This window comes from Astatotilapia calliptera, chromosome 13 (assembly GCF_900246225.1).
Source record: "Astatotilapia calliptera chromosome 13, fAstCal1.2, whole genome shotgun sequence".
NCBI lineage: Eukaryota > Metazoa > Chordata > Actinopteri > Cichliformes > Cichlidae > Astatotilapia > Astatotilapia calliptera.
This window is the reverse complement of record NC_039314.1, coordinates 12,232,374-12,749,520: the sequence shown is the minus strand read 5'-3', so window position 1 is coordinate 12,749,520 and position 517,147 is coordinate 12,232,374. Positions and strand designations below refer to the sequence as shown.

Sequence of the window (517,147 nt, the reverse complement as noted above, 5' to 3'; positions counted from 1 at the left end):
CATCAAATTTAACTACACTGTTTGAATGTGTTTTTCTTTTTTAGACTACAGAAAAATGCACATATGTAAGTCTTCCCACATCTCTCCCCATTAGTTTCTCTCAGTTTCTGTTGTCAGTAAAAGCTTCAGCACATCGACCCCTTTGCCCTCCCATTCATTGATGGGCGGGATATAAAAGCAAAGGGTTTTTTTTTAAATTAAGAAAATATCATAATTTTATAAATCTATGTTTTGCCATATATGACTAGAAAGTGTATAGATACAATATCTGTAAGGTGCTGTACTGTGCAAGTCTTGAGCAACCCCTCATTTCTTTATATTTCACTAGGTAAATTAGAATTAAGTGAAACCATTTATTAAGACATGCAAACAGAAATGGAAATACAGCACAGGCAAAGACAGAGTTTGTACAAGTCTAATGAACTTGAAAGTCTGTATAACCAACAGAACTATTTTAGGAATAGTTCACCAGTCTTTTTAAAGGACATTCAAAGCTCTTCTTTGGACGCTGGCTGCACTTTGTTCCATTGTCTCACAAGATGATCTCACACTTCAAAAGAAGCCAGTTGATAGGATTTGGGCATCTGTGTAGGATGCCTTTTAGATAAGGCATTTTGGGTATGTTCTACTAGGAGGAGGCCCCAGGGCACACCCAGGACTCCCTGGAGAGATTGCATCTCTCGGCTGCCTTGAGAATCTCTCAGTGTACATTATATAACATGCCTCATTTACCCAACCACACACACACTTTTGCTTTACCTAAGTGTTTTCTATCTAGCATTCACACTGTGATAAACGCATTGGAGAGGAACTTGGGGTTCAGTATCTTGCCCCAGGGATACTTTGGCAGCGACTGAACCACCTATCTTCTGATTAGTAGAGGACCTGACCCACATCCTGAGTTACAGCCTCACAGCACCAATAGAATCCCACCCCTGGGCGCTTTTAAAAAAATCAAATATATCTTCCCCTACTGGCCAACAGAAAAAAAATGTTAGGTTACAATGGCTCCACTTTTCAGTCTCTGAATCTTGAATTCCCATTTTTCATATACAGTCCACTTTAGTAGACTGTCTTACTGTTTGAGAGCTTGGTTCATGGATGAAGTGGACGGTCGGTTAGCTTCTGCTAGGGCACCAGAAATGAGTATCAGCGTAACTTCAAAACTGAATTTCTAATATGTTGTGTTGAGCTGGCTTGATGAAAAGCTGGAGGGTGAACCACCTATCCACATCCTTGGCTGACTGCTGAACCATCAAGTCAGGACAGGAAAGTATGTATTTACCCACCACAGCAGATAATGAGTGACCATAAAGAACCTGACTACTGTTTGTCTGGATGCATTTCCGGCATCTGTGTTTTTCCATTTGTTACTTAAAGTTGTGGTTAGCCTGGCAGCAATGTTTGATTTGTGTGGGCTATTAACTAAAAATCCAAACCACTAAACAAGGTGTGATCAAGCTTCTGCACCGAAGCAGTGATATAACACTTCCTCCCGTGTTTAACAGATACAAATCCAGCATGCATAATTACACCTGTAATTTACAACAGCCGAAACCTTTGATTTCACCTTGTATGTGAGCATACTTCTATACTGATTACACTGTAAACCATTCATTTAAATGTTGCAAGAGGAATGATTTAAGATTTAAGCAGTTGTCTACTAAGCCTGCTGCTTAGTCTCTAGAGATTTCTCAATATGGAAAACTAGTCAAAACATTTTTTTTTTACTCTCAAATACAAAAAGAGCAAAAAGCTATAGGAATGCAGCATGAGTTTTAAATGCTTCTAAGACTAATAAGTTCCTTCTTTATTTTGAGCGTACTCAGTGACAAGTTTCTTGCTTCAGCACTGATGTTTATCAAGACGTCAGAGCTGTAGTTAACTGATTACAGGCGCTGCACAGCGACATAACAACACACCACTTGCTCAGACTTGCCGGCAGGAGCTGAGAACAGCCTGAGGAACTGACCATGACTACGGGGATTGGGTGTCACAAAAGGTGACTCACAAGGAGGCCGATTAAGGAAAAGAAACTCCCTGCATACGTTACTTAATCCACACACACCCAGACTCAAGACAGAACAATGGTGCAGAGATTTTGTTCGTTGTGGTTTTACTTTTCAAGCGAAATCCTGGAGAACTACCCGAGGTGTGTGAGCCCTGACCCAGGAGCAGAGTGTCGACACTGTATGTAACAATGCCATTTTTTCATGAGCAAACATTACCATGAATCTTTGACCAGAGACAAGTAATTTGGAATAATGTAATGAGACAGGCGCTTTTTTGATCAAGTCCCTCTTAAATAATCATCATATTATTGCTTTAATTTCTCAGCATTAGCTCAGTGAGACACATATATGTAAAAGAACTTGATTTTCATATCTTGGTCATATTATTAGGAACAGGTTACTTAAGACAGAATTTATTTACTGATTAAAAGAATGTGATGCACAGAAGAAAAAGAACTAGGCAAACTGATAAGCCATGGTAGTCTTAACTAGTTGGGACTGAATGTGCTTTAGCACACTGTGAAAGTTAATTGATAGTTAATTGAAAACAGAATAAGCAGTCGCTTAAATCGTTTCACTCTGCTGGACCTGTAATAGTGTTTGTGCTTAATAATTATTTTGCATCTAAGAGAAAAAAAAATCCATTTAGGATGCTGATAGGTTTTAGGAGTGCTGGTAGGCAGGTCATCTTTGGATGAGCCATTTTCTCCCATTTCCAGTCTTCGTGCTGTTGCAAGGATAATTCAAGCTATCTTTTGACTATCGGTTAAATGGATACCTCCTAAAATGTCAGACTGTTGTTTTTTTTAAACTTTCCCAGAGATTAAACAGACATCTTTTCAAACTGAGGCTGCAGGGAGTGGACTGGAGGGGAGTCTGTTTCTCTAGGCACAGGCTTAATGGTTATTTCAGCGGGTGTCCTGTGGTGTTAGTTAATCAATTGTTGTTAAAGTCCTCAGCATGATATATAAACCTGAACTGGCCTGAAAAATGCTTTGAGTGCTTTGAGGCTAATGGCATTTGGATACACCGAGACAGGGAGGTTAGAACACTGTTCTTGTCACACTTGGTCATTTCAGTTTAATAGTCAGCAAATAAAGTAATTAAACTGAAATTCAGGTCGTCCCTAATCCATGATAACACACTGTATACTGTAAACGGACGTGCAACAGAGAATACATTTGTCTCAGTCTGACACACACTTGGGTTCTGTAAATGTAAATGTTTGTGTAACAAACATCTTTTATGGATGTCTTGTTTATGTTAGACACATTATTTCGCAGTCACCCAGCCCTTGAACAAAGTTAAACTGGCTGTTTGAGTTGTTGTCCTTTAGACTCGTTCGCATCAGGTAAAATGCTTTAGTGATTGCGGCTTTGTTACCCAATAGCCCCTTTTTCATTACCAACTGAGTGCTGACCAAAAAGGACAAGGGATGTGACTTGTGTCAGCAAAATAAGTTTGAGTAGCTCCACCCTGACATTTCAGCCACAGGGGTTAAGATAATGAGTAATCTTTCTGGTTTGAGTTCACATGGGTTTATAGGAGTCATCTATGTGAAGACACTGCAAATGTTTTATTTGATTTTAAACCAACATTCCTTGCCATACATAACAATAAATAGAGTCACACTCTAAAATTAAAATGTATCGTCTTTGAGGAGTGCTGTGCCGCTATTCCCGATGTATTAACAAAACCTCTTTGTGTCCGTCAATATGCTAGATTTTCGTCATTCTGAACTTTGTACCCAAATACAGAAGGGGAGTGGCTTTAGGTCTGAAACAGGTTTATGACTCCCTGTGAGCGAGTTTCGAGTCTGATAATTTGCATGTTAGAACTGGAATCCACACCCTCAACCTGCAGACTGCTTATCATGTTGAGACACCTCTGCTTCTTTGTCTTTTTCAGTAGGCACACATGAGTCTCTAAACATTGAACATAAGTTGAAAGTATGTAAATGTAAGCAGGATATTCTGGGAGCAGTCAAGAGGATTTTCACAGAGTCAGGAATCTAAATGTAAGTCACTGTTATTGAGTATAAGATAACATTGTTGTGACTAGCTCACTAAGCTTTTGAAGCCGCTGAGAGACATTCAGCGAGCGGCTGTAAGAATATCAAATGCCTCGCTTTCAAATGAATGAACACTGGGAGATTTATGAATAAATGTAAACAGAAGCCGTTGTTATGAGGTGTGTGTCCTATGATTAAACGCGTTGCGATAACAGCTGCTCAGCCTTTTGACATTTCTGTTTACCAGAAAAGCAGCACAACCAAGCCGCACACTTGAAGGAGCTTTGATAACTGAGATCTAACTCAAAATGTAAATAACTGCGCATGTATAAAATCAGAATGTACAAGAAAGCTGAAAAGGTACCTGAAAACAGGTATAAGAAACAGCTGTACATAAGGTGATCTGTATGTTGGCAATGGTTCATGCTCTGCAGCAAAGTCGGCAGTGAAAGTATAATTTCCACTCACACTTTCCCATAGAGGAAAGTAAAAGCGAAAAGGGCGAGTGCAAATTTGACTCTACGCTCTCTACACTTAGCCAACATTAATGTGAAACTAGAGTGAAAAGCTTGAATGTTTAAATTGTAACACTCGTTTGTTCAGCCGACATGTGTTTGCATTAATCTGGTGAGACCTGATTGGACATATAATGTCAAATATAACAGGGAAGCACCTGGATCACCGAATTTATGAAAACCGTGGGCTTTAAAGGTTACAGTGTTTTTTTTTATTTCCTGTTGTCCAGTACTAATATTAACAGGGGCAATAGCTTTAAGCTGTCAATCTGTCAATCTAAACTCTAAAGGGGCAAAAGGGCACCCCAGTTTGAAGCGATTCACATTTAAACATGGAAGGAGCAGATATGGTGTTCAGTATTTCAAAACAGCTTTCAAAACCAAAATAAGTGTAAAACACAGACCAGATTTACCAGAGTACATTAAAAACCACTTAAAATATAAATCTACTGACAGCAAATTATCATGTAGTTCCTGGTTTAGCAATTTTATTTTGTGTTATTTATATAACATGGGCGTGCTGAAGCATGAGATATTTACCACCCTCTTCTCAAGTAATTTATTATATCTTATTATTGAGTGTTACTGAGGAAATGCTGGTTAGCTAATCAGTAAACAGCTCTTTGTACAGCCCCTGATTTCTTTTTCTAGTGGTGAGCTCACCTTAACGTCAGGTGAAAAACAACTACACCTTTCTAACCATCCAACCATGCTGGGTCTTCACGTTGATAAAAGTGACAGAAGTGAAAACAGGTTGGTTTTATTTACATTTCAACTGTACAGTGGAAATTCCTTGATTCCACATGCTGAGGCCTCCATCAGAGGCTCGGGTTAGAGTTTGCTTTCCTGTCTGTAATATGTTATAAGGCCTGGAAAATGCCTAAAATACATCTTTAAACATGCCTTTTAATATCTTCATCACCTCATAAACGATCTAGAACATTAAATAATTTACTGCTTTATATAAGAACACTGCCTTTAATGTACTCTTTGACCTTTCCATGCAAACTGTAGTATAGTTTAACATTAACAACTTTCCGCATACTGCATTACAGCTTACCTTTCCTCGTTAGGGTTGCCATGAGTCAACATGTTCCACCCTGTTGCACTGTTTGCTCTCTGATCCTCTAACATTATGTCATTGATTTTCATTTTCTATTACAGGTCCTACTGAAAAAGTCTGGAGCCATGGAGTCTCCAGAGTTTTCCCTGTTGTCCTCCTTGCGAGGTGAATTTAAATCAGAGGATTTCATTCAGCCTCACTATAAGGAGTCGTATCGGCTGGCAATTGATCGCTTGGTGAATGGCGGCAGAGACAGTTACCAGGAGTTCTTAAAAGGAGAACGGCTCGGGAGCTTTCTCTCCGAAGATGAGATCCTCTTCATCACTGGAAATGCAGAACAGCTCCCACCTCAAACCCAGACCGAGGAAATCAAAGATCCCTCGGATACCAAATCATCCTCTGGGACATATTGGCCCATGCACTCAGATGTGGAAACGCCAAATCTGGACTTAGGGTGGCCGGAGGTTTTGCATGAAATGTTACAGACTAATATAGATCTGCTCTTTCATCCACCGAGACTAAACAGCCCAACAATTAAAGAAGTCATCCGGAAGCACATTCAGGATGCAAGACAGGTAATCAGAGCTACCAGCAACAATGGACTGAGATATGCGGGCACGCATTGATCACAAAAGCATGTCAGAAGCACCTTTCTCCTTCAGGGAAAAGGAGTGTCTGCCTGGGCCAAAATCTGGTTCTGCAACTCACCATCATGTGAAATGAGTGTGTGAACTATTTTTATAGTAATTTCGATTACTGCATTATAAGAAGCAGTTTACACCTCAGTAAACAGCCTGTGTCAGTTTTGCGTAGTGGACGATTGCTTTTTTAAAAGTCTGAGCTGACTGTTAATTAAAGCAGCATGTTCACCAGAAAATGGCAGGAAAGTATCAACATAAGTGATCAATGCGTGCCCGCATATCTCAGTCCTAAAGCTCACAAAGCGCTAAAGAACCCACCCCCTCAGTTCTCATGCTAGTGAAGTGTAAAGAAAACGGAACTGGAATAAATCTTTAATGAAACAGAGCAGCTGCACTGTCTCAAGCCTGTCCAGACAGCAACTTTTAATTTTTAAATAGTGCATATATGAAAGTGCATTGGAGATCACACACAGTCCAGGCACAATATGTATTAAAGTAACACTCAGTAAAGTCACACATAGGTTCATTACATCCTGCAGTAACACAGTGTGATAGTGCTATTTTCAAAGCGTCCAGGAATTTCACCGTCTGCATTATCATTAGGAACCTTTTATGTACACTTACTGAACCTGAAGTGAAATCAAAGAACGAAGCAAAAGGGCTCTAGTTTGGTCCCACTCACAAAAATGTTCCAGGAGTGACTGAAATGGATTTGAGATCAATGGATGGCTGTGGCTCAGGAGATACTGAATCTCAAGTTGCCCCTGATGCATCCATTGGAGTGTGAGTGTGTGCATGCCTGTTAGACAAAGTGCTTAGGTATAGAAAAAGTGCCTGTGTGAATGTGCATGTGATTGGGTAAACAAGACTTGTGGTAAAAAGTGCTTTGAGTGCTCCAAACATTTAAATGTATTGATTATAGATAAGCACATGTAGCCGTTTATCGTGTCCCTTTTTCTTCAGCATGGAATCATGTTGGAGACTTTGTTCATAAGTGATTTTTCAGAGTCTCATTTAAGGCAATTTACCATTTATGAGCTTGCAGATGTCAGATTGATTTACTATTCACTGTTGATTTGTCCTTGCAGGTCATTGCCATTGTAATGGACGTGTTTACTGATGTGGATATATTCAAAGAAGCCGTCGACGCTTCAATACGGGGAGTCCCGGTTTATGTGCTTTTGGATGATTACCATTTGAAAAGTTTCCTGACAATGGCTGAAAACCAAGATGTGAAACTCCAACAACTGAGAGTAAGTTTAGGATGGAATGGATTTATTTGATGTTTTGGCTGTGCATGCATTCTTACATGTAAATATTATCTTCCCAGGCTTAAAATGTTTTTAAAGTTCACAATAATTAAGAAGATAGTTTTCAAAAAATTGTGTTTATTGCCATATGCAAAGTAACAAATGACCTTTTTTAAAAAAAATAAACCTTAACTTTAAAGCGTTAAATTATTAGTAAATCTGGTTAAATCTGGTTAATCCTGTTTTTGGGTGGAGTTGTAATTACTGTAATTACGACTCAAACACACCTACAAAATTACATAGAAATTACATGCCAACAGCAACAACAACAACTCGACGATTCAACAAATAATCGGAATGATTCTGTACAATATGCATGCCTGTATCACATATTAATTTCCTCTTTGACATATTATTACCACTTGTAAAATGTGACAGTCATACATATGTTCTGACACTCTCCTTTCATTGCTCTGATTGCAGAACATGAGGGTGCGCACCGTGAAAGGTCAGGATTACCGCTGTCGATTAGGAGCTAAATTTCATGGTGCAATGGAGCAGAAGTTTCTTTTAGCTGACTGTCACACAGCAATTTACGGCTCATACAGGTAAACAAAACTGCAATACAACCGGAGCTGTGGTTGAGACCACTGAGGTGCACACAAAAAGCTTTCAGCACTATATTTGTTCTGGCTCTTTACAAAATTTCTGTCACAGTTAGTATTTATTATTTGTTTCAGCTTTTTGCTGTTTATTAATGTGAAAAGCTTGTAGAAAATGTGACTGCACTTATAGTGGAAAAAAAAGTTTCAGTATTCCAGGTGTTGTAAATGTATTTTACTAGTGTACTTAGAGTCTGTAAGTGCAAACCTTTAAGTGAAAGGTTTTCATTTAAAGTGAAAGCCTTTCAGTTTGAGACTAACAACTATTTGAGGATAACAAATCTAAGCTGTAAACCAAGGGAAACAAATCAAAATACAGTTTTTTATACAAGTATTTTCCTGTTTGTTTACAGTTTCACCTGGTCATTTGAGAAGATCAATCTGAGCATGGTTCAGATCATCACAGGACATCTGGTGAAGTCCTACGATGAGGAGTTTCGAACCCTCTATGCCCGATCGATCGTGCCACCTGAACTGTGTCCTCCAGAGGGTTTGCTCCAACGAAACGGGTCACTTGGGCAACAGATTTTACCAAACTGTCATTCTGCTCCAAATCTTCAGCGGAGGGACATGTTGAGGCAAAGTCTGGACACAGTCTATCGGAAGACTCGTGAGAGGAACCTTGGTCAAAGAGATTATGAAGAGAGGCTGTTTGAAGAGGAAGATTACAAACTTAGACCCTTGATGGAAAATGGCATTGGTGTTCAGGAATTTCAATCGGTGGAGGAGATGAACTTCTTCAAAAGGCACAGCTATGCTGGAGAGAGGCAAGATGGACACGAATCCATCCCACAGAACATCAAGCCTAGAGGGAGCAACTGGAATATCTCTAGAGATGGAGCAAACAACTATGCTATGAATAATTATTTACAAGTGCCACAGATACACAGAAGTCACAATTTGCAGTCTTACAACGGAAATGACAAACGAGTTCTATCCAAGCAGCAGAACATGCCAACATTGGAGAATATGTCCAAGTCCTATATGCGTACATTGAGGATCGAGTCATATCTTAATAATCCTGATGTCCCATTTGGGGACTCTTGTGACTATTTAGACCAGTTTGAACAACTGGACAAAGCTAGCCCGTTCATGCAGGGAGGGATGAGGTCCTCTCTTGCTCTCAGGCCAACCGTACAAGAACAAATGGAGGCAAACAGATATCTACATACTTCTAGTAGTCTTAGCCCCACAAAAAACAGTCATTTACACTACTCATCCATGCAATGGACTCCAACAGGAGCAGGCTATGATACAGGTAGAAACCCTTATCATTCATATGCCAACCTGAGCCGAGCTAAAGACAGGCAAATAATCACAAACCCTAACATTTTCAGTGACAACTGGGTCAAAAGGCACAGTGTGGCAGATCCGAGATCAAGCACACACGAATCATCAAATCACATGTACAATGCTTTTGTAAGGATGCAAGAAGGCCAAAGTGAAGCAGCAATGACTGCACTGAATGGAGGACATGGGTCAAATCTAAATGAAGATCAGAGATCTGTCTCCCATTATGATGTCAAGAGCATGACAAGCACAAAGAGTCCCAGTGGCCCCATTTGGCAGGAGCCACCGGCCCGGGCTTTGTCAGCAGCAGCCCTGGATGTGAAAAGCAAGGATTTGACTGATAAATCAAACCGCACAGGTGCTAAGAAAATCACATCTTTGCTGAACATACAAGAGAAAAAAGAGAATTCAATTAGGAACTCAAAAACACCAAGTCTCACGTCAGCGGACAGCTCAGACACTCTGACTGCTGAGGATGAGGAGAAAACATCAGTTATAGAACAAAAACATCTCCCAAGCAGAAGCATTTCTCTCAGTTACTCCTCAGAGCGCCAGAGGAACAACGTGGAGGGCATAAAATCTTTAAAATCGCGATTCCAAGCTGAGAAAGAACAACAACCTCCGCAGAGCGCTCTCTCCAAAACCACCACACAGAAGAAACCCAGCATTTTTGACAAAAACACAAGGCCTGGATTTCACTCAAGCAGCTGGAGCAAAGACCGAGGAGGTGAGAATCGCCTGTCGAGCAGATTTGAGCCTTTCGGCTCATCGGAAAAGAAAACCTCTCTACGCACTCCACACAGCTTCAGAATCAAACCGTCCCAGGAGAAGTCCAAAAGCCTTCCAAAAGGCGAGGCAGCTATTGAACTCAACAGCACTCAGGCTGCCCGTGGACATCATGAAAACAAGCTGGAGAAATTCTTTCAAAGAGTGGGAAATTTTATACACAAGAACAAGTAGCGACGTGTCTTAGCATTACGCACACTCTTCACAGGTCAATAACTACTAATGCACATGTGATTGGTAATGTTTATACATGTAGCTTTGCACTTTGCTGCGTTAAGAAAATGTTTTGGCAAACAGAGTTTACGTCTTTACTGGTTTATAGGTGCACTGATGGATGCCATATATTGGCAATCTGGAAATACAATTGTCAAGCTGCTTTTGTGTCTTTCTTCTACTTGAACTTCCTAACAAATTCACTGTCAGAATGTGTTTGGGGATGCGTACCTTTTTGTTGTTTCAAAATGTCACAAAAGTATAAAATGTATTGCTGCAAGTGCATACACATACCAAGGTGCTGTTACTACTGCCAAAGCCACATAAATGTTGACGGGCAAGTTACAGAATAAACATTGCAAATGCTACAGGTGTCCAAGATAAGATATGATGGAGCACATCCTGTGTCAGACAGGTTTTGCCGAATGCTGGGAGGGTGCAATACTTCTGTAAAACATGTGCTGTATTTTCTTAATAAAAATTTGCATCACTTTTAATATATTGTATTCAGGAAAATGAAGAACACTTTCTTTATTAACTCATTGCTTTTAAGAGATTCATCATAAGAGTTTGTTTTAATTCATGGGTTTTGTGCCTTAAGTCAAAAGTCAATGTCCCACACTTGACTCAAGGTGCAAGCCTGTCTCTAGGCAATATGTTCGTATATTCTTCATCCTGGCGTTGTTCCCGCTGGTGCAGGGTCCGCTCTTCGGCAAAGGTTTCTCCATTTGGTTCTGTCCAAGGTGTCCTCCTTAATTTTGTCCATCCACCGTTTCTTTGGTCTGCCTCGAGGCCGGCATCTTTCTGGGTCGATCATCATTGCCGTTTTTGCTACAGAGTTCTCATCGCTTCGAATCACGTGTCCATACCACCTCAGGCGGGACTCAAACATCTTTTCCTTAATTGGGGCTACACCTAGTCGCTTCCGTATGTCTTTGTTCGTAACATGGTCCCGTCTTGTAATTCCGAAGCTCCATCGGAGCAGGGCTACTGGGCGGGCCACCGCTTTGTAGATTTTTCCCTTGAGTCGATCTGGCATTCTTCTGTTGCAAAGGACACCAGTGACCTGTCGCCATTTTAACCAGGCTGCATTTATTCGTGCTCGGACATCGGAGGTTATATTTCCATCGTAGCTGATGACTGAGCCCAAGTAGCGGTCTTCTTCAACTCTTCGCTGTCAGTTATGATGGTGCCATCAGTTTGGGGGCCTCCTTCCAGGTATTCGGTCTTTTTCGTATTGAGCCGCATACCGTATTCATCGAGCCGGGTCTTCCAGAGTTGTGTCGTCGTTTGGGTCTCTTCTCTGTCTTTGCTGGCGAGGAATACATCATCGGCAAAGAGGAGAGACCATGGACGAGGTAACTGGAGCTCGGCCGTGATGGTATCCATACATAGAATGAAGAGGAGGGGTGACAGAGCTGACCCTTGGTGGACCCCAACTCTAACTGGGAAGGGAGGTGATAGTCCAGCGGTGCATCGGACTGAACTGGTGGCATTGTCGTAGAGGAGCTGTATCCATTTGATGTACGCCTCAGGGACACCATGCGATCTTAGGGAGTGCCATATGAGGCCCTGTCGAAAGCCTTTTCAAGGTCTAGGAAGGCAATATGTACCGTCTTGTTCTTTTCCCCTGTGCTTCTCCAGCAGGAGTCGGGCGGCGTGTATGGCGTCAGTTGTTCCACATCCCTTTACAAAACCGCATTGGTTGGGGGTGACGTTGACAATTTCCCGAAGACGTGCATCGATGACTCTTTCGAATATTTTCGTCGTGTGACATAGTAGGCGGATAGGACAGTAATTTGAGCATTCGGCTACATCCCCTTTGTTCTTCCATATGGGTATGGTAATGCTGGTCATCCAGACCGTTGTTCGTATGTTCGTATATTACTACATTGATTTCCTAATTTGATTGTGTTGACACACAAACACTGGCTGTACTCTATGCTATGAGTGCCTCGGGCTGGTGGGGAGCACACCACATGAGTTATTGTGTATTCAATCAGACCACAATCTTTTAACCAAGTGGCAAAATATTTGCTCTTATTTTATTCTCTTTAGGAAAAGCAGTAAATATTTTTAATGATATGACAACAACAACAACAGCATTTTTGTGACCTGTCAGGTATAATAATTAACTTCATGCATAGCATAGATTCAGAGATCTTAATAGGTATGTTATTCAAAACAAGCACCCAGGAAATAATGGTAAAGCATCCAGTGCACATGCATTTACACTTTGCCTTGAGTGTAAATGCATGTAAACTGCAGCAATTCATCTCTCGTTTTCATTATTCAAGTATTATTTCTATACAGTTAATATACAGTGACAAGCTCACTGCACAGGAGTATTTAAAAAAGAATTCAATATGCTGAACTTGCCAGCTGTGAAGCTTTGTTTATTTGCAGTATTCCTGAAATTATTTTTGTTAAATATATGGAAAAAGCTAGAAATTCTTATTGTAAAAAGAAAGAAAATTACAGTATTTGACGTGTTTTTTTAATGTTATCACATGTCATTAAAGACAGTTGGTCAGCCTCATTAAAGTCAACATTTAAAGATGGATAATTTAGATAAGGTAAAGAAAAAAACAGATAATAATAAAGTAAGACAATGAGTACTTACAGTTTTTGCCCGTTGCTTGAACACTATAAACCCATGCTTAGACTAAAGTAACACAACTTGAAGCTTTTGTTACCATACCTCAAACACATGTACCCATACCTTAAACAAAAGCGCTCCTTTGCACCCTAGTTGCAATTATGCAACACACTTACTCCTTTATGCAACACACATGGTCCTGCATACTACACTCCATTTCATACATAAGACACTTTGTTCACAAAATTAAATTTCAGGGTGCCATTTGGAAAACACATGTATCCAAAATACAAAACACATCGGGTAATTGCAACCACTCAAATACACACCTGAAGGACCTTACTTGCAAAACTGAACACCAATTAGCCAACTACAAAAAGCCCTCAGTTTAGCCAATTCAAGAACTTTGCAAGCATGGAGCAAGAGGAAGAGGAGGAGGAGGAGGTCGAAGAGGCCATGCACAGACCCATATTGCTGATGATATAAGAGCAACTTTGGTGTCATCAACCAGGGCCTGACTATGAGGGAAGCTGGGCAGAGAGTCCACCCACATCTAAGCCGCTTCACAGTGGCATCTGTAATAAGAACATTCCGAAAACAGGTCTGTCTTCACCTCTCTACCTTCTACTCTACTCTACAGTATATCACATTACCATATCAAGTGTACAGGGTATTGCAAGGTGCTAATGCTCCTTTTGCAGCCAAAGTGGTAGTTTCTGTGAAACATACCATGATTACTTATATTGAAGTACAGTGTTGTACAGTGGATGATACAGTATATACAGTAAAGTACTGTAAGAAAAATAAGCAAAGCGATGACAATATGTGGTTGTATTCCTCTAGAATGACTCGAAGACCTTCTGGGGGAGGACGCCAACGCATGTTCACACAACAGCAGGAACTTGCTGTTGAGGACCTAGTGAGGGCAGACAATGCCATCCGTCTCCACCAGCTACGAAAGCAAATACTTGCAGACAGGCAAGTGTTCAACAACATAAACCATGTGAGCATCACCACCACCACTGCATTTCGTTGCCCTGTACCTGTGCATGTGCAATGACAGTAAAGTTGAATTCTATTCTATTCTATCACACGCATCTTGAGAAAACACAGCATCACCATGAAGCAGCTCTACAGAGTCCCATTTGAGAGGAACAGTGACAGGGTCAAAGGACTTCGAGCTGAATATGTACGGGTAAGTGTAACTGTCCTTTACATGTATCAGAATCAGAATCAGAATACTTTATTGATCCCTGGGGGAAATTATTTTTTGTTACAGTGCTCCATTTTAAACCAACATTAAGACAAGACAGACAATACGCTAACTAAGAATAGTACAATATATACATATATATACATACATACATACATACATAAGTCACTTATAAATAAATAGTTGGAAAAGAAACATGTGTAGCTGTAGCAGCAAACAGTGTGTTAAGTGGATGCGTTGTACAGGGAGATGGCCACAGGCAGGAATGATTTCCTGTGTCGTTCAGTGGTGCTTTTCGGTAATCTCAGTCTCTCACTGAACGAGCTCCTGTGACTGACCAACATGTCATGGAGTGGGTGGGAGGTGTTATCCAACATTGTCTTTATCTTGGACAGCATCCGCCTCTCCGACACCACCTTGAGGGAGTCCAGCTCCATCCCCACAACATTGCTGGCCTTACGGATCAGTTTATTAAGTCTGTTGGCATCTGCTCCCCCAGCATGCAACAGCATAGAGGATCGCACTGGCCACAACAGACTCATAGAAAATCCTCAGCATTTTCTGGCAGATGTTGAAGGACCTCAGTCGCCTCAAAAAATAGAGACGACTCTGGCCCTTCCTGTAAAGTGCTGTGGTGTTTTTAGCCCAGTCCAGTTTATTGTCAATGTGTACTCCAAGGTATTTATAGTCCTCCACAATGTCAACACTGACCCCCTGGATTGAAACAGGGGTCAAGTGTTTCCTGGTCTTCCTGAAGTCCACGATCAGTTCCTTGGTCTTTGCCACGTTGAGCTGCAGATGATTCTGCTCACACCACGTGACAAAGGAGTCGACCACAGCCCGGTACTCTGTCTCATCATCCCTGCTGATGCATCCAACCACCGCAGAGTCATCAGAAAACTTCTGAAGATGGCAGGTCTCTGTGCAGTGGCTGAAGTCTGTGGTGTAGAGGGTGAAGAGGAAGGGGGAGAGGACAGTCCCCTGTGGTGCCCCTGTGTTGCTAATCACCTTGTCAGACACACACTGTGGGAGACGTACATATTGTGGTCTTCCTGTCAGATAATCAACAATCCAGGACACCAGAGAAGCATCCACCTGCATCGCTGCTAACTTATCACCCAGGAGGGTCGGCCTGATGGTGTTGAAAGCACTGGAAAAGTCAAAAAACATGACCCTCACAGTGCTCGCCGGCTGGTCCAGATGGGTGTAGACACGATTGAGCAGGTAGATGATGGCGTCCTCTGTTCCGAGACGAGGCTGATAAGCGAACTGAAGGGGATCCAGATGTGGTCTTACTATGGGTCGCAGCTGGTCCAGGATGAGCCTTTCCAGGGTCTTCATGATGTGGGAGGTCAGTGCCACGGGCCTGTAATCCTGGGGGCCACTGGGACGAGGCGTCTTTGGTACAGGGACGAGGCATGATGTCTTCCACATCACCGGGACCCTCTGCAGACTCAGACTCAGCATAAACAGTTTATGAAAGACTCCACACAGCTGGGGGGCACAGGTCTTGAGGACAAGGGGACTCACTCCGTCTGGTCCAGCAGACTTGCCTGAGTGAAGTCTCCTCATTTGCATCTCAACCTGGTATTGAGTGAAGGTGATGGGTGGGGGAGGGGTCTCAGGAATCTCACAGGAGGCAACATGTGAAGAGAGAGGCTGGCACAGTGGTGTGGCTCTGGATTCCAGGCTGACTGCAGGTGAGGTTGTGGGGGTGGGAGCAGACACTGTGGTGTCGAATCTATTGAAAAACAGATTCAACTCGTCGGCTCTATTCTCACCTCCCTCAGCTCCCTTGCTGTTGGTTGGCCTGAATCCAGTGATGGTCTTCATGCCCCTCCACACCTCTCTCATGCTGTTCTGCTGGAGTTTCCACTCCAGCTTCCTCCTGTAATTGTCCTTAGCCTCTCTGATCTTGTCCTTTAGTAACACCTGGATCTTCCTCACCTCCTCTTTGTTGCCCCCTCTGAAAGCCCTCTTCTTGTTGTTGAGGAGGGCTTTGATGTCCTTAGTCACCCACGGCTTGTTATTTGGGTAACAATGAACAGTCTGAGCTGGAACAATGGAGTCGGTGCAGAAAGTTATGTAGCCTGTGATACACTCAGTAAGCCCATTGATGTCCTCGGCGTGAGGCTCACAGAGTGTTTCCCAGTCGGTCACCTCGAAACAGCCCTGTAGTTCCGCTATTGCCTCCTCTGACCACCTCCTAACAGTCCTGGTGGTCACAGGTTCCCTCCTCACAATTGGCACATAGCGGGGGGTGAGGTGAATCAGGTTATGATCTGACCTACCAAGTGGGGGGAGGGAGGAGGAGCTGTATGCATCCTTGACGTTAGCATACAGTAAGTCTAAAGTTTTCTCTCCCCTGGTGGGACAGTCCACATATTGTTTGAATGTTGGTAGTGTATTGTCCAGTGATACATGGTTGAAGTCACCCGAGATCACAATAAAGGCACTCGGGTGCTGAGTCTGTAGCCGAGCTATGGCAGAGTGGATAGTGTCACATGCAGCTGTGGGGTTAGCAGAGGGGGGAACATAGACAGCCACCAAGATGACGTGAGAGAATTCCCTGGGTAAATAATACGGCCTGAGTCCAACAGCACACAGTTCAGTGTCCGGGCAACAAATCCTTTCTTTGATTGTTATGTTGGCAGGGTTACACCACCGGTTGTTAACTAAAACAGCAAGCCCACCTCCTTTACGCTTACCGCTAGCGATGCTGTCCCTGTCCGCCCGAACAGTGTGGAAGCCTTCCACGGAAGCATTCTCATCGGGAATGTCCTGGTATAGCCATGATTCGGTGAAACACATCAGGCTACACTCTCGGTATTCCCTCTGACTCCGTACCAGTGCTGAGAGCTCGTCGATTTTAATTGCCAACGATCGCACATTTCCCATCACGATAGACGGCAGACACGGTTTAAACCTCCTCCTCGCTTCGAGCCTCCGCTGTCTCACCGTCACCTTTTTTCTTCTCTTCTGTCCTTGACCTCTGCATCCCCGATGTGTTTTCCTCCAAATTTCAGCTGGTACTTCTGCGGGCCTGGCCAGCGAGCCGGCCGGCATCAGGGCGATCAGCTGATCTCTGGAGTAAACAGTCCGTGCGTGTAGGAGATGTGCCGCGGTCCCGTTCCTTGATAAAAGTAACAGTTCCACGGCCACCAGAAGAACAAAAACTCTCTCAATCCTCTCAATGTACAATACAGTATTGTTGAAATCCAGTAGCAGCTGAATATGTACCATATCAGTACCACATGGATCCACTCTGAGAGCTACACAGGTACCTGTGTGATGGGGTGAGGGTTCTGTATGTGTAGCACTGTAGTACAGTAATATGTTCTCTTTTTTTTACAGAGAATCTTGGCCATGGATGGAGCTGCACAGCCTCATGAATTCATTTTCATTGATGAAGCTGGATTTGACCTGTGCAGAACAAGATGACGGGGTCGTACTGTAATTGGCCAAAGGGCAATTGGGGTAGCGCGGGGGAAATATCACATTGTGTGCCGCCATAAGCCTTCGAGGGCTTCTGCATCATCATACAAAACTAGGTCCATACAATAGCCAACATATACTCACATTTCTAAATGCTCTCCATGATATAGTTGTACAGAACAGAGCAGATCAGCCCATGTTTGTAGTGATATGGGATAATGTCAGTTTCCATCGGGCTGCTCTGGTCCAGGCCTGGTTCTCCAACCACAACCAACTTGAAGTGGTATACTTGCCCCCTTACTCACCATTTTTAAACCCTATAGAGGAATTTTTTTTGGCTTGGAGATGGCGTGTATATGACCGCCAACCACATGCCCGCATGCCTCTTCTGCAGGCAATGGAACAGGCCTGCGGCGACATTCAGGTGACAGCAATCCATGGATGGTTTCGACATGCAAGAGGATATTTTCCCCGGTGCCTAGCAGGAGAAGACATTGCTTGCGATGTCGATGAGGTCCTGTGGCCAGACCCCAAAAGACGGCGGGATCCATGAGCCCACGTATGCACAATTGTCATGATTTTTTGTGTTCACAGTATGGTGTTTTTTCTATTACTGTATTGTGTTTGTTTGTTTGTTTTTGCTTTATCTGAATTCATGGTACTGCAATGTACAGTGCTGCAATGTACAATATTGAGTCCTATTGGCTTTTTTGGTTGTTTGAAAATGTGTCTCCTGAAAATATGCCTTCTGAATAAACAATGAACATCAAAGACTGCAGTGTTTTATATAAAGTAGACTAGTGTGTTCCCCCTGATCTGTAAGTGTTTGCATATGATGCAAGTATGTGTCACTTTGTCAACAGAGTTACATTTTGACAAAGGAATGTTAGGTTTTGACAGCAGAGTTTAGGTTTTGAAAGTAGAGTTTCAATTTGGCACAGATGTGAATGGTATATTTCCCAGTGTTGTGTCATGTTTACTTGTGTTTGGAGTTTTGGCACAATGAGCGAAGTTTTGCAAAATGTGTTCAAGTGTTGCACATTTGGACAAATGACACTTCCAGGCGTGCATGAGTTCAGAATCGTTCTCTTTACTTGCTCATTTGCAACTGCAAATACAAAACACAAGCACTTCAGTTCAGCGTAACTGCGCTCTGCAGGCTATCTGTGCAGTAGAACACACAGGACCATTTTACATATAACTACTGAACACGTGTTAACAAAGTACTCATTTACTCAGTATTTTCCCACCAATGTTCATATTACAATATTCTGCACACTCATATGCTCCTCCAACTAGTATTGTTGCGCATGGAGACTACCCTCTTGATCCCCTCATTACATCATTTGCGATGTGACATCCCGTTTAACACCAGTTCAGGTACATCATGTAAATCACAAACTCCGACATTAGCGTTGTGTTCCATTAATGACAGTACCTTACTCTAATACATTTCTCATACGTCAACATCATTCCGTTTATCAACACATAACTTGTGCTCACCTGCAAATACAAAACACAAGCACTTCAGTTCAGCGTAGCTGCGCTCTGCAGGCTATCTGTGCAGTAGAACACACAGGACCCCAAGGCTGCCCGATTCAGTGCCTGCGTGAGCCCAAAGCTGCCCGATTCAGTGCCTGCGTGGGCACCACCCGTGAGAATCATCATTGATCAGAGTATCCTAGCTATATTGCCAGTTATCACAGTATGTGTCAGAAATAGTAATACAGAACTGAACGCATAACATAACAATGATAAGAATGCATGAGATTATGGAGGGGGGGCAATATCTATTACAATACTTCCATCTGTGCCCACCCATTACATGAGTCCCACACAAGCAACGGGCAAAAACTGTAAATGAGGCTGTAACCGATTCCCCCTCTCTTCTTTCATTATTCTTTCAGTATCCAAAAGTCTCAACTAGCAATTTAATAACCTGCACAGTTCTTCAGTTTGACTGTTAAAAGTTTTTGTTTTTTTAGAATATGGGACTGCTTTTAGGTTATAGATGATGAAACCCCGTCTTTTCTCAGTGTAAAATAAAAAGGCTCCGTTTAATATCTGTTTGGTGCTATTGAGTGTAAATTAAAAACAACAACAAAAAGGCTTTAACATTAATTTTTTCTAAGCAACTTGGTACATTCTAGTGTTTCTCAAGTTTATGTGAAAAGCTGAAAAAAGACAAGCAGCCAACTCTGAGGTTGGGAAATCAAACTAAGCCAAGGTGCCAAAAACTGCAGTTTCTAACACAACTACTAGAGTCTGGTTTGAAAATCAAGTTCATCCCCACTCCACTCCCATTATCGTAGCAGAAATTACACCGCAACACAAAATATACTTACATCCTGGAACAAAAAACCTCCTCTGCCTGTATTAAGTATTATGCGGGAGTGTTCATGTGAATTGACTGACGCGTTCTTTTCTATTCTTAGCTCATAAGCTACAAAAAGCATTCTTAGGAGCTGTTCAGTTTCCGAGGTAAGTACATTTTGTCTCAAGTCTGTTTACCTTTCCAACTTACCATTCCATATGTAATTGTCCCCATTCCTCCTCAAATTAGTCAGTGGAAGAATCAGATGCTAGCTAAACATTCCGGATTTGCTTTTCTTCAGTTCTCAGATTTCCACTAAACCTAGCTAGCTGCACTAGCTGACATAACCCCAGAGCCATGTACTACAAAGCAGGATTTGAACCTATCCAAGTAACTTCAGCGTTAACCCTGGGTTATCAATAGAGGTGGGCAGATCAATCCAAATATCAATTTTATTGAAACCAATACTGGTATCAGTGTCAAATCGATACAAACGCAACTGGATCGATACTTTGTTTCTGTCCTCAAAGTCTAGTATGTGAAGAGGGGGGGCTGGAGCTTATCACACCTGTCTTAGGGCGAGAGGCAGACTGGTCACCAGAAGGGCTAACACAGAGAGACAGCCAATTATTCACACTCACATTCACACCTATGGGCAATTTAGAACCACCAGTAAACCTAAACCCACTGTCTCCCACTGAACTGTGTTAATTAAATATTGTGGCAGTTAAAACCACAACACTATTGTGTTGGTGTTCATTAAAATGTGTTCAAAATTTACCAAATGTACAATGATTCACACACTGCTCTCCCCTACATAAGCTCCCTTTACAGGTTAAAAGTATCTGTATCAGTAGTAGTATTAGCAATATTGCACACAGTTTACTTGGTATCGATCGATACCAGAATTTGCAGTATCACACACCACTAGTTTTCAGTGTTACAAAGGTGCCTCTCTTCTTTTGGAGAGTGCATTGCCATGGTTACGCTGCAGCCCTTTATCTGTTCAGAGTGAATTATGTTTGATATTAAAGATTTTTTCCCCCTCTGGTTGAATGGAAACTATTTTATACAAACGTTGTTGTTCTATATGTCTTAGTATATGATCTTAAAACAGAACACCTATCTATACTAGTTGGATATGACTTGTTAGAAGAATTTATACTTTTAGACTACACTGCTATTCCTGCCACACACCCACGCTGCTGCTTTGGAAACTGTTGCTTTCATTGTCTTTGTGACCCTCCGTGTGTAACCGCTTCATATTTTTCTCATATTATAATTTTGTCTTCTTTTGTAAAATCAGTTGCTCTGGTTCCAATAGATTTATCTATTAACTCTGGCCTGATCCAACCAACGCCACCCCTTTTATGTGCATGAGCTCATTGCTAGATTGAGTTATTAAGTTGATAACCACCTTCGTGTTACCACTTTGCCTGTTTGCCACTGTTTGGGTACGTGAAGCCAGATCAGCAAAGAGATCCTGGGTATGTTAAATTTGCTTCATAGAGCACAACTCATATTAGTCTTAAAAAAACAAAATTGAAAATAAGCTGATAGACAAGTTGCAAAATTTCAGGCTTCAAAGGGCAGTACAGTAACCAGCTGCTATTATCACATCGCAGAGGCTTCACTGTCTATTTTCTATGGCGTGTAAAGTCTTTGTGATTGGATTTAGAAATGTAGCCTGTCAGTGCAAAATCCAGATTCAACGCAATCCTACCATGTCCCATCGTATTCAGTCGTTCTTTTTCATATATATAAATCTAAATTTGTGTACAAAACTGGCTTCTTGCAATAAAAGCACACAAATATCTGACTTAGTTATCAGAAATAATAATTTTCATGCACATTAGTTATTTATTTGGACCCACTAGTTAGTGTTTTTTCTAATTTGACAACAGACAAAACTGACAAAACTGACTGCAGCTAAACCCTTCATCACAAACAACAGCACTGCTATAGCAAAAATGAAGGAAAAGCTGAGTTATATACCAGCAGTGTACTGCAGCAACTTAGCAGATACCCTCACTCCCGTGACAAATCTGACTGAGTGACAGAATTGCTACTGGCAAGTAACAAACAGGCAGTTATTACACATTTTCTGATACAGAAACCTGCCACTCCCAAAGAATCGTTACTCTATGCCATCCTATCATATTCTAAAATAACCCATTTAATCTTATTCTACAAGTCCCTTCCTCTCTATCTTAATGTAAAAAGCCCAAGCAATATATTCAGTAACAATAATCTCAATATCTGATGCAATACAGCAATAATAGATCCTTCTCCCTTTCCTCCTCCTCATCTCCATTCACTAAAGATTCTCTAACTTTTGATGGCAGTCATGAGTAGTGAGACTTTGAACTATTTGGATACAGCAAGCAACAAAAGCATAATCTCCACCTCTCTATTCTAGCCTGGTGATGCTGTTGGTATGTCTTTCCATCTGATTGTAATGCAGTCCACCTCCAGCTGTAAAATTTGCCACAGGAGTGAATAGATATGACCCGATTACATTATTGTTGTCCCCGTGTGGGAGGGAAAGAGAGGCTCTTGCTTACATGGTCCCTTGACAGCCCGATTGCGTCCTGAACACTATAGACTTAGGAAAATTTAACAGACGGCTGTGTCTACATTAGAGATTAGCTTTGAATGGCCAGATAACAGAGGCATTGTCTTCTTGCAAGTCTTTAGAGAAGAACATATTTGTGTCCCATTAATCCTTTTAGGAATAAGATCAGTGAAATAATCTTGATTAAGTAGTTTTTAATCTGTTAAACTATTCAAACAAACATGTTATAGACTGCTCCTATTATTCTGCATAGATTGCAGAAGTTTGGATGTGAACTTCACTCCGATATGACTTTTTCACATTTTTCACAAAGATTCACTCTTTGAAATTCTGCACATGTCATATTTAGAGGTTTCCACAAAATGTTTCACAGCAGCATATAAAAGAAGCTGATTCAACAGTAGCACAGGGTTGCAATAAAAAAAAGCCATCTCCGAAACATTGAATAGAAAAGAAGGTGGGCAAAAGAATAGATGCTTGACAAAGAAGGACAAAAAGACTCTTTGTTTGACACCCTTGAAAGTCAGCATTAAGGTGTTGTGCCTTTGCTGACGCTTCTTTACAGGTACCATTTATTTTATCTCTTAGCTTTTTCTTCAGTTTTAACACATTGATGTACCTCTTGCTCACTTCTCTTTTTGTTTTGGTTGTTCAGTGTGTGTTCTTGCGTGAAGGGACTATTAAAATTGTATCTTCTTTGTCAATTTTGAAATACCTTAAAAGAAAGCTCTCTTTTCCAGGCCACATTAAGACTCTAAAACTGACAAAGGCTGATACATCATTAATTAAAAATGTTGCTTCTTTAATCATCACAAATGTTTTCACCAGCGCTTACATAATTGGAAAAGATTTTAATGATTAATCAACCTTTGCGAACATAAACATGCATTAGCCAGAGTTAAAAACAAAGTGGGCCTCTGTAGTGCTTCCTACATTGACAATCATATTAAAAAGTTGCTAATCATTTATGTCTTTGTTAATCATTAATTTAACTTTAATTTAATCAAAAAGAATTCCTTCATTTTCATCAGGTATTCATTCACATTAGGTAAACAATGAAGGATGCCATGCATTTGGAAAGACTGTGGAGTCTCCTCAAAAAACTGGAAAACACACTTAGGCAAGAACTGATGTCTCCGTCAAATAATTTGGTGTGTCATAGTAACAGGTGAATGAACTTTTTTTTTTTAAATTATTTGAATATATATGAGTGCTTGTGTATAAATACACAAACCATACAGATATGCTTTCAATTGTGTAATTTAAGTGATCTAGGTAGCTCTGTTTTGGAAGTTCAGTTAAAGCTAGAAATGTGTTTTGGAGTTTGTACGTACTTTGGCGTTTGTACATGCTTTGGAGTTTGTACGTGGGGCGATCGTGGCAGTTCGTCTTATAATTGGAAGGTTGCCGGTTCGAGCCCCGGCTTGGACAGTCTCGGTCGTTGTGTCCTTGGGCAAGACACTTCACCCGTTGTCTACTGGTGGTGGTCAGAGGGCCCGGTGGCGCCAGTGTCTGGCAGCCTCGCCTCTGTCAGTGTGCCCCAGGGTGGCTGTGGCTACAGTGTAGCTTGTTTGAATGGATGGATGACAGGTTGTGTAAAGCGCTTTGGGGTCCTTAGGGACGAGAAAAGTGCTATACAAATACAGGCCATTTACCATTTTTTGGAGTTTGTATGTGCTTTTTGGAGTTTGTGCGTGCTTTGGAGTTTGTACGTGCTTTTTGGAGTTTGTACGTGCTTTGTCTCTAGGGGCCACCACATATATTTATATATAAACATATATAAATAAACCACTTTTTTTTACATTAGTAATTCCTTTTGTGCATAATTTTATATTATTGTTAATAATAAATAAATTAAAGCAACAAAACAACCTGAAGAGCTGGTTCGGAGCCGAAAGAGCCGGCTCTTTTTAGTGAGCCGAGCCGGAAATCCCATCACTAATAAGAAGTCTATTTATACAGTTAGATGTAGTGGAGAGAATAAGACTGCTAGGCTGAATGGCGGGGCTCTCTCCTTAGATAGTCCATGGGGAAAGAGCCACAGACTAGAGAATTATCCTGGTATGATTACTGTTCAGGGGAAAGAAGCCAGCAACAGAATGAGTTTGAGCAGTTGGGAGGTTACTGACATAAAGTTGAAGATTAGTGGTTGAGACTCGGAGTGTAGCGAGCTGAAGGGTGCAAAGAAACTTGAAGACTGTTGGCTGAAGAAACACCAGGGCAAAATGTAACAAAGCTCAGCCAGTGCAGGAGCAGCTCAGCGGTGGCAGCAGGCAACAGTTGGCTGATTCTACAATCTGGCTGTGCAGTGGCGCAAAAGAGTGGTATATAAGGCTGGAGCTGCAGCAGGTGATTGGATAATTAGAACCCCTGAAGCCCCTCCTGTATTATAACAGACAGAGAAAGGGGAGGAGGGGAGTGGATAAGAGATGTCCACAGTAGGAGGAGGCAAACAAACAAAAAAACCCAGAAACAATTATTTTATTTTATTTTATAATGTACGAGAAGTTAGAGTTGAAATTCTCACTCTGACTATTGTGTTTCACAGCTTCACCTCTTTATTATCGGCCTATTGCTTTAGTCTTCAATTTTCACATACCGTACACGAATGGATGTACGCACACATATACTACACATAAACTGACTTTTGGGTTTTTCAAAAATACTCAACAAAACTGTGAATGAAAGGCTCTAAACATGAAGTTTAGGAACAGTCTCATTTAACACAGAACATGTACTGTATCCCATATGTATTATGGATTACAGTAGGTGGAGTTTTAAGTAGGTTATTGCTGCTAGACAGACAGGTGTCAGACAGTGAGATCCAGTAGTGAGCACAGACCTGTGACTAATGGCGCCATGTGGTTCTATAATTGCTTTCTGGACCATATACTAGAGATGGACCGATCCGATATTACGTATCGGTATCGGTCCGATACTGACCTAAATTACTGGATCGGATATCGGAGAAAAATAAAAAATGTAATCCGATCCATTAAACTTGAGTATGAACTTATACAAAATGCAGCAAGATATTAAAAAAAACAAAACAGTTTTGTTGATTAAAAACCACTATATCGGATTCATATCGGTATCGGCAGATATCCAAATTTATGATATCGGTATCGGACATAAAAAAGTGGTATCATGCCATCTCTACCATATACTATACTTTTTGTTCACCGTTTTTGAATTAGCCATTATGGTTATTTTAATAGCTGCATCTTTAATGAGCTGTCAGAAACTTCAGTTAAAATTTTGCATTTCACCTGATCATTTTAAAAGACAAATTTTCTTAACATGAAACTTTTTGCTAGGTCAGACCTGCTGTATTTTTTTGGAAATTCAAAATTCTGTGTTTAGCAGTGACTCAAACAAAACTGCATCTTAGATACAGATTTTGGTGACCATTGTATGTTTGTACTGGTAATATACGTTGACTGTGACATGTGAAACAAACACAAATGGACAATATAACATTGCATTTGCAGGTACTGAAAAAAAGAGCATGTTGGTTTTACTTAATTCAATAGCGGAAATTGGTTGCGCACAATTGTTTTGCTTTGGCAGAAACTTAAACAACTGAGTTAAATCAACACAACTTATTCATGTTCAATAAACCTGTGAATTTTGTGATGATAAACCGTGATTGAAACATGTCTAAATGAAGTAAGGTGAGCTCTTGGAATATTTTAATCCTCCACAATTTTGTCATGTTATTCCAACACTGTTCAATAACTTTTACCCCAATACAACTTGGTCACATAAATACTACATGTTGTCTTCATATTATAAATGTTTAACGAAGTCTAGAGTGTAGTTAATATAAAATTTGTCCTTGAATTCCATACAGATCCAACATGATTTAATTACTTGAAATTATTTTATTCAAATTAGAAGTTAGACTTTTTAAAATGTAACAACCACCCAATTTCCTACAATCAGTATACCAAAAAAAGTGTCTGTTTGACTTGACTGAGATGGATGCCTTCCTCAAACCACGATCCAAAGTGTGCGAGACAAAAACATGTGCGGCTAGTTTGCACTGGGTTCTCTCTTGGTATTCTGGTTTCTTCCCACAGTTAAAAAGTCATGCAGTTGTTAGTTAGGTTAATTGGTAATTCTAAATTACCTGTCAATGTAAGTGCAAATGGTTGTTTGTGATAGATTTGTGAGCTGACCAGGGTGTACCCTGCCTTATAACCTATCACTTCAGGGTTATTTCCCAGCCCCCCCTGCAACCAGGATAAAGATTGGAGGATGCTAGTTGTTGTAGATCCATTCACTGTTTATGGTAACCAGACTCTAGACTTTGTTGAACATTATGCAATATGAAGACAACATGTAATATTTAAGTGACCAAGTACTATTGGGGTAAAAGTTATTGCATAATGTTGGAATAAAATGACAAAATTGTGAAGGATTAAGATATTCCAAGAGGTCAACTTACTAAACATCTAAACATGTTTCAATCGCGTTTTATGAACACAAAATGCACGTTTATTGAATATGAAAAAGATGTGTTGATTAAACTCAGTTGTGCAACCAATTTCCGCTATTGAATCAAGTAAATCCAACATGGCCTTTTTTTTCAGTGTGAATGAGACTATAGGCTGTGTCATATATCTGCCATTAATCAGCAACAGTGAGGATTTATTGCACCCACAGCCATTATATGAGGTGGTGACATTAATGAGAAAAGCAGGCCAGGTAATGTAAAATGGTCATAAGTAACTAAGAGTAACACAACAGGAATAAAGGTCCTGCTGAAATGAGTTTAGTCAAAGGTCACTAGAATATACTGTATATAATTGACATTTATAATGCTAAGAATCATTCAAGAACAAAAGAGCCTAGAGTCAAAGAAGAAAGGTGAGTTTAGCAGAAATTGTAGTAAATCTAAAGTTTACATCCACCCAGAAAAATTCAATACAGGTCTAAATTTTAATCTCTGCCATCTCTTCCCTAAGAGTACCCAGACGTTGAGACATGCTCATACATGCATAGAAAGTTGAATGTTGCGAAAGGGATTTGGCAGATATAATCAGAACCAACCAAACCTGCAAATCATGATAAGGGGGAAAAAAACTTTAAAAAACAACAGACGATGAGTTCTGCATTGATGTCATTTCTCAGTATTTACTGAAATCCTGATTATGGATTGTTTTTAGTATCTCTGCAAGGAGATAATAACAAAAATAAGAAACATTTAAGGTCATGTAATAAAAAAAAAAAGCTTAGATTCTGTATTTTCAATTAAAGAACAGGCTACTGTGGATTATTGTATTGCTCATTGGGGATTTTTGGCAAACTGAATTGGGATTCAGAGCCTCAGGTTGGCATTTCAACAAAAAAATTGGATAACACGCTGCTTAGTTGTGATTATTATTTAATGCTGGACTTTATCTGATTAGCGGAGCACCAAAGGCAGAATATCTGATTAATATTTTATTTCTTTACAGTTAGGATACTTTAGAAGGCTCAATACTGAATGAGTATAGATCCTGGGTGTTACAAATTTTATGAGCGTGAGCTTCAGTCATATATTTGGTGAGCAACAACCAACATATAAACTCAAAAAACATAGCGAGAATAAAGAAGAGAACCTTAGAAATTTTTTTTTTTTAAACTGACTCGACTGATACTTTACACTCATTTTTCAATTACAGTGTGTGAGGATTAACATTAGGTACTCGTTACCCATACACAGAAATGAAAATGTTGCATTAAACAAGGCCTTTTACTAGAGATTGAGACCAATATCTCATTTGGAAAGTGTTTGCTGAAGCCATAAGAGAGTGAGCAATAGGGCCTAGATGTCTTTACAAACTGAGAAGCCTCCTGCTGGCAACATGAAGCTATGCATGTGTGCTTAAATGCATCAGGGCTAAAGAAACAACACATGATCACTGAGCAGTATTTTACATGTTTCACGCATGTTTGTATTGAAAGATGCGGGATTTCACAATTGCTCACATCAGCTTTTTAAGCAAAGAAAGACTAATTTTTCACCATCGTAATTTGATGTTGTGCCTGAATTCAGCTGGAGCCGTTCTTCTGGTTTGGGGGTTACAACTTCTAATGTTCCTGTTACTGCTATTGATTTTAACTTTGACATCTTTCATCCCTGGTACTGCTCATTTTTCTCGTGCGTCTTCTTTATGATGTGATAAATGCGGCAATCCCAGCTGATGGAAAATCAAAAGGAATTTCTGATTTGCTCTCAGCCAGGATTCCCACATCTTCAAGCTACCACTGTGTCTGGTTGGTTAGCCAGGAGCTGCATGTCTGTCTGGAAGTTGAGGTCCCACAGCACCTTAGCCTCTTTGTTTTCAATCACCTTAGCTGTTGTCTCCCAGCCTTCTAATCCATATGCGGCACAGATGTTTCTGTATACTATCCCAGCTGCTTAGTTGTGCATCTCTGTGTACACTGTCCCATCTTGCTTCTTCCATCCTGCTACTATGAGCTGGGCTGTATCCAGGGCACCTTTGCACTGCCATCAACCTGAGTCCTGATGGCTGTGGTAAATTTCTGCCTGTGTGGATTTGGTGCTTAGGATCTTGTGCTGTCATGATCAAAACATCTTTCCTGTCCTTTTGGTCAGCCTTTTCTAGCATTTGGGAGTATTTCTCAATATCAGCCACTCCCTCTGTCTGTCAATAGCACATTAAATGCAGGGTCTTGGTCTTGCACCATACTTCCTCCTTTTGTTTCTTATCACCATCTGTCTTCAGCTGCCTGAGGCACTCTTGTAGCACCTCCTCTCAAAGGGGCCATCTCCCTAATGTATAGAGATTGACAGACCACGTGACTTTCGCACATTGCATGCCGTGAACTCGTGGCAAAACAATCCAAGTACCGCATCAAATGCAAGCATTTGCAGCACCGCAAAACGTTCATTCTTCGGTTCCAATAAATTCTTGCTTTTTCTTTGCCCCCCAAAAAGGTATGCACAAAACGAAGGAGAACAATGCCGGTCCGTACAAAGACAGACTTGATGAAAAGTCAAAGAAAAGATACAAGGAAAAAAATCAAACCAGTGAAAGGGTCAGACCCTTACGAGCACACAGAGGGACAAAATACATTAGCGTGCTGCCCAACTTTCACCACGCTCATATTTATAATTATAGCTCTGACACCCACTAGTCCCCCTCTTCCACTTTTTGTGGCTCAGAGAGCCATAGGGTGGAAACATCCATGCAAAACATCTATGCATTGTGAGGAACTCATGTTTTGACATCCATGGCATTGATTTCTTCCTTTGGCCTCTTGCTATTCCAGCTGGGTATCTGATGACCAGTAAGGCCTATGTATTGATTGCTTAAATCTTATTCATGCTGTTGATTTGGCTTCTCAGCTCCCATTTCACTAAGTGGGAGTAACTGGCTATGGCTGACCTTTTGCAACTTCATCATTGTTCCCATTAGACGTTGGAATACCAAGGTGCTTGTAGCTGTTTTTTCAATAACCTGCCAATATATATATGTACACTCTCTCCAGTATACATATAAAGCATTTTTATATACAGTATATAAATAGAATAACAAATTACACAGATAGTTTGTTTCATATTGCACATATTGGAAGAATAAAAGAGTTGTGATTTTGTAAACAGCTCAGTGTTGTCAGGTGTCTAAATGAAGACAAAAACCTAGCTGAGCAGATCGATACAAACAAAAGATGGATCTATTATTCTCAAACATGAAAATAAAAGGCGACTATGACAGCAGCTCACTCCTACATGACACAAAATTAATGGATCAGACTCAGGATTTCATAGCTGATGCCTACTCATTATTGCAAATAGTCTTCTTATATTTGGGTGCAAAACAAATTGCGATCATTTTGTCTACAGTCTTAGGTGAACCCTCTGAAGAGAAGCTTACCTGCATCGTGTTTGACATTATTTTGCTGGAGGCTTGGTTCCTAAAATAATGAGTTCTGCTTCTATGTTCTGAGTGTCAATTGGGCTCAAAGAAAACAATCTGCTTTCACTGATGACATCTGAAACATATAGCATTAATTTAATAGAAAAAGGCAGCTTTGAAAAAGTGCATGCTCTTCCCCTGTTAGAGACCTTGACACCCACTCAAAGTGACATGAACCCCAGGAGTTATTTCCGAATGCATAGCATACACGCTCAGAAATTTGGGATTTCTATTTCTGGTTTTATAGGTACAATATTTTTGAATGCACCCCCCGGGGCTAATCTTGGGCTTCCAGACTTTAAGATGCAATGTGAAAAAACGGCTTGTTTTTGGCTAAGGTTAAGGTTTTATGATTTATTTATATTAAATGAAAAACAACTGTCATTCTCCATCTGTCTTATATATATGTATTTAAAGGTGAAGAGCACTGCCACCTCACATCAAGAAGGCGCTGGGTCTGAAGATTTCTGCAGCCTTTGTTCTCTCTGTGCCTGAAACATTTTCTCCAGGTAGTCTCCTTCAAAGGTCCAAGGACGTGTAGGTTAATTGCTGATTGTTCGCTGTGGGTGGAGAAAAAGACTGCAAAAGTAAATTTCCAAGTTAACAAATGAATATTGTGAAATAAATATGTAATTTGAATGAGCTGGGGTTTGTTTTTTGTTTTTGTTTTTTTTTACATCACAGGGTACTCCTGCAGTGCCACACAGTTGTAGCAAGCAGCTGCTATTTTTTCTGAGAGTTTATTATAGATCAGATGTTTTTTTCCTCTATATTATTCTTTCGGTATCGGCCATTACATCTCCATAATTGCATTAAAGTGGAAGATAAACATGAAAGGGTCTGCAAATTGGTGTGACACTGATACTTTCCCATTTTGTCACAATAAACAAATTATGTGTCACGGTCGGACGGCCCTTTCCGGACGACCCTGCTTGTGTTTATGTTTTCTGTATATGTGTTTGCTTCTCCCTCCCTGGCCCTCGGGGTTGTTTACGGAAGTGCGCGCCGTGGGAGAGGCGTGTCCTGGCGACTGTCGTCATTGGGAGTCCCTCTTCGCTGTTGCCGGCCCACCTGCAGCTGATTACCTGACCAGTGGTTGGTAATCATTCCTCCAGGCTAGAAAGGGGTATTTAACCTGGACTCACGGTGACAGTCGACGTGGGATTATTACTCCGAACTGGTATAGTCTGTGCGAGCAGTGTGAGTGTGTTATTCGGCTAGCGTGTGGCTAACGCTGGATTTTCCTTCTTCCTCCAGGAGGGGCGAGCGGAGAAGCGAGTTGGGGAGCACACACACTAAGGGAGTTACTACACGGAACGCACTGGGAGCAAGGGACGAGCACGATTGGAAAATTGCACTTTTGAATGGATTGTTGGACTTGTCTGTTTCACTGTAAATAAACGCACTGTGTTTCTGTGAGCAAGAACCGCGCCTAGGTCCCTCTTTTCCGTGACATTATGTACATTAGCAACTATAATAAATTAACCTCACAGTAGGCCAACACACCTCTCAACATTTTGAGAAATGTAGATCACTTAATGTGTGCACGCTAAATGCAAGGTCACGTCCAACAAGCAATTAGCCTAGCTTTATACAAAGCAGGGGCAAACATGCTGTTAAAGGATACCAGGAGGTAAGTCTTAAAACAGTTTGGGATTTTCAGAAATACACTCATTTGCTTTTCCTAATGATGCAGGGTTCATAAGAGAAGATAAGACGACTCTGGACTCAGGCGAGGCATTTTTACCCATGAACTACTGCTCATCGGCTATTTTCTCTTTTTTTCTTTAAAACCCTTGAAATGGTTTTGAGGGGAAATGCCAGAAGATCAGCAGTTTCTGAAAAACTCAGACCAGCATGTATGATACCAACAACTACCCCACATCCAAAGTCCCTTGAATTTGATGCTCAGCTTGAACCTCAGTAGCTCGTCTCAAGCATGCTGTAGCAAAAGACCCGACACACACAGGATGGACGTGCTTCGGAAATGTTTATTTTGCTTGTTCAGCCATTTCTTTTGCATTACATCACAGGTGACTCAATGAGCAGCTTCTTCCTACCTACTGTGGTGTAATCTATATTGACGTACATCATGCGCCACTAGGCAGCAGTACTTACCCACTAAACAGGAAATAGGGGCATGTAAAACATTGCTGTCACTACCCAATCCGTACCTGAAACCCGATCGGTACCCCGCATGCGCAAATCTTACGTCACTTCCTCTCTTTGCCAAGATTGCGACATTCAATATATTTGAATGACACGGTTAGCGCCCAGTTAGCTCCTAGCATTTCTCAACAGCTCTGCCTCCTTTTCGACTACCGGGACATTTAAACAATGGATACCTCCGTATACAAACAAATTCATGCTTTTTCCTCAACAGAGAGCATCCCCCGATTGAACAACAGCGCCGTAAAATAAGAAGAATGGCGCCTAATTACAGAGTTACAGATTTGTACGGTCCGACTTTGCACTCCGAATTCCGAAGCAGACACCAAAAGCAGTTCAAGCCACAAAAACCACAAATAACAAAACAAGAGAATAAAACATGTTCTAAATGTGGAAAAGCACCGATGCACCCAGAAGCACAGTGCCCAGGCAAAAATGCAGAATGCCACAACTGTGGGAAACGTGGACACCACGGGAGAGTTTGTAGGTCTACAACTGTGCATGAGGTGGCAGACAGTGCAGACGGACTTTTCCTAGGTGAACTGGATTCAGGAGAAGACCCGTGGCTTGCTAACATCTGCGTGAGAGGCAAAAGCATGACATTTAAATTAGACTCAGGGGCAGATGTCACAGCTATCTCAGAGGAGACATTCAAAGACATTTAGCAGCTAAATGAACATTTGCAAAAAGCTGAAAAGCCACTGTATGGACCAGGAGGTGCAGCACTGATCGTACTTGGGTCTACAAAGGAGGACATTTCCTACAGTGACAGGAGCACTACAGAGACAATCTATGTAGTCAGAAATCTGCGTGTAGCTCTCTTAAGCAGGACAGCTTCTGTGAGACTGAAACTAATTGCCCGAATGGACAATGTTGACCTTGAAACAGTGAAGAAAGCGTACCCGAAACTATGTGATGGGCTCGGCTTGTTCAAAAACCATACACGTTTAAGCTGAAGCCCAACGCTAAACCTTATTCACTGAAAGTGCCAAGGGGTGTTCCACTGCCACTACTGGGCAAAGTCAAAACAGAGCTGGAGAGGATGGAACAGTTGGGAGTAATCAGTCGTGTGGAAGAGCCCACAGACTGGTGTCGCGGCATGGTCGTAACCCCCAAAAAGGACAAAGAGAAAGTCCGCATCTGTGTGGACATGACACCTTTAAATGAGTCAGTGTGTCGTGAAAGATATATCCTCCCCTCTGTAGACCAAACGCTAGGCATGCTCACAGGTGCGCAGTATTTCTCCAAGCTTGAGAAATACTGGGCTTTTGGCAAATACCGCTGTCCAAAGAATCTGCTCTCCTCACCACATTTATTACGCCATTTGGTAGATACCATTTCAATCGTTTGGCATTTGGTATTTCCAGTGCACCAGAGCATTTCCAAAACATGATGGCGACGGAAGTGACAGCCGGCCTCGCGGGAGTCGTGTGCCACATGGACGACATCCTGGTCTGGGGATCCACGAAAGAGGTGCACGACATGAGACTCCACGCTGTCCTCGACCGTGCAGAGAAGGCGGGCGTCACCCTGAACATGTCAAAATGTGAGTTTGGCAAAAGAGCAGTGAAATTCTTAGGATTCATTGTGTTATCTGAAGGCATGAGTCCTGACCCTGACAAAACTAGTGCGGTGCAGAATATGAAAGAGCCAAGCACCGTGAGTGAGCTTAGGAGCTTCTTAGGAATGGTGAATCAGCTGGGGAAATTCATCCCAAACCTCTCCGAAAAAGACAAACCACTGAGAGACTTGCTTTCAACTAAAAACGTGGTACTGGGGGCACGAGCAACAAAACGCGTTTAGCAGTTTAAAAGAAGAACTGTCATCCGCTCCAGTACTGCAGCTTTACGACCCAAACAAACCCCAAAAGATCTCAGGAGATGCCTCTTCATACGGGTTTGGGGGCAGTTTTGCTACAGAAAGACAATGACATGGGTCACCAGTCTCGTATGCCTCACGATCATTGACACCCACAGAGCAGCGCTATGCCCAGCTGGAAAAAGAAGCGCTGGCGCTCACCTGTGCCTGTGAAAGATTCAGTGACTTTATTCTAGGGCTACACTTTGAGCTTGAGACCGACCATAAGCCACTTGTGAGGCTACTTGGAGGGCAAGCCTTGGATTTGCTTCCACCGCGGATACAGAGATTCCGCATGCGCCTAATGAGGTATTCTTACACTATAAGGCACATTCCAGGCAAAAGCCTCACCACAGCCGACACGCTGTCACGGTTACCGCTGGCAGACAGCGTGATGCCCAGAGACAATGATCTTATGAAGGACACCGATATTTACGTTGACGCAGTGCTGGAGGGCCTTCCTACTAGCAGCAAATACCTTGCAGATCTCCGTGAGCAGCTACAGTCTGACAGCGTCTGTTCCCAAGTCATGAAGTTCTGTGCAGAGGGCTGGCCTGACAGGAACCAGCTGCAGGGAGTAGTAAAACACTACTGGTCAGAAAGAGCAGTTTTGAGTGTACACAACAGACTACTACTGCGAGGCACAAGGTTGGTCATACCTGCAAACATGCGAAATGCAGTTTTGGACAAAATACACGAGGGTCACCAAGGGGTAGTTAAGTGCCAGAGAACGTGCCCAACAAGCAGTGTGGTGGCCAGGCTTAAGTAATTAGATCAGTGAACTTGTCCTTAAGTGCAGGCTGTGCATACAGGAGAGAGTTAATGTGAGGGAACCTCTTATGCCCACACCTTTACCTGAGAGGCAGAATTTAGGAGCTGATTTGTTTACACTAAAAGACAAAAACTATCTGTTGGTAGTAGATTATTTCTCGAGATATACTCAGCCCAACTCGTTCAGCCAATGTGATTGTGCATTTAAAGTCAATATTTGCACGCCATGGAATACCTAAAGCATTGATTACCGAGAATGGCCCACAATCTGCATGTCAAGAAATGAAAGACTTTGCAAAGGACTACTGTTTTGAGCATGTCACCAGTAGTCCCAGGTACCCGCAGAGCAACGGCGAGGCTCTACACTCTGCCTTTGTATTGTCAATAAAATTAAAATGGTTCCAGATTTTTCTTCTTTTCTTGGTGTCACTCAATTTTCTTTACCATACCTTTTTAATGTGACGATGTTGTGACTTGTTGTTGCTCCCGGTGTTCTGGGAATCCATCCTACCTGACAAACCATCCTACCCGTTGTTTGTGCGCATGCGCACAACACGAAGTTAAATGGTGAACAGTCCTAACTTTGTGAAACTGAGCTAGAAGCATACTTTAACAGCTAAAATTAAGTGGAAAATCATCATACCTTTATTAATAAGAGCTAGAAAAACACTTTAACGGGTAAAATTAAGTGGCAAACCGTCCTGGCTTTATGAGCTACAAGCCTACTCTGATGGGCGAATTTAAGTGGCAAACCATCATACCTACTTAAATTTGTGCTGGTATTACTCTGTGACAGCAGAAATGTGCATTAACTACTTAGGGTAAGACATTTTGCCAAAGTAGGATGGTTTGTCAGAAAACCCAGCTCTCTTTCTTTAACCTCCTGCTCTTTTCGTGTGCGAGTGTAACTACCGGCTGAGCAGAGGAGGCAGGGCGCAAACGCAAGGGTCTGTTTGTTTCCTCCTGTCTCTGCTCAGCGCAAACAAAAGGCTGACCTGCGAAAAAAAGTGAGAGACAAAAAAAATCCCACGGCTCCCAATAAGGAGTCGGCTCGCATCGTTCACTTCAACAAGCCGGCTCTAAGAGCCATTTCTTCGCGACTGACCCATCACTTATGTCTATGTACCTAAATACACAGAGTTTCTGCCATGTGATTGGCTCATTAGATAGTGGTTTTAACAGGCAGGTAAATAGGTGTAAGCTATAGTGAGCAGTCAGTTAGTCTAGCATTAAGACAGGAAACATGGTGTGGGGTGACAACTAGTCTGCCACTTCTAACGATTATAGCTGAGCACTTGTTTGCCTGAACATGTTCTTTTTGCATTACTTTATGTTATCAAGAGTGAAGTCTTGAGAAAGGACACATAAGTGTCTGACCTTCAGGATAAGGAGGCATAGTTGTAATGACTCAGTTCATGGCTGCACTAAATAAAAAACTCTTTGATAAATCTCCACTTTGTGTCACATTAATGCAGTAAAAACGACTAATGAGGCATATCTAACACAAGTCTTCTCTGACATACAAGAAATGATTATACAATGCAGTAAACAAGGCAAATTTCAGCGTAAAGAAAAGAAACCCTGCTGTCCCCTAATAATGAAATCACAGTCAGAAAAGTCAATGCTAGTGATGGGATTTCCGGCTCTTTTTACAGATCCGGCTCTTTCGGTTCGGCTCACTAAAAAGAGCCGGCTCTTTCGGCTCCGAAACCGGCTCTTCAGGTTGTTTTGTTGCTTTAATTAATTTATTATTAACAATAATATAAAATTATGCACAAAAGGAATTACTAACGTAAAAAAAGTGGTTTTATTTATATATGTTTATATATAAATATATGCGGTGGCCCCTAGAGACAAAACACGTACAAACTCCAAAACACATTTTTAGCATGAACTGAACTTCCAAAGCAGAGCTACTAGATCACTTAAATTACACAATTGAAAGCATGTGTGTATTGTTTGTGTATTTATACACAGGCACTCATATATATTCAAATAATTTAAAAAAAAGTTCATTTACCTGTTACTACCACACACCAAATCCGGTCGTTGGTACTTGCTGGCTTGTGTAGCCACAAGATAACAAAGGCTCAACACTGCGCCCAGCATCCTGGAGCACTTCTGTTGTCTTTTGTACGTGTTTTGAGTTTTTATGTGCTTCTGAGTTTTTATATGCTTCTGAGTTTTTACGTGCTTCGGAGTTTGTACGTGTTTTTACGTGTTTTGGAGTTTTTACGTGTTTTGGAGTTTGTACATGCTTCAGAGTTCGTACGTGATTTGAAGTTTGTATGTGCTTTGTCTCTAGGGGCCACCGTAAATATACTTTTATTTATTCACTCCACATAAAATGTAATAAATAAATCACATAATACAAAAATCAACTATTCACATTTCAAGTTTTAACTATTTACATTTTCAGCTTTTTTCTTTTACAAATTTAAAGTGAAAACAACATAAAACACTGCAAACCACAACACAATTAAATATAAATTATAATATGAAAACAAAAAGAACATGCATATTCTCTATCATATGGGCCTGCATGAATAAACTTTCTGAATCCTTTATCATCTGCAACCAAAAATAGTTGTGGATGATTACTATACCTTTCTAATGTTGTTGTCCCTGCCTCTCTTTCTCTCTCTCTGGCTCTGTTCCTGTGCTACTGAGTGTAACTACCGCCCCTCCCCCCTCTGCCCAGCGTAAAGCACAAGGCTCGCTTGCGGAGTGCAGCGGAAAAAAAGTGCGAGAGAGAGGCTGAGAGAAAGAAAACAAAAAAAAAAAAAAAAAAAAAACGTGACGGCTCGCGATAAGGAGCTGGCTCGTGTCGTTCACGTCAAAGAACCGGCTCTAAGAGCCATTTCGTTCGCGAACGACCCATCACTAGTCAATACCTGGATGCTCTGTGGGAAAGCTAATGGACAATGACAATGACTGGGGGTAAAAACAAATATTAATCAATTTGCTACAATAAATATAGATGACTCATGTTGCTGAACAGACCGATGTCTCCTAAAAGGTTTTAGCAATAACATTGACTGCAACAACAATTAAAAATTTATTATTTCATGAGCCACCTTCAAATTAATGTCAAGAAAACATTAATACTGTCAGGGTCCTGGGACTGGGCGACCCAGGATCCCTGGGCAGTCATGGACCTGTGTATTATTATTATGTATGTAACACTTTTACCACCGGCTCGTGTGACAAGACTCCCCCCTTATGCCCTCGGGTGCAGTCTTGACTCTACTTAAACATTCTGTGATAAAAGATACATCTCGAAAAATAAATATCAGTCTAAGGTTCATATGATTCTCGTGTCTACACAGACAAGCGGAGGCTAAGGAAATACACTTAACCGATTAAGGCTAATACATGTGAATACTCAAATGATAAGACACCATGCAATAAACCCAACACAGGATCTCAGGGTTAGAAAATGTATTAAACAATTGCAGGAAATTCACATCCAACCCTTTTTTTTCTTCATGAAAAAACACATATACAAAACATACAATAAACCCCCGGGGGATAGATTTCAGTATTTTTTCCCTTAATCTGTCCAATGTTATTCTTTTCCCAGAGTGCACTCTTAGTTTATTTTTGTTGTTGGCGCGCTTTAGTTGGAGCTCTTAATAATAACAACAATACCTCCGAGTATCCGTGATGTCTCCACCTCCTCCGATGAATAACTCGCTCGTTGTGGTAGCAACCGTCTCCACTCGCGGAAGCGAGCAACGACTCTCCGGTTCCTTAGATAGCAGCAAATCATCCACGGTTAGCGACTCTCTCCCGAGACAACTCTCAAACTCCGTCTCTTCGCTCCGGCGGAATCTCCGTTAGCCAGGACCGTGGCGTTAGCCTAGCTCCAGCTAGCCAACGTAGCCAAACGTGCCTCGTGCTTAGCCAAGCACAAAAGATACGGGAAGCCCGGCTCAAACGCTCCGAATGATTACCGGGAAGTCCGCAGACGGGTGATATGTTGTTGCCGAACAACTGTGGTGACATAAGCAGTCCCGAAGTCCAGGCTTCGTCTATGCCATTTTTGTAATCCTTCTTTTTTTTCTCCTCTCTTCCTCCCGAGTCTCTTTCCCCCGGAAGTCATCTGCAAGTCATGACCTCTCGTGACGTAGCATACAAAACAAGTTACACTTCTTCTCTTTTAACAGACATTCACATTCCATGAAATTATGGTTTTTTAACGTAACTGATTTTTTCACACACTATTTATGCATTTTAATACAAACATTTATATCACATATCTATACCACTCTTAACCTCACCATGAACCGTTATTTTCTCTTCGACTTATTCTCATGAAAACAAAATAAATACCACTGATATTTATCAGAGTATTACACTCTCCCCCCACCAAAGAAAAGCATGCCCTCATGACTTTGTACCTTGAAAACATAAACCATTATGGCACAACAGGTGAGTAAAACACACAACTAAGCAAAGATGGGTGTGCCTATCCATTTATAAAAACAAGAGACATATTTCACTGTTGTGGCGGCTACCACACTGGGATGACCTGGTTCATCATAAGTTAACCTCAAAGGAGCCCTCTTCAACCGCTGAGGTCTGGCCTTAATGTCAACATCAAGATTAGTCTCAGAGTTAAATTCAGTGTCCTCTTCTTGCAAGAGAATGTCTTCAGGCAGTACTTTGTCTTTCCCTGTCTCCTCAGGATTCTCGCAAGTATCAGGTGATTCGGCTTCGGTGATCTCAACAGACTCAGATTCATTTACACTGTCCGTCTCAGGTTCCTCTACACATTCCTGTGTTACTCCCAGCCCAACTGTTTTTGGTTGTTCAGCTACGTCACTTAAGGAAATACCCAAATCCAGACTGAACGGTTCCAGAGTATCACTATCCATGTTGCACCTGAGAGGTTCAACAGTCAGATCACACCAAAGTCCAAAATCCTCATCTTCGGAGTCAGTGTACTCTTTCTCATCTTTATCACTGGCCGTGACTCCTTCCCTTTCAGAGTCTTTATCTGCCGTTCTCTGCGATAGTGTCTTTTCCTTTCCAGGCTTGTCTGTGCATTCTTTCTGTTTCCTCCGTCGCAAGACTCTCCTTGTAGGGGTGAGATCCGTATGGGATGCAGAGTCTAGACATATCCTCTCCCCAAGAGGCAGTAAGTGATTTCGATGGAGGATCTTGATTGGTCCATCACCATCTTCAGGTTTCAACCGGAACACTGGTAGGTTCGGCATCTTGCTTTCCACAACATATGGTTTTGACGCCCAGCGATCGGCCAGTTTATGCTTCCCCTGTAACCCGAGGTTTCGTAGCAAGACTCTGTCTCCAGGTAACAACTGTGCGAACCTGATTCTTTTGTCATACCGCTGCTTATTGTTCTCATTCTGTTTGGCCGCGACGGACTCTGCTAGTTCATAGGCAGCCTTTAACTCCTTCCTCAGGTCAGAAACGTACTTGAGGTAAGTTTTCTGTGGTGTGCCATCACAAGAAGTCTCGAAACACAAATCCACAGGTAACCTAGCTTCACGCCCAAACATAAGGAAATAAGGAGAGAAACCTGTAGCTTCATTTGGAGTGCAATTATAAGCATGAACCAAATGAACGACGTGCTGACTCCATTTTTTCTTTCTGTTCGGTTCCAGGGTCCCCAACATGTCCAACAACGTCCTATTAAACCTCTCGGGTTGAGGGTCTCCTTGAGGATGATAGGGCGTCGTTCTTGATTTTTCAACTCCAAGCGAACTCAACACTTCATGAACAAGACGACTTTCAAAATCTCTGCCCTGATCACTGTGCATCCTCCGTGGCAGTCCGTAATGAACAAAATACTTCTCCAGCAACACCTTTGCAACCGTAGAGGCTCTCTGGTCTCTTGTTGGAAAAGCTTGAGCATAACGAGTGTAGTGATCGGTAATGACCAGAACATTTTCTGTGCTGCTCGAATCAGGCTCTATGGACAAAAAGTCCATACAAACAAGGTCGAACGGTCCCTCACTTTGCAAATGCGACAAAGGTGCAGCTCTCTTGGGTAGAGTCTTTCTTTTTATACACCTCTCACAAGACTTGCAATACTCTTCAATCTCTGACTTCATCCGAGGCCAGTAGAACCGGTTTCTTACCAAGCCGTATGTCTTGTCGAGGCCCAAATGACCTGAGTCATCGTGCAGTGATTTCAGTAAAGGGACTCTATACTTTTCTGGTAGTACCAACTGAGAACAGCGTGATTTTCCTGGAGGAGTTACAATGCGATACATCACTCCTTTCTGCATCTTTAACCTGTCCCACTCTCTCAACAGCAAAGAGCAAGTTGGTTGCTTGGTCTTGTCAACTTGGTTACTATTCCCATTACTCAGAGTTGTCCACACTTGTCCTATGCCGGGGTCTTCCCGTTGAGCGGTCGACAACTCAGCAAGACTCACAAAAGGCATATTCTTAACACTCAAAGAAGCCAGATTGCAATAAGCTTGTGGGATAGCTTGTGGAGAAGTGCCAAAAGAGTCAATGGCTCTTCCGGATCGTGGGTTTTTATGTTTCATCACCCCAGACATTTGACACAAGGCTCTCACTCCTGCTGCAGGAACGTCGTCCCACTCGGATTTGGATATCGACCCCGATTGTGGCCGGCGAGAGAGAGCGTCAGCGTCAATGTTTTGGACTCCTGCTCTGTACTTGAGACTAAAGTCATATGTAGACAGGGCAGCAAGCCAACGGTGACCCGTCGCGTCTAGCTTGGCAGACGTTAGCACATATGTCAGAGGGTTGTTGTCTGTCCTCACCTCGAACTTGGTCCCGTACAGATAGTCATGCAGTCTGTCCACTACCGCCCACTTTAGCGCCAAAAATTCCAATTTATGGGCTGGGTAATTCTTTTCTGAAGGAGTCAAACTCCGACTGACGAAAGCCACAGGTCTCAATCCTTCACCTTGATCCTGGTACAGCACTCCTCCTAGCCCCTCCCGGCTAGCGTCTACATGTAGCACATAAGGTAGCTGAGGATCGGCAAAGGCCAACACAGGAGCTTGGGTAAGTCGTCGCTTCAGCTCCTCAAAGGCTGCCTCACATTCTCCGCTCCAGCGACCACCAAAGGGCTCTGCGGGGTTAAGGTACGGACCATCCTGTCTGTCCTTTACTTTCTTCTTTGCAGTTGAAGGGTAACCAGACAACAGTTGGTTCAATGGGTGAGCTACCTTGGAGTAATCTTTCACGAAACGCCGGTAGTACCCACAGAATCCAAGAAACGACCGTAATGCAGTCACAGTGTTGGGTCTTGGCCATGCGGTTACAGCTTCAGTCTTCTTTGGATCAGTAGACACCCCGTCTTGAGATATGATGTGCCCAACGTAAGTCACCGATGGCTGACAAAACTGACATTTATCCAGTGACAGCTTCAGTCCTTCATCCTTTAGACGGTCAAGCACCTTCAGCAACCGAATCTCATGCTCCTCAAGCGTGGCTCCAAACACAATGAGATCGTCGAGATAGACCAACACCTCAAGCAAGTTCATGTCTCCAACAGTTTGTTCCATTACCCGCTGAAATGTAGCGGGAGCCCCTGTCACTCCCTGTGGCATTCTTTCAAATTGGAAGAATCCAGCCGGGCAAATGAAAGCTGTCTTTTCCTTGTCGGAGTCTGCCATGGGCACTTGATAGTATCCACTCCGAAGGTCAAGCACACTGAACCACTTGCTTCCACTGAGACATGCCAAAGCATCTTCAATTCTTGGCACCGTGTATTGGTCGGGAGTGGTGCGGCGGTTTAGGGTCCGAAAATCCACACACATCCTTATTTTCCCATTCTTCTTTCTCACGACCACAATGGGTGAGGCATAAGGACTGCGTGACTCTGTAATAACACCAGCAGTTTTTAGCTGCGCTAGATGCTGTCTCAATGCCTCCACGTCAGCAGGCGGCAACCGACGAGACCTCTCCCGAAATGGTTTGTCCTCTGTGGTTTTGATAGTGTGCTGGGTGCTCTTACTGCATCCGACATCAAACTCATGCAGAGAGAAAACTTCACTCCGCTCCATCATTTCTGTCACCAACCTTTCCTTCCACTCCTTAGGAACTGGTGAGTCTCCAAAGTTGAAAGAAAAGGGGCTCAGCTTCCCAGCGAACTCGACTTCAGACTCTTCTCTCCCAGGTAGAGATGACACAACGTCGACTGGAAACAGATGAGCTATTGGTGTCCCTCTGGTCAAGGTAATTTCCCGTGCTGACATGTTTCTAACTAGAACAGTAATTCTTTTGGCCGTCACACCAGTGGAGGTCTGCAACTCTGGTCTCACCAGGAGTCCATCGGGAAACCGTGACTCATTCGCAGGGTCATCAGGTGAGTCTACAAGGATTGTCTGAGTGCCCAGCACTCCATGAAACTTTGGTGCCCTAGCCACTTGGGCGACTCCCCCAGGCCGTATGGTGACAGGTTTGGCTTGGGTGAACCACACCGTTCCCCTCTGGTTACTGTCAGCATCAGGTGGTAACACTGAGATCTCACTGAAAACTTTTCTGAAGACTGGGTGAATGTGCATGGATCTCACAAAGTTTTCTCCTCCCTTTTCCCTGCAGTGGCTAAGCAATCGCCTCACAGTGGGTGTGTTGGTGCCAACAAGCAGGGAAACTTCACCTCTCACAACTGGGTCGGGACATACCAACACAAGTGCATCAATGGTCTCACTCACACCTACATCTGCTTCCAAAAACTCCAGCCTAAGTGACAAATAGCCATCATAAGGGTACTCGGCGGAACTGAGACCCCATATCGCCAACGTGTCGATAGACGTCAATGGCAGGTGTGTCAAATATCTGTCGTAGAAGGATCTGTACAGCAGGGTTACTTGAGAACCAGAATCGAGTATGGCTTTAGAGTAGATGCCTTCAATCTGTACCGACACTACAGAGCTAGGGCCCACTAAGCCTGCAGGTACAGTGTCTTTCACTTTTCCCTCTAAGGTGCTGCACTTGGTGGAACGTTTTACAACCACCGGGATGCCAGGCCGTTCCTCTACTGGACCCCGCGGTAGTTTCCCGATTTCTTTGTCAGTTTAATGAGGCGCTTGTTGACTTTGAGTAGGTTTTCTTCACCTTCACATTCTCTCTTAAAATGTCCATCCTCCCCACATCTGTAGCAAAATATTCCAGGTTTATCCTCTTGATAGCCAGACCTTTGTGGGGTAGCATTTCTTTTATAAGGTGGCTTGGCAGGGACTTCTGGTTGTGAAATCTGGGTGTCTGGATGTGATGCAACCGTAGCAGCTTTAAGACTAAGCATCTCAGCTTTCATGACACTTAACTCTTTTTTCAGCTTTGCCACTTCAGGATCAACTTCTTGTTCAGGTGCCGACTTAGAAATAGGAGTTACAGACTGTGACATTACTGGGTTCTTACTATCGTTTCTGCTTTGGAGCATGTCCTCTTCATCCCTTACTTCTTTTAGCAACTCACTGAAAGAAGGGGGTTCTCGCAGCTTGTGAGTCATACGAAGACGAAGTGCAATCATGTCTTGTTGCAGTGCTCCCCTCACAACCTGCTCCATCCGTAATCGATTCATGTCAGACAGTGCCACGCCTCCTTTTCTGAAAATACAGTGCAGCAGTTTATCCAACCTCAACAAGTAAGTAGACAACTTTTCGCCCACATTTTGGTAGGTATGTCTGAACTTCACCAGAAGATCGGACGCACTCTCAGTTGTTCCAAAAGCCGTCTCCAAAACCTGCATGTAGTCATATGAAGTTGCAGTGGGCTGCTGGACTCTCAAGAACCTTACAATGTCTGCAGCTGGACCTTTCAGACTTTCCACTATTCGCTGTTTCTTTATGTTGTCACTGCACTGCCACTCATCTAGCAGATGTGTTGTCTGTTCTGCCCAGGCATCATACTCTTCCTCCCCATTGGGCGTAGGTTTCACACCAGAGAACATGCGCAGCTTACGATAGCTCTGAGAATCAACAGATGTGGTGTTACATTTATCCACTAAGGAACTGATAGCATGTATCAAAGCCGTGTTCACATCAAGGGGTGAAGGCTGAAGTAAGCCACCAACGTCAGTAAGAGTTTTACCTTCCGCATTCAGGAATGACATTAGCTTAGATTGAAACTCATCATTTTCTGCAGGAGCAGTGAGCACATGAGCTGGCCATGGACCCGCCTCCCCAGGAAGTCCAACAACATCCGGTACGGTTTGATTTTTTAAGTCAGTTGAAGTCTTGATCAGTACCAACTGTGTCTTAGAAGCTACATCAAGACAACGGTCAACTATCTCGGATTTTCCAAATACTTTGACCTGGCTCAAGGCCGATAGCAGAACTGCATCTGTGACATCGGGGTCCACATCACTCAAAACAACTGCATGTCCATAAGCTAACTGCTTCCTTTTTCTTTTTTTCTCTTTTTTTTTTTTTTTTTTTTTTAGCTCAAACAGTAAGAGATCTCACAATAAATGTAACCACACTTGACAATGAAAATAATTTCCTTAGCAATCTCAAAAAAAATTAATTCCCTCTCTTTGGTGAATAACAGAAAACCAGGTCAGTCATAACAAAAATTACATACATCCCGGCTCGAGCCCCCAAAAATGTAACACTTTTACCACCGGCTCGTGTGACAAGACTCCCCCCTTATGCCCTCGGGTGCAGTCTTGACTCTACTTAAACATTCTGTGATAAAAGATACATCTCGAAAAATAAATATCAGTCTAAGGTTCATATGATTCTCGTGTCTACACAGACAAGCGGAGGCTAAGGAAATACACTTAACCGATTAAGGCTAATACATGTGAATACTCAAATGATAAGACACCATGCAATAAACCCAACACAGGATCTCAGGGTTAGAAAATGTATTAAACAACTGCAGGAAATTCACATCCAACCCTTTTTTTTCTTCATGAAAAAACACATATACAAAACATACAATAAACCCCCGGGGGATAGATTTCAGTATTTTTTCCCTTAATCTGTCCAATGTTATTCTTTTCCCAGAGTGCACTCTTAGTTTATTTTTGTTGTTGGCGCGCTTTAGTTGGAGCTCTTAATAATAACAACAATACCTCCGAGTATCCGTGATGTCTCCACCTCCTCCGATGAATAACTCGCTCGTTGTGGTAGCAACCGTCTCCACTCGCGGAAGCGAGCAACGACTCTCCGGTTCCTTAGATAGCAGCAAATCATCCACGGTTAGCGACTCTCTCCCGAGACAACTCTCAAACTCCGTCTCTTCGCTCCGGCGGAATCTCCGTTAGCCAGGACCGTGGCGTTAGCCTAGCTCCAGCTAGCCAACGTAGCCAAACGTGCCTCGTGCTTAGCCAAGCACAAAAGATACGGGAAGCCCGGCTCAAACGCTCCGAATGATTACCGGGAAGTCCGCAGACGGGTGATATGTTGTTGCCGAACAACTGTGGTGACATAAGCAGTCCCGAAGTCCAGGCTTCGTCTATGCCATTTTTGTAATCCTTCTTTTTTTTCTCCTCTCTTCCTCCCGAGTCTCTTTCCCCCGGAAGTCATCTGCAAGTCATGACCTCTCGTGACGTAGCATACAAAACAAGTTACACTTCTTCTCTTTTAACAGACATTCACATTCCATGAAATTATGGTTTTTTAACGTAACTGATTTTTTCACACACTATTTATGCATTTTAATACAAACATTTATATCACATATCTATACCACTCTTAACCTCACCATGAACCGTTATTTTCTCTTCGACTTATTCTCATGAAAACAAAATAAATACCACTGATATTTATCAGAGTATTACATGTATTTTTGGTGTCGTTTCCCCTTCTCTGTGCGTGTACATATGTGTGTTTCTCTGTGCTGTGTTAGTCTGTGTCCCACTCATATGTTTAGGCGAGGTATGGGTGTGTATGTCTGCGGGTGTGCCTGGAGGATGGAGCTCGGCCACCTGCAGGCCTGAGGGGTGTGGCCCTGCGGAGGGACTGGCCACACCCGAAGCCACACACCTGCTGCTGATCAGGCCTCGTCGGGGGAGCTACTTAAGAGAGTCTTGGAGCTCCCACCGACGCGGGATCATTGCATGAGACTCCACGTTAGTCACCCTGTCTAAGCTAAGTCTGAAAGTGTATGCCTGCCATTCTGAGTGTCCTGACAGCTGCCGTTATTGTTTCCCGCAGGAAGAGAGTGGAAGGCACGGAGAGCAGCGAGCACCGGGGGGTGCTGACACGGGAGCAGAGAGCACACGGACTATTCACGGGAGACACGACACGGGAGTCTGGGAGAATACGGGGATTTATTGTTACGTTGTTTTCACTCTGTAAATAAACACTGTTTGTACATAGAGCACCGCGCCTGGGTCCTCCTTCCCCCACTCCTTCCACGGTGTGCCATGCCATACCGTGACAAATACAATTATTAGCAGTACCTCAATCAATGACACTTTTGAGGTACATTGAGGGACTTACAGTTTTTTCTGAATGCTTAAACCCTAACTGTGATTCTTATAGCACAATTTCTAAAACTATTGATACTTATAGCAAAACCACTCACTGAGTTTGCAAAATTAAAAGCACAAACACTGCTTTGCACTCAGTTTGCCATTTTGTAACACACACTTTGCAAACCTGTAGCTACAATCCACTGCACAGCACTCTTTTTGCAGAACTGTAAACACAACTCACTGCTTTACACTCAATTTCCAAATGATCAGTGCACTCCAGCAAAACTATACACATTTATGGCCATTATTTACACTACTTTGCCAACTGTCTGGCACACTGTCACATGTGAAAACTTTTTTAGATAATTAGTTCACTTTGCAATCAGCCTAAGCACTATAATACAGGTAAGCTGTGTGTGCGGAGTACAATGGAGGGAGCAGAAAGAGTGAGAAGTAGAGGAGGCCGAGGAAGAGGACGTGGAGGTGAAGAAGTAGGATGAAGAGGACGACAAGGACAAGGAGGACCAAGAGGAGGACGAGGAGGGGGGAGAGGAGGACAAGGAGGGGGAAGAGGAGGATGAGGAGGTGGGATAGGAAGGGTAAGAAGAATAAGAAATAGAATTGCTGATGACATCAGAGCTACAATAGTGGACCATGTCAACCGTGGAATGACCCTGAGGGTAGCTGGCCAACGGGTCCAGCCTTACTCGAGCCGCTACACTGTAGCAAGTATCATAAGGACATCTTGAAATGAGAATCGGTTAGTACAGTCACTTCGCACAAAGATTTGTAGCACTGCCATATGCCAATGAGAAACACACCAATACCATTGATGTAAAAATACTGAAATTGTTACTTTACCGAATTGCTAGATGACCAGATGCTGGGGGCAGAGGAAGCATGTAACCCATATAGTCATTATGGCGATTGCAAATAATCCTATACTTGGAAATAAACACTTGTGTTTGTTTTGATGTGTTTGAATAAACACCAGTACTTGAAGTTTGGATCCCTCTATGCTTATGGATCTATGACAGAAGTATGAGCTCAAACTGACATAGCCTACCTTGTGCACAGAGAAAGCAAAAGCCAGATGTGTTTTGTATTCATACCATCAGTGTGCAGTTGGCGCATTGTGTGCTTAGTAGATGATGGCTTGTGTGTACTGTTTGATACGGAAACACCATTTTTACGATGGTGTGAAGAGTTAATCTAGCTGTGTTCGCTTTTGCAAGAGAACTACAATGTTTTGATGATTGGGTGACAGGTTTTCTTATTTGTGTGAAGAGTTTTGCAAAATTAGCCAATAGTTACAAAAAATGTGCTTAAGCAATCAGAAAAAACTGTAAAATAACTAGACACTAATGATTTCATACTACAGTGGATGGCTGAACAATTTTCACAACCGCTTATCCACCGAGACTCTCAGCTGACACTGGCTGAGAAGAATATAAAATGGACAGGCTGACAGTTTACGTGGCTAACGGACAGACAGATAACCGTTATATTCACACACACTTAAAGCTAAGTTTAAATTAATCTTAGATTAGATTTTAAACTGCAAGAAAAAAACAGATCACTCTGACAGGGAAACAAAATAGGGAAAGGGAGATCATACAAGGAGCCAACCAGAACTCAGTAGTGGGTAGAGTGGTGTAGCAATGCCCCCTTGGGACAGTTTGCTTCACAGGCACAGTAGCCCAGTACAATGTATACGTGCATGCACATATAGATACATAAAGCACAATTTACAAAACCTAATCCTGAATTCAAATATATTATGATGTCAACATAAACCATGAGGAAGAGGATTCATACAGAGGCTTTTTAAAGGACCCTCACTTGATGTATATGTCTTATGTTATCAAGGGTACTGAAGCTTCCTGTAAGGCAGCCTTGTTAAGCACTGCTCCACCATGAGATTCACATCTTTAATTCAAATGTACCATTTAATTCATTTTTAACTTCTCAGCAGGAGTCCGTGCAGTTGTGCTTTGACTGCCTTGCAGATTTAATCTGGTCTATTCATTTTGAATGGAATCATGATTTCCATACCGTCATCATAACACCATATTTTGCTCAGAAGAGCTGCCTAAACAAACCCAGCGACAGTATGCAGTATATGCCCCCAAAAAACAAGATGCTGAAATGATGTTCAGATTTATGATTTGTTTACACCAGAGCTGTTCACAGCTTATGACAAAGAGAAATAAGACTAAATAAATACAAAAAAGGAGTCTTAATGACATAAAAACAGCAGTTTATATTGTTGTCATTGTTTCGTTTTGTTTTTTAAATAAAATTCGAAAACATGTCCCCAATAAATTGGTACACAGTCTGAGGCTTGTCCCACCATTCAGTCATTACCTTCACACAGTCACAACAATTTGCTCAAGCACTACAGGACCCAGTTAAACCAATTAGTTTAAAACAAGTGCACTGTTGGATTAAGGGGGTTAACCGTGTCCGTGAATTGGTCTCAAGCCGTCCGTCCAATGTGCCCTCCTTTATATGCTTGTAATTGAATTTCGCACAGAATTAAAGGCAGATTAAGCTGATGCATTTTAAATCACCCCATTCATTTCCAAACCTTGTTCATGCACCCCTCCCCGCAGAAATGCCCGAACACCCCGTTTCTCTCTATTTTTACGCGAGTGGGCATTCGGGTTGCAGCTCAGAGCTCGTTGCTCGCTGCAATCTGCTGTGTTGGTGTTTGACCCTGCAGTGGCTTTGAATGGAGACAGAAGGGAGACCAGCGTCATTCTGACGAGTGGTCCGTGCGGAGCGCATTTAGAATCGCGTTTGCAGTGTGCTCAAACAACCTGCGGTCACTGCAGACGCACAAGCAACAGCTGCAGTTCATCGGGTACACAAAACACCTGGAAGCATGTCTGGCATCACTGGGAACGTGGACTGCGAGGAGTGCTTATCTTCTGGACATCTACCCAACAGCACGGAGTTACATGTGCATCCCACCTTGGATGACGACGAGGAACTTCTGAGATACATTTGGAGAGAGTATTTACACCCCAAGCAGTATGAATGGGTTCTCATTGTGGCTTACATTATTGTATTCTTCGTTTCACTCATTGGGAACTCGCTTGGTGAGTCGTACCTTTAAATGCATTCATTTCTCTCTCTCTCCATTCATCTTAACAACTTGCAAAAATCATAAAGCAAAAGCACACTTCGAGCAAGTTTTCCCACCTCTCCATAATATCAGCGCAAATATTACTTGAAGTATGAGAAAAATCCAAATCAAGAGCGATCAATAACTAGAAGCGCATTCCCCCCCTCTGTGATGTTCACTAATCGCAGTCGCGCCTCTGCTGATGTGGAAGCATCAATGAGGAGGAGAAACCGTCAATCAGTCCAGGAAAGCGAGGTTAATTTTGGAAAATCGGTAACCTTTTGATTTCTTTGAAGATACATCGAGTAAAAATAAATTATTTCACACCGTGCATTTGCGTAACTTGCAAGTTTTGCAGACCTATTGTCTGCGAAATTCCATTATTGGACTGCTTTGTTGCTGGTGTATTTTCTCAATGGTTTAGCAGCAGGGGCAGTTTTACTATTTAGCAAAGAGAAGTCAGACTGACCTGTAGCTCTGTTTTTTTTAATTGTGAAATTTCTTATCGGGCTGCTACCACACATTTGAGAACCTCCTTCTTTGTGTCAGTGTGGGAGTCTTAGTTATGCTCTACTGAAGCTCGATTGTCACAGTCACTAAAATAACCTGCTCTTTTTCCGCTTGCACTTTGATCTATTTCAACTTTGAAAGCTGTCTTTGTGCAGGCTTGTGTTCTATGCCTCATCTCAGGGTTCCCACTAGCTATTTTTAGACTTTTTTTTGGTAACAAGGAAAAGGGCCCCCGCATAGATGCAGCTGCGCACTGCAGAATTGCACTCCAGCTTGAAAGGCTGAAGGTGTGCCACATTACCTGTCATTTTAGGCAGCATTTATCAATCTAACAATTTGTATGGTATTTCAGTGAGGAAGACAGCATTCACCCTCTTGCCATCTTCATTATCCTTAATGCAACACCCACTCCCCAGACAGTGGATGACATTTTGAAATGGGCCACTGGAAATGCTGTCCAAGAGAATTTTGTAGATGCTTTCAGAAAACAGCTTTCCACCCTTGTGCAGAGTCTACTTCCCCTTTTATGCTTTTAGTCTCACAATGGAGTGAACAGACACTTTGAAAATGATACATGAGTGGATAAGTTACGATTCCAGAAATCAGACAGGCCAGCTATTCACAGTCTAATGTTCAACAGTTTCATATTAAACATGTTAAGTGAAATAAGCAGGGTTATCATTTGCTTTTTAAAGCTCAGATTACAAAAATATGTGCTTTATAGTACTGGTTTACTAACAATACCTGGTTGCTGATGTAATCAATGTTTTAGTAAATACTTCAAGAGCAGGAAGTCATTTAGGAAACAAATTAGTAATTTTGTTTATGAGCAAAATTTGCATTTCTTTGCCGAACAGAGCAATTAAGGACATTGGAGGGGTCCGTGTGTGTTTAATCAGTATGGCCATGAGTTTCAAAGCCAGAGATGACAGGTTCTCATTATAACTGTCAGTGTTAGATGAGGAAGCACAGCGCAAATCTTTTAAATCATCGCAGCTTCTCTTTCTTTGTTTCCTGCACTGTGTGCTGTTTTCTCTTGCTGCAGTTTTACCTGCTATGAACAGCAGGAAGTGACAACAAAGGTGTCACCCCTGCCTGGAGAATCTCTTCCATAGACAGAAGTAAAGAGAAAAAAAAATCATAAAATCAGCATTTACTGTTGCATTTTTTATTCCTATAAGGGAAAAGGAATCCAGTGGAATTTTTGTTAGAGCTGAAAGTATTTGTTCTCATAGTAAATGGCCTTGCTGCTGTAATGGATTCAGGCACACATTGTACAGTAGGTACTCAATTTAAAACTTTAGTCTTCCTTTTCGTAGAGGGTCTTTCAGTGTAATCCTCTTTAGCATTTCTTTCCTGCTGCTGTAAGTACAAATTTTGATTCATCAAATTGCTGCCTGTATTAACTTCACTGTTCACTGACGATGTTAGGGACCACCTGGCGAGCATAACATTAAGCAACTAAAGCACCAGATATTTCCCTCAGAGAGTTGGCAGAGACTGAACTTGGAGTAAAAAGTAAAGAGAAACCACTAATAAATCTGCTCTGTATGTGATGGATGTGTAACTACAAGAAGCTTTTTGCTAAAATGTTTGCAACATTATTATGCTTTTAAACCTTGGACACAGTGTGTACACTTTGTGTTCAAGGCTCTCGCCTTCCCATGCCAACATTTTACCCCATAGGCACTGAAACATTAGCTAAAATTCCAACTAATAATGGGCGGGCAATTGTCATTAGATCATCAGAAACATTAGGGCATAGGTGTCAAACTCTGGCCCACGGGCCAAATTTGGCCTGCAGCCTAATTACATTTGGCCCGTGAAGCCATACCAAATTATTATTAGAGTTGGCCTACTGGTATTATCCAGCTAATATATATATATATATATATATATATATATATATATATATATATATATATATATATATATATATATATATATATATATATTTTTTTTTTTTTAGTATTAAGCTTTGCTTGTTCCATATTCAGTTTTTCAGCGAAACATGTTTGAGTCCATAAGAAAAGATTCATTCTCATATCTGGAGGAATAAATATATTTCAATAAATATTAACGTTAGCCCGCAACTTTGTTCCAGTTTTGAATTTTGGCCCACTGTGTATTTGAATTTGACACCCCTGCATTAGGGCTACTTACCCTGCTCAACTTCTTGTTAACACAACAATACAATGAGGCAGACATATGGCAGCAACTCAGTGCGCTCCTCCTCATGTTGACACGGTCAAGACGACCTACTGAAGTTCAAACTGAGCATCAGAATGGGGAAGAAGGGTAATTTAAGTGGCTTTGAATGTGACACATGGTTGTTTTTGCCAGAAGGACTGGTTTGAATATTTCAGAAACTGCTGATCTACTGGGCAGAAAACCATCCCTCTGGTTGCGTTATTCATTCAGAGGTCAGAGGAAAATGACCAAACTGCCTTGAGATGATAGAAAGGTAACATAAACTCGAATAACCATTCTTTAGAACTAAGGTATACCAAACTGGATCACTAAACACATAAGATCTCAAACCTTGAATTCTGGTGCTGGGCTACAGCAGCCAAATTCCACACTGGACGCCACTCCTGTCAACAAAGAATGGGAAACTGAGGCTGTGATTCACACAGGCTCATCTAGATTAGACAATAGAAGACTGGAAAAATGTGGCCTGCGCTGATGAGTCATAATTTCTGCTGCAACATTCGTATGGTGAGAATTTAGCATGAGCAACATGAAACAACATGATCCTGTCTTGAATCACTGGATCAGGCTACTGGTGTTGTACTTGTGTGAGGGATATTATCGTGACTCGCTTTGGTCCCCTTATGAGTGTAGTTTAAACACCACAGCCTTCTTGAGCATTGTTATGACCTCAGTATACCCATCTTTTAATGGCTGCTTCCAGCAGGATAAAGTACATTGCCACAAAGCTCAAATCCCACTCAAACTGGTTTCTTAAACATGACAGTGAGCTCACTGTACTCAAATGGCCTCCACAGTCACCCGAGCTCAATCCAACAGAGCACCTTAGGGCAGTGTTTCACTGAAATATGGTTTTCTAATGTGAAAACCATATTTCACATTAGAAAAATCACACGGCACACAAAACAAAAATATCACAAAAAGCATATTGATCATTTTTACCTGCACATCAGGTATAGCAGAATTGGCTCAGTTTGTCCACAGTACACGTTTTTTCTTCTTCTGACCACTACTCACGCTAGGGTCTTAATATGGGTCGGAATTTCTCCAGGAACCAGGTCAGATTGACTAATTTTCTTTTCAAATATTTTTCTATTGCTTTTACACGATGTTCTTTCTTCTTTGCCTTCTTCTGTTTTACTGGCAGTTGGCAACCCATTTAATTAGAGCAGGCAGTTGTACTGCCCTCTAGTGGAAGAGAATGTAATTGTTCTGCATGTTACTCACGCTAATTGACCCTGTGCACGAGAAAATGCTAGCTTCCTGGTTTGAGACCGGATGTGGGGTTGTACATTTCCGGTAGCTTTACTTTGCGGTCAATCGCTACTGCGAAAATATACTCCAAAATCATGTCCAAAACTCGAAAACGGAAAGATCGCGTTAAGTTACAAAGAGCAGAAGGTGGGAACACTCACCACTGTTGTGTCATAAAAAATCTAATGATCAATTTTGACGTTTAAAGAGTTTAGATTGATCAGTTGTTTACATCACTCAACACAAGCAACACAGAACTGCATCACTGCAGCAGAAGACACATCGTCCACATTCAGAAGCACATCTCTGTATACTGACTGGTCTTATGATTTAAACAGGCAAATGTTCAGCATTCAAACTACAGGTGAAGAATAGTCAAACCAGATGTTTCCTCCGTTATGTCGATATCAGCTAGTCAAGTACACACCCACACAGCATGTTAACAAACCGTGAAAAAAGCCACACAAAAAATGAATGATTGTTGGTAAGGGTTTCTATACATTAGTATTTACGAAGGGTATGTTGTGACTTACCTTCAAAATTACAGTGGTCCCTCGCTAATAACGCGGTTCACCTTTCACCTCGCTGTTTCACAGATTTTTTTTAGTGCAAGTTTGCACGTTTTTTTTACGTCACATTGTGTCCTGCGTCCTGATCGCTGCAGATGATCTCCTCCATGCCGTCTCTCATGTACAGTACAGAATCGCTGCATCGATCGCTAGCAGTGTGACTCTGAAGTGCAGTACTGTATGTCCACGATGTCCACGAAACGTTTTGCACCGTCAAAAAATTTAATTGGCTACTTGATTTCACCTATCGCTGGTTATTTTTAGAACATAACACCCGCGATAAACGAGGGACAGCTGAGAAATATAATATTTGAATCCCTTTTCTCTTTTGCTCTGAGGCGCGGGGGAAAAAATATCGACAAGTTGATGAACATCATTTACAGATATATTGGGTAAATGCCCAAGACATCTATAGAAATGTAAATTGCCGCTTGATTCATTCATTTGCTTAACTTGTTTTGGACCATAAACAGGGCGTGAATAGGACACCGGAAACAAAGTTCCCCACAGGAGTTTCCGCACCGGAAGTAGCATATGCTAACGTGCACAAAGTCAATTGCTCAGAGTACCAATCAGGTGGAACCAGATAATCTTCCGAGGCACACCTGATCATTTCTCACAGAACACCTATGTTCCACTCCACAGTGGTTGGGAAACACTGCCTTAGGTATATGATGGAAGGAGCTCTTCACAGCATGGATGTGAGGCCAAAGAATCTGCAGTAACTGTAATGTAACCATGTCATGACCAAAATCTCTGAGAAATGTTTCCATCACCTTGTTAAATGTATTCAATGAAGAAATAAGACCGTTCTCTAAAACTCCAAAACTACCAAGGTCTTCCTAACAAAGCATCAAGTAAGTGTAGAGTAGGTACAGTGGGGCAAAAAAGTATTTAGTCAGCCACCGATTGTGCAAGTTCCCCCACCTAAAATGATGACAGAGGTCAGTAATTTGCACCAGAGGTACACTTCAACTGTGAGAGACAGAATGTGAAAAAAAAAATCCATGAATCCACATGGTAGGATTTGTAAAGAATTTATTCGTAAATCAGGGTGGCAAATAAGTATTTGGTCAATAACAAAAATACAACTCAATACTTTGTAACATAACCTTTGTTGGCAATAACAGAGGTCAAACGTTTACTATAGGTCTTTACCAGGTTTGCACACACAGTAGCTGGTATTTTGGCCCATTCCTCCATGCAGATCTTCTCGAGAGCAGTGATGTTTTGGGGCTGTCGCCGAGCAACACGGACTTTCAACTCCCGCCACAGATTTTCTATGGGGTTGAGGTCTGGAGACTGGCTAGGCCACTCCAGGACTTTCAAATGCTTCTTACGGAGCCACTCCTTTGTTGCCCGGGCGGTGTGTTTTGGATCATTGTCATGTTGGAAGACCCAGCCTCGTTTCATCTTCAAAGTTCTCACTGATGGAAGGAGGTTTTGGCTCAAAATCTCACGATACATGGCCCCATTCATTCTGTCCTTAACACGGATCAGTCGTCCTGTCCCCTTGGCAGAAAAACAGCCCCATAGCATGATGTTTCCACCCCCATGCTTCACAGTAGGTATGGTGTTCTTGGGATGCAACTCAGTATTCTTCTTCCTCCAAACACGACGAGTTGAGTTTATACCAAAAAGTTCTACTTTGGTTTCATCTGACCACATGACATTCTCCCAATCCTCTGCTGTATCATCCATGTGCTCTCTGGCAAACTTCAGACGGGCCTGGACATGCACTGGCTTCAGCAGCGGAACACGTCTGGCACTGCGGGATTTGATTCCCTGCCGTTGTAGTGTGTTACTGATGGTGACCTTTGTTACTTTGGTCCCAGCTCTCTGCAGGTCATTCACCAGGTCCCCCCGTGTGGTTCTGGGATCTTTGCTCACCGTTCTCATGATCATTTTGACCCCACGGGATGAGATCTTGCGTGGAGCCCCAGATCGAGGGAGATTATCAGTGGTCTTGTATGTCTTCCATTTTCTGATGATTGCTCCCACAGTTGATTTTTTCACACCAAGCTGCTTGCCTATCGTAGATTCACTCTTCCCAGTCTGGTGCAGGTCTACAATACTTTTCCTGGTGTCCTTCGAAAGCTCTTTGGTCTTGGCCATGGCGGAGTTTGGAGTCTGACTGTTTGAGGCTGTGGACAGGTGTCTTTTATACAGATGATGAGTTCAAACAGGTGCCATTCATACAGGTAACGAGTGGGGGACAGAAAAGCTTCTTACAGAAGACGTTACAGGTCTGTGAGAGCCAGAGATTTTCCTTGTTTGAGGTGACCAAATACTAATTTTCCACCCTAATTTACGTATAAATTCTTTACAAATCCTACCATGTGGATTTTTTTTTCACATTCTGTCTCTCACAGTTGAAGTGTACCTCTGGTGCAAATTACTGACCTCTGTCATCATTTTAAGTGGGGGAACTTGCACAATCGGTGGCTGACTAAATACTTTTTTGCCCCACTGTAACTAGTGATACAGCCAGTTAATCACACTTTAATTGTCTCTTTATTTCATTGCAAACTTCAGTTGGTTTTTACCATAGCTGGACTGGCCATCGGTGGGCGGGCCCGATGCTGACCGATGTGTAAAAATAACTCAGTTGTTTGGTGGTGGTTTCTATGGCGGAGCTTTCACAGAGGCCAGCAGGTGGATGAGGGAAAGGGGAGGCAGGAGGAGGAGAGACCCGAGGCGGCAGTCCGAGTGTCAGGTGAACTGAACATCAGGTAAGAAGTTATGACCTGCAGTCTATCTGGGTCAGATATAAACCAAGTTTAGGTGGAGTTTATTTTCGCTGTGCTGATTTTTTACAGTAAGTTACAATAACTCGTACTGCATAGTAGCCAACATGACTGAGTTTCTATACAGCTGGGTGGGTGCTATGATGTTACTGATAGTGAACTTTATTTTATTCATAAGGTTAGTTAGTAGAGTTGCCAACTGCTCCTTAAAAAAAATGGAATGGTCCCTCCTTCAGAGAAAGTTATTGTGTCGTTACGCTGTCAGCTGGCTCTTCTTCTCTCATTCTCTGCCCCTCTCTCGCCTGTTGCTACTTCAATCATGAAACTGATCAATGATCAGCTGATCGGGATTGCTGTCTTGTTTGTTTGTCTCCCACTTTGCGCCAGAAAGAGGAAACCAGCGGATGTCGCGCTAAACAACAGCAGCACATTTAAGCTTGATCAGCTGTTGTTAGAATTTATTTAATATTAATTTCTACTATCAGCTGATGTTTGCTGGAGCCACAGCTGTAAAAGCTGCTGGTCTTGATATCGGTTTGGTTATCTGGTGAGAGGGAAACATGAAGATGAAACCAGGAGATGTCCTTACTGAATCATCAGAGCTGAACAGGTGATGGAGAAACAGGTTTACCTTTTAGGTGACATGAATGAGTTGAAGGGAAGTTATGAACTGTAGTAGCTGAAAGCTGGTAACTGTGCAGGGGCGGATCTAGCAAAGTTTTCCCAGGGGGCCAGGTAGTGCATTAACAGGGAAAGGGGGGCACAAAGAAATACTTTTCTTTCTTATTCTCATTTAAAATGTCTAGCTTTTAATAAATAATTATCTGAATCTGACAACCAAAGTTTTTATCTGATGTAAAATGTATAGAAATCATACATATACCAACAAGACAGTGTACATCACTGTCACAACAGTGTCTGTTTTCATTCAAAGGCTTTATGGCTTTTCCTGTAATACCTGGTGGGTCTCTAGTCAAAATGCCCAGGCCGATTTTTGTCCCAGTCCAACCCTGGTCTTAACTGGTCCACGCTTTTTCTTTAAATCCACAAATGATGAAGCTTTTTAACATTTAGTGCATAAACTTTGGAATGGCACTTCCTCACTCATTAGGTCAACAAAATCAATAGTCTGTTTTTAAATGTCTGCTGAAAACACATTTTTAGAGATTAGATTTTCTTTTAAACGCACTCTACTTGTTTTCATTTTTTGGCAATGTGCCCTATAAAGGGCAGCGGGTATATTATTTGCCATCCGCCAGCAACGTATATCAGAAGCAGATGCGGGCCCTTTTTTTGCCTTTAATGATAAACTTATATGTAAACTTATTATGACTGCATTGAGAGGAGAGATCTTTGAAGTAGGCATGCACATCTGCTGCTGTGGAAGACACCCACAGGCAGCTGCAGGGGTGGCCGTGGGAGGTAGAGTGGGTCGTCTACTAATCGGAAGGTCGGTGATTCAATCCCCGGATCCTGTAGAATGCATGTTGAAGGATCCTTGGGCAAGATGCTGAAACCCAAATTTCCCTTGATGCTGATCCACTGCAGTGTGTGTGTGTGTGTGTGTGTGTGTGTGTGTGTAAATGTTAGACAAAGAATAAAAGTGCTGTATAAATATGTGTGTGTGTGTGTGTGTGTGTGTGTGTGTGTGTGCGTGTGTGTGTGTGTGTGTGTGTGTGCGTGTGTGTGTGTGCGCGCGCGCGCGCCAACATCTCAGATCTGACTTGCTGACTAAAGAGATAACCTTCTTTGGAAAATCAATCAGCATATTTTATACATTAACTTGAACCACACAAATCTGTGTACTTGTATAATAAATCATACTGTTATATAAAAAGTAGAGCAGCAAATGTCCTGTGAAACAGTACTATCTCCTGTGTGATGCTCTAATCAGTAAATGCTTGGCGAAAGTTCAAACAAGAATTTAAACATGCATGTTAAATTTTACAGGACTATTTGACATTTATGTCTTTTTTGTTTAAGAATAATTGATCACAAGCTCTTTTAAAAAAAAGAAGCAGTCCTCCATACTATTTTTTTTTACTATAACAACAGTAGAAACTGTTTGAACTAACTAACTAATTACCACACAGAGCCTGCAACAATTCAACTCAATAATCGTATGCACAGCTATCCAGCTGAAACAAGGAAATATTATCCAGCTCGAGTGTTTTTCTGATCACCTCTTGTCCATTACTTAATAGCTTTTAGCAGTACATTGGTTCCAGTTCCACCTGAGTGATTCTGGCTTGCTATATGTAGCAATATTTTTTTTTTTAAAAGCCGCTCATTATCTTTGCTTCAGCTTCCATGCACTTATTATCTACGTGTGAGTTTCTGCAAGTAGGTTACTGGGAGTTTTCAGGACAAACATTATCAGCTGTTTGGGTTATATTGATATTTATAAATCTATGGTATAATGTGCATTAGTCCTTTTTATAGTTCCTAGGCATCACAGCATCATAGTGCTATGTTAATTTTGATTTAAAAAACCTTAATTGGGCTGTCAACTGGATCATTTGTTCTCATTCTAAATATAAAAAGAATCCCAAATAATCCACAGTTCAGGTTATTGTTGTTTAACCTCATCAAAGGGAAGCCTGAGACTTCTCAACACAACACTCAGTTCTTGTAACCTTGCTGTGTTGCAGCTAAACTAAATAATAGTTTTAGGATTTGTTTTTGATCTGTTGTTTGTAGTTTATTTATTTCTTACCTCTCCTCGGCTCCAGTCTAGTTTGAATCCAGCAAATCCCAAACCAGGTCCCGGTCCTTTAGGACTCTTTTTATCGTCGTGGTCCTGGGGGATGTCAGGGGGAGTTTTGTCTGATGTTTGAAGGACGTTTTGATTGTAAGCAAATGTAAAGCAGGCCCACTCTCTTAATGAAATTAAATTTGTTTTCCCACTGTTTCTTTATTATTGTCTTTTGAATGCTGGATTGAGCTCTGCTGTAAGCTAATTTTGTGCTCAGTATTTAATTTCCTGAATTGGGAGGTGCTTCTGACTATGCAGACATGAGTTTTAGCGCCTCTCGAGTCATTTTATATTAGGTTGTTTATTGAGCAGGCCATAGTAGGTATATTGACAGGGGTGCTCCTGAAATGGGGGAAAGCCTGGTGCAAAGCTGTTTCCTCAGTTTTTAGTTTTCATCATCTTTTAGATGGAGATTCTAAATAAATTCTACATGTATTTTTCCACAACTTCAATTGAATCCAAACTGGGAGCTGGTTCACAGGAGAGGTGCCTGGAAGCAGAAGGCTCTGCCTACCATTCTACTTTTAAGTACCCTAAGAGTCTTAGGAGTAGGAGTAAGTAAGTCTGCAGTTCAAGAGTTAAGTGGTCTCTTGGGGTGCTACTGTACGATAATTTCTTTAAGATAAGATGGGGAATGATTATTTAAGATATTCTATGTGAGGGAGAGGATTTTAAATTAAATTCTGTGTTTAACAAGGAGCCAATGAAGAGAATTCAATATAGCTTCTCTTCATTGGTTCCGTCATTGATTTGGCTCTCCGTTTAGTTCCTGTCTGTACTCTCACTGCAGCATTTTGGAACAGCTGATGGCTTTTTGGGGAGTTTTTAGGACATCCTGATAATAATAAATTACAATAAGTCAGCCTAGAAGTAATAAATGGAGTCTATAGGTATATAATTTAAGCTGAATTTACTGTCAGAGGTCATGAGAAGATTATTTGCAACTACTACAAACATAGATTGATTTTCACAAGGATATTTCTCCTGTATAGTAAAAGATAATATTTTATTTCATTTTGCTTCCTCACAATGTGTCATGGTCCTGCGACCATGACTCAGTGACTTTATGTTTATGTTCTTTATTGTTATTACTTTCATTATTATTCATGGCTGTTTTGGGATGGTTTGTGTTTGGGATTTTAGACACTGGGTTCTGGGTTTGTGCTCCCTCTGTTGGTCCCTGGTGTTAGTGTTCCCCTGTCTCGTCAGGTTAATCAGGTCCAGCTGTTTCCCCCACCTGTGTGTGATTTCCCAGTGTCTCTCTGTGTACTTATAGTGTGTGATTTCCTCTGCTCCTCGTCGCGTCGTCTGTGTTCATACCTGGTGTAATCCCCTGCGTGCTCTCCCTGCTGGTCTCCCTTCATGCTCAGGTTTGCTATTTCTTTGTGTAGTTTCTCCCAGTTAGTTCATCCTTAGTTCTGTTTTACCATCCCCACTTTATATTGGATATTATCAATAAATCACCCTCACACCTGAATAAGTGCTGCGTTTTGAGTCCTCCTTCCGCTCTCCACACGGCCGCTGCCCCGGACCGTGACAGTACGACGCGAACACAACATGGACCCAGCAGCGCTTAACCCGTCCAGGGAGCTATGGGAAAATCTCATCGATGCCACACAGGAGCTCATCGACCGGTGGCTGGAAAACCCGGGTGGCACGTCCCAGCGCGCTATAGAGAGGCGGCTACAGCGTCTGGTGACCGGTCTCCCATGGCTTCTGGGCTCGCTTTGTTCGTGGGAGCGGGAGTTCCTCCTTTTGGACCTCGGACTTCACCCCCCGTCTGCTTTTACTTTTGAGCAGCCCGAGGCGGTGAGCGAGCGACATGTTCTGGCTTCCCCAGATTCCGGGACTCTGTTTTCTGGGGCTATTCAGAGCGGGATGAGAGACAGTGTAGATAGCTTACCTACCTTCGTGGTAACGGATCCTTCGCAAGTGGGCGTCTACAAACCCTCTGTAAAACCGAGAGACTGTTTCTCTGCCGCTCCTTCTGAGCCAGGACTTTACCACCATTCTCCGGCTCAGTTCTGTGTCCAGCCACAAGCTCCCAGGTCTGTGGCTCAACCGTTAGCCTCCCTAAGGGCTCAATTACCCGTTCTGCCGCCGCTCCAGTTAGCCACTCAGCCACCACCACCGCTAGCATCGCTACAGCCCACAGTTCCGGTAATGGCTGAGCCACAATTTTCGCACTGTTTTTCCACCGCTGTTTCTGGGCAGGGAGACAAACTGTTTCGCTACGGACCTGTTCCTCAAAAGCTGGCAACATTAGAGACTGTTGCTCACTCCGGGGCTTCCCCAGAGGCTGGGTTACTGCCCTCAGCTTACTCTGGACCCCTGGAGGCCAAGATGCCAGCTGTGAACTGCACCGGGCTGTCACTGCCTGAGCAGGGTCAGTGCTCTGCGCAGCTGCAGCCCTCCGTACGTGCGCCAGAGGCCCACGTGCCTCCTGGTTTTGTTTCGTGTGTGCCAGAGGCCCACGTGCCTCCTAGTTTTGTTTCGTGTGTGCCAGAGGCCCACGTGCCTCCTAGTTTTGTTTTGTGTGTGCCCGCTGGTTCTGCGGCTGTTTTCGCTGGGGGGCCCGAGGAGCCCGTCCAGCCTCCTGCTTCGCCTGCTGGGGGGCCCGAGGAGCCCGTCCGGCCTCCTGTGGCTGCTTCTCCACCTGTGGCTGCTTCTCCACCCGTGGCTGCAGCGCCGCCTCCTGCAGTACCACCACCTGCAGCGCTACCACCTGCTACTACCACGCCTCAGCCTGAGGACGCAGCCTCGCCTGGCCCGGCTTCATCCACGCCTGGTCCGGCTTCATCCACGCCTGGCCCGGTTTCAGTTTCATCCACGCCTGGTCCGGTTTCAGCTTCATCCTCGCCTGGTCCAGCTTCATCCACGCCTGGCCCGGTTTCATCCTCGCCTGGCCCGGTTTCAGCTTCATCCTCGCCTGATCCGGTTTCATCCACGCCTGGCCCGGTTTCAGCTTCATCCTCGCCTGGTCCAGCTTCAGCTTCATCCTCGCCTGGTCCAGCTTCAGCTTCATCCTCGCCTGGCCCAGCTTCATCCTCGCCCGGTCCAGCTTCTGCTTCAGCCTCGCCCGGCCCGGCTTCGGCTACAGCTTCGTCCTCGCCCGGCCCAGCTTTCGTGTCTGCATCCTCGTCTGGTCCAGCCTTCGTGTCTGCATCTTCGTCTGGTCCAGCCTTCGTGTCTGCATCTTCGTCTGGTCCAGCCTTCGTGTCTGCATCATCGCCTGCAGCAGCGTCTTCAGCATCCGCACCATCGCCTGCAGCAGCGTCTTCAGCATCCGCACCATCGCCTGCAGCAGCGTCTTCAGCATCCGCACCATCGCCTGCAGCAGCGTCTTCAGCATCTGTACCATCGCCTGCAGCAGCGTCTTCAGCATCTTCGCCCGCTGCGGCCCCGGCTTCTGTGCCTTCAGCCTCGCCTGGCCCAGCCTCGTTTGGGTCTGGAGCTAAACGGCCGTTTTCTAGACCGCTGGCTAGACTACTGGCCGGGCGCCGTCGCCTGACTGGCCGCCGTTGCCTTCTGCACGGCCGGCCCCCGGACCCTCTTCGCCTGAGTGGCCGCCGTTGCCTTCCGCACGGTCGGCCCCCTGAACTTTTTGCGCGCCGTCACGGCCTTCTTCGTGGATGGCCTCCCGAACTCTTTACGTGCCGCCACGGCCTTCTTCGTGGCCGGCTGCCTGAACTGTGTTTTGGACTCTGCTCCCCTGTGAGGTTTTTTTTTTTTGTGAACATTTGTTTGGGACTCTGGGGCCTCCGTCTTTGGTCTTGGCCCGGTCCCTCCGTCCTGGGCCCCCTGCCGCCCGCCCGGATCTGGTGGCGTGTTTCTGTGGCTGTCGGGGGCCAGCCCTTGAGGGGGGGGTACTGTCATGGTCCTGCGACCATGACTCAGTGACTTTATGTTTATGTTCTTTATTGTTATTACTTTCATTATTATTCATGGCTGTTTTGGGATGGTTTGTGTTTGGGATTTTAGACACTGGGTTCTGGGTTTGTGCTCCCTCTGTTGGTCCCTGGTGTTAGTGTTCCCCTGTCTCGTCAGGTTAATCAGGTCCAGCTGTTTCCCCCACCTGTGTGTGATTTCCCAGTGTCTCTCTGTGTACTTATAGTGTGTGATTTCCTCTGCTCCTCGTCGCGTCGTCTGTGTTCATACCTGGTGTAATCCCCTGCGTGCTCTCCCTGCTGTTCTCCCTTCATGCTCAGGTTTGCTATTTCTTTGTGTAGTTTCTCCCAGTTAGTTCATCCTTAGTTCTGTTTTACCATCCCCACTTTATATTGGATATTATCAATAAATCACCCTCACACCTGAATAAGTGCTGCGTTTTGAGTCCTCCTTCCGCTCTCCACACGGCCGCTGCCCCGGACCGTGACACAATGTAAACACTAAAACTGTAGGATCTTCCATTTCTTCATTTTTAAACTCTTATTTTGTGGTGCAGTAATTTCAGTAACAGTAATTGTTCAAATATTTCATTTACAAAACATTACAGATAAAGTGGGAGATACTGCATATAATTTTAAACTGATTTTAGCATTTTATTTTGGGTTTAGACCAGGGAGTAATAAGAAGGCCTGTAATCTGTCAACATTTTCTTAAAAATTATGATATTGAATGTTAGTCTTCTATCGTGGCCATAAACAGACATTTCAGTGTAAGCAAAGTTCTAAAAATGATCTATTAATCATACTTTTTATAAAGAAATAAAAATTGGACTTGTCATCAGAGTTGGCACTGAAAATTGCAGTTTCTTTATTTGTAGTTCACTTCTGGCTCCAAAAACAGTAAGAGACAGTATGACAGCAGGTAAAATGCAGTCATTTACCTTTAAAGCCTGACTTCAGAAACCAGTAAGCAATCAGCTTACTCAATCACAATTTGTATCACGTCAGCTGCTTCCCCGATACTCACTCCTGTTTTTGGATTTAACTGAAATCAACAAAATGTGAGCAGATGTTTCACAAGCTATCATGGCTGATTTCTAACCTCTAGACATAAGGTAGTATGAAAAGTGGAATTCAGTAAGTGAATCTATTCAGCATCATCACTTTAAACATAAGCGGATGTTTTCTAGCCTTGATGTAATCTAACATTGAACGCCACAGCCTGCCCTGCACCATTACTGTAAACCTTACAACAGTACGTCAAACTGCCTGATATAGTATTTAAATAACAATGTTAGTGTAGTCAGAGCATTTAGTATTGCCAGTGAAACTTCTGATGATTTGCTCTCAAAGCTGCTCAAATAATCCCCCCCCACACACACACACACACACACACACTGCCTAGCTCGTGGTCTCGGCATCACTGAAGTAAGGAGAGCATGATTAGTATATTGGGCTCAGCTTGCACCACCCCTCTGCAGCGGAACCGCAGACCACATCCCGCCACAGTTAGTATACTTCATTTGTTATGCAAGATGTTTTACAGAAACATAATTCAACAACACGCTGCACATAGATCCATCGGATCTAAAAACTAAAAATGTATTAAGCCATCACTAAGGGCATAATTGAGCAGTCCGTACCTATGAAAATCTCTCAAACTTTCTTGCATCTTTTTTTCTCTCCCTGGAAAATATAACAACTGTGTATTTATGAAGCTAGCAGACAGAGTTTGTGTCAAAGTGTACGGAAAACTTTGTGTGTTTGGTGATATTTGTCAAACTGTTTGAAAAGCTGCATTTTAAATGATCTTCCTTTAAAAATTTGGTTTATGCTTACTTGTACCAAGTGCCATGACTGCAGCTATATTTACTTTGCACCGTAAATGCACAACCAGGTGAGAAGAAAAACGGGGCTGACGGATGTCATTATTTTGTCATTACTGTGCAAGTGTCACCTTGCTATCAATGCAAGCAACATCACGCTGCAGCACACAATCAAATATGCATCAACCTGCTGATCAGATTCAATTATCCTTCACGAAGGAAGGTGCTGTTCTAAATCATTCCAGCACACTTAAAAAACCTTGGTGTCATCAGATGATCTTCATCTCTTCATCTCAATATAGCTTTTTGGGTTTTTTTTTTTTTTACTTTAATATCTTAGTCTCTGCAATCTGTTTCTTGATTTTAGCATGTTGTCTTTACATTTTGGGCACATAAAGTATCACCAGTGTGTTGACGGGTGCTTAAAGTATTTTCCGAGTTCAGATCTCACTTGTATGCACAACAGGTCAGCATCATTGTCTCTGTCTGTGAGCGTGAGCGTTAAATGGCAGAGGTGGTGACCCCTATTCTGTGTCAAAATGTCAGTCTTTTGTTACTTGTTGATTGCAGTGATTCAGTGTTTGATGCAGCTCGAATTCCCTTTCCCATCTAGCATCTCGTTTGTTTGTGAAAATCTTTGGATCTAAGCAAGTAACTTTTAAGAACTTACTGAAAGTTCGTAGTTTTTAGTCTAAATGTTAATTAAATTGAGAAAAAAAAACTCTGATAGCACAGCTTTATGGACAAAGATTTTTAGATGCTTGCAAGATCTGAACCACATCACATTCTAGGATAATCAAGTCATATTTCAAATGGTGCTGAGATGCGTGACAGTTTCTTTCTAGTATGGCTCAAGTGAGCAGTGCTGAACTCAGATGCCTTCATCCCTTGCAGGTTAGCATTCACATGCCTGTGCAGACTCTGCCAGTCGAGTGCTTATATACCATTTCACTCTGACACAGCCTACGTTCAACCGTTTATTCTGAAGATCAAAGTGCTTCAGAACAGCCATCATATATTCGCTTTGCTTGTTCAAAACTTGCTGTCACTTAGAGAGAAAGAGAGAAAAAGGATGCTGCCATCTTAGAGCCAACAGTTAACTGACATTGTACATTAATGTAATGTAATTTTTTTTTCATGTATTAGGACTCCTGATACTGAAAAACCAGTCACGTATTCATGCGCATCACTTGACTTTACACATAAGGTTCTTGATCGATATACACAAAAAGCTCTTCAGTGAAATCAAGTGGATAAACAGCATTTTCAGAACTCATTTGATACAATATGAAAAATAACATTGGCTACTGAAGCTTAAATGCCAACAGAGCTGTGTTGTGCAAAAGGTATCTCAATTTTGATTAGAAATTATTCATAGATGACCTAAATCAACATATCTGTCTGTCAGGTTTCAGTTAACGGACTCAGGCGCAGACCGGGACTCCTTACAGGATTTACAGATTTTATTTACACAACGACACCAGGTGATGCTATTTACAAAGTGCTGGAGGGAGGGGAGGGGGTTCCGGGGTATGTGAGGGAAAAGACGGGAATCTGACGTCCTCCAAAGGCTCTCTCTCTTCACTCCCCACACTGGGGAAACACCATCCACTCACTCGTCCACGGGATGACAGGCAGGCAGGGAAAGGTCCGGGATAGATCTGTACACAGATTATAGTTAGAGGCGAACAGACGGAACGAACTCACAGATCCTTATTTACAATCTACTGAGCGACTGACGCTGATAACTCAACGATCCAGCGACGAGTGACACAGTGCTGCTGTCTTAAATCGGCCTTGTGATTATCCCGATCGGCAGCAGGTGCGTGGGCCAGGGGCGGGAGCCCATAATGAGCATCGCCCCGGCAGTAGAGAGAGAGAGAGAGAAAACATGTTGCCTAATACAGAATCAGCTGGTGAGGCACAGGGACCATGACACTGTCTCCCTGATGAGCCCAATTCAAATCCTTGTGTGGCTGAACAAGAGGGAATAAAAATGGAAAGATGTATGAAAATAAAGCAACACATAAGCAGACATATGTTTTTCCTTAATATCGGAGAAATCATTTCTCAGAATATGGAGCCTGTAATCAGGGCTGCTTTTCACTCTCTTTTGAGTTTGTTTACACTGTGAACATTTGTAGAAGAACATATTGTAAGTATAAATTTCTTTGCTTAAGAGCATGAAATTGTTTGCTGTGCACCGCACCTAGATGGATTTTAATTAGATATAAATTAGACAGAGACCCAGATACAGATAAGTTTGAATCTGTTTTTTTTTTTTTTTTTTTATCTAACTGAAGCTTTTATATCAGGCGCTGCCAATTCAAAGTGACTTTGCCTGACATAGACTGACACGTGATATGGACTTTTATGCAGCTTCCCTAAATTTTGTTGTGATTTGCTTGCATTTGATCCGAAATGACATGACTTTGAGGCTGTATTTTCTTTCAGACGGTATCTGAAAAATGACAGAGAAAGAAATCCACACTTAAACGGATTTGATTAAAGAGGTCAACAACCAGATGAACAAAGATGACTACAAAGATTCCTTCATTTCCTGCTGTTTGTGGAAGAGATGTGCTCTCCTTTCATCTCTTGTCCCTGCACGTTGCTAATCAAATTACTATATGCTTGTAGCGCTGGCCTTATAGGGTTTCGCTTTTTTTTTTTTTTTTTTTATAATTTAACTGATCAATGAATAGCACATGTGTAAGAGACTAATTGAATATGGACAGGCAAAATCTTGCTGTTTTCTGTCACAGGAGGTCATTTCTTCTAAAGATCTGTGTGGCTCTTTCTTGAATCTGTTCATGGTATATAAAGTATAAAGCTAAAGAAAATATAAATTGGATGTTAATACTTCTGTTTTCCATATTATTGAAGATAAATTCATCCCCAGCATTGCAGCTTTAATGCAAGTAAAGTAGTTTGCGTATTTGCCTAACAAGCGAAAAATCGCTAGAACGATCTCAGGAGGAGACACAAATACCCCGGAGGTGTGTTTTGTCAGGAAGGACAGCCAGTGTAGAAAATCTCCCATATCAAACATGCGGAGCTACCCGCTGTGGCAACCCCTCATGAATAAGAGCCAGCTGAAAGTAGCTTTAGTGTATTGTTTCAGTTTTACACAGTGCCTGTAGTGTTTTCTATCGCCCATTTGCTGGGAGTAAGGGCGCCCTTCGTTTGCAGGTGCGCCTGCTGCTTGCGGCGCAGAGAGGAGAGGGCGGGGCGGCGGGGGATTTTCTGACCGGCCAGAGCAACGTTTGATAACCATCATAACTGTCACAACGGGACTGAACGGACTCACGCGCAGGCTCTAGGTCTTGAAAGCACAAGAGTCTTTATTATGATGCACCAGGTGATTATTTACAAAAGTGAGGGGAAAGCCGGGCTCCGGGGGTCCACACACGAACGGGAAAGACACGCACACTCTCCGTCCACTCCTCCTCACACTCCACTCACTCGGGTAACACAGGGGTAGGTCCAGGGAATCTGTACACAGAGACACGAATGGGTAGTTAGGTAAATCGCTATGAAACACTTCTGAAGTCATTGAGCTGGGGTTACACTGACGAGGGTCGGCAACGGTCCAGCGACGAGAAACACAGGGCTGCCGTCTTATAAAGGAGCTGGATCACTCGTGATGAGCCACAGGTGCGTGGGCCAAGGGCAGGAGCCCGCAGGTAAGCTCCGCCCAGGCAGAGGGAGGAGGGAAAGAGGGGAAAGGAGAGAGCAGGAAAAAAATAAAAAAAGGAATACAAAACATATGTAGCCGTACTGAGCCGACCGGGTAGGCACAGGGACCCTGACAATAACCATCAAAGTAAAACAAAATAAAAACAAACCAACAAACACGAAAACACCAGACATTATGATACAGACTTATAATTTGCACCGATGTTTTTTCGAAATTCTATACACGAAGCCCTCGGTGCGCCTGCTTGCTGCCGAAGTCAAAGTAAACTTTGTTGTCATCTCCGCTACATACAGTCCAGTATATATAGAGACGAGACGACAAAGCTCCAGTTATACCAGTGCAAGTAAACAAACAATATATATAAGAAGAGTAAGAAAATAAATATACACTTTAGGACTCGGGGTAAAGGGATCAATAACAATTTAAAATTTACAGTTTGATGATTTAAAGTCTCATACACGAGCCGTCGAGGGGGGGGGGGGGGGGGGGCTGCTCCTTCCAAATAGAGCACATTTCATTTATAATGTTTTAAATCCAAGTCCATTATGTATTCATGATTTGAATCGGGTTGTGTGAAGAGGGAGTGTTCGCCCAGGGCGCCAAACAGGCTAGGAGCTTGAAGGAGAATTTACCTATCATGATTTTGACAGTGAGAGCAACCAGAGTTCCTACAGGAATCTCCTGTTGGCACGTGGAGAACATGCAGACTCCGCAGAGAAAGGCCTCTCTCTGGTTTGAATGTCTAACTTTTTGCAGTGATGCAATGGTCGTCAGTGATGCAGGCATTAGAAAGAAAAGCAGCGTACAGACAACTTTCCCTCAGCAGAAAAGCTATGAATGCTCCAACAGTAGCTCACACTGCATGTTAACATACAATAGAACAAAGGGCAAGGAGGAGAATATTAGTTTATATTTGAACAGCGTGTTTCACTGCAAAAAGATCAAACACTAATTCAGTCAAACCAAACGCGTGTGTTGACGTCAGTATTACTCTATTCTAGATCCTCTGATTTATTCACAGCATTGTAGCAACTTTTCATATTCAAAGCACTGATCAGATATGCACAAGAAGATAATTTAAGTTGACTGTATCTTCTCTTTGATGTTGTGTGTAGTTCAGTTACAGTCTAGACCTTTTATCCTCCTTATATAATCCACCCCAGGTCTGCACCATCACAGCACATTTACAGGCCTGAGGCAAAAGTAAATATATGAGCCCTCTTTATACACATATCTTACCGCAGTCATAATTGAAGCTACAGGGTACTGAATGGATTGAGGAGCAAACTGAAGAGCCAGAAAGCTGCAGTCTGATCTGCATGGGTATGCATTGAGATTTTGATTGGAAGTTTCCAGCTGTTAAGGAGGGGAAAACTTTTTTCTTTTTCATTATTTATGGTATGTTTACTTGTGTGAGCTAATGGAAAAGTGTACTAAGAGGAATTTCTGTTTCTTATTCATTCTAAAGTGAATCCAAGCCTAGTGAAGACTTTGCTCATCTCCTGTAGGGTCATTCTGATGCTAAATTACAAGCTTCTGTAACATCTTCATGTCAGAGCGGAAAAAAGCATATGCATATTAAGTAAATTCAGCGGTTTGCTACATTTTGCTTGTCATGTGTTATCACTAACACCAGCACCTGTGCTTTTCCTGCTATGACAACTGAAAATGTCTGCTGTGAAAAAGGCCAGTGTGCCATCCCTCTGAAGTTGCCCTATGCTATCTGGCAACAAGATGTTAGCAACAGATCATTTAAGTCCTTCAAGTTGTGAGACGGAGGTTCCTCTGAACATATTTTTTATCTAGCAGATCCACCAACACCTTGTTGTTGGTCAGCAGTCACTGTTGCTGACCAGAAAACCCCTGCAAACCTCTGTGATTTGGAAATGATCCAAGCCAGTCATCAAAACCTTCATCATGTGGTCTTTCCAAAAGTTGGTCCACGTAAATCCCAAATCTTAGCATCATCCCTTTTATCCGTGAGTGGATATAATGTCTTGGCCCATTGGTGTATATTATGAAACATGTAGGGGTATAAATCTGATACATACTGTCACTAAAAGATAGTAGATTGTACCTGACGTCCACCCTGGTCTCTGTCTGTGAGGTAATTTTCCGCTCTATTGTTTTTAGTTGTGCAGTGTTGCATTTTCTTGTCAGCCTTTTTCCAGGAGCTCTTCTTGGAGTGAATCAATTCTCTGCGGCAATACCATCTAACCTATAATTCTTATCCTCGCTAGAAACAAAATGTTGGAACGGCAGCACATGAAATGAGGGAAGGCAAAGCTACAGCGGGAGTTTTTTTGCGTATTTGTCAGTCACCGTGTTGTCGAATAAATCACAATCCATTTGGGAAATGACTTTTAAAGTTTAAAAAAAGTGTACATTAAAGCTTCATTTGCATTTGAAAGCCTCTCACCTTGAATCATTAAAGGAGTAAGACAACCTTTGGCAAATGTGTGCTTTGCATTCCCTGATTCAAACTGTTACTTTTGGGAGTGCTGTCTAATTTGTTTTTGTTTGTTTTCTTTCCTTCTGGAAAAATATATTTTGTGACAAAAAATGCATTTCTTCCACTTCAGAGATATTATTTTTTTCTCTACCAACCTTCCAAATCTTTTCATTTTCTAGGTTATAATTTCCCTGCACAGGAATGAATACTAAAAGCTATTTCAGAAGCAACAGCTGCCTCCCAGATACACAGAATATACTGTGACTATGCACTAATGTGGCATGAAAAGAAGAGAGAATGAATTTTATTACCTTGACATGTGACACCACTGATTTCAGCTGTGCATGAAGAAAACAAAAAAGGCAATGTTTGAACCCACAGTACTGTGCAAATATCTTGAGCCACCCCACATTTCTTTATATTTTACTTTCAAAGGTACTTTCTTTTAATTTTTTAGTTTCTTACAGGACAGCTCTTTAGACTTTTTTTTTCTCATTTGGACCGCTTTTCACTGATTTTCAGTCCAGTCCTTGAACCTGACCTGTAGGAGTCATTTTTTGTGTTGTTACCTCATGTGTGCCACCAGGGGTCACCTTTTGTAGAAACATGTAATTAGCGCCAGGTGTTGTTGGTCGAAAGAAGCAAACAGTTTGTGACCGCTGCGTTGTTGTGATAAATGACGTTGGATAAAGAGAACTGTTCAACAACTACTGATGGAAGTGCATTAAAGATGGGACAAGACAAAATAAGTATACGGCTGGAGTTACTGGACTGAAGTTTCATGCATAACATTGGCATCGCGTCACCAACGAACACCTCAGTGGCTTCAAATGTAGGTTTAGCCTCTACATGGCCGTTATTAGAGGAATTTTTTTTTTTTTTTGGTTGTTAAGCCAAAAAAACCAAACAATTGAGTCATTCAAGCATGAAAAAACGTGCCTACTGCAACTCTATTAAGTGGGGTCTATGAAAAATCCCAGAGATAAGAGAGAATAGCGTTTTTGCACCAACGTGGTGATTCCCAAATAGAACAAAAGAAGAAATAGCAAACCTAAAATAATATCTACAGCAGATGAGCAGTATCTGAAAGTCGTGTCCTTAATAAATATGAAGAAATCCAGTAAAGACATGAAACAGGACCCAATGGATACATCTGGCCCTTCTACTGTTTACTGAAGTCTAATTTGGCTACGTTTTTGGTTTTGGTTATTCACTCCACTTGGGCACATTCTACGTGTCACTTACTGTTTACTTTTTGTGCAATGGGTATGACAGAAAGAGGAGTGCTAACATGCTAAATAATGAACTTGAACTTTCAGAGTTCTTCAAACAAGAGCTTTCAAGAAGTGAAGTGTTTTCAGGGTAACAAGCAAGAAAAAGTGTTCTATAGTGTTTTAAATTGGTGCTTTGCATACGGAATAAACATGTGTAGTCAAAGACTGTAGACCTTCACTTTGTGACTCAGGGAGACAAGAAGCCATTTTTAAGATAAGATAGATGAGATAAAATACCCTTTATTAGTCCAACAGGTAGGAAAATTCACATTATTAAAAAAGCAAAGTGGACGTGGCAGAAATAAATAGATGCAGCACAACTGATAATGCTATACGGAAGCAATAAAAGAAAATGTAAACAATATAAGGTGGAAGAAGATTAGATGCCTAGCAGCAAACCAGGATACTTCATAGTGGCATAGCAGGCATTGAGTGTTGAACTTGGAAATATGTACAGACCACAGAGTGTGCATGTGTGTGTTCATATGTGTACAATTACTGCTGTCATACATTTACTGCTGTTGACTCTGACAGCAGATGGAAGGAAAAACAGCTTGGCACGCCGTGGGTGCAGCAACCTGTCACTGAAGGAGATGCTCAGTGCTGTCAGAGCGACCTGCATGAGATTGGATGTGTTCTCTAGAAGGGATGACAGTTTAACCACCATACTTCCATCTGGTCAGGAGGGTGTCCCAAAACAGAGCTGGTCTTCTTGAACAGCCTGTTCAGTTTTTATTATCCCCAGAAGACATACTGCTGCCCCAGCAGACCATACACACACAAAAAAGATGTCAGATTCCACCACTGAGTCATAGGAGGAGTTCAGGAACTCTTCTTGCAATCCAAAAGACCTAAGTCTCTGTAGCAGATACTGCCTGCTCTGTCCTTTCCAAGATTGCATTTCTCTTGTTAGTCCGGTCCAATTTATTAGTCAGTTGAACACCCAGGTACGTATATGAGTCCATCATCTCAATCTCCACGGAGATTAAGAGGGAGAAACAGGGAGAAAAGGCTTTGCTATGCCATTTTACGTAAGAACTAAATTGAAAGTCAGTGGCAACAGGTCTTACGGAGTAATCCAAACCTGAATTTTTTTAACTGAAATTGTTGTCAACATGTACGGAGGAGGTCAGGAGAGAGGCACAACAATGAGTGTCTACATCCATGTAAAAGGATAAAGGTGACCAAATATTCACTTTAAAGCTTGTTAGAATTGTACAAACTGTGTTTTGCCTTGAATTCTGTAATTCCATGTATGTTTTGTACATGACTAAATAAATCACTGCAGCTGTTTTCCTGGCAAAATTTTAAGAAAGGCTCAAGTAAACAGGAGTCTCAAGATTTTTGCACAATACTGTACATGAGCTTTTTTTGTCTTTTAATGTCTGAAAGTTTTATGATTATTTCCTGATTTAGTCAAATGAAACAATGCTGCAGTTAAATTTTAGTTCAGACTCTGTGTATGATAGCATACACAAAGTATCAAGACACTGGTGGCTCAAATAGATTTCACATGCACTGATGTGATAAATGTTTGCCTTTCTTTGGACAACCCTTGATTGTGCATCACTTTCAGTTTGTTTTGCAGTATGGAAGAACCGTCACATGCGCACCGTGACAAACTATTTCATAGTGAATCTTTCCCTGGCTGATGTGCTGGTCACCATCATCTGCCTGCCTGCGAGTCTTGTGGTGGACATCACAGAGACGTGGTTCTTTGGAAACACTCTGTGCAAAATTGTCCCTTATCTGCAGGTAAGCCTTGAACCCTGACATCTGCTTTTCAAACAGGATATTGGAATCTTTGACCTTTTCAGAAACAATTCACAAGGTCTGTGGATGCAAGCCAAGACCCATATTTCTATTATTCTACCATTTTTCTTCATGGTATTCATGAGGGTAAAAAAAAACAAAACTCTTTTTCATATCCCCCAGGATGTGCACTGAGTGAGACCTTTGATGTTACTCTAAAGTGATTTAATGCCTCAGGCAACACTGCTTTAGCACCACTCTGGCAATATGTATGCAAAAAAGACAATCTTATTTAATATTGTTGATCACAATGATATGTATCGAGAGCATGTACCAAAGTCCCAAACTACTCTGCACAGATTATATGTCTCATACTCTTAACAGACTGTGTTATATTATATTGTTTATGCACAGCAAAGTCAATTCTAGCCTCATGGTGGCACGGCTTTGACTATATGTTCTGCAGGGATGCAGCTGTAAAGCAAAGAAATTCTAACATAATGTGAATTCTTGTGTGTCAGGAGCTAGTTTAGCAAACATGCTGCACCTCATGGCTTTTAATTAGCAATCTCTTTGAAGGTTTTCATAGTGACATTCACCCCGTTTACTGTTGAGCTTTGTATCATAAACTGGCGCTGCAGTATTTGCTTGAGGGCCATCTCCCGCTGCTTTCTTTTTAAATCCAGGAGCATCAACTCTAATTCCCCTTTGGTGATTCATTTTATGTAACATTTTGGTATGATTCCTATTCTACTGTTCTACATTGTATGCTGGTGGTCTATAATACCTTGAATAGGTTCACAGCAGGGTGCAACAGAAGCCAAATGCAGTACATTGTATAATATTTTAAAAAGGGGGTCCATATTTCAGCTTGCAGCTGGTGTCCGGATTAAACCCATCCATGATTCCCAAGTGTAATGTGCAAGCAAGTGAAAAATGATCATTGCAATTTACAATGAGCAGTGTGGTGGAAATGCTGTTTTGGCCTAAATGCAGCAGGTTGTTTTGTGTGTGTGGGAACGTCTTTTTAAAATATACATTTCAAAGCATTTAAATGTCACAGACGGTTCCTGTTGTCTTGCAAACAATGATTCACTTCCCTCAAGGTTTCTCTCACTGGTTTCAGTGTTTACATATGTTTCATATTCAGCATACTTAACCTGTAACCATCCAGGATGCATCCAAACTCAAAAACATCCAAACTCAATGAACAATTGACTTTCTGTCAGTTGAAGGGCAATGAGGATGTGCCCTGCTCTGCCTAAGGTGCAATCTTTCCTTTCTTTTTTAAGATCGTTTAAATGAACATTTTAAATTAGGCAGCGAGATTTATTTTAATGTGCCTGGCATCATAAGCTAACCCTTTACAAAAACAAGGAATCTCCGCCTTTTATTTCCAAGAAAAATTGACCACCCACTGCTTTTAAACCTGCACGTGAAATTTGTGCCGCTGCTCTGAAGTGAACAGACTCATCTGCAACACAGAGATAAGAGCATCTCCAGCATAGGAGGTGTCCCATGCATCAGTGTTTGCCAATCTATGATTCAAGTCTACAAATGTATGTTCTGAAATTATTTTCCTCATGAGCATTTAGTATTTTCTGTAACAACTGCAAACTGTATCAATATTAAATGGTGAACATCTTTGTGTATCTAGTTAAAAGTTTTATTTCATTCTTCGCAGACCATCTCTGTTTCTGTATCAGTCCTAACGCTGAGCTGCATCGCCCAGGACCGTTGGTATGCGATCTGTCACCCACTGTTGTTCAAGAGTACAGCCAAGAGGGCGCGCAAGAGTATTGTTGTCATCTGGGTTGTGTCGTGTATCATCATGATCCCCCAGGCCATCGTGATGGAGTGTAGCAGCCTGCTGCCTGAACTCACAAATAAGACCAGTCTGTTCACGGTGTGTGATGAGCACTGGGGAGGTCAGTTTTCACAGTTCACAAACTAAATGAACGCATTATGAAAATATATGTCTCCCTCGCTGCTAGAAGCACAGTTTCAACTTTAACTGAATGACTCACTAAATTACTTAAACAACAACTGCAGTGACATTTATTGGGCTTTTCCACCCCCCGTATAGATGGGTTGATCACGTGTCATACCACTTTTTATCCATAAAGCGTGAGCACCTAAGCGGGATGGGTGGATTTTGCTTTGCTCAGATGAAGTCGCTCAGGGTGCCTCTGTGATTGAAGAAGTCAAAAGAGGAAAACCTTACAAAGAGAGGAAGCTTTCCATCTACTCACATTCATTATATTACAGTAATGATGGGTACCTTTAATGACTACCTTTGAAACGTAGATTGCTTTCTTTAATAAGCTTGCAGTCATCATTGAAAGTGTGCAGTGCAAGACTGACAGGCAGAGCAGTAATAAGAGGAAAATTGTGTTTTTTGTTACATAAAGTAAACAAAAATGTCAGAAGTTGATGAGAGGTAAATGAATCAGTAATGACTAGATATTTAAATGGAAGTCAGTCAGTATCTCATGAATGACTCTGATCGAAGAACTATACAAGGACGGAACACAAAGTTCAGAGACTCCGCCCATGAAAACAATCAACAGCCTTATCAAATTTGCATTTGGCCTAACTCACCTCTAATTTCGTCGCCTTCAGCAGCACTCCAACAACCTTTCACAGATGCTGTTTTTTCTTGAAACGTTTGTGCAAAACTTGATTTCCTGTAGCATGTCGACACGGCAACCCCTCAACTTCATTTTCATTCTAAAAAGTTATCAAAGTAGTTAAAAAACAAGATAAAATGATAAATATGACTGAGGAATTCTTCCGTGTGCTGATGCAAGATGGCAGGATGACACAGTGGTATGCACCACAGTTCAGGTTGTCTGATATTGTGGCATGAATTCACAGTGCTCTGTCAACAGAAGAATAATTATGAGCAAGAAGTTGAACCCCTTACTTATTGTGCCACCTTTGGGTTTGGACGCTGAAGATTCTTGTTTTGAAAGCAGCTATTTGGCTGACTAAGAGGCAGGTCTGCTTGGCAAAAAAGTGGATGTTTGCTGGATGTCTGCACTGGCAAATGGCCCCAAGGTGAAAGTTGTCAGGCTTTTCAGGAAACAAAAATACCAGCCACATGGTAAACTGGGGGAAACTTAAAGGGGAAACTGACTATATTTGTGGAATCTCCTGAATTTGGAATTTTATGAGTAGTGTTGCAGAACATGTAGTATATAAAAAAAGCATTAAACTTTACCCGCTCTCAATCATTAAGTCATTAGTTTGTGCCACTCAGCAGAAGGTTCAGTTAATAATAAGCCGCTTATGAAAAAGTGGTCAGTGGACGTGTTTGTTCTCTAGACGCTCATCATTATCTGCTTTTTAGTCTTTAACTACTAAGTAACTACTCATGTTTTCTCTACAATATTGTTAAGTGTTTCCTTTTAAATCCTTCAACAGCTGAGATCTACCCAAAGGTGTACCACACCTGTTTCTTCATTGTCACATACTTCGCACCACTGTGTCTCATGGTCTTGGCATACATTCAGATTTGTCACAAGCTGTGGTGTCAACAGGTGCGTATTCTGCCATTTGCTATAAATATAAATTTCCCAATGGGCTTCCAGGGTCTGATGTGCGCGTGTATCCACTTTAATGTATTCATTCAACAGATTCCTGGAAGCACATCAGTGCTGCAGAGGAAGTGGAAGTCTATCAAATGCTCAGCTCCAACTCCAGGACCGGGGGAGTCGGTGAGGGTTAGAACCAGCACGGTTTGTGCTGAGATCAAACAAGTCAGAGCCCGGAGGAAGACAGCTCGCATGCTGATGGTGGTGCTCTTTGTTTTCGCCCTGTGCTACCTGCCAATCAGTGTGCTCAATGTCATGAAAAGGTAATAATCTCTCAAGGAAGCTCTGCTGCATCCCGGATCTACAGTAGAGCTTACTATAAGCCATGTTTTGTATAGTTTTTCCCCCTGACAGGTTTGTGATTAAAATGCATGCAAAAAGAAAAGAATGAATAAAATGATATCATTTTTTTACCTCCAGAGTCTTTGGGACATTTAAGAAGACAAACGACAGAGAGACAGTGTATGCGTGGTTTACTTTCTCACACTGGCTCATATATGCCAACAGTGCTGCAAATCCAATCATCTACAATTTCCTAAGTGGTAAGTTTTGAACTCTCCTCTAAGGATTCATTACTGCCCTCTAGTGAACAAACTGGCAACAACAACACAATTCACAGCTTTATCTGCTAATAACCTGAAAACAGAAGTTAATTCTGAGAAAGCAGCAAGTTTTTAATTCATGCATTTATGAAAAAAAAGCTCTTAGAATGATTTTACAAAAAAATTTAAGCTATTTTTAATGCAAGCTTGTAGATGGTTTTTAAAGAAGGTGGACTTTATAAAGATTTTGTTGTCGTTTTTTTCTTAAGGGAAGTTCCGCGAGGAGTTCAAATCAGCCTTTTCTTGTCATTGTTGTGGCCAGCATGAAAATGAAACGAGGAGGATAAGGACCAGAACGCGTACAGACAGTCGAAAATCCCTCTCCACTCAAGTTCACAATGTGGACAATGTGTCACGCATATCAGATCAGATGGTGTAATCGTCTTATATTCCAGCTGGGGCACCTGAAGGACACGTTGATCTTTAAGTTAGACATGTGATAATGTGCAGATCTCATTATTTTTGGATGACATTTAAAGGGAAAAGAATTGTATTTAATGTTTTCTGTTTGGTTGATTTGAAAAGGACAGACTTTCTCTCTTCTGTCATGCAAGAAAATGTTGATTAATTATGAAAGACACGGTTTGTAATGTTCAGTGTTTTATATCTCTCTTTCATGTGTAGTTTCTGTAAATTTTGTATGTATTTTTGTTTTGGTTTGTCTAATTACGTCTAATTAAGTAGTAGCATCACCTTTGATATAACTGGTTTAAGGGATTTGAAGCTTTAAAGGTGCAGTCGGTCACATGTTCATCTCAAGTCCTCAGTGTAAATGCCCAGAAATGTATGTTCCTGTGCACTGAGTATGTTAATGAAGCCAGCTCAATTCATCAAAGTACAGAATATTCAATGTGACCCCTGCATGAACGGGACCGCAATGTGAAGCCTGTTTCTTTCATTTGAAACACTCCAGGTTTGTGTTTGGATAGCATCAGCAAAGCGGACATTTTCCAGCAAAATATACGTTACAAAATAATCATTGTGGTTGAATTTTTCGGCTGTGGGTAAGAGCTGCTCACAGTCACTTTTACAGGCGACTCTATGGTGGGTTGTTTTTTATACTGATGCTAAATGTAAAAACAAGAAACATGTCCTGGATGTGCTTTCCATTTTCTTTTGTGGCAGTAGTCTGCAAGCATGTATGAATAATAACTGTGTTGCCCACATATTTTGCTGATTATCTGTTATTACTTAATTATCTGCTGTTTTAAGTTATTACTGGGTCAGAAAAAAGTGAATTATGGCAAGACTTGAAACTGTTTGCACAGATGAAAAAACTATCACTGCGTCAGTGGGTCCTCAACTTCCTCACAGACAAACCCCAATCAGTGAGGGTGGGAAAACAAGTCTCCCCCTCCATCTCACTCAGCACTGGAGCATCTCAGGGCTGTGTTTTAAGCCCCCTGCTGTACTCACTGTACACTTATGACTGTGTAGCCACATCAGACACCACCAACATTGTCAAGTTTGCTGACGACACTGTTGTTGTGGGCCTGATCTCTGACAACATCGAGACGGCCTACCTGGAGGAGATTAGGAACCTGGAGACCTGGTGCCAGGAGAATAACCTCCTCCTAAACGTCAGCAAGACTAAGGAGCTGATCGTGGACTTCACTACAAAGCAGGCAAGGAATTACAAACCCCTCATCATCAGTGGCACGCCAGTGGAGAGAGTGGACAGTTTCCGATACCTGGGTGTCCACATCACTCAGGACCTGTCATGGTCTTGTCACATCAATACCCTGGTTAAGAAAGCCCGTCAGCATCTCTTCTTCCTCAGAAGACTTAGAGACTTCCATCTGCCACTGAAGGTGCTCAAGAACTTCTACTCCTGCACCATCGAGAGCGTCCTGATGGCAAACATCTGCACCTGGTTTGGGAACAGCACCAAGCAGGACAGACGAGATCTGCAAAGAGTGGTGCGCTCGGCCGAACGCATCATTCAGTCAGAGCTCCCTGACCTGCTGTCCATCTACACCAAGCGGTGCAAGTCCAAAGCTAGGAAGATTATGATGGACCTCTCCCATCCCAACAATGGACTCTTCTCACTGTTGAGGTCTGGGAAGCGCTTCCGCTCCCTTAAGGCCAAAACAGAGAGAATGAAGAGGAGCTTCTTCCCCCAGGCTATTCGGGCCCTGAACCAGGTGTAGGACTGGACTCTCCCACACACATCACCACACGCACTCTGGTTTTTCTTCATGCACACTTCCTATAATTTATAAACTCTTTCTGCTATTTGCACATTTTTACTGTAAATTTCTAAGTTAAATCTGTAAATTTTGTAATAACCTGTAAATACTGTAAAACCACTGTCATTTAATGGTCAGGCATTGCATTGCACAGCTTACAAACATTTCACCTCATGTCATACTGTGCATGGTTGTGTGTGTGACGAATAAAATTTGAATTTGATTTGAATTCGATTTTGAATTTGATACGCTGAAAAATGTATTTTGTAAAATAATTTTAAATTTTTTATTTAAAGTGTAAGTAAATATTTGTTGTAATAGATTTATGTATCAGTATCAGAAAACAATCCAAATCTTGATCTCTGATTCATCAGGATATTTTTCTACTCCAGAACTCTTGGTATCAATGTTTTGACCTTTTCTTGATAAGAAATGATTGTACTGACAGCTACAATGCGTAGTGTTTTTTGTCTTCTTCCGTATACTTCATTGTTTCTTTTACAGGATTGGCCTACTCGTACTTGATGACACACTTAGAAGTTGCCTTTGAGCATCTCTGATAGAGCATCTGGGAGGTCAAAGGCTTTGATCAAGGGCATCTCAGTGGTGAAAATGAGGCAATTACAAACATGCTTTTTCATGTTCCCCACCAAAAATTACTTGCTGCTGCAGAGACCGCGTGTATGAAGTCTTCCTCCCATTTCTAACCACAACAGTGAATTTCCCATTTCAAACGTGCTTCATTCAGATGAGCAACTTGCAGCCTGACTCAGTAATTGCAGTCATTCGTAGCAGCTGATTTGGATTGTCAACACTTTGCTGTGGTGGTTCAACAGCATTGGTTTAGAACAGCAGTCAGTCGGGCATATAGTATTTGGTGATATCTTAAATGATTTTATATGCATGAGCTAGCATTTAAAGACAATTGCTGCAGCTTGCCCCGTGTGTCAGCCTGAGAAGCACAGTTAATGCCCACATCATTTTTAAAAAGGGTTCCCTAAACTGTGCACAACTGTTTGTATGTGTTCCAAAATGTTAACGCTAATGTGCAGGGCTATTTTTATTAGTTGCTTGCGAGTTTGATTTTATGTCAGTGAATGAAGTCTACACACACAAATACACATATGGTTAACCCTGTTCACAAGCAGCGCTGACTTTTTGTCAGACCTCTCATCCAAACAGCATCAGATATGACTTCCTTAAAACCGCAGCATTTGCCTAGGGTGAAGTGGATCAGAGTAATGGTTGTGCAGAACACAAAGACATGCACACAACTCTTTATGCAGAGAGCACCCTGATTAAACCGATGTCCCTTCAAGAGTAGCTTCCATCTTTCTTGAGAACCCCTCACCCAGTGAACATGAGTAAGCGGCTGAAGCCATTCATTTTAGCTACTTGCACATTACTGGAAGAAGATAAAAGCAGAAAATTTCTTTAAAAAGTATTTGCAAAGATATTTACAACTGTACACTGCAGCACACTGGAAACTCAGAGAATCCACATCCTCAAACATACAGCACAACAACGTTTCCATTCAGAAACACAAAGCAAATATTAATCTTCAGTGTAATCAGCAGTAGAGAAAATCCTTGAGTCAAAGTGCTATAGTTTGGATGCAAAGGACAAAAATGAATAAACAAGGAGGATGTGGAAACTAAAAAGGCAATCTGGAAAAAGGCATAATATGAAAGAATGACAGAAATAAAACCAATAACAGGAAACAGAGAGGAAAACAATCCCTGCCAGGGCAGCATGATTGTAATTAATCTAGGTTTGATTGCTCAGTTCAGCTTGATGTGTTTAATGTGGGGAAATTGTTTGTGAGCATAGATTTGATTTACTAATTATGTTAAAATTTTATAGACTTTAAACCACGACTATGGCACAACAATGACACATGTGGGACGTTTTTCACAAGAATTTCTTCATTTTGAACTAAATGTGAAATGTTTGCATCCCCACATAAAGTATTTAGAAAACACTTCTCAGCCCAGGTCTTGAATGCTGTTAAGGGTAACACAGTGCATACAATTGGCTTTAACAACTTCTGAATAGACATGAAGCTGTCGAATTAAAGTCTCGTCTTTTTGCATCACTTTTTAAAAAAAATATATAATGTATGTTGTAACTTTTTCCAGTGCACTTTAAGCCTTTTTGCCTTCCAATGTTTCATACTTCATTGTGCAACCCTTTGATCAATATTTGTTGACTTTTTTTTTTTTTTGCTTGACAAATAAATCATCTAGCCACTAGGGAGCAGCAGAAATGAGCTAAAAAGAGAAGGTTGCTGACTTCGAATTGGGTGGAATTGTTAGCAAAGCCATCCATCTTGTAAATGAATGTGCTGTAACATTATTTACAGCTGAGGGTGAATACTGTTTGTTTATCAGTAAACACATGTATACATATACATATGCTTTTTGGTACCTAAGGCAGTGTTGTGTTGATTCGTAACAGAACAACTTATTGAATAAACTCTTTTAAATATTTTACATTTTTCTTGTATTATTGTACTTTGTCACTGGTCTATTGAAAAACTATATAGTTTGTCCCATTGCCTTTAGTTGAATATATGAAAAATGGCAAAATGACACAGTTTGACAGCCATAAAATAGTTTTTTTTTCTCCAACAAAGAAATGATCAAAATGCTATTAGCTTAAAATTTGGCATGGTGTGCAATTTGTCCTTAAAAAATTTGAGGATGAAGGCAGAACAAAAGCAGAGGATAAAAGAAGAAGTGGTAGCTCTAAGAAATTATGCCATATTCCTAAAAGTATTCACACTCCTTCCTTCACACACATGTGAACTTAAATGACAGCCCATTCTAAATCCATATAAAATATAATAAAATGTAATAAAACACCTTCAACTCTTCTGGGAAGGCTTTCCACAAGGTTCCACTGACTGTGGAATATTTAGCGAGGAAATTCCAGGGCTGCACTTGTTGCAGAGCGACCCATTCTTTCACAAATGTTTGGAGAAGGGACACAGATGTTTGAGTTTATACACCTGTCGTCATTAAAGTGATTGGAATACCTGAATTCAGCTATTTGGATGGGTAAGGGATTAATTTTGACAGTGTAGTGTATCTTTGTTTTGGTCTTTGGTTCAAATCATCTTCAGTATGTAAGGGCATGTCGACTGGCAACAGCAGTAAAATCATACCTGGCAGGAAAAGACACAATGCAACACTTCAGTCATGGATTGGTCTCCCAAGAACTTGAGCAACGTTGCAATGTTGAAGCCTCAAGCCATTAAAATATTAAATAATAAAAAAGTATTTGGTTTGCTTGTTTGTTTGTTTTTTGATTATTTAGAGCACATCCAAATGCATTTTGTCTGAAATGTGCTGCTTAAATATGTTTACTTTCCTCTTAGTTATTGTTGGAAAAAGAAATCAAGTGAAAACAATCTGACACAAATTTAAATCAGCAGATCAGACCAGGGATCAACTGTTTTTTATTTCCTATCTCTGAAGTAATATCGCACTACTCCTAAGAGATAATATTATTACTTAAGCCCACAAAATATAATAATGACAATATTAAAATACTATATGCACTAATTTTTTCCCTTTTTTGTTGCAGCTCTGTTTCATTGCATTTGTCATTTTTATTCTGGTGCAGGGTACAGCCTCCAGTAAATGTGTTACATCCTCCTGACAGCGGGTGGTGTATCCCAGCTTAAATGCTGACACCAACAAGAGGGACACATCAGCTGCTGGTGAGAGCTTCATTTGTCTGCTCAAAGCTTTGCAACAGCTATCATGCAACTGAGACGACTGGAAGCTGCAGTCATATTTGGTGAGTTTAAGCCGAACCATTACCATAAAATTACAGATTTCTGATAGAAAAAACAAACAAGTTGATTAGTGTTATTGTATGTTTTTTGTGCTATAAAATTAGCATTACTAGAAGTGTTTCATGTCTTGTAGTTTGTACCACATGTATAGTCAAAGCGTAGCTACAGTTAGTCATGTGAGACATTAACATTTAATTTTTGAATGTCCCTTTTCATATAAAACCTCAAGACAAAAATGATCTCCGTGAAATAAATCCATATAAAAACCAATGATAAAGTAAATAAATTCTTAAAGTCTGCTTGTATTTCAGTGATTATTGCTCCTCAGATTTCATCGCTGGCTTCTGAGTGTTTGGCTGCTGTGAAAATCTGCATGTCAGATTTATGCAAGCGTGAACAGGCATTTTATGACGGCATCTGTGAAGGTAAAAAAAAAAAAAACACATTTCCATTATATTGTTAATATTACCAAGGGTTGAGACAAGTAAGTATTACGTAAAGCGATTGCATTTCCTCAGGAAGGTCAGCAAATGAGACCGTTCGACTGAATTGCTTCCATGGAAAATGGCTAAAATGTAATAAGTGAGGAAACAGCCCGAAGCAAAATGTACATAACAAAATTAAGTGACAATAAATCACTTTTCTGATGCCTTTAATGCACACAGTATGTCTGTTTTGACATCGAAATCCTCCATTATTACACTGAATTTGATATACCAGCCTATATCGGGATACATAACCAGACATCACAAGGAAAACTGTCAGAGCAGCAGGCACATAGAAAACACCTGTTGCTCAAACAAGACCTTGCTCGCTTATGGAAAATCCTGTTTTTCCACCTTCCTCTTATGTTTCTGTCATTCAAGATGGAGGGTGCCAAATAAAAGGCTCAGAGGTCTGTAACATGACCATCCAGACAATACTGCACCAATTTCCCTCTCTGCCAGGGTGCGTGTGTGCCTGGGAGGAGGAGCTTTGTGATTCTATACAAGTGCTGGCCACACAATGCCACCAAAAGCCAGGTGCGGTATTCTCAGAAGTCTCTACGATAAGCATTTATATGTGAAATTACGTTTTTGTTTGCCAAAGGTGGACAGTTATTGCACTACAAAATGACTGTTAAGAGGATCTTTAATGTGCCTTTGTTGGTGGGAGAGATAATCATGTTGATTATTTGAACAGCAGTTCAGCTCACGAGGAGTGCAGTAATGGATTGGCAGTCAAGCACTTTATTAAACTACGGTAATTATATTTTATTACGCTAATCTCAGATGAAATCTAGTGAAGATGAGTCAAAATTGGTGAAACCCATTCACTACCTTTCTCTCTCTTTGTTTTTTAGTATATGATGGTGCTGGATCATGTTTGGATCAATTTAGGGCTTGTCTCAGCGATTCAGTTTGCAACAGGTACCTGGCACCTATGCTCCAAGCCTGTAAGTCAGGCCAGTGCAATGATGAAGGGTGTCAGCAGGAAACTCTGCGGTTCTACAGGAACGTACCCCAAAATGTTGCAGAGATGCTGGTCATGTGCGAGTGTGAAGCTTCAGATCAGAGCTGTCTGAGCATGAAAACCGAATTGCACAGTGGCACCTGTGGAGATGAGATCCGGGTCTGTCAGCGTGTACTTAACCAGTGCACTGAGGACAGTAACTGCAGGTATACTGTTCTGTCCTCAGATGTTTTTGTTTTTTTTGTTGTTGTTGTTTTCAGGATTATTGTACAAATACTATTATTATTAAATGCACACTCGGGGATGAAACCACCAAATCAGATGCAAATTCATTGTTTGCACAATGATGAAATGTATGAGCAGCATCTGGCGGATGAGATTGCTGGAGGGAACAACAAAGGCTGGCAGGAACATTGGTTGTGCGAGGCATGCGGGGAGGAGAAAAAAGGTGTCTTGTGTATAGGCTGTGCAGCAGGAAGGCAAACACTTTAAAATGCAAGGAAGGGATTCAGTCAACAAACTAACAATCACTAAATTGGAGCAGGAAAAAGAGCGTTCATCATTCGAGAGTCCTTTCCAGCCTTAAAAAGTGAACGAGTGAGTGATACTGGAAATGAGTGTATAAAATAACATTTTTTAAAATAATGCCAGCTCACTGCTAGTAACAGAAAAGAAGAAGTCTGCAGATAGTTGAATACGTAACTACCAACACTGAGCCAGACACAGAAATAACAAAATGTGAATTCTCAACCTTTAAGTGAACAATGAAGAAGAACTCAAGCTGAGGTAGTCCAGTATAGGGCCGCATTAGTGCACAGTAGCACTCCTAACCAAAATCCTTTTTACATTGTCCTGTTTGTCCTTTTAACACATACATGGCAGCGAGCTTTCATAGAGAGTGCCAAGTGCTGGTCCAGCCATTAGGAGCAATTTGTGGTTCAGTGTCTTCTTCAAGTGGATGCCCTCCTCACTTGTCCATTCTCAAGCTGATTTCATTATGGAAACCTAGATTTTCAGGTTATAGTTCCATCAAATCCAATGCTGTTTCTTTTTTTTTTAAATGGCCATTTTTTAAGATCACATCTCCAATTACTATCTAATAAAAATTTTCAGAAACCACTTTACGCGTAGACTGCAGCCTTTTATAATCCAAATTCCACCTGTGTGATTGGTGCACTTTTCCCGCTGCCATTTTTGATGTAATTCCATAAATATATGTGAAATGATCTTGAAGTAATATGTACAATCTACCATAACACATAAACATCTATAAATCGCAGCACCCACTCATTCCACATAACACACATTTTCTCTGTATTAACAGGGGCTTATTAGAAAATTTTCAAGCCAATTGTTGGAGTCCTGAAGAAGCCCAGTGCATTGACAGTGACCTCCCAAGAGATGAATGCTTCACCCAGATGGATCCAGAGCTCATCCTTGGTGCAGACGCTGAATGCAAAAGGGCCTTCGTGGCTACTTTAGGCACAGTGCTTCACCATCCTTGTACATGTAAAAGACTCTACAATGATGATTTTCTTACATGCAGCATGATTCACGACGTGCTTCACAATAGATCACGCTTCAGTGAGTATCTTTTTTTTCTTCTAACCAGGCATTTTTAAATGTAACAATCATTTTTCCTGGAAAGATTGTAAATTATTTTTATTTGTATTTCAGTGGCATCTTCAGAAACAATCATTCGCCCCTCTAAACCTCCTCAGACCATTGAATCAGATCATGCTTATGCTTGGTTGCAAGGTAAATTGAAATTTGTAAACTCTTTATGCTAATCGTAGTATGATTCACATGAATTTAAATTATCAAAACAATTTTTGAGTGGGTTTTCAAGATGGAATATTTTGTCTTTCCAGATTATCTTCTGTACGTTGTTGCAGCCATCCTGCTTGCTGGTGTCATATTAATGCCTCTGGTTATTGTCAGTAAAAAATGGTAAGCATCGATGTTGAATCAATGTTAAGTCGCTTTTATCAAAATATTATGTATAATTTACTTTTATTTCTGTTTCCTTGTAGGATCTCGAGAAAGAGAGATAAAACAAAATTTCACCATCCACAGAAAAGCAACTGTGTCGTTATTCTCTGATGTTTATTCCTCTTCCCACTGAATAAAATAATCATCATTTTTTCTCTTTTAACTCAAGATCACAGCTGAATAGATTCGTGAGGTTCCTTTGAGTTTGCTGCACATGCAGTCATCTCATATTTCTTTGCTGTAATAGGTAATAGAGTTTATTAAGAAAATAACTAAATTGAGAATGCTTTAAAACACTGTCATCAATAGCCAAATGAATATTGTTGTAATCATCCTTTGCAAAGGTCTCCAAAGCACACTTTGTTTTTCAAAGTACTTGGTAGGTGATTGATGAGTTTGACATGAGGGCTCTGTGGGAGTCATACAATCTGTACAAGGACTGATTGTTCTTCTTGCTGTAGTTCAGTAGCTCTAGGTCTAGAGTTGCTGTATGTTTGAAGCACTTGTCACACAGTGGTGTTACTTGATTGATAAGACTATAAGAAGTTTTTGCACAATCTTGTGAAGTAGCATTGTTTAGTTCTTCTGTAGTGCACCCTTAATCTTTGTGTTGTTGTAAACAGTGATCTTGTGCTGCTTTATTAAAGAACATATTGTATATTTGTAGATACAACCTTTATGTTTAAAGTTAATTGAAAAGATTTTGTTGTTAATCTTTCACACCGACAGTTATTATAGAAAAAAACAACAGATCTGACAAGTTTAAGATTGCTTTAAGTTATAACTTCAAGTGTGATGATTTATTTGTGCTCTGCTCACTCTTGTGCTGTGTTCCTCTGTATCTGATAATAAACTTCCCACTGAAAGCCTTAAAGCCCCACAGTTTGTTCAAAATGCTACATTTTATGTGACGATTCCTTTAAAAGGAGCTTTTAAAGAAAAACTTAAAAATCAGAATTTAAATAATTTGTCTTTTTTTTAATAGTTCCAGTCAGTGTGCGTGAAAGCCCCCCAAGAAAGGTCTTCAACCTGAAGCAGTGATTTGTTTTTCTTTTATTAGTTCATAGACAGCTATCGAGAAAGCCCTGTCAGCATAGTCCACTTAGTCCTGGAATCAGGGACAGAGTGGAGCCTTTGGTCAGGTGATGTCTGATATAAAAACAGGAGAAGTAGAAAGGGAGGACAACCCTATTCACCCCTTTGTGCACAAACAGCAGGGGAGAGGCACTGATGGGAGTTATCTGTATTGACCTGTAAACACACTTACTTTAGCATTTTGAGCTATTTGGAGACAGGGTAACGAGGTCTGAGTGGTGGAAAAAGAGAAGCAATTGCAGCAATCAAGATGAGTGGATTTGCTTCACTTTAATTGGGCCAAAGACACCAAATTGTTTTTGTCACTGGAGCTGATCTAACCCTGATTCACTGATCTGCTCTGTTTTATACGATTGAGCTATAGGTGAGTATTTCTGGACTCATTCTGCCCGGGAAAGAATTGAAGTTCTGTCCAATAGTCTATTTAAAGTCAAATTAAAGGTCAGTGTGGATAAATATGATTGATGTTTTAACCCATGATTTAATTCTTTTTTTTATCATGTTAAGCACACACAACATACAGTCTGATCTTCTGTGTGGAGGGCTCTGTGTCTGTGAGGAAAATGAACAGCCATGTCTGGAAATCTATATATTTGAAAGGATGCAACAGTAAGTAGATACAGAGATAAATCCAAATACATGCTAAAAAGTTCCCAGCTGGTTTGAAGGCAGGGATTTTTGTTGGACAGGAAGAGTTGATTGGGAGGTAAAGAAGGCTTTTTTCAGGAAAATAGGACAAAAGGGAACTAAACACTAAACAGTGAGCTAAACATGTTCATTGACAGGCAAACACTGGATTGGTGGGACTATTTGGGCCTAATTTCAGATGTAGGAGATAATAAAGTACAAAACCTTCACTAACGTACTTACGTAGAACTTTCAGGCGTCTGTATTTTACTTTAAATTTTGATGTTTTTGTACAAATCTTTACTTTTTAATTCTTACATTTTCAAAATGGGGGCGGGGATTATTTCTATCACTGCTTGCCTTCAAACATCAAAACAATTTGAACCTAAATCGAGGGGAAAATAACATAAAAGACAATTCTGTTGGTGTGTTTCTATCGCATGTGCTTATCTGTATCTTATCTGGGATGGAAGACAGAAAAACACATCATCTAGCCATCATTTCTAGGACTATGCTCAGGTTTTAGATTAATTTTTAAATGTGGCAGGTGATTTTAAATGCAAACACCAAAAATGCAAACACAAATCCAACACCTCAACAAATATTAGCAAACAGACAAACTGTTTCTGCACAGTTTGTCACACAGTGTGTTGCTAGCTAAAGGCACAGCTGCTCTATTTCCCAGGGAGAGAAAACGTGGGAGATAACTTCACTCAGAGATGGAGAAAGGATAAGGAAGGATAGGAAGAAAAAGAGGTTATTTTTAAAGCTGAGGACTTCTCGGTGACATTTGATATACTGGAAATGTAAAGCTTACATTTTAAAGGTTTGGTTCATTTTATAGTTTATCAAACAGATATTGATCATATGAAAATATCTGGCAGTTTAATGCAGGGTTAGTTCACCAGAGTATGCTGTACTCTGGTGAAGTTTAGTGATGGAGCAGAGTGACTGTGGTGATCACAATCACAGGCAGTAGACATGAAAATAAATTTAAGCTGGTGGTGCTGCTTGGATTCATTCACTGACTTCCACATTTAAATTAGCTTCATACAGACTAGTGGTGGGCATTAGCTGTGATAGTTCATGTAACATCTGCTTACATCTTCTTGAATTAGGCTGTGTAAATCCACAAAGAGAGGAAGCAGCACATACCATGTGATTAAAATCCATTTGTGCTGATAGCAGAAACTACTGGGACTTATTTCTATTCACTTCAGCTGGTCTTAGAGCCCCCCCCCCCCCCCCCCCCCCCCGGATTGTACCCATTTTTTCTGTTTAGGTGTGGAGCCAAAGTCACCCGTCAGTGTAGGCAACAACAAACAGAGCAAATTTTTTTGCTTTGTTTTCTTCATGTTTGTGCTACATAACAGCAGATAGAAATTTGATTAAAATTAGAATTGGAATTTAATATAAAGGTTGTATTCCTTTGTATTGGTGTTGTTTTATTATGATATCAATAATGACATGAGGTTCAAAGCATAAGGGAGCTAAAAGCAATTGATAAACTCAAACAATGAGTGGAAAATAAATAGCAAGAATCAGAGCCTCGTCTAAACAGGCGTCAATGAAAACTAGAAAAGAACCCCATCATAGTAAAACTAAAGCTCAGCCAACTAGAATAATGGAAACATGAACCAAAACACAGGCTTGCAAGACTAGAAAAAACATGAAGTAATCGTAGAAATCAAAGACTCAACAATATCACAAAACATCAAAGCCACTATTAGAAAAGAGATCAAATCAGGAATCCAAAACATCAAACACTACAACAATCAAATCTAAGAATCCAAAATTTATATCCACAAAAACTCTGGGACCATGACAGTAATTTATTTTTTATTTCTCATCTTCCACTTTTTGCTTTGCATGACAAAAACTGACCCAAATTATTGGCTGTTTAAGCCTTTCATCTTTCAAAAGATTTTATATGATCTTAATATTACAAAATTTCACTTACACAGTTGATAACTATGGGATTGAAGCTATCTAATTCCCCTCTTTCTATGTATTTTCCCCAAGACACATCACTGCACATAAATGATAGATCTAGGAGAACAAAGGTCAGAACTAAGAGCCACTTTGGAGCCATGTGGCCAGTAGAGGGCCCCAAAAGGGTGTAAAATGTCTCACTAAAGTTGTTGTTTGCCATTAAAAGATAACATAAAGTAAACAAACAAACAAAAAACACTCACAAGGGCGAGAACAGCATTGAGGGTAAAGTTGTGGTGCTATTTTTAGGTACTACTGTGTTAGTAGCATAACTTCTTGGCTCGCTTGTAGCTACTACCATGACTATGTTCTGTGAGTTTTTGGCTCATAAAAGTGAGAGTCAAATACATTTAATAAGTGCCTTTAATAAGTGTTTACTGTGTTTATAAGGCACAGCTCTGTTAAAATGCATTTACACAAATAAAAACTGTAGATACCAAATCTCCAGCAATGTATGGACACTGGCTACTGTTTCCTGGGTATACTGGGGAATATGAATGCACAGTCAACTATCCAGGTAAGCCAGGTTTAATATTAATATTGGAAAAAAATATATATTGTCAATAAATATTGTTTGTTTGAACATCGGTCATTTCTTAGAGATGGAAACTGTTTTAACGAGGCTGTAGTGGGAGCACTGGGTATCAGGTGTGACTAAATGTGGTTCACAGGCGGAATTTTGCTTGGGGGTGGAGACAGGTCAGGACTAAGTCTGTGTGCAACTGCACATGAATGCATAATTTTCTTTTTTGTTACGTGATTAAGATGGACCGCCATGGGCAGACAATTATCACAATTTAATACGCTTATGCAAATCTAACATCTATTCATTAGTGTGGAGTGCTTTTCTTTCCCAGTTGGCATCATGCTGGCATCCTAATTAGTCTGATTTTTGAAAATAGGGATGTAAGGTGAATGCAATTAAGCCGTAGGAAAGAAAGCCGCAGAGGAACAGGACAGAAGAGCTAACAACTGATTTTTTTATTCTTTACTTTCTGATTTACAGATTGCACAGCAGGGTGTAAACATGACAAAAAATGAAAGGACAACTTTACAGAGACAATTGTCTCAGAAAGTAGTTTATGTCGTGGTAAAATTCTGAAATACAAAAAAAAGACTATAAAGAGGAACTTTTTAAGGGATCTTTGGCAAACCTGATGGCAAAAACTCCTCTGTGCCTCCTTTAAAATGCTATCTTTGTGGTAATTTGAGAGTTGTCTTATTTTGAATTATTTATACAAGTTCACAGGAAATCACAAAAGGTCTTCAGAGAAGCAAGGTGCATGTGGAGGCACTCATACACGTAGGATTATAATACGCTGTTACATAATTTTATAAGGCCACTGATCAATGCAAACGAATAAAATCATAAGATCATAAATTATCGAGCCGTCAACACAAACCTCAATCACAAATGAATACTCCCCTTGATAATTACCAGCTTCCTGTCACTTTCCATTCAGTGCGGTCGACGCTTGCTTTTGTTACATCAAAAATTGTGTAGAGCAAAAACTAAGCCAAGGAAGATGCATGTGTTCAGCAGATTATAAAGGTACTCAGACGGCAAATATAGACTGGAAATGAACAATAAAGTAAAAAAATAATAAAAATGAGATAGTTTTCAATATTATTTAGATGACATGCAAGAGATACATGGAACAATGTAGTTCAAATACAGACAGATAGGCAACAAATCTGAAGGCAGCAACAACGGGGAAGCACTTTAAAGGGAACAGACTAAAATATTTAAAGACGTTCCATTACAGAGACGCATCACAGCAGGCCGTGCTTCTTGCTTGGGCAACCTTGGAGTTTGTCTTGCGAGATAAAGCACTGCAGATGAAGGAACCAGCCTCTATGACTTTGGCAATGTTCACACCCTGCAAAAACATCCCAGCATCAGTAAAAGTGCAATTAATATAATAAGCACAAGATAAACAAGAAATGGCAAGTTTAAGGTTTTCTCACTGAAATTAAAAGAAGACGTGTAACAGGTGACAGAAAATTAACCCGCAGTGAATCGTTTCTACCAGCAGGGGTAGGAATTGTTAAATAAATTGTTCCTGAGAAGTGTGTGCAACACCACAGTCTTGCACAAGTTATGTAGAACCACTAATATGATCAAATAAACTGTTACAGGGCAGTATGTTTGGAGAACGATGTGTTTATGTGAGTGAGCTTTGAAAGATTGTACAACGTTGGTTTTGTTGAGATTAGACACAAGTGTACATACACACCAGACAGTGAAGTCATACTTACTGTTTCAATGCCCATGCCATGAAGCATGTAGAGAACATCCTCTGTGGAAACATTGCCAGATGAACCCTGAGCGTAAGGGCATCCTCCCAGGCCAGCTACTGCAGAATCCACCACAGAGACCCCCATCTGCAAGGACAAACAACAGAGGCATTCGGCAAATCCGTGAAAGACTTCATGTCAGGTAAAATCCAGGAACAAAGATCTTTGTTCTATTGGGTTGTTCTGCCTGGTGCCGCGCACCTTGCCAGGCCTGTGGTTGTGTTTTACAGCTGTTTCTGAGAACCGTGGGCTTAAGGCTTGAAGATGAGTGGGCACAGAATGTCCCGCAGTATGGCTTAGTCATCCTCTTTGTCAGCTCAAACCACCAGCACCACATAATTATGGCCTTGTTCATATGACAGGAATATTATAAAGGCTGAGCAGAAGATTTCATATGTTTCTGATTGTCCTGGTTACTCATGTTTTTACAGCACGACTCTGCTCTTCACCATAGGGATTCACTTTCTTGCCACATCGAGAAGACATTTTTTTTCCCCTTGGCTGCTTAGTGTCCAATCAAACTGTGCCAATAAACTTAATGCATTTGTACACAAATGTGCTACAAAAAAAATCATTAATGGCAAACTATTTCGCTGATCTCCTTGATTACAAATGTTTCTGCTTTCTAAGGGCCTCTTTGTTTACACGAATGTAAGAATATACAAGAGATAAAATTCAAGTTGTGTACTCTACTGCGTTTTTTTTTTTTTTGGCTCACCAGCGCTCACAACAAACATTACTGCTGAAATTTGTGGGAAAGTTTTTCCTTTTTTTACTGCCGACGATAGCGAGCGCCTGGCCTCCATATGAAAATTAATGATGCGTTTTCAGTTGTTCTTCTCAATCCGTTGCTTTTGTTGGACAGCTTACCCAACATTATAAAAGGCTGCCCAGGAAACAGTACCCCGGTGCTTTTGTTGCAGCTCGATGTTGACATTGAAATTTACAGAAGCACATTTTACTCTTTCTCTGAATGCCCATATTACTCAAAGACACACAGTCACTGTTCTTGCCATGGACGTGCGCGACCCAGTCATGAATAAAACCTTTGTTTTCACACCAAGACAGGCCTTCAGTTTTCAGAGTCATTATGGACTAAGGTCTTGGGATGTTTTCCACATGTCCCTGGGATTGTCATGAGAATATTAAAGATGTTTTCCAGCTTCCGCGGTAGAACCAGATGTCAGAGGATCCTACAGTGAGACAAAATTAACACACTGATCCTCTCAGTGGCACTGGGTCATGAAGGACCGGTACCCCACAGAGCAGGACCAAGCAAGTTAAATTAAAAGAATCTCTATTGCTTTTTTGGAACAATGATGCTAATTGGTTGCTTTTCCTCCAGACAAGAACCTACTTCTTTCAGGGGGCTGTCTGAGCCAGCCGTAATTGCTGTTTATGTTGGCAAGGGAAGAGGAGGAGGTGGGTAGAAGGAGGAGGAGATCTACTCCGGTGTGTGCAGTGCACGAGATTTCCAGACCTTGGTTAAAGCCAGAGCAGGATATTGTACTAGGCAGAATTTTTTGTAGTATAAACACAGAGTTGTAATCTGCCATGCCAATCCTCTCGCTTCTAGCTATAAGGTCACAGGTCTTCAGCGTACTGTTTCCGAGAGGAACAGAACAAACCCTTTCAGCAGCGTGCCCCGTACCCCTGGACACTAATCACGCAGGAACTGGTGGTCAGCAGCTCGGGCTTGCCAATGCTCAGTTAGGTTCACACTACCCAGAAACCAGATGTGTGCTCAGTGTTAAAAAGCCATACTGAGTGAGCTGCGGCTATATAAAAACAATGCATTCCTGGGTAAAGACACTGAACATTTTCAAACTTGCATGATTTGGGATAAGCTTGTTTACATTCTGCGCTCTGAGTGGACGAGGCTGAAGATGGACAAGCTCCCATTTTGGTTTTATAACTGCGTCACAGAGCGAGCGAAAGAAAGAGTGTGCATTCAGCGAAGGACACGAAGCAGTGATGCTTCACCCACGACTACATAAACCGAAAGGCTGACAGAAACTGTCACGGATCCCGTGCTGACACTTATATCACTTCTTTCGAGGAGCGAACCCCGGACAGCAAAAGGCAAACAAGCACTTAAAGAATAAATAAATCACATTTTACTTTATCATTTCCAAAAGAAAATAAAGTTTGACTAATGTGATGTGACAAATATGAAGTTATTCAACTTTAATATGCAATCCTATTTTTAATATAATGTAAATGAATACTAAAAATACTACTACTAATGATAATAATAATAATATAACATATTTATCACCTTAAAACATGAATTTGGTTGGAATTGAAGAAAAAATATAAGAAAATAAATTCACAGATAATCCAGTTTCTTAGGAATTTATGTACTTGCTAATTAAATTATTTATTGATTTTGAATAATAAACATTTATATTTCAGCTCTTCATCTGTATTTATTTATTTTGTATAACAGCAATCGTCCCAGGGGCTGCAGATGAAAATGAGCTTTTTGACCCATTTATTACATCAGTGTTGCTTCCTTTACATACATGTTAAAAGCTTTTTTTTTTTAAATAGTTAAAAAAAAAAAAGTAAAATAAAGCCTAAGAATACAGAAAAAAGAAAAATAAATGTTCTTTTACTGTTATTTTGTCCTTTTGTGGTATTTATGTGGGTTTTACGGTTGTCTTTTAAATATATATTCCAGTATGTCACAAGGGCTCATTTTAAAAAAAGTTAATAATCTATAATAAATATTTTCTAGTTTAGCTGAAATTGATTTTACTTGTTTACTCAACAGAAAGTATCGTCGGTGGCTTTGATTCAGAGCGGATTTCACTCTTTGAAATAGCAAATCACCAGTCACAAGATAAAATGATCCTTTATAACTATCCATTATAACTTCTACCATTCAGTCAAAGAAGTCAACATAAAGTTGCACTAAAGTTATCAACACACTGCTCAACACAGCTGCTAGGTAACTGGATGTTAGTAAAATATGTTAGTAAACTAAGGCTGAACAGAGTCTCATGTATGGAGACAAAAGAAAATACTGCAGATGGATGTTATTGTCAGTAGAGATCTCTAGTGTGAGCCCAGACAGGTTATACTGTATTCCCCAGCTGCAGTAGTACACAATACACCAAAATTGCAGGTAAGATTAAATAATTTTCCTTGCCAAGCCTGTGAAATCTAAGTACATACATTGTCATTGTGTGACCTGCCAGGGTAGGTTTGTAACAAAGCCCCCCTAGACCTCCTGAAAAAAGGTACAAAGACTAAGGAATGTCTTTATCGGGAACAAAAGAGGTGACTCAGGGCTGACAGCACTGGGGGAATTCATTTCTCTCCCAGTTGGTGGTGTGGAGTTCTGGCACACAGTAATGAAAAACTATGATAAAATCTTTAATTTCCTACTTGTTTATGGGTGAGCAAATGGTGAGCTAAATATCCCTGGCTGCTATTATTTCTTGTGGCCATGGGGCAGCTGCAATGAATCATTGTAAATATGATCCACGCAGGAATTTCACCATCTCTCTGTACTTTTTCTTTTTCAAACCATTCAGAATCAGATTTAACCTTAAAAATATTTGCTTCTTTACATGACATGGATCAGCTGCCTTTCCGAACAATGTTTGACCATAAATTGTACCAGAGAAGTACAATATTAGATTAATTCCATCATAATTATTAGAAGGGATAAGTGTTCAACTGCAAGTTTCACAACGGAACAACAGTTTCTTTAGTGGATGTGTAACATTAGTGAATGAATGAATGATTTCATTTACACGTTACATTTGCAGTCATACAGTGATTTGTGCAAACTGAAGCATAAATACTATACTAACGTTTACAGTCGAGTAAAATAAAGTACTTGAGTAGACGTTTCTAGAGCTGCGTCTGCAGCTGCAGCACCATTCATCACATGCTCACCGTAGAGCAAATGAAAGGATCATTTTCCACTGGCCTTTAAGCACGCCATTGTCAGAAAGTTCAACAGCCAAGCGGCAGACGAGCTAGAAGCCCCCCCCCCCCCCCCAGGGCCCTTCGATCCACCTAGCTCTCAGTCGCTTTGTCCAATAGACACTGAATAGGTGAGCCTTTGTGCTGACCCCCTCACATCTGTTGACCCACCCAGCCCCCAGTGTGCTTCCTCCTCTGTGGTGACAATGCGCTCCAGTAAAACTGATACAGCCCTGCCTGCATTGCCTCTGTTTTATGTTTGGATATATGTCAGGTTTACTGGCTCGCAACAGGCAAAGTGGTGACAAATGCCCCCACGACAGCTCCTTCACAAAGATTCACAACCCAAATGCACTTATAGAGTGTATACCTTTAACTGTACAATACATATTGTTAAGTTCATTAAGATTCTGGGATTTTTTTTTTCTTTTTGAAAGCAGTTTGTGAATCATCTTGCTTTGTGGGGAAGCTTAGATCATGTTTCTTAATGCCGATTTTCCTCGTTGACTGATGGTTTCTGGTTCTCTGTGTGTCCCATTGTAGCCTACACATACACAACAGAGAACACATTCATCATGCCATAGACTGACAGACTGTCATTAAAGCTTAGGCACATATGTGCGCTTTTTAAAACGTAAAAAAAACAAAAAAAATTTTAAGCTCTGAAATACTCTAATATAAAAGTTTGCAATAAAAAGTTTTACATCATTTTAAAGTGGCATATATGGCCAAAATAACTATACATCAGTCTTATTGATATATTACATTATTTGGCTTCCTTTTTCCTGACTCCAGCGGAAAATAAAAACAATTTTTCCTTTTTCTCGTTGCAAAGAAAGGACACTGTATTTCAATGGACTGTAGCATGTGAGCTGAAAAGTGTCTAAAAAGATGGATTGGGAGAAGTTTAACAAATGATGCTTCCCAGCAGGGATAATGATTTAAATCAACCTAAAAAAAAACAAAGACCTGTGATCTCTATGATGCTGGCAGAAAGTTGAATGATATCCTGGAACAAGAATCACCACCTCTATTTTGCCTCCACATCTGGTTGCTCCTCTTCATGTCATCATGAGTAACTACATTGATTTATGCAAAGGCCGGGCATTTATCCATAATCGGTCTGTGGTTCTCCACGAGAACATTCATATTCATCACAGGGGGAGGGATGTGCATGTGAAGGCAAAGGTACCCCAAATCCACTGGGAAAGCAGAAAGTAAAGCTGTCAGACAATTTAACATGAGAGGATATGGGGATCAAGAGGACGATGCATTGCTGTCTTGTGCTTGTCCAAAAGGAGAATCTACACTACAAACTACGGCAAGAGGGCTTCCTCTTCTAACTTTACCAGCATTTATACGCTTAACACAGACCTCTCCACTTAAAAGTGTTAGCACCTTTTATGTCTCTCCCACAAGAATCAGAAGGTTTTTGTCTCACAACAGAGGTGTGGGCACATCTGTCCTCCCAGAGTTGTCAGGCTTTATATTATCCCTTTATTCTTTTGGATCTTTGAACTGTTTTACCTTTCTGCTTATTCAGAGACCTCCATACCCTCCAATCACACCAACAAATTAGCTGAACTGTGTCTGATTGCCTCTGTTTTTAAAGATCCCTCTCGGCTGCCTGTTAGGTTCAGAGAATTTTTCCAAAATTCACAGTTCCTACCCTATCCACCTTTCAATAGTCCTGGAGCTAGTCTCCTTCTTTTATTGACTTCCATTTACAAACTAACTTCATTTACTTTTAAATTTTTGTTTTTAAGTTTTTGACTGTTTGCTGTCATTATTAATGTATTTTATGTCTAATCTTAGACTTATGAAATAGCTGCACAAAAGCTGGTTTACAAGACAGATGTAGGGCATTAAATAAGATAATCCTGTCATGTACTTCATGACAGATGGAGAATTAAGGACCGTAATGAAGCTTGGAAACGTTCTGGTGTCACAAGCTGATCCTCAACAGGTGTCATCTGTTGCTTTTATCATCTAATAGTTCTCTAGTTAAACACACTAGACTGTCTATTTGATTCCTTTTCAGATTTCCATCTGCTCTCTTTGTTTGTCAAGCTAACTGCTTTGACAAAGACTTTGCTCTACTTTCGACTTAAGAGCTCTTTCTGTCGCTACAGTACTCATAATATTAACAACTGCAGTAATAGCAATAACTATAAATAACAATGAATAATAAATCTAATCATCATTAGATCATTAGCAATTTCTGGTTCTGAGATTACTGGCAGTACCACATCTTAGGGGTTCTTATCTTATCTGGAGTGCACTAAGAATGTTGGCAGTGCTTGCCCATAGGTGTCATGGCAATGAACCGTTAAAACTTCTTGTTTTCTTGGATATATTAATTATAGTAACAATAATAATAATATAAACAATAACATAAGAAACAAAATCATCATAGGTAGAAGCATAAGTACTTTTGAGACTATTGGCCGCACAATACCCGTGTTCTTACCTGGAGTGCAGTAAGGATGTTGGGCAGTGCTTGCCCATAGGTGTCATGGCAGTGAACTGCAAGCGCATTGATGGGCACGTCCTTCATCACCCTCTGCAGCATCTTAAGCATAGATCCTGGAGTACCAATACCAATGGTGTCTCCCAAGGAAATCTCATAGCAGCCCATTTCATATAATCTCTTTGCCACCTAAAAATAATAAAAATATAGAAAATGCTCTCTTTATAAGAGGATTACATAGTAAAATAACTTTTTTTTCCAAATATAAGTACCATGTTATGTTTGGTTAGGCAGTGAAATGGAAGAGAATATAAATGCTATATTTTACATTTCTTCAGTTAATTCAATCTGTGCTTACGGAAAGAATATGAACATTTATTGTGATTTTTCATTTAGCAATGAACTGACAATAATTAGCTTTGAGTTTTGACATATATATCGAAAAGCACTGACATCCACAAAATTAATTAATTCCAGGAAAAACAAGTTAAAAAAAAAAACAAAAAAAAACAGAAAAACAAAACCAGAACAACGTCTCAAGAAACGATTCAGTTTAGTTTAGATCATTTAAATAAATGAACAGATAGGTTTTAAAAGACCTGTAAGTGTAAAGAACAATCCTACCTCTGCCACTTTGGAAGGTTCAATGTGTCCCTCATGGGGACACCCAAGGGCACAAGAAACATACCTGAGAAGATAAAGTTAACAAGTATCATTATTTTGTCAGTTTCAGCAACTGACAAAAAAACAAAACAAAAAAAAAAACGTCAAAAGCTGTTGAACATTTTCTATACTATAGTGTGCTCTTCAAAAAAAAAAAAGAATTGGGTCCAATGTGTCCAGAAGCCTATTAGTGTTTTGGTGTCCTTTATGGGCAAAGCAGTTCCTATAATTTAAAAAATAAAATAAAACACACACACACATTTCCATGATATGATAAAAGGCCCACATTAGTAAAAGTTAGCCTGTTTGGTTTACCTCATCTGGCCTCGTGGTTTACTAATGCATAGATATAGTCCTGGTGAACATCTGGAACTTTGCTATAACAGTATCATTACTGAACTGTGTGTTTTCTTCTATATAAAAACTGCAGTATGTTCAAATGCCCTGTTTTCCTATGGGGAAAAGTGAAAATCTGTGTGAAGCTCAGAAATCAAGGGAATTGTTTTCATTTCATTTCATTCATTTTGTTTTCATTTTTGTAGCAGAGAATTAATAGGCAGAATACTAACCCTCGAACTGGAATTTGTCGCTTTTTGGCAGCGTTAATGACTTCCTCAAACCTCAGCATACTTTCATCAACAGAACAGTTAATATTTTTTTTACTGAAGGTTTCAGATGCCGACCCAAACACAGCCACTTCAGTAGCACCAGCTGCAACCTTAAATCGCCAGAGAAAACAAACTTGTAAAACCGTGTTCACTGTGAGTCACGCTAACGTAAGTGCAGGAACTATTTTAATAAAAACAATGTAGTGCCAACAGTTAACTCAAACTGACAAGCTTGAGTAAACATGATGAATTATATGAGTAAAGGTATATAGCACAGGTCATTACGCTGAAGTGAAAATTCATGCTTACAGCATCCTGAAAGCCTTGCAAGTTAGGTGTCAAAACAGGATACTGAACATTAGATGCTTTCTGGATTCCTCTGAGTACATCAGTGTGGTCTGCCATCTAAATAAAGGGAGGAAGATATATTAATTAGATGTTAAAGGTAACAACATAACAGGCAATAACATAGGTAAGGTAATAACATAATAACATATTAACATGTTCCTGGGAATTCACAAATGCTTTCACACGTTTGAAGGCAGCATTAAAGATCAAATTAATTATCATTTTTCTCAGTACAAAAGGAGACACGTGTTAACGTCTGACTTTGTATCCAAGTAGTAAATAGGGGTACAATTTGATTGAGAAGGAGAAAATGAATAAAATACTTTCTCCAAAACCATCTCCAGCTCCAACAAGGATGCTAGAGGAGCAAGAAAGAGGGCCTAATAAATCACTCAGCATTTAACTGCAGTTCAAAAAGAAGAATTCTTACCTGTGGGACCCACTTTGAAGAGACAAAGCTGGTGGCCTCGATCACAGACAGGCCTGTTCCTGAGAGCATATCTATCAGCTGGATTTTCACCCCAGTTGGAACAATCTCCTGGAGAACAATGAAATTGAAATAGCTTATTTTGTATTTGAGTCCTCTCATGATACAGTTGGAGATGTGACAAGCAGATATATGGCTTAGTATTTTGCTGTGCTGCGTGTTATTTATACAGATAGCCATATTTGACATGATCAATCTTGCACTTGCTGAAAACTCTGAGATAGCTTCGCTATATGCCAAATTTCAGGTAATATGTTGTAGAAATAAAATTACTTCCCCCCCATCCAGTATAATCTCTAAATGGTAGGTAAAGAGAGTGAACTCAGCCAGAAGCTGTGTCATCTTTCCTATTCAATTTCAAAGACAATGTGAAACATATGCTTCTAGCAATTATGGCACAAAACCCATATGTTATGAATTGTTATATGTATAGAAAAAAATGGGAGTTTCCAGGGAGGATTGTGTATAGTATTAGAAAACAAAGGTACCCATAAATATAAATAAGGTTTGTGATTGTAATTGCAGAGTATACCTTTTCATTTTGAAGTCCATCTCTTGGCCCAACTTCAACAATTTTAACAAACTCTGGATAGGCATGTCCTGTAATTGTCTGGGAAAATATCAAATGGGGGGGAGGGGAATAAATAAAAAGAGAAACACCGCTCAACAAGACACAGAACACGGAGAAGTCAGCCATCCTTTTACCGTGGGATGCTCCAGGTCATGTTATTTCTAACATGAATAACTTTCAACCTCAACCCAGCTGAAACTTTAGAACCCAAATATAAGCTTGCTATGTCATTAAGATGCAAACTCATGAGATGTGACACAGAGGAAAGGCTGGGAAGAAGGGTTAGAGTAACTCCACTAAAACCGCAAGGAATATTCTGAGGATCAAGGTATTTTTTTTTCCTGATCTCAACCTTATAATTTTAAAGAAAAAGACCCTTGTTGAACTAAATGCAAAACCTCAACAGACCTTAAAGATTACAATATGAACCTAGCAACAGTGATATTTAAGCAGAGAGTGAAGACCACATATCTGACTATAGCCGTCAAAAATATCTATTTAAGTTTTTTCCAGTGGGGAGCAGTAAAACAAAGAAAGCTAACCGATATCCCAGCTTAACTCTTCTACAAGCAGGCCTGAAATGTGAAAGAATCCACTCAGTTTAAATTTTTAGTCTAATCTTTGTCAATTTTCAAGGGGTAAAGAGCTAATGTGTTATATCTATGGAAGATAGATATCAAATATTTATTCAGAACAAACTGAGCACACAGTACTGTGCTCAGAAATATACAGTACTGTGCAAAAGTGTCTAGCTACCCCTTGTTTCTTTATATTTTACTAGAAAAATGGAAAATAGATGCAGTTGTTTGCTGAAACGTGTGCAAACATACATGGAAACAGTGTATTACACGAAAACAGTGTTTGTGCAATTCTAACAAGCTTGAATGTGAATGTTTGATTTGATCACCTTTATTCTTCAACACAGCTTTAACTCTTTTAGACAAGCTTTCTTGTAATTTATTTTAGTCTTCAGGAATAGTTCTCCAAGCTTCTCGAAGGACATTCAAAGCCCTTCTTTGGATGTTGGCTGCCTTTTGTTTGATTCTCTATCAAGATTATCCCACACTGCTTTAACTGCTTCAATAATGTTGAGGTCTCGGCTCTGGGGAGGCCAATCCATGGTTGATAGTGTTCCACTGTGTGTTTTTCTATGCAGGTATGCTTTCACTGCACTGGCAGTGTATTTGGGATGATTGTCATTTTGAAAAATGAACATATTCCCGAATCAGACCCTTTCTAGGTGGTAATGCAAGGTGGATTAAAATCTGATGGTACTTTTCTGGGTTCATAATTCAATTTTGACAAGATCCCAAACACCATTGGCCGAAATCCAGTCCCAAACTATGACAGAGGATTCTTCGTGTTTTACAGATAGCTGGACAGGAGACAGGAGACAGGTACAACAGACTGTTGTACAGCCACTCTTCCACTGAGACTTCAGTGAACAGTAGATAGATTAAGTATAGAGGCAGATGTAGCTCTCAGTTCCTGTGTCAGTTCTTTTCCACATTTTATCCTGACTAATTAGATAAGAGGAACAGACACTGTTTAACTACCATAGATAGTTTTTCTAGGTGTGACATTTCCTCTTTTATCCACTTGACTAGTTTCCTCAATTTTTTTAAGGCTACACTACACACCATGCAGAGTTTTAAGCTAAAATTCGATCTTTACTAAGTTGTCTGTCTTTTAATGCATGGCTCAGTGTTAAGTGGTGTAACAAACAAACAAAACACATTCCTCTGAAAATGGTTATGTATAAGGACTGAACTGAAAATGAGTGAAAAAGCAACCCAGAAGTTAAAAAATTACATAAAAGACTTGGAAACCACATATACAGAAACAAAAGTTGACTGAAGACTTTGGCACAGTACTGCATGTGGTTTAGCTTGTAATATCTTTAACTGTTATGAGTGAAATGTACGTTTTTTACAGATAGGCATGAACTATTTGTAAAATATACTCATACTTTGGATTACAAAAATGTTATAAAGTAAAAGTGAAAATAAATTCGAAAATGCAGGAATAAAATCGAGCGGACTCTTTCACTTACACTACTTTTACCTCTAATAGGCTACATTACAACTGAAAATGAAGCCTGGGGCAGCTCATATTCTGTTGTATTTTATTTTATTCTATTCATATTCTATTGAGTGTATTTTATTACCCCAAACATACATAATGCTAACGTAATACTCTTATTGAGAAAAAGGTACTCGCATGTTCTTCTTCTTCTTTTTTTAACCACCTTAGTTACAGCAGCATCTGCGCATCTGCGCATAGGTGGCCTTGTGTTGTGCTCCTCTCTGCTCTGTCATGAGGAAGTCATGTGGCCGAACATGTGCAGTTGAATAAAAACAAGGAAAACCGACGCCCACCTTGTCCTCCTGCAGCCAGCGTCTCAGCCACGGGTAGTCCTCGATGAGTTGCTCATAGCTCAGGCAGTGCTTCACTGTGGTGGGCACGTTACCCATCCGTGTGGCTGCTGCTCAGCCCGCTGCAGCTCCGTGTTCTCCGGGAATAACCTTCGCAGATCGCGGGAACTACCCAGAGCAAATTAATGTGTCGCATCCGTGTGCTAATGCAGGCCTGGATGGCGGAGGGCCTCGCTGCATGCAGAGATTAAATATGAGGATGGCTACTTACAGTAGAGGATGACTCAGCGGTTGTCATGACAACCACATCTCCTAAAGTGGGGGGAGGAGGCCAGAGAGCGAGAGAGGAAATTAAGCACAGAGGAGTATTTTCCTTTATTTTTAAGGAAAATAAATGAATGAAATAAAGAAAATAAAGGCCAGGAAAAGGTGCTTCCTTCAGTTTGAAAGCTGGTGATTTTTTTCTTCTTAATTGATTCAACAAGTTCACATACACATTCACCTCCCTGTACTGCTGAGAATTGAAGGTTTCAGTGTAACAGCCTGCTTTGATTGATCTCCTGTGACCTGAACCGGCGGAACAGTTTCCATTGCCAGGCGTGCCACTGCTGCCAATGTCAACTGCATATTGTAATAAAATCCCCCGTTAAGCCAAGGCAACATTTACCAGAGAAAACAGGCATTCTGAACCCAGATGTTAACAATAGAGGGGCTTAATGAAGTCCTCGCATTCAACCATCTCACCAAGCTGAACTGCCCTGTGATGAGAGACCTGTACCTCAATCTCCTAGGGGAGGAGGGCGACTCATGCGATCAGCCTTGGGAAAGACATTTTTTTGTAGCAGACCTAAAATTTGATGACTGTCAGTTGTCACCCTAAATGTTTTAATCTAAAGAGTGTATTGCCTCTAATGACTTTTAAAGGCTCCTCTTGGGTACAAAAATGAAATAAAAGCAGAGCAGCATTATTCTAAAGGTTTAAACTAAAACTAAATCTAAATCTGGTTTTGATTGCAGTGCATTTCTCCAAATTAGTATTTGTTAAATTATATTTGCCAACAGATAAACTTTAATTCATATTAATGGTGCTCGTGGTTTGTTGGGTTTGAAATTCTTTTCAGATGATTGTGAATCCGAAACTGCAGCTCATCTAAGTCTGTACTTGACGTCTGTTTTGAGGGGAATGATTGGACTCCTGAGGGGGAAAAAGGCCTTTTTAGTGTATAATTTTGATAACTGCATCAACCGCTTAAACCGAACCAGCCTTTTCATATTTCAGCTTTCAAGGAAACTCAGCATCTATGGTTTATCTTCTTGACAAAAACCAGCTGGGGAAGGTCACTTTAAAGAACTGGCCTTGAGGGGTTTTCCCCATCTAAGGAATCAATATAATGCAGGTGAGTTTAAACACTATTACCAGAACACAGTTCATCCAACAAGGAAAACTGTATGTCCAGGCTTACGCATTTGACATTTAAATGGTATAAAACTAGAACAAATGATCAAAATTTAGTCTCAATGTTCACATATAATTTCAGTTTTTTAGATATGAGCTACTGAATTTCTCAAAATGTGAATTAGAGTCCACTATAATCAAATAGTGGATTGTTGTATAATGGCATCAATAAATCTGTGTGACTGCAAAATTCAAAAATGATTGATATCTGCTTTGTTCAGCAATTCAAACTAAAGTAGAATAAAGAAGCGAAAGAAATTGACAGTGCATTCGAATTAGCAGGTCACCAACACAGTGAAACAACTGCACAGCCTTAAGATGTCTTCTAAGAAGATTAAACTCTGTAAAGAAACATAGTCTCCAAGTTTGTGTAGATTAGGCAAACAGATATGCCCTGACAGGAAAGGGGATGTCTCTGTGCTAGTTTGTTAGCTTCTCCTGAGAACAATATATTTTGCACATGAGGATTCTGGAGACCAGGCAGAAGATGAATGCCTCAACATATTAAATAAAATTCAAACATTGTCACACCATGTTTATGAACTTGGAAACAAATTCCATTAAAAAAAGAACAAGACTAGACTCTGTTGCTCTCTCTCTTCCTCCCTCTCTCTGTATCTCTCTCTCTCTCTCTCTTTACAGAGGTAGAAACAGATGTGAAAAACAGTACTTTATGGAGTACAGGTTTCGGCATGGCATGAAAGAAGTTTTAAACTCTTAGATACACACTCAAAACAAAGTGGAAGGGGAAAAAAACAGGAACCAGAACAAATCAATTTTCATCCTCCATCCGTCTTCAATTTCTACATCATGAATGTAACTGAACTGTAACAACAAGAGAGTTCTGGTGCTGAGCGAATAGCACATCATCATCACCATGGAAGTAATAATAATGACATGGTCTTTCATATACAGAGAAGATGAAAAGGTTTGTTGGATATACACCCCCAGACCACTTGATGCATATAACTGAAACGGAATCATGCATTACATATGCTGCACAGAAAAGCAAAGAAGAATGTACATTTATATATGTGTGTGTGTGTGTGTGTGTGTGTGTGTGTGTGTGTGTGTGTGTGTGTGTGTGTGTGTAGAAAGAGAGAGAGAGAGAGAGAGAGAGAGAGATACATAAGCGTGTGTGTGTGTGTGTGTGTATTTATGCTCTTATGTTACCCTATTCAATTTTCAGTTTATTCAAATTTGTACCACAAAAAACCACAAACATTTTTTTAAAGAAATAAAATGTGAGGTCTTTATAAAAATAGCAGCGTGTCCTACAGTTTTTTCTGGAAGGCCGACCACTCTTAGCCAACTTTCCACAGCTCCCCTTTGAGACAGCATGTGTGTTAAAGATTATCCTCACAGTAATCACACCACTGAGCACCCTATGGTTTTTACTCACAAAAGCCTCTGACTGATGTTTTGGGTATGAGTCCACACATTATCATAAAGGCTGAGCATCATTTGTAGTGCACATGCGGTCTACTGGAAGGCTGTGGGAGTTGTCTTTTTCATAATAAAGATCACTTTTCTATATTTATTAGTGAGTGCAAGTGTGAAATGTTAATTGGGGCGATCGGGGCTCAAGAGTTAGTAGTTTGTCCTATAATCGGAAGGTTGTCGGTTCAAGCCCCGGCTGCGACAGTCTCGGTCGTTGCATCCTTGATACTTCACCCATTGCCTACTGGTGGTGGTCAGAGGGCCCGGTGGCGCCAGTGTCCAGCAGCCTCGCCTCTGTCAGTCCGCCCCAGATCAGCTGTGGCTACAATGTAGCTTGCCATCACCAGTGTGTGAATGGGTAGATGACTGAATGTAGTGTAAAGCGCTTTGGGGTCCTTAGGGACTAAGTAAAGCGCTATACAAATACAGGCCATTTACCAATCCACACTGTTTAAAGGAGCAATAAAATCAGATCATTCATTCTTCACAAAGCCACTCCTTAAAATCGCTTTGTTACAAATGAATTTAAGAGGATGTTTCTAAGCAGCTGGATATTTATTGTGCAGATTTTTATATTGCACCACAGAGGACTTCATGGCTGGATTACGGCTCCACCTGGATCATAAAGTGTAGAGATTTCCTTCAGTGTATTCTTATCCTTGGTGGGAGAAACTGAATTTCACAGCATAAGTTACAACTGCCAGAATACACATGAGCTTGGTTTAAGTCATCGCTGTTGACATCTCTGTGTGCCTTCAGCTGTAAACTGATAACAGTAGTGTGTTTTACTAATTACTTTACTGGATGTGTGGGAAGATCGGGGTAGAAAACACCAACCAGGTAAACTCAAACTCATCGTAAGTCACACATGCCAAAATACAGTCGGCAGGCAAAAGCCCACAAAAATCCATGCAGGCAAACTGAAGAAAGAGGCAAAGAGTAAGAAAAATAACCAAGCATCCAGGAGATAAAGAGTCTAAGAGTTTGGACAGATAATCTAACAGCAGACGAACATGGGAGCTAAGAATCCTGGGCCAATTGCTCCAAAGGGGATGGGAAGACCCAGGTAAACACTCAGTTAGGTGGAGCAACTCAGCTCAGTCAGACCATGATGACGACTCTGGAGGGCAGCCAGGAGGCTCAGTAAACAGGGGAGGCTACTTTTGAGGTTGGCCTAGTGGTAGGGTAGTCAGGCAAGACCAAGGTTGGAGGTGAGAAGAAGACTATCTGAAGGCCCAGCAGGAACACTACAGAGAGAATAGAACCTCTCAGAAGACTGGCGGTAAAGATGGAAGCTCTCTGGAGGTCTCTAAGGCTGGCGAGCCAGACATAGTACTTCAGGCAGGATGTGGAACAGAAAGCTTGGAACCAGTGCAGTCAGGCATCTGCCAGGTATCAGCAGAGAGGGCGGATGCTTCTTAGCTTGGATGTCAGCCTGAGGGTCCATCAGGAGGGATGACTCTGGAGCTGGCGGACTGACTGTCAGACTGACTTGGGAGCAGTCTCTGCACTCACCAGTTGCAAGATGTAGCACTCAAACTGAGCAACAGTGAAGAAGGCAGACTCTCTGGGACAGTTTGTGTTGGCTGTGGAAACAATCTGGGTTTAGCATGGGTTGATTCTGAGGCAGGATGTCATTGAAAGAAAAGGTTAACCAGGTCTCCACAATAAAGTAGACTCCTGAGTATGAGGTGGAAGAGCAGGAACTGGCTAGGGGTCAGCAGGCCCACTTCTAGGACCTGTGGTGCTGCGGTGAGTTCAGTGGCTGGGCCAGGCAAGGAGCTATGCTAATATGATGACCAATAGCCCTAAGTCTAGCCAACTCTGCTACAGGTAGAAAGCTAACTGACACAGGAGCTGGATGAAGATTTCCTGACAAGCTAGTGATCAGATGCAATGAGATAGACAAAGGACTAGCAGGTTGAAAGCTACCACACACGAACTGTTCCATATATTTACTCAAATGATTTCTTTTTTTTGTACCAGTGAAAAAATTCTGCTATGAAGTTGGGCATTTTATGGACAAGAGTCCATGTGGGAATGACTCACTTTTGGAGCATGCTGCAAGTGACCACTTCAAGAGCTGCAGTTTTTGGCTAATCTGTATTGGCTTGATTTTTCTGAGCTAGAGGTTGCTGCTTGGTTCAAATGCAGGGAGTTGTTGCAAAACCATAAGTCAAGATTCATTACCTAAAATGTGACCCCCAAAAAGTATTTTAGGGCAAACAGAAATACAAAGAAAGGCTAAAGTATATAAAAACCATTTGGAAAAAACTGATGCAGGAAGCAAAGTAACAAAAAATGAATAAATTCAGAAAAAATAAAAGCTAACACTAGAGCCTTTTGAGGTACAGCAATTTGAAACCTCATTCATACAGTAAATCGCCATGATTATTACAAGACAGACACGGATTTGGATTCAGAGACAGGGAAATATCCTGTTCATCAGCTTTTGTTTATATGTTACATTATTTAAAATTCCACATGTTCTTTGACAAAAATAGTCCAACCCAAGCAACATGGAAAAAGAAGACAGCAGGCATGGTTAATCATAACATATCATGTTAGAAGCTATTTTTGTGCTAAGAAAAAAAACACAAAGGAATCTCTAAAGACTACCATGCTCTATGCATTTCCATGGAAAAAATCTGTTGTGCAAATGCTGCATGCAATAGAAAGAGAAAACGGCTCAATGTTCGATTAGCATTTAAAAACATGCAGTATGCAAAGTAAACTGGACATTTAAATTTTTAATTCTAGCCTATTTCTTGCATCCCATCAGGAAAGACCAATGCAGTTTTAAAACATGCTAATAAGACTGAAAGGAGAACATTTTTAAAATATAGAAAGAGTTGAAATGCACAGGTGCCAACTATAATATTAATTGGAGTTGACAGCTGAGTTCACAAACAGTCTGCTGTAAATTAGAGAACCTGAGAGCCCCTCTTCTCTTACTCTCAAAGATTATGCGCATAAGGGAATAACAAGCAAACATAATAGTGTTTCTGCACTGCCCCTTGTGAGGACACATTCCTCGATGGTCCTACTGCAGCCTTGTCATACCAAACAATGTGTAAAAATGTGACCCATATGGTCTCCTTTTCAAGAGGGTCTGATTGAGCTATATGGAAGCCATAGCCCACCCACAGAATACAAATAAGGAGAACCACATGTGGGGAGATGAATTAGGTAAACTACACAACATTTTTATTAGATACAATTTCACTTGCCTTGTGGATGGACTGCAAGGTGACACTTTCAAAATAAACTCTGAGCCACAGAAAGAAAAAGATCTCTGGTTGACACAGTGTAAATCAATAAAACATGGAATTACTAAACTAAATGAACAACGGCTATTATTTTGCACAGCTATATTAGACTGAACAAAATGTGATCAAGCCAAGCTTTGTTTCAGTCATCGAAACTGCCTGCAGCCCACAGCAGCAGTAATTGATCACATCAATGATAGTCAAAGTCAAAAATGTTCAGGTTAATTGTGTGGAAGTGTGCATTTGCAGTGTACCCAGCATATTAATCTCCACTAAGGCGGCGAATAAATGTTTAGTTTCACAGTTTGTGAGTATATTTGTGAACAGTTCCAATTCCAATTCATGAACAACTGGTTACATGTGCTTTTTATTTCAAACAGTCTGATTTGCATCACTTGTTTAGAAAATTGATAACTCATAATACTTCAGATGCACTTTAAAATAAACTGGAACAAACTATTGGAAATTAAATTAAATACTCAAAAGGGCCAGAAGCCTTAAGTTTAAAAAAACAAACAAAAAAAAAAACCAGTGTTAAAATCATATGGTGGACTTTGTGTCATGTATGGCAAGGTACCAAGTTTTATCATACAGGGGTGAACAGATATAAATATGTGTTGTGTACAAAAGTCTTAACCCACCCCCCTTTTCTTCATATTTTTCTTGAAAAATGTGAAATAGGTGCAGCAATTTATTAAAACTTCTTCAAATTGACATGGAAATACATCATGTAAGGTTAAAACTCAAAACAAATAAGATTACTTTAGTTGCAGAGGCTTCGTGAAGGAAGCTCCTCTTTGGATCTTGGCTGCCTTTTGTTCTGTTCTCTGTCAAGATGACCACACTGCTTCAATAATGTTAAGGTCTTAGCTCTGGGGAGGCCAATCCATGTCTGGAAGCGTGTTTTTCTATCCACGTATGCTATGACAGTGTGTCTGTCATGCTAAAAAATAAAGCTTTTGCCAAGCGGACCCTTTAAATATGGTATTGTCAAAATGCCAAATTTGGATTAATCACTGCATAAGACTTCTTGCCACAGATTTTCAGTCCAGTTCTTGTGTAATTTAGCATAGCACTGCTTTTTCTCCCCTAAGAATGGGTTCTTGACAGCCACCATTACACTGAGACAAATTCTGATGATGCTTCAGCAAACAGTAGCTGGACCAAATTGAAGACTCAGATGCATCTTTAGGTCCTGTGTCAGGTCTTTTTTTCTTATTTCTTAAGAAAATGACTTTAAGATACTGCTCATCTGTTTATGCCCATCAAACTCTTATCTTTGGCACTTTTTGTAAATTAGATTACTTTTTCTAAGACAAAAAAATAGAAACAAATGATGTGTGTGACAGGCTGCTATTACAATTTAAAACTGGTTCTTTACTTTAAATTGTATGGTTGGCCCAACACTGGTTCATCGCTTCAGCTAGGTGACTTTTTATGCTAGAATGATTCATAGGTCAGGGTTAAGTGGCTTAACAAACAAAACATTCCCCTGAAAGTGGTGAAGTACAAGGACTGGACTGAACTGGCTGAGTGAGAAGGCAGCCAGTGGCCAAAGAAAAATTATGAAAGACTTGAACATTATAAGAAAGTCTGGCTCCTTAGAAGCAAAGTTTAAAGTAAGGAGGGATGGCATGATATTTTTACATTAGACAATACTTTGCTTTTTCTATCCATCCTCTTCTGCTTATCCTTATTAGGGTTGCAGGGGGCTGGAGCATATCCCAGCTTCTTTGCTTTTCCAGTATTTCTAAAATATTTCTTTTTGTGTAGTTTTACCCATTTAGAACCAGCTCCTCTTGACTATGGAAATCTTTTAGACGATGACTGATATGCTTCACTGCACTAAAAGGAATTACATTTTTAAAAAGGAAAAAAGACTGCAACGTTCTGCCTCTTTTAAAAAAAAATTAATCTGTGATTCTAATTTTGTCATCTCTAAGTGGCCACCTCTGTTTGTGGTCTGACAAGATTAATGGCACGTTATAGCAGCTTTTTGTATTTGTTTTTCAGCATGGGTCAAAGCATTTCCTGTGGTGGTGGATTCGTTTACATTAAAATGACCTAAATCCTCAAGCACTTGTGACTTTTGGCCCAGTCAGGTAGGAGCTTCAAGATGATGTCTCCTTAATAAATATATCCTGTTTGCTGAATAAAAGAACATGTTCTTAACAGCTGCTGACATGGATACCTCTGTTTTCTTAATCAGGTAAAGAGGATAAACATGTTTGTGGTAGAAAAAAAATATCAGCACATGGAAACGCATCTCAACATTATGCAACTATGTTTATGTAAAGCCAACAGCATGTTGTGACATATACTATAAACCGAGTGCACGATGCATGAATAATTCACAAGCAACCATTCAGGAAAGGTAAACTACCAGAGGTTGTGACCTTTTTCAGAAGTGGCCACTACAAGTGCGGATCTGATAAATGTCAAGGCACCTCTGACTCACTGCTGGCTGCTTTTGACCGCGGGGGTCTCGGAGGAAAAGGGGCCACTATATTAATCCGCCCCGAGTATGGCAATTGTTACCCTTTCATGTGGTCAAGAGGTTACTGTTGAGGAGGGTTGTGTCATTTTGGAGAACCTAAATAGAAGCTCATTCATAGCAGCTCCTGCATTACAGACAAGGAAGAAATGTAGCTGAATTGGAAAGAATCCATCATATTAAACAGTAGATGGGATTGTTAAGTGCTAGGAGTAATCATGCCAGGCAACAGGCCACAGGAATGCAAATCACCCCTCAAGCCAAGAGTTAAGTTAGCAGGTGGCCTCTTCTATTCACTGAATGTCAACACTCCTTTTCGATGGAGCCCACATAACATCTGGGCAGGCCAGCCACTGCTTTTAATTAAGTGAAATACAGTCACTCAATGTTCTGTCAGAAAAAATGTTATAAAACAGGGAGGGTGGAGGGGGAAAGTGCAACAGTACATATCCTGTGTTCAGTGAGGGTCAACACAGTTGTGCAAATAAATATTAATCCTTAACCTAATCCCTGCATTTCCAAGACCATTGAAGAGTTCTGCGTAACCATAGTACTTTTTTGGAAAAAGCACATTCCCTCGCACTTTTCGGGAAGTCCTGCTTATCCATGGATGAGTGCACCAACACTCACTCGGTTTTGTTTATGGTTTCCACTTTGTTTCCAAGGTTGAATCTTAGCTCGAAGCAGATGGGCAGTGACAAAATGTGAATTTACAGCATGCCGGTAAGTATATATGTATCAAGCATGTCACATAAATAATATGGTTGATGGGAACTTTCCACCATAATCTGGAAAATGTTGCTTTTCTCTGCTGTCATTCTCATGATAATCACTCTTTTGGGCTGGTATCGGAGGTCACAGCATTGCCTCGCTGGTAGCACTGTACTACTTAGCATTACCGCTCCCTAAGAGCATGTCATCAGGCTCTGTGGGTTTATATCATACTTGTCAAACATTGATAAATCTGAGACGGTAGTTTGGCAGCAGTGAGTAAAAGATCCACAGAATTCCAAACAGAAATACCTAAAAAACTAAAAAAACAAATAAGAAACAATAAATAATGCATTTATTTCACCAGGGATTTTTTCTTTCTTCTTACAGATTTATAGTTGTGCGTGATAAATGAAGAAAGAAAAGCTGCGAAGTCAATAAAAGCCGAGCAAAGATAAGAGCTTTCAAGTGGTACATTTATTAAATACACAGCACTCTACGTTAAGATACACTACTTTCCAAACATGAGATCGAATATGTGCGGCGCAAAGATGTAACTATGACAAAGTCCACAGAGAAATGAGAAACAGTGTTTATGTAAGAGATAAACATTGTTAAAAAAATAAGCGAACACTCAACATTATACGTGTTTCATTCCAGACTGACATATTCCCTTTCTGAGAACACCAGAGAAAAAAAACTGGCTTGGAAAAGGTGAAACAGTATCAACGCTGAAAGACGGTGACAGCTTGAAAACAGCTTTGGGCAGTTTGGTTTATATTAGAGAACGCTCAGTGTGTTATTTTAATCCTGTGATCCGATTTAATTTGAAATATTTCCAAGAGCCTGTTGAAGTTGAGACGTTAGTGTTAATAGCATAATATGGAGATCCCCCTTGTTAATAAAATGTGCTTGTGTTACAGTATCGCGGGACATTATTCTGTATGCGTCTGTCATGAACGATTACCGTTCTGAACTGGGAATGAACTCATTAAGAAATTAACATTGAAATACAGTGTTTATAGCATTTGTAGCACACTATGTATAGGAAAAAAAAGGAGAAAAGAAAACAACAGAAGAGGAAGCGATCATAGTGACTCCAGTGAACAGTTTTCTCATAAAAGATATACAGTCCTAACCAATACAAAGTATATGCCAACGGACACAGAAGTTAAATGATAACTGTTGTAAAGTAAAATCAGTATTTTGTCCTAATCATTTAAATATCAAAATATTCAGTGCTATTTTTTTTAAAAAGGAAAATAAATTAATAAAACTCTATATACATAATACTGAACATGACATCACACCTCCAGCAATTCCCATGCCAGACTGCATAAATTAAAATTGGCCTCGCCCGTTAATGGCACCCACAAGACCTAACTACCATATTTCTATATTTCTTCAGGATAACATTTGAGCTGTCATCAAAGTAAAGTACTGATATTGCATTGAGCTTGGTTGGGGCGCAGCATGGTTTTGGCACATTGTCAGGAAACATTAAGTGGACCTATAAATGAGAGCATAAAGTAGAGTTTAAAGAGGTGCAACAGCAGAGAGTTACAAATGGTAAGAACGTTATTAGCTTATAGCCAGACTTTACTGCAACACGCATGCGGGATACACTCTAAAGAATGCTTACCAGAGTTTGCACAATAGCATGATTTGTTGCATTCATGTGTGCGTTGAGTGGAAACGAGCACTCGCCATCACAGTAAAAAGCAGCATAGCCCTCCGGTGCAATGATCCAATCCTTTAGAAAAAGAAGACATTTAGTATACCTGATTGATTATCTCATAATTTGACTAAATGAGTCATTTTTGTGTGATTACCTAACAATTTTTTCATTGTAAGAGATGTCGAATATTTGTGTTTTACCTGCCAACCCAAGTCCCGAAAGCTGACATAAAGCTCGTGCTTCTTACAGGCTTGCTTCTGTTCACTGGTGTTATAATCTGAAAAATAATAGTACTTTTTTTATGACAAGAAATTATTTTTTTAACTTACTACAACATGCTATTATGAATGTATTGCTTTTGGAGTTAACGGATGTTTCAGAGAATTATTAATACACCCAACATTTAAAGTTGAAGTAAAATTCCTTTCATTTATAATGGTAATTGGTGGATAATAAGCATTAATCAATGTGCTGGATTATTTATCGAAATGACAAATATCATGTGTAGCCACTTATAAACAAATTTGTTTCCAAAGTAAGAAATCAAGAAAATACTTTGAGAAGAAGAACAAAGAACAGCAGAACTATGATTGAGACTGTGTCAGCTCCCAAAAAGACAAATAACAAACTAAAAACCAGCAACAAACAACTTAAACATAAACAATTACAAAGAAAGAACAATACAGTATCCACATCTGAACCAAAGAGTAAAACAGTGAAATGTGGATTATTAAATATTAGGTCTCTCTCCTCCAAGTCTCTGTTAGTACATGACTTAATAATTGATCAACAAACTGATTTACTCTGCCTTACAGAAACCTGGTTGCAGCAGGATGAATCTGTTAGTTTAAATGAATCAACACCCCCGAGTCATTCTAACTACCAGAAACCTCGAAGCACAGGCCGAGGGGGCGGTGTGGCAGCAATTTTTCACACCAGCCTATTAATTAATGAAAGACCAAGACAGACTTTTAATTCATTTGAAAGCCTGATGCTTAACATTGTCCACCCCAGCTGTGAAACTCAGAAACCAGTCTTACTTGTTATCATCTATCGTCCACCTGGGCCTTAAACAGAGTTTCTGTCTGATTTCTCAGACTTTATATCTAATTCTAATATCTAATAGTTCTGAGCTCAGATAAAATAATTATTGTGGGTGATTTTAACATCCATGTAGATGCTAAAAATGACAGCCTCAACATGGCATTTAATCTGTTATTAGACTGAATTGGTTTCTCTCAAAATGTAAAAGAACCCACCCACCACTTTAATCACACTCTAGATCTTGTTTTAACATATGGCATAGAAACTGAACATTTAACAGTATTTTCTGAAAACCCTCCTGTCTGATCATTTCCTGATAACATTTACATTTACAATAATTGATTACACAGTGGTGGAGAGTAGACTTTATCAAAGTAGATGTCTTTCTGAAAGCGCTGTAACTAAGTTTAAGAATATAATCCACCCACTGTTATCATCTTCAATGCCCTGTACCAACATAGAGCAGAGCAGCTATCTGAACGCTACCCCAACAGAGGTCGATTATCTTGTTAATAATTTCACCTCCTCACTACGTATGACTCTGGATACTGTAGCTCGCTCCAGTGAAAACTAAGGTCTCTAATCAGAAGTACCTGACTCTGTGGTATAATTCTGAAACACGCACCCTAAAGCAGATGACTCGTAATCTGGAGAGGAAATGGCGTGTCACAAATTTAGAGGATCATCATTTAGCCTGGATAAATAGTTTGTTGCTTTATAAGAAAGCCCTCCGCAAAGCCAGAACATCTTACTATTCATCACTGATTGAAGAAAATAAAAACAACCCCAGGTTTCTCTTCAGCACTGTAGCCAGGCTGACAAAAAGTCAGAGCTCTGTTGAGCCAACAATCCCTTTAACGTTAACTAGTAATGACTTCATGAACTTCTTCACAAGTAAAATTTTTAGAGAAAAAATTACCAATAATCATCCCACAGATGTAATATTATCTACAGCTACTCTTAGTACCATTGATGTTAAGTTAGACTCTTTTTCTCTAATTGATCTTTCTAAGTTAACTTCAATAATTACTTCCTCCAAACCATCAACGTGTCTTTTAGACCCCATTCCTACAAAACTGCTCAAAGAAGTCCTGCCATTAATTAATTCTTCGATCTTAAATATGATCAACCTATCTCTAATAATCGGCTATGTACCACAGGCCTTCAAGCTGGCTGTAGTTAAACCTTTACTCAAAAAGCCATCTCTAGACCCAGCAGTCTTAGCTAATTATAGGCTAATCTCCAACCTTCCTTTCATATCAAAAATCCTTGAAAGAGTAGTTGTCAAACAACTAACAGATCATCTGCAGAGGAATGGCTTATTTGAAGAGTTTCAGTCAGGTTTCAGAGCTCATCACAGCACAGAAACAGCTTTAGTGAAGGTTACAAATGATCTTCTTATGGCCTCTGACAGTGGACTCATCTCTGTGCTTGTCCTGCTAGACCTCAGTGCAGCGTTCGATACTGTCGACCATAATATCCTATTAGAGCGATTAGAACATGCTGTAGGTATTACAGGTACTGTGCTGCAGTGGTTTGTATCATATCTATCTAATAGACTCCAGTTTGTTCATGTAAATGGAGAGTCCTCTTCACACACTGAGGTTAATTATGGAGTTCCACAGGGTTCAGTGCTCGGACCAATTCTGTTTACACTATACATGCTTCCCCTAGGCAGCATCATTAGAAGACATAGCATAAATTTTCACTGCTATGGAGATGACACCCAGCTCTATCTGTCCATGAAGCCAGATAACATACTAATTGGTGTACCAATTAGTTAAACTGCAGGAATGTCTTAAAGACATAAAGACCTGGATGGTCGCTAACTTTCTGCTTCTTAATTCAGATAAAACTGAGGTTATTGTACTCGGCCCTGAAAATCTTAGAAATATGGTATCTAACCAGATTCTTACTCTGGATGGCATTACCTTGGCCTCCAGTAACGCTGTGAGGAACCTTGGAGTCATTTTTGACCAGGACATGTCCTTCAATGCACATATTAAACAAATATGTAAGACTGCTTGCTTCCATTTGCGCAACATCTCTAAAATTAGAAATATCCTGTCTCAGAGTGACGCTGAAAAACTAGTTCATGCATTTATTACTTCCAGGCTGGACTACTGTAATTCATTATTATCAGGATGTCCAAAAAACTCACTGAAAAGCCTTCAGCTAATCCAAAATGCTGCAGCAAGAGTACTGACAGGGACTAGAAAGAGAGAGCATATTTCTCCTGTTTTGGCTTCCCTTCATTGGCTTCCTGTTAAATCCAGAATTGAATTCAAAATCCTGCTCCTCACATACAAGGTCTTAAATAATCAGGCCCCATCTTATCTTAATGACCTTGTAGTACCATATCACCCTATTAGAGCACTTCGCTCTCGCTCTGCAGGCCTACTTGTTGTTCCTAGAGTATTTAAAAGTAGAATGGGAGGGAGAGCCTTCAGTTTTCAGGCCCCTCTTCTGTGGAACCAGCTTCCAGTTTGGATTCAGGAGACAGACACTATCTCTACTTTTAAGATTAGGCTTAAAACTTTCCTTTTTGCTAAAGCATATAGTTAGGGCTGGACCAGGTGACCCTGAATCCTCCCTTAGTTATGCTGCAATAGACAAAGGCTGCCGGGGGATTCCCATGATGCATTGAGTTTTTCCTTTCCAGTCACCTTTCTCACTCACTATGTATTAACAGACCCCTCTGCATTGAATCATATCTGTTATTAACCTCTGTCTCTCTTCCACAGCATGTCTTCTTTCCTGTCTTCCTTCTCTCACCCCAACCGGTCGCAGCAGATGGCCGCCCCTCCCTGAGCCTGGTTCTGCCGGAGGTTTCTTCCTGTTAAAAGGGAGTTTTTCCTTCCCACTGTCGCCAAAGTGCTTGCTCATAGGGGGTCATATGATTGTTGGGCTTTTCTCTGTATCTATGAAGCGCCTTGAGGCGAATTTTGTTGTGATTTGGCGCTATATAAATAAAATTGAATTGAATTGAATTTTAAGCCCACTTACCTCCAGTTTTTGGTGCCTTTGAGGATTGTTGTTGATTATTCAATTTATTGCGATTGTGGTTCTTTTTTTTCCCACCAGCAGCTCTGACTGAGCGAAGCAACACCCCGCTGGCCTTGAAGAAAGCAACCAGGAACGGCTGTTTGGACTGGGGCCCGTTCCTCCCGATGATTCCAGCAGATTTCATGTTTATACTTCGTCCTTTAAAAAAATAAAAAGGTAAATAAAACTTTTAAAACAACATTTAATCTCAATGGGTAGTTTTAGAAATTTATGACTGCTTTCAGAGTAAGTACAAATACAAAAACCAGGTCAGCTCATCTTAATTTTTTTGATTTATGGCAATTAATTGGTGGGAATTGGTGATAAATAATCAAAATCCAAACACTGCCAGACATTTGACCTGATGTCACATAAAACATTTTCGTAAAATCAAATGCAGACATTGTGGATTGTCTTGAAAGGTGAAGTTGACCTTTTAAAAGTCTAGGAGTTTAAAATAAATCTAAAGCGATTACAAGAGAAAAAAAAGTAATGGAAAGAAAAACTGAACTCCACTTGCCATCTACAGTTTCCACACAGAGTTGCAGGCCCAGGTTCTGCTGTGGATTCATCACCCAGTGGTTACTGGTAGCTGTTATGTCAAACACTAGCCAGCCTCCATCAGATGCCTGGACCTTTTTGGAGTCAAGTAAGAACGTCTCTGCATCTCTAAAAAGTCAATGAAAACAATGTCATGAACATCTGCACTAAATAAGCTACAGTTAAAATGAGCAAAAACAGCTGGTGCATATATCACTGGCTACTTTGTTAGGCACATCCATTCAGCTGCTTGTTAACACAACTGTCTAATCAGACATTCACGTGGCAGCAACTGAGAGAATTCAATCATGGTAAAGACAACCTGCTGAAATTCAAACCGATTCAGAATGGGGAAGAAAAGCGACTGAGATCAGAGAAGAATGGCCATAAATGCAAACGCAACTCAAATAACCATTTCTTAAAACCAAGCTAACCAAAAGAACTTGTCTGCGTGCACAAAAATTGGACAACAGAAAATTCCATCCCACCTAGTATCTGCAGCCTACCTGAATATTGTTGCTGACCATCCCTTTATGACCTCAATGTAGCCAGCTTTCTGTCTATACTCCCTTTCCCCTTACCCTCCAACTGGTCATGACACTTTCTTCAGTTTCTTCCTATGAAAAAGGAGTTTTTTTATTCCCACTCTCACAAAGTGCTTGCTTATAGGAGATTGTCTGATTTTGCTGTAGGATATTTACCCTGGCATAAAGCACCCTGAGGTGACTGTCGATGTGATTTGGCACTAAACCTGAATTAAATTGAATTGAACCTAATTGAATTGAATCTTCTGATAGCTGCTTTCAACAGGATAAAGGACCATGTCACAGAGCTCAGACTGTTTAAAACTCGTTTCTTGAACATGACAATGAGTTCACTGTACTCAAATTGCCTTCAGAGACACCAGATCTTAATCCAACAGGGCACCTCTGGGATGCGATGGAATGAAAGATTGGCATCATAGATGTTCAGCTGACAAATCTGCATCACCCGTGTAATCATATCAATATGGACCAAAATGTCTGAGAAAATAAAGTGGCTGGTGAGTGCACATGTACTTGGCATTATTTTCTAGAACATGTAGACTGAATCTTATCATGACTGAGTACTTTATTCCAAACTCTGTGGCAACTCTTCCCTCCCTCCTTTGGAAATCAAACATTTTCATTCTTTTTCCCCCCATATGTGTACTTGCAAAGATATATAATGACTTTAATTTGTGTGATTTCTTTTGGGTTATTTTTTTTCTTTCTCTTGTTTGTCTGATTTGTTATGTTTTTATGCTTTTCCTGATAATGAATAAAAACTTTGGTCTGGAAGAGTGTTAAACTCGTTACTGTGTGCTGGACCTGAAAAGAAAGCGGTGCTTTTGTTGGAAAAACCTTTCACTAGTAATAAATAGCAGAGTCGTAGGGCACAGGGTTTGCCAGTACTTCAGAACTTTCAGGAGCTATGAATCATGCATATCAGCTGTTTTTCTTTTGCTGTTTTTTAACATAAGCTTGACATAAGGCCTCAATCAACTCAAAGTTGAAAAAAAAAAAGCCCTACTTCCTAATTTGCATTGGATTCCTTTCAAGTTGCAGATCAGATAAAGCAGAGCCTGTTACGTTTTTGTGGTTGCCTGATGCTGGTCAGAGACAACCAAGATTTTCCGTCAGTCCTTCAGGAACCATTTATGTCTTTATTGCAGGTGTAATAAAAATCAAGCATAATCTTTATGCATGACATACTTCTAAACTTCCTTTTTGACTTTTGTAGCTTTTAGCTTATTTCCTGTGATAATTTAGCCTGAGTAGGTATAGGTTTGTAGCTGTATCCAAGAGTGCAAATGTTTATCCTACATTTTAATCTGGGGTCACTAGAGAATGTGACTGAACACCAAAGCTGAGTGGTAACTGTTCAGACTGCTCTGTGTTTAACAAACTATGTTCACAAGTCAATATTTTCCATTAGGAATTCATGTTCAGCAGTAAAGTTCAGTACCAGAGCAGGTGTGACTCTGAGATAGGTGTGCAGTTGTCTGAAACTACAAGTACTCTGACTTTAAGTATACATTTGACAACCTGTATGGATACGAAGTAGAGCATTTTCACATAGTTGCTTTTGTTTCTGTGTTTCATTAACTCAGTGAAGACACTAGCAAGTAAACATAAACCCTGCAAGTTTAAAATAGCAAAATAAGTTGTGCTGTTATAAATTTTAAAAAACAGCTTAAAGTTCAAAGAACTTATTAGTCCTCAAATACATACATAAAGTGTATTCTGGTTACAGACTCCACAGACTTCCCCAATACCAGCATCTTATATACAGTGTTATTCTCATGCACTATTTAACATATTATCTCTATCACTGGCCATTGCTTTTACTGAACTTTTATTATTTTAAGTAAATGGCAGAACATGTGGACAGGAAACATTTTTTTTAGTGGGATTTGATTTTCTAAGCTTTATATTGTCAGTCTCTTAAACCCCTAAAATACCCTAACAAAATGGTTTTAAATTTGCTACAGAGACCACAACCTGTTCAATCTGTGCTAAACTGATTTTGTTGAATGGGCCAAATGAGAACCACTGGCAATCATGAGTATTTATATAATCAGCATTTTGTAGAAACTTAGTAGAGGTTTGTGGCACAACTTCACCCGCTTCCAACGTACAAGGTGAAGAGGATATGGTTTAAAAGGGGGTCAGACCTCCAGCAACTTGTGTAGTATATAAAACAACATTAAGGGCACAGGCTGAAACTCGTCTGTGTCTATAAGCAGCATTCTGCCTAACGTGCTGGAGGCAAACACAAAAGAATCTGTATGGCTTTACAAATGAACCCTACTCATACTGTAACTGCATTTAAGCTTTTATGATGACAGAAAAATCCAGAAAACTGTTCTCTAAGATTTCAGTCACTGTGAAAGACTCGTACCTGTTTGTGAGCACTAATTCAAATACACTATTCTCCATGAAAGCATGTGTGAAAACATGAACTGAGCATTCTTCCCCTTTAAGATGGTAGAGTCCATTGACTTGGACCTTTTCAAAGCCCCGGAGGGCCATATCTTCCCTTCAATCACCCACACACATTTTTGGCAAGCAAATGTGGGCCCACTTTTAAGTGCACCCTTGTGTATTCAGCTATGTCTTGCTTTAAACTTCCGGAATATTGTTAAGACAGGCAGGTGGCGGGCATAACAGTGACCACGGGAGCACCCTAGGGAGCCTCCAACCCCCTCCCGATACGGGCCCTCGTGGTTTCATCTGGGACACAGCCAGCTTGGCAGGCAACACAAGACGAGTGATAACTGACGGACCTTCCAAGCTTCATAAGTGGCCAACTTGCTAATGGAGTTCTCTTTATCCGTGAACTATATTTGTAAGGCAGACATGGTGCGAATGAAGGAGAGCAGAGTTTGAGATGGGAGGATGTGCTTTGCAAGTGGAAAGTTTCAACCCCCGACAGACAATGGCCATTATGAAATAAGATACAAATCGAGATGCAAATAGTTTTAAATAGTTCTCACTTTTTGCAGTAGCGGCTACTTCATTCTGCTTTTTCACTACAAGGAAGAAGCTTCCAGCCTGTTTTACATTTCACTAAACCTTTAAATAACTGAGAACAAACTTAACATAGGTCCTTTGTCTTTGTTCTTTTTTTTTAAAAGACTGACTCACTTTATGACTCATTTTCCCCCTTGTTTATCTACAATAATTTTATGCCCATAAAATGAAGCAGTAAGTCCTTTAAACTGTAATCCAAGAAGTGCTGGGACATTTTTAGTTAAATGCAAGTAGCAACATTAGTAAAAAGAACACTTTCATGAGTTTACTAAAGCAGCAAACACCAACTGGTTGAGGTAAAGCATTTTAGTTACACATTGCTGGACACTTTAAGCTATCGTTATGTAATAAAAATATCAGAAATTATTTAGAGATTACCCAGTTAAACAGTTCAGGACTACAGAGGTACAATCACATTTAATATGAACATTTAATACATAGTTGTGGTTGGTCTGGCACTTACTTGTTTTGATACTCTTTGATGACTTGATATATGGTCACCTTCAGGGTAATATTGTCGTAGCGGGCATGACTACGGTCCTTATAGATCCTAAACTCAGCTGCAGTCACTGCCTCCCCGTCCGGTATTTGAGTCAGATCAAAACGGAACTCCTTGTAGTGTCTTCGTTGGTGAGAAAAATCTTTATCTTTCTCCACTGGAAAAGAAAATACTTTATGACAAAGTTGATTTCTACCGGGAAGAAAAGTTGATGAAAAAAAAAATATATATATATATAAATGTATGAGTTCACCTCCTGAACTGCTTCTTAAGCTGTTTAAAGGAGAAAATATGCCAGCATCAATGCGCAGGAAAAAAGTGTAATTTATCACATCTTCTTTCACATTCAAGGTCCAATCCAAACATTTTGACTACCAACAAAAGCACTTTCCAGTTCATTAAATCAGTCAACTCAATACAGGTAGCAGTTCCCAGACAGGCCCTCTACTGTGTGCCTAACTGCATTCTCTGGCCATGATGAATGGGCTGTCAGTTAAGAAAAACAGGCTGATTTCAATTAAAGACACTTTCGTCTGCTCCTCAAGTAAGAAAAAGAGCAGACAGGATTCTTCAGCATCACATGAGTGTCTACTCTGACCTCTTTTCTGACCTCATTCTGACCTCTGCTAGGCTTCATAAAAAGTAGCTAACCCTTAAGCTTGAAAGTAAAATATTTCTAATATAACAGATAATATAAGATTACTTTTTAAGGCTCGTCTTTTTTTTTTTTTTAATCGGTGGATTTGTTTTATACCTATGTGGAGACAAGTGGAGGATATGCACAGCTTCTATTTTTTTTTCCTAAGGGGAAGCATCTGATTTTATATATATATATATATATATATATATATATATATATATATATATATATATATATATATATATATATATATATATATATATATATATATATATATGTCCTCAATTTCAGCATCAAAGAGCTCCAGTGTACCTACATTAGGGACATGCTGACAAAGTGACCTCGGCCATCTCTCACCTCCACCTGGTAGCAGAGTAAAGGCATGTGGCTGAGGTCAGCGGATGTTCTGGCATCCACGGTGATATCATGCAGTGCATTTCCCTGATATTTTATCGAGAGGGAACGCCTGCCGTTACTTAGCACAAACAGGTCAGAGGTCAGCTCTGACTTTTACCCACTGAGCGCGTTCCATTATATTAGCCACGGGTGGTAATCTGAAACAGAAGTGTCACTGAGAACACAGAGCATTTACCTTTGAAATAGCAAAATATTAAATAAAAATGTAAGATATCAGTTTTATTCAGCTGGTTCTAACTGGGCTGTAATGAAATTATCAAATGACTGATGTTTTATTAATAAAAGCCCCCCTTTTTATGCTGTCTTGTGTGTTTGGATGTTTGAATAGCTGGCTTCTTATTGATACTAGCGTAAGCATATTAAACCGCATAAAATGCCACATAGACATTTTAAAACAGTTGAGGTCAGTAGCTATATGTGAGTGTACTGTAATAAAGACAGAGCCCCATTGAACACTCCACTGACAGTCTCCAGAATGAGAGCAGAGCCTTCAAGCCTGACAGTGTACATGCCCTGGTGTAGCGGTAAGTGGAAACAGATGGGCTGAGACCAAGGTGAGGGAATAATGTTACAAGCAAGTCTCCACAAATTCGCTTTGTATTTTGGAAAATACAATCCTTAAAGAATAAAATAGTGAAACTTTGTAGATGATATGTTACAGGGATTTGTTTTTAAATATTCAGTTCTGCAGGACTGTGTAATATTTTGATTAATATTGCGAATATTTTTAATGTCATGATGGAATAATAAATGGTACAAATAGCACAAATATTATGAAAGGGGCTTGTGGTTTCTCTTAGTGACAGAACCTCAGATATGAGTATCAGTCAGTATCACCCTCTTTTAACAACAGGAAATAATTTAGGCCAATTTTCTCAAGGTCAGACAGTCATCTGATAAGTCGCTGTGAACTGCTGGGTTAAGGGTCGCAGCTACCGAACAAACACAATCATTATACATAAAAGCGACTTCAGAAAAAAATAGAAAGCAGCACAAATTGATGGGTCAAAACGTTCAGCTCGATTGTGTTAAATACAAAATATTTAACAGGAGTCTGTAGCAACCCCTCGGTACTCTGAAAATGACTGATGTCTGACGACGAACTTTATTTTTTTACATTTAGATGCACAAATGTCTTTTCAAAAATTATAAATCTTGAATTTGCTCCTCGGCAAGTTTCGTATGAGAGCTTGCACAGGTTTCTCTAAAAAAATATTGTACGTGTGTCCGGTTATTTTCCAGAAATAAGTGGTAATATTTTTCATCCCAAAAAGCAGGCTCGTTCAGCTTATGTTGGTGTTTTAAGATTTGCCTTAATGTCATCTATAATAAGAGAAATAAAAAGTTTAAAATCCCTCACTTATCTCTGTCGAGGAAATAGAAATCTAGTGAAAGATGAATAAGTCAATTTCTTTCAGTGTCCGTGATAACCAAGAATCACCTGCACATAATCCCGATGCATATATTGATTTATAGCACGTGTGGATATTGATCCCGTTTTAATGACACTTACCCAAATTGACAAAACTCATAACCATGTCGGCGTCATTGAGAAAGTTGGTGTCTTGCGCTGTGGTGAGTGCGGGGCTGTGGCCTACGAGAGGGGCCGCTCGGTAAGGCTGTGCCACACGGGAGTAGCCGGCATGCTGGGGGTTGTAGTAACTTTTCCTAGAGTGCCCTTGAGCCTTGGCACTAAAGCTCTTCCCTGCGCTCTCCTGCACGCCCTCCTCCTCATCCACGGCCATGGCGTTGTACAGGTCTAGCATGAACAGCGGCGCGGAGGACGCCTGCTTCCCGGGAGAGAAGGGCCTGGGACGGTGAGGCAAGCCCAGGATGGAGAGGATCTCTCTCTGTATCTCCCTGCGCTCGTGATTGCGCAACCTCCTGTAAATAAAACTGGAGTGCACATGATTGTCACTTAAAACGCAATGCACGCACGACAGGAAACTCAAACAGCTCCACGCAAGTCCAAGTACGGCACGGTTCAAAGGTGTAAGCGCTGTCATCTTGACAAATCAGCTCACTTTGAGATGTGAAGATGAACTACATCGCACTCAGTGAAGGGAGAGAAAAAAGCGTAACAATTTATGCTATAGTTGTGCCAACACGGAATCATAGACTTTCCATATTAGCCAGAGGCACCACAACTTTCACGGTGGTAACTGAGGAGGCTTTTAGCAGTCTGCCCTTCTACAAATGAGGTATCAGCTTGCAGAAAAATCGCCGCTCCTCTCCTGTGTGCGAGCTTCCTCCAGCAGCAGTATTTACGCCTCCAGGGTCCATCCGAAGTCTCAGCCACACCAAGTATTTATGGAGCTGTGTGACCCCGTCCCTCACCTTACTCCTTTGTGATGAAAAAACGTGTAGGTACGCCCATAACGTCGGGGGATAACCTGGAGTTTCCAAGTGGATGAAATGTGTTGAACTGTGTCAAAATTAAGCAGAGAGAAGCACTCGACTCATGCCCCGGCGCGCATTTTTCTTTCCCCCCCTCTCTCTCACTTTTTTTCCTCCCCACTGAGAATGTGTATTGGGGCTAGTTGCCCTTTGAGTCCACCCCACACTCCTCAGCTTTTGTTTTTGCATCCTCCTCTAGCGGCCGCAATAAAACTTCAGCCAGGTCCCATGATGAATGTGGCGACTCAGGAGTGTAAAAGGAGACACTTGAAATCCGAGAGGCCTTCCTAACGAGTGAAAGAATAATGACAGAGCCTTTTAATCACCTCAAGTTATTGAAGGCTTCATAAAAGAGGGTTTCAGCTGCATCCACCGCAAAACAACGAGGGTCATGTTTTTATCATGCATGGAGGATTCACAGGTATGGAAATATTAAATACACTAACAAACAAGGAGAATATAGTAAAGCCATAATTCAGGACGGGAGGAGATAAAGGCCTGCTGTAAACCACATACCGCACGTGGTTATATGCTTTAATTTAAAATTACATAATTTCACTCAACAGCAAGAATTAAACATGAGTATTTAAGTTTATTGCAGAAAGCTTCACCCTCATGGGACATTAAATAAACACAAGCGAAAGCCGCCATGCTGGGATAATTAAACATATAAACAGAGAGGGATTCACGTGTGATGAGTGGCTACTGTCCAAACAGGGTGGAAAGGAAGTCTTCTTAGAAAAATTCATACGCATACTAAGATGTTGCCACATAGCGCCATCTAGAGTAAAAACCGAACATTTAGTCATTTCTGAAGTTTCCCTGCCAGCCACAGAGCGTTTTAGCTGAAGCTGCGCTCATCCAAGTTTCCTAAAGCAGTGTCCTAATTCGACGAGCCATGCGATGATCTCTCTCCTCTTTTTTCTTCCAAACCCATCACCGTACTTAATCCCCTTTTGATGCTTCACTTTGAGTGGAAACTCCCAAGTGCAAACCACACCCACGATTCCATGTGAAAGATGAGATCAGTGATGTGATAGGAGAGCAGAAATAAACGCGTAAAGTTCAGAGACAGGACAGCAAAAGCCAAACAAAGTTCACAAATCCTTTAAAAGATTTTTTTTAATTCTAGTTTTTAAAAAAGAAAATAAAAATGGCAAAAGTCATACCTTCACACCAAATAATAACATTACAAAAGATGTTTAAGAGAGGTCACTGCTGAAATGTGATGTGCCTCTCTTATAAATAAAAAAAAAAACCTGCTACAGTAATGAAAGGTAAGCTGGGGGAACATAAATGGATTAAAATGTGAAACTAAAGTGTTGGTGTGTTCATAGGTGGCACATTTTTTATATATATATATATTTTACATCCTAAATATAGAACAAATAAGACATGGCAATGAATGGAGAAGTATTGCAGTAGGAGGGTAACCGGGGTGATGTGTTTTGTAAAAAGTTTTCACACACAAAAGTCAGAATGCTTTATGAATTCGAGCTTCCAGGAGTGAGTACTCAGCGAGAGGCAATCAAAGTCACAGTTTTGCACAGAAACTTGTTAATTTCTGTGATAATTCATCACGAATCAATTCACAAATCATCATTGTTTTTTCATGTGTGTGTTTGAGTGTTGATTTTTGTTGTTCTGTTTTTTAGTGGAACATGTGGCACCTGCCCTATGTGCAGTAAAATCTTATAACGAAACATGCAGTGAAGGAACACAAGGGGGCAATATAAGAAAGTGTACCAGCCACAGGGACTTACAGTACAAACTTCAAGATTATTAGGAGTCAAATATGTCAGCCAACTGCAGTCAAACGCTTTAGTAACGCCATATTAAGATGTGACCAAACAATCACCATTCATTTAGAATTCACAAACAATTTGCACATGTATGTACACATAGGCCTTATACTGATAGGTGTCACACTGGAAATGGTGGGTTTATTTAGGTGTGGTTCACAAGAATCGAAAGGTTGCATGTAAATAATGTTCAACATAATTGACTGTATGTGTAATCTGCACATACACCTCACGTTTTGAAGTAGGTGTGCATGTAATTAGTTGATGTTAATGCAGTGCATGCCATAAATCTCATTCAAAGTAAATGATGGCATGGCTCAAAATGGGTCCTTCCTCTGAGCTGACTAAATGCCAACAGCTTCAGACAACAGCAGGATTGACAAACACCTCAGACTCAAAGGTGTTCTCATTAGTTCTAATTATAAATTCATCTCTTCATCAAGATTAAATATAAGGCTCAAACAGTAAACAGGTGTATGTTTTTTGTCAGCAAAGCAGAAGATTTGGTAAGATTGTGTTGGAAAACCATAATAAGCTTTCTTGATATGCAATAAAATCTTGGTTAGACCTTTATGTTTGCTGGCGTTTGGTATGCTGCACCTAATACGACAGGCACTGCACTTACATTTCCTATCTATACACAAACCCAGATATCCATCAAACTGTTAGCTGTAGTGTGTTCATAGATGGTGTGCATGAGTCTATGCGTAGTAATCTTAAATGCAGTGAGTACCGTGCGTTACATGGCTGGCACATTTGATACCTCATATAAGGTGCTTGGATAAGAGGTATTCACTGGAGCCAATCATTAATCCTCTTAACACCATTAAATTTTCAAAGAATGTTCAAAGCCATATGACTAATAATACAAAATACCATCAAAGAAACTGGGATGCATAAAAGGTGTCACATAAACGGTGTCAGAAGAGGTACGTTTTGTTTCCATGTCAGAGAGGAACTGTAATGGTGAGATCTTCCTGAGAATATCTGTTCTGCATCAGCTTTATACTGGTGCCTGCAGTGATGCTGCCTTATGTCAATAGTTTGGGCCTTTGCTGTAAGAATCCCGCCTCATCATGCCTCCATAGCACATGGATGGATCGCACACACCAGGCTCACCAGGGATGCCAGGATTACCACTTTTACCCTCTGGGCCATTTTGACCAGGGGGCCCAGGTTTACCTGGAGTACCTGGTTTACCATGTCCCTCCGGACCCATTGGACCTGTGGAGATATAAATAACAAGCAACCACAATGGAACACAGCTGAAAGCTAAATACCAGATATCCACTAAAAGTGCTTCTGCACTTTTACATGACCTTATCAAATGAATGGAAAATAAATCTGTGATGTTCTTTACCTGGAGGTCCAGGAGGCCCATGGTCTCCAATCATGACCCGACCAGGGCTCCCCTTCTCCCCTTTGAAACCTGGTTCTCCTGCAAACACAAGTGTCCTTGTTAGAGAGATTGTGCAGAAAGTTTTAGGATATGTGACTAACTTGACCTTTATTTTACCTTTGAGACCATTAATCCCAGGATACCCCGGCCGACCAGGGTGGCCTGGCAGTCCCCTAGAACCACTAAGCCCAGGAAGACCTCTGAGTCCCTGGGGCCCCATTGGACCTGGTGGGCCAGGAGATCCAGGCTGACTTTGACACCTGGTACAGCTACTCTGCTGATTGCTCAGTATCAATAGAGGCAGCTCAGCTGGAAGGATTGATAATGAGATAGTTTCATTTGGGGAAAATACATAAAAATGTTCAGCAGGTAGATTAAAATGATACATACCCTGAAGAAGCTCTCTGCATATCTGCCGAATGTGATTGTCTGACATTGCACTTAACTGCAATATAAAGTGATAGACCACGACCAACCACTAAGTTATACATAACACGATTACAAAAAACCATTACAAACAAGTTGTTAGTACAGTATAAGGCACACGTACATATCTTCCTTCGGGTCCAGGTGGGCCAGGAGGGCCCATATCTCCCCGCAACCCTCGGGGGCCTGGTTGGCCTGACTGACCTGGCTGTCCGGGTCGTCCAACTTGACCTTCTTGACCTCTCTGCCCCAGATCCCCTGCTGTCCCTTTCTGGCAAGGATACCACCCCATTATTAGTAATACTAGTTATTATTCATGTTACACTGAGGTAAGGTAATTGCTTTATTGAGCTTGACATACCTCTCCTTTCAGACCCATTGGACCAGGTGATCCCTGTCAATCAAAGTAATGATAAATAATTTAAAAAGATGATAAAACACTCTGAAAAGCACTGTAATTGACATTTATTATTATCATTCTCACTACGTACCACTTATTAGCATTTGTGTGTTTAGGCCTATGCCCCCCCCCCCCCCCCCCCCCCCCCAAAAGAAAACAAAATAAAAACAAACTAGAATAGTAGGCATCAAACTCCAAAATATGAACAGATAATCTGATTTTTGGAGGTATTGAAGAAAAAATATTATCTACTAATTTTCTTGTCCAAATTTAGTTAAATCTCGCTAAACTATGCATTTGTACCAGAAACTGTTTTCTTACACGTGTAGTTCAATCAATCAATCAATCAATCTTTATTTATAAAGCACTTTTCATACAGAGAAAATGTAGCACAAAGTGCTTTACATAGTTAAAAGCAGCCCACCCCACCCTCCAATTCACTCCCCACACTCTCAATACACATATATCCCCCCACCCACACACACATACACACACGCGCACACTTAAAGAGTAAAAATTGGGCTGGGCTCGCATGAGCCAAGTGAGGAAACACTATAACAGGGAGCCGTCTGCACCGGGAGCCGGTCACAGACCGCAGCCTCCAGGCTGGGCACACAGCAGGAGGGAGGCAAAGGAGCCCCCCAGCCAGTCTGAGAGGACCCCAGAGACCCAGCAGCCACGGTCAATAACAGCCCCGGTGCAGAGAGCGCCCTCCGAGGAAACACTGGAGATATGACGCAATACAATATATATAGGGTAAAATGATAAAATAAATAAGAACAGGATACAATATAAATATAAATAGAATAAGAAGATTAAAAAACGAATAAGAATAAAATCAAACAAATATTAGGTAAATCCTAAATTAATAATAGAATAACAGGATAGAATAAATAAGCATAAAATAAATAAACGCTAAGTAAAAGCTAAATTAAAAAGGTGGGTCTTGAGTCTGTTCTTAGTTATGATGCAACAAAGCCTTTCAAAATTAACTCACCACACCCCCTGGCCGCCCCTGCTCTCCTTTTTCACCTTTCATCCCCTGGTGTGGAAATCATTAGGTCAACATTAGATTATATTAAAAAAAACACATAAAATCAGGTTTCAGACTTCAGCCAATGCTGTATATGCAAAGTACTGTAGATGGTGCTGTCCATTAAAAAATCCACTTAAAACAGGAAGAATGACACATATTTATAGTAGTATTGAGTTTTAATGTAGTTCAGTGTAGCCATTTCATTCTCATTAGCATTGCTTAAATTAAAAAAATATGTTGTTTACATCCCAGATCAGAGAAACCTCCTGTTCCAAAAAAGCAAGTAAAGCTGACGTGAAAGCTTCCAAATCCAGATACAAGATGTGATAATAATGATTTGTAAGTATATTAGTAGACTGAACTATTATGAATTCTATGTCCAAAAAACCTTCCATCATCAGGAGAGGTTCATCCTTCCAGACAGCAGACACAAGCCTGGAATAGACTTTTGATTTGAGGTTCCACAGTTTCACTGTAATTGCTGTTTTTGGACAGAAGCAAATCTTAATCCAACACCCAAAGGTGATGTTGCGCTAATGTAAAACAAAGGTTGTGTTCTCAATTTTCTAACCATTATTTGATCTGCTTAACTTGTGCTGACTGCAATATAATTTTGTCTTGAATCTTACCATGTCGCCCCTTTCACCTGGATTCCCCCTCTGTCCCTGTGAAAACAACAAAGGCACAGAGTTTCATTTTATAACATGCTTTTAAAGTTAGACACACTAAAGTCTGTGCATATCACAAAAAAAAAACAACCTAACACCAGACTTTTTGTAGCGTTTTTGTACAAATTACAAATATTACCTACAAATCTGATTGTGATTTACGGCTAATTGATATGAGTGTTCAGTCATTTTTATAACTGCTATTTCTGCAGACCATGGACCTAAATTTCACAATCTAAACAGACTTAACCCTGACCTGGAATCAAGAGAATACTTTGAATTTCTGACTAGATGTTAAAATTCTGGTGATATCAACAAAAACAGATCATGGAAATACCTTGCTTCCCTTCATTCCTGGCATGCCTGGGTGCCCTGGTTGACCTGGACTTCCTGGTTGCCCTGCACTGCCCTTTAAAAGCATGCAGTTAAACCCAGTAGTTAAAAATGGAAGCAAACAAAAGAAATAACTGTTATTTAAGAAAGATGCTGTTCGGCCAGAACATCATAACCAGACCCTTCAGAACACTGGCATAGGACCTGTCAGGGTGTCCTGTAGGGTCTAGCTTAGGGTTGTAGAGCTTCTGGATTAATGAGTGGGGCCTCTGTGGGGTCATACAGTGGTATTCAATGGGTTTTGCAGCTGAGGAGTTTCTATAGGAGTTTGTCATTTTCTTTTTGCAGTTCCTGATCAGTGTTTGTGGTGTGGCAGGGTGCATTGTCTGCCTTTGTGGTCTGTAACACCGTTTAGGTATGTAGTATGCATCAAAGTTTAAATGCCAAATGTTTCCCACTAGAACATTCCATTTTAAATAAAGGAAAATAATGTATTTTACCTGTCAGTGTGGTTTGTAGTTAATGTTGTGGCTAATCAGTGTGTACTGTGGTTTTGATTTATATACTGCATTAATTATCAGCTTCCAAAAGAACTTGCTCATCTGGTTCATATTTAAATGGTAACATACCGCAAGCCCCGGTGTGCCTTTTATGCCCGGACTTCCTCTTTCACCCATATTCCCCTTAATTAAGAGATAAAACACATTTTAGATTGCAGAAAGAATACAATGAGATAGCATCCAAACCGCATCCTATTATGTGGCTGATATTTTTGCTTTCTTATCATAATTCATTTTCAGTGATACATGCCATAGTTTGAGCATACTTTCATGAGGTTTTGGGATTGTGCAGTTTGAAGTTTAATTGTGTCTAGTCGGTGCTTTCTTTTCCAGCTGAACAAGCCTCTGTAATTGCAGTCTGAAGTTCAGCCATAAAATCAAAGTAGTGCCTGCATGTCCATAAACTACGTTTTCATTTGTGTGCCATTCACCAATACGCATTGGCTTGTTAAAAGCAGATCAGCTAATGAAAAATGATTAGGAGACAGCGTGTCCAGACCAGACAAGCCCAGACTGCTTACATTTCCACTAAAATTCCACTGACGAAAGCACTAGATCCTGATCATTGCTTAATTTAGCTCCACTGGAGAGGCCAGAAGATCGTTACTTGTTCTAAAGTGTATTATAGCAAAACAGGGACCAAACAAAACATGCAATGCTGCCGGCCAAGTACTTTTTCTTGTTTTTCCTCAAAGCTTAGAAAGCATCAAAGATTCAACATTATCCAAACTAATGTGATCATGTGCTGCAATTCATTTAGCATCGGCTGGACAATATATATACTGATGCATGACATCATGCCATACTGATCTGCTGTACTTGGAGGCAGCTGCACTGCATTGTAATTGGAGACAGTTTCAATCAAGCTTGAGCTTGCTGCTCACTAATGCAAGCATGGATTAATGTGGATTAATCTTAAGTTATTGATTTCTCTGTGTCGCACTTTTAACTAGTGCATTCACAGCCCGAGGGCTATGGAGGGGGATAAACTCACGTTAACCTCATAGTTTATCCTGTATTAAATGTCGGTAAGATCAAAGTCAGCCATTATTTCTACTAAGTTCATTCTTTTTTTCATCACAGCTGTTTGAAGAAGCTCAAACATGATGTTCTAACAGGTGTAAATCATTACCTTCAGTCCGATCGGTCCTTGCAAACCTGGTTCACCAGGTAATCCCATTTCACCCTGCAAAAGAGGGCAAAACTGTGTTGCTAACTCTTCAGATCAAACATAAACAAGAACAGCTATTAACTTACAGGTGGTCCAGTCGATCCTTTAAAGCCCCTGGGTCCAGGCTCACCAACTTCTCCCTTTAATGAGAATCTTATCAGTCAAATATAGTCATAATTAATAAAGCAAAACCATTGTTGAGTTTGCTTTGCACATACATTAGGAGCTCTTACCTTTTGTCCATCCAGGCCTGCATTTCCAGGCAATCCAGGCATACCCTAAGAGCAACGTGGTGTTCCAGTTAGTATATTTAATAATGAAAAGAAGACAATATGACTATCAGTGCTACAGATTTGCATTGTAAGAAACAGAAATGGCATTTTTTAAAATAAAATTTCAAAGGCATCGTTTGACTTTATGCCTTACTATTGTTGTGAAATGATTATTTCATTGTGTCAGTAGCAATTGTTGTTATTTTCTCTCCATAAAAAAACATTATCTAGTCCTTGTGGATGGAGAAATGCCTACCAAAATGTTATGCTTCCCAGATGTGGTTGGTTAGTTTACATGAGAAGCAGAGTAAAGTAGCTTGAGGCTTTTTTTGAGGTTAAATTCTTGTGAGTAACAATTTAGTAAATGTAATCACCCCCAAATCAAACTATTTCCTGCAATTTAAGTTTGTTCTTTAAACTAAACCACATAGATCCCTGGAAAAACCCTATGTGCCTCAGCTGAACCTCAGTTAAATACACTGTATTTGCAGATAAATGCAATAATTTTTAAGTGAATGGTTTAATGCACTGAAAGTTTTTTAAGGTCAGCGTGCAGCAATTACTATACTTTTTTGTGTTTCAGTTAGCTCCCATATGGAAAACATATATATAAATCTTATAAAGTTTTTATCTGTCTTGTATGAAACTTGTATGAAAAGCATACAAGAGTGAAAACACATATAAGATCCCTTGAAAAATTATATAATGAAACCTGTATGTTTTGTATACTTACTAAAAAAAATATGAAAGTAATGAGAAAGTGGCCACTTTCATGAGTAAATCATGTAAGCCTTATATGATTTATATATGATTTACTCATGAAAGTGGCCACTTTCATGAGTAAATCATATATCATATGGGCTTTTCTTAAATAAATGCTTTCAGATGCTGCCTTACACTGAAGTTTCAGTGTGCATAGAGGACAGATGGGATAGGAAGGCAGTGAGAGAGTATATAGTGTTGCCGTGAACACACAGTCCTCTCCAACACGTGAAGAAATCCCCTTGTTGGGACCTACAAAGGAGAACTGCATCTTGTTTTAACTTGAGGAAGCGCAGTTCTAATCCTGCCTCCTTGGATACGTTGCTAGCGCTATTGTTCTGATGGGGGAAAATGGCTTACAGCCTTGTGGAGCAACTGAGTCATCTTTTGCAGACCCATCGCAAACGTTTGGACGAGGCTTATAATCATGATCAGTGGGGTGGCTGCCCAGTTGAAAGACTTTCTTCCTAAAACAGATTTGCCAGAGCGTCACAGCATTCCCCCGATGAGTTACTTTCACTGCATGAGTCTGTTTGTTACATAACAGGGTTATCCTGGGATGAACTACAGGGGAAATACCCCTAATTTACTGCCTGTCAGGGCTAGTCTTCGTACTGACACTGTGTTAACACTGCAGTCTTCATACACCAAAAAACATTATACATGCAAACCTGCATGATCCGTGAAATCGGCTCTTGCAGTGGCCTACTTTACTCTTCTCTTTGTATGTTTCTACTATTATTTCATGCTAGAACATTTGTAAAACATTATGTGTTCTGCACTTCTGGTTCAAAATGCTTTGCTTAAAAGTTAAAATCTAAAAAACAATATGATATTCATGCAAGTCTTCAATGTCTAGGACTCCAATTAAAGTTGCAAGACAATAGCAGCAGCTTAAACAACCTGGAAAATACCAAACCTTTGATCAGCACTGTCTATGTGTGTGTTTATGACTTACAGGATGGCCTTCCCTTCCGTCAGTACCAGGAATACCACTGGCTCCAGCTTCTCCCTTAATACATTTGAAAAAAACTGACATTTAATTTCATCAAAATTTATAGTTAGAAGCCCTCAATTCCGATACCCACATGCCAGCTCAATCACAGTGCCCGACATTTTAGTCAATTTGAGTCAGTCAGTCGACATCCATTTAAAATGTGAACTTCATGCTCGATGTTTACAAAAGCTGGGAATTGGAAAAGGACAAGAGGGACACTTGGTTATGCATGATTCGATTTCCATGGTTGCCAAAAGTCAACAGCACAACATAGGGGAACAACTAAGTCTTTTAGGAGTGTGTGCACTCATCCAACCTCGTGTCACTATTATTCCCCTAATCCCTGAATGAGCTTTGTAACATACTACACTGTCAGAGCAAACAGACCTTTTGACCAGGTCTTCCTGGAAATCCACCCTTTCCATCTCTCCCAGGTAGACCCTGAAATCACAGAAAATTTCATTATATACACAATTATGATGGGCTGTGAGTCGATTCTCAGTTTTTTATACATACAGGTTCTCCCAGAGGACCTTGTGGCCCAAGAGGTCCTATACTTCCTTTTTCTCCCTGACAGTAGACAATCAGCCAGTTAAAGCATGCATATTTCATGTTTAAACCTCTGAACTACTTTCAGGATTGTGTGGACACGTACCACATGTCCAGTTTTTCCTGGTAACCCTGCTGCTCCCGGGGTCCCTTGTGCACCCTAAGGAAAGATTTTCACCTTCAGACAGTCGTGTATCAACATCTGCTCCAGAGTATCAGAGTTGTTTGTGATATACATTGATGGAAAAGCAAACAACTTTTTGTTAATCTGAGGCCCATAATGTAGACAGAGAACTTCATAGTAAAGTCTGCTCTGTCACAAATATGCAGCAGCAGTGGTCTTTTCTGTTGCCTAGATAAACAGTGAACTTAACTATTTAGACTGAAACTTCAGGGAGTTTTATGTTGTATTGCATCATTGGATATTTTTAAATTTGCACTTGTTGACCCAAAACTAGACATTAGTAAAGTTTCTGTTATGCGTTGCCAAGTTAAGGGAACAATGCGTCACTGGATTATAACATACTCAGAAGGAAAAAAGCCTGATTTTGGAACAAACGGGGAATTGCATCACTTGTTTTTCTGCATTCAAAACTATGCTAATGGCCTCAAGAAGGAACAAATTACTGTATACTGCAATACCAAGATGACATTTGTTACTGGCTGACTCAGTGACTTTGGTGGGCGACATTTTTATTGAGATTCTGTTTGCAAAAATATGCTGAATGCAAAAAACACCGTTGGAAAAGTGTAGACGTTTCTCTCTTTCTGTCTCAGCCCCATTTGTTGTTCACTTAATAAACATGACCCAGTAGCATTCTCATACTCAACTGTCTCAAAAAACACATCAGAAATCTCCCTGGCTATAATACTGTAATCTTGTTTGCAATGGATATCAAATGAGCTATGGCAGAGGGATTAAAGAAGCATTTATGAAAGCTTGTTGTTGGTCTTCACGCTGCAGTGAGTTTTGATAAATAGGGTTTTGTTTTACTTGTAAATGCTAAGATGTGCCAACCTATATGACAACACAGAGCTTAAAAGAAGGACATTCTTGGAGACTGCACTATAAGCTGACTGACCAGTGACTTGCAGAAAGCTTTTGCTATGGGGCTCATGCTAACAGGTGTGTTTACTTTCGAAGCAGGGGTGCGGTTTTCATTGATTTCTGCTGAAATGAATGCCACCATTGTAGTTACAGTGTTAATAAACTACAGAGATCAATATCACAGGCTGGATGCCCACATAATTAGCAACAAATTGTTCATTGAAGGGTGATGAATGACTGCGGCCATGAACAACTACCACAGACTGCAAATACACAAACATAACCTTGAATTCTGTTCTCCTGGCTTAATTTGGCAGACATCTCATGTTTCTGTTCTCTACATCCTATGCCAGGAAAAAAAGATTGCACCCTTGGTGGTCTTACTATATGGGAATAGTTTGAAAAGGCAGATTGAAACATGTTTGTATCCAAAGAAAACAGTTTATTCTGCAAAGGGAGGAACCTAAAGAAAAGCTTTCGTAGGTCCTTGCTAGGAAAGGTTTTTCGGCTATTGTTCTGCATTGGAAACAGAACAATAGCCGAGAGGAAACGCCTTTTGACCCAGACATGAAGGGAAATTTGGTTTGATAGTTTCATTTAGACTATTTAAAGCTGATTGCCAAATAGTTATAATTTATGATATAATTATTCTTTCTCCCACAGCTAGGAGGATTTCATGCATGTAGTCCAATAATGCTCTTTTCACTGTTTTGGCCTCACAATGTGTGTGGAATGTCCTTCAGTGAAGTCCGGGCAGAAAAGCCTCTGTCCATCTTCTGACGGAGACTAAAAAACAGACTACCTCTGCTACCTCTTACTCAACAAGAGCAATCCAAGACTGCATGCCTCTGCCAAGGTTGAAAAATTCCCTCCACACCCTCCATGAATTAAATCCCTGGATCCAGAAAGATATCTGGATCTGGACTAGTTTGTGATACTGAGACAATGTCTCTCTGCATTTCTCGTAATGGTAAAGAATTCTTCCAAAAGTTCCTGGATCTAGACTCATATTTAGATTGACTCCAAACCCCTTATTACTTATAATCTGGGCAGACCCTATTTCTGGTAAAATCTTCATGCATATCTTTAAGAGTCCTGCAAGCAACCTAACAAACCAAACCAAACCAATTACGTAACACAAAAATCTTTTAGAGCTCTGTTTATAAAAGAGGTACTCCCACATTTGGACGATATTTAGCTTTTGCTCCACTTAGGTTAAAATTCACTTCTTGTAAGTCACTGTCTGCCAGAAGAATGTAACACAAGTAGAGGTCCAATTATGGGATTTCAAAAGAGCGCTGGAAATGGGATAAAATAAATAAATAAATAAATTCACCTGGTCCTTAATAGTGTAGTGTCTGCTTATCGAGAAGACCGTCCAGCAGCTTGTAAAAACCTAATGTGATACATCCTGGACACATGTGTCCGGGACAGATGGCACAGGAGGATTTACTCCAGGTGCAGAAAAGTGTCAGCAGTCAGCTGAGAGAAGTTTTTAGACCAATACTAAGTGCTTGAATTGTTCTCCCCTTCAGCCAAATAGCAGGGGGCCCCTGTGGTCCCACTGATGACTGATGATATGACAGAAATGATGCAGTTTGCAGCAGCTGCATTAACTTAGTGAACTTTAAAGCAATGCTAAACACAAAATGCTGTTCAGATGAACATAAAAGGGACTCTGCTGTGTCTGTTGTTGCTGTTTCGGTTATCGAATAAGCAAAAAATGCTGGATCACTTAGGCTTCGCTTGCTTTTAATTCATTTTTAATGGTCATTTCTACGAAAAAATGTCCTTCCAAGGAAGATTTTCAGACTTTCTTGTTGCTGGATAAAATTTAAATTTTCTCAATTTTTTCATTTGGACCTGTTGTGGTGGCTGGCACATTTCAGCGTACATATGATGTATCCTATCATATAACAACATGCATAATTTTCTATTTGTGTGACTAAACAGTGGAAGCTGTTTTTTAGCTGATGCACCACTTATTGTGGGTAAGTCTTGATTCCATAACTTGGTTTTGTTGTCATCTAAGGCTTAGAGATTCCATCCATCCATTTCTGAAAATCACTTGTCCAAATAAGGGTCATAGGTCAGAAAGTGCTTTTCCCAGTGGTCATGGGATGAGAGGCAGAGTAAACCCTGGGCAGGTTGCTAGTCACTTGTATTTTTTCCAGAATTATGAGGTTTATTCCTAACTGAGATCCATGTGACACATATAGTCCTCTGTCAAGGCGTGATCAGTTTTGTTAATTTGGTTTCTCAGATCACGTGGTCTATCTACAACTAAATATTAACCGCACTTCTTGTAATCCAGTCCTAGGACCTCTACCTTAAATATTGTAGTTATAGACTAAAAAGCAAGGAGAAGATGCAACTCGGGCTGAACAAGACACCAAGAGGAAAGAAGATGCACCCCCGGTTCTCTTTTTTAACGTTCCTAGGAAATGGCGGTACAAAAGTCAGGAAATATGAACACATTTAAAAGGTCTCCGATGACCCTCCTGCTCTCTCTGCTCTCTTGTTCCACACTATAGATGCTGTACTTTTTACTCTCCCAATGGATCTGCTTTATCTTCAAAACATATGGCTTCTGGAGTGATTGATGCAACAATGTTCAAAGTTGATGTGTCTAGCAGGGATTTCCTCTCAATCCTACATTTGATCTCATAAAAAAAAAGATTTAGCTTGAAAATTCAATGTGTTTTTCTACTTTTAACTATCGTTTCTTGTTCTTTTTTTCCCTTCCAGCTATAGCAGAGTTTCCATGCTTGAGCTGATTTCTACAGAAATATAAGGAACTGGATCTAGATACTATATTAATGAATAGAAATGAGGCAACAGCTGAAAATAATAAATAACATCAGCACCTTCTCGCCTGGTTGTCCAGGTGGCCCCGGTAACCCAGGAATACCCCTCTCACCCTGAAAGAATAAACTTGTGTTTAAAAAAAATGTCTATCAGTCACCACAAAATCATGCGTGACACCACAAAGTGTTATTTGACCTTCCTACCGAAACACCGGGCCTCCCTTGCTCTCCTTTGTACCCATCTGGTCCACGTGACCCCTTAAAACAAGGAAAATGAAAGCAGCTTTAAATTTTCAACACTATCTTATCACTGACTTTTCATCCACTGGTTATTGATTTACCTTAATTCCCGGCGAACCTGGGAAACCTGGAATTCCTCTAAGCCCAGGGATACCCTTGAAATGAAAAAAAAAAAAGGCAAGAGATGCACACGTTTGTTTAAACATCTGAATCCCCTCCACTGTGTGCATGCTCTCTGGGTGATTCTAGGCTGCGGGCAGATGCTTTTTCTGAGTTTTTGATCATGCTGTAGAACATGTGGTTTACTTTTGGATAGTTTTCATCACACAAAATCACCACCATGTTGCCAGTGCTGCTATAAGCAAAGATGTTTCTTATTTAACCACTGGAAAATTAAGAAAGTAAGCACATTTACCAGTGTGTTTTAACATTCTGAAGCAGTCCTGACCACATATAATGAATAAGAAGAAAACCGTTATGATCTACTGGACACAGATACTCAACTGGCTTTCTCAAAAGCTGCTGTGGATGCTGCTGTTGGTGATTATGTTTGTATATTGAACTATGTAGTACTCACAGGCTTACCATCAGCACCAGGAGGACCAGGCTGACCAGGAATACCAATGCTTCCTTGCTCTCCCTAAAGAAAGTGGAATGACGTTATTCAACCATGTGTGATTAAAACTGTATCATGCAGTCTCAAAGCAGTAAAGTAATCCATTTAACACACCTCCGGTAACAGTAAACTTTCTCACAGTGTTGATTTAATTTATCTATAAAGAATGCTTAGCAAGCTTGTTTATCTAATGTAAGATGCACCATGTGGGGTCTTAAAGAACATCTGCACGCCAGCAATGTTCCCAGCATTTTGGATCTATTAGTAAATGTAATAAAAGCATACCGGTGACCTTATAAACACAAACATTAACAAAGAGAGTCTTTTGCCAAGCTTATATCTCTCTGAGGTCCTTGTATAACGGCTTTTATGACCGGGGCTTTTTGATACCCTGTGATCAATAATGGCAAACATGTAGGTTTTATTTCCCACTTTGGTAATTTTCCATTGCACCCAGTATTTATCTTTGACAGCAGTCTGGTTTGGTTTAAGAAAAAACAAAAGTACAATACTCCGTACATGTCCTTACAAGACAAACTTACACACACAAACACACCATAGCAAGCCTCACTGGAGAAAAAAAGACCACTTGGTGCATCCATAAATTATAATACTGTTAGTTTTCAGCAGGTAACTGTGTGCTTAAGAGCTTAAAGTGCTAAAACTTCCCACTCAGCACCGTTTCTGACACAATCTGTTTTCACAAGCTAGTAGGATCTGATCTGTTGGTGAAGTGCAACGTGTGCTCGTCATTTACAGGATGTCTGCACACAGTTCACTAAGGCTGAGCTATAAGAGAGGGAAGGTTTGAGTTCTGCCCTAATACAGTTTGTCATTCCTGAGTTTACACATAAATTCATACTGTTAAAGATAAAGTTGCTTTTGTGATAATTAATCTCTTCAGTCCGCTACAGCTTAAAGCAAATATTTAATGAGCAGTCTGGACACTGAGGGGCTGGACAAGGCAACAATGTATGCCAAAGCAGGAACAAAGTCAATGTGTCTGCAGTGTTGGCACACAGGCAAAGAAAGATCTTGTGACTAGATTCAGCTCTTTTTTAATATGAACAGGGCAATAGGGTGTCTGAGCGATCTCATGGTTAGATACTGTGTGCAAAGCAAAACGACAAAAGGCAAAGACTGTGAGGAAAGAGACAGAAAAAAAAACTGACCTTCATTCCTGGTTGTCCGGGAGGTCCAGGAGGACAAACACAAGGTTCTGGAGTCGGTTCAACGCGATCAGAGCACTGTAATAACCAAGCATAACAAGAAATCACAGCCACACACTAAACATAATCTGCAAAGCTCTGATATTAAGGTTTAGTCTTTGGGTTATTTGGTCTTTCTCATTAAAACTGAAAATATGCATCACGATTTCTTGAAACCACTTTAAAGCTGCAAACCATGAGAGAGGGATATATATTCAAAGGATGCAAAACAGAGAAAAACAACACATTCTCAAAAATCAGAAGGTGAACGACAAGTACAGGCTTTAAAAATTCAGTTCAATTCAGTTTTATTTCTATAGCACCAAATTACAAACAAATACTTCAAGGCGCTCTACATCGTAAGTGAAAAACCCTACAATCCCCTGTGGTCGAGCAAATGAATAAATAACATCCTTACATATGAATTGTTCTTGTCATTTTTAATTAAATTTTTTAAGAATTCTAAAAATAGTAAAATAGAGTTGATAACATGATATAAACAGCTTCACTATGTTTAGCTCTAGCCTACTTGCATATGTACACTAGATATGTAGGTGTCGGAGAGCCTCCATTCAAAAGAAAATTGATGACCAATCCTGGAGATTCCAAACAAACCACTGAAAAGCACACACAGAGAGAGGAGAGAAGTAGCGATACTTGGAAAGCATTTGTAATTTTAGGCTTCTCATCTTGTCTCTTTTGATATTTTTATCCAACAGCTTCACATGAAAAACAGTTATTTGGCACTGGCTTTTGCGGTTGTAGCAAATCCCAAGCCAACAACGGGCCACTGCTTTGCAAACACAGTTAGAGCCAGCAGGCAATAAAAAATATAGTGCAACATCTCTGAAGCTGAGCCACGGGTCCTCCTCCAGCAAATTATTCTCCGCATGAACAGATGTGTCTTAAAATTAATATGCTGAGCTTACACCTTCGCTTGTAACGCTGCAACGGACTACTGATGAAATAACAGGAAAGAAAGCATCACTGTACAGTCTGAGGTGTGGAGTTAACTGAGGATGAAATCTTTGGCTGCGCCATCACGGGGCGCATTGCAGAGCAGAAGCAGATGTAATTAGGAGAGGTGAAAAGTAGGTGAAAGTACGTTATCTTTTGGATGGAAAAACAGGTGTTGGGCCAAGCAGACTCATATACTTACAACTCCAGGTATTTCACAAGCAGTCTCCCGGTTGTTCTGCTCAGGGTCACAGTAAATGCGAAGTTTCTGAATTTCAAACTGGGAAAAAAAATTAAAGGAAGAGGTTGTTGTTAGAAACAAAACTTCCGATATTGGGGACAAACAGATTGTAATATGTGGCCAATTACGTGATACTTATTTTAGTTTTATCGGTGCTTTGCCACTAATGAATTGTAACAGCTATTGTATAACTGCTGAAGAAAAATAAGTGCCCTGATTGGCTGCTGAGCTGCTACATGTTGCCAGACCTCCCTCAGTGTGCACAAATGCTCTGCAGTGTTGTTACGCTATTCTTCCATTATTTGGTTATTTGGTTTGTTGTGCTGGTAGTGAAACGTCTCCAGGAGGTCCCAGGGACTGCGTCACTTCAGTTACCATGAGAGCATAATAATAATAATTTACATTAAAAAAAAAAAAACCCAGATCAACACATAGCTTTGATAATGGCACTGACTTTAAACCTAAATAGGTTTGAATATAATAATATAATTTCTAGTTGGATGACTATTTTTACTTATAATGTTAGTGTAAATTGGCCGGTTTTATCTTTCTGTGTTTATAAAGACTCAATAACAAAAATGTTTTTTCAATTACAGGTGTGTTTATTCAGAAATAATACCATGACTGACATTGTTAAATAGCTCAGAAATTCATGGTCCTTATGACAATGGATAAGCACATAGAAAAACATTCACTGTGTTTAATATTGTGGTTCATGTGAATATATTCCCAGGAATGTTGAATGAATAAAAGTTGGTATTCTTTCAAAACAAAGGATTTTCTCATGCTTCCCAGTTCTTCACGTGTCTTGTTTTAGTTCTGGTGAATCTTATTGCATTAACTAACACTGCGGCACAACGGTGACATGAGAAACCTGCACATCTATATCATGCATATGGGCCTCGGGCTCCTTTATGTAACTGTTTGTGTTCCATCAAACTGAAAATAAGAATGAAAACATCTAGAGTGCAGAGCACATCTATTCTTCTTTTCAGTGTGATTATTGTTGGCTCACTGAGAACTGACCTCCATATATCTATCTATGGAGCAAATTACAACACAGCACTACTAATACAACATTTTTAGTGCAAATGGTGCCAACTGAGACAAATAAAACAACGATTCATAAGACCATGTGAACAAAAGGGTTCATTTTTGCCAAGGATTTATCACCCACGGAGTTAAACATGTCTCCTAGGAGGTAGCAGTAAACTGCATGGTATTATGTGATCTAGTTAAAAACATATATCGGCACTGAGTTTGCTTAGCTACTCATTAAACAAATGCTCATAGACTTACTGGCACTGTTGTTTCCTTTCTGACATATTTTCCTACTTGGGTTTTTCCATTGATGAAAATGCCAACAGGGGGCTCCAGTGATAAGGTTTCAATTTCCAAGTCATCAACATAAAGAGTGACATCCTCTTCGGTGACCAGCAGACGTAGCTGGTGCCATTTCTCATCAAACAGCTTCATTTATCATAGAAAAAAAACAAGAATAGCCAAAACACATTAAAACAACCTAGTGTGATGATAAACACATGAAAAGGGAACCTATTATGCTCACTGCCAGATCTGTGTTGTTTTTTCTTTTTCTTGGACTCTAGAAGATTAGCTCTGCATGATTCACAGTTTGGGCCTTTAAACAGCCCCTCACTGTCTGAAAACAGTCTTTTTCTCATTGGCTGCCCCTCACAAACAGAAGGTTTGAACAACAAGTGAGTGAGTATATGGCAAACTATAAAGAAGAGCATAATAGGTAAACTTAAAATAAAACTTTGTGTACATTGCTTTGCAACAGTTTCATCTTCTTCAAAGCTATACAAAGCTGGCATCAGGATTAGATTTTGACCCTTACACACTTTAATAAGGATTGTTTGGCAGTCATAGCTACCATACAATCTCACAATACTCATTTAGGACATTTTTCCACTTCAGTTTTAAGGATGTGCACAGTTTTATAAACAAACAACAGCAAAGTGCTGCCAGGCAGTTTTGAGATGTGACCTAAAAGTGAGAACCAAGATCATCATTTTGATCAGGTGTTTCAGCGAGAAAGAAGATTTCATGTATGTATTGCACTTATGACTTAACTCCAGTGGGGATCATGTTTTGTCTTTCTGTCTGAAAAAGAAATCGCATTTATTGTATATTCTAACCTGTTTGTTTTGTTGTGTTGTACAAAAACATGAAGAGAAGATAAATGACCCAGTACAGCTTAAAAGCATCAGTAAAAACTAGAAAACTATTACAGGTACAAGAGACAGATTGAACCAGAATGGTCCAAATGAAACCCTTAGAAGCTGAGATAGCCCAACTTTTAGCCACTTGTATGGCTTCTAAATGGGCTTTACCTCTTTTCCCATAATGCAAATCTGTTTTGAATTAGCCTGTCTTCCTCTTAAACATCCTCATGTTCTCTGAAATAGCTGGAGCTGTCTTGAAAGGCAAAGAGAACTTAAACTGATGACACCACAACAGTTATTTTGACTTAATAAAGCTCTTACAAAACAACAGAGGATACAGCCTTTACACAGTGTTACCTACCTTTGCTGTCTGTTGTGAAAAAGTAACAGTCTGAATCCCATTTGGTGCCTTGCTGGTTGTTGTGAACATGACGGTGTGGTCAAAACCGTTTAAAGTTACCGCCATCTGAGGTTTACCATCTCGTGTCTGTACTCTCCACAGGTCCCACTCCTCTTCTGCAAGTGATCCTTTGTACCTCAATGTGGCCACGAAAACATATGAAGGAGGCAGGCCATCAGGAAAAAGGTTCCTGAAAAATAGAATAAATAGAAGATGGTCAGCGTGTCATACTTTGTCATACATAAAGATGATAAAGAAAAGAGAAAAGCATCCATAATTACCGTGTAGCTTCACTCAAGTCGACACGAGACGTCACCTGATAGGCCTTAGAGCCATAAAACGTCCCTTGAGTGTTCTTTGCTTTTTTTGCCAGATTTAAATGTAACAAGATATCAAAGCCCTTCTCGTCACGGGAATCTATAGGAATTCTGGCGGGACAAACAGTCTCTGTAACAGAGAAACGCAATTAAAAGGACAGAACAAGAGGCTGGATGACAAGAAAAAACACTATACTACTAGCACGAGAGTAACATTTGAACACATTTAACTTCATCATATTGGAGAAGAAAAACACAGACAACAATCAACAGCTGCTTACCTTCACATAGTTTCTGTCTTATGACCTGCCTGATCCTGGAAATAGCTTTGTAGTCCTCAACAGAGAAGACATAAGTTGAAAATGGCTTGTTTGCAATGTCCCTCAGCTCATCCTTTTCTGTCTCTGGACCAACACCAATTGCAAACAGGATTACTCCTTTTTTCCTCGCTGCCTCAGCAGCTTTCAGAACCTCATCTTGAGACTTCCCATCTGTGAGGACAACAGCAATTCTGGAAACGCTCGCTCGCTCAGAGAGGCCAAATAGTCTGTCTGTAGCAAACTCAATAGCTGCCCCGGTATTTGTGTTACCCCCCCTGTATTCAATGGACTCCATCGCCTTGATGAGGTCTCTGTTGGTGGAGTGCTTCCCCAGAGGTATTTCTAAATGGGGACTGTCACTGTACTGGACGACTCCAACCTGGGTAAACCTCTGCCCGACATTGAAGCTCGTCGTTATGTTGACTAGCCATCGCTTCACTATTTCAAAATTGACATCTTCAACACTCCACGAGCCATCTAGAATAAAGACCAAATCACATGGTGCAGTCCTACAACCTGAAGTGGACAAGAAGTGCACAATTAGCAATGCAAAAAAAACCGTTTTAATAAATCATATTTAGTTGAACAGCTACTAGATATGCAATGCGTTACATGTGATAAATGAAGACAGAAGCATTCTTACTTCTTAGGTCTTCATCTTGAGCCGCACTAAAGAAATGGAGAAGCATGAAGCACAGGCATCTTAACACACAATGCATGGATGTTGATTTGTAACCCATTACGGAGCAGTAACTAGTTCCAAATTTGCACCTACAGGAAAAGGGAAAAATATGCTTTGTATAGCACAGAAAAACAAATGGACAATGCATGTATTTATGACATGGTCACTGTGTATTTCTTGCCTTGAAAAAAGTTAATGACTCAGGCTATTGTTTTCCCAGTTATTATTGTTATTATTAAATGCTTGGCTGACATTTATTTTGGCTCACCCCCAAACCACATGTAGGTGATTATACAGGGTGTGCAATACCTTAAGTTATGAGAAGGATGTTGGCCACATAATAGGTTTTTCAAAATGATGATGAATGATTCAAGCTTTGTGTACACATGCAAATTAGAAGCAACTGTGCAGCATTTACGCTTTGAGGTCATGGCAATTCCGTGAATTAATGATTCATACTCTAGTTATGCATTTAATGTTTATCCCCTTGTGCTTTTTCTTTTTTAGAACTGTCTCCGCCACAGATATTACTAGAGATCAATGTCTCGTCAAGCTGTCTGGGTCCATTATCAGAAACTATACTGTAAACTTTGTTGTCAGGTTGAGGCCCAAGTTAAGCAGAGAACAGATGGGGTGATCGGCAGATATCGCACTGTGTTGCTAATGAACTGAAATAATAAAGTTGTAGGGGGAAAAAACAGAAAGACAATGACCTTAAAAAGATGCAAAGAGCTGAGATACTGCAGAGTCAGCTAATAATTCATCCTTGAAAGTGACATTTTCACATTAAAGTTGGGTACTTGATTTATTTCACGTTAAAAATAAATATTAGTTGGAGCAGCTTTAAATTCAAAGTAGAATGCTATTACTGGTATCTTAAAGTTACACTAACCCTAAGCCAAAAAGTTTTGGCATCAGCCACACATAAGGTAATGTAATTGTGACATAATGCAGGATAAGTTTTCACACTACGCTTTTCCTAGAGTGCTAAACCGCAAAAGGAAAAGCTCCAGGGTATCATGCTCTGTTGACAGCACTACTCAGTAGCCACCCAGAATACGACATGACTGACTCGCACTGCTGCCATCAGGTATAAACCCTGTTATACTGTATTTGCTTACATTCACTTCCTCGCTCCAATGCTGCCACAATTCCCACGTGACTTCAGAAATTCCATATTTACTAATAAGCACCACTAATCTCCTCACATCTCCCTCGCATCCTTCCTTCATGTGGCGCACAATATTTTTCCGATCTCACCGCACAGCCTCCGCCGCCTCAGTACACCTAAGCATTTTCCCTTCGAGCCTCATCAACCACATCCTCACATGGCTCTGTCAGCTTCACCAAGTAAACAATTTATTGGACCTCTGACCACAACTGCTCTGAAAACCAGTGCTCAGTGTTTCCTGTGGGATTATCAGCTGTTTCCTCAAATCTGCTGCCATTTGCCAATCTCTGCCCACCCTTGGCCCAAATACAAGACGCCTGCCCAGAAAAGCTTCACTCCCACACTTTCCCTCCTCCTCTTCCTTCTTTCCCATCAGCACATGGAGAAATGTTAACCGGTGTCTGCCACATGCTGCTAAAGACGTACAGCAGTTATGTTGTCAGGTGGGTCATTCTTAAGAGTAAGGTTATTGTACACTCTGGCAAAATGTTTAAAGTTTTGGCAGAAATGAACATAGAGAATGAAAGTTTGGGGAGATGCCTGCTAAAGTGTTTTGCACTTATGATTAATCACTTTTGTTTTTCTTCCATATTATTTTAAACTCTCTTCGGCTTATTCATCACTTTTCTGGCTCTGCTACATTAGCCTCACTTGTGCTGACAATTTATTAACTAATTGACAAACTCCATTGTGATCTCACTTCCCAGCCTCTACTTATCCACCTGCACAACAATGTCATTGAATGATACTGAAATAAAGCAGTTTCAAGGCAAGTGCACAAAGCAGAGTTTGTCTTTTAACAGTACTTAATACTAAAAAAATACGTGTCTGTATTTTTTTAGTATATTTTACAAGTAAGCACTAATGCGGTTGCATTATATTGCAGTGCAGTGATCATTATGTTTGTTCTAATAGACATATGAACAACACCGTAAAACGATGAAAGTTTTGTTTTTATATTTAGCATAATGAACTAGAGAGTGCAACATACAACTGTGTGTTGCTTCTCTGGCTCTTGTATTAAATCATCCGTTAAAGTGGTTCCCAACACGTGAAAGAAAGAAACTGCTGACATGCTGAAAGGAAGCGGTTACAAATGAGGACCAGATATGCCGCATGCAGTAAAAGACTCAGGCCTTGTGGAAGGAATTTGATGGGAAAAAACTGACCATATACCTTTTTGAAGCTTTTAATTGTGACATGTGAAGGTCAACGAACACACGGAGCAGGATATGACCCCTGGCCTCACGAGTATTTTTATTCCTGTGCGGGCAAAGAGCGGTCACACTCTTTAACATAACTAAGTTTTTCCACTGTGTAAAGTCAGCGTGGAAGTGACACCAGCTGAAGGAGGCGTTAAGCTGCCGTCGTTGTGCAAGCCGTTTTCCTCAGAATTTTTTTCCCCCGCTAGAGAGCTGGAGGAGGTTGCTGGAAAACCCCCTCACTGGCAGCGTCCAGCCAGGATGACTTTCCCCTCAACTGACTTTCCTCAAACCGAGTATTTCTACACCTCTGCTCGAGCCACATGGAAATGGTTTGCGCCATCAGACAGTCAAATTCCAGCTGTGGACGGTGACCAGACACATGTAGTCATGATGAAGGGAGTCATCCTTCATCGAGGGATAAAAAAAACAACGTTGCACGTGCCGTGCCATCATCCTTCATGCATAATGTAGCAGAGTTAACAGGTGCACTCGTGTTGCAGGTAATCATCCCACTGGCGCACTGATCTCTTGTGTTATTGGAGGCAGCACAGACGCTATTAATCTCCAGGTTTTGTTTTTGGTGGTCTCAACAGTGAAGCTGGTATGCAGAGGATTAAATAAAACTAAGTTAAAAGGTCTAAAATAGCTACCACAAGACACTCATTCTGTGCTGAATCTGTTGTTTGTTGCATTTTATTCGACTTTAATAGAATTTTTGTGAAGCTTAGTTTAGTAGCACTTTAGCTCCAGCTGGAAATGCTGTTCAGAAAGCTGCTGAACAAATGATATCTCACATTTCCCCAGATAACATTTCACTTGTTCAGGGTGGGCGACACACACTGAGTCATCACAGATACTAATGAGAGTATCAGACCTCATATTTTAAGCTTAATAATTACACCTTACTTGAAATGTGGCCACGATAGCACTTTTTATTACTAAGCTCGCAACGGGAGAAAATTAACACATTTTTCTATTTGTCTTGTTTCTGTAGTGTGCGCAATGCAACTGCAGACTTTAACTCCACGTGAATTGCTGAAGTTAAAATTATCTGCTGCAAATTTGGCTAAAGGAAGTTGTTCCATTCCAGAAACAACAACTGCTGTTCAGCATGTGCAGCACTTGCCAAGATCGAGGGGATTTATTGCTGCCAAATTCTTCAAGCAACAAGGGAAAGCCAAACCCTATCAGTTGTTCTGCGTGGAAATCTGTTCAACTAATCCAAACAGTTAAATAATGCGTTGTAAAACGTTAGCTCATAGAGGTCCTATAGCTTTTCAGCAAACATCTCCATTTTAAATGAGTTCATTCCTTATTTATGAAGATGACTGTGCTTGACATGCATGCAATTCTTACATATGTTTTTAAAAAAAGTGCATGAGTACAATACATGCAGTGCAGTGATGCATTATCCAGAATGTTTGCAAAGATTTGAGAAATATGACAGAAAAAAACATTTTATGAGAGGAGAAATTGCCAGGAAAAAAAATCCTGAGATGAATCCCATTCATTCTTTTAGGATAGTTTCATAAACAAGGGACTGATAACTTATTTAATGTCTTCAATATGCAACTGCAACAAGTCTAGTACACCAAACTAAGCAGTCAAATCTGAGCAATGTTACCACGTTATAGCACACAGCAGACTGAAAATCATGTCAACATGTGAATGTCAGTGATCATGAACAAACACTTTGAAATTAGCAAACAGTTGTTTTGCTATGCACACAAAAAACCTATACAGCACAACAGCATCTTTAAGTCAGTAAAAACAGAAAGGAAGTCAAAAGTTACCAGTAAGCGTCCAAGCACTTGTCTGAATTCCCATTAATCCTCTCATTGAGAGCCAGTGATCAATACTGTTCACAGCCCCAGATTCACAGAAAGTGGATTTCGCGAGAAGTGCACATGTTTCACTGCTGAATGAAAGCCTGCCCTTTCTAGAAGCTCTCCTCTGTTTCTGTCCTTCTTCCTCTCAAACCGGCCCCCCTCACTCCGGACTTTTACTGGCCCGCAGCCACCCTCAATTACCATGGGTGGAAAGAGAAGCAGATAAGGAGAGCATGAAATAGTGAACCAGACAACCCATCTCCAACAGTCCAAAGGGAAAATAATAGTAATGAGCAGAACTTCTTTCCAAGTGTTGAGGGTTTGGATTGTTGCTTAAGGCATAACCAGAGAACATGGAGTTTTCTGCAGGACAAGCAGCATACAATTTTTGCTGCACTGAGTCACACATATTGTATTCTTCCATGGTACCCTCACCAGGATCAAGAGTGCTCAGCAATACTTTGCACTACCCCTGTTTGAATTCCCCCTTACTCACTCCAATTCACCACTCAATGGGGCAGCAGATCATGTTATACAAGTCGGCAATGAACAAGGTGTGAAAAGCTACTGCAGTGCTTTTCTCTGCACAGACAGCTGGAAGTCATTAGAAATGCACAACTTAATCTGTTATCTGCAGAGCAGGCAGATTTCATTTTGATCCACACTAACATGTTTTATCATGTTTGTACTCAGGGGCAGCCTGCTCTGCATCAACTAACAACAGCAGCTAGAGGCTCTGTGAAGGCTCCAAAAAGCCTGACACACTGTACAGAACAACACAGTTTTTAAACTTTGCCTTGAAGACAAATGCATACAGTAGTAAATCTGTGCAAGGCTGGAACTCAGAGAGCAAAATACAGAATAGTGCATCACAACAGATTTATAGTGCAGCATAAAATTAACCTTTGCAACTGTAGATATAGCCAAAACAATGCAAGAAAAACTCAAAAATGTCTCATTTGCATTAAAACAACTGGAATACTAACATTTAATTTCATTATGTGAAATTTATTGAAGTTATTTAATACAAGTAGATGTACTTAAGCAGTTAAAGTAAGATTCCTATCATGTTAATTACCAGTAATAATGAGGATTTGTAATGCTAAATAAAACTAGATTTGATTTTTAAAAAGGCCAGCGTTCCACACTTCTATTTCTGATTATTCTTCATTTGTAATTACATCAAGAATTAAAAAGGAAACTGCACAATTCTTCTTATACTACTCTATACATTATCCCCCTCTCTATAGGGTAAACCAAATTGGTAGACAGCACAGTGATAAAATGTCTAAAAATAGAAATGTCATCTTACGCTAAGAGCAGCAGTGGTTCCTTGATGACGCCCTTAGTGACCCTGAGCCTCAGCACACTCTGGTGGATCACACAGGCATATACTAACTTGGTGCTGGGAACCTGGGAGTGGCCAGCCTTCTGGTGAGACCAGACTTTCCAATGCTGAGTAATCTCCTGTCTCTTTAGTTTGTAACCAAAAGGAGATGATCATCAAAGAAACCACAGAGGAGAATGTGTATTTATGCTAGAAGAAATCTAGTCAGTGGTCATATCTGGAAATATCTGATCTGAGCTTATTCAATTAAATGGCACAGGACACTTAAGATAAGCTGTTTTACGGAAAGCATGAAATAATAAATAAGTCGTATTTGATTACAGTTTTTCTCAGTCGCTTTGGTGCGTTTCTCAGATCAGAATTGAAATTCTCATAACTATTAGTTCAACCTCCACAACACTCAGTCATTTGTGCACATCATAGTAGCAATTTCTCCTCTCTCTGAACAAACTGCAAATGATTTTGGACATGAATCAGTTGCTTCCATACATTTCCCTGCTGCTTTCTGACATTTCCATTTGCTTATGTCATGTCAGTCAAAAGTAATCATACCTATGGATGCTGAATAGTCGTTCCCAATAAAACTAATAGTCATACATCCATTGCTTGAGTCATCACACACAAAATTGTTGAACTAGTTATCACATGCCAAATATTGGCCATCTGTCAAGCAAATCCTATACCTTTCTGTATCATTGTTCCTGGAAATGTCTCCGAAATTGAACAATTGATCTCGGGTGAATTACAGCTGTCACTCATGAGGATGAGGAGGCGTGTGAAAGTTTAGTTGTAACCAATGACAAACAACTTGTTCACTGTCAATTATGGATGAATCCTGTGAATCCCCAATTGGCAAGCATATATAAACTGCGCAGGAGCTAGTGTGTACCATTTCTACACTTCTGTGACACAAAATGGAAGGTCAGCACCGTGGAAGAGGGGTGAGGATGCGGGGAGGAAGGGGAAGGGGAAGAGGGAGAAGAGGCAGATATAGGCGGATTCCTAATGAAATAAGGGCTACAATTGTGGACCATGTTGTCAATCACGGCCTCACCATGGAGGAGGCTGGTCGAAGGGTGCAACCCAATATTGGAAGAACTACTGTCAGTTCAATCATTCAAACATTCCGTAGGGAAAACAGGTATGCAAACAGTAATACACTGTACTGTACTGTGCCATCTCAGACACATCACATGTTACTGTACTGTATTTTCAATTTCACAAAAAGTTCACTCTGCACCACATAGGATTGTAAGACAACCTCGCGGAGGTGGAAGAGGGCCCCTTTTTACCCCACAGCAAGAAGAAGCCATTTGTGCAATGGTCATTGCAAACAATGCAATAAAGCTGAGAGACATACAAAGCGCTGTCATAGAGAATTACACGGTATTTGGCAATATTGAATCTGTTTCAATTTCAACAATTGACAGAGTACTCAAGAAAAATGAAATCCACATGAGCAAATGGCCCTGCTAGCAGCCATGGATGCAGCATGTGACGACATCACAGCAGGGTCCTGCAGAGGATGGATTCGCCACTCCAGGAGATACTTTCCTCGCTGCATTGCGAGGGATAACATCTGTTGTGATGTAGATGAAAATATGTGGCCAGACAGACAGGAACGTCTGGATGTGCCAGAATGATTTACTGTACTGTTACATGTGCTGTTTATTGTTCACATTAGTGCACAGCTCTACCAAATGGGTGATTTTATGTTTACATGTATTCTACAGTGCACAAGTGACTGTAGCATATTTTTCTTTTGCACAATTCTGTAGGATTACAAACACTTCTACACAATGGAAATGTGAAACGTACGTATTCAGTGTCTCAGTTACTCCCAAGACTCCCATAACATCTACAGTGACTTTACTGCACATTTCAGATGGCTGTACAGGTAGGCCATAGTGCTGTCGTCAGCATTTTCAGGTGTCACCAATTGTTTTTGCAATGGGAAACACTGAAATTATAAACTGTCATAGTGGAAACATGACAATGCCATTTGACTATCTTGTTCATAAAGATGGTGTCAAGACTTTTCATTTTGATGGCACTGACAGTTTCATTGACATGGATACTTGCTTTTGAGGTATGGATAATCAATTCTGTGCATGTGACGTGCTTTTGCAGGCTATCCACTAGGTTTTGCAGTTTGCACTAATTGTTTTGGGAAATGCACTAACTGCTGTGCAAATGTTAATGGTGTTCTGAGAAACGCACCAAAGCAACTGAGAAAAACTGTAATCTTACTTTAATACACAAAACTGTTGTCTGTGTGTTTGTTTGTTTGTTTGTTTGTTTGTCTGCAAACTGCTCCTACATGATCAGGATTTGAGCAGTAAAACTTTGCACAATGTTGCATCTTAGGTTTCTGAGGGTTCTCATCTATACCATGTATCATGATGTCATCATAATTCTGTGCAACCACCTAGCATTTGGCTAAAAGTGACCTGTTTTCACATTTTAGTACCCCTTTTTTAAATCATCACTGATATTTACACAAGTTATACAAGAAATATTATGGCACCATCATGATACTTGGCAACCACATAGAGATGGGTTAAAATGGCCTGCTTTTTTGTTTGTTTGTTTTGTTTTTTACCTATGTTGACCTACAAGCATCCCATCAATAGCATCCAATCAAATAGGGTGATCGTGGCTCAAAGAGTTGACCGGAAGGTTGCTGGTTCGAGCCCCGGCTCGGACAGTCTCGGTCGTTGTGTCCTTGGGCAAGACACTTCACCTGCTGCCTACTGGTGATGGCCAGAGGGGCCGATGGAGCGATATGGCAGCCTCGCCTCTGTCAGTCTACCCCAGGGCAGCTGTGGCTACAACTGTAGCTTGCCTCCACCAATGTGAGAGTGAATGAATAGTGGAATTGTAAAGCGCTTTGAGGGCCCCGAAAAGCACTATATAAATGCAATCCATTATTATTATCATTTTAATTTTATGACAATAACATGTCATTTATATCTACAAATGCTCAGTAATGCAGATCATAATGCAAACATCTACTAAAAGGCTAAAAATGATCAACAATTACCACCCTGTGTAATACAAAATGGACAGATTTCTTCCTTCAAATAAAACTACACAGACTCAGCTACTATAGCCATGGTTATTGTACAGCTGTTAACAGGGTTAGGGATTGGAGCAGAAAAATCCCTGATGGTGGTGCAACGATAGATAGATAGATAGACAGACAGACAGACAGACAGACAGACAGACAGACAGACAGACAGATAGACAGACAGACAGACAGACAGATAGACAGACAGACAGACAGACAGACAGACAGACAGACAGATAGACAGACAGATAGACAGACAGATAGATAGATAGATAGATAGATAGATAGATAGATAGATAGATAGATAGATAGATAGATAGATAGATAGATAGATAGATAGATAGATAGATAGATAGATAGATAGATAGATAGATAGATAGATAGATAGATAGATAGATAGATAGATAGATAGGGCCGACTTCATCCAACCTCCAGAAAGGTTTTCAAATATGTGGTAAACATTGTGAAGGGGTCTATTTTAATACAAACTATGATCTTTTCCCAAACCAACCCAAGATGTTTTGGTCAACCAAAAAGAGACTGGAGAAGAGCATAATCAACAACAACAAAAAATAGCTGGAACCTTTCAATCAAAAGACGGTCATGCACAGGATACAAACCACAGTCTCCTTGGGTAAAGTCATGTGCTAGTATTTTTTATCCCAACCCAAAAGGAGTCTTTGTTGGGCTTTTATTTGGCAAACATTCACATGTTGCTTGAGGAAACAACCTATTCTGTCTCTGAGGTATATAAATGTGTTCATGTAGTCTTGTGTGCAATTGTTGCTTCAAAAATTATGTTCTCTCCTCATTGATTTCTGACTTGTGATACAGCACTTATCCCTAAGCCTTTTTCTAGTGATTCCTGATTAGTACAACAGTGTGCACACACATAATATATCCAGAATTTTGTGCAGCAGAGTGTAGATTTTCTTTTATTCTTACTGGTTAATTATTACACAACCCATTGTTTTTACTGACCCAGTGCAACAGGAAAAGGAATGTTGTTGTCTGGACTTCTTTAAGTTTTCTGTAGACGTTTCACCTCTCATCCGAGAAGCTTCTTTAGTTCTAAGCGCAGTTGGTGGAGAGTTGCCCTGGCTGTGTGGTTGAGATCATTGTCTTGCTGAAACGTCCACCCGAGTTTCATCTTCATCATCCTGGTAGATGGCAGCAGATTTTTATCAAGAATGCCTCGGTACATTTTTCCATTCATCCTTTCTTCAGTTATATGAAGCACGCCAGTGCCGTATGCTGAAAAACAGCCACACACCATCATGCTCCCAAGTCAAAACCTCACTGTTGGTTTGGTGTTTTTGGGGTGATATGCAGTGCCTTTGACCTCCAAACATGCCGTGTATTATGGCATTCAAAGACTTGAATCTTGGTCTCATCTGACCACACTATATTCTCACAGCATTTCACAGGCTTGTCTGTATGTTGTTCAGTTATCTTTAAATGGGTTAGGGTTAACATGTCTTCAACATGCTTCTTTATCACCGACAGTGCTCACCAGAACCTTCAGTAGTGTAAAATTCTTCTGTAGCTGGTTTTACCCTTCACGAGATGATTAATGTGTACCACCTTGGTAATGATACACCCTTTTATAGGCCAAGCAGCTGATATTTATTTGCAGTAAGTGGCAGGAATACTTTATATCTGCTGATAGATTTCAGCTCGTGACCTTTAATGCTTTTTTGCACCTCCCTTCTTCATGTGTTTAATACTTGTTCCCTGTTTGATTTCTCATTATTGCATGGAGATCTATAGTTTGATAATTTTTTTGCATGTGTGAATGGGAAGGGTTCTTATAGGCATCTGCTGAGAATTTCATGTCAATAGCACCTTTAGAAATATATTTACTTAGAAAATTGGTGACATATTCGATCCTTATTTTGCCCGTATCAGTGCTATCTCCCACCATTATCAAAACACTAAATGAGGGAATTTGTTTTAGAAGAACGGCGCTCCACCTCTTGGTGTTGTTCCAGAGACTTGTCCCCTTTAATTAGATCTCTCTCTGTATGGAAAATGTAAATGCTTCAGTATGACAACAAATACTGTAACTTCTTTTTATTAACAAGTTTGCCTTTAGGCAATAATGTGGGAAAAAGGCAGATCAAAGACAGCTGAAATCAGTTAAAAGCCTCCTTTGTATTTGGCTGTTCATCACTGTAAGTGATTCCCATGATATGGCCCCACAGTCTCAGGCACAGGGAATAAAGGCCTTTTAACAGATTCTTGCATTGCCCTCTTTTTCCTTCGTGATCAGAAGACATTTTTGCACAAAACTCAACCCCATAATATTTAACATTTATATCTGGGACGAACTCCAATGTCCTGTCCTTTAAAAAAAAGAAAAGGGATGAATCAGTTTGAAGTCTGTTAATAAACTAAATGAATCTGGTTTGCCCAAATTGGAAAATCATATATCTGCATGAAACCATCATTATGTCATCTGCCCATACAGTGCCATCGCATTTGCCAGTATATTAAAACTTGTGAATGGGCTAAAAAGTAACATTAATGAAAGGTTTGCTTGTCTTTATTATCACTTTGCTGATTCTCACCTCTACCAAAAACATGACTATAAATTTGGCTTCTTACTCGTATCGACCAACATTTACAGCGTCTGGCAGTTGTTGCTAAATTTTAAGTAACTGTGTGAGGACAACACAAAACAGCTCTATGAGAATCTCTGATTTGGTGCCATCACTTTGAAGCTCAACTATACTGAGTCATTTTTAGTCAACTCATACGCATTAAGCCATATTTATCATGATCACTTGTCTGGTTCGCCACAGAGATAAATAGCAAGCATGTCCTGAAGCAAGTGGTTGAGCACAGAGCGAAAACTCGGAGGATAATCATGGATTACTAATAGTTTCCATGACAGAGATTGCTATAGCATTCTTTGATGGTGCAAAACAAAGCAGCATGGCACACATGATGCTGCAGTCGCGGAGAGTCTGGAGGATGACCATCTACTTTTGATGGGCTTTGCAGAGGAGACAAACATAAGACACTGAGAGGAGCCACACACAGCGTTCCACGTGTGTTTCTTCTTTCTTCATCAGATTTGGACAGTGGAAAGAAATCTTTTTTCTCAACTCATTGACTCCTCTGTGGGCTGCAGGATTAATGGGACCTTTCCAGCATGAATGGATCACAAAGCAGGGAAATGCCCCGCGTAGGGCGTTGGCCAACTACACGGCAAATACAGATAGATAGACTCAGCACCTCTTACCCGCGAGCAATTTAGAGCCTTTCCACTTAAGCAGCACCTTTTTCAGCTGGAAAGTCCACAAAAGGCTGAGACTGAGTCAACTCTGCTGCACTGCTGTGAAGCAAAAGCTTTGTAACAGTAGTTAAAGAGCTACTCTGTAGGAAACATTGCAGCTTGTGTCATTGTTGTAGGATTTTGAAACGTTTTGCTCGTTGAATGCAAGGACTCACAGATGTGTAAAATTCAAAAGGCTGAAAAGTACACCAACACCCGATTTTATTAAAATGCATCATGGTGACTGTGATGGCTGTTGGCAAATGTTATAAGAAAATTCAGTAAGTGCATCTTTGTGTGGGATTTTTCTGCTTCGAGGAGTTTCTGGAAACACCCATCCAGAGTTAAAAATACATTTTTAATTGGGGTTTCATTTTTCCATGTCTAATACAAAATGAACAATCACAGATTTCTTATTTCAAATAAGACTACAGAGTCTTCGTACTTACTTGCTGTAGTGATGGTTGCTGTAAATCAGTTTACAGGGTTTGGAGATAGGAAAATCTGTGAATGCAGTGCAAAACCCCTCAACAAAGGTAATAATTATTCACAAGAAATCAAAAACCCAAACTTGATATTACGTTCCAAGTTGGCACCCTATTCAAACACTGCATGTTGCTCACCGAGTCCAAACACCAAGAATTTTTCTCTTTGCTTTTGGAACACTTTAAGCATTTAGTAACATCGTCTGACCCAGACAATTAAAGCAATGATAATAATAATAATATTAAAATACAGATAAATCTCTTCCAGACTTTTGGAAAGATTCAATTCCGATATTACTGAAGGGGAATGTACTGTTGTGGAATTTGTGCAGCACACTAACGTCACACTAGCATCCAGTGCCAGTTTACAAAAATACATGCACAGTGTAGCAACTGATTAAGAATTAATTAGCAATTATTAGCAACCATCAAACATTACATGGTTGTTGCACACACAATAACATGCTCTCTTACCAAAAATGGATTTTTATTATAAAGATGTGTAATTTTGTTTTTTACAAATATATTTTTTGCACCACTTTTGTTCTCACACGATCAGTTCACGTTTGATTTGCATATTTACATTAAATTTAAATGTATCGTATCAGATTCTAACAAACATCATGCATGTTTTATTCCTTTAAGGTCAGTATTGAACATCTATATTTCTTCATCTATGGCTGATTCCTCAACCTTCGCTCTGCTGGCTGCGGTGTCCCACCAGTGGAGTTCAGCTGAGCACACCCAGAGGTGACGCACACACCTGGAGGTCCTCTAAGACCCGGATGGCCCCTGAGCCCAGGCCGGCCCGTATGCCCCCTTTGACCCTGCCTTCCAGGCTGGCCATTGAAGGCTCTGCCAGGACGTCCACGCTGACCTGCGACAGAGTCAAAAATATTGTTTAGTCTTCAGTTCATGCAGTCTGCTCAGTGAGCTGAGTAATGCTTCTTGTGCAGATTCCAAGACCAGCGTACTTCCAGAGAAAAATCATTTCATTCTGTCCAAGAAGTACTCATGTTACTGTACACCAGCCCCTTTTCCCTGGAATTTAAAACTAAGAATAAGCTGAACATGCTTAGCAAAGATGTCGACATCAGTTGATGCCTTAATTTCAGTTAAAAAGAAAAGTTAAAAGTACCCTTTGGTCCAGGGTCTCCAGTATTACCAGGCAGGCCGTAACCCTTGGCTCCTTTATCACCTTGCTCTCCTCTGTCACCTGCAATCAAAACACACATGCAGATGCATGAGTTCAAGAAAGATCTATATGTTTGGGCTGCTAGACTACTCTTTACATCATTTCCGCTTCGCCATGCTCTCAAACTTAAGTAGTCATCACTCTGGTCCACTCATTTTCTTGGCTGCCTCATATGAACCAATCAGCCTCTTTCCCTTTAATTCTCAGTACTCTTCTGTCACTCTGTCTTTTAGCCTCACTTCTGTGTGTGACCCAGCTTCTTCCCATCTCCACCTCATCTTGGCCAGACAGAGATCCTCATCCAAGTCTACACATGCTTCATCTTTGCCACCATCAGCATCTAGACGCCGCTATGTAGCTTAACTGGAGTGTAATTGCCAGAGTTCTGACTTTACTACTCAAACTCTATATTTCAGGAAATCATGTTCAGTTCCTTTCTGAACTCTACTAATGACCAAGCTGTTGATGTTGATTAAACACCATACGTGTTACTGAGATCACTGGTAAATTAATGTTTAAAACACCTTATAAATATTCTTCAGTTTCATTGGCCTGGCAGGGGTATGACCGTGACATCACACTCAGGCCTCAAACCATAAATAAGAAAATGTACACGTTCATGACCAGGAGCTGAGCAACCAAACTGTGCACACGGCTAAAACTTGATGTTGATTATCTATATCAGATATTATGACATCATCATGTTGCTCAAAAATATGATCACACAGAGCACACCTGGACCCTGAGCCCTTGAAGGGTGCAGGTAGATGCTGGGCTGGTGGAACGCTTAAAAGACTCAAGAGATTTCTTTTTCAGTAGTGTCCATTTGGGACATGATTCTACGACAGTGCAAAATCTGTGATGCAGCGCAGCTCAATTTGCTGCCCTGAAGAACTTGAAAAAGAGTCAGACACCATGTATTTTGAGTAAGCGTTCCATTCATAATGTACTGATGTATTTCTGGGGGGTTTTGTCCTGATGGTAAGAGGCCAAAAAATAAAATGATGTCTGTTTAAGTATAGGATATCATAGCCTTCTTTCCAGCACGTATTCTACCTAAAATAAACCTTGATTAGTTATTATTTTTTCATGTATATTAGACTGTATTCATAAATACAGTCTCCCTTGTTTGTTATCCATACCTGCTTCTCCTTTTCGGCCTGCTTCTCCAGCTTCTCCGTAGAATCCCGGTGGGCCCACTTCTCCTTCCGTGCCATGATTACCAGGATCCCCCTGACAACATCATCAACAGGAAAACACATTGTTAATCTTTTGAGTGTTTTCAGCTTGAACCTGGCCACCACTTAAGTCCTGTTTCACCTCTAACCAGCTCTGAACAAAAAGTCTGAAAAGATTTATTTGGCTGATAACTCAATACTCTGATGGGAAAACACTGCATTTTATTGGTGCATCACTTGTTTTAGCACCAAACGCCACAACATCAGGCTTACCATCCAAAATCTAATATAGAGGAATATTTTTATATAGTCATGGTTTCAAGAACATTTATCAGCCAGAGAGTTATTGTGATTAGGAGTTGTGGGACATGAATTGATTCTACACTGTAAAATAATGTGGAAAAGCCTTTCTAATCCAAGGACAGCCTTGATACTTTCCAAAAACCATGCAAAACAGACCAAGTGTCTAGTCTGTGACTCCTTATTTGTCCTCATGGAGACGTGGAAAATTGTAATGTTTTCATTCCAAGCTTTTCTGCCAAATACTTCAGCTCTCTTAGTCCAGTCCAGACCTTCGCAATGTGTTTGCATTCTACTCAGCCAGGCAGACAATAATGAACAATGTATGGAGAATGTACTTGGATTCTGACAGTGTGTTTAAGCTAAAGGTCTGCACAGGACATGTGCAAATTTTTTTTCTTTTTTTTTATAGTAAATGTTCCTAGAGTGTAGACTGATATGTCTTGAACAGTGAACACCCAAAGTGTAAAACTCACAGGTGGTCCGGGGGGTCCTTTCTGTCCAGGGGGACCAGGGGCACCCATGGGAACATCCCCGTACAGAGGACAGACAGCAGCACATGTCCTCTTCACTGAGTTGGCAAACATGGACATCTGCTCCAGGACCACTTTCTTACAAACCTCAATCACGTGTTGAGCAGGGAGGGTCGGACCCTGTGTAAGAAATCATTACCACATCCATCACTGGAAGGATTCCAACCACGGGACATGTAAAATGGATTATTACAGGACGGGGCACGCTGAAGCAACGGCTGCCTCTCTGAGGGAAATGCAGCGAACAAAGCCAACAATATTTCCCGAGGCTCATTATGGATTTATAGCCACACTAAACGAAACTCTTGCTGTGACTCACTACTAACTGCAGGCTAATGAGACACTGTTTAAATGTGTTCTTGACACCAAAGCTGTTACCAAACACTGTGTGTGCCAGTCAGTGTAACTACTAGAGCAAATGATTACTCTGCGCTTTCTGTGCCATTTTTCACAGAACGATGACGTGCCAATTATAGTAGAGACTGCTTTTCATGTCAGTTACAGAGCTAAATACAAACAGTACTACTCTATACTGTAAGCATTTAAATGTTATTTGTATCAGCCAAAAAAAAAAAAAAAGCCGGAGGCTTGTATTTTACTTACTGGGGGACCCGGCGGCCCCTGAAAACCATCTGGTCCAAGTTCACCTCGAACACCCTTGACTCCGACAGGACCTGAACGTCCAGGTGGGCCTGCAGGCCCGCGCTTCCCTCGTCCTCCCCGAGGACCCTGCTTACCCCTGTCTCCAACCTACACAGGATGTTAACAACATCAGCAGGACACGATTAAGGATGGAGCAAGCGTATACGTCAGGATACAACATGTAATCACTTCTGCATGGATGCAAGCTTTATGGAAAGCATTAACTGCTTAAAATCTGAATGATATGAATGGTTATAGGTTTAGGGACAAATGTTATACTGAATACAGGAAATAAAGAAAGTGTAAACAGACATTTAAAGAGTAAAATCTTTCAACCTCCCAAAACCTGCCCTGGAAGTATAATGTATAAATATATTTTTAAAAAAACATGATATTTTTATGGACGTTTGAAAATAGAAATTAAATCCGGCAGAGAGCTTTGAGAAATGTGCAGAATTCATTTTAGTGCATTTGTGCTTCTGTTCTTATCACATTGACAGATGTTCTAAATATGTTGGGAATGTTATTTAATGGATTCGTATCATGTGACGATCGGATTTTCTAATCGCCGTAGCTGCAGAAATATTATAGTGTTAGGAAACTCCACACCTGCACAACTCCTCTCTTCAGTGACTCAACTAATCACAACTAGCCTGATATATTAAATCGGAGAACTGGGTTGATTGCAAATGACAGCTTATAGTGACAGAAAAAAGGTTCGTGATCCCTCTGGAATTCCCAGGAATTCTGAATTGATTATTCCTAAAATGTGCTCTAATCACAGTTATAGCTGCAATCTAAACTAATAACACAGAAACATTTGTACTTTTCATGCCTTTATTCAACGCATTGAGTAATCACTCAGCGCATTCTCCTTTACTGGCCAGGAAGTGTCTCCTTTCAGCAGACACTTCCTGCAGCTGCTTATGAGTCTTGAACAACAATAAAGAGGAAATTTGGACCATTGCTCCTACAATAAGTCTTTCAAAACATTTCTTGGATTGTTCTTGATGGAACGGACCTCATCAAGTCAAGCCAAAGCTCAACTGAGTCAAGATCAGCAATCAAAATCAGAAAAGGGATTTTTTGTTTCCCCTCCCCCTTTTCCATAATTCTTGTGCTGTCTTACTCGTGTGCTTTGGGGTATTGTCCTAAGCTTATGTGATGCTGCCCTCACATTCACCTGTACAATTTATCTCAATGGCTGCACGTCTTTCAGAGGTAAGGCAGCAAAACAATTCCAAATCATGATACTCCCTACACCATCTGTGGTTGGGATGAAGTTTGGGTGTTGCTGAGCAGTTCCATTATTTCCACTTAAGTCTCATCTGTGGCAGAACAGAGTCTCAGATGTGTTGTGGAACATCTCCGTGGACATTTGTAAACCGAGGACGTGTTGCAAAGTGCAATTCCAGTAACATCATTCTTATTTTTAAGTCTTCTCAAGTGGCATTTAAACACTGTAGCAAGTTTTATTAAAGTGTTTTTTTGTTACCACCGAGCTCTTTGCAGGTTGTGCTCTTGATGTGATCATTGGAGAAGACTTTTGCTTAAGAAAAGTAGCAACAGTGTTCAGTTTTATCCATTTTTTTCTTACTTTGGCTTGAACACCTTGAAAAGTGTACTAGAAAGCAAGATTAATGACTTAGCAAAGTAGGTCGAGCCTAGAGTTGGGAGTTTTCAGTGTCACAGAGGTGACCTGACCTGGCTAGATCATTATGGCAACTTATGTTGAACACATAACTTGGTCTTTAGTAGATCATGTTCAGAATTGTGTTCAATGAATACAATTAATTTCACTTCAATTTTGTGACAAACTAAAGCTATTTCCATATCTCCTTTATTAGACTATGGGAACTCAACAAACTGAGAAACCTTTAATTTTCAATTGTAGACAATGCACTTTAAAATTTCAGAATTCTTAGAAACAAGCAGCAGCACAGTGAGCACACTAAGGGGTAATATGGATGCATAAACTCGTAAGAAGTGCAAAACTTATGTTGTAATTCTCTCTCACTTAGATGACACTGAGTCTGGAACTTCAAGTAATTACACAGCGTGCAAAACGTTTTTCCTGTAACTGCAATTGAACTCTTTAAATCAGTTTGTTCTTGAAATGAATGTTGTACACCAAGACTTTTAATCATTAGTCGGTGTTATAATTATTATGCTCCAATTTATCGTTAAGAAAAAAACACACATACAGTCTCATGTATGAAATCTCACCTGTCCTGCTGGGCCCTTAACTCCTTGTTCTCCCTTTAAAAAAAATTAATTTGATGTTAAGATAGAAAAAATGAATATGTTGAGCAACAGGGAAAAGATAAGTAAGGCAGTACCTGTACACCTTTAACTCCTTTAATACCCTGGATTCCCGTGTCACCCTGTACAAGGCAAAAGAAAAATAACATTTTCATGATTTTTTGCAATTATTTTGGTTCATTATATTGATCACATTCACACTGAGCAGTCCCACACATACTTTAGCAGGTTAGTCCCATACACTAAAGTCCAACACTGTTAGCTACTCTACTCTATCATTTTTTGCCAGTGTTCATCCCACATCCACTGTGGGCTGACAGCTGAGATGATCCAGTTGTAGAGCTATGAAATATTTCAATAAGCATATCTCCTGCATGCATTCTAATACCATATGTCCATCCATGCTGACCTTTACCAACCCATATGCGAAAGTCATGTTTGCAAATTGAAAACACTTCTGAACATGCTTTATTTTAAATTACTTTTCATTTATTGATTTATTTGTTACATAAATTATTTGTTTTTCTTCTTCATGTGAAGTAAAACAGTGGTTTCTGCATGAATATCTCCCCTTTTCATTGGTGTGGGATGTACTGTAAACACTGAGAGCAGGTCCTGTGGGGGAGTTTAGCACTTTTAGTGACCTCCTGTCCATATGGAGAGACAAAAATACACTGAGCCAACATGCCCTGAGCAGCAGCCTCTGATTTGACATATTAAACTGTTTCCTCGAACTCTACCAACTTATGTTACATTAGTGGGCAGCGAAATTAGGGATGGTTTATACAACATTATAAAAAAGTGCTGTCTAGTATCTAATTGGACCTACCATTGTTACCTAAATACAAGGTTGCTTTCCAAACCAGGAAAATGTCTTGGTTTGGACAGAGAATCCATCTGTAAATCTTAAATTCTATGTGGCTCATTGACCCAGCAAATGATTCCCAAATAGCCACTATAATTGAACCATTAACAGTAATTTTGCCCCCATTTTATTTCTCAAATGGGTAATGGATAGGGATGTATTACCTTGGGCCCTCGTTTTCCAGGCATGCCCACATGTCCCTGTAAAAAGATGACATGGTTTAATAGCTCGAAGAAAATGAACTAGTGTTTGGAAGAGTTAAGAAAAGTCATCTGGAGCACTTACAGTGGGTCCAGGTGGGCCAATAAATCCAGGTCTTCCTGGCTTTCCTGCAGAACCCTTGTAACCTCTGGGGCCCTAGAGGATATAACATTTATTAACCAACCTAAGCTACAGCTTTATTCTTTGTCATTTCCCTTTAGGATGGCAAACTACTTTACAAACAAAATGGATTATGTGCTGTCTTTGGTGAATGAAATGCCTGAAAATGTGACTTACAGTTTGCCCTCTGGGACCTATTTCTCCTGGTGGCCCCAGGGTGCCTTTCTCCCCCTGTAAAAGGAACAAATGGCCAGATATTAATCTGCCAAAAAAAAATACATTTTACACTTATTTACAAAACTTAACAATATCAGTGAGTTACCTTTGCTCCACTTTGTCCAAGTTTTCCGCTGAGGCCCTGTGGTCCTTGATAAGCCTGTAGAGAACAGATGACATTTACAGTATAATGATAAATGGGCACTGCTTCCAAAATTCTACATAAACATGTCATTATAAGAAGAATATAATACCTCTATTCCTGGATCACCATCTCTGCCAGGTAAGCCCGGATCTCCAATAATGCCCTAAGGAGACATATTATTTTTGCAAGTGCAAGTGAGCCCTCGGGTGTGATGCGCTGAGTGTGTTGGCAGTGAATTACCTTTGGTCCTATGGTGCCAGCTCTGCCCACAGGTCCTTGAATTCCCTAGATTTCAAGACAAAAACACTCATAAGAATTCAAAATTATGTTGTTATAAATTTAATCAAGCAAAATAATATATCCCCACGGTTGATCTGTGACTTACAGGTCCCCCCTTCAGTCCAGGAGTTCCCCTTTCTCCAGGATCTCCCACAATGCCCTGTAAATTCATCATACAAAGTGACATAAGTTAAAATGTTGCTTTATCTGCAATACATTTGTTTCAGTAGTAAATTAATAGGACGTGCCCTCATATAGTTCATGCAGTGTAGGTATCATGTAGGTTATCGCTGCAGTTCAAGCCCTTCTTCCAGTGACTCACCAGCTTACGTTAATATAGTTCAGGCCCTCAGATCTCAGCCAAAATCCAGCCACATGAACTAATGTTGTTTATGGAGACGGCACATAAGCCAAAAACATAGCTCTATTCCAGTGTTTTACAACATTAAAAATGATTTACGCGCCCTTCATGCTCACATAAGGGGATTTTGAAGGAAGCGCACAAAGACTGTAGAGTGGTTTTTTTTGTTTTGTTTTTTTTATGGATCATGGAAAAGGGAATCCCACAACCACCCACCTGCTTTCCTCTAAGCCCAGGTCGCCCTGTTGCACCAGAAGCCCCTTTTTCACCCTAAAAATAAAAACATAACAGTTTCAGATTATATAATATGAGGGAAAAATTAAGTAAACTGTCAGGAAACTTGAATACCTTAACTCCTTGAAACCCAGGAATCCCTTCATATCCTCTGATGCCTTTAATACCCTTCAAGGAGGTCAAAATGTTAGCTATACAGTAATTATATAATGATTTGCTTAAGGACTTACCACTGGGCCTGAAAGGTTAACTTACAGCTTCTCCCGATTTTCCAGTCTCTCCAATGTCTCCAGGTGGTCCTTGAATTCCCTGTAATTACAGTCAAATGTCAACATTAATTTCTTTGAGTCATCTATAAAGTTATATAGCTACAACAACAAACTTATAACTTCATTAAGTGGCTTGCCAATTAAAGCAAGAACTCAAAAGGGTTATTACCGTAAAGCCCGTTGCCCCTTTTAATCCTTTCAGCCCTTTGGGACCTCTGTCTCCCTGTTAACACAGCATCCCATTAATATTCATCATCATTTGTAAAATTCTGAGGTAAAGAAAATGATAAATTACCACTTGGCCCCAGGGTCCTCTCATTCCTTTCTCGCCTTTGATTCCTTCTTCACCCTGAGGATACATACATGCATACATGAGGCTTAATTAATGAATCTTGAGAACGAGCCAAAGTGAAGTGCAGCCCTGATGGGATCGTTTAAAGACAAATCTCACCTTTGGGCCTGGTTCGCCAATGTTGCCATAATCTCCTGTGTTCCCCCTTATGCCCTGCAAAATAAAGTTTGACTTAATCAAAAGCAAGACTTCTTGCACAACAGCTATTTGTTGGTGAAAGGCCCGGGGAGCAGCGTAAAATTTAATTAACGGTGACTGTTCTCACTGATTACAAGTTAATAAGATTTTTGTCGTTAAACTTTGGATACATCAGACTAAGAGTCTCTTACACTTCAGACTTTCATCCCTAATAAACACAAGGAGGAAAGGTGAAGTGCTAGAGAGATGAGTGACAGGGTGATTTGGGGCAGAAGGACAGCAGCAAGAGAGACAGAAAAAGGGAAGATCTTCAAGCTGGTGTCATATATGGTTTGGAGTGAGAGTTCAGATTGAGCAGTTTGGAGACAAAGTTAGAGAGCCGAGGCGGAGATGGTTTTGATATGTGCAGAGGAGGGAGAGTGGATATACTATACAAAGGATGTTGAAGATGGAGCTTCCAGGCAGGAGGAGAAAAAGACGACCACAGAGAAGAATCATGAATGTAGTGAAGGGGACCATGCAGAGTGTTGGTGTGACAGATGAGTCAGGGAAAGGGTGAGATTCAGGCAGATGATCCACTGTGGCAACCCCTAAATGGAGTAGCCAAAATGATCATTTGGCCACTGTAAGACAGAGCTAGAATAGAGAAAGAAACATCCATCCATTCACTTCCGCTTATCCTTTTCAGGGTTGTGGGGGGACTAGAGCCAATCCACAATGTCTTAGGGTGAGAGGCAGGGTACCTCCAGGGCAGGTCACCTGTCTGTCACAGGGCTAACACAAAGATGGAGACAACTATTCACACTCGCATTCACACCTATGGGCAATTTAGAGTTTCCAGTTAACCTATCCCCACTAACTGCATGTCTTTGGACTGTGGGAGGAAGCAGGAGTGCCGGGAGAGAACCCACGCAAATACGGGGAGAACATGCAAACTCCACACAGAAAGAAAAGGAACTCAGGACCTTCTTGCTGTGTGGCAACAGTGCTAGCCACCATGCCACTGGGCAGCAGAACACATTTTAAATAAAAATATAATTCTTTGCTTCCCTTTCCCACCATTAGCTAAAGTAGCAAAACCATTATCATTGTGTCAAAATGATAACGGGCGACCGTGGCTCAAGGGGTTAAGAATCACATCTGTAACCGGAAGGCCGCCGGTTCGATCCCTGGGCTCTCTGGCCTGGTCGTTGTGTCCTTGGGCAAGACACTTTACCCTACTTGCCTACTGGTGTTGGCCAGAGAGGCCGATGGCACGATATGGCAGCCTCGCTTCTGTCAGTCTGCCCCAGGGCAGCTGTGGCTACAACTGTAGCTTGCCTCCACCAGTGTATGAATGTGAGAGTAAATGAATAGTGGTATTGTAAAGCGCTTTGGGTGCCTTGAAAAGCGCTATATAAATCCAATCCATTATTATTATTAAAACATAAGATTAAAAACACTGCAAAGTCTACCATATAATCAGTTGTTTGTTTTTGCATTATTTTTGCTTATTTTCCATTATGCAACATTATTATTATTATTATTATTATGCAACAAATTGGCCTAAATATCAGCTCTAAAGCTAAGGTTAATACCTTAGCTTTAGAGCTGATATTTAGACGCACAGCTGGTGAAAATAGCTTTCAGTAGAGAGTGGGACAAATGCTTTGTACAGTGTCACAGCAAATTATTTAGACAAACATAAAAGCAGCACACAGTAAATAATGTTCTTGGCAAATAAAGGAAGATTTGTTTTGCCTTTTTGTTTGTGTTTTAGAGAAAAAGCTGGCTATCTAGTTGTTAACCGTGTCTCTATATTCATCTGGTATTGATCTTTTGATTTAATTCCAAGCAGAAAGAAAAAAATGAGACAGTATATTTCCTAAAATGTCACATTATTGCTCTAAAAATTAGTCCCCAGCCAGAATAGAGTGAGTTTAGTTTAGCCCACTTTGACCTGGTGGGAGAGGTGGGAAAAACTTGGTTAGTCTCTTTTAAGATCAGTCATTTGGTGCTCATGTGTAATAGATAGGTGTAGTATCTATTTTATCATTGATTGATTTCTTTTTTTTAATCTTTTGATCTTAGACTAGACCATCTAATGCTAAGCTAACATTTTCAAGGCTAGAACTTCCAAGTATTAAGCTTACCATTTGGAACAAGTTTATTTATTTTTCTTACTGTCAAACTAGTCTGAGAATACAAATAAGTTTAAATACTGTAAATGTCAGCGCTCTCATATTAGTCACTTCAATGAAAAATATACACTAGCACTATTTAGGAAAGCTTGGTATAACATGGATCACTGTTGTTTGCACAGATGCTGAGTTCCTTAGTAGTAGAAGGAAAAGTGTTTCCCAATTGGCTGCATTTCACTAAGTCAGCAAACACATTAAGCAAGGCCAGGATGCCTTTGTCGTGACAGTTTATTTGTCTATCTCACTTAAAGCTGTCTTTACGCAGACTCAGCTGGATGGAGTTGAACCTCTAAACAGTGAGCCGAGAGGCATGACCTTGAACTTTATGACATATCAGAGGCAGTGAGGCTGAGAGGAGCAAAGGACCACCCACCACCTGAGATGGCCAGTTCATATCCTCTGTGCCAGGAAATGCCCTCGTCAGATGCCAGCAGGGAAGGAGATAATCAAGCTGGGGTTGTGTACTTCACAAGCCAGCAGGAGATCAAAACTCTAACCACTTACACAAGACAGATGTTTATTCCCAGAGGCGCTACAGCCGCAATTTGGGACATGAATAATGTAGCATGTACACTTCTGGAAATGTGCTCTAAGTGTATGTGAGTCGACACTCAGGCAGCATGGGAGATTTCTTTGAGAGCAAAGGGCATGTTAAAAAGCCAAACTGACGCACAAGTATAAAAAAAATGCTCCTTCTTTAAACACATGTTCAGAGACTTTCTGATCCGTGCCAATAACAGTGACTGCTAAGCATCAAAGAGATTAACAAGTCATAAATTTAAAGTGGAAATAATCACATCTGCAGCTCTCTGAAGGATAGAAAAGTGAGAGTATTTATTCATTCACTGATGCATGTATAACTGGCTCCGTTAGCCTAATGCTTTAATCTTTCGAATTTTCTGACACCTTTTCTCTTTTTCCCAAATCAGTCCTCCTCTTGTAAAAGAATTTGCCTTTTAGAGAAACAATACATTTGACAATTTTTACACAAGAGTTAAGCAGTCTAATGCCACTCATTACCAAGCACTCGGAGGGCATGGTTATTGCTCAACTGCCTTGTTTTCCTGTGTGTGGGATTCATTACGTTTGGCACGGTTTCTTCCAAATGGGAAAGCAAAACCATTACAAATCCTGTGATCGTTTGCCAGTTTGAGTTTAATCCTGTATTCTAAAACAACAGCGCCTAAATTTTAAGATGTAAATGCATATTTCAGAGCTACAACAACAGCTTATTGTCGCATCCATGTTGGTTCATGTTTATCTAGGATTCTTCAACATGAGTTTTCGAACTGTGAATGGAGCCCCCGTGTTTACTATCGCTAAGCGCTTCTGCTTCCAGATCTGTTTCCATCCTGTCGTCTCTCAGTTGTGCCTCTGTTGCCATTTTCCACAGCTTTGCTGCTGTCTCACGAATGAAAGTTTTACAGTCTCCCTCACCCACAAGCCAGCTTAACTCTTTATTGAGCGGCAAGAGGAAGAAGATTCTGCTCATGCTGAGAATACGTGATGTATTGTATACTGCAGTATGCATTCATCCAGTGAGGTTTGACGCTTTCATGGAATATTGTATATTTTTTACCCAGTTCCCTGGTCTCCCTGGGTCTCCATCCTCTCCCGGAAGGCCTCTATGACCCTGCAGAAGAATAAAAAATATGGCATGACAGATTCAACTTGTCTGTCAACTTGAGCCAGTTGCATGCAGAATGACATTCACCTTTGGTCCTGGAGCGCCCTGGATGCCAGGCTGCCCATGCATACATTTGCAAGAGGGTCTTCCCCCTGTGAGGCCGATCACTGCATATCCTCCACACTGCAATGGACATATAGGTAACCATGTGACTCCACACATACTCCACACCTATCACTAAAAACAGAGATGCAGTAATGTTAGATGGATGACTCACCACGCTCGAGAGCTCACAGCAACCTTCTGAATAGGCCTTTTCTGGGTCACATGACACTTCCATCTGCTGTAAATCCACCTTGAAAGAAACGGAAGATAATATGAGAAAATAAAGCTATATAAAAAAAATCAAAACAAAGACTAGTTAAGATAATTGCAAATGCAAAGTGTCAACATACAGACACAGAGCGATCTCCTGCAGCACGCTTTACAATGGAGGTATATCCTTGGTGGATGATTGGCCTTGGCTCATCAATGGACTCCACTCTGATCTCTTCACAGTCTATCAGCAGTTTCACCTGGCTGCCCTTCACACTCAGTCCTACCTTGTGCCACTCTCCATCAAAGACCTTCTCCACACCATGGAAGGTCCTCAGCATCTGGCTCCCATGGGGGCTTGTGAAGAAGAAGTCTAAGGAACGTGTATCACCCTGGAACCGAAGGCCAACCTGCTCTTGTCCCTCAGGGTCACTGATCTGCCACAGGTTCCAGGACTCCTTGGCAGTGTCTTTGGTCGCCCTAAATGTTGCAATGACCGAGTAGTCGGAGGGAAGTCCATCTGGGTACACGTCGCTGTGGCACAAGAATCAGGTTTAGAGGGCTGGGTGACTAAACAGAGGGTACTTTATTTCAAAAATCAGCAAAAAAATTCTGGGAATTTAATAGTTTTATTTTATATGAAGAAGTAAAAACTGAGACACTTGAACTATGGTGGTGGTGGAGTTTTATATATCACTAGTGCCAAAGTTAGCTTGGTAGCTAATCTACAGCTGTAGTCTGCACAAAACTAAAAAGGAAAAAAAATGTTAAAATGCATTTTCTACATAATAAAGTGTCAATCGATGTTGCTAAGCTTTTAAAACAGATGTTTTAAACGGTGAACTTGCACAAAGGCAGGACCTCCCTCTCTGAGCAAAACGAAGCCATCATTAACACCTGTGATTTTCCTACTGTGACAAGTTAAATTCTCTGATGTGAAAAAGCTCTACTGTGGGAACTTGACCTGCAGTGACACCTGTACCAGAATCCTACACCACAGTTGTTTGTTCATACTGCAGACACAACACAGTTGTCAGTGTTAAGTTGTTCAACAAAGAGAAATTTAACACCAGTCTTGAAAGATTAAAGGACTCAGCTCCGTTTGCACTCCTGACCAGATGCAGTGTGATCAGAGGTGTCCTCTGCTGCACCTGTGACCACACCTGATATTCAGTGTGCACTCCTACACACACCTTGGTTACACCACTTGAGATCCGTATCAAGTAATATATTATATGAAAGGGAATGAAGAGAGCTGTACAACAAACTTTTTTATTTTGTCAGCATGATGCCCTAGGATTTCACAATGACGCCTTATGGTTTGGCAAAATCGCACACGGATAACTATATCTTTATATTCTCAAGTTTTCACAGCTTATAGAAGCTAAAGATTTCAGGCAGTTCTGCTCCAGTCATATGAATAAAGATAATTAAAAGTCAGCATGTAATGCCTCAAGGTCATAGGCCAAAGGTCAGACATCAGCCAATAAGAGGAGGCTGACATCCTCATATTATAATAAAACAACATAAAACATCAAAGTTTTAGTGTAGACCTTCGGGGGAAGTTCTCAGAGTGCTCTTAAGCTAGTTTTTAATTATTTCTAAGCTCTAGTGAGGTTTAGCAGATCTGTACCTCATGGACTTCTGTAGATGGATGGAGGGGTTGATACGGTAGGCCACTGCCTCAGGTTGAGAGCCGTCCACCCTCCTCACTCCTCTTGAGTCAGGCACATGAAACTCCTCCAGTAAGTCAAAACCTCGCAGCACAAACACTCAGGTTAGTTTGCTTTATAACTGGTTGAGCATCAAAGGTGTTGGACTATTTCTGAATCTTACGTCACTGCTGATATCACCGACTTTTATTAGATAGATGCATTACTCAGTGTTGTTATTAATGCCATCTAATCAGTGAGGTAATCCATTAAACCCATTAGCACAACAAGGCTGTTTCTTTTCCTTCATGGGTGAATTTAACCACTAAATTTTAAACACTGGATGCTTTGTACTGCACTCTGAATGAGATCAGCATTGCTGCAGAATTTCCTGTAAATGTTCAGATTAAAGCTGGGGAATGTTTATGATTACAGACACTGTGACCTAAATATACACCTGCTAAGAAATTTTAGCCTTAGATTTTTTTGGAAAACACTGTTGCCAGGTTATTTTTATGTGAATTGGCTTGTTTGTGACTTTAATCTGTGGATACTGAACAGGACACCATAGCTAAGAAAATGTAAAAAAAAAAAAAAAATGTTTCAGGCTGCACACTCTTTGGCTCCAAATAGTAATCTAATCCTCAAAACATTTGTTCCTGATTTCTCTCATTTTTTTTTTTTTTTTTTTTTTTGCTGCTCTGTTTTCTATCAAAAGAAATAAAAACACAACGATAACTGTTTTTTAGTGATAGCGTAACTCTGCTGCAGGAGTTCAAAGTTTAATGTGCAAATCTTAACCCTAGATTGACCTCTGCACACCTTTTACTGTGCATATTGGCATGGAGCAGCTGTTGGACCAGGCACTGGGCTGACAAACAGTGACATCTGCTGGTCAGAATACAGTAGTGGGCTACCGTTTAGAAAAAAAGAAAAAGAAAAAAACAACTAATTCTTAATATGATATTTAGGATTATAACTGCCGTTTACTTTTTTTTAACCACAAAGGGCTGATCTGAGATTAGATGGCATCATGTATAACAAGAGCTGCACCCACACAATCAACCAACACCTGTCTACATTTGGTTATGATACATAAAAAATTGTTCTTTTTATACATTCGAAAATAGGCAGTAATATGAGGTTACGCATTTAAAAAATGCAAACTTACTTGGCAACTTTTGACACTGGGCCAGTCGCAAAAGAGAAAAGAGAGCCACAAACACCAGCATATTTTTCTGAGCTGGCATTTTCAGTTTTTTGATGTCTGGAATTATAAGTGCCTGTAATACAGCAATTAAACAAACCAATAATTCTAAGAGATCAGGTCGCACACTATGTTAATATAGGCTTTGTGAAACCCTCCGATGTCTTCCAAAAGTACTCCCTACCCATGCACAAAGGTTAAAGATATCAAAAGAATAGAAGGAAACTAAGAGTAATAATAATACCAATAAGAAAGCATTTTTCTGACTATGTTTTATTGCAAGATTATCTTCAGTATGAGCTGTAGTTACAGCTTTGCCTACGCAAATGATTTGCAGTTTAAGCACCTAGATTGTTACCTATACTATGATTACAAAACTAGATAACATGTGTAACTGATCCAATTAAAATGTCCTCAGCTCAACAACCTGATATAATTTATTGCTTTTAAAACTTTCCTGCTACCTCCTTAAATTGTATTAAATGTAAAAGTTAAGAAAACTGTATGGAATATTAGAATTACTTACATATTCCTGTGAAGCTTCTGGGAGTTCCCGTTGATGGATCTTTCCCAGTTTCTGGTGTGTGGATTTAAACCGTTCTAAAGTGCCATCACAGGGCCAGTGTTTGAGCTGAGCAGGAGGATCATTCAATCACAGGATCCCTGAGAACCCCTGAGCTCCACTCCACCTTTGGTCCCCAGAGGATCCTTCTCTTCTCATACGTCAGCCAGACCTAAGACGACTAAACAGCCCTGCGTCACCACATTGAAGAGGTGCAGGCATACTTCATGCAAGTTAAAACTACTGAAATGATGCTTCAGTGTTGGAAACTAATCCTGTCCTTGAACTTTGATCAAAATTTTGATCAGTTATGCTAAAAAATAGTTGAATTTAGTGATTTGCCTTCGGAAAATCAGTTTCTCTGAGAGAAAGATGCAGTATGTCACAGCTAAACACAAGACGCTCTGCAAACATTCCATGTAGAAAAGATCACACCTTCAATCTAACCCGCCACTGCACCTAAACACTGCTGAATTATACTGCATACAATAAATACCTGCAACACATGAAAAAAACCCCCAAAAAACAAAACATAAACTGTTCTGTTTTTGCTTAATAAAACAAGTTCCCATTTCCGAAGTTCTCCAGCTTATGTAAAAAAAAATTGACAGACAAACAGAGATGACGAGAAATATCCATCCAGTCTCTTTCACTTATCCAAATCAAGGTTGCGGGGAGGCCGGAGCCTATTCAGGGAAATCTTTCAGACAGCTATTGAGAGATTGGCTGGTGGTGTGACCAACATCAGAGCTACAGGGCCATTGTGAAGTTGCCCATGCAGCTAAAAATAACAGAGGAGACAGAGGCGATTCTGTGGTGCACACCAGTCTCTGGTGGCTTTCTGCAAGCAGGTTTATTACAAAGTAATGTTACAGTAACAATTTCAGCTCTACCGAAATTAACCATACATTGACATGGGTGCACAGAGAATGTCTACATGAAGTGGTACCTCTTCGAGGTCAGAGTACTCATTTGCTGTGAGGTGGTTAAACAAAAGACGGGCTGCAGCTGCTGACAAACGGGTACATAAAAGCATCATGGTTACGAGGTTTTTGCTACTTGTCTTAAATAGGGGTTTTCGAAGGCTTCTGCAGTGCTTAGTGGGGTTTATTGTAATATATTGCATTGCCCTTTAAATGCATGTTGGCAGTATAACATAGCACTTAAATAGATAATCGCAGTGTGTCAAACGGTACCATAATGCACCATCTACTCCAAATAAAAGCATACATAAATAATAGTACATTCAGTAACTCTTAGAGCACTATCCTGCATCTTTGCCCTTCATTAGTGTAGAAATGTTAGTTCGGCTTGATCATTCCCAGATTTTCTAGTGTTCATCAATCCTCTTCGGGATTTGCATAAATAAAAATAAAGTACAATAAAAACAATTTGACATATTTTCACAAAAAATAAAATACATTAAAAACAAATACACAAGGCCATTGACTTTCCATTCTCACAAAATATTAAACCATATTGCCTCTTAACAGAATATTTTACATCTTTGCAAGAATTTAAATAACACGTGACACATTTGCAGTCTTTTTTACTTTTTTTTCTTTAAGTTACACATCTCCAGTGTCCATTATGTGTTTAGGGTGCAAATAGCTCCTGGGTTTGTTGTTTGTTTGTTTTCAAGGCCACTGTCTATCGCTTCAATCCCTTGGCCAGTTTGCTTGTAGGGGTCATTCTTCTTTGAGGTGTGGGGATCTTAGAGGGTTTCCCTCCGTGTTGACGGGACGCGGAGCGCGGCGTCGCTCTGGCAGAGTCGCCGACCGTCTCGGAAACATCTGAGCACACGGATTGGATGTCTGAGATGTCGAAGTCGGAGGCGTCACTTCCTCTGCGACTGCTTCCTCTGCTTCCGGCTTTACTTCCTGGTCGGCTGGAATTTTTTCTCGATTCTAGAGAGATAAAATCGGGAAACACTTTAAGAAACACTGAAAAGGAATTCAAATTTACATGTGAATGCGATGGATAGATGTGGAGAAAAAGTTGCAAAGATGATGCTTTCTACTCACCACCTATTGCCTGCGTTCGAGCTTTTAGTACAGCAGCACTGATCAAGCTCCCTTCTTCACCTGACTGAAATCCTTTGCCGGACAGGTACCCAGGCAAACGCAATTTGCTGCCTTGAACCGCATTACTCTGCGAAAGAAACAAACTTTTATTAAAATGTAATCAGATGCAATTATTAGTAAAAAAAAATAGAAGACCAAATTTTTAAAAATAAAAGTCTTGAGTATGTATATGTAATAAAAATTAGTCTTAATTCTTATTTAAAAAAACAAAAACATTTTAGTAAAATCATAATTTTTCCCATAACTGAGGTGTATCTGTCAGATGCAGTTAGTATGAATTCATGTACAGCAGAGCAATACGTCATTAGACATTAATGACATGCAGAGGCGACATATGAAGTTGTACATGATGTAGTGGTATAAAAAATAAAGGTTAGGAAAGAAAAGAGCTAGTGATTGAGCCAATTATTCAAGAAAAATAAAGGTTACAAACCCAAATAAAATCTAATAAGCTCATTTTGCATCTTCAAATCCAATGAAGTCAGAAATAAATCTACAAAAAGGCACTTTTTGCTTCTTCTTTTTTTTTTTTTTTTTTTTTAAAGATTTTTCAATAGATTTCAGTTGGGTCATATATCTGAAGTGTTTCACATCATGTGCTGCATTATGACTATACCTCTGAGGATGAACCTTGGCTCCCAAAGGAGTCTGATGATTTAAGAGGAGTGGAGGGTTTGCTGTTTGTAAGCCATGGTTTATCATAATTGCGGGTTATGTGTTGGGGATTCTGGGGAACAACGGCAAATCAAAAGACAGAGAAATGGATTCACAAACTCAAAAACTATCAGGAACACTAGATGGAAGAAACACAGAAATCAAACAACAAAATGACCAAATTCTGCAAGGGTAATTAAAAAAAACAAAAACAAATTAAAAAGCAGATAAATGAGAGGAAAATCATGATGGTGGTGGAGAGGTTGGGGGTGAGACAGAATGAGGCAGCAGCCAGCTCTAATGGCAGATGTAGCCTCTCACCTTGGGTGTGCTGGTCGCTGCTGGGTTGATGGGGACGGGGAGGCTCTGACTGGAGGTGGATCTGTTGGGAGAAGCTCCTCGAGATGAAGGCCGAGACCTCCGGCCTCTGTAGCGGAAGCTTGCCATCACTTGAGTGGTTCCCTCTGGGAGGATGAACTTCTCTCGCAGCTCCACATTGGTCCTGCCTTTAGCTAAGAAAGACACTCAAAATGAGCCATGATGCACAAATACACCTGTCACTGTTATTTTTGTGTTAATGGTGATTAAGATGATGGTGAGTTAACAACCCACCCCCTCATTTCTTTATATTGTGCCAGAAAAATGGGAAAGAGATGCCGAGATTTATTAAAACATGCAGACTGAGAGTAAATGGGAAAACAGTATATGAGGCGAAGTCTGAACAATTCTAATGAGCTTTTATTCTTCAGCACAGTTTGAACTCTCTTATGAAAGGCTTCTTATAGTTTCTGATACTTAGTAGTCTTCAGGAATAGCTCTCCAATCTTACTGAAGGATATTCAAATTTCTTTTTTAGATGTTGGCTGCATTTTGTTGCACAATAATAATGTTGAGCTTCAGGCTCAAGGGAGCCCAATCCATGACAGACAGTGTTTCACTGTGAGCTCAGGATCACTGTCATCCTGTTAAATGACGCTGTTGTCAGTCAGATCCTCTCCAGATGGTATTGTATGTATGTGGATCCAAATCTAATGGTAGTTTTTTCTGTTCATGATTCCAACAATTTTGACAAGATCCCCGACACCACTGACTCCAAGCTCCAAACCACGACAGAACCCCACTGAGATTTACAGATTGCTGCAGACACTTACTGCTGTGTCTGTCCTGACTTCTTCAGTACATATTGATCACTATTTGAACCAAAAATTTCAAATTTAAATTTATCACTCCTTAAGACATGTTGCCACTTATTTTCAGTACAGTTCTTGCCTAATTTGGTGCGCATCAGCCTCTTCTCTGTTCCTTATTCTTAAAAATTGCATCCTGACAGCCACATGAGTTTTTGCAACAGGCTCTTAGTAACCAAGTACCTAAATATACCATTTAAAACTGGCTCTTTGCTAGATTGTCTGTTGTGTGTAGATAACACTGCGTAAAGTGCCTTGATTTATGTTTTAATGATTCACAGGACGGTGTTATTCATCTTAACAAACAAAAAGCATTCCTCTGATGCTGGTCAGAATAAAAATGAGTGAAAAAGCAGCCAATGTCCAAAGAAACATTTTGAAAGACCTCCAGAAACCCAGAAGAACTATTGCTCAAGACCACTTTCAAAAATTTACCAAACATTCTGGATCCTTCGATGCAAAATATAAAGAAATGAGGGGTGGCTCCAGACTTGTGCATGTCTTGTCGTGCACAACACTGCATGCTAAGCTGTATTCCCGGCTGTGTAGAAATCTGTTGCTTCTAACGGTAATATCATGAATTGGAAATTTACCAATGTATTTTTCTTATAATCATCACTGAACTACACAGCAATTTCCAGGCGACCCCAAAGAACAGACCAATGAAATGTTATCATGATGTGACTCAACAACAAAACAGCTCATGCAGTTTCATATCTCATCCATACTGTTGAACAGACGTCCAGTTCCTGTTGCAACGGTAGTGGAATAAGTGACAGCGAGAAAACTAAAATAAATCAAAGTGAGTCTAAACACTCTCACAAACCAAAGAAGAAGAATTATAGGAAACTAAACTACAGTGTATAAACTAAACAGTACGGTTACATTGAAAACAAACAGACCTGCATGCAGTTTTAAACACTAAGCCACCCTGTCAAACAAAGTAAATGGTGTAAGAAATACTGCTTCGGTTTTGTGGCGTGTGTTTCATAGAGGCAATGTAACCATTTTCCCCTATGAAGGAGCCTATACTACCAGGCAATACAGTCAGATAAGCACAGCTCGAACCCTGGACTGTAAAAAGAAGCTTGACTCAGAGCTCCCTATGACATGCGGCGCGAGTAAAATGAGCCAGTTTCATTGTGCTGAAGTGCTCGAAGGTGATGTGATTCCCACAAACAACTGCATGCATGAAAACCAGCCGCAGCTGAACGACAGCTGACTGCAGGTGGAGCCGGTTTCCGAGGATGACATTCTTTCACACTGAGCGCTCACACGCAGCTACAGTACGGCACACACCAGGACCAACACAAGCTCGGATGTGCAGACACACATACCACTGGTGGGTTCATGGAGCAAGGTGAGAAAGTTTGAGATTTGCCAACCTATAGGAGACTGAGTAATTGAAGAGTTTGATTCCGAGCGCAACATTTTGCTCCCGTGGTGATGCACTAGAAGAAATGTTCATGTTGAGCAGGAGGCGGGTTTAGTGGGAAAAACAGAAATTGATCATTAATACAGATGCTAGCAGAAACATGTCGGAGTACCAAAGCTAAATGTGGGTCGCATTATGGTATATATAAGTATATATGTAGGCAGCACTGTTAATAAAAATATGCTTACATATGAAATATATTTTTGACAGATGATTTAACTGTGTTATCTCATTCAAGCATTCAGTGTTGAGATAGTGGGAACAAAAGAAAATAAACTCATTTTAACCCTCAGAAAATTGCAGTATATTATGTAAAGATATAATATAATATAATATATTGCATGAATTATCGATATATGTGATATATCTTCTATTTTTAAGCTCCAAGTTGCCATTTCAAACAGGCCTATATAAATAGACATTGGACAGTAGTTACGTTTCATGTTTCAATAACTGAGCTAACATCACTGAATACACAGTAATCTTAATCCAGATCATCATCATCCTCCATGTGTGGGTAGTAAAAAACAATGATATACAATCAAATTCTTTCATCGCACGCGAACAAAGAAAGTGAAAGTCAGTACAACAGCTGACCTTTAAACAAAATTGGATCGTGACTCCTCAAAGTTAACCTTTGAACTCACCTCGACAGGGGTCATTCTTCACCAGAAACTCGTCCAGTGCCATCCAGCCTCCTCCCACCCGCACCATCACAGTGCTGCGCAAAATTCTCACAAGGCGAAGCTGCTGAGAGTCTCCAAACTGCGATGGGGGAAGGAAAATAGAGAGGGGAATGTGTGAAAAACCTGACCTTCCTGTGAGCACATCCACACTGCAGACCAGAAGCTGTGCAACACTGGAAACCAGAGTGGAATGAAGAGTTACATTTATTCCAGCTAATTATTTTAATTGTGGGGGAGCAGATGGCTTTCATCCAGATTATTTCACTGAGCTTCAAAAACGACCTGTCGGAAAAGATTCACGTCTGCTTCTGGTTTCTCTTATATGTTGTACAGGTTTAAACACACACACGTAGACATACAATCATAAACACAAACAGATTTTGACACAAAAACATGAATTTTATCTTTTCATTCTCAGACACAACAGAACACAAATTACACAAAGGTCAATCCAACTTTTTTTTTTCTACAAGCGTGTGCTATTGTTTTACTAGTTCTAGTTACTAGTTCTAGTTACTCATTGAGTTCATGCTACAGTGAACTGACTACTTCATAGTCATTGATTCATTTACTATACACTACAACTTGAAGTAGAGCCTGACTGATTTTGTTAGTTGATATTCATTTACTTCAGATATCCCATACAGGATATTGGTATCTGTGTAAATAAGACAATAAAATAATTACACAACATAACGTTCAAAAAGAGCTTTTTGTGACATTATCATGAATTTTGTGAAGCCCAAATGATTCTTACTGATACCCGTACCAATGATATTCCAATGGCCAATATATTTTTCTCTGTCATGCACAAAAAACCTCACATTGGTTATGTGAAGTTATTTATTTACATGCCCACCTCTGCTCGGAATGTTTTCAGAGCGCCCTCTGGTGGACACACATCAACACTCATAACATGGTTGAATGGTTATTTCTCCCGTCTCTTTTTTACTTTTTAATTTTCATTTATCAATCCCAATAAATGCTGATGCTGACAGATTAGCAAATAACGTTTTTTCCTTTAATCATATAATTTCATTTGTATTTTTAATTAGAGCTATCAGAATCAGCCTCAAAGCCATATCATCAGTCAGGCTCTACATTCATACCTGCTGCTGTTGAGGGTTAACTTAATATGAGATGTTGTAAAGCAGTAAATACATCAAACTTCACAGCTTTACAAACTTAACCAGCCTATTTTTTCCTCTCTTTTTTCAGTGATCACTGTGTAATTGTGGTTTCTGGTTGTAATGTCTATGTGTCTGGCTTTATCTCAGCAATGTAAGACTCCACTTTTACTGCAGAAGGAGCCTGTGAAGAAAAAAAAACACCATAACTGAAGGCACATGATTACACCACCAGGGGGCCCCAGTGTGTAATAATTTGACTTCATGTCACCTACCACACATAGCAGACATAGGAACAGTGAGCATGTTATGGGGAGAATGATTCAAGCTTTATGAGGGCATACCACACATGTCAGCCAGTTGGATGAGACCATGAGCATCAGGCACAAAAACGGAGTTTGCAATTACAGCGTGCATGCTTTCTGTCAAAATCAACATCACATTCTGATCAAACGCACAAACATCAATCTCCTACAATCCAGCACTTTGTTGCACTTTCTACAGCTACAAATACTCAGGATGCATTGACACTGATGCAGATCCAATGCAGCTAGCTCCAAATGGCACACATGAGGAATGGTTCAAATCACTTCTGTCTAAATCCACCACCACAGTGTGACACGCAGACATGACCAAACACTGATGACGGTCCACTAACTTCCTATTATCATATGGTATCTCTTTAACTGATAACAAAAATCCTGCACTTGTATGATTATCATAATGATTTAATGCCACTGGTGAGTCTAGTGATCAAATACATTAAAGGTGATGATGATCTGGAGTAAAAGGAGGCACAAGAAACAGCTTAAGAATAACCATTTACCAGAATACAGCTTTCCAAAACTGCAACGTGTAGGTGGGGGGTAAGATTTTGATTTTCCCTGTTTGCTATTGTCTCATCGCCGATTAAGGAGTCATGTAAGCAGTGAACCAGACCAAACTGTCAAAAGAATTATTTTTAATTTATTGTTGTGTGATAACAATAATACAAACTAGTTCATAAAGCATCACTAACGCCCCTATCCCCTCTCACTGACCCCTCAGTAATGACCTTTTTCCGACATGCAGGTTGCCAGCACATATTAACAAAGTAAGAGAAGTGAAAAGCAACGTGTTCATTGAAATCATCAAAGTTGCCCAAATAATGTAATAAATAGTGTCAGCCAGTGCTGAGGTAAATCATTCCCATGACACTGAAGCACCAAAGGCAAGCACACAGAAAGCATTATTGTATGCCCAGCAGATGAATTTATGCCCATGAACCAGTAAAATATGGGCTGAAATGGTACTGGCACGCCAATATTGCATTTTCTGAAACTCAAAAGCAGATATACAGATATATATATATATATAGAAACATTAATTGCACTAATTATAACGCAAATAAGTCTTATTTCCCCCCAAAAAACATAACCTATGTGAAAAGAACAAATTTAGATTGGACATAAACGTCGACTGCCATAAAACTTGAAAGCATGCTTCTTTCATTTACTCATTTTAAATCAGATTTAGAGTTATGTGTGAAGCTACCATAAATTCTCAGACCAAACACACATCTCAGGCCAGTGTTAAATAAAGTTAGATTAAATCAGCAGGCCATAGACTTTTTTTATTTCTACTTCTGAGTTCCAGAACATCTGAGAACATCAGCCAGGAATCTGGGCAGAAAGTGTTAATTGGACAGCAAACGTGGTAAACGAAAAAAGGACGCAAGGCTCGATAAGGCACAGAAGAGAAGGAGGGAAAGAAAAGAGGATGTACCTGATTTCCAAGGTAGAACTGGTGATGTGAGGAACAATAAAAAATATAAAAAGGTTAGCACACATTCGCACTTTTGTCATCATGTTCAACACTTACCTTTAACAAGAGTATTCCCTGAAAAGTCTTTTATTTTAAATTATTTCATAACCATGTCACAGCTTGTATTGCTTAAAAAAATTTCACTGTTAGATAAGCCAAACACATAAAAATGTGCTTACCCGGTATTTATTGGCACCAATTTGCTCCACCTGGAATCGTTTTGGACATTTGCACTTCGCCACTTGGCGCGTGACCTGCGAACGCATCATTTTTTTTAATTAAGCGACGCCTCACATTTGAAAATGTGAAATTAATGCCGCAGGCGTTCTTATTACCTCGTCCTCAATTTTGTCAGCATCTGTTAGTGGTTTGTAAGCGTCTTTGTTGGGATGTAGAGCTGCTACAAACTCGTAGTAGTCAATGTAGCCGTCACCGTCTCTGTCAAAGATGTCTGCCACGGCGCTCATCTCCAGACGACTTGTTGGGAATTCTGTTGAAGAGACACTGAGTGTTGCAAAAAGGAGCATTTTGTTCAGCGGTGTAGATGTTTTTCAGCTTTGAGTCTGACACTTACTGGAGGAGAGGATGCCTTCTATGAACTCCTGTCGCGTCACTTTGCCGTCTTGGTCTTTGTCAATGCGGCGGAAGAAGTCCATGACGCGAGACTTTTTATGGTTCATCCAGCGCATGTAACGTTTCCGCCACACATCAAAGTCAAAGTTGGCAAATTCTTTCAGCTGAGCAGATAAAGAAAGAAAGGTCAACATTAATAACTAAAAAGCTAGAAATTTGCAGAAAAATGTCTGCAGATTTTGCTAGATTACCTCCTCCAGTCTGTCCAAAGCATCATTGAGTTTCCTCCTTCTGTCCAAAGCCAGCAGCCACACGTGCTGCCACTTGGTCACCAGCAGGTTAACCCGTGGGTTCTTTGTTTCAATGGGAGCTTGTGTTGATGACGCATACATCGCTTGCGTGGGAGAACGTTTTCCTGTAAGGGAAAGACAAAAAACTTTAAAATGACTGTGTTTCCACCATATAATCAGGAGGAATGCATTCACACTGACATCATTCCAGGTGCTAAAATGGGCAAATTGAGGATGTCGTGTCACCCTGAAGTGATTCAGAGCATGGCCAGATGGCTCGGGTCATACTCTATGAGGAACAGTGATTGGATACATACTTCCAGCTCTTCCTTTGTCCAACACGGGGATCTGAGACTGGATCTGGGGCTCCGCAGCAGCCTTCCTTTTGTGTGTCTTGGTGATTTTGTCAACATCTGGTTGCTTCCTGGTCATTTCCTCCATGAATGCCTGCAGGGGGCGAGCAGCAGTAAACTACTGTTAACTGAATGCCCACGCAATCATTAAAATATGGAATTAAAAAAAAAACGAAAGTTATAAAATTTGATTTATTATCATTTGCTTTTTTGATGTACCTGGTGTTCTGCTATGAGGTTTTTGACCTCCTCGATCTCCTGAGGGAGTGGCTCCTTATCCTTGTCGTTGAGGTTGGTCTCAGCCCACTGTAGCCACGTCAGAAGATTTTCCAGCAGCTCCTGAGTAGCTAGCAGCTCAGTGAGGGCTGTGGCCAGTCGCTGCTGGTGCTGTCTGGCCCAAGCCTGCACCTGTGTAACAGCAGTAATACACTTATATTACTAATAACTAAATTAATTTCAGATACACTGAAATCAAGTTAACTGCACACAACTTGATTTTGTTTACCTGCTAAGATGAATCATTATTACTTTTTTTTATATAATGACTATCCATAGTAACTTTTTCTCTGATTTTTTGAGTGCTATAAAGAGTTTCTGATCCAACCCTTGTTAAAATGAGTAATTCTTCCTTATTTTAATTTATCAAAATAGGTTAATGTGTTCTGTTAAACCTGAAGGTATGAAACAGTGGACTGACCTCTTCAAAGCGGGCTTTAATGATGGTGTTCCAGTGCTTGATGGTTGTGATAGAGTCTGGATGGCAGATGCTGAGAATGGCCTCCCCCATACTGGCCGCTTTATTTAGAGCCACTCGCTTTTCTTCCAGTTTTTTCATGAACACCTTGAAAAGAATTTTTTTTTTAAATTGAAAAAGCGTTGGGATTCGAAACTATCCCATCCCATATCTAAAAATAAAAACAAAACATTGCTCATACTTGGTTTAAAACCGGAGCAGAGCCCAGTAATTCTAATCAGATGACCTCATAGTTAAGAAAAATATTTTTGGCACTGAAAGCAGCATGCCATCTACTTTTAGACAGGCTGCAATTACAGAGTCAGGATCTTAACTGTTTATTCAAGCAAAGTATTGGCAACGTGTTTTATTTCTTTAATAAAGCAACAAAAATATGAAACAACTTAAGACATAAAAGTTTTTTTCTGAAATAAAAAAAAGCAGAATCATTTGCATTGCTTTACCTTGTGTTGTTCGATAAGCGCTCGCAGAGCTTCTTCATCGTCGGGCAAGCTGCCATGGAAGCGCAAACTTTGCTCTGCCTCAGCTAGCCACTCCAGCAGGATGTGAACAGCAGAGTGAAATTCTTCAGCCTGCAGTGGGAGAAGACGCATATGTCAGGCTAACATACTTTACTTACCTTCTACCTTGTGATTGTTTGGAGTACTGTCAGGAATACCTGGCCCAAAGCCTGCTCCAGCCGGGTCTGCTTAGACACAGACAGGTTGCACACCGTCTCCCAGCGCGTGCTCAGCTCCAGCATCTGGACTTTGACCCAGGAGGAGTCATCGTGAGTGTTCTCAATCAGCTCCCTGGCTGAACGTTTGAGGGCCTGGACGCTTACCGTCCGCTTTCCCAACTCCTTCTGAAAAACCTGCAGTAACGAGACATTTGAGGACACAGTCAGCCAAAATATTAACAATATCCAGTTTTTTAAATGACAAATTCTTAAATTAATTTTAAACATTATTTCAAAAAACATCTTTTTGTCTCTATTTCACAGCTGGCCCAATGACAAGAAGCATAAAACAGGGTGCTTTTAGTATCTGTTGTCCTCTTACTTCAATAAAATGCTAACACAAAGAATGTTATTAATATAATATTAATAATGAGTAAGGAAAAACACACCAGCATCAATTTTCAAAGCTTTGCTCAATACACAACCCGAAAGAAAACAGACTCTCAATGAGAAAGTAATACAATGCCTCCCCTTTTGTTGTTTTAATGTATTGTCTATCCCCCGTGTTAGTTTAAGATTCTTTCGTCTTGTATTGTGTTAGGAATGATAAAAGGTTTGGGCGTGGCAGCAGTGAAAGGTTTCACTTGATTTCTGCCACTAACGTCAGCAACAAATGGGCCAATCAACAAAACAAAGGGATCCTGGGTCTTCGGTGTGGTGCTGTTCTCTACCTTGTGGTTGTCTATCAGGTTGAGAACCAGGTCTATGTCTCCATGTACGGGCTGGTCCTCAGCCAGCTGAGGTTCCACCCTGTACAACCAGTCAATAAGAGCCTGGAGAGCATCTGTAAACTGGCCGGAGAACAACAAGGCCTCTTCCAGCTTGTTTTGTCTGCAGAACAGAACAAAATATTCACAGTGAGGCTGTTTAGCAGAATGAAATACAACCCTCATTGGGAGAAAATCCTCACCTTTCCACTGACTTCCCACAAACAGTGTCCCATTTGTCCCTCAGTTCACTCAGCATGTCGTCCAGCTTCTGTCTGTCATCCTGTAGAGTGGTCTTGTCTTTCAAGGCCCGTCCTGTTCGAGTGGTGGTATCATACACAGAGTGTTTGCTGCCAAGAGCTTTCTGGAACTCCTGCACGATGGGGAAAAAAAAGGAAAAATAATATACACAACCCCCAAGTGGTCCGGTTTAGTGGACTCATAATGCCTCTATCTTCAAATGGAAACAGCAAATCATCTCAAGAGATTTTATTATTATTACTACTGGCATGTCAAACAGTATCTTAATCTGCGTGTGGTGTGTGCTTTTTGTGATTAAGAATACAGTCTTCAGCGAGAAGAACAAAAAGGAGGTCAAAACTCAAGAGCTCTTGCTCCATAGAGATTAAATGTATCCAAAAGCTAGGGCAGCCTTAAAACATTTGGTCCATTCAGGGATTATGACAAGATTAGCACAATCTCCCAGCATAACACCACAAACACAACAATAGTCAACAGCAATGTAAGCATTTGGATTCTACTGACTCTGTAATTTCAAATAACAGATCCCATTTTCAAATTCCAGCTCTGGTGTTTCAGATATTTCTGTTTAATGAATGAAACGTTTTTTGTAGATGTTGCTCCATGTCTCTGGCTGTGTTAACACATTTTTCTCTCAGTTACCTTGTGCTGTGCCAGCTGCGTCTTGATTTTATCGGGATCATTGGCAATTTCCACTTCAGAGTCCAGAGTCTTCTCAGATTCATCTAACCACTCCATCAGTTTATTGAAATTTTCATGGAACTAATGAAAAATTAAGAACAAAAAACAGTGTAAAGCATTTTAAAAACAGGTATGAGTTCACTAGATTTATGGCAGAGCCCTGCTTAATGTTAGCATGATTGGAGCAGAAGGGCCCTATAATTCAGAAAGTTCTGTAATAGGCTGCAGAAAGAATAAGAAACAGGTTTAATATCCTATTTCCAGAGCTTTCCAATGATAATAAAAAGTCCTGATGTCATGCCTGTTCAAACTCAGCATAAATATTCACAGAACAGTACCTGCTTCGCCCTCTTCCTGGCGTCGTCCAGTAGACGACCCCGCTCAACAGACCTCTGCACCAGCTTCTCCCAGCGCCCTTGCACGCTGAGCAGCAGGTTCTTTATCAGGACCACATCCTGTTTCTGGCTGAAGTACTTCAGATGTGTGCCCGTCTTGTCCAGTTCAATAATGTGTTCTCTGTGGGAGTTTACCTCCGTCACAAACATCTGCACAGACACAATGCGAGGGAGAAAAGGGAAAGGATTCAGGCCAGATGTTCTAACAATAAAAAAGGAATAAAGGTTTTTCAACTGACAGCAGAGGAAATGTAAGTCATGTGGGTAATGTGCTAATGAGCTCTGTTCTCAAGGATAATACAGATGCCATTAAGTCATTGTTGGCTTTAAGACAAAGCAGAATGATGAGCTGGTAATCATGAACCGGTAATCAGGGTACTAATAATTTTAATTTCTCACCGACTCAATAAGACTACTAGACGTTACCGCAGTAATGTCTAGTAATCAAGCAAAGTTGGACCAGAAGGCCTGTCCTCCACGTGCAAAGACGTACCTTATGCTCATCTATCTGAAACATGATGGTCTCCAGTATGAGGGAAGCGGGCGAAACTGTGTTCAGCGTCTGCTCTGCTTGGGTTAACCAGTTGATGAAATCTTGCAGGGAGTTGTGGAAATCTGTAGCCACAGTCAAAGCTTCTTCTAGTTTCACCTGTGGAGACGAAACGTTAAAAAAACTGAAGTAATACTGGACAAAAATCAAAGAGCGCTATCCTGTTTATAACACATGTGCATTGTTTAGCGGTGTAAAGTATCTCTGGTTGTTATAGCAACAGAGAAAGAGGGCACTGCGGGGGATACAATTGCACTTCAACAGTGCCAAACATGACCTCTATTTAAAGAGAGGAAGTTAATATATCTGGAGGGGACTGATGGCTGAGGCATCATGAGGTTTTAATTGAGTAAAGGAAACAGCCACTCCATCACTGAAAAACATCCGTTTGGTACAGCTGAGGCCGGTGGCTCAGGGTCATCACATGGCAGTAAATGCTGTGCTAATGACATTACAAACCTGGTGAGAATTACGGCTGCTGATGTGTTTTTCCCATTTATCGTGGGTCATGTCGAGTGTCTTGCTAAATATGGAATTGTATTGTAGCAGTGCATATGTCCTACAGAAAAATAAGCCACTTGACTGCAGAGGTATCACAGGGAAGGCTGTAGAGAGTTTGGCCAGCAGCTCTGACCAGCGCTAAGATTTACCAGACTTTGATTTCCTGGGAAGAGGGCCAAAGTAAATAGGATGCAAAAGCAAGATGTTACAGTAAAAGTTGAAGCAGCTAAAATAAGGAGAACCATATCTGAGAGCAGTGGTGGTGTTTTATACATTTTAGCAACAAAACTAAAAAAAAACCAAAGTGAATGATGACATTTGGCTTAAATATTAGCTGATGTTTTGTCAACCCTACACTGTGGAAACGTATGACACCACTGTTGTTCCACTCTGATCTACAGTGTAACCGCATCCTGTGTGTCCTCGCCAGCGCTCTGTCTTTACACTATTGGTTATCGGCACTGGGATTAGAAGCTTTCAACCACACAGTCATGGCTCAAGTGTGTGTCAGCGATCCCTTAATCTGAAATCCTGAGTCATCAAGCTAAGGGCAGTGAAAGCCATTCAGTCATTCCCCTACCTTTCTTTCAGCGACCTTCGCTTGCACCGCTTCCCATTTTTCCTTCAGGTTGGCGAGGTCCTGCTCCGTGTTACTGTCTGGACCCTCGGGCATCATCGTTAGCAGTTGCTGACCCTTGTTCTGGAGCTCCTGATACAGCTCCTCTTTTGACTCAAAGGCAGAACACAACTCCTGTGAGGAAAAAAAAACAACAACACAGAGGAGAGTGATGGTTTTGTCAAACAGGCTGAATTACAGTTAAAGACCGATCTATTGTTACTTTTGGATTTCTGCAGTGTTCAATGGGATGAATTTGTCAGTCGCTAGTCCAAATGTAACTCGAAAATGGTTAAAGAATGAGCATGGTGAGTCATGCCGAGCATCTCAGAAGCATGTTTCTCACAAACATTTGACCAGGATAATGTTACTAATTTGATGAAAGTAATCTGTCTGTTTTCAGTTCCCTGAACTGTCACCACTGCTGCCTCTTAAGGGAGAGCTCACTGTGAAAGTGTCTCCATTACAAAGTAGGAAGACAAAGCAGGAAAACATTCCTAAATTCATTATAGTCAGATACGGATGAATCAATTTGAAACACTTGAAGAGGTCTTTTTTATCACAGACTGCAGGGCAATGAGAGTAGTGTATTTTGTAGTGTCGTTTAATTTTCACACTTCAGATAAAACACAGAAAAGACAGTCACCTCCTCCCAAGTCTGCCATCTGTATGCAGCCTCTCATATTGTTAAACACATACCAGATGGGCGTTAAGCTGCTCCCGGGCCGTGTCTGGTAAGCCTCCCACAGCCTTTGATGCCAACAGCTGACGTTCTGTGTCTTTCAGCCACTGCTGCATGTCTTCTATCTCACCATGGAAACCCTGAGCCTGCAACACAATTCAACCTGAGTCAGGACAAAAGGTGCCTCACACACTCGCTATTAGCAACCTGTGATTCAGAGAGGAGGATGTGTGAGTTTTTAATTCCTTGGATTCATTTAGCTCGGTATTTATAAGCCTGTTTCATAATGAATTAAAACCTTAAAGTGAAAACAATAGAATGATTTACTTTAGCTTTCAGGATGCAAATCGAATAATAAGAAGGGGGTAGGGAGAGAAGTCTCTCCTCCCTGCAGAGCTTTTTGACTTCGACCTAAAAACTATTTTCTCACAATTTAACAAGAAATGAGACACAGGTTAACTTTTTTTAATATACCTGAAGCAGAGAGCTTTCCAGCTGTTGCTTCCTCTGCTCCGTCTTTTCCAGGATGGCTTTCCATCGCTGGTTCAGATTCTCCAGTTTGCTCTGCAGACTAGAAGCTTCCTCTCCAGCGCTGGACTGCACCAGATCATTGCCGGCTTTGTTCACTGTCTCGACTGTTGACTTGTGAGCCAACACATCTATCTGGAGGACCTGCAGAGATAAATCAGCAGGAACGGCAAGATGTTGTGCAGATGGATATTAAGCACAAAGTGGATAATGACTAATTTACTGTAATAAACAGCACACTGACAGATACCATAAATGTTTACTTAATATGGTTTTAATGCCTGTGAAGTGTTTTACATTTTTGTATGTGATACTGGGCTATACAAATAAAATTGAACTAAACTGAACTGAAAGGACTTATTTGAAAAATAGCCCCCTAAAAAACCACAAAATAAGAGGTTTGTCATACGTTGTGCTTGGCGAGCTCTATCTCGATGGCTTTGGGGTCTCCTCCAGCATTTTTCTGTTCATTGAGCAGCTCCTCAGTGTGGCTCATCCAGGCCAGCAGCTCATCCAGTGCATGCTGGAACTGCCCCAGTGCGAGAAGGCCTCCCTCCAGTTTGTGCTGGATTAATGACAGATTAAACCATTTAATTTTGCAGGGAGAGAAAACAAACTGTTTAAGCCATTGCTGAGTCTGGTTTCTAGCCCACAAGAAGCTGTAGAGGTACTATACAATATATTTCACAGAATGATTGCAGACCTTGTTTAAACATGATATTGCCATTCCTTTTAAATTTAGATATCAGTGTCAGCGTTTCTGTTTTCTTATATAGCTTGCACTTTCGGTGTGAAGCTCCCCTTCTGCTTCTTTCTCTCGCTGACCTGCCGACTGATGATCTTCTCATCCAGGTTGTCCCAAAGCATTTTGAGTTCAGACATCGGCTCCTGGATGGCGGAGCGGTCAGCCTCCTCTGTCACCTTCTTCAGCAGGAGGCCGGCCTGGTGGTTCAGACGCTCCATCTCAATCTGTAGCTGGTACGCTTCTCCTTTGAACTCCTGGCAACCCAGCACATGCAGCGGTACACCCAATCAGTCAACAGAAAGAAGGACGCACAGACAATACCAGCTTTGTGTTTTCAGAACAAGATTTGTCTTATTGTACATCAAAGTAAATCCGGCTACTTTATGAAGCCATTTTCTTAGTGCTTTTGAACTAACACAAAGCAGACCATGAATCGAGAACTCAGCATAAACACAGCTGGTGTTTGACACAGCTGCTCTAACATCAAGGAGTCAAGTTAAAAGAATTGAAAAGTCTGAGAAGAGCTATAACAATAATAATATTTCTGTTTTTGTGAATGATGTTTTGATCTAAAAAAACAAAACAAAACAAATCTACAAGACTGTACCTTGAGTTCCACAATCTGCTGCTTGACGGTTTCCAGATCCGTGCCCACAGGTGACATTGAATCCAGCTTGCTCTCCAGAATATCCACCCAGTCAAACATACCCTGCATACAGCGTTGGAAACCATTGTTAGTGAGAGAACAAAGCTGGGTGCACAGGGTGTCAAGTTTCAAACTGAGTTTAAAGTTATGCCCTGAATCTTACAGTTGGTCTGTTTGGCTGATAAATTAGAAAATTATACACAAAGAAAATGAAAAAAAAAACCCAAACAAGCCCTGAGGTTACATGCCAATGTGCTGAAGAAGTGCAAAGAGGAGATTTAAACTTGTGTAAAAGAATCCTTCCTCACCGTGAAACTTTCTTACACACTAGTTAATGTTTGAGCCAAATATATCACGACCACGCTCTGGCTGGTGTTTCAAAATCAGTAGAGCTCTCATGAGATGTTATATCAACTGTTAGATCAACTGCATGGTAATATGTGGTTTCATCAAAAGGCCTCGGAAACTCCCTGGCTCACTGTATCTGTTAAATATCAAACATCTTGTGATGAACAAGTGCTTGTATATTGTGTAGCTTGATATTAAGTATTTAGCCCTTAAAGATGACATTCCCTCTTAATCTGACACCTCTATATATATATATTAATAAAGATGTGGTTTGATGACCCTTAGAACAGTTTCCAGGTTTTTCCAAGGATAGCTACACAGGCAGAGACAACCCTTATTAACTTGCATGCTCAGTGTTTTGTTCTATAAGCAGGCCTGATATATGAGAGAAACCCCACGTCAATAAAATAGCTTCAAGGGTTACTCCTAGGCTTCCAAAAGATCACATCAAATAAAGTTAAAAACCACGAGAACCGTGACTGGGAAGTTTTGGAAAAGGTCTGCTGTTTCAAAACTTTTTAAATATTCTAAACCCTTTAATTTTCTGATTGTGTTGCTCTTGAGGCAGTGATCAAAGCACCTGCAGGCCATCTTGAAACTGCACAGCAGCTTGCATGGCTTCTTCCAGTCTCTCTCCTCTCTCCTTCCACGTCTTATTGAGATTCTCCCACGCTGTATTCACCTGAAAAAATAACACAAATATTTTAGCATGATTATCTTGTAGGCAAAACCTGTAGAGTGAGTGCTTTTCAGTGTAGTCTATTACTTCATCCAAGCTCTTCTTTATCACAGGTTTATCGGGTTCCCCGCAGGCAGTCATGAGCTCCGCACCCTGGTTTCGAACCCCATCGAGTTCCTCCTGCAGCCCATCAATCTCCTCCTTAAATCCCTGTATGGATGCATTGTTTTTTTTAATTATTTAATAATCAAAGTGCACCACCTCTCTTAATTATCCATTTGTTAATGATCAAAAGTAATAGGTTTTTTATTTACCTCCACAAATTCCTGTTGCTGTTTGACGACTGAAGGATCGACTCCGGGCTCCTCCAGCTCCCTCAGCAGGTCGTGGCTGTCCTTAATGGTGACGATGAGGGCGGTGTGGTCACACCAGAACTTGTCTGCGAGGTCCATCACATCCAGCAGCTTCGCCTCCCGCTCTTCCACCAATGCCTGGATGTCGTTCCACAGGAAAACCATGCGGTCCAGTTTGTCTTGCACAGCTTGTACAGAGAAAAAGTCACAATTAGGAGGAATACAAAATGAGGCAAAGAAAGTTTTTCCACGTTTACAGCAACATTTACAGCAGGAAACTTGGACTTTTTCTTGATTCGTTAGTTATCCTGAAAAAGGAAATACATAAAAGCTACATGCACCTGGAGAAAAGCTTGATGTTTGATAAATAATAATAAATGTATAAAAAATGATTGAAAGCATATCTATACCGTACCTTTGGCAGACAGGTCCTTGTCTGCCCCTTCGGATCGTGCGATCATCTCTTCACCTCGTTGCTTCAGTGTCTCATAAGATGGCTGCAGCTTCTCCAAATCCACAGAGACCGTCTTATTTTCTGTAATCTGCTCCCTGATCTTGTCCACCTCCACTGAGATGGATGGAGGCTGATGGAGGCGTTCAGCGATCCGTTCCAGGGATTCGAGCATGGGATCAATTTTATCATGGAACTGGAAAAGGAGGAAAGGAAACACGTCAGTTTGCATATATAATTTATATCATGGGTTTTTATTATGGAAAGTTACCTTGAAACAAGAACACGTCTGTATAATTATTTTTTACTTTGACAAATTTGCACATATTCAAAAATGTAAAAGCTACTCAACTAACTGAATAGACAATTAACAGCCAAGGTAATGTTGATGTTTACATTTGCAAACTATGACCACCATTTGCACCAGACATCACTATGATCAACTTAATTATTCCCAATAATCATATATTATCAAATAATCAAACCTAATAAACAGCTACTGCTTACCTGAGTGGATTTGGAGATGGCTTCATCCAAAGTGGCAGCTCTCTGCTTGACATCAGCTTTCAGTTTGGTGTAAAGTTGGTCAGTAGCTGTGTATTTCTCTCTGATGGGCTCACCCTCCACTGGGCTGAGCTCAAGTAACTGAGGACCAGTTTTATTCATCTTATCAATATGGGGCTTGTGCTCTGCAATCAGTTCCCGCATTTGCTGGAGAGGATGTGACATGATCAGTTTAGTTTTTAATTATGTGATTAAATGTTTTGTGTTGAGCATCAGCGCACATTGACCACTTACCCTGAGGTCCTCTTGTTGCTGCCTGAGCGTGTCGTACTCAATGGCAGGCGGGGGTAACTGGCTGAAGGTGTTTAAAGTTTCCTGAAGCCATGGCCCCAGCTCCTCATAGGTCTCCCAGAACTGAGTGGCAAGAGACTGGGCTCGCTCAAGCTGCAGACAACGCTCTGAATTCAGCTGGCTGACGACACCATACTTCTCGAGGAGAGTCTGTGTCTTGGCCTGATTGAAGCCCAAGAAGAATCATTTTGAAATTTCTGTCCATTTTCTTACTGAAAAATGTCTGAAATTTGAAATATATTTTCTTACCTTTAAGATTTCTTTCTCCTCTGGGTTTTTGCTGGTCATGATGGCCTTTCCTGTTTTCACAATCTCATCTACAGCATCTTTGTGTCTCATGATGTCCATGGAGAAAATCTGTAAAACCAGTAGAGTGAGTTTGGCTGTATGTCAACAAAAGAAACCACTGTGTTTACTCTAATTTGTTTAAATAGAGATCTGTACGCACACACACAGACATGCACACACACACACACACACACACGGCTAACCTTCTGTGCTTGGAGCTGAGCTGTGGTTTGGTCCTGCTCCAGCCTGATCTCACCCATCGATAGCAGTTTCCCCTCAGCGTCAGTCAGCCAGGAGAGTTCATTGTCTGCGGCCTGTTCAAACTGGAAACAAGAAAAAACAAGAGATACATTTAAAAAATAGAGAGAGACAGTCGAATGAGAATAAAAGGCAGTGCGTTAAGTTATGTGGTTTACCTGTTGTGACTTGAGTATGTCAGCATTGATCTGGTCGACCTTCTGGGTCAAAGTGTCATAGGCAGCTCTGTACCTCTCATTATCCTCAGACACAAGTTTGTCCAAACTCTCACGAGTGTGCCAGGGGATCAAATCCAAGAGTGAACTGCTCAACTCATTCAGCTGGTCCAACACTGGTTTTTGGTCTTTGATCTCTTTCAACATGGCCTGGACAGAAAGCACCAGTTCATAAGTAATAAATGCATTGCTGCATTGTATGAATACAATTACAATGTTTTGGACAAAGTTGTAGAACTCCTTACCTTCTGCCTGCTTTGTGAATGAATCAGCTGCTCGCCAACTGGCTCCTGATGAGCAAAGCTGTTAATCTCAGCCTCTGCTTTCTCTAGCCATGAGCTCAGATCCGTGTGAGTATGCTGCAGCTTAGAAGACAGACTCAAAACCTGCTCCAGTGTCTTTAAAACACTGGCACTCATAGAGTTTATCTCAGCATATTTTGTTTTTATTCCATCCAGTTTGCCTTGGATAACGATCACCTCATCACCTATAGACATAAAGTAAATAATAATGTTCACTGTCATATGCTTCTTTTGTTCTAAAACAGAGATACCTTATGCTAACAACTTCCTGCTAGCTGAACTCCAGGCCAAAATTCATGAGGTTAACAGAAAAGAATAAGCCTGCATCCTACACAATGTTGTCATTTACAATCTGCATATTAAATTTATAGCAACATACATCTAGCTGAAGGTTAGCTAAGCTGATCACAAAGGCTGCAAACATAGAAGGAGTTTTTTTAAAAATTGTATTTGTCCTGTACTATGCAAATCAGAGAACAGGGGTTTTATCCATAACCTTAAGTTTACCTGCCCCTGTCCAAAAGTAACAAAGCGTGCTTATTTGCACAACCAGGGCTCTCTTTTTGCTACAAAATATATACTTATATGGAGATTTATATTAAATAGATGGTGGCTAGCAGCTACTGTGTTTTAAGCATTTCTATTATGCTAAGCTAAGCTAACTGGCTGTTGGCAATAAACAAATATAAATCCCATTGGACAGACAGGTGTTATCTCACCATCATTGAAAAATTAGAAATCTATTTCTCTGCAGAAGTTCATAGATGTGAAAACAACGTAATTCATGCAAAACGTCACTGCTCAATAAAAAGGGCAATAAACCTTATGATGAGTAGTACAGAGACAGAACTGTTTGCTACACTGATAAATGAAGACGTGCCTGTTGTTTGCTTCAGTAGCTCTACCCCATTGGAGATGGCTTGGTCAACATTCTTCTTCCTTAAGCCAATATCATTTTGCAGTGCCTGAAAAGAAAAAAAAAACAGACTTCAGAGAGTCACTGAGAGTAACAAGAAATGTTCCTATGGTGACACACAAAAGAGCAAAATAAACTGAAACATGATTGATGCAACTTAAATGAAAGGGCTACAAAATGTGTGGCCTGAGGAGGAGTGTATACCCGTTGGTCTGCCAGCTGCTTTTCAAGAACCTCTAGTCTGTAGTCTTCCACCGACACTTCACTCAGCCTTGTGTGTATCTCGTTGAGCCAGTTCATGAGAGCCACTTCATCCTCTCCAAACAGCTGGGCATTTGCCAAAGCTTGCTGAAGCATTTCAGCTTTCCTCCTGCATCGCTCCTGGAGCTCTATGTAACTGGCCTGAGCGGTGTCCAGTTTAGACTGAACAAACTCCTTATCGTCCACTGAGCTCACAGTTTTGAGCATTTGGCCAAGATTGACAGCCTGAAACAGGTCTTTACTGTGATTCATAATCTCCTCCTCTAATGCCTGGCGGCAGGGGATGGGAAATGGACCAAGAAAACATGACAAACAAAAAACAAACACGTGATAAAAAATATTCAACTGAAATTTAGAAAGATGAATGGGAAATAATGAGAAGCGCAAACTTACAAGTAACAAGCAAAATGAATAAAACTGAAGTGAACTTAACTGATAGTTTAAAAAAAGCATGAAAACAAATGGAAATGATGAAAAATGATGGATATTACCTTGTGCTGAGATATCTGATCTTCCAGCTTAGAAGTCTCAGTGCCTATTGGCTCAGAGTTGGCGAGGTGTTTCTCTGTGGCTGACAGCCACTCGCTCAGCGGCTCCAGAGTCTCATGGAACTGCTGAGTCACCACTAAGATGCTCTCTAGTTGTTTGTGCCTGGAGATTGAAATCATACCAACCAACAGACTTACTCCTACTGGTCATTAGAAAGAATGCACCTTCGCTTTTAAATATTGAGGATCCACCCATCTTTTATATGCAGTCTATGGTTTTACATTGCAGTGTTTATACTAACCTGTTTTCAGCCTTCTTGAGAAGCGTGTCCCACCTCTGTCCCAGGCATTCAATCTCTTTTGCCACTTTCTCCTTATCCACAGACTCTGCCAGTTCAGCAACCTTCCCTCCCTCCTTTTTTATCAGCTCCACTGTCGGCTTTCGGTCGTCCAGCAGTCTCTGTAAGAGCTGTCAAAGGCAAACAAAGAAAGAGAGTCATTGGGTGCCTTTTCATTGCTTTATTTTGAAGAAAAAAAAAAAAAACCCAGTAAATTTACCCAACAAAAAAGAAGTGCTCTTTAAACACAAAGCTTTGTGTACCACACTTGTTTTTAACAATTAATTAATTAATTAATTTATTAACCTTTATTTAACCAGGAAGATCCCATTGAGATTAAAAACCTCTTTTTCAAGGGAGACCTGGCCAAGATAGGCAGCAGCAGATGTCTCACAGTTACAGAAATTACTCAAACACAGGCAGCAACAACACACATGCAACAATAAGTGAAAGAATACAAATAAAATAAAAATAAAATTCAATAAAATTCAAATAAAATAAAAAGTCAGTTAAAATTTTATTTAATGCCAATTAAATAAAATTAATGGCGGGGCCAATGTTAAGCAAACATGAAGTATTGAAGTGCTAACATTAAAACAGACTTCAATGTGTTTTCTCTTTGTGTGAATCTGTGATTGCACCACTGGCTTACCTTCTGCTCTTGTATCTGTGCCTTCACCACTTTGAACTCGGCAGACGGAGGTTTTTGATTGGCCACGAGCTCCTCCGTGTCAGTCAACCAGCTGAGTAGGGACTCCAGAGCATCCTGGAACTGGCCACAGTGCAAGAGGGCTTCGTGCAGCTGGGCTGAACGCTCAGCAATCTGCAGACCAAATGGTAAATATAGATGTCACCTGTTTTAAGGGCCAAGGTCAAGTCTTCATATTTTCACAATGGAAAAAAAAAAACACAAACACGTGTAACCTTTTTGTTGAGGGTATTCCACTTAGAGTTGACACCTTCCAGGTCGTCCTCGAGTTTCTTAGTGCTAGTGCCTTTAGCAGCATTCTGGATCAGACCCTGCCCGAGGGAATTGATGTCTTGAAGCTGGTTCTGCAGTGGATCAATGTCCTCTTTCTGAAAAGCCTAAATAGACATGGAACAAATCATAATGAATATTTTAGAATTGCTCAAAATACAATGTCATTGATCTTCAGGACATTATTTCCTGTGGCCTTGAAAAATCACATTCATACAAATCCAATTAAACTTGCATTATGTGTATGGAAAGAACAGATATTTCCATGAATTCATTCAACAAATCTGGAATTTGAGAAGGTGAATTACAATAATGTCCTGTTTTATAAGTTAGTTCAAAAACAGCTAAAAAAAAAAAGACACACATAAAAATTCATAAATTCAGTGCATAATCCCAGGAAGTTATTTCATTATTCATGTCCAGAGACTACAATCGCCACATCAACACTTTTGGTTAACTTTTAAAAATCCAGCTAACACATTCAACTGTTTAACCAGTTAAGGAGTCATCAGCTTGGTTAATGGTTAAATCCCAGCTGTACACAATCACGCAGACAGACTTCCAGTCTGGCTGCTGAGAAAAACCTCATTCACCCATCGTGTAATCAGATATGTAAGACAAACACCAATCCATCATCCATGAAAAACGTATCTAAAGAGATGCATAATAGTGGTCAAAAGTTCAGAAATGGAGGGAGAAACTATTTTGGGCCACCTGTGGGGTCAATAAGCCCATAGGGTCCATTTCGGGGCACGCAGCAATGGCATTCAGTAAAGCCTCGATCTCTTGCTCCCCTGCGTGCTGGAATGTCTGTATACTTTTAGGCAGACAGGCTTCCAGTGACTGCAGAAACTCCTCCAGCTCCTCCATGCTGTATTTGGATGCCCCTTGTTGTACAGTACCGGGTTGTGTTTGCTGGCAGCTCTCCGTGGGTAGAGTTACAGAGTTTCCGTAAGTCTCAGGCTGTGTCACTACCACACTAACCAACTCACAGTCATCCTGAGATGACACATCCTCTAACAGTTCAGCAGTGGATAGCTCATCATAGTCTGTTAAAGTCCTGGAACGCCATCCAGGGGTGTCATTTTGAGCTCTGGAGGCTGACCCTGAAGATGACTTCCCTGTGGAAGATTTATAATCTCCATTGCTTAGGTTATCCCTTTCATTAACCTTGCTCCCACAGGATTCTGTCTCCTGAACCAAGCTGCTACTGTGGTAAAGAGATTGGTTGTCCCTCACAGGCGAGAAAGGAAAGTCCTCCTGCCCTGAGCTGAGCGATCGCCCTGTTTTCAGGTCCCCAGACACATGCATTGCCTCGGAAGATGAGAAGCTTCTTGTACCGGGGCCTGTTCTTATGTGGGATCTACGACCATGTCGCTCCCTCTCCACAGTAGGGCTGTACAAACCCGAGTCCTCTTCAGATGTCAGTGAGCTGGTCCTACTCTGTCCTCTTTTGCCATTGATCAGGCCAGGCCTCTCCGCACTACCAGAACTCACTGTTCCACTGCGGCTTGCGTATTCGCCCAAATTAGTGGGGGCAAAAGTCCGCCATGACCGCCGATGATGACCGCCATGGTCCTTTTTCTCTCCTCCCTGCAGACGTGACTTCGACATTACTGTGTCATTCACCCTAATAATGTCCCCATTCAGCTTAAGTCCATCAAAGATGGCACGCTCATCTAGCGTGACAGGTTTTCTGGTTTGGATCTCAAATGAGCTAGAAGGAGTGAGAGCTCCATTTCCACACAGGCTGCTGAGGTCTAACGTGCGATGGGTGTAAGGGAGGTTGCCTGTGAAGTGACGGGAAGAAAGACTACCTTTAGAGCCCGAGTCTATTTGCTCATTGAGCCGGACGGTGTCATAAATGGATCTCTGGGGCACATAGCAGTCATCAATGTTCATATCCTCCTCCTCCCCCTTCCCAACACAGGAAGGGTTTTGTCTGAGGCAATCTGGTCTGCTCAGAGGCTTGCCCATACTAAAACAATTGTCACAGCTTACAACAACAAAAAAATATAAAGGAGGTATTGAAATCCTTTGAGGTATAAATTTAGTGTATGCTGAGTAGTTTAAAAAGAAGCCAACATGTGGTCAAAGTAACCGTGTGCAAAATAACACTGTTTGTCCTCTCTTAAATGAGAAGCTAACAACTGAACATAAAACATTTCAACTATTTTTTAAATAAAATATTCTCTCAAATTACAAATTCAGCCACAATTAAGATGATCAAACTTCAAAACAAAAGGCTTTGGATATACAAAAATATTCAAACAATATCTCCCAAAAATGCTCGGACTGTAAAACAACTTTATATTCCATAAAAGGAATGAAAGTTCAGTCTTTCAATAAAGTCACCTATTCCAAAAATATATTCCTCTGGGCTCTTCTCCAAGTATTGCCAAATACATAATTACTATTCCTCTGGTAGAAAGTGCTTCCTTTTTCCTGAAATCCTTACAACATCCACGTAAACTTCAGGAAAATCCTCAGTGCAAAGTGAAAATATCCAGAAACAAATCCAGCAGGCTCCACTAAAAACTGCAGGCAGTTCTGAGGAGAGCTAGTACTCCTGGATAAACAAAAAAGCCTGCCCTTCCTCTCCCATCGCTCCCCTCGCACTGACAGACACTCTGCTGGCAGAGGGTTTCATGCCCCGCCCCCGCTCATTATTCAGACAACATCTGCCACAACTCCTTTTGTGCTCTGAGCCGCTCCGGCCCATGTTGATTGGTGGGCATATGACCCTTTTCCCCCCCTGTTTAATTCCCCCTTATGTCCGCACGGCCCATATGACTTCACTTCTAACCCATGTTTGCATCATGACACATACTCTCACTTTTCCCTTTTTTTCCTTCAGTGACTGAGGAAATGAGAAGGGGAAGCAGTACGCACCAGCTCTCACTGTGATGACATCACACTACGCTGAAACACACACAATTTTTTTTCCCGTCTTTTCTCGCTTTGCCCTCTGCTTTCTTCTCGTGGACGGTTGCTGTGGACCCCACAGATATTCTTAATTACAGTGGAATGCTGAGGGAGGCACAGGTCCCAGGTAATTTAACACCGACGGCTCTGCCAAGTGCATGACGCGACTTTTTAATGTCCACTGACCGGGGGTAGGAGAAGAATGCAGGATAGAGAGGAGATAATGAAAAGAGTTTGTATCTGTTTCCTGCATTGTCAGCACCGCAGCAGCTCTGTGTGAATTTCAACAACCCAAACCACGGTTTCCAGTTCTGCACGCTTGAGCAGAGACGGAAAGAGGAAGACGTTAGGGATAAAAAAGCAAAATTTTAAAGCGAGCGTGTGTGAAGCTGGGACAAGTCTGAAAATTTGAATATATGAATACCAATTATTTTTCCTTTTCAGCTGCTACAGGTCTCTTTGTCACTCTTTGTAAGTTACATGTAGCTTTACAACCTGGCAAACTTTTCATAAATTGTGAACACTACATTTTATTTAAGTTCTAAAGACCAAAAGTAGAGGGCACTAAAGGTTGAAGAGGTGGTTTGTTTGTTTTTTAAATTGAGTAAAGCTCTTTTATTATCACCAAAGATGAGCAAACATTATTTAGAGTGCATGTAGTGTGTGTTCGAGGGCGTGTGTGCACTTCTTACAAGGATTACCAAATCTCAGTGATGCTTTGCTTTGCTTTCGTCTCTATCGAGTTATTACTTTTGGCCTGTAAATGGTAAATGGCCTGTATTTGTATAGCGCTTTTTCTAGTCCCCAAGGACCCCAAAGCGCTTTACACAACCAGTCATCCACCCATTCACACACACATTCACACACTGGTGATGGCAAGCTACATTGTAGCCACAGCCACCCTGGGGTGCACTGACAGAGGCGAGGCTGCCGGGCACTGGCGTCACCGGGCCTTCTGACCACCACCAGTAGGCAACGGGTGAAGTGTCTCGCCCAAGGACACAACGACCGAGACTGTCAAAGCCGGGGCTCGAACCGGCAACCTTCCGATTACAAGGCGAACTCCCAACTCTTGGTTGAGATGGCCTGAAACAACATTTCACTCAAACTCACTGCTTTCACACTAGATGGGTCTTTTTTTTTTTTTAAATCCTATTGCATCTAAACTTTATGTCTGCTCTCTCCAACACTAGAAACCTTTAATGAGTAAAAACTCAACATAACAACTCCATTACACCGCTCGGCTGGCCCACAGGGGTTTCATGTTTCACATTAATAATAATTTCTCATGACTTTGTGAATAATGAATAATGTGGCTCCAGTGACACTTTTTACAACTATCATCACCTTCAATGAGCTGGAGTAGCTACAGTGTGATTCAGAAGGTAGACATTTGTCTTGACTTGCAAGAGACACTGATGTAATGTCTCAACAGTGAGAAAAAGTTGCCACACCAGCCCCCCACCCGTACAGTTGAGTCACTAAAACATGACCTTGGGTGCACATAAAGACACACAGGGCTTCCAAGCTCCTACACAACTCACGGGAAAACAACAGCAAACACATGAAGTCGAAGACGTCTCATTCGAAACTTGACCTAAAATGGTAACAGCACATGAAAGAAAGGAATCCAAGCGCTGTCTTTCTCTGTTTATTTCTTGCTCACTAGCTGCCAATAAAGTCCACTTAACCAACAGCAAAAAATAGCCTGATTCACTGGATATAAAAAGAAGATGACACAATTATCCAGACTGCTGCTAAATAAAGAAACAACTTCAGGTCCAACACTGATTTGCTGTCCTGGACCGTTCCCCCCCTGATATTGTTACAAATGAGTGTAAAGAGGATTTTCCGCTGACAGCTGAGGCCGTGTATGCCCTCTAAACGCAGAGTGGCAATAAGACAAAGACTTGGGGGGTGAATCACCGTGACAATGCTGCTTAGCAACAACTTGAATCAATCACTTTGTTAATAGCTACCCTGCAAGCTCTTTAAACTAAACTCCACACTAGAAGCAGGCACCTCCGACCTTGCTACCCCAATGATATTTTAATACAAGCATCCCTTGTGGGGGTTGGATGCTCCCCTGTTCGAGTGCAGCTCCCCATTAATTGAGAAAAAACAATCCCTTGACCTACATACAGGACAGATCTGTGTGGTTTGCCTATACACAGCTGTTTACATTGTTTGGGGGATTTTGGTAAATACTAATACTATAAATAAAGAAGGCCTTCATCATTGCACCTCTACAGCAAATATAGGTTAATCTGCTTTTGAATCCACAGGAATTTAGGAGCTTTTAGAATATTTTGCATCCGTCTGTGAACCTTAGTACTGGCTAACCCATGTTTGATCCCTAAGTGATATCAGCAAAGGCACCCATAATTTTGTTAACAATGTGTGAGAGTTCGATTAACTTGAAAACAAACCATTATGTCTGTAAAACTTTCCAATATGCTTAAAGGCCCTACAATAACGCTCCAATACGCTTAAGTCTATCAATTTTACACACTGAATCCAAAAATTACAGGCAAAAGTTGAAATCAAGAATTTATAGACTTTGGGATTAAAGTGTTCATTGGCATAGGCTGTAATTACATAGCAGATAGTTAAAATAATCAACCTATTGATTGATTTAAAAATGCTTCACCAATTGTAATGGACACTTAACTGAGCACAAATACTATATTATTCAGGGGATTTAAAAAATGACAGCAATGTCTTTACCAACAGGGGTCAAAATAACAGACATCGACTTTGAGCTCAGAGCTGCAGATGATCAGGTTGCAATGGTTTGGATCAACCATATCTGTGTTAAGAGAGGAAGATGCAGGCTCAGCGTCATCATAAAATCAAGCAACACCCTGCTGGCAGCCACCTGGCTATGACGGCCCTTCCCTTTTGCCCCATCACTGCATATGGAGCCCTAGCTCTTTTGTTGACACCAGATGCCCTAAATGAACCAGGAGTCCCCAGAGGATTGTGTGCTCAGTGTGCTGGTATAATTTCTCCTGTGCGAGGTTCTGTGGGTAGACAGCATGTATATGTAGGTTTTAAAAGTTGTTCTTTTTTTTCTTTAAACTAACGGAATCCAGATTTAGGCTTAAAATTAAAGCAGGATTCCAATTAAATCTATGTAGATCACAACTACAGTTCCCTCAAAGTGCTCTATACTGTAAGGTAAAGACCTAAGAATAACTAAGAAAACCACAATGAGACAATCCTCTGTGAGCAAGCACAGTGGAAACAAAAAACTCCCCTTTACAGGAAAAACCCTCCAGCAAAAAAATAGATCATTCTTAACTCATTTTTTTGTAAAGCACTTAATCCACTATTGTAAAATGAAAATTTTTACTTTAATGCTTAAAATGTAATTTTAGCAGGAATATCAGATATATTATATATATTGTTATAGATATTGTTGAATTTATTATATTATATTCAGTGTTGCTAGAAATTAGTTTGAAAATATTAAGCTTTAACTTTATTTTGGAGGGCTTACATCCGAAACAAAATCGTTAGAGTAGAAACTGACAAAAACACAGCACACATGATAAGATATCAAATGTCTACTGCTTTTCCAAAAGTAAAAAGTGAATGCAAGGCACAAAAATTGAGATTTTTTTATGATCATAGGAAATTACTGACTTTTGAAATAAGCTAGATGTATGAGGAGGTATAAAGTTCCTTACAACAATGATCATCAGCTTTACTACTGTAGCAACACTGATTCCCGGAAATCACAAACCAAAAAGGTGCAGATATACTGTGGTTTAATGTGTTAAAAATGCCATATTATCAGGCAAAAAAACTGAAAATAAAGCCTCAGATCAGGACAAACATACCTTAAAAGCCTCAAGCTGCTGGTTGATCACTTCTGTCTCCATGCTGACTGGCTCCTGGGACGCCTCCTTGTCCACAGCTCTGCAGAGTTTATCTTCCATTTGATTGAGTTTACCATACAGCTCCTCTAGCTTTGTAAGAGTACTCTGCACCTGGACCTCTCTTCCTTTGGCTCTGTCTAACAGTTTGCCACACTGCTTACTCAGAGCATGCAGATCTCTCTTCAGGCCCAGAAGGTCAGGTGAGGGTTCAGACTCTAACATCTTCTTACAGCTGTCTCCAGCATTGGCTGTGTTAGCCATGAGCTCTCGCAGCTTAGTCACAAAACTCTGAATGCTGTCCTGCTGTTCTTTAAGAGTGTCCAAATTGAGATCCACTGGGGACATGCTGTCTAGCTCATCATCCAGCTCTGTGAACTGTGCAAACATCTCGCGGATGTTGTTTTGAAACTGTCCGATACCCTGCAGTTTACCCTCCAATGCTTGACATGTCTCCTCCAGTTTCTTATTAAGGTTGCTGTAGTCCTTTTCTATGCTGTCTGCCTGTAGTAAGAGGTCTGTCACTCCTTCAGCATCTGGGACATCCACCACAAGGTCCTTGGCCAAGGCCTTCATGTGCTCTACTTGATTCTGCACAGCCTCTAAACTCTTGTGTTGGGCTTTCATGTTGGTTAGGCTCTTGTTGCTGTGTGCCTGAACTCCCTGTGTTTCATAGGCATCCACTTGCTTCTTAGCTCCCTCAAGCTGAGTCTTTGCCTCTTTGCACGCATCATTAAATTCCTTTACTGTGTGCGAGATCTTCTCTGAAGATTCCCTTTTGCTCTGCAGACTTTCCACTATATTGTCTACTCTTTTGCCAGTGCTAGCCTTCTCTTCTTTTATAGCGTCAGTGTCTGTGTTGGCCACTTCAAGAAGGCTATCTGCAGCTGCGTTGAGCTGCTCCACCAACCCTCTGTGCTTATCAACATCCTTCTGGAGAGCTTTCAACTGAGAAATGGAAGTCTCCACAGCAGCAGGATCAACGGTGAGCTTGACTCGGCCCTCGCTAGCCTCACACTCCTGAATCCAAGAGTTAAGCTTCTCCGCATGCTCCTGATACTTCAGTGATCTCATCAGAGCAGTTTGGAGTTTGTCAGCCTGCTCTGCGGAGCTCTTCTTCACTTCTTCCCAGTTGGATGAGAGGGTAGTAAGCTGACCTTGTAGTGCTAACTTCTCTGCACCATCAATGTTGTGCAGAAGCATCTCTCCCTCTCCAATGATTGTATTAAAAGCTTTCTCATGTTCACCGAGAGCCTTCTGGAGTTTACTGTGCTCCTCCACAGTTTGTTGCAGAACCTCCACTTTGGCAGAGATGGGTTTGGGCTTCGATTGGTCCTGGAGCTTCTCACCCAGCCATGACTGTAAATCTCTGGAAGTCTGATGAAACTGCTGAGAACTGGCAAAGGTGGAGTTTAACTGTTCAATTCTTTTTGCTGGAACAGAGAAATATGGAAAACATATTCAGTAAGTTGATCAACACCAGCGATAAAGTGAGTTTTATACAATATAACCAAACAGATTTTAATTTTCAGGACACTAACCTGCTTTCTCTTCCAACTGCTTAAAAGGCTTGCAAACACTCTCCAGCTGCCTTGCGAGGTCTGCTTTGAGGTAGTCCTCAGTCACCATCGCTGTGAGCTCTTCATTGATGGCCTCAGCCTCCTTCAGCTTCTTCTTCTCCTCTCGCAGCTGAGCCGAGATGTTCTGGGCATCCTCCAACTGCTTCTTCACAGCATCAGGTTGCGTGCTGAGGCCCTGATGGTTTGTGAGCTGACTCTCCAGGTGAGTGGCAGTGTTACTGAGGCTCCTCAGTAACTCCTGAAACTTTCCGGTTTTCACCACTGCCTGATCAATAAGGCTGTCTCGCTGGTCCAGCTGTCCTGTGAGGCCTGCCCACTTCTGAGTGACTGCAGCAAGCTGCTCGTTCACCAGCTTCCCACTCGAAGGGTCCTGATCACCTGATGAGCTTAGGATGGCGGAGGCAGCTTCCTCGAGTTGTTCATATTGAGGTTTGCGGCTCTTAAACTCATTCTGGAGGATCTGGGGGATAGAGAAAGAATATCAAATGACGATGAGCACACCTTAAGAAATCCTCAGGAAATGCTCAGTGAAAATGAGTCAAAGGCGCCATTCTAACCTGGACTTGTTGCTTCTGCATTTTAAGCATGTTCGGGTCTATGGAGAGGGGTCCAAGGACACTCATCATCAGCTCCTTCTCTGAAAGCCACTGACCAAGCTGCTGCTCTGTTGTTTGGAAGATGTCCAGATTCTTGTTGGACTGCTCCAGGTGCTGCTTCCTCTCCTCAACAGAGCCACTGATGTCTGCCCAGGCAGCATCTGAACAGGAGGACAGAACAATCACACCAATGTCCATTAGTCAGCACAACAGCACCTTTATGTCCTCTGTCCCACTGTTCTCCTAGCAAGCCTCCCACCTATTCACAACCTGGCACAACACATGTGTTAATTTAACCAGTGTACCGGGGGAAGGGACTGAGGTAGGCTCACATTTTGATAAATGAATTTATTAAATGCAACATTAGAAGTCAACATAGACACATAGACATAAACAACACGAGGCCATTTGAAGCCAACACCACGGACCACACCTATTTCTGCCAGCATCTGCTTCCATTTTGCTGCCTCGGGTGAGTTTGGATGAGTCTTAATCAAGTCGAGAAGCTTCTCTCTGAGCTTGTGAAGCGCCTCTTGTTTTTGCTTCATGTTGTCTTCAAATGCCTGAAAGAGCAAAACAAATCATAAATACCTAATGATTTCTTTTAAGATTGTCCAATGGCTATCGTATTCACAGTGAGAACCACATGCAGTTTTGTTATATAATTAAATGTAACACTCCACGTGGAGAGCAGCAACACTTTTTGTACCTTCTGCTGTTCAAGCTGTGTTTTCACCGAGTCTTTCTCTGTGGCTGCACTGTTCCAGGACTGTGCGGTCTTTTTCATGTCCTTCAGCCACAGCATCATGTCATCTGTCTCCTTCTGGGCCTCTTTCACCTTCTGCAACAAACTACTCAGCTGTGCTGAGCGATTCTTCAGCGTTTCTCCGAGGTCCGTGTACCCCACATTGATGGAAGACATGTTCTGCTGAATAACCATCAGCTCTGAGGATATGAAAAATAATCTCACTGTTATAATTTTATTTTTTCCAGACATTTATAGTCAGCATGAGATATTAATAATAGTAATACATTAGCAACATGCTATATGGTATAGGACAGTGTATTCAGAATATGAGGACATTTCTTATTGTCTTTTTTCTTTAACTAATAGTTGTAATCTGAAGATACTTAGAGGTTATTTACGCAGCATGGACCACATACACTCTGATGACAAAGCAGCACCCACATACACACTTCATTACCTTTGTTGGTTAGGTAGGTATGGCTTGCTGGACCATCACCATTAGTAAGAGCTGATGCAAAGACATGAAACAAAGCTTATGTTAGGAACAAGCAGATGGACCAGAACTCATGGCACCAGATCCTTCAATGATCTTTAACAGTTAGTAATTAAACAACACTCAGAAGACAACCCAAACACTACCCATCTGATTCAGTTTTATGACTCATATACACGAGTCTATGTGTGCTGATGTTTACCCGACTTGTTGGGAGTCTTTGTCTTGGTAGGTGATGTGAGGAAAGTAATCAAGTTGCACAGCGTCGATCCTTTAGTGTTCAGGTCTTGGACAATGGGGCCTTTGGATGTCCATTCATCTAGTAATCCCTGATAAAACATTCATTATATGTCATTTAGAAGATAGATAGATAGATGGGTAGATGGACAGACAGACAGATCTTTTTATCTTTTCTGTGAAGAAAACAGTCTCTCTGCTGGACAGCGCACTGTTTCACTCTTAGATATGTCCTGTATAGATACCAACTATTTAGCTGTCATTAGCAGGCAGAGTAAGCACATTTGGGTAGTTTGGACTTTAAGGAGACTCGGACTATAATCTACTAAAACGTAGTGACTACCTATTGCAAAACCCATGAATTCCAAACTGCTGTGTCAGTGTGTAAACAGCAGTGACTTCTGTTCCAGCACCTTAACTGCAGTAAGATAAAACACATATAAAAATAACACTCTCTCTAAAATATACTTTGTATTTATCTCATGACTCACGGTGACTATCTGCAGGTCGCTCTCCAGAGTTTTCTCACTGCTGCTTGGCTGATCTGCAGGTACTTTGTCATTAGCCTCCTCCAGCCACTTAGTGAGAGCGCTAGCTGCAGATCTGAACTCTCCCAGCTGGTCCTGACAAGATGACAGTTCCTCTTCCCTGCAAGTAGGCATGAGGAATCAGTCAGAGTTTGCATCCATTTGAATATTACAAACAATGCACAAATGTTAAAGTTAATAAAAAGAACTCAAAATTAAGAGTTAAAAATAGCAAAACCCTGTTCTTCCAGACTTACTTTTCTTTGATGGTGTCTTTAAAGGTGCTGAAAACATTTGAGAGATTGTCCAGCTTGCTCTGAATTTGGGCTTTGTTTCCATCAGGGCTTATTTCAGACAGTTCCTTGGACAAAGTCTGCAGCTTCTCCAAATCACCAGCATATTCAGCCATATCAGCTTTGGTGTTCTGCAGAAAAATATCATCTGTCAGCTAATCTGTGCATGATGAAATTAGATTAGTGAGAAAATAGTCAAAATTTTTAAACGCACCTGCATTAGCTGAGACAGTTCATTGAAAGTTTTCCCTGGGCCGTCTGTTTCGTGCAGGTCCTGTGAGCGCTTCAAAACAAACTGCTGGACTTTTTCGGCTACATTCTCAAACTGCTCTACCTTTTCTTTCAGCTTCTCCAGAGTAGCAATTTTTTGCCTGTGCTGATCACACGCATCAGAGAAGCGCTGGGAGAGAGAGTCCATCTTAGACTGCAGAAGCGCAGCAGCAGAGGGATCAGCCGTCTCCACAAACTTCTTCACCTTGGCTTTCATGGCTGAGATGCTGCTCTGGCGACTTGCTATGTCCTGCTCTAAAGCCTTAAACAAAAAAAAAAAAGATTGAAAACAGTAAAGTTTTATTAGATTATTAAAATAAATATGAAGCTGGTACGAAATTTTAGCATTATTAGAGCGCTGAAATGTTGACCAAAAAAACCACATACTGCTTCTTTGCTCAGGATGCCTCCAAGAGATGCAGAGTCCAAGGTTATTTGCCCTTTTTCTTCCACACTGGCCTCAACTCCCTCCATCCATCCCATCATCTCATCCAAGCCATCCTGAACACTCATAGAGCGAGTCAGGGTGATCTGCAGCTTCTCATTTCGATCGCTTACAGACTTGGAAAGGTTGTCGTAACGCTCCACTATGTCATCTAAAACGCACGAAAACAAATCAGGTTCTGCTTAAAACAGGATCATGTCTCGCTGTCTGGAACACACCATAAGGTAAACATTTCAAACTAAGGTAGAAACATATTTGGCTTTTATGAGTTTGTTTAGGCTATAATGTTGGCAAAGGACATCCATTAGCTTTTTGGTTGAGGTAACAGCATTTTAAGTACATGCCAAGAAACCAATAACTGGGGAAAAATGAACACAAATGATTCAAAAGCCATGAATCACACTGATAACATTTTTCTGTTGTAGTAAAGTAATGGTGAACTCTTTGTGGTATGTTGACACCAACCTAGCTTGATAAATCATGGCTTTCTTTTTTACATTAACACAGTGCTCGATTAGTATTTCACAGGGCAGTTTAAAATATGTAAAATTTTCCAAAACTACTTCCAAATTATTTAACTGTCTGCTGCCTTTCAAGTTACTTATTTAAAAGGTCTAAATCTGAACAGCAGGAATTTGGGTGTCCCTTCAGCCCTGAGTAGCTTTTCCAGACCATGGATTAGGCCCAGACTAAAAGAACAAGTAGTGCAGACTTTCATTAAAAAAGTTTATAGTCTAGGACACTAGGCTTAATGTCTGTCTGGGAAATTGAGCCATTAGGTATACAGATCATGCTGTGCAGCTGACTTTTATTTTTCTCACCTACTGTCTCCTGGATCTCATCTGGATTGCTCAGCAGGTCACCTTCAGATGTTATTAAAGACTCAGCTGTTTTACGTAAAGAATCAATAGCAGTCTGGTGCCCCATCATCTGACCTTGTAAAACCTGGAGATTAATAAATAGTGACAAGAAAGGTAAAAAAAACAAAAAACAATCCTCATAAATACATGCTCTGTTTCTACAAAATCTACTCTTTTTATATAGCGTACTTGATGATAATAACCTCAGAGCGATCGTGCCTGGGTTTAATATTGGTTAGTTGAATCCACCTATGTGACTTCACAATTACTCTTAGAGAAGTGCTTAGAATTTCTGCAGTGATTTCAAGTCCAAGCCCAAAGTACTGTGTTTCTTGGTTGGCTCACAGGCAGCTCTTATCTGTGCATATTTATCCTGTAAGTCACTACCTCGCTACAGAGAAATGTTGAAACTAGCTGCAGCCAAAGCCTTGACAGAGACAGCTCTGTCAGCCCAGTTCGTTATCTTCTCGTAGGAGTATGCGCACTACAAATGACCAAAGTTAAACTATTCACATGTGGGTTTGAGTTTAAACGCAAAGCTAAAAATAACTTTGTTGCACTTAAGTCAGTGGAAACACTGTATATGGCGAGGCAAGGTCTATTGCCCTTATAACCCCTATAACTGTCACGTCTAAACAAGGCTGTTCCTTCTGTCTGTGCTTGGATTGCGCCTAACCTTTAGAGTTGACGCCGAGTTGATGAAAGCTATAATGAGGATAAATAACACAAAAAATAACATAAAAAAATGTCTAAAAGTATCTTTTCACATGAATTCTCTTTGGCCTCGATAACAAGGGATAACAATGAGATTAAAGAAAAAAATACCACAGGGTTGAAACAAATCTCGGCTTTTCAACACAACATTCTTGACTTGACTGTAAACTCTTAGGCCTAATTAGTTCAGCTTTTTGCTGCGGTTCTTGCCTTGGTGTCCTCCAGCTGTTTCTGTAGCGTTTGAGGGTCAGCTGCTATGGCCTCTGATTGCTGCTTTCTCGCCTCCTCCTCTGAGCTGTTGAGCCACTTCAAAAGACCGGTGCTTGAGTCGTCATACTTTTTGTACTTGTCAACCACGTCTTTGAGGTTGTTGCCAAGCAGATTGCACTGTGACAAAAGAAAAATAGATTCACTTTGGTTGTTTAAATAAAAGAATAATAGCAAAAATAACTGACCATAAGATCTCGATCTCAAAAAGCCATTTTCACAGTAAAGTTAACTAAAAGAGGTGCTGCAGTTTTACTTATATTATAAAATAATATTTTCAAATCTAATTTCAATCAATGTTTTCTGTTATTTATTCCACTGTAATTCCAACTAGGACAGCTCTAAACTTTCTGTGCAGCAAATCAGCTTCATGTTAAACTACATCAACTTTAACCTTAACCTTATATACATTTAAATAAAAATTAATTTGCCATTTAAAACTTTTTTTGGTGTTTATTTTTTATTAGGACAGATGCTGCCACACAGTGGGAAAAATAAGCCATTACGCCCATTCTGATCAGCTGCATACTAAATACCTGTGAGTGTAGTGTTTTATATCGACTGGCTGCTGAATCTAGTTTATCCTTGACAGCAGAACAGGTCCCTGAAGTATCCACATGCAGCAGCGGATTCGTAGCTGCCGGGTCAGCTGATCCAAATGCCTTAGCCACGTCCAGCACTTTCTGTCCCGAAATAGTGATGAAGCGAAGGTCCCCTTTGTGGGAAATCACATCCTCCGAGAAGCTTTTCTGTCGCTGAAGGTTATCACTGAGGATATTAAGGGAGCTTGCAGGTGCTCCCAGTTCCAAAATCTCTTCTTCAGCCTGGTTTAACCAGTTTTCAAACTCCTCACAGTCGTCCTGGAACTTCTTCAGCTCCTCCTGGACACACTGCACCTGCTTCATCTGCTGCTCAGCCTGAGTCAGGGACGTCTCATAGCGCTCCTTTAGCTCTTGGATGTTCTTCTGCAAAGCCTCCTTCTCCTGTGGAGACAGCACGTTGGCTTGCTTGTCAAGCATAGCCTGAGCTGACTGGGTGGCCATGATCAGATCCTGCTGCTGGGACAGAATCTCCTGGTGATGGGCCTATGGTCACAATTATAGCAAAACATGTTATTAGTATGCCATAAGATATTTTAGACATTTTTGAGACCTTAAGTGTAGTCTTATCTATTTTTTAATGTTTTGAAAACACTCAGAGGCATTTCTTGTCTCCACCATCTCTTTAATACACGTTATATTTCAGTTATTAAGACAGCTTCATGTTTTCAGTCTAGTAATCTTAATATTGTGAGCTGTTAGGAAAAATGGTATGAATAACTATTGAAAATAAATAAATAAACTCCAACAAACTAACTATACCTTGAGCCCTTGGTACTGCTTATCAAGATTCGGGGATTCATTGTCCTCGCCACTGGTCTCTCTGCCAAAATCCTTTTCAGTGGCCTGCAAAGCGTTTCCGTTGGCATTATCATCGTCTGTTATCAGTCCCTTAGCTGAAGGTTCCTCTGGCAGGTTTCCATTTTCCTGACTTACATGGTCTGTTTGATCCAGGCTGCTCTTGTTTTTATTTCCTACATTGGAAATCCAGTCCAGAAGACCTTCAATTTTGCTCTTACTCTCCTCAAGCTGTTCGACAGCTGCTGCCTGTGCCGACAGACCACACATTAACAATGCTGATTTCACTCTAACATACAATTCAAATTCTCAGGAAACAGAGAGTTTTTACAGAAAGCACACATGGAAGGAAGCCAAACCTTTTCGCTCTCCTGCTGTATGGCTGTCGTGACAGCTTTCTCCAAATCTTTTCTGGAGTCCTCGGCTCGCTGGTTGATGACCTTGGCTTTGCTTTTAGCCTCTTCCAGCTTGCTTTCAATAGCGGTGATTTGATCTGGTGTCATCTTGCTTCGGTTTTCCACGAGAAATGTATTAGTACTGCTGATCACATCATTTAAGGCACTGGCGTTTGTCAACACGTCTTTTTGGAGAGCCTTGTGAAGAAACAGAACGTTTTTTTAACTGATGAATGAAGCATAATATATTTTTTTGTAGGGCAAACCAAGTGAAGTTATGACAAACCTGATGCTCCTGCTGGTACTGCTGCAGGTCTGTAATGCTCTCAGCATTTTCAGCCTGTTGCTTATGGCCAATCAGGCGGTTCTCAGTCAGCGTGAGATTATCACACACGTCCGCCAACTTGTCTGTAAACTCCTTCTGTTTCTCCAATAAAGACTGACATTAGAAAAAAAAAGGTCAAACTTTATATCTTTAAATTTCGTGTTGTGCAAATCTATTCTCACTAAAACATTCATGTAGACACAAACATCAAAGGTGTAAAATAGTTTTCACATAATGAAAATGAAAGGAAGGAAAGGAAGGGAGCAAGAATTCGAGCACACAGAGGTAACGTGCAAAGTTTGCTTCAGAATAAACTCTCCTAAATCAAACCACTGTAAATATCGAGTTTGCTGTAAACATGCTGTTTGCCAATTTGTTGCCATGGTGCTAAAAAGCACAGGAGGACATCATATTGTGTGTTAGTCTGTTTGTTTTTCAGGACATTTTCCAACAGAGATAGCACATTTTGTCCAGTTAAATGTTCGCCGGAGTCTCAAAGCCTGTAGAATGAAAACAAGCGCAGAAGTTAGTCTGCAGCAGGGATCGAGCACTCAAGCATGCAATGCTGTTATTTCTCTGAGCACTTACAACCTCAAACTCTGGAAAAGAAACAACAAACTCAGACCAGAATACACTGAAACATGCAGAATGTCTAAAATAAAAATAAAAACCCACTCAGATTTACAGCTTAAATTCAAGTAAAACAACTGAAAATGTCAATCTAAACTGCAACAAAAACAGAGCTACACTTTTTCTTTCCAGGAAAAATCTCAGTGAAATGATATATTTATAACATATACACAGGCAGACCTCTGCCAGGTTTTCTCTCTCTCTGGCATCAAGCAGGACATCTAAGGCACTCTTCTGTGTTACAAGCCTTTCTATCTGGTCTCTGAATGCTCGCTGAGTGGTGCTGAGGAACTTGAGGAGGTAGCTACTCTTAGCTGGACTCAGGAACTGAGTGTGCTCTGAAATAAAGCACTGGATATCAAACGTGACATCCTCTAACTTGAGCCTGGCTTCTTTTTGCAGATGGTCCTCCATGTCCTGGGAAAATAAAACATGGAAGGATGTTGAGGGTTTTTCTCCTCTTGTTTACTCAAGCTGTGCAATGCTTTAAACTGCAATTTAAGGTACCTTATTCTGCTGGCTCAGATGTTTCAGAGTGTCCACATCACATGTGTTCAAATCCACACCCAACATCTCAGAGTTATTTTGAATGAGCCCCGCCAGCGAATTGAGATCACTGAGATGCTGCTGATATGTTGATTCCAAGTATACCTAAAATCATATATAAAGGGGTTAGTGGCTGATGCTACTGCTATATTATTGTATTTTAATTACTGTGTTAAGACTGACCTTCCCTGTTTCCATCGCTTGAATCAGAGAGCTGCTTCTTTCTGCACACATCTGAGACACAGCAGTAAAATCTGGCTCTAACTCCAGATATATCGAGGCCAAGTCGTGGTGGATCTGCTGGGGAACGTCTTCATCAGCAGAGTTTATGAGTTGTTTGGCTTTCTCCATATCGACTGTCAGAACATCAGCCAGACTAGAAAGCTGAGACTGCAGAGACTAGATAGAAAAAAAAAGAATTTGATCAGGAACTGAAACACATGTTGACATTTGAAATATGTTAAAAATCGATCATTTATTCAAAAACAAATGGGCTTCAGCTGGTCATTTCTAACCTGACATTCGTCTATTTGGTTCTGCAGTTCTTCCATGTTGTTGTCTGTGGGTATTGGGGTTGAGAGGTCTTTTCTGGCATCTTCTAAAACATCAGAGTGATCCTGCAGTCTCCCAACACACTCCAAATAATCGTGGATGGAGAACAGCTGTGGGTAAAGAAAAAAAAATGAATTCACAAAAGGAACAGATGTTACTAATGTCCAAAACTAAGAAATGATGAGCTTAGCATTCAGCCAAAATAAACCGCACCTTATATTTGACCTCCTCAACTTTGCAGCCATATGAGCTGGCAGAGGCCTCAACAGATGGTTGGTGAGTCTCTGGAGCACCGTCATCCTCTCCCGACTCCTCATCCTCTCCCTCTGAACTTTCCTCTTTGATGCTCTCCAGTGTGTGCCACTGTTCCTGCTGTGATTCACACCCCAGAGCGCTGCTGAGGGTATCCATCACTTCCTTAAGCACTGAAAGGTCTTGGCTTGTGGAAACAGTCTTAAAAACCTGCAGCAGCTGCAGCTGGATATTTGGGGCATCAGACTGCTCTGTCTCTTGACTTCCTCTTTCATCCTGGCTTATCAGTTTTGCTTTCCTCATGTCCTCGCTGTCTAAACTGAGAGAATTTTGCTTCAGTAAATTCATGAGGTGATCTGGGTGACTGCTGTCTGTGAATCCTTGAGATGTGCTACTCTCGTGGAAACTGTTTTTATGTAAAGATTGTGCATTATTCTTATCTATAGAAAGGGCATCTTGAGAATCTTGAGCTTGTGCCCTTTCCAAACCACTGCTCTTATCACTGTGTGTAATATCTTCCCCCTGGTCATCTGCATATGTCTTTCCAGGATTAGAAAACACTAATGGGCCTGAAGAGGAAACAACAGGTATTATACTGCTCTCAGACAGGAAATCCGTAACTGTGTGAGTATCCACAGAAACACACACTTCTAAACGTTGATCCTCTTCTATAGGATCAGATCTCATCTCTTCTCCTATTCTACTTCCAGGCTGTCCAAAGTTGTCTGATAAGGGAAACGATGGATTTAAACAGGACACATTTCTATCACTATCAGGATCGTCTGTGTCCGTTCTTGATGCAGAGATCTGTTCAGTATCAATAGCGAAAATGCTGTTGTTTTGCCTCTCTGGGAAAAGCCTCTCAGCATCACCTGTAACACCAAGCACTGGCTCTAACAAGTCTTTAGGAGTCACCGCTAAATCTTCAACATCATTGCTGCTGTGATAAACAGTATTTGTAACAGCAGGTATCTCAGAAGAGGAGCTCTGCTCTTGTGGAGGTCTTTCACAAACAGGTGCACCCCTTTGGCAGAGAGGTACAGAAATCTGTTCAGCATCAATATTAAAAATGTCATCATTTTGCTTCTCTGGGGAAAGCCTCTCAGCATCACCTCCCCCTCCATGGGCTGACCCAAACAAATCTTTAGGAGTCAGGGCTGAATCTTCAATATCATAGTAGGTTTGGTTGATAGTACTTGTTGTTATGTCTCTATTAACAGAAGATATCTCAGAATAGGAGCTCTGATGTTGTGGAGGTTTTTCACAAACAGCTGCACTCAGGCTCCGTTCTCTCTGACAGAGAGATACAGGGATTTGCTCAGCATCAACAGTGAGAATATCATTGTTTTCCCTCTCTTGGGGAAGCCCCTCAGGATCACCGGCACCTTCATGGGCCGCCCCTAACAAATCTTTAGGAGTCAGGGCTGAATCTTCAATGTCATTGTTGCTGTGATTGATGGTATTTGTTGCTGTTATGCTGCTGTAAACAGCACATAACTCAGAAGAGGAACTCTGCTGCCGGGGCCCTTCACAAACACCTGCACTCAGGCTCCGATCTCTCTGACAGAGAGATACAGGGATCTGTTCAGCATTAACAGTGGGAATGTCATTGTTTTGCCTGTTTTGGGAAAGCCTCTCAGCATCACTTGTAAGGCCACAAGTAAACCCTAACAAATCTTTAGGAGTCAGGGCTGAATCTTCAATATCATAGTAGGTTTGGTTGATAGTACTTGTTGTTATGTCTCTATTAACAGAAGATATCTCAGAATAGGAGCTCTGCTGTTGTGGTCCTTCACAAACAGGTGAGCTCAGGCTCTGATCTCCCTGACAGACAGATACAGCATCAATAGAGGGAAGGTCATTGTTTTCCCTCTCTTGGAAAAGTCTCTCAGCATCACTTGCACCACCATGGGCCGACCCTAACGAATCTTTAGGAGTCAGGGCTGAATCTTCAATATCATTGTTGCTGCGCAAGATGGTATTTGTTGCTGTTATGCTGCTGTAAATAGCAGGTAACTCAGACGAGGAGCTCTGCTGTTGTGGAGGTCTTTCACAAGCAGCTGCAATCAGGCTCTGATCTCGCTGACAGAGAGCTGTGGAGATCTGTTCACCATCAATAGTGAGAATGTCATCATTTTGCTTCTCTAGGGAAGGCCTCTCAGAATCACCTGCTCCACCATCTGTAAACCCTAAGAAATCTTTAGGAGTCAGGACTGTATCTTCAGTATCATAGTTGCTGTGATTGATGGTATTTGTTGCTGTTATGCTGCTGTAAACAGCAGGTATTTCAGAAGAGGAGCTCTGCTGTTCTGGAGGTCTTTCACAAACAGCTGCAATCAGGCTCTGATCTCTCTGACAGCTGCTGGGCTCAGATTCATCATTATAATCACTTTCTGCTTGCTGACGTAATGCAATTCTGACATCTTCTGCCCTGTTTTTCACAGAGTTACAATTACCCCTGGAAACCGAGATGACTGCACCCTCAACCAAATCCCCAAGCGATGTGTAATCCACACTCGGAGCTGGCTCACTGCCCAAAGTTGACCGAACCCCACTTTCATCTTCCACTCTAGCTTCCAAAGACAAAGCACTGGAAAATGAAACTGACGTGCCGGTTTCACTCTGAATGAATGTCTGTTTTCTTACACTGGTATCATATCCATCACCGAAAACATCATCATCACTGGGTATGCTGTCAGATTTACCGGAGTGATAAGCAAAAGTGGCAGACTGAGTCTGGCTTTTGGAATCAGTATTGATGCCAGAGATTCTTCCTGTCAGCTCGCTATCCATTAAGGTGTGTGACTCACTGTCCTCAGCCCCTAAAGGCAATTTTCCTATATGATTGATACGCTCTGCTGTAACCTGATTCCAATAAGAGGGTGAGATCATCTGAGGCATGTTACCACTTTCTGATGGAAGGGAAAGATGTACTTTATTAGTCATTGTTTCTACACTCCCCACTGCCTTACACGCCAACTCTCGATTTCTATTTTCACTCTCTCCTTCTTTGTTATTAGCCTCTTCTTTGGCTAAATCAAGCACTGTGACAGCAGCATTTCTTGAAATCACCTGCTGTGTGTTTTCAGCTGCGTGAATTAAACCCAGATCTTGATCTTCAGAAAGAGAGTAAACACGGTTTTCCTCTGGGTAAAAGTTGTCTTGCGAATCTGAATCCCTGACTAATTCAAGCGGGAGTGCCTCACCAATGCTCCTGCTGCAATGAGACCTCAAAAAGCTCTGCTCTGTGTGACATCTGCTTGACAATGCCTGTTTTAATCCAGAAAATCTGTCTGTCTCAACCATCAGGATGGGATTTTTTTCATCTGACTGTGAGTCATGCAGCTCTAGTACCATCTTATCATCCACTAATCCTTTATTAAGAGCTTCCTGCAGGTTATAACAATTCCCAGAGGTGACGTCCAAAATGCCCTCTTCCTCCATTTGGGTTTTCAGAAGCGCAATAGCACTCTTCCACTCATTTCCACCCTCCACTGAGTCCTCAGAGCTTAAAAACTGAGGTTGTTCAATATGAACACTTGTTGTATCAAAGCACTTAGCCTTATAGTGTGGTGGCACCTGATGGCAAGATTTAAATGAGGACTCAGAGCCAATCATCACTGAAGGTGAGCTAATATTTCTGCTTTCCCCAGAGCAAAATGTGTGAGGGACTGACACATTTAGAGAACCTGGAATATCAAGACCTTCCCTGGCATAATCTCCGGCCTCCTTTTTCAAAGTATTTCCAGAAATTCCTTCTTCAAACTGATCTGACTTTGTCCACCATGTGTCGTTTTCAAACGCGTTTTCCACCTCTACACCTCTGGTGTTAAAATCAATGTCACTACTCACTAAAAGGTCCTTGGCATGATCGTGTTTTGAAGCTTTGTCATTTTTATTCGATTTTTCATCAAAGGTTATTCTTCCATTGCCAGAGGAAACGAAATTATGAGGCTCAAATGTGTGTTGTGTGTTTTCATCAAAGGTGATTCTCCCGCCGGTCTGGGAAACAAAGTCATAACGATCAAACACGTCCTCTGTGTTTTTTATTAACTCCTCTGATTCATCATTTATGTGTAGCGACATCTCAGAATCTGCGTCTTCAAAAGGATTTTTGGCATCAAACAAAGTCAAATCAGTCAAACCTTCATCATCGTTCGGATAAAATAGCGTGTCTTCAAGAAAAGCATGAGCCATTTTGTTTAACTGATCATCAAGTATCAAAACCCTCTGTTCTGACTTTGGATCAATGTAACTGTTCATTATTAAGTATGAGATGAATAACTGTTTTGCTTCCGTGGGAGAGGGGAGATTAACTTCTGAACCATCATGAGGCCACCCATCAACTGCCAGCTTTTTATAAGTGAGCCAAGATGAAAACTTTTCACTAAGGTGATCAACATCTGGCAGCACATCTGGGATCTCTATGGATTTCAGAACCTCTGCTGTGTGACTGTCGATCCAACCATTTTGAATAGCGGTAGTGATATCTATCACCTCTGAATTTTCTGGAATGTAAAATGCTGCTATTTTCCCTCGATTAGTAAAAAGTCTGCAGGTAAACTCACTGGAGGTGCTTTGACAATCAGATTCATGCGAGGCAGACACCGTTTGGATTTCCCCAGAGTGAGGCAACGCAAGTCCCATGAACTGTTGCTGATTTCCCAGGACGATGAGTGTGCTGCTGGAGCTCATCAAGTCACACTGAATGGCCGCATCCACCTTCAGCCCACCTCCAGCATTCTGGAAGTTACCATTTGACACCTCAGTTTCATTCTGACCTTCTAGATCCCCCTGAGCACCTAACAACCTCACCATAATCTCCTGATTACTAAAACCACCCGAAGTCACACTGTTAATATTCCCCTCTGATGTCTCTGAGCTCTCTCTGCTCAGGCCCTTGAATATCAGTTTATTAGCCTCACAAGCTTCACCCTCCTCTTCAGGCTCTAAAAAAGACAGACTTTCTGCAGTGCCAGGATTTATCATATCCTGGTGAGACTTTTTCCTCTGAAGGATGTTTACGTAGACAGAAGCAGGAATTAAACCACACTGAAATGCCTTCTCCAGGGTCATCGTGTCCCCTGTGTAGGACATCTGCACTTCATCACTGACCTGGCTGGCCTCTATTATCTTTATGATCACATCTTCACACATGGACCCTTCTCTAGCTGCTGCTATGTCAGACAGGGACACAGAGGAGACATGTGAACTCTGTATGCATTTGCTTGAATCATTCAACACTGGCAAGTGATTCAGCGTTGATGTGTAGATGCGATTTTCTTCAATAGCTTCATCACACCCCAGATGAAATTGGGGTTCAGAGAGGTTAGAGGTTAGGAGGGGCCCTTGATGATTTACCAAACCTCTCTGATCAATCAGGCCAGTCATTCCAGTCCCAATCCTATCAAGGGGTTTGAAATCCTGCAGGAAATGAAAGCATGACAATTAATCTCACTAGCTTTGGCTTCAGCCTCAAAATTTGTTCAAATTTTACTAACTGAGGCAAGACAAAATCTATACTCACCACCACACAGACACGGGTTTGTTAAGACAGCGTTTGTGCAAGAGCAAGACTGCAACGGGGTTGCAACAGGAGGGTGATGGAGAGTACATTTAAAGCTATCATGCATCTGGAATATAAGCATTCAGCATCTTGCAAAAAGAGTGTCATTAGTCACACAGCACACTGTAAAGTTATATATCTGCTATCCTGTTGAGCTCTTAAAGAGAGCTTAAGCACACTGAAAGAAGTGAAATATCAGACCACAGCTTGGTGCAATTAGCATGTTTACAGCATACTCAGGTTTGACTGGTTTCAGCCATACTAAGTTTCTGTTCCTAAGGAGCCAGTCTAAGAGAAAGTGCGACAGAATTTGGCAAACACTGTACTAGGGAAAAGAGGATAATGGTTAGACATGCAATCGAACATCAGGGGGCACTGTTTTCCAACACATTATAGGGCACACTCCATTAATAAACACGAAGCCTATAATCCAACCTCATCTGCAGAGGGAGTCTGATCTGAACACTGCTGGGAGAGTTCATTGTAGGCCTGAGTGAGAGACTGCAGCTGCTCTTGGGCCTTCTTTCTTTCCTCTTCTGTCATTCTGTAAAGACAAAAAAATATTAAGGATGAAGCCCCTAGCTTTACCAGTCAGTCTTTTGCATGCTAGTCCAGGTAAGGAGGCTTACTTGTCACTGTGTTTGTTTAGCATCGTTTGTGTGGACCTCAGCGCTTCTGCAATTTGTTCTTTTTTAGTGACGATTTCCTCCACTGACACCTAGAACATCAAACAGCAACAACATGCATATCACCATGTTAGAGTCAATGATGCATAGTGACTTTTATGGTAGTTTTACTTTACAATTGCAACAAAAAAACAAGATAATCCTCAAAAATGCACACACACACACACAGACACACAAATACTTTTTACAGACTAAATTAAATTTTTCATGATTCATTATTTACATGAAGCATACTGCACACAACAACTTTGCAATAAATATTAGCAATGGAAACCTACATAACATTTTAGTGTTTCTCCCAGAGAGGACTTGACTGATTTACACAGTCTTTAATGAGGCTATAATTTTAACACTGTTATTTCTGATAGCACTGTGCACATTGTGCTTTATTCTGTTTTACATAAGGGGCATGATATCAGAAACATAATAAGGGGAAGGGGAAGGTGATTTTGACATAATTTGACAAAATAAAGTCTAATTATGTTACACTGTAATTACTGAATTGTGGTTTTACTTTACAGACATTTATTTAAGTTTATGAAAGTATTACTACAGAAATGCAAAGGTCCACTACTAACATCAAAAGATATATAAGAAGTCAGTGATCTCATTAGCAAATGACATGTAATGAAAATCTAAACTTCTTTAATTCACACATTTATTTTATTTTCTATTCTTTTATGTTGGGCAGATTTAATTATGGACCCCGTGATCATAAACTGCCTCTCACCACTATTTAGCCATGATTTAATTCCTTTTGCAATATAATGAACACATCAGGGATAGTTTTATATAAATTTCATGTAACCTTAAGGTGAATAATATCAGTTTTGGGCCACATGTTAAAATATTTCAATAACCCGTGAGACTGACGTCATTTATTATTCAGTGAAGTGCATTAAATATGGGTGCTTGTGCAACATATGCATTTGTTTTTATTATGAATAAAATGAAATAAGTATTTCATATTATCTTTGTAGGTCTTTGTAAGTGCATTAATTAAATCCAAGAGCTTCACAACATATATGGATAAAATGAATCAGGAAGTAAACAGTTTGTTTTATTAGAAATCAAACGCTGTGACAGCAAAGGGTGGTGGGATCATTTTGATTGGAGTGTTTTTGTCATTAAAAAAATTCATATATAAACAAAAGTTAGCAATAATAAAAAAAACAGGACACACCAGGAACATACACATTATTTACCTGCGGCTTATTAGAAGCATCTGTGTTGGCATTACTATCTTTCAGAGCATCCCCACCATTGCTCACGGTCTGTTTCACATTGGACATCCACTGCAATAGTTTGTTAACCTTATCACCATTCTCTCTCTTCTCCTCATCAACAGATCTCTAGAATTAAAATAGACGGACTTTTAACAAGATTGTTAACTTTGCTACAAAAATAAACCAAAACACAGGAAGAGAGCTGTCAAAATCCATTCATGATCAAGTTAAAATCAGCAAAAACCAAAAGAAGAAAACACAAGAAAGCTTTGGACAACCATGTACTGAAAAACTGTTTTGGTCAGAGCTGAAGAAGAATCAGCAGCACTGAAACACAAATATTTTTTACCAGTTTAGCAATGCGAGGCTTCATTGGTAATACCACAAGAGGCATCTTTGTTCATCAAAAGGTCAAAGATAACGAGAAAAGACTCACTGACTTTAAATCCACCCCACCAAAGGCTAATGCTATAATAACTGACAGGTTTTTATTTATATGCCCAAACATAATGAAATGTTGACTTTGGTCCAAAACCGTGGGATTTCGTAGCTTCCAGTAACCTTAACCCGGTGTGGCAGTCGTACACGCTTCTCTCCAGAGCCTCTTTGAATGTAATTCTTCTCTTGGTCCTTGGACAGGTGAGGCTTTTGGTGTGGAACTTCTCGTCTTTGAGTACAGTGGCGGTAACTTTATCAACGAGTCCGCTCTGAACGACTTCTTCAAGTGAGATTCTGTCGTGGGTGTCAGGTTTTATCAATCCTCCAGTCAGGAGCTGGAATTCAATACAGCGGAAACCGGCGTCTTTTGGGAGGAGATTTTCCTGAACAGCCTGGGAAACAGACAAAGTCTTTGCAGTCTTGGGATGAATGAAGCCATTAAGTGCTTGGTCAAACTGCAGAAGCTGCTGACTCAGTGCTTCATCCAAAAGACCTCTTTTGAGAGCCTCGGTGAGGGTAACTCTCTCTCCACATGACGGGTCACAAATACCTCCAGTGCAGGCCTGGGCCTCTAACAGCCGCAAAGCAGTAGCTCTGTCAGTAAAGCCCTGTTGAAAACCCTGAAAAACCGAAAGCCTTTTCTTCTGAGTGACATCCCAAAGTCCAGCAATGGGGCTGTTAACATCTTCCACAACAACCATTCTTGAAAATATCATGTCTGCGATCTCAGTGATACTAAGAAGACCTCTGCGATAGCTCTCAAGCTCAGACGATTCCAGGAATCTCTGACTTAGAGCCGACTCAAGGCAAAGCTGTCGGCCACCTTTGACATCAGTAATGACGTGAAGTGGGGTTCCACTGGGGTCAGCTGTGGACTTCTCCTGCCATTCACTCTCCTGCTGTGACAGAAACAGATATGTCTTCTTGTCAATGTGTTTCCCCTTGAATGCTTCATAGGCTGACATCTCAGTGCCACAGTTGCTGTTGACAACTGACACCCTATGAGAGCTGGCAGGAGATGTGCTTGTTAGGTGCCTCTCACCAAACGGAAAGAGAAACACTCCACCACTGATGTCGTACAAGCATGCCTTCAGTATGTCAGAGTAGTATGCTTTCTGTCCAGTGTCAGGGTTGTGATAACCTTTGGGGTTACTGACTGGATCATAGAGACTCTGTAGAGTCTCCTTGTTCAAAAGACCCTGATCTACAGCAATGTGAGCTGTTACCCTGACCCCAGTTGCTGGGTTTATCAGTCCTCCAGTAGCAACCTGGACCTCGAGGATCTTTTTGGCTTTGTATCTATTGAGAATCCTTTCCTCCATGGCCTGAAACACAGACAGCTTTTTGCCTTTAAAGATGTAGCCACTAATAGCTTTCTCAGCCTCCATCAGTCTGTCTTTCAGGCTCGGATCTATAATCCCCCTCTCCAATGCCTCGGCAGCTGAATGCGTTTGTCCGGTAGCCAGATCTGTAAGGCTTCCTGTTGCAGCCTGAGCCTCGAGAAACTCAAGGGCATATGTCTTTGCTAGGAAGCCCTTCTCAGCAGCTTCCAGGAAGGATATCTTTTTCTTGCTCGACTCCACATAAATTCCAGCAATAGCAACCGGTTTGCCGATGTACTCTTCATCCGAGGGCCTAAATTTGACCATATTTTGAATGCTTACACCCCCTTTGAGGTCTGGGAGCTTTTGGGGAGTTGAATATGTCACGCTCTGCTGTCCATCGCGGTCTGTTATACTACTCTCTGATGCGCTTTGGTACATTTGTGTCTTGCTGACATTAGTTTCGTGCAGCTGTTTGTCTTTAAGTCCCAACAGAGCCATGTATCCCTGTGCTGTCACAGAGCTTTGGAAATCAGTGTTAACGTGGCTCTTGTAAGTCACACTTTGCACATCTTTCTTGAGAAAAGCGGGAGTTTGATAAGGGGAGCTATCCAACATTGTGTTTGTTGTTGAATCCTGCTGAAGGCTTTGACTGTGAATGATCTCCCTCTTATCTTGTCTGACATGTTCAATCACTTCAAGGGTGATTTCGTTCTCCGTTGTTGCCATCTGTAGATGTGACATTGGAAGAGCTATTAAGTTTTTACAGCTACAATTATTAATATCAACTAACAGAAAAAAACAACTACTGAAAGGAGCATACTGCATTTAAAAATACTGGATCTGTTAATAAATGCACTATTATGTTCCTGTAATGCAAAATTCAGCCTCGTGCGTACCTGTGAGGACTTTTTCACTGAGAGAATCTCTTCATCTCTCCTGCTTTTTGTATCTTGATTTGAGTGCACCATTGTCTGCATTATAGCGACATCTGCATTCATCAGATCAGCCTTGTTGTCTTTCACATACTGGAAACTGCACTGAGTCGCCTCTAATCCGAGTGTCGAAAGCTTCTCCTGAAGGCCTTTAACCTCTTTGATGTACAGCACTATTTGTTCCCGCAGAGATCTTGCCTCATTTTCTTTCATTGTGAGTTTCCACTCGCTGTCTTTCAACAGCTGTTGAAACTTTGTCCATTCACCCGTTTGCTCATTGTAAAGGATTAGCATAGCACTGATTTTTGACTTGAGTTCAACTTTTTCTTCCTCGAGTTCGTGTATTTGAGATTTTGCTTTTGACAAGTCTCGTTCGAGCTTCGTTCTCTCTTGCTGCACTTTGTCCATTTTGATTTGAAGCTGTTGGTCTGGTTGTTGCTTTGAATCAGCTGTGCTCTGATGTTTTATCTGCTTCATGTCTTGTTTGAAATACTTATTCAGCATCTCTGCTAGTTCAGCGCTGTGCGCTTTGGATTTCTCGCTGTGGTTTGTGAGTTCGGACTGCAGTAAAATGATTTTTCTCTCTATTTCAGTTTTCACTAGCAGCAACTGCCTGTCATAGCCCTCTCTCTGGAGTTCTAGTTTGCTCTTTAACTCCTCCAGCATTTTCTTACACTTATCCAGTTGTTCCTCCATCTGCTGGGACCTCAGCTGAAGCGCAGCGTTTTCTATTTGCTTTTGCTCGGCTTCCGATTGGGCGTGCTGAAGGTTTTCTCTCAGTTTTCTGACTTCAGATCCCAATAAGATGCTTTTCTCTAATGCCTCAGCTTTCTCCCTCTTTAAAAATGTATTCTCATTTTGTAGGTTTGATCTGGATTTCTCAGAACTGGACATAATTTCTTTGATTGTTATTCTATTTTTCTGAAGCTCAGCCTCCAGCTGAATTAGTTTGGACTCTTTGACTTTTCTCTCTTGGGCCTCTTTCGCTAACTCGTCTTTTGTTCTTTGCAGTGAGGAGCTTAAATCTGAAAGTTTAGCGTTCAGGTTCTCGGCTTTCCTTTCCGTTTCTCTCTTCTCACTCTGAAGCGTGTAAAGTTCCTGCTTTACGTTTTCTGTCATTTTCTCCGAGGTGCTGGTTAACCCCTTAAAACTGTGCTTTTGTTTGAAAAGCTCATCTTCTAAAGCTTTGATTTTACTGAGATGCTTTTGATTCTCAGCACATTCCTTCTGCAGTTGTGCATTTTTAGCATTCAGCATCACTTTCAAATCATTGATTTCAGCTTTCTGCATGTGTGCCGAATTCTTGTCAGAAAGCACTGACATCAGCTCAGTTCTAAGAGAGGTTATTTCTTTCTCATAACTGGCAGTACTTGAACTGAGAACTTTGATTTTCTGCTGCAGTTCAGTCATTTTCTTTACCTCCTCACTGTAATCTTGCAGTTTAATTTGAAGCTCATGAGAGCTTTGCGATTTCTTATTCAGCTCCTCCTCGATAATTCTGACCTGTGATTTGGTGCTCTCTACTTGAGCCCTGAAGATTTTAATTTGCTGATCCTTGCTGTCAATTTCCATCATCGCCTGATCCAATTTAGCTTTGATGTTCTTTAGATTTTCCTCCATCTCCAGATTGATGTGTTTAATCTCATCTACTCTCACCTGCCACTGAGAAGCAGCTAATTCACTTTTTTGAAGTTCTGCTTCCAGATTTTTACACTTGCCCTGCAGCGCCTGCTCAGATTTTTTCATTAAGCTACTTTCTTCCTTTGCTGTTTGAAATTGCTGTTTCCAGCTGTCGATCTCTCTCCTTAAAGACCTGAGCTTTTGTTCTGAAAGTGACCTCTCTTTTTCCATTGACTCCATCTGGATATGAAGACCTTGAATATTACTCTCCGATGAGACATTCATCCTCGTCAGCTCACTGCATTTAAACTTCAGCTGATCTATTACTGACTGTTTGGAAGTCAGGTTTAATTCTAAGCTGTTAATCTTGTAACTATTTTCCTGTTCAATGGAGCTTTTTTTCTGCAGCTCTCCGTGGGCGATGTTCAGCTGCTCTTTAAGGCCTTCTATTTCAGTGCTGTGAAAAAACGTGTTTTGTTCCAGAGAGGACTTTGCTCTTTTGAGAGATCTGATTTCGTCTTGAAGCTCATTGATGGATTTCTTCATGTTCTGTGTTTCCTGCTGGAGTTCCTCTGATTTCTGTCTCATGCTAATCCTCTCAGCTTCCAAGTCCATCTGAAGTTTCTTCAGTCTGTTATTGCTCTCATCCAACAGCTTTTTATAACTCTGTGCTTTTTCTTCAGCCATGTCTGCTTTTCTCTGGACCAGGACCAGCTCCTCTAATTTCTGCTGCAGAACATCCACCATCGTGCTGTCATTTTCTCTGAATGCAGATGATCTCAGCTTACAGTCTCCTGCTGACTGGATATTAATATCGTGGCCATCGTTTCTATCTTTTAAGAAATCGTCTAGCTTCTTCTGAGTCAAAGACCACGTGGCCTCTGACTGCTCGATTAACATTTTTGTGTGCTTTAATTCCTGCTCAATTGCCATTTTGTCTTTAACTGCTATCTCTAATTTAGCATGATACTGATTCAGATAATGCTCGAGCTGGGATTTCTGACACTTTAGATCACTAATTGTCTTCTGCTGTGTTTCTATTTCTCCTTCCAACTTTTCCAACTGTTCTTGCCTCTCAGTCAGCAAAGCCTCCTGCTCCCAGACCCGCCGCTTAAGTTGACTAATCTCTATATCCTCTGTAGCTTTTTGGAGCTCCATGCTTTCTGTCCACCTTTCATTCTCTGCTCTTTCAAAAGCTTTTCTCTTCTATAACGGGAAGAAAACACAAATCATCCACTGTAGACATTGTAAATTAGCGCCATTAATAATAAAACAATCTCTCCAGGAATTTCCTTAATGAGTTTTGTTTATAAAAGAAGAGATAGTTGTACTGTAAATGCCTAAAAACTGCAAACATACCATCAATATTTTAGGTTTGATTTAATTTCAGTTATAGTTTTATATGTCAAAACTAAGCTTTAGAACTAATGCACAGATTCCTGGAGAGACATTTAAAAGAGACATATAAGATCTACTGCAGCAGAATTAGAAAAAAGCTTTCTCATCCCAGCAAGTCAATATCTCCAGGAAGGAGCTACCATCCATGCAGACATGCACTGCTCCATTTCCTTTGCTTCTTTTGTACAATGAAGCAAACTCTCTTCCCTCACGATGAGACCTCCATCTGGGATAATTGTCTAGGAGTGAGTCAAAAAGTCAAGGTAGACAAGTAGTGGAAGTACTGTGAGCCACTAAAACAAGCTGATAAAAAAGAGAAGACCACCCAGGAAGCATGCCCATGTGCGACAATACAGCTACATTGGCATCAGGAAACAAATGGCGAACAAATTGAAATTGAAAAAGTGCCACACGAATCCCTGTTACCACAGAAAGTTTTATGTGTTAAAGCAAGAATAACTCACCTCCTCGTCCTCAGTTCTCTTCAGCGTTTCGCTGGCAAACTTCACATACTGAGTCATCAGAGTCACCAGAGCAGTGTAGCGCGTTCGGAGATCCATAAACTGTAAACACAACCAAGTATATTACTGAGCAGGCACTGTTGTTCATACAGAACTCATTTCTTCTGCTGACAAAGCCAAAATAAAGTTTCACCTCCTGCTGAATGGCATCAGAAGAACTCTGCATCCTCCGTTTCTTGAGAGGAGATTTGTGCTGGGAGTCGACCATCGCTCTGAACGTCATCAGCTGAAGTTCATAATCCTAAAAAAGAATTTCACATGAATTGATGGTGAACTAGTTTTTGTTAGATTATTATTGCTCAGTCTCCTTTCACCAAATGTCAACAAAATGTGACTAACTGCTGCACTATTCAGAAAAAATATTCTGCAAAAGCCTGCAGACCTGATGCGTTACTGTTTAGATAACAGAACTGTAAAGTGGGGGTTAAACTAAATTAAAGACAACAAATGGCTTCACCTTAACAGCAGATGAGTACTGCTCTGAGTACTTTTGACATTCGTCGATACTGCTCTGTTTCTTCTCAATTTCAGCAACAAGGATCTGAAAAACACACATTTTAATACATTGTGTATCTATATAAATGTTTTTTGCTGTGAATAACTTCTGTGTTGTCCTACTTTTTGTTTGTTTAACAGCTCAGCCAGTGCCTTGCTATCCTCAGGTTTGTGTTCTTGGGCCTTCAGCTGTGCTGCCTCCATGTCTCTAACCCATTCATCAAGGCTACTATAGGAGTCTCTGTAGTGCTTCAAAGATTTGCTGATACCATCCAGGTCGCGGAGCCTGAAAATTGGTTGGATAACCTTTTAGTGATCAATACATACACTGACTATTTTCTGCAAAAACAGCTGGTGTGCTTGATTTAATTCAGAATGAATAAATTAAAAAAGCCAAACCTGCTATCGATCTGCGAGTGGATGTTCTGCCACCTCTCGCTCAACTGATCCGCCTTTTCTTTGTGCCAGTCGAGGTCAAAGTCGCGCTCGTTGTGCGCTTTAAACATGCGGTCACTGATGAGTCGCGCCTTCTGCAGCTCATCCTCCATGTCGTGGAATGACTCCTGTCTCTCATCAATCTCTGTCCGCCAGTGCTGTGTGCAGAAGCAGGAATGGTTAACAAGTGAAGTCAAAACACTGGGTGTGTTGGTGAAATACTGAATCATGATGGTGTAACACCTTTAGTGTGGAAATGACATTTTCAATGGATTTGACATCAGGGTTCATGGCATCTTCTTCATAGAGTTTGGACTCATAGGCCTTAACAAGCGCCTCTGCACTCTGACTGTGTTTCACCACTAAACTCACAGTTTTTAATCTGCAATAGAAGAAAAAGGTCTTTAGTTCTAATATTCTTTTGTATTACAAACATACATATAAATGAAATACCTAATTACAATGAAGGGAAACTCTTACTTGTCCATATAAATGGAAGACATGGAGTACATTTGGCTCATGCTCTGAATGAGGACTGTGAGCTCAGATGAAAGCGTTGCCACAGACGGAGAACCCGCGGCCTGTCTGAGGAACAGCTCACACTTCTCCTTCATGGCATCCAGATCCTCCTTCAGCTTATTCAGCTCTGCTGTCTTCCTCTGCGAGAGCAGATGAGGGTGGGGGGATGATTTAAACTGACAGCAACAGCGAAGTTCTCGAGTATCATAAATGAGTATTGCAATGTGTACCTCATGCTCTGTGATACGCTGCAGACTCTGCTCCAGGTCATCTCTTTCCAGGGGTGAGCGTATTTGCCTGATCAGGTGTTCTTCATGGGCCTCCAGATGCATACGGAAGTTGCGTATTTCCGAGATGTAATGATTGTACACCGACTCCTCGTGTTCCTCTGTGTAACAGAAAAGGATCAAAGTCTTTTAAAAATACTGACATCTTGGTTGCATTTTTCTTTTTGAGAGTAATAAATATAAAGCTTTGCGTTATTTTGAAAATCATCCAAAGGAAAATAATTTAAACCCAAAAATACTGCAGTTTAAACTGACAGCCTCTAGGTGGCACCCTTATTATGCTATAAGGTCAAGTAAGGTCTGATGCAATGGAGCTCAATCCACTGAACTTTGTATGCTGCTGAGGTGGAGTCAGTCCCAAAATGAGAAAATTATTACTAGTGCATTGAGAAAAATACACAATCTTTTAAAAGGAAATGCAAATATTTTATACTGTATATGTGAATATTGCCCATGTGCATATGTATCAACACAGCAGAACAAATATTCTTCAAATTTTCCCAAAATTAAAATTCATGACTACACATAACACTTTAACGGCATACCAGTGCAGTATTTACATTCACAGCAAAATCAGAGTAATTCCAATAGGTATTAACTTAAGGCTTAAAAGGCTTAACAGCCATGTGTTTCCTTTTGCTGTGTTTTGTACAATGTACACAAGCTGCTCGTTGTTACGCAGAAGGGGAAGGGAGATTTGAGCCTTGCCTCTCTCTGCGGATCTGAGCAGTTCCTGGTAGTACTCCTTACACGCCGCCACGTCTCTCTCGAGCTGCGCGCAGTCCGCCACAGTGAATACCTCTGACTCCTCGCTGTCTTCCAGGAACTCATCAAAGTGGGACTGCAGGTTGCTCAAGACCTGCTGATGCTCACCTGGCAACATGGTCTTTATCTGGAGTGATGAGAGCAAAACAGTCAAACAAACAAAAACAAGTGTAAATAACACAAACTGGCATTTTCCTTAGAATGATCGTTATCAAACTGAAGCGTGATTATCACAAATGATCGTCAAAAGAAAAGCTCGACTGACTGCAGTCTGAAAAAACAAACTCCGACATACTGAAGCCACATTCCAGTTGCGGATGGCTTGAATGTCAGCCATTAGATAATGCCAAGACACCACACTCTTCATGTTGACATGGGAGTGGTGCCACAGTGCCAGGACGTTCTGATATAACTGCTCAGTTCTGCAGAAGCAAAGGTTATATTATTAATATTATTTGCTGTGTCAATGAAATTTGTGAAAAAGATTACTATAGGGGAACTGTAGGAAACTTAGCATCCTACCAACTCACCTTGAAGCCATATCAACGGCCTCTTTGTTGGGTGGAGGGACAGTGAAGCAAACAGAGGGAACCATCGCCTCATTACCTGCTGGGTTGATGACTTTCCACTTAGCCCGGTGAGAGTTACTGGCCAGTACGCACTCGTCCTCTTTATAAATGGTAATCTGAAAGAGTTGACAAACCGTAACTGATTTACTATAAATGTTTTATATAAACCGAGATTAAATGTGGTGATTCACGGCACCAATAATAGTACCTCTATCTGACGATAATCACAGATCGCTTTAACAGGGATGGAGGATCTTAGTGGATTTTCAGGGTTTCTGGGCTTGAGCTGCACAATATTTTTAGCACTGCCCACCAGCCCAGCCACAGTGCTGCGGTACTGAAGGAGCTGCTCTTTCTCGTCCTAAGGACACAGAAACCCACAAAAAAATGTGTTTTCTTCATTTCGCCTTTAAATGCACACACACTTCATAGCTTTCTGTCATTTTACCATGGACTCCTGAATGAGATCCTCCAGTCTGTGTAGGCTACTTGTTCGATCACAGCTGTACTTTCTTTGAATCGAATCCTGCAAATTTTTCAGGTAATCCATGGACTCTTTGGCATCACTGAAAAACTGCACAGTGAGGGAAAGAGAGTTGAATTAGATGTGGCAAACACTTTGCTGCATTCGCTGAAACAGTCCACGGCAGCAACTCACCTCAAAATAAATGGCATTCTCCTTGAGATGTTGTTCGACACATGAGCAGAGCTGTAAAATCCAGCTCCACTGGGTCTGCATTGCAGCTTTGTATGCCTTAAAAACAAACCCCAACATTAATGTTTTCAGATTAAAAAAATACATACATATCTTGGCATCATAACTGGAAAATTACAAGTTGAATCAGCACTTTATAATCTTGTAATCACTGTGAGAGATGAATGCAGGGTGGAGTCACTGCTGCTAGTCCAAAATTTGGAATCTTAATTGTCATATTGAGGATGCACAAAGAACACAAAGGGCTTACTTCAATAGTTAGCCTGGCTGGGTGGTTCTTGAGCATAAGGCGCTCTGCCTTGTCCTGCACAGACTTGATGGCTTCCTCCTTTTCATTCAGCTCCCTCATCAGGTCCTGTATTAAGACATTAAGCTGAGCATCACTGGCATTCTGCCACAGCATAAAACCAGTTAGTCCATCATCTAACAAAATCTCATATCCCGTCTCACTGATTTTAAGTTTAAAGCTAAACATTCAAGCCCCAGTTCCTTTTGATGCGAATGGTGCCTTATTAAATAAATGGAGCTATAACGTAAGCAAAAACTAGAAAGCCAAATCGTTGTTGATAGAAGATTTTACTAGCTTCAACAAGCAAAGACTTACAGCGTGGTAATCCCTTTTTTTGGAGATGTTAATGTTGCGATCGCTCCAGTCAAAGGCAACCTCCTCTTCCTCCTTCTCATTCAGCCAGATGAGCTCTTGAGTTGCCTGTGATACAAAGTCATGCAGGCTCTCCAGGTGGCTTTGCCGCTCCCTGGATGAGCTCTGAAAGAGACGGGCGAGTCAGACAAAAACAAGCACGTAAGCAGTTGTAGTATTTATTGGAAAGCCATTCATAAATTAGGAATATTAAGCTCGACAAATCTCTCACCAAGAGTCGTTCATACTGCTTTTCCAGTTTGTTCAGTTTGTCTGAAAAGCTGAGCTTTAAAGGCATCGTCATCTGAATCTGAGAAAAGAAAAACATGTTTATTTTATTTTTTTTTGGGGGGGGGGGGGGGGGGGGGGGTTCTAACACATCTAACAAAAATTTATGCAACTGCAAGAAATACTTACTTCACTTATTTTGGCTTCTTTAAGACTCATTTGGAATTCCTCGATCACTCTGTGTACATTTTTGTGGTTATCTAAATTCATTTTCACACTTGGCATATCAGATCCCCACTCTGAACGCTCCAGCTCCATCTTAACAACAGAAAAAAAACTCAACACAGATACTCAGCATCTCATTTTAAGTGCCTTAAAATAAACCCACACCAAGTTATAAATCAGAGATGCTCACCTGTATCTCTTCTACCCAGTTTAGAAGGTCCTGAACAAACTTCATGTTGACCTCTTCTTCTGTCAAGCTGGGGTCTGCCAGTGAGGACTTCAGTAAGGGCTTCCGGATCTGCATGTTTTTCAAATGCCTGAGGCTACCTGTGACCATGTCACCACCGCTCCCCAAGTAGCTCTGGACTGATGCAGGCTGCAGACTCGGGGTCAAGGCAGGAGTCAAGGATGGGGTGAGGCACGGCGTAAGGCTGGAGGTGAAGGTGGACCCAGGGGTACCTATTCCCCCTGGGGTGAGTGCAGGAGTAAGGGCTGGTGTCAGGTTAGTGTTAATGCTCTGGGAGAAGCCAGAGTTCAGACTCTGTGTGATGCCTGAGATCATCATTTTGGTTTGCTCTGTTGTCAGGGTGCGGCCTTTGCTGTACACAGAGGAGCATTCGGCTCTCAGGGCTAGAAGATCATCGCGGAGTTTTGACACCCTGTATAGAAGCAGATGACAATTTGAGACATATTTTTTTAATGACATGAGGAAATTTCAGTGTTTTATTTATACAGAAGGATGTACTTTGTACCTTTGGACAAGCTGATCTGCAAATGGGAATTTTCCATCCAGGAGAATCTGGATATCCACTACTTGTTGTCTGAGAATATTCTCACACTCCAACAGGTAGCCAGCGATCTCAGCTTCATTTAGGAACTGAATACCAGACTCAAGACGTTTTGCATCCTTTGAAAAGAAAAAGAAAGGACTTCTAACTCATTGCTATTTTATCACAGCTTGCTGGAGTATTAAACTGAGAGTGCATGCTTACAGACTGCAGGGCCGTTCTCGCCAGTGCAAGCTTGTCCTCGCCGTTAACACAGTCCCGCTGAACCCTGTTGGCAATCTGCTGCAACATTTCAAGCCTAAAAAAACAAAGATGGAAAGTTATTTTACTTGTTTTCACTTGTTTAAAGTCAAAATGTCTAGACCACCCCCCCAAAACAATTCAAGTTGTCACACAGTGCGCTCACCTGGATCCATAGGCAATGTTGTTATTGAGAAACATTGAGCTGTTAATCTGTAAAGGCTCAGAGTAGACGGTGTCACCAGTGCCGTAGCTGATGAAACTACTGTTGCTCCCGCTTAAATAAGCCATCTTACTTTACAATGCGAAACTCCTACTGCAGACAAAATCACTGTTTTTCATCCTAACCATCCCCCGAAACAATATCGGGCTCCAAATTCGACAGCTCGATGAAAGCATTCGCAGACCTAACTGAGGGAGCTGTTTTCAACTTGCTCATATTTATAGTGTCACAGCCAGGTGAGGAGCAAGTACAAACTCCCACCCTGAAATACTATGCCGCCCTCGGGGAATAAAAATTAAACGGCAGGTTGAGACAGTACAGCGTTGTCAGAACTGAGTCTGTTTGGAGGACAGCCAAACTGCTGTAATTGCTGTTTCTGCCAGTTTTCACCACACCCCGAAATAATGCAGTAAATATGAAGTGTTTATAGACCATGGGGGAAGGAATTGATATGTAAACTTGTCTAAACGACCATCATTCATAGGGAATTTGGGAAGGTGATGTGTGAGTTTCCATAGAAATACCAGCTACACTGTAAAGCAAACAACAGATGGGGTTCAAATACTTGAAAGCCTTCGCCAAAGAAAACGAGTCGCTGCGTCGGTTCACACTTTGACATAAACATACAAACTTATGTTGATTGCATTTGCAAATTTTTGCCACACAGGAATCAAGATAATCGAGATTTGTTTTTTTGCTGCTGACTTTGCACTTCATTATTCAAGCAGAATGTAACCCATCCTCATCATATGCATAGCATGCACTTTGGCTGTAAACCTGAGCTGAAATATGTCATGTAAACGAGATCTTAGATCAGTTGGGGGATTTCTGCTTTAATGAGGCAAATCACTCTCCGACATGCTACACTGACCATCGGTGTCTGGTTTCATTAAAGCCATTAGCAGGCTTGCAATACGACACCGAAGCACTCTCCTCACGCCACCCTCAGAAAATATTTTGCAGACTCACTTAGCATGTGTCTTCATGTTTATCCTTTTTTTTTAAAGAAAAGCAGCTCATCAGTGATGGTTTGATTTCTGCATGTGACCTCCAACACACACACAGTTTGTCATATTAAATACCCACTACATTGACTTATGCGCCTACACATTAGCAGAGTTAATTTCTTCTGCCCATTAAAACCATAAAGTCATAAATAAATTAGTTTATAGAGACTATAAAGATGAGACCTTAAATCACATTAGGATGAGCCTGGGCAGAAAAAGTGCACACCTACCTTTCCACCTCTGGCCTCAGGCTCTTCTCTCTTTCCAGCATGGCGACAATTAGTTTACCCCATTCCTTCTCCACATCATTCGGATGATGACCTGGGGGTAACTGAAGACGTCCAAACTCGATCCACATCTGTCAGGGACAACGCCGGCACACTTATTATCGCTGCAGTGTGTAAGACCATAAATGCAGGAAATGTGTAATCCAATCGTGCACATGTGTACCTCAAGCATTTTGTAGAGATTTTTGATTTTTGTTTTCTCATTTTCTTTTTGTGGGATTTCATGTTCTTTGAATTGAAGATATTGTGTATAAAGTGCCTGTAAAATAAAGAGGCGATTACATAAAAAACAACTTATTTAAAAGTGTCCGATCACTTTTTTGTACCCCCTGCATAATAATCTCTCATGCAGCAAACGGATGCAGCTGCCCTCTCACATCATTAGCATCGCTTTAAGTTGAGCATTAAATTGCAATTATCCTTTACCTTTCAGACATACAGATATGCCTATATTCCAAACACAGTGTAAAACGGAATAACTGGAGCTCATCTTGTTGTGGTGCCATACCTTGAGTTCTACAGGGTTATTGGGGAATGATCTACTTGACATTATGGCCACATTGTGTTTGATCCACTGGCTGAGGTATTTGATCATGTTCTGGTACTCCACCCATTTGATATCAACGTCCTGTTTATAAGAGAAGAAGAATCATGAGAAATAAGGGATTTCTTAACATTTTAACTTGGACTCGTTGAAGTCGCTTAACTTACATTAGGACTAACTCCTTCAACTCCATCGGGTACTTTGGGGAAGGCATCGTACAGTGTTGAGACGTAGGTGATGACTGATTTTTCATCAGGAGACTGGACGTCAACATCTGATGAGAAACGTACAAACCCAGGGGTCACGAATGACAGCAAACAAGAGCAAGCTGCACTCTGAGAGTTATTTTTCATGATTTGAATGACTCTCTATGTGACTCTTACCCTCAGGATCCAGTAGTCTGGCCACCCCCAGCTGTTCAGCTACACAAAATGCATCTTCTAAATTTGATCGGTTGGTCTGTGTTGACACACGGCTCATGTCCACAAGGTCCGGTCTGTAATAGAAAGAGGCAGAGGTAGGTAGAGGTAAGGTACACACGGTGTATTACTGTAAGGATAGGGCAACTAAAGGTATAAAAATAAACTCAAGCAGTGATGTCCATATTAGCTGCATTTTTTGAATAAATCAAAAGAAAACCAAAAGCACTATTGTTCTGCAAAAACATGCTGTGTTGTGTGTGTGTTTGTTATAGTACCTGTATTTGTGAATAAGGGCATTAAATAGCCTCCCATCCCTCCACGAGGTTGTGAAATTTTCACATCGCACACCTACGTAGCCCTCTGTCGTCTGCTTGGACCAGAGCAGCAGTCTCTCCTTGGCTGTCATGTCCTCGGACTCTCCCGTCACATGGATCTCCGAGATCTGCCGCAAGGCAAAACAAAAAAACAAAACGCAGAAATGAACTGGCATGACTTCCACGCCTGAGGGTTCAAAGACATCAAATCAAACACATAAACTTGCGATGCACTGCTCTGTGGCATTAAAACTTTATCTTCACTGATTTGCCTGTTTTATAATGGGCTTTAAATGGTCTGGCGCCTTCATGTCTCTCTGACCTTTTGCACCTCTGTGTTCCATCCCATCCTCTCCAATCTTAGGCCCTTGGCCTTCCAAAAGTTCCCAAAGCCAGAAGAAGAACTACTGGGCAGCGTGCTTTTTCTTTTCGTGCCCCATCTTTAACTTAAGCTAAGTTAAAGACCAGCTTGTTCACTCTATCCTGCTGGTCTTAATCTTATGCCTAAAGTTTTTACTGGTTCTTATTGCTGTTCTCTTTTGTTTTATCTGTTTTTAACTGTATTGTTTTTATTTATTTCCCATTTTTACCTTCAAATAGCAATTTATTTGAAAGTGCATTATAGATAAAAAATTTTATTATTATCATTATTATTATTATTATTAATATGAGGGGAAGGGCATGCAAGAACAGCAACACCAATGGCTGTAACTTAAATGACTGCTGGATCGACACCTGCGTGCCTGATAACTCGCTCACAGTGAGGATCCTCAACTCTATAAGGAAAGTTTTAGTTTTGATTTGATTAATATGAAAAAGTTTGCTGAAAATGTCTGGAACATACCAGCAACGTGAGACAGAGTTGCATAATAAATTATCCAATAGTTGTACAGCACACTATACAGCTTCAGTATGGTATACTGACGTAAAGCAAACACTGCCACGTCACAGGTTGATTTTACAGCTGTGTGTTTATAACGTGTATTAAAAATGTGTTTTTGGTGCACTAGCTTTAAAGTTTATTTTCATATCTGGAAAATCTCTTTAACTTTGGTTCAAAACTTTCTAGGAGTTTGTTTTTGTGGAATACAGATACCAAGTAGCCGAAAGTATGGAAACATTATGCATGAGAGAAAGGCTTTACACATAAAGCAGAAAAATCACAGACTGTGGGTTTTTTACAGAATGAACTGCAGTCAGTTCAGTAAATCATCAGTCAGTTGATCAGTAAATCAATCTATTCAGGTAGGGAACATGGTGACAACAACAAAAAACATGGCAAAAAAAGAACAACAAAATCCTTAACATACACATGAATAAAATACAGCGATGTATAAACCTCTGTTTAACTGGACACCACTTTAGTCCTTTTATGCTTTAAACGGAAACCATATATAGTGAGCACAATCGGGCACAATTATGCAACAGTTGTACTATTACTATTATTATTATTATATTATAGCCACAATTCCAGCGGATCAGCTGATCTCAATGCCAGTCCACATCAGCTGATTGCTTATCTGATATCAATATGCACCTCACTATCCGACATACAGGAAATCAAACTGTTTAGGCTGCTAGAGCACTTACATGCTCATCTGCAAGCTGCTTTGCAACCCAGCTCCAGCTTTCACATTGAGAATCTCATATCTGTCACTGACGCCATGTTCTGTGCTGAGGACTTGCTGCTTCTGTCTCCTGTTTGCATGTATACACGTGAAAGGGCTTTGATTTCCCAGAACATGCCACCAAATATAAATGACTGCAAATCAAAATATCAATCTTTCACTTGAGTATAGATCTGACTTAATTATGATTGTGGTGGTAAGTCAAACTTCCCAACCAGGGATTATTACGGACAAGCCAGGGTAACCACAGCTTTCTTCAAAGTGAAAAATAGAAGTGTTAAAGAGCTTAATCTGATTAACTTCATTAATTTAACTGAATGCCTTCATATGACTGTGGCATCCATACCACAACACAACACAAGGGTAAAGGAGATTTAATAAGACTAACAGCAATTTGGTGGATCATCAGCAGGGATGCATTTCAGGGTGATTCACTATATCATTTACTTTTGCACATTTTAGCCTCCATAACCCACTGAAGCTACAATACTATAATAAAAATATGTAAAAATACAAATTAATATTTGAGCTGTTAAATATCCAAAAGCAAAATCTGAGTAACTATTTCTCTGATATGTTTTTTTTGTTTATTTTTGTAAACAAATGGGGAAAAAAGTGCCAAAAACTACTGATGTGACTGAGTTGCAAAATAGTTTGAGGTTACACTTTTTTTTGTTGCATACGTGAATACAAAGTTAAATATGAAAGCGCAAATACTTTTGTCACATATCTGACACTTCCTCCCAAACAGCCAATTGATAATGCACCACAGATATTTACTTTATCTCCTACCAAACTTTACTCTGTGGAGAACTACAGTTTTCTCTCTTCTCTGTTTCACCATAAGTTGCTGCTAATGACCAAAAGAGATGAAGATGAAGATAAATTTGAATGATTCTCAGCATTCCCTGATAGTGTTAGCCAGCTAACGCAGATAACATCAACAGGAGTTTGTAGATTTTGTTTGAAGGAGGAAGAATAATGACAAACAAGTTTCGAAGAAGCATGACACTAGAAATAGCTCCCATACTTCAAGATAAAGTCATCTGCCAACTGAGCAAAGCAAAAATGAATCATATACATCTCTACTCTTAGATGTAATAACAGTAATATTATAAACTGTTCAGTCTATAAGGAGATCTATAGATGTGCCTTATATAGAACAAACACACAAAAGTTTGGACCAAAATATTAGATTTGCATTGAATCAGTGAATCTCAGGTACACAAGTACAGTTACTGAATTTCCTCTCAAAGCATTGAGATGAGTGCAGAATAGTCGCACATTAAAACACATTTATACAAAATGCTTTCACTCGCTCACAAATGGTAAAACAACAATTATGAGCTTATTTTCACTGTTTTTTCCATATTTATAAACTATTTTTGAAATACTGTTAAAATATTGTGTACTGTATGTACTGATCATCAGTATAATATAAATTTTTGTAATACAAATCAAAAATGCTCTATATGAAATATACAAAAACATACACGTATAATGAATTATTCTATTACAGTATATTCTTCTCAGTTCAAAACAATAGTTCTTAGCTAATGTGATTATGTGACCTAAATGGTTTTCAAATCATTTTCTTTCACGTGATCTTTAGTTATTGTGTCTACAAAAAGCTTTTAAAAATGCAGAGTGACCTATTTTATCATCTATCATGTACTTGGACACCACCATTGCACTGTTACAGTTTCAGACTTCTCCCTAATCTACATGATTTACCCCTGTACCGCCTACAAATAGCACATGGTTTCTTGGTTTACCTCGTGTTCGCTGGAAATACATTTGGCCAGAGCTGGAGCATGTTCTACGTAACCAGAGCAGGTGTAGGCCCTCCGTCTCCTCCTTCGGTGTGCTTGAGAGCCCCATATAATCTTGGCAAAGGTTTCCTCACTTCCAGGTCTGTCATTACCCCTTAGTGTCCGTAGCGTGTGCTCCACTGCTCCAAAGCTAACCGCCCTCTTTAACTGGCGTTGTAGAAGCTTCTTTACAAGCAAACCCTCCTTAGCCGGGACACCTTTGGAAGTAGTGCTGACACCATGGAGCTTCTCTTCCACAGAGGACCTCCTTCTGTCACCATCTGCCTGGTTTGTAGAAAACTTTTCCAACCTGCACGTTAACCTTGTGGCAAGAGGTTGAGTCTGACCATCCCGAAGGATCAGAACTGGTATTTCTCCAACATAAACACCTTTGCTGATGCTGTCTTGCCTAGATAGAGATTTGGCCACTCCTGATGGCTCATCCAGCTTGGTTTGGTTTTCTCCTGTGTTGCCATCTGGGTCATTTTTACACTCTCCACCACTGCAGATTGCTTTGGTTGTAACAAAAGTCTCACTTTCAGGACTTCTGAGAGATCCAGCAGGCTTTAAGTCTTCCGATTTCCTCTTTTTTCTCTGAAAATAGCGGCGACCTTTAAGATCTTTGGATTCAGGTCTCAAAGGAGCCCTTTTGGGGTCCAAATAATATTCCTCTTTCGGACCCCGAACACAACCACAGGTGTTTCCCATGGCTGTAAATCATATGGTGTCCTAAACATCCACAATGTTAAGCTCCAAACAGCGACCGGTTTTCAGGCGAAGTATCCAGTAAGCTCTACTCAATCTAAAACAGCAGGATCCCATCGACATGAAGCCATTGACAGCTTTGCAAGTAGAGCACCGTAAGCAGCGCTTAGCAGGGCAGCCAGACATAAAGCTGGCTCCACTCAGAGCAGAGCTGCCTCCGTCCTTTTGTTGACTGCGGAGAACCGGTCAGCCCCTCGCTCTCTCTGTCTCTCTCACTCTGCATTTCTCACTTGCTCTCTCATGCGTCTCTCCTCTGACACTGGAATCTTTTTTGACCTTTGAAACATTTCTCTGGCTTTGATAATCCAGCACAAACACCATAAATGCACACACAGACGTGTGCTGGTAGCCCTCAGAGCAGGAATGAAAAAGAGTTGTGGATAGACCTGTTTCAGGATGACAAGTCTGTTGCAACAAAACAGTAAACACGCATATGATAGCCGCCTCTTTCCTGTCCTAATATTTATGTAATGCCATAATGTTTCTTTGGGTAAGAGGAGAAGGATCTCAAACTGAAAGTGCATGCCAGTAGAAAATCACGAGCTATGCTGCTTGAGAATTTGGTTCAACAAGTTTAAAGTTCCGTTTAATGCGACGAGTCAGAATGGCTTTGAAAAACAGCAACATACATAGGCCAAAAAGAGCAGAACAAGCTCAGGCAGATCCGAGCCGGACAACATAGTGCTTTCACTTTGTCTATCGCTCAAACTCTGCACAATGGCTGAGCCAGAGGTTGGGCTTAAGTCCAATGGTTTAACCAAACAATATGATCTCAGCTGATCACCATGGCAGCAGTTCACATGGGGGCAAATGCTGTGCCCGAGAAATGATTCACCGCATAAAACTCTTCTAGCAATTCAAAGAATTATATAACACTGGACACTTAAAACACTGTCTGAGAAAGAGCGGGACAAACGCACTGCAGAAAAAATGAGGGGAAAAAAGTGGATAATAAGTGTGTTAAAGTATAACTATAATCCCACCACACAGGAAAGCTTAAAATAGCTTTGAGAGTAACATTTGAAGTGTCTTGTCCAAGGACACAACGACCGAGACTGTCCAAGCCGGGGCTCGAACCGGCAACCTTCCGATTACAAGGCGAACTCCCAACTCTTGAGCCACGATCGCCACTACGTTGGCCAAGCTGCAGTATTAGCCTATGTTCATACATCTGATAGTAAACATGCTAATATCTTCAAAAGAGTGTGTTAGCATTTGGATTTTTGTTAATGGTAAGCTCTATAGTGAATGAAATAAAACATGAATGAATAACTCATCAATGTGTGTGTGTGTGTGTGTGTGTGTGTGTGTGTGTGTGTGTGTGTGTGTGTGTGTGTTAGGTAAATGACAGCACACATGGAAAGAGTGATACTTCATTACTTCATTAGGGTAAAACAAACTGGTTCAGTCAGCAGCAGCAGTGCTTTGTCATGCCAGCGGCATCTAGCCCTCCACACTAAAATTTATATTGTACTAGTTCCCCATGTCACAGGTAAAAAAAAATAAAGATAAATATAGTGTGCACCATTTTGAGAATAGGAATATCATCGGCTTTGTGTAGCAAGGGAACCTCTTGCACACACAGAAATAAACAATAAATAGCGACATAACGAGTTAACTGAAGTCAAATATTTGCATAAGTCATAATAAAGTAGCCTGCAGGTATAAGAAAAAAGTGTCATGGAAACAACCCTTTGTTTTCATGCAATATAAAAGTAGTGTTGAGTTCATACATGCCAGTGTGCTATCAGCTGTGACATTTAATAAAAACCAAAGCTGTACACTTTCAGTAAAGCTCAAGTTTTCTCCTGAAGTACCCTTGTATCCTTTTTAAATCAAGAAGAAACAGGCCCCTCGCTGCCAAATCCACAGCTTAAGGGCTTGCGTGAGACCGACAGCAGCAGGTGTTGGCATCCTCGCAGACGCTACCTGTCAGCATGTCCAAGAAAAATTATATCAGCTACTTTTCCTCTATTAATTCACTCAGGGCTAGTCAGAGAGATGTTTGTTCTATTAATGCTATATGCCTGTAAGACACAGAATTATTATTGCAATATTTTTCTTTTGACTCACAACTGCCACGAGCCAAAAGTACAATTAATCTAACAAAAGAAATTGAGATGGGTGAAGTTTCTGCATGCTGTTAGACTTCAGAAGAATACTGCATACTGGGTGGACACTCACATTCTTCTGGCACGCACATGCAGACTAGCTCGCTTGGCATAATGTGCCACTGTTCAGTGAAAGAATATTTCTGAGAGCATTCAGGAGGAAATATAACCAACTCTAGAGCACACGATACCCCAAAGCTTTTTTTGTTAATGCACATTAATGCTTAGTTGTACCAATGTGTGCACAAACATTCCCGAGATACTGAGAACATTAAAAACAATTATCTTTTTCAGTAATTTCCCTTTTGTTTAGACATTTAATATTCCTTAAAGGCCCTTTAGGCTGCTAGGAGCCATCTGATGTTACAACTGGATATGAATTAAACATGAACTAAAGTAAATTGTCAAGAAAGACAGAAAAAAGCCCAGAGAGATGAATGTTGATGATGGGCTTGATGGAGGGTATGGCACTTGGCAAACCAGCTTCAGAAGGGGTAAGAACTCATTCTTATCAAAAGGAATAGCCTTTTTTTTTTTTTACTATGCTTAGAATATTAACAAACTTAATTACAAATGAATCAGCTGTGTCTGTAACAACTTGTCACATCATCTCTGTGCTCATAAACAGCTTTGTGTCTAAGCAAAGCCAAGCTGTGACGAAGCACTTCACACATCAAGTGCACAGGCCAGATGATGACACTCACGCAGGGGTGAAGAAACACCATCAGAGGTGATGATAGTGATTCTAAATTACACAATTGATATTGAATACTACTGGAGGGGCTATAATAGAAGCAGTAGAATTATGCTGCTGATACTTCCCAGTGCAACAACAAACACGGGAAACACACTGAATAATATCAGAAGGTACGACAGAGGCGTTCCCTTCAGACGGGAGGCGTTACAGGTGCTCGTGTTGGAGGGGAGATGTATTATATGGATATCGATATCTATAAGAATTATCTATATCATTTGTAAATATAGCTGCTACTGCCAACAGGGTGACGAAGGGAGCCAACCAATCTACTGCTGGTCAGCACCCACTAAGAGCTAACTAAAGCTACTAATCTGGACTAGTGCAAATATACAAGACTTTTTTTGCATGTGGAGTCAGCCTCTGCAAAGAAAGACATCTCTGCTTGACAAATGAAGCAGTGAAGTATAGCAAGCATGTCCCATCACAGTGGCATTATGGGTGTCGTCTTGATGATCGTGGTGAGATGATGATCTTGGAAAGAAGGGTTATTTGCAAGTGGTGGTCTGTTGCGGTGGCTGGGCCAGGACTGTGGCTGGGGGGAACCTACTGCCCAGTGAACATCGAGAAGTTAGAAAGGTGCTTGGGTCACCCTTTGGCTACAGCAATTCATCTACCAAATGTGACAGTGATGAACTTCCAGTGTATATGCCCAACTGGATGATTTTCCAGGGCCTGAGAGGGGACACAGTTTCTCTTTGGTGCATCCCAACAGTGGAAGACGGGCCTTGTGATGGCAGATGCTTTCATCGCAGTGGATATGACCACCATGAAATCCAGAGAGGGGTTTCAAGAAACTTAAAAGGCATCAAGAAAAAAATGGCTAAAGTAATGAATATATATGAAATCAATAAGCGGTTATTTTTCGTCTAACTTGTAAACATTTTTGGATATTTTTGTAGTGTCCTTAAGTATGTTCCTCAGGAATCATAATAAGGCTGATGTTTATATCAAGCAAACAGCCTTCCAACAAATAACATACCCACACACACCTACAGTCTCCACTTTACATGGCTTAAATTCATGTACAGGATGCTGTTTTTTTTACATCAGTCTAGACAGATAAATCATTCAAAGCATCAGGCTTTTCTAAATGTTCATGCTGCTTTTCCCACACGTTTGCATGAAACAGCGAATGTAGTTTGTTATTTTCTTACAACAACAGTTACGAAGTACTTTTTCACAAGTGTTTACTTAGGTCAGTATGATCTAAGTAAACACTGTCGCTAAGTTACTTATCAAAACTAACCACGGTAACAAGGACCTATGTCACCACAAACTGTTGCGCCTTTTTATCCAGCAGAATAAGACAGTCCAAGGTTAGATGAAGTTAATAGTTGATTCTTTTTGTGTTACTGCGTTTATAACTCTTGAAAACATTTTAAGCTGTTAGCTTCTGCAGGCATTAAAATACACGTTTTCTTCGTCTTCTGTACCAGTAACACCTCTTCAGTATTATAAAAGTACAGACTGGGTGTCTGTAGGTTCTGACCCGTTGTCTCTACACTTTACTTTTTAAAGGGATCTGTCAGTTTTTTATTAGAGGCATGGCTTTGGCCAGTAGGGGTGCTTATGAAAATGTAGCAGTCTCCTTCACTTTAGCCTTTAGAAAATTCATTAAACTCTTGTACTATTGGGCAATCCAGCAAGTTAATCATACAAATTTAATAGGAAAGCTAAACTGGACCCCTATGGTGCTATGGTGCTATGGCAACACTGAAAACATAAATAATGTCCTTCACTAAACTCAGCATAACAAATGCTGCACAACTTTGACACCTTGTGGTTAAAAACAGAAACACCCAAGTAATGTCGTTAACTAATTTTAAAACATCTGACCTCATTTAGCCCAACACAAGACATTCAAAAGCAGAGGATGCAAAGATCTTAATTACTTGGCAATTAAAAGCATGAGGGTGACAAAAATAACTGGAGTGCAAGACTGACCTGAAAGTGCAGAATTATGGTCCAGATCAATCCCAGCGTCAGTTTTGGGTTGCCGTCTGTGATGTCATCATTTCTTATATTTACAAGTTTGACCTGGTAGAAGGAAATGCAAATTTAGCACATGCAGACTTATTTAAGTAGTCATAGCCTGCTTCTTCTTTTTTTATATATATTCACCTTTAAGCACTAACAATGAGTTTTCCTCTTCCATATTATGCCTGTCATTCCACAACCACCACAAGAGGGCACAGTCGCCATTGTATTGTGCTAGGGAAGATCGTTACCATAATCACAGTGTGGCACTGAGGGGAACTCGTTAATGTTTTGTAGTAATTAAACGTTTTATAACATAATATAATGAAAAAAGTGCACTTTTTAAACACCCCCTTCAAATAAAGCAGGAAACTACTAAAAAACGAAAATAGTCTGACCACGGTTAGATATTATAGCATTTAATAAGGAACTCATCCACTGCCCATCAGATCATCTGTAACAGCTGTAATCAATCAAAGTTCAGCTTGGACAGTTTACATGCTATGACTACAGAAGTTGCATCATGTGTCTGGTATGTACTGAAGCAAAACAATAGGACAACTCATTTGTTGCAATCTATGAATCCTTTGTCTCGAGCCTTACGTCACATCTGGCTGTGGCTCAACCAGGCTGCCTTCATCTTCTCATCCTGAGCATGGTGGGGGAGGGGGATGCAATCAAAGCTCTCTGAAATCCCACTGTTGGGATTTGCAGTCAGCGCTCCTTAAATGCTGCTATTACTGTTCATGTTTCATGAATTTTTTGTAAGGAAACAGAAAAATGCCATGAATCCAGCTGTGTCTGATGGTGGCAGTGTCTGAGAACCTGCTTGAACCCAGATATCAGCTTTTTTGCTGTATAAACAAACAGATAGCTACCCCTAAACATGAACTGATATATTTGTGTAAACCATTTGTAAGCCTTTATGTGTACTTAAATCCATAGGTTCTTGAGGGCATGAGACAGTTAATTAATGTTGCCTCTGTACACCAACACAACAATTTTACTGCACATTAATCAAATTGTAATCAAATGACAATGTAACTGAAATGCAGACATTCAGTTTTAATTCAAGGGGTTTAACAAAGCATTGCAAGGGCTGTTTTTAGTAGCTGAATGAAAATCCTTTGTAGTCAATGACTGTCTGAAGTCTAAAACCCATAGATGTCACCAAAGGCTGTTTCCTCCTATGAGGTGCTCTGCTAGGCCATTACTGCAGCAACATTCAGCTGCTGCTTCCTTTTGGGTCTCACATCTGAAAATTATGCTCTCTTGGGGTGAGATCAGGTGACTCATTTGTCATTAAAGAATATGCCATTTCTTTTTCCTTGAGAGAGCCTGGTTTGGTTTGGTAGTGTGCTTTGGGTCATTAACCATTTGTACTGTGAAGCTCTGTCTGTCAGTTTTGTAGCATTTGTCTGAATCTGAGCAGAAAGTACATTTCTGTACACAGTTCTTCCTACTACATCTATCAGCAGTCACAGCATCAATAAGCACTAGTGACCCAGTTCCAGTGGCAGTCATAGACTCCCATCCGATGATATATTCTATATCATGTTTGATAGATGAGGTGAAATGCTCCAAGGCCATTTCTCTCCTTCTCCATACTTTTCTCTTCCCATCACGCTGGTAAAAATTTATCTTGGTTTTACTTGTGGCTCTGGCTGTTTCTAATCTGCCCTAAACAGTTAATGCAGTACTTTTGTAATACCCCCTGAATTGAAGCTGAAAGCCTGCATTTATATCAGATATTAACTGTTTTATTTAAAATTCACTGTGGTGGTATACAGAGGTCAAATGACCAAAATAAAAGCATAATTGGCCAAAAACATTTGGATCTAACTCTAATTCATTACCAAATCAAAGTATAAAAATTACAGCTACTTTTTATGGAAACTTTCAGCTTTGTATGCAAGCTGATTTCCAATAGTCAAGCTGATGGTGTATAATTTAAAGAGTGTGTGGCAATATTGGTGAAATTACTCCAGTCACTATTCCTTACCTGCCGCCTCTTTAAATAGTCCAGCGCTATCTGTACATTCTGGAGTCTGTGGAAGCGCATCCTCCCTCTTTCCCGAGGCTGTGGACATAAAAAGGGAAAGGGAGCCATGTGTGCAAATCAGGATCTTCTCAATGTTAAAGGACACATTTTAAAACAATACAAATGACATGGAGGAAACAGGACATGCGTCTAAGGTTCTTACCCACTATTCTGGTAAGATGACATAAAAGAGCAAACACACAAAAGCTCTTTGCACAACAACAATGGCCATCTCCCTAAAGAAGATATGCTACATATCACGTACCATCTTAGAACATTTTCCACCATTACCACCTGAACATGTCATAACAAATCACGCTTCCTATGACCTGAATAAATCAATATTATTTGCATGTCTGTCTTCAAATCATCACAGAAAGTTGCATAATATGATCACTTGCGGCAGATGCTTGTGAATAGTCAGGGGCCACTGAATGAGGTCATGAAATGGAAAATGCATTCAAGCCAGGATGCAGCAGCAGCTAAAGACTTGCACTGCATTCAGCTACCTTATTTTGTTTAGTAACGATGAAATGACACCATAAATATAAACCCCATTTGGGTAGTGAATGGTACTCAGTTCCCCTTTTGAAGCCTTCTTCTCAAAAGCAGCATATGAAAAATGTCCAGATCATCACGCAAGACTGAAGAGTTTTGACTGTATGACTAATGATGCGCAAAGCTAGTGAAATGAGTATAAAGACCCAAGCTTCATGGACAGCTTCTGTCATATTTTATTGAATCTTTTTAATGATTTTGCAAGATCAGTGAGCCAAATCGCTCTGTCTTTTTTTAACAGGAACAAAAACTGAAAATTAAAAAGCCTGGGTCTTTGGATCAAGGGCACATTTTTTCTGTGCCATCGGTATCACATTCTAATATGAAAGAAATTTTATAATGTGCTCATGAAAAAAGGTGACTATGAAACAAAGTGCTTCATAGAAGGAAAAATAAAATGGCCAAGTTGTAAAATTCGTCCCTGCTAAAGCAAGTATTTTAGACTACAGTAAGCACAAATCCTATAGTGGGATTGTGTCTGTGCTTCTGTTAACTGGTCACAGCACGCCCTGAATTAGTTTGTTACTAAAGGGGGTGGGAGGGCAAGCCACACGTACCCCCTTATCATCATCCACCGTGTCTCCATGCTGCTCAACTGCGCATGCGTCTGTCCCACTCACCAACCGCAAAGTCTTCAGAAAATCACGCTCCCTTGGCTTATCATCGAAAAGGCAACACATGGGGAAGAAGAGGAAGACATGGACACACACAGCGGCCAAATCATAAGGAAGTTAGACAGTGGACAGAAACAAGTCAAAGAGTGGAGAACAGAGGAGGAGGAAAGTGGGATGTAAACAGAAAACAGATATGCAGGAGGATGAAAGTTAGTCATACTAATGGGGAATAACTGCTGGGATTCCTTGCATGGGACTACATGCAGTCTAAATATACAGACTAGCAACATATTAACACTGACATGTACTACAATATGCACAAAAAATATCTGAACGTACTTCGGGTAAATAAAGGATTAACAGGTTAACAGATGAATGAAATACTTCAATACTGAAAACATGCAGTACTTCAGGAGCAAAGCATTGCAGCTACATAGTTTTTACTTTCAGTTTTGTTTGAGTATACATTTTCACAGTACGACTACTCGATACTGCAGATTAACATATTTTAAAATGCTGGTCAGAAACAGAAATTTTAAAAAAAAAATGTGACTGGTGATGTTAGGAAAAAAAATCTATCTCAGTTTCACTTCCTGGTCATTCCAGGTTTTGCATGACAGAAAGTGGCTTCAGCAAAGTGTTGCTAAAGAAATCCCAATGCTTTGACTTTAACTGTTTATATTTTTTCAATGCAATTCTGCCCACTTAAAAAGATTTTACATCGTATATATAAAGTCAAATAAAAAATATTTAATTTAATGCATATTGTCAAATTAAATTGACGTGTTTAGCATACATCAGTTTAAACCAAGTGTATCCTCTTTAATAATTAATTGTTTTCATAAATGAACCTTGAATTTTATTTATTTCACATGCATTTTACTCTAAATTATTGCTTCGTGCTCATGAGGGTAGAGACTGTTTTTTAGTTGTTTTGAGTGAAGCATTGAAAGTAAAGTGATTATTCCTCTGAGCTGTGATGCAACATTTTATATCACTTGTTTTAAAAGCAGCCTCAGGAGTTAGAGGACGAAAAAGCTTGTTAGCAAGTTTGTTAAGTGCCCCAATTAATGTGTCAGAAACCACAGTGGGCAACCACAGAGCTGATTTAGAGTTTACATTTCTGAATGACAGACTACTTAAATGTTATATCAAATCCCACATGAGCTTGGCACAACTTGAGAAGTAATACTGCTACTACTATCACAAATAAACAAGTAACAAAATGTGAATGTAAAAAACAAAAGACATACTCTACTGCTCACATTCATCTTAGACTGAGTAGAACAGCTCAAAAAATTAAAAGAATGACCACATGAGGAAGTTGCATTGATGTCACAGAGAAGACAGAGAGGAAAATTCATTAAAAGTGGGATTTTGATGAGTGGGTTTTGGTGGATACAAAAAGTGATTGGATGGTTTTCTCCCAAGAATCCCTCCCTCCCACAATAAGCCATGTGAGTAAGAAGAGGGAAGGGCCAGTGCATCAGTTATGAGATGGTATGACATAGTGCCCCATGGGGAAAAGAACAGTTCTCGCACTCTGTTTATTAAAGTCAAATGAGAATCTGAATGGGTTTGTAAGACTGGTCTCATAGGAAACTCCTCAGGCTAAGAATTCAACTGGATCCACAAGTACCAAAACACTGTCAGTGTTTATGACTAGAGTAACAGAAAAACATGAACTCACCAGTGTATCTCCAGACAAAACCTCCAACAGCGAGATCAGGTTATGTCCATCTCGTAAGTCTTCATAAAGATCATTTATATGCTTTCGTACCTACACAAACAGGGAAGAAACGACACTGTAAACTAACTGCATGCATCATATTAATACCAGACTCTTTTTTTTTAATGTAGTTTTAAAAACATTTTAAGAACAGATCTCACAAACAATGAAGGTCTATCACATTCATAAAGTTGGCATGGCAGTCATTGTTTTTGTTGATGATTCCATGTGTCAATCACTTAAATTGGTTTCATTTAAGGTCTAATTTTGGGAAAACTTGTTTTAGATCACATTCTTAAAACACGCTGAATCTGTTGAGTTGTAGCAGGATATCACTGTGACACCTCATCTTAACACCTGCGAAAGGCACTTTGCAAATCCAGTTTGATGCTTCCTCCTTACAGCAGGCCAATTTCTCCTTCCTGCCCTAAATACCGCGCCTCTGAAATCACCCTGCTGCCCGATGACCTGCTTTCACACAGGGCTTCCAGCACTGTTATCGCAGATAGTGGCCACAGCTGTAGAGCCAAAATAGTCCTGTACCCTTATGTTACTGGATCAGCAAAGCAGGTCCCCGACTATTATTCAGCACCTCTGAATTCTCCGGGACCACATCTGAGGCCTGCTCACACAGACATTACAATAACTTAAAGTGGCCCGAAATCTGTCGGTGGATCAGAGAATACAATGTAAATATTACAGTAAAACCATTAAGTCAAGTTGAAACAACTAGGGGTAAAATGTTTCTGATGGTATTACTATCTATAGATTTATTGATGTGTCATGTACAGACAGAAGACATTATTTCCTTATTTCTTCTGCCAAGATTGTGGTAAAGTTTACATGGTGTGTTGATGCAAGCTGTAGCAAGCATTTCCTCAAGGTAGGAACTAGTAGATTCTTCTCGTTCACCCTTTTTTTACTTTTGAAAATAATAAAACATTTCTGCTTAACCTCACATGTAACCAACCATCCATAAGTCATAACCAGTCACTGATAACAGGAGGCCCATAGAGGACTGATTTTAAGAAATCAGTTCTTTATTCCAAGTTTATCCTCGTATTTGCTGATAATTGCATGAAAAGCACAAAATACGCTTATTTCATATACAGATTAACCAGACACTTTAATAGGTATACCTGTTCAAGTGATGGTTAACTCAAATATCTAGCCAATCACATGGCAGAAACTTAATGAATTTAGGCATATAGGTGCATTTCAGTGCAAGCCATCCTTCCAAGACCAGAAATATCACAATCTTAATAGCAATCAGATGCATGCATGTCTATATATATATATATAATATAAAGTCAAAATGCTTTTTTATATTTTGCTTTGTTCATTGAATTTATTTTTGCAAGACACCACATTTGACTACGAATGGATTAAAAACGCTCCTCATTCGGGAAGCTAATGCAAAGAGTTGCAAACTGATTAAGTGGCTGCACAGAACAAAGCCGGACATTTATTTTTGCTTCAAAATGTTTGTCGTATTGGCATTTATTCAGTTTTAATACAGACAGATAAAGACGTCCTACTCACAGGAGCATAGGATTAGGAACTAATCAGAACTAATGAGCAGCTCACTTTTTTCTCTGCTTCATTATGTTTTCTTTTCTTTTTAGGGACTTTATTTAAACTGAAGCAAATGAAAAAAATGTAACTGAACTACATATTTATAACTCGCATTACATACTGGACATAATTGAGACTTTGGTGATTAATGTACCACTTATGCAAGAACCTCATAAAGACAACACTGTAAATTGCGCCCAGATTCTTTTATTACAAAGACATATTAGACGAGACGTGCCGGTGCTTGTCTGTCTGTCTGCTAAAGTGTTTCATTAAATCCACACAGATTAAAACGCCACAGTAAGCATTTCAAATTCCTGAGTCAACAAAAGGCAATCATTTGCTGCAACAGTGCAGCAGAGCATGTCCTTCTAAATGACTTTTAATAAGCTTTAATAACATCTGAGGAGGAATGTTAACGTGTTAAGACCTAACAGGGAAAGTCATATTACTTAGCCAATAAATAATGAAGAACATGAAAATGGTTTTTCAAGCTGCTGTGGAGAAAAAATGTTGGAACACTAGCAAGCATTCAGACTGAATCTATAAACGCCATGGACACAGAAATTGGGATATTAAAAAATAATTTAGAAGTTCAAAAGAAGCACTCATAAATCAGCAATGATTCTTACCTTCACCAGATGCTGGTTTATCCATTTTGTAAATGTCTTCTTTTGCACTCTGTCTCTTTCATCTGCAGAGAAAAAAAACACTTTCTTTAGATTCGGTGTTTTGGCAACATACACCCCTTTTTGTAAATGCCACCACTAAAGAAGCTTAATCCTGCTATGCATACCTATTCTACATAACCTTTTGGGATGCTTTGTGTTTAAAGTAGCAACAGGACATTATGCAAAGTGTGAAATAAAATCTTCCCCAGTGTATGTATGAAGGTAAAGGTGGTTGTTTTTCCCCACAGACGGGCATCTAAAATGTGCTGTAAGTGTTTCAAATAAAATAATATATTTCCTGTGCCAGTAAGTCACTCTGTAATATTAGTTTGTGGATTTACAGCTTTGATGAAAATCATGTTGAAAAGTAAGTAGAGAAAATATGCCCCAGTGTCTCTAAAGAGACAGAAATAACTGTATGACAGTGTTTTTTTGTTTTGCGTCACCATAGCAGCCAGACTTCTTGCAGAAAATGGCATATAGGTGGAACCAGGAAACAAATGGATGCAATTAAAGGAGAAAAAAACAAGAAAACTAAAAAATGAAATCAAGTTAAGTTTTAAAATATGTTTCTCAGTAACATAATAACGACTGAGAAAAACTACACTCTTTTCTAAACAGTGACTTGTTTAATATTTTTCATCATATTTTTCTTTGAGTTGGACGTCCATTCACTGGCAGAGGCAAACCAGAATCAACCCTGTCACCACAGCTATGACTCATTTCCCCTGATTCCACATCTTCCAGCTTCCAGCAACTTATCCTCATTGAACAGAAAAAAACTCACATGCTCAATCAATAACATGACTACACCATCTGTCGGCCAGATCACATTCATTCCAGCAACACTGTGGAAGCCTGAAGCTCTTACTGCAGACGAACAACACAGATAACCTCCTGTCTTTACTAATCTTCAGCGTGGAAGATTAGGCTTGCAAAATAAGTTTTGCGTAAGGACATTTTACCTGCAGTTAGTAAGAAGCAAGTACAGGCATGACTAATCTTTTTAAGGAAATGACAAAAACCAGTAAGACGAACACTAACCCATGCAGCACATTAGCGCTACCAAGCGCTCCCTACGTTCCCTCTCTGTCATTAGGCGGTACTTCATTGTCTGCACCCCTTCCTGAGGGCTGTCGAGAGGATCGCGATCCAGGTACACAGATGCCATGCGGATAAGTGACTGAAGAAGAGGCAGCAGCAACGGTCTCCCTCTTCTCGCCTGCTTGCCAACCACCCTCTAGGGCTCTAGCTGTGACTCCCTCTCTCGTCAAACTTCCAGAACGAGTCCTGTCAGGTTTTCCATGGCGGCTTGCTAATTTTGGTTTCCATGTGGTTCACTGTTTATCTTGCAGCAGCGCTCAAAAATCATATAAGAAAGTCAGTGTGCTTCATGGAAAAAAGGAAAACGGAGAAATTGCTCCTTGTTAGCTGACTATTAACAAAGAACTAGTTTCTTTAAACCATGTATCACACTTTCTCATGACATCATGTTTCACTTAACTATTTCACATATCAGATGCATCTTGTGCAATATAAACATTATCAACTGTGAGCCCCAATTTTCAAGAGTGCAAAAATAATCATCTTTCTATTGTTCAACTGCCGCCAAGACTTAAAATGTTTACTCCAGGAAAAACAACTGAGAACACTTTAAGTCAAAGAACGGCCAAAACCTCCTATTACGCAACATGAATAATAACAGTTTTTAGTTGAAGTCCTTCATCTGTTTTCTTATCATACTGAACATCACAGTTATATAAGACAAAAAATGAAAGTGCTCTTGTAGTGACAAATGATGCTTCAGAAACTTGCATACTTACATCCAACACACTGTATTGCAATGCATGGCTATATACATAACTATAATATTTGTTTGTAATATTGTAATCCTGCATTTTGAAAGCATTAGTTTCTAACAAGAACTGAGCCACTCTGTATCTACCTAAGTTTATAAAGGACAGCATATTCTCTGTGGAGTCACAGAGTCTGAAAGATGCCCACGCAGTATATAAGCTCCCTTTTCAATGATATAGCAGCTTTGCATGTGAAGGGAAAGAGTCCTTCAGGTTTATAATGAAGCTCGAAACATGCATTTACAGAACAGGGCGCCTTCAGAGCTCTGTGACTGTATTCTCTGCAGATTTGTACATTTAGCTCATCTAAAAATAGTGCATGATTAAAAGCAGCTGAGAATTCAAAAGTGGGTTGGACTGACAACTATTACTTTTTTGATAATCTGCACAAAGCTCAAAGACTGAATTTAAAAAAAAGATACAGTGCAACAAAACTAATCAGGAGAAGCAAACTGAAAGGAAAAGCAAGAGTGATGCAGTGAAACCCCTTCCCAGCAGCACTGCTGTGTCATTGCTGATGTGAATGTCCCCGTGACTCCGTCGTGCAGCTGAATCACACAGAAATAAAGCAGTGCACTCTGCAGCAGGACACCAATTTGGTGCGTAATGCCCATGTCTAAGCTCTCTGCTGCATAATGCATAAACCTCTCCTGAAAAGCTCATTAATATAGATTGACTGGGCAAGTTTTCCAGGAAACTCTCCAGCTCAGAGCAGAGGTCAGGAGCTGAAAGAAGTGTCATCAACCAGCTTTCAATCACAGTCAGTAACAGATAACCTTAGAGCACATGATTTCACATACTTCACAGATTACTGATAGCGCACAGTCAATACACTCATATCAATAAATGTCACAGCATGGCAATCAGGTTGACATTATTGCTGCCATTCATGTTTAAATACAGTATAAATAGATAATGAACAGTTTAGCATATTATTATGTGCTACAAAGCAAGTCATTTCTGTAAATAAGCTTCCTAAATATTATTAAAGTGAGTTTAGTGGAATGGTGCCCTCTTGAGGACTTAACAAGAATAAAAGTGCTCTATAAGAACAGCCTGAAAACTATGCCTTATAATTCTAGTGATATATTATTTGTCTATGAAATCAGTGAAGATCAGATATTAAACAGCAAGTACTCAATCTCTGCCCCTCTAAACTAAAGTCAGACCTAATGTGTTTATACAAACGTCTCGTCATGATATAAAACTTTATCAGCCTTATCGCACACTTACTTATTACAGTTAATAAATTATATGATTGCACTGCTTGGACTTTTGTTTCATCTTATATGCGGTGCCACATTTAAGGTTCCAGTGACACAGGCGTAGAGACAGGCCAATGACACCCCTGACAACCACAGGTCGTTTGAGAAGATTGGTTGCCGAGTGCTTGCACACGGTCAAAGTGACCCCTGCTAGCGATTGCTAGCACACACTGTGACTTTGTGACCCACTGACAGCCAGCAGCTGCTCACCAACCGGTCCAGCAATACACATTTTTCCCAGAAGGTTGCTGGCCATGCTCTTGGCCTGTGTGGCTGAGGCCTTATTGTGCTAAAACAATGCTGTGCAAACGTGCATTTGAGCCATCTACTTTCTTCCACTTATCCAGTTCAGGTTTGTGGGAGCCTGTTCCAGCTGTCACAGGGTGATCGGGAGGGTGCACCCTGGACACATCGCCCATCTGTCACAAGTCAACATGTAGATACTGATACAGCATTTCAGTTATGACTAAAACATGTGTTATTTATTACTGAAATACTGAATTAGTATATCATTTGAGTATGTAGATGAAATCTCTTTAATATACTGGCTCAACCCCATTCGGTTACATCAGTGACACACAACATCCATGCAGTTCATTTTAGCAGTTATCTGAATGATGCCAAAAACTATGATACTGTCAATAAATAAGTAAGAAAGTGAGGAAAACATCATATGAACTAATTAATAACTCAATACTTGAGGTAGTAAATGTATGATGTTCGGAAACCTTTGCAAAGTAATTAAACTTACAGCGTGTGATTGCTTGTACGTGTCTGTTTAAATGTTCTCACTTTGGTAGATGATTCACCTCCACCAAAAGTCTGGGAACCGGATAACTGGATTGTGACCTCTGACTTTAAACGGTTGATGTTTGAAGAATCACAAGTTGTAGAAAGCCCGACCCGACAAACCACCATCCTAACGTCTACAACCTCAGGCGATGTCTACAGAATGCATTTATCAAAACCTTCTTCCGATGAGCAAATTTACACCGAGGCAGGAAGTCAAACTGGTAGTAATTAAGGTGTTGTTTACTGCACAGTCTTACATCGCAGTGTGTGAACATATTCAAGTGAATAGTTTCTTTTAACAATGACAGCAAACAGCAGTGCTGTGAATCATTAGCCACAGCAGCCAGTCTTGTATAAAACTAGATGATGAGCATAACACTGTTGTGAGGCCTGTGTGCACTCGGTCTGCAGTCCATGCCGAGTGCAAGCCAAGAGTCCACCCACAGCATTCGAACGGTCAGCCTGAGACACTTATTTGTAGACCTCAGCAAAGCACATGTGCATGGCTATAAATAGCTACAACCCTAAACCATGCTGCCCCTGCAACTGCAGGCTACATAATCTGTGCCACTCAGGTGACATCCTTCATTTTCTGCCACGCAAAGATGAGTGAAGCGAAATCGTCCTTGTAATAGAAGTGAATGTATTTATTTGAACAGAGATTAAAGTTGCATAAGTTTGTATCCTTTGATTTTGGAATCTGATTGATGTAGCGCAAAACAAAACGGATCAAATCCTATGATATGTTCTCCAGCATCGAATTTGCATATTCAAAACTACATATTCAACACATGAAACTGATTTTGTACCCAAATAAACAATTCAGATTCTAATTTGCTTTCAACTGACTTTCAGAAAATGAAAAATCAACCCAGCAGTAGTACAGCCTACCCTTTGACTGGCTGTTCAATTTGTAATTTCATCATTCTGTTTAAACAGAAGCAGAAACACAAACAGATGAATTTCAGTTTTCCTGAGAACATCTGGCAGAGAAGGACAGGGACACCCTTTGGTATTTTGTTATGTCACAATGCCTAAAATATCCTCACATTCTGAGAGGAGCAAAGAAAGCTCTACCAATCACAGTCCACCCTATGTAATCCCTTTGCTCTCATATGTGAAGGAAATAAAAACAAGCATAAAGCCTAAACTCAAGAGCACTCAACCTTCAACCCACTGACGAGGACGCACTGAACGTTCTTGCTCAACGGCCTCCTTTCACAGCTCTTATGCTGCAGCCACTTCAGTAAGCAAAGGCCTGTGTGCTTTATTTAGAGTACAAGGTAACCCATTGCACCTTTATTTAATAGTGACTCTGGTCATTTAAAAAAAAAACCTCAAATAATTCAAATAATAAGCCCCTCCTCCACACAGTGGTGATCCTGCTCATACACTAACATACATTAAAAAAATTTTAAAAAAATAAACCTTTCACTAAATGCTCCATCAGGACAAAACCTGTTCAGTCTTTGCGTGTTCCTTTTGAAAATGTTGAAATAAATCTATTTATTATATCACTCTACATCATAATTATGGTGTTTATTATTTAAACGCTTATTATGTTTCGAAGCAAGACTGCACACTCGTGGCCTACAGCTGTGGCTTTGTGAGGCTGCACATTAGAAGAGTGGCGCTTTGAGCAAAACACCAACATGCTGGTGACCCCTGGTTTTTGTCAATCGAAGGTCGGCAACCTTTGCTATCGAAAGAGACATTTTTGAGCTATTTTTCTACCCCCCAAAAAATCTATATGGAGATGCAAAACGTGGCTACTTATGATTATTTGATACTTTAACTGCATTTTCAGTTTCTTATTTTGGATGTTTTGCTAATTATTTTAATTCTTTTTTCTTACCAAAAAATAGATCAAGTAGAGGAAAAACAGTCTAAACTACTACTTCAACTGCCTTTTCTTCTACTAACATTATGCTTCTGAAGCGCACATGTACATAAAGACAATGGCGAGTCAGAATGTTTACCAAATACATACCATATTTGCTATCTTAGCATATTGCCCTAAATAGCATAATCGCATTTCCTAATTAGTGATAAACACAGTCTACGGCTAAGCTGGTATAGCTTTAGGGCTGCCACAAACGATTATTTTGATAGTCGACTAGTCACCGATTATTTATGCGATTAGTCGACTAATCAGATCATCATCCACTGGACATAAAACTACAGCTTATTGCACCAGCAGCATCTGCTCTTATATAACTATCATTAGCTTACAGCTTTAAGCTTTTAAGGTGCTAACTAAAAATAAAGACAAGATGATAGTTTATTCATATAACAGGACACCGGAGTATATTCTCCAGCATCTCACACTTCTGATAATCAGCTGTCTGCTTGACGTTTATTCAGCTGTGTAAAAACTATAACTTTAATCTCAGCCAAACCGATTTACTCAGGAACAAATAAAATACTAAAAAAAAAGCCAAACAATAACATTTTTAATTTATCTAAGTGACTCATATATATTTAACCTGAGTCGCGAAGGACGGCGGTGGGTTTGAAAACAATTTGCCGGGAGTCCGGTGTTCTCACGGCGCTAGTGACCTAGCCCCCGGCTAGCTAACGAGCTAGTGGGTAACAGATGTCTCCGAAAACGTCGGAGCGCTTTTGAAAATATGTGGTGTCCTGATAAACTGAGCAGATATTTGAGGTTTACACAGCTACATTCTCGCCTGAAAATATGTTAAACGTTTATTTTGTGACCCAGAAAGAATAATAAGAGTAATATTAAAACTAACTAGCTACCGCCATTGTTGGAAACTAAGCTGGGCCGCGCTATGAATTCTGGGACACAGCTGCTTCTTCTTCTTCGGGGTTTAACGGCAGCTGGCATCCTTGTACATGCTGTGCTGCCATCTTCTGTTTCAGTCCGTTATTACACTCTTAAATCCTGCTATTATTCCTGCGTCTTTTGCGATCTTACAAAGCTTCAAACGACACGTCGACTATTAAATCAGTCGTCGACTGATAGGCAGCCCTATATAGCTTTGAGGGCCATAACTCATAATCCAAACTAAAATGAAATGTTAATGTGATGGTGATGGAGCTATGTAAGAGACACGTGACACATACCACAGTCAATCAAATCAGAAAAAAAAATAGTGATAGGACCGAGAGACTGTCAGCCCTTAAACATCAAATATCTTGCAACCTTACAGCAACCTAATATTACTGATTCTATTATTCAACAGCATATGCCTGTCAAACTATAAATTGGAGGTTTATATAAGCTGAATCACAACAGAGGACGACTGGTGGCTCAGTTCAATATGATCAGCTGCAATCAGTGTGTGTTTTAATAGGCACGCTGACATCATTGTTCCTGGTGTAAACAAAGACAGAAAAACATCATAGAGGGGGAGATACCGGAAGGTGCATTTTTCCCATTCTTTGTAAGTGAAATATTGTAGCCAGTAGGGTAGGGCAAAGACAGAGGTATGTGACTGGAACAGGTTGCCAAGCCTTCAGAGCAGCCTGTTCAGTCAGTCTTTGCTTTTTTGGAGACTAAAGTAAAGAAGAAACCATAATATTAATTTGTTTATGACTCCTTTCCTACAACTGCTGCTGAGAAAGTGCAGGCTCTACATTAAAAACGGGACAGCATGAACCAATGCTGCATATCCTTAAATTAAAAGAGCCATCGCTTTCTGAAAACGTGCAGTAGCTGCAATTTTAGCTGGATACACAGACAGAAAATAATAATTAATGACTATTCTCACCATTTCTGGTGTAATAATGATGCGCCCTGCTACACCCATGGGTGAACTGACCCTTGATGAAATACAAATGGAGCATAAAGATGAAGCTGGCAGCTTACCCACAGACATGAGCTGTAACTACTCAGGTACTCAGCAAAGTCCAGCAGAGGAAACAGAGAGCCATTAATGATAGCTAATGGCACATAAATACAGACTTACGGCACTTGCTTGAAAACACACACTCACACACGCTCAAACACACACAGCTGCAAACAATCCAATAGCTTCCATTTCTTCAGCAGCTGCACCTGCCTTATTGGACCATGACACCAATGAATATTTGGCTCAAATGTGGCCCATATCTGTAGATTTCTGTGCGCCATATTTGGCCTTGACTAAGACCATTGACTCAAGGTGAATCAGCCACAGGTTCACTCTATATGTAGCCCACAAAACACTTGTCATAACACACATCAAGCCCATCTCATAACTTTGTTGGCCAGGTTTGCCCGACACAACGTTTGCCAACGTCCTAATTGAGACGTCACTCAGATTGCACTCAAATTTTGCTGCTCTCCACTGTTGTAAAACAATGACCACTCAACATCAACAACTGATTCTTTTTCTTTTTTGAAATTAAAGAAACACCGATTCACAATTCACACTGTTTTACAGACCATAAGAATAAAACAAAATTAAACAAAGCCACATTTTTCCATCATTCTGAATTATTTTGTCCTAGTTTCCCTCCCAGTTTCTCTCCAGGTACTCGGGCTTCCTCTCAGAGTCCAAAGTCATGTAGTTACTGGAGTTAGGTTAACTGGTGATTCTAAACTGTTGATAGGTGTCAATGTGAGTGCAAATAGTTGTCTGCTTCTCTGTGTTAACCCTTTGACAGACTGGCAACCTGTCCTGGGTATACCCTGCCCTTCACCATATGGTATCTGGGATAGTTTTAACCCCTCCTTCAACCCTAAATTGGATAAGCAGAAGAGAATGGGTGGATGGATGGATGGATGGATGGATGCATAGTTCAACTGTATAAGATACACAAAGCTAATAATTATCTAGATTTGTTCTTACAATATTAAAAGAGACAGAATATTCAATGGTATCTATAAGGTGGTTCAGTGGTCCTTACTAAATAACTCTGCCTTTTTTTTCCCACAGATACTTCCTCATAAGGAATAATAAGATATGATTAGCACCATTCCACTTTCAGTCAAAACAATGATTCCCTTCACGCTGTACAAAAGCAGGTATCCCCGTGCACTCATTCAGGTTTTTCCACTAATTTGCCATTATTGCGAAGCTTATATGCTACATTAATTTCTTACAAGTGAGCATAGCAATAACTAAATCTAATATGAATTCATAATGTTTTCATTTTCACCAGTTACACAAGGTATAAGGATAATCACAAGAGTATTGAAATGGTTTTTAACCAGCAGGTTTCGTGATGTGAAGGCAAACCAAAAAGCAATGGAACAACTCATTTAATGGCTGTTCCACTTTAAAACATGGAGCAAGGAAACCTGCTTCCTCTTGCCACTGCGCCACTGTGGCACTGCTTCCCAGCAACGGCTGCATTTGGGAGAGAAGGGTGTTGCTGCTGGAGCGGGAGAGGAAAGGCTCCAGAGCATGAGTCAGGGGTGGGACACAGAGACTCACAAGATGATCTCATGTAAGCGGAGCTAAGCGGGCCTGTGGAATGAGGTTCAGTCATGCTGGTCTCATCACCATGACAGCATATAAATACAACAGAGAGCATGTATTGCACTCAGGCACAGATTTGTTTTAATGCAATGACACTGGACTGCAGTAAAGCCATATTACAGATAGATAGATAGATAGATAGATAGATAGATAGATAGATAGATAGATAGATAGATAGATAGATAGATAGATAGATAGATAGATAGATAGATAGATAGATAGATAGATAGATAGATAGATAGATAGATAGATAGATAGATAGATAGATAGATAGATAGATAGATATGACAAAAATAGTAAGTTGCAATTCTGTCGCTGAAGACAAGGGAATAGTAAAGAAGTGTTTTAAGAGTTGTTATGTTTTTTTGAAATGAGATTTATTGATTAGATCCGTGAAGGACCTCGCAGCAAGAACAACATCATGCTTTAGCACTTGCTGTAAACAAAATGTACTGGCCAATAGCAAGAAAATGATCAGGCATTTGATTACTGACTGTAGATAAGAAGCAGTATGATCTAGGAATGCATCTTGGCGAAACCTGCAAAACGAAACTGAGAGCACTCTGAGGGTATGGAGAGTGTGAGTGTGTGTATGTCGTCCATTTCTGTGTGCCTTCATGTTGGGTGTGTGTGAGTGCTTGTGTCTGTGTATGCTTGTTTGTCTGGTGTCAGGTCACATCTTAGACTCTCCCTCTCTCTTAGAACATCTCAGGCTCCCCCAGGTATGGGGCCTATTTTCCCAAGCTACATTCCTTGCCAGTGGCTGGTGTCCCCATGGACTGGTGCATTAGTACTTCTCGGGGTCTGGGGCTGGGTGCTCTGGTGTGTACTGGCTCACTCCCAAGGGCCACTTGGTGGGCCTTGGGAGTGAGCCTCTGCTAGGGGCTAGGGGCTGAGCCTCTGCTAGGGGCTGGGGTGCCCTTGGGTCTCTGGTCTCTGGGCCCAGAGCTCGGTCTGCTCTGGGATAGCTGGCTTCCAGTGCACCACTGAAGCCATCTGGTGCTTCTGCAACATGGATGCTGGGTCTCTCCTCTGCTCTTCTCTGAGTCGGGGCCGCGGTAGTACCTGCGGTGGTCCTACTGAAGCTCTCGTGCTCTGGGGGGCCTGAGGATGTCTGGAGCCCAGGTCTCCTTCATGTCTGCTTCAGGTCCTCAGCTACCCACTTACATGGAGAAACATTACGAACACAAGCGCACTCACACAAACAGGTGTACATAAAAGTGTTCACACAGGTGTTCACGCAGGTATTGACAAACACACTATCTTGGGCTGCTGCTGCCTCTAAAAAATCTTGTACTATTACTGTGTGTTTTCCAGTAACATTGTTTTTTATGCATATATTGGTTGTTGCTGTGGTTGCTCTGCTTTTTTTTCTCAACAGCTGTTGAAGCAGTGTTTTTCTTTCTTTATCCCTTTTCATGTCCTCTATTTTCCCTTCTTCTCCTTTTGTTAACTTTCTTCCCAACTTCTCTTTCCTTTTTTTCCCCTTTTCCGCTCCCCAGTCTCGTCCGTTATGGTTGTAATAATCCAAAATAATAAAAAACTAGTTAAGTTCTAATAAAATATGACTATCAAGTGGACAATTATAGTGAAAACCGTAAGGCTTCACTTGTGAAAGTACATCTGTTTGGCATTTTTTGGCCTTCGGACAACAATTCAAGACAACAATGCCGAACAGGACGCGGGAAAAAAAAGAAAAAGATGATAAAGCTGAAATCAGAAACTGATCCAGAAATCTAATGTAATTTTTCTGTCATGAGCAAATGAATCTGCAGCTATCAGATGCATAATATGGCAGGACAAACCTCATTTTCTTCCTTTAAATAAATTCCTATAAATAAATGAATTTCAGGAGTATCACCTTAATCACCATGGCACATGAACATGTGTCTGCAACTTGTATCTTGCTTCCATTAAAACAAAGTATCTTTTGTACGGTAGCAGACTGTCTCCATACAGCCAGCCTGCTTTGTGTGTGGGCCACTAGGCCATTTGAATGTGATGAGTGGGCTGTCGACATAGAGCAAAGGGGTTGGGCTGCACAGCCCAGGAGGGTGGACAAAGGCAGTGACTGTGCAAAACATGCAAAGCTCTCACTTGCCTCTGTGTGTGATAAAACAAGGCAATAAAAATATTAAAAGGGGTTAGCTTAAATCATACGAAGATATTTTTAAGTATCTGCAATAGTCCTGCAAGTCATAATGAAGAGCACAGAGACTCACAGAGAGAAATCTGACAGACACACTGGCAGACCACACCCTAATAAAAAACAGAACAGGCATCCTAAAGACTGGTTCAGTGCTTTGTATGAGTACTTGCAAATAACACACATTTTTAGTACCTAGCTGGTTACAGTACACATCTTCTTGAAAATTTATTACAAAATTGGAGGATTTTGTGTAATGTGCTTTATTAAAATCTGCAAACAAAAATGTATGTGTACTGTAAAGTTTACTGGTTAAATAAACATTTCCAGCAAGATTCTCCTTTATCAGCAGGCAAAACATGTGCATGTGGGGTTCTTATTTCAATTATTACATTGTTCCTCCAATGTAATAAAACCATCCAGGCCATCAAACTTCTTAAGAACAAAATGAACTGCAAGAAAAGCTGACTGAACCACCAAATGGTTAATCCATTAAATCTTTCCTGATTTCGAAGGATCATCAGCTGTTAAGAAACCCAGTGGCCCCTTCATCCTGACAGCCTACCAAGCAGGCTCTGCTAGAACAGTGTGATCCCATACAGCCACTGCCCAGTGCCATTAAGCACTGCATGTTTCTAAAAAACATGTCTTTAACTCATTCCTCGAGTTTACAGTCTTTTGTATGTGTACCCTGCATTGAATTTCAGTTCAACCCAAAGCAGTCGCTCTGTTTAACGTATTATTAGTGCAAGTACCTAATTAGTGCCACATTCCTACATCAGGTATAATAACAGCAACATACTTGCCCTCATTTGATGGCAATTGTGGCAATTCTAAGACCTATGAACTCACATTAGCTCAGAACCACAGTATGTTTGTAAATTGATTTAACTCTTCAATGGTAAAGTGTACAGAAGGTAATATAATATATTAAAGCCAAAAGTGTAAGGACAATAATCAGCATAATAAACGTATATGTTCCTTGTGTTTGCATTATAAGCATGAGTGATAAATACATAACTGATACCAAACAATTATAAAAGTTATTATTTACTGAACAAAGCATTCACACTCAGTAGTGACCCAGTGCAGCATTATCTACCCATCCATTTTTTTAAACTGCTTATCTTCTTAGAGGTTGCAGGAGCCTATCAGAGTTGTCATAGGGCAAGAGGCAGGGTACAGAGCACCAGTCCATCGCAGATAATACACACCAATCACCAATTATCTTAACAAGCATGTTTGGACAGTGGGAGGAAGGCAGAGCATCCACTGAAAACCTACAGAAACAAAGGGAGGACATGCAAACTCCACACAGAAAGCCCTAAGCTGACAAGGAGCATCAAAACTGCACCACTATTCTATTTTCACTAATAACATGTTTGACATAATTTATCTAATAGCTTTATTCAGTGAGCGCAGAGTATTCATGGTTAAGTCTTAAAGCTGAAGGCACAGTATAGAAGTGTATACTTAACATGCACACTTCATTATTTCTTTACTTGTCACAAATCTTGTCATCACTGCACTACTGAGAAATGTTATCGCACACCGAAATGTTTCCTGACATCACGGAGGCCTAGTGTGCCTGAATTTCAACAGGTAAAAATGAAAACAAAACAAACAAAAATCTGTCTCTTAGCCTGCTCACTGGCTTTTCTGTTTACTGGTCTGTGTTTGCTTAGTTACTGTTGATGAATTTGCTATGAAAAAGCGACTCTTTGATACTCTGGCCATCACATGGAGAGACGCTTCAGGCTGTGATCGTATCAACTGGAAATAAATAAAAAATAAAGCGATTTTTAGACAACGTCCAATGGAAAAATGTCTCAGCTCTGAAGAAAACAACATACTTAATGAACAAAAGGTTGCACAGGATTGATTTAAAGAGATTTATCAGCATTACCCATATGGAAAAGATATATATAAATCTTATAAAGTTTGTATCTGTCTTGTGTGAAACTTGTTTGAAAAGCATACAAGAGTGAAAACAGATATAAGATCCCTAGAAAAATTATATAAATGAAACTTCTATGTTTTGGATACTTACTAAAACAATATATGAAAGTGGCCACTTTCATGAGTAAATCATATAAGCCTTATATGATTCACTATATGAAGTAGGCCACATCTGATGCAAGTCTTTTATAAGTTTTTTCTATTTCTTTTCCATATGGATATCATCCGCTTATAAACACGACTTATTAAGGCAACTCAATCCAGTAATTTCATCAAACTGCTCCTGTTGTGTAAAACTGCAGATGCAAACAATCCAGAACTTTGTAAAGAATCACTTCAGCTCATAAGTAATGTGTTTCTGCTTTCTTTAACAGACTCTGGTAAATGAATACTGAAAATCTTTTTACTTTAACCGTCAAAGTTTGTTGTTTTTTTCTCCGATGAAGTGCAGAACGTAACCAAAATAGATTGGCTATAAGAAAACTCACAAACAAACCTTAAGTTTTAACCAGGGTCTGTCTGTCCAAACAATTCTGTGCAGAATAATATCAATAAGTCCAAAACAAGGACACTAAACCTATTTCATTTTTCTTGACATAGTGATAAACTGGTTAAACAGTAACATATAAGCATTATTCTGCAACGACAATGCTTCAGACTGATGCAAAATAGTTTCTTAAAATGATGAGGAAAACAGAAAAGAAGCACCTTACCCTTCCTTGATAAGTTCATATTTCATGCAACTGTTGATGCAGAGTTAACGTTTTCCCTAAAATCAGTTTATAACATCTAAAGCGGATCACAGACTAGCTGTGATGGCAAAAGAACACTCAAAAATAACTCTGCTTGTTGTCTTATTGCAGCTCTTCTGCCGGAAGACACCAGCCACAGATTCCTAATGATGCTACATCATATGATCCCATTAGAGTGCAGTCGGGGCATTTAAGCCTTATACCACAGCTGACTGTGCCTGCTGGCTAAAATACTCAACAGCTGAGAGAACATACTCGCAACAACTATCTGGTACAACAGGGCATAGTAATAGTTACATGTTGTTCTGATGCTTCAGATTCAATGAACAGGAAATACAAGAGTTGAAAGCATGACTGTCTGTTTGAATTTTGCCCTACCGGATCTCCAGAGGCCTGCTACGAGAATGCATGATTATGAGATGTCAAGATCTAGCCGTCGCATATATGCTGAATGAAGTTAGCCCTTTATGTGTGATGGATTTGTTCTATTTAATGAGATAGACCCAAAAGGAGCAGCCAGAAAGCTACTGATGAGAGCTGACGCGTAGCCTGCTATGTCATTGTCCTGCCAGGTCTGAAGCACCAGACATTTGAATTTCATTCCTGTAAGCGAGATCATTTTAAACATACAATAATAATAATAATTTACATTTTGAAAATATGATTTGCTCATACTGAAGACTTGTTTTATCCACTTGGACCTTGACGCTTGCAATCAGAGTTTTTCCTAAACATATTTCAAGACTAATGTTTTTAATATAACAGCTAAATAAAATAATTAATAAGCCTCCTATTTAGTGAACAACTATGATGACAAAAACCCTTTGTTTGGACTATTCAAAATCAACCTAAATGTGATGTCATGCAGGAAATATTCCCACTTTTTCCACAGCAGTGATAAAGACACGAACACCAGCCAGTCACCAGAGAGAGAGAACGGGGGGAGCAGGCTGACATTTGTTGAACTGTCAAGCAGCAATCAGGCAATTTCTTCTTCGCCCTAAAGCTGACACATATCCATTCAACACTGACTCTCCTACCTTTGTATTTTTCCAATACATCCTCATAAGCTTGGAGGTATTCCTGTTCGTCCGAAAGCGCATAAGCCGGCGGTGCGTACTGAGCCATAACCCGGGCTTCCCAAACTGGACATTCACCAGCGACGGACAGGGACACAGCACGAGTGAGTGTGTGCGTGCGTGTGTATGTGTGTGGATTCAGAGTGTAATCGGCGGTGTTGTTGTACGAAAGGAAACGCCCTACAACCCTCCCTTGTCTGCGCTCCGACCAATAGGCGACACTTCCTCTCCGGACTTCACCAGATTGATAGGAATGACTGTCGTACAGGCTACACTGGAAAAAACAACCTAAGGTTCATTTTTTTAGCATGTCACTTAAATCAATACTGGCTTTAAGGATAAATTAAAGCCATTTCAAAATCTTATCGCGAGTGATTTTCATTAAACCGGAAGGACCTCATCTCAGTAGGATTTTAAAACTGGGCTGAATCATGCTAACTGCTCGTTTTTTTAGAGTGCGCAAAAATAAACGCCTATTCTTGTCAGCCTCTCCAAATAGAGACCGTGTAGCTATCGCGTGTCCGAGCGGTTTTGGCTGATTTGGCCCAAACAAAACGTTTGAAATCGTATATTTATCTTTGTCGCCGACATAAGCTCTACATTAAATCTACGGATACCCAGCTTTCATTGAACGCGTCACGCATGACAATCTGTATCTGAAACGCTATTTCTCGTATTTTACGGCGTTAATTAGAGTCAAAGTATCATTATAAAATGCTTACGTGCTATAAAACAAGTTTTCCGATCAACTTATCAAGTGTGAAGAAACTGCCAGCCCATGGCAGGGGGATAAAAAGCTTTAATTACCCACTTCGGCGCCAATAAACGTGTACTGTGACTGTGCATATCAGCAAATACATTTTAAAAAATTATTATTATTATAATAATTTTTTACTTTTTGGTTAATAACAAGGGACAAATGTTAAAACTACACTAGACAATCAAAATTTTGTTGGTTGGGTTTAAAGCATCAGTCTAAAAGCAGAAAACAGGTAGACCAAAATACCATCACATGTGCCACAGATCCACGTCACTACAGACAAGCTTGTCCCCAAATAAACCTGAGCTCACGAGAAAATAATAAACTTAAGGAGGTCTGTCATTTTTTTTCCTCTAAATACATCATATGTGGGGATTGTAACATATCCCAAGACGGTTTTTGTCCTTACTGCACATTGCTATCTAATAACTCCATATTAAGGAGACTCCCCCTCACCTGCGATCCTGAGCACAGCTCTCTCCGCCGGATCCAGCACGGATCCTCCCTGGATTTTCCTCTTGGACCGCTCATGTCTCGGCAGGTTCCAGGGTAAAGTGTCTCCGGGTGCGGGAGACGCCGATCCAGATTTAAGACTGTACTCATCCTCGTCCGAAAAATCCGCCGAGGAAGACATGGAGCAGTGTAGGGAAGGATTGCCCGAACTGGAGCTCTGTGAGACAAAAGAAAAATGGGGATAAGGGTGGAAAGAACAATGCTTGTCTTTAAATGTATGAGAAACACAGCTAAGCAATTAAAACGTTCACAACCCATCCCCTCCCCGCCTCACCATCGCGGGTCAAGGTGCATAAATATGGGCACGTTAGGTGTGAGGACGCACACTTGATCCACCAACTCCAAATGACCCGTAACAATAAGCGAACGAGGCAAATGAAAGCGATGCGAAATCAATAGTATCTGGCTCCCCCGCCAGGTCAATGACAACACTTACCACTGTATACATGGAGACCTGTCAGCTGGAAGAAAGGCAAAAAAAAAGAGAGAAAAGAATCCTTATGCGTGTTATTGGCTTTCAGACTTCATAGACATTTTTCACAAGGTGCCACGCCCTTTGAGTGATGCTCCGGCCACGCGTTCGTTCCTTGTCGGAGCATTAAAGATGTGAGGTGATGTCAGATCTCCAGAGGGCTGGAGGGATGATACGCTGTGTGTTGTCGAGGCAAAGCTGGACCGTGATGGGAGAGCAGAATGCATGTGTCTGCGCGTCATACCCGGTAGCCAACAACAGCAGCTCCAGGAGCAGCGACGGCGGTGTTAGAGCGCCATCCTTGTACAAATCTGATGTGTTGCTACAAATAGCGACCTTAAACGCGGGGTTAATATGAAGACGGGGGGTAATCCCACTGATTACCATGGCGAGGACTCCACAACAGACCCCCCTGGGTCACTGCTCTGACTTTGCACACAGTTACACAATTACGTGCGGATGGACACTGAAGTGTTAAACAGAGTAAACCACTGTGCTAGTCAGAGTCCAGCGGTTGCACAACACGACACACTTGGTTTAAATATTAAATCAGAAATATATATTTTAGAACAAAACCAAATTAACTGACATTTAGTTCCAGGATTGACCAATTAGTTCAGTTCTCACACATTCTCCTTTTGTAACACAAGTCACAACAAAAACGCTCAAAGGCAGGACTGGTAAATGGATTACCTTCTTTTGCAATTCCTTGCTGCACCCTAACACACCTGAGGTTGGGCAAGAGAACAAATACAGGCAAGCACAGCCCAGTGGATAGGGTGGGGCAAAGTTATAGCAACTTCAACCACTTAAGTGACAAAAGTGCAGTTTAATGACACTTGAAACAGATAATCTGTGCACAGGAAAGGAAGAGGTCTGCCTTCCTCTTAGTCCTGTGTTATTAAAAGGTAAACCTAGAGCTTCTGCACAGATTGTGAAAGTGAAGGATATTATTTCTTTGGAGTGACAGAAAGTGATTTGTGGCTTAAAATAGCCACTGCTTTCATGGCTGTCTGCAGAGCTGATAAAAGCAACATGCTGTTAATATTAGCAGCCTTTTTTTTTTTTAATTGTCGCATCACTTTTCATCAGGATGAGATCAGTCCTAAAAAGTGCAGCTTAGTGTTGCAGTTTTTATCAGCTCTCTTCATAATTCCTACTCATAAAATGCAAAACAACTGCACGATTCGAGGAAAGTTAGTACTAACTTACTACTGGAATAAAAGCATGTTCTCAGAAGTCCGTTTGCACTTAGTTTCATTTAAAGAAAATTACAGGCATAAGACTAGCTGAAATATTAGATCCACTCTCACATCACTTGGGGAAGTAGATGATTCTTTATTACTTTTTAAAACCTCATAATCTTTGCCCAAGAGCTGTTACTGGCGCTAAAAATAATATGAGCATGATCATCACGAAGGTTACTCTTTACCGGTGAAGACTTCTTTTGGTTACTGTAAAAGAAACCAAATTTTTCCACTCACGACCTGGTTTGAATCAACACTGGGCTGAAATTGCTTGTTTAAGCTGTATTCTGCTGCTGGTCAGTGTCATTTATATAGATTACATGTTTATCAAAAAAAAAACATACACAAAGAAGATTTGGTTTTATCACAACAAGCGAACCATGGTGGATTATTCATTTTAAACACACTGTTGTGAGCTAGGCATGTAAACACATTATAAATGATGTATTGTGGCCTGAATTAGGCCCGTGCTCACTGATCTTGTTGTTTTCATAATTGCATTCATCTCTTAATTGTTATTCTCATTGTAATTCAAGTAATTTGCAAACCTCCTTTTCTTGCTGTGTTGTTAAACTAACAAGATTGTGTCATGGCATCATTTATCTTTTTCTTAATCCTTGGTTAAACATTTCACCTGCATAACAAATGTATAAATAAAACGTCACATAAAATGTTAACTGGTGGCAGCAAAACATCTGGTTCAGAAGCCAAATGACTACATCTCATAGATAAGTCTTTCCTCATAGTTGGCTCCAGTCAAGTTGTTATTCATCTTGTCTGCTGACCAGTTAAATAGTAAAAAGCACAAAAGTGTTTCTGTTATCTACAGTATTGCAACACAACAAACAACTATTGGTGGAGTCTGCACCAGTGATGGGTGTGAGGAGATCAATATCATCCTTTGGACAGTTTGTCAGTCTAAATTTATACACTCATACTAAACAACACCAATGTAAAGCAGTAGGGGTATGCTGTATGCTGGTTAGTGTATTTAACATTCTCAATGCAGTCACATTTGAATCAGACACATTCAAAAACACCCACAGATGAGATGATTTTGTGAAATCAGAATTTCTGTCTCAGGAATTCAAATATATATTCCCAGATTGGAGGAGCAATACATAAAGAAAGGGCATCAAACCAAAGGACTTTAATGTGGTTGCACCTTTTGTTTCTGTAAGTCACCTTCTTTAAGGGGAGGTCCCCTCCTTCTTCTGCTTTGTGCTCCTGTAATCATACGTTATCCCCCCACCCACTCGGTCTTTGGGTCAAATGTTGTCCCTGTCTTTCCTTACTGTAAATTTTTACCAGCACAATCTGAAAGTGACAAAAGTATTGAAGGACAACAGGCCCAGTCGTGTTCTCAAGCAGTGCAGCTCACAGACAAGATAACACAAAGAAGGTGGAGATGTGGAAAAGGTGAAGATCTAAAACTGCGGTGAGTTAAAGGGCACAGGGAGCGTACCATATTATGCTTCCAAAGGCACGCACTAGCGTGCAGGCTAGGATGACTAATTCAAATTATTTAAGGAGTCATAAAATCTAATAAAACGGGTGATTCACTTGTGAACTTCAAGCTGCAGCAAAACCAGAGTTTATTACTATAATTATTGTTATAATTAAGTGAAATATGTTTGGATTGTTGAGTCCACTGAACCTTTTTAATGATGCAGCTCCTTTAAAACACCGCGGCATGGGGCATATCCATAGAATACTTTATTTCTGTTGAGTTCATGTACTTTTTAATTTCTGGGGAAAAATATTTAAAGCAAAGATTACAGGATCTGTTGGTAAATATCTTTTTTAAATTTTTAAATGTAAATGCTGCTGTTGATTATTTGCACTACTGTCCATGTACAGCTCAAAGGCTACTTTATTTTTTTTTATTTAATGTATATCTTGCACCACTGACACTATTCTACATAGTGGCAGTAGTTCCTTAGAGTGTCCTTTATCTTTTCTTAATTCTTCTTTATAGTAAGACTAGGGAGAGACAGTATTTCAATTCTTCACTATGTCCTGTACAGGTAGCGGATTGGCAGTAAAAAAAAAAAAAATCTTTAAATGTTTGGTCTTGATTATGATGATTAGAAACTGAACAAGACACCCTGCAGTACCAGCACAGCAACGTTTCATTTCTTGGGAAGAAACCCATCATTCAACAGCACACCCAAGTGTCAGGTTCCTTAAATAAGCATCTCCCCTTTGCCCTAGAGCAAGTTAGCACTCCTTTCCCAGAATCAAATGTACATTGTGATGTTCCTGTTGAGGGGAGCAAGCAAATCCAGCGTATTGTTTTATCATTACTCTTAATGGTAACAGTGAAGTGGGGTACCTACAGGTTTACGTGTAGGGGTGACTTGTACAGACTGGTAAAATTCTGGCAGGACTCTCTTCTTCACTTTGCGTTTTCTTAGAGACGATGATGAATCGGGTTCACTTTCAGGAACCTCGACCAGATTGGGCTTTTCCTCTGTCACTCGAGCATGTATGCTCCTTCTCGGGCGATGTGGACTGTGCCTGAAGCCCTGGGGAACATGAACATGTCAAGCTGGTAACAGATTATGCATTAAGCATACCTTAGCATAAGAAGTTAAAAGCTGTGTTAGATTATGAAGAATTACAGCGTTTGCAGTTCAGGTTTAAAGTAGAGGTGGGATGCTGTTACTTTATAGGCTGATCACACAGAAACTTCAGTCACTCTGAAGAGAAAATGTGCTTTTTGAAATTACATTTATCTCAAGTTTTCTTAAAGATTGAGGACACTGTTTTACAACATTAAGGCTCTAAAACTGCCCTGCATTTGATGTCCTTGAACATGATACTGAATCCCTACCAGCTAAAGTACTGAGTCAGTAGGGATTCTGTATCATGTGGTTCAATAACATGACCTACAAATGAAGGCAAGCTTTTGGTTTTGCAAATATAAAAACAAGAGAACTGCATTCTATTCTATAGCAGTGTGGTTGGCCATAACACTGGTCTGCCAATGTTGCACTTGAAATAAAGAATAGCTTTACTAAAACCTTACACTGTCATTAGTTTCCAACAACTCCATAGTTGCAATTGTAATTAAGAAGAGGCTATCTCTTTCATAGGCCAAGTCAGGAAGATTAAAACCGGCTACTAAAACAGCTTTATCCATAACATAATGTTAATTTTTAGTTTAGCATAGCTGTTGTAGCGCTTATTTTTATTCGTAATCATTCTCTTCCAGGCTAAAAGCTTAGTACTTACATGGCTATTTTCTTAAACCATTTCTACTTTTATTTTGAAAGCAAAAAAGCTTAAAACGGAAACGGATCGACAGAAAATGGTCTTCGTGTTTTCAGTCGTCAGCGCCAAATGACATTTAACATAATGATATTGTGGATCGTTTTTTTTTTAAAAAAAAGCGGTTTCTGTGGACTCAGAGTTAGCTCTAACCCATGTGTTTCTGGGGAAAAACAGTAGTGAAACTGCAATATCACCCACATCATTTATTGATAACACATGCGCACTGCGCACAGCATAGACCCTAAAATAGCCATGCAGCCCTCGATAAAAGTCTAAAAGAAACGCTCTTTAAGGTGAAGCGTTGGTTAAATCACAGCTTAAAGCTTAAATGTAGTCTCACTTTAACACAAGTGATCATTCCTCCTGGCTATTAGGTGACAAAGCCATTATGTAAAAAGTTCATCCTACCTCTGATCGAAAATGATGCGTTCGCAGGCCAACTATAAGACAGATAACAGATGTTACAAAAAAGATGTTAGGATGTAAAACATTGCAATGACTGCAGCTCGGCTAAGAGATATGCATTTGGTCAGAAGTAATAACAAGTTTAAGATGCTTCAGGTTACTTTACGCACAGCATCACCTCTGAGTCTCACAGCCCGAACAGGCGTTAACAGTGATGACTCTGCTTTTATATACAAAAGATAAACATAATCAGACTATGAACGATTACACGTATCTCTAATGTCTGTAGGCTACATGAATATATGTACCCTGAGCTGTCAGGAGGAGAAGATGGGGCTGGCCTGTACGCTACTCACCGCGGTTCTTGGGGCGTCCAGAGAGCACAGATTTTATTGGATGCTTTCCATTACGAAGCCTGCGATGCCAGCAGCAGAAAAACAAAATTGTCGCAATAGTCCCCAGCAAAAGCAACAACAACAGCAGCACACATTGGATACTGTACGGCCTTAGTAGGACCAAAAACGCTGCAGCGATCATCATAAGACGAGATATAGGGCAGATCTGGCAGCCTCAGACAGCCGGCTCCTCCGCTGCCGTTATGTCGCTGATAACTCGGCAAGAGAATAAAGACACTCACTGACATACGTGAAGCATCGCACAGTAAACCGTGGAGAGCGCACAGGTCCAGAAAGGACAGCCCAGACTATTGATATCATTATTGTGGGGTACAATGCATGACTCAGCAGAGACGCCACTTTAAATTATTTATTTATTTTTTAACAGGGGCAGGGAGAGTCAGCAGATTCATCCCAGCATCACTCTGCTGCAGAGGGGGCTGCCCACACGAATAACGCTGCAATAGTAAATAACACTAATCCGTGTAGACCCGTGGATGTACTGCACTAGTAGGGTGGATATATATTTCTTTAATATTTTTAAATGTGATCTAGAGTGTCATCGCCACTGTATACACATACAGCATGTTTTTGGCCGGAAATGAAATATCGTTTGTATTTTGTAGAGCAGGTCTACCCAGTATGGTTTTAAAATGTATGATAGGTGCTGAGATGAGGCAGGTCCTATGCACAGATACTTTGAGGATTAGAGCGAGCAGAAACTCTGATCATAAGCCAACACGGGTTATGTAATTTTGGGGTGAGATGACATCATCTCTCCTTCTGCTAAATGAAAGACTCAGACAAGCAAAGTGTGGCAGGAGAAAAACACGTGTTTATACAACACCGCACATTGTGGGCGTAGGTATGTAAATTATGACTATTCTATTTAAATTCTTAGACTAGTAAATAAATAGTTTTCCACCTACGTATAACAACATATGTATAGTTGTATGTGTCACTCATACATTTACCAACTTACAAATATAATCATCCCAATAGTTAGACATAAAAATCGACATTTTATTTTTCAAATAAAAGAATTAGTTCTCATTATCCATCAGGTCATCTTTGATGTTTAAGAGTACAGCTTTCAGTATTATTGAATTAAACTGTGTTACAAAATGTCAGCTTTATAAGTTATTGTAAAAGCTGTGTACTTACAAACTGCAACTGATGCCCTAGATTGCACAAGGCTATACTAAAATGTCTGAAGGTGTTATCATTTGTCATAAAAAAAGCAACAACAACAACAAAACACAACCTACAGACCTTCTTTCACCTTGTTTGAATCCTGGTTATGTCTGTGTGCTTGGCTTTAACTTTCTAACTACATGGCCTGCTATAAATATCACTGCATATTGCCATAAATGCAGTGATATCATATTGCCTGTGTCAAATATGTAACATATGAGTTTTAATAAATAGAAGAGAACAGAACAGAATGAAACCCATATCCAAAAAAGTAAGATGCTGTATAAAATGTAGATAAAAACAGATTGTAACTGAATTTTTTAGTCACAATAGAACATTATAAAAAATCTAATCTTTCAACTAAGACATTTTACTATTTCATGGAAAAAAAAACATTATTATTATTGATGTCATCAGCACATCTAGAAACAGTCAGGATTTGGGCAACTAAAGCCTGGAGGTGGTGCTAAAAAGAAACAGCTGGAGTAGCATGTTGCAAGGGACTAGGCTCAGTGCCAACAGGTCAAAACAGAGTGTTTCAGAAGTAAAGATGGCTATAGGTTCACCAGTCGGCAAAAAACGAGGTTAAAAATGTGGAACAGTTTCAGAATGACGTTCCTCAGTGTAGAATTGTGAAGACCTTGAATATTTCATTGTCTACAGTGCATAACATCATCAACAGAAAATCAAAATCGGGTGCCTGCGATATTTGAGCCCTCAAACAGCGCTGCATTACGAACCTGATGATCCTGCTATGGAAATCACTGCATGTGTTTTGAACAGAGTTCACAGTACCATCCACAAATGCAAGTTAAAGCTTAGGCATGCAAACAAGAAAACCTTATGTGAACATGATCCAGAAATGCTGCTGTCTGATCTGGGACAAAGCTCCCTTAAAATTGACTCTTTTAAAGTACAAAACTGTTCTGTGGTTGCACATCTGGAAGGCCACAATCAATGTTGTAAGGTGTGCATATTTCAACAAGGTGACACTAAACTCTATACTTTCACCAACTGACAACATTTGACACATCACAAAATAACATAAAACAAAGAAGACCCAGGAATGTGGAGCAACTACAATCCTATATAAGAAAAGAATTGGAAAAGATTCCTCTCCCAAAAGTCCAACAATTGGACTCATTAGAGAACCTAAACGTTTACAGACTCCTTTTAAAAGAAGAGGGCATGCTACACAGCAGTAAACATGGCCCTATCCCCCACCCTTTTGAGATGTGTTATACTTTTTTTATTGTGAATAAAATATTTGTTTATGAGATTTACAAATCAATGCATGATGAAACTGGAATTACAGAATAGAGTAGATGTGTATTCTGCATTCAACAACGTGGTAGAGAAGGGCGCAGATGAGCACCATGTAATGCTGCTATTTACATATGTGTTTGGTGTTTATGTATATGAAGGTGTACAATTCATCTCTCCACTAAACGATGTTAAATATGATACATAAATATGAATCTAGGTAAAGTTGGCGCCTCTGGCGGGGATAACTAGAATATTAAAATAGTTGTAGTTGGTAACATCATCGCGCTTCGACCCGGATTAGATAAGAGCGCAGAGGCGGACTTTGTTCTCTCGTGTATTTTGTAGCAAGCCCAAGCTCCGTCCACGCGGCGCACACTCTGCGAACAAAAAAACCGCACCCGCGTCCGCATGACGTCATGACGTCCGGACTAGCTGCGTTTACGTTTATTTGGGATGTTGTAGCAGTGAGCTACCAATCTGACAGAGTGAGCAACACAGGCACAGGTAATGCGATGCTTATCTTAATTTAAACCATGAGTCTCAGTTATGCCGCATTTGATCGGTTTTACCGGACGTTAGCCCCTCGTGTCGTGTAGCACCTTGTGGGAATGGGGGTTTTAGTTTCAGAAACACTTCCAGTAATACCCTACGAAGCGGACATTAGTTAAGCGGTGTGAAAACGCCAAAACTGCAAACACTCGTTTACAGTTTTTAATTTTTTAAAAATCTAACATTACACAACATAATATTATCTTGCATATCTCACACAGTGAGTGTTTGGGACCCATGAGTTATTTCTTTCAGAGTGGAGATATCACTGCTAATAATAGTCTTCACCAGAGTATGGTTGGTAGAACAATCCCCCAGCAGAAGATGAGTGAATTCTCGGTGACATGTAGGGCTTTTTAACTTCGATCATTTCAATGTGTGTAAAAATCGCTTTGATTTACATACTATGATCATCGAACTTCATGCAGCCCGTGAACGCACCACCATAGTGTAGTGGCGCGTAACTTCTTCTTCGTTCCACTTTTGAAGTGCTGTTTAGAAGCTCGCAGCTCACTCCTGCCGCCGCTGGTTAACAGGTATACTGCAACAACACTGATTTAAGTCGTTGAATAGTTGCTGTAGAGCAGCTCCCACATGAGAGGCAGCACCGAAGAGAAGTACTAAATGAGGTGGCGAAACGAGGAAGAAACTATGCCCCCATGTTGAATTTCTACACGGGTGACCCTCGTTAAAGCAAGTCGTATTTTCCTACTTTTAAAAGGCTTGACAACGACAAGAAGTTTTCAAAAAAAGGTGCATGCTAATATTCGTTTGCTCAACGTCTCGCATATTTGCTACGAGACCTAAGCTATCCAGCTGCTACTGTTTCCTTTGCCTAACTGTCTGTGTTGTTCAGGCTTAGCTTAAACGTAACTGTTAAGCTAATTGCACCAAAAGAGGTAATTATAATTGTTACTGTGTTGTCCGAAGAACTGTCGCTTAGCTTTATAAGCACGTACTCCAGCTTGAAAACGTGTGTTATCTTCCCGTTACCTTTAGGAACATGTCCTCCACAGTTGACGCAGATGAAGATGAGGTGGAAAAAGAAGTCGAGTTTGTATCAGTAAGTCATATGCACTCTGGCTCTATTAAATAAATATTAGTTGAAAATGATAACATTTTGGTTTTCAAACTAGTGGCATTGTTCACTGTCACGTCAATGAAGCCTAATAAACAGACGGCTATTTTTTCTCTCAATTCACTGATGTCTCATACTGTCCAGGTCCTTATGATTTGGACTTTAGATGTGTTTTATAAGCCTGAAATAGTGTTGATGTTTTTCTTTCTTTTTCTTTTTTTAATGCAGGAGGGCCCTCTCAGACCAGTATTGGAATGTATTGACCTGTTGAGTGACAGTGAGGATGAGGGATGTTCATCATTGCCCAATACAGTAAGTTTTTTTTAAACAGATCATTTGGTTATTTAATCCTTTTAATTCATATGTTAATATCCTTTTTTTCTTAAAAACACATTATTTCTTTCAATTGTAGCTTGAAGATAAAATCAGCCGACATAAAGCACGTGTTACATCTACCCTGGACAGACTGGCACACCAAGTGGCTGTACAGAAAAAGGAACGAGCAGATAAATGCAGAGCATTCAAGGTAAGGTTGTTGACAAATAAACTGAGCCACTGTCATTTGTTGTTTGTTGGACTTTCATTAATCATTTAGCCTGTCAGAAAATTGATTCTGTTTTCACTGTTTCCATTCAGATCTGTACCTTTTTTTTATGCACAGCAGGAAAGAAAAGATGCATTGCCTTATGCTTTATGTGAACTGTTGTAAAATAAATTTTACTATGAATTTTAAATTGCTAACACATACATGTGCTCATTAACATATTCACAAAGAACATGAAATTTAAACTCAACTTTAGATCCTCAGCAAGATTTTACTGGGTTAGTGTATGGGTAGATTAAGCCCAGCTTTATGAGCAGCAGTGCCCCCCTGTGGGCACAAAAAATGGGGAAGGTAGTCTATTCATAACATGCAACATTACTTGGAGAACCAACATTAAACAGTCAGCTGGTTTTCACTGATGTGTTGTTTTGTTTGTTTGTTTTGTTTTGTGTTTTCTATGTGAGGCAAATATCTTACGTGTTACGTCTTTGTCCCTTTTTCAGGAGAAGCAGATCCTACAAAAAGCTCATGGACAACAGGAGCTGGCTGTTAGCGCTGTAAATGGGATTAATCAGGAAGCCAAACGTTGTGTAGACATGTGGTTAAAGATGCCAGGTAATTATTGATCGGAATTAGAAATCTGTTGTAGTTGTTTTACTCAAATAAGTAGAACGACTTTTAAAACATTTTCCTGTTACGTAGTTGCTGTTTGTTTCTGTCTTTTTGGTTTGTTTTTTACATTTCTATCAGTATGCTAATTGCCTCTGCCAAGGAGGTCATGTTTTTGGTAGTGTTTGCATGTGTACATGTTATTCTGTCTATCTGTAAACACAATGGCTTGAAATGTTTTGAATGAATTCTAAACAAACCTTCTAGTGGTGTAGAGTGGCTTGCATCCACCGGGGTCAAATCAATGATTTATTGGTGCAATTTTCTGTTATAGTTGTCAGTGGAGTGGCTTGTGGGACTTAACATACTGCAATATTGTGTTTATCTAGGTCTTAAACCTGGAGCGATCAGTGCTGGTTCCGAGGGAAGACAAAGAGCTTCTTTCCACAGAACTATCTCAACTAGGCATACTTGTCCAGTAATTAACTGTGGTCGAGTTTATGATAATGCTTCCCTCCTTGATGGACACTTGAAAAGGTAATAATTCTTCATTCGTGAGTGTGTTGGTACAGCGGCTTAACTGTTTTCCTCACAAAAAATGGTTGTCTCTTGCACATGTATTGAGTAAAAGCTCTTGTATGCAGGTTTGATCACTCCCCATGTGACCCGACTATCAATCTTAAAGGAAGTCCATCAGAGTTTTTTGCCTGTGTTGCATGTGGAAAGAATTTTCAGGCCAAAGAATCCTGGAGGAACCACGTTAAGTCGAAGGTCTGTGCACTTTTCTGACTGTGCAATTAGAAGTTGCAGCCTGAATCCCTGCATGGTGTAATAATTCAGAACTGTTTTGGTTACTAGGTGTCCTCGTCTAATGCCGATGGTCATAGCATCAACCAGATGTATCAGCGAATTGTGTGTTTTGCATGTCCTGCCTGCTACAACCTCTTCAACCTCAGAGACGAGTGTCTCCAGCACATGTCAGCCGAAAGCCACTTCAAAGACTCACTCGCCTTAAGAGGTAATTTTTTTCTTTTTTTTTCTTTTTTTCCTCTAATAAATAAAATCGTTACTTAAAAACAGCATTTTATATTTACTCAGGTTACCTTTGTTTGTGTGGTTCTAGAAGATCTTAGATACTGGAAAGTAGCTAAATGAGCCAATTTGCATTTTATTTTACATTTGATTTTAAAAAACCCACAGGAAGTCCGCTGCCAGTCCCTGTCCCTCAACATGTCAAGAATCGTCTCATCGCCTTGTGCAAAGATGTAGCGTTCAGTGTCCACTGCTCTTTGTGTCATAACGTACTGATCTCCCATCAAGCAGCTCAAGCTCACTTTAAGTATGTTTTGTTTTTGTTTTGTTTTTTTACAACATTTGAATGTAGTGAAACCTCTTTATATATATTTCACTGATTGTATTCAGATCCTTTATGAAACTCATTTTTATGGCCCTTGTCCCTCATTTTCCTCTTTTTAGTGTGTACTGCAGACAGGGCTGTGCTGTGGCCAAAGCTGACAAGACGATAGTGCAGGTCATGAATCAGCTGCAAGTGCGAGGACAGTGTTCTGTCTGCTGTGAAATCTTCCTCAGCCAAGCTGAAATTGAGAGACACAGGGAGTCGATGCAGCATGAAGTTGAACTCAACCAAACAATGGCAAAAGCACTTCTTCAGCACTGCAGGTTTAGTGAAATTCAACACTTGAAGAGAGCTAGAGACTCAACAGACACAGAGGAGACCACTGGCCTTGCAACACCTCTCAAAAGAAACAGGAAGAGCGACGACCATGACAGATTTCCAGCTAAACAGCAGAGCTTGGGGACAAGTGTGACTGTTACCAGTAGCGGGAGCGTAACAGCTTGGTGTTGCGAGTGCGGTCTTCAGTTCTCAGACGAGGCTGGAGCCAGTAAGCACCTTCTGGCTGTGAACCAAATTTTCCATCAGTGTGGCGTGTGTGGCAAACATATGGGGGAGTCTTCCATTGCACGTCTGCATATGAGTCGCTTTCACGGGGGCGCTCATCTCTCAAACTTCCTCTTCTACTGCCGCAAGTGCAAAGTGGAAATGCCTCGGTACGAAGACATCCTGTCACACGTGTCCGGAGCTCACAGCGGACACACGTATTTCAGTGAACAAGAAGTGCCTGAGCAGCTTCCCATAATCGTTGATGTCAAGCCATCCACTAGCAGTGACGTCACATTTCACTCCTCGTCTGTGGCCAAAGTCCAGCTGAGCACAGAGGTGTCTTCATCAAAAGTAGAGCAGTCTTGGATGTGCAGGATGTGCGAGGATGTCTTTGACTCGGAGGCTGCCGTCCGTAAACACTGCAGCGATGTTAGTAGTCACAGCTTTCAGAGATTCGTCTGCGGACACTGTCCACAGAAGTTCTTCAAAGAGTCCACCGTACGGAGACACTGTATGAATGAGCATGATGGGCTTGTAAAAACTTCCTATTTCTGCGGCCTCTGCGACAGCATGGAGTTTGGATCTGAGGAGGAGTTTTTTGAGCACTACAAGAATCTTCACAGTAAGGACTACTACTGCATGGATGAGGTTGAAGTTGTTCAGCCAGATGCCGCTGATGCTGCCGCTGCCGCTGAGAGGACCAGTCAGTTTACATGCCCGTGCATGGGTTCGGAAAAAAGTAAAGAGGACATGAAAGCCACTTACACACAATGCATGAGGAATCTGGCTGCGGAAGAAAAATGCCAGTACATCTGTGTGCCTTGCGATGTATCTGTTCCATCCTATGCACAGATCAAGACTCATGTCCACACAAAACACACAGCCTTGAACCTGGACAGGAGCTTTGACATCAGATGCAAAGACTGCCAAGAGAGTTTTATGGATGTACCGAGTTTCCATAAACACTACCACTTGCAACATTGTACACTGGATCCCTGCATGAGTTCCAGGACCTGCAGGAAAAGCTCAAAAGCCGAACCCACCACTCCAATAATACCTAATGCTGCGGAGATCAAACCAGACAGCAATGGTAAATCTGTTAAAATGATTCACATTTAATGTCTTGTTTTTGGATGTTAATTTGTATTCATGTTCGCAGAGATTGACGACGAAACGCTGACATTTTTGAACATTGATCACACCAATGACGAGAGTGAAGTGCAGGAAGGTAGGCAGTAAACTATACATATATATCACTGATATACAGATGAGGCCAGAATTATTAGTCCCCCTATGAATTTTTATTTTTATTTTTTTTAAAAAGTGCTGTTAAACAGAGGAAAGAATTTTAATCACAGCTTTTCAAAAAATCTTAGATTTTTATTGGTTACATTATTTTTATTTTGCACACAGGAACCAAATTATTTACACAAACTACCAGATAAGTCATCCTGATGCTAATAGGTGGTGTATCCTTTTTGCTGGATAACAGCCTGCAATAGTTTTTTGTAGTTTTCAACAAGTCTCACACACATCGCCTGAGCAATCCCTGTCCATTCCTCTTTGCCGAGTCTCTCAAATGCGTTCAGATTTGATGGGCTCCTGGCATAGTCCTTGGTCTTCTGTTTACCCCACATCAAGTCAGGTCTTTGAGCAGTCCAGCCAGTAATGCTGACTTTGGTCTTCTGGAGGTAGTTCTTCACCAGGAGTGACTTATTGTTTATGTTGTCATGTTGAAAGACAAAGTGACTGCTCAGACCCAATTTTCCTGGTTTTCTTTAAAAATTTTCTCATATCTTTTTTTCCTTCAGGATTTCTTTGACTTTGACAAAGGTGTTTTTCACATGATAACTCAAACTCTTTTTGAGGTTCTTATGCTTTCTTTAAATTGGAAGATGAACCCACAGCTTTAATGATTTTAAAAGCTTTGAGCATTACAAAAATAAAGCACATCATTGCACAGTGGTGGTTTTTGTTATAGCTAAATAAAAAGGCCAGTTTTCTCAGGGAGCAAATATTATTGACCCTGGTAAAAAAAAAAAAAAAAAAAAAAAAAAAAAAAAAAAAATTCTGAAACAATTCTGTTATTGTGTGCAAATAGAAATAATTTATGCTTCCTAAAGAAAACTAGTGTGTTTAGTAATCCTATATTGAAAATCCTTAGCTCTATTAAAAAAGTACTAGAGCAAGTTTGAAATGGACAAAATTTTTTAATTTAATTTATTTTATTTTAATAGGGGACTAATAATTTTGTTGTCACCTGTAACTAGAAAGAAAAGACTGAATACTAAATAAACGCTACTTCTTTTTTTCTCTCTTTTCGTCATGAGACCCTAACGGCTGTCTGTTTAAAGAGAATTCTTGCTTTAGCTCAACTGCTAATAATTATTTGCATAATTAATCCTATGAATGTCCTCTCAAACAAAAACACACTGATTTACTTGTCTTAAAGTATCCTCATTAATCTTGATTTTTAACAGCTTGGATAAACGACTCTGTATTCTGTTACAGTTGAATCGGATGATGAAATGAAACGCGCGCTGTCTTTGAGCGCAGAAGAAGGACAAGAGTCAGCAGGTATGTGTGTGCAGGGCTGAGGATATAGTCTCTTTCTCTTTTGAACAGTTTGTAAGTCAGTACAATACGACATATTGTATTTTTTTGTTATTGTATTCAGATAAACATCCAGTAAGTTATACAGTCGGTGATTGTTAACATTGCCCTGCACATTAAGGAATGAAAATGTCAATGGATAACATGCAGGCTTAAAAAATATTTGAACAGTTGGTTCAGTGAGGTTTATTCCCAGCCTTCTGGGAGAGTTTTTTTTGTTCTTTTATTAGATAGGAACAGACAGGAAATATGGGAGATGCAGTGTGATGTGCACTCGCAGTCTGGCTGGCCAGGAATCGAACCGTGACTCACTGCTTGGAGGAATTTGAACACATTTAACAAACATCGAGATAAAGAATGTGTTTGATCAAAAGGATGAAAGAGAAACTCGACTGTAGTTTTGTGTACTAAAATGATGTCAGGCTTACATTTGAGAAAGCAGGAACCTGCTGCTTAAATCGGAAAGTAATGTGATGAATTACATCTGTGTAAACAGGTTCTTCAGAAATTCATAAATTCCCTTCCTACTGGGGACAAACAGTAAAAGACTGTGATGTGAGCTCAAGCATAGGATGACACGTTCATCCGACCATCTCAATCTTCAATCCTCCATGGTTATGAAATATTTTCAGAAAGATGAAGAGAGAAGTCAGTCCTCGGAACAAAAGGCACTCAGAAAGGCCACCATCAGATTACAAAAAATGCTTAGAAACGCCACAGAGGAGTGCTTTGAGCAGGATTACAGACACAGCTCATTTCAAAGACAAAGTGTGGGTAGAGGGGAGTGGAAACTATCCAGCTCACAGACTGGGACAGCTAGGCTTAAATTTACAAATAACACGCACAGAAAGTCTGCAGCTTTTGAAGGTGTTATTTTCAGACAAGTCCAAATTTAGCATTCATGCTGATCTCTTGAATGGAGTAAGAAACTCCAATCAGTGTCCAGATTTTAGATTTCATCAAAATATGAAATCTAAAACAAAGCAGCTGCCTACTGAAAGAATATTTTTCCCAGGAGAAGATTTTTAGAACGATGTCGGCACGGAGTGAGAGTCAATCTTTATGGCACCTGTGAGACGTCATGAAGAGGGGGGCGGGGAGTGTGGATGACCTAAAGGCTCTGCTGGCTCAAAGACGAAGGAAACATTTTGGGGATCACTATAAATAGATTTGGAGATATGAAAGAATAGAAATGTTAAAGTTATGACATTGTGGTCAACATAAAATGTTCTCAGTGTTGTTGAAATGATGCAGTTTGTAGTGTTTTCCATATGGCCATGCTGGTATGAATGAAGGTTTTCTCGTGTAATTTGTTTTCACAGAGTTGGAAGAAGCTCTCAAAAGAAGCCTCCTGGAGTTCTGAGAAAGCCAGTAGTGCTTTTGTAACATGCTGTTCATCGAACGTTATACTAGAATGTTTTGTACAAGGTAACGTGTTCAGAATATAATAAAGAATTAAATGTTTGTCCTGTTTCTTACTTTTTCTGCGTTTTTCATTATTTGCAGTAAGTGGACACCAAACTGAACCTTGCAGATTTGCAATTTTGTAAGCTTGATACTTGTGAGGAGCCAGAGTGTTTCGACACGTGTGCTATAGATGGCATCCACCACACTGCAAGATGCCTGAGCTGAACATGTGACCACAGTGCTGTGTCTCCAGTTGCGCTCTGTTTTCCAGTGTATTGTATGTCACAGACTCTTCGCATGGTGTCATGTGAATCCTGATCCTTCTACGCTAGAATGTTAGATTATTTTTCTTAAGGAAAAAGCTTTTGCAATACCCAGAAGTCTGCAATATAAATTCACATAATTGTTGTGCTCCAGAAATGTGTTAATTTGGTGCACACACTTAAGAGTGCACTCGAGTAAAACTCGTATACCCAGCAATTAATGTTCCCAAGGGGCCCACATTACAAACTGGGACTACCGCAGTACCAGTTTCTCATTTGGGCTCTTGGATAAAATTAACAGCTCATCCCTGCATACACTGATCTGGGTAGCCAATTCCTTTTCATGGATTAACACTGAAAATATGAATTCAGAATTATTATATTGTACTCAACTGCAATATATCCGTCAAAGTTTCCATTCCCTTGGCTGTTACAAGCCAGATATCTGATTTTGGGCAAGTTGGCTAAAGAGCAAACGCTTTGAAGATAGTTGACTATGAGGTAAGTCTTGGGTGTTGTGCACTGACACAGTACAAGTTAATTAGCACTGGGCTCCTGGTTGTAGAATTTGGCAGCTCCAGGCTAACTGCAGTGCCAGAGGTGAAGATGCCTTTGTTGGTGAGTAAAAACTCCTCATGTAATGTAAGGAATTTACAATATAGTATAATTTTTTTTAATATATATATTTTATAGTACTTTAGTCATTGACATAAATCACTGTCAGAGTTAAAAGGTTTTGGTGGTGGATTCAGCAAAGTCTATTAACTAGTTTTGTTGAACAAAAAATAGTGACTGTTATCCTATTAATTTAAATCCTAGCTCGTTTTTCTGTGGGCCGGACGGCCGTTTCCGGGGTCCTTCAGGGGGTCCTCGGACCCTCGTTTTGAGAGCATAGTTCTGGGCTCCTCGGGAAGCTTCTATGAGGAGTGAGTGAAGGAAGTCACAGCCCATGTTTGGAAATGTTCTCCCAGGGGCGCTGCAGCAGCAGCCGGTGGAGCTACAGTCAGCTGGACAGCTCGGAGTTGACCGCACACGGGATTTGTTTTTACTACGGAACGGATCAGCCTTGTGACGGGTGTTCATCATCATGGCTCAGGCAAAAATACAGGCGAAGATGAACGAGGCTACCTGTAGCAAGTTCAGCAGGACGCTATCCATGGCAGATCGCTCGGGGCGGCTGCTGGAAAGTTTGGACCAGCTGGAAATGAGGTAGTTAAGTAACGGGCCTTAGCATGAGCCACCTATTCAAGCATTGTCCTTTGTGGGATATATATGACTGCTCACATTTTCTATAACAAGTTATTACAGCGCTTAAAATGTGCCATAAAAGTAGCTTTAATTTCTTAGCGGTTTTCCGAGAACAGTTAATGATCACATGTTTTATAGGTGGGTTGCTTTAGGTTCGTAGCTCACAGCATCATAATCATTACTCTCGCAGTTTAAGGATGCTTTTCAATGGACGGTTATTGTCATGCTTTGTTGTTTCCAACAGGGTGGAGTCTTTACGCGAAGCGGCATCGGCCATGGAGCAGGAAAGGGAGTGCATCCTGGAAATGATTCAATCTCTACAGAACAGTCAAGAAATGCGTAACATCTGTGCTGGTGAGGCGGCTTGCTGACTATCACAACTTGAACTCAAAAGTCACGCGCTGGTTGATGTCACTGTGAACATATAGCCTCCTAGTATCATTTTGCTGTGTTTTGAATTCCTGTATTTTCTGCTCTGATGCCACTGCAACATTGTGATCCAATGAAGACACGCTTTGAACGTTAACTTTGCTGTTGGGTGGAGGTGGGCTCGTGAATGTCTGAGGATTTAAAGAGTTCCACCCAAGTAGTTGTTTACAGCTCATGGATGTCATTTATACATCAAGCTCTATTTTAATGAAGGCACTAAACTAGGCTGAACATGCTCATTGAAAACCACCTGCAGTCTTTATTTGATTACCCGTATTTCTTTTCTTTTTTTTTTTGTTTCCAAAGAAAGCGTCCACTTGCAAAGAAATCATTACAGTGTACAGTATTAGGCAGAAGTCTTGAGCCACTCCTTATTTCTTTCTACATTGACAGTAAAGTGGAAATAAGTGCAGTGATGTAGTAAAACATACACAAATAAATAAAAATACAAAATATATGTGGCAAAACAGAATTTGGGCTACTGCCTTTTGTTCTGTTCTCTGTCAAAACGATCCCACCCTGCTTAATGTTGTGCTTTGGGCTCTGGGGAGTCCAGTCCATTACAGATAGTGTTCCATTGTGTGTTTCCTCTGTCTGGCTTTTAATCCATTAGCAATGTGTTTGGGATCATTGTCATGCTGAAAAATGAAGCCAATCAGATGCTTTCCAGATGGTACTGCATGGTGGATCAAAATCTGACGGTAGTTTTCTGTGTTCATAATTCATCAATTTTGACAAGATCCCTAACACCGCTGATACTTACTGCTGTGTCTCTTTCCTGACCTCCTCCATACATACTGATGACAGTTTGAGGCAGAAAATTCAAATTCAGCAGACTTGATTTTCTTTCTATTTATCTGCTGTAGATTGTTTTTACACCAGCTGCTTTGTCTCTCAGAGAATTTTTTTAGAAAGGCTTTGCAGATCTGAAGTGTAGATGTGTAAGCCCACCCTGTTGTTTTACACTGCATAAAATAACTGTGTCCCTGGCTTCTGGTAGACTGAGCACAGTCATGAACATGGAAACTTCAGATAATAAAGACAAGGGCAAGGATTTGAATTTAGATAAATCTAGCCAACATGCTACCCCTTACAAAACCTAGTTATCTGTGGTAAATGTATTTTTTCACTTAATGTATTTTATTTAATTTTTTCCCCTGTGTGTCGTGTCTCTTAGGAGAGAGAGAGGAGTTAACTTTAACTGCAGACCGTTTAATGGGCCGGACGCTGTCTGTGGAAATCTCTGTTGGGACAATCAGAAACCCGCAGCAGGAGGAGGCGCTACAAAAAGCCACATCCATCATAGATGAAATAGTGAAAAAGTTGCTGGACGACATGGAGGGGAGCAGGCAGAAGCTGCTGGCCCTGCACGCCGCATGTGTGACTGAAGCACCGGCCATCCCCATCGACCAGAAGTTTCAGGCCATTGTGATCGGTTGCGCTCTGGAGGACCAGAAGAACATAAAGCGGAGGCTGGAGACTCTATTGAGAAATGTTGAAAATGCTGAAAAGAACATCAAGATTATGGATCATCAAAAACTCGAGAACACAAAAGCAAACGGTAGTCAATAAGACTCATCACCAAAGCATTAAATGTGCCTTGAATGTTCGCTTTCAGAAGGCTGCTACTTGTAGCAAGAAAAGTGAGCAACAAATATCCAGTTTTACCAAATCATTGTCATTTTTACATTGATCTACTTAATATTGGTTACTTAATGTTTATACAATGTACGTGTGTGTTCACATATGCACCTAGTGCAGTAAAAGATTCTGAACAGCAATGAATTAAACAACTCTCTTTTTGTTTCATTGCCTCACTTTTAAATTTAGGTAGTTGATTTTGTAAGTGCACACACTACCTCTTTGTGTGAAATCAACACAAGATATATGGATTTTATTTTGTATTTGCACATATGAGTTTTATTTCAGATCACGTGTCAAAAAACGAAATAAACCTGTTGTCTTATGAGTGTCGGGCAGAGACTTCTTTAAATATACAGTGCAGCATGTGGCAAGTGCCTCTGTTTATTTAGAGGCATTATCCTCTACACCACGTGTCCACACACGTGGTGTAGAGGATAATCTATAGGACAAATTTTAAAATCGAGACTTACAACACTTTGTTTTTCTATTTGACACAAAACAACTATGTCAGCAGTGCAAAGGGCATACAATGTTTTAAGTAAGTAAAGGTTGCCTTTGTCTAGGAGCCCTACATATTATCACTTGCTCTTCCCCAGCGGATGGCATTTGAGCAAACTCATCTATTGTTTGGCATTTGGCATAAGGATATGAAATAACATAGAATATGAGGATCATGAGGTATGAGTTTCTCGTGTCAAGGTACTAAGAGCAAGGCTAAACTTCTACACCCATGTTAGTTGTTTATTAACTTGTAAAACTGCCATGGGTACAGACAACCATCTTTTATCCAAACTGTCTGCACTTCTAAAATTACCTAACCTTATTCACTCTAACTAAATGTACCCAGTTAAAATAATAACAACATTCTGGTTAAAGAAACTGTCATGAAATCATACAATGGATGCTCAAGAAATTTTTTATTTATATCAGATTGCCACTAAACACTGTCTCACAAACAAAACAACAGACACACAGTTGTGTGGCACACTCCAGGGTGTGACACAACAAAACTGCAAGTCGTGTCGTTTTTCTCAGGCTGAAAGCCAACACAAGTTGGTTTGTCTTTCTAAAGGTGTGAATCTGCTAATGAAGTCATGTGAGAAAAAGTAAAAGTAAAATTAAGACACAAAGATTACACCTGAGTGACAGCACTTAAGTATGGTTAGTTTTAACTGCTGATTCTTTAAAATTATACGCCATCTTAATGATAAAGTGCAGTGAATCAAGTCAGTCAAAAGACAAAGTAAACACAAACTAGCACAAGCTTGAGAAAAACATTACTTACAGATCTACTGTGAAGGCAATTAAAAAAAACAAAACAGCAAAAGGGTGGATTAAAATGTGTACTCTGAAGAATGTAAACATTGACAAGGCATTGTAATGATTAAACATTCACTGATATGGGAGGGGAAAAGGCCTGCATGCATTACAGTTATGCCACTTTGCTTGTCTTCAAAACAGCAGTTTACAAAAAAAAAAAAAAAAAACCCCTAATGGGAAACTGAAATGTGACACAATCTTAGTACCAACGGTGTAACTGTAGAACACATTTTAAGCACCTTTTGGTATTTTCACAATAGAAAAAAATTCTGAACACAGATCTGAAATCTTTTTTTCTTTTAAGAGTAAAGCATGCATGCACATGTATTCCCAGATGACCTATGTATTATAATTCCATTAGATAGCTACAACTGAAACTACTAAGGAAATGTTCATTCAAGACAGAAGATTTAATCTAAGACTTTTCTATATTACTAAATATTTTGTTGTGCTTGGTAAACCTGTGTAACCCAATAATGAGTTCTGAAAAACAGAAGGAAAGGTGAATACATTATACATTTCACAGATAGTTGTATTGAAAACTAAGGATTAGGACTGGGAGATTGTTTCTGGGAGTACTCTCATTTAGTTAGAAAGAAATGTAATTTTCTTGCATAATCAGGCACACGTAAGCGCTTCAATAGCAAAACATCCCCTCTTGATTGCCAACTTTTTGTAACACCTTCTGAGAGCATTCGTTTACATCCCGCCCTAAACTCCACACCACAGGTACAGTACCTACTGAGCAGTGAGCTTTCATTTTTCTTTTCACTTTCTGGCCCCAATACAGCTCCTTTTTTATAGTCTGGAGAAAGTTCTTCACAATCCAGGTCAAAAAACTAATAGGAGAATTCTGTATTGTGTTTAATGTACTCTGAATATATATGTCAAAGCTATAGAAATAATAAACAAAACAATGTAAACAACTGCAATCAAAAGCATAGTATTGTATTGTAACTGACAATTGGTTGTAACTTGAGGTACTATGATTGAAATAACAGATTTTTTTTAGTGTAAATGGTGTTTTATGTCTAAAATAATTTGTTTAACAAGTGTAAGCAGACAGAAAAAGGACTATTTTTGTGTCATTGGTTATTGATATTTGGTTACATACCTATATCTATGAGAGCACATGTTTAACCACAGCTCAGAAAGAGAAAATTTGGCACATAAGATCAGTCAAAGCTATTGTGCTTCGTACAAAAATACTTCACGCAGAGATTTAACTCAGCGTTCAATCAGGACGAAGAATATAGTTTGAACCATTATCTGTTTAACAGTTAGAAAAATATGGAATAAAATAATCTGCTTATCTTTTATAATACATGCAAATGTATTGCACAGCTGAAATGTTAAACAGAATAACCACGTACAGAAGGAAAAGTCTCGATGGAGTGCAACTTTTGCTGTTACATACTTTGATGAGAGTCGGTATGTCAAGTTTCATTAAAACAAACAAACAAAAAAAAAAAGAGTGAAAAAAAAAGAAAGAGCAAAAGCCTCGGCCATAAGGGGGAAAATCCACCTGCACCAACAGCTAGAACTTCAGTTGTTTTGGGCATCATTAAATTAATAACACAACATACTGTAGCTGCAGTTGTTTCTTAAGGCAACCATTAGGAGGATCCAAGTATGTACAAAGGTTAGGTTTTGTGCCCAGATCGCTGATGAATATTCGAGACCGCAATACACCTATCAACATGGGGCGAGGAAGATGAACATTAGGTTAATAAAGTAATATAGTGTAGTGTAGTGTTTCCCAGTCTATGTGAGCTTTGGTCACTAACTGTCGCTACCTCAACAGCTTACAATAACGAGCAATCTAATGTCAGAAATAACTGTCGGTCAGTAAAATGAAATGATTTTCTCTAGAGGAGGCTGCAGCTTCCAAAGGGATTTTTAGTCTTCTTGGTTCTTTGCTTGTTAGGACGCAAAGTGATGACTTCTCTGCCGTTGCTGGAGCTCTGGTTGCAGACATTACTACTTGTTGTATTAAAAACACCTTTGGAAAAAAACCCAGAAAGAATGAGTAAAGGCTATTTAAAAGAAACAAAAACAAAACAAAACACCAGAGCTTAAATTGTGATACGAAAAAAGATTTCTTACCTATTTTATTGCTTGTTGTGTGGACCACCTCTGTCTCCTCTGCTGTTTGCTGTTTGAGTCGCTGTAGATACTTCTCAGCTAAATACTTAAAAACTAAATGAAGACAACAAGCAGAAATGTTATGACAGTAACATTAAGAAACAAGCCATTTTACTTGCATCTGATCAGTTGTTCAGATTTTCAGTAACCTACCCTCATTCACATTTAGGTCCTCTTTCACTGAAGCGCGATAAAATCTTAGCTTAAGCCTCTTAGCCAATGCTTCTGCCTCCTCACTGCAGTACAAGTGAAGGAAATACAGCACTTCTTAATTTTCTTCTAAATTAACAGGCTTATTTTCAATAAACAGTCAGCACTCTTTTCTTTAACAGTTAATTGCTTTTCTGTACCACCGAATCCTTACTTTTTTATAACAGTCTCTTCCAGGAGGTCAATTTTGTTTTGCACAAGAACTGTGGGAATATCTCCAACTTCTGCTTCCACCTTCTCCTTCCAGCTGTCAATAGCCTGAAATGAGTCCCGGTCTGTGGTGGAGAAGACAAGCACACATGCCTGCGCACCTGCAAAGTAAGATCACATACACAAACAGTTCACGTTCTCAAGCTGTTACATCTTGTAAAAAAAAAAAAAAGCATGTTGAACATGTTGCATAATTCATTGTCCAAGAGCAAAAACACAGATTGGATTTAAGAATAAGCCCTCTAGGAAATATATATGTATATATATACTAGTGCTTACACTTATACTGGTTGGAAGCCTAGAAATAGCCTAGAAATATGGGATAAGCAAACGTTATTTGTTGCAGAGGTGCAATCTTACCGCGGTAATAGGCCTTAGTGATGGCATCAAACTCCTCCTGCCCAGCAGTGTCCCAAAGCATTAATCGGACATCTTCATCATTTACACTAAAACGATGAGAAAAAAAATTGACTAGTTACATATTCATCCATCTATAATATCCTATTATATCCTACTCAGCACACTCTACTTGTTTTTCTATGTTAATAGACAATCACAAAAACTACAATTTTAAGACATTTGGAATAAAACATTTCCTTCAATAAACAAAAGTAATAATATTTAAATATATATTTTAAATTCTCGTCAAATAACTTTCTCTTTTAATTATTATTTATAACATGGAAAAAAAATATTTTATCATGTTTTCTTCTAGGGTGGAAAATTATTTCATTTAACTCAAGAGGGCTCTTGTTCCTCCAGGAGTGTAATGACATACATGCGTACATACATACAGTACACAGTTACTAAGTAAAGTAAAATAAGTAAAAACTAGATAGGCATTCAATAGAAGAATTGAAGTAAAATAACAAAATAAAACAAAAAAAATCTGGTTAATTAACCAACATGGATGTCTTTGGACTGTCAGAGGAAACCAGAGTACCCAGAGAGAACCAACGCAGTCACAGAAAAGCCCGAGCCAGCCTGTGGATTCAAACCCAGGACCATCTTGCTGAGAGGCCACAATACTACTGCACCACTGTGCTGTGGTTAATAAAATATTAAATAATAATAATTAATGTTAATTAAATAAAAGCTAAATATAATATAACAAAGTGGCCTTTTTAAGTAAAATGTGTCAAATTTAGTAAAATTCAGTTTTTTAAAAAAGAGTAATTTCTGATTAAACCTAAAATGTGGGTACCAACAGGATTCCACATTCCAATATGTATTTAATATTGTAAAACAATTTTATACAGCTGAAGTTGTAGTTAGTTAACAGACCCTCTGTGACTTTGATTATAGACTATAACTGATAAATAATGTGGAACATCTTTCAAATGAACATCTTACAGTATCTGCCTTTCCAGGAAGTCCACTCCAATTGTCTTTTTGTAGTCTTTAGTGAAAATGCCCTTGCAGTAACGTTGGATCATACTGGACTTGCCGACAGCTCCGTTGCCGACCACGACCACTTTGATGGCCACTTCCATGTCCTCCTCCAACATGGTGATGACGTCTGGCTGATTTTCTCAGTTCCACTGTGCCTGTATTGTTTCAGAGCTGTGATGGGAGCACATGTACCGGCTGAAAGTATAAAATAAAATATTAGATACTACAAAAAAAAAAACAAAAACCCACAAAAAAAAAGCCACACAAACACTGGACAAGTGCAACTCAAATGTGGTTTATATATGAATCACTCACTTCAGAGACATTGTCAGTTGAACAAATATGATGAAAACCAACTTTGTTACTCAGTTTATAAGTTACTTATAAATGCTGTTAAAGTGCGGCTGACAATCAAGCAAATTAGCAGAGGCGCAACTGACTGCTACTTCTTTTTAATACTAATCAAACTTATTTTCAGTTTGATATGTCAATATACTGTTACAAATGTAGTTGTCAAAGCCTAAAAAATGTTTTACAATACATTTTTATAGCCAACAGTCACAACTCAACTTTTATAGGCTTAATAGTATAATTATCATATTCGCCAGCAACACAAGCACTTCATTGCACTCTAATACATGGTGTCACATACACAATGTCTGTAATTAGCTTTTAAACTGTTATGGGTGCACATTTTACTAACTGTTGTAAAACAAATTTTCAGCTTGACTGGAGAGGTGGTTCACTATGTTTATTGTTCCATTAGTGCAGAAAACTGCAGACTCCGCATAGCAACCGTGTCCCCACAGCTATATACTTGGAGTGGCTGAGTGCTATGCTAAACAACATATTGTGGGAAAGCTGTTCTCAGTGGACACTGACAGCCTACTGCGTGACTGTAGTGTTCAACAGCCTGCTTGAATTTGAGTCACAATATGTATCTGTAATTGAGCTGAATGACACATCAGTTGGTATAACATGAAGGCAAAACACAGCTGAAAATAGAATAGTATGCTCGTCTTTTAATGTAAACTCTGTAAACTGTAAAGTCTTGACTTTGCATTTCTCTTTAGTTGAGCAAAGACCTCCTCTTCCTTTCAAGCAGCTAGTCCTCTCCTATTCAAGTGTAGTCGGTTCGCGATTTGTACTTTAAATATGTTTTATCATCACAGAAACTGTCAAACTGGGAGGTTAAGAAGCTGGTTATGTATTGTTTATTTATAACTACTATAAGTTCAGAGCAACGTGATTCAGATTTAGATAAATGATGATGATTCGCTTTAACAGTGTTTGAAAATGAGATCTGAATAATTGTGCTCTTAGTATCAACAACAATGTGGGGCAATCTTTTTGCACTGTGGTCATGTCTTATACCCCACATTTCTGAAATGAATTACAACTCTCCTCAGGTGATCTCAATAGGTCATGTTAGGGCAAGACCTCACAGAGGTTTCATTCTGAACCCCCACTGATGGTAATGTGAGTGACCCAAGTTGGGTTTTTTTTGTTTTGTTTTTTGTTTTTACATCTTAGCTCATTTGGTGACTCACATTATCAATAAGGATCACTTCCAAAAGGGTACCCCCAGGGTAAATACTTGTGACTTTCCATCATTTGTTTTTTTAAGGGAAAACGCCTCTTGAAAGAAGTCCAGCTGCCTTCTTTTTTCAAGCTCTAAAGAAGTGACTGGAAGGTGCAGTTTAACACTTCAAGACAGGTATCAGCTACACATTTAAACACAATATTCTCCATACCTGCACAAACAACTGTCCTGAGTAAATTCTGGGCTTTCAGGTCATCATTACCATATTCATACAATACAAATGTGATAACACAGAATCTGAAATATACAGGCCTACTGCATTTTTTTACATAACATGGTAGCAGGGTATGTTTTACATTGCTATGCACATAGTACTGAATTCTGCTCAGTATGAAGCAGATAATACACCCCCCTTTGCTAGACAGTGAGTCATCTTCATAGACTCACCGTTACTTGTCCAGGCCTCAAGGCGGGGCACCACAATTTTTTGAAGCAAAGACTGAATAACACAGATCAAAACGCCATGACACGCAACTAAGCTATTCAACTCTGTCGAAGACTTTTGCTATATGTAATGCGTTCATAGTCTCTGATGGGAATTAAGTTTGAAGTCAACTTCCCACTCCTCTTCTTCACTCAAATCCCTTGCCTTGGTCAAGATAAGACCTGTTGAATTGCTGAAAGGAGGCTCCCCTTGAAGTACAGAGCAGCTCCCGAGGTAGTGCGTTAAAGCTGGGTGAAATAAACGGTGAAGAAATGATGGGAAAGCATGCCAAAGAAGCGTGCAGTTTCTTACCTGTAAAACGACGCTACAACTCATCCAATGACATTAGGCGAGCTATGCAGTCAGCTAACCCACATCCACATATCTACAGCCTCCCGCCGCTCTTCTCCGTGGCAAGAGACGCAAGAGACTCCGCTGCTAAGGGTGCCTAGCTAAGATTAGCCACTTTTCACAGAAGAAAGACAACCTTCTGCTCCGTTCGCTAACGACTTCTTCCCTGTGTAATGCAAAAACGTTCTCTCCTAAACGAAAGATACCGTTTATTGACTGTCAACACCTGAGGTCACTCTCATGACATTTATAGAATGGATATGCATTGCTGCCTATTTCAGTGAGCTACGTTGCGCGTGAGAGCTAGCCAGGCAGGCTGTTGGCTAGCTCGCTAGTGTTTGTTGCTAAGCAGCAGAGCCAAAGAATGCACAAAGCAAGAGAGTCGGCGTGGACGCGCCTCTGTCCTCGGGAGTCTTGGGAACACTTGTAGTTCTCATATGTTAGCCCTAAAAGTCACGTCTGTTTAAACGCTGAATTATTGTTGATATTTTTTTTATTCACAACCATTATATATGTCTTCTACGCGTGTTTTATGTGGACGGATCACAACAACCAAGAAAAAAGCGTGTGAAAATTACTCACAACCGGATTAAAAAGTGAATTTTACTTTCAGGTATGTGAAGTAAAATGCATGTTATAAAGCAGAAACACGGAAATGTGTTAAAAGGGAGTAAATGTACTTTCCACTACAGTTTCTCCCTTTCTGAATATGTGTCATTAATGTGAAACTATCAAATAGTTTGTTAAATAACTTTAAATAACTGCAGCTTCATTTTTTAAAAAAAGGCAGAAAACACCTAACCGTCTGCTGAGAAAATTGTAGCAATGGTTGATGTTAGTTAAAAACGTACCGACGTTTGTTTTTGTATAGGTTCATTTTACTGTATGCATATGAAACTTACCAAAAATGAGCAGAATTTGGGTTAGAATTTTTGTTTTGTTTTGTTTATTGAGTTAGCCACAAAATAAACTAAAATGTCTCTATAATATAACATGACCATTTACCAATTTCTCTAAATACAAAACTTTTGTACGTCAAAACAGAATACTTTGGATTACATACAGTGGAAAAATAAATGGGAAATGTCTGATCTATTTCGACCACAAAAATCATAGGAATAAATGACATGGAATTTAAACCTTTCCTGAAAGTGCTTTACAGAATATATTCTGTTTATTTTAAATCTAACATTCTTGTGTCAAACATGCGGTGTTTCATTCATTCCTACATACACACCCGTATATCCATATGCAGTGTCTGTGTGAAGAGAAGTTTATATGCTAAGGACAATGCCAGTAATCCTTATTTGTGGAAATTTGCTGATCTGATAGGTAAACTGTCTGTGGAGTAGTGATATTTCAGAAGAAAATCAGTTCAACCAACCTTATCAAATGGGCATTTGGGAAAGGGGTTTCTGTATGATTTTTTAAATATCTTTAAATTTTAAAGTTTAATTTCAAAGCTGTTATTAATCGTTTGAAAAACAATGATTTTCTTGATTTGAAGATAAGGTGAACCCGCGTTTTAGTGGGGCATTTGTTATGTAATACACGTGCGCCCGTGAGTTTGTGTCGGATTTGGTTCAAACGCCAAAAAACAGAAATAGAAACATAGTGTGAAATAGCAGTGGCTTGTCTTGGCTCAAGCCAAGTTTGGGTAATAGTATTTTAAAAGAAACTGTTTGCCTGTTTTTTTCATGGAGGTCATCGTTACTTTGAGAGACGGGGCGGGCTGTCCTAAAAAGTAAAACGAGTACACACCACTTCACAACTTTCGTTCTCTTCCGGTGTCGGATGCAACGTCATATTTTTACCCGCGTTTGTTGAACAGCCCCTTTTGTTTGGCGGGACTGCGTTATTTGGAGTCTAAAAGCTTCATCTAATCGGTAATGTAACGACAGTATTATATGCTTCTTGTTGCTCCTCAACCGTGAAATAAGTTTCTCGGGCTGTTTTTGAGCTCGGTCTTTTCAATGCAGTTTAAACTCAAATCTGATACCTAGCAAACGTCAAAGTTGGATTGTTTTTCACTACCCTTAACGTCTTGCTATGGGCTCTATTGCTAACTTAAGCTAAATAGTCTCTGTTAGCGGCTACATTTAGCCTTAAATGTAGAAATTGAGTTTATGAGAACGACAGTTACTGACTGCTGAGCCAGTGTAACATAACAAAACATACACAGCTTCACACTGTCAGTTCAGTTTGTGTGCAGAGGCTGATTTTTAGATGTCAGGAACATTTCGACTCTTCATCACAGTCTCTCAGCTATGGATTGAAGAGACGATTAGTCAAGGAGAAGCTCCGTTTGCCAAGTTTTGCTTTAAGTGATACCGGGTGCCACTTATGCACTGACTGGTTAAAGGTTAATAGCAGATGCTGTGCAGAAATTCGTTTGTTCTGATTTTGTATGGCAGCATCCTTTACCGTTTGAAATCAAAGAAGCTCAATGAATTTCTTAATGTTTGTTAGTTATAAGCGTTTTAATGGTGGCTCGGGTCTTCTCCACAATAGTGTGTTTTATTTATTCAACTCCTAGTAAGGAGAAAATGGCAAAATCAAGCGTTATGCGTTTGAAATAAGAACAGCTTATTTAATTTCCATGAATTTGTATTGAATGTCGCTTTGGTCAATGGCTCACTACATCAGATATGGCAGGTTTGGGACCCAGCTTGTTAGCAAGTGGTACATTAAAACATGCTTGATTTCTTTTACCATCAGGCACTATGCAGTTTGGAGGCAGAAAAAAGAAGATTAGCACTATCCCTCAGTCGGAGCTCTATGGGCAGCACCTGCAGTTTTATGGACAGCCTCCTCTTGAAAACATCTCTCTCTCTGAATTTGAAACATTTGCTGCGGAACGACTGAAGTGTAAGATTTGTCTCATACTACTTGTGAAATCAAATGATGAAAATTACTGTAAGCATTGTTTTCTCTGCTCTTGTGTAATACATTTTATTTAGGACATGTGGTTTGTAATGTTTGTTTTAATGCCACTGTAGTGTTGAAGACTGTGGAGAACTTGGGTGTGAGCCATGTCAAGCTTACAGAGCCGTATAGACGCAAACTTGAGAGTCAGCTTAAAGCTCTGAACTTTCCTTACAGACCAGATGCTGTGAGTATGTTTCCCATTGTGCACCTTTAAACAGTATTAATGAGTCAGTTATTGCATTGTGTTGTCAACAACTTCAACTAAAGCTTTATCACAAAGAGATTTCTTTTTAAACTTTTACCCGCTATGTGTTTTAATGAAAACACAGGGGTTGGATTTGTTTAGGGTCCTGTAATATCGCACTGCACTTCATGGTGCTTGTGCCCCCCTTGTGAGTGAGACATATCTAATAAACTGGCATAGCTTTTAGTAGGGCTGAACGATTATGGAAAATAATCTAATTGCGATTTTTTTGCCCCAATATTGCGATTGCGATGCGATATGCGATTATTTTTTAAGGTCTTTGTCTTCTGTATTATTAAACAAAGACAAGCAATACATCATATAGTATGGCCAATACTATATTACATTAATTTTAAACTGTTCTTTCCTGGAAGACAGACCTCTGTTATGATGACATGAGGTGATGCATGAATTGATGACTGACATTTTTATTTAACTTCTTCAATCACAACAGTATATTTGAACATACACAATAGTTTATTTTTAGCTTACAAACATCTGAGCATAAAGTGCTGACAAGGAACCCTGGTGTAAACATTAAAATGAAAGTCAGTGCAATGTGCAGATTGCAGAAATATACATAAAAAAAAATCGGTGGCTTTACCACACTCAGTTTTTCGACATCTGTGAACTACTAGACAGTCATTCAATTAAAAAATAATATTAAATAAATAAAACTAATAAATAAAAAATGCACACATCTTACTGATCTCTGCAGTCAGTAACATTACACATTTTTATATATTTTATTTATTGTTTACTCTATTTAATTTGTAAAATATGTGTACACACACACACACACACACACACACACGTGTAGAAAAATATTTAGTATACACATCCAGAAATGCATATACTATTATATATTGTACATATATTTATTAGTTTCAGATGTAGCCATTCTTGTATTTTGCTTGTTTACATTATTGTATTTTGCACAACTCTGTTGCTTGTGAAGCTCGCACACAAGAATTTCACTCACATGTGCTGTACCAATGTACCTGCACATGTGATGTGACAATAAAAGTGATTTGATTTGATTTGACATAAAGTGCAAACATAATAGCAATTGTATAAACAATGAGTATGGCTCAGCTAGCCATAATCATCCTAGCTCACAGGTTTTTTGCTAGGAAGACCAGCATATCTACTTTTGCTGGCTTTAAGGATGAGCGAGTGCAGGTCACTATATTCCCTCCAGTGCTGAACAGACGCTCTGAGGGGGCACTTGTGGCTGGCACACACAGATATTTGCGGGCCATCTTGCACAGTCGTGGAAAGTGAATGTTGTGCACCTTCCACCAGGCTAAGGGATCATCCTCTCCGTCAATGACAGGGGTCAACAGGTAACTATTCAACTCTGTCTTCACGACATCTTCAAGTGGCAGAGGCAAAGCTGAAGAGGCCGCACTGGTCCTCAGACGGTCGGGTAGGCCGGAAGTAAACGGCCATGAAATTGGACGGTCTAGCCTTCTGATTAGCGTCACCGCTGTCTCGGTGGAGCTTAATAAACTCGGCCGTCTGCTTCTTGCTATCTAAAATATAACCAGACACTGGTGTAAATTCTCGACTGTCTCATACTTCTGTTTAATAAGTTTTCTGTTTGACGTTTAGTCAGCTGTGTGAAAACCAAGGAGGAACCCACCCGGGGGATTAATAAAGTTTTATTTTATCTAATCTAATAACTTTAATCTCAGCCAAACCGATTTAATCACGAACAAACAAAACACTGAAAAAAGCCCAACAATAAAATTTTTAGGTTGTCTAAGTGACTTATATATTACGTTTAACCCGAGCAGCGAAAGTCCGCGGTGATCTGAAAATGATGTGCCGGGAGTTGTGCCGTTCTCGGCCGCATCAGTAACCCTCGAGCTCCCGGCTAGCTGTCGAGCTGGTGGGTAGCAGACGCCTCCTAAAACGTCGAAGCACTTTTGCAAATATGGGATATCTTGATAAACCGAGCAGATATTTGATGTTTACACAACTACTTTCTCGCCTGAAAATATGTTAAAAGTTTATTTTGTGACCCAGAAAGATTAGTATGAGTAATTTTAAAACTTAGTAGCGGCCGCCATTGTTGGAAACTGGAGTTTGGCTGGGCCGTGCTGTGAATTCTGGAATATGGTAGGCCACGAAAGACACACCCGACCCATCCTTCAAATTCGGGGAAAAGGAGGACGCATTTGTCGGCTACATTCGGAGGAGTCTACGAATTTGGACAGCCTTCGGCGCGTCGCTGTGATGTAATCGGTCTACAAATGCGGCCTCAGGAGGATGCAGCCCATGAATTTGGACATGTCCAGAGTATAATCGCAGCCTTTGCGGTTAGAAAATTGCACTTGATCATGTCGCGATATTATCGCAAATGTGATATATCGTTCAGCCCTAGCTTTTAGAGTGAGACCAGTGTTTAGCTAGATGTGTATTGACACAGTATTGACTTTGAGGAGTTAAGCTTGCGCAGGATCCATCAAATTCTCTTTGCAATAGTGATGAAATAGCATGATTTAGCAATAAAATGTATTTGTATTAGTAAAGAAGAGACACTGCTGGGTGTTGCTGAAAACGTGACTCATTTACTAACATTTTAAGACCCTATGCTGAATTACAAGAGCCTGAGATAATGGAAGTTAGTGTACAGCTACCATAAACATGACTTTTAGTACATGATAATTTTTTCATATATGTACATAAAACAAAAACTGTACAACATGACAAGAAGTGGTGAATGATGATTAAATGATTGACATCTATTTGTCTTTCAAATTAACTAATTGTTTTCTAACTCTTAAGGATGACAAGAAATCTCAAAGTGGACCAATTGAATATGAAAAACGAAGAAAAGACCATATCTCCCACTTCATTCTCAGACTGGCCTACTGCCAAACGTAAGTCTTTAGTCTCCATTTAGGAATACTGGAAAATGTGGTCAGAATATAAGTTGTTCAGCTGCAAAAGATAAATGTTTATTTCCATCTGTCTCTCAAAGGGAAGATCTGAGGCGCTGGTTTATACAACAGGAAGTTGATCTTTTCCGCTTCCATTTTACTGAGTTGGTCCCAAAACAACAACTGGCATTTCTTCACAAGAATAATCTCCATTATGACACAGTAAGCTTTCCTAAAGAAAACACTTGACATATTTCAAAAATATTTTTTTTCTGGAAATTTAAGTTGAGGAGGCTTACCACAAAAAAATTCCAACTGGGAACTTTTACAACTGGGAATTTCTGTCTTCTTGTAATAGTGACTTATTCAGAAACACACAATTAGTCTTTTTTTTTTTTATATCACCTTGAAAATTTACTTACTTATATTTGATTAACTTACATTTAAGTGCCTCTTTACCATAATGTGTTTTAGAAACTATATCTTGGATTTTGTTTCTATGTCAGCCTCAGAGTATGTTGAGGACACGGGCCTAAATCCATGCCAGTTGTTTCTATACACAGCATAGTGGTGTTCAGTTGTATTTTCACTAGGTGGAGCTGTTCAATCATCATAACATCTTCCATCTTTAAAAAGTTGGCCCTATTCAGTAAAAGATTTAATTGTGAAAAAAATTATATTTCAAATATTTGTGTATTATTTTTTTAAATAATAAATCCCAAAACATAAATATAATATATATAGTTTACACTATATATTATATAGTGTACTTAGTCTCTGTTTTGCTTTTAGGCTCACAAAAGGAAAGAACTACAGTAGGTTTGGATAACATGGTGGTGGCGGGGTGTAAGCAAGAATGCAAAGCCAACTTTAGGTTTTTGTTTTGTTTTTTTAAACAATGTTTGTTTTCCACAAGCTTATTAACATCATATTAACAGTTCAGCTTATGCAACTCCTCAATGAAATCTCACAACTTTTCAGATTAGCAGCGAGGAGAAGACTGCGCTGAAGGATCAACTTATAAACTCCAGCTTTGGCGTCAGTGGAATCAAGGTGATGGAACACGAGTTCTACAAGGTGAGACATATATATAGTGTAGGTTATAGTTTATATTCACGAACACACCACAGAGGGAATGTAACTTCCAAGACATCTAGACAGTGGCCCTGTTAGGTTGATGTGTCATGATGACTCGAGTTCTCTTTCTGCATAGTTAAGAGTCATTCAGGAGAGTTTTTGAAGTAGCGATCATTAAAGGTAATAGCACAGTGCAGGATAATATATGATGTAAGGTAGGTTGGTCAGACTTTGCAGAACATCTTGGATCCTGTGTTTTGAATTCTAGTAACGTCTTCTTTTTGTCCAGTATTAGACTTGGACAAATTACCCCTCAAGCTTTCTCATTTGCATCATATCTATTGTGTAATGCTTACATGTGTGAGAGTACTTTTATACACTGGAGTAAAACTCTGATTTGTCTGCTTAGCGCTACTTTTTTTTTTTTTTTTTTAATAAACCCCTCATCCCCTGGAGCCAGTATCTCATCAGATAGAGACAGATCATCACCGATATGAAATAAATGAGCAAATATTTCTCCCCGGGGCAGTTTAAACCAACATTATGGAAAAAATCCAGCTTTTCCAAATGTAGAATTACAACGCCACATGTGTTTATCTTACTCTTACTAAAGAAATGCATTGACATTATGTTGTATATTCCGATGTGCATAGTAGGCAAATCTTTTAAAGGCTGTGATTATGTTCTGTCAGTCAGGTCTCTACTCATAATGATTTAACATGCAAATGGATTAAATGCAGTTTTTCTATTAACAGAATTTAAAAGCTAGAGTTTAATTTAAATTTCCTTGCTACTGACAATCATTTTCACTGGGAGAATGTAAATCATCCCATTTGGTTTGCTGAGCTTAAATTGTATCCTTGGATCACAATTTAAGCAGCCAAATTACTAAGGACACACGGCTGGCCTTTATACTGTGAACACATTAATGATTTAATTGTTTTTTTTTTTCTTCCTCCAACTGTCATTATGTTTTAAAGGTGCCTTTTCAAGATGCCCTGGATCTTGTGCGACTGAGGAAAGTGTACCTCAAACAAGGCTATGCATACATTCCCCATCAGGATATTGTCACCATTGTTCTCAATGATTTCCGCACAAGGCTGTCTAAAGCTCTTGCAGTAAGTGAAATTTTATTTTTTTGTGTTGTTAACACAATAATGGAGGAGCACAATTGAGAATTCTCAGCATTTTGTTGCTTTTTAAGCCTAAACATAAGAGTTCAAACTTAAATCTGAGCTTTTTAAAACCTCCAAATCTGAATATGCTTTGAACTCCAGTATTGTTCAGACTACAGTACACATGTAGGCCCATTTTATTGCCTCCAGTACAATACTATCTTTAATCATCACCTTTGTGACTAGGGGTGGGTTTTGATCATCGATTTATCGATTAAAATCGATTCTGGCTTGGATAACGTGATATCGATTCATTAAAATCCTGAATCGATTTTTTAAAATATTAATTTATTTTGACCGAAACGCCAGAATCTCAGGTTAAACCTCACAAAATTTCAAGAACCACCAAACAGCTAAAACAGTAAATGAGAGCAGGTACACGGATTCTGCACAAAGATGTAAACACAAAGCTCGGAGCCTCCAACGGATCAGAATCAGTGAGATGTCGCATTTCTCACCCGACGGCACGGACACGGTCGGGGCTGAAAGCCGACAGCTCGCTGATTCTGATGTTTCGGCGTGTCTGCGCTTTGTGTTTACACCCTTTTTGCGGCGATTCTAAAGCTGTTAGTTTTATCTCTCTCCAAACAATATTGACCAAACCAGCAGCAAAAGAAGATCCAAACTAAGCTTCACAAAAACATCGTCATGAATTCCCTCTGACTTTTGCTGTTTTGCTTCCACCACGATAAAATCACACGTCATGCACAGCTCTCTCTCTCTCTCTCTCTCTCTCGCTTTCTCTCTGTACTTCAAGAACAGTTTCCCGTCTAAAAATCTGTTTTCTGCATTATTCGCTTGCTTGTTACGCACAAGTCTACCATTTACAGTGCTGTCGGCCGCTGTTTTGTTTTTTTCCCTTTTACTTACTTCCGAAAAGAAAACCTAATTTCTGCCGTTCAATAGGCTTCTGAACAAATTTAAACTCTTTAAAATTATGCAAAATGCAAAACGCTTAGCCGTGTCTCTAATAAAACCGCTGTAACTTCAGAGGTAATGTTAATATGTTGATTAATGGTTTTCTTTCATTTTTGATGTACTGCAGAATATTTTTATAAAATCTGCTGTGATGCTTACACCTTTGATAAAGTCTTGCGAGTGTCAGCTTCCTTTTTATAGATAGAAAAATATGTAAATGTACTGATCTGAATTATAATATTTCTGACTGTCTGAGGCAAAATTTGCCAGATTTAAATAGAATTGAATCGAGTCGTGGATCGAATCGATTCTAGAAATCAGTGACGATACCCAGCCCTATTTGTGACTCACTCCATCACACCTTCACTTTATATTATTTTACACTAGTGGCCATTTTCATGCCATTTGTGCATGCAGAATCCCCGATTCCATAAGGAGAATTATTAAATTGCCATTGTTGCTTTCACTGCCCCGAGGGAAATGGTAGAAACACAGGGTTCAAATGAGGGGAATAAGTATGCACATGTGGCAGAAAATATCTGGAGGAAAGATTTGGGACATCTAGTAGGAAAGTGCTTATTGTCCCTGCAGGCATGATGTTTTTTTAAAGGCTGCTGAAGGGGGTTTATGATGGGGCCGTATCACCAAGCTTTTGCATTGCTTAGAATGTCCTGAGGGACTTGAAATGCAATGTTTTGGGAACCAGAGGCCTTTTTCCCCTTTTTTTTTTCTCTTTTTTTAAATAAATATATAATATATGTGAGAAGACAACCCAAGCTCAGCTCCATGGTGGCGAGTAGTCCAGATGGCGAAATGAGCACAAGGAGCAGCAACTAAAGGCAGTGTCAGTTTGTGGTTTATGAATTGACATTAATCAACGTTAATTAGGCAAGAAATCTTGAAATAGATGACTTGCTGTACTGAGACACAGAAAACAATATTTTATTTCATTACAATTACCAGTATTTGTGAATTACATTTTGTGTTATAGAGTGGTAAGAGCGGTGGATACAGGAATTACACATATTTCAAGATTAGAGAAGCCACTGTTTAAAAGAATTATAGAGAAGACGTCGCTTTATTTTTGGCACAAGAAGCTGAAAATGTAGGAAGAAACTCAAAGTTGTCTGAAGTAGACCACACTCTGCTCATTAATTGGTACAGTAAGGTGGAGTAAATATTGGATCGATATGAGGGGTCAGTGTTTTATAGTTTGGCACCCTTTGCTGAAAATTGGCTCTTTTCCTGGTATAGATCCACATCGGGTGGTCAGAGTTCACTTTATTTGGACATCAAAACATCAATACCCAGGTTCTCACATCCTAATTAACCAGTAGACGATAGACATACATTTACTCTACATGACAAAATTACTCCTTTGTACGGCCACATGTTGTAACACAGCCAAAGACGACCTTTGAGTTTATCAAAAGTGCACCTGTTTAAAAAAAAAAACAAACACTAATCACTTTTTATTTTTATTTGTCTTCAAAGACCTTTCATGATTATTTCATTTGCTTTTTTCACATACAGTATGTTATCAGTGCCTGCAAAATATGTGTCAGCCATTACCGTGCATACCTTTCATATTGTTTTCCCCTCTGTAATTGTACATCAGTCTTCCGTGTAGTGTTTTAAACTAGAACGCTGATTTTAGCGACGGATTTTAAGTTAAACGGTAGCTTAAACAAAGGAGCGGCAGTTCTAAGAGAAAATCATTTCAATGCACACTTCAGCCTTTGTGATGTGGTTGTGTTACGTTGTCTGTCACTGTAACAGAGTAGCCACTTTCACTGTCTTCTCAGTTAATACCGTGTCCTCATGACAAAGAGTGGGCTTCTTTGAGCCACTGAGCTAAAATGCTCTCTGGCAATTTGAACTACTTATCTAAAACTCCCTTCTGTCTAAATGAATTGTTTGATAACCAGAATGATTGGATTGTGATTTCTGAGAGTAGTTTTAGATGTACCTGAGAATAAATGCAGAGCAATTTGGTGCTTTTTATTTCTCAAAAAGAAAGAAGTGTAGCATTTAGGTGTAGTAGAATCATAGTTTTCCCTGTGATTCTGAAAACCTCTCAGGTTGTAGTATAACCAGTGTCGGTAAACCCGTTTGCGTGGATGGTATAGTACAGGACGTAAATGGTAAATGGCCTGTATTTATATAGCGCTTTTCTAGTCCCTAAGGACCCCAAAGCGCTTTACATATCCAGTCATCCACCCATTCACACACACATTCACACACTGGTGATGGCAAGCTATTGTAGCCACAGCCACCCTGGGGCGCACTGACAGAGGCGAGGCTGCCGGACACTGGCGTCACCGGGCCTACTGACCACCACCAGTAGGCAACGGGTGAAGTGTCTCGCCCAAGGACACAACGACCGAGACTCGAACCGGCAACCTTCCGATTACAAGGCAAACTCCCAACTCTTGAGCCACGATCGACGTCACTGCATTTGCACTATTGTTGACATACAACAGTTGTTCAGGCAGGACCAGCTTAGAAATTAGAAGAGAAAAATAAAGCTCAAATGAAAAAGTTGTTCGGTTCTGCAATTCTCCAATTTTCAGGTAATTATCCAGACCACTAACTGCTGGAATGGAATAATTCAACAAAACTAGTATTCTTGTAAGTGAGCCAGTGTGTTACTGTAATGGTTATTCTCCTTTGCTGGGGACAGCAAGGGGACATCACAGAGAACGTGTCATTAAAAAGGTATGAAACGGAAAGCTGCCTCTCCATGTGACTCCATTTATTGGTTTGTTGTTCAGTTTAACAAACAGAATGCTGCATCTTAAAATGTCTTTGGTGCATGGTTCAAGGCAGACCTGGAACTGACTAAAAGTCAAGAGTCAGGATTTAGACTCAAGCTTTTTTTGCAGAGGAATGAACATGGATCTTTAGGGGTGTTTCTTGTTTTTCTTTTTTCTTTTTTAAATAAAAAAAACATAATTCAGGCCTACAGCTGCCTGTTTTTAGACTGAGACAGCATACGAAAGCTTCAAGTCGGAGGATGTTGTAAAGAATAGCCTGACAGTTGCTGTCACATGTTTTAGGATGGTGTTAAAATATGTTGCGTAGATGATTTGCTCAACCTGAAGTCAGAAAAACCATCTTACTGTTTTTTAAGCCAAGGTTGCGTGGTGATGCATTAACGTTATCACTCTTAAGGGTGTTGATACACTAAGCTGACAAGAGGCTGCAAGGATACATTTAGTAAAGCAGGATTTTTGTAATTTGTTTTGAATGTCGTGGATTCACATAGGTGTCGCAGGATTGATCGCACAGCCAGCAATTTCCTTTTTTCTTTTTTTTCGTTGGAAATTAGTAAACACTGAGCAACACATAATCAAGGTCTTTAATGATAGATACTGTGGCGAACTTAACTTTTGGTTTAAATTGTTTACACGTTTCTGATCTGTTTGGATAACGGCGCTCCAGAAAGACAGCTTTAATTACGAGATTCTGTGCGCTAGTTTAAAGTGCAAATAGTTTAAAACGAATCAGGTGCACTTAACCTGCAACTTTGGGCCGTTATAACACTTTGACCTAGACTGTTTGCCATTACTCATGTGATGCCCATCTCTCCTGCAGTTGACGGCTCGCTCGCTACCAGCAGTGCATTCTGATGAACGGCTCCAACCTCTCCTTAACCACCTCAGGTAAGAAGCAGGATGAATAACATCGCTGCTGTTTCGCCAGTGTGGCCATGAAAAAGACTTCTAGCACAATTGATCTTCTGCACCAAAGTGTCTTTGGTTGGTCTGAGTTAACCCAGACACTTTAAATAAAGTCCAGATGTTGTGGAAACTTTTTGCCCCTTAGTGCGTGTTCAGCATAATGCTTCCAGCATAAGGTTACTAGAAATATCCAACTTGTGCACTGTTTTATCTACCATGCCTGCTGCTTTTCTGGGAGAAAATATTGGATGGTAGTCGTGTTAGTTCACATGGGTAATTACAAGGTAGAGAGACAGTCGCAGTTTTAAGAACAGGGTAAGGGAATAAATGGTATAGATCTTTGAGTTCATAGAAAATATTTTGATTTTGGCTTCTTTTTATTATTTGTAGTCTTGGTTGGACAAAGCAAGACAATTGAAGACGTCATCTTAAGCTGTTATGGGTGTTTGTATAATACTTTTAAATCTGCTGAATGTATCTAAAAAAGATCATTTGAGTTTTCTACTTTAAGTTCCTGGCAAACCGTAAACACTGAATAGACTGGCCAAAAGTACTATAGCATCTACAGGTGCTGTTCAGCCAGGAAAGCTATGATATGAAGCTCCTGGTGCACAGGTTTGAGGCTCTGCTGTCATTGAATCAGCAGATCGTTGACAACTACACACGTGTATAATGTATTGTTTTTCTTCTTTTAGTCATGCCTATGTGGGACAGGATTACAGCATCCAGAAGAATGTTGGGAAAATCTCCTTGGATCAGATTGATTCAGTAAGTTGCTTTAAACATCTGTTCTTGAAATTTCTTCGCATGGCAAATTCTTCAAGGTGCCTTTTTGCATAGAAGGGCCTTATTGCTGGTCTGGGGCAGTGAATACAAAAATATGTGGTGTTTAATTTCACTTAATTAATATCCTTTGTACTCCATAGATACAAAATATGTACTTATAGGAAAATATAAATTATATAAGGCATTTCTTCAGGTTTGTCATTAACAATTACCTGCTTACAGCTTTCAGGGAAGTCATTCCCATTGTGTATGAGGCAGCTCCACCAGTCTCTTAGAGAAAACCATCATCTCCGCCACGGAGGTCGGATGCAATACGGTCTCTTCCTCAAAGGTATCGGCCTGTCTTTGGAGCAGGCACTGCAGTTCTGGAAAATGGAGTTCATAAGAGGCAAAGTGGATGCAGACAAGGTAATGTTGATACATTTTAATGCTTTGTAAATGAATATTTTCTGAGTATCTTTAAAACAAGATGTCAACAGATGCCTTCTACCTGCTCTCCTGGTGAAGGGTGGTTCAGTCCATCCTATTCATAATTGGTTCATTGTCAACAAAATGTTACATAACATACAGGCATCACTCGCAGGGCTCGCAAAATCTATCTCAGCCCCCGCCCGTCGGGTTATCATATACCCCGACGGGCGGGGTTGAGATAGATTTTGGTCGCCCGACCGGAGATATCGCTAGCTCCGGGACGTTGGGCTAGCGATTTTGCGAGCCCTGACTCGGTAACCGTTCATCCACCCCAGAAATGATACGGGCTACAGTTTTTTATTTTTTTTATTTTACAGGCTAAATTTGATCCCATTTCAAAACATTCTTGGTTTTTTTTGTTTTTTTACAACATATGATGGTACATATGTTGCTGGAAGTTAAGTAAAATATAGTGATACAGTGATGTCTGAATTTCTCAGACTGAGGGTTTTTGGTCTGGTCTGCTCAACACTTCAGTGGGTGGGGCTGCTTTTATTGGAGATTAAGTGGTTCCATCAAAGCTTTATTGATTGAAGGAAAGTTCACTGGTGTCATTAGGTGCACTCAGTGCTTTGATGAGGCTAATGAAAACTGAAGTGGTTATGAGTTGGGTTATTATGTCTCTCGGTAGGAGACAGACACAGTAAAGACATTAAAATTGTTCTGCATGAAGAAAACGCTCACTCTTTATGTGAGTAAGAGAGAGAAGTGACAGGAGACTCCACATAATGGACCAGCTCAGATAGAACAAATAGAATTTCATGCTGTGGAGTTAAGTAGCTATGAATCATGCTTTTTAGTCTTGCAAGGCTTTAAATATAAATTTATTAGACTATTAATTTTTTTTAGATTTTTTTGACTTGACTCTAAAAGTTTGGATATGATCGTGTTGTTTGTGTTATGTTAACAGGGCCGGGGAGATTTGTTTCCCGTGTTGATTCACCATAGTTGCAGATACTTTAGGAGGTGTGATCAGAAAGTTCAGTGGGTTTATTAAAAGCACAAACTATGCTGCTATTCACTTTCAAAGCCATCCTCTTATTCACCTCTGGCTTCCAGCGATATGAACACACTTACTCGCCATGCATGCTGGATTTCCTCTCTGTGTGAAAAATAACAGCCTTTAAAGGTGGAGACTTTGTTGTTGATGTCAATAAACAAGCATATTTTCGAGCGCTTTGTGTTGTACTCACCACAATTCAAGCCTTCCCTTTGATGCTTTATGCATCAAAGCGCACAAAGTATTTTTGGTTTGCAGCATTGCAGGACTTTGTGATCATACCTCATTTGTTAGATGGGATGTCTCTGAATTGGTCTGGCATGCGTACATCGATTCAGATAAATGTTAAAGCATTTCCTTATCATCTATCAAGAAAATAACTTCTTAATTTCTCTTGTTGTATCAAATTGCTTTTTTAGTTGCCTTTACAGTAAGCACTACAGAATGTGGGAAACCTCCTCACATGCCTCACCTTGTCTGGGCTATCTTAGACGTGAAATATGGCTGCCCTGTGGTTTTTGAGTAGGCTTTTTGTTTTAAAATGCTCCATCCACAGAATTTCTTGAGATATCACGTTTCCTAAAAGATGCACTCTAATGTTCATTAGATGTGAAAACAATCTCTCCTAAAGTTGGGATCTAAACATATCGGGTTAAGCATACCTTACTCAACCAGTTCTTTGAGTGTGTTTTGCTCTTCCACACTGAACTCACTGTTACACCTTATGACTGTTTGCTGCTCTGTTCCAACCTAATTTAAGAGCTGATTAGTCAGCAATTCTATTCACTTTAATTATATGCACCACTCAACATGCAAAATCCAAAATATTTGTCAGCTTTATTTTCTTTAAATGGGTACCTTTCATTGTCTTGAAGTCTGGAAACCTCTAAATCCTGGTGCGTTTGTTCTAGATTAAAAGATGCATTGAGAAAACGTTTGTTGTGTTAGTTGCAAAAGTACTTGCGAATGAGGTGTTTTTACCTGCTGTCATCAAATCATTTATATTTTATAAGATGTGCAGAAATACTGTGGATCTGACTAATGCTGACATCCATGCAGAGCTCACACATAAGTGGATTGCAGCTTTGAGTGCTCATCAAAAGATACAGTATTAACAGACTCCACAGTAGAGCAGGGCGATATGGCCAAAAATATTTATCACGATATATATTTGAAAATTTGCGATAACGATATAACCGACGATATAATTGATGCGAGACAAAATACAACTCCACAACATTACTAGCGCAAAAAGACAACCTTCCATTTATTTTCACTTAAACAAGAAGCTGGTTTTTATGTACATTAAAGCTTTATAAAAATGTAACAGTACAAATGCAAATTCCTTGCTGAAAGTTTAACCAAAAGGCATTTCCACTAGAAATGGGCTGACATGTCCTGAGCATAACCATGTATAATATCCACTGAAGTTAAAAAGAGGTGCTTTGCAACATTAAACTGCAGTGTGCAGTACGCATTTTTCGGACCATAAGGTGCACGGGATTATAAGGCACATTAAGTGAAACAAAGCAGTCAGATAAATCAAACTTTATTAAACTCATTCTTCTTGCTTCCTCCACTTCTGTACCATTGATTCATTAATGTTGAATTCTCTGGCAGCTGCTCTATTCCCATGTTGCTGCAGTATATTAATGACTAACCTCGTATTGTGGATGGATTATCTCAGTTGTTCTCCTGACTGAAGTTTGGTCCATTTACAGCATCCTGCCATGCGATTGCATTTGTCTCTAACCATGAAGAACCTTCATGTTAACTTTTATAAGTGGAAAAGTGTTAGTGTTCGTCCTCCAGCTTCACTGTTTATGTTATGCTAACATAGCTGTGTCGCTAGCGATCACGTAGCACATCATTATATACCAGCTAGCCCAACTTCAGTAACCCTACAAACGTCACTGCTGTTTAGTTTCCTGTCTTCATTTATGTTGGAAGTGATAGCAGAGCTGTACGTTTGATTTTTTTTCAGAAATCTCTCAGTCAGAACATGCAATATCATGCTTAGGTAACTAGCGAAACTAGCGAGCTAACTTCCGCTAGCTTCCTGCTAACTTCTAACTCCGTTAAATGTAATAACTTTTGTTTTCATGGATGCCTGGAAGTTGAACTTTATAGTTACACCTGGTAAAGCAGCAATGCTGATCGTTTTATTAAAGATGAAAGAATTTAGACAGTTTTTAACTCTAAGTGATGCGGCAGTGTTCGTTTGACCTGAAGCATACGGAGTTTAGGACCCAGATTACTCCCAGATTTAAGAGCATCTTAGTCCGACAAATACGACAATAACAACGGCCGCTTGCATGTTCTGCAAAAAAATGTGCTTTGTTGTGTATCTGACGGACAAACACCAAACCAGTTCCACATCACGGAAGTTGCACCATTTTTACAAACCAATTCTGGTTCATCTGTTTCACTCAACAATCGGCCATGTGCGTATGAAAACAAAGGCACTGCGCATGCGCGTTATACTCCCATTCTATCGTGATATTTCATTTTCCTATCGTTGCCTAACATTATACCGGTATTACCGTGAACGGTATAATATGGCCCAGCCCTACTCCACAGCAAGTGCCAAGAAGTGATTGTGCTGAGTTGAATAGACACTTGATGTAGCAGTCTGGTGTGGTTGTCCTTATGGACGGGCCTTGATCCCAGAGCCCTGTAGTCTTTGAATACTAATTTGTAGTAGTAGATCACACGGCTGGCATCCTGGTCGTGTCACCCCAGGTAGCCTGCGCTCTTTCCAGTCTGGGTCATGTTTTGCATCAGCCAGACATTTTGTCCAAGCATGTGGGATTGTCTTGAGCCCCTGTTTCTTGCTGGTGCCTCAGTTGAAAGAGTAATGAGGAAACAGATTACAGGATTCTGACCAGAATGGATACACAAAGATGCACATGGTTGTAGCTGCGTAGAAAGCAGGTGCTTTGTCATTTGTAAGGTTCAAATCTTTTTGCTGCATGGGAAAGACCAGCTTTGCAGAAGCAGGGTGTACATGGGATCAATGGGAGGCTAATGAATTTTAGCAACCCTGATGTCTAATATTAATCGAAGAGACACGAAACTGTTGTTCACTGCTGTTTATTGCATGATTGCAATCCATAAAAGCCACAAAAAGTTGCATGTTTAGGACATACAATTTGATTGGAATTGTAATAGGCATATTTTTTTGGCAATATGTAGTGTTTGTATTCTGGGAACGGTTAATAGGAGTGTTATTAAAAGATGTACTCTGCCATTTCAAATATAGATATTCACTCCAAAAGATAGTTAAAGTAGGGTAATTCTGGTTGGAGAACATACAGATGCATGCATACTAAGGAGATGAAAAGTAAAAATATCACTGAATAATTTGTGGAGCACTCAGAAATAGTTTTGCACTAATGCGAACCATGATTGATGTCAGGATAGCTATTTTAGAGTTTAGTTCAGTGAGGTTTTTTTTTTTTCTTTCTTGAATGCAGATATTTAAATAAGGAATTTTACTTGAGCCACAAAGGCATTCCATTCACTTTTTTTAAGCTGTTAATTTACTAACCCTTTACTAACCCTAGTAAAGCAGTCTCAGTGAGAGCCCCATGGTATAGCACAGCCCTCTTTAGCACCCTGTACAGAGGTGGCTTGGGTCCCGTGTACAAGTTCTCAGAGCAAGTAGCTGTGCACAAAGCTCTGCTCTTCTTCCACAGCAGAGGCAGCAGAATCACGCTGACCAGATCACAGCTCTCTGTGATGTATGTGTTGTGTCAGGGACTGCACTTTGTGCCAGGCTGCACAAAGCTTGCTCATTAGTATGCGACAGGCACAGAGGAAAAAGATGGGAGGCAGCATTGCCAAAAGGGAGGCCCGGAGGAAGAGGCAATGTAATATTAGACTAGAGGGGGAGAGAAAATTGATGAAATCAACTTGATCTATCCATTATTCTTGCTACAGAAGTTGGCCAATTCATTTGGAGGAGTGTCTATTTGTACCACATTTGAGTGTGTTGCATTGCCTTGAGGGGGTTGGCCTGCTTTTAAACTACTTGTTTTTCAAATGTTAACTTAAGGTTAATTAACTTCCACTAACTGACACATTCTTTCATAATGTAGGTTAAACAAATGAGTCATTAGATGACATGTCATATTAACTGCTTTTGGAGATGTGTTACAAATGTGCACCTTGCTATTTTTATCTCAGTATAATTTAAAAGGAGCCCCACGCTTCTTTGTTGCTACCCCATATTAAATAAATCCTGAGATGATTTTTGTCTTTCTTTCTCTCTTTTTATTCTTTCTTTCTTTCTTAAACAACATTCAACTCATTAATAGCATCAGGATGTAGGAATTAATTAGAATTTTTGTGTCTTTTCTCCTCTTGGACCACTATTTTAGCAGCTTGAAAAACTCAATTCCAGACCCAAATTAACAGAATATTTGCCAGTAAATCACATATGTGATGTATAATGTTTAAAAGCCAGATAGTCTGAGACTTTCCTTTATTTTTACTGCTCATGCTGAGTTTAAAAGCTACCCAGTGGCAATATTTTGGTCACAATTCTTCAAAATTTAAATTTATGGGATCTGTCGGTAAAGAATAACAGCCCATGTGTCATGGCAGTGATGTCAAATTCTGTATTGGTGAAGCTATAATAGGCACCTACTGCAAAAGTTATGACATGGGATAGCAGATATGACACAGGTGCTGCTAATAACATTGTGGCCCTGTGCTTTTAAGGCAGAACGGTCAGCCATGACACTTTTGACAGTGAGACAGCAACACCAGACTCTGAAGCTGAAGAAACCAATGCAACCCCCTCCACACACACACACACACACACACACACACACACACACACACACACACACACACACACACACACACACACACAGAGCTTTCCTAGTTTGACATGTCAAAATAGGCTAAAATTAAAAATTCCTTAAAATTCCAACTGTCACAGTGAAGTTTTTTTAAGTCCTCCCATTTAGTTTAAGCTGTTTCATGAGTTACAGATTTTGTGTCTCAGTGACTTTGCTGCTCTAATTTTTCAAATATTTAGTTAAATGCTAATTTTGCGTGAATGACCTTTTTAAAAAGCGATCAATGTCTTCTTTTCTGCAACATCAAACTACTGAACTGCTGCTCCTGCATTTTATAGTCACTCACCTTTATGTTGTAGCTTTTTGGTGTGAAAAGGCCCGTTGTGCAGATTGAAAGGGAAATGTATTATAATGGTATTTAACATGAGAGGGATTGGAGCTATAAGCACATCAGTCACTATGGGCTGAGCCTAAGAAGCCATGCCAAGTTTACACACGCGCACACACACACTCTCACTCACTCTTAAGTAATCCCTTTTGATTGTGACCTAATTCAGGATTTTGTGAATGTGCTGTAGAGTGTGGGGGGATGTTATAGTGATGTAGTCCCATGAGCCAAGATATGCATAAGAGCAGCTTTGGCTCAACTCCATTGAACGCATCTTTTGTAAATTTGCTCAGTTTGGGGGTCAGCTGTATCGGGGTATATCCAGGATTATCTGAAGTGTAGGTTGAGGCAAAACAAAAACATAAAAAAAACACATTTAGAGGGGTTTCATTCACACGCCAGGTTGTGCTTTACCTCAGCTTTGCTGGGACAAATGACTGTTTAGTATGGTTTTTGAGGCTTTATGTCACTTTTAGCCTAGAAATTATTGTTTTTTAAATTCCAGGTAACATCTTGAATATGCTGTAACACTTGTGGAGTTCCCGTGCTTTGTTTTAATAGAGTAAGGGAGTCTTAAATCAGGAAAGACCTCTTATATTTATTATTTGATTTATCGTACTTAAAGAAGGTTTTACAAGTTTTTAAATTGCCACTGCAGCTTGGCACATTAGTAAGTTTGCAGGGTTTTATTGCAACATTAATGTGTTATGATGGGTGCAGTCATGTTGATTGTGTTCTGCCACTGTCAGAGCGCCCTCCCTGTATTTTACAGTCGGATTTTTAAAGGCACGGTCACTGCGATGCATTTTAATGACTGCACAGAATTACTGTGCAATAAAAAGTTCACTGCAAAGATTGTGTAAAATGACCCCCATCAAAAAGTATAACCAGCTAGAAGATGATGAGAAGGATTTCAGAGGTCTGTAATACAGTTCATATGTGTCCTTGACTTTGATCTCCTACTTTTAGGGCAGATCAGGTAAAGGGTTTTCAAGATGTCAAACCAGGATTTGCATAGTTCTGCTGCCTTTAAGCCATTGAACTGTTGAATAAGATATAACAAGACCTGGCTTTATCTGAGTGTAAATTCAGTCTGACTGTACACTTGATGGTTAGTACTAATGCAAAGCTGTAGTATAAATGAAAATATTCATGTTTATGCAGGGCAAAAAACACGATCATTTTCATTGTCAAGAAATCTATCACTATTTTTTTTAAGTCTATAAAATTTAAAGAGTAGTAATTACAGTCCATGTATTCAGCATATCCATCCCATAATATCATCAATTTTCTTAATTTGCTTTCCAGTTTGGGATCATAGGGGGCCTGTCCCAGCTGTCACTGAGCGAAAGGCAGGGTACTACTCTGGGCAGGTCAAAGCTAAAACGACTGGCATGTTGAGCATGTCACCTTCAATAGGTTGAATCCAAAACGCCTGTTACACAATGAACGGCAGACATTCACACAAACAACTGCTGTACTGAAATATAAAATGCTTGCTTTACTTACAGTAAACTCATTAGAGCAGTTTAGAGGATTGAACTGCTCATCTGAGTGTGAGCTGCACATTGAGGATTACAAAAGTGCTGTGTACATTAAACTGTGTTCTGGGGCCTTGTTTTGTTGAATTTAAAATAGACTTCATATTGAATTGAGTCCTTCTACAGGGCAGTGGGCAAAAGTTCTGAGAAAGATGGCCATATTACAGCATCCGTGGTTCAACTATCTCGAGTGTGGCGACACCTCTACAGCAGGTTCTCTCTAATAGCTCTATATTTCATTGAGGAAAACACCCTGTCAAAACTGACATGATGTATGACAATGACTCTTTTCACCCTTACCTTGTCCCTCTTACACTCTCATCCTCACTAATGCCTTTCGCTTCCTCTCTCCTTCTCTCCCTTTCTGTAGTTTGACAAAGCATATGCCTACAGCATCCGCCACATGTTTGGCAAAGAAGGAAAGCGAACAGACTACACCCCCTACAGTTGCATGAAGGTGATTTTATCAAACCCACCCAGCCAAGGAGACCATCATGGTGAGTTGACGGCTGTTGGAAGAAGTGGTTGGTTTGGAAACAGTAACACATTTGTGTTCGCTAAATCTTTGCAAATCTGCAGTTATAGTTTAATGTGCTTTCATGCTCCTTTATTTTCTTCCAACTGTTGAAATTCTTTATTTGCATTTTTTCCCTTTAAATAAAATCCCGCCTTATCTTTGTAGGATGTCCATTCCGTCACAGCGACCCGGAGCTGCTGAAGCAGAAGCTTCAAGTGTACAAAGTGTCTCCCAGTGGAATCAATCAGGTGGGTGCCATCTGTCCACAGTCGGTTTGTCAAATGGTTGAACAGCCCTCTAGCCACAATTCCCTTCTCTGACTGGGGACAGCATGTGGGTTATGTTTCTTCTTCAGTCTCACAAAACTCAGCCAGCAATCTTATTGGATTTATAAAAACTGTCAAAGAAATAATTTAGAAACCACCAAATAGTACTCATGTTAGTAGCCAATGGCAGTTTGTCTTAAATATTGTAAATGCCCCCTGCAGAATAGAGCTTCTTTTGTTTTTGTATAAAAATTACAATCATCAACTCAAATACTTGGTTCTAATTGAACAGAAATTTCTATGAACTTGTAAGAACTGTGTAGGACATGAATCAGTCTGTGTCAGATCCTGAATTTGAAATTTCCACTGAAGTCACGGGTAAGAGACAAGTGGAACCAAGATCTAGGCCATTTGCTTTTTGAAGTTTGCAAAGACTGCTAAATTTTGCCAGTGGTAGTTCACTCTTTGCAACATAGTACGCTGTTCTAAACAGATTTTTCAGGTTTATTTTTAGTATGTTATTTGCAATTGGTGTTTGTTCTGGGAAAGATATTGCAGACTGAGCAATAATGCATTTCTTGCATTTCTCATGGGTTCTAATGGGGGTTCTGGGTTCTGTTTGTACAGTTATGTTTTTTTTTTATGTTGCCATAGTGACGGGTGACGCCCTCTCGCTGCGACGGTGTGTCCTTCCGGGGTCAGAGGGCGCCCTGTGTGTTGTTGTTGTTGTTGCTGTGCGGTTGCCGCGCTGAGCAGTTAGCTAGCGGCAGTGTTCATCTGCAGATGTGCTCCCTGGCTAGCTCACGGGAAGCAAGACCAAACGACACCTCTGTCTCCTCCTTGTCTGAGCTCGCCACAATATTAAACATATCAGGTCCTGTTAAGGTTCACAATGGAGGAGGGAGAGTACAAAGCACTCTTGGTCCAGAGGATCTTGGTCCAACAATGATTTTAATGAACACACGTGTGGGAAGACACTCTGTACGCAGACAGCCAGTAGTCCTCGACTTAATCAAAGCATGAACAGATATTTTATAGCATCAGGGTTTGTTTACTGACGCCCCTTCATGCGTCACCGGTACATTTTATACATAGATCAGATCAACACCAGAATGACTTTTCACCTAGAAGATCATCTTCTATTTTTACGGCTGGTACTTTCCGTTCTTATCTTAAAGTGAATTGTTCCTCTTTTTTGTCTAGACATAACTAATCTCTCCTCTAAATAAGTCTGACTAATGTGTCTGTATGTGTTGACCTCACATGCTCTTTGTGTCACCTCTTAACTGTCTGTGTCTCGTCCTCAAATGCTCTTTCTCAATTCACCTGTTGCACTTCTGACCTTTTACCAGACCAGAAGCTCACTGAGACTATGTGTATGTCTTCTACTAAATAAATGTTTTAACCAAGAACCTCTACTTAAAAGCTTAATATAAAATGATCTGATATATAAGTGTTTTGTAAGCATGTATTGCAATTCCTTCTATGTTCTAGTTTTCCCTCAGCATGGATCATCTAGACACTCTCACTAGATGAAGCTTAAGACCTTTAAAGAACCTGAACATCAACTCAAATAAGCACAGATATGCAATATGTATAAAATAGTTATAACTGCACCTGGAATACAAAGTTAATTTAATACCTGTGTGCATAAAACCTTAAAGCCTTCTTAAAGCTATCTGTTACATTGTTAAAGCCTCGTCTTAGCCTGCTGCTCAAAATAACTTCCTGCTTTCACTTCTGCATACAACTTCCTGTCAGCCTGCAACTCAGTCTTTCTGAAAGAGACACTGTTTAACCCCTGAATGCAATATAAACTCCAGATTATATTATTAATGCAATGGTAATAATGATGAATATTTAACAATAGCAGTAAAATAATTTCCCTGCTCCACAGTCCCCATAAGGAGAATCATGTGCTAACGGCTGTCTAAATGACTCGGGTAAAGTTTGTAGCATGCTTGTTGTTTTCGTCTGCTTCCACTTGTCTTTGCACTAGGATGATGTCGGCATAAATGTGCAGTCATATTCGTTGTGTTCCCACTAGTGCTGTCAGCGTTAATCTCGTTGAAATGACCTTAACGCCACAACACGGCAAATCTCCGTTAACGAGCTACCCCTGATCGCCCCGTGCGTAGGGCTAGACGGCCAACACGTTAACGAGCTAACTGCGCTAACACACTAGTTCCCACCCATGTAATTGATCATTGCATGGCACATCCAACATACTGTCTTACTTTAGTCCATGACGCGCTTACCTTCAGGGTCATACGTCACATGAAAACCAAAATAATTCCAAACGCCAAATCTGAATGAGGGTGGGGGAGGTTCAATTTGCCATGTTGCAAAGAGAGCTTAACTTCTGTCTCGCTAGCTTGCCCTGCGCTCTTCCTTCTGACAATGCTGTCTGTGTTGAATGCTCAGTGGATCTGCGCTCGACAGTGCAGCCTAGGCGGAGTAGTCGAACGCAGATTCACTGAGCGCTCAACACAGACAGCATCGTCAGAAGGAAAGTTGATCAAATAAATTACAAATTTTGTATTGTTCGATACATATGCGTACCGAACCGAAAGCACTGTATCGAACGGTTCAATATCGATACGAGTATCGTTGCACCCCTAACACATATATATATATATATGGACTGGTCTCTGGGCTTTAATCACTTGACCCTACCTACATTATCACCTTTTTTGTCACACATCTGATCGGGACAAGCTAATGCCATGTGGTACAGCTTTGATTTGGAGCAGTTTTCCACAGAAAGATCAGTACAGGTAAATACAACTACATATACATATTTTGAGTTTTACTGATAATAAACAGTCTTCTAAAAATTGCTGAACCCTTTCAGCGGGGAGATGGTGTGCAGATTGCTTACAAAAAAAGGTGAAAAACTAATATACAAGTCAATAATTTATGGCAATCTGTGCAGCATTTGTAGAGACGTTTGGGTATATATTCACACATGAGGTTTTGTGAATATAAAAGAGATTTATTTCTGAGAGACCAAAAAGGTAAAGATAACTAAGGCTGTAATAGTATCACGAAATGTCTTGTGAATCTAAGACGTTGTTCTATAATCCCAGAGGAACCTTCAGAAATAAACCTCACAAAATAAAAGCCTTACCATAATAACACAGCTTGTATTGTTCCTATATTATCCATCATTTGTGTGCATTTTAGCAAATGCTCCTAATATTCCACTAAGCAAACTAAAGCTCTGATAAAAACGGCAAAGTCTGACTGAAACGGTGCGTAGCTCGACACTGATCTAACCCCAGCCTCAGTGTTTAGCATGCTGGTGGCAGTTTCATGCTGGAGGCAGCCTTCAGGAATCTGGGGAATAATGAAGGAACTAATTTCAGGCAGACTCCTCAGAAGTGTCTCTCTCCTAGTGAGTACTGATAACTTGGGATTTTTCTTTTTTCAGCAGGTCACTCACCCCGAGTATGCAGTCTCACTGCACACTACAGTGGCTTTATTACCAGAACGTTGCCGTTCTTATGTGACCCAGTAAAAAGTTGGGCTGCAGGCTGGGTGTTCACCCTCTCCCTTTTCTGCTTTGTAGAGCTTCAGAAGGCAAAAAAAAAAAAAAAATCCCCCAAAATTGAGATCTGTAATCATTGCCACTGGTTATTCTCCAAAGAGCTGACCCAGGGCATGAATATTTAGATTAGCCTAAATATGTATGTGATCTGTTTTTATTAGGTTTGAAGAGATTTTTTGAAGGATGTATTCACTTCTGTCATGATGATTTACTAAAAAAAAGAAATGTGTAAAGTCATTTTAAATAGAGGGCTGGGGAAGCAAAAATTGGCAACAGTATTCTCTGTAGAGTTGCTGTATCAGTATCTAAGGTGTAGAAGTTTAACCTTAATTTTTGTGAACTGTGCCTTTTGTTGCAGATCCTGGAGCTGGTTAAAGGAATGCACTACCAGCTGGCATGCCAGAAATACTTTGAGCTGACACACAATGTAAGTGGAGTCATTTGATGCAGGGAGTAAGCAGGGGTACCTGTGTCAGAGGCAGGGGTTTGGTCCTTGCATCTCATGCATGAAGGCTCAGGAGAGACCCAAAACTGTCATCCCATCCATCATTAGCAGTCTGTCACAGCCGCTTAATTTTCATAGGTTTATTATAGCATTCCAATCTATTTTGCCTCCCTGTGGATGCTTATTTAATTTAAGCTGTTTTATGTGCGTGAGTCATCATCCTGTTCAGTCAGCAAAGCTAGGACTGAAAGTGACAACACATTTTCTTGTTACTGCAGATTGTTCAGGTCATTCAGCTGGAGTTTGCACACATGGATGCACTGCATTTACACAGCTTTTGGTGTAGTGTGAATGGACAGTAGAGGTCAGTTCATTCATTCTAATGACCAGCAGGGGGCAACGCCTCTGGCTTCAGGAACAAGTCAAACTTTACATCTAATCCTACCTTAATAAACACTTTAATACTGAGTCTATCCTCTTAAGCACATCTTTACATATACTTATATTATACTAAGATTAACAGCAAGGTATGAGTCAGGATGTGGCAGCTTCATGTTTGACATTTGACTCGGTGCATAATGAGAAGATCCAGGCCTCACATGAGGCCTAAAACCACTAGCTCACAAACCAACAGGTGATTGTGTTCAGTTTCAAAAGGAAGGCATCACTACAATTAATGCTGATAGGGGAAAATGACACATTGCACTTTTAGTAAGGTAACTATTTAGTGTTATTACAAGTTCCTATCCTTATTTAAATGGACTCAATGTATACAAATGTACACTACATGAATTTAGATAGATTTTTAAAATTCAGTCTTTCTGTCAGTGATTTATATCTCTTCACTCTACTAAAGCAGTATAAACGAAACAATGGTCTGCTGGGTTTGGGATGTGAATCCCTGTGTGTATTGCTGAGTACATTAATAGTACATCTAGTAGTACAATTCAGCATGGTCTTAATTTAAACCATAGATCCATTAGCCTGTGTTTATCATGTTACATGTCAATCTTAAATCTGTAGATTTCCAGGACTTTACATTCATATCTTCTTTTTAAAAAATAATGTCAATTATTTTTATTTCAATATACATTAGAACTCTAATTTGCTCTAATTTGCTAAAGATTGACTTACTTAGTCTATTTTGTGCCTTATCTTTTTGCTGCTCATTATAGGAAGATTTTTACATATTGAAAATCTTACCACTTGAAACAGTTACTACTGGTAAAATATATCTTTGCTGTCATTATTATCCGTATAATTAAGTAGTGCAACAAAATTTGATTCACTGATATAAACTGTGCTGGTGTTGAACATCTGCTCTGATGTTCCTTTTGTGGGGAAAATTCCCAGGGCTATTTGGGTTGTTTATTGTTTTTTATTTAGAATTTGTGGGTCACTTGTTTAGTTAAAGTCATTACATGTACATTTATTTTCTCCAGGCAAACAAATAATAAAATAGCAAACAGTATGTTTTGCAGTCATGTGTAAAATAAATTTATTTGCCTCACATGGCAATATACAGACTGAATGCACATTTTAAATTTTTATCATCCCAACAACTCTAAAAAAAAAAAAAAAAATGTTAGGAGCTGACGGACTAGCATTTAGGTCTACTACTTGCAGATACCTTAAAATACTATTAAAAGGAAGGCCGGTACTCTAGTGGTTCAATAGGTACGAATAGCCAGTGAAATATCTCCTTGGTAACTGAAGATGCTGACACGCTGTTTGGGTATTTTAAATCATTTACTTTTTCCACATTGAAATGTTTTGAAAACATCAATCAAATTACTTAATTATTTTTAAAAAAATCGCAGAAAAGGTCACAGAAAGAGAATTTGTATTCCATCCACTAATTGATTAATGGGTTTTTTACTCATCATGAATGATTTTGACATTTTTATTTCCTGAAAGGCCATTTCATCTTTTCACTGTGCTCCGATAGAATAGTTAGCAGGTGACTTTGCGCACTAATGTGGCTGTGAAAGCCTCCTGTCCTCATTAGTAAATCGTTAGTAAATTAGTAAACCATTGCACATCCCCCTTACTGACGGAGATGCTAAATGACCGTCTTATAAAAGGTGACATTTTATTGAATCAGTCAATCATTGCCCTAGCAACCTGCCACTTTTGTGAAAACTAAACCTGCTGTTCTTACTATCTCCTGACCTTCCTTCTCCTGTGGTTTCTCTTTTTTTTATTAACAGATTGAAGACTCATCTTTCTCACTCAATCACCCTAACCAGTACTTTCTGGAGAGCCAGAAACTTCTGGGTGGAGGCAAGGACATAAAGAGAGAGATGGATGCTCCGCAGAGGTCACAGGAAAACTCTGCCTCCAAAGGATCAACCGGAACTCAAGAGGTGGCAGCAAACACCTCCCAACATTTGGCCGAGATGACAGAAGATTTGGAATCTTTCTTTCAAGAGGCCTGATTCTCAAATGTTTAAATACACATACAAATAATTCTGTATCTCTGGACATGCTCTGAATTCTGCTGAATCTTACAAATTCCCTAAACTGTTGTATTAAGTATTAAAGTTGAAAATCTGTCTTTCAGTCTTTTAATTCCAGCATAGCAGACTTTGGGAGAAAAAGTGAAGAAAATTAAAGGAGTGCACCACAGTGCTCATGGAAAGGAAAAATAGAAAGATTATGACCAAAAATAACATTAAAAAAATCTATAATTGAAACAGTAAGCTTTTGTATTTTGTCTAAAAATGTTTTTTTTTTCTATTTTCTTTATTGCAGGTTTTGATTCAACCTTTCAAAAATTCACACAGACGTTTCTTTTTTTCCGCTGTATGATATTCTTTGCTCACATGTCCGTGATCCTGCATTTATTTCTGCCTAACCATGCGTTAAAACTGCTCTCTTGGTTTGTTTTCCTTCTTTGTTTTTACTCTGGTCTGAACTCAGATGGCTTATATTCTCAGTGCACAGTATTTTGGCAGAGACATGGTTTGGGGGGTGATGACTAGAACATTTCCCAGCTGTCTCAAAAACAATGTCATTGTATTTGCTGGCAGCAGTGTGGATGAATGGTGGCAGGAGGGCGGATGAAAATAAACAATTTCCACACTTGTATTATGCTGCCTTGGAATATTGCCTCCTAGTGCACAATGCAATTTATTCAAAGCATACGTGGTCAAGAGATATTTCCTCACTTTCCTCTTGAGCCTCAGTTCAATAATTTGTTTAAAAAATAAAATAAAAAGGTGGCTGTCTAAAAGTCTTAACCTTTTTGTGCTGCTGTGGAATTAGCAACACAGACTCCTCCAATCTCGGTTCTTTAGGAGGTACAGTTTTGTGCTCTTATCTCCCCTCATACTATGCACTTTACCAGACTGCTAACTTTGGATCCAATTAGAGGGACAGCAGTGTTAGTTTATGAATGTAAATGCATTTTTCAGGAGGCTGGAGGAAACATTTGGGTCATTTTGTGGAAACCTCAATCTGTAATTTAATCATAGATGAATTTAAGACAAATGTCCCTGATGATGACCAAAACATTATTTGTACCATTAATGCACATTTCTGTTTCACGACTTCCTGTGGCATATGCAAAGCATCCTGCATCAGTGTCTCTCACTTTAAACATCAGAGCGCCCGAGCTGCACATGGCTGGAATTAAATTAGGTCTTAAAATCCAAGCATGGTGCTTGACATGGAGAGGATTTATTCAGTGTAATAAGGCAACTGGATAACAGTGCACAGCCGGGCTGCTGTCAGCAAGAGACCCTTGATGTTTAATATTTGGTGGAGCATGACTACATCTGACAAAGCTGGCACTTTCTTAGACTGTGGGCAGGCACTTGACTAGGACTGTTTATCTCCTTCAAATGGATTTACAATCATTAGTCATGAACTTGCTTTCGTTGTGTGATTTGTTCTCTTCCTGTAGTCATTACATGGACCAGGGGTGTACTGTGGGGATGGTGCATTACGCAAAGGGTGAGAAACATAATCCAAGACGTAATCGCAGCATTTGTTTCAGAAGCCTCATATGGAAAGTGACGTCCATGCCTTTACTGCGGCTTTGTGAATGCACTACAATCTGGAAAATCCCCAAGTTCATCTGTTTTCCATGCACAGGCAAATAATATCGACTAACACTTAAAAAATCTAAAGAGGCACCTTGAGCTTAAACTATGAGCCAGTTACAGAAAACATAAAAAAAATACTCAATTGTTATTTGTTGGGATGTGAAAGAGCACCACAGCAAATCAAAACGTTATTCATCAGTGGTAATGATTACTTCTCTGACTCTATTGTTCGTTTCTGCTCAGCGCATGATGTATCTTTTTGTCCTAATGCAGCATAATTTTACCCAGGGGACTAAATTTGCAGCAGTGTCATTTGTTATTCAGTACGCCTCACCAGAGGCAGCTCTGGTTAATTTGGAGATTTGCGTGCACGTAGTTTATTTCTTTTTAAGGATTAGATAGCATCTAATAATGCATACTTGTACATCTCACCCTTGAGCTGTATTAAAATTAGCAAAATGTATTTGATAACTGTCTCAGTCCTTATTTCAGATCGAATAAATGATTTGCAGTCATTACGGAGTGTTAGCTTTTCAGTGGGAGGATTTGGCAATGTTTAGTTCTTTTTAAATGAGCCAGCATCCTTGTTTTTTTTCCTTCAATCTAAAAAGTTTGAGCTTTTCTAGAAAAAGCCTGTTGCAGGTTAAGTTAGTGAAATCTTGAGGTGAAGGCCTGTGATAGTCTGGAAACCTCTCCAGGGTTTACTCTGCCTAGCTCCAGTGACAGCTGGATAAGCTGGAGGTCCCCTCACTCCCGGTTAAGCAGGTGATTGATGGATGGATTTTTAGTTTGGTGAGTTTAAAGTCATGTACTTGATGCTGCTTTTTTCCCCCTCTTTCTTTATAGTGGAAAAAATATAAAAATCTGTCTTTAAAAAAATGGAATCGGAAGGTTCATCATGCACTCAGTCGCTGCTTTGACTGCGAAACCATTTCCACAAGACCATGAAATGTGAGTTAGTGCTACGAAAGAAAAACAGCTACTGAGTGAACTCTTTAAACTCAATTTAAAAGAACTAAAGATTGTTTTGTCAAAGTTGTCGTTCATTATGTAAAACTGAGTCAGTGAGCCGTTCTGCATGCAGTGGTGTGTAAGATGTTTGCTGAGATGTAATGTTGGTATTACTTAGTTTTACTTCAGGGCGCATTTTAGTTTTGAATGCTGAACTGACCAATACTATATTTGTTAATAAGCTTACTCGCCTGCCACTTTGTTGGGTGCACTTGCTGGGTTGGATTCCCTTTTGCCTCAGAGCTTTGTAGCATAGATTAAGAAAAGTGCTGGAAAATTGTTCAGGTCTTGTGTGACAACAACACCACGAAAGCAGCCCAAACTGTTGATTCATGTTTTCAAGCTGTTTACGTCAAATTTTGTTTCAGCAGAAATTAAGGCTTCACTGACCAAATGATGCAATATTCTATTGTCCATTTATAATGAGACTGACGCTGCACAGTTTCCTGATTTTAGCTGGTGGGAGTGGCACCTGGTGTGGTCTTCTGCTACTGTATTACATGTACTTCACGGTTTGATGTGTTGTGAGATGCTCTTGTGCATACCTTGGCGGTAATGAGTGGTTATTTGAGTTGTTGTTGCCTTCCTATTAACTTGAAGCAGTCTGGTTATTATACTCTTGCATCAGCAAGACATTTTCACCCAGAGAACTTTCACTCAGTGAATATTTTTCCATTTTTCTGAACAATCTCCATAAAGCATAGAGTGGGAATCCCAGCAGATAAGCAGTTTCTCAAAGCCCATTTGCCACCAACAACCATTCCACTTCATCTGGTCATTTGAACATGTCTAAATACCTCAATTGGCAATTTTATTTATATAGCACATTTCATCATATGAGAACTTGATGTACTTAATATGGAACAAGAAGACATTAAAAAATGCCACAGAGCAGTGAAAACAGCAAAGGGGAACAACACCTGCTAACTGTAGACATGTGTAATTGAAATTGTCTGTTTTTGAATGTACACACAGATATAATTGATCTCAAGTCAGCAGGCAGCCTTTTGCAAAGAACAGGACCACAATAACTGAAAGCACTTTCAGCAGACGGAAATCTGATTCTGGGAACAATTATAAGATCTGAAGCTGATGACCTGAGAGGTCTGACTGGGTTGCAGCCAGTGAGCAAGTCAGAGATTGAGAGCTTTGTGAACTAATATAAAACATTTTAAAGGTAAGTCTAAATTGCTCTAGGAGCCAATCAAGTTCCTGAAGATGCCTACAGCTGATTTGGGGATTCCTGCAAACAGAGCGTTACAATAATTTTACCACTTGGTCTACATGGACCAATTCTCAGAGTCACTTCAAAACAGTAATTAACCTTGGATATATTTTTTAAGTGATAGAAAGCAGTTATGGTGACCTTATTGATGTGATTATCAAAACTTAGATCAATGTCCAAAATGATGGATGCCGAGGTTCCCGACTTGGATGAAACAGATGATAGATATGAACTTATGTGTGTATGTTTGCATTAAATTTCAACCATGTGGTTGGCTGATTAGATATGTGTCAACGAGCAGTTGACTAGGTACAGTTAGGCGCAAATATTTTTTACACATTGACACAAGTTTAGGTTTTGTTTTTTTTTGTTTTTTTTACCCGTTTACTGAAACGTTCTTAACATGTGCCACCCTCTATTTAATGGGACCAAAAGTAACTGGACAATTGACTCAGACTATTTCATGGGCAGGTGTGGGCAATTTCTTTGCTATGTCATTATCAGTTAAGCAGATAAAAGGCCTGGAGCTGATTTGAGGTGGGTTGCTTGCATTTGGAAGATTTTGCTGTGAACAGACAACAACTCTCCATGCAGGTGAAACAAGCCACCATTAAGTGAAAACAGAAGAAAAAAAAACAAAAAACATTGAGAAATTGCTAAAATATTGTGAGTGGCAAAATCTACAGATACATCCTGAGAAAGAAAGAAAGCACTGGTAAACTCGGCAAAAAGAACTGGACGTCCAGTGGAGACAACAGTGGTGGATGATCACAGAATAATTTCCATGGTGAAGAGAAACCCCTTCACAACACTCTCCAGGAGATAAGCGTATCGATCCAAGTCTCAGTAAAGTTCAGTTCTGGAAATAGTATGAAGAAGGCATGGAACAGCTCATGATCCAAAGCATACCACATCATCTGTAAAACACGGCGGAGGCCATGTGATGGCTTGGGCGTGCACGGCTGCCAGTGACACTGGCTGTTTATTGATGATGTGACACAGAACAGAAGCAGCCGAATGAACTCGGGCATACATACAGAATTACTTTACTGTCTGCTCAAATCCAGCTATATGCAGTCAAATCGATTGGGCAGTGTTTTGTAATACAGATGGACCCAAAACATACAGCTACAGAAACCCAGGAGTTTATTAAACAAAAGAAGTGGAATATTCTTGAATGGCAAAGTAGTCACCTGATCTTAACCCAGCTGAGCATTTCACTTGTCGAAGACTAAACTTCGAACAGCAAGACCCACAAACAAACAGCAACTGAAGGCTGCTGCAGTAAAGGCCTGGCAGAGCATTACAAAGGAGGAAACCCAGAAGCTGGTGATGTCCATGAATTCAAGACTTCAAGGGTTTTCAACCAAGTATTAGAAATGAATGGAAATTTTTATTTTCACTTATTTCATTTTTCCAATTACTTCTGAAGCCCTGAAATTCAGGCATTGTGTTAAAAAAATGCTTCAGTTCCTCACATTTGTATGCAATGTTTGTTCAGCCCACTGAATTAAAGCTGAAAGTCTGGACTTGAACTGCATCAGAGTTGTTTTATTTAAAAGCCATTGTATTAATGTACAAAACGTTAGCTCTGTCCAAATATTTCTGGACCTAACTGTATATCTAGCCATGTGGCTACTGTACAGCCTATTTAATACATTTCTAAAATGTCAAGATAATGAAAAACAAGACGTAACCTGACCACAGTGTTCAAACTGATCAAGGTAGTTGGTTTTATTAAAAGTGGATCTATTACACTTTCTTTCTAGGTCACTATTGCTGATATACTAGAATTGCTTTGCACAGTTCACAGTTTAAAACAGTACAGCCACAGCTGTGTGCCTGGCTGTACTTTACCCGTCAAAGAAAGGTAAGGATATCACATCTCTTTGACATCACACATCCAAGTGAGTAAACTATTGGACTGTAAACTGTGAGAAACCATGTTCTGAGCTGTCTGTAAATTTGCTGATCTAAAATTTGAAACTCTGGTCATGTTTTAACAGGAGCATCCATCACTGTAGCAGTATATGGCAGACAAAGACCAATAAAAAGGTCTAATAAAAGCTCTTTAAGCTTCTTTAGGTTTGCTGTTAAGTGTATCTGTGTGTAAATATGAATGTAGTTTTATTTAAGCATCTGATTCCTGTGGTTTCCCAATAAACCTAAGTGGTATAATCCAAATATTGAAGGAAAAAAAAAAAAAAAAAAGAATATTCAGAGTCTGTCCTCCATCTCAAAGCCCTTCTGAAACATATAAAACCAACATTGTTTGGGTGTTTACTTTTCTGGCAGACAAACTATTTCTGTAAAAAACAAAATTGCTTCCATCCACTAACAGCAGCTAAAACGACTGATGTGCCACACAACCAATCGGGAAAATATTTTTTAATTTTCAACAAATTCACTTCCCCGTGAGCGCTCATATGACTCCCTAATAATGGAGACACTTATTAAAGAAATTGCCCTGCTAGATTAGTTTGCAAAGTTGAAGGCAGTGGCTGTACAATTGTGTTGCAGTTTGTTGCAAGACCGATAATGGAAATTTCTATTTAAAGTGTTTTTTATTACTAAGCACCGTTTTCAACATTTAGAGCTTTGATTACATTTCTGTTTGATTTTCATCGTTCAGAGTATTTTAATCATCCGGAGCATGCAGTAAAGTTCACAGGACTCAGTTTATGAGTCAATGTTTAATTCAACCAGATTTAAATTCTTTCAGTATCCTCAATTACCTGCTTGTTTTTTATGGTAGCTGTTTGGAAAGGATTCTCCAGGCCTCTGGAAGTCTTCTGGAATTCTACATTCTACTAAAACATGTCCTCATTTGGTGTTTTGATCATTATGGTGGAGAATGGCAACAGGGTGCCCCAAAATCTCTCATAGGCCTTTCTGGGTGGATGATGGTGATTGCGAAGGCTGTAGCATACGGCACTCATTATTTTATACTTCTCAAATCATTTAGTGATGTCTTGTGTCCTGTGTATGGGGAATTATTGCCCTAGAAAACCACTAGAATAGAAATGATTTTTTTGTGTGTGCACAGACTGAGTCATGGTAAAAAGAAAGTACACCCTCTTTAAATTGCCAATCCCAAGTACAGCAGCAAATCTCCATCAGAGTAGCTGAAAAAGGGGAAAAAAAACCTCAAGGTGCAATGGCCCAGTCAAAGTCCAGACCTCAACCTGATTGAAATGCCGTGGAGAGAGCTGTGCATAAACAAATGCCCATAAACCTCAATGAACTGAAACAATGTTGTAAAGAAGAGTGTGCCAGTATTCCACCACAATGATGTAAGAGGCTGATAAACCCACAGAAAACCATTACTTCAAGTTATTGCTGCTAAAGGTGGTTCTACAAGCTACTGAATCATGAAGTGTACTTGCTGCTTCTTCATTTTAGCTTAGTTTTAGTTAAATAAATAATGACACTGTGTAATATGTATGGTAATGACTAGATAATTTTTATTATGTCCTGATATGTAAAACCTTAGAAGTGAAAGATTGTACTTTCTTTTGGTGGCTTTATATTAGAGGAGAGCGGATCGATCCGAATACTGATGCTACGGATACCAACGCACAGCACAATGTTAAGAAGTGGGCAACAAAAAGGCCTCAGTAGAAGAAAGAAAAAGTTCTAATAGTGACGAGTAGAAAACCACCAAACTCACTTAAAATAGAGTACACAAGGTTTATTTTTCTTTCTAAGCAGAGTAGAGGAGTGAAGGCTTAGTTCTGGCCTGGAATTCAAGAGTTGAAGCCACCACGGTTACAAACAGGAAAAGGTCTGCATCTTCCCGACAAAGGCTTTTTACCCACCTTGATAGGCTTTGCATTTGTAGGGAGTACGTTTTCACAGCAGGTCCTGGGAATACAACTCTAAAGCTCTTCTCCTCCAGGTCGTGAGCGATTTCTTCTGGTTGGCCACCCCCTAATTACAGAGTAGGCTTAAACTTCCTAATACACAGGTCCAACAAACCAGCAGCTTCCAATCCGGTCTTTTATCACAACAAATCCATATAAACCCAAATTAAAACAAATCCTCCTTCCAGTAAAATTTAATTATTTTAGCAGCTAAACCATCCAGGCCAGGTTAAAACTATTGTCCTTTAAAATGCCTTTTTCTCTCACCAGCTTTAAACGTGTCCTACAACATACTTCCTTCCTGTTTCTGCCTTTCTGTCCTATTTATAGAGAAGGGCCCAAATCCACACCAATCAACTACTCTCAGTACTCAGCTGGACTAGAGTGGAATCCCCACTCCCACATGGGTGTGGCTTATATTTCACACACAAACACAAAATACAATTATTGAACTGGAAAATAATCCTAAACCAGTGTTTACAGTGAGATTCTTTCAATTATCCCACAACGACTAGTTAAAAAATGCATTTTACTTTGTTTTGATTTTTTTGTCACATTTGTAGGTGTTACACACCACATGTCTTTGTCCGTGCACCTGTTGGCATCGTTCCACTGATCTAAATGTAGAGAACCGAGAGTGTCCGTTACCGTCTCTCGGTGTCACTGCGTGGTATTGATTGTAACACCAGATGGAAGCATCAGTTACACTCCCATCAGCATTTTCTCTCATTCTTGTGAATCCTGGCAATTCTTGCAGTGCTGTAGAGTGTGATGTTGGGCTCTAAATGATCATTTAAGAAACAATATATTTGCCATCGAGATTGTTCCCAAACACTAAATTAGCCTCGAGACGTGACAAAACTCTTGATTGCAAAACTGGACACAAAACCACCTGCAGCTGTATGTAAATGCATCACTATTCCTGCGGGTGCTGTCTCATTAACCTGACAGATGTGTGAGTCTCTTCTCATGCGATTAACTTCGCTCGCAAACTCCGCGCTCCTTCTAAGCCTTACCTGCAGCCACGTTGTCGCTTCGTGTTGGACAAAACCCGTGAAAGTGGTGCGTTAGTTGCTCTAAACATCCCCTTCGCTCCTGCAGGAATGTTTTAATCAGCAGCAGCACGCATGCGACTTGGCTTTACGCTTCTTCGTATTGTTCTGGATCAAACGGCTTGGTAAACAGTGACCATCTATTTCCGCCCCCAAACACTACAAAGTTTGCTTAACTGAACGTACATTTACATTTTTCTTCTCTCTCCCTCTTTCTTTCTCTAGTTATTTTTCCCCTGAGTTATTTGAGCTTTGAAGGTTGGATTTAATGAGATCATATTGTGCATCCATATTTGACTTGAAAATGACTTAGATCTTTGTTTACAATGCTTTCCTTCGTTTTGCTTGGGTGCATGTTCTGCTTGGATTATTATAAACACACGACTGTAGAAATAATCACAGTATAAGTTTGAGCACCTTTAAATTTTCAAACTCGCTTTGCTTTCTCTCAGACCGCATCAGTGACTTGATAAGTAAAATATGTTATCATCACAAGAGGGAGTAAAAAAATTTTTTGTAAAAATAAATGGCTTCTTATCTAATAGAAAGCTAATTAGAGTGTTTCTAAAAATCAAACTATTCCTTTAAGTAAAAACACAAACTTTTTTTAAAAAATGCGTTTGCGGCCTACTGCAAATATCTGATGATAACTCATCTATAATTGATTTTGGTTTAAATTAATTCTCAGAAACTCCCACTTGAATTTAAATGTGATGTCTGTATTGAATGGCTGCTGTTTCTCCACAGGAAAAAAAGAAGGAGAAGAAGCTCCCTCACGTCTTCCTACTACCAGTTAAGTGGATTCTGTCACACATATTAAAACCAAATCTGCAGCAGAGTGTGACACATCAAAGGGGAAATGGGAAGCGAACCCCCTTGTTAATGGAGGGAATTGTGGAAGTGGAGACTGTGAGATGTTGGGGCGACATAATGGCACTGACAATCAACCAGCTCTGTGCCCATCCCTTTTCCCTGCAGGGGGATGTTGGTGGAGAGGGAGAGCTGGAGCTTGTTGATGCTTCGTGAGCTGACACTGAGTTAGCAGTCTGAACAGACAGTAGATAAGAAACTGAAAGATGGGCAGTGTGAGGGGGGGAAGAAAGAGTTGGGAGCAATCTCCTGGATTGTCTCTTTGACGTTGATAAATTGAGGAGCCAGATCTCGCCAATCCACCAGATTGCCCCCTTGAGATTGAATGATACAAAAGAATTTTTTTTGCCCCTTTATTTTTACTGCAGATAACCTCCTTAAGGGGGTGTTACAGTAAGATGAAAACACTGTCAAAATGTATTGTTTCTTAGCCGTTCAATTCAAATCTAAAGCCTGCTTTAAGATGAAGACCTTACACCAGGGCTGCCCAATCCCAGTCCTCGAGAGCTACTATCCTGCAGCTTTTAGATGCATCCCTACTCCAACACAGCTGAATCAAATGGTTTGATTACCTCTTCAGCATGCCATCCTGTTTGGCAAAGGCCTGATAACAAGCCATTCATTTGATTCGGGTGTGTGGGAACAAGGATGCATCTAAAAGCTGCAGGACGGTAGCTCTCGAGGACCGGGATTGGGCACCCCTGCCTTACACGATGTATCCCTTTGTAAGTTCCTGAAGGCAGGCTGGTTTAACCGCTTTGCTCATCTCTGTAAACTGTTGTCAGGCACATTTTGGGAAATGAGATAACAGAGGAATGGTCTTTGCTGTCTTCTCAAACATGGTTAGTTATAAAAAGAAAATGAATGCCATAAAGTGAAACATCAGTATATTCTAAAATTGGTAAGTTTGTTTTTATTCTCTCAAAAGCACTGCATTCATCACTCAGAGAACAAACCATCCTTTGGGCCGTGGAAGTTGACACAAATTATTCGCTCCATTAAATCACACCTGCCGTTGAACATTTATTAAAAAATAAATCTGTTTTGAAATAATCTCAGCCAGAGCGGGGGTGGGGTGCAGGAGCTCACCTCTCTCTCTCTCTCCCACAGCTGCATTGGTTAATCTCCTCCTTGTAGTTCATAGCCTCGGCACCCCTCGGGGAGGTGGGATTTTTTTTTGCACTACTCACATGCATGTTTCATCTTCACAGGGTCTGAAGCAGCACTCGCTATAGAGAACTGCAGTTTTCCCAGGCCCCATAATTGTCTGTAGTTTGATGTCTTAGCTGGTCAAGACCTCACATGTGTGCCAGCAACTTCAGAGAGAGCTACAAAAAGATACCTTTTTTTCTTCTCCTGAATTACATCAGTGTGACCCTACAGCATAATTCCAACACCAAACACACACTGACTAATGACTCATATTTTTCACCCGCAATTGAATCTATGTCATACTTAGCTTTATACATGAAAATGTGTACATCACAATCAAATCAGGCTCAAAACCTACAGAATTGAGCGTTTAAAGTAATCCGTCAAGTGCCTGCATTCAGGCTAAGAAGAATTTTCTGTTAAAGGCCTGTTAACATTTCCTTGCCATTCACACATCATGGTTGAAAAGTAAGTCTGCGGAGAAAAACTAAGAGAAATGTTAATTCAAAATGCCAGAGAGGCTCTGTGTGAAGTTCCCGTATAGTTGGCTTTTCTTCGATCCTGAAAATGATGTGAAAAACATTCACTGAGACAAAGTGCTAATACTTCCCCGAGGGTTCCCTCGCTGATAAGGTGAAGTCAATGTAAGCTTGTAATCGATTTCATCAGCTTGCTGCAGCAACCCTCAGAGCATTTTAGTAAAGAAATGCAGCAGTGAAGGGATAATTCAGTAATGCCTTAACTGTGACTTGGGAATGTTGTTTCTGTCTGTGATTATATTAAAATTAACCTTTGGTTACATAGAGGCCTAAGTAAGCCTATATAGTTAACAGACAATTAAAAAATATCACATTGTTAGTGACTGGTGGGTGTATGTACTATATTTGCTGTCAGAGCTGCATTAATTCTTTCAACAAGGTGCTGGAAACATTCATGAGAGACGTTGGTCCATGCTGACATGAAAGCATCACATAAGTGCTGCAAATATGTCAGAGGCACATTCATTAAATGAACTCCAAAGGTGCCCTGTTGGATTAAGATCTGATGACTGTGGAGGGCATTTGCTGAAGGAACCGGTTTGAGAATACCTGAGCTTTGTGACATGGTGAGTTATCCCGCTGGAGCCATCAGATGATGGGTACGCTGTGGTGATAAAGGGATGAACATGGTCAGCAACAATTCTCAGGTAGGTTGTGGCTTTTAAAAGACGCTGATAGTAAAAGCTTTCACGTTGTTTACGCCAAATTCTGACCCTGCAATCTGAATGTCATAGCAGAAATCGAGATTCAGTAGTCAATAGGCTTAATAGTCAATGTTTTTCCAATCTTCTGTTGTCCAGTTTTGCAAATTGTAGCCTCGGTTTCCTGTTCTTGGCTGACACGAGTATCACCCACAGTTGCCTGCTGTTGCTGTAGCTCATGTGCTTTCATGGTTTGGTGTGTTCAGAGATGCTCATCTGCATACCCTGGTTGTAAAAGTGGTTATTTGATTTAATGTTGCCTTCCTGTCAGCTTGAATCAGTCTGACCGTTATCCTCTGATCTTTAGCACTGGCAAGGCATTTTCACGCATAGAACTGCTGCCCAGTGGATATTTTCTCTTTTTCAGACCATTCTCTCTGAACCCTAGAGATGGTTATGTGGAAAAATCCCAGTAGATCAGAACTTTCTAAAATACTCAGACCAGTCCATCTGCTAACAACAACTGTGCCACTTCATCAGGTCATTGTGAACGTGTCTGCCTGCATAAATGCAGATTCTGGCTTATAGCTCATGAAACTCAGAGAGATCAACGAAAAATTAATGCTACACGATACAGAAATTTCTAAATTCTGAAATGTAAGTTCATTTATACACTCAGAACTTGATCAGGGCTCCTGTGCCACAACTTACTGCATCACCATGGTGTGGCATGAAGGTGTTACTTTAGCCTTCCTTTGATAATGGCCTTCAGCTTGTCTGAACCTTCTATAGCAATAACCCAGTATGACCTGAACCCCCATAATGTATCATTGGGTTTTGTTTGGCCAATTAAGCACAGTGATAGCATGGTCTTCAGTCATTTAATGGTAAGGTTATGAAAAGAATGAATTTTTCCACAGCATTTTATTGCTTTGAGATGCATTAACCTACAGTAGCTGGGGAGTGGTGAGTACGTATGGCTCCTACAGGTGGATGTTTACTGGAGTGGTGGAGGGCAGTAAATTTAACATGACATTTTGCAGCTTATGCAGACAATATTCATGGAGAGAGTGCGTTTGATATATGATGTGAGGCCACATATCTATGAATCAGTACTGCTCTTTGCCTCCCGAGTTTGCAGGCTTTGCTCTATACATGCATATGTGCTTATTCTAATTTCCTATAGGAAATTAGAATCAACTTCTTGCCAAGAGCAAATTAAGCGAGCTCACTAAAAAGCAAAACGAGGCAAGGGAAAGAGAAACGTATGAATAAATTCTATTAGCACAGAAATTGTAATTTATTTTACCAACTGGCTGGCTTTTGTACCCCGCATTTTAACTAGCAGCATTATTATTTTTTGATTCAATAAGTTACATAATTGATCATCTTTTACCACATTTTCTCCACGTTGGACACGTGCTAACAGAATATGTGTGTATATATGTTATGTTTAGGTTATGCAGGGGATTTAATATGCATGGACCTACAAAAACAACATTTAGTTCGGAGTGATTATGAGCATGCTCGTACTGCACACACTAATTGTCAGCTCAGTGTTGAGACATATAAACTTTTAGCATTAGCTGAAGCCATCACTGAACGCCCTTTCCTGAGATGTGGCACATCTAATTTTCCTTGTGTGGCTGTAAAGAGTTCCCTGTAGGAAGTGCAGACTTGTCATGTGCTCTCCATTAAAACACCCAGGGACAAAAAGACTCAAACATGACTTTGACTGCATCAACGGCTGAATCAATTGTTGGCTGTTTTTATGTGGGCCTCATGAATCACCTTGCCCTCCGAGCAATAGTTGTTGTTTACTTTTGCCATCCAGATCAAAATGAACAACTGTGTGTTATTTCCAAAGCTGCGAAAGAAAACACAATGAAGGCAAAACAAAAGGGTTTCATTGGGGACATCTGTGACTCTGAATCCTGACAGCTACATTACAGTGTTGCCTGTTGGAAGCATTTATCCAACAGTGTTACCCATGGGTGTATGCGCAATATTAAAGAGCTGGGAGAAAAAAAAAAGATACCTGCTGTGGCTTCATTTTTTACAATCTTGAGTAGTCTGTCAGCTAATTGGACTTTTGGGTTTTTAAGACTAGAATAGCCCACCTTAAATGAGAAAAACTCCAATAAAATCTACACCATGTATAAAAGAATATCTAATGGTTATATATTCATGCTGTAACAAGCAGCAGTGAATGAGATTGGAAAGAATACAGCAGATCGGGATAATAAGCAACAGCTGAGGGTTAACCTGAAGCTCCCTTTCAGATAAGTGAAAAGGCGAAATATCACATATTTACACAAGCTCGCAGGGCAGAATCAAAGCACTGACTTTTTAATACAGGATGACAGGAAATATCCATCTGTATTAGTAAAACTGCACTAATTCAGACTGGATGTTAAACACAAAGCATATCTGTTTCTAGTAAAAGACACGAGATATGAATCACCTGCCATCATTAGACCACGCGCCATATTCAGGCACAATTTATCCCGTTTATCCACTATATGTGTTTGTGGTCTGCAGCAGCTCAGTTGCCAAGGAAATATTAGATATTTTTACATAAATATTTGTGATCTTAAACAGGAGATGTATGCAGAAGCTTACAGCTGTCTACATTATGCATTAAAAACACTCACTGGGAACAGATGCAGACATCAGTGTTTGCTTTAAGACATTATTCAGTGAGAACTGGTTTTATTTTTAATAGAAAGAGACTCGAGCAAATTCCGATGGGATCCAAAATTTACTTAGAAAATTAATTTTTTTTTAGAGGCACTTCTTGTGTTGCTTTATTCCTTTTATAATGGAAGCCTTTATTATTTAATATACACTGCGGTGAATTCAGCCGGCACTATACTGTATTTATGAAGGTGTGCAAGAGCAGTTCAGTTCACTTCCTCCTTAGTTGATCCATGTGCATAGTGCAACATAATATGTCAAAGCTCATCATCTTTCTAAAATTACTGCAGCTCTAATGAGTTAAGGGGGAGGGCTTTGGTGCTAGAAGGAAGCTAAGATCAGCTATGGTAGTCGTCTTACAGTAGCACACACCTACTGTCACCTGGATCCCAGCCTGCTGTCGCAAGGCCAGAGAAACAACATGAAAATGATCAAAACACATCCAGGGCTCTAACTCTGCACACCATTTCATCACAAGCACTACACTGGTGAGGAGGCTCTTTTAGACTCTGGTGATTATAAGCCCTCGTTTTCTATTCTGGCTCATCAAACCAGCTGTCTAAACAAAGCGGAGTTTGCTCAGGTAGCCGTTCTTGGATAGAGGAAATGCTGTGCGTGTGAGAATTATCACCATGCTCTGTTTTGCATCATTGAACATTTCTGGGTACTCGCCTAGATCCTGACCCACTTTGGTGTCTTTGTGTTTCCGATATTTAGATCAAGTGATTTTTTTCAGGAAGATAAATGCCATGCTGTCTGACTGACTCTGTGGAGTCTATGTCATCGAGTGAATGAATTAAACAAATGTCAGAATGAGGGGGGGTGGTGGTGGATATTTTGACGAAACAAGTCTGCTGTTCATCTGAGCGGATTCACAACACCCCTTTCCACCCGAAAAGATAACACAAAGACGAACACCCGCATCAAATTTGAGTCGTTAAACCTGCGAGCTGTTTGACTTGAACACATCGCGAGAAGGTTTGGTGCGACTGGTTTATGAGACAATCGATTTATTGTTTTGTAAATCAAATACGAACACACAAATCCAGAAAGAAGACAGTCGTGAACATTTATTTGAATTGTAGGGAGCTTGTATTGCTTCTATCAATCTCAAGCGTTAATCACCGTGAACCATATGTAGAGCTGGAGACAGCACCGTTCATTATGACTACCACTTTGAAAATGACAAGAGGTGAGCTGTGACTGGCTGCTGGAGTGTATTGTGGAGGCAGTGACGGGTCGGGCCCGTAAAGTAGCTTTGACACTTGGCCAGAATGCCAGCAGTGGGCTCGACTTATTTAATGAACTAACATGTTCGTGTTGGCAGCCCTAACTGAAGCATTTATTAGAGAGCTGGGAACAGACACAGGGTGCACTCAGGTTGGTAATGACAACAGCCACCAAATGACAGCACCTTTAAATAAAATAAGGTGCAGTCGTGTTGAGACTTTAAAAAAAAAAAATATATATATATTTTCACTTTAGGCCACAGCAAAATAAAAGAATACTGAACAGAAGTGACATTACGCCAAAAGTGCATTTCAAATATTAAAAATAAATGAATGGGACTTTTCAGCTCCAAAAACAGGAATCCTAGTTTTCTAACCTTGGGAGATTTTTACAGGTCAAAACTAAATAAATAAATAAAAGTCTGTATATATAATACACATGTAGTCTAAGGGCGTAAGCACACATAAAAACATTAAAAAAAAATATTGTCCACCAGGAGTGTGACCTGCTGTCTTCTTAGTGCACAGCAACCTGTAACACAAATAGAACAGAGGTAAATGGACTTGTGTACTGCTGGAAAAAAAAAAAAACTGATAAAAGTAAATAGTTGAAAAGCATTTTACAGGTTTGCTTTTTTGTAATATTCTACTTTCTTGGCAAGAATTGGATGAGAAGATTGACACTATGGTTGTGCTGCTACTCTAATTATAAAGCCTAGAATAAAAACTGGATTTTCCCAGTCAATCCTAGTCAATCAACCTGAAAATCAGGGAGGAAGGTCTTCTGAAGCTCACTAGTAGATTGAGTTACATAGATAGAGATATAGATAGCTTGCAGAATTAATGAAGAAATAGACTAAGTTAACCATTTTCTGCCTGTGTGGCATGGACCCTCTTTATCAGACTCTGAAATATGAATGAATGTTTCCCAAAATGTCAAATGATTCTTTTCTTTCTATACATCAATGAATGGAGCTATTCATGTGACAAACATGTAGTCGTGTCGTGTGAATGGATTCTGATTTGTATGACAGATGACACTTGTGTCCTTGGTGTGTAGCTGTTTGTTTGTTTATGCGGAGAGCCTTTGAGCCCCGAGTCTGACATTTTGGCTGGATGTGCATCAAATGCAGTGCGGTAATTCGCCTCCATCCACTGGCTGTCTCTTTATGAATCCCCCAGTTATAATCTGTCAACACGCGTCTGACATCCTGGGTGATGTTTTGTATAGAGACGCAGCTTTTAGCCGGAGACAATCAGCTCGTCCTTGAGATGGATATGGAAAGAGGTAGACCTCTTCTCTATCACCTAGACCTTTTCAAATGAGCTTTTTATTGTCTTGTTAAAAACAAATAGTTGCAATTACTTGAGAAAATAAGAAAGTGAGCACGAGAGCTGTCAATAAAGAGTGTGAAGCCATCGTTTGCTTGCACAGCTGCTTTACAGAATTAGCGACTAGCCTGCAGCATGTTGCATGTCTGTGAATGTCTCCGTCTCTCTCACAGCCAGTCTGAACCCATAAGCAGATGGTATCATTACACGACTGCAGAATGTGTTGATATAACTTCAAGCTGTGCAAGGACTATTTTCTATCATTTATATTTATACTTATTTTCCTGTCTGATTACCAAGTCAGTGATGACACTTCCAGAGTGTGACTTTGTACACCGCTTGGGAATGATAGAAAACAAACTTACCTTCTAGCTGTATTCTGTCTACTATATCTATTTATTTAGGTCTGTATAAGAAATAAATACAATATCATACAATTCAAACAATAAAGATGGGACACAGGACAGAACAGCCAGTCTGGTTTTGTCTGCAGTTCATCAGTTAATTTGCTTAATCTGCACAAAAAACATACAAATCCATAATGGTTTTATAGTATTTAGTAGGTTTTATGTATCAATATCATTTCTTGGCTGGACAAAATTCTTCTTTTTGTGCTTAGGTAAGCTAAAAAAAAGTGCTTTATAACTCCATTTTCTCACAGACCTGCTTTCAGCTAACTTGTGTTAAAAAAGCTTCATTGCAGTGAGTGTTTTACTTTTAGAGTGTTTTGGCCATTGTTACTGATGCCAGATTTTAACAGCGCTACCTCATCTGTTATAAACAACTACACAGGCCAACGGGAACTATAATGAAGAAGTAATATCAAAACAATCACTTGATGATTCCTCACAGAAATTATGGCTAACCTGCTTTAACTGTGTTAAAGCAGGTTAGCCATAAAAGTTTGTGTTAATAAAAGTTTCCTGCTATACCTGCAAAACTGGAGAAAGATTTACCAGAGTGTGAGAATTTCCTTTTAAATATAAATCAGATCACCTCTTGATGAATAAATATGAACGAAAAGGTTAAAAAAAGAGCAAAGTAAATGATCATAGTTACCAGTATCTCCTTACCTATTTGTGATCTGTAATCTCTTTCCATCATGTTGCATCATCCCTTCTCTCCAAGTCCAAACTTATTTCTGTGTACAACAAACAGAGGAAAGAAATGATCTTTACTTTTTCATCAGCAAAGATGAAAATCCAAGAGAATCTTTACTGATTCGGCTTTTGTGTATTCTATTAGGAGTATTGAGGCTGCATAAACATTTTTGCTATAAAAAAAAAAGAGAGAAAAAACCAGCTGCTGGTTTTTATAGTGCCTGAGGCTGCAGCAAAGGTCTGCGCAATGTACAAGAATCACCATGGATACGTGCGTGGACTAATGGCATCTGAGGAGATGCAAAGACAACTGCAAAGTCTTCATGAGTTTAATTCTTTGTGCAAAGAAAAAAAAAGTCACAATGAATAATGACTCATTTAAAAAGATCCCTTTTGTAATCTCAGTGTGGGAGCAGTTTTATTAGCGGCATTCATTTTAAGAAATACATCAACATCCATAGCAGGCTTTGGGATTTCATCTCTTGGCTGGTCTTGAGCTGGCGGCAGGCTTGTTATGAAAATGGATCCGAGAGCGCTTCTGGCAAAGGGGGCATGAACATCACTGAGATGCACAGAGTTTCCAGCAGCAATGATTACTTCCAACTCATAGGTGCAGATAAACAGGAGAGCTAGTTTTAAGAGGAAAAGTACTACTGAAACTATTTTCGATTCATACTGCAAGTATAAAAATCTAACTTCAGCTATTTAATCTATAATTTATTCATAGCAGTCATGTAACCCCTGCACTTGTTCAAAGAAAAACTGAACAATCACATGTAATCCTTTTAATTAACTGCAGTATCGCTGAAATGTTTTCAATGAAAATGCTGTTTTCTGTGGGTTCATTTAATAAGACGCACAGTGCTGCGGCTCACTGCTAGCCTACAATATTACACTGTGAAAATAACCTTGGAAAATATCCTGTGTGACAATGCTACTGGTGACGTACAAATTGACGACATCTTGTGAATATTGCATTATGTTGACACAAACATTCTTTATATATGTTCCCCAAGTAAACATTTTCACCTTATTGCTTAGGGAGGCATTATATAGCTGTTTTGTCAGGTGATTTATGGAGGACGACACTGCGTACCTACCTAGATACTTCCCCGGCCAGTGAAGGACCTGAACTTGCTTGATGGCAAAGTGTAATCTTCAGGTCTGTAGGAGCCGTTTTCAATTTCTTCTGCTCTGGAGAAGAGTAAACAATGACAATGCAACAATTATGATTGTGTCTTAATTTTACAGTACATGACTTTTGTCAGAAATGTAGGACAATGTCAGTGTGGTAGTGTGAGGTATGTTTGAATGGCTTCTTGAAGAGGCTTGCTCAAAAGCAGTTCTTACCCCCGTCTATAGGTTATATATATGTCCATAATGGAAAGATGCACATCCACAATGTGAATCTCATATTCCACCTCATCCCAAAGGTGCTCTATTGTTTTGACATGTAGTAAATGTGGGGGCATTGTGGGTACAATGAACTGATTGACTTGTTCAAGAAACCAGTTTGAGCTCTGTGACATGACACATCAGATGATGGGTACACTGTGGTCATAAAGGGATCAGCAACAATACTCCGGTAGGCTGTGGTGTTTAAATAATGCCCAGTTGGCACTAAAGTCCCCAAAGAGTGCCAAGAAACTATTCTCCATACCATTACCTATGATACAAGGTAACCGGATCCATTCATGTTTACACCAAATTCTGACCCTACCATCTGGAAGTTACAGCACAAATCGAGACTTGTCTCACCATTGTTTACTGTCCAGTTTTGAGTGAACTGTAGCCTCAGTTTCCTGTTTTTTGCTGACAGGCGAGGAACCCAGTGTGGTCTTCTGCTGTTGTAGCACATCTGCTTTGAAGTTTGACATGTAAAATAAGAGATGCTCTTCTGCAAACCTTGGTTATTCGGTTACTTGGTTATTTAAGTTAGTCTAGTCTTTCTATCGGCTCTGAGCATTTTCGCCCAGAGATGTGCTGCTCATTGGATATTTTCTATTTACCGGACCATTTAAACCCTCGACATGCTTGTGTTCAGCAGGTTCTTGACCGTGCTTAAACACCTAAATGCACTGGGTATCTGCCATTTGGCTGTGATTAGATATTTGTGTTAATGAGCAGTTGAAAAGGTGTACATAATAAACTGGTTGGGTATAATAATAATAATAATAATAATAATAATAATAATAGTAAAAAGAATTAGAGACTAATAGAAACAGTTTTTGTCCTTGATTAAAAGCAGTATTTTTTCCCAGTGGGGACTTTTGCCCTTGGACGGATGGATGAATGAATGACATTCATAACGGTATGTGCAACTGTTGCGATGAAGGTCTTAGATAAAGCAATGTTAATAATTAGTAAATGCTACAGCTGTAATAAGCTGTGTGTGTATTATTGTGGAAATGCATAATCAAAAATGATTGTAGTGTGAGAGGTGAAAACTCTCGATTCTATTCTCAACGATTCAGCACTAATATAAACAACTACTGATGCTACATCTCACAAGGTGCATATATCTTGTTATGCATGACATGCACGGGTGTTACAAAACGCACCCTTCTATTGAAAAAAGTCAATAGAAGTGGACGAGTTATGAATAAGTCAGCAGGTATCTGACCATAGGGATTAAGCGGAACTGTATTTGCAGAGTAATAAAACAAAAACTGAAGTGAAAAATGCACACAGAGATACAATAAGAGCATTACTGAACAGCAGAAAGGAAATGTGCAATAACGGGTCCAGCTGAGACAAAAGCACGCAAGACTGACAGCATATAATCTTGGCAATAACACACACGTTGCTTTCTGCAACTCCAAAACCTCCCCCCTCATTTCTGCACATACAATTGACCTTAACATCTCGCCTTGCGCAGCGCAAATACTTCACTCTGAGCCAATCTCATACAGTCAGTACTCTACCATTCTTCTAATCAGATGATTAATTATTTCTAATTATATTGCAGTTTTAGTTAGATTCTGCTTCCTATACATCTTTTGTTTCCATTATTTTAATTGCATGTCTGTGCTTTATTGTGTTCTTAATGAGCTGTCAGACCTGTGAAAGCTCTCACACTTACAGCTAATGTAAACGAGCATTAATAGAGAATCTATCAGAATATTCCACGAGATGGAAATTATATTTCAATCCCTCAAGTGTGACACAGCCAGCCGCAAGAAAATATTGCTCTTAATCATAGAAATATAAACAAACATAATGTGGTTTATAATACTGTGGATAGTGAGCTAACGTTAAAATGAACATTCAGACATCAACATATATGAGTTTTCAGGTGGTTTTAATGTGTCACCTATGATTTCAAGTTAGCATTTAGAGTTTTTGCTGAATGTGCGAAAGGAATCCAGTGAAGAAACTTTCTAATCCTCTCCCAATTATGCCCCATTTACATGTTAAAAGTGTGAATCACTGATTATTTCTGCAACTGAGGTCGTGACAGTGTCTCCACTCACCTATTACATTCCTCTCCTCTTTGACCAAAACACACCGCGGTGTGTTTCCTTATCTACGGAGAAGAACAAATCAGCGTTATAAAGAATGAATCGGTCCTATGCATCATCGCTAGTCCACAAGTATAGAATGCATGCATGCAATATTTACACACAAGCCTTGTTACATTCCATCACTGTGAAAAAAGTAAACCAATTCAAGGTATTATAAAAGTGACATTTTATTAGAATTACTTTTATACCACCGATGTGGTGTTTAGTTTGCCGAACAATATTTTAGTGTCTTTTTATTAAAATTTATTCTCTCTTTTATAACAGCTGAATTCCTTGTGGATCTAGTTAGAGATGGGAAGGGATTTTAATTCAACAGTGCATTTATTTGGGGTTAAAACGGGCAGGTTTACTTTTTTTTAAGTGGAGGTTAGATTAGGATTATCATTAGGGTTACCTGCTTAGTGTTTAGTCTTCCTTTGAGTCCCGTGATCTACACTCTTAATGAGAGTCAGGCTTCAGGTGTACTAATCACAAAAGAGAATTCAAATTGCTAAATAGATCTCAGCTTCGATATTTAAAGAACGGAAAGTTACAGAGCAGGTTTCTCAGGTTAAATGACAGAAATGCAGAAAGGCGTTAGCAGAGACATTGATGAGTTGCTGAGGCCGTTGTTTTCCCCCCTCAGCAATGACATTCAATCAGAAGGTAAATACCAGCATCTAGATCCCGTATTGCCCACATGCTTTTCTTTAAGCTCCAAATGCTGAGAATTTTTAAGGCATTATTATGATAATATATGAGGACTTCTTACCTCTTTAAACGCCATATCAGAGTCAATCAGTGTCTGTTTAATGATGTACAACTTCAGAGAATGAATTAAGAACAGAAATTTATTAGTTTCTTAAGAAAGTGATCAGATATTCAAGGATAACATACGGTGTTTTACAAATGATTCATTTGGGACAGGTTGGTGGGTTTTCTTTATGAAACGAGTTAGCCGTTACCTGCAAGCAGATGTTAGGTTTTAGAAACAAGAAGCTTGAATTGCGTCACGTATCGCGTTAACAAACTGCAGAACAATAGCAATTTAATGCTTCACAGGCTGCTATTTAGAAAGTCTTACACACTGTGTTGGAGGTTTATGCTGTTTTTATTAAATGCCTTATGTACAAATACAGATTACACACAGAACAAAGCACGCATTAGAAATTACACACTGTACATTGCTTTCAACCAAAACTGTGTTTTGCACGATCATGATCTCACATCATTTTGTATCATTTAAAGTCACAACATGGCCTAGGGTAATTTTGCCTGATATTTCAACATTAAACATTTTTTTAGAAGAAAATTTTAGGTCATTTAGACACTCTGCACTCAGGTCTTCAACTCTTCTTCAGGATAGGTTTCCATTTGTTGCATTTAATGTTATTTGTGTTGTGGGGAGTGTTTAGACTTGCCGTTGGTTAGTTATAGTTTTTGCAAATCAAATCAAAGTTGCAGATTAGTTCTGTTCAGATAAAGTGAGAGAAAAGCAACAGTTTTTATTTTTACTAAACCAAATCATCAAAAAAGTGGAAAAAAAATTGCCTTGAAGAAATCAGTTTGAATTTCTCCATGAAGTAATTTAAACCAGACAGCAGCCACCAATCAGTGAACTCTGGAGAAAGGTTGAAGTTTTTAAAAAAAAAAACTTTTTCAAATTTAAAGTGAACACATTTTCTCCGTAGCTGTGGCTGGTTAAAGACTCATCGTGCCTGTAAAGTCACTGACAAAGAGCTAAGCTGGATTTTGTGGGCCGTTTTCCAAATTAGGAAAAAAGTGCCAATAGGGTTTGAATAACTTAAAAAAAAATACTCGCATAAGAGGGCAAAACTAATTTCCCCCTAGACAAACTCGTATTTGAAGAACAGGCACAACTAAAATGAGAAAAAGTTTTGCTTGTTTTCCACATCTAGTAGCGTGTCACGGTGGATAAAAACGGACATGGCATCACTGGATGTTTCGCAACACCACGAAAATGCCTCTATTATGTGGGGCACCGAAGTCTCCTTAGCAATTAAAGCAAGTAGAGAGACGCAGCAGAGTTTTGATAGGCTCTCTAAGTCAAATTATGTCTCTATGATTGCCTGCTTTAACACAGTGAACAGGGGTTGGCTATTAAACCTTAGTAATCACTACATTAAAGACACTAAATGGAAACCAACTAGTCACGCAAATCCCACAAGAATAAATCTGCAGATTAATGTTTTAGGGCAGAGGGAGCTGGAATGAAGGGCATTTAAACAGCCAAGAACAACCTTCCTGCATATGGATGAGAACTGTTAAGTGTCTCTTTTGTTAAAAAAAAGGCTCAAACATCAGTATACTGCAATAATTGTTGCTTTATGCGCTTTATGGGGGTGGGGGTGGGGATTTTCTTTTTACTTTCTGAAGAAGATGGGCCAAAAATAAAATAACTGTTACAACATTTATAATGGATTTAAAAAATAGATATAAATAGCTGAGAATTGGAGGTCTGGACCACCTTTAGTATCTGCCATAAGGATGTTTTCTGTAGCCTCCTCGCGTCAGCCGTAAAACAGGGGCTTTGAGACTGGCTCGGGTAGTTCCCCACTCCTCCTCTGCAGATTAAAGCAAACAAACGGTGGAAAAAAAGAGTTAAAAACGCATTGCAGAAAGCTGCTGCATTCACAACGGAAACGTCATGTCACAAAGGCAAACTGTCTCTCTTCTCTAGCCTCTCCTAAATCTATTTTACCAAAGACAAGAAAATTTAAGCAAGCAAATTATATCCCAGGTACTATGGGGGCTTCTCTTCACACAAAATTAATTTCATGAGCTCTTTGCCCTCTGACGGACCAACACTGAGATTCGACTGTCAGCAGCTCCTTCCTTAGAGCCAAATTACATAAAGATGCCCACCTCTGCTGCGAGGCACAACGCACCGCTCCCAAATAAGAAAGTGTTTATGAAGCAGAAAATCAAATCATTGCCCCGTTGGTTTAGGTTTGGTCTGACCTCAACACCCCAGTGCACAACTCATTGTGCTGAAAATGAATGAGCCCGCAGACCTGCTGTGGCATCCGGCTTATCGCCGTTGTCATGTGACAAGGTTGTAACTCGACTTCTGGTGATTTATGCAATTTTATTTAAATAGCAGTTTTAGATGTTTCTTAATGTTTTTAGTTGAAATCCAGAGACTCCTTTATAAAATTTGGAGCAGGTGCTGATTTGGAAATTGCAAACTGGCGTTTTTTTCTTCTTTTTTTGCGAGTTTGTTTTTGGGCACAGCAAAGGTTAGTCAGCCGATAGTAACAGCTTTCTGGAATAAGCCTTTAAAGGCACATGCCCAAAAGGCAAAACAGTCCACCTCTGCAATAGGCACTGGTTAGCCCCATGAGCTTCCACTGGCACATTTACTCCTCTGGCCAAATGCAGCGAGGAGCCAGGAAGGTAGGAGGAATTTGATGCACACAGAAGTGGCTCCCTGGGTGAAGATGATTGCAAGTGGGCCGAAACCACAGTTTTCTTTTTCTTTCTCGGCTGTGAATTTTTTTTTGTATAGCAGTGCAGCAGTGTCAGCCAGGAAAGTGTGGTCAACACAACATTTTTTTCTTGTCAGGATTTACTTTAAATCAAATCAAAGGATTTTTGAGAATGTTTTCTTTCTATTCTACTATTTGCCCATGAATGTAGGGTATTACCTTTAGTAATGCTAATACTTTAGTGGGAACTGTCTTTAGTGAAAACTTCTCAAAATACAGAATGATGGATAGTGCTGACCAAAAAATCACTGGTGCTAGATATCATATAAAAATATGACACTATGGAGGCATGTGACACACGACACAGGAGCTCTAGTTTTACACTCCAACTTGATTCACCTCCAAACATAAACTGAGCATATTGCGCCCAAACACAGCAGAACCCTTCCTCCCAGCTTGGGTGTGAGTGGAGCCCTCTAATGGGTCGCCACACATGTCCCCCCTGAACACCCAAACAATCCAGGACCCGGGGCTTAATCAAACGTCCAGAACGGCTGAAACGGGGAGTCCGAGAACTGGCTGTGGGTCCACCAGGCCAGGAAAGACATGCTGAACCCTCTGCTGGCCGGACGAGCACCGGCGGGCACGGAGCGATCTCAGAGGGAGGGTCAGAGTCCAACGTCCCGGCAGCAGGTGGGCGGTCGCGGTAGGGGGCATGGGCCAGCACCACAGGAGCATTCTGCAGAACGTGTGCAGGCTTAAGGCGGTTCACTGAAACTACCTCCTACCGTCCCCCAAATCCAAAATAAAATGCTTGGGACCTGATGCAATAACCCGAAACGGGCTGTCGTAAAGCGGACGCAAGGGGGGTTGATGGGCGTCACGCCAAACCAAAATGAAAGGAGAAGATTCCAACGACTGCTGAACAAAAACATCTGGCATGCAGTGGTGCACCGGGCCAGTGACAGAAAAGGGGCCTCAGACGGTCGACCCAGTTACCACTCGTTAAAGAAGCACGGAGCGCGGCCTTGAGTGACTAGTGAAACCGCTCGCACATCCCGTTAGCCTGCGGGTGGTATGCCGTGGTGCGGTGGACCTTCCATCGCAGACCAAAGTTCCGACACAAACCGAGGGCCTCTGTCCGAGGTAATGTCAGCGGGGGGACCAAAACGCTTACTAGCCACGTGCTGAATGTCTGTAGTAAACGACTGAAAAAGGTGAGGGGCTGCCAGATGCCGGACTTCGCCGACTTCGCCGCGGAAAACACACGGAGGCAGTCAGGGGACCAGTCAGCGGGTACTCCTTCAATGCTTTAACCGAGGCGGGACGCGGAAAAGCTGCGACGGCTTGCACCTTGTCTGGCAACGGGACCACGCTACCATCGGAGATGCGGTGCCCCAGGAAATCCAGGACCGGTAAACCAAACTGGCACTTCGAAGGGTTCATGATCAGGATTCGTGCTGGCCACCAATATGTCATCCAGACAGACGAAAACGAAAGGTAGCCCACGCAAAACAGAGTCCATAAGTCGCTGAAAGGTCTGGGCGGCACCTTTCAACCCAAACGGCATGCGCAAAAACTCGAACAAACCAAAGGGGGTGATGACAGTGGTTTTCAGAACATCCTCAGCGCGCACTGGCACTTGGTGATATCCCTGCACCAAATCGATTTTGGAAAAAAATCGAGGTCCCGGCAAGATGGGCGGAAAAATCCTGGATGTGGGGAATCGGGTAACGGTTGTTCTCTGTAAGGTTGTTTAAATCCCCGTATTTTAAATCCCCACAAGGTTGCCACCGCCCATCTGGCTTGGGCACCATGTGAAGTGGAGAGGCCCAGGCGCTGTTCAAGCGTTGCACAATGCCCAGGCGCTCCATAGCCGCGAACTCCTCCCGAGCGACGGACAGTTTCATGGGGTTGAGGCGACATGCGCGGGCGAATACCGGGGTCCGACTGTGGGGATATAACACAGCAGCAGAACCCTTCCTCCCAGCTTGGGTGTGAGTGGTGCCCTCTAGTGGGTCGCCACAATATTAAACTCTTCTAAAGAGTCTTTAGGGCTGCATCTAACCAATATCTTCATTTTTACGTAATGCTTCAATTATTTAAACAATAAAAAAACAAACAAAAAAAATCAGAAGAACCAAAATATATTTGTTTTTATGTGAACAACAGTGAAAAATACAAAAGTGTTCACTTTATATTGATAGCAAAATACTACAGTAGTGGTCAGCAGCTTGTATACACTCATCATGGGCATGAATGTCATGGTAATTTTGGGATTTTACTGAATTCTTTGAACTTCTCTTTATCCGAGGTGTAATAATTGAACAGCATAGATCTTTAATAACTTTACAAAAGAAAGACTTGTGTTCACAAGTTTGAATTTATTTTTGACTGTGTAGATTTTCTCTTATCCACACAGAGTCAAAATTACAGGCTCAAATATATACATACACTTACTTAAATCTTTTAATAAGTGGTGCTCAAGGTTCTACAATTTACACAAGTTGGAAAAATCTCTCAGGGCCAAGATCATCAATTGAAACAATTGTACGTAATTTTGATGTGTAAGTGTTTACAATTAGGGTGTGTCACTACTTTACCAACCCAACTTTAAATGAAAAGAAAAGGTTCAGGATCAATAAATCTACCAACCTCCATAAACTGCAAACTGCTGAAACACCAGCATCACTGTATTGTGAGTTTGACATTGCCATGGGAAGAGAGAGCACATCGAAAAGTCAAATGCTGTCTGGAGAAGTTTTGTCTTTAGACAAGACAAAGATTGAGTTATTTAGTCAAAATGACAGGAGGAACTTTCAAGCATGTTGGTGGTAGCATCATAGTCTGGCTGTTTTGCTGCCACTGGTACTGGTACATGAGAAGGAGGATGCAAAGAAGTATTGGAACTACCTTCTCTATCTACAAATTAATATCTTTGATCAACAACTAGGCAGGCAGCTGAATTGTGGAAACAGTCGAATGATCCCAAAAACAGAACAAATTGATTCTGAAATGGATAAATTAGGCCAACATAAAGCTTACTTAATGGACTTCCCAAAGCTCCAACCTTCGCCTGTGCTTAAAAGCCGGCTCAATGCCAGGACACCAGCCAATTTAAAAGACCATTATCAATTCTGTTAAGAAGAGCGGTAAACTATCCAGCCACAATTATGCCTAAATAGTGCTGATGGCTACCAAAAGTGTCTGTTTGAGGTATAACTTATTAATGGACAGTTAGCCAAATATCAGTGGGGATATGGTATACATTTAAGCCTGTATGTACTCTTTTGATCCTGTGTGGATCACAGAAAATCCAAAATAAATTCAAACCTGTGGACCCAATTCTTTCTTTTTAAACTCATTAAATATGTATGCTGTATAATCATTCCACCCTGGAAAAAGAAAAGTTTGAAGAAGTCACAAAGAGCCCAAATTACCATGAAACAAATGCCCAACACTGTCTGTGTCATTCAGCCCTTCTGATCACATCTGTAGATTATGGTTGTGGTTATCTGTGGTTTTGTATTCTGATGTTGCCATCGTAGTTTTTTGATAACAGACATGAGAGCTGGCTGAAAAACAATGAACACTGAATCCATTTATAGTGGCAACTTTTCAGTGAAAAGTTAGCCAAACCCTGAAGCATACTCTGGTTTATCATCTATTTGAGTCTAAAAGAGAGTGTAATTAACAGAAATATGCATCATGTCTTATTAAACAAGTGCAATCAGACAGCACAACTCCCCCCAAAGGGCAAGGGCTATACTAAAACATTTATGTTTTATGCTAATGTCAGTATTGGTAATATTGAAATCCTGAATAATGACAGAGTTATTTTCACAGATTACTTGTGCTGATGTCAGCATTGCTAATATAGAAATGTAGTGTAGAACAAGGTTATTATCGTTAACGAAAACTAACGAAATAACGAAAACTAGAAGTGAAAAAACATTTTCGTTAACGGAAATAAAAATAAAAACAAAAAAAGGAAAACTAACTAAAACTGTAATGAGTGTTCACAAAACTAACTAAAATTAAATGAATTTATAGCAAAAATGTGTTTAGTTTTCATTGATGTGTGCGTGTCATACAATAGTCAAGGGTGAAAATGAAGTTTAGTTTCCAGATTTATTTCTTGCTGTCTAATTATGCCAGCAGGTGGCAGTACGTTAGTCGAGTCGTCTGTGTTGTTGCTCCGTCCACGCGCAGAATCATGTCAGGAAAAGTCGGGAGCAGTGTTGGTCAAGTTAGTTGAAAAAAGTAATCAGTAACTAATTACTGATTACTTCCCCCAAAAAGTAATCCTGTTACTTTACTGATTACTTATTTTTTTAAAGTAATTAATTACTTAGTTACTTAGTTACTTTTTAAAAACACGTTTTACAACCTGAATAGGTGATAAAGCGATAGATCTTTCAGCCCAATTCTACTTTTTCTACATAATCCATCATACAAAATGTAATCAAATGGAAAGGCCCCTTTTTAAAACTTGTTTTATTAGTTTTAATCTTTTAACTTTATGCATCAAGCAAAAATTTATTATATGCAACATTCTCTGACTGGAAGAAATTTGTTTAATATTTAAACCTATTTTCTGCACATTCCAGCACATAATTTTTTTTTTTGTGTATGTGTGTTTACACTCACTCTTTCAAATAGATGCAAGTAAAACACAGCAGAAAATAAATAAAATCAAAGAGTCCTGTTGCGGTCCTGTTGCTCTATTTTCACCTGTAAAGCAGGAGTGGGGTAGGCGGAGGTATACCCTGGTGCAGATGTGCCGCAGCAGTCAGTGGAAGAATCCACGAGTTTCTCTGTGAATTTCCCATCATGTTGTAGCGCACTCGGTGCTTGCTTGGAAGTTTAGGGGTTTTTTTCGCTGTAAAAAGAAGTTTTCTTCCCACGCACAACGGACACTAATGTTTTTGTCACTTTTTATGGAATCAAACTCAAAATAAGGTCAGTACTTCCACGCTTTAAATGCTGCACGCTCATACTCTCTCCCGCACTCGATATATTATCCATTGTTGATCTGCATACAGCTGTTGTCACGAACATCGCACTCACTTACGTCACTGTCATGAGACATTCTCGCAAAAGAAATCAAGGTTTTAGTAACGCAGTAACGCAGCGTTCCTACGGGAAAGTAACGGTAATCTAATAACTGTTTTTGCAATAGTAATCCCTTACTTTACTCGTTACATGAAAAAAGTAATCGGATTACAGTAACGCGTTACTGCCCATCTCTGGTCGGGAGAAAGCGCCAGAGTCCAATTTGGGATTACTTTGAATATGACTGTGTTTTGGATAAAGCAAGTGTCTTGTAGTGGAAAGAGACAAATTATGAGGGACATTTCTAAAGGGAAGAAAATCCCACAAACTTTAAAGTGCACTTGAAAAGCTCACACAAGAAGGCTAACCTAGCTTACCTTGAGAAGGTAACCCTCATCCCCAGAAACAGACGCTAACCCCAGGCAAGGCAGCGTGATGCATCCCGAGACAACAGGACTGGGATATCTACATAACTGTGTGAGTCAATTGCCTTCAAAAAGTTTATCAATTCACTTGAACCAAAATTATGAACACCTGGTGCTGCAAGAGTTAATAGTCTCATTGGGGCCAAGTTATACATTTTATAGTTGCCTGGTATCAATGGTTGTTCATCTGCCTTTATTTATTTATTTAAAGAACCCATAGGTGGGAATGTGAGTTGTCTGTCTCTGCGTGTTAGCCCTGCGACAGACAGGCGACCTGTCCAGGATGCAGGGTATGGTAGCTGGAATAGCAACATACCCAAGGATAAGCAGAAGAGAATGACTGATATGATGAAACTGGGATTTTGTTACACTTAATTATTGCAAACACAACTAAAACTATAACTGAAACTAATCAAAACTAAACTGAAAATAAGGATTTTCAAAAAAATAAAAACTAAACTAGCAAACAATTGGTAAAAACTAATTAAAACTGATATAAAATTGAAAATCTGAAGTCAAAACTAAATAAAAATAAAAACTAATGAAAATTGCAAAACTATTAAAACCCTGGTGTAGAATATTAATTCTTTTGTGTCATTGTGTATTCATAAAATGTCTTTACTTAAAAATAATGTTTTAAAGAGCTCAGAAAAAGATATATTATTGTCCCCCAAATAAATTTTTGAGATGTTCCAGGGGAAACTAAAGCTTTTTCCTAATTTCCCAAATGACCCTGATTTTTGACCTATGACCATGAAGCATTACATATTAAATGGTGTATTTTATTACCTTAACCCATGATGATTGGAGAAATATTTGGCTTCTATAAGCTGTAAAAACTCGAGATTTCAGACCTGGATGCCAAAAAACGGTCGATGTACAAACTAAAGAAAATCAGGATCAAAGAAAATCAACACATTCTTACAGCTGAGAACCTGGAACTGCAGAGCACAGTGCAAGGTGAAAAAGGACTTCACCATTTAATCAGCCATCCAGCTGCCAAATCATTTTTATGAATCGACTAATCAAATAATCAACCCATTTTCTCATTTTTAATAATGGGGTTGTGTTGCATTTTAGCTGGATTCAACAATTTATAGTGAGTATCAGTACTGAAAAGTGAGGATACATGAAAAAGACAGTGACTCATTTCTGTTCTTGTCGGTATAAAATAAGCTCTACTTACCATAGTTGTTGTAGGATTCATCACTGGTTCCCTGCCCATATTCATAATAGTCTGAAATGCTGAAAGCAGATGAAGCAAAAACACGGGTCAAAGAAAAAAATAATAAGCTGCAGACGACTTTTCTTTTTTGTCAAATAAGGAATAAATGTGATTTCTTTGGGGGGGGAAAGGACTGCAGTTCTATTATCAACAAGACCAAACACTTTTTTACAAAATCTCTCAGTAGTCCTCTCCACTGTCTGTGTCACTCAGCCCTTATCTATTAGTTCTTAATGAAGAGACAGATCTTTAAAAAGTGGTCATAAACATATCTTCAACCACAGAAGGGCTAAGTTATTCCTAGAAAAGCTGGGCAAATTTGAACAAATTTTACTCCATTTGTTGGGGACTCAGCTGCGGATTTAGTGCATCACTAAATATTTACAGCAGCATGATGGTGTATGTGGGATTAACTACTGTGCCCATGTTGCTCAAGTTGCTCACTGATGTGTTTTTAACAGACAACAGACGTCTCTGGCACACTTTCATCAGGCTTTAGTATACACACATACTGTAGCTTTGCTGTTAGGATCAAGTCATTGTTGGTTTGGGGATTTCTTGCTCTAATGTACACCTGTGATGGCCCAGCTGGTCACAGTGGACCTTAAACATTCTGTATTGTAACAACAGATGGATGGTAACTGAGAAAAGTTGAAAAAGCCTTTCCTGCTGTGTGTGTGTTAACGTTACCTCTTTGACTGATTGCTGTAGTTATCTTCATAGGCTTCATAACTCTCATCATCATACTCTCCACCGTATCCGTCGTCGTAGGCCTGCGAGGGAACACGCGGTAAACATTAACATTGACTTATCTCCACATCTCTATCCAGTCTAACTGGTTGGAGATAAATAATATAAAAATAATCAATAGTTAGTTCCATGGGCTAACTATATTACAGTGAGACGGTAATGGGAGAGGAAACAGAAAAATTAATGTCCAACAGGGATTATTGATTAAGGTTCGCAGGGAGCATGTCTCACTGGTAAAGCTTATTGGACACCTTCTGAGTCTCAAGCTGCAATATGGATCTGCACTATTGATAAGTAGCTATTCAGAAAATAAGCACAAAATGCAGCCAGGAGCTTTACACTCGTGTTCGATAACAATACAAGTGGCTAAACAGCACGCAGCCCACAGACAAGCCCTAAAGTTAGATATTTTGCCAACAACCTGTAAGTATTAGAAACCACTTAATTAGGGCTGCTCGATTATGGCAAAAATGATAATCACGATTATCTTCACTGGAATTGAGATCTCGATTATTTGACGATATTTATTTAACCCTTTAAGACCTACTATAGAACCATGTCCGCCAGAGCTTATATTATTTTTTTACATGTTGTAGTGCCCTAAACTCAAAAAGCTGTGGCTGGAAAAGAGTAAGGCGTTCAGAAGCGGAGACAGGGACTGCTACAGAGAGGCCAAGTACAGGTTCACTAAAGAAGTGGACATTGCCAAACATCAGCACTCTGAGAAGATGCAGCAGCAGATCTCAGAGAATGACTCGGCCTCTGTGTGGAAAGGTTTTAGGAATATAACAAACTACAAGCCTAAAACCCCCCACTCCACTGATGACTTGCTCTTAGCCAACACCCTTAACAACTTCTACTGCCGTTTTGACGAGCCATCAGGCAGCCTTCACACCTTCAATGACCCCAACAATAGAGGCACTTTGGACACTCATTCCCCCACCTCTCCCCCCTCCATAGAGCCATCACCACCTTCAAACTGTTCACCTGCAACACCCGCCCCCTCACCCCACACAAAAGAGGATTTCACACCACCTCCTCCGACCACAACTCTTCATATTCATGAAGCAGATGTGAGGAAGCAGTTTAGGAGTCTGAATGCTCGGAAAGCTCCCGGCCCAGACGGTGTGTCTCCTGCCACCCTCAGACACTGTGCAAACGAGCTGGCCCCAGTGTTTTCTGGCATCTTCAACTCCTCACTGCAGGCATGTCATGTGCCTGCCTGCTTCAAGTCCTCTACCATAATCCCTGTCCCCAAGAAACCTAGGATCACTGGACTAAATGACTACAGACCCGTGGCTCTGACATCTGTGGTCATGAAGTCATTTGAGCGCCTAGTTCTCTCCCATCTCAAGACCCTCACGGCCCCCCTCCTGGACCCCCTGCAGTTTGCATATAGAGCCAACAGGTCTGTAGACGACGCCATCAACATGGCCCTACACTTCATCCTGCAGCATCTGGACTCCCCAGGAACCTACGCCAGGATCCTGTTTGTGGACTTCAGCTCTGCCTTCAACACCATCCTTCCAGACCATCTCCGAGGCAAGCTTTCCCAGATGAATGTGCCTGATCCCATCTGCCGGTGGATCACTGACTTCCTGACGGACAGGAAGCAGCACGTGAGGCTGGGAAAGAATGTCTCGGACTCCCGGACCATCAGCACCGGCTCCCCTCAGGGCTGTGTTCTTTCTCCTCTGCTCTTCTCCCTGTACACCAACTGCTGCACCTCCACCCACCAGTCTGTCAAGCTAATCAAGTTCGCAGACGACACCACCGTCATTGGACTCATCTCGGACGGGGACGAGTCTGCCTACAGGAGGGAGGTTGAACGTCTGGTGTCTTGGTGCAGCCACAACAACCTGGTGCTGAATGCCCAGAAGACAGTGGAGATTATTGTGGACTTCAGGAAGCACACAGCCCCACTCCCCCCCATCATCCTGACTGACACCCCCATCACCTCTGTGGACTCATTCCGCTTCCTGGGTACCACCATCACCCAGGACCTGAAGTGGGAGCCCACCATCACCTCCGTCATCAAGAAAGCCCAGCAGAGGATGTACTTCCTGAGGCAGCTGAAGAAATTCAACCTGCCAACACGGACGATGATGCAATTCTACACTGCAATCATCGAGTCCATCCTCACCTCCTCCATCACCGTGTGGTACGCTGGAGCCACTATCAGGGACAAACAGAGACTGCAGCGTGTTGTGCGCTCTGCTGAGAAAGTGATTGGCTGCAGACTCCCATCTCTGCAGGACCTGTACACCTCCAGGACACTGCGGCGTGCAGCCCGGATCTCAGCTGACCCTTCTCACCCTGGACACAGTCTGTTTGACCTGCTCCCCTCAGGCAGGAGGCTCCGGTCCATTCGCACCAGAACCTCTCGCCATAAGAACAGTTTCTTCCCCTCTGCTGTTGGACACATGAACAATAACCACATGATTGTCCCCACCACTAACACATGACCCTACGCTGTGTCACTGCATCATTTCATGTTTGGCACTGATCACCACCTGCACTCATGTATATATCTTTCTACGTAGCACTCATAATTCTTATTCTCATGTATATATGTCATGTATATCTCATGCACATATCTTTCTTTCTACATAGCACTTTAATTCTTATTGTCTGCACTGAAGCACCGCAGCAATTTCCTAATGTTGTAAACCTCAACATCTGGCAATAAACCCATTCTGATTCTGATTCTGATTCTGATTCATTTGTGGGAGCATTTCAATTTGCTATGCAACTGTTATAGCCCATATTTTAATAATATGTATACATTAAGTCCATAGTAACTACATTAATTGCAAAAAAGTGCAATAAACTACAAAAAAATTGAAAATTGTTTTTGGTTTTTTTACATATATTTCTACGGAGAAATTTAAGAGGTTTATCCCTCAAAACTTTAAATATAAAAAAGTTGCAAAAAATAGTTTACAACTACAGGAAATTTATTTTGAGTGTCTTCATAGTTTTAATTTGGAGAGACACCAATTTTTATATACTGCAGGAAAAACGAAAAAACAATCCTATGATGCAAATTAGTAAAGAAAACAGCATGTGCATCAAAATAAACTATTTCCAGCAGTGCAATTCGAGTTCTAAGCATCCCAGAAACTATTTAGAAAAGTCAAACATGACCAGTATAGGCTTTTAAGGCCTACAAGTAAAAAAACTACATTTCCGCGAAAATGACGTCACTTCCGGTTTTGGCCAGGAAATGGCGGACATGCGATAGTTAGCGGTGACGTCTGTTTCACTGTGGGAAGTGTTACGAACAGCTGATCGGATCGGCAAAGCGTGTTTCTGGAATATTATGTTTTTGTTGCTGCAAGCGCTTTTTATGCAATTTTTGCAAAGCTTTACTGTATGTGGAAGGAAACCGTGACCGAGGAGAAGCTGATGGCATAAGATGTAAGTACAACTCCTCCTGTTTCGTATGCAAAACAAATTATTGCGCTAGTGTTACGATCCAATGTTGCCAGTGTTTTGTGTTAGGCGTGACTGTTATGTGTTTCCTGTTTTACTTTGAAGGTCTGTCTTATCTCAGTGTGTTCAGTTTCCGCTTCCTTGTCTCGTCAGTTCTGATTTGCCCCAGCTGTGTTTCCCTCCTGTTGTCCATTCCCTGATTGCTCCCTCTATGTATTTAAGCCCTGTGTTTCAGTTTGTCATGGGTTGTGATCATTGTGGTGTTGGTATCGTAGTTTTGTAAATAGCTGTAAATAGATTTGTAAAGTAGCAATTGAGTAATTTGTTCACCTTGTGTATATATTATTCACTGCAGCAGCCTAGTAGGCGTGAGAAGCCATTTTTGTTGATTGCGTTTTCTCCTGTTTTTGTTTAGGAAGTTAGGTAAGTGAATTGTCTTTTGTTTGGTTTTTCATTTTGGGTAGGAAAGCGTAGGGACCATTAGGGAGTTTTATTTGTTATTTTTGGCACTGTTCACTGCTGAAGCAAATAAATGGCTGCTTAGCATTTTAAAAGATACTATTGTTTGGGTTCTTGTTTTGGGTGGAGTGTGGTGGGCCAATGTTTTGTTGCGTTCAGGACACGCCTAGACCTAGAACGTAACATAAACCTCAGACCCTCCAGCGAAGACATTTATGTTACGTTTATGTTACGTTATGTCACACAAAACACTGACAACATTGGATTGTAACACTAGCTTACACGGTTCAGGTTCTACAGGGATTTAAAAATAGTTACACAAAACGGAGCGTGCTGCTCTGACCAGCTTTAAAGGGTTAACAATGACTTTAAAAATATAATATAAAATAGTGTGCAACACCACTGAAGTTTTTTTTTTTTTTTTACCTCTCTTTTCAACCAACGGCAGTCACTCTCTCCTCTCCAAATAACTTCTGTTTAGCTTTCCGAGCTTCCCCCGGGTCCTCTTAATCAGCGGTCTTGCGCCACGGACCGGTTTATGCCCGACAATATTTTCACGGACCGGCCTTTAAGGTGTCGCGGATAAATGAGGGAGGGGCTAATAATCGGCTTAGTCATTTTTAATGATCGTTGAAAGCCCAGATCGGAATCGTGATTAAAATTCGATTAATTGAGCAGCCCTACACTTAATGTATATATGTATATATATATTAGGGGTGCAACGATACTCGTATCGATATTGAACCATTCGATACAGTGCTTTCGGTTCGGTACGCATATGTATCGAACAATACAACATTTGTAATTTATTTTATCAACTTTCCTTCTGACGATGCTGTCTGTGTTGAGCGCTCAGTGGATCTGCGCTCGACAGTGCAGCCTAGGCGGAGTAGTCGAACGCAGATTCACTGAGCGCTCAACACAGACAGCATTGTCAGAAGGAAGAGCGCAGGGCAAGCTAGCGAGACAGAAGTTAAGCTCTCCTTGCAACATGGCAAATTGAACCTCCCCCACCCTCATTCAGATCTGGCGTTTGGAATTATTTTGGTTTTCATGTGACGTATGACCCTGAAGGTAAGCGCGTCATGGACTAAAGTAAAACAGTATGTTGGATGTGCCACGCAATGCTCAATTACATGGGTGGGAACTAGTGTGTTAGCGCAGTTAGCTCGTTAACGTGTTGGCCGTCTAGCCCCACGCGCGGGCGATCAGGGGTAGCTCGTTAACGGAGATTTGCCGTGTTGTGGCGTTAACGCCATTTCAACGAGATTAACGCTGACAGCACTAGTGGGAACACAACGAATATGACTGCACATTTACGCTGACATCATCCTAGTGCAAAGACAAGTGGAAGCATACAAAAACAACAAGCATGCATGCTACAAACTTTACCCGAGTCATTTAGACAGCCGTTAGCTGATATGTTTAATATTGTGGCGAGCTCAGACAAGGAGGAGACGGAGGTGTCGTTTGGTCTTGCTTCCCGTGAGCTAGCCAGGGAGCACAGCCGTTTATTGACATCTACAGAAGAACACTGCCGCTAGCTAACTGCTCAGCGCGGCAACCGCACAGCAACAACAACAACAACACACAGGGCGCCCTCTGACCCCGGAAGGACACATCGCAGCGAGAGGGCGTCACCCGTCACTATGGCAACATAAACAAAACATAACGGTACAAACAGAACCCCGAACAGCCCTGACCCGCTACAATATGCTGCTGAGAATATAGCCCAGAAGAAGCGTATAGTATTGCTTTTATTTTGGAAAGAGACATTTCTCTGTAATAAACTCTCCTTTCCAAAGATGAGTGATTCCTCAATCAGATACAGGGCTTGCAAAATCGCTAACCCGACGTCCCGGGGCTAGCGATTTTTCCAGTCTGGCTACCAAAATCTATCTCTGCCCTGCCCGTCGGGCTATTGTAGGAAGGAAAAATATATGTCAATGCTTTTGCATTCTTTCGGAAATGTAGCTGGGTAATTATGTCATTGGCATCGGTGAGCCACTGTCAATATGTGACATATTGAAGTCGCGTTTGAATTTGCGCTTGTTTTTTGCTTTCACTTTGCAATCGCGCGAATTGTGTATAGAGAGCGACAGTACTGATTGGTGAGTGATGATAATTTGTGCACCAATTCCTCTGACATAGTCTTATCAATCGTTAGCTTACTATGCAAACATGACAAGTGAAATCTCCCGCAGCAAGCTTAAACATGTGAGAGGTTGATCGCGCAGAGAATCGCTGAGCTTATGTGAGTGTGTGTGTAAAAGCAGCACGATATATATTTTAGTTCTGCTGAGCCAAATAAGACAGGTCAGGGTGAAGAAGTGACAGCCAAAGAAAAGCTTACCACAAAACGGAGAAGTTGTGACAAATCAGAGTATAAGGCAAAAAGAAAGTGCAGCTTTATGGTTTCATGGACAAAAGAATTTCTGTGGCTACAATATGACGAGCTAAATAACCAGGGCTGCACATAAGTGGTCCGCAGGTGCGCATTCGCTGTCAAAATAAAAAACACGCACAAGGGTTAGGGTTAAATTTAAAAACTGTACTTTTGAGTTAAAATATATATTTATAATTTTAATAAATGACAAATTAAAAAGGCATGAACATTTTTTTGTATCGAAAAAATATCGAACCGTGACACCAAAGTATCGAACCGAACCGAACCGAACCGTGAATTTTGTGTATCGTTGCACCCCTAATATATATATATATATATATATATATATATATATATATATATATATATATATATATGTGTATGTATGTATGTATGTATGTATATATATATCATTTATTACTTGTCAGAGTCTGCACGTAGAAAATGATTCTTATTACAGATCCCCTAGTTGCCTCAGATGGTGTGTTAATCCAGTTTGTGCCTGTTTACTTCTACAGAGGATTCTTCTCAGCTTATTTATGCAGGGACCCTGTTTTTGGATCAGTTCAAATAAGAATTAACATTCAGAAGAGGGAAGCTCAGAAAGCCTGGTTAACAGGTCTCAGTCATTAAATCCTCTAATATTTCATCCATTACAGTGACATGTGAACATATTCCTTAAGTGTTTTGTCATATTAGTATCATCTGTTCTTTCCCACTGTGAAGGCTGTCACTTTCTAATAAATCACTTTTAGTTTCTTTTGACTTATGACTCAAATCTCTTTAAACAGAACACAGTTATCAAAGTGCCAAAACACAGCTCTGAAAAGAGAGAACTTGACCAAAAAAACACTCATTAGGATGGGTTTTAATTGCTACTGTGCACTCTGGGGAATGAAATGATATGAACCTATATGATGGCATAGTGGACCTTTTCCAAGGGTTTTGCTCCTTGAGAAACTTTCTGGAGGAGATTTTTAGATCAGAATATTGCAGGAACCAACAAAGGTCAGAAATAGATTCAACCTCCACTGACTTTCAAAAATTATTATTTTTTATTTATAGTTATAAGCTGGAAGTGAACATCACTGAAAGATAAGGTGCTGTGCCCTTAAAGACGGGGCATTATTTATTGTGAAGCATGAGGAGTGTGGTTTAGAAGCATTGCATATGTCACCTCCTGCATAAAATATATAAAATTTGATGGAAAAATGTGCATGTCAGTGCAGAAATTCTCTGATGCTTACAAATGTTTTGGAGAAGGGAGCTAAATGAAGTACATAAGACTATTTCTTGACTATCTTGACTATTAATTCTTTGTTTTATTATTAAACTATTATAAAACTGCTAAACATCTGGTGCTGCTTCACAAGTTTGTTCCCAAAAGCTGAAAAACACAGAAGAGAACTGGAGCTGATTTGGTGTGGGCAACAGAGCCTTGAATTGCAGGAGATGCCAGAGTGCATCAGGTGGCAGATTCTGCAAAATCTGGCTTGTCCTTACCAGACAGCAACCACAAGCATCCTGATTTCATGTCATGTAATCACATCAGCGAACAAAATAATAATCATTTTATTTCTTAAAAACCGAATTGTGGAGAAATGTAAGGATTTATGTCTTCTAATACATTACTGCAAGGATTTTTAATAGATTTTCAGAAAAATCCCTTTATCGAACACTTTCCAGGTGCCCATGGAGCATAACACCAAGCTATTGGAACAACTTTTCAGTGTTTCTCTCTGGTAAAAACAAGTCAGTCTGCACCTAAGATACTAAAAAAAAACATAAACACACTATTTATCATTCTGTGTTTTACTAGATTTGATTTATTTATTGCTTTTCTTGCATCGAGACACCACTAAAGAAAGTCATAAAAGAATGACATGAAGCACACGGTGCTCCTGAGTATGGAACCCATGCCTTTCTGCTCCCCAGTGCCCCCTCAACCACTTGGCAATCATATGATGTTGGCATCTGTGTGATTTTGACCGCTATGTACTTGTTTGTATGGCTGAATTAAAGCATGAGGAACAAAACAAAAGCAATGAGTCACGGTATACTGACTGGTCCACAACAGAGAATATCTTCACTTTCTTTAATTCCAGGAACTGTAATAGCTGCTGCAGATATCAGCCTCACACAATTATTTTATTTCTAACACCCACTCTAATCCCCGGAAGAGCATAATGTCAGTCCATATTCACGAGGGACCTGCATCGACTGTTTATTGTTAATCGCGTCAGTCTGGTCGATAGAAAATTATGCTTTCGAGTTGATTATGATTTATAAAAAGAAGCGATGTCATATTTTATTTGTTAAAGTGAAATCTGAAATAGCGTTCACCTTTTGGGGATCACTTCCCACTTCTGAAACCAAACTAACACCTTTATGTTGAACGATCTGCCTGAAGAGAGCACACTATTCTGCTGTATGGTTTATTCATGACGGCAGGGATAATCAGACCCAGCAGACCAAAGGTTCATGTAAACAGCATAACCAGAAACTGGAGTAAGGCCAAAGGGTGTGGAGAACAGTAGACTAAGGTATTGTCTCTTTTTGTAATTGTTGGATCATGCTCATTTAAAGAGGTTTAGTGGAGTTTAAAGTGCTTACGCTTCTTTTTCATCATGATCTAATCTCTTCTAATCCTTTCCAAGCTTGCTATTTCGAATCAAGCTTTACTATGATACATGCAAGTGTTCAGTTCCTTTTAAAGGCTGAATGGATTTTAAATCAGCAGAATAAAATGTGTTGAAAGCTTCAGTGAAACTGGTTGATGGCGGACGGGAGCTTCATAGCTCAATATTCCTCCAAGTCTGCCTGTAATAAAAGAACATATACAGTCTATGTAATGGAGTAATTGCATCTTGTATTAGGTGTGGCTGCCTCTGGTAATGCTCTCTGTCACAAAAGCATAGCTATCAGCGTGAAGGACATCAAGTACAGCTATACAAAAGAAATTACATTCAAAGCACTAGTACACACTCTCCATCTCCTGTCGGGAAATGCTGATTCAAAGTCCTCTGGTTCCTGTGTGGCTTTATTTGTGTGAACACGAATTTGACTAAATTAAAGTTAGGGATTATGTCAGGGATTAAGTTGTTCTGGGGATCCTATACTTCTCTTTTTTCTTGCATGAGTCTTTCCTCACAAAGGCAGCGAGTCAGAAACGTGCATATCTAAGTAATTAACCGTTTTGTTAGCAATCCCACACGAAAAAAAAAAAAATCTTCACACTGGACCACAAATATAAGAGGGGATTATTTTCAGTCAGCTGTGAAATAATCATTTAAAAAGACTTCCATCATTGCTGCAATGTAAAGTCATGGAAAACTTGCAGTATATTTATTTTAAGGATAAAAAGACTTGTGTCACTGTTACAGATACAAAAAAAGAGAAATCTAAAATCAATAAATGATACAGAGGGAGAATTCATCCTAACATCCCACGGCCCAATTTACTGTTGAGGCTACTTGTTTACGAGATAGATGTGTGCGTGCTCAGCTCACCAGAAGGCGAGTATTCATTGTCATGGGGTTTGAGTTTTTGTGAGTTCACTGTTGTGTTTTGAGTAGGATTTATTTTTGGCTTCTTTGGGAGTTCTTTTCATCTTTGTTTTCCTGCTTTAAGTTGGGATTCTAATGGGATTCCTTTATATGTTGAGTCCTTAGTTCTTGTTAGTTTAAGTTACTGATGATTTTGTGGCGTTTGTTTTCGGTTAGTTTCCCTCTGTTCCCTTTCTGTCCCTCTGTCAGTGTTGTTTATGTGTTTGTCTTTTGCCTTGTTCAAGTTCATCTGTTACCCCTGTTTAGTTGTGTCTTACTTCCTGTTTTATTTTGTTAGCTGTTGGTCTTTTCTATAGTGTCTAGTTTTACTTTAGCGTTTTCATAATTAGTTTTAGCTTAGTCTTGTTGTTGTTGTTGACGTTTCCATTCTCCCTAATTACCTCATGTGTATGTATAGCTTCAGTCTCTCATTCAGTTGTTGTCAGAGTGGCTGTTTATCTTTCCTGTTTGTCATCTCAGTATTTGTTCCCTCGTGTTTGTTCCCTTCTGTCTTCTGACTTTGAATTTTGCTGATTTTCAATTATGCTCATGGACGTCAGTAAACCACCAAATAAAGGTGTTTTTTTTAGTTTATTCTAGCCTGCATTTGTCTCATTTTCCCTGCATACAAAGCAAGTGCAAAAAAGTATACCTGCAGAAAAACACAATGAAACTATCAGTCATGGACTGGCCTCCCCAGAGCCCGGACCTCAACATTACTGAAGCGGTGTGGGATCATCTTGACAGATAATGGAACATAAGGCATCTAACATCCAAAGATGAGCTTTGAACGTCCTTCAAGACCTAAAGCCTAAAGAACTTATTCCTGAAGACCACTTAAAGAAATGACCAGAAAGCCTTCATTTAGGCTGCGTTGAAGAACAAAGGTGGTGATAACAAATATTGACTTTCAAGCTCATTAGAGTTGTACAAACTCTATTCTCGCCTTATATAGTGTGTTTCAATGTGTGTTTGCACATTTCAGTAACCTGCTCCACCTATTTCCCATTTTTCTAGCAAAATGCAAATAAGTGAAGGTTAACTCAACACTTTGTATCTTACTATAATTTACAAAATCTAAGTCTTTGTGTTTGTTGCTGTGGATCCTCTAAAACCTCTAGAAGAAGCACTTGATTTAAGAGCAGTTTCTTTTAATCTGTTCACATCAAAAACAAAAATAATACAGTGAAATTTATATTGAATTAATCAATGGATGCCACCACTAAACATTACCATGCTCTGTTAACCAGCTGATTTCGTTAAAATGTCTTATATTAACAGTAGTAATGTAGCAATGAAGAACTTAATTTCACGTCAGCATACAATTTGCTAACTTTTTATAAGCAGATATAAAAAAAGATGGATATTGTGTCCAAGGTGACATATTAAGTCAGCCACATTTTTCTAATAACAACAGGGGTTACAAAAAAGAGTTGTACAGAATGAATTGAGAAAATGACCTTTGAGTTAATGGTTTCTGATGTTAGTTTGAAGTCTTATTTAATACAGCAGGACCTTTATTTTACAAATAAGACTTTTATTTAAAAAGGGAAAGTAGCAGATATATCTTTATCCTGTGGCTACCTTGAGATTGACAGGTTTCTACTCTACAAGCATGCAGCTTCCTCCATTTCTAAGTATGATCCATCGCTTACTCATGAGCAAAATGGCAAAGACTAAAAAGCTCAACTTCAGCTTTTAAAACGGTAGTTCACAAACCGATGGTGAGATTATTGTAGCCACCTCCATCGTTTATGTGCAAACAGCAATGTTATGACTGTTCATGAGTCATGAAGGAGCAGTTTTGTTTTGGCATCTGAAGTTGTGTTTATGATGGATTATACTAGCGCTTACAATTGCACTGTGTGATGACAACCCAGAAAAGTCTATCCACTGAGGAACACAATGAGATACAGTTGCAAAGCTGCAAAAAAAGGTAGGTTACCCTTGTCGTAAGACATTTCTTTTTAACCCTTGTGTGGTGTTCGTATTTTTGTTACTCAGCCAGTGTTCATGGGTCTGGTGGACCCGCTAGAGTTTTGGCTTTCCAAATTAACACTATCAAACAATTTTATGTTAAATTACTCAACAGATGTTTACTTCATCCCAATTACAAGACATATGAACAGCAAACATGGTTAATTTTTTCCCTTTACCTTTGTTAGATCACATTTATGAATTAATGTGCTTCTCGTTTTTCTTTTATATAAAATGTTATAAATAAATCAGTTATAATCAAGTGGAGTGAGTGGAAAGACACAACACATTTACACGTGAAAAAATAATTGTTTAATTTTTCTTTTGAAAAAAACTGAACACGGGTCTCACAGACCCGAACACCATACAAGGGTTAAAGCTAAACTATATCTGTATGTTTCAAATGACAGAGTTTGCAATAAAAGCATCACAGGGGATATGCAGCATTCAGTGATTCAAAACTCAAAGGAAAAAATATAAAAACGTTTACCCTTTCCTTTCTTCGAGTACTCCTGACCTTAGCATTAGTTTCATGAACAAAACATGCAGATCTGAAGAGGTGCTATGTGTAAATACTGCTCCCTCTAATTAATGAGGCTTGATTCCTCTCGTTTGACGTTCATCTGTAAAAACAATTAACACTGCTCCTTTTCAACAAGGCAGAGGACATAAATCAAATGTTAACACAAGGCTGGAGAGTTCTCACTCAGTGTAATTAGGACAGCGAGAACCTAAAGGCCCTTAGCACTGTGCTTCATTATCAATTGACAACCTGTATGTCCCCTGACAGTGACTGATCTTCATAGGGAGCAGCCTGTGAATGCCTCTCCACGTGGCAGGAATGTGGGGGGAAATGAGATTTGCAGCCTTTTGTCTCACTGAATAGATGTTGCTGTTCGCTGCTTTCTACCTGTGCAAATTCAATCAGCATGCACCTTTTGTTGTTCCGAACGCACATAAAATACAAGTTTACTTCCGAACGCTACTCTTGAAATTGTGCCATGGGAAATTTGATAGGATGATAATATTTACTACATTGAATAATTATGATGAGCTCAAACCTTGATTACTTTAGGGACATTAAGCAATCGCTCTAGGTTTAGGGATGCTCAAGAAGACAATAAATAAATACAACAGACATTTTCCACTTTGAAAATGTTTGTCTGCGTATACCCTCACAGGTAGCTTAAGTCCCTGATGATACAACTGAGGCTATAATGCATTCTACCTGAGTCTTTACCTCTACTCAATAATCCAGAGGAAATGTGTCATACATCTGTTTTAATGAACAGGAGAGTTCTGCATGAAGAATTTCCATAATTAATATAACAAATGTGAACTCAGCACTGTATCTGAACCTATTGTTATGAAGCAATTATAGCAGATGTGCATCCCACCCACAATGGTGCCCTTAGAAAACTGCCCTCCTTTAAGCAATACACAGAACCTTACAAATCTTAGACATTTTTTATGTTCATGCACTAGATGATACGGCGAGAATTTTTCCCCCCTTTTCAAAAGGGTGTCCTTTTGCTTTTTTTCCACAGTTGATAGATTAGAGTTTTTTTCTTCAAAGCCTCCCAAAGCTCTGTGTTTAATCACATTATGGCATTTCCCGCGCTGCCTCAGTATGGTTGCAGGGCTCAGGTTTAAAAAAACCGAGCAATGCGTTTCAATTTTTACCAGCAATTTGTACAATTCATGGTCTGCTGTCAGGGTCGAAACACTGTATCACTCTCAGACTCCTCTCTTCTGTCATCAGCCCTGACATTAAAAGATAAGATTTGATCTAGATGGGATCTGATCTTTAACTAAGGCCATGGTCCCAGTCTATACAAAATTCCATTCATCACATCTTTAATCTTCCTCTGCTCTCCATCTGCACTTTTCACATGGAGTAACTTATACAGATTACAGTGTAATGTTTCTCTGCTGCTCTTTCTAGGGGATCAGTAAAATTCATTCCTTAATACTTCCACCAATGCCAGTAGGTAATGGCTATTAATGGTAACTTTAGCACTTCAGCAGCGACTTAAATTACAAACCTCAGTGCAACACCTACAATGACATTTCTGAGACGAGTAATTTTCTTATTAATATCTCAAAAGATGGGAAATCTAGACGATCTTCCAGGATTCAAAGCTTTAAATCCCACAATGGCAAAAACACGTAGCCAGAAAAGTGTTGGCACATCAGATCAGATACTGTAAGAGCCCAGTAGGGAGAAGAAGCTCCTGTGGTGTGACTACAATACATTTAATAATAAGAGCAATTCCAACTGTGCTTTGTGGAAAACATGAAAAAAAAAATCAGCCTTAAAACAAAATCATCAAAAGCAGCCTACATGGTTGGGAAAACAAAAAAAAAAAGCCACATCCCACAGTACTCCAAAACCTCGATGGGGAAAAGACATTTTGTCTGGAACAATTGTAAAACAATCAAAAATACAAACTGACACTGAAGACAGTCGCTGCTCGCTGGAATTGTAGATACCTTATCACTGAAAAACAGGCTTCTTTCCCTGGATAACAGATCTGGATTTTGAGCACTTTCACATTAAAATATGGTAGAAGGGAGATTCATTTTGCAGCAGCTTCATGCAGACCGGCTGCTGATTGCTTAGATACATTATTAATAAACATGACAAATATCTATCAGACAAACTGAGAAAAGGTTAACCCAGCATTAACTGTTTATATTTCAAATTATTTTCCTCTGTTTATTAAAATGTATCAAGGTATAGATGAAAAACTGAAAGCGAAGCCTACTTAGGTTGAGTGTATTATGGGTGTTTTTTTATAATCTTACTAAAAATATAAGGAACACCAAACCTTAAAGGACCAAAATGATGGCCTAGTGATTGCAAACAGATTAAAGTTTTACTAAAGGGCTTATCGGTTTATCTGAAATGATGCAAAAAGCCCAGCGGCGCTTCACTGTAGTACATGGAGATCTGCACCAGACACACAGCAGATGTTCTGGGTGCAGTTCATCTGCAATATGTTAATACATTGTCTCAAAAGTGAAAGCCTGGCTGTCATCATCTCTGGATTAGGAGCGTTTCAAATGTCAGCACGTGAAGAATCTGTTAGAAACACCGTTTAAATGTGTTCCGCGGACTCAATGTCTAGACTGACACCCCCTAAACTCGCTCCATGGCAGAGCACTGTAATCCACTTCACTTGTGAATTGTTGCCATCATTTAAAAGGGACAATAATGGTCACTGTCACTGTATTAGTTTTACGACACTGACAGCGTGACAGAGTCCATTCATCACAATAGTCTCCAGAGGAGCCCCCGTTACATGATGACCCGCAAAACAGCAGAAAGGTTTACGGGAGTTTCACCTCAAATGAAGGAGAAAACAACACTCTGTCATTCATTCGGCACACAACACACTGACTCTAAACTACACAATGCATACAGTACATATAGACATGTGTATGTGCTGGTTATTAATAAGCACTGCTATGCAAATTGGTTTCTACCAGAAGCGCAGTGATATTAATAACTTGTCGTGACTGTGTGTAAAAGCAGAAGCTAAAATAAAAATTGTAAATTTCACTGCTGCAGGAAAAAAAAGATTGAGTTATCATCAAAGAGTTAGGTAACTTTTTTGGCGGATAAACCTTTGTTTACTGTATGAAGGCTTGATTTCATCCATTGGTCCATGTTTTTCTAGTTATCCAATACAGGGTTGTGAGGGGGGCTGGAGCATATGTAGATCTGTCTACCTTATAGGGCAAAATGAGGAAAGGTCTCCATGCTGTCCCAGGGCTAACACAAGAGACAACCATTTGCACTCACATCTATGACCAATTTAGATTTAAACTTAACCCCACTAATTGCATGTCTGGACTACCCAGATTCCAAACCAAGACCTTCTTGCTGGGAGGCAATGCTGCTAACCACTGCACCACTGTGCTGGCAGAGTTTTCATATTCTTTTAAAGGAGAGATTTTAAAAAATGACCAATTAATTTCTAACTCCTTCTCAGGAGATAACAACAGAGTAGGTGTGCAAGCCTCGGAGATCCCTGGCTCCTAGTGTACACGTGGAGAAGACAGCAACAGAGTAGTTGGTTTAGTACTTGTAATCCTGCCAAATCAAATATTTTAGAAAGGTGTCTCAAAAATATCCACGGTAACTTTTTGGATGCTTAGCCATAAATTAAAGTGGAAAAAAGTCCTTTTTTTGACTGGGATTACCTACCGCTGTCTACTAATATAGTGTTTGTGAGTATAAGTATATACTTGATAGAGCTGCACGTAAGAACTCGGCATCCTCCGAGCTCCCTAATGCAACGTCCATGATTTCCGGAGGCGCCAAAGTAAGAATAGGTGCAGGTAATAGTCCAGAGACTTCACAGTGATCATCCCGATGCTCCTAAAAGGGTATTTCGAATAATGATAACACATCTGAAGCAGATCCCCCACTGTGTGCTGCCTATATGACTTTTAAAAAAAGCCATTCAGCATGGTTATGTTAATGAAGGAGCACGTATCTCTGGCTTTGACTGATGATGTGAAAATTGTAGCATCACTAACTGGAATCGGTTCACAAAGAGCTTCGGTCTGGCAGGAAGGAGGAAAGAGCGCTGGTGTAAAGGATACAGCAAGGTGAGATTTGTGGGAGAAAGATAGAGAGAAAGCACTTTGTTCATAAATTATAAAGCAAACAATGATACACGATAACTGCCAGCTTCCTTGTGCTTTCCTTTGAAGTTATAAATCAATACCACCCTCGATTAGGTACAATTATAGACTTTCTCACAGTATTGCATTTATGAGACAGACTGACAGTTTGACAGAGTCCATCAATCAACAGTCTCCGGAGAAATTACACAATACTGATACACGCTATATTTTCCTAAAGACAAATACAGGGTGTAGCAACAAAATCACAGCAACTGCTGCTGATATATTGTCGTGTTTCAATAGACTGTTCTTTGCAGGCTTCTTGTAGCGAAATAACAAGAAGTCATACAGCATCATGTACACTCATTGAAGGAAGAAAATGATAATAATAAAAAAAGCCAGGACCTGCATAAAAAGTCCTTGCTGCAATCTGGAAACATGCTTAAGGAAAATTGCGTAATGTAGTAGAAAAAAATAGCAAAGCGAGATATGAGTGAAGAGAATGTTCAGGACAAACTCATCTTTCCATAATCCCCTAGTCTCTGTGCTCCCACCCTCCTTTCCAACCTCCAATTACAAAGAGAAGAAATGCCCCGCTTCTTCACTCCACAGAAATACACAGGCTCTACATCAGAACTCAATTTGGTTTGGTAATGAGACTGCGCTTGTGCATTTCCCCATGCAGACAGCCCAATCTTCAATTGCCTGCACACATGGGGGCTTTTCTTAGCAGGAAGGCTCTGAGGAAATAGGCTGGTAAAAGTGTTGCCTTTTTTCATTTGGATGAAACTTACAGCTCACCTTGTGTAGTCTTTTGAAAAATGACCTTGAGAAATTTGTGATATCTGAAGACAACATACTTTTAAACTGAAGCCTTGAAGATTTATTTCTTTTTTGGATACAGAACATGGCATTATATGAAGTGATATAAAAGATTTTACAGAACGCCGGTCAAGGCACTGATTATGCCTTGAAATGCAGCATTTTCTCTTCACAAGCTGATAGTGCGGCGACTGTATCCCCAATGCAGAGCTTCACGGGTTTCTGATAACCCACTGTACAATGTTCTCTTACATTTACAGCACAATTTACTTAACCCTGCACTGTAAAAAAAAATTGTGATATAAAAGTATTTTACTGTATATTTTACAGGTTTGTACTGTTCTTCTAGAATATCATTAAATTCACATAAATAGACTGTGATTTTACATGTCAAATGTAAATGAACGTAAAATCACTGTAAAGTAATAAAACATAATTTTCTTGTTTTTTAAATGTATCTGTCTATTAGGCCTGCCACGATTAGTCGACTAATCACGATTACGTCGACTATCAAAATCGTCGACGCGTCGTTTGAAGCTTTGTAAGATCCCAAAAGACGCAGGAATAAGTAGTAGGATTTAAGAGTGTAATAACGGACTGAAACAGAAGATGGCAGCACTGCATGTACAAGGATGCCAGCTGCCGTTAAACCCCGAAGAAGAAGAAGTAGCTCTGTCCCAGAATTCATAGCCAGCCCAGCTCAGTTTCCAACAATGGCGGCAGCTAGTTAGTTTTAATATTACACTTATTATTCTTTCTGGGTCACAAAATAAACGTTTAACATATTTTCAGGCGAGAACGTAGCTGTGTAAACCTCAAATATCTTCTCAGTTTATCAAGACACCACATATTTTCAAAAGCGCTCCGACGTTTTCCGAGACGTCTGTTACCCACTAGCTCGATAGCTAGCCGGGGGCAAGGCTCACTAGAGCCCGTGAGAACACCCACCGCCGTCTTTCGCTACACAGGTTAAACATATATAAGTCACTTAGATAACTTAACAATGTTATTGTTTGGCCTTTTTTTAGTATTTTATTTGTTCCTGAGTAAGTCAGTTTGTCTGAGATTAAAGTTATAGTTTTTACACAGCTGAATAAACGTCACCAGGCAACTGATCATCAGAAGTGTGAGATGCTCGAGAATATACTCCGGTGTGCTGTTTTTCTTTTAGATAGCAAGGAGCAGATGGCTGAGTTTATTAAACTTCACCTAAACAATCTGCAAATTTCATTAAAATTTAATAAACTATCATCTTGTCTTTATTTTTAGTTAGCACTTACCTTAAACACTTAAAGCTGTAAGCTAATGATAGTTATATAAGAGCAGATGTATGCTGTACGTCTAATGGATGCATGATCTGATTAGTTGACTAATGCAAAAGTAATCGGTGACTAGTCAACTATCAAAATAATCGTTTGTGGCAGCCCTACTGTCTATACATATGCATATTTTGATTGTTAAAATACATTCACAAATGCATCATAATTTCACAAATATTTGTCCGTTATTTGAAAGATTGAACTGTTAAATCCAAATGTAATGCTATGGAAAAATATATAAAATGATTCGTATAAACTTTTTTTTACAATGATTATCATTATTGTTAGTTAGGGTGATCGTGGCTCAAGAGTTGGCAGTTCGCCTTGTAATCAGAAGGTTGCCGGTTTGGGTCCCGGCTCGGACACTCTCGGTCGTTGTGTCCTTGGGCAAGACACTTCACCTACCACCTAATGGTGATACCCTGAGGGGAATTATAAAGTGGAATTGTAAAGCGCTTTGAGGGTTTTTATAAAGTGCTATATGAATGCAATCCATTGTTATTTAAACCAACTGTTAACTGTATATTTCTGTACATTTAAATATTATTATTCATATTGCCACATTCATTGACCTTTTTTATAGGTAGTTTCATTGTTTAATCACATTAAATAGTTCCCAATTTAATGTTTAAAAGCACTTGAAAAAGGCAAAATCCCATGTAAAATTAGGGCAACAAACTATATTGCCATTACTGAAAATAACCGTATTTTCATGGGAAAGTTATTTTCTGGTATTATTTTGTCATCCCAGCTGCCGGAATATTACTGTTTTTTTAGGATTTTTTTTTTTTACGGTGTGCAAAGCCTGAACCGTTAAATAATTGTCAGAAAATTAGAATTTTTTAAAAAGTGGAGTGTTTATTGGACCTTAGGGCAAATAAAAAAAAATAATTTAGTGTTTTATTTGTATCATGTTTGCTATAATTATTGCATTAAATGTGCTGGTTTTGCTTGTTCAGGGTTTTTCGGGGCAAAAACAGCCAAATATCACACTGCTGATGCACAAAAACTCACGTGTCTAATATGACACAGGGTTAAGGAGACAAAGAGAGTTCCCATAGCTCACATGAATGTTTTTTTAATTAAACTCCAAACCAATAACACCAGTAATTATTTTCAAATAGCCTGTGTTTTAAACAGTATGTAAGCTGGTCTGTTTGCTAATCATTTCTCAGATTCCAGGTCAGATTCCTCACCTGCATGGATGTACATGGAAACTTGGGATACTACACTACCTAAACTGGGCTGTTCCTCAAACAGTCTGTAGTTAGCATAAATGTATGTGCAAGTGGTGCAAAAATACTTATCTAATACAGTGGCTCTCAAAGAGGGCCGATAACGCTTTCAGAATTCTTTTTTTGAAAAATATCTCATAACAAATAAATAAATAAATACATCAAATTAAAAACAGGGTAAGGAATAAACACACAAATTACCATATTAAAAAGCTGTGCACAGCAGTCAAAAATAGTGTCTGGGTACGAGGATGAAGGTTTGTCACTATAAACAGAGCTTAAAGCTGAGACATATCAAACCTCAGCACAGTCTATGATGGCTTAACCCGAGCCAGCCAAAAATAAATCAGGCTACACAGTTAAAGATACTCGATTTAAGGCTTTTTTTTTGGGTCAGGTCAAAGCATGACTTGCCTGTGTGGCAGAACTGAGGCAACGGTGAAAAACAAGCAATATGTCTTCAGGTTCTTGCCTCCTTTTCTTTGAAAACTTTGATTACAGGTTAATCTTACTTTGAACACAAAAAACAAACAAACATTTTATTAAGTTAGTGTGACAAATGATCATTAGTTATCATAAGTTTGGAAAATATGTTGTGCTTTTAAACGAGATAAAGGGAAACCGATCACTGCCTGCAACTATGTCGAACTCAATGATCCAAAACCATCATTATACGCTTCTGCAAGTTTTTAACATTTAAAATAGGCAAATATACAATGTAATACTTGCTTGTCCTACTTTTTAAAGATGTCCCAGAATGCCCTACCTTTCCATGTAAAGCACGAATCATCCAGATTACATGAAAGGGAAGTAAATCAAGTCTGATTTACACACACTTCAAGTAAAATTACTATCAGCTATACTTTTCAGTGTGTGCAAAGAGGATTGGACTTACATAGTCGTCATATGATTCATGTGTGACTGCTAACAGCGGGGGCCTGTATCCGACACTTGCTGCTGCTGCCCCTCTGGCTCTCGGGACTTGTACCTCCCTCGTCAAAACTGTCGTGGGAAGTTTGCTGTGTGCTGCCGTCGCTGTCCCCCGAGGTGTTGCCGCGCTCCTTCCCGCGCCTCTGTGGCCCCTGGTAAAGCAAAAAAAGCAAACAAACATGGCCTCAACATTGCCCTAAGAACCTTGCTGTGCAACACTCATAAATAAGCCACAGTAAATTAAGTGGGAAAGTGGAATTAAGAAGAAAAAAAACCCCTCAAACTATATTTAAATCCTTTTTAGTGCTGCATACGTCCACGCTGCCACAGCTGGTGGTTGCCTTACACTGTGCTCAGGTGAAACATAAGATAAACACAGCACTGGGGTAGATCTTGTTATGATCAGAAGGGTGACGAGTGTCACTTTGTGTTTTGTCTGCTCTGCAAACATGCCTGTGGGATGCAACATGGTTATTTCAAAAATGTGACAGAGCGATGTCATGTCTCCGTTTGCACGATAACACATCTGCCTGAAACCGCTGATTAATGTCAGGCTGCAGGCGGACAGGTATAGTTTTCAAATACAGCAAGTTGTTACTGACATGCACCGGTGGAGAGCAAGGGCCAAAGGGCTGGGGCAGACATGAGGAATTTAAGGTAGGTTGTTTCTTTATATAAAAGTCTGACTATCCAGCAGCTCGACTTCATGCTCGGTGTAGGGACTGCAGGGAGGATTTAACATTGCAAAGATGCCTATTTTCTGCTAACTTACATTTTTACAGCATGATACAGCTAGGGTATGGCAATTTGTCTTCCTCCAGCTTATTCTTCACTAGCTGGCAACCTATTGTGATCCAAAAATACAGACACTCAAATGGGAATTATTGGTGCATATTTTTAATGGAGATTTACAAAAATCGCTTATCATTGCAGCATAAGGGGAAAATCTGGAAAAGAAAGTGGTGGTACTGGTGGTGAATTGGGAGCGTCCCAATGTTGCTGGTGGATTTTGCTCATATGGATGTGCTGCCAGAAATAGGCCAGGCTTTCATGGCACACTCTACCTGGTTATTCCAGAGGGACTTTCATAGCTCACATAGATTAAGGTCAGTTTGCTCAACAATTAGATAAATAAATAATTCAAAAGGAGACTTATAGAGGGATGCGTGAACGTCTGATCCAATGAAATGCTCTGTAGCATTTATTGTTTCTGCATAGGCTGGCCTACAGGAGCTACGCGGAAAACAATTCACATTTTAAATTAAAAAAAAAATGAAAAGAAACCATTAAAAAATATTAAATACAATATGATTAGGAATACTCACAACTGGTTTGCATAAAATACAGAAACATGTACAGGTGAACCAATTAATGTCAAAATTCACCATGAAGGTGGGTGCCTCATTGTTATTTTTTAACACATTTATTTTGTCATTCAGAGCAGGTTAGGTGCTAGGCTCTGTATTACCTGCAAATGCATAAAATTACACATTTTTATTGCATTGACTATTAGACATGAGAGATCTTGTTTTTCTTAAACCAGCCTTAAACCATGACATAGCCCCTGTCATGTTTTACAGAAGAATATAGACTATAGATATGGAATATGGAGTACCAAAAGACCTTTTTGCTGCTGATTTTAAAATCAGTTGTTGTGTAATTTTTCATACCTCAGCCTTTTCTTCCTGTTTCCCTTGTTTAAGAATGGCTTTTTGACAGCTGTGCTTCCATGGTGATGATTTCTAATGAGGTTGGGCGAACAGTAGACGCATATTTCAGGTCCTGTATTCCATCTTTGCTGGATTTTTTGCTATTTCTTAAAGACATGACTTTGAGATACTGTTGCTGTAGATATACCAAGTTTTCAGCAACAAGCTCTTTAGGAATCACTTTGTTGGTGCAAAAATACTATTTTATGCCATTCATGGTAAATTCAAGTATTTTCGGATACTTCAGCTAAAGAAGTTTTAGCAGCAGCCAAGAAGTTACAAAGTAAAAAGTGCCTGAAGCAATTTAGAATTGTTTCTTGTGTAAACATGAGACTGGTTTGGGTGATTTTTTTATGCTTGAATGCTCCATAGGTCAGTATTAAGTGGCCTAACAAACAAGTGGTCAAGTACAAAGTCTGCGCTTAAAAACTGGTAATAAACCAGCCAGTGTCCAAAGGAAAAACTCGGAAAGACCTTCAAACATAAAAGTATAGTTTAAGAAGACTTAAAAAAATGCAGTTCAGAATATAAAGAAATGAAATGTGAGTTTGGCTTTTGCACAGATGTAAGCAAGTGAATTCATAAAAGAGTAGAAATAAAATGAAATGGTTTTAAATATCACACAAGAAACACACCAGTAAAAATGATAAAACACCAAAAATAAAAAATAATTTAAATAAACTAATAATTAGGATGAGAAGTGTCTGTATAAATATTATGTATTTATGTGTGCTTGTGAGTGTAATTAAAACTTTACCTTGTGGTTATTGCGGTTGTTGGTCGTAGACACCTCCCTTGAACACTCCTCCCTCTGCTTGATTCGTCAGAGCCGTTCAACAGGGATAACTCCCGGAGTTGTTCCTGCCTGATCTCGTCATTGTAATCCTGTGGAAACAAAATGCAGCACGTCTCGTAAGAAAACAAAACAGAGAAGGTCATTTGTCTTCTGACTGCAACAGATGCTTGCAACAGCAGCAAATGTCATCAAATTAAAATTATCTCGACACCCAAGGGGAGCTTGTGGCTTTGCTGAGCGGTGACTAGCCAGTGAAGAATCTTTTGGTTATGGTTTGACTCAAAACGCAGAGGAAAGATTAGTGGTGGAGAAAAAGGCAATAAATATTTCTCAAATGAGCCGCGGGTTTGTTGGGGAAAGAAGAAAAACTATTTTCCTGTTTAGGTTTCGAAGACTAGTGTTAACTTCCCAGATGGCCTTTAAAAAGAAAAGGTGTCTAACCAAAAAATTTAGGGCAAAATTTATCTTGATGTTGGATGAGGAGAACAGAAACGGGAAATTAAATCAGACAAATATTTTTCTCACTTTAATGCAATACAAAAATAGCCCTTGATTTGTCTGCACACAGACTGTAATTGACACTTTCAACAACTTTGCGTGGAATATCGCTATCTTGCGATTCTGAACCATTTTTCTCAGCCCGCTATCAACATGATATGGATCGCGACACAGCAGATAAGGGAGTGGACAAAACAGCCTTCATTATCTTGTCACTGGTGACAGATAAACAAGTGTGGGTTTTTTTTTTTTTTTTACGAAACACTTAAACCGAGTCCACGGGATTCAATACCATGGGCGAAATGTTTCTATAATGACACCAAGGCAGCAACAGATTTCTTTGGCTGTCACTGCTTATGACAGCACATTACGACCGCATGATCTGGTGTCACAGACTAAAAGGAGAGCCCCAAGAAAAATACGTCCTCTCGAACAAACATAAAAACCCAATATATGTTACTATGAGCAGCAATTTCAACTTTTACTCATGAAAGAGCCAATTTGTGGTGTCCATTGTATGTGCACATTTGTCACACTTCACATTCCAACAAATTTTAATATTAGACACTGATAACCCGAATAAAAACAAAATCTACGTTTTAAATCATGATTTTATTTATTAAGGGGGGAAACAGATGTTCAAATTTATGTGGCCCTGTGTAAAAAGGAAATTGCATCCCTTCCCTTCTCCTTGATAAAGAGAAGGGAAGGGATGCAATTTGTCTGACAAAGTGAAGTAGGCTTAAAGTCCTCAAAAAGCAACACATCATGTCATGATTTAAAAAACCCTTAAGAACAGGCTTAGAAACAAATGCATTGACATCTATCAGTCCGTAAAAGGTTACAATCCTTTTCTAAGGGTTTGGGACTCAAGTGAACAATGGTGAGAACAATTATCCACAGATGGAGAAAACAGTGGTGAACCTTCCTAGGATTGGTGGGTCTGCCAAAAATACTCCAAGAGCGCTTCAATGACTCATCCAGGAGGTCACAAAAGAGCAGGGAAAAGCATCTAAAGAGCTGCAGGCCTCTTTTCCTCAACAATAAGAAACTGACTGGGCATAAATGGCATCTATGGGAGAGTTCTAAGGAGAAAACCACTGCTGACCAAAAAGAACACAAAGGCTCACATTTGCCAAAAAACATCTTGATGTTCCCCAAGACTTTGGTGAAAATGTTCTGTGTACTGATGAGATAAAAGCTGAATTTCTTTGGGAGGTTTTAGACCCGTTACATCTGCTGCAAAACTAACAGAGTTTTTCATAAAAAAACTCTGTGGTAGTGTGATGGTAGTGTCTGGGGCTGCTTTGCTGCTTGGTGATGGAACCATGAATTCTGCTCTCTACTCCTGAAGGAGAATGTCCGTCTACCAGTTTGTACCTGAAGCTCAAGCTCACTTGGGTTATGCAGCTGGACAATGAACCAAAAAATTTCAAAAACAAAACCAGAATTAAGTTTTTTTGAGTGGCCTAGACAAATTTCAGACTCAAATCACATTGAGATGCTCTGGTATGACCGTAAACAGGCTCCTAATGTTGGAAAGCCCTAAATGTGGCTGAATTAAAGCAATTTGGCAAAGAAGAGTGGGCCAAAATTCCTCCACAATAATGTGACTCATTGCCAGTTATCACATGCTTGATTACAGTTTTTGCTGCCAAGGGTGGCATCAGCAGTTATTATGTTTAGGGGACAATCAATGCAAGTTATCATTTACAACAATGTTAAATAAATATAAAAATGGTTTAAAAATGCAATTTTTTATTTCTATTTTCAAAGTCATCTGTTTTTTTTGTCATGGGCGGGTGGACAAAGGAGCCAGAGGCACAGGTTCAATACCCCTGACGTGGAGTTTAGTCCTTTCCTACCTACAGGCCAGGCTTATGGATCACATCACATTTAGTCATGAGGATATTACAAGACATCCTTTACCCACTCTGTGATTTGCATAGTTAGGACTGAATGTAATCAGATCTTCAACAAAAGCTTATTATTAGATTAAACTAATTCTGTGTGAACACAAAAAAATCTGAACTCATTAACTGTCTAAATGTGTGAAATGTAACCCTTTTTGCAGACTTGTTATCAGTCGTCAGTTTTAGCAGACAAATCTGCAATCACGCTCTTCTTTAATTTATTCATAATTTTCCTCAGGATCAAATTTTTCAGCCACATATTGTCGAAGGATTTGCAGCACACACTGTTCATTTTTCAAACCATAGAAAGAATATCTAAAAACAAGAGGTTAGTGTCTCTCTACTTAAATTGTCTTCTCCTTCTTTACATGTCTGACCTTCACTGTTTCTTAAGAAGTTAATGGAGCATGATTTTGAGGTGGAAAAAAAGAGAAATTTTTATCATTGTTATAGTGAGCAACCTTGATTCGGTGAATGTGAACACATTCGATACTGTTGCAGCAAAACTGAGCATTCATTAAACTGCAGCATGTCAGACATGTCTTCATTTACAGTAACAGGCTGTGTGTCATGCACAGGCCATATGATGAACAGATTATAAAGACTGAAAACACTGACACCAACATACCGTGAAAGAAGAAAATGAAACCATGGTGGTGGACATGTGACAGACTGTGCACGTTCTTATAATGAACAAATAAGGCCTACAGCATTCTGTTTAATTCAAGGAGACTGGCAGAGCTCTTAATAAGAAATCTGGCAGCTCATTCAAAGCTCAACAAACCTGCCAGAGCTTGTGAAAGTAGACTGTTGACAAAGGTGTTAACATGAGTATACAGAGATAAAGCCCAAGCTGAGGCTTCTCGAGCCAGATTGTTTGCACACTGTGATTAATTCTGACCATGCATGACCTTGTACACATGCAATGCCCTTCACAGAGCTTAAGTTAGACTTAAAGAGGTCAACACATGAAGTGCAGTGTTACCAATCATTGTGATGTTTGCGTCTGCCAGCTATTTGTCTCTGTGGCCAGAAAATAACAAGTCAAATTAATTTGGCATTCTTCAATCATCAGCTTTATTATAAGTGACGCTGTCATGTCAGATCACCTTTGACACCTGCGGCAGTATTGAACAAGGTAAATACATTTATCCAACAAAAACATCATATTAAAAGACATGAACAAACCAAAGAAAATGGATCAGTCTTAGCTTTTGAATAAATCGTGTGACATTTGTTGGATTACAGTGATTATATAAGATTGTTTTGTTTCCCAACATAATGCATTTAAGGGGTAGAGTCGTGCTATTAGTGATATTATTGTGTTTGAAGAATCAAAAAGCTGTGTACTCAGAGACTCACTGGATTCGTAGAAATGTCTGGCAGTGTGAATGTATGTATTTGAATTTGAAGGTGTTAACAAAATCTATGTTTAAATGTGGGTGCTATGCATCAGGTAAACTATGCCAGTACCAGGCTGGACCCTCAGAACTGCCTTCATTCTTTGTGGTATAGATTCAAAACGGTGCTAGAAACGTTCCTCTGATGTTGGTTCATCTTGACGTGATAAAAACATGCAGATTTATCAGCTCCACATTCATGATGTGAATCTTCTGTTCCACCACATCCCAAACGTGCTTTGTTGAACTGAGATCTGGTGACTGTGGAAGCCATTTGAGTACAGTGAACTCCCTGAGATGTTTAAGAAACCAGTTTGAGATTATTTAAGCTTTGTGACATGGTGTGTTAACCTGCTGGAAGCAACTTGACTTAGTGTTAAGAAATATATTCTAAAACACTTCTTCAGTAAAGACTCAGAGAAGAGAAACACACAGAACTTCTTGCTAGCAAGGGCAGTCTCCAGAACTGAGACTCGCGCTGAGAAACTGCCCCGGTCTTTATTTATACTTCAGTGAGCGTTTGTTCCTTACATTGGAATGTGGAGGTGTACGTGTGTGTGTGTGTGACCCCATAAACGACTTCCCTTAACCTGCTGGTCTGGAAAATCCAACAGTTCATCTATATGTAAAGAAGGCACTTAGACTAAAACTGACATAGCTACGTTAATCCTACCGTAAAACAATAAGACAAGGTACGACCTCTCCCATGCTCCTAGGATGTGGGGGTGAACACCCTGGAATGTTACAGACCTCCTAGGATGAGACATTCTTTCAATATGCCACCAACTATATACTTCTACACACAAATGATTACATGCAGTATTCTACCATATGCAAACTTATATCATTAAAAGATTATACTGACTACTAAGTACAATTTTCCTATTAACACTTAGTTATACTAAGACTCAGAAGATGGGTGCACTGTGGTCATAAGGGCATGGACATAGTCAGGTATGGTGTGGCATTTGAATTATATTCAGGTGGTACTGAGGAGCCCAAAGTGCGCCAGTGAATTATCCCTCCCATATATCCTCGAGTATAATCTGAACTGTTGATACAGGGCAGGATGGATCATGTTGTTTGCACAAAATTCTGACCTCACCATCCAAATGCTGCAGCAGAAATTGAGACTCATTAAACCAGGCAATATTTTGACTGGTTTGATAAACAACCATGTCACATTCAAAGTCACCTTTCTTCCCCATTCCGATGCTCAGTTTGAAAGTCGGCAGCTTGTCTTGCCAATGTTCACATGACTAAATGCTTTGACTTGTTCCCATGTTACTGGCTGGTTAGACACTTGCATTACCAAGCGGCTGAAAGGTGTATCTAACAAAGAGTGGGGAATAGACTGCCTCAGGAAAAGTGCTCAGACATATCTTGTCCTCTGTACTAGATAAAAGACTTCATATTTTTTGCACACCAGTTGTATATAATACAATGATAAGCTCTATTAAAGAATCAAATTCTAACTAATGCATCTTTTTTTTTTAAGTTCTTTCACATTACAAGTTCTTTCAAAGTTAGCTCAACACAAACAGCAATTAGCTGTGCACAGTCTGGCTCTATTATGGAGATAATAATGCAGAATATTTAACTCTGCATCCCTGACCAATTTTTTAGGTGGTCTCTAAGCTTCCTCACCCAGGACGTCTGGGCCAAATAATTAGGATAGTGCAGTATGAGTAAACCCAAGCACACCTGGGTCAGTTTTTACAGCAGTTTTAATTTTGTTTGACTTTATGGAAAAACAAATAAGCAGTGTATATCTCATTAAAGTATCTGTGTCACCGGCTATCTGCCAAAATGCTTCCATTGCAGTTTGGCCCAAGATGAAGGCCTCACAAGCGTCTGTCTTTACAGTAACGCACTGATTAGGCTTTTCTTTTCTTTTTAGATGCATAAATTGTGAGCTAACAGGACTGATTTCTGATTTGCAATTCTGCTTCATTGTAAGTCCTGGTAAGCTTTCTGTATCAGCTTCTGACAAAATTCAGATCTAGTTGTATGTGCTCTGTTTCTGATGGCCAACAAATGATCAACTGATGCTAATGTCTAATTAAAAGTGACCATAGCACGCATGTGGCATTGTGGTAGACAGCTACGCATCTCTGTGACTCTGCCTGCTGCATCATGTTGGTTTATGAAGCATAATCCAGCAAAATGCCAGCGGGAGTCAGTGGTAGGTTTCCACGGGGGAGCTCTGATTCAAATCGAGCATGTTTGTGGCAGGATGATCAACTTCTGTATGAGCTACACTCTACATTTCCTATTGAGCTGAAAAGAAACCTCTGTTTTGAACATATTAAAAGAGTAGCTGAATATAATTAGGCTCTTACAAAATAGTCAGTGTCAAGTATAAAACAGTATGGAACCTGACCCCTGCAATAAACTGCAGTTCCTCAAATGGCCACTTGAGGCCAGCTCCAACAGAGAGTCAATCAGAGCAGAAAGAAGAAGGGTGCGAAAAACAAGTTTGATCTTTCTTTACAGTAATTTGACATTCAGCATGGGTCCCTATGTAGTTAATTATACTAACAACCAATCCAAGAAACCTGTGATGCAAGTTTTGGTTAATGTGTCACCTGGTGCCACATCGTAATATTTTACTGCTAATAGATTTTATTATTTTATAGTTTTCATGTTTTTATTTTGGTATGATATTTGTATGTTTTCTGAAACTTTTTGGGGGGTTGTCTAACGTCCTTCCAGCATCTACCAAATGAATGCAATGAGGCACACTTGCCCTGTCAACCATGTTTAAAAATGGGGACAAGAGAGCGCCACAACAAAGCAAGGAAAAAAAGATGGGCAAAGGCACCCAGGGCTGGGAGGCCATGGAGTTGTTTTCTTGGGATGAATGCCTGGCACAGAGAAGGAGTGAGCTCTGGCAATAGCAGGAGACTCGGCAAAGAGAGACCAAAGAGACAAGTGAAGATGAGAAGGACCGAGTAAACTTCTGCTATACTGCTGGGAGTGTGCTCTTGAGAGACTGTTGTGGCTTTGGGGTTTTTCTTTTTTTTCCCCATTTTTCAGCTGCCAAGTTTCTTAGGAGATGGATATTTTAGGGCTTTTTTTAAAAAAAAGGAAAAAAAATTAAAGGAACATTTTGAAAACACATCAGATCTCAATGGGAAAAAACATGCTGGGTGCTATAATGATATGGGGTGGGATGTGTTAGAAACAGAAGGATGCTGCATCATTTGATAGAAATATGATGTATTAACCTATAGAAGGAAATTTCATTGCAGCAACTCAAAATAATACTCAGTAGTTTGTGTGCCCCCCCCCCCCCCCCCACGTGCTTGTATAGATGCCTGACAAAGCGTGGGCATGTTCCTGATGATGTGGTCCTTTGATCTTCTACCAGATCTGGACCACAGCATCACTGAGCTTCCAGATAGTCTGATGCACAACCTGGCAATGTTGGTTGGACGGAAACATAATGTTCCAGATTTGTACTATTGGATTCATGTTAGGCAGGCACAATCAATGGTATAATTCCTTCATTCTCCAGGAACTGCCTGGATACTCTGGCATTAGGAGGAACCCAGCAACTATAGCACCAGCATATGGTCTGACAATAGGTCCCTGACAACAGTCAGGGTGCCGTTGCCTAGCCTGTAGCGGTCTGTGGATCTCTCCATGGATGTGCCTCCCCAGACCATCACTGATCCACAAAAAACTGGGCATGCTGAACAATGACAACATAAAGTTTTCCATTGCTTCTCCAGGCCCTTTCATGACTCTCACATGTGCACAAGGTGAATCTGATCTCATCTGTGAAAAGCACAGGGCACCAGTGGTGGACCTGCCAATTCTGGTATTTTATGGCAAAGGCCAATCTGCTCCCATAGTATTGAGCAGTGAGCACAGAGCTCATTAGACGACGTCTGGGCCTCTGGCCTCCCTCATGAAAGTTGCTTGTGTTTGTTTGGTTAGAGGCATTCATACCAGTGGCCTGCTAGAGTTCATTTTGTAGTGCTCTGGCACTGTGCATCCTGTTCTACTATAGTTGTGTCTTTAAAGACAGCATTGCTAAGCTTGGTTTCTTTACTTGGTTTCGGCTACTAGACACTGCTCAGCTCACTCTGGGTCCACAAAGGCTTCATCCAACTTTTCTTTCACATATGCATGAGTACACCGCAAATACACCTGTAACCATATGTTGCTTTTCACGATTTATCAGAGCACGTCTCTGACAACATGTTTTACAATGCAGCTCCTAATGCATTATGCAGCAATTTAAAAAAAAATAGCAGGACATGTATATGCCACTCCTCACCTGAGGCGTGAAACATCTGTCACTACTACTACTGACAGATGCCTGCTGTGTTGCATTATGTGCAGTTTATTTGCAAAATCCTAATAATATGCCCGAGGCAGTGGACATGTGCTCTGAAATTGGTACTAAAGTTTTTTTAATGTGATTTTATTGTCATGTGGAGAAGGTGTAAGCTGAATTTTGATGTTGCCTACCTTACTGCGTTGTGTTTTTTTCAAATTTCAGTAAATACGGGGTTTATTTTTCTAACTCAGCGTGAAATTAGTGTTGGAAATGTCTGATTAACTAGCAACATTTAACAGTTTTCTTAATCTTGCATTCATTTTGGATTAAAGGAGCATTTTTGTTAACATCCACCTGCCCAAAATGTACTTCCACGGTAATCATTTTCGGATTACTGCAATTAAAAGCTAATTGCTTCTTTCCCAGGTCATTTTGCAGACAAATCTTTACAAAAGATCTAAAATAACTAACCTAAAATCTCTGAATGAGTGGATATATTAAAAAACAACTAGTCCTATATCACGGCTGGTCCTGTGTACACACTGATTATGCATCAAATAATGCAGTTTACTAAAAAAAAGTAAGAGGGGTCCTTTTTTAGAAGAGATTACTGAGTTTCTCACAGGTGCAAAAATAGGAAACTAAGGGGGAAAAGGCTTAGAAAAGCAGGTTTAAACATAAGCTGCTAAAGGTTCAACTAATTGCTTTGCATGCAACACTTTACAGCACGGGTAAGTTCTCGTGGTTGTTTTGCACCACTTGGTAATGAGTCACATGTTCACAAGTTTGTGTTAGGAGCAGCAAGAATGCACCAAGGAACTGAAAGTGGTAAAATTGTTCCCATCAGTTTTCCCTTTCACCAGCCAACAAACACATAAATAGATTCTCTTGGCTTTTAGCTTAACTTCTGATGGAGTGTTTAACCACTGTTTTCGAGCATTCTCCCTAAAAGCGTGCACACAGAAACATCAGGAGCGGATCTATAATCAGGTACTTCCCTACTGTTTTTTGGCAGACTTTGTGAAGTCATTAGTAGCTGCTTTTGTTCAGTGCGGTATCATCATCCTCCTGGCCCACCGAGACAAAATTCTTGCATGAATATTGGTTCAGTATAGCAAGAAGCATGAACTTCATAAAGCAGACTCATGCAGCACAGCTCCTCTATTAGACTTGTCACATTTGCAAAGCTTGATTAATATTTACAGCTTAAACTCAGCGAGAGTACACAACATGCACATTAATTATTGCTAAGTTCTCCAGGCTAGGTTGCTGGAGTCTTGGAAGTTGTTCCATACTGCACTTTAATTGCTGAATACATTATTTTTCATTTGTAACTAAGGGCATGTAGTGTCGAACGGTAGTTGTAATGCAGAGAAAAGCTTCACGCTCGTATCTTCCTCTTATTTAAACAAACCCCCGATACTGTAAACTCAGTACTGCTGCATGCTAATAAGGGTGATGAAGAAATGGTCAAGTCAGCAGTAAATGCGCTTGTTTGTACTGTACAGGACGGTGTAGGAATAAAAATTACAAAGAAAAATCGTGTAAAGTATTAAACTTACTGGTACTAGGAATTTCTTTATCTCCTCCAAGGCGTGACTCATGCGGGAATAGGCCTCTCCAGGTGGAGCAAAGACCTCAATTAAAACGTGCAGATCGTTACTCAGATGGGCGTATTTGGCCTCCCCGCTTTTCCTTAATTCTTCTTCCTGTAAAAAATAGAAGAGGAAGGGAAGTTTTTTGTGTGTTTTTTTTAGAAATTCACCAAATTAATATCTTTAATATAAATGTTTAATTTGAATAAATCAAGGCGCCATTTATCCTCCCTACAGATGCTGCACATCTGTAAACTGCTTTGGAACGCCACCTCCACCCCAGCTCCTCCTTTTCATGCTTTTTATGTCTTATCTATTGTCACTGATCAGTTCTGTGCCGGGGGCTTCCCATCATTCTCCCTGCCTCAAGCTCCTCGTGTATGCAGATGGAAAAGGGCGGGGAGGTGTGCTCTCCCCGCATTATGCTTTCCACGTCTGCACATGCCAGGCGCGAAGGGGGTCCCTGAACAGAGTCATGCCGCCAGATATCATTTACTTCATGTTGAAGAATGGTCTTTTTATTGTAGTGGTCTTGACTGAAAGAGCACAATACAAGCTTCGGGTTAACACATAGTAATTGCACTACTGCATAAATTGCTGGATTATCAAAGAGCTGTTTGATTAATTATTAATTTTGATATCAGTTTTTTGTTATGTGTTTATTGCAGATTTCAGGGTGGTTGAGGAGCAGGTGTACTAAGCAGGCAGACAGAGTGAGGTCTCCTGGTGGACAGGTGAGGCATTAACCTTTCAATAAATATTCTGAGATGGAAGAGAAAGGTAATGGATTGCCAGAGGAAAATATCCATCAAAATTAAGTTAAATGGGAAAATGAACAAATGCTTGCTGAAGCTATCACACTGATTTCCATTCTTGCTAGAATTCCAGCTGGATGCTTTTCTAGTAGTCATTTCCCCTATCATTGTTAATATTTGGTAAAAGCTGTGGGATATGGAAGTGAGTTTTTGTCAGCTTATGGAGAAAGTCATGCCAGGGAAATAATAACAACCACTGCTTTAAAGCAACGCAGCACTGCACATTTAGCAAAGATGCAGGGCAAAAAGAAAGAATTTCAGGAGAGAAAGTTCAGTTTGGATAGGGCACACTGCGCTGATCTCAATCTTACATTGTGCACCGAAGTAAACATGTTTTCAATACAGACTCCCACACAAAACTCCTCCAGACTCTGTTCACAGGAGCACCTTTAATTCTTCACCCGGGCCCTGCAGAGACCTGCCTTAGGCGTCACACTGACATTAACGGCTTAAAAGATCTGCAGTATAGCTCGGGGCAAGTGGTAACTGTGTTTTAAAAGGAGCGTTAAATCAATTCCACATTTAACAAATAATCAGAAGTGATGTGAGGCCTTTTTTCTACTTGTACTAGTTACAAACGCAGCGGCTGCATTCTGAACAATGTACAGAATATTCAGTCATGTCAGAATAAAGACTGACTAAGGATTTTTTTTTAAACCTGTTTTCATTCATCCTTCGCTGCAACAGTTGGGTATTGAGTGCTTTTCTCAAGGACACCTTGATGGTGGCTGCTAAGAGAAGTGAGAGTGCCACTCATGCACTTTACTTTATCAGCCAATCTGGGGCTTCAAACTTTTGTCCTTGCATCACAGGGCCGATGCCTTCCCTCTGGGAGAAGCCGGCTTTAATTAAAAATTTCTCCCAAGATGTCATCATTTTTCACTTTCTCTGTCAGCGAGCCTAGGTTATTGTGTATCTGATCAAAACATGCATGTGGGCAGACCAATCTGTCTGCAAGCTGGTACAGTAATTTGTCCCTGAAACGCTAGATAGCGTGACTGCCTGCTTAATTGAAGCTATTGTGTGGTTCACTGCTGTAAGGATTATATGTTGTGTATATAAACAATATTCTGTCCTGCCTGCGGTGTTAACCTTGACTACCAGGAAATAGTCTGGAACCAGAGAGGTGAAATAAGGACTTTTCAACTCTATGATTAAAGCACCACATAAACTCTTACTTGTACACGAAGTGTAATATTGAGCATATGGTTTAATATTAGCTTGTGAGGTGCTCTTGTGAAAATGTTCCCAGCCTACCCTCCTTACCCTACTGCTGGGCTGATGCTTCTAAATGTGGAACTGGATAAGGTGGCAGAAATGTGTGTAGGCAATGTGCTTTTGAATGTAATAGGGCTTTGGCGGCGTCTGCTCGACACTGCCTTGTGGCCAGATGCCTTGAAAGGCTGCCAGCCTTTCACTCAGGACCTCTGGGAGCCAGTCTCATCACAGAATGCCTCAGACTTGCCTAGACCGTACACAAAATCAATACCCCTCAGATAACACCAAGCAAAATCAGATCATTATGTAGCCATTGTTGGTAAGAGTCAACTGTTAAGAGTCTATTATTGTCCTGTGTGCTGGGTGAATACAGCCGGGGACTTTATAAGGACAAGGACTAGAAAAACAACACGTGTCTTCCTCAAGATGAATTTCCATGTCAGCGACATAGCAAGGGACATAGTGAACATTAAAATTGCCGCTTGCTCAGTATAACAATCTCAGCAAAGCATGCAGGTAAATGAACTGTTATGTTGCTGACAGTTTGACTGTTATTAACATTTTAGTGCCTCTTTACTTAATTTAGCACACCAAAGACAAGTTAATGTAGCACATGAGCAAACTCAATGGACTTAGTGGCAGTAAGCCAAAATTGTAAATGAACTCCTGCACCAGCCAAGGTACATCCAAGAATTAGATGGTGCAAAAAAAATATCCTCATCTCAGTGCCTTCAAAAGGAAGACTTTCCATCTCACCATTAGGTCCATAAAAGGTCACTTTTATTGTATTAATTTCTATTTACAATACAAAGTTTAAACACTTATTACTTAGTCTCAGTTATTCAGTTATATAAATTTTCTGTAACTGATATTTGGTATTATCACACAGAAAATGACTGATTTCATCTATTCTGCAGATAATCTCAATCTATTTGGTCCATTTTTAAAAAAAATGTGTTTGCATGTATAGCATTAATATTGATCTTGGTAAAATAAATATTAATAACTGCATGTGTCTTGTATTAATAATGCTGTTTCCAGACATTTACTGTAGAGCTGAACATATCTAGACATTACCTGACTCGAGGTGCATGTGAGAATCATAACGTCTAATGCAGCCAGACTGGACGTTAGCCTCTCAGCTCTCTAATAAAAACACTGTGTGATGTTAGACTGTGCTGATGTGCGAATAGAGCAGCTAACTGTCTGGTGCATTCATCTCCAGCAGGTGACCATCACGTGTGCACGCTCTATCCTGACAGCTTGTCTAAATCACACTACTGAGTTTTTTTAAAATGGTAGGACTCTGTGTGAAACAGGCTATTTTCTGCTGCGTGTTATCTTAAAAGAAAGTGTGAAAAAAAAAATCCAACTTGTTCATGTCTAAAAACAGAAGCTTCTTTAGTTTGGGCATACATGGCTAAGTACATATCAAGATCATCCTAAAACTCCTATACTGAAAATCTAAGGGTCACAGCATAACTTCAGCTGGACATGCTTAAATTATTTTAAGCATCAGTCTGTGTGTATGTAGATGCAAGTATATGATCTAAAGGCTGCGTAATACACGTATTCATAACCTTAATCAGAACAGTTATTAAATGGACTGTATATAATTTACACAGATGAACATTAGAACAGATTTGTTTGAGGGGTTTAAGTCTCTCTGGTCCTGCGATTACGTTATTGATGATAACATAATTACATAATCATATGTAATTAATTAAACATAATTACATTTACTGTTCCAGTGGCATTTATTGGAAGTTCATGTTTTTATCTTTCTGTTAAATATCAACAGAATCCAAATCACTTTTATTGTGTACACACAAAAGAAATTGATCTCCCGTTTCTTTGCTGCACTCAATGGACTTAACACAATAGACAAACAGACAATAACAATACGTGTTCTTCTTTGAGGACTTGACAGTATGTATGTAGTATATAGAATATACAACATACAGTATATACAGCGTGCTTTTGTAGCAGGTATGGTGGCTGTTTAGTACAGACACCATGTGAGCGATTTAAGTGTTGATCAGAGTGACAGCCTGTGGAAAGAAACTGTACAGACGTCTGGTTGTTTTGGTGCTCAGTGCTCTGCAGCACCAATCAGAGGGGAAGAGTTGGAGGTGGCCGTGTTCAGGGTGTGCTCATTTCCTGATTCTGGATTTTTTTTTATAAGCCCTGAATGGAGGGCAAGGTGACACTGGTGATTTTTTTCTGCAGTCCTGACTGTCCGTTGTAGTGTGTTCTTGTCCTGCTTTGTGGGTGATCCAAACTAAACAGTGATGTATGTGCTGAAAACCCCTGCTGCTAAGTGCTCCTCCATGTTCACAGGTTGTTCTCTAACTATGCCTGTCTGCTATATGTTCCTGAGGAAGTGCTCTCCAAAGACACTTAAGAACTTGTTTTTGCACATAACTGCGAGCTGCAAACAAAGCTATGGGAATGCTGACAGTGAAAGGAAACAGCAGTGTTGGACAGCCAAACTTTATGCAGCATGCTATAAGCTACACGAGTTCAATAAACCTGAAGAAAGCTGTAAATTCGAATAACAAATGTCTTGTAAAAAAAGAGGGAAAAAAGTGTAAAAAATGAAATCAGTTAAAGCCTCTGTAAAGTTGCTCCAACAGCCTTTGCACTGTTTTGCCCTCAATATGTACTCGATGTATTGAAATGCAGCTCTAGTTTCACCAAAGAGGCGATAAGGCTGAAAGTCTTTTGTCATGTCTGAATGTCTGAATCAGAGGCTACAGTAATAATAGCAATGTAACTCTAGAGCAGCACAGTGCGACCTGTTATGAGCGTGAATACCAGATCCAGCAGGCTGTCTGTGTACACGCTCGGATAAGTTTGGCTCCAGGGGACCACATGTCAGCAGAATAAATGACTTTGGCAAAGAGATTCATTACTTTGCCTTCATAATTGACGATTACAGAATATGCTATTAAACAACACAGAAAAACATTCCCATTTTTCGCCTACATATGTTTGTCAAGTGAAAGCTATTAATTTTATTCTGGGTGTTATTCATCTCAGTTACTGCTCAGATGGTGTTGGTTAAAATATTCCACTGTGCTTTTGGTAGGATTTCAAGAGCTTTGTCTTTGTAAATATTTCTCTTTGATCAGCCAAACAGCTATATCTCAGCACCAATCGATAGACGCCTTACCTTGTCTTTATCTCTCATGGACCCTTTGCCAAGGATGGACATCTTCACTCCTGTCTCCTCTTGTAATCGTTTCATAGAATTTCCCCGTGGTCCCAGCAGCTTCCCTACAAAATTAAACTATGCAAGAGGAGAATAATGGCAATGAGAGACCTTATCAGAGTGTCCTGCATACCTAAGAAGAGAATTAATAGTTAAAAAGCTGATTTATATTTCCATATAACTGTTTTCTAAGCATCCTCTCTTTTTACGTGCTGCATGTAAAAGGGATTTGATCTTTTCAGAGAAAAGGTTAACCATGAAAGATCACCGCTGGCCATTAGTTATCTATTATCGATATAACCTCACATTCCACTGATCATTTATCATGTGAGAAAAAGCTGAAATGTAGCCTGTAATAAATCAATATAATGGTGCTCTGTGTGTAGCACATTAAAGGTAAATGCAACTCTCATCTTCATTCCAGCATATGTGTCTGTCCTGTGCTTGCTCCATGCCCTCGATAGTCATGCGTCTTAGTGGCGTTTAGGGTCATCGAAGTCATGCTAAGAGAAAGGAAACGAATGGGAACATGGACTCAAACCAATAATATTCCTGAGACTGTTCCAGAGGTCAGTGCTGAGATAAAGTCAGAAATAATGACTTTCTTCCCAGTGGGAAATTAAGTAATACTATCCTGATGACAAACTATTAGATTAAAGCCTTGGGGCTATCATTTCCCTCTTACTGTGCACCAGCTAGTGTTCATACTGAGAAAAGTAACTCTGGGTAGCCACAACACTGCTGAGATTACCAGTTATTAAAAGGTAAAACTCATAACGCGACTGCAGTGAGTCTGGCAGTTTTTGAAAACATGGGTGGGGATGACTATTAACACTACTTAACACACAATTTTTAATTGTTAAAACACCCAGCTTCGACTTTCAAATGTTTCCTGTTAGGTGAGATTAAAAGTAGACCACCTCCGGAGTTGAACAGGTGGTCAGCCGCCTACTGCAACACACTCTGTCCAGCCCTAAAATGACATTAACCTTTTCACAAAGCAGGTTCTCCTACCGTGAGAAGAGCTCATAACCTTACTGCCAGCTGTGTGCGGCTGCTGCAACGCAACTCCAATAACTGCTCGCTCAGCTTATTCAACCTAAAGTGTCCCGTCAATTTATGAAACAGACACTAATTTTCCATCTATCTTGTGCCGGGCTGACTTATTTTAATGAACATCATTAACACCACAAGTGAATGCCACAACCAGGATTTTGAGGCGCCAGGGGATGTGTATATGAAGAAAAAAAAATCTGCTGTCCTTGCCTGTCCTCTGATCTGAATGATTAAGGCGCCTTTGTGGATGCCTTTCTTCAGCTGCTTTGACAGGACTATCCTATAGCTGGCAGGGAGCTGGAGAGCAGATGGTCGTTGTGGCTACATCGGGAAGCCGCTCGCTGGGTGGTAGGAGAAGAGTGGCCTGTTTTCATTAAGCTAATGAATGTCTGGAGCCATTCTGCTGCTCCATGGTGAGCAATTTGAGCTTCGGAAAGGGGTATGGTTCAGTGTTAAATGAGGTTTGAAATGATTCTATATACCCCCTATAGTCTTAACACTGATAAGTGTGCAGATATTAGAAGGAAGGGTGTTGTGCATGCAACAATTAAGCGCAAAGACATTTCAAACATTGAACAAAAATACTCGATGATAAAATGGCTGGAATGAAACCCTTGTTTGTACTGTATGCTGTATTGCACACTCTGGGTCTTCTTTTTCTTTTCTTCTGAAAACCAAATTTTAATGTTTTGGTCTCCATACTGATTCTAAAATACGAAGCTCTGCGCTGTGTAACCTTACAAGTTCACAGGGTATAACGAAAAAGGTGAAGATTGAGTTGGACACAGCTTACAAATGTAGCTGAATAAAGCACTTTTCAAAAGCACCTCAGTGTGTCTGTTTCGTGGTTGTGCTTCCTTCAGTGGCCTGCATCTGCAAACAAACAGTCTGAAGACACGTGTGTAGCATTGTTTTTTAACTGGTTTGCCTTTTGTAATGGCATCTCAGTATTTGCAGCATGTTTCATTGTGTTGCAAATGCGCTGTCAAACTGATGAATGTACGTCTCAGCCGTCTTGTGTTTTGCCTATTTGCATACATTTTTCTAAAGGAGAACTCCATCAAGAATTAATCCAACAGAGGTGTGTGAGCAAACAACAAAGTTCTGTGTGGCTCCACAAGGTGCTACAGTTAATAAGGCACCTCACTAGAGGTCCCCGTGGTTTTTTTAGGCTGTCCATCAATGCTACACGGGTGCGATGCTACATTGGTGGGTAAGTCTTAAGCTGCGCTCTCAAAGCTAGGACACCCTGCAGGCACAGGTAATCCCCACAGTAATATATGTAATACACATCAGTTCTTCCTTTCCCAGTTTTACAAACAAGATCATCCCAGCTTCAGCTTCTGTACCGTATGTTCCTAAACTCCAACTTTTATTTTAAAGATGTCAGTAAACACAGATGTTTCTGTGTTAAATGATTTAAAAAATGTTGACACAACAAGAAATGCCTGTGAGTTTTCATTTAAAAAAAGGGGTTATTTTCTGTTCACACTTTTTGGTTGTTGTGTTTGCATTCACACCAAATGTGAAAGCTGCCTTCATCAGTGACTGAGACCTGACATTGGATTCTTCGTCACCTTTGCAGACTTGTAAATCAAAGGATGAAAATGTGTGAACCAAGAGTGATCCCAAACATGGAAAACTTGGAAGCAACGGGGAATTATATGCACTGTATTAGTTTAATCCTGGTGAGCTGCACAACTTAATGTCTCCAGCTTGACAACTACCAAATCCTGTAGAAAAGGTTTTGTAATTTTAAAGCATCACATTTAAATGAATGAATGAGTGAATGAATGAATTAGAAGGTCTGATTATATGGGGAATACCACATATGTACATTATTCATAACAATACTGCCACTGTTGTCTATAAGGGGCTGGACTGATTTGGTGAAATCACTCCTGCTGGCTTTTGCCTTTTATGTTTTTTTTATGACGTCCTATGTTTCCTACAATGCTGAGATCTTTGTACACTTAAAACAGACCCATTTGTGAGTGCAGACCAAAGGTCTTTTTTCCATACATTCAAAAAATAATGACACTTTGAAAATACATTACAAGTTCATTTTTATGCTCCTAAATTTAAAGTAATAAATGTGATTATATGAGAAAAGCTAAATAAAAGGCAAACATCAAAGGAGGCACTCAGCGCCCTCCTGATGTTTCCCCTCATATTTATTTATTAATTTTATATATTTTTAAGTGCTAAAGCAGCTTGTTTCCATTCTTCAGTATAAGGTCAGTTCCAAGGGAAGAATACTGACATTTTGCACCTTGTCGAACCACTGTGGCATTGCATATCTAATAACAAAACAACTTTTTAGCTTTCAGGTTGGAAAATTTGTTGCCCTTTTATGCAGTGCACTGGGGCCAGTCAAGATCAGCAGATGTCCTGAGGGCACTCACTGCCAGGTTAGTGAGCTGTGGTACTGGGGAAGTCCAGGTCCTCTCTGATAGGAGGATTAAAGCTTTAGGTAGAGGTTTATGCTTTAATGACAGCTTGGGATGACTGGGCTGCGAGCGTGTCAGATGAGTGTGTCCTATCAGCCCCACGGACATTAAAGGAAGCAGATGAGTGGTTGTTTGGGGAGCAGTGTGGCAAGGGGAGGACACCTGGTGAGCTTTTCAGAAGGGCAACACAGTCAAAAGCCAGACGTGTTGAACAGAGGTTGTCTGTAAATGTTAATGCTAATCAGTCATTTCTGTCGTGTATCTACAACTTTTGTCTAAAAAATGAATAAAAAAAAGAAAAAACATAGATACAGACCATCTTTAGGTGACATGAGACATGTGATACAAGTCATACTTCAAGCTGGATTTTCTAAATATTTACAGTGAAATACTTGGAATAGTTCATCACAATAGAAATGCAATATTTTCCATTCATATATATAAATTCTGGAATGTGAAATAAACAACATGCTGCGATCTAAAAGACAGCTGAGAAACAAAGTCATTGACATCTAACTGTGTGGAAAGGGTTACAAAGTCATTTCTAAAGCTTTGAGGACTCCAGAGAACCACAGTGAGAGCCATTATCCACAAATGGAAAACAACTGGAACAATGGTAAAGCTTCCCAGGAGTTGCCGGCCTACCAAAATTAATCCAAGAGTGCACTGACGACAGTCAAACATGGTGGTGGTAGCATGATGGTGTGGGGCTGGACGACTTGCTGTTATTGATGGAACCATGAATTCTGCTCTCTACCTCAAAATCCTGAAGGACAACTTCCAGCTATCAGTTTGTGCCCTGCACAATGATACAAAACATACCAGCAAGTCTATTCTGAATGGCTAAAAATTGAATTATGACTGAATTATGACAATACTCCAAAGAAAAGTGGTCCAAAACGCCTCCACAGCAATATGAGACTTAAGTCACTGTAAAAGCTTGGTTACAGTTCTTGTTGGTAAAATGAGTTATTATTTTAATGAGGGAAATTACTTATTCACATAGGGTCACAAAGATTTGGATAGGTTTTTCCCTTAGTAAAAGATAAGCTAATTTAAAGGCTTTATTTTAAATTTACTCGGGTTGATTTTGTTTAATAATAACATATCTGTGATGAACTGAAACATTTAAGTGTGACAAATATGCAAAAAACCTAAGGAAGAGGGAAAGAACAAAGACTAACAAGTTCACACAAACCCAGCTCCCTTCTCGCAAGTCTATAACAGCTCCATGGCTTTTAAATAAGAAATACAAGTTGTTCTCTGAAGCTTAGTTTAGAATAAAGTGTGGAGGTTTCTTAAAATGAGAATAACATCCAGTTCATTTAAAATTCACAGTGTATTGAAGTGAAAACAAGAGAAAGACAAGTTTTTACTACTAATTAAATGTTAACTATTTAACATTACAAAGCTTTTCTGGTCTTTTGCAGCTGAAATAAAAATTACCTTATAAATGATCTGTTACTAAAACTGTAGTTTTGTAGTATCATCAGTTAAACTGAAATAATTTGCAAACCACTGCATTCTGTTTTTATTCATATTTTACACAGTGTCACAACTTATTTGGAAATAAATGGGGTTGCATTTCCCTCTTCTTTAGTTTTGTTTGCATATTTGTCACACTTGAATGTTTCAGTTCATCACAGACATTTTACTTATTCAGCGTACTGAGAGCTTTACAAACCACACTCAAGATGAAACAAAACGAGAGCGCATGGTGAACACTTTCACTGTGTTTCACTGCACATTAACACAAATCTTCATACAAGGTTTGTGTTAATGACATTAATGCAACGTATTATGGCAGTTAGTGAATCCAGGCCAACAACTAACTAATGGGATAATTAATCAGTAATAGCTTCTTGGACTAAAAACACTATTTGGTTGCATCCAGCAGACTTTAATTAGCATTAGCGACAACTTGCAGCCATGCTTGTGTCTATCAAATGAAACCAAAAGCAGTATTCACTGTCAGTTTTGCTTTAGTTTGGTATCGAATAACTTAGGCTCTTTAGCTGCTAATTGCCTGGCTGTGCTCACCAGCTGCATTCTAACTTTATCTGATGAGTGCTAACAGGCATCTAGCAAAGAATGGGTTTATCTGTGTTTTGTCACTAAAATATCCGCCTGGTGAAATAAACAGGAAAGATGAGAGCGTGAATCAGCAAAGTAAAACTGGGCTTTGAAAGCAAAAATGAGCTGACAGATACTAAAATGCTCTGTAGTGATGAAGGGGGGAAACAGTGTGAAGTTCTCTGTGAGCTCATTGATATGATTTGTTCTATTCTATTGATTAGACCATTGATTGAAAAGGCAACAGAGTTGTTTTCCAAACATTTATTAATTTTTATTGTTCGATTTGGAGCCAGAAGTGATATTGCAAGGGATGGATCTGAGGAATGGCACACACAGCCCAAAGCACACCTATTTTTAATACCTACTTTACTTTAAATGTGGCTATACTTTACAAATTAATGTCATCCTAAATAATTTCAAGCGACTGGTGACTGAGTATTATTAGAAAATTGTTTACCGAGGTCTCAAGTCAAGCGAGGATGAGGGCCATTTTTTCACAGACATCGATAGAAACTGGCTTCTTTTTGAAGCCCCCTGAATTTCCCCTGCTGGCTTTAAAGCTAATATTGAAGGCTGCATCTATCTTTTATACAGGCTGTGCCTTCTTGCAGATATCTATCCATTACAATTTGCATGAGATTCCTATAGTGCATTTCATTTTGAGATAATAGTGTCAATCAACAGCATACTGTGGATTTTTTTTTGTTGCCATATCCAGATATTTCACTTGATTCTGTCACATTTCTAAAAACGAAGGCATTATGTACTACCAGAAATGGACTGTTGTTAATATGGGAAGGCACAATCTTACAATTTTTTAAGTCTCACGAGCAGACATCACATCACACAGTCATCACATAAACACTAACTCGGTAGGATCCCGAGTTGGAATTGTGATTGTATCATATAAGTGCTTAATTTTAATTCACACCCTGTACTCCCTTGACTGTATTCAGTACTTATCTAAGGAAAACACCTTTCCCCGTGATAGGCCTTTCTTTAGGACATTGACATCTCTGGGCAGACAAAAATGGGATTTCTGTATGGGCAGCACTGCAGCCACAGCACTATTTAAAGGTCACAATAACAGACAGATAAGCTCAAAATTGTGGCATCCACAAGGACAAAATACAGTTTAATGTGTTTTGGGCTCTCCATTTACCTGCAGAGGAGATAGTTAACCTGCTGAGATAATAGTTTGAAAATACCGGGTTGAAATGTGTCCATTTTATTTAAGAAAAATCATTATTCTAATAAAAAGGGAACAACTATTTTTTAGATAATATTCTCGTATATTCAGTTTTGCAGAAATCCCTAGCTCTACACTCAAGGTAGCTGACAAGGTCAGCCAATTAAAAACCACTTCATACCCCAAGGTTAAGAGATGCTAATCAAACTGTCTCATTAAACAGCAGAGGATAAATTCTAGATGAATCTAAATGATAATGTCTTTGCTGATTATCTTAATCATATTCTTTTGCTGAGTAAATAGTAACCTTAGAGCAAAACTTCAAGACTTTGACGAGAACCCTGTGTAAGGTTCATTTGTTTACATACCAAAGAAAGGACAGATACAGATGAACTTCTTTCACCTGCTAACTGAACTCAACGCTGTTTCAAGGTCTCATGGTGTTTTTAGAGAAGATTAAAAATAGAAATGTTGGTAAGGTCACTGAAGCAATGTCTCAAGGCCAAATTTCTTTTTTTTCACAGGCTGTATAACAAAACAAACAAACAAACAAAAAAATTGCTGTAGATTTTGCAGAAAACGTTGCAAAAAAACCCCACACGGGTAATTCATTATCTGATGGGTCAGTCTGCAACAGTACATAAGATAAAAGTAGAAAGGTGGTGTAGAAGCTGCAGTTTTACCAAGCTGAATTCATGTATTCCACACATGCTGCTGCACAATTTTATCAAGATTAAGACACTTTTACAAACACACTGTTTGCTGTAGCTGAAGTATTTGATCTCAATTATGAGGTTGGCTTACTATATTATATTATTTGAGCATTTCCATTGTAATTCCACAAATGTTGAACTTTATACACAGTAAAAATAATCTGCAAAGATACAGTAAAATGTGCTGTTTTAAAATGAAGGAATTTTCCATATTATTTTTTTTACTTATGTTTTTAAACCACACGTTGTTTTTTTTGCCATTTACAGAAATTTGCTGTTAAAAAACGGGTAATGTGCTGGAAGAAAATTACCAAAACATTTTCTGTTTTCTGTTTTTTCTTCTTTTTTTTCCCCACAGTGTACTGATGAGTCAAAACATTATGAACAATCACAAGTGAAATTATCTCAGAAAAACAGTGCATTTCAAGATCTGAGATTCAAATGAACAGGCTTTGAGTCACTGTGTTTGATGCTGGTGAAATGCTTATGGTAATGGTTATTGTCAGACAAATGGGGCAGAGAATATTCAAAATGGCAAGGTTTGAGAGCAACACCTAGTCACAGCGGTGGGTACCTGGATAAAATAGTTTGGGGGCGTGGGGGGCAAACTATAGACAAGCACCCCAGTGTTGGCGGAGACGTGCAAGTGAAACAGTGATCTGCTCCAGTGCACAACTTTAATGATGTTGTGCTATCGCAGGTTAAGTATGCAGGATATTCGTCATGTTTTAGCTCATGAGTGTGGTTTAAGTGTGTGATAGTGAAACACAGATTAAAGTATGTTCTCAAGTGATCATTTTGTGCGGAGAAAGAAAGAGAACAGTGAAAAAATGATCTGCTTGTGTCAGAGGAAGATCTGTCCAGAGGTTCTAAATGACCTTTTTTTTTTGCTAATTTTAATGATGAAAAACAGTAAAAAAACTGTACATTACCTCATTTTTTTTTATTAAAATGCCAAATTACAGTTATTTACTTACATTTCTGATCAGAAAAATTTGTTTTCTTGGTTCACTGTTATGATTTATTAATTTTTGACTTCTCGGAGAAGGCCAATGTTTGGGCATAAATATGTGATTCAGTCCAGTGAATTCAGCTGAAATAGTTTCTTTTTCCTTGTTTTTTTATGAAAGGTGGTCTAATAAATTTGTGCAGCACTGATGTGCAAATTGCAAACCATCTCTTATAAATGAAAACCATATCCCCGTACTATGCTGTGTCTGTATTGATTTGGCAGCATTCTTTGTATCTGCATACATTTGAAATGCAGTCAAGTGATACTGTATTAACAAGCAAGTATACTGTGTGGTCTATACTTGAGTCAATGACGTTATCTAGCATTATTATACACTTGTGTGACCCTGGATTGTCTTAACGTGACTTTAACACGACCATTATCACATCTATAGCACAGAAACATTAAACTAGACTACACTGCATACATGAATTAGACTAAACAGGACTTTTCATAGGCAGTATAGACAGTTAACAAGAGGAACAAATGATAAACTAAGAATATTTGAATCCTCACATTTTTATTAACAATACCGTGCATTTCCTGCTGTGACATGTTAAAAGTGAAAACCTGCAGCGTGTCTGTCAATGTGCCATTAGGAGTGATTTCATTAGCGCTGGTAGTTTTACTCACAATTACACGTGATCTTGTCAAATCTAAAACTACTCAGAAGGATTCTCTCATGCAATAATTTAATTACTTTGCATTTAATTAGTCTTCAGTAAGATGGAAGCTGTAACCAAGAATGAGCCCTGCCAGACTACTGAAATGAGAGAGAACAGTGTTTTGCACGGCCACCGGTGACAGAAAATCTGACTGGACGTTATTGAAGAGTTGATGTCACAAACACAGAAAATTCCAGTGTAATTAAACCAATTAGTTTGTGCATCTTGGCAGGGCCAGATGTTGTGAAAGTACAAAATCAAATATCAATCAGTGAACTGAGGACCAACATTCAGATCTGTGTGACACTGATGCAAAAACATTCATTTAACTAGGTTCCCCCCCCCCCCCCTAAAAGTTCTGGATATTGTGCCCAATTTACCTCATGGCTCCAAGTTTTGCTCTGCTTTCTTTTTAGTTTGGCTCATTCACTTTGCAGGCCATGCACTTGATCAGAGAGTTGCTTAATATGCCAAATTATCATTAAATGAAAGTGCAGTGTTACCAAGATGTTTAAGATAGTGAGACTGCAGTCTTGCGGGGTGCTGACTGTGCAATCAGGTCACAGAAGCTGTTGTTGGACAACTGTTTTGTCCCTCTGGACTGCAGCTTTGCTTACTGTGCAGCATTGGCAAACTTGAGCTTCTCTATTGCACCTGTGAATTTCATGTTTAAAATGATGAAAACACTTTAAATGTATTTGTTATGTACCTCCGTGCTTCTCGGGTTTTCTTAACTGCAAGCTCCACTGATTTTCATTAACCATCTAATCAGGAGCAGACTCACACATGGGACTCAAAGTGAATGCAATTAATCAGCAGGTAGGATATAAAGCAGAACATGCGCTATCTACAGAAATTTAATTTTACCTCCAATTTTTACGTTTTCAAGAAGAAAATCGATGCTTCCGCAGAATCCATATGTCTGGCGTTATAAGAAAACCCACCAGCTGAACTGATGGATGCCTGTAGTGTGTGTCAGTGCTCTTCACACCCACCCAAAAGCTTAATATACACTTAATATATTAAAAGCAGTTTGTGTGCTCTAAGTGAAACGATATTTTAACATTTACAGTGAGGATGCAATTTTGACCAATAAGACATCTTATATTTGGATAACAGATGTGGGGGAAAAAGAAGCACAAAAACACATTTCTTTGTCTTTTTCCCCCCCCCAAGAAGCCAATTCAGTCACTATTTTTCATAGTGTTTAAATCAATTTAAGTGAAGAGGTCCTGAACAAAGCTTAATTAGTTGCTTAATGCTGACCTGAGGAGGAAACAGCAAATTGATTTGTATGTAGAGTCCTGTGGGGCTCCTTGGACTAAAGCATTGCCTGTGCTCAGGACAGTTTTCAGATTTCCCTCTCCTCCCAGCACCATCTATTTTCTAGTCGTGTAACACTGTACGATGAAGTCTTGAATGTACAAAAACTGAAATATATCAAAGTAGAAGCAATAACTATATGATTTTGTCTCTGGGATAATGAAAAAATACGTCAAAGAAAGTATCTGAATTTTTTACAGAAAGACTTCTTAACAATTTGTCTCATTGGCTAAGTTAAAATGCACTAATCTTCCACTATTTTTGGCAAGATACTGAACGTGGTGAAAACCATTTGGGTATTCAGAAGGAGGTGGTTTTCAATGTAGGACTAGTATTTTTCAGGTACTGGGAGTAGGATGTGTTCCAATATGTGTCTCAGTTAAGTAGTGACACGCAGTCTTTTCCCTTCTGTGCACAAACTAGACCAAAAGAAAGGCACACATTTCCTGTCAGGAGAAACAAACTTACTTTTAAACATTATGGAAGATGTGAGCAGGTATGTTGATATGTAAAAATATGGTAGTGCTGACCTTTTCAAGAGGGTGGTTAGAGGAATGAAAGAGGAAGACTGTGTTCTAAAATCTCATTTTGATGAGGTAAACTAGGCTATAAATTGTACATCCATTTTTCTTTATCAATGTAGCTTAGTGGTAAAAGTGGAAGGAACCATCAGAGGATAGGTACACTGTGGCTAAAAAGGGATACACAGTTAGGCTGTGGTAATTTAAATGATGTTCAGTTGGTACTGAGGGGAACGAAGTGTGCCAAGAAAATATTCCCTACACAATTACACTGCCACCACCAGCCTGATCTATTGATGCAAGGCAGGATGGAGCCATGCTTTCATCTTGCTTATGCCAAATTCTGACCCTACTGTCCAAATGCTGTAGCAGAAATCAAGACTCATCAGACCAGGCAACATTTTTCCAATCTTCTGTTGTCAATTTTGGTCAGTCTGTGAGAACAGTAGCCTTGGTTTCATGTTTTTAGCTGAAAAGAGTGTCACCCAGTGTGGTCTTCTGCTGCTGTAGCCCATCTGATTCAAGGTTACACATGATACTGTTACTGCTTTCCTATCTCAAAGCAGTCTGGCCATTCTCCTCTGACTTCAACATTATATTTTCACACAGAAAACTTCCTCTGACTTTTCTGATCATTCTCCGTAAACCCTAGAGACGGTTGTGTGGTGAAAATCCCAGCAGATCAGCAGTTTATGAAATACTGGCCCCAGCCGTCTAGCACAAACAGCCATGCCACCTCCAAAATCACTTAAATCACCTTTCTTCTACATTCTGGTGCTGAGAATGAACTTGAGCAGGTCGTCTTGACCGTGTCTACAAATCTAAATGCACTGAACAGCTGCTATCCGATTGGCTAGTTAGATATGTGTTACAGAAAAGTTAAACAAGTGTGCTTAACAAAAATCACGTTTCTCTAAATTAAATAAAACATATAATAATACATATTATTATACACATAATACAACATCTTAATGTCAGCTAGACACAGAGATGTTATGACAAGGGAAAAAAAGACAGGAAAGTACAGCGTGAGTATGAAGTGTATTAAAGGCTTTTTCATGAATGTCTGAACTCAAGGGCAGTGGAGCTTTCCATGACTGCAGTGGCAGTACAGCCTTTTGCTGCTCCTCAAGCAGCTGTGTGTTGCTTAGCTGCCTGACGGAGCAGCCTCATTAGACCACGTTTCAGACTTTGTCAGTACTGACGTTGCATAACTCAGACACAGAGCAGTGTCATGGAGTGATTTATGGTTACTGTTCCTCACTGTACCCTTGGGTGCTTTAGTCTGCTGAAAACTTTGGTTTTTGGTGACTACATCAAAATAAACAGACAGCATCCGGTGACTTTCTAATAGCCAGTTTGAGGCTCATGGGGATTTTAGTGTAGAAGTAGGAGTTGTGAACAGGTGAAGCCGACCTGGAGGGGAGACTAAAATGCTGCTAAAATGACTGAAAAAATATAACACATACTCTGTTCTTCTTGCACTTCCATCACAGTTTAATTGTTCGGATCACTTGCACATTTCCGAAAAAAATAAAAAATAAAATGTAGGACCCTGTAGAGCTGTTATGTCTCTTACCTTTGGATACTGTTGGACAGGAATGAGAACTCTTTCGGAGAGCTTGATGTTTTTATTGCTGATAATGTCTAGGTATTTCTTGGTGTCACCATCTTTTCTTAATTCATCACCTTCGTACTTTTCAATCTCTGCGGAGAAACAAAATAAGTAAAAAACAACAACAGATGAGATAATAATGAGTTTGTTATGTAACTGAAAAAGCATCAGCCAATAAGCAACTGCAGAATCACAACAAAACAGCGTCATTTTAGACCAGGAACACATTAGCAGAAATTTAACTCACACACTGAATATTTTGCTGACTATTTCTTATGTCAGCTGTAAATATGCTCACGTTGCAAACTTAATAACAAAAGATAATCCCGCTGACTCCTGATATGTCCTTTCACATCAGGCCCTGCAATCTCATGATCCAGTAATTCCAATCAAAATAACAATAGAGCCAGTCACACTCAGCTCGCACTACCTCACTTCATTACGAACTGAGCTCTTGCGGGCTGTCAGGAGTCTCTCCAACGCAGCACAGCACTTATGCAGATGTTGGCTTAAACATATAAAACGTTAGATATTAGCGGGTAAAAGCCATTTGGGGCGGTTAAGACTAGATCTGTAAAGTAAGATATTAGGATCCTATTTGCAGATCACTGGTTTCAATCAAACTGCACTGTTTCTCCTTATAAATTTGCAAGGTAGGCAAATCTTGTGCAAATTGACCCAAAAGTCATTTTGTGCATCCCCAGCCTTATTGCAATAAGATGAAAGATGAAAGGTGGATATTAGGTGCCCAGTTCAGCATACTATATCAGCTTGACAGGAGTGGAAAGACTCCCTGAACAATGATATCTTTGGACAATTTTTTACAACACCTGAGCTGCAAGGCTAAAAAGGCATTTAGAAATGAAGCTGTTTGTTGTGCCTACACCCTGCTTTGTCACTAATTATCAATCATTGTAAGTTGTTGCATCACAGAAACTCATAGATGTGACTACTCCTGAGTTTATATATAGAAATTCAGGAGTTTGTTTAGAAGGGAGTATTGAACCGTTCAAAACAAATATGTACGATTTTAAATTTAAATTGATCGACTAAATTGACTTAAAAAAAAAACTAAATGTCTCAATTCGACCATGTGAACATTCAAAGCTTTAGCTCAATGTTCCGGGTCTTTTAGAGAGTTAGCTTTTGCAGTTTTATGAAGTGAAGTTGATTTTCTTCACTACTGTCTGTGAAATCACATAGACGAAAATTCAACAGCCTGAAATGAACCAATTTCTTCCCACTCTACACAATCTCTGATTGTGCCTGATTGTCCGAGGAAGATCGTTTAAATTGGATCATGTTGTCTCTTTTTTGCAGTTTCTCTGAGATGACTCTCACCAGAGCTGCAGAACCGTCTGGGAAAAAAATGGAGTTCATGAAAAGTGAGCGCAAGCAAATGAGAGGGTGCCTTTTTAGCTTTTTAGATGATTAAATATGCTTAATTACAAAAAAGTAAAAAAATAAGGTTTTGTTCATCGCTTCTAAAAGACTTTCTTATATTACACAAAACCTTATATTTTTATCAGATCACTTCCACTTGTATCAAAAATATGCAAAACCATATTTTTCAATGTAGCCCAAAGCGGCAGTGACAGAAAGGACAGCTTTATGTAAACCAAGCAAACACTGAGCAACACTCACCCAGACCTTCATTACCTGCCACTGAAAGCAGACTGCACCTAATGCTGCTTGTGGAGAGCACAGGTAAACAAGACCCCTCCAACCTTTTATTTCCCTCAACATAGCTGATTCACCCCTCCTTATGTGACACTTGACACCAGACAAGTGTCCCCAGATAAGAGGAGCTAACATAATACGCCTTTGTAAAAATAACATTTTGCCAAAGGAGATAAACCAAATGCAGCTCAACACACTTTTATATTTTGAATTACTTTGGCTTTTCATACAGTGGAAAAACAAATAGTAAAGCGCTAAAAATGAAAATGAAGCATGCTATCTGAGGAAGCTAGTCTGTTTTTAATTACGCTAGCCATGGGGATGTCACAGTCAATCAGTTGATTGTAAAATGTACAAACTTGTGATCCTTTAACTTTTTCTCTATTGGCATTATCAAAAAACAAACAAAAAAAAAAACCCAAACCCATATCTACTGACGTTCATTGTTTATTCATGGATTTCTAGCAATTGTTAGCATGCTGGTGGTTAAAATTAAAATATAACTGTCACGGTTCTGGGTCATGTTGACCCAGCTTTCTGTTTTCCATGATTTGGTGTTTTTCTAGATTATGATTTATGATTTGATTAATCAGTGATACTGTTTTGATTATGATTATTATTTAGTAGGCTTTGGTCAGTGTCAAGTCTGTCTCTCTCTGTCTAGTCCGTGTCTTAGTAAAGTGTGTTTTGTTTCCTGTTTTACTTTGAAGGTTCTTGTTCCTGTCTGATGTCAGTGTTCCGGCTTTGCTCTCCCTGTCTCGTTAGGTCTTATTTCTCCCAGCTGTGTTCCCCTTCTGTCTCTAATTCCTTGATGACTCCCTCAGTGTATTTAAGCCCAGTGTGTCTTTGTGTCAGTGTTGTGTCGTTAACGTCTGTTCACCCTCGCTTCCTCTGTGTGTTCCGTTTGCCAGCCTGCCAACCTGTCTAGTTATTCTGTTCACCCAGTTTAGTTAGTGTTTTTCCTGTTCAGTTTCATACCTGCAATAAAGCTGTGTGCTTTGAGTTACTTCCGCCTCCGTGAGTCCTGCGTTTTGGGTCCTCTCTTCCTGCCTGCCTACACACAGACATGACAATAACCTGCTGTTTTAGCCAGTCAGACATTTAGTTTAAATACCTCTGTGCCTAATAGATTTTAAACAATGTTTTGTTTCCTTCGATTAACAAAGCCTTTTAGTGGAGCAACCTCAGAGATGAGGTTCGGGTCAGTGGATGGGTCAACAAAACATTTTTTTGATAACAGATGGAAGTTGACTTTGTGTTTTACCTTAGGGACTTTTTTAAAAGTATCATTTACTTTCTGCTGGGTAGGCAAGCATTATTTGCCACTCTGTTAGTCATTTTAAAGGAGGCAGATGTAGAACATCATAAATTTCCTCTTGTACTCTGTGCCGAGTTGTGCCCTGTAACTGCCTGAAACACGATCTGTTCATAGTTCACCTGCAAAATATCCATTTGAGAGCTATTTGTTGTTACGGTCAAATCGACTCATTTTATTTTGAGAGATAAACAAAAATATTGGGATCAAAATGACCCCAGTTGGTGTCACCATACAAACATAACAAAAATACTGTTTTCTGGAAATTATATAAAATGACATTTATTGAATCAGAGAATAATTAAAAAAATCATTTAAAGACTAATGTGGATTGCACTAAAATGATAACAATCAGGCTATTTTTCAGATGCTTTAAGAAGAAATCTGTTAACATTTTATTGTGATGGTTGTTTCTTACAGTAGTTTGGTAGCACTTGTGTTTTGCTGCTGGGATGAGGATTGATGGGATAGACACTTATTCTGGTCTGCAAACTGCAGGTGAACCAAAGAGGCAATTGCATATAAAGGAAAAGGAAAGAGAATAAACAGGCTTGCAATCTATAAATCCCGAGACACACTCGCACTGATATCATCTTTGTCAAAATAGCAGGAAGCAAAAGGAGACTAAAGATCAGAGAAGTAAGAATGTGCTTTGAAGGTCACTGGTTACAGTCTGCACACTGGACAGAAAAAAAATCTCATTTGGGGAGCTAAATGAGTAAAAGCCTCTCAGTGACTATTGTGGTGCTCTTGATCTTCTTTGTTGCACTGCCCAAACTGCTTCAGCAGAGCTTCTCAGCAGCCACGGCTGAAAAAAATGTTGGTTTTACTGGGCAGCTAGCACATATATGTGTGCAACTGTACAAGTTGAGAGACAGAGTTTTGCTGAGAAAAAAGAAAATATGCCCAGTCAGCCTGCCGTAGCTTAAAGTTAAATACATCTGCTGTATGTGACAACAGAGAGCATCAACAGAGACTGAGAAACAGCTTGAAGTTTATTTATCTTGGACACTATAAAGATGTCATGCAAACCTGTCTTCACAAATAAATCACCTAGTTTGTATTTGAAATTCGGATGTCAGGTTTAGCTGTATGTTTTTTTTCTCCCAGCAACTTGTTGCTCTAAGTAAACCATCTGCACCACAAGAAAACTTGATAGACAATCCTAACTTAATCTTGTTTCCAAGCAAAGTAAAAATATCCCGTTTCCCATTAGCAGTTCAGTGACAGCAGAAGAAGGAGAATTGAAGGCATCATTTGATGCCCGACTATTTTTCCTCACATTGTAGCTTTACTGCACTAATTCTCAACCTGGGGAAAGCGTAACCCAGAGGGCACATTAAAAAGATTAGCTCAACTAATTTAAAAAAAGGGAAATTACAAATTAATTTAAGAATTTAATGGGCCTGAACAGGTTTAAGCAGAAAACAGCTAATTACAAGTGATGTGTAAGCAGTTCTCATAGACTGCAGACTTGACATAAATAGCAAACATTAAAAAAATATCTGTAAAATAGATTATTAGAGTTTTAAAAGTAATGGAAAAATTATTTTTTTAAAGTAATCAAGATACCAAGTCTCTGGACTGTTTCACTGGTTTCCAGTTATTGTTGTTGCCATACAGGCTATTTTTTGATTATGCAGTTTGTTCTACTGCTGACTAGCAGCCATTGTTTGTTTGTTTTTAAAAAAAGGTGTGTCTAAGATATAATTATATCCAGGTCTAAGATGATTTTGGTGAGATTACACTGTGCTTATTTCTCTGATTTTCTGTTGATGTTGTGTGAATCTGATGTGAATAAAGAAAAACGTAAATCCAGAGAAAGCAGATGTATGGTGGTAAAATGAGTCACCATAATGAATCCATCCATCTTCTTCGGTTTATCCGGGGCCGGGTTGCGGGGGCAGCAGCATAAGAAGAGAAGCCCAGACCTCTCTCTCCCCACCCACCTCCTCCAGCTTGTCTGGGGGAACACCAAGGCATTCTCAGGCCAGCCTCCCCCGTGTCCTGCCTCAGGACCCAGAACCTGCTACCTTATTGTAGTGGAGGGTTTGTGTGTCCCAGGAATCCAGGGGGCTATGTTATCCAGGGGCTTTTGCCCTCTGGTAGGGTCTTCCATGGCAAATTGGTCCTGGGTGAGGGACCGGACAAAGAGCGATTCAGAAGACCCCTATGAGTAGAACATCAAGGGAACAGTTCACCCTGCCCAGGTTACCAGGGCTCCACCCTGGGTGCCTGGGTGAAAGCGTCTAGAGGCCAGGCCTTAGTCCATGGGGCCGGCCAGGCACAGCGCAAAAAAGGGACATGGGGCCATCCTCCTGCAGGCCCACCACCTGCAGGAGACGCAGTAGAGGTCAGGTGCACTGCATGCTGGGCGGCGGCCAGGAACAGAGGCCCTGGTGGACTGATCCCCAGCTACCAAGACAAAATGAATCCAATCAAAATTATATCCGTCCACTTCTGCAGGTCTGATCAACTTCAATTCAGCACAGATTAAATACATGATGTATATCAAGACATCCAACGCAGAGCAAGCTCAGGATGTCCTGGAATCTGACATGTGCTTTGTATAGACAAACAATACACTCAGTAAGCATCCTCCTCTTTTCACTCTGCTCTTTTTTTATTTTGCAAAGCTGGTTGAAAGACTTCAGACCTTGAATAATCTGCAGACTGATTGATGAGTATTAAAAAAAAACTGCAGACAAAAAATTGCTAGACGACATATTCAGACTCCCTCAGTTGTACAAGGTTTGTATGTTTGCGGTTGTATTTTCACTTTGCAAGGATTCAAGGTCTTTCTGTACTTTACAGATGTGCAGAATTTATCTGCTGATTTGTTTTAAGTTTCCCTTAATCCCTAAAATCTGTTGGAAAAGTCAATTAAGGTAAGATTAGAGACTCGCTGACTGATATTAAAATTCTCAAAAATCTTTGATTTACACAGTGGTGAACCAGTCAGTGCTGAACTGAGTGATTATTACTTTATGTGCTTTAGTGCATTGTGGGCATTGTTGAGCGCTCCCATTAGTTAGACAGCTAAATTATTCACTGATTTCTTTTAGCCACTGAATAGTATATCTAGAATAATGACTTCACAATGGAAAAAATAAATCAGTGCAATTACTCTCCAATAAGTGATTGCTTGTTCACATCAAATACAGAAAGACGAAGCAGTAGTGCTTCGCCTGGCCAGAGTGGACCTAGTAGGGGGAATGAACAGCAAGACATGCAATTAGCTTTGGCTCTTTTTCACAGTTTTGACCGATGAATATTAAAATGTTGGAAATGTGCTCCTCTGTTTGGCCACATGCTGTTTATGTGTTTTCAGCCGAGCTGCACTTAGGCAAATGTAGCACTTGGCAGACTGTTTAAGTTGTACATTTTTAGTGTAAGCATTATATTTTCAGAATGTGTGATGAAAGTGGAACGAGCAATTACTAATCATACCATTTACATATGAAAAGCAAGGAAATGTGCATTTTAAACTCATCTCATGACATGATTACAATGACAAGATAGAAACAATCGTTTTGATGGAAGATTTTTCTGGTACTGTTGCACATTTGCAGGGGTGGGCACTCTGACTTTTTTTGGGGTTACATTTTTCTCTGTCTCCTACCGCCTTATTTGTAAGTTCCCTGTGATATGTGAACATTCAAGACACACAGTAATATAATCTGTTATCTAATATCTATTGTCTGAGTGCTGCGGCTTTGGCTCATTTCTGTTGCTCAAGATGCTAGTGACCTTGGAATTTAATCTTATTCGACCCATGCACTCATTGTAAGTCACTCTTGATAAGGGTGTCGGCTAAATACTGAAAAATGTAATTTCAATGTCTCACCCGCCCCTGAAATGTAATTTTTGTGTCCTTTTGATAGGTCATAACACATGGGGTGCTGCTTATGTGTCACAGCGAGGTGGGTCACTGCTGGATACTGAGCACGCTGTAATGGATGTGATGAAAATGTAAGCAACCATTTATAAACGAGAGAGAAAGATAAGTGAAAATCAATTCTTAGTGTTCACAGATATAATGGCTCTCTGTGGCAAACATCAGAATGTGAGGTACACAGTGAAAAGTTTAAGGCACCTCGGATGTTTAGCTTCTTCTCATCCATTCTCTGTAAGGAGGAACTCCGACTGGTCCCAAATTCTGCAGCATGACAATGAGCTCAAACATCCCGCCTGAATCATAAAAACACTATCTTCAGCAACAAGAGGAACAGGAAGAACAGCATGATGTGGTATTCCCCAAGGAGATGCTGAGATTGACTAAATGTGCAGAAAAACTGTGGTAAGTTTTCAAAAGTGTCTTGAACATTCTAAAAGCCATCTGTGTACCAAACAGAACTGATGCCTTACAAATCGGTGTGTAAGGTACAAAGCAAATAAAGGATATACAGGCACAGGTGTAATTTTTAAAGAGTGGGTTTTATTCTAATCCAAAGAAAAAGTAATCACAGAAATAAATAAAAACTGAAATAGACCCATAATAGAGGTAAACTAAGCAGAACTTTACTCCATAACACTGCTTAACTTAACAAAACCTTATCTTAACAAACAACTCAAGATATACATTAGTGGACTAAACCATTAAAATGCAAAGGGAGAAAGCAACGAGACAATAACTAAATTGGTTGGTTGGTTCAGTCCATTTGGTTGGCCAGCAACACCCTCAACCTCTTCCTTAGCTCAAACCAGGAAGGACTGCGGAAGCAGGCAGGTAAATCACAAAGGCAATAGTAATTAATAAGTAATTAATGCAGCTTCTATAAATCAGTGACAAAACAATGCAAACCCAAAGTATGCACCATCATTTAGAATAGTGTAGTGCCATAAAGTGCATCGGAACAAATTAATCTCCTTCCTCTTTCGGCTATTCCCTTTGCTGCCACAGCAGATCACACTATCCCCTGCATCCTCTTCTGTCACACCAACCTTCTGCATTCATTAGATCCATGAACCTCCTCTATGGTCTTCCTCTTCTTCTGCCTGGCAGTTCCATATTCAACATCAACGGTCCAGTAACCTCCTGAGACACAGTCCACTCATTTATGTCTTCTGTAATGTACATTGGTCTATATCTTTTGACATATTTGAGCTACCCTACTAAGTTCTGATGTCCCCAATCGAGGACATCCTGGCCTTTGCAATGATATCCCATGTTTTTGAGTGGTCCTTTTAGCTCCAAAGAGGCAGGAAACACAAAAAAAGTTAAACTGAAGGATAATTTTTTCCCTCGTTTCTCATATGTCCTCTATCCCTCCTCCGCACATGTCCAAACCATCTCACTGTTGCTTCTCATGCTTTTTTCCCCCAAACGCTCAACCTGAGCTGTCCCTCTGATGTACTCATTTCTAATCCTGCCCATCCTGGACTCTCGCAGTCAAAATCTCAGCATGTACCATCTCCAGCTCCACCTCCCGTCTTTCTCTTAGTCCCACCGTCTATGAACCATAAATCACAGCATAGGTCTCACTACCACCTTGTAAACAAATTCAGCAACTTAATTAAACCAAAGAAACTAAGTGGTTGTCATGTAGCTCTAGAGACTGCAAATTTACTTAAATGTGGGAATGTTGTGGGAGACTGAAACCATAACTCTGTTTGATTTATGCGTGTGTGGAGAGTGGAAGAATATTACCACATTATTAATTTAACTGTGTGTTTGTGGTTGTGTACAATCACCACAGGTTGTTTTTTCCACCAAAAGAATTAATAAAGTTTTGTATTTCCTGCTGATTTTTTTATTGCTTAATACTATTTAATCACAGTTTTATAAAAAGCATACTCATTGAAACGAGAAATTTATAAGCGTCTGTGTGCGTTCTGAAGAGTGCTTATACCACTGCAATATGTACTCTAAGTGTATTCTTAACTATGCAAAAAGAAAGCTCATGTATTGAAGAAGATTTTTGAAGCATTATCTTGATAATCAAACTTAAACAAAAGTCCAGAAAGTGCAGGAGAGGAATCAGTGGAAACCTTGAGTGCTCATATACTAATAGCAGTAACTAAATGTAAGGAGAAAATGAACAGACTGAGAAGAAAAGTTCTTCAAGATGCAGATTAAAGTGTATTTTGAGCCCAACCTATGCTAATGTCTAAAATTGCACTTGGCATGGTGTTGGGCCTCCTCCATATCTATATTCCGATTTGATTCAGAGAAGTCTACATCCTTCAAATTTCATGCAGATTTTATTTGCATTGTCACTCTCGCTAGCAGCACTTGTATTTGAGATAATATATACCCTTTTACAATGCTTAGTGAAAATGTAAACTATCTTGACATGGAGAAATGCCTCTTTCAGAAATGGAATGACAGAGTAGTGCACACATTTAGTTTTTTTTCTTAACAGACAGTTTTCTTGTCTGTCTCCCTGTCTGCTTTGCTTGCTGCCTTATTAGAAATCCCACCGGTTTTCATGGCAAGACGAGGCTGCATGGCATGTAGGCAAGCCTTACAAAGAAAACCACTGGGATCTATTAAAGGCTTGCCTTTCTTTACACTGACATGAGCCCACGTTCAGACTAACTACACAGTTCTTTAGGCTGAGGAAACTTAAAGTGCAAAACTTGAAAGAAGTGACTCTTATCTGTCAGTCTGAGGAATCATTAGCCTCATGCAGCAATGTCCAAGAAAAAAAATCTTCATTTGAGATTGTGGAGCAAAGTTGTAGCAGTTTCAAAATACTCTACATACAGTTTTGATTGTATAATATACCAATATATTCATACATTCTGTCTAACAACCCTTGCTGCTTCATAAGAGGAAGCTTAGTTTCAGCTCGACAAGAGAATTATCCCCACCCACCCGTAGTTTACAGCCGCGGACTGGAGCTTTGTTCCAAAGAGTTTTAAATCAGCTCAAAGAGAGACAAACGGTTTTAGAAGCAACATAACATAAACACAAACAGTAAATAATTCGTTTCATAAATATGGAGATGCTAACTGTGACCATGGTTAATCCATGTTATGCTGTCGATTGTGCATGATGTTAATAACACAGGATTACATGCTTTGATATTCAGTGATAAATAGCTGCAAATCTGTAAATCTGTAAACGCAGTTTATCTTGCTGTCCACTGATACCCATAGACTGACAACACAAGATAACAAGTCTGTGCTGAACATTTTTTCACATGCTGCCCACGGCTGATTGTTTTGGACATTGCAAGACTGACTGAACTGACAGTTTATTATACTGATTGGCCACTTTTGTGTTTGATGAATACAGAGAGGTTTCTGTTTACTGACTTTGCCAACAGCATTCTTCTCAGACAAATGCATTGCAATGTATTATATACTTTTATTTTTTTTTTACAGTATTGTACTCTAATATTGAAGACTGTACTGTATTGTTAATTATGGGGCATTGTAGTGTGTGTATTTGTTGTGAACTGTTGAAACTGCTCTGAGAAAAAAGTCAGTAAAAAAAAACAAAAACATAGGTATCCTCGTGTAACATGCTAATTGCAGTTCATAGTGGTGGATGGCATTCTTTGATTGCATCCTGACTGTGTGAGTTAGGCTTGAGTACATATGGCAAAGTGTACTGTGTGACAGATGATCCCATCTGGATCCCAGTTAGCGACAAGAATGGGAGTGTCAGGTGTCTCATCAACACATTTCAACAGGAAAGCTCAAGGGGTCGAACAGCAGATCGCGCACACACCCCGTCCAGCAGCTAATTAACACAAAGTGTGACTTTACATTTTTAAACAAACATGTCAGAACCCAAAATTAGCATACACGCATGATCTAATAAATTAGTTAAATCAACTGCCTTCAGAATCACCAACATTTTTAGCACACAGGAAAACCAGTAGAAAGCATTTCACTGAGTGTTTTACAGTCATGTAACATATGACAGCATTTTATGTTTAATTTTGTCATTTTATGGCTGATATATTGTTTTGTACAGGAATACGTTCCTGGTAAGTCCACACAGGTTAATCCATTCACATTTATGATAATCATTCAGCCTTTCACTCCAGTAGCACGTCACTCAAACCTTTATCCAAGCTTTTATAGCACTGCACATCAACCAGACTTGTGCAATTACAGGAAGAGAGACCACGCAGTCTACGAGAAAATGCAAAAGTTGCATCTCTGGGCTGAATGAGCTGAGCTGAGTTTTTGTGTTTGCTTTGAGGTGACACACTTCCTATCAGAAGTGACACATTCTCAGCATGTGAATGAGATGAAGGCTACAAAGTACTTTAAATGCTGCAGGCTGATTGCGGCACTCTGTTGACATACAGTAACATTATTCTGGAGGAAAGGCTTTACAGCATGTTTCACTGACATTTTCTGTTCTCCATTACCTTGATGGCATTTATCCTGTAAGAGGAGGTGTGCATCTATCAATTTTCGTTCAGTCAGAAATCTATGACTCATGATGCAATAATTACAAACACTTTGATTTTAGCCTCCAAGGTTTAGCTCACGTGGAATAATTAAAATATTAGAGAGGTGATATTTGGCTTGATAAATGACCACACAATTCACATATTTAACAGAAAAAATACTGGCTGGCAGCACACAGTATAACAGGATTAAGAGCACGTTTACCTTAATACAGTACTATGATTGTTGGACTGACGAATGTGGCACCTTTTTGATTATTCTTGCCCTGAAGTCAATGAGAAATCCTCAAGGAAGACATTGGCTTTATTTTATGTGAGCCAGCGCATTGATCTTGGCGGACAGTGGGGTTACAATAACCCCCTCTGACTGTACACATACTTTATTGTCTCTGCTCACAGCATTTGTTCACTTGAAGTTTTGGGAAAAACCCAACAAAAGTTCCTCACTGGAGCCGAAGAGCAGTGTCTACATTAAACGCACAGCACAGAGAATTCAACTGTCGCCACGCAAGCACTCAAAGTGTGTTAAAAACAAGCTCACATCAGCTCACTGTACTGCCCCAAAATTCAATGCAATTGTGCTTTCACGTTAGAATGAACATCGTGATTGTCGCCAAGTCCAACATTCAGAGTGCATTAGACTTGAAAAAAGATATATATTCTATATACACACACATATATACTTCACTTACCTTCTGCAAGCAGGCGCACCGCATGCACAAAGGAGGGGTCCAGGCTGTTTTTCTCGGACACCAGCTCAGGTAGGTACTTATCTGGATGCATCTTTATCACAGCGGACCTCTTCACCGGCAGTGCAGGTGAGACGGCAGGAGTGCTGAACGTCACAATGCAACTATAACCCTTGCCGCTCCTGCTTCTTGGTAGCTGTAGTCTACCGGTCTTAATGAGGAACACCAGCAAAACCCCCTCCAAAAATTGGTCTTCCAGTTTCTCCCGAGATGCTTGACTGGGGTAGGGGTGGGGGTGCTGATTTGTGATTCAAAGGTGTGAGCCCATCTCTGCTACCGCTGCCTGCTGCCTCTCCTCGGCACCCCGCCAGACTCAGTGGGTCTGCAGACCGCGCTGCTCCCCGCCCCTCAGCAACATTATTGGCCATATTCTGGGACTGGCGCTGCTGAAACACCAAGAAAGGTCCCCACTGAGCGTAAAGGAAATGCTCAGTGTTCTTTAAGGGAATTGCTTTAAAAAGGATGGGGTTGCATTTGGTTGCTGTTGACAACGGTCTCTGAAGCTGGAAACTTTAATAATATTGGATATAGTACTCCGCGGAGAACAAATAAAGCATGCTAGTAAAGTTTTGTTGCGCTAACAGACTGTACCATATAAATGTCGCTTAATTAAATGGGGTTTTTTTATGCAGCTCGTGAGTTTCAAAGTAACTACAAAGTCAGTACAAAGTAGCCCGCAGGCATTCACCTATGAGGGACAACACAACTATTCATGGTGCTAAACACTGGCTGCTGTCTGATTTGTTTGTACATATTGAATTTGTCTTAGATAACCAAAAACTAGCTTACAGCATACTGTTCTTCAGACTCCACATCACATGATCAACTTCATTAACTCTATTCCACATGCTAAAGCAGGGGTGTCAAACATAAGGCTTAGGGACCCAAATCAGTCTGGCAAAGACTCTAATCCTGTCCCACTGGACAGCTTTGGAAACTGTCGACAAAGGCATAGACACATGGCTATTGATGCTATTTTTGTGTTTTGTACTGTCTACCACAGAAATTTCACGGAGGGGAGGGGGGTTTGATTTATTGTGTATCCATTCCACAGTATCCATTGTGCACATGGATTAATTTTTTTCTGTTTACATCTTTAAGTCATACTGACAGATTTCCCAGCAGCATTTCTTTACCATGTAGAAAAACCAAGATGTACTTTTGAAACTGAACATTATTTTTCTTATATCAAAATGTCTCAAGGTTTAAATGTGCAATTAAACTTGCACATTTAAACCTTGATACCTGGTAAATGATACAAAATAAGTTTTACATTGATGCTGTGAAGGAAGTCTGGCTGTATTGTCACAGAGTGAAAACATATATTTCAAGGTATGCATGCTAAATAATCCATTCATTAGTTTTTCCATGTTACTTAATGAACTTATGTCAGCAAAAACAACAACAACAACAAAACCCCCCAGAGATGCATAATTTGCAATGCTGGTCAGATCTTTTCCTTACATCCTTTGAGGTGGATCCCCTCTTATGGCTGAAGAAGGTCAACTCTAGTAGAGCTTTAGCTGCTTGCATAGTTAGTGGCAGACTTGGCTTAAAGAAGCTTTAATATAAATAGATATTTAATAATAAAGTGAATTCTTCACTTACTCATCAAGAGCCAGCGTTAGTGGTGTCTGCACTGTAAGCATGAATGTTTATGTCTCTTCAAATGGCTCTCTTGTCCCCAAGCCATGATATTGACTTGAATCCAAAAGTCATCTTCGGCACAGCATGCAGGCTGCTTTACTAACTCACAAATTAGATTTGAGCAGATGAGGCTGGTGAACGACCAATTCTGGCTCCACTTGACCTTTAGAGTTGTTTCTCCCCGCACTGATCAGAATCATAAAGGCTCCTCGCGGCTGCAAACAGCAATGCTTTGTGAATATGAGTCAATTATGTTCATAGTATTTAGGATTCTTCTCAGTTTTGGTAGAATTTAATATTTTCTGAGAAACCAGAACATTTGTCTCGGAAATCTAGTGCTGTTGTTTTGGGGTGCTCTGTGGTACATTAATGGCTGGAAATACCCATAAAACTGAGCCAATGGTTTCTTTCATTTAAATTGTGTATTGGCATTGAAGATTACAGAGTATGACTTTTTTTTTATGGCTTTTTAAGGTGATTTAAAAGACTGTTTTAGAGGCCAGAATACCCAAGCGGGTTTGTCTGACAGAACTATTTCATTAATCTGCTTATTTCTGCAATGCCAAACAAGCCTTAAAGGAGTTAGTATTGATTAAAACTTCACACTTACATCCTCTTTCCATTTATTTTTCATTAAGTTCTCTCTATGAAATCAGACACAGCTTTATTTTTCTTTTTGAAAGCCTAAAACAAGCAGCTATGCCCACGTTGGCCAGTACTGTCTTTGCATTTCATGCTCGCTGGACCTTCACTGATTTAATTCCATTCAATAAAATGATTTATGACAGCGTTAATGCAAATCATGCTGCTGTTGCTGCGACTATTAATGGTAATGAGGGTTATGACGGTTAATGTGTTTGAGTCTTGTAAGTCTATAGTATGTTTGTAGATATAAACTAATGCACGCACATCGGAATAGAATAGACACACACCACACACACCAACAGATGAAAACAATAGCAAAAAAAAAAAACATAGACAGCTTATTAAAACTATAGTTTTTAATACATTTCTAAATATTTTTATAGAAAAATGTCTGCTTTCATCATCTCAACGAGATGGAAAATAATCCAAAATTAAGACAACACAAGACTGAAACTAGTGGAGAGGCAAAAGCAAATCAATTTCCAAAAACTCCCATCTTAACATTCCAAATTTTACTGCATAAAAAAAACTGTTATATTTCTTCTCACTTCAACTTTTTATTTTTAAAAATAATGAAAGAGATGGTTTTCTCTATGAACACTTCCCAGCTGCTCTCCAGGCTGTAGTGAAACAGTGAAAAGTGTGAAGCGAATCAGAAATGTAGATCATTTGCTACAAAGTAAAAGTTGCACCTTTTTCTACCAACCGGTGGTTATATCATGCCCAATATGGCAAACAATTATTGAGCAATGTGCACGTGACTTTACATGAGAAACCTCAACATGACCCAAAGTCTTTTTTGCAAACAACAGCTATCACCATCTGGTGGCCTACGGATAGATTGCAGGTTCAAGACACTTCTCCAGTGGGTTCATATTTATGACCCTTAAATCATGTCCATGTTTTATACTGTTTATGATGTCACGGTGGCAACATCCATCTTTTATTTACAGTCTATCAACAGAACTACTAGGGTCAGAACTTAAAATTAGAAAGTTTAGCTTTCTGTGTGTGAGTAAAATTTAAACTTCTTTTAACTTCTTTAAGAAAATACTTTTATCAAAGTATAACTGACACTACAATTTTAATATCAACGTTTCCTCTTGGTTTGGTCATAACTAGTATGTATGTTTCTTTATATGCGGTCTATGCATTTGATGGACTCTTGCAGCCCTCTACTGGTCAAAGTGCAACGTTATACATTTTACTGACGGACTGGTAACACTATCGTTAAAAATTTACATTATGGCAACGCTTTAATGTAAGGCATTTAACACCAGAACACCTCTGGGTAACATCAAATTAGTTTAGAAGAAGTTGTTTATCTCCTTTTGTTCGCTTTAATCTGTTTTCACATTTTCACGGAGCTATATTTTCCTTTTATAAAAGTTTGTATTTTAAAGTTTGTTGCTGATTCTCTGTAAAAATGAGTAATATAAGAGTAACTTTATTCTAATTTTTCTGCTTTCTTTTCAGCAGTTGTGTCGTTTGCAGATCCTTTTCTGGGTACTTACATTTTAAAAAATGTTTTAAGGAACTTTAAAGCATGCACCCTACATAATATATACGTTTAAGAATTCAATAGCCTATGATATAACCTGCAGCTGGTGAAAACTAGCCCATGTGTCCACGTTATATAGTCCAACTGCTTGACCATTTGTTAAACTCTGTCCTCTTTTTGCCCTTTTTTAGCTCCGCCTTTATCGAGCCAAGAACACGACTCCAAAAATTCAGACGTTTTCACAATAAAACTACATTACAATACCCAAGTACTTCAAAATTCAAATTCAAATTCAAATTTTATTTGTCACGTACACAGTCATACACAGTACGTTATGCAGTGAAATGCTTAGACAACTGCTCGTGACCTAAAGAAAACAAAAAAGAGGAAAAGGCTATGAATAAGATAGGAAATAAATATGAAAAATTTAAAAGGGTAAATTTAACTAGGAAGGAATAAAATATAAATTAAGGTTAAAAATGAAATAACTGTACAATACAAATTAGAATGAAGGGTAAATTTAACTGGGAAAGAATAAGATAAAATATATAAATTAAAGTTGAAAATAAAATAACTGTACAACAAAATACACAATACACAGTATAGAACTATATAAGAATGTATGAAGAAATATAAATAAATAAATATATACACAATAACAGCAGCTGTACAAGTATTAACTGGAAATGAAGAATATAGTGACCAGTGTTGTGCAATCCACATTATGTCTTGTGCAGTGCAAATATGCTTAAAGTGATTTAAGTGATGAAGTGAAAACAATGTCCAGAATCAGCGAAAAGGAGCATAGCTGTCCGTATATGGCGTTATTTTTGTGCCACTTTACGTGCGCTCAGAATAGTGGCACAAAACTAACGCCATACAAGATGAGCCTTTAACATTGTGCTTCTTAGTTTGCTTAGTGGCGTGAGGATTTAATTTTGAAAACTTGTAGGAAGTCTTTCCTCGGTTGTGGCCATAGTGTCAAACTTGACGTCAGTGTGCAGCACGCGCTGGTTAAACCGCGAACGGTAGTCTCTTGAAGTCACGTGTCTATGGCGAAGTGTTTATCCTTCCGGAAATTCTGAGGCTCGGAAAAGGTAGGACAAAATGCAATGTCTCAATATTGTGGTTGGTCCGAATGAAATGAATAACTATCAATATCACGTCAGCGACTGTGAGTAGATTACAATACATTAAACACAGTTCAAGTGCATCCAGGTAATAGGAGAAAAATGTTTATGTGCACATAAAAATTGAACCATAATAAATTATGAGAAGATCAATTATTATAGTTTAGTACTTGATTGTAGCTCGTAATTCAAAGCTGCTAAAGCCATAATACATTTAAGATAACTTATTATTAACAGCTGTTCTAATTGAATTGGTCTTCTAATAGCCAGGCAATAGCCAAAAACTGGCAACACGGGCTACAATGACCACATCTCAAAGTTCAGTCTTGATGATATGATCTTCGATAGAAGTTGTATCAGTTGTTCCAAGGTGCAAATTCATGTGGTGCAAATACATTACCAGTGGAGTGCAGTGCAAATAATTAGTTTAGCAGTTTCCGTTTATTAAACGAAAAACATTTCTTTGTATGTAAAAGTTTGAGAAGTGTTAGGTATTTTAGTACCATGGTAGCATTTACTGGATATTGTTTTATAGTGACATTATACAGGAAAACTCTGTCATTCAATAAGGCCCCTTTGTTTTAGTTATTTTTCTCTTTGACCCAAGAATTGATGTGTGAGAATCACAGGCTGGTACAAGGTTGAAATACCACAGAGATCACTCCCTCAGCTACATTAGTTTCTTAATCTTTTAGACGCCTGTTGAAGGCCAAATGGTTTGTTTCAGATTTCACTAATGAAAGAACTCTTCGTTTTGTGCCTTGAAAATATGTCGCTGAGATAATCACAATTGTAGCTGAACTGATAAACTACGCAAAGGATGCTTCTTCACCCAAGGGCAGGAAGACGCTCCCTTATCTTGGTCTGTACTGGTTTAAACTGATAAATCTGCTGTCTCATGAATTTTACCCTCTATATAAACTGTTGTACTTGTGAATAAAGTTGAGTCAATTTGGGAAGACAATCTAAAGCAGTCTCTGTTTTCTTGTTCTCCCAAGCTGCTCCCGAGCTCGTACTAACACGCTGAATGGCATGCTTGAATATTACTTGAGAATATATTTGACTGTGTTACAGACTAAGGGACATTCTCTGCTGATAGACGTCCACGCCTCGAAGGAAGTCGATCCACGGATTAGGCCCTGGAAACCGTTTCCTTCAAGAAGTATGTCTGGATCAAGGCAAAAAGAAGATACCAATGATCACTTGGTGCTTTTCCTAATGTTCAAAGAAAAAGTGAATTATTCTCTGGGCTGAAACCTGTTAATAAACTACTTTGTCTATTCCATGCAGGAAAGCAAAGATGTCAGCAGTCTTGGTTGTGCATGGTGGGGCATGGGCCATACCGGATGAACTGGCCAAGGCCTCTGTTGATGGAGTAAAAACTGCAGCACGCGAAGGATTTTCAGTGCTGAAACGAGGAGGAAGTGCAGTGGATGCTGTTGAAGTGGCTGTGAGGGCTTTGGAAGATAACACTGTGTTTGACGCAGGTACAGACAGTTTTTATTAGATTGGGACACATTTATGCCAAGTAGTTCCATTTGAAAATATGCAAGTTATTAAATGGGGGCTTCATCTTTGTATACGGCATTTGTAGCACCCTCACCTTTACTCAAATAAATAAGTAAAGCCTAAAACCCCAGTTCCTTTTACATGTCCATAGAGCAGCCAAATGAGAATGCCCATTTTCCTTTATTGTTTAAGCTGGCTTCAACTGCAGAACAATGTCTCCATCTACTGGTCATGATGAGAATATCCACCAGGACTCCTTTAAGAATATGAGAGATGATCTCTGGCTAAACCTTAATATCTGTCTATTAACATCGTCTGTTGCTTTCTTTACCCTGACAAGTTGTCAAACATATAAAGTGCCGTCTTTTACTACACAGCCCAGAGTCAGTTGCACACTGAATCAATTAAAAAAAAAAAATCTATGAGTAAAAATATGGAGTTGGAAGTCAACATAATGATACGGGTATGATAGAAAGTATGAATATCCCAAGAACTTTTACAATCATTTGTGCCATTGAAAGTCAGACAAACTAGACATCAGTCAGTAGTATGGTGCTGCAGTGTCTGTACTGCTTTGCCATTACCCTGCATATTTGTAAGGGTGGAGCTGGCATAATTTAAGTGAACACATGGAAACATAGTTTTTATCTCATCTCTAACTTGTTTTTCTCTGTAGGGCACGGAGCAGTACTAAATAAAGATGGAGAAGTGGAGCTGGATGCCATTATCATGGATGGAAGGACACTTGCCACTGGTGCGGTGTCCTCAGTAAAGAACATTGCCAACCCTGTTTCACTGGCACGGGCAGTGATGGAGAAGGTCTAAATTTCTTAGTTTCTATCTTTTTAAAAATATATTTGATTACTGGTGTACTAATCTGATTAAAGATTTTGATTTTTTTTATCAATACTATAATGTGTTAGATCCCAGCTACTTGTGAACAGGTGGTGTGGTACAGTTCTCCATTTGCTTTAAAAGGAATTGCCAGAAACTTGGCCAGGAGAAACGGCCAGCTCTAACTGCCTACCTTTTTTTTTTTTTTCTAATAATGCACTTAAGTAACCCTATTCATCAATTATACTTGGTAATAGCATCTCTTCCCATAAGGATCTGTGCACTTGGCAAATTGCTACATTTTTTTTCCAGGAAAATAGGTAACAAGGATCTGTTTTCTTTTATGTGCTAGAACACCTTGTTAGAAACATCAAAATATGTAATCATTAAACATCCACAATTTAATTTTTAACTGCAAGTTGAATATTTACTTTGGACGGGGGTAAAGCATGCAGCTTCGCACAAATCACTTTATAAATCACTTAGACTAGTCATTAGAGCTCAGGCTGTGTATCTATTACTGACTTTGTGAGAAAAAGAAGAGAGGATTGTTGCCTGGCCACAACAGAAGTCCTTCCCCAGCCATGAATGATGTAGATCAGATGAAAAAGTAGTGACTTTGTCCAAATTCCCCTAAGACCCCTGAAGTCTTTAATTCACCACAGCAAAGAGAGCAGTGAATTATTATAAATCCAATTTTCAGAATGTAGTTGTTTGGCTTGGTTAATCTTTTGATACTCCTCATTTTATAATCCACCTGTGAGTGCCTTAGGTATAATCCTTTCTTCAACATGATCTGTCTGCTCCAGAGGAATAACCTTCTGTCATTACTGAAACATCACTTTTCTTACTCTTACAAACTCTACTCCCCCCCACACCACCACACACACTCCTGCTGAGATCACTCTCGTTTGCACACGCCTCTTGTTGTGCCGTACTTGCTGCATATTTTTAACCGTTACTGCATGTTCACCCTCTGACTTCCAGTTCATAACGTTGTTGAGCTTCTCTCATTTACAATCATCACTGAATGATTACTTTACCCCATGTTATTACATCTGTAACTGTAATACTGCATTTACAAAAATACCATTAGCACAATCATACGTGCTTCATCTGAACTCTGCACTTTATCCCTTTAAGTCCCTTATTTTGGCATTCCTAAGTGTATGAGGCATTGGGGATCCTGAACCTTTTGACAAATTTTATACATAACTGTGTCCATCTGTTCAATAATCATGAAAAAGAAATATATGAAAATGTAGAATACAGAAAAGACAATCGGTGAGGTTGAAACAAAGATGGTGGTTGTCTTACCCCGTCCCCAAAGAACCAATCAACTGCAGGAAGAAGAAACATTTTAGCCAGGCATGTTGCACTGATCCATGCTGTAGAGGTTTCAAAGCTCTTTTTAAACTTCATCTTTACTTTAGTCACCAAACTTTTGAAGGCAGGATTTGCTCATAGAAGTACTTTGGCTAAACGGAATTATTTTAACTTAGTATCACTACTTTAGTGCAGAATACCCTTTGTATTATATGTATATAGAATATATATTCTTTTAAAACTCAGGGACAGGAATTAATTCAATGAAGATGTTAAGACTGATGAGCCGATGAGCTTTGAATAGCAATCTGATTCAAACTAACTGAAGCTTTTATCATTCAAACTATTGTCAGAGCAGACTGTCTTCATAGTACCAACAATGTCAGCTTTGATCTGAAGGCAGGTTTCTATGCCTGTTGGTTTCTTGTATCATTCTGAACCACCTCTCTGAATTTAGAGGTTGTTCAGTATAGAGAGCAGTCCCTGAGGGAGCAATCAGTTATATCACCTTGTCCATGAGATGTCTGAAGGCTTCAGACTGCAACAGTTATTTAAGACACTCTGAAGTCTTTCCAGTGATTGGGCACATTGAGACGGCTTGTCAGTCAAACGGAGATATCCAGGTCACTGATTTTAACAACACTCTGCTCTTAACTACAATGGGCTTTAGACTCCAAAATTTGACTTTCATTTCTTCAACAATTTTACTTGATATAAAATCTAATTAAATTTAAACTGGTAAAAACAGCAAAGAGTGATGGGGTCAGGAGAGAAAAGACAGCTCTGTCAGTCCTGTTTTAATGGGTGTGGTTAAAGCAGTTCTAGACTACACTTCCAAATCCTTTGTTTAAAGAGATTAACTTTTCAAGATTTTCCTAATAACAGGGTGATTTCTCTTAAGCAGAAGCCACATTTTTCTTTGATCATGACTAAAAAACAGGAAGTAATCATTATGCAAACTTTATAAAAAATAAGAATTAGAAGAACTGAGTTCTATAATTCATATTTAAAAATGTAAGTGAGTACTTCAGACAGTGTGCTACATTTAGGTAACCACAGTGACACAATTTCAATAATAGCTTATGCAACACTAATTCTGTTGTTAGACAAAGTGGTTAGCCATGAACTCATTTACCACTTGTCCTTTAACCATATTGATAATTTATCCCTTATTTTACATAATGCTTTAGTTTAGACATTGCTGGTGTAACTTTGCTTTACATAGTATCCTGGGTTTGTTTGTGGTAGCATTAGTTACATCTATTACATCCATGGAAATGTTTCTAAAGCAAATACTACTAACCATCACGTCATTTGAATGTTCTTCTGTTCACAGGTAAATTTCTAGTAAATTGTGTTTGCTTATGTTGTTTACCATGTTTAGGTTCAGGTCCTATATCTAAAACAGGTGTGTGGGAGGGGCCGCCTCAGTACTTCCTGTTTATATAGGGTCATGATGTCATTGAGCGCGTCACTGGGTGAAACCAAATTAAGGGTTTTTCATTTTGCATAGTATTGTTTATTTTCTTTAAAGTAACCTTTTGATTTGTATTGTATGCAGTGTTTAACTTTTCAAACCACTTAACTGTGTAAAATGAAAAATGAGTTTCTCAATCGGATTCATAATCTTATTCCTGTTTTTTTGTTTGGAATAGTATTGTTTGGTCTATATTGCAATGGTAGAGACTAATGAGGTTCAGGTGTGTTTAAATTCCTGTTTAAAGCAAGTGAGAGTTTTACCTACCAGAGTTTTAAAATGGTATAACGGAGATGCCAGAAATAAAGTACACTTAAAAGAAACTTGACCGGTATGCTGATGCTATCTACTTATCACCTTCCTTGCCACTTGGTCTGCACTACCTCATAAGACTCAAGAAATATAAAAGTACAAAAGTAACTCTTTCATATAACCTAAAGAAATCATGGCAATGTGTTTTTAATGACACAGTAAATGAAAAGCAAATAAATATTTGCATCTTACAGTAAATCTCATAAAAACATTTAGTTTAGGACATTACAGGATTAAATAATTTATATTGACCACATTCTAGTACCATTTTGACATTTCTTCAGTAAAGCAAATGCAGTGTTTTCACTGCTGGTATACATATGAATATATAGATGTATGGTAGAGGCACAGGTGATTTCTCCAAAGAGTGGAGAGGCAATCCCTCAGGCTCAGGACAGAGTAATAGAAAGCCTATTATATAGTTCTGGAAATAACACTTTTGTCCCTGAATTGTCCATTCTGAAAACAAATTATAAAGTCCCCCAAAGTAATTTTCTAAGTTCTTTTCAGGTCTTGCAAAGAAAACACAGTCTTATTGGTAAACTTGGTTATTGAGGGTGTCTTACTATAATTCAAGCTGGCATCTGGATAACTTTCTGGGCAGAGGGAGATATTCCTTGTGTGCATGGCCAGTATCCTGCCTGTTGCTTTTATGATTATAACTTTAAGGTCATTTTTAGGGCATTTCTGTGGAATCGCAGTTTGATACATGAAGCTGCTTTTGTCTCTAGTGGTACCTTATAGCAATGTTATGTTTGCTACATTATGTTCAGTGCTGTGAGATTTATTTAATGTTTCAACTTTGTCTTACCTATTTTCTTCCTCAGACATCCCATGTAATGTTGACAAGCCAAGGTGCAAACTTGTTTGCAGAAAGCATTGGTATAAGCACAGTCCCCACTGAAACACTGGTGACTGAGTATGAGAGGAGAGAATGGGAGAAGCACAAGAATTACATGACTGGAGTAATAGAAGATTTCAACACTCAATGGTATGCATCTGCGGGATCAATTTCAATTCAGTTGTATTGGATTTATATAGCGCCAAATCACAACTGCAGTTGCCTCTAGGTGCTTTATATTGTAAGGTAGAGAAAACCCAAATAATCAAAAAACCAAGCAAGCATTTAGTGACAGTGGGAAGTAAAAACTCCCTTTTAAAAGGAAGAAACCTCCTGGAGAACCAGACATGAGAGGCAACCATCTGCTGCGACAGCCGGTGGGTGAGGGGAGAGAGACAGAACAGAAGACATATTGTAGAAAAGAGCATTTAATCATCGGTTATTATTAGTTATTAATAATTGAATGCAGAATGGCACATAAAGACACAGAGAGTAAACAAGGTGAATGAAGAAGAAACACCAATAGGAAACCCCCAGCAGCCTAGACCTAGGTTTATGAATTTCCAAAAACTAAAAATGATATTGATATTTATTAGGCAAATAAAGGTCACATTTTGAAATTTGGGCCAGTTTTGGCATCAACCTTACATTGATCAGTTGTCTAAGCACTGTGTGTTTTAATGAATCAAATGAGCTTCCTCCTTGTGATGCTATGTCTGAAAACATTTCAGATCTAATTTGCATTTTCTTTTGCAGCTGATTTTTTTGAATAATGTAACATTTCTTCATCCCAGGGCTCATGATACCGTTGGGGCGGTAGCTCTCGACTCTGCTGGTAATGTCGCATGTGCAACATCAACGGGAGGGATTAGGAATAAAATGGTTGGAAGAGTAGGAGACTCCCCAGTCATTGGTATGACTTCTAAAACTGCTGTTTTAACACTGACAGTAAAATGATAAAGTCAAACCAAAGACCTTACATTGTCCAAACATTTCATTTAATCATACTCTTCACTTTACTACAGGTTACTTTAGCATATTCACTGCAATCTGCAAAAAGGTGTTTTAATGTTTGCTTCTGTTGTTCACGTTGTCTCATGTAAATAAGGCTGTGGAGGATATGCAGACAACTTGAGTGGTGCAGTATCCTGTACCGGCCATGGAGAATCTATTCTTAAAGTCACACTGGCCAGACTCATTCTTTCAAAAATTGAACAAGGTAAAGTATCACAAACGCAAACACTTTGTTTATGGGAATTTATCAGTTCTTCATGTTTTAGTCCATTATCCTGAACAGTGCAACTCATGCAACTCATGTGAGTAATTCCAGTTTTGCAATATTGCCTCTCACAGTTATTTAGTAAATTGTGTTTCTGAGCAGATTAAGAAGATCTTAGAAGCAATTATTAAAGGAGAATGTGCTGTGAAATAACACAAGCTGAAGTTAATTTTCCATTTTTCATTAGCCGCCTGTGTTCCTATTTCTTCTCCACTTTACAGGTAAATCAGTAACAGAGGCTTCGCAGATGTCTCTGCAGCACATGGGAGACCGTGTCAAAGGAGCCGGAGGTGCAATTGTTGTTTCTCCTTCAGGCCACTGGGCTGCCACATTTACCACTGAGCGAATGGCTTGGGCTGCTGTGGAACAGGATGTACTGTGGTATGGATTAGACCCGCATGAGAGATTAAAAGAGCAGTTGCCCCAATAAAAGCAATAAAAAAATAACACTTATTTCTTCTTATTAATCACTGTGCAATGTGAGACTGCGTTATAATTTTTCTTATATAATTAAATTTTATAATTTTTAACTCATTTTTTCTAACTTTTATTAAACACATTTGCTTCAATATAAATAAAATGCATTTATTTTATTTTAAAGGTTGAATATTAAAATAAGCATTATATACATATACTGTGAAAATGTGGTAAAAAAAAAATTTTTTAGAGATTGAAGTTTAGTAAGTGTTAAACATAGAAATGCATGACTCAGTGCATTCATTTGTTTTTTTTGTTTTTTGATAAGAAAATCTTTGCTCTTTAATCTTTGAATCCTGGATCACATTTCCAAGTAAAGGATGTCTGACTTCTTAAACGTTTTTCCTAAATTTTGTAATGAAAAATTACTTCAAAGTTACACTGTTTGAAAAACTATATTGAAGTAATGTTAGATCCTATTGTGGTAGGTAGAGTTGCACTGAGTGATGACTAATGGATGAATGCAATAAAGGATATATATAGTATGTGCAAATGTGTTATTTCTTTTAATGTTGAGCTCTTGAATCTTAAATAACTGAAACACATCCATCCTTTTATTTAATTAATTTAATTAAGCATCCCTATTAAAGCAGACTGTATCATTCATGAGCATCTCGTTCATCATTTAAACAACATTGTTGACCTTACTTAATATTTTGAAACAACTGAACTGCAAGACTCTTACATTTTTGTATTCTTTTTTAATCTTCATATCTCGGTTATTGTGCTGGTCTGGGGTGTAAATTATATGACATCAGTTTCAAACCCAACACTATAGAAAAGAGATATTTGGATAACACACAAGATGGGTTCAAGAGATTACACCAGCAAATTGTTTTCTGAAATCTCAGTTAGTAAAACTTCACGATAAGGTTGACTCAAAAATGTCATTCATTATGTTCAAAGAAATAAATGCAACATTAACTGCCAATCTGAAGAAGTTATTTACTACAAGATTCAAATCTGCTGAGCAAAGGAGAAAGCTTCATTTATTTTCTCTAACCAAAGGATCATCAAGATGTTTTTGGCAAATAAGACACAAGCCTTTGCACTCTCTTTGGTCAGCAGTGGTTTTCACCTTGGAACTGCATCGATGTCATTTTTGCAAAGTATCTTTCTTGTCATTTACTCATGAAGACATGTTCGCTGAATTCCCATAGTCTTAGATATGACTCTGTAACCCTTTTCGCACTGATAGATATCAGTGACATTTGTCTCTCAGCTGCTCTTGTGTTTCTTTAGACCGTGGCATGATATGCTGTTTTTTTTTTGTTTTTTTTTGTTTGTTTTATCTTTTAGTCTACTTTACTTTGTCAGGCAGGTTCTAGTAAAGTGATTTCTTAATACCCGGGTCTGGCAGAAATCAACCCCAGGTGTGTCTAGAAAACATTGAACGCAGCTTTCCAAAAAATGTGGTTCACGTTTAATTCATGATTTCCAAAGAGGTGCAATTACTTTTTCACATAGGGTCAAGTAGGTTTGGATAGCTTTTTTCCCCTTAATATATGAAATTGCCATTTAAAAATTCTTCTTGTGTTTACTTACGTTCTTTGTCTAACATTTAAATATATTTGATGATCTGAAACATGGAAGTATGAGAGATATGCAAACGACTTAAGAAATAACAATCCTTGATGATCATGATTTTATATATTTTAACTCAAATGAACTCAAACATCATGAATGGTATGAGCCCTCGAAGAGTTAAACTTAAACTTTAAGGAGCTTTTGCTTGCCTTTTTCTTATATAAAAATGTTTCTATTACAGGACATGCACTCAGAAAAGAATGGCAAATCTACTTTACTAAGTAACCGACTGTTTTCAATACCAGGCTGTGTTAAATATGTAACTTTGCCAGTTTTATAAAGCGAAGTTTTCTTCGAGCCTGTCCAGCTTCTCGTGTTCTCTAAGTGCGATGGTCGACAGTTTGATAAAAACAAACCGCTTGCTCTTAGTGAAAATTAACCATCCGGACACTGACAAAGCAGACACAACAAAAACAAACCATCCAGATGTGCTCTCTCTGTACAATCGGCTGCTAAGCTACCTGTAAACACAAGCCACGTGACAACGCCGCGCTGCCTGTCAGGGGCTTTGCAGCATCGGGGCGAATGACGGCTGAGTTGGAGGAAGTTACTGGGAGCTGCTTTGCTAGTATGTAACCGTACATGAGTTGGCAACAGCATCGCGACAAGAGAGGTGGGAGTGCTATAAATATGTATATGTAAAAATAACTACTTGTAAATATTTGAGCTGCAAGCGTTGGAACAGATGCATGTGGGGGGTCATCAAGTAACGTCCGCTAGCTGCACTCAGGCTACAAACAAACTTGGCAGCTAGGGCCTGTGCTATAGCCGCCTAGCTAGCTCGCCGTCGTGCATATTTATCGTCGAGCTGTCTAACCATATGTTTGCACATTTTGTTTGGCGCTTTTGAAATTTTCGGGCGCGGCTGTTTATTGATACAAATTTGCTGCCTGTAAGGCTGAATGGGTTTCAAAAAGTGAGTTAGCTTGGGTGGTAACTTCCTCCGTAAGTTACCGTTAGCTTGCTAACATACGCGATTGTCATAAGCTGACATAAACGTTAGCATGTTAACTAGCTAACAACTCATTGGCAAAACCTGGCGTCAGGAACGCCGTGCTTCTCGTGGACAGAAAGATATTTTTGGCTGAACTTAAATAAAAGCGTCCAGAGATGCGCTTTAGTTTGCTAACATTCATGTAGCGTTATTGGTTTGCACACTGATTGTGGCCTTCTCCAGGCTGTGAAGTCGTGGTGTTGCTTGATGTGAAAATAGTAGCATTTACTATTGCAAGTCGGTGGTTTTAGACATGCTTTTCTTGTATTTACATTACTCACCCGATAAAAGTCTTTGAAAATGCACAGAAACAAAAATAGCAGTGGCTAAGGAGCGTTGGGTTAACGTATTAGGACTGCAGAGTAGCTGGATGAGGCTTCCCATATGTGGAGATTTAAGGTATATACCACTTTGCTCATCAGATACAACATGTATACACTGAACTGATGGCAAAGTCTTCAGAAAGTGCACCGTAACTTTGTTTTTTGTTTGTTATCAGTCACAAAGTTTTCGCTGTCCCTCGAAATCAGGGAATATTTTGTGTTTTTGTTGGGTTTGCTTAGTTTGTACTACACTTGTCCCCATAATTGGATGCATTCTGTGGTGCAGGGAGAAACATAAGACGTTGCTGTCTTTGAAAAACAAACAGAGAAACATATATTAACAGTTTATCAGTTGTCTGCTATTCCTGCATCTTTTCTGTGTTGTTTTTGGTGCAGGAAGGCAGCAGCATTCATGGATATTGTGGACACCTTTAACCATTTAATACCCAGTGACCAGTTGGATGACTCCCTGGTAATAGGTCAGAATTTGGAGTGTGAAGCCAGTAATGAGTTTGGGACAGGACTCAGACTGGAAGATTCACTGAAGAACATGCTCAGTGACAAAGATCCCATGTTTGGATGTGCAAGCACTCAGTTCAGTCTGCTGGATAATGAAGACCCTGCTTTTCAGATTGCTGGCTCCACAAGTATGTTTGAAGGCACAAAAAAGTGGCCAAAATGTAGATAAATCAGTGTAGATTCAAACTTTGAGTGAAAGTTAACTAACAAATGCATGTGTGGCTGCCTGGAAAAAAAAAGTCATCCACACTTTACTTGAAAAGTTGATGGTGAAAGTTTTAAATATTAAGTTGTTAATGTACCGTGTAACTCAATGTATAACTCTGATTCTTCACCTACAGACTATTTTATCTGTGCTGATTTTTGCTCAGTTAGACTTTAACTCTTCAGGTGCTTCAAAAAACAAACACTGTAGAGGGTCGTCTTGTACTGAGATATGCAGGGAACATTTTCACCGTGCTTCTTTGCTTGTCAGCACGTAAATATCAGCGTTAGGGTAACTGAAGGTAAATTAAAGTAGTGTTGTTTCAGTAATGATGGAGAAAAATACAAAAATTTTTTAAAGAAACAATATAAAAGGATTCAGTATTATTGTAAATGTAGCAGTGTTAGACTGCCATTGAATTTGGACTGCAGTTTTTACATTTTTTTCAAATTGTATATTTATTAAGGACATTACATTTATTTATTTTTGCTTTTGCAGGTCTCGATAGTGGTTCGGCACCCACAGGCCTCCCTGGTGAACCAGCTGTTTCAGAGAGTGCACAAGTTAAGCAACTTGATGTCAGGCAGAAGAAACGTTCACGCAGTTTAGAGAACGGTAAGTCGATGCAAGTTTATTTTCTTTCTCTTTCCACCCTGTGAGACTTTTAGGGATGTACACAACTAGATGTTTAAACATTGCTGCCCTTGCGATTTGGTTACATTTAGTATTTTTATTAATGTACAGTTGCAGTTACTGGTTCAAAGGTGTTACGACACCACAGGGCTCCAGTCCCAACAGACTGTTTTTCTCTTCTTCTCTCTCTGTTTTTTTTTTTGTAAACAAGCAAGGGGCAAAGCAAATAGATGACAGCCGTACTAACTAATGCGGAAAAAAAAGAAAAGGAATAAAAGAGCAGCAGTGTGTCAATTTTTTTTTAGAATAAAAAGTAGAATACCAACCTAAGCCAGATGTAACCATATTCTTTAGCCAGATGTGGACAGACAGAACCAAATATATAAAGGATACCGGTGCTAGTACTGCTAAGGTTACCCTAGCTCTGCAAAATAATCTGATATTGTGTGTGTTTGCAAAACTATTCACACTGGAACATGTTGCACATTTCACTGGGGAAGGTCCTCTAAAATACACAGGAAGTATTTATTTGGCTAATGTAGAACTTTTTCCATTTAAAGTGCACTCAGTTAATGTTTTCTATGTTTTTTCCCCCCTGTCTTTTAGAGTAGTCGACTAGTTTAACCTTTATTTAACCAGGAAAATCCCATTGAGATTAAAACCTCTTTTTCAAGGGAGACCTGGCCAAGATAGCATAATAAGATAAGATAAGATAGAACTTTATTAATCCCTCGGGTGGGTTCCTCTGGGAAATTCAATTTCCAAAAAGCACAGCACCGACAGAAGTTACAGTTACAGTATATTATATATATATATATATATATATATATATTGTACAGTGAGGTGAAGAGGCACTAGGGATGGGTATCGAAAACCGGTTCTTGTTGAGAACCGGTTCCCACTGTTTCAATTCCTTGGAATCGTTTGCCATTTTTGCAAACGATTCCCTTATCGATTCCAGTCGCCCCGAATGACGTCACCACGTTGCGGAGCGTCATTTACCTGGCAGGAAACATGGCGCCTAAGCGGCTCAAACGCTCAAAAGTTTGATTATACTTTATGAGAACCGATGACAACAGGGCAACTTGCAAAGTAGATATTTCATTTAAGGGAGGAAACACTACGAATATGCAAAAGCATTTGCTCACAAAACACGCGATGACACGCGTTTTTAATTCCGCTCCGGACTCGTGACTCTCAACCCAGCAGCAGCGCTAACGTTTGCACGTCCTCTCCCGTTAATGCGGCAGGTAAATAATCAACTAACAGTGCATATTATGTTAGCGCAATCTGCCTTATTACAAAACCTGCCATTACTGTACATGTAGGTGACCATGATGAGAGAGACAGACAGAGTCTGGCTGGCGCTCGCTGGCAGTTCTCGCTGCAGTCTACCGGTAGCGTCTCCTTTCAGGCCAGGATAGACTAATGTCACAGAGCAGTGTCTAAGTTTGTGGTCAAAGGCTTGCACCCATTTGCCACAGCAGATGCCCCCGATTTTTGGTAAGTGAATGTGTTTAATTGTAGGCAGGGACATTACTGGATATTCTTGTGTAATTGCCACAGAACAATTTATGTTATACTTTGTTATTGCTACAGAAGAATGTTGCAGCTTTAAGGCAGGGATGACTCCTGGAGTTGCTTTCTCACTGCATATGCTTTATTTCACAATCAGATCGATTCGATAACAAAAACATACAGCAGCTCCTCTCCTACTCCTAGCCCTTCGCTGCGGTGGAAAAAAGAACGACTTCAATCCCCTTCAAGGAACATACGTACAAAATAGTTTTCCTGATACACCAATGGGGCGTTCAATGCCATCTTGTAAATATGAGTACTCTGGCAGAGTAACAGTTCAAATGAAAAATACACCAGAACAAACAAGCAAACAAAAAAAGAAGTGTGGGGTACCTTTGAACCAATGAACAAAGTATAACAATTTATACTTTTTAACATAACCCGACCCCGTCAATATGTGATATGTCTCACAAGAATATTTATTTTATTATTTTACATTTACAATTTTTTTTTCCTGGGGACCCTGTGACACCCCATTGAAGAGCCGTAGGCTGGATCTCTCAAGATCTCACTGTTGGGTTTGTAAGGCCATGTTACTCCTAAATTTCTATCTTGTTCAAAGAGAAGATATAAAACAAAGCTCTGAGCTAATCGACCTTAGTGTTCTCCTTTTTTTTAAAAAAAAAAAGAATCGATAAGAGAATCGATAAAGAATCGAATCGTTAAACAGAATCGAAAATGGAATCGGAATCGTTAAAATCTTATCAATACCCATCCCTAAGAGGCACTACAGCTTAGTTGTTCCCCTGAGTCACCAAGTCACCAATAGTCACCAAGAACATCAGCAGCTTTTAAGTTTTGCTTTTGTTTATTTAAACAGAACACAGTGGTGACCAGGAGCCTAACACACCCACCAATACCATGACCCGAGGGCGGCCGGCAAGAAAACCAGCCAACAGGCTATGCAAGTCATTTCTTATTGAGAAAGGAGTCACAGGTCCTGATCTAAAGAGAGAATTAACTCTCGGAGGACGTGTCAACATTAATGAGATTGATGGTGGGGTCTGGCTGAATCCAACTGTTGTATTGAGACGACTGACAGTCACAATTGGAGGTTTCAAGATTGAATTGCTACCAGGACCCTCGTACACACAGGGTGTCGATGCAAACCAGTCTGCATGCTCGGACGATGGTTTTTCTTACGGTGGGGAAGTTGGTTTCACAGTTTTGCCAGATGAAGCAGCCAGTGTACAGAATCCCGCAGCAGAGAGTGTGGAAGAGATGGATGTAAGTCAGAAGAGCTCAGCTGATGATGCAAGTCATGGGCTGGGCCCATATGTAAATCCAAATGATGTACAGACGACAAACGGGACGTTAAATACTGGCACGAAAGAGGCAAAACTTGACAATCAGAGTGTTCCAGAGAAGCAAAAGCCAGTCAGTAAAGGAAATGATGTTATTAAACAGCCACAGAGCAAAGAGAACAACACAGCTACTGTTAGTAACAAGACAGATGGTAATGAAAAACAACTGAATGTGTCTAAAATGCTGCCAAAGCCTAAACAAGGACCGACATCAGTAAAGAATAAGGAATTCGTTTTACATAAAACAAGCAATACAATTAAGGAGCATAAAGTTACCCAAAATATGCCATCCAAAATCACGCCAAGAGGAGAGCTGCACAAAACTAAATCTGGAAAGGAAAAGCAAGATGTTGTACCTTTGAAAAGGCCTGCAGAAAACATTCAAAGTGAGCATGCTACTAAAGTACAAAAGCTACAGGGTGCAGTAGATGCTAAAGTGAAGCCAAAATTACCAAGTTCTCCTACTTCTGTGGGAAAGAAAATTCCATCATCTGGCAACCGCGTTGGTGATCAGCAGGGACCAGCCAAACGTAGTACGCCCCAAAACAGCTCAAAAAGTGAGACTCCTCCCCCGCACAGTCATCTAGGAAATTCTTTAAAAACACCTGAAGAAGGAGGGCAGGAAAAGTCCAAAATGAAAAAGCTAGAGAAGATTCTTCAGAGACAAAAGAGTAAAAATGCAAGAAGCATCTCTGTGGACGAGCCGCAGCTGTTTATTCCAGATAATGCGCCCGTTGTGAAGAAGGACGCTGTGGACGAGCAAGTCGCTAATAGTGAGACTGTGTGGGATGGAAACAACTGTTGTGGCCTCTGCAAAAAGCACCACAATAACATGTAAGTGTTGCTCCTTAACCTAAATATAAAATCAAGTTTAATCAGCTGTAAAAGAATTTCTGCCTCTGTCCGCATTCTGTTTCTGTCCCAGTGCTAAGCTGCAAACACGCCTCTAATAATCGTACTTCGGTTTTTTTTTGGTTGTTTTTTTTAGGTTTATGGTAGGTTGCGGTCGCTGTGATGACTGGTTCCATGGTGACTGTGTTGGTCTTGACCTGGCGAAAGTGCGAGAAATGGAGGAGGAGGACCAGATGTACGTGTGCTTGAAGTGCTGCGAGGAAGAAACCAAGAAGGTGGGGCCTGAGCCAGCGAGTGCACCCAAACCAGAAGCTCCAGCAAAGAGCGAGACACCCGACCAGAAGCTGCCTCCTAAACCTCGTCCTGGGTCCTCTCAACCCCTCACATCAGGGGGAGTCAGACCAGTAAAAAAGGTAAGCAGTATCTCTCAGTTAACTCTAACTCATAATAGAAATATTTATTTATATCTAATGGATTTAAACTATTCACACACAGCAAATATTTATATCTTTCCCCAGCTAATTTATCCACTGATACTAATCATAGCCACTGTTACCATTATGCAATGGTTTGTCTCTTTGATTTAACTTTGCCAGCACAAGAGGTGTGCACATGGGTGTGTAATCAACACAGTGCACTCGCCATATTTTAGTATGATTTTACACACCAAAAGCTCACTTTTTTTTTTTTACTTTAGCTAAGGGGTGTAATGTAAAGTGTGTTGTTGTTGTTGTCATATGTATGTTTTCAGCCTTATGATATATAAAATAAATGTAACGGGGACTTAATTCTTACAATAGGATGCAGAGAGAAGGCAGTCCACAGATGCCCGAGAAGCAACTCATAAAACAGGTAATTTTTCATTAGCTTTGAATGTATAATTAACTTTGTCCTGTTTTAATATCACATTGGGTTCAAGGCCAGGCTGCATTCACTGGGTGTGTAAACAAAATTAACTTAGGACCTTCACAGCACATGAGCAGTATATTAATGACAGTTAGTACAGTCCTTTGAGGTCTCATTTATATATGAGAGAGCTTAAAATTGCATCACCTTAAGTAATAGCATTACTTCTGTAGTTGACATCAGGGTATTTACTTATCAGTTTACTCTATTAAACATACAGCTACTAAAGTAGGAACATAATGCAGCACAAGTCAGTGAGCCTTTTAATACTAAAATACAACAGTCTTTTTTTTTTTTTTTTAATTTCAGACACACTCCCCCTCAGCATGGAAGATAACAGTTGCATAAATTTGTGTTTATAATCTGTGATTTAATAATTTTGTTCTCGGCTGCGTTTACGCGGACGAGTTGTATTACTCGTTCTCTTTAAAATGTGATCAAAGTTAGTCTGCCAGATTTCAGTCAGGCAGTGTTTTTGGACAGCTCTTAATTTACTCTGTTTGTGTTTTAGAAATGTGCTTTGGATGGTAATCTGCTCAGATGTTGTCAGATGTAATTACACGTTCTGGTTTGAGTTTTCACAGCAGGCTTTTAAAAAGTATTTATTTTTAATTGTTCGTATGAGAAAATACTCTACATGCCATCTTGGAAATAAGTCCATTTTGTAACATTTAACAAAATGATATTGTGTATTATAAAGTATAAACATGTCTGTGTCATATTGTACGTAGTTTTTGTTAATGTTAGGATTTCAGGATGTCCTTTTTTGGGATTAGTTTTTGTAAGCAAAGTCTGTGTGGAATAAATGTTTCTTTATGACGACAGATTTTTTCCCCACTCACTCAGTGGATTTTGTCACTCTGTCTTCACAGGTGTCTCAGTGAAACAAGAGTCAAAACATAAGGCTCCATCCTTGGCTTCAAAGAAACCCGTGTCTCTGGAGGCAATCAGGAGAAGTGTGCGTGATTCTCTGAAAGAAATCCTCGTACAGAGGTCAGTTTTTCAACACTTTCGAAAGATGTGTGGATGTTACATTTTTTAAAATCAGGGCACTTTATAATCGCCTATGTGCACTTTCTGCATTTCAGATTGAAGGACTCTGATTTGAACATCTCGGTGGAAAGGGCTTCCGAACTTGCAAAGAAGATAGAGCGAGAACTTTTTCACTTGTATAAAGACACTGACAACAAGTACAAGAACAAATACAGAAGCTTAATGTTTAACCTTAAAGATACTAAAAATAATGTAAGTATCATTTTATGTCAGGCATGGTCTAAATGTAATGTTTCCACTTTTACTATAAGAATAGTTTCATTTGCTTTGTCTTTATTGATCTTTTTAGATCCTTTGTAAGAGGGTTCTCAAAGGTGAAATTTCTCCTGCTAACTTAATTCGAATGAGTCCCGAGGAACTGGCCTCAAAAGAACTGGCTGCTTGGCGACAAAGAGAAAACCGACATGTAAGTAATGCTTGTCTTTTTTCCCCCAGTAGTATTGCATAAATTTACCAAACAAATTACAGTAGTTTACAGTTGTGATGTCCGATTTAAACTGAGTAAATATTATTAAGGTAATAGTTTAACAGTGTATTTTTAAAGATGGTTGTATTTTAGAATAGAAAAAAAAAACAAATTAATTCTTTGCTTTACAGACTATTGAGATGATTGAAAAAGAGCAAAGGGAGGCAGAGAGACGGCCGATTACTAAGATCACACACAAAGGGGAAATTGAAATTGAAAGTCAAGAACCAGTAAAAGCACCGGAGCCTGTAGAGGTGAGGGTATCATTGTGCTGTTTATGCTTAACATGCATAGTAAGTGAAATGTGATGAGATGTGTATCCTTACATTAGTTACATCGCTTCATATACCATCATCAGTTCTGTTCATCTGTCTGATTACTTTGTGAAATGTGCTGCATTCATATCTTTGTGCCTCATGTAAAAAGCTCCTACAATTCTCCTCCCATGTAATCCATTTAAGCTGAATATAGCGACAGATTGCTTCTGTTTACATGCAACAGACTTAGTGACGTGTTTGCTTAAACTTATTTCCTATTTTTTTCCAGCTTGAACCTCCTCCCAGAGTGACTGAAGTCTCAGCAGAACCTCCAAAAACTCCAGAGAAGAAGGAAGAGAATGCTAACACAGCTAAAGACACTACAAGCCAACACAAGTCTCACTTATTTGACCTACACTGTAAAATCTGCACAGGTAAATGATAACATGAGAACAAAAAAAAAGACTAGAGATTAACCTGTGTCTTTAATAAAACATCTCATTCAGTATTGTCACCATTGATCTCTGGTGTTATATTTTCTGAAGGTCGAATGGCACCCCCTGTTGAGGAGGCACCAACCAAAGTGGTTAAAGTTGCAACTACAGTGGTTAGGAGGCAGTCTACCAAAACAGAGGAGACAAAGGGCACCACGCCGCCCGCAATCGACGATGACCTGCACCTCACTGTCTTAGAGGAGAGCTTCCAAAATGCTCAGATAGGGTACGAAGCAGTTGTTTTAGACATTTTGTCTGGATCTGGATAATGTTTTCTTTCAGTGCTTAATTCATTTCTCCTTCATTGTCACAGGTCTGATCATGCAGCTGGAAGAGAGGAAGAAGCTACTTTCCTTTCCAACCTGAAGTGTCTGTGGCAAGGATTCATTCATATGCACGCTGTGGCAAAGTTGGTGACAAAAGCTTTTCCCGTCTCAGGTGTTTTGGACAACTTGACAGAGGTAAAGTTGACACATCAGACTGTACTTGGGTTTTAAACAGCTGTTGTAAACTATGGTTGACAATGAAAAGTGTTTCAGAAAAGAGACAAATTGAGGAAGATGAAAGACAATAAATACAAATATTCACGGTTCGTATGGGTGCTTGAAATCCTTGAGAATGCTTGAATTGTAATATTGTCTTTTCAAGGTTTGAAAAGTGCCCGATATTCAGATGTGGTGTTTAAAAGTGCTTGAAACTGTATTTCATTCAACACAAATAACTATCTAACCAAATAGTTTTCTTATCAGATAGAAAAATAAAATGAGTCGCAAAGTCTAAAAGCAAAATTTCTCTGCCTGGGCTGCCGAGCATCTTTGCATGTCAGTCTGTTTCAATTTGTTTTAATTTTTACATGGCCTTACTGAGGTGATGCTAAGTGAAACATGCATTCTTTTTTTTTTTTTTGGTAATGTGCTGAAAAAGCTTGAAAACTGACCTTGAAAGTGCTTAAAAAGTGCTTGAATTTGACCCTGAAAAATGCGTATGAACCCTGAATATTAGTATTCTTTGACACAGTTGTTTAAGCAACAGCCAGGCAAGAGCCAGTTCTGATGAATGGCAGTGGGATAAAGATTGCTTTTAGCACAGATACAGGGAGAAAATGGCAGTCAGACATGAGTATTTATGTACTAAAAAACTAAAACAAAACATTGCAGAAATGTGCTGACACTTGTTGTTGTAGAACAGTTTATTAGGACACAGGAAATATAAACCACAGTCCAGCTGGAAGAACTAGATTTGTAACATTACTCCCACGTAACTACAGATTTATGAGTGATCAAATACTGCCAACTACTTTGTATCTCTAACACTCCATAAGGTGTGCTCTTTTTATTTATTCATTTAAAAACATGTTTTTTCTCCAATAGGACCTTCCAGATAGCATACAGGTTGGTGGGAGGATTAGTCCTCAGACGGTGTGGGACTACTTGGAGAAAATTCGGGCAACTGGAACAAAAGTAAGTTTCTCTTGTTTTCCGAGATTTGCTTATGATTTGACAGAAATAAATTGGCTTTAATTATTCCTGATATTGAGTAAGTCGAACTGAATACCACTCTTTAAAAGTTCTGATTTTTAACAGAGTTACAGATTTTACTGACACATGCTTTTTGTTTTATTAAAGGAAGTGTGCCTGATTCGCTTCTCCCCTGAGACAGAGGAAGATGAGATCTCTTATACTCTTTTGTATGCCTACTTCAGCAGTCGTAGGCGTTTTGGGGTGGTGTCCAATAATTTGAAACAAGTGAAGGACATGTACCTCATCCCTTTAGGTGCCACAGAAAAAGTTCCACATCAGCTTGTTCCCTTTGATGGGCCAGGTAACCGGAACACAATTATTTTTCTCTCATTAAATTAAAAAAAATCTTTTTTTTTTTTTTAAATGTTCAAACTTAATCTTTTAATTTCTCAGGTTTAGAAAACAACCGTGGAAACCTCCTCCTTGGACTTATTATTCGCCAGAGACCGAAAAGGGATTTTCTTACTGTGGATGTGAACGAATCTGCAAGGATTATTCCTGAAATAAAACCTGTGGCCATTTCCACAAAAGAAACCAGGGCAAAAGAGGAGGATGAGAAATTTTTTCTCTCTTCCTTGACTAGTGCACTTCAAAAGGAGAAGGAAAAACCACTTAACACTACTGAAGATGTTGATGAGCCTATTGCACAGTCTTTTGAAGAAACATCTGCATCAGAGGAGACCAACAATCAGGAGCCTCAGAAACCCCTTCGCTTTCTTCCAGGTGTGCTAGTAGGCTGGGGTGGAGAATTACCACCTCTGCCTGATGTTGGGTTTAAACCCTCAAGTACAGCACAGGATGCCTTGAAGACTCAGCCTGCTCCAAAACCAGAGACATCAGTTGGGAGCTCAAAAAGTCCAACAGCTGCTGCCCCACGAGAGCGCTTTGTCATCAAGAAGAAAGAAGCTAAACCTGCTAAAACTGAACCGGAGCTATCAAGCCCATCTGATACATCAGCTGCTACCAACTCGCTGGAAAAGAAAGCTGCAGTAGGGAGCCAGGGTACATCTGTCTCACTCAAAGATAAGCCTCCAGATGTATCGACTGAAGACTTCCTGGCAAGCCTGTCAGCAGCTCCAAGCGGGACTGAAACTAGCAGTGCTACGTCGGCAAACAAAGGCGACACTGGCCTTTTGTCTGAAAGTGAAAAAGAAACAACTGAAGGGAATTCTTTGTTGCAGCCAAAATCCCAGTCTGCTGCAGATCACGCAAGTAGCTCAAAGCCTCCTTTAAGTGGAATATTGAAAAAATCTTCAGCATATTCCACTGTGAATGAAGATAAAACAATGGTGCCACAGAAGGATAAAGCCAGCCTCCCAGATCCTTCCAGCCCTAAACCTGTTCCTGTGTTGAGCAGCACTAGGAATGATCTAATCGTCCCATTTCACCAAGGATATTTACAGCTCTCTCAGGCCAAGCACAAAGCTGAAGAACAAAGTCAAACAGCCGTTCAGTCGTTTCCTTGTAAAAAGAATGAGCCTGGTGTAGCGCAGGCTGGTGCTGTATTGACTCAGACAGTGAATCCTCCTACGGTCCAAGGAACTCCAGCAGAGTGTCAAACAGGAGCCTCTCAGTCCCAGTATAACCCAGCAATGGCACCAGCTCTCCCAGTAAACAACAGCACAAGACCGTCCCCGTTGCAGCAGCAACAGCCTCAGGAATCTGGCAGCTATGATTCTCCATCTGCCCCTACTTCTAATACTGTACCCACCCCTCACATCCAGAACCAGAACCATAGCATGCAGTGGGCTCAAGACAGCACTTCACAGGCTCCCCCTGGACCTCAGTCACAGTACCCCGAGAGTTGCTCTGAACCATCTGGCCAACCCTCATCCGTGGACAAAGACTACAAGCGTTTAGAGGAGCGATACAGTGACCCGTGGGAGAGGCCGCGACACACAGAAGACAAAGACCACGGAAGGCACAGCTACCACAGGGACTCCTATCACGGTAAAAAGAGCAGGCACCACGAGCGGGAGAAAAAGCACGATCGCAGCTATGATGATAAGTACAAGGAGAGGGGCAGGCACCACGGACATTCGGATGACCGCTATGCTGAGAAGAGGAAAGAGAGGCATCACAGCGACGACTACAGCAGCCGTCACAAGGACAGGCACAGACATAGACGGGACTCTGATTACGAGAATGGACGGAGAAGTTCAAAAGACAGTTACTCATAGTTTTGTTCAGAGAGCGTTTGGGGCTCTCAGGAGGACTGTTCGGTTGTTGTTGGTCACACAGCTGGTACAAACCACTTTGGTTGGTGCTGGTGGAGTTGTTTTACGCACCAGTCTGCATCTGTATGCCGTGTCTTTCACTAAAGTTACGTTTTATGTTACTCAGCGTACAAGCCAAAATAATATAATTTCAATGGAATTATGATATTATGGATCAGTTCAGTTAAGACCAAGAAAAAAAAAAAAGTCAATATTGGAACATTTTTAACTTTTAAACTTTTTACTGTAAATATGTTGTTCATATTGAGCTGCTGTACTGATTGGTTTCGGTCTCAAGGCAACATAACAACAAACAAGTGGACTACTTGGATAATTTATGCTGAGTTCATTTGGCCTGAATGTAATAGAAGGTATTTAACTGAAAACAGCAGCTTGAGTTTGTTTTTTTTAACATTTCTTTTAAATTGCTTAAATATTTTATAAACCTGCTTTCTATTGAGAAAGCATGTACAATGTTGGCTTGTAATATACATTAGAGATGAAGTGTGCCTTTGCACTGTGTTATTGTACAGTTCGTAATAAAGCTGAACCTTTTTTTTATTAATTATTTAAAGAAATTCTTTGTCTAAAAAATGTATTAAAACCAACTAGGTCAGAGGTGTTAAAAATGAGGCCTGGGGGGGGGGAGAATCGGCCCAGCAAAGACTCCGATCTGGCCCACTGGATGATTGGGAAAAGTGAAGGAGGGCATGTGTTTTTGAGTAAAGTGTATTTTTATAACTAAGTTTTACAGCTTTTCCTATTGATAAAGACCTCCCCCGTGGCCATTCTTGTTAAAGGAACGAAGTAATAAAGAAACAAATGATAGGAATGTGCCTCTTTTTCACCAATCTATAGAAATTTTGGTAAACTAATATTTTCTGTGAATTAACAAAAACATTGAGCTACCAGAATGGTTTCCATATTTTCATGTTAACATATAGAAAAAGTGAGACGTGCTGTTGAAATTGTACTTTTTATATTAAGATATCTCAGGGGTTTAATGTGTAGGTAAACATCTTTACTCTGACAGAAAGGAGAGATTCACTCATCTGGTCCCTTCAAAATCAAAGTGGTCTGTATGTGATGGAACTAGATGTTAGCATTGCGACCTTGCAGCAAGAAGGTCCTTGGTTTGAATCCATCATCTTGACGGGGAACCCCCATGTTTGCATGTTCTCCCATTGTGTGAGTGGGTTCTCTCTGAGTACTTCGGCTTCCTCCCACAGTCCAAAGACATGCAGTTTGCGGGGTTAGTGCATCGATGTTTCTTTTTGTTAGCTCTTAAGCAAAAGAAAATGGATTAACAAGATGGGTAGATGGGTGTCATGTTAAGTTTTACCTTTTGTTTGGAAAGTGATGTAAATCAGAAAAGTCAGCCAAGGAATCAGAGAGTTTAATTTGTCCTTTAACACTTTAAATGTATATGTTTCATCAAACTGAATTTTAAGTGCAACTCAGAACTGGTATGTAAAGTGTTGAAGAAACAAGTAGTACAATTCAATTGCTTTAAAAAACAGGACTATATGCAGTCCTGTGAAAAACTAAGTGCACTCCACGATTCAGTACTTGGAGGACTACCGTTAGCGGCAGTCTTTAAGTAACTTTAAATAACTACTCTGTATGACTATCAGTATCTCACATCAGTATGAAAGAATTATGGCCCATCCTTTACAGCATTCCTTCATCTCTTTGAGTTTTGAGGGTATTTGTTTTTGCACAGCTCTTAAGTTTCCACCACAACATTTCAGTCAGGTTGAGGTGATTGATTCTGTTGTAGATTTGCTGCTGCACTTGGGATCATTGTCCTGTTGCATGAAACAATTTTGGACAATCTTTAGTTAAGTGTACAGAGGAGTTCATGAACGACTCTGATTAGATGTCCAAGTCCCAGTCGTCACCCCTCCACCACTGTGCTTGACGGTTGGAGTCATCTGTGTTGATATGCTGTTTGGTTTTCAGCAAATGTGCTACTGTGCATTACAGCCAAAAATCTCCACCTTGGTCTGTATGAAGAACATGAAGACGGTAAAAGTGCACTTGGATTTTCACATGACTAAATACTAGAAAACACAATATCAACTACCTTAAAAGGTACATTTCCTACTGTTGTAAAGACCAGAACTTGCAGTTTCACTTACTCGTTTCCATCAAAGATATTAAAACCTTCACTTTTTTTAAGAAACAGCCCTTGCTTGGTATCTCCAAACAAACAGACATTTCTAAGATTCCCCGCAAAGCCATTTGAAAACATTCCCAAGGTCACAACTGATATGTTTCTGTACAGTTCAAACCCTCCAAAGTAAAACTGCCCCCCGTAGTTTAAGGCTACATATCGCTCAAATGGATCTACATTTTCAGAGAGGATCTCCTGGCTGTTCAGTAACACTTGAATAACAGTGCTATTTAGAGATATAGAGACATTGTGCCATTTGTTACAGCAGAGAGTGAGATTTCTGAAAACCAATGGGAAGGAAAGTCTTTCTCCAAGATTGACTGTTATTTTAAGATAGCCCCCTTCAAGTCCAACTGCAAGGTGGTCATCATCTTCGTGTTCAGCCTTTCCCATCCACATGATCAGACTGTCATTGGAGACTGTGAGAAAGCTGAAAGAAACCTGTGTGTATTTTAAGTTTCTTGTGTTGTATTTAGAGTCCCAGTATTTAACAAAAGAGTTTCCAACAAACTTCAGAGTGCCTGTGGACATTTCCTTGTCACAGTACCTCCCGGTCCACCCTAAGGGGCAAATGCAGTGATACGAGGTGACACTAGATGCCACGCATAAGGAACCATGTTTGCAGACGTTGTTTACACAGCTCACAGACTGGTTACACACAGAACCGGTCCATAATGGTGGACATACACAAGTGAACGAGTCACTACTTGTTGCCCTGCAGTGACCTCCATTCTGGCACACCTTGTACCCGCAGGCTGTCCCATCCCAGTCACCTATGTTGGCCCCACTTAAAGCTCCCCTCTCTGTTAACTCAAACTCTCGATCATTGAGTGTTATCTCTCGCAGGCCACCAGTGAAGCTCACAGGATCCCCTTCAGTTGCATCCGTGGAGACAAAGCTCAGAGTCGACACGCCTCCGACGAAGACGTCAGTAGCAACATCGAGTGTGGCCATGCCTTCAGTCACATTTTCTCTAACTTCCTTGTTATCCAGACTGAGGAAGCCTCGGTTACCAGTTCGGCCAGCCTTAACCGTGAGCCAGGTCCTGCCGCTTAAGTCCACTTGTTCAGAGGACTGCAGGATGTGGGTGCCGTCCCCAAGATTGTATCGCAGCTGGACAAACCCAGATGCCAGTGAGAGGCAGAAGAAGTCTCCTGTGGAAAAAACAATTTATGAGTAACTTGTTTGAAAAAAGTAATTTCTTCTACTTTTACCGTGGTAAAGATTAGTATTAATATTAGATGTGCACAGTACTGTCTTTTAACTAAGGGCATTATTATTGATTTTTTCAAAACTAAAAATTAGACACAGATGCAGTTAGGCCCACAATTTTTTGACCAGTGACTTTTTAAAATGTTATTTTTGTAGTATTTTTTCTCTACACCGCAGTGTATTCTAAATTGAAATACAAAGGTTCAGCTTTAATTCAAAGGTGCCCTCTATTTTCAGAATTTCAGTTTTATTTTGAAAAGTAATTGGACAAAATTATTGTTCTGTGACAAATACATAAAAGATCTGGAGTCGATTCAAGATTTTGAAACTTTATTTGGTGGCTTTTCTTTGGAACTGAACAGAAGACCCCAAGAGATGTTAATGGAAGGAGAAGGAGAAATAAACCCACCAGAGAAACAGCAAAAGCTTGTGGCCAAATCAAATCTCAAATTCATCAAATTTTGATGTATTATTACTATATTACTAAAAGAGCAAATGCACTAAAGTGAATGGTTGAGAAAAATACCTTCACAATATCGAACCAAGTCGAGAACACTCTTGAGAAAGCAGGCTTAAAATGATCAAGATCTGCAATCAAGAGACGCCTTCACGAATCGAAATGCAGAGAATTTAGAACAAAGTGCAAACCAGTGAAAGCCAGAACTGGAAAGCCAGATAAGACTTTGCCAGAAAACATCTACAAGAGCCTGCACAGCCCCCCCCCAAAATTCTTTGGGCAGATGAAACCAAGATTAACTTGTACCAACATGATAGGCAACAGAAAACCATGGAGAGGAAAAGGCGCACCTCATGATCTGAAGCACACCACATTATCTGTCAAACACGATGGCATGGGCACGTATGGCTGCGGGCGTCACTAGTGTTTATTAATGACGTGACTGCTGATAGAAGTAGCGGGATGAATTCTGGAGTGCACAAGGCTACGCTCTCTGCTCAGATTCAGTCAGATGCTGGAAACTGATCTGCTTCACAAATGGATAATGAGCCAAATCGCGCAGCAAAAGCAACCAAAGAGTTTCTGAAGCCAAAGAAATGGAATATTCTTCACCTGATCTCAGTCCAATAAAGCATGCTTTTCAGTTACTGCAGACAAAAATGAAGGCAGAGAGATTTCAATAACATTGTCAATGATTTAAAGTCACCTGTGGTGCTGTACAATGATGAAATTAGATGAAAAAACCTATAGACCTAACTGTATATAAAAAATAAAGGATGCATTCTCTTTGTGTCTCAATATTTCAAGGCCCTCTCACAGGTGAATATGTCTGTGGGTTGTAAGTGGTTGAACTAAAGACATATTTATTTTATTCTCTCCCAACTTGTCAGAGCAGCATGGATTGATTGCCATAAATAAACTCATTGATGAATTTAAAAATACCATTTATGTCATGATTAATAACTCCAATATTTAGATAAAAAGTTTCACTTTGACCTAAGTTGGCCTGAATTTTGTTGTCAATCATATGACACTCAGCAGAATACTGATATACACAGTCGACAACGAGAGGATTTGACATTATAATTTAAGAAATAGGACCAAAGCACCGTGTTCTACATTTTTAATGTCAGGCTTAAGGAAAACAAATAAGAATGTGTAATAAGTATACTTAACACTGAAATTATATTCACCATATTTAAATTTGAATGCTAATGTTATTGGGCATGAACTACTAGCTACACATAGCAATTGGTATGTGTAATGAGTGCTGTGGAGGCAGGGCATAGAGGGGTAAAAGAGCAAATGGCCTAATATGTTACAGCAATCATATTAATTAACACAGTGTTAATAAAAGCAAAGCTTCCCTAAATATTAATTGTCCTCACCAGCTCTGGCACTGAGATGTTGCGCAATGTAGACGAGGATGCCATCAGGTGATAACGGCTGGAACTGCACTTGCAAATCAGTCCTGTGTCTTATACTCATAGGTGGGAATGACATCCAGGAGGAGAGGTTAGCACTGAAGAATGGATCACTGATGGTCACAGCTGAACAGAAAAAAACAATTTAGCAGTTAAAGAATTTAATAGCAAAGGCCTTATTTAAAAATATGAATTTAATAAAAATATAACAGATGCAGGTGAGGGTCACAGCTTCAGTGAGGCAACCTTTCTCACAGTAGACTCCTGCTGTTCCCAGGGGGCACTGGCAGGTATATCCATTCGGCAGAGGGATGCAGGTGGAGCCGTGGGCGCACAAAGGAGGGGGGCTGTGCTCGACATCACACACTGACACGGTCTCGGAACAGAGCGCTCCCTTCCATCCAAATGGGCACTGGCAACTGCAGACGGGCACAGTCAAACACTGTGTTAAAGCTTGTGAACACCGTCTTCCCCTTCTGCAGCATTCACACAGCGAAACCGGTTTTCTGTTTGTTACTAAAGCATAGTCACAATGCATATGGAAATATACATAAAGCACAGCGTTGTTTACTGTATTGTGCTAATTAATAACACCTACATGCGTTATTCATGAGGAGACTCATTAGAAACAATTGGAAAATGAGCCCACGTAGAGTTTAATTTGCACTTACTACACAGATGAGCCGGAATCCACGCACGTCCCGCCGTTCCTGCACTTAACGTGAACGCAAGGGGTGACGCCACACTGACCCACGCTGCGCCCAAAGGCTGGATGACCCGCAGGTTGTCCCAGCGCTTGGAACTTTCCGTCTCTCCTTGTGCGAAAGTGCACATCAAAAATGCACCCTTTGAAAAGAACAAACGCATCGTGAGATAACCTGCGCACAAGTCAGAGGTGCATTTCATTTCATCTTCAGTTTCCTTCTCCGGTCTTTCCCTAATAGGAAATTATAAGATGAAACGCAACACGCTTTACTGTCTTTGTACGGAGATCAAAAGGTATGCATACTAAAATCTGCCCAACACAAACGAAAACACGTCTGACAATGTGTGCACGGTTTGAAATGAGTTTCTTTGATGGGTGTTTATTTCATCATGTGAAGGTTTCACGCTGGGAGACATACACTTAAACCCACAAAACTTTATTAGATGTTAACTCTCAGATTGCAGTTCGTCTAGTTCGCATCCAAGATGCCCGAGTTGGAAGGACTCGAGTCCAATGTTTTCCCACCATGAAATCACGCCATCACGCCTCTCTCTCTCGTCGTATTTGCTTATTGGTTTCATAATTCAGTTTTATCAAGACAATATTTGTTTTGGCCTGCACCTGCAAAGCACAAGGCCTTCTATAAATATAAGGCCTGAACACAGCCCTCGTAGTCATCTGCACATGCAGACTCCCTTCTCTCTGCTGCATTAGTCACTGGCATAAACAGGATGCAGGGGAAATGTCATGCTCATTCATGAATATTCACGGCATGATGCTGTCTGCTTGGCAGACTCGAGTGATGGTTGTGGTGCCGCAAACACAGACCATCAAAAAGCGAAGCAGATTCATAATGAAGATTATGCGAGATAATTATTTTTGTTTCAGCTGTGCGCGCATCGCTTCTTGTAAAAGAACCTCGAAAGCTGAGGTCTGAAGTCGAGCGAGCCTTCCCGTGTGTGCGGCAAAGTTCTTTTTTCGGGAAAAATTTGATTTACAAAACCGGAAAATGATTTTAAAACAACATTTTCTAATGTCCCTGATCTTTGCAAGTCCAAGAATGAAAGGTAATTAAGCTCAAAATCTTTTAGGAAATCTAATAAAAAACATTTCAGCATCAAAGCGGTATGAAATCAGAGTTTTCAAACGCCAGGCTCGATAAACATCCCCATTTCTGTATATTTGATCAACAGCTTAAAATGACTGATTTTTTTTTTTTTTTTTACCCACACAGCCTCTTCTTCCTTCTTTCCACAGGGGAGTGTGGATCTTTTGATAACTGGGAGTGAAGTGCATTATCAGTGTGTTCACTGCCAGCCATCATGATTAGGGCTCGATGAAGGTCACACAGATCTGATTAGGCTCTCATGAGTTCTCATTACATCCTGAGTAGAAAGGTTATGGTTCCACCAGTGTTGCCTGTCTCCGGTAGTGCTTGCCATTACAGGGAACTGTGATAGCCTAATACCGCATGGGCAAACTGATGCTTTATCGCAGCTGATTTGATTTTTGAAGGCTTATTTGCAGAGTAGAAAAATGAATCAGATGATGATGAATAGGCAAACACAAAAAATCGCTCAAGTCCTTAAAAATAAAAAGCTTTTGTTCACCCCAAATGGATCTGCCATGACATTTTATAATAACAAGGTTCACTGCTGTAGTGCAGAGACTGCTGAATATGGTTGTGATGATATTCATAGCTGTTGTCATCGTTATGGTCATGGCAATTTTGCGTCACAGCTCTGCACATTAGCAGGCAATATGAATGCTCTGCAAAAAGCATTCCTACATGAGGTCACCTGAGAGAAAGCATAAATGATGTTGATGATGACAAAGATTATTTGGATAGCACCCTTGTTCAAGTGACTTATCAGCAGAGGAATGGATTTACACACAACACACTGTATTGGGTGCAAAGCAATTACAGGGCGCAGATACAATCAACCTCAAAGCTTTGTTCCGGCCTCATACACAGTCTGAGCCTGTAACTCCCTTTTCATTACACACCTTCCCCTCTGCTTACAAAAAGACAGAGATCCTGGGAGAAACTCCAAGCCACAGTGCTCTTATTCCAGATAGCAACGCTGCGTTCTAATAAAGCCGTAGCAGTCTTACCCTGAAAGCCATGACGGAACCTGGAGCCAAGTGGCAGTAGTTCAGGGGTGTACTCATTATATCCACCTACAAAGAGCTGGTTGAAAACATTGAGGCCCACCAGAGGTCCTGGAGACAATCCTGTCCTGTTACGTTGGCCGTCAACCTGAAACACACGTAGTAGAAATGTCAATATTCAAGACGGCTCACTGTCAGTGAGGGAGCACACTTTCTATAATAATCTGCTAACTCTGCAATAAAAATCTGTGACCTGGGATTCGTAACTGACTGATTCAGCGTATGTCTACTTATTAGGGAGCAGCTACTATACATCCCTGAAACCGCCTCCTTTGAGGCAAGTCGCCAGGGATCTCAGCCCTCGCTGTCTCGATAGTATCTATCCTGCAGCATGCGGATTTTCCCAAAGCATTCAGATAGGTGCAAAAATATATATAAAAATCACTCTTACCCTGATCATTGGACTAAAATTATCTGTCGGTACAAAAAAACCTGATGTTTTTCACGTCTGTATGGCAACATTTATCAGCCCTCACTATGAAAACAAGGCAAGATAAAAACTTACGTGCACAGTAAAAACAGGGCTCACTGAGTGGTTTATCACAGTTACTGTAAATCCCTTCTTCCAGTAAATCTATTATACATTCAATCCCTCAGTTAATCTTTGCATCCACTTTTAATACTCTTTGCATTATCTATTCAGATGTTCGAGAAACCTAATGTGTACAAATGGCAGATAAAGATAAGTCTGATCTACAAAATTAAAAATGAATGAAATAGAATTGACTTTAGCAGAGTCCCATTAAGCGATTTATTTTTCTAATTTCTTAATTGGAAGGACCAAAAGACCGAATGAAGCAATCAGTATTTCAAAAGAAAAATATTTAGAACTTTGTGTATCTTGGTGTTGTTTTGATTCTTTAAATATCTTGTGAGCTCCTCAAACTTACCCTGGGACTAAATGATCATGTGCCTCTAGGCTGGGACGCTCTATTTTATTGAAATGGTTACATGATTTAATTTGAATGTCTCTATACAGTAAGCACACTAGACATATACAGTTACCAAAAGGGACACAGTCATCTTCAAATCACCTTCAGCCATCCTGTTTTCTTAGACCTTCCAAACGTGACGGTGTGGATGTTGATCTGATGGTTCAGTCGATCACTAACGATGGTTGCTATCCCCGATCCGAGGTTGAATCTGTGTACAAGTCTTCCGCTTTTTAATCCCAAAACAAGGAAGTCGTCCCCATCATTGCCTACAAAATATGAAGAAAGTTACCCTCCAACACAGTACACTCAAAATACACAGGCAAAATAAAGTGCTCCACTTTCATTAATACATTTACATACTTTAACTAAACACAATGGTTTTCCTAAATGGATAATTTTATCTTAATAGAGCGAGAACTGAAGAACAGCTATTCCATGACCTCCAAACAAAAGAGTCCAGCTGCTGTGGAGTCATAAAGTAGTTTTCTATTGAGGTGGGACGATGTGTAAAGGCTTTGTTGTCTGTGAAGCTCTTTCAGTACAACTTGTGAGTGATGATCTGTTGTCTGTGTGAGACCTATAATGGATTAGCTGAACGTTTGAGTTGTATGATAAGGAGGATGTTGCAGAAAGTTAGCCAATCTATCTCTGATTGATCTATATTCAAGTCAGATGTCTGGAAAGTAATTCTTGGAGTCAAAATGAACACAGTTTCAGTAAACATAAAAGGATGAAGTTGTGGAAGTCTTGAAAATAATTTTTTTTTAGTGGTCTCATTCCACTGTTTGTCCTGGCGATTAGATTTATAGGGTAAGTTAAAAGTTTTTCTAAGAGGGTCTCGGTTCATGAGAGAACTGCAAATAAAAAGATGCTCCGGGCTTTTTTACGTCTCTCAATGCAGCGAAATTCGTCATTGATTTTAAACGTAAGGTTATGACAGATAGTTGCACGAGAAGACGGAGATAGTCTGAGGTCAAGTGTGTCGTTTCTGCTTTCCACCAGGCAGTGAGGATGATATTTATGGTGAGAAATTTAAAGTAGCTGTGGGTCTTAACTGATTTATCTATGAATAAAATATGTCGAATGATTTTTAAAAAGAGTATTTTCAATATGAAGTCCGGCAGAGCTGGAGTAGTTTCTCCAGTGTTGACTATAATGAACAACAGGCCCAGCGGTGCAGTAATAGAGATCATTGCAAACGTTATATTTTCAGGAAAATTTAAACTTTGATGTTGGAAATGATATAAAAGACAGATGAGTTTAATCAAGCCAACCAGATCTTGTTTAATGATATTTAGTAGTAAGTTTGAAAATATAAACCGGGCTTGTTAAAACTTGGATTTTGAGATTTTTAATGGACTTTAATGGCTGTGTGAAAGAAGCACGGCCAAAGCTGTTAATCAGATAGTGGACTGACAAAGGATGATACATTTGTTATATCCAATATTGCTTTCATCTTTCATTCTGTTTAATGGCTCAGGGAAGCAGTTCTACAAAAAAAAAAGCAAACTTATTTAATACTACTCCTTATATAAAATGATCTAGACGGCCATTTGTTGGTGGTTACAGATGCAGATGTGTATTCATAAGATATGAAAAAGGATGGCCTGGCTTTTCAAATACTCTCGTTTAACATTTTGTTAAAATTTCATATGCCAAGTCAATTAATCAACGCAGCTTAGGTCGACTTCAACTTTGGTATGATCTCTCAGAGAATTTAGGGACACAGGCAAACACATTTTTAATGATTGCAGTACCCCTATTCTTCATTGACACAGTTGATTTGTTCTTCCTCAAAATGGCAGCAAGTTTTTGACAAGTGGGGAAATGTTTGGAGACGTATGCATATAAATTTACTTCTAACTGCCTGGTGACAAACGAAGTGCTCAAGCTGCAGACATGAAACCTGCTGCCGAAGGTTCTGGAAGAAGAAGTAAGAAGGGCAGGAGAAGATGATGGTGTTTGATGGCTACGCAGTTTTACTGCTTGGCCTCAAAAATATATTGCACCTTTGAATTTGTAACATTTCAAGAATGCTCTTCAGTTGTTTGAGTCTTTCATCATTCATATTACTCTTATTTTTTGTGCCTCCACCTTGATGGCTCTTAAAAGAAACAAGTGCACAAGACCCATGATCTAGTGTTTCTATTTCATTACCATCATTATTTTTTTATTATTACTTTAATGAAATATGCTGAGAACAAAGGCATAGCTTCCAAATCTGGCTCCACAGAAAGGAGACCCTGCTGACCCCAAAACAGTGCACATTTACACCTAATAGTCCATCTAATTTAATTAGCTGTTTAATTATTTTAAGAAGCTCGGTTCACGTGTTGATTTTAGCCGAGGAATGCTTCTTTTGAAAGTAAAAAACAACAAGCGTTTAGAAATCAACAAAGTGTTGAACTCATTAATTCCTGAAAATCTCATAAGAAAGAAAAATCCTTAGGGAACGGAGGATCTCAAAGACTTGTGGAACTCCATTAGACAGCCATTATCATACACAGCAGGTGACACTAAATTGCACTAGTGTTTCTTTCAAAATCCTCAAATCAGTTTGGAAACTAAAACCAACAAAGCAAACTTCTCAAATTGTTTTTTCACTGGAGCTCATAGATAATGTAAACTGCTATCCAAGTGTCAGGATTGTGCTCACCTTGTCCTTTACGTCCAGCAAACAGCATAAGGTTGTCTTTGACGGCAGAGGAACTGTCTGCAAGCGTAAACTTCAGCTTGAATTCGTAGAAGAAACTGAGGCTCGGGATGGAGGAATAAGCCACGAAGGAGGTGTAACCAAACTCATCACTTCCACTGAATCTGGGACGAGTGATATTGACGGCTGCAAATCAAACACATTCAGAACACGCTCGAAAGCTCACATTTGTACTGTACATGCTTATGGATTAGCTGCTGCAGGCTCTGCGGTGCATGTGTGTTCATTTTGTTCAAAGTAAGAAGTCTGATTCATCATTCACCTCAGAGCCTACCAAAAGATGGCACTATTGCCACACAATACAGACCAGGAGTTGGTGAAACCTTTCCTCATCCGTTGCTCAAGCATGATGACCTGTTTTCAAATACTACCACCTTTTCTCATCCTATTCTGTTTTCATTAGTAGCTGTTTAGGAAGGATTCTGCCAAGCAAGCTTAGCATCGTACCCTTTGTTCACAAGGGTATTGCAATAACCCCAACGATATTCAATAACAGTCTCAAGTTTACTTATTCTGAACGCATCGTTGATTCAGTAATGATCCTGCTTGTACTCCATTTCAGCATACCCATCCACTTGATTTTACACAGGGGATTCAATGTGAATTTGCCCATGCTTATTGAAAACTACATGCCGCTACGTGGTTGTTGTTGCAGTGTGGATTCAAACACAAAACTGCTCTTCTTCACTCAAACACCTTGCATATTCTTCTTCAGCCCCAGGAGATGGCTTAGAGGGCTTCAGAGCACCCCTCCGCGACTGCCCTCAGCTCTGTTTGGCTGCTAAATTATTAATAAACCCGCAAATGCTTCTGTTATCATCTCCAGTCTGCTAGAGCTGGTTGTGTTTGTCTATTGCTTCTTGTAGTGTAGTGGCCACCATGTTATAGAGCCAACACCTATTTTTAAACTGTGCTGTTGTTGATTTGATATTAAACATGATGCTTTTCCCCTATAATAACAACTAAACTCTCTTTTTCTTTCCACATCGGCACCCTTAAAATATATATGTTTTAAATGAACTGCTGTGTTTCTATGTGAAATAGTTTATCCCTGTAAATACATAATTTGACCAAAATTTATCATGAAAATGTATTTCCATACTTTGACTGACTTAACATTTGTGCCATTGCTTATGAAAATTGTTCTTTGTGTAAGTGGTGAATATTTCATGATGTTGTATATCTTTAATTAAACAGCTCCTTTTTAATTACTGAGCATCTTATCTTTCGAGACTAAAAGTTCCTTACTGTATAGATCTAATGCACCAAAGTTTCTTTTATTTTGCATATGTTGTTAATTTTGTGTCATCCAAGAGACATAAAACAGAGCTAATTTAAAGAACGCCACATATTTGATATGTTATGAAGGTCCAGAGCCTAGATCTCAGCATTATTAAAGCAGTGTGCAATCACCTTAAATTAGATGAAACAAAAAGGCATCCAACACCCAGAGAAGAGCTCTGATTGGTCTTCACGAAGCCTGGGGGATTATTCCTGAAGACTACTTAAAAAATGACAAGAAAGCTTCTCTAAGAGAGCTCAGGTTGTGTTAGAAGAACAGTGGACATAACTTCCCATTTTCATAGCAAAATATAAAGAAACAAGAGCTGGTTGTTAGAGACCTTTGCACATTACTGTACATCTTATGTTTTCCTGTTACTCATTAATTTCACTAAGCAGTTACTACTACATTAATAGTATATTGGCATACAGTTCCCATTTATAGTTTCCTTTAGCTAACTCTTGTACCTACTGTTGAGTGGAACTGGTGGTTATGGAACATATTATTAACAAAGAAGCTTATGGACTGCCTTCACGAAGTGCATCCATCTGTGGATTATAACACCACATCCTGTCGAATAATATTACATAGCATTTCAACTTTGCTGTGTGTTTGTGTAATACTGTGCACAGGAGCTGTAGAGGAAAAACAGAGTGACGTGCAGCTCTGGATCGTGAAATGAATTCAGACATAAAACTGTATGTATACAGTATGCAGCTCAGCTGAAAAAAAAATATTGATAAATAAATGCTGGGCAAACAACACCTTCTCAGTTTCTATAGAATGAAAGGCTTAGAAAAACTTACACCACTGCTAAACTAAATTGCTAATCGACAATAATGTTGCACTTTGTTCAAAGAGTGAAGCTCTTTAAGATTGATTATATGCAAATGCAAAAAAGACATTAAAATAACTCGTGAAGGTTAAACAAAGTTGTTGAACTCTGCAACATGTAAAGTCTTAGAACTTTTTGAATTTATTTGGTCTTATTTGATTCATTAAGACTTGCATGGCAGGTGAAGAATTTATAATTGTCAGCTGATGACTGCTAGAGCTGATGGTAGCACTCAAAAACCATGAGCTCCTCTAAGCAAGTACTGAGATCTGAAAATGAAGCTAATTGATGCCTACAAAGGAGGGAAAGGCTATAAAAAGATATCACGGCGCTTCAAGCTTGCAATTTCTACTCTATGAAATGTCATTAAGAAGTGGCAGAGGATGGAAGATGTGGAAGTCAAGACAAGATCTGGAAGAGCAAGAAAACTTTCTGATAAAGCTGTGCAATTTGCTATGCTGAAAGACAAAGCAGATCCATGGGATGGGTTAGCTGATGGCGTGCAGTGTGTTGATAAACAGGGTATGCATGGAACAACCTTACCTGTGTCACCATCCCAAAAAGTATTCAACTAAGGTTTGCTGGAAACTGTCAAAAGCTAAAGTTAAAACCTGGCTCCTAAAACCATATAATACCAATAGTATTGTATGGTTGAAGAAAACTGAACCCAATTTGATAAGACGTCGCACTGGAAATGCACTGCTTTAGGGTTGTGTGGCACCCAAATTTTAAATGGATAGAAAAAAATCATTTCAAGTATTGCATGAAAGCAAAAAAAAGAGAAAAAAACAACAACTTAAAAAACCCCCCAAAAACCTGACAACAGGATAATGATCCCCCAAAAGGCTGATAATCCAAGCTGAAATAAGAAACACGGACTAAATCTGAAAGGTCCATGACCTGCACATGCCCTGAACATCTGTAGTCAGAGCTGCGTGTGCAAAAAAAAACCCCAGGAAGTGTCCGTGAACTAGAAGTGAACTTCCAGAAAGAGTCAAGAAGACGAAAGTAACACTAAAATTTCATGAAATCGTTTTTTCCCCCTTTTTTGGCACAGTTCAAACATAACAAAATATGTCATTTCACCAATTTGACACATAAAATTATAAAGATGAAACAGCATTTAGCTGTATAATTACCAGACAAGACTAGTGTAAGACACACACTATAGCTAAGTGTGGAGTAAAATATATAAATCTGTATCTGTAAGAACATGTGCTATACTGACAGTATCATATACTGAAAATGCGGTACATCATTTTCCATGTTTTATTTCTATCAATTCCAATCATGAATCTTTAACAGGAGGTATTCCAACTTGTGTACAAAGGTACAACATTAATATTTCTGAGTGAAGGCATCTTCAATACGCATGAATGTTTCATGAACTTGATTCTGGAGGCATTTCAGCTTTGCTTCCTAGTCTTGCCTTTCCTCCATTTCCTGGTTGTTCAGACCACCTGATGGGAACTGAACCAAAGAACTGAAAATATGACATTAAGAAAACAAATACAAACCATATTGTTACTGTTTCATCTGTCCTAATAGACACAATAGAAGGACAAAAATAAATAAAGGACGGCCCTGCTGCCGTGCTATCACGGCTGGTATTTTGCTAAGGGCACCACGTTAGGAAACAAGCTCCAAAGTAGCAAGTAGTCCTGGAAGGCAGGAGACCTTAGGAGTGATCAGTTTGTCTCTGATCTTGTCTGATGTTATCAGGATTAAAATTCAAATGTCAGCCATATACTTAGTGTGAAACTGGAAGGTTAAATTTCTGTGTTTGGCATGTGGGTGCTGAGATTCTGACAGGGGCTGTGGCATGGCTGAGCGACTTATATGCCAAGCACCCTGCTGCCACCACAGCCAGTTTAGTCAAGCAAAACCTTTTGTTTCTGAGAACCATGACCTGTGAAGCCCTCTTCTTTATGGCATTACTTTTTGGAAAACAGTCACATAAAATAATACAGAAACCATCATAGAATAGAAAGATAATTGTATGAAAAAAAAAATCTATTTAATCTTTTCTAGGTATCTCATTTTTCTAAAACATTTGACTGAAATCAAAAACATTTTTAAACCACGTTAGCTGTCATGGACAGTGAAAGACAAGGATGCAGTTTACTCAGTTTATAGGTTTAGTCATTCATTTTGGGATATGTTAAGTATCATTTGTAAATCCATCATGCTATATTTCAAAATTAAGGATTTAGTGGTATGTCACTGCATGCTCATTGGCTAAAGACTCGTGAATCACAACTTGGTAGCCAGTGATAACTGAATATAATTTGTAGTTTGTGTTGCACATCTGTAGTAAAGAATAACTTAGTTATTGATATGGCACAATGCTACGTGACCTACACTAAGTAACCTTTGTGGATTTAAACACCTCCAACATAACAGCGACCGCCACCAATCAGAGACGTTGCTCTTTCAATTTAGGATTGTGGGTAGAGTTTACATCTTTAATGAATGTAAAAAAGAAAGAATTGGGTGCACAAGTTTGAATTTATGTAGGATTTTCTCTAAAACATACAAGATTAAACTTAAATATATACATACAACACCACTAATATGTGGTTCAATGTTCCTCAGCAAGCTGCATCTTGACCAGAAACATTTGATAGCTTCTGGCACAAGACTGCCTGGATATTTAACCACTCTTCTTGGCAGAATTGGTGGAGTTCATTTAAATCGTTTGGTTTCCTGGCACAGACCTGGCTTTTTAAGGGTTGTCCAGAAATTTTCACTTGTGTGAGGTTAATGTTAGCCTGATTTATCTATTCAAAAAAACAGTTTTGATGTGTGTTTGTGATCATTGTTCTGTTGGAACATCCAACTTTGTCAACTGTCTATTTGTTGATCTGAGGTGAAGTTGAAGAATTTGTGCAATGTCCCAGAACCATAGGCAGCAAAATAGCCCCGGCGCATGATGCTACCACAACCATGCTTGACAGCCGGTACAGTATTCTTAGGTTTGAATGCATCACCTTTACTTCTCCAAACAATCTTTGTCTCATCAGATCATAAAACCTTTGTTCAGAAAGCATGTGGCTTTTCGATTTTGGAGCAGCAGCTTCTTTCTTGCTTTGAGTCAATGGTGATGTAAAACTTAGTTCACTGTGGACAGTGACACTGGTGTTCCAGGAGTTTCCAGTTGATTCCTGAGTTGTTCCTGAACATCCTAATCAAATTTCTCTCATTTTAAGGTGACAATCTGGCTCTTCTTCCAAACATTGGCAAAGCATCAACACATCTGAATAACTTGTACAATTGTTTGAAGTGATGATATTTGAATTTGCATTCCAGAAATGGCTCCAAGAGACCTTCCCAGCTTTTGTAAATCTACAATTCTCCTTAGATCTTCAGTAAGTTCTTGAATTTTCACATTATTTTGAGTATTTGAGTGAGTGCTCTCAAACAAATCTGACCTGTAGTCAATCATGATCACTAACGAGAAGTTAATAAACCTGCCTTGTCAATTTAAAAGACACTGCAGAACCTTCAGCACCTCTTGTTAAAAGATTTAAGTAAACATTTTATATATTTGTGTCGCTATAAGGATTGTTTTGATCGCTGAATCATACAAAGCTACTCTAGTATAGTCTGAGAATAAAAATAGGAAGTTAGAAATTTGCATGATAGTTCTCATTTAAGTGTCAGCAACATTTGCAAATAGTACCAAACACAAAAGTTATTGTAGTAAACTGCTTATAACCCTTACATTTAAAACACTACTAATGCAGAGGAGCAGCCTGACATAAGAAAAAAATATATATGTGAGACAGTGCTGAAACGACAGCTGTTGGGAAATAAGATCTTATAAACTTGAAATAGGCTAAAATATTCAAACAAGTAGCCACAACTTTTGTCCTGATTATCTGACTCCATGGATGGAGGAAGATTTTTTTGCTTTTTCAGCAAAATTTGATTTCATTAATCGTTTTATTTAACAACAGACGCTGATTCTACCAAATGCTCAAGGCTCTAATTCACTACATGTCTGCAGATCACTCTCTTAATGAAGCTGATACATCTGCCCTGCATTGTTCCGTGTGTAGCTGCTCTGTGAATCACTTACTTTGGTCACACAGCAGACCCTGTCTTCCATAGGGACACAGACAAACGGCCTCTAATGGTGACTTCGGGATGCATGTGGCTCCGTGACTGCAGGGGTTGCGCTCACAGGAGGTGAGCTGGCACAGCCGTCCGGTGTATAATGGGGGGCACTCGCAGAACCAATCCTCAGCATCACTAAATGTACAGACAAGCACGTACAACATATAAGAAGTGGAGTGAAGCTGAAACTACGCACACTGAAATGCATAATTTCAAAAGAGCATGCAATCCATGAGATGTCGGCTATACACTTAGTGACAGTGGTGGAGAAAAATATAAATCCCAAAGGTTTGGATGTGTGAATCATAGAAGTAGCTGCAGGAAGCCAGCATCATTAGCGTACAACATCACATGTACGCTAACCAAAAACAAAACAAAACAGAATTTTTTGGCATGTCAAAAAACCTAAAACCAGATTTTTCTGTCTAATTTCCACCATTAAATTGTGTACTTTCTCTCTTGGCAAGAAGCAGAGGGTGACCTAGCATGCAAAGTGATATCCAGACAGGGACTTTATAGGATGCTCGAAGATGTGCACAACTGAAAGGTATAAAATCAGACAGAGGAAGCATTGGTGGGGTTTCAAATCTATAAATTAATAATGTGTTTTGAGCAGTGCTGCAGAATATATTTTGCTCCTTGAGAAAATGGCTTCTAGAAATGAAATATTTACGTTCTGTCATCAAAGTTGAGAACTGTTTGATATGACTATATTGAAACACAAAGGGATCATGCTTGAACTGATGGTTATTAGCAGGCTGCTTGATTCCAAGCTAGTTTAAGGTATCGTGATGCACAGCTGTCCAGTGTCACTGACAACTGTGAAAAATGGTTTTAAAGCAATACTGAAAGATGGAAAAATGTCATGTAGTGAACAGAACAGGCGGTGTTATTTTTTATAGGCTTTGACAACCTGCAAGAGGAAGAATTAAATATTAAATGCTACTGCACCTCCTGCTGCAGCTGTTTTGATTCAATGCTTTGAATCCTGCTAATTTGTCCCTTGCATCGTCACTTAGTGTCAGTGTTTAAATGTTGGTGGCAGACAAATTGTGTGGGTTTTCCTTCAGAAGCGCCAGATTTCTCCCACAGAAAATCTGAGACTAAATTACACGTAAGTGAGACTATATGTGGACATGTTTGTCGTGATGCTTTCGCAGGGAAAGACACCGATTCAACAATCCAGACCTCTGCACAGGAAAAGTGAGGACAGAAAAAGGATAATTGGACAGTTGAACAATAGGGGCGGAGCCAGGGGCCACACCACAGGTGGCTATGCATATACTCGTAGAACTGTTAACTACTATTTTTTTGAGCTGGACTTATAAAAATGTTTTTTTTTTAAAAATAATTATTGAAATATTCATTATTAAATGTACTTCTACATGTCAATCATATCTGCACAAATGATAAATATTGGCCTACAGCTATTTGATGCATATATTAAACATATTTTTCTTTGAAAGAATGTATGATTTACCACATAGCAAATATACTATTAAATATAATAATATTACAATTGCTTCATTTACTGCCAAAATATATTTTAACCTTTTTTCCAAACATGGGTTTTGCGGCTTAGCCGAGAATACATTTAATATTTAACTTTCTCTTTTCTCATAAAACACAGACCACAAAACAATTAGCTGCCATCTGTAGGCAAGCAGCGATTCTCCATCACTGAACGCGGCTTACAATTAACAGAAGGATCAGTTGCGCGCGAAATTCTGCCCGACCTAAGTTTACCTTCATTATCGATCAATTTTGATCCTCAAAAGCAGTAAAGGAAAAAAGACTTAACCTACCAAACTCCATGTAAATGGAGGGAAGATACATCATTAAGCTTGAATGGTTAAATGACTTGTGCAAAAACAGGCTGCAGATATTTCTGTCTCCAAAAAAGTAAAGTGTAGATAGAGCAGCAACACTCGAGTTTTAATTGGCCTAATCAAAAACTTGATGTGTGGGGTGACAAAAGGTTATTCTAATTTGCCACAGGCAATCACCCTGATTACTAAATTGTAGTAATGTTTGCAGATAAATTTGAATATGTTAATCACAAATGCATAACGCTATATCTCCAGCCAATCGAATCCTTACCGCTGCAGCACACACGCTGGATAAATAATTAAAGAAGACATACATTTTTAATCTAATGAGTACCAGATAAAATGATGAATAATTGACCGGTTAGCTTATGATATTCCTGTCAGCTAGAACAATAAGATGTGCAGCCACATGTATTTCTCAGATTTCAGTAAGTTATTTACAGAGGGCTTGTTTTTAAGTGCTTGTTTGTATGCAAATACACTTCTACAGTAAGGCTGAAGTCCTCAGCTCTCTGGATGAAAGCATTTATAGATTGTAAAGAGCCAGTTGGATGGACGTATACTACACATGCTCTGTTTGTTGGTGGGTGGGAAAATTATCTGAAAGCGTCTGTTCCCTCACTCAATTAATCTGTAACTTGAATTGCATTATACGCCAAGTGATGAAGTGGAATTTACACACGGCTTTGACCTGACATTCTCAGACTTCTGAGCGAGCGGGAGGCTGTTCGATATTTTTCTGACCTCTTCCAGGCAACCTTGCAAACTTTTCCTTGCCGGTGGAGAAGGGTGATGTTTGTTAAGTCTCCATCACAGAGCCTTTTGAAACATACTGCCATAGAAATGCATACAAAGATGAGACTTGAAATAAATCCATATAGAAAGGCAGTATAAAGCATGAAGGAACTTTTCTCAAGGGATCAGACAATATTTGTATGGTCCAACCTAGAACACATTGCACTCTGCAGAAAACTGTGCTTTTCAGTAACACTTTTGGAAGTATGTTCACATTCAAACTTCTCACTTTTGAAATATGCCAGCATATCTATTCAAGTCTTATTTTATACTGCAAAACTCTTTAGCCTTAGAATTTTTGTGGAACATTGTCCTCTAATAAAACCGAACGCACTGCCGTGATGTCTCATGAATTAGCTATTCTTGACATCGCTGCATTTTTGCAAACTTACCAACTCCTTAACCAGCAAGAAATTTCCAATGTTTAATAAAAACACAGAAAAGGAGTGTGGAGAGTGCACCTCATACGAGAGGAGCTACACTGCACAAAGACTGTGTTTGCATTTAGACCCATGCTGCACTGATAAAGCGGGAGGCCCAGAATGACACAGTTTATGGACAAATCGAATGCAAACCCATATTTCAAATGATAAGTGAATAAAAGTCACATCAACCCCGGGCCCGTTACACTGACAAACAGCCAATCTGATCAGCAGTAACACCGAGGTTTATATTTACCATTCGTGTCAGAGATGCTGTGATTTAAACAAACTGTGTGTAGTAAGAGCTGAGAGTGATAAACTTGTGTATTATCTTTGTCCACGGCACACAGTGGACCGATAACGGACAAAAACTTGAGCGTTTTGTTGCTGCTCTGTGACACTGCAACAGGAAACAAGAACTCACTGAACATACAGTGTTTAGGAGAACACTAAAGAAAGAAAAAGCGAACGTTTTATTTGAAGTATTACTCACAGAAAAATATCTGAAACAAGCAAAAAATGATAATTAATGATAATCTGGAGCACACACGCATGCATAAATGTGCATGAAAGAAATAATAATTTTAAAAAAATCTATGCTGCTGTACAGATTTCACAGTGTTTTCTGTCTTGAATCTTAACCTCAGACAATAATTGCATTTAAGTTGACTGTAGAGTAACTGTATGCAGCGTAGTTTTCACACAGTTTTTATTTGCTCCTCATGTCTGATATGAACATTTACTTTGCACTAAAAGGACGTTTGTGTAAAGAGCTGCATGGCACCGGCTGGATATATTTCCCATGATAAAATGTTAGTTACACAGCAACGTTCAGTACAGTACCTCTGGGATTCTTTTCATTACAAAATATTTCAAACATGTCATCTTTTCATACACTAAATACATACCCAATATATTTGTGTTTCCACAGTGTTTTGTAAGCTGACTTCTAATTATCTTTGGCCAAGGGATTTTGAACATAAAATACACTTAGGGAAACATTATTACATACACCTTGGTAGTAATGGGTTGGAGTTCCCTTTCCTGTGCACCTCAATTTCTTATAGCATGGATTCAATAAGGTGCTGGAAACATTCCTCATAAGTTTTGGTCCATATAGACGCGACAGCATCACAAAGTTGCTTTAGATTTGTTGGTTGAACATCCTTTATAAAAATTTCCTGTTCTATCACATCCCAAAAGTGCAGACGCAGCACAACAGCTTCTGCAGCAGAAGACCACATCCAGTGTGGTGGTCTTAATGGTTATGCGAGTTACTGTTGCCTTCCTATCAGCCTGTTATCAGCCATCCCAGTAGATGTGAAATACTCAGACCAGTCCGTCTGCCACTAAAAACCATGACACATTCAAAGTCACCTAAAGTCAAAGTCACTTCATCATTATGATGCTCGATTTCAACTTCAGCAGGTTGTCTTGACAATATAAACATGTCATGTCATGTGATTGGCTGATTAGATGCTTGCGTTTATGAGCAGTTAAACAGGTGGACCTAACAAAGTGTCTGATGATGGCACTGATCAAAAGCCTTTTGGACATTTACAGTGTAAATGTCCTAACTTTGTTTAATCTTGCAGGGATTTTGAAGAACCAGCAGAAAAATAGGCCTATCTATATATGAAAGGTGAAATAACAACATTTCTAGCCTGTAACAACCGAAAAGTAACCAACACATTTTGTCATCATTATTATTTTGCAAGGACATGAGCATGTTGGTAAAGCTACCTTCTTTCTAAGAGAGTTTGAGGAAAACACTTTTTAGGAGATGAAACATGTTGCACTTATCCTGCTGAGTTGTTGGAAAGTTTTCAAGAGATAACATTAACCCAAAGTGAAGCGAGTCCTCATCATGTAAAACTCACATTTGTGTGTCCTGTGCCTATCTGTCACACACTCACACTGTCAGGCTCTTAAAGCGATACAATCAATTTCTCTCTTTTTGAGCTCATCATCCATGACAGCTGTAATTCTTAGCTGTTCTACAGGAGACATTATTTTCTCCATGGCAGCAACACATTGAGGAAGCATTCACAAAGTCACATAATCATTCCTGCCGACTGACTCTGCTGAGAAATCTGGTATAAACAAACTTCAAAACATTACAATTTTGAATTCCGGCTAACCAGAAACACTGTGGCTAAGAGGTAGTCGTCAAAAACAATACTTGATGTCAAGAATCTTCAGTTGTTTCATTATGAAACATAACACAACTACCAATCCTAATTTAAAAAAAAAAAAATATTGCCGTACATTATTTTATTTCTGCCAACAAAGCCTACCGAAACCTTTTTCACTGAGCTGTTTTTTCCTCTCACACACGAAAGACCAGCGTCACTGAACTGGTGTTTTCAGGGTAGTTAAATGCAATGAACATGACCGCTGCAGATTACTTTAAGTCAATAGTAAATCAATATTTTAGTCAATATTTAGGCCAATCGAGCATCAAATCTGTCCACAACTCATGTTAGCGCTCAGCAAATGCAGGATTTATTGCTGCTTGAGTGACAGCGCACAGCTGTTTCAGGAAATCTGTTAGCCTTTAAGAAGAATTAACCTACATTTAAAATGTGGCTCCTTTTAAAAGATTTACATCTTCAGCAGGAAGCATTAGATGGGGGTGTTAAAAAAGTACTGAGAGACTGATTAACACATTAGCGTTTTAGTCTTAATTGATGAATTTAGTAAGAGCAATAGAGAGATACAGATGTCATGTTAAAATCTCTATTGTATTTCATTACACTTTATTTAGAGTCAAAATAATGATAAAAAAAAAAAAACAGATCTCACGGGAAATTTAAATGCTGAATGCCATTTTCCTTTCATATTGAGTTGTGTGCAACTTGCTTCCATTTACCTATTATCATTATTTGTTACTTATAATATGTCAAGGTTATACAGGAACTTATTTTAAACATGTTTACTAGTGCAAACAAACCAACATAAAAATTAAGTTAACAAAAAAATCTTCACAGAATTGTTTTGAACGCACTCGTCCTCCAAAATTCAAAGACGCAAATGCAATAAAGTCTGTAATGAGCGAGCTTTCTTTGGAAATATCCTTCTGAGACCACAACTGTGCTCAGAATACTTCTTATGTTGAAGTGGAATAATTGTTTCTTGGACCTTGAGTTATTTTATAGATACTTTGAAACAAGCATAGCTGGAGGTCTGATTAAGGTAAAATTAGTTGCACTTTCTTTGTGAAGAACACTTGCCAGAAGTGAACTTATGAGGAGGACTGAGTGCTACCAAAACACGGCCACCACAGAATCAGCAAAGCGCCATCTCTACTTCAACCAATTAGCACATATTCTCCTCTGAGTGTGAATACAATGTGCTCTGTTCATTTTATCCTTATCCTATATTATCCTTGTAGACCATCAGCTCGTTTCCTTTTACTTCCCTGAGAAGATCACACAATCTCACTCCATGATGAATACACTAAAGCAGCTGCAATCAATAAGTTTCCATTAACAATAAATCAGAAATGCTTTTATTAGAAATGTGTTCGTCAGAGTTACAGGCTCACAGAGAATCATTTTCTAACTCAGCAGTTACCTTCAGAATTTCAGTATGTTTCATCTAATTCAGCTTTGGTTTTATAGCTCAAGTTTTAGGTTTTGGGGTCATTTTCATCCTTGTTAGAGCTCTCATCAACTGTACTTTACCGGTTTGATAGATGGACTTAAAGAAGTAGCTTGACATGTTGGATAATAAGCTTAAAGGGCTGAGAAAAAAATTCTTTGCCCCCTAACTTGATTTTTTTTAATTTTTTTTCCTGTCATGCTATCTGCCCCACTTACTTGTTTGAGATCATTGTGGAAATTTTAAATTAGACAAAGACAGAGGGATACAATCCTGTGTTATGGTTAAAAAAGCAGTATAAAAGCTGTTATTTTATAAAGAAAATTATTTGCCGTATTACTTTCCAAAGTCCTTGAAATCAAATTTTGCTTATGCGACAAACAAGGCCTAGATATAAGCACAAAAAGACAAAATAGGACCTCGCTGGGGAGAGTAAACATCGGTTCCTAATGCTCGCAGCCTAACCACAGACACCCTCAGGCGCTGCCAACTGCTCACTCAAAAGGTTCAGCGCACGCACAGAGAGAGGCATACTGGGATGCCATCAGCATCAGCACCCCAGCAGGACACTCACAGTCAGGGAGAAGAGTATCCAGGGACAAGACACTTATTTAAAAAACTATCTAATCATCATGATGCCTTTTGACTTATTATCTAACTGTATGAAATCAGGTCTGCGCATTTACCTCCAATTAAACAATAAATGGGTATAAAAAGAGGATCGCAGAGAGGCTTTCAGAAGTAACTATGGAGATGGGTTCAGGGTGCTGTAAAACACAGTGTGGGCGAACAGTTCAACAATTTAAGAATATTGTTTGTGTGCACAATTAATGCGGCTATTTAATTATGCAAGGTGCATAATATCATTAAATAAATCACGGAATCTAAAGAAGTCTCTGAATGCAAAGCTGGAAGCCATTGACACAATTGTGTGGTAGAAGTCTGTATAATATCGGCAAGTAACAGCTGAAATATAAACAGAATGTTTTTCTTATGCTGTTATCAATAAAGCAAAGTATTAAAATGACTTGCAAATCCATGCATTCTGCTTATATTTACACTGTCTTCTAACCTTTTTGAAAATAGGATTATATGCGTGTATATGTCTTGAAAATAAACTGCATTGACACTCGGTCTAATAACATCTGCCTGTGTGACCTGCAGCCGAGATTTATAAACGACACAGATATCAACCATCGCAGGGCTGGCACTGAAGATAAAAAGGACACAGTTTTCAGGTGCTGATTGCCTGGCTGGTTAATGTGTATGTATCACACAGCAGCCACAAGCCATTATCCTCTTGGGTTTAATATTGATATTTCTACTTGCCTAAATGAACAGGAGCCACATTAAAAGCAGGCAGTGGTAAAAATCACCCCAACTGAACTTCTGATAAAAGTCCTTATTCATCTTATTATGTTGCAGTAGTGCAATTCAGGGCAACTACCACATAGACCAGAGCTCTCTGAACTCCTGGTGACCTCCGCATGCTGTGGGGTTCAAGAGGATACTGCAATAACGCGTATTCATCACACAGATAATTGCAAGGCCCAGTCTCTCGCACATGACAAGCCAATGCCACCAGCTCTTAATTGGTATTCTTGGAGCTATTCACATTCCAATATTCATGGTGTCCTTTTTCATTTCCTGTTGAATAAATGCATCTGTTAATTGATAGTGTCATAACACAATGAAGAAGGCATTTAGAGCAACTATTTTCTGGATTACCTAAGGTGAAAGAGCATCATGTGTAGTTAATGCATATTTAAAAAGACAGGCAAAATGGCTGGTAAGTGGGGCCTGATGGCAGTCTGATGAGCTGCACTAGATAAAGATAAAGGAAGAGCAGATCTTTGCATATTCGCCTCGGCATGCAGGACTAACTTGGCGTAGCGATTGCCTTTAGTGGACAAGAGAAAATTGACACGAAAAAGCGAAAATTAACTGGCCATGGCTACATTACTCTTTTAGGGAGATTTTAATTTGAAGCTGTAAACAACACCCATGTGTCATCTTTCCAGCCTCCTTTCAAGATGACAGAAGATCACACATCCAGCAGATGTTACGCTGTATTTCATTTGCGACACATTCTGATGACCTGATGAATTAAAATCCAATATCTCTTTTCTTTTCTCTCTCATTTGACTTCATCATTTCCCAGGAGAAATAACTCCCGTCATCCAGTAAATGTATGTTTACCTGCTGGTTGATACCTCTTGTCGTAATATTTGACAGACAATGGAAAATAAGATTTTAGAGCCTTTTAGCTGAAAACAGCTGACTGCACTGATGACACCAATAAAGTCAGATTTAAAATCTTGGCTCGTAAAACCCAAAACAATAAGCTCAGAGAAAATAGGCTAAATAGTACACCTGAGACAAATGGATCCATTTCCCTTAGAAGAAATCACAGCTCTAAACAGACCAAAACACACTAACTGGCCAATTTGTGAGGTGCACCTGTTCAACTGGCTGTCAATGCAAAATATGCAAATATCTAATCAAACAATCACATGGCAGGAACTCAAGCAGCAGCACTTCCTGTTATTTACTGTCCTGTGTTTTACATCGACTTTTCAGAGCAAGAACATGTTATTTCAGGAGATTTGAGACCTGAGGCAGAATACTCATAAGTTCAAATTTTGAAATTCTCAATAGAACAAATGTTACAGACTCTGGGATGATGTAGAGATGTAGACATTTACCACACAGGAAGAGCATAACAAAAGCTGCATCACAAGAACTGTGGGTCCAGTGTTTTTATTGAAGCTTTAGAGGAAGTAAAAGTCTGGACATCATGGCCTCATCCATAAGTCATAGACTTGGTTGACTGATCCTTGGCTTGCTCTTTTCACATATCATACTGTGCTGGAGAAAGACACCCAAGAGTATGTGTACAAATACATTGCTTGCAAAACAACCCACCTGTAATGTAGATGTAATGTGAATATGTTGCTAATTTAAAAGAAAAGTGATTTAAAGGATCTAATTATGAAGTATGCATTCACTGAGAAGCACTTCATTAGGCAAACCTGTTCAATTGCTCATTAACACAAATCATCCAATACTGTGGGAGAAACTCAGAGCATTTAAACACGTAGACACGGTCAAGACGAGCTGCTGCAGTTCAAACTGAGCATCAGAATCGCGAAGAAAGGTGATTTAAGTGACTTTGAACCTGGCATGGTTGTTGGTGCCAGCAGGGCAAGCCTGAGTATTTCAGAAAGTCCTAATCTACTGGGATTTGCCCACATGGCCATCTCTAAGGTTTACAGAGAATGGATGATCTGAAAAAAAGAAAACATTCAGTGAGTGGGAGTTCTCAGGGGGGAAATGCCTTGTTGATGCCAGAGATCAGAGGAATACGGTCAGACTGTTTTGAGCTGACAGGAAGGCAACAGTAACACAAAAATCCTCCCACTAATTATGGCCAATGCATGCAGAAGAGCATCTCTGAAAGCACATCAAACCTTGAAGCAGATGGGCTACAACAGCAGAAAACCACACAAGATGCCACTCATCCTCAGCTAAGAAGAGGAAACTGAAGCTATTTCACACTGCATCATCAAAATTTGATAGTCGCAAATTGGATAAACCTTCCCTGTTCAGTTGAGTCTTGAATTTCTGTTGTGACATTTAGATGGTTGGGTCAAAATGTGGGGTATATAACATAAAAACATGTTAATCAGATCCATCCTGCTTTGAATTAATGATTCAGGCTGCTGCTGCTGGTGGTTTAATGACGGTTTTTGCCTGTCCCGTTTGGCTCTTTTGCCATCAGAATTATTGTCTAAAGGCGAAGAAAGATGCCCAACGGATTTACTTTACCAAATAGACCATCCCAGCCTTGCCGTTATGGTCTATTTGATTCACCTTTTATTGTTTATTTTATTTTATTTTCACTTGCTAAATACGGGACAGACTTGACTGGGGAAAAGAAAGGGGAGAAAGAAAGAGGGAAAGAAAAACAGCGGAGAAGAGGGACGAAGGGCAAAAACAAAAACCAACAAAATAAGCAGACAAAAAAATACATATATCAATCACCTGGATCACCTGTTGAGAAAGAAAAGAGAGAAAACAAGCAGAAGAAAAAGAAAGCAATAGAATAAACAACATCACGATGATCTATGGGAATATAACAGTAAATACTAAACATTATTGTGCAGCACGTAAGATGGACAGCGCACAGTGTGCTTTGAGGTAGGAGCCAAAAAGGGTGTTGTTTGTGTGTGTGAGCACCCGTGTGTACACCTGTGAGCATGAGCGCGCTTGTATTTAAGGGGTCCCAGGCCCATCCGGACCAGGGCCCGGTTCAGCCGCGCCGCCTGGCCCCACAGAGCCCGGGACAGCCCACCCGACCCCACCACAGAGAAAACTGCACCCACCCCATCATCCACTCATCTTCCAGACTACACAAAACAATAGACGCCCAGGCTGAGATCTTCCTCCACCTCTCCTGTATCTCCCACTCCTGCAGAGTGAGTTCCTGAAGAGAGGAGACCTCCTGCAAGATGTAACAGCCTCCCCCACCAGCTGAAGAGCCCCCCAGGTGGCTTGATGCACTGGCGGACCCTGCGCCAGGGCTGGGGCCCCATACACCCACCCGCCCACAACCCCGGCAACACACCAACCAGGACCCAAGCCCCCAAGGCCCAGCCAGGGCCCCAGCCCAGAGACCGAGCACCCCCAGAACCCCACGTCCGTCCTGGACCCACCCAGGGGCAGCCAGGCTACCAGGTCAGTAACCCACGTCTGTCAGCACAGACCCTCCCCTAGCCCCGCTGCACGCAGCCACGAGGAAACCATCACCTAAGAGCCAACAGAGCCCTTAATAGGCCATGACCGCAACCCCGGGTTGAGCCCTCCAAGGAAGATGCTCCTGGGGAACCCCCCGACACCCTAAGCCTGTCCCTACCCCCACACCAATCACAACAGTGAAGGCGGGACCAAACTATGACCCCCCACCCCCACTAGGGGATGGAGCTGATCAAAGGAGCCCAGAGCAATTGATCTGATGTGGTGGCAGAGGCTGTATCAAGACTAATGTAATCTAATAGATAATTTCTATATTGGTTAGAATTAAGATTATTTTTATTTTTCCAGTTCATGAGGACTGTTTTCTTGGCTATGCATAGGGCAGTGAAAACCATATGGGCTATATTCTTTTCTGAAGTGACATTATCTAAGCTGCCCAACAAACACACTAAGGGGGAAGTTGGAATGTTACATTTCAGACACTTCGATAAGTCTTCACATATCTCGCGCCAAAACTTCTGAACTGGTGGACAGAACCAAAGAGCGTGGATATAATTGTCCGGTGAATTGGTTTGGCAGTGTGAGCAGTTGTTGGTAGACGTAAAGCCCATCTTGAACATCCGATGCCCTGTATAGTGCACTCTATGTAATATTTTGTATTGAATTAATTGAAGACTGGGATTTCTAATTAGATGAAAGGTTTTTAAGCAAATCTGAGACCAGAAGTTTAGGTCTAAGTTAACTGATAAATCCGCTTCCCATTTTGCAATAGGAAGTGATATTGATTCATCTGTTTTAGAAAGCATTCTGTATATTTTGGATAGTAATTTTGGGGTTTTAAGAGTAAGAAATTGAACCACACTTGGTGGTGTTTGTAGTTCAACTTGATCTGGTTTAAATTTCTTTTTTACTATGGATTTAATTTGTTGATATTCTAAAAATCTTTTCTTGTTGATCCCATATTGTGTAACTAGTCCGTCAAATGAAATAAATTCTGTTCCTTCTAATATATGTTCTAAATATTTGATTCCTTTATCACTCCAATCTGGAAAGTTTATCATATTATTGTTTTGTAATATGTCAGGGTTGTTCCAGATAGGTGTACGTTTGCATGGGATTAATGAAGACTCCGTCAATTTTAGAAACTCCCACCATGCTGTCAGAGAAGAGCTGATGTTGATGCTTTTGAAGCATTCATTCATGGATGTTTGAGCTGATAAATGGTAGGTCTGAAATCTCTAGATTATTGCAAAGTGCTTGTTCTACATCTAGCCAAGGTTCATCTAAGAGGGTATGTTTTAGCCATCCTGAGATAAATTGAAGCCTGTTGGCTAAGAAGTAGTGCCGAAAGTTAGGTAGTTCTAATCCTCCTTTATCCTTGGTCTTTTGTAGTGTTTTTAAGCTTATACGTGGGGGTTTATCTTTCCAAAGGAATTTGGACATACATGAATCTAGAGATCTGAACCAATCTTGTGGCGGTTTAGTTGGGATCATTGAGAATAAATAGTTTATTTTTGGTAAGACCATCATTTTTATAGCGGCAAGGGTTTTTTCTTGACATACCTGGGCCTCAGGTAAACATCTTTTAAATGTTACAGCCTACCTGAGTATTATTGCTGACCATACCCATCAATTTATGACCACAGTGTACTCATCTTCTGATTGCTGCTTCAAGCAGGATAATTTGCCATGTCGCAAAGCTCAAACTGCTTTCTTGGACATGACAATGGGTTCACTGTACCCAAAGGTCACCAGATTTTGATTCAATAGAGATTCTTAGGGAAGCAGAATAGCAGATTGGCATCATGGATGTGCTGCCAACAAATCTGCAGCAACTGTGTGATGATATCATAAAGATATGGACCAAAACCTCTGAGGAATGTTCCCAGCACCTTTTTGAATCCATGACATGGAAAAGCTGAGGGAAAGCAATATAATAAAGCCAGCAGTTGCTTTTTCACCTGAACCCCCTTTCTTTGTGTTGTTCATAGTGCAATCAGTGTTTTGGTACAAGCTTTCTGAGAAGGCCATCATCCATTAAAAGAAGAAAAATAAATCAGCTTGCTAATTGAAATTATTTTTGTTTACTGCAGAAAGACAGCATTATGAAGTGTTCTTGACCCGCCTGCTCCAGACGTCATTACAGACATTTCAATGACTCATAACGCGCATCATTGTGGCTAGAATACAAGAAAGAGCAGAAATTGCTAATTTAGATCAAAACTAGACAAAAATGTCTGTCGTGTGATGACAGTTTATCATAGAAATTGCCAAATATTTTTCTCGCTTAATAAAACAAAAAATCAAGTTACAATTTTTTTTGGTTTGTTTGTTTGTTGTTTTTGCACTGATAGCACGGCACAAGCCAATGTTCCATAGAGCACAGCTACCCTCCAGTACGCCCACACTGGAATTAGATCAGTGCTGATATAATAAGGCTGACAACTGATGAGTTTTGCATTAAGAATTGGTTAGTGAATAGCCATATTTACATAAATACCAACATTGGTTTCAATTACATTATTTTATGTGATACATTCAAGTTATGCATGTAATGGCATTCTAATTTATATACTGATTTATTTATTTTCTTTTTTTCTTGGTTTTTGATTCTGGAAATTTCAGTCTTCTATACAAATCTGGTGCAGTTCACGTCAAGTTACTGAGTCCAATGTATTATTACTCCATAAAGAAGGACAGTTGGATTTCTTATATTCTTTGTGCCTTTCAGGTTTAAAGATAATTAAGTAAACTTTAATAGGGTAAAAAGTGACCCGTTACCTGATACAAGTTCCTCCATTACGACAAGGAAAGTGCTGGCAGACAGGAGGGTCACAGTTCTTGATATTTCTCCCTCTAACTGCCTCACCCATCAGGTAAATCTCCTTTGAGTTGACCTGAAGTTCTCTGATACAACCAATGAATCTCTTCTCTGCTTTTTCACTCTTGTCATGCATGTCCCACCGAGATGAAACATCCCCAAGAAATATGGGTCCAAAGGTCCCCTGTAAAATAAATAAATAAATAAATAATTAACACACATAAGTGATCAGCAGTATATATTATGGTAAGCAGCTAGGGAAAGCATTATGTCAATTAGATGTCCCCACAAAGGTATGAAAACACAGTGTGTGTGTGTGTGTGTGTGTGTGTGTGTGTGTGTGTGTGTGTGTGTGTGTGTGTGTGTGTGTGTGTGTGTGTGTGTGTGTGTGAAATTATTACTGCTATTACATTATTAGGACCTTAATGTATCCTGAGATGATGAAGAAGAAAGATAACAGACTCAGCTACTGTTACCCTCTGGTGTAATGCGGTATTAGTATCACCTAGACTCTAACTTTTATTCTTGTTAATAAGTCAGTTACACTATCTGTTACATTATTACACTAGACCCCATGTTTGTTTTTTGTTTGTTTGTTTGTTTTAAATGTTGTGCCTTTTTTAACTGTTATGTTAAAACTTATCCTCCAGTTGTGAAGTTAATGGGTAATTAAAGGCAGTGGATGGCGTGTGGAAAAAAACAGTGGGTGCAAGGGAAGTGAGGATTCTGGGCATTTAATGTATTCCATGTTTAATGTGAGACTAACCATCAAAATTAATGCGTTCGTGAGTTTAGAGAAATATGAGCACCGAGTAATGTTTTCTTTTTCAGTTCTTTGGATGTCACATATCTAGAGATAATGATCATTAAAAAAACAAAAAACACTGGTAGGTTCCTTTGATGTGCGGTAATTGGGTAACATTTGGCTAATATAGAGAAATTGTGTGAACCTGTAACTTATTCTTTTGTAACAGTCAACTTAACAACTGCAGCTGTGTCTGCAAAAATGCTACAAACGAGTACATCACATAAGCATAAAAGTGCCTATATTTTATTCCATCGTACTGTATAAATTTCCTTCCTTTACATTTTGTCATTTCTCTTCAACCTACAGAAGATTTCAAGTTCTGTCCTAAAAGATTCTAACTGTTCCTGTGGTTTACTCTGAGGTCTTATGGGTAATAAAACAAAACAAACTATAATAAAAGAGAAATGTGTTGATGTGAACATTTCTGAGTCAAATTATGGACACCGGATGTTAACTACGAGATTAAAAAAGCTCATTTGCCACTTGCCACTAGTGATAAAATGCAACCTTGTCATGTAATATACTGGATGTTAACAGTATGAAGAGCTCAAAGTACACTGAATATTACTGTTTCCAGTTTCGTCTCTGCCATTACAAAATCACATCAGTCATGTCAGAATTTATACATCCTTGGCACTCGTCATAACTGCTTGCTGGCATCGGAGGAAGTGTTGGACAGCTGAAGTGGAGGTGTTCAGTGAAGGGACACTTAAGTGTTAGACCACATTATCATTTAGGACGTTGGCTCAATACAAGCTTTAAATGACATAACCGCTGCAGATTTAAAAGCCTATAAAGAGACATGCATGACAGGGTTCCTGTGAATGTATGTGCAATGAAGCCACACTTGTAAGGACCTTGAAAGTATCTTTAAAAAAGCTTAGGATTCATATAAAACAAGCAGCGCGTGATGGCTGCTTTTAAAACATGCTAAACTGTGCTTGTATGTGATTCACTGTAGCTGTGTGATGATGATGGGCTGATGATAATGTATGACTTTATGGTGCCTTCAAGCATGTTTACCATGTTTATGAGAAGAGTCCATTTGAAAAGCCCCACTAATGTAAAATTCATGACTTTGTAAGTGGACCCACAGCACCGCTTTCACACGAGCAGTGTGCTCATTTTCGAATTTTATTTGAAGGCAGGGCTAGGCAGTGTGGAATCTGTTTCATATTCTTCTTATGCACATGTAAGGCCAGTTTAGATGAGTAAAACTTGGCCACAATAAAAACAGACAAAAACCTTGGGGCGAGGTTAACTATGCCTTTGGGCTAGTGCGAACCATCTTTGGGCAAGGAAAAAAACATACTGTGTGGATTTACTCAAGATGCATAGTGAAAAGTTTAAAAGCCAAGGCCGTGTTTTATTTGTGGATAGCCTTATTGAATATATATTTGAAGGTGTTTCCCTTTCGGACCACAGCATTTGGCAAGGGGATTATTTAAAATGCTTTAGTAATTGCACCATTATCTAATAAAGAAACAATATTTCTGTCTTTTAACACTTTGCATGGTTTCACTAGTTGCTGCTATAACAAGAAAAGAGAGGGTGTGTCAAAAGGGCTACATGTGTTTCTTTTTGATTGGCAGTAGGGGGACATTATCACAGCTTATAGATTGCTACAGATACATTGTTATATATATTAAAAGAAAAACACGCTGGAAAAAATCAAGGAAGACCTAAAACCTCCAAACAGAATTCACAGCGAGCCCACTGCTTCCAAACCTTCATTTCATTTTCTCCCTCTCGTTCTTCTAAAGGGGTCAAACAAGATCTGACTCTTACTTTTACAAATGTCACAGGGCCTCATGGCATGCCTCACACCAACAAATATTTCATGACACACATGAAATCTTCAGATTGAATTTTCAAGTTATTTCTTCTTTTTTTCCCTCCACAATTCAGGACCATGGAGAGCGCACGTGCACGCACGCACACACACATCAATCCTACTACTTATGGTACTACAAATGACCCTTTGTAGTATTTATCAGAAGTTGTACACAAACACCTTAAAACACATGCGTATATTATGCCTGTCAGATTAAAAGTAACTGTATTTGTGCTGACGGCAGGTTACTCATGCATGTCTGTGACCCTGTGCTAATTTGTACTGCCCTTGGTAAATTTTTTTGATCATTACTGGAATCAACTAAGTGCTTTTGTTTTCAGAAATTTGGCAATTGTTCGTTTGACTCGCTGGCTTAAATTGCTACTCCAATCTGCACTTTTTCTGATTGCGGCTTAAAGCCAATTTGCTCTGCTTAGTAAATACTGGATAGAGTGTGAATAAGTAGAGGTAATATTTCAAAGCCAGAAAATAGATATGTTCATTTAATGCTTCAAAAAAGTTTGATTGTTTCCTTTGTCTGATGAAAAAAATACTGGCCTTCAGGTTAGAGCCTAACCATGATTACGTATGTGAAGGGTATGCGAAATGATCATTGCCCTTAGGTCTACGTGGTGCTGTTTAGTTTAACATGAATCAAAAATGTCAAGAAAATGTAAATATAAATACATGTAACAAAACGTCAAAAACAAGAAGACAGAGAAAACCAACAGCTATAAAAAATATAACCAGAATAAAGCTTTATATACACAGAATACAAAACTATAACCAGTGTAGAATGTAAACATGAAAAGTGCAACAAGCCAGACTGAGGAAACTTACTTGTAACTTACTTTTCCTACACTAACTGATGTTGCTTATTAAGCACTTTAATGTACTGCAATAACAACTACATTTCACCACATTATTTTAAGATTGCCATATTATTAGTATTTATATATCTACATGTATACCTTCATTCCCTTTATCTATGAGTAATTATACCCCTACGGCACCGGCTACTGGGCATTGAATGCAATCTGGTCTCATACACCAGTAGAGCAGCAAGCCTGCTGTGAACCCTGACACAGTAGCTCTATAGCTGGGTGTATCCTGTCTTTGTACTAATTAAAAAGAAACTGATCCAAAATGAAAACTACAGCCTGCCACTTTGCCACAGCCCTGAGTAACTAGATAACAGTGTTTAGTGAGAAATCAAGATACTTCTAATTTGACATATACTAACAGTGAAATAGATGGCAATATTGCTTCACCAACATCTGCTAAGCTGTCTGATTAGCCTCGGCAGTCTAGACTGGAAAGTGACAGCAGCTATCTCTCTCTGAAGTCTACAGCTGGCTTTAGTTTTGAGCCCACTCACTTCTTCTCTTGGCTGACAGTGTCAGATAAAGCCAACACAAATACAACACAAATAACTAAAGCACATATTTGTTTCCAAGACATTTTTAAGATCTTCATTTGATACAAAACACTACAAGTAGCTTTTTACTGGTATTGTTTATCCACAAATATACACAGCGTGTAAGTGTAAGTGTAAGTAGTATTTTTTTATTTTTAGAAACACACTCATTCACTTCATCTTTAAACCTGACAATACAAGAAAATGTTTAGCACTGTGATGTCTAATTGTAGCAAAGATAGTGCTCGTGTAATGAATGAGGAACAAAGAAACATGTTGGCATCTCAAATTAGAAGACCATAAATCACACTGAGGAGTGGGAGGCATGTTGGGCCAGTGGGAAGGTTGAGACTCTCTCTGCATATTTGAATGTGAAAGCAAAATTATTAATTAATAACAAATATAGGTGTTGTTAATCAAATTAATGAGCCAGAAAAAAAAAGACCAGCCTGTGATTAATAATAGAACAAGCTTGATGTGGCTTACATGTTTGCCAATTGTGATTATCTATAGATAATACTGTAAAAGATGCACTTTTTTCTAAATGGAAGCCTGTTTTGTATTCATAAAGCAATGGGCTTTGGCAGCACACAACAACATACAGTCAATCTACTGATGGCCCTGCTGTCATGAGTTCTATAAGTTGTTTATTTGAATGTGGCGAGTCTGTTGGCACTGTGGGGGTGCCAAATGTATAGGGCTGTGGGACAAAAATGCAGGGATGTCAGGGAAAAAAAATTGCCAGTAAACATCATCGGTCTATATGACATAAATGCCAGGGCATATTTCCTGTGTTGCTCTTTAACATTAATGCTGCATTTATACTGTTTTACTTCATAATTGTCACAATGACATTTAGCAGATTTCAGAAATTTTAGATAACAATGCAGCCTTTATATAAGCAAAGACATTGACAAACAACCCTGCTACAAAAACTAAAAGCCACTGATGGCTTTGTGGCATTCATTATTAGAGCAGCGTTTAAATGCTGGAATGGCTCTCGATGGAAATACATGCATATTTCTTTAATTATTATTATTTACTGAAGAATATCGGGATCCACGGGCGATGATATTACTGCTGTACCAACATTTCAATGTTTTTAAGGCAAACTGTGCTGTAAAAGGAATAAGATAACTGAGAGATAATTATGTGTTTGAAATGAGATGATGGTTGTACAAAGGGTAGATTTGAGTGCAGAGAAGTCAGGATACCTGTGACACAGGGTATGAGATGTACTCCTCGAGATGCTGAGCCGTGCCATTATCTGCAGCTATTTCAATCATACACGGGCCTCCTTGTTTGCCAACAGGCAGATTGTATCTGTTAAAAGAGAAGACACAGAAACCAGGGGTAAGTTAGGAAGCCCTCTCCCTGCCATGTCTGATACTCACAATAACGCCAACAAAGTGTGGAAAAGGCTCTGATGGAGAAACAAACAGAGCAGACAGCAGTGAAGCTCCTAATGTGACCATGGAGAATATTCCATAAACTTACTAGATATACATTACACATCGTTTTATAAGACACTTTATGCACTGGCACACTGGGTCTGAAGTAATGGTCCGTTTGTATCACAAGCTCTCACCCTAAACCCAGGAGAGACAAGAAAAAACAGGCAATGTTTTCCCCAGTTTTGGATTTAAATAAGAAAGCCAGAAACAGGTTTTGGCTCAGTGCTGCAGTGCTTTTTATTTTCTGTAAGTAGTTGTGTTTCTCAGCCAAATTGAAATGGACACAGTAATGCAACAGTACCTATGGAGTGCCTAAAGAAAAACCACAGAGTGAGATCACCAATCATAACCAGGTACATGATCTGTGACATAAATACCAGTTTTAATAACATTTTCTATGATTTTCTACCACTGCTACTACTGATAACAATGATAACAATAGGCCAAAAACATGATTATGGGTATGAGTGCTCATTATGTCATTCAGGATTAATTAATGATAAAAACGAGGGCACAAACTAGATATACATTACAAACCTAATGAGAAGGAAGATAATTTTATCATTTGACCCTCAGCGTCTCTCTGGGGAAATATACAATTGTAGTAGTCATTAATGTTGCAGCCGTAATGTTAAGTAGATGGTCTACTTGTGTCATATTCCAGCTCTGGCAAAGTCAAGTGATCCCCTCTCCCCAATTCATCACCGGCCTTATGCTGGCAGTACACAATAGAAGCCACTTTAAAAGACTCAACATTATGCAAAAGGTTGCACGCTCTCCGCCACACACGTAAACACGGCAATGCGTGATGCCCTTTGTGTTCTGTGGGTTTCTTTGCCACCAGCCTGTAAACACGCCACACAACTACGATTGTGTGTATTTCGTAACTTATTCAGCCATTCTTTTTGACTGTACCGATGATGACTGATGAGGAACAACCCTCAAACGTCTGCTTTAATAGCCAGATGGAAACAATCAGAGCAATCGCCCTCCTGCTAATTTGAAACAGCCTTCCAGGACACCTCCCTGCGGCAATCATACTCAACTTCAGGTAGGACTAATTACAGGTGTGGAAATCATAAGAGCCGTTTTGTACACACTCACTGATAAATTAAGGCACATTTACATTGGCAAATGTGAAAGGCAACCTAATGTCCACAAAAGACATCCATTAACATCCTGGTGGTGCTCAGTGTGTTCCAGTGAGCTCACTCTCTTACATTGGGATATTGCCCCGCTGTTCCTTGGATCCTAATGAAAGGGATAGAGTTGTGCGATATATCAATCCTTATCTTTGTGCAACAAAAATGGACCATTTTGCGAGGTATGAAACATCACAACATCATTACAACCTCTATTGCTGAGGGCGCTTGATGAATATTTTGGTGCTTACCACAGTAGCTTTTATTCGGGCTACTGATGCTACAAAAACTGTCCCTGGGAGATATGGAAAGCATGCACACAAAGTAAGCGAACTTGATGAGTTCTTATGAGCACATTTAATATTCCAGCAAGCTAATTTACAATAGTCTTGCTTTAAGGAAAACGTGACTATTTATATATTTTTAAAAATGAGTACAACTACTTTATGTGGTGTAGATAGCTAGAAATATGACCTACAGCTCCACATTATAATCGCCACACACATACACACAAGCCCAAAACCAAACAAACAAACATATGAATGAATAAGAAGGAAAAGAAACAGTGGTTTTCTCTAATGTAGGGAAGAAACTGTGATTTCTTATTGGGCCCCTTGTGCACCATTCATTTCTGGGTCTCACAGGACCCACGCAGCAAAGTTCCAGTTTGAGGTAAACAAACAGAGACGGATAAATATTTCTCCAAAGACAGACCACACCACAATATGGCTGTGATCATTTTCCTAACTCAATCATCATTTATGCATTTGTTCATCTGGCTAATGTTCTAATCATGAGTGATTTGTCATCTCTAACATCCTCATTTAGACTGCGTCTGGTGTGTGACTAATTAAGGTGCAACTGCATTACAGCAACTTTCCGGAGGATCACAACTGAAATATTACCTGGAATGTTAAGGGACCTTGCAAATATTTTCAGGACTGCACCTTTACACAGAGGTATTTGTTAAACCTGAAGGTGGGTGTTTGTCTCTACAATCCAATAAGAACATTCCCTCTTCACAGTCCCCTGCAGACAACTAATAATAAAGGAGGACAATCATTAAAATATTACTTTTGCATGAAACATCTGAAAGTATTGGCAACAGATGGCAGTAAAACATCATGCACTGCACGGTGCCCTTGCAACAGTTTTTAGTGTCTGGGGGAAAAAAGGCACAAAAAAGCCTTGTTATTCTAGCCATATTTCTGATTCTTACAAAGAGCAAATCATAATGTGTAACATGTAAGTTGTGAAGTTATCATTTGTGAGTCATTTGATTGATTTAAGTGTCTGTTAGTTCTGCAAATGGAGACTATGCTCAGTAGGGTTTATTATCAGTGAGCTGTAGCTGGCACACACACACAAAGAAGACAAGTACCAACTGTTACTTTGATATTCTTATTAGCACAACAGGTCGCGGCGCTGCATCTGATTTAACTGAAAATAACCTTACATATGGTTACAAATCATGAAATGTCATATCACACCACTGCACCTATTGCACAAGATATACAAAGGGGTCTGTTTGTTGTTTTTGTTGTTGTTTTTTCCATAAGTGCAACATGCTCTTTATCAGATCATAAACTACACCTACATTGACTGTAATGGCTGGCTCTGGTGCAGTTACTTTCACACAAGCAGCACTGCAGCATTTGCTGCATAATTTGTGCTGTGACTGGCAAGCCTCAATTAATTTGGGTAGCCTGTGTTCTATCATTATATCTCCAGCAATACAATTAGACAGCACACAGCAACACTCGTGGTATTGTGAAGCTTCACAAAAGAAACTCCAAGTGAGCAGGCAGGGCTGCTGCTGAATCTTTCATGGGAGGACTTGTCAATACAACTCTGAATAGTGTGTAATTGATACATATACCTTGCTGTGAAAAAAAAAAAGGACGTGGTTTCAAAAACAAAAACGGCCCTTATTAAATCAGATACTTTTGAAACAAGCGCACATATGGCGTGCCATTTCCCCAAATACATTTTTCTCTATTACTCTCCAAAGGATTAATACCCAGCAGGGAAGTGTTCACTTGTAATGTAGCAGTTTGGTAATTACTTTCACAAACTGCAAAGGGGTTATGTACCCATTAATAGGATAGACGCAAATCATAAGATTGATCTAACCACATCGTATAACAAAATGCACCATTGATTGACTCGCACTAAAATGCCCTCTTAGTTCTATATCAGCAAACATTATGCTGAGTGAAGTAAATCAGCGTTTCGGAGCTGAAGAGGACTCGAACTCAGAAAGCGGAGTTTCCAATGTTTCTGTGACAATAATTCAAAGAAGTCAGATTCCCCGACTCCCTGAGATGCCCTGAAATAAGTTACTTTTTTGAAATTCTTTCCAGTGTTTCTTCTCACAGCATAAGTCTGTTTTCTTCCTGGTACCAGCGGCTGTTGCTAGGAGACATTTCACACCCACATGTTCATTTTTTTCTACAAAACTATTCGATGATCACTGAACAGGCCATTAAATATAAGTTTAATGATTAAATAATTAAATAATCGTTAAAGTTCAATATGCGATGCAAATGATAGCATGCTCGCTGAATTAAAAACTGAACGAGAAACTAAAGTCGCCATTTTTTAAATTCTTTTATTATTGTGAAAAGCAACAGTTAGAGAATCATAATAATTTAATCAGCAACTAATAATTAATGCTCTTCCTGTTATTTGCTGTCCTGTGTTTTGTGGTCAGAGCAAGCACATACTATTTCAGGACACACAGGAAGGGCATAGCAAGAGCTGCATTAGAAGAATCGTGAACCAGTGTTTTGTTTTCGTTTATCGGAGCTGTAGAGGAAGTAAAAGTCTGGACATCATGGCCTCATCCATTAGTCATAGACTTGGTTGACTGATCCTTGGCTCATTCTGTTCTGTGCTGGAGGAAAGACACTCAAGAGTATGTGTACAAAAACATTGCTTGGACAAAACAACCCACCTATAATGTGGCTGTAATGTGAATACGGTGCTAATTTAAAAGAAAAGTGATTTAAGGGATCTAATTATGAAATAAACATTCACTGAGAAGCACTTCATTAGGCAAACCTGTTCAATTGCTCATTATCACAAATCATCCAATTCCGTGGGAGAAACTCCGAGCATTTAAACACGTAGAAAGGGTCAAGACGAGCTGCTGCAGTTCAAACCGAGCATCAGAATCGTGAAGAACGGTGGTTTAAGTGACTTTGAATGTGGTACGGTTGTTGGTGCCAGACGAGCTGGTTTGAGTATTTCAGGAACTGCTGATCTACTGGGATTTTTTTCCACACGGCCATTTCTAGGATTTACAGAGAATGTTCTGATAGAGAGAAAATATCCAGTGAGTGGGAGTTCTCAGGGTGAAAATGCCTTGTTGTTGCTAGAAGTGAGACTGCACTGAGCTGACAGGATGGTAACAGTAACCAGAATAGCCACTCGTTACAACCAGGATATGCAGAAGAGCATCTGTGCAGGCAGATCAATTTGAACCTGAAGTAGCAGCAGAAGACCACACCGGGTGCCCGTCCTGTCAACTAAGAACAGAAACTGAGGCTACAGCTCACACAGACTTACCAAACCTAAAAAGGAGAAAATTGGAAAAATGTTGCCTGGTCTGATGAGCCTCAATTTCTGCTGCAGCATTCAGATGACTGGTCTGAATTTGGTATGAAAACCATGAAAACCTGGATCCATCCTGCCTTGTTTTTGCGGCTCAGGCTGCTGATTGAGGTGTAATGTGTGGGCGGTACTTTGTGGGGCACACTTTAGGTGCCTTAGTACCATCGTTTAAATGCTATAGCCTACTTGAGTATTATTACCAACCATGCCAATCCCTTTATGGCCACAGAGTGCACGCCTTCTGATTGCTGCTTTCAGCAGGACACGGTGCCATGTCAAAAAGCCCAAATCATCTGAAACTGGTTTCTTGAACAAGAACAACACTTTGCTCAAATGGCCTCCACAATCACAAGATCTCAATCCAACAGAGCACCTTTGTGATGTGGTGGAGCAAAAGATTTGCATCTGCAGCATCTGTGTGATGCTCTCATGCCAAGACCAAAAGTCTTGAGGATTGTTTCCAGCCTCTTGCTGAATCTATGCCATGAAGAATTAGGACACGAATTAGGACAGTTTTAAAGGGAAAAGGAGAGTCCAACCCAGTATTGTCAAGGTGTACCTAATAAAGTGTAAATACAGATGTACATTTCTTTTGAAATCAAAGCAATTCAAGACAGAATTAAAACAACCTGCAATACTACCCTATGGCATCACCAAAGAAGACTAAAGGCAAGTTTTTTTGAGAATCTTTGCTTTCAGTGATCAAGCAGAACGCTGACATTTTCATCCTTTCAAACAAAGGTTGTAAGAAAAGACGTGATGACGAGGTATTCATGCACTGCTTCTACACAAACTGAAAATTTGGTGCATTTTCAACAGTAAAAAACATCAACATGAACATCAAAACCCAGAAGGTGCTAGACACAGGATCCTCAGTCAGACAAAAAAGAATATTTTTCAGTAAGCCTGAATCATACTTGAGACACTACTCCCATTCCTTTGACTGAAGAGAAAAAAGCACCAACAAAAGCAGCATAAATTTAAATAATCATGTCTGCCAGGGACTCCGAGTTCACCTCTGACAAGGTAAGAAATGTGATGCTGCAGAATGCTGTGTGTCATCCTTGTTGATCTTTGACTGAGTGTAAATGGAAATTACTCCAACAGTGAATGGCAAGTAGTACGGGATTCAGCTAAAAGCATACACACCTCACAAATGACCAGGGGAGCGTTTGGAGTCTGCCACTCTCAAATTTAATCGCAGCAGTATTGCCTTAAACATCCCCAAAGGAAAACTTCCCAACATCAAAAACCAAGCCAGCAACAAACATGTCCTCCCCAAATGAAAAATGACACAGCATCCCCCCTGCACACTCCCCTTTGTGAATTTATCTGGCAGCAAGGGGCATTTCAGCAGTGGCTTTTTGTCTTGCCAGCATTTGTCTGCTCTGGAGTGCTACAGCCCATTTGTGCTTTAAGTGAAATAATACAATTAAACATTTCTGGAGAGGGAAAATATAATACAAAGTTGCTGCCTTGTGGAAATGTTTTGCATGCTTCACAGCTGTTATCAATCTGCCTTTGCGTTACACACGGTTTTGTGAAAACACAATGCACCGTAACACCATTACATTTAGAAAATCTGCATAGCTATTGATAGCGTGTCTGAATAAATATAATATAAGTTATTATAATCCATTTTCCCGAAACCAAACTCAGTGTTTCTACACAGCCAAAGTGTTCATAATTCAATGGAAGCTCACTGGAGAGAAAGGTATGGACTTTATATTTCATGTATGTGGCAGCCAATTTAAACAGTCCTGAATGTTTCAGTGAAATGAATCACATTTTCCTTTTGAAGACCAACAAAAGGAAAATGTGATTCATTCAATTATGTTTACTGTCAGGACTGGCTTCTAAATTCTTGATTAAATATTCATAATGTCTTTTATCCCTTTGTTGAGGATGATTAGCAAGACGAAGTGGTGCACGACTGCTAAACAGTGTTCCTTCATAGCTAAGAGGATTTCAAATAGGGCGAGGTAAAGAAACATTAACACTCTTTATCATGGTTTTAAGTTGGATTTTTGCTTAATTATATGTGATCATAATGTAGGGAAAACAATTTAAGTAAAAAACAAACAAGCATTTTTGCATCTGCGACGTCGTACCCCGTGCAGCAGTTATGTCACCAGAAATAAAGCTTATGAAAAATGAGTGTCAATGTTTTCATACTATAGTACTGAAGCTTGGTCGGGTAATGTTGAATAGGCTTTGTAGCAACGCTGCTGTGTGGGTGCAACAGACAGACATTTATGGGTATAACATGAGAAAGTCAAAGGGGTGTAACTGTATTTGTATAAAAACAGGTAAATGTTTTCCCTTTCCGATGTTAGGTGCAGTGGCACCACACAACCCGAGATGACAGCAAGATAGAAAAAAAAGAGCATTTGAGAGTCATGCAAGAGGGAAAGATTGGGAAAAAAAATATGGAGATGAGACTGTGTTACAGTGCCTTCAGGCAATTTCAATTTTTTCACCGGTCATTGGAGTCTGGATTACAGTATTTACAGTTAAATACAACCACAGCACTGCACTGCATACATGCTGACAACAGCAAGGCATCTGTATTCAGTGTTGCCAACTATCACCCAAGGAAAGTAGGTACTCTGTGCTCAAACATGACTTGATGATGTCATGGGCTCATTTGCATATGAATAAAATTGCTGAACCGATCAAGAGCAAATAGAAGCAGAGCTCAGCAGCAGGCACTCTCTCATTTCTCCTGCTGGCTTACTCTGCCCCACAGTGATGAAGCCTCTAAGCCTTTGTGTGCAGTACAGAGACACAAGATCAGCAGTGCAGGGGGAAGGATGGCTGATCAGAACTATTTGAAAGGAACAAGCAATAAGTCAAAATATATATGAATCAGGTCTGGTAACGAGTCTACTGCCAAATGTTTGAAAGTGAGATGTTTTCCCATGATAAATCTAAAGAGTAGTTATATTTGTTGCTTATGCCTTTTCATAAGCAGTATTACTAAAGGACATAAAAAAGGAGCTAAATTTAGTTACTAGTAAGATGGATATTTTGCTATTGTTTTTATGCAATTTGTGTATGCTAGTGGAGTTTTAAAACTGTTGATAGGTAAAAAATAATGCCGATAAGATGTAAACAATTTACATATTACTATTCATTATTTTAGTTCACAAATGTACAGTTACAGTATGTAAAACACATTTTAGCCAACAAACAGAGATCAAAAACATTCATTTAAAGAAGATTTAGATTGTTTCTACTATTGACTGTTCCAGATCCCGATTTGCTCCTGAGCTTTTCCCAGTCTGTGGAAGGCCATCAACCTACTGTTTACCTCAGCTGGCAATGCTGACTGAGAAGTGTCCACCTTCTTTTACGCTAGAAAAGTCTGTAACATTTTGTGAAAGGAGTCCGTTATGGGTGGATGTAACTTTGTTGGAGTCTGTTGCTTGAAAGACTGTAACGGGAAAGTGCGATTTTAAGGACAACTGAGCCTAACATTAGCGGGCATAATGTTAGCTTACAACTAGTTGTTGTTTACTCAGCTCTTGTCAGCTGTACAGACAATGAATGTTGATAACAAATTATTGCGACAATATCGGGAATACACAAGCATGATGAACACATTTTGATCCTCTTTGATCCTCCCACAACAGTATTTTTAATAGATTTATAATAGCTTTTATGAGAATGCATCAGTTTGTTGGAACCTATGAGTACAGTTTTCTTTTTTCTATTAAATAACTTCAAAAAATGACTGACTGTACCTTCAATCGTTCTAGGCCTGCTTGACACATGTTACAAAAAACGTTCTTCCCTGGCAGTTGAATTCTAGGTGAATGACAGCAAAGTAGAAGCACCATATCGTTACCTGATGGTGACTGACGTCCATCTGTTGTTATTGATGTTCTGATTTACAGCTGCATGCAAAATATGACTGCCACCACAACCAAGTTTAGCAACAGGGCTTCCATCTTGAAGGAAAACATGAAGGAACTGATCCCCAAAGTTCTGCTCCTGAGCTGGAAAGGTAAGAAAATCACAATTAGTAAATAGCCTCTTTTTGCATATTGCTGTATTGTATCAGTACAATATTCGTTACATGATTTCAAACTTATCAAAGATACTGAGTGTATAAAATGAGGCCCCTTTGTGTGTGACTTTAAAATCTGAAAATAGAAGATGATCTGATTTGAACATGTTCAGTTGAGTAACTACGGTAGCTGCACAGGGCTTCTTCCATATGCTTTCCTCACATTGTATGCTAATTTTTCAAAATGATCTTTAATCTCTGCTGTGTGATGCATTTTAATGTGTTAAAAATAAAGATGCAATACAAATACAAATACAAAAACAGAGGTAATATACAGGACCACTACCTGACACCTGAGGGAAGATTGCTATCTGCCAACAAATGCCATTACACAGTCAAAATACATGCCTCCTTGAAGCTTACAAAGACCTAGTTCACATTGCTGTGAGTTCTACAATAAATGCACAAACTGGGCAATCATTCCCTCAACAAAACAGCTAAGAATAAACTGACTTAGACCTGATAAAATCTAAAGTGTAAGGCTTAAAAGGCATTGCAAGCACTCGCACTGTTTTTTTTTTGTTGAAGGATTAAATTAGGATGGACCAAATGGCATACAAATCATTCAGTCTTAGCCGAGTTAAAAGTAACAAGAAAATATGAAAGAAATAGATAGAAATCTACTCAAAGGTCATGGAGAGCTCAATTGAAAAAGTATAGTGAATAATAATCAATTCTCGCTGAGAGATCGAAACTTTCCACTGGATACTCCCACCTACAAGGGGGAAATTGTTGAAAAGAGAAGAGAAGAGAGAGGAGACTGATTCGAGATAAATCTTCTCTGCCCACTGCTGCAGACACCGTGTTAGTAAAGACCTACAAGGAAGTAAGTACAGGGCTCCTTGTCCCTTATACCACTGGTGGAAACTGAAACTTTGGTCCTCACTGTCTGACAGACCTCCTTAAATCAAACTGCTCCTTTCACAGTCTGAGCTATATGAAGCTATCTGAGACTTGGCATCGAACATAAAGCGCTGTTCACTTATGAGTAATGATTCATATTATAACATACCAAGACTGCATCAATATGAGCTGAATCATCCCTGTGCGTGTGCCACACAGGAACCACACTATTCAGAGCTACTAGGATAACAGTAAAATGTTTTTTTATTACCATTATGCCATGGTATGGTTAGCAGAAAGCAGTGAGTTTTCTGCTTCAAAAGATAAAGATCCACTCATGTGCACATAAACACACAAGTTTTCAGTAGGTTTATTGCAGGGAGGAGAGGTAAGAGGTAGCAAGCAAGAGGGTATCCTCAGGATATAAGTATCTTCCCCATGGATCACTCTAGTAGGTCTCATTCTGCCTGCCTACCAGGAGAATGATTACCAGGTACTTTTATCACAGCTTGGGCTCTCAAGATCCAAAACATTTTTTTTTAAAAATTTAAGCAGAACAATCTTGCGACTGGAGGACTGATGGTAAATCTACATTTTGCTCCTGCTGGAAAAGCCTCTGGGAAATGGCAGCTGGTGCGACTTTTCCCCAACCTTTGTGGTCTTGATTGCAAAACAGGAATATGACCTCTACAGTATGTCACTTAACTCCAGCACATTATATCTCAATGGGAGATTTTGAGTGTCTTGCAAGTGAGACAGTGCATTGTGGGAGCGACAGCCAGCAGCAGCAGCATGAAATTCTCCCCCACACACACTATCGAGGTCTTCAACTGTCTAAGAACACAGGAGCAAAAGGGGAGCAACATAAAATGCAGCAGGGAGACAGAGACCAAACTTGCCCACTGTCAGGGAAGACATTCCTGCAAGTCAGAGGACTGAACAGCAATAGTGCCCAGTTAGAGGGACCTAAAATATTTCTTTGTTTCCAACAGGGCTTATAGGGCACATTTCAGCTGAATTACAGAGGGCGACAGGGGACCACACACCCAGAGGGAACTACTGAGTAGACTCAACACAATCAGGGTTGGCCTATTTCATTTCACAATGACAATGGTAACTGCGTCAAAACTCTTTGCTAGGCTAGGACCAGGACAGAGGTGTGTGGGCAGAGACATTCCTGTGGCATCTCTCTTGAAGTAATGAAATGAGTGGAGGATTTGGACACGGGAGAAAAATTGAACAAAAGCAGAGCTTGTTGTTTTAAGGGTATATGGCAACTCATGTGAAAGCTCAGAACAATTCCTCCAGGGCAAGAAGGGCATCAAGAAAATCCCCATCTCTTTGTCCACAGGAGGCAATGCTTAGCTTAATATGCTACACTCAGATAAATGTATTCTTTAAGCTGACCATTCTTTGTCTTAGGAAACAACAGGGATGCATTTAACAGTGCAGTGCCATACTACAAGCCACTGTTGCAGAATGACACACAGGAATAAATATCTCACTCCTATAATTTTCTGATCTTTGTTCTGCAGAAGGGTAGGACTCTTAGCCCAAGAAAAAATAGCAGTAGGGACACTGTAGGTAGCAAGGCATCATTCATAGTAGAATAAGAGGCTTTTACATGGCTTCATTTGTCTGGAGCATTTAATTAGTTTGCATCCTGCTCGAAGAGATAAAATTACTCTCATTCACTTGTTCAGTAATCTTCCTTTCTTGGTCGTCTGCTCTTCTGTATGATCATGCTGCCAGCACATGATTTCATCCAGAGACACAGTATTCATTGTTACAGCTTTCCTAAAATGTCCTGTGGTCGTGGCATGGATCCTCCGTGGATCCGGCTCATGCTGTGGATGCTTTATAGCATCAGAATCTGGGACGTTTGGAGACTGGGTCAGTGACTAATAATGCTTTTGGTGGGCAGAATGTGACAAATTAACATCCAGTCAAAAGTCATAATCCACAGTTCGGCAGTAGAACACCGCAGTGTAACATGTAATCAGATTTTTCAGTTCACCTCTCAGTGATTTAATAAATCTCAGCGGTATTTAAGATGTAAAAAATTGTGTCCAACTTGCCTTTTGTTGTCATTCAAATCATAAAAGTCAACCTTCTTTTGATACCGTTCTCAATAAAGGTGTTAACTCTGGATCGTGCCTGCAACAGTACCAAACCGCTTTGTTATAAAATACATCTTATGCAAGAGACTTCATGTCAAGGGCAGAAAAAACACATATTCTGGTGTTCATCTCTATTTGGCGATTTCCATATATCTATCTAAAAAGGCTCAGCTGATTCCAGTATATTAAAAGTGCTCTTTTTCACAAATTATTACAGGGCTGGCAAGCGTCTGAGAAGCTGATAAATCTGTGTCCAGTCTGAATCCTTCCAAGAGCCTTTGTTTAGTCAAAAATGTATTGTTTGCTTAAATGCAAGCACCTGTTTAATTTTAGAGCAACACGGACTCTTTATACGTGAAGACAAAATGCAACTGATGAGTTGTTAAATGCAGTTATGTTTTGAATATAATCTTTAGTCAGCAGCATGAAATGAGATAATAATTTGAGATACACAGTACTTGACTTTCCTCTAGCAAACAATTGCTTTTGACGCTTTTTGCTTGTGGTAAAGTCACAAGGCATTATTAAAAAAAAAGCTTGCGCTGAGAGGAAAAGCTTGAAAGTGGAAAGGAAATATGACTCAAACATTATGGTATGGTGCAAAAATATTCGGACACCCGGGGCCTGTTAATAGCAGTGCATATATTTGCTGTGAAAAACTTACATGAGGTGAGAAACAAGGGATGCTGCAGTTTTTTTTTAAATCACCTTCAGAAGGGTTTAAAAAACAATTATAATTTTAAAGCAAGCAGTGGGCGGTGCTGGTTGGAACAGGGCAGCAGCCAGTGAGTCACTTTAAATACTGAAGGAGACTGAAATGTTTAAGTCTGAATTTAACCTGCTGCTGTCATAAACATGCTGCATTCTGCCAAAGAAATGTAAAACTAACTAGAAAAATTTGCATTTCCTGCGAAAATGCAGTGTGGATGCTTAAAGCTGAAGCTGTATGCAAAAACTAGCTGAAAAAGCTGAAAAGTTGCAGAAATTGTAAAAACTTTGCAGAAGCAAAAGAAGTTTGCTAAAATGGAATAACTTAGCAGAACTGCAATATCTTAGAGGAAACATAATACTTGGCAGAAATACAATAGCATAGCAGAATTTAGCAGAAATATTGTAACTTACCAGAAACATGATAACTTCTCAAAAATACAAGAATTTAGGAGAAATAGTATAAGATAACAGAAAGAATATATTTAGCCAAAAATACTTAAACATTACAGAAACACTATGATTTAGAAAAATAGTACAACAGAGCAGAAATATTGTGATTTACCAGAGACACAGTGATGAACTATGAATATTGTAATTTTAAATTGAGACTATGTTTTAGCACAAATATTATAATTTGGCAGAAATACTATAATTTAGCAGAAATACTATATTAAGCACAAATCCTATAAAAAGCAGAAATGGCATGATTAAGCACAAATACTACATTTAGTAGAAATACTTTGTTTTAGCACAAATCCCATAAAAAGCAGAAATACTGTACTATGATTTAGTAGAAAAACTATAATTAATCAGAAATACTAAATTTAGCAGAAATACTATATTAAGCACAAATACTATGAAAAGCAGAAATAGTATATTAAGCACAAATCTTATAAAATAGCAGAAATGCTATGATTTAGCACAATAGTAATAAGTTAAACAGAAAAATTGGAAAAGCAAAATGGACAGCTGAAAAAATGCTGAACATGCTGAGGGTCCCTCAAATATACTTGTTAAATGACAAAAATCTGCAAAAAAATTTATTACAGCCACACAATCACAAATATGTACACATGAGGAAACACACATGCACATAGAGACCCACACACAAGATCCAATTCAGTCAACCAGTCTAAATATATTGAATTTAAATCTTAGAATGAGATCATCCCATTAAAAGCCTCTCTCTCTCTCTCTCTCTCTCTCTCTCTCTCTCTCTCTCTGTCACAGACACACACACACACACACACACACACACACACACACACACACACACACACACACACACACACACAGGGAGAGAGGACTAAGTTTCTAGGTCAGCCTGGGAACTGCTGAATTTGAATCCACCAATCAGAGAGCCTGTGCACTTTTCCCCACCAAAACAGGTGCATCTGTTTACACACGCAGCAGCACAGAGAGACACAGGATTTTTGCAGTCTATTTCTCATAGTGACGACTCCCTCAAACAAATGACCGTAATTTCCTAACCGTAGGGGCTAGAACGGTCATTCTTACACCGTTTTGTTCAGAAGAGGTGGGGGAATCTTCAAGTGTTGACAATTTAATATTAAAATATGAATTTTTAGAGATATATGACATGGATGACTTGTTGACTTAGAAGCCACGAATTCCCCAATATGCAAATTTGAATGCCTGAGACCACATATGTGATTGGCTGGCTGGGAAGCCGTGCAGGCCCTGATTTGTGGATTTGAATTCCTCAGCCCTCAGATATGATTGGCTGGCTTAGAAGCCATGAAGGCCCCAATATGCAAATTTGAATGCCTCAGGACACATATATGATTGGCTGGGAAACCGTGCAGGACCTGATTTGAAAATTTGAATGTCTAAGTCCTCACAGAGGATTGGCTGCCTGGGGACCAGGCAGAAATATATAGAAATACTATGATTAAGCATAAATACTACATTTAGTAGAAATACTATGTTTTAGCACAAATCCTATAAAAAGCAGAAATACTATAATTTAGCAGAAATACTATATTAAGCACAAATCATATAAAAAGCAGAAATACTATATTAAGCACAAATCCTATAAAAAGCAGAAATACTATATTAAGCACAAATTCTATAAAAAGCAGAAATACTATATTAAGCACAAATTCTATAAAAAGCAGAAATACTATATTAAGCACAAATCCTATTAAAAGCAGAAATACTATATTAAGCACAAATCTTATAAAATAGCAGAAACAGTATGATTTAGCACAATAGTAATAAGTTAAACAGAAAAATTGGAAAAGCAAAATGGACAGCTGAAAAAATGCTGAACATGCTGAGGGTCCCTCAAATATACTTGTTAAATGAAAAAATCAGCAAAAAAATGCACAGGGAGAGAGAAGTGAGTTTCTAGGTCAGCCTGGGAGCTGCCGAATTTGAATCCACCAATCAGAGAGCCTGTGTACTTTTTCCCGCCAAAACATGTGCCTCTTTTTACACACGCAGCACAGAGAGGCACAGGATTATTGCAGCCTATTTCTCATAGTGAGGACTCCCCTCAAACAAATGACCATAATTTCCTAACCATAGGGGCTAGAGCGGTCATTCTTACACCGTTTTGTTCAGAAGAGATGGGGGAATCTTCAAGTGTTGACAATTTATCATTAAAATATGAATTTTTAGAGATATATGACATGGATGACTTGTTGACTTAGAAGCCACGAATTCCCCAATATGCAAATTTGAATACCTGGAGCCCACATACATGATTGGCTGGCTGGGAAGCTGTGCAGGCCCTGATTTGTGGATTTGAATTCCTCAGCCCTCAGATATGATTGGCTGGCTTAGAAGCCATGAAGGCCCCAATATGCAAATTTGAATGCCTCAGGACACATATATGATTGGCTGGGAAACCGTGCAGGCCCTGATTTGAAAATTTGAATGTCTAAGTCCTCACAGAGGATTGGCTGCCTGGGGACCTGGCAGAAATATATAGAAATACTATGATTAAGCATAAATACTACATTTAGTAGAAATACTATGTTTTAGCACAAATACTATAAAAAGCAGAAATACTATAATTTAGCAGAAATACTATATTAAGCACAAATCCTATAAAAAGCAGAAATACTATATTAGGTACAAATCCTATAAAAAGCAGAAATACTATATTAGGCACAAATAGTATAAAAAGCAGAAATACTATAATTTAACAGAAATACTATGTTTGGCACAAATCCTATAAAAATAATAAATACTATAATTTAGCAGAAATACTATATTAGGCACAAATCTTATGAAAAGCAGAAATAGTATCATTTAGCAGAATAGTAATAACTTACAAAATTACAAATATGAAGGCATATTGAAACACAAATGCACAGAGGGACACACAAACACAGGCTCTAATCCAGTCAACCAGTCTAACTATATTCAATTTAAATCCTACAATGACATGCTGCCAAATAAGGGCAGGGTCCTCTCTCTCCCACTAAACACACACACACACACACACACACACACACACACACACACACACACACACACACAGACACAGAGGGAGAGAGCTGCCGAATTTAAATCCACCAATCAGAGTGGCTGTTTACGTTTTCCCGCCAAAACAGGTGCATCTTTTTACACACGCAGGACAGAGAGGCACAGGATTATTGCAGCCTATTTCTCATAGTGAGGACTTCCCTCAAACAAATGACCATAATTTCCTAACCGTAGGGGCTAGAGCGGTCATTCTTACACCGTTTTGTTCAGAAGAGATGGGGGAATCTTCCAGTGTTAACAATTTATCATTAAAATATGAATTATTAAAGATATTAGACTTCTAATGCACCATAACTGAGCAGAGCGAAGCAAAAACTGCCTTGACTTGCCCTCAAACAACGCTTTCTAACTCTAAATCTATTTGGAGTATCGATATCATTCTTTCACCGTAAGAGACAGCAGGCTTTGGTGAACAGTCAGAGAAATTTTCAGGTCTCTGTGGAAATCCAACAAAAAGTTATGACGAGAGAAAAAAGTGGTTCATTTCCACAGTTTGAAATCTGAAGAAATCTGAGCGAAGGACAAATTTCCTACCCTCAAACAAGTCCAACTCATTTCAGAACGGTAATAGGTGAGAAAGAAATTCTTGAATTGTGAGCGTCAGGAGTGTCTGAAGATATACCGGGACAAGCCTCATGTCTTAACTTTGCTTCGTTAAGGAGATATGACGATTCGAATATGCCTCTCATTACAGAAATGCAGCGATGATTTTGAACAAGCTCTCCATTCACTTTATATGGAGAGTTTTCTGACATTGTGTTAGTCTGAGGAGATTTGCAAAAATTCTATAAATCCCACAACAATGATAGTGACATTTTCTGAAAGCCAGCAAAAATACCTACGTTTTGATGTATAATTTGTGGAAGTTGAGTGAAAATTGAGCAAGTAGCAAGAAGTTGTTCGGACATGAAGTGAAAATTGCAAAACCTTCAGTGACACACTGGAAGCCAAGAGCATAGCAACCATAACAACGCATGTATTTTGTGAAAAATCACAATTTTGCAACTCAAAACTTTAAGAGGCATAAAAGTAAAACGGTAAAAGATTTGAAAAAGCTGAATCATACATGAATAGCCCAATAATTTGTGAACATTTTAAAGTTTGAATGGTTTTTCTAGGCGAAAGTATGAGGAAGTAGTTAAGTTTCAAAAACAAGCAAAATTTTAGCAGAATTGCAGAAGTTTTCCATTCATTTCAATGGGACAAATTAAAGGAAAAAAGCTTAATATTTTAAAAAGTATAATAGCAAAAAATAGCAAAAATCATAGCGCAAATTAGCAGAAATAGCAGAATAGTTTAAAGTTTGAACGGTGAAAATAGCACAAAAATTGTGGAAGTAGTTAAAGGACGAAAAATGAGCAACTTGAAGAATAATAATAATAAAGAATAAAGAGAAACAGGAACTCAATAGTGTGGATGCTTAAAGCATCCACACAATAAAGAGAAACAGGAACTCAATAGTGTGGATGCTTAAAGCATCCACACAACTAGAAAAATTTGCATTTCCTGCGAAAATGCAGTGTGGATGCTTAAAGCTGAAGCTGTATGCAAAAAGTAGCTGAAAAAGCTGAAAAGTTGCAGAAATTGTAAAAACTTTGCAGAAGCAAAAGAAGTTTGCTAAAATGGAATAACTTAGCAGAACTGCAATATCTTAGAGGAAACATAATACTTGGCAGAAATACAATAGCATAGCAGAATTTAGCAGAAATATTGTAACTTACCAGAAACATGATAACTTCTCAAAAATACAAGAATTTAGGAGAAATAGTATAAGATAACAGAAAGAATATATTTAGCCAAAAATACTTAAACATTACAGAAACACTATGATTTAGAAAAATAGTACAACACAATAGTAATAAGTTAAACAGAAAAATTGGAAAAGCAAAATGGACAGCTGAAAAAATGCTGAACATGCTGAGGGTCCCTCAAATATACTTGTTAAATGACAAAAATCTGCTAAAAAATTTATTACAGCCACACAATCACAAATATGTACACATGAGGAAACACACATGCACAGAGAGACCCACACACAAGATCCAATTCAGTCAACCAGTCTGAATATATTGAATTTAAATCTTAGAATGAGATCATCCCATTAAAAGCCTTTCTCTCTCTCTCTCTCTCTCTCTCTCTCTCTCTCTCTGTCACACACAGACACACACACACACACAGACACACAGGGAGAGAGAAGTAAGTTTCTAGGTCAGCCTGGGAGCTGCTGAATTTGAATCCACCAATCAGAGAGGCTGTGCACTTTTCCCCACCAAAACAGGTGCATCTGTTTACACACGCAGCAGCACAGAGAGGCACAGGATTATTGCAGTCTATTTCTCATAGTGACGACTCCCCTCAAACAAATGACCGTAATTTCCTAACCGTAGGGGCTAGAACGGTCATTCTTACACCGTTTTGTTCAGAAGAGATGGGGGAATCTTCAAGTGTTGACAATTTAATATTAAAATATGAATTTTTAGAGATATATGACATGGATGACTTGTTGACTTAGAAGCCACGAATTCCCCAATATGCAAATTTGAATGCCTGAGACCACATATGTGATTGGCTGGCTGGGAAGCCGTGCAGGCCCTGATTTGTGGATTTGAATTCCTCAGCCCTCAGATATGATTGGCTGGCTTAGAAGCCACGAAGGCCCCAATATGCAAATTTGAATGCCTCAGGACACTTATTTGATTGGCTGGGAAACTGTGCAGGCCCTGATTTGAAAATTTGAATGTCTCAGTCCTCACAGAGGATTGGCTGCCTGGGGACCTGGCAGAAATATATAGAAATACTATTATTAAGCATAAATACTACATTTAGTAGAAATACTATGTTTTAGCACAAATATTATAAAAAGAAGAAAAACTATAATTTAGCAGAAATACTATATTAAGCACAAATCCTATGAAAAGCAGAAATGGTATGATTTAGCAGAAATACTGTATTTAGCACAAGTACCGAAAAGTACCAGAAATACTATGATTTAGCAGAATAGTAATAACTTATTGAAACACAAATGCACAGAGGGACACACAAACACAGGCTCTAATCCAGTCAACCAGTCTAACTATGTTCAATTTAAATCCTACAATGATATGCTGTCAAATAAGGGCAGGGTCCTCTCTCTCCCACTAAACACACACACACACACACACACACACACACACACACACACACACACACACACACACACACACACACAGGGAGAGAGGACTAAGTTTCTAGGTCAGCCTGGGAGCTGCTGAATTTGAATCCACCAATCAGAGAGGCTGTTTACGTTTTCCCGCCAAAACAGGTGCATCTTTTTACACACGCAGCACAGAGACATAGACCTGCTTCTTTCAGTTTATTTCACATAGTGAGGATTCCCCTCAAACAAATGACCATAATTTCCTAACCATAGGGGCTAGAGCGGTCATTCTTACACCGTTTTGTTCAGAAGAGATGGGGGAATCTTCAAGTGTTGACAATTTATCATTAAAATATGAATTTTTAGAGATATATGACATGGATGACTTGTTGACTTAGAAGCCACGAATTCCCCAATATGCAAATTTGAATACCTGGAGCCCACATACATGATTGGCTGGCTGGGAAGCTGTGCAGGCCCTGATTTGTGGATTTGAATTCCTCAGCCCTCAGATATGATTGGCTGGCTTAGAAGCCATGAAGGCCCCAATATGCAAATTTGAATGCCTCAGGACACATATATGATTGGCTGGGAAGCCGTGCAGGCCCTGATTTGAAAATTTGAATTTCTCAGTCCTCACAGAGGATTGGCTGCCTGGGGACCTGGCAGAAATATATAGAAATACTATGATTAAGCATAAATACTACATTTAGTAGAAATACTATGTTTTAGCACAAATACTATAAAAAGCAGAAATATTATAATTTAGCACAAATAGTATAAAAAGCAGAAATATTATAATTTAGCACAAATAGTATAAAAAGCAGAAATACTACATTTAGTAGAAATAC

The 517,147-nt window shown here is 39.8% G+C and overlaps 17 protein-coding genes and 1 long non-coding RNA gene across 59 annotated transcripts; 8 read left to right on the top strand and 10 right to left on the bottom strand.

Moving 5' to 3' along the window:
* The first annotated feature begins 1,948 nt into the window (after positions 1–1,948).
* On the top strand, positions 1,949–10,949 carry fam83b (family with sequence similarity 83 member B). Of its 6 annotated transcripts, none has more exons than XM_026189128.1 (5): positions 1,949–2,190; positions 5,703–6,176; positions 7,331–7,495; positions 7,976–8,100; positions 8,508–10,949. In XM_026189128.1, exons 2-5 carry the CDS (start codon positions 5,727–5,729, stop codon positions 10,402–10,404), a joined length of 2,637 nt encoding a protein of 878 aa, XP_026044913.1. In that variant the 5' UTR covers positions 1,949–2,190; positions 5,703–5,726; the 3' UTR covers positions 10,405–10,949. The 6 variants fall into 6 exon arrangements, with proteins under 6 accessions (XP_026044913.1, XP_026044912.1, XP_026044909.1 ...); XM_026189127.1 differs by having other exon boundaries at positions 5,190–6,176; XM_026189124.1 differs by lacking the exon at positions 1,949–2,190 and adding an exon at positions 3,253–4,029.
* A 33,347-nt stretch (positions 10,950–44,296) lies between these two features.
* LOC113035393 (paraneoplastic antigen Ma1-like) lies at positions 44,297–45,360 on the bottom strand. Its single transcript, XM_026190936.1, has 2 exons — positions 45,352–45,360; positions 44,297–45,229 (listed from the first exon to the last, which is right to left on the bottom strand). Exons 1-2 carry the CDS (start codon positions 45,358–45,360, stop codon positions 44,297–44,299), a joined length of 942 nt encoding a protein of 313 aa, XP_026046721.1.
* A 5,092-nt stretch (positions 45,361–50,452) lies between these two features.
* On the top strand, positions 50,453–81,290 carry hcrtr2 (hypocretin (orexin) receptor 2). Its single transcript, XM_026189163.1, has 7 exons — positions 50,453–50,790; positions 75,578–75,756; positions 77,438–77,681; positions 79,180–79,295; positions 79,392–79,612; positions 79,770–79,891; positions 80,161–81,290. Exons 1-7 carry the CDS (start codon positions 50,574–50,576, stop codon positions 80,328–80,330), a joined length of 1,269 nt encoding a protein of 422 aa, XP_026044948.1. The 5' UTR covers positions 50,453–50,573; the 3' UTR covers positions 80,331–81,290.
* On the bottom strand, positions 69,900–70,279 carry LOC113034561 (uncharacterized). The gene is made up of 2 exons (XR_003274194.1): positions 70,152–70,279; positions 69,900–70,070 (listed from the first exon to the last, which is right to left on the bottom strand). It is a non-coding gene; the product is annotated as an uncharacterized LOC113034561 (long non-coding RNA).
* Positions 81,291–85,907: 4,617 nt separating the features above from the next.
* Positions 85,908–89,978, top strand: gfral (GDNF family receptor alpha like). The gene is made up of 9 exons (XM_026189194.1): positions 85,908–85,944; positions 86,254–86,367; positions 86,809–86,964; positions 87,125–87,184; positions 87,285–87,600; positions 88,719–88,978; positions 89,072–89,152; positions 89,266–89,344; positions 89,428–89,978. Exons 1-9 carry the CDS (start codon positions 85,908–85,910, stop codon positions 89,495–89,497), a joined length of 1,173 nt encoding a protein of 390 aa, XP_026044979.1. The 3' UTR covers positions 89,498–89,978.
* A 4,081-nt stretch (positions 89,979–94,059) lies between these two features.
* On the bottom strand, positions 94,060–107,150 carry hmgcll1 (3-hydroxymethyl-3-methylglutaryl-CoA lyase like 1). Its single transcript, XM_026189169.1, has 9 exons — positions 106,863–107,150; positions 104,446–104,523; positions 103,857–103,964; positions 103,388–103,483; positions 103,040–103,188; positions 102,432–102,495; positions 101,808–101,996; positions 95,360–95,485; positions 94,060–94,980 (listed from the first exon to the last, which is right to left on the bottom strand). The coding sequence occupies exons 1-9, from the start codon at positions 106,956–106,958 to the stop codon at positions 94,861–94,863; spliced, it is 1,026 nt and encodes a 341-aa protein (XP_026044954.1). The 5' UTR covers positions 106,959–107,150; the 3' UTR covers positions 94,060–94,860.
* Positions 107,151–116,691: 9,541 nt separating this feature from the next.
* Positions 116,692–130,124, bottom strand: bmp5 (bone morphogenetic protein 5). The gene is made up of 7 exons (XM_026189156.1): positions 129,160–130,124; positions 126,554–126,746; positions 122,517–122,665; positions 121,958–122,155; positions 118,108–118,184; positions 117,872–117,982; positions 116,692–117,739 (listed from the first exon to the last, which is right to left on the bottom strand). The coding sequence occupies exons 1-7, from the start codon at positions 129,650–129,652 to the stop codon at positions 117,590–117,592; spliced, it is 1,371 nt and encodes a 456-aa protein (XP_026044941.1). The 5' UTR covers positions 129,653–130,124; the 3' UTR covers positions 116,692–117,589.
* A 1,107-nt stretch (positions 130,125–131,231) lies between these two features.
* On the bottom strand, positions 131,232–181,303 carry LOC113035392 (collagen, type XXI, alpha 1). Its single transcript, XM_026190935.1, has 55 exons — positions 180,626–181,303; positions 180,064–180,175; positions 178,874–178,997; positions 177,381–177,774; positions 177,203–177,280; positions 177,013–177,108; positions 176,878–176,931; positions 173,080–173,133; positions 172,924–172,977; positions 172,798–172,851; positions 172,615–172,668; positions 172,474–172,527; positions 172,342–172,395; positions 171,871–171,924; positions 171,726–171,770; positions 171,595–171,648; positions 171,447–171,500; positions 171,302–171,355; positions 171,089–171,160; positions 170,968–171,003; positions 170,016–170,060; positions 169,903–169,935; positions 167,638–167,784; positions 166,978–167,154; positions 166,166–166,256; positions 164,967–165,044; positions 164,510–164,705; positions 155,610–155,666; positions 151,402–151,529; positions 150,720–151,274; positions 150,403–150,568; positions 150,083–150,311; positions 148,835–149,005; positions 147,497–147,574; positions 146,302–146,376; positions 145,091–145,153; positions 144,615–144,668; positions 144,478–144,531; positions 144,334–144,387; positions 140,525–140,578; positions 140,386–140,439; positions 140,257–140,310; positions 139,831–139,884; positions 138,072–138,116; positions 137,925–137,978; positions 137,800–137,853; positions 136,737–136,790; positions 136,112–136,183; positions 135,736–135,771; positions 135,068–135,112; positions 134,032–134,064; positions 133,795–133,941; positions 133,362–133,689; positions 133,206–133,283; positions 131,232–133,069 (listed from the first exon to the last, which is right to left on the bottom strand). Exons 2-55 carry the CDS (start codon positions 180,140–180,142, stop codon positions 132,882–132,884), a joined length of 5,319 nt encoding a protein of 1,772 aa, XP_026046720.1. The 5' UTR covers positions 180,143–180,175; positions 180,626–181,303; the 3' UTR covers positions 131,232–132,881.
* A 167-nt stretch (positions 181,304–181,470) lies between these two features.
* On the bottom strand, positions 181,471–284,672 carry dst (dystonin). 23 transcript variants are annotated; one of them, XM_026189077.1, is made up of 105 exons: positions 284,261–284,672; positions 283,908–283,939; positions 282,563–282,751; positions 278,448–278,661; positions 261,915–261,976; positions 259,669–259,758; positions 257,922–258,020; positions 256,768–256,845; positions 254,733–254,825; positions 245,678–245,844; positions 245,364–245,476; positions 245,148–245,254; positions 244,945–245,064; positions 244,600–244,695; positions 244,380–244,507; positions 242,884–242,977; positions 242,644–242,798; positions 242,082–242,550; positions 241,856–241,984; positions 241,671–241,748; positions 241,403–241,564; positions 241,049–241,153; positions 240,742–240,837; positions 240,532–240,657; positions 240,292–240,444; positions 240,045–240,199; positions 239,810–239,936; positions 239,458–239,641; positions 238,693–238,850; positions 238,424–238,602; positions 238,187–238,325; positions 237,908–238,101; positions 237,632–237,794; positions 237,471–237,554; positions 237,147–237,254; positions 236,957–237,055; positions 230,759–230,905; positions 229,497–229,585; positions 229,303–229,411; positions 223,263–228,725; positions 223,013–223,159; positions 222,681–222,896; positions 222,459–222,602; positions 222,132–222,368; positions 221,283–221,435; positions 220,961–221,194; positions 220,566–220,850; positions 219,741–220,289; positions 219,148–219,324; positions 218,185–218,308; positions 217,306–217,514; positions 216,863–217,180; positions 216,613–216,779; positions 216,320–216,476; positions 215,794–215,920; positions 215,556–215,606; positions 215,060–215,295; positions 214,784–214,913; positions 214,312–214,511; positions 213,716–214,214; positions 212,139–213,607; positions 205,314–205,475; positions 205,042–205,212; positions 204,354–204,520; positions 204,055–204,214; positions 203,507–203,833; positions 203,267–203,351; positions 202,330–202,571; positions 202,028–202,234; positions 201,815–201,934; positions 201,573–201,680; positions 201,267–201,485; positions 200,976–201,179; positions 200,433–200,664; positions 199,979–200,205; positions 199,752–199,874; positions 199,566–199,667; positions 198,599–198,700; positions 198,072–198,245; positions 197,656–197,811; positions 197,193–197,390; positions 196,736–196,864; positions 196,001–196,171; positions 194,863–195,018; positions 194,313–194,519; positions 193,936–194,055; positions 193,236–193,405; positions 192,997–193,156; positions 192,266–192,460; positions 192,051–192,179; positions 191,551–191,694; positions 191,073–191,261; positions 190,818–190,947; positions 190,462–190,625; positions 190,212–190,374; positions 189,973–190,127; positions 189,817–189,891; positions 189,599–189,616; positions 188,661–188,777; positions 186,669–186,786; positions 185,924–186,037; positions 183,721–183,911; positions 183,362–183,472; positions 182,686–182,812; positions 181,471–182,568 (listed from the first exon to the last, which is right to left on the bottom strand). In XM_026189077.1, exons 1-105 carry the CDS (start codon positions 284,442–284,444, stop codon positions 182,312–182,314), a joined length of 23,562 nt encoding a protein of 7,853 aa, XP_026044862.1. In that variant the 5' UTR covers positions 284,445–284,672; the 3' UTR covers positions 181,471–182,311. The 23 variants fall into 23 exon arrangements, with proteins under 23 accessions (XP_026044862.1, XP_026044863.1, XP_026044865.1 ...); XM_026189078.1 differs by having other exon boundaries at positions 185,972–186,037; XM_026189080.1 differs by having other exon boundaries at positions 257,985–258,020.
* On the bottom strand, positions 231,249–236,950 carry LOC113034506 (desmoplakin-like). The gene is made up of 2 exons (XM_026189106.1): positions 233,439–236,950; positions 231,249–233,268 (listed from the first exon to the last, which is right to left on the bottom strand). Exons 1-2 carry the CDS (start codon positions 236,250–236,252, stop codon positions 231,268–231,270), a joined length of 4,815 nt encoding a protein of 1,604 aa, XP_026044891.1. The 5' UTR covers positions 236,253–236,950; the 3' UTR covers positions 231,249–231,267.
* Positions 284,673–287,155: 2,483 nt separating the features above from the next.
* On the top strand, positions 287,156–295,528 carry znf451 (zinc finger protein 451). Of its 5 annotated transcripts, XM_026189451.1 has the most exons (14): positions 287,845–288,061; positions 288,165–288,207; positions 288,308–288,371; positions 288,615–288,698; positions 288,799–288,912; positions 289,434–289,545; positions 289,929–290,076; positions 290,184–290,310; positions 290,398–290,557; positions 290,740–290,878; positions 291,016–292,532; positions 292,602–292,670; positions 293,954–294,019; positions 295,378–295,528. In XM_026189451.1, exons 3-14 carry the CDS (start codon positions 288,312–288,314, stop codon positions 295,416–295,418), a joined length of 2,637 nt encoding a protein of 878 aa, XP_026045236.1. In that variant the 5' UTR covers positions 287,845–288,061; positions 288,165–288,207; positions 288,308–288,311; the 3' UTR covers positions 295,419–295,528. The 5 variants fall into 5 exon arrangements, with proteins under 5 accessions (XP_026045237.1, XP_026045236.1, XP_026045239.1 ...); XM_026189452.1 differs by lacking the exons at positions 287,845–288,061; positions 288,165–288,207 and adding an exon at positions 287,156–287,263; XM_026189454.1 differs by lacking the exon at positions 288,165–288,207 and having other exon boundaries at positions 287,845–288,001.
* A 908-nt stretch (positions 295,529–296,436) lies between these two features.
* bag2 (BCL2 associated athanogene 2) lies at positions 296,437–299,520 on the top strand. Of its 2 annotated transcripts, none has more exons than XM_026189459.1 (3): positions 296,437–296,934; positions 297,218–297,327; positions 298,580–299,520. In XM_026189459.1, exons 1-3 carry the CDS (start codon positions 296,813–296,815, stop codon positions 298,972–298,974), a joined length of 627 nt encoding a protein of 208 aa, XP_026045244.1. In that variant the 5' UTR covers positions 296,437–296,812; the 3' UTR covers positions 298,975–299,520. The 2 variants fall into 2 exon arrangements, with proteins under 2 accessions (XP_026045244.1, XP_026045245.1); XM_026189460.1 differs by lacking the exon at positions 296,437–296,934 and adding an exon at positions 296,971–297,111.
* A 423-nt stretch (positions 299,521–299,943) lies between these two features.
* On the bottom strand, positions 299,944–307,036 carry rab23 (RAB23, member RAS oncogene family). Its single transcript, XM_026189457.1, has 7 exons — positions 306,663–307,036; positions 304,285–304,518; positions 303,292–303,377; positions 302,876–303,032; positions 302,665–302,747; positions 302,473–302,565; positions 299,944–302,368 (listed from the first exon to the last, which is right to left on the bottom strand). The coding sequence occupies exons 2-7, from the start codon at positions 304,437–304,439 to the stop codon at positions 302,235–302,237; spliced, it is 708 nt and encodes a 235-aa protein (XP_026045242.1). The 5' UTR covers positions 304,440–304,518; positions 306,663–307,036; the 3' UTR covers positions 299,944–302,234.
* Positions 307,037–307,108: 72 nt separating this feature from the next.
* Positions 307,109–336,476, top strand: prim2 (DNA primase subunit 2). Of its 2 annotated transcripts, none has more exons than XM_026189456.1 (14): positions 307,109–307,314; positions 309,420–309,569; positions 309,701–309,813; positions 312,667–312,761; positions 312,863–312,983; positions 313,743–313,838; positions 314,819–314,956; positions 319,529–319,596; positions 320,310–320,382; positions 320,623–320,808; positions 328,979–329,105; positions 329,291–329,373; positions 333,300–333,368; positions 335,597–335,943. In XM_026189456.1, the coding sequence occupies exons 2-14, from the start codon at positions 309,425–309,427 to the stop codon at positions 335,822–335,824; spliced, it is 1,542 nt and encodes a 513-aa protein (XP_026045241.1). In that variant the 5' UTR covers positions 307,109–307,314; positions 309,420–309,424; the 3' UTR covers positions 335,825–335,943. The 2 variants fall into 2 exon arrangements, with proteins under 2 accessions (XP_026045241.1, XP_026045240.1); XM_026189455.1 differs by lacking the exon at positions 307,109–307,314 and adding an exon at positions 308,463–308,587 and having other exon boundaries at positions 335,597–336,476.
* Positions 336,477–351,943: 15,467 nt separating this feature from the next.
* khdrbs2 (KH domain containing, RNA binding, signal transduction associated 2) lies at positions 351,944–432,078 on the bottom strand. 6 transcript variants are annotated; one of them, XR_003274251.1, is made up of 12 exons: positions 431,431–432,078; positions 419,333–419,460; positions 406,710–406,826; positions 401,469–401,615; positions 391,766–391,893; positions 389,265–389,451; positions 368,494–368,576; positions 367,765–367,823; positions 357,620–357,672; positions 355,247–355,335; positions 354,120–354,187; positions 351,944–352,246 (listed from the first exon to the last, which is right to left on the bottom strand). XR_003274251.1 is itself a non-coding variant. In XM_026189987.1 (10 exons), exons 1-9 carry the CDS (start codon positions 431,519–431,521, stop codon positions 360,140–360,142), a joined length of 1,035 nt encoding a protein of 344 aa, XP_026045772.1. In that variant the 5' UTR covers positions 431,522–432,077; the 3' UTR covers positions 357,615–357,672; positions 360,138–360,139. The 6 variants fall into 6 exon arrangements, 3 of the variants coding, with proteins under 3 accessions (XP_026045774.1, XP_026045772.1, XP_026045771.1); XR_003274252.1 differs by having other exon boundaries at positions 355,243–355,340; positions 431,431–432,077; XR_003274250.1 differs by having other exon boundaries at positions 355,247–355,340; positions 431,431–432,077.
* Positions 432,079–436,274: 4,196 nt separating this feature from the next.
* LOC113035318 (isoaspartyl peptidase/L-asparaginase) lies at positions 436,275–444,508 on the top strand. Of its 2 annotated transcripts, none has more exons than XM_026190817.1 (8): positions 436,275–436,377; positions 437,485–437,616; positions 437,701–437,897; positions 438,596–438,738; positions 442,696–442,859; positions 443,504–443,622; positions 443,818–443,928; positions 444,210–444,508. In XM_026190817.1, the coding sequence occupies exons 2-8, from the start codon at positions 437,606–437,608 to the stop codon at positions 444,416–444,418; spliced, it is 954 nt and encodes a 317-aa protein (XP_026046602.1). In that variant the 5' UTR covers positions 436,275–436,377; positions 437,485–437,605; the 3' UTR covers positions 444,419–444,508. The 2 variants fall into 2 exon arrangements, with proteins under 2 accessions (XP_026046602.1, XP_026046603.1); XM_026190818.1 differs by having other exon boundaries at positions 436,276–436,377; positions 437,485–437,572.
* A 1,883-nt stretch (positions 444,509–446,391) lies between these two features.
* Positions 446,392–460,204, top strand: phf3 (PHD finger protein 3). Of its 3 annotated transcripts, none has more exons than XM_026190419.1 (16): positions 446,392–446,665; positions 447,766–448,016; positions 448,592–448,708; positions 451,125–452,442; positions 452,597–452,873; positions 453,261–453,312; positions 454,239–454,359; positions 454,455–454,611; positions 454,709–454,825; positions 455,017–455,139; positions 455,432–455,576; positions 455,688–455,862; positions 455,950–456,097; positions 457,007–457,096; positions 457,262–457,457; positions 457,550–460,204. In XM_026190419.1, the coding sequence occupies exons 2-16, from the start codon at positions 447,782–447,784 to the stop codon at positions 459,334–459,336; spliced, it is 5,058 nt and encodes a 1,685-aa protein (XP_026046204.1). In that variant the 5' UTR covers positions 446,392–446,665; positions 447,766–447,781; the 3' UTR covers positions 459,337–460,204. The 3 variants fall into 3 exon arrangements, with proteins under 3 accessions (XP_026046204.1, XP_026046205.1, XP_026046203.1); XM_026190418.1 differs by lacking the exon at positions 446,392–446,665 and adding an exon at positions 446,676–447,445; XM_026190420.1 differs by lacking the exon at positions 447,766–448,016 and having other exon boundaries at positions 446,393–446,665.
* A 937-nt stretch (positions 460,205–461,141) lies between these two features.
* LOC113035112 (protein eyes shut homolog) lies at positions 461,142–505,893 on the bottom strand. The gene is made up of 11 exons (XM_026190421.1): positions 505,749–505,893; positions 496,902–497,010; positions 491,589–491,812; positions 477,366–477,538; positions 471,111–471,293; positions 468,554–468,720; positions 467,463–467,607; positions 465,313–465,487; positions 464,897–465,060; positions 464,606–464,767; positions 461,142–462,702 (listed from the first exon to the last, which is right to left on the bottom strand). Exons 2-11 carry the CDS (start codon positions 496,971–496,973, stop codon positions 461,510–461,512), a joined length of 2,658 nt encoding a protein of 885 aa, XP_026046206.1. The 5' UTR covers positions 496,974–497,010; positions 505,749–505,893; the 3' UTR covers positions 461,142–461,509.
* Between the last annotated feature and the right edge of the window lie 11,254 nt (positions 505,894–517,147).

Coding starts and splice junctions, on each gene's coding strand:
- fam83b (XM_026189128.1), top strand. CDS start 5,727: ATGGAGTCTCCAGAGTTTTCCCTGTTGTCCTCCTTGCGAGGTGAATTT. Junction 7,496..7,975: donor TGAAACTCCAACAACTGAGA/GTAAGTTTAGGA, acceptor CTCTGATTGCAG/AACATGAGGGTGCGCACCGT. Junction 8,101..8,507: donor GCAATTTACGGCTCATACAG/GTAAACAAAACT, acceptor GTTTGTTTACAG/TTTCACCTGGTCATTTGAGA.
- hcrtr2 (XM_026189163.1), top strand. CDS start 50,574: ATGTCTGGCATCACTGGGAACGTGGACTGCGAGGAGTGCTTATCTTCT. Junction 79,296..79,391: donor ACAAGCTGTGGTGTCAACAG/GTGCGTATTCTG, acceptor TTCATTCAACAG/ATTCCTGGAAGCACATCAGT. Junction 79,892..80,160: donor CATCTACAATTTCCTAAGTG/GTAAGTTTTGAA, acceptor TTTTTTCTTAAG/GGAAGTTCCGCGAGGAGTTC.
- gfral (XM_026189194.1), top strand. CDS start 85,908: ATGCAACTGAGACGACTGGAAGCTGCAGTCATATTTG. Junction 87,185..87,284: donor AAGCACTTTATTAAACTACG/GTAATTATATTT, acceptor TTTGTTTTTTAG/TATATGATGGTGCTGGATCA. Junction 88,979..89,071: donor TCACAATAGATCACGCTTCA/GTGAGTATCTTT, acceptor TTTGTATTTCAG/TGGCATCTTCAGAAACAATC.
- hmgcll1 (XM_026189169.1), bottom strand. CDS start 106,958: ATGGGTAACGTGCCCACCACAGTGAAGCACTGCCTGAGCTATGAGCAA. Junction 103,484..103,856: donor CTTCAAAGTGGGTCCCACAG/GTAAGAATTCTT, acceptor CCCTTTATTTAG/ATGGCAGACCACACTGATGT. Junction 94,981..95,359: donor ATGGCATGGGCATTGAAACA/GTAAGTATGACT, acceptor ATGTTTTTGCAG/GGTGTGAACATTGCCAAAGT.
- bmp5 (XM_026189156.1), bottom strand. CDS start 129,652: ATGACAGCGCTTACACCTTTGAACCGTGCCGTACTTGGACTTGCGTGG. Junction 126,747..129,159: donor TATGAGTTTTGTCAATTTGG/GTAAGTGTCATT, acceptor TTTCTTTTCCAG/TGGAGAAAGATAAAGATTTT. Junction 117,740..117,871: donor ATGCTATTGTGCAAACTCTG/GTAAGCATTCTT, acceptor TCTCATTTATAG/GTCCACTTAATGTTTCCTGA.
- LOC113035392 (XM_026190935.1), bottom strand. CDS start 180,142: ATGCCAGCTCAGAAAAATATGCTGGTGTTTGTGGCTCTCTTTTCTCTT. Junction 155,667..164,509: donor GAGCGAAGGTTGAGGAATCA/GCCATAGATGAA, acceptor ACAGTATTGATC/ACTGGCTCTCAATGAGAGGA. Junction 146,377..147,496: donor CTTGTGAAATACCTGGAGTT/GTAAGTATATGA, acceptor TGGTTATTACAG/TGCTCTGATCGCGTTGAACC.
- LOC113034506 (XM_026189106.1), bottom strand. CDS start 236,252: ATGGAGCTCCAAAAAGCTACAGAGGATATAGAGATTAGTCAACTTAAG. Junction 233,269..233,438: donor CAGTGAAAAAGTCCTCACAG/GTACGCACGAGG, acceptor TCACATCTACAG/ATGGCAACAACGGAGAACGA.
- dst (XM_026189077.1), bottom strand. CDS start 284,444: ATGATGATCGCTGCAGCGTTTTTGGTCCTACTAAGGCCGTACAGTATC. Junction 261,977..278,447: donor AGCTGTGCTCAGGATCGCAG/GTGAGGGGGAGT, acceptor TTTTCTCTGCAG/ATGAAAGAGACAGAGTGCAA. Junction 237,255..237,470: donor AGTACTCATCTGCTGTTAAG/GTGAAGCCATTT, acceptor ATTCTTTTTTAG/GATTATGAACTTCAGCTGAT.
- znf451 (XM_026189452.1), top strand. CDS start 288,312: ATGTCCTCCACAGTTGACGCAGATGAAGATGAGGTGGAAAAAGAAGTC. Junction 290,558..290,739: donor AGACTCACTCGCCTTAAGAG/GTAATTTTTTTC, acceptor AAAAACCCACAG/GAAGTCCGCTGCCAGTCCCT. Junction 290,879..291,015: donor GCAGCTCAAGCTCACTTTAA/GTATGTTTTGTT, acceptor TCCTCTTTTTAG/TGTGTACTGCAGACAGGGCT.
- bag2 (XM_026189459.1), top strand. CDS start 296,813: ATGGCTCAGGCAAAAATACAGGCGAAGATGAACGAGGCTACCTGTAGC. Junction 296,935..297,217: donor TTGGACCAGCTGGAAATGAG/GTAGTTAAGTAA, acceptor TGTTTCCAACAG/GGTGGAGTCTTTACGCGAAG. Junction 297,328..298,579: donor AATGCGTAACATCTGTGCTG/GTGAGGCGGCTT, acceptor CGTGTCTCTTAG/GAGAGAGAGAGGAGTTAACT.
- rab23 (XM_026189457.1), bottom strand. CDS start 304,439: ATGTTGGAGGAGGACATGGAAGTGGCCATCAAAGTGGTCGTGGTCGGC. Junction 303,033..303,291: donor CACTAAGGCCTATTACCGCG/GTAAGATTGCAC, acceptor CTTACTTTGCAG/GTGCGCAGGCATGTGTGCTT. Junction 302,369..302,472: donor CACAACAAGCAATAAAATAG/GTAAGAAATCTT, acceptor TTTTTTCCAAAG/GTGTTTTTAATACAACAAGT.
- prim2 (XM_026189455.1), top strand. CDS start 309,425: ATGCAGTTTGGAGGCAGAAAAAAGAAGATTAGCACTATCCCTCAGTCG. Junction 320,383..320,622: donor CCTTGGATCAGATTGATTCA/GTAAGTTGCTTT, acceptor ACCTGCTTACAG/CTTTCAGGGAAGTCATTCCC. Junction 320,809..328,978: donor GCAAAGTGGATGCAGACAAG/GTAATGTTGATA, acceptor CCCTTTCTGTAG/TTTGACAAAGCATATGCCTA.
- khdrbs2 (XM_026189987.1), bottom strand. CDS start 431,521: ATGCATCCAGATAAGTACCTACCTGAGCTGGTGTCCGAGAAAAACAGC. Junction 419,461..431,430: donor GGTGCGCCTGCTTGCAGAAG/GTAAGTGAAGTA, acceptor GTTTCTCCGCAG/AGATTGAAAAGTACGAAGGT. Junction 367,824..368,493: donor TACAGCAATCAGTCAAAGAG/GTAACGTTAACA, acceptor ATCTGCTTTCAG/CATTTCAGACTATTATGAAT.
- LOC113035318 (XM_026190817.1), top strand. Junction 438,739..442,695: donor CACGGGCAGTGATGGAGAAG/GTCTAAATTTCT, acceptor TTTCTTCCTCAG/ACATCCCATGTAATGTTGAC. Junction 443,623..443,817: donor AGGAGACTCCCCAGTCATTG/GTATGACTTCTA, acceptor CATGTAAATAAG/GCTGTGGAGGATATGCAGAC.
- phf3 (XM_026190418.1), top strand. CDS start 447,417: ATGAGGCTTCCCATATGTGGAGATTTAAG. Junction 452,443..452,596: donor AAAAAGCACCACAATAACAT/GTAAGTGTTGCT, acceptor TGTTTTTTTTAG/GTTTATGGTAGGTTGCGGTC. Junction 455,140..455,431: donor AAGCACCGGAGCCTGTAGAG/GTGAGGGTATCA, acceptor ATTTTTTTCCAG/CTTGAACCTCCTCCCAGAGT.
- LOC113035112 (XM_026190421.1), bottom strand. CDS start 496,973: ATGATTGAAATAGCTGCAGATAATGGCACGGCTCAGCATCTCGAGGAG. Junction 471,294..477,365: donor GGGTCTGCTGTGTGACCAAA/GTAAGTGATTCA, acceptor TTTGATTTGCAG/CCGTCAATATCACTCGTCCC. Junction 468,721..471,110: donor TGCTGGACGTAAAGGACAAG/GTGAGCACAATC, acceptor CATATTTTGTAG/GCAATGATGGGGACGACTTC.